At 38.2% G+C, this 576,716-nt stretch overlaps 5 protein-coding genes and 2 pseudogenes across 21 annotated transcripts; 5 read left to right on the forward strand and 2 right to left on the reverse strand.

The window, feature by feature from the left end:
- Nucleotides 1–12,527: 12,527 nt before the first annotated feature.
- Nucleotides 12,528–31,233, forward strand: STEAP4 (STEAP4 metalloreductase). Of its 2 annotated transcripts, none has more exons than XM_065883974.1 (5): nucleotides 12,528–12,555; nucleotides 26,029–26,483; nucleotides 27,135–27,662; nucleotides 28,906–29,070; nucleotides 30,818–31,233. In XM_065883974.1, exons 2-5 carry the CDS (start codon nucleotides 26,031–26,033, stop codon nucleotides 31,079–31,081), a joined length of 1,410 nt encoding a protein of 469 aa, XP_065740046.1. In that variant the 5' UTR covers nucleotides 12,528–12,555; nucleotides 26,029–26,030; the 3' UTR covers nucleotides 31,082–31,233. The 2 variants fall into 2 exon arrangements, with proteins under 2 accessions (XP_065740046.1, XP_065740047.1); XM_065883975.1 differs by having other exon boundaries at nucleotides 27,486–27,662.
- A 41,126-nt stretch (nucleotides 31,234–72,359) lies between these two features.
- SRI (sorcin) lies at nucleotides 72,360–86,957 on the forward strand. Its single transcript, XM_065883401.1, has 8 exons — nucleotides 72,360–72,465; nucleotides 73,349–73,432; nucleotides 75,504–75,573; nucleotides 82,934–82,977; nucleotides 83,764–83,911; nucleotides 84,150–84,263; nucleotides 85,307–85,365; nucleotides 86,578–86,957. The coding sequence occupies exons 1-8, from the start codon at nucleotides 72,415–72,417 to the stop codon at nucleotides 86,602–86,604; spliced, it is 597 nt and encodes a 198-aa protein (XP_065739473.1). The 5' UTR covers nucleotides 72,360–72,414; the 3' UTR covers nucleotides 86,605–86,957.
- Nucleotides 86,958–97,277: 10,320 nt separating this feature from the next.
- On the reverse strand, nucleotides 97,278–334,112 carry ADAM22 (ADAM metallopeptidase domain 22). 15 transcript variants are annotated; one of them, XM_065883896.1, is made up of 33 exons: nucleotides 333,868–333,952; nucleotides 333,253–333,410; nucleotides 310,287–310,332; nucleotides 295,662–295,743; nucleotides 203,078–203,144; nucleotides 176,147–176,229; nucleotides 171,776–171,839; nucleotides 169,661–169,730; nucleotides 165,318–165,388; nucleotides 161,907–161,981; nucleotides 159,896–159,967; nucleotides 158,890–159,056; nucleotides 157,351–157,435; nucleotides 156,243–156,333; nucleotides 154,689–154,740; nucleotides 148,817–148,916; nucleotides 146,711–146,782; nucleotides 146,398–146,490; nucleotides 142,528–142,608; nucleotides 139,496–139,546; nucleotides 139,208–139,271; nucleotides 137,498–137,603; nucleotides 135,099–135,218; nucleotides 131,195–131,363; nucleotides 128,097–128,211; nucleotides 125,614–125,704; nucleotides 122,066–122,083; nucleotides 112,897–112,997; nucleotides 112,485–112,551; nucleotides 110,147–110,257; nucleotides 107,841–107,927; nucleotides 102,060–102,183; nucleotides 97,278–97,298 (listed from the first exon to the last, which is right to left on the reverse strand). In XM_065883896.1, the coding sequence occupies exons 1-33, from the start codon at nucleotides 333,950–333,952 to the stop codon at nucleotides 97,278–97,280; spliced, it is 2,859 nt and encodes a 952-aa protein (XP_065739968.1). The 15 variants fall into 15 exon arrangements, with proteins under 15 accessions (XP_065739968.1, XP_065739967.1, XP_065739969.1 ...); XM_065883895.1 differs by lacking the exons at nucleotides 110,147–110,257; nucleotides 310,287–310,332 and adding an exon at nucleotides 115,317–115,511 and having other exon boundaries at nucleotides 295,662–295,738; nucleotides 333,253–333,407; nucleotides 333,868–334,112; XM_065883897.1 differs by lacking the exons at nucleotides 107,841–107,927; nucleotides 310,287–310,332 and adding an exon at nucleotides 115,404–115,511 and having other exon boundaries at nucleotides 295,662–295,738.
- Nucleotides 334,113–351,590: 17,478 nt separating this feature from the next.
- On the forward strand, nucleotides 351,591–383,935 carry FAM221A (family with sequence similarity 221 member A). Its single transcript, XM_065883557.1, has 7 exons — nucleotides 351,591–351,726; nucleotides 354,572–354,745; nucleotides 357,807–357,997; nucleotides 360,044–360,250; nucleotides 364,697–364,804; nucleotides 368,250–368,332; nucleotides 383,876–383,935. Exons 1-7 carry the CDS (start codon nucleotides 351,662–351,664, stop codon nucleotides 383,933–383,935), a joined length of 888 nt encoding a protein of 295 aa, XP_065739629.1. The 5' UTR covers nucleotides 351,591–351,661.
- Nucleotides 383,936–385,759: 1,824 nt separating this feature from the next.
- STK31 (serine/threonine kinase 31) lies at nucleotides 385,760–469,003 on the forward strand. Of its 2 annotated transcripts, XM_065883947.1 has the most exons (23): nucleotides 385,760–385,787; nucleotides 385,876–385,928; nucleotides 391,678–391,776; nucleotides 395,218–395,292; nucleotides 396,761–396,919; nucleotides 401,473–401,831; nucleotides 402,807–402,981; nucleotides 408,826–408,941; nucleotides 410,307–410,466; nucleotides 413,363–413,485; nucleotides 420,143–420,322; nucleotides 421,954–422,070; nucleotides 423,062–423,181; nucleotides 424,713–424,844; nucleotides 426,072–426,173; nucleotides 427,519–427,599; nucleotides 429,744–429,869; nucleotides 430,489–430,614; nucleotides 432,138–432,224; nucleotides 432,974–433,123; nucleotides 436,266–436,388; nucleotides 451,804–451,872; nucleotides 468,842–469,003. In XM_065883947.1, the coding sequence occupies exons 1-23, from the start codon at nucleotides 385,760–385,762 to the stop codon at nucleotides 469,001–469,003; spliced, it is 2,922 nt and encodes a 973-aa protein (XP_065740019.1). The 2 variants fall into 2 exon arrangements, with proteins under 2 accessions (XP_065740019.1, XP_065740020.1); XM_065883948.1 differs by lacking the exon at nucleotides 451,804–451,872.
- A 308-nt stretch (nucleotides 469,004–469,311) lies between these two features.
- On the forward strand, nucleotides 469,312–475,125 carry LOC136127911 (tubulin alpha chain-like 3; annotated as a pseudogene).
- An 84,085-nt stretch (nucleotides 475,126–559,210) lies between these two features.
- LOC136127912 (cAMP-regulated phosphoprotein 19 pseudogene) lies at nucleotides 559,211–559,593 on the reverse strand (annotated as a pseudogene).
- Between the last annotated feature and the right edge of the window lie 17,123 nt (nucleotides 559,594–576,716).

The following is a 576,716-nucleotide window of genomic DNA, read 5'->3' on the forward strand; positions in this document are numbered from 1 at the left end:
TAAATAGACATTCCTCCAAAGAAGACATACAGATGGCCAAGAGGCACATGAAAAGCTGCTCAACATCACTAATTATTAGAGAAATGCAAATCAGAACTACAATGAGGTATCACCTCACACCAGTTAGAATGGGCATCATCAGAAAATCTACAAACAACAAATGCTGGAGAGGCTGTGGAGAAAAGGGAACCCTCTTGCACTGCTGGTGGGAATGTAAATTGATACAGCCACTATGGAGGTTCCTTAAAAAACTAAAAATAGAATTACCATATGACCCAGCAATCCCACTACTGGGCATATACCCTGAGAAAACCGTAATTCAAAAAGACACATGCACCCCAGTGTTCACTGCAGCACTATTTACAACAGCCAGCTCATGGAAGCAACCTAAATGCCCATCGACAGACGAATGGATAAAGAAGATGTGGTACATATATACAATGGAATATTACTCAGCCATAGAAAGGAATGAAATTGGGTTATTTGTAGAGACGTGGATGGATCTAGAGACTGTCATACAGAGTGAAGTAAGTCAGAAAGAGAAAAACAAATATCGTATATTAACGTATGTATGTGGAACCTAGAAAAATGGTACAGATGAACCGGTTTGCAGGGCAGAAGTTGAGACAAAGATGTAGAGAACAAACGTATGGACGCCAAGCGGGGAAAGCAGCAGTGGGGTGGGGATGGTGGTGTGATGAATTGGGTGATTGGGATTGACATGTATACACTGATGTGTATAAAATTGATGACTAATAAGGACCTGCTGTATAAAAAAGTAAATTAAATTAAAAAACAAAAATAGTACAAATACAATTGGTGTTCACCAACTGTGATTATTAACTAAATTAAGTTTTTAAATCCTACGACTACTAAGACTTCACTGAGTGATCAGAGAGGCCAGACATAGAACTGTGAAGGCTACCAGCATGCATGGGAAAGATTAAACTACATACATGGATGTGGAGAATCTCTGATACACTCTGAGAAGCAAGGTCCAAGAAATCCACTTTACCACTAACCTGGCTCCCAGAAGGGCCCTGAAGAAGTATCCTGAAAATCCGTAATGTGCAAATGACAGTCATAAGTATCTAAGATCACGTTGCTAAAGTACCTTTCTCTCTGCAATATTTAGATTAAAATTCTACCAGAAGAAAGACTTAATTCACCGAAATTCTAAGTTAGGCATTGTTCATTAAAATATTAATAAAAATATCACTGGAATTTTCTAATAAGAGCATATGTAAAACACACATGAAAAACTTAAAAAGCAAAACCACAGAAGTACAGCTTTTTTTTTGTTTAGTTGGTAGGTTGATTGTTGCTAGTATTGGGTTGCCTTTACTGTAAAGGTTGGGAGAAACAGCTCCTAACCCAGGTACTAGAGCCAAAGTGGGCATTTGATGATATATGAGACAGAAAAGAACCCTAAGGGAAGCAATAATCAGTAATAGGCAGGGATCTTCATGGCATTACCCAATCCTGAGTTTATTATTTGCCCACCTAAAACCAAGTGTATTAGTTTCCTAGAGCTGCCAGAACAAATTACCACAAAACTGGGGGCTTAAAACAACAGAAATGTATTCCTTCACACTTCCAGAGGCCAGAAGAAGAAAATCAAGGTGTTGGCAGGGTTCGCTCCCTCTGGAGGCTCTGAGGGAGAATCTGTTCCGTGTCCCTCTCACGTTCTGTGGCTGCCAGCAACCTTTGGCCTTCCTTGGCTTGGGACCGCATAACTACTATCTACTTCTGTCTTCACCTGCCTTTCTCCTCTCTGTGTCTTTGTGTCTCTAATCTCTCCTTTCTCCTATAAGGACACCAGTTATTAGATTTAGAGCCCACCCTAAATCCAGATTGATCTCCTCTCAAGATCCTTAACTAACTACATCCACAAAGACCCTATTTCCAAATAAGGTCACATTCACAGATACTGGGTGTGAGGACTGGGATATATCTCTTGGGGTGGGGGGAACAATTCAATCTACTACACTGAAGCAGTCTAAAATTCCACACATTCTAGGTACAGAGGCTTTTTTAAAAAATAAATTTATTTATTTTGGCTGTGTTGGGTCTTCGTTTCTGTGTGAGGGCTTTCTCTAGTTGCGGCGAGCGGGGGCCACTCTTCATCGCGGTGTGCGGGCCTCTCACTGTTGCGGCCTCTCTTGCTGCGGAGCACAGGCTCCAGACGCGCAGGCTCAGTAGCTGTGACTCACGGGCCCAGCCGCTCGGCGGCATGTGGGATCTTCCCAGACCAGGGCTCGAACCCGTGTCCCCTGCATTGGCAGGCAGATTCTCAACCACTGCGCCACCAGGGAAGCCTGATACGGAGGCTTTTGATAAAAGATGATCAGAGGCAATACAAAACATAAAGCATTTCTTTCCTTACAGCAAGTATTAGTGGATACTTCTGTATTTTTTTTAAAAACTGTACATCATAAATTCCTAGGATTGCAGATGTCTGCAGTGAACACAGGGAGGATATGGGTCTACAGAACTGAAATACAGTTAGTGCACACTGGGTAGTTTAGACAGAACGTTAAGATATTTCAGGGACTTAACTTTGAGAAATTATAGACACAAACCAGGAACTCCCGGCAATCATCTCTGAAACGAGCTGTACCCAGGCTGGCCCTGGAGGGTGTGGGCCAGTGTAGGATATAAAAACAGGATGAAGAGACATGGCCCCTGAGTCACTGTTGCCTAAGGATATTCTCAGTTCTTCAGTGAAATAGGCTATCACCCAACCCAAGCAGGAGCTATGACTGGATTGTTTAAGATATGCTGTCTATGTTGGTCCTTAAATTACCTCTTTGTGAGTTTTGTTTTTAAAAAGTTCATAGTTCATCTAGTGGTACGTAGCCAACTTTACTCACCTACAGTTTTATGTTTACACAAAGTCTGAAATTAGTGGGAAAAAAGACTCAATGTAGTACAAAGAAAAGTAGTATCTGAACTAGGTAAACCAACTAATACTGGCAGTCATAGTTTTCAAAGAGCGGAGACTGTCTGATGTGAAATATGAAAGTTCTTTTAGCTCCAACACTCTTTATATATCCTAAGATTTGGGAAGTTGGTGCCAAGGTATGGTGATGTGGCCTTTATCCACATATCTAACTTAATAAATATCTTCCATGTCTTCAAAATAGAAAGCATGTTATCATCTAAAAATTAGAAGTATGCATGCAAAGGTGTATTTTATCAATTTGTTCATTTTGTTTAATGATATTATACAGTTCTTTGTAGATGTACAGTCCTTAGACTTACTAAATAGATTACCCCAGTCTTTGTAGAAAGGACCTTGTTTTATTCTTCTTTGGTATCTCCCATAATACATAGTCTGTTCCTAGTGTATAATCAGTGATCAGTGGTAGCTACAAGATTTCCTAATACTTTATACTAAATGGCAGTTCCTTCTTATGGAAATGACCACCTACAGAGGTGATTATCTGAAGGGATTCATATTAAACACTGCTGAATATTTTTCCCACTGAAGCGACAATAAAACCTGAGTTTGGACAGCCCTTAATTGTGCTGGTGCTCTCGGTACCTCAGTTTCCCCATTTGTAAAATGGGGGTAATAGTTGCACATGTTTCAGAGGGGTGTTGTGAGATTTAAATAAGTTAATATTTGGAAAGCATCCAGAAGAGTATCTGGCACGTAGAGAGTGCTAGATAAGCATTTTTACTAGTAGTGGTGTTTATATTCTTATTGTTATTCACTAGCCTTCCAGAAATAGGTTTGTTGGAAGGAATAAATACAGTAATACGTCTTTTAGTGAGCGTTGCCGGGGAACAATGTCTTGTTTGTCAGTCAATCCATCGGTCGGTATTTATCTCGCATCTATGCTGTGCCAGGCACTGTTCTCCAGTAACACAGTAAGACGGTAATGAAGAAGAGGCAGTCCCTGCCCTCCATAAGCTTACACCCCAGTGGGAAAAGAAATACATAAACACAGTGATTAAAAAATGAAATAATATGTACCATGAAGAAAATACAATTGTGTAATGTGACATACTCTGCCCGCCTGAAAGGTGGTGGATGGGAGAGCTACTTTGAGCTAAGAACATCCTCAAAGGTTAAGAAGCCGAGCTGAGACCAGAATAATGAGGCCGTCGTTTGTAGATCTGAGAAAAGACCTTTCCAAGCAGAAGTGATAGAAACTACAACAAGCAAACATCCTGAGAAAAGAACAAATGCTCAAGGTTGGTGTATTAAGTCATTACCTGAATGGTGTCAGATATGAGCCAGTGGAGAGAGATAAACTGATGACTAGGAGAAAGAAGAGGATAGTTAGAGGAGTGAAGTCTTCATCAAGGTAGCACGAAGTGGGATCCAGAGTATATCTGGAGGGAATGACCTTAGAGAGGGGCAAAGAGATGTGGCAGAGTCAAGTATGAATATGATGGACTCTTAGAATTAGAGTGAGATCATAACATGTGAGTGGCAGGGGCAGGAAGGGACATAGAGGTTTAAGGTGTCATTTCAGAGAGTTAGAAATTGAATATGTTTGGCAGGTATAGTAGGATGGCACTTAAGTTAGTGTGCCCTTGCCACGTATGGTCATGGTTTTGAAATGACTCTAGCCGGCAGAAACTGCTGGATTTTCTCCAGCAACGTTTAGCTGCTTGGAGGTGCATAGTGGGCAGTTAGTTGGGTGAAACCAGGGCTGATGTTTGCCAGGCAAGGAAAGTGGACAAAGAGATGGCCAAGGGAATCAGGACGCTTTTGCAAGAAAATGATCACAGTAGTACATGAAATCTCAGCTGGGTAAGAAGGTTAAGTGAAAAGATAGGGGAAGCAACAACAACTGATGAATATAAAAAAATTAATGATGAGGGCAGAGGACTGGAGGTACTGATGAAGCTAGAAACTTGCAAGAGTGGGATAAACAGGGTAAGTGAACTGGATGGACAAGAGGTAATGATCAGAAAATGAGATGTCTGAAGTGAAAGTGTGGCAGTTGTTAGTAATGAAAAGGTGGAAGTGGTGACTACATAAGTGGTATCTAAGGTAGGAGGGCGGATCAATATCAAAAACTAACCTTAAATTTTTTATTACAAACATTTTGGATAGAAATGCCATTAAGATGGTTTTTATGCAATTCCTTGTATTATTGGAGTAGGCCAAACATATTTTTTCTGGTCATAATAGGTTATCAACATAAGATTAATTATGACATATATTATAATTCCCTCAGTATTTCCCAATTATTTTGCCCCTGCAATAAATTATTCCTGACACTTGTATTTGGAGTCCTTGAGTCTGCTTTTTAGAGGTTTTTTTTTTTTAAGTTTTCCTGTCTCTTCCTTTGTTCCTTTCAGGCATAGCAGCCTGAAAACTGGACTTCTCAGAATTAACTAAAACATCCTTGAGTGAGGGTCTTAAAAGCACGCCTACAATTGAAGTCCATGAACTTGACTGAATTAGTTTGGTTTTCTCAGGTGTCCTTTACTTGGTTTCCGTCCCTCTGGTCAAATGATGCTTTATTCTTTAAAGAGGAAGAGTGGATCAACGGATGATACTAACAATAGTAATAATAATAATAAATAATAAGCTTTTATTTCTAGCAAGTGGATTTTGATGAGATTTTACAAACTTCTCTATTTAAATTTCTAGTGTTCAACTAAAATACTTCTCTTGCTTATAAATGATCTTCTTGGGGGATAGCTATCAAGTTATGAATGGCACTGGGTTTAAAGTTCAATGTTAAAATAGTTCTGATCTAGGGTTTTATATAATTCACATTTGAATGATGTAAAAAATTATAACCTACCTCCCCACTGCCTCTAAAGATTCTTTCTCTTGTGGCATTTTTCATGTACAATATCTATCACTGCTTTATAAAATGCAAGAAAACACAAATTAAGAATATTCCCAAATGGCCACTAGTGCAACCAAATTAGATATCTAAAGGGGACTAGGAGAGTAAGTCATTTACTTTGTTTTTCTCCACTTCCTTTTTTCAATGATAAAAATATTTTTTACTTAGGCCAACTGAAAGCAAATGTCCACATCTCTTTTTCCTCAATTATTACATAAAAACACAGATGACATTTCTGAGAAATCAAAACTCTTTCAGTGGCTGCTGTGCATTTCCAAAATGTGAAGAGGTGTGTGGTCTCCATTCCTTGTCATATAATGAATCCTGGACATCATTCCACAGCCTATTGACAACTGTAACTCCCGGGACTTAGCAAGCAATATCTCACTACAGAGACACTTACCAAAAAAAGGTCCAAGAACTCTATTATATTTTCATAAAATGCTATTGCAGACATAGGAGATATGGAGTTGGGAAAGAAGTAATTAAATGAAAAGATTACAGATGAAAAAAGGTCTGAAAAAAAGCAGAACCCTGGGAATAGCAAGAGATAAACCAGTCGGAGGCATCTGGCCTTTTCTGAACAACTTTAGCACAAAAATGTTTGGCAATCAGCAGAGGCAGTTACTTGAGTATCTCACCTTAGCTGCTGAAGCACAGGTTTAATCTCACCAATGCTTTTGACATGAATGAGTTCAAAGATCTTAAATTTCTCCATCCCTCTTTTACAGGTTTCTATCAGTCCATCATTTTCCCTTTAAACTATTCACTCATCCATTCATCAATATTTGTTGAAATAGTTCAAACAATATTTGAAAAAACAGGGCTTCCCTGGTGGTGCAGTGGTTGAGAGTCCGCCTGCCGATGCAGGGGACACGGGTTCATGCCCCGGTCCGGGAAGATCCCACATGCAGCGGAGCAGCTAGGCCCGTGAGCCATGGCCGCTGAGCCTGCGCGTCCGGAGCCTGTGCTCCGCAACGGGAGAGGCCACAACAGCGAGAGGCCCGCATACCGCAAAAAGAAAAAAAAACAAAAAAAATCTAGACCAGTCCATTATGCCTTTATTGAGACCCTATTATGCACTAGTCACCTTCTAGGTATTACATATACAGCAAAGCACAAATTACACAAGAATTCTTTGTGCTCACTGCACTTGCATTCCAGGGGAAAGGCAAACAATAAGCATAATAAGTAATTCAAGTACAGTGTGTTACAAAGTAATGAGTGCTATAGAAATAACACAAAGAAAGGAGCAGCAAGGGAAGGGAGCTGGGCCTGTATGTGTGTAATTTCAAGTAGAACTGCCTTGACTGCTCTTTTCTGAATGATCTCTGAGTTACAGTAAGTGAAAAAAGCAGGATGTAGAAGAATGTGACTAGTAGGCTGCACTTGTCTTTTTTAAGAATAAGTATGTGTGCTTTTATATGCACAGTCTGTCTGTGAAAGGAGCCCATAAATCATCAACATGGTTGCCTCCAGGCAGGAAAACTCATTGTCTGGGGAAAGATGCTTTTTCAAGTACACCTTTCACATCTTGAATTTTGCACCTGTGCATCATTTTGTCAAATATTTTAACTAATTCTTTAAAATGAAGTTGTTTTATATAACCCAAAATAATCTATAGTAGTTAAATCAATGGTTTAGCAAATAATCTGTGAATATAAAATAAATCACCTAGATTTGGTATTGCCCTACCAGCATGATAAAGTTTTAGTTATCCCAAGAAAAATAACTCTTAGAAGCAATTAACCTTTACAGTCAAAATTATGCAGAAATAAACATATGCCTAATATTTTCATTCTTCTTGCCCTTTTCTTTTCCTCCTATGATCTGCTCATTGCTAATTCTGTTTGAAGGTGAACAGGACAGTGCGTGAAGCTACACGCACTCTAATTTTTTTCTCCTCTTTAGCAATTGAAAATCCAACTAACCTTCCTTTACTGGCACCAAGCGTAGATTGGCTGGGCTGGAATTGCCTTTACCAATAACACCTGAAGTACTAACAGTAACCCACTGTTGAATCGTAGCTCTTTCAGCAGCCTGATAAGTCAGCGTGTCTACCAGGAGGCTGGGGTGAAGCTGAGATGGCTTATCTTCACTTTCAGGATTACCAATAGAGTATCTCTGTTAATAACAGTGGCGTTTATCAAAACATTAACTCAACTTAAACGTTTCTCCATCTCTTCAAGCTATTTTGAACATCTTGTTCTTTGATAACATCATAGCTAAGTGACCTCCTCTGGGGTCAGCAGGTGAGGCTTGGGTCACATCCAGATTTCGAATGGGGATGATCAGTTCATAGCCCTGCCAGTGGCCTGGGAATCTCCAACATTAGCACAGACTTTGTGACCTGGAGAATCAGAGAACTAGATAAAGAGGACGGGGACTTCTTGCCCATTTCCAATTCCCAGAAGTAGCTCCCCTCACCTGTAGTCAGGGATTTTTAAAAATATAACTATTTACTTATCTCACACACTCAACTCTTCCACTTTTACCTTCTCTTGAATTTCTAGTGAGAGTTTCTTTAGGGCATGTTTTATTTTTAAATTCTTTATTGTCATTCCTGACATCATCTCCTAGCCTAGTCTCCACTATTGTCAGTGTCTGGCATATTTTCCCATCAGGACTTTTTTTGGGTACAGTTGGGTGGCAAAATGTTGTTTGGTTTTGCTTCCTGCTGTGTGTTGGCAGGAATCCTAAAAATAGGTTAAAGCCAGGTCCATGGCCTGTGTTTCTTTACTGTACCCCTTACAGTTTTACAGTTCAGGGGCATATGAGGTGAGTGGCTCAATTAGCCCACCTCCAGGCAAAGCAGGAAAGAAGTAGAAAAAGAAGTTTGCTGGGAAAAGAAATTAAATTTCAAGTCTACCAGGAAGTAGCTGAGAAGCTTCAGCCGCAGAGATTGATTATTTACCTACGTCCCAGATACGCTACAAGAAAACTCAGGGATTTTTTGTTTCTTGTGTTCTTTTTCCGAACAACAAATGTCATCCCTTTGTGTGATGAAGGTACCTTAAGCAGGCAGTATGACTGGAGAACCAAGACTGATCAGGTGCCCTTCTCATCCTACCCAATCCCATTTTATCAGGCAGGACTATACAAAAAACAGACCATACAAATATGGACTCTCATAACTTAAAAGCCCGGGGTATAGAGTTCTCTTCAGGTATGGAGTTCCAACAGTTTCAGAAATCTGTCTCTTCCCATCTCTTTGCTCTCCTTTCCCATGAAGTGGCTTCTTTCTCAGGTTCACTTTCTCCTCACAGCCACATTCCAGCAGCTCAACAACCCTCTGGAAAGAGTATGCGTTGTTCCTGGAAAGATTGCTATTGGCCCAGCTCAGGCCACATGTCATCACTGAGCCAATCACTGTGGACAAAGTTGTGTGCTTTGATTGGCCAGGCCTAAGTCATGGGTCTACTCCTGAAACCCCAGCAGTGCTGCCACTTCCACCTGAACCACAAGGATTGTGCAAGGGTGTTTCTCAAAGAAAAATAGGGCTATGATTAGCAGAAAGGAAATGGATCCTGCAAGGCTAGGACAAGAGGAGGTCAGTGAAGCACCAACAGGGCAAAATTTAAAGAGGCACGCATTTTCTGATTCATGAAAGTTTGGTTTTGACAGTGAGCTTCTCCTCAAACTGTGTGCCCCTCACTCACCTCACCCTCCTCCTGGCCCTGGATGCTGGGCAAACAAAAAAACCAAAAACATTCATATATGCATGTTCAAAACTATGGCTCAGAGTACCTGAAATCCACACCTTTAGAGACTCATTTCTCTGAGTAGGCAGAGACATCTCTAGGGGTTCCCCAATTTCTTTCCCCCAAAAAATAGCTGCAGGGTAAATCTTTAGTCAGTGAAAGTTTCCCCAATACATGCTAGTTATAGGCTATCAAGTCAGTAACCTCCAGAGCCAGCACGTGTTAAAAGCCCCACCCCATAAAAATATGTGGTGCACTGTGAGGGCCAAGGGGGCAAGACCTGGGACTGTACAGAAAAGGTTCCCTGGAGAGGAGGAAAATGACAGAAAAAAAGGAGATACAAGATGTTAAAGGCACACTTTTATCCAATCACTTAACACTTAATGAACCCTGGCTCTAGGTCGATTTTCCTAAGTTCTACCATATGGAGAAATGAAGGTAGCAGGCTGGCAAGAGAGGATGTAGCTGGAAAGACTCAGGGCACAGTCCATGTGGAAATCCTCTGAACACGACCTCTTTGATGGTGTGCAACATCTGGGAAGGCTTATCTGGAGTTCCAATGATAAGGCTTCAGGAAGGAGAGTGAATCCTGCCAAGGGAAAATCCTTGCTTATTCTGGAGGCTGGTGTCTTTGAAAGCTTAATTTTCCCCTACAGTAAAGGTTTAAGGAAAGACTGGGAAAGTTATGAATTGTGTGTCCCTCCTCGGACCAAGGGAAAAATCAATTCTTAAACCACAAGATAAATAAGTCAATTACCTCTTAAGTTTGGTACTAATAAAGACAATTTTTTTTCTATCTTTCATATTCCATTAATTTTAATCTTCCCTTTTTGGGACTCTAGTTGCCTTTGGCAAAGAAAAGAGCTTACATAACTGAAATATATCTGCCTCTAATAAAAATCAGGTTTAAAAATTTTTGTCTATCTTAAAAGTTCATAAAGAAATGATTCTGTTATTAGTCGGAGGCTGCATTTGGGAATATGATTTTCCATTTTGTCAACTCATAACGGATCCAAACACTACCCAGAAACCAGGGTAACCTGGTCCACAGACATCAGCTGTCTGCTTCTGGTGACAAATATGTCACCATGGTGTGAACGGTGGACGGCTAGATGCCAGCAACCTTACAACCTTATAACTCACTCCCCTGTTTATGGAGCAGCCTTCTACGTAAAATGGCTTCCACAGGATGTGCCTACTGGGAAAGCATGTGGTGGCCAGAATGCCTGGTGCCCTCAGCAACCATAGTTCACAGTAACTATGCTTTTTACTCCATTGATAACTAACAAATCAGCATTCTAGTTGTAAGTACCAGGTTCAGTGTGCTAAGCATCAAGTTTCTGTGCCCACAAGCCCTGCAGATGCTGGACCAGGGGCAAGTCACAGGAACTGTGTTGATCAACCGTGAGGCCTCTTAGAGACACAGCAGGAAGCCTTCTTTCCTAGTTACACCCCTTCTCGCACCCTGTGAGTCTTCAAACTGGAAAAATTAGATGCTATAAAAGCAATGAATACCTTTTTAAGTTCTTCCTTGCCCAAAGAATACTACCAGATGAACTTTTTGCAAAATATAACAATTGGCAGTAGATTTATTAATGAGTGCAAGAAATATTGAGTACCTTATTATATGCCAACTACTGTGCTAGGTGTGGTGGAGAATTCCAGGCTGAAAAGGATAGGGTATCAGTCCTCGAAGCTTGCAGACCAGGAGAGGAGATACACAATAACTTTCTTAAGAGACAAATTATTCTAACTTCTGTAGTAGAAGAATGAACTACACTGTATGGATAAAGAAAAGATTAATTGTAACAAGTGGCTCAGAGAAGACCTCTTGGAAGACATGGGATCTGAGCTGACTCCATGAGATGCTCTGGGGAGAGTTGCAATCCAGGCAAAAGGGGGTTTGGCTCAAACGTGCAGGGAACAGGACCCCCACATGGCTGAACATCTGGGCCTTGGCAAGCATGCCATTAAGACCAGGTGACTGGGTGAGAGACAGACTGGGAAAACTCTGGGCTCTAGACCACAGAGCATGGGAGTCCAGGAGTGCTCTGTCCCACAGATTATCATGGTTAGTTAAATCTTAAACCACCATGGCTGTGTTTTTTTTTTTTTTTTTTATGCGTTACGCGGGCCTCTCACTGCCGCGGCCTCTCCCGTCGCGGAGGACAGGCTCCGGACGCGCAGGCTCAGCGGCCATGGCCCACGGGCCCAGCCGCTCCGCGGCATGCGGGATCCTCCCAGCCCGGGGCACGAACCCGCGTCCCCCGCATCGGCAGGCGGACTCCCAACCACTGCGCCACCAGGGAAGCCCTGGCTGTGTTTTTTGAGCTCTTCCTAAGTAGAAAAACTATCAGTCCAATATATATTATTGTGTATTAAGGTATCATCATCCCTCTCTTTCACTTGGTTTGTTTCTTTTGAGCCATTTAATCTACCTAAATTAGGACCTCCAAATTCAAGATCATCCAGGCTATGAACCCCTCCCTGGAAAAAAAAAAAAAAAAAAGAGGGTTTCCAGGCACAGGGGAAAGATGTCACCTCTGAATTGACACTATGGCACAGGGGGAAATGCCTAGGTGCCTAAATCAGGTGGTGTTTTCTCAGCTCTTCAGAGCGGCCCTTCTGGCTCCTTGGGAAAGGGGTCCTCCTCAGCCTCTTCAAGCCTCAATCTTCCTGGGATGCACATATCCCAAGGGGTTTGGGGAAAACGCTTTAAAAACCCCGCCGGCCAGAGATCAGCAGCAACATCTGAAGCAACAGCGGCAGTGACAGCACCGGAATTTCTGGTCTTTCCAGCTGCCCAGGATTCCCAGCTTGAACTCTTCCTGGAAACGCTTGCTTTCTTCACCGCTTCTCTTGCGCAATCTAGTGGGCCCCTCCCTCCGCTCTCCGGCTTCTTATACCGACGAGAGCGGCGAACCGCAGCCCCGACCTGAACGCCACACAGCGTCCCCTCTCGGCCCGGCACTCAGCGCGCCCCGCAGCAGCCACGCTGGACCACAGCTGCCTGGGAAACACCTCTCCCGCAGGTGGGTCACATTGCTGCTGGCCTTCGCCTGGTACCTTTCGCCACAGGGCTCCCCTCCCTTATTAGCTTCCGCCCACCTCGAACCCCTGCTTCCAGGACCCCACTCCGCAAACCTGCTCACCCTGGGAAGAAGGTGCGAGGCCACCGAAGGGTGTGGCCGGATGAGTTAAGCAATTCAACAAGTGGCTTGCTTCCTAGCCTTTCATCCCCCGGGTGCAGACGAGACCGAAGGAGAAGACTGGGAGGTTTGGATTCCTCTCTGTATCTTACTTCTGGATAAAGGCAATCTAGATCTGAGTCCGCTCCTTGACCAAGAGCTGAAAATGTGTCCTGAGATCTGCAACCGCTTCCATCCTTGATCCTGATTCCAATGTCCTTGTGCCGTTTACTGACGGCTTTTCCAGAGAAATATTTTTTGGAATGTAATTGTTTAGAGTAAACAAAGCCTTTGGTTCCCTGTTTGTCCAGAGGCAGCTGGAAGGTCGTTTTTCCCTCTGGATAGTAATTTAGAAACTTTCTTTAAAAGATGACTGGTGTAAGGGAAAGTGAATTGGATGGAGACTAGGGCAGGGGTGGATTGGGGAATTCTATTCCTAGTTCTAATGAGAAGTTCAGTACCTCAGCCTCAGTTTCCACACATGTAAAATAAAAGGCTCTTGGACCAGAGCGGCCACAAAATCCAACTCTAACAAGGTGAAAACACATGACTAAAGATGTTTGCAGGTTTGAAATACACTGAAAATTTCATCAATGCTCTAAGTGTAACCAAGTAATTACTTTCTTCATAATAATGCAGGTTTCACTTTTATAGGGAAACTACCCAGCTGTGGAGAGAGAGTCTTTCCCCACGGAGTATCTAGACTTGCACCACATTTATCATTCAGAGAATACGCTCAGCTTTCCAAACCAATTCTTCAGCCTTGCCGTATGAGAATGTCCTATTCCCTATAAATGGCAGTCATATAAATGTCACTCATATGAAAGAACATTTTTTTCTGATACAGTAGGTGTAATTTTATAAAATGGCACATTTATTTGAAGCAGTAACTTTTTTGCAAGGCCCTGAGTTTTTCAGAATGCTTTGATTTAGCACAGTATGAAATTCTACCTGCCTGTATTCTACCTGCATGGCAAACACTGCCAACCCCAAAAGCAGGATGAAGCACTCCCTATTTATCAGGCTTCAAGGTTGTAAAGGAAATGGAACATGTCTATGGAGAAACTGGGTCATAGCACTCTGTCCATTTGGCAACATTTATGGTGCTGCTGAAGTTCACACGGCAACTGAAGGTTCAGAAACCAGCATGTTCGAGGCCTGACCCCTAACTTGAGAATGATTTTCGGATCCCTGCCTTGCTTAAGCTTGCTAACTGTTGTTCGAAGTAACCAAATACGTTTTTATAAGCCTGTTCATACATTGATGACCTTCAGCCTTGAGCCTTATTCTGAACAGTTTTAAGGAAAATAGATTCATTTCTCATAGAATTCCAAAATGGAAGAAATCCTGCACAGTCACTCTACATTTCCTTATCTCCTGAAGGAGATGATGATCCTTATGATCCTCACCATCCAGTTATCTTTATACGTCATTTGCATCTTTTGTCAACTGCTATTTAAAAATTATTTCCTTTTAAAATCTTCACAAAGTTAATCTGCTAGCAAAAAAAAAGATATAATCACCTTTCAAACTTGAAGACTTGCCAGGGCAACTTGTAGGTTTCTTGTTAAGTGTCTGCAACTACATCTACCTATAATTCCTACTCTAAGAATCTCGGACAGGCTGTGGATAGTGAAGTTTTCTGTGTGGGATTTTTTTTTGAAGTTGTAGTTAGGCCAGAAGTAATAGAAATAAAGTTTACAAGGCCTCTGAAGCCACCTGTTTGACTCTGTGCTTTGTACGTCCTTCTGTGCTCTGCACATCCAAAGAGAATGGGTCACTAGTTAACTATGAAGACAGTTAACTATGAACAGTTCCACATGGTGTATTCAACCTACCATGAATTTTGAATGACTTTTAGGTCATTTCCAAAATGATCTGAATTAACACTTGTTCTTTTGTTGAGAAGAAATCAGACCTGGAAGGAATAAAGCTAAGTAAATAACTAAAGGATAATTAATGCTGAAAACAATGTATGGTAAGAAAACATACTTGGCCAACATACGTAAGCAATTTGTTCTTCAAAATCATTACGGAAAAAGAAACAAAGAATGCTTGCACTGTATGAAGATCATCTTTCAGAAATACGTCACTGCAAAAAATATGCAGTGTTCTACTCAAAGAAGCATTTCCACCCTAATTACCTAGGCAGGACATGACATCCTAATCTGAATGCTTCTCCACATTGTTCTAGAAGAGTGTAGTCTGCCACGTGTAAAAAAGCCTTATCACACTGAACTTTGATGGTTGCATCCTTCTGAAAAGTTATTTTGAGTAAAGTATGTTTCTTTGAAATGTAGGTTACATGATCAGTCTTCATGTCAGGATGAAGTTAAGATCGCTTTTCATCTTATAAGGAAGGTAAATGTGTGCAAAGGATAATTTTGAAAAGTCAGGAACTACAATTCTGAAAAAAGAGAAAGCTGAGAGGTAACTTAATATAACTGTATAGCACTCCTCTTAGAGAGGGGTTATTAGAACACATCTCTTTTACCTTAGCTCCCAATATTGAAGGAAAAAAAATGGCATCAAGCACAGGGCCAAGTGTTCCAACCAGGGTTTCACTGGTGATGGCACAAGCGCTGAGAAGCATGGGAATAGGAGGGCGTGGCTAATGGTCCACACTGATTATACATCTTCATCTATACTTTTCATTTTACAGGGTGTTGAAACAGTTTTGAGCCCAAATTAAGCAGTGTCTGAAGCAATTATGCACAGACTTTGGGAAACTTTCTTGTCCTACTTCCCAGGTAGAATAGCTCCCCTCCTCTGTATATGCAACATCTTCACACGTTGTATTGCAGCAGTTTGATTACATGTCTACATCTTCCCCAACTTGGGAGCCCCTGGAGGACCAGGTCAGTCTAAAGTTTATCGCTTTATCCCTCTTGTATAGCACAGTGCCTGGCTCAGAGAGGCTGTTCAATAAATCTGTCAAAAACACGCAATCCTACCAAGACATTGTTGATAACACTAATTTTTATTTTTGAAAGATGCTTATCATTATGGGCATAGGGGGTTATAAGCATGGATGCCCCCTGAGCTGTACTAGTTAATAGGGTCAAAGTGTCCTGCCCTTTGGGAAGAAGCATGAGATTGCTGTATGCTGTACAGTACATAGAAAGTAAGTAGTGGAAATTATTATAACTATTTTTAAAAGGATAAAGAAATTGCAGCAACCTTGGTATTTCTTCTCATTTTAGTAACCCCATTATGTTGCTATCCTGGGTAAGGTTCATAATAAATTTGTAACTATAATACTTTGGAGTTTAATTCATTTTAAAGAGTGACGTAATGAGATTAAGGCATTTAACTGAGGTCATGAAAGTTGGAATATTGAATTTTTAAAGGTTTTAATTAGTTTAACTTAAGTAAAACACTTGAGCCCTTCTTTAATACCTGAAGGCATGGCACAAGAAATGAAGCCTATTGAACAGTTCAAAAGAACTAAGTTACAGCAAATCATTCTTATTATAGAAATGATCATGCTTCTAGTTGTTTCTTCTCCAGTACCCAAGTACTAAAATGATTTCTTCATCCTATTCAATTTCCCTGACTTGGGTGGTATGAGATACGGGAGGGGGCTGAGGAGAAAGCAATTAGCAAGTTGGTAAATGGTTCATTGCAGTTAATAATGGTTATCTTCAACTGAGATCCTAAACTGTGCTTTTTTTTTTTTTTAATGCATGTCTGGAAAATTAGAAGATATGTGTTGAGGGATGATGGTACACAAAGAGGTCCCTGTATCTATCTCCCTGAGGGAACCAAGAGTCTAGCGGTGTCAGACTTACAGCCAAAATCGTGTTAACTCCATGTGTGCAGTGGAGAGGGTCTGGAACATTTGTTGAGGGAGGGAAGCCACAAGGATTCTGTTATCATTAAGAACCTAGGAGCCTTCCTAGAAGGAAGGCCTCTAAGGAAAGAGATTTTAAGGCTTAAAGTACAAAGTCAGGAGTGGGAAAGTATATCATCCTGTCAGTCCAGTTATTTCTCCATTTCCATGGTCACAGGCAGAGTCTTGGGGAGAAGGGGATGAGAGAAAGAGTCAGTGGTATGCTGGTAAATGGCTCTCTAAGGCAAAAAAAAAAATGTCCTGAATTACAGCATTTGCTGATTTCCATGGTGTGAAAACTCCCACCACGGCTGATTTCAAACTTTCAGCTGGCAAGCCAGCTCTGGTCATACCACACAACTAAAAAGAGCTGAAATTAAATAACTAGGACTTAAAAAGAAGGAGCTGCTTTCACTAAAATATATTGATCAACCAGCACTGCCCTCAGGCTTGTATATCAGAGTATAATACGGGAAGCGGAAAGGTGTTTCAAGGGCCCTTTCCCTCCTGGGGTAAGAAATGAAGCAGCCGAAAGGCAAGATCATGGTCGCAGCTCCAGCTCATGGGGTCTTGGCGAACATTAGACATACTCTGGCCATTGGGAGTCCTTGCCTCCAGAGCCAAATTAGAAATAGAAGAAAACGGTGCCCAAAAGAAGATAAAGGAGACTATATACAAGACATGTAAACCACCCCTAGGAGATTTCTAAAAATGCTGAGGAGATGCTTTGAAGCAGATTGGAGTTACCCCATCAGCAGGGTTGGGGGCCAGGGAATGGGATCAGATCCATAGCAAAGCTGCTCTATCTCCAAACTGAGTTGGCAGTTATCAATAGTGAGATAATTCCCAGTGGCCTCAAGGTGAGGATAAATAACTATTCACAGGAAATTTATTTAAACAAAGTTAATTCTGAAATGATCAAATCACTTCTTAAATATCTCTGACTACAGCAGTCCAAGAAAAGCAAAACCCACTAATGGATACTAAATATTAAGTGGGTTTTTGTGATCACCAAATTACCCAATAAGCAAATGCTCAGGACCTCCCTGGTGGCACAGTGGTTAAGAAACCGCCTGCCAATGCAGGGGACATGGGTTCGAGCCCTGGTCCGGGAAGATCCCACATGCCGCGGAGCAGCTAAGCCTGTGTGCCACAACTACTGAGCCTGCACTCTAGAGCCCGTGAGCCACGACTACTGAGCCTGCGCTCTAGAGCCTGCTAGCCACAGCTACTGAGTCCGCACACCTAGAGCCCGTGCTCCGCAACAAAGCGAAGCCACCCTAATGAGAAGCCCGCGCACCGCAAGGAAGAGTAGCCTCCACTCACTGCAGCTAGAGAAAGCCTGTGGGCAGCAACAAAGACTGAACACGGCCAAAAATAAATAAATAAATAAATAAAATTTTTTTAAAATTAAAAAAATAAAAAACTACTTAAAAAAAAAAAAAAGCAAATGCTCAGGTATTGTGTACGAGTCAAATGCCACCCAGTCAGTGAGACAGAGTTGTTTTTCTGATGGTGGCAATCCAGGTCCTGATTCTCGTGCTGAATCTTTGGTGAACGACAGATTTATAAGCTGTTCAGGATTTAGAATGCAAACAGAGGTCAAGGTAAATTAACTCAGCCATGACTGAATCCCTGACCTTGCTGTCATGATCCCCAGCTTTAATCAAATGAACTAACTAGCCTAGACAGGGGATAATAAACCTACATGATAAAATTCTTAGCCAGGGAATCATAAAACAATCTTCATTTATCTTGACAGATGCAACTGAGATGTAAATGTGAAAACACGTATTAAAAAGATTTTTAGTTGGACCAGAATTTCACCAAAGAACCAATATTTAAAATAAATAAATTTTCTCCTAAAGTACAATTAAAATAGATAATATAGCTCTGCATTACCTTGCTCTCCTTGTATTCATTGGGTGGCAGTGAAATGTTACTGACAGAATCATTTTAGCTGCAGCATGTCATGGCTAGTTTTACTTATTAGCAATTCATGTGGATATATATCCCCATAGAATATTAATGTAAAGGTTATATTTAGTTATGCTCTTGTGATTTAATCAGACTGGACAAGTTAAGATTAGTTTCCTTTTGGGTCATTCTATTGGCTAGCATAAAAACTAAACATCAGTAAATTAGAGTGCTATGAGATACATAACATTTTCTCCCAAAACAATTGAAATCATTAATCAATTTTTCAGCAACCAACCTGCAGTGGTTTCTTTATTTAGATTAAGAGCTTTAAATGATAGATTTATGTCAGTCTATAGCTATTACTGACAGAGCTACTTCTAACTACAAGGCTAAAATAAGAAAAGTACTATTATATTTTCAAATAGCATATATAGGCTGAAGATGGAACTGTCAAAAAAATTAGAAAACTCCATTAATTATGGGCACATTACATTTTTTGTAAACTACAATCAGTGGTCTTTTTAAACCAAGAGCTTCTGATTTTGCTACAGTAATATATACCTGTTAGTAAAAGAATATGTGCTTAAATGTGAGCATGCTTGCTTTCCCTAAAGAGCCTTGATCTCCCTAAATATAGAAATAGCTCAGTGAATAAACTGGATGGGTTCATGTATTATTGTAAGGTCTTAAAATATATATATATATTTTTTTTTACTATTTTTTGCTTTCCAATTGTCCCTGGGATATATTAAAACAAATGCTCTGAATCAGAGGAAGGCTGGCCTAGTTGCAGAACTCCGTCCTGCCCCTATGCCTGGTAATTAAAAGAAACATTTGATTGATGGGCTTCAGCTCACTACAGATGTGTTGTCAAGTCATCTAGGGCTTTCAGGTTGAAATTCAGAAGGGATAATAAAACAGAAGGAAGGAATTTTAAAAATCCCTGTTTACAGGCATCAAATTAAAATGAAAAATCCTGTCACGTTGTACAGAGTTTAAAAGTGTCATTTGTATTCTGACTCCCTGGAGGTGCCAGGCCAGATCACTGGACTTGTGTGCTACAACCCCGACGGAGGGCATGGGGGTGTCCGGAGAGGGTACTGTAGGAGGAGTTCAAAACCTTGTGTGAACAATCGCTTCAGAATTCAAAGCTGAATTCTCAAAGGGAGAAAGGGGCACAATGTCTTTAATACTGGTTTCATCCGAATGTAAACGGGATGTTGTCTGGCACCGTATGAGAGATGCTATGAAGGAGTGACTGTAGCAGATTCATGGCTGGATTTGATCAAACCATAACTTGTGGCTCATGGAAGACAACTCATCAAAGTTTCCTTAAGGGAATTGTAGAGCAAAGCCTACCAAGTCTTGTGTCTGGCATCCCTTGACCCTCTCCCATAGGGGGCCTACACACTCTTTTTTTTGCCTCCAGTTTTCATAAAAGTAGGAATTCTAGGCTATCAGACCCAGCCAATGGTTATTTAGAGGAAGAAGTTGTAAAGCAGGTGAAATGTTTCTGCATCCCCCTACAAGCTCATCCACAGCCTGTTCTCCCTCTGCCTTTTCCCTCCTCACCGTCTCTTTCCAAAAAAGATACCCTTATCTTTTCCCATTTCCAGTGGTTCTCAGCTCTGGACGCTCTTTAGAACTGATCTGTTTGGTCTGGTTTTTTAAAAATACAGATGTCTGGGCCCTACCTCAGGACAATTGATTCAGAATCTCAGGAGGTGGTGCCTGAGCATTCGATAGCATTGACTTGCTAAGTATAAACACTTAAAACATGCAGATTTTGTAACGCTGTTGCAACATTTCCAAACAGGACATTCAGGTAGCAAACTAGCAAATGAAGAAGTCCATACCATGGACTCAACACTAAAAAGGAACGAACTATTTACATGAGCTATTTACATATGCGCCAACTTGGATGGATCTCAAGGGCATTATGCTAAGTGAAAAAAAGCCAATATGAAAAGGTTGCATTTTGTGTGATTTCATTATATAACGTTCTCAAAATGATAAAATTACAGAGCAGAGAACAGATTAATGACTTCCAGGGGTTGGGGCTGGAGTCAGAGAGGGGGATAAGTATGACTATAAAGGGGTAGTGACGGAATAGTTCTGCATCCTGATTGCAGTAGTGGGTACCTGAACCCACACAAGGGATAAAATGACAGAGAATTATACACACCCAATGTCCTGATATCAGTTTCCCAGTTTTGATATTGTACTCTAGCTATATAAAATGTAAACGCTGGAGGAAATGATAAAGGATGCACAAGGACCTCTTGTACTAGCTTTAAACTTACTGTGAATCTGTAATTATTTTAAATAAAAAGGTTTCTTTGCTTGTTAAATACAAGCATTTAAAATGTGAAATGTTTGTATTCCATTAGGACATTTCCATGTTTTTCATATTCTAGAATCCTCTAAAGCTAGAACTGGGCCTCTCTGCCCTCTGACCTCTGGGAGATGAGAGAAGTAAAAGCACAAACCAGACTGGCCCTAACATCCTCAAGGGATACCTAGCTGGGAACATCCAGCGGAATGCTGCCTTAGGTTCCCAGAACCCGGGGTGGGATCTGCAGACAGAGGGACCTGATGGGCAAGACTCTACATGACCCACACCAGTACCACTTCATCACATAGGCACACGCGCGCGCACACACTCACTCACGCTTACGCTTCTTGGTGGCTGCTACCATGGCCCTCACAGTTGTCTCTGTCACCTTTCCATCTGCATCATTGGTTGCCAATCTCTGATCTATATAAACACTCTTGCGGGGTCGCTTTGCCTGTCTTGGCCTCCCTCTCTGGAAGATGCTTCCACAGGAGGCAAAACCTGCAGATTTTCCAAACCAGGGGGTAGTCTTGTTTTGATTTCTGTTACATAACTGAGGTTTGGAAAGCGCTGAAGGAAGGAGAGGAGACCACTATGCCATAACCATCTTACCCCAACTTTCCCTTAATAACTCCGCTTCCTGTTTACCACCTTTCTTATTTTCTTTATTCCTTCCATCCTACATCTATGAATAAAAGAGGACTAGGAAAGTTTTTTTACAAGTCTTTGAACAAGAAACCTTACTACCTCCATAAATCCACGTTTATACATGGGAGTTATTTTGAGTTACAAATAGTCTGAAATGATTGTAACTTCCTTCTTTACCTGGTACTTACTGTAAAATACACCCTCAATGAGATCTCCCTTGTGGTTTAGAGTGTGCATACATCTCATTTTCATGAACATCTGTTTTTAGGATATTTTTTCCAAGAGTGCTGAATCAAATTCTTCCAAAGAATTAGCTAACTTTAAAATTTTTTACATGTTATTTCATCATCCCAGTTGTAACCTGAGGTCTGATCATTTTTCTTCTACCATAAAAAGATAATAATAATCAAAATAGTGTATTATCCTGGGTTGATTTGCAAGCAGAGCCTGTAACAAAGGCTTGTGTGCAGATAGTTTATTACGGAAGTGATTCCAGGGAACAGGAGTGAGGGGCAAGGGGCTTAAACCAGGGAACATGGGAAAGACAGAAGCCCATTAAATCGGCCACTGTTACAGATGAGTGGTACTCTATTCCTCTAGGACTTTCATAGGAGCCTTATGAAATGTGTCAGAACTGTGTTCCAGAAGATGAAAGGGGAAGCACTTATCCATGGAGTCCTGTACTCCGTTGTCTATGATGGGGCAATGGGCTGTACATGTCTGAGTGCCAAACAGGCACAGGTATCAGAGAAGCCCAGGACAAGGATCGAGAGCTAAAAGATCTAGAGCCCCAAAGTGAGCCTCTGTTAGGCAGTGGAAACAGAGCAGAGCCCAGTTATTGCCCAAGGACTGGAAATAGAACCAGGAGGATTTGAAGGGGAACCCAAGATGTGTGTGACACAGTTATCAACCCCATAACTTCTATAACTTGATACAGAGTAACTAACTGCCCAGTGGAATAACTGTATTTCTTTCTATTGACTCCACCAGTGATATTTTAATATCTCCTTACTGTTTTTGTATCTTCAGTTTGTCTCTGAAGATTTAAGAGGGAAAATAAATTTTAATGCTTGGGATAACAGCCCAAGTGTGTTATATTGGATTGCCAAGCTGCATTTTAAGGGAGAAATATTAAAGTAAAATGTGAAAGAATTACAAATGAGAGAAATTCACACTTGAGCTGTTTTTACATCTGTGTTTTGATAAATTCATATGCTCTGAAGCCATTTTATATAAGGTTTTATTTATGAGAAAGAAGTGGGGAAAGCAGAAGCTTCTCAAGAATTATTGAATACTATTTCAGGTAAATTTTATATATTCCAATAATCAGTTATAGAAGCATAATTAACCCTTAGTTTATAGAATTTATATAAAGACTACATTAATCAGATCATTAATAGACTGATTAATTATAGCATATTAAATACTCTCCTAATAATAGACAGCTTATTGAGTACTTAGTCTCAGGAATTGTTCTAAGATACATTAATTCATCTGATCCTCACAATGCCTCTAGAGTAGGTACTACAGATCTCTCATTTTAAAGTTGATGAAACTGAAACACAAATAGTTTAACTTACCCAAGGTCATGTGGCCAGTAAGTGGAGCAAAAAATACTAGTGTAGTGTAGTTAATATCTTCATTTTTAAAAAAAAATTTTATGACAGGTTAGAATAGATGAAAGTAGGGGCCACGTGGTCAAAATGAAGTCTGGACTCTCTCGCTGCAATGATTAAGGTAATCCAAATGATAATATGATAATATGTCAGGGGAGGGGATAGCGGGGGGGCGGGGAGACAAATTAGGAGTTTGGAATTAACATATACACACCACTGGGCTTCCCTGGTGGCACAGTGGTGGAGAATCCGCCTGCCAGTGCAGGGGACATGGGGTCGAGCCCTGGTCTAGGAAGATCCCACATGCCGCGGAGCAACTAAGCCCGTGAGCCACAACTACTGAGCCTGCGCTCTAGAGTCTGTGAGCCACACCTACTGAGCTCACACGCCTAGAGCCCGTGCTCTGCAACAGGAGAAGCCACCACAATGAGAAGCCCACGCACCGCAACAGAGTAGCCCCCGCTCACCGCAACTAGAGAAAGCCCGCGCACAGCAATGAAGACCCAACACAGCCAAAAATAAATAGATAAAATAAATTTATAAAAAAAACCATATACACACCACTATATATAACAAAGGTAAACAATAAGGACCAACTGTATAGCACAGGGAACCATATTCAGTATCTTGTAATAACCTATAATGGAAAAGAATCTGAAAAAGAATATATATATACATATATATATATGTATAACTGAATCACTTTGCTTACCCCCAAACTAACACAACATTGGAAATTAACTATACTTCAAGAAAATCAAACAAAAAACAGGTGTTTTCCATGGGCTAAAATGGAAAGGGCAAATTTCTGAAATCCTATTGAAAAGGTGCAATCTTCATATGCTCTACAATCTGCATGAAATTCACCATGCTGGAATGGAAGAGTGATTAGGACTGGTTTAAAACTCCACATCAAATTCACGAAGTTTTACTTTAAACCCATTTGGGTGGAAGAAGCAATGTCCTTACAACACCTTCCCCCACTTCTCTGCTTCACCTTACTCCTCCCTAACTCCCAGTGCTCAGTCTGTACTCACTCAGCTTCCTCCTCATCATGCACCTCATGCTGTGCCTGGCACACAGAGGAAACCGCTGCTTCCAGCTCCGACATTCCACCCTTCTAATATGATCCCACAAATATTTACCAAGAAGTGCCTGGTCCATCACAGGCAGTGCTCTTTTTTAGCACTGAGGATGCATCACTGAACACAAGAGACTACACACACACACACACACACACACACACACACCAAAAAAAAGATTAACTAAAAGTTTAAACTAAATGCTAAATATTGGGAAGAGAAAATTTTTTGAGAAAAATCCAGTACCGAAGGAAGAAATAATATTCTTTGAAAGTGGAGAGAGTATCCTAGATTATTTTATTAGATCATGAAAACTTCAAGATCTTTAAATTTCAAAACCTTAAAAAGCAACACAATCACATGGTTTATAACAGTATCTCAGTTTAGTTTTATCCTGCATTTCTTTTACTTTGGGTAAGATTAAGAAATCTTTTACTATATTGAAAAGTCATATGTCCCTAGGATGAACTAGCAGCTCATATTCTTTTGCCCTATTGTCTAGTGGGCAAATTTTTTATTGGTTTGTATGAGTTTAAAATAGTTTTCCAGGGCTTCCCTGGTGTCGCAGTGGTTGAGAGTCCGCCTGCCGATGCAGGGGACGCGGGTTCATTCCCCGGTCCGGGAAGATCCCACATGCCGCAGAGCGGCTAAGCCCGTGAGCCATGGCCGCTGAGCCTGTGCATCCGGGGCCTGTGCTCCGCAACGGGAGAGGCCACAACAGTGAGAGGCCCGCGTACCGCAAAAAATAAAAAAAATATATATATATATTTCCAGTTTGATTATCTTGTGACTTCACTTATCATGATTTTTTGCTTTGCAGGTATTATTTATTTTTATGTAATCACATTTGTCCCTTTATTCTTTAACGATTTCAAGGATTTGTGATATAGGAAAAGGGCCTTTCCCGTCTAAGGTTATAAAATAATTCTCCATGGCCTCTTCTAGTTCTATTATAGTTCCATTTAAAAAAAAATATTTAAATCTTTAATATATTTTAAATTTACCTTGGGGGGGAGTGTGAGGTATAGATTAAACTTTTTCTTCCAACTGGCTATTTAGATAGATACTTTGGCTATTTAAATAGATACTTTGTATGTTAAGGAAATATCTATTTGTTCCTTTTTAAATATGAATCAAGAATAAATATCATTTTTTTAGTTTTTTTATTGAAGTATAGTTAATTTACAATGTTGTATAAATTTCTGAAGACATATAGGTTCTTGATCTTTTAGCATACATAAACATGGTCACCTTTTTCTCCTTAATCTTCTAATATGGTGAGTTCTATTAAGATTTTCTAATATTGAATTTACAGAACTAATCTTTACATTCCTAGAATAATCCCATGTGATCAATGTGCACTGTCTCTTAACAGGCTACCAGATTCTGTTGGTTAATCTGGGATTTTTGTATCACTAAACATAAATGAATTGGCCTGTAATTTCCTTATTACTGCATTGTCAGATTTTGCTCTTGAGAACTTTAGGAACTGTTAAGTGTTCAATAAATGCAGTATCATTGTGATACATGTCCATAGTTTAAGACAGCAACCAGTAAGCGTCTTGGGTTTTTACCGCATTTCTTTATCCAATAGAAGATTTTGTTAATAAGCCATATGAGACATATATACACTAATTTGTATAAAATAGATAACTAATAAGAGCCCGCTATATAAAAAAAATTAAAATAAAATTCAAAAAAAATAAAGACATAGAATATATGAGACAGTTTTTACTCCTTCCAAATTTTGTAGGGAATATGCTTGAGATAACTCAGTAAAAGATTCAAACAACATCAGTCAATCACTGTTTCCTGGATATAATTCTCATTAATTTTTCCCAGAACATTCATATTTTGTTGGGTGTTTGCATTATTATCTTTCAGTTATGGAGAAAACTACAGATGTACTTCTTCTCACTATGAATTCTTCAGAGAAGCAAGAGACTGTATGTATTTTTGGAACTGGAGATTTTGGACAATCACTGGGACTTGAAATGCTCCAATGTGGTTATTCTATTGTTTTTGGAAGTCGAAACCCCCAGATGTCCAGTCTGCTGCCCAACGGTGCAGAGGTCCTGAGCTACTCAGAAGCGGCCCAGAAATCTGACATTATAATCGTAGCAATCCACAGGGAACATTACAATTTTCTCACAGAATTAACTGAGGTTCTCAATGGGAAAATACTGGTCGACGTCAGCAACAACCTGAAAATCAAGCAGTATCCGCAATCGAATGCAGAGTACCTTGCTCAGTTGGTGCCGGGAGCCCACGTGGTAAAAGCATTTAACACCATCTCAGCCTGGGCTCTCCAGTCAAGGGCACTGGATGCAAGTCGGCAGGTAAGATTAAATGATAAATTTACACTCCATCTTTAAAAAGTGAATGTTTTAATATGTGCTTATGTCAAAGATTCCAAAACATAATTCCAAAAGAAAACACTTCATTCTGCTAATATGTGCCATGAGTAACTTTCTTGGGCTTGGCCAAGTAGGGTAACCAATTGTAGTGATTTATTTAGCACCGTCTGTACCCTCAGCTTTTAGCTTGATGGAACCCAATGGTGTCAGTCTCTGGAGCCCTCTTGTCAGTACTAGAAAATAACACTGCTAAATTGTTGGTGGGTATCCCTTCTATTCCCATTACCTTGTATGAAATGGGTTCCATTTATTCACCGAGATTAAAAGCAATCCATAAGTGATACGGCACCCAAGAATACGGAAGAGAGATCAAACTGTTTGCATTGTGGAGAACCAAGTCTTATCATATCAGTGTGATATGCTTACAGCCACTCTCAACTTAAAACCCTGGTACTTAACTATCCAACACACATGTGCAAGTCTAAACCATCATCTTGTTAAATATGTCCTTTCTACAGCCTTGTTTGAAAAGCAGTTAACTACCATACGGCATTGTCTTGCACAATGCTTATACAGACTTTCAAAATAATTACTAAAGAAAGAATAAATACAAAATGAATTATTTTAACCCAGGTGTTTGTCTGCGGAAATGACAGCAAAGCCAAGCAAAGAGTAATGGATATTGTTCGTAGTCTTGGACTTACTCCATTGGATAAAGGATCTCTCATGGCAGCCAATGAAATTGAAAACTACCCACTGCAACTATTTCCAATGTGGAAGTTTCCCTTCTATTTGTCTGCTGTTCTGTGTGTATTCTTCTTTTTCTACTGTGTAATAAGAGAAGTAATCTACCCTTATGTTTATGAAAAAAAAGATAGGACATTCTACCTGGCTATTTCTATTCCAAATCGTGTCTTTCCAGTAGCAGCACTTACACTGCTGGCCTTGGTTTACCTCCCTGGCATTATTGCGGCCATCCTGCAGCTGTACCGAGGTACAAAATACCGCCGATTCCCAGACTGGCTTGACCACTGGATGCTGTGCAGAAAGCAGCTTGGCTTGATAGCACTGGGATTTGCCTTCCTTCATGTCCTCTACACACTTGTGATCCCTATTCGTTATTATGTACGATGGACATGGACCAACAGAACCATTGCCCAGGTAAATCTCTACTCATTTGTATTCTCCTATTCTTTAAATCAAAGAGCAATCCTGCTACACCATATTCCACTTCACAGTGGATAGAAAATCACTCTTCTAAGCATCTTTATTTTTTAAAGTAGCTATAACTGGACACCTCATGTTTGTTTTCAGGAGTTTGTTGTTTTGTTTTGTTTTGTTTTTTACTGAATCTGGTTGAAATCTCATATACCTATTGAGAATGAAAGGTAGATTCCCAGGTCCACTTGGGTCCATATCTGTATTCCCAGGACTCACTGAGATACTGACAAACTAACAGATTTTGAGGCTCAGGAAAACTTAATGAAACTACTTGAGTTACTTCAATAAATGGAAGCCAAGGTGTTTTCAAGTTTCTATCTTTATGCATGCTACTTCCTTTGGGAAGTCAAAACCAACCATCTTATACGTGAGGGGGCTGTCCAAACGTGTCATAGGAATGTAAACAAATTCACAAAAGGATGCTTATAACTCCATTAATGTTTGACTTGTGGGATGCTGTCCTGAATAACTAGAAAACTAAACAATTCTGAGCAAATGTCAAATACTATATTCTGTACAGTCAAAATATTCAGAGAGAAGCAGCTCAGGGAGTCTTAAAGCAGTCCCAGAGGAAGTTCTATACATCAGTTCTCCTTTGGAAATAATTGATTCTGATCAATCTTACCGCAGTCTCAAAGTGCTGGGTCTGTGGATTTCTCTACATTATTTCCCTAACAAATACATGGGATGTCCTTGGGTAAGAGTCATGTTACAGGGGCCAGATTTCTCTCAAGATGTGATGCAACAGACTTGATGCTATATTACAACATAAAAAAACGTGAAAGGACTCAAACTTCATGTGTGTGAATAATCAGCATATAAAGCAGGAAAACAGAATCCTGATGTAATCATTTGAGAACATCGATTTTTGCTTGGGGAACAAGAAGCCATATGGTAAAGAAGGTTTAAGTAAATGTTTATTTTGTTTTAGGATTTATAGGGTCAATTAAAACTCTCTATACAACTCCTGGAGTCAACTATCATAATAAAGTCCCAATAGAACCAATTACTTTTTCTATCAAAAAATATAATATCTAAGTGTATTTTTCTAAGTGTAATTATTTTCAGTGATTGTTAAGAAATGTTATACAATTTTCTTTGAGAAAAGAAACCATGCAGAGGTATTTTTCATCCCTTAAAAGTTTGGGCAGTTTGTAAAAAAATTGCTTATAACTTTTCTTAGGCAATAGCCAAGAAAGAAAGTCCATTTAGTACCTCTACTGCCTGGCTCAGCGATTCATATATCGCTATGGGAATGCTTGGATTTTTCCTGTTTGTACTCCTGGGAATCACTTCCTTGCCATCAGTTAGCAACACGGTCAACTGGAGAGAGTTCCGATTTGTCCAGGTAAAAGACTTCACGATTTAATCTACTTTACAGTGCAAAATGATTCTGGCTTTACAAATATTCTCATTTTTCTCTCATACCCTGCATAAATTTTCATTTAACTCCATCACTTCCCTAGCAATCTCATAAAAATAGCAACTGAAACAAGTTCAAATTAGAAAATGCTAAACTCTGGTACCAAAAGGCAGATTCCATAATGGTTGAATTTCCTCGCAGGGCATCCCTTGCCAAGATTCCTGACCACTCGCAGAGCCACAGCTAAGAGTATAGAGTGAAAAGCACCAACTACTATTAAATTCTGTGTGTGGAGATGTACTAGGTGCAAGGTAGAGAGAAACCCAAACACAAAATTTCTACTTCTGAAAACCAACTTTAGAATATGGACTTATTGATATGAAAAGGCATATAATGAAATAATCTTTAAAACCTTCAAAGCAAGATACGCTAGACTGTCATCATACCAGATTCAACGCTGGTCTGTAAGAGGGAAAACCGGTTTTTCCACACATCAACCACCAGATACCTCATTAAAAGCAGCTGGTAACTAATCTTATAGACCAGGTCTTCAAAGTGTGGTACCTGGACCAGCAGCGGCAGCATCACAAGCATCACCTGGGATCATGTTAGATGCAAATCCCCGGGCCCCACCCAGACCTAAATGAATCAGAAACTCTGGAGGTATGGCCCAGCAGTTTGTTTTCACAAGCCCTCTGGGTAATTCTGATGCATGCTCCTTGTGAACCAGCATAACAGAACAGACTATTAGTAACTGAAATCAGCTTTGAACTTTATAGAGCAATTTGAATTTCAGAAGTCTTGTAGTTTCTCCCAGGGACCAAATGCAGTCAACATTTTCTCATGTTTACACCTTTATTCAAGACATTAAGACAGAAATAAACATTGAGCTTTGTATTTAGGCCAAAACAAACAACCAACCAAAGTAAAGTTTGCTAATTGCTCTTTATTGCGACAGAATGTAGCTAGCATCTGCTCTTAGTCAGCAACATATACTAATGTGGTGCTTCTTGAGGACGTACTGTATCTTACTCATCTCTGGCCTCCAGAAAAGGTGATTCAGAAAAGAGTTTTACCATTGAAGAAGAAGGTACATTATTTATTCTAATGCAAAAGAATTTACTCCTGGGAATCTTTCCTAACCTAATCTTTACCAGTTAGGTTAAGATGAAACCACCATGTCATTTGCAAGCACAGTCTTTTTATTTATTTATTTGGCTGCGTTTTTTTCTTCTTTCTTTTTGGTCTTCATTGCTGCGTGCGGGCTTTCTCTAGTTGCGGCGAGCGGGGGCTACTCTTCGTTGTGGTGCGCGGGCTTCTCATTGCGGTGGCTTCTCTTGTTGGGGAGCACGGGCTCTAGGAGCGTGGGCTTCAGTAGCTGTGGCACATGGCCTCAGTAGTTGTGGCTCACAGGCTCTAGAGTGCAGGCTCAGTAGTTGTGGCACTTGGGCTTAGTTGCTCCACGGCATGCGGGATCTTCCCAGACCAGGGCTAGAACCCGTGTCCCCTGCATTGGCAGGCAGATTCTTAACTACTGTGCCACCAGGGAAGCCCAGCACAGTCTTTTTTTAAATGATATACTGATCATCCTGAAGGAGAGTTAATGCTTTTTCAGGACTTAGCAGTGTTCTAAATATTACAGGTTTCAAAAGCTTGTGGCTTTGACAAATACCCTTCATTGGCTTACAGTGTAAACAGTGTTAATGTATATGTTTTTGTTTCTTGCTTATAGTCCAAACTGGGTTATTTGACCCTGATCTTGTGCACAGCCCACACCTTGGTATACGGCGGAAAGAGATTCCTCAGTCCTTCAAGCCTTGTCTGGTATCTTCCTTCAGCCTACGTGATAGCACTGATCATCCCTTGCACGGTGCTGGTGATCAAGTTCATCCTCATCCTGCCATGTATAGACAAGACCCTTACACGGATCCGTGAGGGCTGGGAAAGGAACCCGAAATTCTCAGAATCAGCATTGAATGGAAAAACAGATATTTAAAGCAAAGTTCAATTCACCTGGACTTTTTAACTATGGTGTTGTATGTTTAGAGAATAATAATGGGTGCAGTGAAGAAAGCGTTTTTCTCCCACCACGGGCTGAAGCTTGTGAACAGAGAAAGAAATCATGCCTGACTTTGAGAAATGGACACCGTTTGATCTCAGGCTGGTGTTGAATCGGTGTTGGCCCCTGCCTCTCCTTTTGCTGGAGTTGGGGGTGCTGAGGTCACGATTCGCTTTGTGGTTTCACACTAGTAAGCTTCTTTGTTGTGGGCAGCATGCATGACCTAACGTCTTGAAAAATCTAGGGGAAGTCCATGCACTTTCCTTCTCTGGTTCAAGGGCAGAGAGGAGTGAAAGAGAAAACAGTAAGATCGTGGCCACTGATAAAGGCTTTATTGGATATGTCTGAAGAAGAGGGCCGAGGAAGTAAAAGGAATGAGATTTTTAGTTTGGTTTTTGGCAGTGCAGGTTATCATAAATATTGCCATGGTGAATTCTGTAGTTGCGTGTGCTCTTTGATTTTGTTACCAATATGGATGTGTAGTGTGGGGAATTATTTTATAAAACAATAAAAATATCACAATTGATTGTAAGTAATCATGGGTTGGATATATAAAAATCTATATCATAAGATATAGAGCCTTCCTCTACAAAGGAATAGGTATAGGAAAGATTGAGTTAAAAATGAGGGATACCCACTTGGATTTTCTCAATGTACAGTAAGCAAAGAAGAGCTGATAAAAGCCCTTGTGCAAAAAGTTCAAATAAACCAAAATTTAAATAAATTTTGTAAAGTTGCACTATATCAGGTTTGGTATTGTTTAGGTTTTGTGGTACGCTTTGTAAATAATATATTCCAAATCTTGTTCAACATTAATCATCTATGAAATGCATTTCTAGTATAAAAAAGTAGCTTCTGTAGCTTGTCATAGTTTGTTGTCAATTTAAGCAGTGAAATTAAATGAATAATGAATGTGTAAGTTGGACCAATACACAGATGAGAGAGAATTATGGTGTCTTGGGGGAGAGAGGTGTGAGCAGTAGTTGTAATAGGAGACGTGGTTGTTTCTCAGATCCTTGCTGTAAGGCAGGATGGTTCTCTCTGCTTTTGTGTGCTGATGAGGTCATTTCCAAGACGACCTTCAGCAGGATTAGCCTTTCTGGCTCACACATGGAGCTGAGAGGAACCTTAAGTGTGACCTTCCCACACGCTGAAATAACCAAAAGGCTTCAGGTTTGACATTTTTCTGCCTGCTCCACAAAGGCCATTTCTTTTACTTTTTACTTTTATTATCATATATTCTATATGACCTTATACAAAATGATTAAAATATATTAAAACATCACCCACAATCCAGGATATTTTTCTATAAAACATTTTGAAAATCGTTCTACCTATACTGTATATTCAATTTTGTACCCTTCCTTTTTCTCTTAATATATCATGACTTTGTCTGCTTACTTACGTGGTATATGTATTGAATCAATGGCTGCATAATATTACATCAAATACGCATTTATTTAACCACTGCCCTAATTCAACATTTAGGTTATATCCATTTTTTACTAAAACATTTCATAGGGTATCTTGGCATGTACAATTTTTCCATATTTTAAATTACTTCCTCAGAATACTTGCAAAGAACTGGGATTAAAAAGTAAAGAACTTTTAATAGCATTGGATACATATTGCCAAATTATTTCTAAAGTCAATACCATTGGCACTGAAAGAGGGTGTTGGTTTCATTATACCCTACCAGATTTTGTTTTTTATTTCAATTTGTGTTAATGAGAAGATACACAGAATATATACTCCATTACGTTATTCTTGATCCACCCAAGCAAGGATACAAAAAAGCTTGCGACTTTGAGCAGAGCTGTGGTGTGTGGTGCTGACCCAAGAGCATCAGTGAGAAAGACAGGGAAATTGTCACTACTCATCCCGCTATTTTATGCAAAACTGCCAAGTATTCTAGGGTTGGCAGCTGCTTTTTGGCTACAGAATTGGTTGATTACAGGTTTAGTACTATCCAGGCTGATCTAAAAAAAGCCTTTGGGATTAACCATGCTCCTTTTTGGGTAAGAGAGTAAAGTTTTTACTGGCTACATGGTTCATTACTAAAAACAGAAAATGCCATTCTTAGGTTAAAAAAAAAAAAAAGCTTACCTAGAGTAAAAAGGATTCTACTTTTATAACCTAGTAAAAATGCTCTACCTGGGTACTTCACAAAAGGCATCCAGGAAGCCAGACGTTACAGAGCGCCCCTGGTGTTTTGGCGTCACAGTGCATTGCTGGGCATGACCCTCAGCCTCATCCACAAGGGCTCCAAGCCCCACCAGCTGACCAGAGAAGCCAATTCCCTCCTTTCGCCCCTCCCAATATCCCTCCCTTCCCAAACCATCAAACCAATGTGCCCATCCTAACACAGCTGACTCCCCCAGTTTACTTAAGGTGGAAAGAATGAGTTTGAAACAGATAGAAATAGGTGTGTTGGGTGAACTATATTCCTTTTAACTGTTCCAAACTATTCTACATTAAAAAGTGAGACTAAACTTCCTTACTGCTGGTATGTTTCCTGTATTCTAGAAAAATTTTCATGATATCATATACTTTTTATTTTTGTATGTTTTCCCCATATTCAGGGATGACTGCTTCTGTAAAATCTTTCTAGTTTTGTAATCATTCTGGTTTTGACTCATCAGCATTCCAAAGAAAGTGACTGAAAGGTTTTGAATCACAGTAGCTCCAGCATATGGAACTAAAAATAGTTCCTTTCAGAGGTAAGGAAAAGGAGAGGCAGTACAGGGGTTGAAAAGCACATTAATGGATTTGCAGCTTCATGTGACACAAGCTTGCACCCAGCAGGGTGATGCATTTCAACATCCTGCGTGTTTCAGTTTTACCCTCAGAGAAGGGAAAGCATCAGCTGGCCAAACAGGGGTAGGGGTAGACTATCCCACACTGGACTTTTGTGGAAGAAAAACAAGGCTTTCCTTCCTCCCTCCACATGGATGCCACCCGGACAGGGCAAATGCCTTAATGGGTAGACTGATTTCAAGTTGGATTTCAACCTGTGGGACCTGACATGAAATGCCCTGGACAACTGAACAGCTGCAGCCCTGATGGGTGTTATCATTCTTTTGAAAACAAAATAAAAACAGATAAATAAAGAGAGGGCCGGCAACCTGCAGTAAGCTAGAAGCAGAGAGAACAAAGTCCCTATTCGAAAGCTACTTCAGTTAGGAATTGCGTTCCAGAGCTCTTCGTGCATTTATTGTTCAGGGATCACAGAAGAGCCGTGATAACGATGAATGTAAATATAATGAATTTGACCACTAGGAGCTCACAAGGTTCTGGACCTCCTCCCCAGATCAAGGTGGAAGGGCAGTCAAGGTGCACACAGCTCTCAATGTCCATTCTCCATCAACACCACCATCACCCACACCACCACCCGTTTGATACACACATACCAAAACTCTCCTTATATGATCCTCCTTCACTTTTCTACAGTAAGTTAAGATTATGATGTAGAAAATCCCTCTACTCTTCCAAAGACTCGTTCAGTAGGATTCAGGAGGAGAGAATAAGTCACTCTTCTCTTCATTACCTTTCTGAAGCTGAAGGCGAAGCCCTGACCTCTCAGATAAAAGGAAGCAAGAGGATCCCGCTGAGGGAGGAGGGGGATCAAGGGTGCAGGGAAAGCAAGGGCTGGGGAAAGGGGGGCGTGGACGAGTAGGACCGTGCACCCATGCCCTGGCCCAGCCGATCTCCTCCTTTCATCCCTCCCAGTATCTCTCCCTCCCCAAGCCATCAAACCAATTTGACCATCCAAACACAGCTGACCCCTTCCGCGTACATAAGGTTCTATCTCTTTCCTGCTAGGAGGGAATCTTGGAAGGCTTTTAATGACGTTGGTTGTATGATACTATGAGCAAACAATAAACACGTGACATGCATTATCTTATTTACTCCTCATAACAATTCTCTAAAATACTCTAATTATCCCCACTTTTCAGAAGAAACTGAGCCTTAAAAACATTGAGAGGCAGACATGGGATTTGAACTAAGCCCATCTGAGTAAGAGGCCTAGTAAGAGGCAGACGTGGGATTTGAATCGAGGCCATCTGAGTCCAGGGCCATTGCCTTTCGACACCACAACACAATGGAGGACCCTCACGCTGTCCTCCAAAACGTCCCTTTGGATCCATATATTAGGCTGAGTGGACTGAACCACTGGCAACGTTTTTTTGAAACTTTTTAAAGGAAGCTTTAAATATTCCTGATTGCCCCATCTTCGGCACTCCACATTTGCCTACTGTTTATTTTAGGATGCCCTTTAAGGTTGCAGGGACATGTGATCCCTTGGTTTCAGCATTGAGCTCAGCTCTAAGTGCCACTTTAGCCTTCCTATTCCAATCCGGCCACAAGCTTTCCTAACCAGCAGAGAGACCTCTGTTCAGGTAGAAGTAGGCAAAAACCCCTGACCTGAGGGTTCAGAGGAGTAGCCAAGGAGAGTACAGCTCTTCAGAAGCTGCAAGGCAAATTTTCTTTCTGTTTTCACCTTAGTGCATTGTGCACTGAGAGGACTTATTTGTTCTTGAGATCCAGTGACGCACCAGGAAATCTCATAACACTTTTCACTTAGTATTTTAACACTAGGTGAGAAATCTTAGTGTTAAAAAAAAAAAATTCAGTCCCGCTACCTAAAGTTGCCAGTTTTTCAGTTTTGTAAATATGAAGGGCTGTTGGAATGGAACTCACAATGTATCAAAAACGATCAGAACAGGATCAACTAAAATTAAACCCTTATGATTTTTAGAGAGTCAGCATGTACTAAGGAATACAAACCATGTATTGGTTTCATTTTAACCAATCTTTTCTTTCATAGAAAGAGGTGAACTACTGTTCAAGTTTCATAAAGACAGAGCAGTAAAATCTGTTAAAACGAAAGATCTGCCCTCAAACTCAAGGATTCTTTACAGTCTCACCAGCCCAGCCAACCAAGTGGGCTTAACTTTTCCCAAGTGTTGACTGCCACCAACAGGAAATCTCTCCATTTTTAGGTACTGTGGGCAATTAGAAAATTCTCTCATATCTAACCAAAATTGTCCTAATTGTTCTTCCATCCACTGGTCTTAGTGCCATCATTTAAAGTTGTGCCTTCTCCAACTGTGGAGTGTTTTTGTTTTTTCCAATTCATCATAGACATGTGTGTGTGTGTGTGTGTGTGTGTGTGTGTGTGTGTGTGTAAAACATAAAATCACCACACTTAAATATCATAGCAACATCAAATTGCTGTAGAAGTTTGTAAACTTTTAAGCTCAATTTTTGAATTTATCAGACAGGTGACAAACAGGTCACAAACCATCTGCAGCCCACATTTTGAGTCGCACTCAAAGATGGGCCTCACAACCTGGCTTGACTTGGGTTCCACCAGAAGCCAACTCTGAGGCAAGGATCCTAAAGCAAATGTGTAGTTTATTCTGGAAATGAAAGCATTAAGTACTGGGAATGGAGTAGAGAAGTAGACAGAGCGAGGGAGGAATAAAGTGTGGGTTTTCAAGCCAGTTACCATTGTGGGAGCCACTCCACTGGGAAACTCTGGGAAACAGCGTCATATATACCTTTTATCCCCATCAAGGGGAAAGGAAGATGCGGGTTTTATATACCAAATTCCCGTTTGTTACTGGATGAGAGAAGCTGCTAGGGCCCTAACTTTCTGGTTCTTTTTAGTTTTCCCATATGCTCACTGTACATGCCACCATGGCCGGGGAAAAATCCTGCAGGCAAAGTGTCACAGGTGTTCACAGAAGCAGCTTTCAGCTCGTAGGGGTGAATGCCAAGAGGATGAGCGTTCAGTACTAACAACAGCTACACAATCCAACAGAAAATTGTGCAGCCAGTCTGAACAGTTCACAGCGGGGGGTGGGGGGGAAGGCTCGTCAACATATGAAAAGGCACTCTGCTTCATTCATAAAGAAATGCATGAAGACTCAGCCTGCATTTAAATACCATTTCTCACTTCACAGATGGGCAAGAATCCAAGAGTTTGAGCACATGTTCTGTGGGTGAGGCTGTGGAAACACGCATTCTCATGTGTGCAACTGGGACTTGGGTGTGCAAACTGGGACTACCCCAAGGAGAGCAGTTAGGCATTATCTTTCAAAATTAAAAATGCAGAGTTAATTCTTACCCAGGGGCCCCACTCCTGAGCATTATAGATACGCCTGCAAGCCTCTGAGATGACAAATAGACATCGGTATTCATTTTTCTTGTTTTTCAAGAACAACATTGTAAAAACAAAATATAGGCAAGAACTCAAGCATTCATCTTCAGGATGGATTAAGTAAACTATGATGATTTCACAGAAAGGAATTCTATGTAGCTGTTTAAAACAAACGAGTCACCTTCTTTCTACATATAAAGAAAGAGCTCCAAAATATATTATTAAGCAAAAAAAAAAAAAAAAAAAAAATCAAGGTGCAAAATAACATGTAAAGTTTGATTCCTTTTGTATATGTACATTTGCTGGTATTGCCTAAAGAAACAATGAAAGGATTTGAAAGAAACTAATAAAAAAAAACCATACCTAAACAGGATGGGGGAACAGAGGAGTAGAAATAAGAGCAGAAGCACTATATATGTTTTATATCATTTTGATTTTTTAATTATATGAATAATTTACCCAATTTTAAAAATAAATTTAATTTAAAAAGTAATTGGTTGTGGGTCCCTGCTAAGTCTTCGTTCACACTAAACCTCTTCAGCTCCTTCAGTCTCTTCTCTTACATAATTTCCGTATCTTTCATCACCCTGCTCCCTCTTCTTTAGATCTCCTACAAACATTTCAATGTTCCTTTTAAAACCAGAACCAGAACTCCAGATAGGGTGTAGCCAAGTTAGAGTACAATATGACTGTTGTTTCCCTTATTCTGGATCATGAGTCTCTATTAATGTAGTTAAGCATTTATTAGGTTTTTTTTTTGAAAGTCACATGATATCAGGATCACATCACATAATATGCCTAAATTCTTTTCACATAAAATGTTAAGTCCAGTCTCTCCACCATCTGCCCCACTAGCCCCATCCCTGCCCCCTTTCAGCACTAATACCACCCACTCAACACTGATTGCCACCAATATTTTTAAACTTATGTAAAGCAAAAATAAATAAGCACCCTGTACTATCTTCACAACAATTATGTAAATCTAAAACTTGTCTTAAAATAAAAGGTTTATTTTTTAAAAACAAACAACCCACTCTATCCTTATTAAAGTTTATCTTATGGAAAGTAACCTAGCATTTCAGCCTGGAAGATTTTTTTAATATTAATTGCATTTTCCAATATATGTGCTGTCCACACATTTCCTAAATATAGCTTCCATATCTTTATTTTAGTTTTTGATAACAAATATAGAGACATTTTAACCATAACCTCCAACTTCACCTACAAGATTTCATAGATTTGGAAACTGAAGCCCAAGGGGGTAAAGTAATTTCCGCAAGGTCACACAGCTACATGGTGACAAAGCACAATTAGACCACAGATGACCTTATTCCCAGGCTAGGAGTTTTTCCAGTCCTTTTGGAAGCAAGTGATTCATTTGAAAATGGTTGTAGATCAAAATCAAAAGGGTCAAAAGGACAGACTGATCAGAAACAGGTAGATCTAGTTAGCAATTCTGTACTTTTCAGTAAGTGCTAAAGTGGTAAACTACTTTACCTTTAAAAAATGATAGGACTTGGGCTTCCCTGGTGGCGCAGTGGTTGAGAGTCCGCCTGCCGATGCAGGGGACACGGGTTCGTGCCCCGGTCCGGGAGGATCCCACATGCCACGAAGCGGCTGGGCCCGTGAGCCATGGCCACTGAGACTACACATCCGGAGGCTGTGCTCCGCAATGGGAGAGGCCACAACAGTGAGAGGCCCGCGTAGCACAAAAAAAAAAAAAAAAAAAAAAAAAAAATGATAGGACTTTAGAATAGTATTATCTAATGGTATATTTAGATGGCCTATGATTTTTAGAATGCTAAATAATTTTTAAAAATGTTATTTTACCTCCTTTCACATTCTCTAAAGTGGGATAATATTAAAATTCTTAGTAGACATTTTAGGAATATCCAACAACAAAAAGTTATCCATGATTTAATCCCTGTTAGGACTTTTCCCCTGCCCCATACGAAGGAGACTCTGTCAACCGGCTTTAGTATATTGTAAAAGAAATTCACAGTAGAAATATCTCTTTGAAACTGGCTAAATACATCAAGTAGACATCAGTGGCAGCCATGGAGATAGTCACATGTCACTTCAAGAGAATCTACTGCAAGGGAACATAGCTGATTGACAGCCTCCAGCTGCCACTCCTTGGAATGCACCACCTCACTCCCTGGATTCATGATTCATGTTGCCCTTGGACCACTCCCAGCCGATGACTGTGCATGTCAGAGATACCGGAACCATTACTTCCTCACGCAAGGTTCCTCTAATGAGCAACATTTGCTTGGGCATTTCCCATCAGGCCAGCCAAGTGTGTTTCACAACTGCACTGCAATTGGAATCTCTTCCTACCCAATCGTCCCCTTAAAATTTTTGTCTTTCACAGGTGTAAGACTTGTGCGGTGTGAAAGCTATATGAAAGCTCCCTCCTCCTTTATCCCGCAAGGCATTTCCTCCAATATATCTCTAATCCTATCTTGATGTCCGTTGCTTGGAGGACCTGATAAGCATCATTGGCTGAAAAGTTGCAAAATAGATTATTTTATGATAATATGTCTTGATAATCATACCATTTATTGTGTCTTTCACCCAAATATACCCTTTAACAATTAGTTTCATTGACTATTGTGTATTAAGATAAAGTAGGCATAAATGAGAGAAAACGCTCATCACAGAGTGTGTTAGTAAAGTGCTAAATAGAGCTGGCATCTACTTTCCCAACCTCTAATCCCTTACTCATAACAGAGAAGATAATATGTTTCTAAAGGCCTGAAGATGTAAAATACCCTTAAAAACAAATATACAAAAGAAAAAAATGTGTTTCTAATTTCACTGAAAGTTGTGAAGCTGATGGTCTCTGAGATGGGCTATGTGTTCAGAAGGTAAGAGGCTTGGGCAATAAAACTTGAAAGTGGCCAAGTCTCAGAGAAAGGTATGGATTTAACCCCTCCTCTGTCCTGAGACTGAGGCAGACAGAGGGATGAGGGCTGTGGAATGAAGCATCACAAATGCTGAGACGTCTTGCTGAGTTTGGGTATGACACAAAGGTTTTAATAAGAATCTTTAGCCATTGGAATGAAATGCTCTAAGAAACATCTCTAAGGCCACCCAAAGCAAAGTGCCTAAATTGAGCTAATTCTTAACAGCAGTATCCTGTACCCAGAGGAGCCAAAATGATGTCAACCACCGAGGGCACAGGGCCAGACTCCTCACCATCTTCAATCACCAAACAGTCCCTGGATTCTGCCTTGATAAAAGAGTGAAGGAGAATAAGTCACTCTATTAATCTGCTATTAGCTAGGTAAGGGGTAACTCCATAAAGAGTTTACTGATTTAGAGAATTAAAGAATTGTAACATTCCTTATTCCCAGGAGTTGTGTAGGAAAAATTATGGAAGGATAGAAAAATGAGAATTGACAAATGTCAAGAATGAACTGGGGAAAAAACAGCAAGAATTAGAAATAAGGACTGTCTCAAATTACTGAGGAAAAAGGTTATTATAATTATTAGGACAACTAGACACAAATTTGGGAAAAAAATAAAATCAGGTCAGTACTTCATACCAGAATAAATTCCAAATAAATCAAAATTTAAATGTACAATCTAAAAACACACTAAAAGAAAATACGGGAAAATTGCCTTATAAACTGATCTGAAGATAACCTTACTAATTCAAAAACTAGAGGCTACGAGATAAAATATTGATCAATCTAATCATGTTAATTTTCCTTAAAATATTGGCATGACACAAAAACAACACAAGCAAAGTTAAAAGACAAGTGATAAACTGAGAAAATATATTTGTATTTAAAAGGTTAATAATCTTAAAATATTAAGTGCTCCTACATATTGAGAAGAAATAAAATAACAACCTGATAGGAAAGTGGCAAAATATATGAGCAGACATTCACAAAAGAAATGAAAATGGCACCTAAATGTACACAAAGATGCTCAAACTTGCTCTTACTCAGGGAAATGCAAATGAATACTGCTACGAGCTACAAGTTTTCATATATCTGATTGTCAAACATCCAAAGTCTGACAACATATTCCATTGGCAAGGTTATAGGAAACAGCTGATGAGAATATAAAATGTACAACTCCTCGGCAAAGGAATTTGATAATATCTTTAAAAAAAATTACTAGCAATCTATCTAGCAATTTCAGTTCTAGGAATTTACCTCCAAAATATTCTGATAAAAATACAAAATGACTTGTATGCAAAATGTATTTTTCCAATGGCTAGATACAGAACAGTATATGTACTATTCTAACATTTAGATAAGAAAAGAGATCATTAATATGTACACAAATGTATTATATTTGCAAAAAAAAACTAATAAAAATGGTTATCACTAGATCAGTGCTTCTTAAACTTTAGTGTACATAAAAATCACCTTCAGAGCCTGACTCCCAAAGTTTCCGATTTTAAAATTCTGAAATGGGGCCCAAGAATTCGCATTTCTAACAAGTCCACAAGTGATGCTGAAGCAGCTGTTCTGAAGACCACGCTTTGCCCTCAAACTTAAAACAAATGGAAATAATTGGACCTATCAATATCAAATTCATGACATTATAATACAGGGAATAGATTTATTTATTTATATTTATAGATATAGTGACTTTTGAGTATTTGAGAGTATATCTTAAGTGGAATGAATTCTAATTCCAAACAGCTTCAAATAAATCTTAAACTTAATTCAGTATTTATTAGTAATATTAGTATTATTAATTTGAAACTAGTTTATACACATGCAAATACACACAAACATTTATGCATGAAGTCAAATAATAGTGTCAATGTTGCTAAGAACTAAAATTATTGGTGTAAGAGAAAAGAGTTTAAAGTTAAAGTTAAAATTCAATGATGTTAAATTTGAATTGAATATTGCTATTGAACATCAGTATTATTGTATGGTTTTGTTTTTTCTGTTCAAAATATATATTCCTTAGCTCAGTGACCACCCAAAAACAAGAGTGCCCCTAGTGCCCACATTTTGGTCTCTAAGTAGTGTTTCCCACTAAAAGGAACCAAAGCTCTATGGTAGAATTCTGATTCAAGATTTGGAGAATAAAATGCATTAAATGGGTTTGTGACAAGTTATGCCAGAAAGCAAGGAGGAAGTCAAAGACTGATGGGACATGTCAGAAGCAAATATAAACAAAGAGGAGCACATATAAGGGAAGAATCCCACTGGCAAAATACAAGGACAAATTAAAAATAGGGACTGCAATTAATTAATCAGAATTCATGAATTCATTCTATCACTAAAAACACTAACAAAAATGAAAATTAAAAAACAAAACACACACAAGCAAAAATCTACTTGGTCACCATTGTATTTAGAACATTTCCTTATTTTGAAAACTGACAGTAGAAAGAATTAAGCATTTTTCCTTCCTTCTCTGTACTACAGAGTAACTAAAGAGCCCTAGTTGATGAGAGAAAGTTCTTCTCCACAGAAAACACGCAGTTAACAAAAGTTACAAGAAAGAGAAAATTAGAAAACTGCAACTTTGCCTAATGAAAATGCTTTCACCAGCAGATGAAATGGCTAGATGAAAAGTTGCTGGGTAATTGTACCATGTCAGCATCACAAAAGTGTGATAACTAGACACTAACACCACATGCTGTCTATGAAGCACCCAAGACCACAAATGTTTGCTAATAGATGTGAACCTGAATCACTTCAAGCCCTGACTCCTCACTTCAGTTACAAGGAAATACAGAGGATAGGGTAACAAGTCAAAAGTCACCAACAAGAAGCAGACAGACAAATCCAGAATATGAAAAATTCTACAGGTTAAGTAACCCAATTTTTTTCAATAAATTAATGGCAAGGAGGGTATGGAACTACTCTAGATTAAGAGATTTAACCAAATGCAGAATGTGAACCTTGTGAGTTACTTAACTGAATAAAGCAAATATAAAAAGATATTTTTGAAACAGTTGGAGAATTATAAGTATTGAATGTATTAGACTGCACCAAGGAATTGTTAATTCTGTTAGAGGTGATAATGGTTTCATGATTTTTTAAGACCATTTTTTAACAGAGCATAGTAATATATGTCAAGGTAAAATAACACAACATTGGGACTTGTCTCAAAATATTTCAGTGAAAAAGAAAAACAGAATGGATGAAACAGGTGAAGTAAAATGATGATGATTACTGAACCTGGCATGTGAGCATTCATTATACTATCCTTTCTATTTTTATGTATTTAAATTTTCAAAATATATTTTTAAAAGTAGAATTGGCCCAAAGACCTCTGCCAACTTTTTAAAGTATTTCATGTCACTTTTTCAGAAGTACAATGGAAGATTCTAGATTACTGGTAATTACTGCGTTCTAATCGCCTAAGAATTTAATCTAAGCCCCACTTATAGAAAGCGCCCTAGAATACAAGTCCAGAAGGAAACCTGGGGCCAGGCCCTCACATTAATCTTCTGAATCTGGACAAGTCATTTAATCTTTTCAGAGCTCATGATCTGTAAAGACTGGAAACTAGACCACTTTATGTCTCATCTTTACCTCCAATCACTAGAAAGTAATATGACTGTACATTTTCAGGTGAGCAGAGGGCACAGAACTGGGTAACAAAAAAAGCATGAAAGTGTAGCTTAACCAGAATAACTTCCTCGAATCCCCATCTGGGAAATAAGTGAGTAAGATTACACTGTCTCTAAGATGTCTCTTAGTTCTAAAATTCTATGAAATGTAAAAACTGTAGCCATAGTCCAGACAAATAATTGAGTGTTTTATATCAAATTCTAGTGGCTGATGTTGGTGCTCAGTTTCAGTAAAGCAGTTTTTTCCTTACTCTGGGTAGACAGTATACTTACTAATCAATAGGATAGAAAAACATAGACCAGTTATTTTCCAACTTTCTTATCCCTGGTTCATAATCCATGGCCCATATTAAAGAAAGAGCCTATTAATGATGAAGAGGAAGTAAGTTAACTTTTTTTAGTGTTGTACTACAGTACCTCAAGAGACACCCAGTGCTGTAACCCCAGACAAATATCCAGGCTCTCGGGGGAAAAAAAGTCATGATTAAGACAACAACTGATACTGAGCTGGAGAGTGTAGTGTCAGCACTCTAAAGGGAAGATCAAAATTTAAACCTTGGCAAATGATAGATGTCCTTCAGTGTTACATTTGATGAGTTTTCATGGTAGGTGGAAGGGGTGAGGAGAAGCTGTTGGCCATTACTAGGACCAATAAGTGAGAGTCATCAGGAGATACTTTTCACAGAACCTGGAGGATGAGATTGTTCTTCATAAGGGTTACTGCTGCCTGAAGACAGAATGGATCATCTCAGGGGAGGTTAAACTCAAAGTCACTGGATGTTGTTTCACCAGAGGTTAGTGTGTATTTTATAAAGGGATTCCAAGCATCAGAAACAGCATAATTTATAAAATTTTAAAATTATAAATAGTGGAGGTGGGGCTCAAAAAAGCTATTCCATCATTTGTTTAAAGTATTTTTAAGCAGCAGAAATACAGTGAAGGGATCTACATCACTGTAACTACTGTTCTTTATTCATTCGAGAAAATTCCAACTCCCAATTAATGAAATTTATAGTTGGAAATTCCTATTTGTCTATTCCATATATGAAATAAAGAAGATGGTTGCAGGGCTTCCCTGGTGGTGCAGTGGTTAAGAATCCACCTGCCAATGCAGGGGACACAGGTTCAAGCCCTGGTCCGGGAAGATCCCACATGCCCTGGAACCGCTAAGCCCACGAGCCACCACTACTGAGCCTGTGTGCCACAAATACTGAAGCCCACGCGCCTAGAGCCCGTGCTCTGCAACAAGAGAAACCACCACAATGAGAAGTCCGCGCACTGCAACAAAGAGTAGCCCCCGCTCACCCCAACAAGAGAAAGCCCACGTGCAGCAATGAAGACCCAACACAACCAAAAAAAGATAATAAATTTTTTAAAAAAGAGAATGGTTGCAAATATTTTGTTAAATGAGTGAATACTTATGAACTCAAAACATGAAATTTCAGAAGGAAAATATGATTCATTCAACAAATTAGTTTTTGAAAGTCAACTATGTGCCAGAAAATGGTAAATTCCCTGTCTTCATGGAGTTTTCATTCTAGCAGGAGGAGACAGTTGATAAACAATTTTTTAAAATGTCAGATGATCATTATGTTGTACACCTGAAACTAATGTTATGTTATTAAACCTCAATTAAAACATATGTCGGGTGGTTAAATTCTATTAAAGAAAAGTAAACCAGATTAAGTGAACAGGATGGGGAGGCTGCTATTTTAGATAGGGCTTCCAGGAAAGCATGTGTCATAAGGTAACCCTGGAGCAGGGGCCTGAAAAGAACTGAGGGGAAAGCCCAGAGAGATGGACGAGCAGGTACACAAGACCCCAAGGCAGGAGGGTGTTTGGCACTCATGGAAGAACATGGAGGTAAGCGTGATGGGAGCAGGATGAACCACCAGGGGAACAGATGGAGTCAGGTCACAGGCGCCAGGGCCATTCCGTGAGCAGTCTCTCTGCGAGGGACGTTACTGCAGGGTCTTAAAGGGAGGAGTGACTTGTTTCAAAAGGATCACTCCCTTTGCCGGGTGTAGACTGTGATGGGGCAAGGGAAGAAAGAAGACGATAATCCAGGAATGCAATAGCGGTGGTTTGGACTGGAGTGGTCGTAGTGAATATGGTGAGGCATGGTCAGGTTTGGGAGGAGCTGGCTTGAAGGGAGGAAACTTCATTTTGGACATGTCAAATGTGAAATGCCCATTAGACATCCAGGTAAAAGAATCAGATATGCAGGTAGGTGTACATGTCTGAGAGCTGAACTGGAGACGTAAACTTAGGAGCCCTGGGCGTACAGATCTGGAATTGAATGAATCACCTGTGACACGAGTGTATATGGAGAAGAAATCTGGTGTAAAACTGAGACGTGGTGCATCCTAACCCTGGAGGGTGGGAAGATGAGGGAAGGAACCTCCAGTAAAGGAGACGGAGGTAGGACCAGAGGCCACATGAAGAAAGAGTGTCAAGCAGGAAGAAGTGATCACTAGGAGAAGAGCGTCCCTTAAGCTCAATTGATAAAGGCTCAAAACTGACCACTGGATTTGGCAACATGGAAATCACTGGTAACCCTCATAACCCTAATCACTGTACCTCTGAGAATAAACATGGCGTGTGCTTAATAAATATTTATTGAATAAACGTAGATATATACTGCAATTCTGAAGTGTTTTTGATTTCAGTAGTTGAGCCTCTTAAAAATACAGAATAAAAGAAGTTATTATATTTCTCTCTGATTAAGCAAGACAAAGGCACAAAGGAAAAAAAAATCTATACAAGTTGCCTAAATGCTAGAGATACTCAAGATTTTTCGTACATGATTGAAAACAATCTTTTAATGCTGAATGTTATGTTTATTTAAGTAATTTTTTTGTTAAAAATAAATAAAAGCAAAACTCACTTGAGAGCCTGCAGGAGATAGTAATGTATAGGACTAACATAAAAACATTAGCTTCTAAAAGAGCTACAGAAGGAAGCACCCTGCCTCCAGGATGTCTAAGTAACCAGAGGTCACAGGGTAGACTTTCCAGATACCTGCTTAGAAATTGGCTTATTTTGCAGATCTGTTCCTGTGGTTTTAATTAAGCTAAAGATCATATCAGAGTTTATGCTTGATAAAAGTTATCACATTTTCAACAGCTCTCTAGATTTCTGAATAACATGTAGAAGACATTAAAATGTTACGGTTTACTTTATGTCATTTCATTCAGTGAAGAAGTTTAACACCAATAATAGGAGATGATGGGGAAATGGGAGAAGTGGAGAATGAGTACAAAATACTAGATCTGAAAACCCATGATGATTTTTCTAAAATATCTTCACACTTGTCTAAATATATTAAGTAATCTGAAAATAGAAATTGATATTTATGCAGTGTCTATCCAGTTTTTAAATTTTTAAAAAATTTTAAATTAATTTTTACTGGAGTATAGTTGATTCACAATGTTGTGTTAATTTCTGCCATAGAGCAAAGTGAATCAGTTATACATATACATATATTCACTCCTTTTTACATTCTATTCCCATATAGGTCATTACAGAGTATTGAGTAGGGTTCCCTGTGCTATACAGTAGGTTCTTTTTAGTTATCTATTTTATATATAGTAGTGTGTATATGGTCAATTCCAATCTGCCAATTTATCCCTCCCCACTCCTCTCCCCCTTGGTAACCATGACTTTGTTTTCTACATCTGTGGGTAGTATCTATCCACTTACAAGCATTTGAAAACATACTCTACAGGGAACATAAAAAAATACAAGAAATTATCAACTTATAGCCACCTGATTTGCAAATAATAATAAATTGTACAGCTCACATTTGTATAAATCGTTTGATTTTAACTAACATTTTCTGAGCATCTTATATGGGACAGAAATAAAAACAGGGATGCATATAACACCTTCCTTCTTTATGAATTTTTAAACCTAGAGATTGTTTTCTCCCTTACTCCAAGGTAAGAACAGGTTGGTTGAAATTGTTGATCAAAGTGAAGGAAAGTTAAGCAAGTCAACTTTGGGGGTCAGAAAGCCCTTTCATGATTTCCCTGCAGACAGGACAAGAACAGCATAACATTTTGTGATCTAAAGAGTTAAGAAAATGAAAAAGAAACACAATGCATAAGGGGTAACTGGGTTAATTGGAATATGGACTGGGTATTAGAATTATTCAGAAATCAATGTTAATTTTGTTACATATGACAATGGTATCGTGGTTATTTTAGAAAATGTTCTTATTGTGTACAGATGGGTAATAACATATTAAGGGGCAAAATGCCATGATATTATTTATTTACACCACTTCAGAAAAATAAAAAAAGAGAGAAAATTGAATTGAAAGGGTATCAGCCACTTCTGCCTAATTCAAATGTTTGTCTGCTGTGGAACTTTGATCTATAAAATTAAAGGAATCTTTATCTCTGCCTCCCCAGGCAATGTGACCCAACTTCTGAGACCCAAAAGGGCAGATTGGAATTATAGTTCAGCTAGGAATTAGATGTTTTTAAGTTCCTATCCATACTGAACAGAACCCAATATATAACCTGTCATATAACCCGATTTTTCTCCCATTTGCATTGGCCTTCTTTTTGTTTTGCCTTTTACTCCCTCCCCTACCTCTTTTTTAAAAATTTCTAATTTTTCTGGATCTCTATTTTTGAGGACTATATACTATAAGAGCATAACACAGATATTTTTAAAATTTAATCTATTTTATTTGGAGAATTTAATCCATTTAAACTGATTGAGATTGTGATTAATGATATATTTGGATTTATTTCAAATAGCTTATTTTGTTCTTTTTGTTTATGTTACTTTGTAATACTCCTTTTTCCCCTTTCTTGCCCTCTGCTGGATTGATGGACTATTTCCTCTCATTCCAGTTTTTCCTTCTCCTACTTTGAAAATTATAGTCTATTGGTGTCCTTATTATAGTCAGTACCCTAGAGATTGCAACATGTGTATTTAACTTCCAAAAAGTTTAAAGATAATCAACGTCTTTACTCTCCTTCTAAATAACACAAAGACCAATAATGTTTTTATGCCAGCCGCCACCCCCTTCTCCTTATAAGGTCTTGTTGCTTGATTTATTCATGCTGCTTAGTTATGTACTGTCTCTCACCTCCATGCCCACTCTGCTCTGTGCTGAGACTACAAACTGTATTTCCCAGACCTTCTTGCCCACTGACTTCCTATAGTGTTATTAGTAGGGACACAAAAGGGAGGTGAAAGATAAGAGGAGAGGAGAAAAGCATCCCTTCCAATTTTCCAGCTCTAGTCAGCATTGCCCATCAATAACTTTGTTGGTTCAGCTCTCAGCCTTTTTCAGAACTCCCAATATCAGCCTAGGCAGTCTCCCTCAGAGCAGCTAGCAGCCTCCAGGGGCATCCCTCTGAGAAGCCCAAACTGCAGCTGACTATTAAGAGTGGAAATGCTACGCGGATTCTAAAATAAATATAATGTTACAGTGACACCTCGTGGATACTGGCAGGAGGACACTGACCTAAGTAAGCATCACTGAAATGTAATATGAGATATACTGTACAAACACCAAAGATATTAGGTATATGGGAACTTAAAAAAAAAAAAAAGGTGTCTTAGTTAAGCTAGAAAAAATGAATAACAAACAAACATAAGGCAATAGAGAATATAAATCGGTGAAATCACTTTTATATTCCTTGTGCTAGAGCATTAGATCATTCCTTTTTTTTAAATTCAATTTAACTGCTCTATTCCATAATATGAATGTACTGCGACTTCTTTATCCATTCTCTTGCTATTTAATTTGTTTTCAGCTAGTATTTTTCTGTTACAAAAAAGATTTTGTTAAACATCATTGTTTGTCTCCTTGTGTACATGTGGGAGAGTTTCTTCAAACTATGTACCTATAAGATGAATTTCTGGAACTTAGAATTCTGCAATTTCTAGTAAAGTTGAAAATGTGAATATTCTAAGTTCTAGATCATTCCTTAAGACTAGCTTTCTCCAGTTCACTTTACTGTCATTTTAAATTTCCCAAGTTTAAAGACCACATTTTTTTTTCAAATAACATTGATCCTCACCTTTTCTCAGAATTAAAGTGTTTTTCCTATTCATGATCTATGTTTTCTAGTTATACTCTATGGATTTATACAATTTTTATTAAAATCTTCAACTTGTCAATCAGAAAAACTGAACTTCTGTAAACTAACTGTTTTTGTGTGAGATGATGAAATTAGCACTGATATAATCACAGTACATCCATAAATTTTTCTAAATTTTCCCTTTTTAAAATAAAATTCTGGCTCACCAGAGCAACAGTCAGCTCTACCCACCACCAGTCCCTCCCATCAGGAAACTTGCACAAGCCTCTTAGACAGCCTCATCCACCAGAGGGCAGACAGTAGAAGCAGGAAGAACTACAATTCTGCAGCCTGTGGAACAAAAACCACATTCACAGAAAGACAGACAAGATGAAAAGGCAGAGGGCTATGTACCAGATGAAGGAACAAGAAAAAAAACCCAGAAAAACAACTAAACGAAGTGGAGATAGGCAACCTTCCAGTAAAAGAATTCAGAATAATGATAGTGAAGATGATCCAGGACCTCGGATAAAGAATGGAGGCAAAGATCAAGAAGATGCAAGAAATGTTTAACAAAGACCTAGAAGAATTAAAGAACAAACAAACAGAGATGAACAATACAATAACTGAGATGAAAACTACACTACAAGGAATCAATAGCAGAATAACTGAGGCAGAAGAACAGATAAGTGACCTGGAAGACAGAACGGTGGAAATCACTGCTGTGGTACAGAATAAGGAAAAAGAATGAAAAGAAATGAAGACAGCCTAAGACACCTCTGGGACAACATTAAATGCAACAACATTCACATTATAGGGGTCCCAGAAGGAGAAGAGAGAGAGAAAGGACCAGAGAAAATATTTGAAGAGATTACTTCCCTAAGTCAAAAACTTCCCTAACATGGGAAAGTATGTTTATTCATGCTGCTTAGTTATGTACTGTCTCTCACCTCCAAGCCCAATCTGCTCTGTGCTGAGACTACACAGTGTATTTCCCAGACCTTCTTGCCCACTGACTTCCTATAGTCTTATTAGTAGGGACACAAAAGGGAGGTGAAAGATAAGAGGAGAGGAGAAAAGCATTCCTTCCAATTTTCCAGCTCTAATCAGCATTGCTTATCAATAACTTTGTTGGTTCAGCTCTCAGCCTTTTTCAGAACTCCACCCAAGTCCAGCAAGTGCAGCAAGTCCCATACAGCATAAATCCAAGGAGAAACATGCCAAGACACATAGTAATCAAATGGGCAAAAATTAAACACAAAGAAAAATTATTGAAAGCAGCACGGGAAAAACGACAAATAAAATACAAGGGAACTCCCATAAGGTTAACAGCTGATTTCTCAGCAGAAACTCTACAAACCAGAAGGGAGTGGCATGATATACTGAAAGTGATGAAAGGGAAGAACCTACAACCAAGATTACTCTAGCTGGCAAGGATCTCATTCACATTCAATGGAGATATCAAAAGCTTTACAGACAAGCAAAAGCTAAGAGAATTCAGCACCACCAAACCAGCTCTACAAAACATGCTAAAGGAACTTCTCTAAGTGGGAAACACAAGAGAAGCAAAGGACCTACAAAAACAAACCCAAAACAATTCAGAAAATGGTCATAGGAACATACTTATCAATAATTACCTTAAACATGAATGGATTAAATGCTCAAACCAAAAGACACAGGCTTGCTGAATGGATACAAAAACAAGACCCATATATATGCTGTCTACGAGAGACCCACTTCAGACCTAGGGACACATACAGACTGAAAGTGAGGGGATGGAAAAAGATATTCCATGCAAATGGAAATCAAAAGAAAGCTGCAGTAGCAATACTCGTATCAGATAAAATAGATTTTAAAATAAAGAATGTTACGAGAGACAAGGAAGGACACTACATAATGATCAAGGGATCAATCCAAGAAGAAGATATAACAATTATAAATATATATGCACCCTGGGGCTTCCCTGGTGGTGCAGTGGTTGAGAGTCTGCCTGCCTGTGCAGGAGACGTGGGTTTGTGCCCTGGTCTGGGAAGATCCCACATGCCGCGGAGCAGCTAGGCCCATGAGCCATGGCTGCTGAGCCTGCGCGTCCAGAGCTTGTGCTCCACAATGGAAGAGGCCACAACAGTGAGAGGCCCACGTACCGCAAAAAAAAAAAAAAAAAAAATATATATATATATATGCACCCAACATAGGAGAACCTCAATACATAAGGCAACTAATAACAGCTATAAAAGAAGAAATAGACAGTAACACAATAATAGTGGGGGACTTTAACACCTCACTTACACCAAGGGACATATCATCCAAAATGAAAATAAATAACGAAACAGAAGCTTTAAATGACACAATAGACCAGATAGAATTAATTGATATTTACAGGACATTCCATCAAAAAACAGCAGATTACACTTTCTTCTCAAGTGCTCATGGGACATTGTAGTGGAATAACCGAGGACATGGAAAGGAGATGTGACCCATGAGCCCCCCCTTGGCAAACCGGGGGCTGGTGAATAAGCCAGGACTGCAGGCAGTCCTGGATACTTTGGGCACTGATCCATGAAATGACCTCAGTATAATCAGAACACAAGGAAACGTCCTTGTGCTACCTTAGTATAATCAGAATGATGGGAACACAGGGAGATGTCCTTGTGCTGCTTGTGAGCTTAAGGATGAAGCACGGCATGTCTTCAAGAAAGCCCATTGTTGCTTGTCTAATCAATAAAAGCATATGTTGCTGCTTTGGCATTTCTGAAATGTTAAAATTTTAAGTCTTAAGATGTAAACATAGATAATGCTTAAATAAAAGCTACCACAGCAGGACAGACGGCACTGTTCTGCCTGAGCAAGCAGCAGCCCTCTACTGCTGTGTTTCTGCACAGTTCATCTCATGTGATGAGCTTACTTTCGGCCCTGTCATAAGAAAACTACAACATTGATAAATCACAACGTGGGTCACAAATCAAGCCTCAGTAAATGTAAGAAAATTGAAATCATATCAAGCATCTTTTCTGACCACAATGCTATGAGATTAGAAATCAATTACAGGGAAAAAAACATAAAAAACACAAACACATGGAGGCTAAACAATACATTATTAATTAACCAAGAGATCACTGAAGAAATCAAGGAGGAAATCAGAAAATACCTAGAGACAAATGACAATGAAAACACGATGATCCAAAACCTATGGGATGCAGCAAAAGCAGTTCTAAGAGGGAAGTTTATAGCTATACAAGCCTACCTCAAGAAACAAGAAAAATCTCAAATAAACAATCTAACCTTACATCTAAAGGAACTAGAGAAAGAAGAACAAACAAAACCCAAAGTTAGCAGAAGGAAAGAAATCATAAAGATCAGAGCAGAAATAAATGAAATAGAAACAAAGAAAACAATAGCAAAGATCAATAAAACTAAAAGCTGGTTCTTTGAGAAGATAAATAAAATTGATAAACCATAAGCCAGACTCATCAAGAAAAAGAGGGAGAGGACTCAAATCAATAAAATTAGAAATGAAAAAGAAGTAACAACATACACTGCAGAAATACAAAGCTTCTTAAGAGACTACTACAAGCAACTCTTTGCCAATAAAATGGAAAACCTGGAAGAAATGGACAAATTCTTAGAAAGGTATAACCTTCCAAGACTGAACCAGGAAGAAAGAGAAAATATGAAAAGACCAATCACAAGTAATGACATTGAAACTGTGATTAAAAATCTTCCAACAAACAAAAGTCCAGGACCAGATGGCTTCACAGGTGAATTCTATCAAACAGTTAGAGAAGAGCTAACACTCATCCTTCTCAAACTATTCCAAAAAATTGCAGAGGAAGGAACACTCCCAAATTCATTCTATGAGGCCAACATCACCCTGATACCAAAAGCAGACAAAGATACTACAAAGAAAGAAAATTACAGACCAATATCAATGATGAATATAGATGCAAAAGTCCTCAACAAAATACTAGCAAACAGAATCCAACAACACATTAAAAGGATCATACACCACGATCAAGTGGGATTTATCCCAGGGATACAAGGATTCTTCAATATACACAAATCAGTCAATGTGATACACCATATTAACAAATTGAAGAAGAAAAACCATATGATCATCTCAATAGATGCAGAAAAAGCTTTTGAAAACATTCAACACCCATTTTTCTCCAGAAAGTATGCATTGAGGGAACCTACCTCAACATCTAAAGGCCATATACGACAAACCCACAGGAAACATCATTCTCAATGGTGAAAAACTGAAAGCATTTCCTCTAAGATAAGGAACAAGACAAGGACGTTCCCTCTCACCACAATTATTCACCATAGTTTTGGAAGTCCTAGCCATGGCAATCAGAGAACAAAAAGAAATAAAAGGAATAAAATTGGAAAAGAAGAAGTGAAACTGTCACTGTTTGCAGATGACATGACACTATACATACAGAATCCTAAAGATGCCACCAGAAAGCCACTAGAGCTTATCAATGAATTTGGTAAAGTTGCAGGATACAAAATTAATGCACAGAAATCTCTGGCATTCCTATACACTAATGATGAAAAATCTGAAAGAGAAATTAAGGAAACACTCCCATTTAACATTGCAACAAAAGGAAGAAAATACCTAGGAATAAAACTACCTAGGGAGACAAAAGACCTGTATGCAGAAAACTATAAGACACTGATGAAAGAAATTAAAGATGATACAACCAGATGGAGGGATATACCATGTTCTTGGAATGGAAGAATCAATATTGTGAAAATGACTATAGAACCCACAGCAATCTACAGATTCAATGAAATCCCTATGAAATTACCAATGGCATTTTTTACAGAACTAGAACAAAAAAATCTTAAAATTTGTATGGAGATACAAAAGACCCCGAATAGCCAAAGCAGTCTTGAGGGAAAAAAACGGAGCTGGAGGAATCAAACTCCCAGACTTCAGACTATACTACAAAGCTACAGTAATCAAGACAATATGGTACTGGCACAAAAACAGAAACATAGATCAATGGAACAAGATAGAAAGCCCAGAGATAAACCCATGCACCTATGGTGAACTAATCTATGACAAAGGAGGCAGGGATATACAATGGAGAAGACAGTCTCTTCAGTACGTGGTGCTGGGAAAACTGGACAGCTACATGTAAAAGAATGAATTAGAACACTCCCTAACACCATACACAAAAATAAACTCAAAATGGATTAGAGACCTAAATGTAAGACCGGACACTATAAAACTCTTAGAGGAAAACATAGGATGAACACTCTTTGACATAAATCACAGCAAGATCTTTTTTGATCCACCTCCTAGAGTAATGGAAATAAAAACAAAAATAAACAAATGGGACCTAATGAAACTTAAAAGTTTTTGCACAGCAAAGGAAACCATAAAAAAGACGAAAAGACAACCCTCAGAATGGGAGAAAATATTTTCAAATGAATCATCAGACAAAGGATTAATCTCTAAAATATATAAACAGCTCATGCAGCTCAATATTAAAAAAACAAACAACCCAATCCAAAAATGGGCAGACCTAAATAGACATTTCTCCAAAGAAGACATACAGATGGCCAAGAAGCACATGAAAAGCTGCTCAGCATCACTAATTATTAGAGAAATGCAAATCAAAACTACAATGAGGTATCACCTCACACAAGTTAGAATGGGCATCATCAGAAAATCTACAAACAACAAATGCTGGAGAGGGTGTGGCGAAAAGGGAACCCTCTTGCACTGCTGGTGGGAATGTAAATTGATACAGCCACTATGGAGAACAGTATGGAGGTTCCTTAAAAAACTAAAAATAGAATTACCATATGATCCAACAATCCCACTACTGGGCATATACCCAGAGAAAACCATAATTCAAAAAGACACATTTACCCCAGTGTTCATTGCAGCACTATTTCCAAGAGCCAGGTCATGGAAGCAATCTAAATGCCCATCGACAGACGAATGGATAAAGAAGATGTGGTACATATATACAATGGAATATTACTCAGCCATAAAAAGTAACGAAATTGGGTCATTTGTTGAGACGTGGATGGTGCTATAGCTGTCATACAGAGTGAAGTAAGTCAGAAAGAGAAAAACAAATATCGTATATTAACGCGTATATGTGGAACCTAGAAAAATGGTACAGATGAATCGGTTTGCAGGGCAGAAATTGAGACACAGATGTAGAGAACAAACGCATGGACACCAAGCGGGGAAAGCCGTAGGGGGGTGGGGGTGGTGGTGTGATGAATTGGGCGATTGGGATTGACATGTATACGCTGATGTGTATAAAATTGATGACTAATAACCTGCTGTATAAAAAAATTTTTAATTAAATAAATAAATAAAATTCTGGTTTTTAATAACCTACTATTACTATTTGTGATGTGTGTGCCAACTATCATTTTAACAGAATTAAATCACTTTTTAAAAATTTTATTTATTTTTTTATACAGCAGGCTCTTATTAGTCATCCATTTTATACACATCAGTGTATACACGTCAATCCCAATCTACCAGTTCATCACACCACAACCCCCACCTGTCGCTGCTTTCCCTCCTTGGTGTCCATATGTTTGTTCTCTACATCTGTGTCTCAATTCATGTTTTAAAATTAAATTAATATGGAAAGAAATTTAGTAGACTAACATATTAGAAAACAAGAGACTTAGTTTGCAGCCCTAAATTCAACTGTAGCCTTCCTATTTATTAGAGACCAGGGGGAAATTACTTCAGTTTAATTAGCCTCAATATTATCATCTGTAAGATGGGGATTAAAAACATGACTCACAAATCTTAAAATATTGACTAGGAAAATGAACAGAAAATATGTATTATAAAGTATTATACAGATACAAGGAGTTGAAAAACATGTATGCATTATGTTTAGTATCTTTACTCATGAGTCTACTTATTTTTGAATTTTGTCTGAAAGAAATTTAAAGTAGCCCATTGCATGCATCTGGCAAACAATGATTACTGAGGGTCTATTTTTTGCAAGATACTTTGAGAAGATGAATAATTCCCAGTGATCGCCTTTGAAGTTTTATAATTTTTTTGAGGATTCACATACACTTAATAAGCTAAATTACAAAAAAAGAGGTTTAACTAATCCTTAGGTGTCATCAAGGAAGAAGAGTTCAGCTGAGTTTGGGGTAGAACATAGACGAGGAGGGACATTTATTGATGAAAAAATGGTGTGAACAAAGAAATACTTTGATTTTCCCTCAGTATTTACTGTTAATAAACATTATTATTAACTTTTGGCTCCTAACTATATGATCCTTTAACATACTGTTTTTGTTCCTAACTATAACTTTTGGCTCCTATTTAATTGAGGATGCATGTTCAATTAGACTTGGTCAATGATTTTTTCTTCTAGTCTTGCATTGTTTTTATCATATTGCCTTTCTTTAAAAATGAACTGCATAGCATCTCATTTTTTTCCATGTTTTGCAATAGTTTGTATAAAGTGTGAATAATCTGTTATTTGAAGATTTAGTGAAACATGTCATTTGAGGATGGCAGAATTTTGCAATATCATTAATTTTTCTTTTGTGATAATTCCTCTATTCAAATTTTCTACCTCTTCTTCAGTCTATTTTGCCCAAATGTATTTCTTAAAAATTATCTGGATTTCTAGTTTTTCAAATTTATTGTTAGCATAGCTGCAATAATGCTGTACAATAAACCACTCCAAACTTAGTGATATAGGCAACATTTAATCCAGCTCACACACCTGTAAGACAGTTGGACACTGGCTGATCTCTGGGCTCGGCTGGGCTTGGCTCCATATCTGAGGGTATGTCTCATAACCTTCTTGGACCAACTGGCTACCCAAGATGTTGTTCCCATGGTGATGGCAAAAGTACAAGTTGGATAAGTGAAAATAGGTGATGCCTCTTAAGGCCCTGATTCAGAACTGGAACACTGTCAGTTCTTGCTCATCAACCTAAGTAAGTCACGTGGTCCAGCCCTGTATCAAGAATGGAGGTGGATATACTCTACTTTACCAGGGGGAACTGCAAATTTACGTGACAAAGCTTACTGGTTTAAGAAGGGGTAAAGAATTAAGAACAATTATACAATCCACCATAAGTTGTGTTAAAATGTATACTCCTCTTTTTTCGGGGGGGGCTCCCATTGCTCTCTCCTCTTTGGTAAATCACACCCAAGAGTTTTCTACATTATTACATTCCTTAAATAACTGACTTTTGATTTTATTAATGAATTCAAATTAATTTTTTAGTTTGTTTTATCTTTGTGGTCTATTGCATGGTCAATTTTCAAAGATATTCTATGTTGAAAAGAATGTGCATTCCTGTTTGCTGAGTGCGCAGTAGTCTGTGTATTAGATTCTGCTTGTTGATGACGTCAGTCTAGCCTTCTCTATCCTTATTGTCTGCCTAATTGATCTTTTACTGTCTGTGAGAGATGTGTAAAAACTGCCAGCAGGCTGTACTAGTCCATTCCTCCTTGTAGCTCTATCTGTTTTGTTTCATGAAATCTGAGACTGTACTGTTCCTGCATAAAAGTTAATGACTACTAGGCATTCTTCGTAATCTGGGGTGTTTTTTTCCAATGTGAAATAGCATTCTTTAGACCTTTTATCTTGGGAGGTAAGTGAGAACATAAGCTGGTTTTTACTCAGAGGCACTAACTAGTGCTCTTGGGTATCCGTACTGAAAGCTGTGCAGGGTATGGAGGCCTAAGAGATGCCAAACAATGGCCTAGAGAATCAAGTGGAAGAAACCTTTCAAACCACATAGAAAAAAAAAAAAAGAAAAAAAAAAAGGAGAGGGACACACAAATTCATGAAGGAAAATATTAGAGAATTAGAGCATAAATCTAAGGGATGTAATATGCAAACAAACATTCCAGAAACAAAAGAAGGAACAGGTTATAATTAAAGAAATAATAGAAGAATTTTTCCCAGGGCTGAAGGAAGACCTCGACAAGATCCAGGAAGGACTGATTTAACACATATATACACTATGTAGAACAGTATGGAGGTTCCTTAAAAAACTAAAAATAGAGCTACCATATGATCCAGCAATCACACTCCTGGGCATATATAAGGAAAAGACAAAAAACTCTAATTCTAAAAGATACATGCACCCCAATGTTCATAGCAGCACTATTTAAAATAGCCCAGACATGGAAGCAACCTAAATGTCCATTGACAGATAAATGGATAAAGAAGATGTGATATATACATATAGATATATATATAGATATAAAATGGAATATTACTGTTATAAAAAAGAATGAAAAATAATGCCATTTGCAGCAACATGGATGGACCTAGAGATTATCATACTAAATGAAGTAAGCCAGACAAAGAAAGACAAATAGCATATGATATCACTTATATGTGGAATGTAAAAAAATGATACAAATGAACTTATTTACAAAACAGAAAGAGACTCATAGACATAGAAAACAAATTAATAGTTACCAAAGGGTAAGGGTGGGGTAGGGATAAATTAGGAATTTGGGATTAACAGTTACACACTACTATATATAAAATAGATAAACAACAAGGACCTACTGTAGAGCACAGGAAATTATATTCAATATCTTTTAATAACCTATAACAAAAGAATTTGAAAAAGAATATATAAATATCAATACCTATATATGTGTGTATATATATATAGCTGAATCACTTTGCTGTACACCTGAAACATTGTAAATCAACTACACTTCAATAAAAAATTAATAAAAATAAAGTATATACACACACACACATATATGTATGTATATACACACTTCATGGTACATTCTACAAATTCCTAAACTCCAAGGAAAAAGGGAAAACCTTATAAGCATTCAGAAAGGAGAAACGAGTTGCCTATTGATAAGATTGGCAATGAACATCTCATCTGCAATGTTAGAAGACAGATCGGCAACCAAAGACCGGTAAGAGAAAAGTCCTGGAGCCCAACTATCCCATGTCAAACATATCAATAGATTTGTGGCCACGCAAGGATTCAGAAAATATATCTGATTTAAGGAAAGACTCAAGGAAAGATTCCCAACAATAAATGAATGTGAATAGAATAGTTAAAATACGAGCCTATGAAGAAGAGAGGAAGAGAGTAGTAAGCAATGTACTTTGCAATGTAACTGAACTTAAATTTAAATGACTAATGATAAACTGGGGATACAAAAAAATAAGTAAAAATAGGGAGCATTGAAATAGAAGAGATGTAATACCAGATATATTCTAATAATAGTCATGAACTAAAAGCAGTAAAGATGATCAGCAATTCCTAGGAGCAGGTGGTCAGGATAGGAAAGAAGTAAAAACATTTCAATGGGGATCAGAGGAGGCTAGTTGAAGAGCAGGGATGACAAATTATTCTAAAGATCTTGTCTTCTTGGGGAGGGGTAGTGAGGAAATTGAGCATTCTAGTGGGAGAAACATTGGGTATCATATAATAAACAGGTTTTCAAATAAGAGAAGTAGATGTCTAATTGTAAGTGATGAAACTTGAAAAGTATGGTGGAACTTACAAATTAATAAGGGGAAAATACAGTAAACAACCAAATAAAAAACAAATAATAAAGTGGAAGGAATATCATGAATATTGGTTAGGAAACAATACTCCCTCATGAAAAGATATAGATTCACTTGAAACAAAACCCAGCTACAGGTTGTTAAAAAAAAAAAAAAGGAAAAAGTATAAAGAAAGGCTGACAATGAAAGGAGGGGCAAAAAGATACCAGGAAAACATAAATATAAGCAAAACCATGCTGGAAGAAAAGATTAACTTAAAGTTAAAAGTGACATAGTAGTCGGTCATACGTATGGCTGGAGATGGAGATGCAGATGGAGCTAGAGAAGCTCTTACAATTTGTAAGAACAAAATTTCCAGTAGAAAAAATGTCAAAGGATATAAGTAGAAATTTCCCAAAAAAAGAAGGCAAATGTAAATAGCCTAATATAATACAAACAGTACATTACAACTCTTTAATACAAACATTAAACAATGTTCAAATTCTACTAGTCAGGGAAACACAAATTAAACTATCAATGAGACATGAATTTATTCCCATCAGATTGGCAAAAATTAGACAGAACAATAATGCTTATTTCTATCAGGGATATATGGAAAGAAGTATTTTTTTTTTAACAATGTGAGTAGAAATGTGAACCACTGCAGATTTTCTAGAAAGCTGTCTGGCAAGTGCATTAACATCTGGAGTATCTTCTGATCTGGGAATGTCTCCCATAGTAAGAAGAGCACTAGAAGGTAAGGATACACGTACACAGGTGTTTATTGCAGCACCACATGTTAAGAAAGTTAACAGAGGAATGGTGTATAAAATACTGTATATCCACACCATGGAATATTATACAGTTATTTTAAAGTACTAATTAGAGCTGTACTCATTTTCCTAGAGATTTTTCCAGATAGTACTGTTAACTGAAAAAGGCAAAAGACAGAAAAGTAGATTAAATGCCTCCCATTAAAACACACGCACATTCAATCTTATAACTATGTGCAAAAAATACAATTGTGTGATATGATTATACGAACATGGAATCATTAGAAATAACAAAGAAGCAAACAAAAAAGAACTCCAGAGAGTTAGATGAACACAGCCCACAGTGGCAGCTTCCTGGAACCTACAGGAGAGAAGCACCCAGAATCATCACTCAGGTCATTTGCAATGTTAAAAAAATGCGTGCAGGGTGGTGGGGCAGGGTAACAGGCAGCAGGGATGGGGGGGATGGAGGAGATTCCCAAAAAAGGGGAGAGTGGAGGAGCAATTCCTCAGTCTCAAGTTCTGTGTAGAAATAGCAGAATCGACTTGTTTTTGCTTTACAACAGCAACAAAGAATAAGATTATGGGTCTCAAATTTGTGAGCTGTAAGGGTACTTACATCTAGGGCAGTGGTTCTTACCCTGGGTGATTCTGCCCCCTAGATACATTTGGAGACATTTTCTATTGCGACCACTGAGGGTGGGAAGTGTTGCTAGCATCGGGTGGGTACAGGCCACGGATGCTGTAAACACCCTACAACGCACATGGCGGTCCCCCACCACAAAGAATTATCTAGCCTAAAATGTCAATAGTTCTGAGGCTGAGAAACCTTGTTAGGGTAAACAACCATCCTGGTTTGCCCAAGTCTGAGGAGTTTCTCGGAACTGAGGACTTTCAGCCCAAAAGCCAGTGAAGTCCTGAGTTATTGTGAATAAAAATGATTGGCAAAAAAAATGTGACTGTGTACAGATCACTTCTAGGCGCTCAAGATACTGATCTAAATTGGACTCCTATCTCTATCTCTACAGATGGTTTCACAGCTCCTTTAAAGTTACTTTGGAGCTGCAAATATAAAAAAATAGAGTTTACACCACGAAGAGAAATTTTCTTCTCAGATAAAAGCTGAAATTAGGACAATGCCTCCTAATTTTTTTTTAACTTAGTAAATGGGCATAAAGACTAACCTATAAAGAAGTATGTGTTTGTCAAAATCAAAATTGTATATTTAAAAACTGGGGTTTTACTGTATGTAAATAAACCTCAATAAACCTGACTTTAGAAAAAGAAAGTCTTCTCTATATTTTTTAAATAAGTAATCCTAACGTATAGATTAGTTCCTAGGTCTATTTTTTTAATAGATACATAGTTTAGATAACTTAAATAATAAAATCATGCTTAAGAAATAGTCTCTTTTTTTCATGGAAGATGTTTCTGTGCTGCAAGTAACATGAAACACCGACTCAGCTACATTAAGTAATAAGGAAATCTCTTGATCAGAAGTCTGGCAACTTTAGGTGCAGTAAGTCAGTGGTCTGGCTCTGTGCCCTGAGAGTCTGTTGGTGCATGTATGTCAGACTAGTAGTGAAACACATGTAACAATTCCAGACAACCATTGCTTCTTCAATCACTTTTCTTAAGAACAAGCAAACATGTCCTAGACGCCCCCCACATGACTTCCCTTCCAGTCTTACTGGCCAGAATTAGATCATATGCTCATTCTTTTTTCTTATTGTGGTTAAAAAAATAAACACATAAATTTACCATCTAAACAATCTTTAAGTGTACAGTACAATACTGGTAACCATGTGCACAGCGTTGTACTAGAACTTTTCCTCTCACACGACTGAAACTCTGTACCAGTGAACAACTCCTCATCTCCCCTCCCCCACTCCTGGCAACCACCATGCCACTTTCTGTTTCAATGAGTTTGATTACTTATTTCACATAAGTGGAATCACACAGTATTTGTCTTTTTGTGACTGATTTAATTCACTTAGTACAATGTCCTCAAGGTTCATCCCTATTGCAGTATATGACAGGTTTTCCTTCTTTTTTAAGGCTAGATAATATATTTCATTGTATGTATATGTTACATTTTTAAAAATCGGTTCATCTGTAGGTGGACATTTGGGTTGCTTCTATATCTTGGCTATTGTGAATAATACTGTATGAAGATGGGTATGCAAATATCTCTTGGAGATTCTGTTTTCAATTTTTTTGGATATATACCCAGAAATGAGATGGCTGAATAATATGGTAATTTTATTTTTAATTTTTTTTGAGGTATCTCCACACTCTTTTCCATAGTGGTTGCACCATTTTACAATCCTGTCAACAGTACACAAGGGTTCTAATTTCTCCACATCATGGCTAACACTTGTTATGTTCTGTGGTTTTTTGGATAATGGTCATCTTAATGGGTGTGAGGTGGTATCTCACTGCGGGTTTGATTTTCATTTCCCTGATGATTAATGGTGTAGAGCATCTTTTCACGTATCTGTTGGTCATTTGTATATCTTTTTTGGAGAAATATCTGGTCAAGTCCTCAGCCCAAGTTTTAATTGTGTCATTTGTTTTTTTGTTATTGAGCTGTAAGAGTTCTTTATATATCCTGGATCTTAAACCAACCATCACCAGGGTGTAATGGTTGTTGGGAAATCTATCACACAGGACCCATCTGCCTAACTTTTGTATTACATCTCAATGACAGGAGAGTTTATTAAAGACATTATGGAAGATTTTATTTAAATAGATGCATGTAGACAGCCAAGGTATAAGTGAGAGGAAACTGGATAGAGCCTCAGGTGACCTGGGTTCTTTTTAGGACTCAGAAACTGCTAACAGTGTGACCTTGTTAAATCACTTTACTTTTTAAAACTATATGTAAACCAAAGGGTGGTTTCATAATTCCAAATTGTGACATCAAATTGCTGGATAGGTAGGCATGGGCAGGTAAGGATATGTGTACATTTAGGTTTGTAACTGAGAGTAATATGTATGGGCAAGGGTGTGTGTGTGTAGATGTAGGACTATAGGTAAGAGTGGGTATGGGTTGGTAAGGTAAGGGTGTGTGTGTGTGTGTGTGTGTGTGTGTGTGTGTGTGTAGGATTATAAGTGAGAGAGTGGTAGATCAAAGTGCAGAGTAGGCAAAGGACAGGATGAATCCCAATCAAACATGTCTCCATTTTACTGATTTATATTTAAATGTGTAGGATATAAACATTACTAAAGATGTTGCAAATATTTTTTCTAGTTTGTATGTGCCTTTTATTTTGTTCATGGTAGGGTTTTGTTAATGTTACAAAGTTTGTTTTCTATTTTTTTAATTAATAGGACACTTCTTTCCTTTTAGTGTTCACTAAAAAATACAATTTACATATAAGGAAAATTAAAGAAAAAATGCCCATAAACTCAGCACCTAAGGATAACCACCTTAACAACTCAGTCTACAATCCAGTACTACAGAGGGAGAGATATGCAATGACATCATTGTACATCACCGCACACCTCTGTATAACAGACCTAAATGTTTCCATATCCTATTGATGATAGTATAAATTGGCTATAAACTTCCTGTGAGGCAATTTGTAATAACTGTCAATAATTTCAAAAACCTACCACAAAGTACCTGAAAAGATTCAACATCACTAATTATTAGAGAAATGCAAATCAAAACCACAATGAGTTATCACCTCACACCAGTCACAATGGCCACTATCAAAAAGTCTACAAACAATAAATGCTGGAGAGGGTGTGGAGAAAAGGGAACCCTCCTACACTGTTGGTGGGAATGTAAACTGGTACAAGTCACTATGGAGAACAGTAAGGAGGTTCCTTAAAAAACTAAAAATAGAGTTACCATATGATCCAACAATCCCACTCCTGTGCATATATCCAGAGAAAACTATAATTTGAAAAAATACATGCACCCCAATGTTCACTGCAGCACTATTTACAGTAGCCAAGATATGGAAGCAACCTAAATGTCCATCGACAGATGAATGGATAAAGAAGATGTAGTACGTACATACAATGGAATATTAGTCATAAAAAAGAATGAAATAATGCCATTTGCAGCAACATGGATGGACCTAGACATTATCATATTAAGTGAAGTAAGTCAGAAATAGAAAGACAAATATCATATGATATCACTTATATGTGGAATCTAAAAAAATGATACTAATGAACTTGTTTGCAAAACAGAAATAGACTCACAGATTTAGAAAAACTTATGGTTACCAAAGGGGAAAGGTGGGGGAGAGGGATAAATTAGGAGGTTGGGATTCACATATACACACTACTATATATAAACTAGATGATCAACAAGGACCTACTGTATAGCATAGGGAACTCCACTCAATATTCTGTAATAACCTATACGGGAAAAGGATCTGAAAAAGATTCAGATATATGTATATGTATAACTGAATCACTTTGCTGTACACCTGAAACTAACACAACATAGTAAATCAGCTATACTCCAATATAAAATTAAAATTATAATAAGTTTATTAAATAAATACAGTTCAATAAAATCAAAATTTTAGTCTCTCATTTCACATGCTCAATAGCCACACGCGATTATTGAGTATGGTATTGTATGACACAGATACAGAATATTTCCAGCATGGCAAAAAGTTCTATTGAACAGCTGTGGTTCCAATTCATTATTACCCACAATGTGCCAGGAACTGGTTAAATACTTTACACGCGAGCACTAAAACATCAGCGACATAAGCTTCACTATTCCTTTAAAATACTATAGTTACACGATTAAGAGGGCTTTTACTCTGGGCAGTTAGAGAAAAGGGGTGTCTTTTACTCCCAAGTGAAGATTCTAGTCTTCAAATTCTTTCCCATCCATTTTAAGAAAATAGAAATAATACTTCTTAGTTATATATGTTGTTATAAACAATCATTTCCACATACTTGGAGATCTGAGTTCTCTCTAAGGCAGAAATTTTTAAATCATGAAGTGACACACTCAGAGTTAAAAGAAAGCTGAGACCTTAATCTGGCAGAGGTTACTGCTCATTTCTTCCTGATATGTTAGACCTGTCAGCAATTCAACTGCAGGAAATGGTGAAAGAGTGGCAGTTACTTATCTAGACTATTTCTTTCACCACTTCTCTGAGTGAGAATGTTCTGGATGCCACACGCAGTACCTTATGTTAACTTCTCTCCAGGGGCAGAGAGTGTCCACGTTGTCTTTTGTCTTCAAAGTATGAACACAGATGGATAGGGGAAGGTACACCACCAAAAATCAAGACCCTCTCTGAGAGGTATATTCAGATAATGCCACAACTTTCATTGGAAGAGTCAAATATTTACATCAGGCTAGGCCAGCCCTTCAATGGCTTGAGCCATGTACCTTCTCCCAGGCTTGGTTTCTTCATCTGTAAAACAACATGGTTGGGAAGTTGATCACAAAGGCTTCTGTGATTCCAATGACTTTCCAAAATGACTATGATCCATAGCCTATCTAGAAACCTCCTATAATCAGCCATCAAAAAGAATGAAATAATGCCACTGGCAACAATGTGGATGAACCTAGAGATTATCATACTCAGTGAAGTCAGTCAGACAGAGAAGGACAAATGTCGTATGATATCACTTATATGTGGAATCTAAAATATGATACAAATGAACTTATTTACAAAACAGAAACAGACACACAGACATAGAAAACAAACTTACGTTACCAAAGGGGAAAGGGGGGGATATATTAGGAGTATGGGATTAGCAGATACAAAGTACTATATGTGAAATAGATAAACAACAAGGTCCTACTGTATAGCACAGGGAACTATATTCAATATCTTGTAATAAACCATAATGGAAAAGAATATATATAACTGAATCACTTTGCTGTACACTGGAAGCTAACACCACATTGTAAATCAACTGTACTTCAATTCAAAAAATAATAAATAAATATAAACCTCCCATAGCTCTCTCCCTGACCCACGCTGCTGCCAGGACCCTCAATCATTGTGGTACAGCTGCATAACTCTCACAGTCTTTTGCTAGGACTTAGTAAATTGTTAGGACAAATAACACAGTGTTCCAGCTCCCCAGACTGTCCATACCAGTTAGGAATCCCTCTTCTAACTATATAGTTCAGGTGCTCTGTTGCTGAGTTTCTTTAAATGACGTGAGGATTTTAGTGTCCATATCTAGGATTCTGTGATTTGAAGGCATAGGAATAAGATAAGAACGAGTTCATATTTCACTGGGGTTTTTATTTGGTTCAAAATTAAAACAGACACAAAGATTGGAGTCTCTCGCTCTGAACTATTTCTCTGATGATTTGTGTTCTTGCCCAAGGCTGATTCTTATAAACTTTGGAGGGTTTTTCTACCCCTAAGATTCTTCTCTGGCAGCCCCCTTCTGCCCAAATTCCTCAGGAAGCGGCACAATGATGCGGAAAATGTAAGCTTCGTTTAGCATCTTTGTAGTTTGTTTACATTTTAAACACCCATGCTTTAGAGTTGGATAAACCAGTTGGGCTCAAGACCTGGTCTGTAACCTTGGGGAAGTTACCTATACCTCAATTTCCTCATCTATAAAATGTGGATAATTGCATCTCTTTTCCAAGGTGATGTTCTTGAAGTGCAACCATAGGGAAGTACCTAGGCCAACACTTGGCACAAACCAAGAACTTAGTAAAGCTGCTCTTTTCTCTCACTCTCCACTTTCACCCCTTCTATGGGAATGAATATCAAAACCATAAAAGTAAATTGTCTGTATTCACCTCTATTCTTGTAGAGTTCTTATTGAATCTTTATTTTTTCCTGATTTTTTTTTTTTTAGGCTTGGCAATACTCAGCCATAAAGAAAGAATCCATGTTACATGAATAACATTTAAAAGCTAGCTTTGCATCTAGCTTTGTCATGGTGCACGCCCCTGGCTGCCACTACAAAGGGCAAGACTGAGACCAATGAGTCAGAGTTTCAGAGTTTTCCTTTTGACCATCTTACTGGAAGCCACTCTATACATAGGATCCTACCCCAGGGAGGTCAGCATTTCTCAGGGTAACTCAGCCACCAGTACCTATAAGCTTTATCTTGAAATCAATAATCATTTGCTAACATGCTATTCTCCCAGAGTCATAAACCAGAATCCTGGAGGGGTTTGCAACAGTGTTTGCGGTTTGCAACAATGGCTGGCAAACTACTACACAAGGGACAAATCTGGCCCACTTCCTGCTTTTATACACCTGGGACCTAAATGATACATACTTTTTTTAATAATCAAAAAAATAAAATAAAGAGTAATATTTCATGACATATGAAAATTATATGAAATGCAAATTCTGGTGTCCATAAATAAAGTTGTACTGGAACAAAGCCACAGCCATTCATTTGTGTATTGTCTATGGATGCTTGCATGGTACAGGGGCAGAACTGAGTAGTTGCTACAGAGACTGTACGTCCCACAAAACCTAATTTATTTACCATCTGGCCCTTTACAAAGTTTGCTGCCCCCTGATACGGGGCACAGACTCCAGGAGCCAGACAGCCCGGTAGCATAATTCAGCTCTGGGCAAGTTCTCTCACCTCCTCTGTACCCTCAACTGGATATAGAGGATGATAACAGCATCCATCTCATGGGGTTTTATGAGGATTCAGCAAATATATAAAGCACTTAGAAGAGGGTCTGGCACATATTAAGTACTATATATGTGTCTGTTACTATTAGTTGCCACAATTTTTTTCATGGACTAAAGCAGCAGCAGCTTACCAATTTGTTAGCAATAATTGTGAGAATTTCATTTGTAGCACTCCGTTAAATTCAATTCTTTAGCAGCGGGGCAGTAGGAAGGTGTTAAAGACAACTGAAATGACAATGAACATAGATGTTTTTCCACAAAACTAATTCTGCATTCTTACAAATATTTTTTTGTTTTGTTTTGTTTTGCGGTACGCGGGCCTCTCACTGTTGTGGCGTCTCCCTTTGCGGAGCACAGGCTCCGGACGCGCAGGCTCAGCAGCCATGGCTCATGGGCCCAGCCGCTCTGCGGCATGTGGGATCCTCCCGGACCGGGGCACGAACCCGTGTGCCCTGCATCGGCAGGCAGACTCTCAACCACTGCGCCACCAGGGAAGCCCCAAATATTTTTTATGCTATATACTTCTTTCAAACTTGAGTCTTGAAGGAACTTACACTCAACTTTGAATTCAGCCCTCACCTCTATTCCTTATAGTTGGAAAACACAGACTTCAAAACCGAGGCTAAGGAACAGAATAGAGAGCCCAGAAATAAATCCATGCATATACAGTCAACTGATCTTGGACAAGAATGCCAAAATTACACAATAGAGAAAGGATGGCCTCTTCAACAAATGGTGCTGGGAAAACTGGATATCCACATGCAAACGAACGAAATTGGACCCCTATCTTACACCATACACAAAAATCAACTCAAAGTGGATTAAAGACTTAAATGTAAGACCTAAAACTTCTAGAAGAAAACTTAGGGGGAAAGCTTTGTCACATTGGTCCTGGCAATGATTTCATGGCTATGACACCAAAAGCACGAACAACAAAAACAAAATAAATAAGTAGGACTACATCAGACTAAAAAGCTTCTGCACAGCAAAAGAAACAACAGAATGAAAAGGCAACCCATAGAATGGCAGAAAATATTTGCAAACCGTATATCTGACAAGGAGTTAGTCTCTAAAATACATAAGGAACTCCCGCAACTCAATGGTAAAAAAACAAAACAAAACTAATAACCCAATTTAAAAATGCGCTAAAAACTTAAATAGACATTTTTACAAAAGAGACATACAAATGAACAGCAGGTATATGGAAAAATGTTCAATGTCACTAATTATCAGGGAAATGCAAATCAAAACCACAATGAGATATCACCTCATACCTGTCAGGATGTCTATTATCAAAACAAAAACAATAGACAATAAGCGTTGGCAAGTATTTGGAGAAACTGGAACTCCTGCACATTATTGGTGGGAGTTAGAAATGGTGAGGCTGCTATGAAAACAGTATGGAAGTTCCTCAGAAAATGAAAACTACCATATGATCTAGCAACCCCACTTCTGGGTATATATTCAAAATAATTAAAAACAGGATTTCAAAGAGATTTTACACCCATGTTCACTGCAACATTATTCACAGTAACCAAGATGTGACAGCAACACAAATGTCCATCTATGCAAGAATGGATTTTTAAAAATGTAGTATGTACGTACAATACATTGTTATCCAGCCTTAAAAAAGAAGGAAATCCTATAATATTTTACATGATTGAACTTCAAGGACAGTATGCTAAGTGAAACAAGTCAATCACAAGAAGACAAATATTGCATGATTCTACTTATATGAGGCATCTAAAGTAGTCAAACTCATAGAAACAAAGTAGAATCGTGGTTGCCAGGGGCTGAGAGGAGGAAATGGGGAGTTGTTCACTGGTATAGATTTTTAGTCATGTGAGAGGAAATGTTCTGGAGATCTTCTGTACAACACTGTATGCTTTTAACAATAGTGCATGGTACACTTAAAAATTCGTTAGGCTGGTAGATCTCATGTTGTGCTCTTACCACAATAAAAAATAGTAGGGAGAAAAAACCCCAAAACTCTACATAGGCCAAAGGACTCATATGTCTAATCTACGTTGATGATGGCTGTGGTATTTGAAAACAGTAATCAACTTCCTGAATCAAACACAAAGCAAGTAATACATAGTTTACTTGATATAGGACAACAGGGAGGGCTTCCCTGGTGGCGCAGTGGTTGGGCGTCCGCCTGCCGATGCAGGGGACACGGGTTCGTGCCCCGGTCTGGGAAAATCCCACATGCCGCGGAGCGGCTGGGCCCGTGAACCATGGCCGCTGGGCCTGCGCGTCCAGAGCCTGTGCTCCGCAACGGAAGAGGCCACGACAGTGGGGGGTCCGCGTACGGCAAAAAAAAAAAAAAAAAAAAAGACAACAGGGACTATTAGAATTTTCTCACAATTCAGGACTTTGGCTTTTAGCATTTGGGTATTCAGAAAGAGAACTTGAGAGGGAAGTTTATACATAAGAGTAAAACAATGACCCTAGTGAGAACACAGACCAGGAACTCAGTACGGAGGAACTCGGTCCACCACGGTGAACAAGCACAGCACCTCGCACAGCAGGTGCTCCAATATTTGTTAAATGTTCATGACTCATTCAATTTTTCTGTGCAACCTCCATAGCAAATACTGCGAATCTTGCTCGTTATTGCATTTCTTAAAACGTTAAAATTCAGAAAAACATTCTGCGTGACTGAAATTACATGAAACAAAACCAAACAAAAATCTCACATCTGAATTGCTTCAAACTGTTTAGGTGAAAAAGAAAACTGTGTGAAGTAAAGAAAACCGTTTCCTGAATCAACTGAGTGAAGTTCCAAGTTCCAGCTCTCTCACCCTCCTGAATATTTACCAGCACACTCTCAGCTTGCGCTAAACTTTTGCATAAAAAGCAGCTGAGTAATTTTGGAGAATGGGATTGTTTTGCCTAAATCATCCAGATAATTCAAACAACTCAATTTCTAATAACAATCTGGGCGAGGCTGCTATGCCCAGTAAATGCTCTCTATACTCCCCAGGCCACAGCCTAGTCACACCCAGCTTAGCCAGGAGATGACAGTATCCCCTAGAAAGGAAACACGCCCTTATTGTTCAGTGATAAGTGCCACCGCCAGCCAACGCTCCCCCGCCCTCTGTTCCTCGAGTTTATTCCAGTTTCCCGAGGGCGCTTTCAAATTTTGATTTTTCAACAACGACGTCTCCTTTCCCCGAAAGCATCTAAGAGCTGCCCTAAAGCCTTCAGCCCCTTGCCCCAATACCGCACTCTGCTTAGAGCCCGTAGGCCTGTCCAGTAAAGTTATTTAAAATAAAAAGCGTAACAGAAGATGTCCAAGCAGGAAGAGAAAAAGAATACCCCGGGAACTGGGTTAGTGTCGGAACGTGCCATTCGTTTCAAAGGGAGGAGAGTCCCAGGTGCGAACTGTATCGCGGGTCTGAAGTCACTTACCGGACCTCCGATTCGTCAGGGCCTGAGTACATAAAACACCAAAGACCGGTCGGAGCGCAGGAAGGGGCGAGGGGCCGGAAGTGGAGCCTAGCAGGGCCGGCGGGCCTGAAGCGCGTCCCCCCCGTGGGCTCCGGTGGTGCGGCCCGGGGCGGCCGCGGCGGGGAGGCGGGAGGCGCAGGGCTGAGGCACAGAGGGCAGCATGGCGTACCCCGGGCACCCTGGCGCCGGCGGCGGCTACTACGCAGGCGGGGTGAGTGCTGCCCTCCCGGGCTCGCGGCCGGGGTGCGACCCCTGGACGCCGGGGGCGCCGAGAGGCCACACGTGGCGACTCCGCCGGGGCGGCTCCCGGGCGCCCCCGCCCTGCCAGCCGCCTCTCCCCAGGCCCCTGCCGACCGGCCTCTGTCTCCAGCGCCCTTTTTCCCTCTGTCCCTTCTCCTCTCGGCTGGCTGCGCGGGGCCGGGGCGCGGGTAGTTTTGACCCAAGAAGCCCACCCTGTGACTCCCGGATCCGCGGCGTGAAATCGTGCACATGGGGTGTTGCCTTCCTCTCCGCCTTCCCTGAGAGCAACAGCCATTTTAATCTAGAATGGTCCTGCGGTTTACTTCTCCCTCTCTGAAAGAAAGTGGGAAAAACAGGAAAGTCAGGGAAAGTCCGTTAGAGTCAAAGACCTCCGGGAGGAAGGCCGCCTCGCCCTGCGTCAGGGATGCGCGTCGCGTCGTCGTGGGAACTGTTTCCAAAAGAGAAAGTTCCCTCGCCTTGACACACCTCACCCCTCCCGAGGCTACACCTGTTTCAAAACGCTTTAAAAATACCGTAAACGCTAGAAAAATGTAAGTTGCACGTCCAGGTTGCGTTTATCTCAGTAGCCTGCGGGTTAATGGGGGTTTAGTAAAGTTGCTTCACTCACACTGATGTCACTGTCAAGACTACTCATTTTGATGTTAGCTGCCGGATTTTAAATAATAACGGGGTGAGAATGGGAGAAAGGGGAGGAGTGATTGCAGGTAGAGGGTTCCGGGTGGCAAACGACTGACAGCGAAGGCCTGGCAATTGCCTGGCTTTGCATGAGGCACTCAGTGGTGAAAGAATAAAACTTGGTCAGCGGAATGATGCATTTGTTTCCTGTTTTACAGTATGGAGGGGCTCCCGGAGGGCCTGCGTTTCCCGGACAAACTCAGGATCCGCTGTATGGTTACTTTGCTGCTGTAGCTGGACAGGTTAGCTTTTCCCTTTAACATTAAAGGACTGTCAGATTCTACATTTGTATTAACCTTTGTTAGAGTGGCACAGAAAAACAGCTTTTCCTCTGGAAAAGAATTCCTTTGCTTCCGCACAAGGAAAAAAAAAAGAGAAGTTCATAGGCAGTTACTTATTTTTGAATATTCAGAACAAATTAGGACAAAGGGTTACTCGTGTTTATGTTACTTTCAGAACTAAACTTGTGATTGAATTAGGGTCAGATTCAACAGAACAGGCTAGTATAAATGTACTTTGAAGATATGTAAGGTAGAAAGATGTCTTTAGAACTGAATTGTCAGGGTCCATAGTGGTTTCCAGAGAAGAAATACCAGATCTGCTGAACGTTAAACCCTTCTTTGTACAATTAAAAGCATGTGGTACTAGTAATTCTGTAGCCAGATTCTAGGGGACACTTTCTTTGGGTAGAGTTTGATTGTTAATCAGTTACCCCCTTAGGAAATAGGTATGTATGGTAAAAACCCACCAGCTTCAAAATAAGAAAGGTACTGTATTATTCTTACTATCTGGAAGTTCGTCTTCTGAACAGTTTAGTTCCTCTTTGATGCAGAGGCTGTTACCAGGTCACATCTTTCATGTCCTTATCAGGTGTTGTGGTCTGTTGACCCAGAGAGAGAATTAAGGTCAGCACCCCAAGACCATTCACTTCTTTACATTCTAAGTCATAGGACAGGCGGTAGTGCATCTTGAGGGAGGCCCCTTCCCCAGCTCCCAGGTCAGTGAGTGTATATGGTAAATATACTGTTGGTATAACCCAAACATGTCCAGAGGGGGTGTCTGTGCTTATGAATTCAACTTAGCTTTGTTTTGATCAAAAGCTAGAAATAACACGATCTTAATGTGAAAATGCCTTAGACTATTATGGAATTACAACCACCTTTCAGAATAGCACTCTAAGAAATACCATTTGAGAAACACTGGAAAATTGAGTCTAAAACTGAAAGAGCTGCCCCTTAAGTATCTGCTTCATCTGTTAGTGATCAGTATCTTTGAAACCACAAGACATGGCAAAGCTCAAGACTCCTTATTCTTAGATTGCCTGTGCCTGCAGCCATGTAAGTGACCCCCCCTGCTTAGCTTTCAGCAGCCCTGGCCTGCAGCAGCATGCCCATCGTTTTTCACATTATTGATCATGCCCCTCATCTAGAACATATAATAGTCATGGACTTGAGGATTGAGGTATTTTATTTTAAAATCCCTATAAATAACATGTATCTAGTTGTGACCTAGGTCAGCCAGTGAATAAGCACAGGGAACCTGTCTCCCAGGTATAATCGAGATCCAAAAAAAAAAACAGTTCATCGCATGATAAGCAAAGGTGATCACAGAGGACGCTTTCTGTGGGAACCAGACTTTTCATTTACTGATGTCATCTGTGTACCCTGCTCTCCACACACCCTGACCAAAAAAAAAAGCTAGAAAGAGTAATAAGACTTTTAATCAACTACATAAATAATTTTATTTTAAAATGCTTGCTTTGGCAGATTCCTAGCTCAGACTGAGAGTAGTTCAAGACAGAAACTAGTTTTATTCATGTCTCAGTGGAAGAAACTGAATTCACCTCACTGTTTTATTAAAAGAGGAATCTTATACTTGAGAACATTTATGCCAAGTCCAATTCGGGAATTTAGTACTACCAATACCTTTTCATCATTTCCTCTAAAGTATAGGTGTAAGCAGCTTTCAGACTTGGTTAATTCTTGTGTAATGATTATTTAAAATAAAGCCTGAAATTGAATGCCTACTTTACCTAGGTATTAAGAAATGTATTTTTTGTTTATGGCCCTAATTATACATTTGTGGAAGAGGCCCTAACAATTTGTCTTTCTTTCTGTAATTAAATTGTTATGGGAAGTAGAGTGAGGAAAAAGAATGCCTACTTTTAGCAGGCATCCCTTTAAAAAAAGTCTCATGCATGATAATATTCATTTTCTTTACCATTATTGCTACACTGAATACTGAATGTAAACAAAGAACTAGAAAGTACAAATCACGATTGTGATTCCTTTTCCTATTTTTTTTTTTTTAAAGGATGGACAAATAGATGCTGATGAATTGCAGAGATGCCTGACACAGTCGGGCATTGCTGGAGGATACAAACGTAAGTTAGGAGCCCCAAAGTGTCTCTAGAAATACTCTTGTATTTCATATTTCAGATGTTACTTGTGATTATTATAGCCTTCAAGGAATCTGAGCTTTTCTGATCCAGCAAAGTTAAGAATTTCAAAAGCTGAATTCGGTTGGTTCTTTTGTATTTTAAAATGTTAATTTGAAAACAGTTCTTACTGAATCATTCTACGCTACCCACCGATTTAGTGGGTTTCTTGGATTTGGGTTCCATGTATCTGGAACCACTCAAACCAATGACAGTCTATATGGCCTCCTCAGAAAATGAGGTAAGGTGCTGAAATGAAATCCACCAGGTCAGGTGTTGTTAATGATAGGAGCTAACATTCACTGCTGACTGTTTGCCAAGAGCTTATTCTGTCTCTGAGCCTGGTGGCACTTAGGGCTTTGAGTGGCCTGTCCTGCATGCCTAGTTCTGAGTAGTTGGTCCTACCCTCCCTTTTCCCCGGTGCCTGGTCTCCAACCCCTAGTCCTCAGGGAGCCAGTTCTGCACTCCTGGTCTCAACTCCTGGCAGCATGAACGCTCACCTTGACATCCCCCAGGTCTTTCCTCTTTCTACATCAGGCTAAGTAAGACGTGCCCTTCCTAATTTCTAAACTCTTTACAGTAATCCTCCTTCCTGCCACCCCCAAGTTCCTCACAGACTGCCCCTGTACTTACACCTGCTTCCTGCCTTTTGACTCTGCATGAGCTGCAGAGAGGGAACTCCTGCCAAGATGCTGCATCCCACACATGCCACATGCTTCTCTTCAAATCATGTCTTGACCATGATAGAGAATAGTGTCTTGGCTAATGTACATGACCTACCAACTTCTTTGCCAGTTGTTAATTGAGACAGAACATCAGATCGAAGCCTCAACTTCCCAGTAAGCTGTGAATTAAAACACTCAAACTAGGGAATTCCCTGGCTGTCCAGTGGTTAGGACTCGGTGCTTTCACTGCGTTGGCCCCGGGTTTGATCCCTGTTTGGGAACTAAGATCCCTTAAGAAAAAAAAAAAAACAACACTCAAACTAGAATTCACAATTGAGGACCCGTAGTGGCCATTTTTGACTGTTTGATATGGCACAGTTACTAGGTGGCTCTCTTTTTAAACTACTTGCATATCCATTTTTATCATCCTTTGTTTTATGACTTCAGTATCCAATTAACATTTCCTAGTTGTGGGAATTAATACAAAAGAGGAACCTTCTGCAATTCTGTCATCTACCCTGGTCCTAAACAAAAGAAGCCCTTTTCTAGATTAGGGAATTTTTTTTTTTTTAACTATTGTAGGCAATACATTTAAATCATTAGTTGTTAACCTCCAGCAATTGGAGCTGGTGAACAAAGAAGGTCTAATAGCAGGGTTTACAGAAGTGAGCCATGTCACAACATAGACTATTATCTACGCCCTTTCAGTAGAAGAGGTGTGGCCGGTTTTCAAATCGAACAAAGTGGGCCGTATATCCTTGGAGAGCAGTCCTTTTAAAAGTTTCATTTGAGAAAGCTGCATTTACTAAAGATCTTAGATCACTGAGTTATAGAAAAGACATATCCTGAATCATCTGGATCATGTGATTGAATGAATTTGCTTGCTGTCATCGGGTTATGGAGGCTGTAATGAACCACAAAACCATCTTGGTTGTGAGATGTCAGAGTGAGTGTTGTAATGCAGAAGTTATACAGCCATTGGTCTTTTCAACCCAGCTTCCAAGCCAGAAAGTGCGGACAGGTGCTAGGGGTGGCAGGGGGGATAGAGAAACCTATGGCACCTTCTTAACCAGTTTAAGAGGGAGCAGTCGTGCCTAGAGGTGGCGCTGATGAGGGAAGTGGCTCTTTTTTCCTCGAGTGTAGTAGTTGTTCCTCTGTGGTAAGGTTGAGAGAAACAACTGCAGGTGGGATTTTCCTGCTAGGTCTGTTACGTTGTGGATTTCCACTAGAAGAAAAGTTGTTTGAGGTATTTTAGCAGAATGAACAGGAGAAAGGAGATAGAGAGTCAAGATAAAATTATAACAAAGATTCTTTTGAAATTATTTAAAATAGGATTAGCATTAGTAAAAGCTCTTTCTGGGGGAAAAAAAATACTATTAAAATTGAACAAGAGTTCTGCTCACCCAAACTTACTAGATGTCAGTGTTCTAACTCATTGGAACTGCCCAGAATGGTGACTTTTCTGTTTTGTTCACTGCCTACCTCATTCCCTCCCTTCTCAGTCCTCTCACAAAAGAGGACCAGATTTCTGTTCTCCCTGGCAAAGAGCTCTAACCTTTTACTCTCCTCCTCTAAAAATCCTGAGTAGCTCCATGGTGCCCATATAAAACAAAAGCTAGACAGCCTCCCAGGAATTCAGTCTCCTCAGTGATGCAGCCTCATCTAACGGTAATTTCTCCCACTTCCTTTGCCTGTCCGGACTTCACTGCTTCTCTCTTTGCTTATGCAGGTCCCTAGCTCTACATGGTTGTCACCAAATGTCCCAAATCTTTTCTGTTGTTCAAAATTTGGCTTAAATGCTGCTTCTTCTACGAAGTCTTTCTTACCAAGAAGGAGCCTCTCCTCAACATCTGGTAGTTTTTGGTGCCTCCATTATGGCTTACCATCCTCTACCTTGTGCACATGACTTATCTTTAACTTTAGACTGTCAGCTGGGCCAGGTTCTAGTGTCACGTTTGTATCTCCAATGTCCCTGGTACCCTGAGCCCTGCACATAATGAATATTTAATAGGCATTTGATGAATTAATGAGTATAGAATACTTCCTAAAATGGAAAAATCATATACCCATATTTGCATTTTGACTTAAGAAAGATTGATATTTACCTAAGGGATTATACATTACTTTTAAGTATCAGTGAAAATCAGAAGAGTCCATTTAAAAACCATATCCTCCTTAGGCTCTTTGAGAGGGGTATACAGCTTCCTACATAGGGATGAGAATTCAGTCTCACATGTTCATTCATTTGGCCAACCAACACATTTCTAATGGACACCTACCACGTGGTAGGTGCTGGGGTCTGCAAGCGCCAACAGTGCCTGGGGAACACGGTGAAAAGCACTGGGGTAGGTAAAGGGTTTACCTTTTACTGTAAGCTGTGGGGTCACATCAGAGGGGCCAGTAACCCAGACAGAGATCCGGAAAGTTTTCCTTGCAGAATCAGTACCTCAACTGAGGAGAAATGAAAGTTGAGCAGAAATGATGCAGACCAAGAAGTGAGTGAGGTAGGGAAGCTGTGTTCTGGGCAGATAGAACAGTGTGTACCCAGAGATGAGAGGGAGGATGGTTCAATCAAGGAACTGAGAGAAATTGACCAGAGGTAGCTTATGGGGTTGAATGAACAGTAGGAAAGGAGCTAAACTGAGAAAATATGTGTATGACCTTATATGCCAATTAAGGTGTTTGGACTTTATCCTGAGGGCAGTGGAACACCTCCACTAGGTCTTAAGTAGAAGAGCACCTATTTCCCTGGCTGTACGACCAAACTGGGGAGTATGGGTATGGGGAACGTGGAGAGTCAGGGATACCAGTTAGGTGGCCCTTGGAGTCAAACAGATGAGAGAAGTGCTGACTACACTGGGGATAGGACAGTGGAACTGGAGTTGGATGGATCCTAAGGCTGTTCGGAAGGTGATCAAATGTCAAGGGAGAGGGAATTGTGGACTTTCCCAGGTTTCTGGCTCAGGGGGCTGAGTGGGTCATGGTGTCATTCATAGACGTGGGAGACAGGGAGTGGCTGCTTCCTGGCCGCCAAAAGCCTCGCTTTACATCCAAACACAGTTGGCCTGTCCTGTGGCATCAGGTCCTCTGGAGTGGTAGTCCTTACACTGCAGCAGCTGCAGTATCACCTGCAAGGTTTGCTAAAACCAGATCACCGGGCCCTGCTCTAGCATTTCTCATTAGGATCTGGGGTGAGACCTGAGAATTTGCATCTCTAAACAGGTTTCCGGGCCTGCTGGTCCAGGTTGAACCAGCTGCTTTAATGTGAATATATATCCCCTGGGGATCTTGTTAAAAGCGCAGATTCTGATTTTGTTGGTTTATGTTAAGGGCTGAGATGCTGCAGTTTTAAAAGCTCCCAGGTGAGGAAGAACAAAGAGTTAATTACAAGGGAACACCCATAAGGCTATCTGCTGATTTCTCTACAGAAGCTTTGCAGGCTGGAAGGGAGTGGCATGATATATTCAAAGTCTTGAAAGGGAAAAACCTGCAAACTAGGATACTCTACCCAGCAAGACTATTTAGAGTATGAGAGAGAAAGGATTTCTCAGACAGACAAAAACAAAAACTATTGCTGAATACAGCAATACAAAACATATCCTGAAAGATATATTGAAAGGTCTTCTCTAAATAGAAAAGAAGCAAGAATCTATAGGAAAGAGAAAAGCACAATTGGAAAGTAAATCATTTAAATAAGCCAGTATCCAGATTAAAAAAAAAAATCCAAAAAATATTTTTTAAAGCGATGATAACTACAAAGAACAGCAAAAGGATAAACATGAAGATGTAAAAGAGGACATCAAAATCATAAAATGTGGGGGAGGACAGTAAGAAAATGTGTTCTTTTTTTTTTCAGAATGTATTTGAGCCTATATGACTATCAGTCTAAAGAAACTAGATATAGTAGTGGGTTAACATAACTTGAAAAACAGGGTAACCACAAATCAGAAACATACAGTAGATTCACAAAAACCAAAAAGAACTGAACACAAGCGTAATACAAAAGAAAACCATCTGTTACAAGGCCTGCACTTGCCCAGTTTTAAGACCAAAGAAAGAGCCCAGAGTCAGCAACAGAGACATCAGTGGTTTAATGGATGGGGGAGCTTATACATCTGAAGCAAGGTCCTGGAGCAACACCCCACCGTGTACAGCAGAAGGTGGGCAGGACATGGCAGCAGGCTTCACTCCAGAGGGGAAGGGGAGACTGCCAGTTATAAGGCGGGGTTGGGCTTCCCTGGTGGCGCAGTGGTTGGGAGTCCACCTGCTGATGCAGGGGACATGGGTTCGAGCCCCGGTCCGGGAGGATCCCGCATGCCGCGGAGCGGCTGGGCCCGTGAGCCGTGGCCGCTGAGCCTGCGCGTCCGGAGCCTGCGCTCCGCAACGGGAGAGGCCACAACAGTGAGAGGCCCGCGTACCGCAAAAAAAAAAAAAAAAAAAAAAAATAAGGCGGGGTTACCTCAGGTGGGCTCATTCGTTACCAGGGAAGCCAGCAGAGGGGCACTCACTGCCCCTTTGATAAGAACTGTCACCAGCTGGGGCCCATGGCAAGTACGTAGGAAGGTCAGTCCTGTGCGTAGGGTATAGGTGACACACGCCCTGGTCGGGCAGAGGATGTACAGAGAGCAAGAGAAGAGCCATCTTGAGTGGCCTGACCATACACCATCAAACCACAAAAAGAAAAACGAAAAGAAAAAAGAACAAAAGCTCCCAGGTGATATTAATAACAGCTAGTCCAGGAATCACACTTGGAGTAGAAGAGTGGCCTCAATCTTGACTACTCACTAGAATCATCTGAGAAGCTTTTAAAAAAGAAAAAAATAAAACTAATGCCTGAGTCCCATAGTCAGATTCTGATTTAATTGTTCTGTGGTGGTGGTGAATATACTTAACAAAAGTTTTTGAGAGTACATCTTAAAACTTCTCACCACACACACAAAAGGTAGCTATGTGAGGTGATGGATGTGTTAATTAACCTTATTATGGTAATCATTTTGCAGTATATACATATAGAAAATCATTACAATGTACACCTTAAACTTACACAATGTTATATGTCAATAATATCTCCATAAAGCTGAAAAAAATAATAATATTTGTTCTGTGGTGCAGCCCAGGTGTCAGGATCTTTTAAAGCCTCTGGGTGATTCTGATAAGCACCCAGGTTTGAGAACCTCTGGTCTCCACGAGAGAGACTTCATACCTCCACACAACTTAAAAATCAGAGTGAAGGACCAACCAACTCTTTCTCAAAAGTGTAGCCTCCTCTCACCTCAGCGAACTGTCTCTGTGGATCAGGTGGAGGTTGAAGGACCAAAATAGAAACAGTCCCCAACCTTTTATTTCAGGGTTCCAGGATATGCCAAACAGAGGAATCTATTAAAAGTAGAAAACCTATAGTTTGTAATGTTTGGAGACATTACAGTAATAAGAGTTAGCTTAGTTGTTTTAAATTCACTTTTGTTAGAGAGAAAAATGAAGCTAGTAACAGCTGTAAAAAATGTTAATTCTGTGTGCATCTTAACAAACTTGTCAAATTTATGCTAGCTTTGCCCACGTGACCATTGTCACTTCTTTCTAGTTTTACCGCTTCTTTGTACCTCAGAACACTTCTTCAAAGTCATTGGTAAGGTGCAAGGAATTCTTTATTTTTAATTTGTTAATGCTTAGAGTACCAGTAGGCCATTAACCAATAAGTGTATTCTAGTTTGGTTGTCTAAGTGAGGTATGGAAATGCCCTCAGAACGTCCTTGAACTGTAAGTAAACTAAAAAGGTTTCTGAACAGTGGCCATCACTAAGTGGGTCATCAGGTCCTAGTCCAGAATGCTCTTGTTTAACACACAATTCTAGCAAGCGTATTTATCTTATTGTCAATGAAAAGAGGCCATAGGCTGGTTGGGGTAGGAGGTGACCATTCAGTGTCTGACATTAAAGGGAAAAGAAAGAAAAACAAATGATCAGACTCAGAACTGGCAAAACCAGCTAGAGTCAACTGTGAGTAGGAACAAAGCAAACTAACCCTCCCATTCACCGTGGTGGATAATAATACACTGTGGTTCATTATGGTGAATTGAACTCACTATATTACAGTTTCAAAGGCAAGAAAGAATATGATACTTTTTAAAAACTATGTTATAGAAAAGTTTAAGCTTATCCAAAAATAGAGTTAATTATACAGTGAACTCCTGTATACCCATCACTCAGCTTCAACAGTTATCAATGTGTTGCCATTCTTGTTTTATCTATAATCCTGCCCATGTTCTTTTAAAGCAAATTCCAGATCTCTTAATATTTATTCCACCTACAGATAACTTCAGTGTATACTTTTCTTAAAGATAAGGACACTTTTTCCCCCCAATTTCAAAACCATAAATCACACCTAAAAATATTAACAGTACGATGCAAAACTTTTAAAAAAGATTTCTATTAAAGTTGTTAAAATCAAATTTGGGTTCTGGAAGGAATCCTATCTAGCTGGAAAAAAAAAAATCTACTTCAAAGTTCCATGAATTTAGTTCCATGTAGATTGAGCAGCATATAAAAATAAAAGTGTATAAATAATCACATTCCTAATTAATTTGAATGTAATGTGAATTTTTGAAATTGTATTAATGTGTATGTACTTTTCTTGATTTAACAGCTTTTAACCTGGAGACTTGCCGGCTTATGGTTTCAATGCTGGATGTATCCTTTACCTTGATTGTGGGCTAGAGTATTTTTTCTGGATAAAAAAAAAAATCCTTCCTGAAGGAATTCATCTAAGGATTAATACCCGGTAAACACAGAGTGACAAATGACCACAAAAAAGTTTTCCGAAATCATTAGCTTTCAAGATGGTATTTGGCGTGAAAAAGGAAGGAAGTGTAGTAAGTAGACCATTCGTTATTTAAGAATTTGAGGAAGCATCAAAGACAAACGTATAGAAACCGAAGCAGTCAGGGAAGCTTTTTCACCGTGACATCGATTGCCCTGCATGATTCAAACCCGGCCTTCAAGCAATGGCATTTTTCACATCACAGTTCTTAAACTAGTTTAGCCAGTGCTGATGGTATGGTTCTTTCATCCCACATCATTTTCCAAAAGTAAAAACAGTGGGTCTGGGAGGGCTTACCAAGGGAGTGTTAGGGCTAAAGAGGACCCGGGACAGAAGGACAAGCAGCATAGCCTGGGCCACCCAGAAAGTGCAGCCCAGTTTGGTTGTTACAGGTGGCCCACAAAGGCCTCCTTATTTCCTTGTAATCACATCGTATCAATTATCTTTTTTCCCCAGGGGAAATAGGCACTCAGCGCTTTTTTTCCAGAGGCCTTTTTCTTATCATTAGTCTCTTGTCCTATCATGTCCAAAAGAATGTATAACATTTTTAACCTTTTCAGCAGAAAGAATATTAAATTCCCTTATCCTTGATCTTTGATTTAATCATTACAAAATGTTGCAAAATAAAGTTGCGCTAATCCTTGATTACAGTTCAGAGAGATATGTCAGGCACAATGGGTTTCAGCGAGTTTAAAGAACTCTGGGCTGTACTAAACGGCTGGAGACAACACTTTATCAGTTTTGACAGCGACAGGAGTGGAACAGTGGATCCCCAGGAATTGCAGAAGGCCCTGACAACAATGGGTGGGTATGACTGACTCCACCTCTCTGTTCATTGGTAGAAGTAATTTTTTTTTTAATTTCTAAAACTAAGTGCTACATGAAGGTGGTTTCTGTTTGTAGAAGTAGTGCATATTCATAATTTCAATGAGCCCTCTCAGTCCTAAAAATTTGGGGGGGCTTGATTATTTTTAACGGTCTTTTTGTAATCCTTGATTTTTATTTTATTTTTTTTTTGCTGGCTGATTTTTCTTCCTTTCAGGATTTAGGTTGAGTCCCCAGGCTGTGAATTCAATTGCAAAACGATATAGCACCAATGGAAAGATCACCTTCGATGATTACATCGCCTGCTGCGTCAAGCTGCGAGCTCTAACAGGTGTGTCCTTTGAGATCACTGTTAAGCATGTCTGGCAGGATAACTCTTTTCTCAGAAATTTTTTTCACATTACTAAGTAATCTGCCGTTAAAATAATCCTAACTAAATTCCCTGGTGGTCCAGTGGTGAGGACTCCATGCTCTCACTGCTGAGGGCCCAGGTTCGATCCTTGGTCGGGGAACTAAGATCCCCCAAGCCAACAGCGTGGCCAAAAAAAATCCTAACTAAACTTTACTAAAATGTTTCAAAACATAACAAGCTAACTGATAACGTTTTTGATCAGAGTATCAGCAATATTCTGTGATTTCTCCCCAGAATGTGAAATACTTGAAAAAAGTGAAATTACCCATTGGTAGCTCTTTCCTGTTTCCTCCTGTTGGAAAGATTTAAAATGGTGGTCTCTCTCAGATGTCCTTCTTAAATGTAGCTGTATCAATAATCTCTACTTTTCTCTCCCCTCTATTCTTTTACTTTCTTTTGTTTTTGTTTTTTTCTGGTTTCGTTCCTCTCTTTAGCTTTTTACCCTTTTTAATATCTGGTTTTATGATTTTTTTGCATCCTGACACAAATTTGAGGGTGGATTTTCTTACTAAAGTAAATCCTTTTCATTTAATAGGACAGAGCTCAAATGGGTGGAATATCTGATCACAGCTGTTTGTCATATTAAGGACTCCATCCCTCTATTTCCTAATTAAGCAATATCTGTTATTAAGAAGTCGGAAATTCTGTGCTTCCATCACAATTAAGGAATGGTCTCAGAAGTCAGTGCAGCTTTTACTGACTTTCGGATGAGGTGTCTTCTTCCAGCTCTATGTTGAGAAAGACAGTTGGCCAACTTCTGCATGTTGTGTTACTTGGTTGCATATTAAATCTATTCATATTGGTACAGTTGGTTTCTTTGCTTTGGTCTTTTGTTTATGCTGGCTGGTTGTACAATTGAAATGTTACTGCATTTTGAACCCAGTGCCAACATAATTAACTATTATAATTTCAGATAATTGAGGCTTAAAAAAACTCATAAATTTTACTGTGGTGTTTTACAGACAGCTTTCGAAGACGGGATACTGCTCAGCAAGGTGTTGTGAATTTCCCGTATGATGATGTAAGTCTCAGTAAATTTGGAACTGACAAAATACAAAAATGCACATATTTTCGGTTTAGCAGTTGCTGCAGTTATGAGTACACTTTAAAAAGGCTTGTGTGTAAACATGTTTATTTCTTATGCTTCAAGGTGTGTTCTCTTCAGTGTGCATTAACTTCTCAGGTGACAGTCCCGCTCAGTTTCCAAGGACGGAGAGGTGGCCTGTAGAGCAGAAAGTGCATAGGCTTTGGCCTCAGAAGGGCTACTTAAGGAATATCTGAACGTCCTGACCCAAGTTCCATTTTCCCTGAAAGAGGGGTAATCAGCCCGGCCTTGCAGGAATGCTGCAGGAATGCTGCAGGAATTAGCAGTGCCTGGGGCCTCAGTGGTGTTGGAAGAATGCGAAAGAAAACTGAGAGCAAAGGCAGAGTCTACTGCTGTGTGTTTGGTGGTGAAGCAAACATTTCACAGCAAACACTGATGCTTCTACACTGAGGTTTCTGATTTGCAAGGGAAGGGTCAGATATTCTGTTTCTGGGCATCCATATACTGGCACACTAGAATTTATTTTAATAAAGCAGATTTTAAGGGAATAAACCTTTTTAAAGTCAGTCTGGTAGAACAGTGGGGTAAAACTGCAGTTCTGAAGTTCCCCATGGGATAGAATGGTATAAACTGTACTGTTACTTGTATTTGTAAGTAGGTGCCTTTGATCATGACCACGTCTAGAGTAAGATATTATTTGGAATTTAAATAATTCTTTGTGCATTGGCGTAAGATGAGCTTCTTGTAAGAAGCTTTGATGTGAGAAACCCATTGGGTTTTATATTAGATTGCTTCCTTCAAAAAATGAACCTTCGGGCTTCCCTGGTGGCGCAGTGGTTGAGAGTCTGCCTGCCAATGCAGGGGACGCGGGTTCGTGCCCCGGTCCGGGAGGATCCCACATGCCGCAGAGCGGCTGCGCCCCTGAGCCATGGCTGCTGGGCCTGCGTGTCCGGAGCCTGTGCTCCGCAACGGGAGGGGCCACGGCAGTGAGAGGCCCGCGTACCACAAAAAAACAAAACAAACAAACAAAAATGAACCTTTCCACTCATCATTTACTCCTATTTTGAAAAGGATTTTTTTAAATCCACAATTCAAATGAGAATACCAAAAGGTAAGCTGCCTAAAAATAAGCTAGGGTATATTCTGTGTTCTGAGGTCTGCAGTGTAACGCTGACTTTTCTCTTTCAGTTCATTCAGTGTGTCATGAGTGTTTAAGTCAGGAGGAAGACCTATGAAGATAATCCACATTCATTCCAGCTGGAGTTCTCCTTTGCTCTTTGCCTTCAGTAATTGTGTGCAAACTTACACAGCCACTTTTCCTTAACAGCTGTTGTAAAGGTTTATTACTTTATGTACAACTCAAGTTTTTAGTTTTGATAATATATTCTTTGGAATGTTATTAATATCAGATCCGGTCAGTTAAACACCATTTAGAACTTCCTTGAGCCATTGTTAATCATGCCTTATTTTCTTGCTAAGCCTCTTTTATGTAAATTTAAGTGTGCAAATTGTTTAAGGCACATTATGTATTTTTCATTGTAAGCTACTAAAACCTTTTCATCAGACTACAGCTGTTGTCGTCCCTCTTTTAGAAGGGCTTTTCCGTGGTATTGAAAGCTTTATGTGTGGAGTATTCTCGTCATGTAAATGGTTTAGACCCACTTGGATGCAAAAAAAAACCACCACCAAAAAACAAACCTGGTAATATATGTCAGGAATCTCCTGAGTGGAAATTTAACACAGCTTAAAGGCTTACAGATATTTTGATGGCTGTATAAATGGAAACTGGTTGAATAATTTGAGTGGCAAATACTGCCTGTCATCAAGTTCCTTCTTGTCATCATCCATGTAGACCTTTGCTAACTATACTTAAAAATCTTGAACATTATGAGCTTAACTATGTAAAAAAGAAAATTGATAGGAAAAGACTAAAGGAATGTATGAAAATATTAACTGTGGTTATTTTTGGCTAATGGGATTCTAGGTGACTAATTCCCTTTATGCATTTCAGTATTTTCCAGGTTTTCTATAATGTGTGTGCTTTCTTTTTAAAATCAGAAGATGCTAATTTTTAAACGGTGATACATCCATTTTGATAATGCCATGTGTTCACACTTACATTAAAAAATATACACAGTACATAGAGAATGGACTTGAGGACATCGGGAGGGGGAAGTGTAAGCTGGGACGAAGTGAGAGAGTGGCATGGACATATATACACTACCAAACGTAAACTAGATAGCTAGTGGGAAGCAGCCGCATAGCACAGGGAGCTCGGTGCTTTGTGACCACCTAGAGGGGTGGGGTGGGGGGGTGGGGTAGGGAGGGTGGGAGGGAGACACAAGAGGGAGGAGATATGGGGATATATGTATATGTATAGCTGATTCACTTTGTTATACAGCAGAAACTAACACACCATTGTAAAGCAATTATACTCCAATAAAGATGTTAAAAATACATATATACACAGTAAAAGGACTGGAAAGAGTATATAAAAATGTTGATGTGGCTTCCAGTGGAAGTCAGAATTATGAGCTCATTTTCCCCCTTCCCGCCACTCTTCCAAATATTCTCTGACAAGCAAGTATTACATTTATAATGGAAGACATTTTTTGTTTTAATTTTTAAACCATGTACTAGTAAGGTCTGGATTCTAATGCTGGCTGTGCCTCTTACTAAATACGTGGTTTGATCATTTTAGATAAACTCAGAGCCTCAATTTCCCCATCTTGGAAAGGAGGTAATATATGCCTCCTGGGGTAGCCTGAATATGAAAAAGTGCTGGCATGATAAGCACCAGTAATGTTTCTGTTTCTTAAATTTAAAGCTGGCCTGGTTTGCTCTTTTTAGCAAAAGAGCTTAACAGACAAAACAATGAAATTAGTCTCCCTGCCAGCAAAATATCTCTTACTTTAGGGCACAATGTGAGAGTAACCGTTCAGATGATCAGTTAGTTGTCAACGAAAAAAATAAAACATTTTCTAAGCATCTTTAGCCTCATTCCACTAACTTTTTTCAAATATTGCGTGCACGCTCTCTCTCCCCCCATATGTATATATATATATATGTATATATATGTATATACCCACACACAGAGATATATACATTTAACAAACATTTATTAAACCCTAACTTATGTATTTCTGTCACGTAGTCACACTCAGCCTACATCTCAGAATGTGAGTCAACCTGCTTTCTATTAATTTCATGGTGAGCCTAGGTTTCATTCCAGATATATCGTCTGTGAGGTCACAAAGCCTGGCTTGAGCCTGAGCTGTACAGAAGAGAACTAATGGGGGCTCAGAGGACCGGGAGGCAAGGAACTCACCTTAAGAGTCCCAGCACCTAGAGGCTTCAAATTCATCAGGCTCCTCTGAGGAAATTGTAGTTTAAGGAAATGATCGTTTCCTGGGTGACCAAGGTGGTAAGGAAGAAGGCCCTTGCTGACCAAAGGTTATGCACCATTCTTGCACCATCTGACTGCTTTGGTAGGTCCCAAGGTGTGTTGCATCAGTCATGGTTCTGAATTTGCTTTTGAGTAAGTGCTTAAGTGTTACAAAACTGTGTCTCTGGAAATAATTCAGCTTTAATTATTGATATCCTTATCTCCTCCACTTCTACTTTCACTGTTTCTTTCTGAAAGCGTACAGCCTGGTCTTCAGTATGTCCTGCAGTTAGAAAGTTTCCTTCCCCTTGACAAATGTGACGTATCCATCCTCTTTCTTTAACACAGCCAAAATCCTCGTTACAAGTGAATCTCGTGTTGCCTTATTTCTGTTTTATGGTGGGTTCTGTTTTACTCATTATATACATCCAGTGCAGCCTCACCGCCTTCTTCAAAACTGTTCTTTGGTCTACTTTTCTTAGAGCATGTAGTTGGAGCATAATAAAGCTGTGAGCTCAAACTTGAATACTTCAGTCATTTGGAGAATTAAGTTTCTCAAATCACCCCAACTCAAGATTTAATTTAATTTTGGGGATGAGTGCTTTATCATGGTGTGTCAAGAGATTTGTGATGATAAAGTACTTACAGCCCTTTCTGAGCACTTCCATAGGAATGTAGCCGCAAGAGGCCTGTGCTTCCCCGGGGACAGTTGGCATAGATTTGCCCCACAGCAGTCATATTAATCAGAGCTCTCACTCCTATTGAGCCAAAAAGTCTAGACTCCACTTCTGCGTGATGTACCAGGCGGTACCGTCAGCCCACGAAATGGCATGTGAGCGAGAACTTCTGCTATCTCTGATCTAGACTTTGCTTTTGCTTCGCTGAGTGTGTTACTGTTTCAGTGTTTATCTTAGTGGATTATTATATGCCTAAAATACTAGAAATTGAAGAAATGGAGCTATATGTAATCACCATTTTTTTAATCTCATAATAAAGGTACAAACCCTTAGTCAACGACTTCTGTTTTTCTCACATTAAAACAGTACTTTACTTATAACTGCTTTTTTCCTCAGCAGACTAGGAGCTGAAGGCAAGGAAATTCCAAGTGCCAGGGTAAAGACTGGTAGATGAAAGGGCTGCTGAGGAGGTGATGAAAAGGCCGGGTGGAAAAATTCTTTAGGCAGTGAATTCATGGACCCAAACTGAGCCCATCCAAGGCGCAATGCTTTACAGTCTGACACAAGTGAACTCATTAAATAAGCACCACTGCCTGGGCTCTAGGACAGACTATAGTAAATTGATCCTTATTAGGGTGAGGGAGAAAGTGTTCATGAAATAAGGCAGGTGGATAGAGAAGACTCCATATGTCACCCAGCTGGGGCAACTGTCCAACAAAGTAAACATTCAGGCTTCACTAAAGATCATGGTATTTCTCCCCATGCCGATGGTCCATTCTAGAACCGCGTGGAACAGAAAAGAAAAGAACCCCCGGCAGCATGCCCACAGAGCTTCTGAGAGAGGAGGAGTGACTGGGAGAAAAGCAGGATTAAAGCGAGTCATGCATCAAAATAACATAAATCTTTTATTGAAAGTCACTTTATTGATGTTACAGTGAGAGTAACATAGAAAAGCGTGGTACCTTATTAGCTTCAGAAGTGAATACTAATAAAATTGTGCCAGAAATCTGAACCTTAAGTTACAGTGACCTTTAAAAACAGCAAGATTTTGTTTACCTACATATAACAACTTTATAACTTGAACAGCCATGAAACAAATTGCACTTGATCTGGAAAGCAGTCGCCATATATTTCAGTTGCTGTTTGCCAAAACCCAGTAATAATGTTTAAAGTAGCTTAAGAACCCGAAGTGCAGAGTAGCCGAGAGAATATAATGTTAAAATGAAGCCAAACTATATACACCTGATTACCTGGTTACCAAAAGTGAAACGGTGCCGCCATTAACACTTCCCCACGCAGTGTCTTCCACTAGCTGTAGATGGGACATCACCCCTTGAAGATGATAGATGTGGAAAACACCAGTGCACACCTACGCTGGCTAACATGAACTGCTATGTTTAGGTAAAAATGCTCCGTTTTTAAAAGAAGTCTTTTTGTGATGCTACATTGGAGAGGCAAGCCTCTTCCAGGAAGTTAAAAAAGGAGCACGTGCTTATTATTCTGAATAAACCTTTGCTAAGCATCTCTGAAGTTAGTGTAAAAAAAAAAAAGTTTTCCATACAAAACAAAGATGTTGGGTCATTTTTACCCATTAAAAAGACTGGCTGTAGAATCACAGTTTGATTTTGTACTGGATTAGAAAAGTGGGGATTCTCATCAGGCAGTGATACACATGTATAATTTAGCAAGAACTCTTGTATTATTACTGAATAAATGTATTGATTCCTATCAGCACTTTCTGTATTGTGTTATCTAGTGTAACTTAGCACCACTGTGTTTAAAGATTTGGGGGCTCTTTGCATTTTTTAAGAGCTTGACCATCAAAACACAAATCCACATCTGAAACTTCATAAAACGAGAGACTAAGCCCTAAAGTAAACGTATCATAGTATAGTACAGTATTGTATGCATATGTATTTTTTAACGAGAGGAAAATGCGCGTTTCTTCAAAAACTCATAACTCTTCAAAAACAGTATTGATGAATTTTTAAGCATATTATCTCAACATTGCTAGACTCATTGTATGCCTTTTTGTAAAAAACGAAAAACAGAAAAGAAAAAAAAAAACACTTTTTCCCTGGTTTTGATTTCAAGAACACCTAAAAGCATGAAATGATGATGTCCTTAAGCCAAACCTCTGTCAGCCTTGAAGCACCTCCAGGTACGATACAGGTTCTATGAACGATGCAACAGGGACAGCCACACCAGACAATGAGGCTTTACAACAGCCAACAGTCAGTAAAACTGCAAAGCACACAGGTCTGCCCTAGGCACGCAGCACTTCTCCCTATCATACCACCAGTGGCCGACCTGTGCTCTTCCACTGGCTTGGCTTCTGAGCTCTCCCTGCGCCTCTCCATTCTGCTCCTATCCAGGGCTAAATGCCCCATGACCTCCCAAGCCTTGCTGTTTCTTATCTCCCCTCCAGCCTGAAACACACCCTGACAACCAACCTCTCAGTGACTTCCCAAGTTGCATAATCCATGCCCAGATGCCGATGGAAGGCTAAAAGTGCCTCTCTCCCCTAATTCCACGCCCCAATGGTTCCCCGAGTGCCAATTCAGGCGAATAAGTGACTTACCTCCATGGCAGTGAAAGTTCCTAGTCAGGAGAAAAGGTCTGACAGCTACTGAAGAGAGAGCGACTTTGGAAGTAGGAAGGGTCTGGAAGCATCTCTCAAACCCACAGTGAGAATGCTTACTGTTTGTCAGGCTCTGGATATAAATGACAAAAACACTAGGCAGGTTTTTGTTGTTTCCGAATGTTTTGTTTTTCTACCTACAAACTGAACCATAAGATGCCCCATTTGGGGGGACTCTGACAAAGAAGAAGTACTCCTGATTTCTAAGATCCGGCTCCATCTTTGTTTGCTCTGCATCTGCAGGTGGGGTGGAAAATTCCTCTTGGAATTAAAAGCACCTGCCCACAGAGCAGATGCTAGGAGCATGCCCCGAAGGTTCCCAGCAGGTGTGGCTGCGCGGACCCCCACGCCCAGACCCCAGCACACACCCAGAGCCAGATAGGCTGCTCCCTCTCAGCTGATTTTCACAAGAGCAGGCTGGGCTCCTCAGGGTCTAATAAACAGGGGACGCTGTTTAGGAAAGTTCTTAGCTCTCCCAGGCTGGAGGAAAGTTGCTGCCTCCGAAATCAGAAGTCTTAGCCCTTCAGAAAATATCTCAGAGGAGAAAAATTCAAAGTTTGAGCCTCCAATTAAGCCCTATGTTTGCTTCGTATATATTTTAAGCTAATAGAATGAGAAATTCATCTTGACTCAATTTAAGAAAAGAAGTATTTGAGTGTCAGTTTTAGAGGAAACATAGACAGGATAGAAAAAAATAATTAGAAGCATGAAAAAGTAGACATTATGCTACAAATGGGAGTCAGAACGTTTCATGTAAAATTCATGTCTACTTACCAACTGGTACGATTGTACTTAAAATATGCTGCCCAGGGACTTCCCTGGCGGTCCAGTGATTAAGACGCTGCGCTTCCACTGCAGGGGGAACAGGTTTGATCTCTCGTGGGGGAATTTAAGATCCCACATGCGGCTTGGCCAAAAAAAAAAAAAAAAAATGCTGCCCATAGGGGGCGTCCTGGTAGCAGGGGGCGGTGTTCTATCAGGCTGCGGAGGCAGCAGGCCTGCTTCCCTTTCCTTCCCTCACTGCCTTTATTCAGCTCCCCTTCCCATACACTCGGCAAGCTACTCGGTAAGTTCCAGTATATTCCCTTTTTAAGTAGAATAAAGTAAAATAAAATAGTCTTCTCTTTACGTAAGGATTTATTATCATGTCGAATAACACAAGGAAATATTTAAAGCACTAAATATATATGTTAAAATAGAACTACATGACAGCGGGAAATGAAGAATGGATGAGATTAATAAATGAACAATTTTGAAACACTGAAAGTGAACAGAAATACCATATTTCCTCTAGCCCATAGGTAACTATAAAAATTAAAGAAAACCTAAGAAGGTAAAAGGTAAAGCAGACACAAAAAGATCTGAGACAATAGAGGGGATTAAATTATGCAAATCTGCAAGGGGATCAACAGAAAAAATAGAGAAATGTTAAGACTGTTTGGGAATTCAAACATAAATAGTCCTTCTGTGGAAGTGCACAGAATACCTGATTTTATCTTTTCAGCAACTTCTTTTAGAAACCCTATCAATCTTATGTTCAGAAATCTATGCTGGATTGACTTTACGCAGTAACACAATTTTAAAAGCCATTTTAAAAGCAAGGCGGGTGGAGGTGGGCAGGGGAGTGAAACTGTAGTATCATTTAATAAAGCACCTATATATCAACCTGGAAAATAGCTTTGGCATTTACTTTATTAGTCAACATTTTATTTTAAGGAAAAGCACTGGGAATCTTTAAAAAAATACAGCAACCACAAATTGAAAGGCCTCCTGATGCTGCACTGTTTGAGGAGTTTATTCCTTTCCACCGATTGCATGTGGCCTGGGGGCCACTTTCTAGCTGGGAGACCCCAGAGGAGGGGGCCACTTCCTGTCTAAAGAATGAGGGGCTGGACACAGAAACCAGTTAATCTGACCAGTCAGCTCCTTTATAGCTCCATGTTTCCCACACCTCCTTTGTTGACACTCTTAGGGGAGAGATATGTGTTGCTTTAAATCAGGGTTTACTATACTATAACAAATATGGATAAATGGAACATCTCAGGCTGCAGAGTTGTCAATCTGAAGTCTAACCTACGCACAAAACTTCAGAAAGAGAGAAAAAAGGCATACAATGGAACACAAAGGCCAAAAAGCTGCTCTTCTCTGCTTAGTATAACAGTCCTATAGTTGACTGGGGGCTATAAATATTAGTTTCATGATACAAACTGCTATGTGGCCTCTAAGTTGCTCTCCAAAATAGATACTCAAAAAAAATTAATAATAATAATAATGCTGTGCTTGCGTTTAGTGCCATGGGTCCATTCTCCCTGCTTCAGTGGATGAAAAGTCATAGATATTTAGATTTAATACATCTAGAACACCAACCATGAGTTCACATATAGGTACTTCTCACAACTAGCCACTGAAATTATAAACTTGTCAAAGAATGCGGCAAATGGCTGTAAGAATGTTTACACATTCCTAGATAGAGTAGATATCTAGAATAGAACATCAAAGGTACTATAAAATCATAGTCTCTTGGGGCTTCCCTGGTGGCGCAGTGTTTGAGAGTCCGCCTGCCGATGCAGAGGACACGGGTTCGTGCCCCGGACCGGGAAGATCCCACATGCCGCGGAGCGGCTGGGCCCATGAGCCATGGCCACTGAGCCTGCGCATCCGGAGCCTGAGCTCCGCAACGGGAGAGGCCACAAATCATAGTCTCTCTGCAAATAAAACACTTTTCATTCAGTTCTATGTGAAGTTTATTACCGAGGAGGATGACTATAAACTGTATACCTCTAGAGCAACCATGTCTCCCAAAAGGCACAAATAATGATTTTTCACTTGAAATAATAATCTTCATGTAAAAATAATTCAGAAGGTAAGCAAAGACAGAAGGGTGAAGGGATCCATTGACTACATAGCTAATCATTTGTGGATTCTTTCAAATGAGGGATGTGTAACCATTAACTAGGAAGCATATTTACATAAGGTATCTTACATTCAAATCTATAACTCTTTTATAGTCAAAATAAACCTTCTAACATTAGCCTTTTATACACTCAATATCAGAAAACATTCAGTGCACATTAAAGTGATCTTGGTCAAAAGCCACTTTATTTGCTACATCTTTAAATCTGTCTGCCTTCCTGTCCTTGGCTTGGGCTACATGGCAACATCACCCAACTTGAGACTGATGGATCATTTTATCATAGTCTCGACAATCACATCCCTTCCTGTCATGAAAACTGCTGTTTATACTTTATCATTTTGGATAATTAAACTGCTTTTCAAATGTTTTCAAAGACTTTCAGAAGAGAGGTCCGTTACGGAAGACATAGACACATAGAGGAGAAAACACTGCCTTCTAACGGGCCCTTTAGTTTGGGCCTCCAAGATGATTATACACGGAGATGAAATGGGTTTTGTTCTCGGACACTACTGGCAGAGATCAAATTTAGAGGATATTTCTGAAATCTTGTCTGCAGATTCCATTCCTCTCAAGAAGAAGGAGAGAAAATTAGAAAATTCAGAAGTACTCTTTACATCAAAGCATCTGATTGATCCCATTAATTTCTGAGCTCACTTAGGGTCGCCTCCCAAGAGAAGTTTTCTTTAAGAATGGCAGAGCTACATGATGACAGCTATCGAACTTTGGTTTTAAAGAAGGGGATTTAACATAGATTTCTCACTTTTCTATGGATTAAAAACGTAGAGAGTTCAGAACATCAGATTCTACCCCTTGCCGGCTGTTTGGATAACTTCACAGTTGCTGCACCCTTGGAGTTTTAGGTTTCTTTGAACCCTCTGCGACCTGTTGAGGCTTCCCAGCCCAGCTGGTAGAACCTTCCATATCTTACTTACAAATCAGTGCAGAATGACCTGCTGGGACTCACATCCCACTGATGATAAATACCCTCAATAAACAGTGTGAAAGTTGTTTTCATTAAAACACGTCATTCATGTCACAGATAAGGGTGGCTAAAAAGCTTTGTTAAAGAACAAAAGTTTAGGCCACAAAGGGTTAGAGTATTGGCAAGTTGGAAGCTACCAATGCATCAGCAGCTGTGGCCTCCTGTGTCTTTGGTGCATTTGTTTAACTCAGCAGGACACACTGCTGTGGGACTCACAGGCCCCCCCAGGTGAGACTAGCAGATGTGCTCTGGCACCGAAAAAGGATAGCCACTGAGGCAGGCGCTATAGCCCCCAGAAGGAAGATGGACAGGCTGGAGGATTCCCAGGGAGCGGCCAGCTGCTAGCAGAGCGCCTTGAGGCAGTAAGCAAGCTGTGGAGGCCCTAAGTTCTGTCGGACATTTTGTTCTCTTGTTCAATTAATTACTCAATAAAACTGCCTCTAGACTGTGCACACTTTAAAGGGATAGCACATGGTTTGGACAAATACCAATTATGGGGAGACACACATACAGCCTTGACCACTATATTTACAACATCATCCGGTCATAATCTTTAAAGACCATTTGATGGATGATGACGTGATTGTGACTGATTGTTTTTAGGCATCTGGCAAAATACACTTGTGTGTTAACAGCTGCTTTTTTTAAATTTTAAAAATGTTTACATATGTACAATTGTCCTTGTATGCTGATATAAATATGAAAAGTAAAAAAAAAAGAAAAAAAAGGAAAAATACATGTTTACAGTTAGCATATGGGATATTGGCCTCTCAAGCTTTAAAGTCCTGCAGAAGAAATCCTATATGCCTTAGCCCAGCATGCTAGTTTCTATTATGGGATGTTGTTTCCTTAAATGTGGAAAACAATAAACAGAAGCCTCATGCACATAGCATTACTGTCTACAATGAGGATGTGCTTCAGAATGTCAAGTTCTGAATCCATTATTGTCCCTTAGGAAACTTGCTACATTTGGGTCATGTGAGTTAATTTCAGTGATATTTCTACATATATCTGTCATGCGGATTATCCATTAACATACCAGTACCTTAGTTGTTCCATGTTATAGTGTAACATTTCAGTAGTTCTTTTCATGGTTCAATTAAATCTGAAGCCAATGACAAAAAGAAAATGGTATCCAGATGTGAGTCTCGGCTTCCTCTCCTCTGTGGCATTCAGAGATGTTTTCGAGTTGTTTGAAGAGCAGATAGATTTGCAGTGATTCAGTGAGGCTGAGTTTCTATAAAAGTTGAAGTAAACAGTTTCGATGTATCACATGTAAACAGCTGATCTTAAATGGATGTCTCCCATAGCTGCACAACAGAGAAAAGCAAAATTTCACACTGCGAAAGCAGGAAACAGACATATTCTGAGCTACAAAGATGAAAAAGATTCAGTAATTTCATCTATACTTATGTGATTGTGGATGCGAAGTCTCATAATGGATAAAATAAACACTCTAATTTTTAGTTCTCTTTTTCCTCTAAACCTGAGTCTCAACGTTTTTAACAACGGCCACCTTTCAATACACAAAATCCTCACATCCTCATTTAATATTGGGCTGGCCAAAAAGTTCCTTCGGTTTTAAAGTAAAAATAAAAGACACGTTTTTCATTTTCACCAAAAACTTTATTGAACAACATATTCACCCTTTTGTTCCACTACCTTCTGCCATTTTTCAGGCAACTTCATAATTCCATCTTCCCAAAACTTTTTATCTTTTTGAGCAAAGAACTGTTCCAGGTGCCTTTTACAGTCTTCCAGGGAACTGAATTTTTTTACATTAAGAGAATTTTGTCAAGACCGAAATAAATGGAAATCCGAAGGTGCAATGTCTGGTGAATACAGCAGATGAATCAGAACTCCCCAGCCAAGCTGTAACAGTTTTCGCCTGGTCATCAAAGAAGCATGCGGTCTTGCGTTATCCTGATGGAAGATTATGCGTTTTCTGTTGAATAATTCCGGATGCTTTTTGTTGAGTGCTGCTTTCAGTTGGTTTAACTGTATGCAGTACTTGTGGGAATTAATCATTTAGTTTTTCTGGAAGGAGCTCATAATAGAGGACTCCCTTCCAATCCCACCGTATATGCAACATCACATTTCTTTGGATGAAGACCTGCCTTTGGTGTGGTTGGTGGTGGTTCATTTTGCTTGCCCCACACTTTCTTCCGTTCCACGTTATTGTACAGTATACACTTTTCATCGCCTGTCACAATTTGTTTTAAAAAGGGAACATTTTCATTACGTTTCAGTAGAGAATTGCATGTGGAAATATGGTCAAGAAGGGTTTTTTTTTGCTTATGGGGAACCCAAACGTCAAAGCGATTCAAATAACCAAGCTGGTGCAAATGATTTTCAATGCTTGATTTGGATATTTTGAGTATGCTGGCTATCTCCCACGTGGTATAACGTTGATCGTTCTCAATTAATATCTCGATTTGATCGCTATCAACTTCGACTGGTCTGCCCGACTGTGGAGCATCATCCAGTGAGAAATCTCCAGCACAAAACTTCACAAACCACTTTTGACACGTTCGATCAGTCACAGCACCTTCTCCATACACTGCACAAATCTTTTTTTTGCTTTTCAGTTGCATTTTTACCTTTCTTGAAATAATAAAGCATAATATGCTGAAATGTTGCTTTTCTCTTCCATCTTAAAAATTAAAATGGCTACACAAAAATTCACCAATTTTGATAAGTTTTTTTTTTAATGCACGCTGACATGACAGCTGTCACAATGCAATCCAACAAAATTGTTTCGAGTCCAGTTAAAGACAACTAAGTGCTACTAGAGCCATCTTACGGAAAAAACCAAACGAACTTTTTGGCCCACCCAATACTACTTGAAATTTTGAATAAATTAAATATTGTGTCTCAAATGAAATAACTTAAAATATTATTTTTTTAAAACTACACATACCCTTATTTTCCCCAGGATTCTGATACAGCCATCTAGAACAGTAGTTCTCAACCCAGCTGTATATTTCAATGATCTGGGGATGTTTTAAAAATCCCACTGCCTAGACAGCACACCAGACCAACTAAATCAAAATCTCTCTGGGTGGGACTCAGGCATCAGTATATTTTAAAAGTCCTTCAGACAATTCAGTACAGTCAATGCTGAGAACTACTGACCTTAGGAAAGTGTGAGTCCATTAATACCACCACCGCCCAATTAAAAATCATTGCTCTGGGCCTGTGGTCAGGCTATACACTCTCCAAATCCATCACTATCTGCTAAACAATTGTCCTCTCTCAGGAGTGGACATATCAGAGTAGAAAGATGTATCCAGGGCAGGATGTCAATTTCGTAATTCCCTCACCTCTTCCCTCTCCTGGCCTCTGCCACCATTTCTTTTTACCAGCCCCATTGATATCTAATTTCTAAAATATTCAGTAATTGCCTTAATGGACTGAATACAAGTTTGGCATGATCAAATATAAGTGCAATTCAGTTCACCAGAGAAGGAAGGCCAATTAAAATAAAAGTAAAAAGATCAAGCTGATAAAATACGTTTCCAGGCAATACGATGTGGGTATAATTATTATGAACATGAACAAAGAAAGACTAAGATTAGTGTAACACAGGTTGCATCCAATTTCCAACCAAATCCCATTTTTACTGGAAATCTGGGGCCAGTCATAGTATGATACCCAATGAGTTTCTGAGGAAAAAAAAAGGAGGAATAGCTAAGTGACTAAGTGGATGTTTCTCTACAGATTCTCTTAATATGTTCTCTTGACTCTTCATGGAAATATTCTGTTACCTACTTTAGGTCCGCTTTATATGTCCTTTTCATTAAAAAAAGACACCAGATCTCTCAACTGTGAGGATCTTTGTGTGTGGATGACACCTGTTGGTGGAGACAAGTGAAAATGAGTGGTTAAGCAGGAGGTGTGCAGGGCGTCTGAGGGAAAGAAGATCTGGATTGACGCTCAGATGATGATACAGAGTAGTTAAGAGTCCAGACTTCACCTTCAGTGAGCCCAGTTTCTTCACAAATGGTTACGAAGATTAAATAATAAATGACAGCTCGCAGAAAGAAGAGAGGAACAAAGAAATGACACTGGGAAAACCTGAAGGTGACGATTATCCCAGTGACGAAAAAGGAACCAAGAATTGCCAAGCCATCGCTTTTAAGAATAGGCATGACCTTGGCCGTGTCTGGATAGCTGTAACAGAAGGCTTGCTGATAGAAAGATCTGCTCGTTAGATTGTCCACAGCCCACAAAGACAGCCCAGAGACAGGGGCTGCCTATTCTATGGGATTCTGCTACTTGCTCATGGGAACCAAGAACCAAGCAGACCTTTCACACAACTGTCCCCAAGGCTACAGTCTTCACAGCTGCCCCAGTCAGCCTAGAGAAAAGGTCAAGGGCCAGCCATTTCTTCTGGAGGATGTCATTTTCATGGGCTCTCATGTGGGAACATCTCCAAAAACCTGCACCCTGGCATAACAACAGTTAAAAGAATGTCCCCAGTTAGATAGAACAAAACAGCAATGTAGACAATTTATCAGGGAGAAAATGTGAGGTGTTCTACTTCAGCAATTCCCTGGGGAGGGAAGGAATGACATCAGCCTAAAGTTTTATTACCACATACTTATATCACAAACAAGTGGATGTCTACTCACAAGTCTTTTTTTTTTTAAGGCCAAAAGCTGAGTGCTGGGAATCTGAGTTATCGTCTTCCTTTCCATCTTTTACCATTGCCCATATTAATATATGAAGGTAATTTTTTGTATGGTTAATAAAATACCACCGATTGTTTTTAAAGTCTTTTCGATTATAGTGATCTAACCAGCACATGTTTTCTTACTGACTCTGAATTGATCAAGTTAAAAATTGAATGATCCATGTTTACCTTGGACCCCATAATGTAAGTTCATGGTCTAAGAGGCTCTGAAATATCTTTCAAAACCAAAAAGCCTAGGAACCAAGGACTCACTAGCAGATAAATCTGTCCAGGCTTTTAAAGCTTTATTTTTTTGCAACATTGTTTCTGAGAAGATCAAAATTATAGTGTAACTGACCACAACAGAGCCTGGACACCAATAAAGGTAATATTCTTTAGTTATATCTTTCACGTAAGTTTCTGAGGGTTGGTCTGCCTCTCTAAACTCGACTGTATCTCAAATTTCACATAATGGATGTGTTCTGGGAATGATGTGAGACTAAATAAAATCATAATTTAAATGTAAAGGAGGACTTAGTATTTACATGAAACTTCTGATGAATCAGTTTTATAAAAATAGTAAATTCCAAATATGTTTTTAATGTTTTTTTTAAATAAAAGGTTGCTAAATTTCACCATACCCTTGGCCATACTCTTTTTTTGTTTTGTTTTTTTGTGGGTTTTTTTTGCGGTAGGCGGGCCTCTCACTGATGTGGCCTCTCCCGTTGCGGAGCACAGGCTCCGGACACGCAGGCCCAGCGGCCATGGCTAACGGGCCTATCCGGACTGGGGCACGAACCCGCATCCCCTGAATCGGCAGGCGTACTCTCAACCACTGCGCCACCAGGGAAGCCCCCGCCATACTCTTAATATTACAGATTTTCAAGGTTCCTTTCCTTGTACAGTTATCCAAATTCCACCCCCATCCCCAAGACACTGATCTGACTTTCTGTCATGGGTTCCTATTTTTTAAATCCTACTGGGTCTTATTAGCCAACAAAAGGCCTGAGTTAGCAAACTGGGCATGGAAATGAGGCTGGTTTACTTAATCTCTGGCATTTCAAGGTATATGTAAAAACTGATAAAGCAAAATACACTCTCTGTTTTGTCTCTTCCAGGTTGTAATATATTAGCTGCAATGAATAAAAGATGTAAATATATAGCAGTGAATAGTTAATATAAGCCAAATATCTCTAGAATTCATCAATAATTAAACAAATTTGCCAATACAAATCTGGGCCCAAAAAGCCCCAAGAATCTACTATTTTCCAAACTCAATTCTTCTCATGTTCTTATGAACAAAAAAAGGAAAAATGGCTCTCTCTTTTAAAACATCAACTCACAGATAAACAATCATGACTGAGGATGTTAGCATATGGAAGAAGTTCCCACATACCCTGGCACTTTGTCGGTTCACTTTCTTCTCCTCATCGGGAAGGGGAGGCATTGGATAAGGGTATTTTCTGCTGGAGGCAATAGACCCAGTTGACGAAGAAGGAGACTTGGCAGGAGATAAAGTCCTGAGACGTTGAGAACACATGAAATACATATTATGTGATTGCCTAATATCTTTTCAAATATCTGAAAAATGGGTTCAGAAAGAACCCTCTGATTTCTACTTTCATAGGCCACTACTGCAAAGGTTTAACTACTGGGACATACTCTGTCATTCACAACACTAGAATGCTAGAATTTTATCTTCCTAACTTCAAAACTGCAATGGATTGTTTAAATATTAGTACACAGAATACTTTTCAGCTAGAAAGCCACTAATGAGGTTTTTTATAGAATAGATTTTTAAAAAGCTAAAATGAAAAAGGGATCAAAAAATACTCTAAGAGCTCATAGTGGTAAATTAAGTGTACGATATATTAATAGTCTACCTTATTTTTATCACTTAATGTAAAAAATGTTTTTAGTCCAGTAATTCCAATTATAGTTTTAAGATCTGAAAGTACAACTGATACATTTATTAGTTACTAAGTCACACACCAATTTACACAAAACTCATGCATTCAGAGGCCAGTGTGTTAGTTGTGAAAGAACAAAGGCAAATACGAGGGTTTTAATAACACATTAGTAAACATGCAAGCGGTAAGGAGTGCAGAGTTCCAGCCAAACAAAGAATCTGATGAGAACATACAAAAATGGTCTGATTAGTCCCTACAATCATCATTTCTGTATAGGGGAGGATTCTAAGCCATAGACATAGACCTTGGTAACTCATGTAGGGTATACCTGTCATGTCAATAAGGTGGCAACACTTTAATGACTGGAATTTTACTAAAACTAAAACCAAACACAACAACAAAAACTCTTCCTATTTGGATAACATGTGTTCTCATCATGGAGACAGATACTCCATATGAAAGATCTGCATAAGCTCTCGGTGCATTGTGCTGTTCTTGTTTGATTCTGCATGCACAGTGGTAATATTTGTGACTAAGAGCGCACTGGAAGAGACCGTACCTGCTATTTTGTCTTTAAAGTGAAAAAAAAACAGCTGAGAGTGAAGAGCCTCGATCTACACTGTGTCAATGAAAAATAAACATGATAATTCGGCAGTAGCTACCCATTCACAAATGTCACCACTGCACATCCATGACTCCTCGATTCCTGGTGCGAGGCGGTAATGACCACATCACTGAACTGGTGGCACCGCCATGCTGAAGCACAGGGACCTATTTCAGTGGGGTGCATTGCATCTGCTGTAAGCGACACTCAGCCTGCGAGTGCTTGTGGTGTGGTAACCTTCTGTAGGGGGCAGATCTAGTTACCGTACTGCCTGCACCAAATGAAGATGTCCTTTTCTCCCTGATTTTAAATTTCCATTCCTATCCATATATCATTCTTTGCTCTGGTTCTGCTGTAGTTTTCAAATCAGTTTCTCTTTTATGGACACTAAATTCAAGCTAAGATTTGAAAATAATTTTTCCTACAAACCCTGAGATTTGGCTCAATTTTAAGACTCAAGAGTGATTCAGTTTACTTTAAATCTGTAATTCCTAACGTTTCCTCTGTGCAGAAATGTTCACTCCTTAATGTGAACTGTCACAATATTGCAGCTGTTTGACCTCTGCTGTATTAATGCTATCCATCGTGGAGCAGGTGGGTGGAACTTAGAATGTAAGTACTTCAAATCCTCTAAAGTACTATTTTTTTTTTTAAGTACTATTAAAGCAATGTACTACCACATCTTTTTCTAATTCAGAAATTCATGATTATTTTCAATTTTAGGAAGACATTTCAAATAGGACGATGATCTTTAGGAAACAAATTCAGTATGTGTAGAATGAGCACATACTTTTGTATGTAAAGATTTAAATATATCTTTCTAAAACTAGGGATATTAACCTGGGTTTGGATTTTAGCCTAATCACTACTGATAAGATATCCATGTTCAGAAAAACGAGTCAGGTATGCAAACAGCTAAATCTTGTTTACTTTAGGGGATCGTACAAACTGAGTCCTCTTTTTCATTCTCTGCAGTGTGTGTGGGTGTCCATAGGATGAGGTATTATTGGCTTATAGCTTCAAAGTCATGCCAGCCATTCACTCGGCCATGGGTCCAAGTGACCAGCTTTGTATACATACAGGGCCATTCCAGTGAGGGTGCTGGAAGTCCAGTCTTCCCCTCAAATAGCTTTCCCTGGCCAAAGCCAATGAGTTTTTTAAAAAAAAATACATAGTGGCGTCCTCCAGAACCCCACAGAAACTGCACATTTACTACTTCTCACACTAACACACTAGTTTAACTGACACTTTGGACCCTAATGGGAAAAGAAACCAAGCAGCACAGTTTAGTAGGAGCAAGGGGCATCAGGTGTGAGGTTGGGTAGTGTGTGACAGCAACAAGGGAATTATCTTGGGGGGATGGGCAGCACCAGAGCAGGCGTCAAAATAAGAGTAGAGAACAAGGCAGGGTAAATCAGTTTAGGGAAAACAAACTTCATATTTCACAAATGTCTACGAAAGACATTTCTTCAAAACCACCTCCAGGTTCTTTTCTGACCTTGGCTACTTGGTTGGTGGTTCCAATCTGGCTTCCACTGAAAACCAGGCACCAGCCCAGCTCATTCACTTACAAAGTAAATTTTGGACAAATGCTAACCGTTATCATTACTGCGTTTTTAAAAACCGTTAATAACCATAGTGGGTGCCACTTAGAATTACACAGTGAAGGTACGTCCCTGTGCCAATGGATTGTGGTGTGTCTTGGGGCTACATCAGACCTCCTGGGTTTGCCTTCTGTAGATAGGCAAGGCCAATCTCACTTCTGCCCCCCAGAACAGGCAAAAACCAGGCCAGTCACACACGTGGGACACACGCCTACCACCTATTCACTCGGCTGTGCTCATGTGCAAATTTTATAGTAGTCTGATGGAAAAAGAAGAGATTTTGGAGTCAGAGCCAGGCTTGTAATTCGGGTTCTGACACTTACTGGCTATGCTATCTCGAGTTACTCTTTTGCTTCATAGAAAGGGAATAAGAATGCCTACATCTCATGATGTTGTGAGAAATAAAGGAACAATGCAGGCACTCAGACAGGTATTATCATTAGTTTCTTTCCAGAGTTACTGCATTTCCACAAGATCATGGAAGAGAACTCACAAACCGCTGATGAAGTGAGTAATCCAGTGGACAATACCCAATAGTAAAGAAACCTTCTAAGAGCTTGTAAAGCACTGTCACCAACAGAACTGCCCCCAGGATCTAGGTATGAGAAGATAATGGTCTCACTCTGACCTCACCTGCTCCTTTGTGATGATCTGAATATATATTGACAACAATTTGAGCAAATGCTGTCCTATGAGAACTGGGTAAGGGAGCCCAAGTGAGGCACTCTGATCGCTCAAAATCTTTTGGCATTTGCTTTGCTCTTCATAGTGATATGGATACAATTTTTTTTTTTTTAATGCTGGGCAGTATTTCGGACCAGTTTTCTGCAAAGTCCCCACATTGCATTTTGATAAGGATGCCACAAACCCCACACCCCGTGGGTGATTAATAAAGTGACCTTTGCCCTCATTGGTGGTTTTGGCAGGAGAGGTAGCCCTGAATGACCTGGCGGCAGATGAAGCAGACCTGAGCTTAACCATAGGGCTGGCAGAGCATAAGCCAAGGTGTGGATGCTCTGTGCTTCCTACATGAGGCTTGGTGTGGACAGACAGTGGATGAAATTCACTCTGTTGCGTTAGAATCATTGCGTTGCAAGCCCTGGGATACCTCAATTATTCACCACTTCCACAAAAATTCTATGTTGATTTCCAAGTCTTTCAGGCATAACCCTTATTAACCCCAAAATGACAGTTAACTTGTAACCCTCCTCTGAATTATATCTAGCCTTTAAACATAAATATGGATTTTTAATAAGGAATTCTTCCTATGACTGTCCACTGTAGGACCAACATCTCATATTACAAGAGGAGATAAAGGAACCCTCTACAATTGCCCTTGCAGCTTTGCACGTGCACCTGGGGGAGCTGAAGCATTTCCCCATCCAAATTACATTTAGTCATGCAGCTTCTGGGCAGACCTGGGGGCTGGTTTTAAGAAATGTGAACTCTTCTCTGGGAGCCACATAAACTACTCAGCTTACCCAGGGAGGTGAATCAACTCTTCCGGAGTACCATTTCACAAATTACTGCTGCAAAATGCTAAGTCCATTTAGGTATATAAGCCCTACCCCATAAGGGACCAAAGTCATTGTGTTTTGGTTCCACGGCTAATACAAATTATAATCTGCCCACAAGCCTGAGGAAAAGAGAAAAGAGAAATAGGACTGCAGGTGAGCCAAGATTCCAAATAACATTCAAAATCATCTTACCTGTCTTCCTGACGCTGGCCATCTTGGGAGCTACAGGTGAGGGTGGGATGTTTGAATGTGAGTGTATGTATATGAGGTTCAGTGCGAAAGTGGTATTAGCAGAGGGGCAGGGCAGGAGGGAAAGATGGGGTATAAAAGCAGGAGGTATTTTTGTGAGCAGGCAGGGGTTATGCTTCCCTTGGGTTATATGCAAATGTATGGATCAAATTAAAACGCAGGTAGGTCTAATCATTTTCTCAAACTATACATGTCTAAACTAAATGGTACACTGGAAGAGAAAGTCCACCTTGTATGGGTGCTGAGAGTTAAAAACACATACATATTCTGATATCTGATAAAGGCTGACCCAAGTCATGGTAATAAGTAATCTGAAAGCTTATTGTTGAAGTTATGTTCAGAAGAGGTAGTAATTGAGTCTATATGGCTTCTTTACATTAGTTGTCCACAAAGTAGTCAGATATAAAGTCGATGTTTACATCTAGGAAGTCAGTTTGATATTATAAAGAGTGAAAAAAATGCCATTAAGAGCCGTGGAAATTCTCTCTGACCTCTAATGTTACACGAGCTGCAGTGAACTGAGTAAATTTGCTAGTTTCTAAAATGTAGGAGTATTCTGTCTGCTCTTTTGTGAATCAAGATCGTGTTTCTGAGCTGTTTCCTGTTCTATCTGAAGGGTAAGACAACGACATTCTTACTGGAATAAAAAATTCCTTGAGATGCTTTTTTGAGAATCTGTAAAACCCTTTTCCAGCACAGCCTTCTCTGATAGCAAATGGTTGTACTGAACAAATAAAGCCTAAATCATTCCACACACTCTCGTGTGGTCAATATTATCTCAATAATTTTCAAGTTCCATCAAATCAGTGTTTTTACTCAGAGTAAAATTCCACCACATTTCATATGGTTTTCTTTTCACGTTTTTCCTTGAGTTTTTGTATGCACTATGCACTCTTCAGGCAGTAATAGGAAAAATGCATTATGAAACCGCTAGATTCTAGAAATTAAATTGTTCAGGTTAATAGTGCTTCTTTATTAGTGGAAAGTATGTTTCATGCCCATAGAACACTACATAGCATAGCATGAAGAGAAAGCTACTAAAAAGCTCAAGATGGGGATAGGGACATGCACTAAATGGCAACCCTTTCAAATGGCTTCATTTGAAACGTTCAGAAAAGAACTAGACTTGCTCACGAAGCCAAAAACAGAGATCAAAAGGCAGCAAATAAACAAGGACCCTTTCCACCTATGGGAACTTGTATTGGGAGATACAAGATAGAGAGCCAGTCACACTACAGTATTTGAATGTGCTGGGAGAGTTTGAAAAGGATATAAAATTAATTTATAAAATACCTAAAGTATGGTCCTTCAGTGTTTTTATTCACATCTTCTACCCACTTAGCTACATTATAGTCTCTTTTGAACCATGGGTTTAAATACCTGCAGAAAGCAATGGAAGGAACAAAGAAAGCAGAACAAGATAGAAAATCTGAAAATACACAGCACAAGCTTAGCAAGGATGTTCTTCACCCTCCAAACACTAATGACTATGGCAAATAAACCAGGATGGATGCTGGGTGATTATGAGGCAGTCTGTACAATGACATGGCAATAAACTCAGCTACAACAAGGCTCAAGGCATTCTAGAATGCATTCAACCTTTCAGGGAAAGCCTTTCCAGTGGTTTCCCAAAGTGGATCAGAAGCTCTCTCTCAGAGATCTGTCAGCAGTCCCATTCACCCACCTCCAAAGTGGCTTTTTCCAGGCCACCACTCATTTGGCTTCTTGGTTTTCAAATGATAATGGGCCTTTTTGAGAATATTCAGATGGCTGCAATTCCAACCTGGTGTTTGGGAATATAACACCCCAAGAACAATTAAAAGGGGCCACGTTCTCTTTCCAATATGAAAGGAAAGATTTTACACGGCCTCTGTCTCACTCCTGAGAGCAGATCCCAAGCTGGAGTCAACGAGAAAGGTGACCCAGCTGGCTCTATAAGGAGCAGAAAGGGACCCACTCTTCTGATCCTGGAGCCCCAGCGCACGGTAAGTGTGGTCCCAAGAGGCCTCCATGTTCTTGAAGGTGGGTTTAGTAACTTAGGTGCAGCTGCGATGTCCCTTCCTCCCCTTTGTGCACTCCACACTCATGTTTCCAGTAGGAAATGGCTCTCACAGGTTGCCTTCCAAGTGTCTGATCACTAAGGAGTGACTGCCAGAGGATAACAACAACCTTAGTTAACATTTCCCTGATGGATCTGGCCAAAGTCTCCATCAGAATTACTGCATAAAGAAAAATGTTAAAGGCAGTAAAATTATGAGTGCAAGGGTTTTTGGGTTTTTTTTTGGTTTTTTTCAGTTTCTTTTGATTTTTACCCTGGGAGCCAAGCAAAATCACATTCTCTTAGAATATGTCCCTGTCAAATAAATACAGTTTCAACAAATTCACTCATGGAAGAATTTGGAGGTTTTACTGAGTTTTCTCATTTAAAAGGTAACTTCTAGAGATGCTATAGACAATAAAGATTCAAGCTCCATAAAACTTTTAAAGTTATTTGGAAACAAACCAGGGAAAGTGATAAAAAAACACTGCTTTTTTTTGTGGTTAAAGTCTGCTTCTTTCCTCCATATTTAGTTTTAGTTAGTAGATACATTTAAATCAAGATACATTTCCACAGTTAAACAAACAAAATTAGATTATTTTCCATAGTGATTTTCCTCAACTTGTTAGCTATAACCAATGTACACCACAAAATAACATCACGAGTTCCCTCCTGAGAGAAGGGCTTGATTGGTTTTCATGCTTACACGACCATTTTTGCTAAGACAGTGTCCCCTGACTTGAGAACAACTCGCACTTCTTTTTGCCTTTAGCCACAATCATTGCCAACTTGTGCTTTTGACAGAGATAGCCAATTAAAACTTGCATAAAGATTTCCACTGAGACTCTGAACAAAAAGAAAAAAGTCAAAAAGCAAGTGCAGCCACACATAAAGGCTAGTGAATGCTCTGGCCTGGGGAAAACCATAGAAAAAGCCCATGCAGCTGTTACCGGGTGAAACACAGCCGCACAGCAAACTGAGTCACCCACAGGCAGTCGGCCACTTCCAGGAGGAGACATGTGTTCCTTTCACTGTCAATCTCAGAAGCTCTAAGGGACAGCCATGGATGTTCCAGGAAACCTACAGCTACATGGCCTGACTTGCACATGGTGGACCTTTCTCTCTGTGTCTGGGAACATCTCAGAAAGCTGTGATCACTTCACTAGAGGTCACTGAAGAGAGCTCTCCACTGTAGTTCCCTCTGGGGATGTGCCCATGAAAGTGTCTTCACAGTGGGCCTCCTAACATCTCTAGGTAGTGCTGACTGGAGTGATGGGATTTCATCAAACTGTGATACATCTGCCTACGTGGCTTGACTTGGCTTGTAGCGCAACATGCAAAAAAAAAAAAAAAATATGCGTTCGACAGGAGAGGAGAGCTCTCTGTGTTCTCCAGGATGGAAAGGCAGAGGAAAATTAGCTGATGCTGGCTGGACCAGGACCACCTCCGAGCAGACGCTGGGGGGTCAGTCACAGATCAAATGACCCTGTTCTCAGCCAAGGAAGGGACTTGGAGGCAGATTAAGTGGCAGCCCAAAATGAAGGGGCAGGTGGAGACTGACCTGTGATCCAGACTCCCTGTCTGGGGGCTGTCAGAGCCCCCTGGGTTTATGCCTTGGGATGGGACTGTCTGGGCGAGGGAGTGCCCAGGCTCAGGTGCTTGGGGCTCCCTCCTGTAAAAACACAATATATAATACAAAGTCTAAGCCAAAAACTTTCTTTACATCATGTACAACAGTGAGGAAGATGCAAAACTTTGAGTGGAAAAACAGTACAATAAACAAGGACATTTTATAGCAGAGTATGCATTTGTGGGGCATGGTTTCATTCATGTCCTGATGTTTCATCATCCTTTGGGATGATGAGATACTAAAGGGAATGTTGAAATAATGGACCCGATAATACCTCATTATCTAAAAAAAATTTTAAAAGAGATGTTTGTCCATGGTCATTCTGCTCCTCTTATAATTACACAAGTGATACTGCTATATCAGAAGCAAATGGGATTATTTAACAAATACGGAAAGTATTTTAAAAACCTGTCGACATAATTCTTGATATGCTGTGTATTAGGATTTCTTTTAAGAAAAACAAAATAAAACATAGTGTCCGACCAATAAGGTATGTGAGAATGTGAGAACAGTGATCAGCTTCACGGACTTGGCTCCATTTAGGTTACATGAGTCATGTAACCAAATGTGAAAGTCTGAAAAATCTGAGAGTCCTGAACACTTCTTCATAAAGATGACTTCATTATAATGTCTTATTAAATGTCATAATTATCTCACAGGCAAGATTTCTCAAGGGGCATCTATAGATCATAATATTTGTTACATGATACGTAATTTTTTTTTAAAAAAAATAAGTGATTATGCTAGAAAATGTTGCTAAACACCAAGTGTTCCTTGGGTCCTAAACTCATAGCTTTAATACAATATTGGATATTTGGTTGTTGTTCACTTAAGAGTTTTCAAAGCCTTGTTATAGGAAATACTGTTAGAACACTAAACAGTACACAAAGGAAGTTCTGAAGGACATTCTGCAGTTTTACCTGTACTCTTGTGAGCAACTGAGATAAGCTAAGAAGCTCTTACCAGGTGACCTCATGCAAAACAAATCAAACAACATTCCAAGAAGAGTTTATCCACAATGAGCCCTAAAGCATTCAAGCGCTTTGGGGATGTATAAGATAAACTCTAACGGATTAGTTATTTGTGATGGAGTTCTATGATGCCAGTCTGGACCATGCAGTGGTATCACTGGAACCTATCTATTGTTCCTAAGGTAAAGTATCCTCTAGTAAACTTTGACAAGCCACTTACAAGACAATACCATCAGCAGGAAGCTCCAAATTTCAGGGCAATGTTATTGTCCTGGACTGAAAAAGGCAGGGTATATGATGGAAAAGCTAATGTGAGTTTCTGACAAGCGGTTAACAAATATCTGCTATTCAGATTTTTTTAAGTATTAAGGCACGAAGAAGCAATAGAGATGCAGGGAATCATCACTAGCACTGCAGTGAGAAATAAGTAAAAAAAAAAAATTTTTTTTTTAGGTGGGTGCAAAGAGTACAGTTAATTAAAACCAGGTGGCAAGGTCCACAAGGAAACTAAGGATGTGTTTTATTCCATGATGGGAGATAAAGGTTTCAGGAAGCTTGGTTTTGCTTGAACTTTCTTAAGTGGAGAAACAAACAAAAAAAGTGTATGGTGTTTACTTCATTATAAATGACTTTAAATGTAACTGCTGACCCTATCTCCACTATAAAAAAAAAAAAAAAGTGTGGCTATCATTTAAAATGGATAGTGTTGCATTTAGTGACAATGATTCCGTTAAAGAGCAAGTTTAGGTAAATGCCCTTTTAAATGTCCTCAGAAGGAAAATTTAAAAGGGAACCATATTCCAGTAGTCTGAGAGAATGCTTAGATGGCAGCCATGAAGCCCTTGGAGCGGTGGTTTCACACTGTGAGCAGTTCTCATGCTCTAGTACAGTGGGAATCTTCCCCTGATGCTTCTAGGTTGTGTGAATACTGGGAAGAGGAAGGGTGACCCCTCTAAATGGCTGGACCCCCGGGTGATGAGAAGAAAGGAATGTTATCAAAATTCCCTTCAAACGGAACTGAAACACCACAATGGCAGGTTACTGGAGGACAAAGCCTGCAGCGAGGGTGAGACCCCCACTATCAAGGAGTATTGGTTTGGGCACAGTTGCGGAGATGCCTATGTAAAAGAGAAAAGCCATGGTTAATTTTAAAACGGCAAAAAAAAAAAAGAATTAAAAAGACAAAACCAAGACCAAGAGGCATGGTTTACAGTTCTTTGATGATCTGGTTAATTAACTTTTCACACTAATTGCACAGGACCTTGGAGTGTCTTTTTCCATTAGAGGTTCAGACTTACTCAGTTGAATTAGACCGAGGTCTAAATCTTTTGCCTCTGATTTTCTTTCTGTTGCTTCCCAGGTTACCTGAAAAAGATGGTTTATGGCTAGATTTGAATATAAATAAAACAATCACTGTGTGTTTAATTACGGTATTTCAAGTGGGTGCAATTCACAACCAGCACCAGCCCAGAACAGAGGGCGTTAGAGCATTGGGCAGCCTTCTCAATGTGTCCAGTGAGCTGGTGCTACCAAATCCCATCATTCCCCATCCAAGAAAAAAGAACTGGATTCTCTCATGATAAATGCCCTCCTCTCTGTTGGGAGAAGAGCTTAAGACCTAACAAAAAAGAACAAGTCTTTACAACCAGGAACCACAAAATATGGACTTTAGGTTATGTGGACAGATGGGTTCAGAATGCTGCCCTATACCTTGCCAAGAGTTACTGCGAGGTCGCCCATTTTCACAGATGTCCGAAATATGTTTTGTGTCTGGAATCCTTTCACTCCAAGAATGAGAGAGTCCATTTGACCTGAAATGGAAAATATATATATATTGTTCAAAAATATAATCAAATGAATGTTTTAAAATCAGTAAGCAACATTTCTAAGCATTACTGTGCATTAAAATAAATCAAGAAAGAAAAAATCTGAAATGAAAGAATGAAGAGAACATGAAAGTCTTCATGAAGAAGGCAGAATTACACAACATTCAATTTAAGAAAAGTCAAATACAATGGAACCCCATTACAAGAGTTTGTAATTGAAAAGTATCAGGATGCAAGGCAAGCCAATTCCATTCCCAAGAACCATACATAGCAAATTCACTACATATTTCGGTTACATAACCCACGCAACAGAGTTATAATGGGGTCCCACCATAGATGTTTCTTAATTGTAAAGCAATGGCTTCCATTCAGATATTATGAGAACATGGACTTCCAAGAGATTTCATTAAGATTTGCTCAATTGAACCTGCCTTTATCAAAGTAATATTTAGGTTTTCTTAAACAACAAAATTATTTTCTGAGAATTGGCATTTTTCTCCACAAATATGTTCCCCCAAACATGACACTGTTGGTTAACTGTCCAATAACTGAAATGAGTCAGATGTTTATCATGGAGGTGTCTCTCACAAAGTCCATGTACCGTTAAGACCTTCTGCTCTTTGTGTCCTGCCATCTTTAAATGAATTGTCTACAAGAAGCAAAATTTACATACCCACCTTGTACCACATAAGAAAAGCATTTTGACAAACTACATATACTTAGGAGGAGTCACATAATTTGGTACAATACTTAACTGTTTAAAAGTCAAAACCCATTGAGACTTTGCTAAAATCTGGTAATGATTCAAATTGATATTTTAAGCTCTTCTTGAAGTACTTTAGAAAATAGCACTGGACTTTAAATCTTTTCCACGTATCAAACCAGTTAATTGCTAACAATGTCTATTTTAAAAGGAACTTTCTACTGACGAATGAAAATAAATGGAACTTAGCACAATTATTACATAATTCCCTAGATTTTTCAACACCATTTGCTAAGTATAGAATGACTCCTATTTTGTACAAAAGAACAACAGAAATTCTGCTGGAATTCATTGATTTCTACACTTCTTTACCATATTATTTAACTTAAAATTAAATACTTGACCAAGAAAATAATTATATAGTGAGAGAATTTAAGTAAATCTTATTATCTTAGCCAAAAACTCCCCAATAAATTAAAAGAATAAAATTTTTGAACATCCTACTATAGAACTGTACTCCTTATGCAGAAACTAATCATTTTACTTTTGCTTTAGGCTATGTTATTTGAGGAAAAACATCCTTCATGCTGAGGACAGTTCCACAGAGAGTTCCCAGATCTCACTAATTCCTTCTATTCTTTTTCCTGATGTTTATAAAGAGTGAGATCCACTGCAGAATTTTTACAGAGTATTTACTCTATTTAGAACTCCAGAAGAGATCATGTTTCTTCTCAATAAACTAGCAATTTCCCTTTCAGTCTACAAAGTAACTACTGTGTCCAAAGTTATGCAGGGGGCTATCAAATCTTTTTTTCTATATATTACACCCCTACCAATAAGTTTAAAGAAACTCTTCCACAGGAATATTTTAGCTTTTTTCAATGTAAATGTAGGTCTCATTTCCTAGAACATTCCAACTATTTATTTCTTCTGTCAGCTTATTTTATTAAGCAGTTATAAAGCATGCAGAATTTTAAATGGTCTTATACACCTTAAGATCCTAGAGCAAGAATACAGCATCCAAGTTTAAGACATATAAATAATATATTAACCCCATTTGGACTGTTATAAAACTCAGGCAAACATTAAATATGCTTAAATTAATTTGGCAACCAAGCTCTAAGTTATAAAGTCTAGAATTAGTCATTCCAGGAATGAAAGGCAAAACCGTAATATTCAAATATATGATTCACAGAGAAGCAATCTTTTTTTTTCACACCAAGCTTAGCTTGATAAATTTAAAATTAAAAAAATATTCAATGCAGCATTATATTACCAATTTATTTTAACAACTGCTTTTATTGAAGCGTGACAGTAACCTTTTTCTTTGACTACCAAGCATGACATAAAGCTCACCATTTAAAATACGATAAAATACTATGTGTTGTTTCTTAGGCAGTATAAGAGCAAGATTGAAAAACCCTGGGGTTTCTATATAGATTTAGGGTTGTTATTTGCTTAGTTTTGTTTTGTTTGGATTTCTGGCCTGATTTGTTAAACCAGTGGTTCTGAGCATATGGCATTTTGAAGTAGAGTAATCAAAGAACAAAGGATACTATTTTTTTTTTAACATTCAAGAAAGAAGGAAGAAGTAATCAAACCTGCTGCAAAATAATGAAATGTTCTGACTAATGGAATAATGTGTGATGGAACAGGTAGAAATCTGAAAATGCGACAGAAAAGCAGACCTCTTCTTAGAACTAGATGCTGAGTTTGTGCTCACTCCAGGAGGAATGTCGCTATAAAAAGAGTCGCCATCTCCAGGCTCTTTTACATAATCTCCCTGGGGTAACTGTCTAAGGCATAATAAACATTTCAGAGTCAGAAAACAAGACACACACATGAGCACAGACATATACAAATAGTATTTTAGGAAAAAAGAGGTAGGGATAATGAGCTCCATGAATCAAGTCTATAACAACATGTAAGATTATTAATAAATGTGACAAGTTAAAGTCATTCTAACTGTAGAGGTCAGAAATGCAATCACTGAAGTCTTTACAGTCTGGATGAACAAATCCTTGCTTCAGGGGAAATACAGGAAAAGATGAGGTTTTTCACTGTAACTTCATTACACTTAGAGATGTGAACTGCTGTTTTGTCTTAAAAAAAAAAAAAAAAAGACACACAAAAAAACCTGGTGCTGAAGGAGACATGTTGAGACAGACAGTCCTTGCCCAGATAAGGCATCGTTTTTCTCACTGTGGTGAGTAAACTATTCATAATTTCTAAATATTATATAATGTAACCTTGATTTGGTCTTAAAAGAACTGATTGATTTCTAAACTATGTTCTATAATTTAATCCAAATAAATTCTTATTCGAGTTTTCTGTTCAATCTGGAGCCTCACTGTTCATTTAACAGAAATATAATTGAAAGAGATTCAAAGGGCAATCAAAAACGTAATTCTATAACTGCACACTAGAATGTGTAAAGGAAGGTAATTTAGCAAAAGGAAGAAAGGGTTGAAAAAATAACAGAATTCTTGTTGAGACTAGAGGAAGATACTTATAGGTGGCTCGTGGGTGATCTCCATTCTTCATCTCCAACAAGGGAAAATCTACATAGTCTGCACTATTACTGACCCCACTCACTCTGAGTTTGAATTAACTAAGATTGGAACAGATTTTTATTACTTCTCCTAAGGGAACAGGGTAGAAAACTTTAGATAGGACCGCCTGGTCAACCCTCCTACCTTGGTAGCTAATCTGATCCTTTGCCAGTGCATGGCCCCCAGACAAACAACTGCACCTCAAACTTGATTTGGTTCCATTCAGCACTAAAGTTGGAGGTGGTACAAACTAGTGTTGGACTGAGAATTTTAAACAGAGCTGTACTAAACTAGGTCTTCAACAAAGGCCTACATTTGCTAACGCCTCTTCCTATTTATTTTTCCCTTAGTTACTACACTAGTCATAGTTACTTGCTGATGCTAAATTCAATCCCTAAAATGTTTCGGCTGTTTCCTTGCTTATGCCAACTACCACATTGTTTTAAATGTTTAAAATGCTTGGTCATTCATTCTTTCGAATGACTGAATATGCTCTCTTATACTCTTTCAATGCTATATATTCACACATCTCTACAAATAAAATTGTTCAACTGATACAAAGCACCTATATTAATTTGTGTGATTAAATCTACTCCTCCCCTTTAAAGAAATCAAATTTCTCATTAGACTTGTATGTAAGATTGATTTTACCTATAATTCTTTGATACATATTCCTTCAAAATATTTTTAACCCTTTAAGTGACTTCAGCTCATAATTGTAATCTTTCTTTTTCCCAGTGTATTATGAAACATTCATTTTATAGGAAAAGCAATGCAATGTAATCTTTCTTTTTCCCAGTGTATTATGAAACATTAATTTTATAGGAAAAACAACGCAATTTCCCCATATTTATAGTGTTAATAACACAGGACAAATGATATATCTGCTTATGCAAGAGCTCTTTAAATCTCTGGAATCATATTTTCTGTCTTGCCTCTGATTATCAGTAAAATACTCTATCAATTCTTTGAAAAATGCTCTCAATAAAATCAAAATTCTGTAAGTTGCCTCAGGTAGGAAAATTCCCTTTTGTATCATATTAATATTTATACAAGAATGCCAAAGAACATCCTATCAACATTACATTTCCAATAATAATCCTTATGGCTAACAAGTCATTTCTGTCACTATTACCTTTAATGATAATCTTTATAAACTGATGAGATGTGCCTCACTAAATTCAAATTAAATAAAGATAAGTTCTGACTACACTTGATCTTGCCCACTAATCTATCCCCCAAACTACTCTCTCTTTACATGGTTCTGACATTCGGGCACTTACCGAGGGCTCACCTAGCTAAGACTGCAGGATTAAACGAACTGCCTCTCGCAATGGATGGTGTTTTTTTTAAATTTTTTGTTCATTTGTTTGTTTGTCTGTTTTACCTAAGCACATTTTACCAGTCCTTCAATGTAATTTCTCTGCAGTCCATTGTCATCTTTTACACTGTGCACAAACATCCTAAATGCTAAACATATCATAAACTATGGACTTCAGTCAAAGGGTTGAAAGGAAAGTTTAAGTTCAATGAACTCTGGGGGTATAGCCTTGCTTTTATCATCCCAGGCAGATTAGATTCCTATCTATCTCTACTGTGAAGTCTCCAAAATAAAGAAACTACTCTGCATTCTCCTTAAAATTCCACAAGGAATGCATGTAACTTTCTTCACACAATAAATGCATTAAAATGTTAATAATAGATGAGGAACTTCGTTAAAGATCTTTTAAGAATAATACTTAACATCCTTCACTGTCCAGAAATTTATTCTTTTTTCAATATCCAATTACATATTATTACAAACCTATTTCTTCTTGATTAACCTTTAGTGAAGATAGAGAGTATCAGGTCCTCGCGATCAATAAAATACCATTTCATCATTTATTATAAAAGATCATAAATGACCAACTAAGTAATAGCTTTAAATTTGTTAAAATTGAATTTATTTTTCTAGTCTTTATAGTCTTCTTCCTAAATTTTGCTAGTTTCAATAGAATTTTGGAATTAGGTGGCCTGACCAATGCTAAGTTTTATAATGGAAAAATTACCTCATATTTCCAATATCACATGCAAATATTTTAGACATATATATGAATTTCTTTTATAAATAATGACCAAAAGAAAATAAAAGCTTATTTAACTAAATTCTTTTTCCTCAGAAAGGATTCCTGTTATGAGGGAAGTCTAATGTTTCCTTAAAGAGTCCACTGAACCATGATATTTAACTTAATAATCCTTACACATACTCAAAATGAGATTACAATGAAAAAAATTAAGTCTTAACCTTAATGCTGAAGGAGCCATTTCTCCAAAGTTTTGTAGGTGCCTGGGCTGTCTGCTATTGGAATTGTTACTTTTCTGTTTGAAGAAATATTGTGTAATGTGTACTAAGTCACACTGACGGATGCATGAGTATCACTGAAATAATAATAGTATTTAAAAAAAACTAAGAAAGGCTTGAAAAAATAAGGAGGGAGGCTCACAAGCAGAAAGTAAAGTGGCTAAAACAGGTGAGAGAGAGAAAAGAAATGGGAAAGGGGGTTTCTGCTTAAGATATGGATCAGGAAGACATGATCTAATTATTTATTCTAATTCACATTATGTATGTTCAGTGATGTATGTTCATTTCAGACAAAGGAAGAGAACATTGAGGAATGTGGATGCTTTATAAATCCAAGTTTAATGAATGTTTTCTTATCCTATTGCTATTTGCAAACCTGCCTGAAAACCAAAATTCAAATTTCTAATTCTTGTTACAAAGTACACAGCTGCTAAGTCCTAAAGCAATTATGGTAAAATAGAAACAATAGCATCAACTGAAAAAAAATTATGGAGGTCTTCGTTCCTGGAGATTTTAAAGTAAATAATCAATAGCCGTCCTTCCAACTATATGACATCTAAGAATTCTCCATGGCTCCACAGTCCCATGGTCCTACCCTTCACAAGACGACACTGGCAAATTTAAAGTGATACCGTTCATGTATGGCATTCTGTCTCCCAGAATCGGACTTCTATTTTTTATTAGGCAGTTGGTAAACAAACAAACAAAAAAATGGGTTTCCTTCTCATCTTTTTGCCAGACATGAAATTAAACCTATCACACATTCCTTCAATATAAAGAAAACCTTGAGGATACATTCTCTGGTGGGAAAATTTACCAGGTTATCAGGTTTCTTCACAGAATTACTTGCCTGACGTTTCCAGTAATTTGAAAGTTATGTTCAGTTTGGCATTTCTGAGCCACTGTATCATCAATAAGAATCTGAGAAGTGGCTACATACTTAATATGCATTCAATGTCAAAGCAAACCCGTATGTTCACCAATGCTTTCACACCAGCAAGTACAGGCCTTACTCATGTCAGGAATGCTGCTTTCCTCTTTGAGGACAGCCATACCTACCTACCTCTTTCATTTGAAGATTAGAGAAATGCAAAGTCTTCAGAGACCACACATTAATAACTTTCCTTACTAGAATGCTTCACAGATTACAAAGAACTTTTGTCTTTAGAGTTGAGGAAAGTGTAAATGGCTTCCCAAGACCACATACTAGCAAGTGGATTTCTGATTCTTTTTCAATTGGTCCTCCCACCATGGAACCTCAGAGGAAAACTTAATTTAACTCAAAACTCAAAATTCTTATTTCTACTCCCTAGCACCCTTTGGAATTGAGCACATCTTTATTGGAATATCTTCAGATATTTTCACAAGATTGTAAATTTCCTAATGCATGCTTTGGTCCATTGGCCTTACCACATTCTCTATAACCACTAACATATATTCTAAAAAAGGACAACCCTTCAGAAGATATTTATACACTCACAACTTCCTGATCTAAAGTCCCTTCCTTGCTGTTTCTCCATTTTAAGAATTATTATACAACCCTGAGATTCATTAGCTATGGACAAGGGCAAAAATAAACAAATAAAGGTTGTGCTGAAACATAGCAAAATATAAAAAATTATATCGGCTGAAATGTGACAACTCTCAAAATATGCACTAGACTCCAACAGAGTGGCCAGACTGATGAAATGGTGACTCAGTAACACCAGGAGGCATGAAATTACATCAGGCACAAAAAAGAGATTTCTAGCATAAAATTTTTCTTAACTGTACCTATGCATATATTTAGTTAGATATAGGAAATTGGTGCACAGGTTTACATATTTATCATTTTTTGTAGTGTGGGCACTTACTTTATTCTGGAGAATATCCCTGGTGAGAACACATCTTAGAGCACCATAACAGCTTTGCTTACGTTACTTATTTGGGACACTGTGCTTTCCTTTTTATATAGTCAGCAATATTAAATTACATGATAGCCTTAATTCCTATGGAAATGGAGCTAAATCATCAGTTTTTGATCTTGGTATTCTGATTTTATTTTTCACTGAAGAAAGCCACCAAACTTACACTTCTGATATGGCTGATCAACTTCTACCCAACAGAAAGCATAAATAGCTCCAGCTCTTCTCCAGTCTTTTTGGACACAAGAGTTTAAAACGGGTCACAAAGAAGTCTAGTGTTTTGTGGTTTTTTTAAATTTCATTAATTTTCTTTCAATTTTACTTTCTCCACTAATGGTAGAAGTCAGTTACTCCAGGGCAAGGTCAATATTTTCTAATATCTATGGCTAACTGATCAGGATCTCAATGGGTACCCTGTAGGTACCTCTTACGGATAAAACCTTACAGGGATTTTAAATTACAACATAGAAAGAAATAGAACAAGTTTAAAGTTCTAGTTTCTGAAAAATAATTAAAGCCGTGGCTGGGTCCTGAAAAAGCGTCACCACATTTATTATGTCTTATTCCTAATATGCCTCAGGCATTTAATGGAACAGTTAGAAAAGGTAAGTAAGTTAGGAACCTGCATAGGTATCCTGAGTACAAAACTAGTACCATATGATATGGTCTAGATTATCAATTTCCAGGATATTTTAATTTTTTATATCAATAGCTAATAGTATTCATAATTTTTTAAATGTAAAAAGTGAAGGATGTACCCCAATATGGGATAATTTAGATTTAGAAAAAACAGGCAAGTCTTACAGGACTACATGAATGCTTTGTATCTCTTTTTACACTGCTGGTTAAACATAGATTTTAAGGTTATGATGAGTGGAGTGCCTGACTTTAGGGGCTTTTTTATTTAAAAAAAAAAAGTGCACTGGGCAATCAGAGATTCTAACTATGCAAATTATTTCTTTCACTACCTGTGCAATTACCTAATCCATACAAAAAAATATTTTCTTATGCAGCGATAAAACAGACTCTTCAAATGCCAAGCCGTTCTCCTGACCACAGCACTGTGCCCGTATAAATTTTATCATTTATGAATGAAAGTTACTAATATAACAACAGTAACAAAAAATAAGTTCCCTCAGAAAGTGTTAGGTAATAAGGGTGTTATAAACATGAACAAAAGCCAATCAACCAATGTAAACAAAGGTGACACCTTAACATAAAGGAATTTTGTTTTAGGTAGGAAAAAAAAATCAACTCCAAATATATATTACTATAAAAGTAACACAAATAAGAACTATTAATTATAGTATTGTTGGATGACAGAACCATTAAAACTAAATAATGACAGATCTATTTTAAATTAATACATTCCACAGCAACATTACTAAAATTATCATTTCAAGGTCATGAAAAATCAAGATTAGTTTATGACCATTACAGCATAAAAACAAAGTGAACTTGATTTACAACTGTATGTACGAATTCCAAAGATGCTAACAGGATTTAAACCTTTCAGTTTTCAGTTCTATGTTCAGATTATTCTCATCACATACCTCTGTTCTCGATAGTTTCTTTTTATGGACAAGAAGAGAGAGAGAGAGAGAGAGAGAATTAGTTACCTACAAAAGTACATTAAGAGAGACCAGTAAACATAAGAGCTCTAGCATTCGTTGAAAGGTCTTCACTAGAATTTCTAATTGCAGAATTAAAATGGGGAATAAAAACACAGTCTCCCTCTCTCTCTCACACACACACACACACACACACACACACACACAAATTTCACTTCATCTTTCAAGGAAGTGACACCAAAGGGTTAGTGACAATATCTTCAAGTAACCATTGTTTAAAAGCATAAAGCTTCAGTTATTAAAAAGTAATTGTTTCCTCAATGTCAATTGTATATTAAACATTTAGTAATGCCCTAAAGTCAACCCTATTTCAAATAGAGGTTTTCAGACATGTACATTGATTTAAATCAGGAAATTAGTCAAGTTACTTATATATATTAACTATGTTTTCATACAAATAAAAATTACAATCATTCTTTTTGGAATACATACCCCAAACTAAGCTCTTCCTAAGAATTTCAAATAGGAAAACATAACTGAACACAAGAACATTTTGTGTATGATAAATTAGTTATCATAACAGCTAAACAGGTAATTAATTTATCGTACACAAGAATAATAATAGAATTTACAGCTGTTATGGACCTCCCAAGTCATCACTACTTATTCACTGAAGCTTCACTGAAAGCTACATTGGAAACACTTTGTTCAAAGTCTCTGTTTTTTATTTGGCCATCTCCTAAAATAAAATTGCATTAGTTTCAGAATAAACCATTCCGAAACAAAAATGTGTTCTAGAGAGTGTGGTAGTGAGGTGCCAATGATTTTTAACTTTTAAATCAAAAAAGTCCATTTAAAACTTTCTATCATGACCTAATTAGGTGTTAATATTTTGAAGACGTGTTGGAAGGTCAAGCAACTGAGCAGTAGGCTCCTTCCTCCAAGATCAAGGCTAATGTTTCCATATGGATTTCGTTTGTAGCACTTTCACCTGCCAATCTATTCCATGCACTGTCTATCTCATTTAATAATGAGTTCATGAGAGTAAAAGTGCCAATTTGATACTTAATATTTTTCATTCCTGAAACCATAAGATAGAAGAGAAAAATAAGCCAAAATCTTTCTATTCAACATGTTTTACTTTTTATTGTCTCAATCTGATTACCTGAGTGGTCCACCAGTTCCAAATTGAGTTTTCCTCATTTCCTATTCCTGCCATTCCCCCAAGGCTTGGAGAAGGGGTAGAAAGTTTAATTGGAAGGATTAATGAAAAAATGAGTTCTCAGGTCCTAAATTCATTTTGGAATTTGAAATAGAATATGTGAAACAGCATATTCATGAATTTAATTCGTGTATTAAAATTTCTACATCCTTATTCTATTTTTACACATATTTGAATAAATTTAGTAACACTAAAACTTTCATCAGTCAGGTTCAAATTATTTATGAAGAGAATACTGTGGTATGAACAAGATTTGTCTTTTTCCTTAATAATCTGCAAAGTACATACATTCAGAAATGAAAAAAGTGAAACCACTTAAATATCATAAAACTAAGAAATGATATACAGAAAGAAGTACTTTTCATTCTAATCATTAAAACAAACAGACACAGGTAATTTCATTAGCAGTAGGAGTAGATGTTTAGGTTTCATATTTCTGAAAGGGTAATTTTTTCCAAAATTGTAACCATGAAATATCAATTTGCATCAGTAGGTGACAGAAAATCACAGAACTAACAATTTTGCTTTCCCTCTCACATGACCAAATAAAACCACTGAACTACTTCAAAACAGCAAGGTTGTGACGGCAATTACTACATAAGTCTTGTATCAGGGAAGTCAAGGAAATAGTGTGACTCCAAGATGGGGCTAATTCACCTGAGGTGTGAGAAGAGCTCAAACAATATATATACAGAAAAGCCTTCCTTTCAGACATGTAATTTTATACTCCAAGTGCTATGCTGAAATCAGCCTGTGCAAATATAAGTATGCAATGTGCCTAACGCACTGCACATTAAAAAGGCATATAGGTACTGAGTATCTATGAGCTGGTACAGAGCTAGGTACCCATTTAATTAGGGCAAAGCATTACCACTATGCTGTACCCTCCTTCGCTGTGCTATGCCACGTTAACTACATTACGCTAAACTTGACCCTGCTGTCTGTGCTATTCGTTAATACAACCTTGCACAAATGTCTTTCTGCATTTTAATACTTACAACATACAAAGTTTATCCTGGCAGTCAACTAACTGCCCTCTCCTTTCAGCCAAAGAAACTTTCTGGGTTTTGTTCTCACAACAAGCAAGAGCCACAAACACTTTTAAGGAAGTTTCTGTTAATTCAGTTGGCTGAAAACCATGTCGGGCAATAATAATAATAACAACAACAGCAACCAATGATTATATAATGCCTAGTTTATTGAAAGGTTTGGGGTAATTTTAAAGTCTAAAAAAGTCTAATTCCCAAGTCTTTTAGTAAGCCAAATTTGATCTATGAATTAAAAAAAAAAAACTATAAAATGGGCTAATACGCAGAAAGTCTAACAAAATTTGCAGGACTTCTTTCCAAATGGAGAAACACCCCAAGCCTGGGGACCTGATACAACATTTCAGAGATCAGTGGGACTATGATTTTAACTTGAAATATTTTAAAAACTTAAGGTTCGTCACATTTAAGTTTTACTTTATTCAACATAAATAAGCTATTTGAATACTAACGAAATTTTTCACATCATAAGATTGAAGTACTTAAAAAGGGAAATGAACATATTAAGTATACAAATAAGTTTGGAATGTGTGAAGTCATTTACTTAGCTAAATGCCTAGCTAAGGGGATCTAATATTCAAAAGTTATAAAATGTGTAACTTTTTCAAGTTTATCAATAGAACCAAAAAATTGTAAGTTGAACTTTGAAGCTTAAGAATTAGGTTTCTAAAAGTTGTAACTTATAGTTGAATTTCAATTTTAACAAATTACATCTCTGAGGAGTTTTTTCTTCACACAAAAACACCCACATATGTAACAAATAACAATGCCTCCTTCATACGGGCTGTGGAGAGGTTTTGCTCTTTGCAGGATGCATGGCCACAGTGAAAGCACTCAGGAGCAGATCCTGCTGTTGTTCTTGTTGATATGACCTTTGTTATTAAAGCGCTATGCTCTCTAATTCACTATCTTGCCTAGATTTGGGGGAACGGGTTTAAGTCAAGAGAACCTGCATCACTAAAGAGCAAACCAACACGGCCTTTGTATAAGACATGATTTAGATTGATTTTACTTCATGCAATGGTTTTAAGAAATACTCAGTATTTTTAGAATAGAAGGGAGTTATCTCAAAATCTAAAAAATGATAAATTATTATTACCTCTAATCATGCCAAGAATAATCATTGATTGAATATTGAGCCAGACTTATTTTCACTGCAGGTATATTTATCCAATGATACAAAACTTTCTAGATGTTTAATTCGTTTAGATAAATATTTTAAAGTATAGTTTGACAGTAACATACTGAGCCATTTCACTTACTTATAGCCCCATGCAGTTATTCCTAATATGAGGGCCAGCACTAAAATGGTGCCAGCAATTATGCCTATTATAATATTGGTACCAGCAACACCTGGGGGGAAAAAAGAAACAATGAAGATCAGTGTATATAATTGAAATTTTGATATAAAATTCTTTCAGGAACTTTATTCTCCAGATCTGTAATCATCACACTAATAACATTATTTGTTTTAAAAAGTGGGTATTTTTTTCTTTATACAGTTTTAATTTTAGAGAACTTTTTTTTTCAAATTTTATTTATTTATTCAGATATAACTGACACATAACATTATATTACTTTCAGGTGTATGACAATGATCTGATATTCGTATATACCTTGAAATTAAAAGTAGGTATTTTTCAAGGGAAGAAAAATCGACCATAACTTAGCAATCCATATCAATTGTTTTTTTAAAATAAATAGTTATTTCTGTATGTTCCCTGTTAATTCTTGTCCAAGTGCATTTTGCACAGTTTTATTTTCCATGTATTTTTCTGGAAAATATAATAAGGTCATTGAACTAAAAGAAAGAAGAGTAAAGTTAAGGGGAAGAAAGGAGGGGTGATACTACTGTATCACCATATAGCATAGCATCCTCTGGGGAGGAATATTTAGAAATCCATGTTCTTTTTGACCCTGACCTCTTTCTCAGAAATTCTAGAAATGCTGTTGTTCCTATCACTCCATTTTGACAACCAGTGTAAGGTCCTTATTTTGTCTACGTAAATATAAGCTTCTAAAGGGGGAAAACATGCCTACAGATGAACAGAATCAGGGCTCAGGTGGTGTAGATGATAGAAGACTGTAGTTCCCAGTCTTGACAGTAATGGCTGTGGCATCCTAGAGGAGGAAAAACCAAAGGTAAGATAGAGTCTGGTGAGCTGGAGGTTGGTGCTGGTGAGGTGTGAGAGCGAGGCTACACCAGACTAACAGGAGGCCAGGGCAGGGCTGGAGCTCAGGACTGGGCAATGGCACTGTTGTGTCTGGCAGCATCCACTGTCAGGCAGGCTGCGCTGCAATCCTTAAGGGATCACAGCAGTGAGAGCGGCCCAGTGAGTCAAAGGCCTGGACAACAAGTGCAAGTGAGAGCCCAAGAGCAGAAAAGGCCTGGCTCTGATACCAGGAGACCGGTTTTGCTGATAATGACTTACACGCCATGTTAAATTTCAGGGCTCTCACCCAGAGCAGCTCATACATCTCATTGTCTGCTGCACTCCTGAGGAGTCCTTCTGGACATCAAAGGTCAGTAATCATGGGTGACTGGAGCAGATTCCAATTCCCCATGACAGAAATGGCAGCCTCCCTATCTGGGAGCCCTCGGTAGTCACGGGGGATAGCATGGCTCGGGCATCTAGGAGACTGGCCAACTCCACTCTGCCCAGGTCTTCTGTGGGATGGGTGGGTACAGATGCACCCCGGGACATTGAGATTTTCCTACTCTAAGACCTAGCCTATCTGTCTACCCTTCCTTTGCTTCCAGAGATTTAACAGGGATCAATAAACCTGAATGCTATTCCTGATTACTTCTAAGCAATGGTATGACTTTTGACGAGTTACTTAAATCCACGGACGTGAATAGCTTCATCTCTGTATTAACTGCCGGAACCACACTACTATTGCTAAGACTGAGGATGCCAAAACCCTAATCATTCTGTGAGTTTCATTATTAAAGTCACATTGGCTAAGATGTTTAACCTGTATGGATGATTAGAATGAAAATAATCATTTTCTCATTCTTTGGAGGTGAATGGACGTCAGGATTTCAGCATTATTTTATGCAGAAGAATACTCAATAACGAAATGATAAAAATAGTTTAAAAGGGGACATTCATCTCCAAGGTATCTATCTGCATTTAATTTCTACTTCTCCATTTGGGCCACTCTAGCTTTTAGAACTGCACCCACTGTTTGTTACACATGTCGAACCCCTTCCAGGCACCTTGGCCAAGGTTACTACTTCTAGAATTACCTACAGTTCAGGCTACAGAACTGGAGTTGAATATAGATGAGGTTCTTTAAGAAAGAATATTAAAGTCAACAAAATATTTTAAAATCAATTCCAATTTTTCCTCATTTATTCAGTCCCAATATATAAACATATAAAATATATAAAATATAAAATCAGACACTTAAGAATTTTGACTACTTTCTTCATTGAAAAGAAATGGTAGGGTCTGTTGTCAGCACCAAATGAGTACAATACTTGGAAAATCTCCGTCTGATATAGGACAAAATCCAGCTAAATCAGGTGACTAAGTTATATTCAATATTTCATATCATTACAAGTTAATGGAAACAATCAGTTTCATAATATGGGCCCCAAGTGTATACTGTAATTCATTATTATGTGGATTTAACTTATATTTGAGTTATATAAGAGTAATCGAAATGAAACTTTCAGAAGGGCAGTTTTCTCCTTCCTTGTGCATAACGACAACATAATGGGACCAAATTAAGTACCTACCATTGCCAGACAGAGTAATGCCAGCCTTTGCATCATCATTGTAAGGGAAGTAAGTGCTGCAGTCCTCACCTACCCAGTGTCTGTTACACACACACTTCAGCTCATTACTGCAAACCTGAAATCCAAAATCAATCTAGAGTCAATGCCAAGTCTCTGGTGCAGAGGCATGAAAAATAAACATTAATTTCTAATTATTATATGCCTAGAATTTGATGGGCCTCAAAATTTATTGGTACTTTCTTCCTACTACTACTTTATATCTTACTCAAGTACTTAAAAAAATATTTTCTAGAGATCAACAGTTGACCCAGAGGGAACAGTGAATTTTAACAGAGGAATGAATTTACACGTCTAAAACAAAAATCAATGAAATGATTGGTTTGAATTTCATTAACTCAAATTTTATGAGGGAGATTTAAAAAACTAAGCAGAATTATAATCATTTGCCAATTATCCAATACAAAGGTTTCTTTCTTCTTCTTCTTCTTCTTTTAAAATAAATTTATTTATTTTTGGCTGCGTTGGGTCTTTCTTTGTTGCTGCGCGCGGGCCTCTCTCTAGTTGCGGCGAGCGGGGGCTGCTCCTTGTTGCAGTGTGCAGGCGTCTCACTGAGGTGGCTTCTCTTGTTGCGGAGCACAGGCTCTAGGAGCATGGGCTTCAGTAGTTGCGGCGTGTGGGCTCAGCAGTTGTGGTGCATGGGCCTAGTTGCTCCACGGCATGTGGGATTTTCCCAGACCAGGGTTTGAACCTGTGTCCCCTGCACCAGCAGGCGTATTCTTAACCACTGCGCCACCAGGGAAGTCCCTAAAGTTTTCTTTCTTCTAAAGAAAGGATCTTTATACCAAAATTTTATTCATCTTTTAGGAAGCAGATGAGATAAAGAGAAATCTGACAAAGAGGAGGGGAGGCCTGAGGCTTTGCAGTGGTCTGAGAAGAAAGCTTCACAAAACCGTAACCTGGGCACCTCAGCCCAAGCTCTAGAGATTAGCTACCTCAGGGTCATGGAAACTGAGAATTCCCTCAAACAGAACCTAGGAAAAAAATTCACATAAAATGGCACCAAATTTTAAAAAATTATCAGACAATAATGTCTTCATTTATACATCCAGGAAACAGAATCTATACCTAAGGTCCTATGATTCAAAGCAACTTTGAAAGGAGTGAGAAGTAGGAGAGAATTCAGTTAGGGTTAAGATCAGAGAAGCGCTTCAGGAGACAGATTTTGACTGGATAGGTTTGTCTTTTGTCTGCTTGAATTTGCCAGAAGACAACATACATGCAGATCTAAATGTAACTATAAAATATGATTAACAAAGTGCAGATTTCAAATTAATTCAGATTAGCAAATTTCTGCAGATTAACAAACATGCAGGAAGAAAAAAAAAGGCTTGGGTTTGAGACCCCACTTCACCACTATCTTTTCAACAGACCATAACGAGGCCAACTGGTTTCTCCAAGTATGTTTCCATATCATACAACAGCACCAGTGACATAGTGACAAGAACAGTGACACCCATGTACGATGATCATAATAAAACCAGTCATAGCTAATGTTATTGGACACTCACTATGTCACAAGGATCGTTTTAAGTATTACATATAAGTTACAGGTGTTAATTCATTGATTCTTCACAACAATCCTGTAAACTAGGCAATATTATTATTCCCATTTTACAGAGGAAGAAAGTGAGTCACAGAGAGGCTAAGTAGTTTGCCCAATCTCACCCAGTTAGTAAGGAGTAGAGCTGGGATTTAAACTCAGACTGATTCCAAGCCCATACTCTTAACCTACATGATGTATACTATATAGAGAATATCTACTGTATTTCTCATTTTAATTTCTGTCACATATACAGTTATATTAAAAATACACAGACTATAACCTTTATAATAATTATGCATAATTATTAAAAATTATTGGATGCTATTTGCCACCTGATTTACTTGTGTCTATCACTCATTTACTCATTCCTTAAACAAATAGTTAATTGACACAACTGTGCTTCACACTCAGGACTTCTAGATGAATAAGATACAGTTATTCATTAGCATAATGATCAAGAGAGAATTCCATTATTCTTTCCTCCCATCCCCCCAAAAAGCATCTCTCCCTAGCATCCTCTTCATTATTAAGGAAAGAAGACTTAGCAGATCTCTTTATAGGAGCAGAACAACTTACTATATGTCTTCTCTATTCTCCTGTGCCATCAGAATCCCTATCCTCTGGCAAAAAGTAACAATTACTAATACCTCCCTAAGGAAATTCTTGGCATATCCCTTAGGGATATACATGGAATGACCAGGATTGAAGGCTTACAATTCCAGGACAGGGGTCCTTTACCTCAACTGGATAGTATAACCAGTTTAAGCAAAGAATCCAGAAGGAGAATAAAAAGAAAATCATAGCACATGCCAAAAGAAAAAGAACAGGAAGTTTTCGTTAGTGTACGAATTCCTAACTGAAAATGTCAAAACTGGAATCACTAATAGAGCATGTTTATTTAACCTATAAACTTACTTTATATAGGACCTACATTATCAGATATATGACTTAACGTATAGAATTTGGTCTTTTAAATACCACCATTCTTTCCATTTATTTCTGAGAAACATTTCCTTAATTATTCTGCTTCTATTTCTAGAAGTTATTCTCAGCTGGTACCTACTGTTGTGGCCAAGGTGGTTACTTATGGTCTGTTCTAACCAGTCAGTGCCTGGATCATACCAGTTGTTAAATATTGTGGCCATTGCCCCTGCTTTGCACTCCCTTTTTTATCCCATTATAGTTTGTTAAAATTTGTCTCCTAAGTCACTTGTAGAAAACTAGCATTATATTAAAGATCAATTTAACCTAATAGGAGAGGAAGATGAAAGAATTTGGTTAGGAACATTAAGGTTTTTCTTATTCCCAGGCTTTCACAGATTACACGGCAGACATATTCAAAGGACTATGACCACATGACGGTTCACATACCAGCTAGAGAAACATGGACAAGCATGTTTTAGATTATTACAGAAATAAGCAGTTTAGGGTCTTGTCTGTTTCTGTGATATAAAAGGACTGAATAGTTCCCCATGGTGAGGTACTGAATACTTACTCCATTTCCTGAACAAACAGTGCCTTCTTTAGTGCTTAAACAAGTACTAAAGTTGAAGGAAGCCACAGGAAGACACCTGTGTTCTAAGCACATCATTTGGGGACCACAAGGTGTCCCATCTTCCACATAGCCAAGGTCTACATCTTCGTCAAGCTTAACATGCCCACCACTAAAAGTAAATGGAGAGCAAAAAGAAAATGGGATTCCGTAAATTCACATTCATCTTGAGAACATGCTTAAAAACTTAAAAGTAGGCAATATCACTTTCTCTACTTTCTCTTTATTATCTAACAAAAAACAGTAGCATAAACATTTTCAACCTTTAAATGGAGACAGCCATTGAACCTTTTGATCTAATTCCTTTCAGAGATATTGATATATCTTAAGATTTAAACATAATTATTATAACAAGGGCCTGAATTGAAATGGCTTTATCATTTTGCCTTGGCTACCACGTACAAGTCAAGTAAGCCATTATTACTAGCATTTGACTTGATAAATAAGTAGGTTTCAAGATGTCAAATATATTTCAAACAAGGATGAGAATTTTTGGTTTGGGTTTACATTTCCCAAAAAAGATTGTTCTATTAACAAATTACAGCTGACCTTTGAACGATGTGGGGTTTCGGAGTGCCACCCCTCCCCGCAGTCGGAAATCCAAGTTCCACGTCCACAGATTCAACCAATGGGGAGTTGTGTAGTGCTGTAGCACATATTTGTTGAAAAAAATCCACGTAAAAGTGGACCCTCATAGTTCAAACCAGTGTTGTTCAAGGATCAACTGTATATTTGAGAAGACTATACTACTGCAACAGCTACTTAAAATAGCAAGCCCACATATTATGCAGGAATAAAAAATAAACAGGATAAAAACAAATAAATTAAATAAGCAGGATGGGAACTGAAAATGTATATTCATAATCAATTTATGCATATGGTACCATGTCAGTGCTACTATAAAAATCTCCATTCTTTTATTTTTAGGAAAATTACGCATGCACATAGAGACAAACTGGTTTTTAAAATGCAATAAAGCGATCCACTGCCCCCTACTGCTCCGTATATCCCTCCCTGAAGGAAACCAGTTTCTACTCTTAATTGACTCATTTGTTTTTTATGTACATATCTTTAAATAATGAGTTTGTATCACTATTTTTAATTTTTCCATTTTAAGTATTATCAGTTGACTTCCCTCTATGGAATTTGAGAATTCATCTCTCCCCTACCTTCCATCACATATTTTGTTGATCGATAGTTAAATCAATAACAAATTGTGCATTATTATGATTATGTAAATGTTATTTAGTTGAGTGATACAGTACGCCATAATTAAACCCCTTTCTTTTCCTTGTACACCTTTTTGTTTTCCCTCAGATTAGCAAGTCTCTTATTTGTTTGTTGAAGTATCACTACCTCAAAATTAGTCCAATTCTGCTGCCAAAATCTCCACTTAAGATGTGTCTGAACATCAGTTCACCTTCCTGAAATAATCTCTCCTGGAGTTTCCACCTGAAGTTTCCTCTGCTCCTATCTGATTTGGTTGGCTCCGCTCCTGTAAATGGTTCAGAGCTGGACATCTTGGATTTCCCCTCACGATTCATTGGAGGATTGCCATATCTCTTTCCATGGTGAGTATCTTGTTTCCTAAATTCCCTGTTTCTTTCTTAGTTTACTTCTTCATTTTGATGCAGCACAATTTCTAATAGCTTCCTGAGAAAGGACATAGGGGAGTAAACTCGGGGGAAACTTGCGTATTTAAATGTGACTTTATTTTCTATCCTCACACTTGATTCATATTTTGCCTGGGTACAGAATTCTAGTTTGGAAATCATTTTCTCCATTGTCTTCTGGATCCCAGGGCTCTTGTTGATAGACCCTAAACCATTCTAATGCCTGATCCTTTCTTTCTTTCCTCTCTGGAAACAGTTGGGATCTTTTTCTTTGTCCTAAGGTTCTGAAATTTCCTAACGATAAGTTTTGATGTGTCTCTAATTTCGCTCATTGCACCTTGCGCTTGGTGAGCCTGGCAATATGGAAATTCAAGTCCAGCAGTTCTAGATAATTCTCTTGGAGGTACTCATTGCTAATTTCCTCCCTGATGTTTTCTCTTTTCTTTATTATTTCCATTCCAAAATGGGGAGCTTTGCTCTATGTTCCCCTTCTTTCCCTCTTTGCCCTATTTTCTGGGAGATAATTTCAACTATTGAGTTTAATTTCTGCCATCGTGTTTTTAATTTCCAACAGCCTTTCTTTTCTTTTCTTAATGTTCCTCATTTTAAAAAATAGCACTCTATTCTTGTTTCATGATAGAAATGTCTTATCTCTGATAAATGTTGATAGCTGGTTGCTGTATTTTCTGTTGTTGGTTTCTCTCCCTCTCTCTCTCTCTTTTCATGTTAAGAGTCTTTCTTCACAAATCTGATAATCTGTTCATATTTGAGTTGGGGAACCAGACAGATGATGAGAAATTCTAGGACTTTCTGACTGAATACCAATGAGGCTGGAGCACTTCTATACAGATCTGATATTGATATTTCCTGCTGTCCTTCAGTTTGGAAACCTTCTGTTTTATTTTTTGCAGACTGTAACGCTCAAATCTTTTATGGGAGGGTGAGCAATCCCCAGTTTAGCTGAGTCAGGGAAGCAATCTGTGGATCTAGCAGCTTCTCTAACAGACTTCACCTATCTTCTTTATTTTAGATCCTTTCCCAATCTCCAACTCATTTACTCCCTCTTCCAGAAGTAGATGACACTGCCCATTTTTGAGCTTTTCGGGACTGTCAGTATGTACTGGGTTATTTCTTGGTTTTCCCCATTACTGACTTAGGACTTCAACTTTCTTAGTTTTTGTTTGTTGTTTATCTATTTTATTTTTAATTTTTATTGGTGTACAGTTGATTTACAATGTTGTGTTAGTGTACAGCAAAGTGAATCAGTTATACATATGTCCACTCTTTTTTAGATTCTTTTCCCATATGGGCCATTACAGAATATTGAGTTCTCTGTGCTATATAGTAGGTTCTTATTAGTTTTCTTTTTTTTTGGCAGTACGCGGGCCTCTCACTGTTGGGGCCTCTCCCATTGTGGAGCACAGGCTCCGGACGCACAGGCTCAGTGGCCATGGCTCACGGGTCCAGCTGCTCTGCGGCATGTGGGATCCTCCCGGACCGGGGCACGAACCCGTGTCCCCTGCATCGGCAGGCGGACTCCCAACCACTATGCCACCAGGGAAGCCCTCTATTTTTTATATATAGTAGCATGTATATGTCAACCCCAGTCTCCCAATTTAGCCCTCCTCTCCCTCTTACCACCTGGTAACCATAAGTTTGTTTTCTACATCTGTGACTCTACTTCTGTTTTGCAAATAAGTTCATTTGTACCCTTTTTTTAGATTCCACATATAAGCGATATCGTATATTTGTCTTTCTTAGTTTTGATAATCATCTACCACACATCTATTTGCTCTCCACGTTCCAAAATTTTGTTGCTGTTGTTTCCCCTCCCTTTCTCTGCTTCCCTGTGGATAAATGAATTCTAAAAAAGATCCATTTGGTGTCATTTTAGTGGGATTTCAGAAGGGAGCAAAAGAAGATGCATATATTTAATCTACTGATTTTACCCAGAAATCCTCTCTCATTTCCCTTAGTAAGAATGAAATGCAAACTAAACCCTGAAAGATTTTACTGACCAATTAAACATAACTCTAGCCACCATATAACATTCCGCAGTCAACTAATTCTCTTCTTTTCATATCTTTTCTGTCAGGATTTCCCTCATCACCTCTATGGACTAGAGTCCATTTCATCTTACTAACATACACATGGACTGAAAACAGAAGTGATCCTAAGCTACATTCCTGGGAAGTAAGATGACTAATGTTCTCATAGAATGGTTAGACCATTACCTGCAGTTTAATGTTCTTGCCTGCTGTACAACTAAAGTAGATGTGATTTCACCATCCAGTTCTCCAAGCCTCGGGATATTACCAATGTTCGTACACAAAAGGTAACCACAAAGCACATCCCTGTGTCAAAAAAGTATGAAGTATTTACTTTACTTCTTTCTCCAAAGACATAACAAATCCTGTAAAGTTAGAACAATCACCTCATCTAATTTTAGCATTTGTTTTTTATCAACTATACTATTTCCTCCAATTATAAGCAAAATAAAATGAGCTCAAATTAGTTTACCCCTGCTTTAAAAAGTGTCTTCTCTGAAACTCTTGTTGATGCACCAAAATCCCAACTGTGTTCTAGCCTTTCCTTTACTGTCCATTTAGTATTTATCTAAAGGAAATTACCCATGAAATAGACTTTTTTTATATCCGAATCTCTTTCCCCATAACACATCACTGGATATACTAAAACATTTATAAAAATATTTGATGAGTGAATGAATGATCTTTGGATGAGTATTCTTTTAGAATACAGCACTTTCTTCAACCTGTGGCACCAGAATTAAAGAAGAGATTACACATTTCATATACTTTGTAGATTCTCAACAACATAGGCTCATGATCCCTTTTTCAATGTATGTCACCACTCCCCCAGCTATCACATACAATTCTAGTTTAACTTGTAAAATATTTTCACTTGTGCTAAATACTATCTTACTTATTCTCTATATTTAACACATTTTAATTGTTAATAGAATAATGATAAACACATGTTCTAATAAATATCTTACAAAGACTGATTAGCAGGCCAGCAAGACTATATATGGAAATATTAGGCTTTATCAGATAGAAAAAGAGAAAAATTAAGACTTGTATCTATCACCAACACAGAAAAATATGTAGTATTTCATTCCTGAAAAATATTTTTTTCAAGTTATATCATCATTTTATTATATCTATCGTAAATGAAAATGCTTTCTTAACATAGAAGAGATATGCACTGAACATTTTTTTGTTGGAGTTTACTAAATACTTTAGGATATATAAAAAATTTAGACATGATTTTTATCCCCAAGGAAATTATACTCTGGATGAGAAGAGAATCATATACATTAAACAATTATAAAACATAGAGCTGGCAAAAAGGGCCATAAAAATAGTACAAAGGGCTGTGGGAGTTCAGTGGAGAATAGGGAGAGGATTTATTTCCAGAGTAAATCCAGAAATAATTTACAGAGAGAGCATTGTCCAAGCGGGGCTTTGAGGATGGCTAAATTTTTGGCTGGTAAAGGAGTGAGTATAGAGGGTGCTTCCTAAGGAATGAATAGCACACGCACAGGCGCGGAGGTAGGACAATAAAATGTATTAGAAATAGCCAGGTTTGCTAGACTTTGGAAGAGCAGAAAAAACAAAATATGTAGGTTGGGGCCAAACTGAGGAAGAGGTACAGAGCCAAGCTAAGGTTCGATTTTGTTTGTTAAGCAAGACAGTACGACATTCAGCAAAGTGGTTAAGAGGGAGCTCTAAAATCAGACTGCTGGAATTCTAATTCTGCTTCTGTTGTATCCTAGTTACATGACCTTGGTCAAATTAATTAACTGTGTCTCAGTTTTCTCCTCCATAAAACAGGGCAAACTGCCATAAAGATTAGATGATATAACTTATGTAAAGTGTGATACAGCGCTTAACGCATAGTGCGCATTCAATAGATGTTGGGCATTATTCTTACTATTAATTAGGTATGTGGAACCAGTGAAATTTGAACAAAGAATTTTTGACATGGTCAAAAAGATTCAGGAAAAGATTATTCTGATGGGAGCATGCTAGAGACTGCTGGCATTGAAAACTAGTAACAGGCTTTTGTAATAGTTGTAGAGTTGATATAGGTCTCGGTTGGGGTAATACAATAGAAGTAGAAATGAAGAGATGAATTAAAGACAAAGGGTAGAGGAGTAAAAGAGAATAATGAACATGATTTGGCATTTGGACAAGGAGCCAGAGGGCAGGTGGCATCAGGGATCACCCTGAGGCTTCTAAACAGAAGGACAGTGAGATATTAAGACCTTTGGCAAAAACAGGCCTTTAGAAAAGTCAGAGCCAGTTAATTCAATCTACCAGCACTGAGGACATATTCTGTTGGCTTTAATTCTTGTTGCCTTTGAGATGCTGACAGGTGTCTTCTAGGTGAGAAAGTCCTGAGGCAGCTATAGGCATGGCCTGAGCCTTAGGGGAGAGGTCAGAATGCGTGTTAAGATTTGGGAGCTTTCTGCAATGGCGATGCTGGAACTGTGGGAAGAGATGAGGTGAAAAGAATGCTTTACAGGATGCAGAAAACAGGAAAGTCCTGGTCGTGCAAAAAGTAGTGCCTGCAACTGAGGTATAAACTCTAGCTAATTTCTCCATCTCACCGTTTGTTGCATTGTATCCATGTGTCTTTGTCTTTCCCACAGTTACCCTTCTCGGTGCCTTCAATATTCAGTTTCTCATAGCAGTATTTGTCTGATGCCGTCACCTCTGAAGCAGAATAGAGTTTTCTATCAGTGAGAGATACACCACATGAGTTGTTCAGCATGTCTGCAGTAAGGGGAAAACACGCACGAAGGACTCTCCTTCACTACAATGTTATCAATTCCAAAAATTGTAGCTATGGTTCACAAGAGTGCCCTATATCACAAGCATCCATCACTCAGGCACATTTTTCACAACTGCTCCTTTGAAACTTGGAAAACAAATCTATTTAGATCTTTGACAGGACTCAGGCTATAGGTTCTAAGAACAACACTCCTCAGAATTTGGCCAGTCATTAGGGGAAGATGCTACCAAATATTTCATTGAATAAATACTCAATGCTTTTAATCTCAGTGCCAAATATAAAGCACGAATTTCTCACTCAGCAACTTTTATGAATCATAAAGACAATTTTATTAAACGAGTGATGTACTATAATTAAAGATTCAAGAAACAGCAGTATTTCCACCTTGTTTATTAATTCTTAATAGCTATCGAAAAACGTTACTCTACTTTTAAACAAACTTGAATTCCGGTTAAATCTCTGAAAGTCAAATAACATTTTTTAGTCATGTCAGCATCTTTGTCAGGATTATTTTTGCTAAAGCCAAGGTTGATACATGGAGCCATCCACGAGTTAGATCAAAACGACTTTTGCAAACTAATCAAAGATGATTGTCGGTATGTATATATAGATATATTTTAAACTTACTATATTGGTAGTTTCTTTTCCTACTTCTTGCTGTCAGCCGCTAATTTTTCTTAAGGGGAAGAAGCACAAACCATATTTCTTTGTCCAGAGCATAAACCTACATAACTAAATTTTTCTCCCATCCCCATGTTTCTCTAGTTGTTCCAAAGAGAGCATACACTTCCCCTCCCAAAAGGATTATAGCCACTGTTTGTGACAATTAAGGATTATCATTATATTTATAGCTGGCTTTCTAATACAAATCATCTCTTGGAAGAGTTTAAAACAAAAACTGCTTTCAAAAGGGCCAGTAATACTTCTGGAAAATATATCACATTTAAATATACATTCAAGTTAAATATGTTTTAGATATAAATGTTATATGTTTCCCTCTGAAAATCTGATGAATTTTGAAAGAAATAACATTAAAATATCTTTATGATATGGCAGAAATACCTCAGCAGAAGTTCACCTATAACTAGGAAAACCAGCTGGAGATTAAGAAAGAGAGTTAAGGAAGAAAAAGCAATTCTAGCTAAAATGCTACAGTTCTTATCCAAGGGTCCATGTCCATTCCATGTGGTTGATGGGTTTTGCCTAAGGATACTAAAGGCAGCATAAGAGGAGCTAAAACCCAGGTTTGCTCTATTCTCCAAGCTGCATGCACTAGAGTGGACTTTACCTGCCTGGAAGCAAAGACACTTTCTGTCCAAAGACACTGCCAGCTAGCCAAGAGGTATGGAGCTGTATCTTCTCAAAGAAGGTGCTTTTCTCTAATTTCCACAAAAGTGCCCCTGCTAAGACCTGCAGTGGCTTTGAAAATCCCCTAGTCATAAAGTAGTTGAAAAATTATTTCCAGCTCACATCTTTGGGCCAGATACCATACTTTGAAAAGGATCAAGCCATACTATTTACTCACTTTGCCCCCAGATGTATTTGCATTGTCTATCCCTGGTTTTACACCTTCCTCCAAAGCAAATTCCCTAAAATGGAAAAGCATACCCATTAGCGACACGACATCCCCTTCTGTCAGATAACTGAAAATGTAAATATGACTAGGAAAACTAGTAGATGAGTATTATAAAGGCCTTTTATCTTCAGAGTTGATTACAAAACATTTAATATGATCTTCCTACTTTGATAAGACTTCAGTATTTCTTTCATGCTGGTACACATGAAACATTTAGGTAAAGATGAAGTAACTTACCTGGACACCATCACACGAATAACCATCCATCTTATGAATATTGGGGGCACACTAGGAATAGAAAACAGAAGTATGAACCAAATGCACAGCAAAATGTCAAGATGAGCTAATCCCTTTATAAATATTTTCATTTTAAAAATAAAGTCTGATAATATAGGATAGTCTCCCAAACCATCTGAAAATAAAAACAAACAAGATCAAGAGAAATCAAAAGGAAATGTAACAATTGATGCACTTTCCCCTAAAAATATGGATCTACCAGAGGCAAAAGTAGTTGATTTGTAAATCCTTATTTACAAATAAAAAGAACTGACAGCAATGACTCAGCTAACTTACACAGACACACTATTCCCCAGAGCAAGAAAAACAAGAGCACAAGACAAAAGCAAGGAAGATGACAACAGATGGAGCCATAGGTATGGTTTCCTCTTTTTCACCATGAGAAGTAACATCGCCCTTACACTTAAAATGACTCTCAAGCAAAGGTCTACCCTGGACATGTTAGAAAAAGACATGCTTTAGAGCCCACCCACCCCCTTTTCTTTCCTTGTAGCAATTGCAGAAAAGACTGCAAAGCATTCTTATGTGGATAGAAACAGAGTGTAATTTTTAAATTTATTATACCTCTTTTCTACATTATAGTAATTACATACTCATTTGAGAAAAGTTAGAAAATGTGAAAAAGTAGGAAAAATTAAAGTCTCTCATTTTCCTACCACCCAAAGACAACTATTTTTTATATTTTGGAACATTTTTTTCCTCTATCATTTTCTACAAAATGCGATTTTTTTTTTTTTTTTTTTTTTTGCGGTATGCGGGCCTCTCACTGCTGTGGCCTCTCCCGTTGCGGAGCACAGGCTCTGGAAGCGCAGGCTCAGCGGCCATGGCTCACGGGCCCAGCCGCTCCGCAGCATGTGGGATCTTCCCGGACCAGGGCATAAACCCGTGTCCCCTAGCATCGGCAGGCGGACTCTCAACCACTGCGCCACCAGGGAAGCCCAAAATATGATATTTTTAAACATAAGTGTAATCAAGTTATAGATAATGTTTTATATTCTGTTTCAGCCCTTTACTTTCATCATACAAGTTTCCTCACGTCATAATAAACTTTTTTGAAGGTATCATCTTGATAGCTGTAACACATTGCCCTGAGCTAACAAACCATATAATCAATGTACTAAAATATTTAGTTATAACTATCTCCAATTTATGCTGTTACAACCAATGGAACAGGAGCATCTTTGTACGTACATCATTTTCGGATTTAGAATTCTTTTAAAATCCCTGCTTATCATATAATCACGTTTCAAAGAAGTTGCTCTAATATACTTTCACTCCCAGAGCCCATTCACTGTATCTCCATCATCACTAGGTGTTAGGTTAGAAGCATAATGCTAATTAGATAGTAGGAAAGGAAAGTACTTTTACACAAAAGATCTTTAATCTCTTAGGATGACTACCTTTAAAATAAAGCATTTTTAATGGTTAAAGTAGATACACCACTACTGAATCCCTCTTCTCTAGAGAAAAAAAGATGCGGGCAGTCTTCATTTTGCATGAATTTCACTCACACTAGAGCACGAATTTCACTCACCGTGGTTTTGTTAAACAACACCAGTACCCCAAGGACACAGTTCCAATTTCAGTTACCACAATAGATTAACTGTGAGTAATTGCATGAAGTACAAACTTTGCTACTAGCTCTTCAGTCCACTGATCACTAGGTAAACAAGAGATGCCCATCACAGTCAATGACCCATCTAGTCACTTCTTTCAAAGTCTGTTGGTGATTGCTCGCTGAGCATCTGTTCATTCAGTTCATGCATGGACAACAGAGAATGTAGATTGTTACCTCTCTCCCTCTGGGTGATACCATGTGACATCTTACAAAATCGAATAATTGAAAGAGGAAACTGGCCAACAAAGATGAAAGTGCACCAAAGAAATGAAAAGTGATGACATTGGAAGAGAAATTCAAGTCAAATGTAAATGGTGTGATAGAAAAAAATCACTATGGGAATGGAATGTTGATACCGCTGTTCAGCAAAAACTTCCCATTCACAACTTCACATCTCTTGGAGATATTTCAGGACATTGAAAGCACAAAGGATAAAATGTCAAAAGCTGATACAAACTTAGAAAGGAGTGTGGCAATTCAACAAGGCATAGAAAAGATGCTCACCAAGTGTCATAAGGTTTATGACCAGGAGAAGGTAAGCACAGCTCAAACTACTCTTGGTAAGTTTTTTAACAAAGAAATAAAATACTATAATTTTCAGTGTTTCTGTTTTAATTTAATATGCTAAATAAATGTTAGTTTTTTTTTTGTTTCCCTATTCATTTAAGACCAACAGTAAGAGAGTTTTTAATCATCTGACATTTTTTAAAGATCGCAGAACAACTGTAACTTTTTCCATTGAGTACTAGAATAACTTTACGTGGTTTCAGCTTGCATGGTCATTTGTGTTCCTGCACTAATATGCAAAGTAAGGACTGCCTACATACATGTACACTGAAATCTGTGAACCCCTGACCAAGTTTATCAACTTCCCTATCTTCCCTACTGACAACTAAATGATATTAAATTCAAGAGCAGCTATTAGTGGCAAGCTGTGTCAGATAAACAAGAGTCAAGACAGGTCCCTTTTCAGAACCCAATACCCCGTGGGCCTCTCTGCCTTGGCTGACTCCTGTTTCAACCAGCTGAAGAGAGTCTCTTTGATTCCTCCTTCACTAGCTAGACAAAAAGCAAATGCCTTTTACCCTCTACTTTAAACAAAAACAAAATAGTTAAGGCACGTATGTATACAGTCTTAAATTAGTTCAACATTAAGACAAAATCACGCCGAACCTCTGCTCGAGCTTTGATTACTGAAACTTCAATTCTCAAAAAATTAATAAAAGGAGGGTGAGAGTTGACATGAAAGAGAAACATGAGTATCTTGTCCGTTTCCATTTCACCTGGGGGTCAGCACACTAAACATACTCCTACTTTTCCCCCATTGGGTTTAGAGAAATTATTCATAAATTACCTGGCTTGAATTTCCTGAGCATGTTTCACGAATATCACAATCATTTACTGCTTCACGGCACACAGTTCCCATAGGCTGAAACTAAAATGAACAGAAATCAATGTGCAAAGCTGTCAAAGGAAAAAACCTCTCACAGTATCATCTTTAAAAAAAGAGAAATGAATCTTTTTTTTGGATAGGAATAGCTTAAACTAGTTTAAGATGGAAATCTGTGAAAACCACAGTTACTGCATGAAATGTCAACTTAATTGTTCTCAGAGTTTCTCACATATAAAGTAATTTGCATAGCCATCACACATAAGCCTTACAAGATCTTGTTAAAATAGGATGTGCTTGATGGTACATCTGTACCAGAAGGACAGTCAGTCCAAGTTCTAGTAATTCTTCCTTCCAAATAGCTTTTGGATTTACACTTTACCCTTCATTCTTACTGGCACCTTTATCATATTTTTCTTTTTTACCTCATCAGCCAAGAATTTGGAAGTTACATTTTGGACTGAATTGTAAAAGTTAGATTTTCTGGCAAAGCTGTTTCCTCCCATGCTTTCCTTTACCATCTTCTCTCATGCCTAATTTTTATACAGATCTATAGCTTGGTCTTTTATTCCTTTTTTAATGTTTCTATTATTTGTATTTGTGTATGAGAGTTTTTTTGTCTGTTTTCAACTCAAATATTTTTTGTAAGTGTGGGAGTTGTACAACTAAATGTTATGCTTGTTGGATTCATAAATTGCAAGAGTATTCATTATAACAAAACAAAGAGATCTATAAAATTATCATCCTTCTCCTTCTCTCTTTAATCCCACTCTCTTTCCTGCTCCAAAACGTTACTATTTGGGGAGGGATCCTTCCATGCTTTTATCTCTGCTCACACAAACATACACAGTATTCGGGACCCCTCCCCACCCATCCATACACACACACACATACAACTTTCATCTTCTCTCCCTTGTTCACGACCCTCCAGGCATTTCAGTTTCCTGCTGTCCATAGAACATGAGCAGCACACTGTCAACTGCAATCAGGAGTTCAACAGATATTTTTCGGAAGATCAGAACAAAACTTGTGTTCATTCATTTATTCACCAAGTGTTTGCTAGGCACTTAAAATGTGCTAGGGACTCTCTAGCCACTGGAGACTCAGTGGAGAAGAAAACACAAGAATCCTGCTGGCAAGGAACTTACATTTCAGTGGGAGTACATAAGCCATAAAAATAAGGAAATAAGCAAGATAAGTTAATTTCATATACTCTGGTTCTCTTCCTCCTTGGGATTGGTGCAAGCTACAATTCTAGAACTTCTGAGGTAGAAGTACGAGCAGATTTAAGGTAGAGTTTATGTGGGAGTGTAAATGTTCAAGAACTGTCAGGAAACTTCTGAAAGAAAGCATAGTAAAGGAGAACTTGTTCTAAGTGCTGGGATAAAGCAGTAAATAAATCAACCCAAATCCCTGCCCTCTTGGAATTTACATACAAATAAAAGGAGAAAAAGAGTAAAGAAGTAAATAACCAATGAGTCCCCAAATCATGGCTTGAGGGCAAACTTTGGTTGGCTACCTGTTTTTTTTGTTTGTTTGTTTGTTTTTTGCGGTATGCAGGCCTCTCACTGTTGTGGCCTCTCCCATTGCGGAGCACAGGCTCCGGACTTGCAGGCTCAGCAGCCATGGCTCACGGGCCCAGCTGCTCCACGGCATGTGGGATCTTCCCGGACCGGGGCACGAACCCGTGTCCCCTAGCATCGGCAGGCGGACTCTCAACCACTGCGCCACCAGGGAAGCCTGGCTACCTGTTTTTATACATAAAGTTTTATTGGAACACTGCCACACCCATTTACTTCTGTATTTTCGATGGCTGCTTTCAAAGAAAGAGTTGAGTAAGTGAAACAGAGACCTTATAACCCACAAAGCATAAACTATTTGCTATCTGGCCCTTTACAGAAAGTGTTTGCCAACTCTGACTTACAGATACATTATTATAAATACATACAGGAGAAAACAGAGATACATATGATTTCTCATCTTGTTCTTCCATTCCCTCCTTTCCATTCACTCTTCTGCCTGACTCCTTTAGGGATGAGAGTCGGGGTGTGGGGTAGAGAAAGTGGCAGAAGAGATCTTACTTGACTGGTAAAGTTGTAACTTATATTCTGGGATAGTTAACCCTGCCATTTTATTGTATATTTTAATTTTATTATTTTGTACTTGTTCCTGTCAATGATTATATCACAAAGAGTCTAACTGTAGAAATCCAAGAAAAAATGGCATAATTAAATGCATTTTATGGATGGGCAGACTTAAAACACTGAGAATTAAAATAAATGATTGGGGATCCCTGGAAAGCAGCGGGAGGAACTGAGAGAATAAACAGTTGAGGTAGCCAACATGAAAGAATGTCTGTTTAACATTTGGTTTAATCTTCCGTTTTTAGAGAGTGCTTTCAGAGATCTCTGCCTGCGCTTTGCTTCTCTTAAAACGCTGCCAGAGACACAGTGGTAACGTGGAAACAACAGAAATTCCTGCCAGCAAATGTGGGATGTAACTGCACGTTTATCCCTTACTAGCTGAGTGAGCCTATGCAGGCTATTTCACTTCCTGGAGACTGGCACTGCTCATTGGAAACATCTGGATAACAATGCCCATCCCAAAAGTGTAGCCATGAGCATTATCTAAGACAGCAGTCTCAACAACAGGACATTTGGCAATGTCTGAAGACACTGTGGTGTCATGACTTGGAAGGATGCTGCTGGCAACTAGTAGGTAGAAGTCAGGGATGTTGCTAAATATCCTACAAGACGTAAGACACACCCTCACAATGAAGAATTATCTGGCCAAAAATGTCAACAGTGCCAGGGTTATGAAACCTGGATATAGGATGACATAATTTGAAAGTGCTTAGTACAGTTTCTGGCACACAATAGGGTATTTAATATGATAGGTTCATATTTCACCCTCTCTTAACTCATTAAAGTTAGTCAATCAGCAAATAATCAGTAAGAGAGTGCTGTGCATAATTATTCATTCATTCAACAATTATTTACTGAAGACCTGTACCAATTACAGTGTAAGTGCCTGGCTCTGCCTCCATAAAATGTACAGACCTGAGGGAGAGGAAGATATTGAACCTCAGAAATAATGTAGAATATTGTACCAGATTTTATATGAGAAGAGAAAAAAGATAGATTTCTTTGAGCAAGGTAAGCCCCAGGTAACTGTAGTCTTGATGTAGAGGCTTAAATATTTGGGGGCAGGTACAGGATACTGTTGGGAGGATGAAAACAGACAAGGTGTATAAGGATGCATTAAACTCTCATGCACAACACATGAAAGGTGTTTTAATGTCTAAAGGGATTTCTTTTGTTCCCTCAACAGCTAATGCAAGAGATATACCAAGCTGAGCACCAAGAAGGGAAGGATCTATTGAATATCCACTTGGCTTTACAATGAAGGAAACACATCATTCAAAAAATAGTTTCATTTAAATTATATTACATTTTATTTTTATTATTGTTATTACATATATATGATAGCACATTAAATGGTTTCATTTAACGTGCATGCTCCTCAGAGAGGCAGTAGAGAGAGGACAAACTCTGGGGATTACAAACATTCAGGCCCTAGCTCCTGACTTGGTATAAGACCCAGGGAAAACTACTTAATCACTACAAGCCTCTGTGTTCTCATCTGTTAGATGGGAATAAAAAGAGTAACTACTCCTGACAAAGTTTGTGAGGCTCCTGTAAAGCACCTGGCACTTAATCACTCAACAAATGTTAGGTCTTACTATTGTTATTTGGTTATATTTACCTAGCCTTAACAATTTAATCACATATGTCCTCTTTTCTTTCAGCTGGTTATTAATCAACATTTATTTACCTTGCACTTTTTACAACAAAGACCATCACTGCACTGGGAGTCTTGAGTCAAGGTGCATTTCTTACAACACTCTGCTCCTTCAAGGACACATTCCTAAGGAATATAAACATTTGCAAAACGTCAGAGAATGGTGTCATTTTCCTGAAAGTACCAGGATATTTTCTAAAACCAATGTACAGCCTCAAAGTAAGCATCTTTCTTCCACAAATCTTATGAATTTCTAGGCATAATACTTGCTCTTCATGTTTCAGTGTGTGAACCTGGAATAACCCCGAACAACCTAAAGAAATCATCCCAACACCCAGAGACTTACTGCCGGGGTCCCACAGTCACACTCCTCTCCAGTTTCAATGAAGCCATTGCCACACTCAGGAGGATCAAGAAGCTGTGGAATGAAAACCAAAAAGGGCACTAAAATGCAGAAAAATCAACATCAAAGACCTTACGAGAGACCACAAGTGCCACACCTACACTTCTGGCATATCTGTCAGTCATTCCAAAATATATTTTTATTTTCCTAAACTGCAAAGTATGACTTCAGAATTTTAGAACTGGAAACTTTAGAACATAGTGTCTAATATTGTTTCCATTTCATATTTAATCATATTTTCATATATAACATACCTATCAAGCAGGGTCTGATAAGTGTCATCAAAATAAAAGATGATCTTGGCATTGACTAAAACCAAGCCAGATGGACTCCTGAAATTTCATTTCAAACAGGACGCAAGGGATTTGGAGTCAGACATCTGGATTCAAATTGTGGCTCAGCTACTTATCTTGCGCAAATGGCTTGCCATCTCAGAGCCCAAGTGTTTTCGTATTTAAGACAGGAATAATAATAATATTAGCTTCCCATCTACTTAATGAATTGTTATGAGGATCAAGTTCAATTACATGCGAAAAGCCCTTTATTAACTGTTATTTCCTTGTGAAACAGAAAGTTTTTTCATGGACAATAAGGAAAACATCACAAAAATTAATAAATCCACTGATTTATTTAATATAAAATACAACTCTTCCTATTAAGATAGCTCTGCAGAGAACAGCAATATTAATTTGCCCCAGAGATGGAAGCAGTTTTTGGCCTGTACAAGAGTATATTTTGAGACTTCTATATTTTTTAACTTTCTGCTGATTTTATTATCTTTTGAGTATAATTTATCTTATGGTGATAGGTAAAACTAGTAAATAGCTGCTATGTTCCAGATATATAATATTCATTCAAAAGTTAATACAAGTTTACATATTATAGAATGGAAGTGAGTACACACCCACATGCATGCATGCACACACACACACTTTCTTAACCAACTAGAAGGAAAAAACAAGCAAACAAACAAACAAAAAATCAAGAAAGCAACAACAAAAGTCCCCACCTAATTTCAAATACTCTCTCCTCTCCTACAAAAGAATCAACTCATCTCTAGATTTCATTTTTAGTTGAAAGGGTCATAATGAATGTGGCAGCTTTGAAAGCCAAAACTAAAATTCTCCAGATGAAAAAACACAGTTATTCTCTTACTCTGGGCTCAGAGTAATCAATTAGTTTGGTTAAAAGACTTGAATTGTTTTTCATTTATAGAAGCAGGAATTTAGTTCCAATATCCCTTCTGAAGCTTTTGGAAAGAGTCTTAAAATTGTCAATTTGATTTTCAGTGCAGTATGAAATTTCCTAAATTTCACTGGAGTGAACAGAGAATGAAACCAGGTAAATGATTACAAAGGCAATGCCACATATCACTGTGATATAGGGAAGCACTTCATAGTTCACATAATTACCGAGGACAAAACACTCTTCTTTAACATGGAAAGTCTTCCAAATGTATGATGAAGACCTGTTTTCTAGTCAGTAACCAGAGGATGCTCTGCAAGCTATGAAAGCCTCTGACAGTCTCAGTCCAGACCTTCTCCTTTTTAGCAGACTTAGCTTCTATACTGAGAAGTATTGTAATTTTGATAGTTTTTATAATGAGAAGTATTGTAATTTTGATCGTACTGCTCATTCTGAAAGGCAGTGGTGGGGAGTAAAGAGGGGAAACAGGCCTCCTTTTCTACCAGTATGAATTGTGATTCGGTATCCAAAGGCAGGGGAGGGGAATGTATCAAGAACATGAAAAAGAAAGGCAAAGTGAAACCATTTTTGTAAGCTAACCCTGAATCCTCATTTGGCCATATAAAAAGAAAATGGACATTTTTCAGAAAGCAAAACTAATTTCTACCTGCTTTTTATTCCCATCAGAGTAACCCCAAATGCCCAAGATTAATTCAACTTAGAAATGTAGATATTTAGTGTATCTAGAATGTGTATATATAAGCTAGTTGAAAAGCTTTCTTTTATAAGACACAATGAATGAAAATCTGTGTTTACAATACTTTAGAAAGATTAATAACTAATAACTCTGATCACACTTATTACCTTAGAAGGTTTGTTGAAAAGGCAGGCACCACCTCCACTATTCAGGAAGTCATGATACTCTTCAATATTACACTGGGTGAACTTTTTAGGAAGATAATAGCTATAAAAGAGAAGAAAAGCAATAGCTGGGTACAATTTTAGTCTCCCTTGTTTGTAGAATAGTCTTAAAACTGAACACTGTTAACGTACATTATTCCTAAAAAAAAAAAAGAATAAATAAAAAATTCCACTTATGTATAACATTTGCATTCAATCCATAAGAGTTTATTCAATAAGCAGTTTTCTAAATTCTTCATTAGGTGGCTAATAGTAACTACGGTTTGCTCATTATCTGCATATCCATTCAAAGGAAACACACCTATAGTACCTGTAATTTCCATCAAAGAGAGTTAGAAATAGTTTATTTCACAATGAGTCTTTCCTAAATATTAAACCTGGGCTGGAACCCAAACTGCAGGGCATTCTGCAAAATAACTGACCTATAATCTCCGAACGTGTCAAAGCCATGACAGTCAAAGAAAGACTGAGGAATTGTTCCAGATTGAAGAGAACAAAAACTGACTGTGATGCCTGATTCTGAAGCGTTTGCTAAAATGACATGGGAGAAACACAGGGCTGATCTTGAATGAGGGATAAGAATTAGATGATTTTCTTGGTGGTATTGTGGTCCTATAGGAAGATGCCTTTGTTTGCAGAAAGGCACATAAAGTTAGGTATTTGGAGGTGATAGGCACCATGTAAAAACTTGCAATTCAGAGACAAAAAGGTTCTTTGTAACTATTCTTCTAACTCTTCAAGTTTCAGACTGCTTCAAAATACAAAAAAAAAAAAAAAAAAAAATTATACCCCCCCAAAATAATCAAGGGTCAATAGAAAAAAGAAACCTCACAATAGAGCAATTTGGAACTATGCATTAAGAATCTTCAGAATGTGAAATATCCTTAAATCTAGTAATTTTACTCTCAGAAATTTTTCTTGAGGAGTTGATTTGCTATGTGTGCAGAGATGTCTGAATAAAGATATTTATGGTGGCACAATTTATAGTAGCAAATAACATGAAAATAATCTAAATGTTCAACAGTAGAAAACTGTTAACTAAACTGTGATATATTAATAAAATAGAATACCATGTACTTATTAATATTCATGGTAGTGTTAAAGAATGAAGGCTCAGAAAAATGCTGACTATATATAATGTTAAATAAAAAATGAATAAACTGTTATATCCAACATAGTCCAAATTTTATAAAATAGTAAACATGTAAAGAGAAAAAACTACTGGATTTATTTTATTTTATTTTTTAGCCACGCCACGCGGCATGCAGGATCTTAGTTCCTGACCAGGGATCGAACCCATGCCCTGTATAGTGGAAGCACAGAGTCCTAACCACTGGACCGCTAGCAAAGTCCCAAAACTGCTAGATTTAAGCAGCAGTATTTTAACATTAACCACAGTTGTCACCCAATGGTGAGAAAAGAGGTGATACAAATTTTATTTTCTGTATTTTTCAAAAATTATTTTACATTGAGCTTTGTATAAAAGTGAAAACACAATTAAGATAAGAATGGAAAGTCTCTCCCACTAGCCTGTCCGTTTATATGCCTACTTCTTCCTAGCATAACGATTAATGCTTAAGTGAACTGACTAATGGAATTTACGATTATTTACCCTAAACTCATTTACCAGGTATTTCATGCCAAGCTCTCCAAATAAAGTTGTCTTGGGTTTAAACTGTCTGAACTACTTTACTTCCTTTGCTTCATTTTCCTAATAAGTCATAAACTTTATTATTTTAAAATTTTCTTACATATATTACTTCCTTTTTGCTTTTCAGTGCCTACACTTCAGCCAATGTTTTTATCGCCTTATCTATAATCCATCGTATATATCCCTGTCAGGATTATGGAATTTAAACAGGAATTTCTTCAAGTTCCCTCTTTATTCTACTGGTCAAAATCGGAGGTGGTTCTCTACTGCTATAGAAGAAAGTCACTGATTTACAGTGTTGGACCCTTAGAAGTCAAAGCCTAGTTCAGCCCCTGCCCTGCAAAGGCAGCATCAGGGGGTTCAGGTTAGCCCAACCTCCTGCCCACTACACAGCTGGGAGCTCAGTCTGCTCTCCAGTAGTGACAAGAAACTCTTCCCAGATAGGGAAGCTCTTTTTACACATGAAGAGTTGAAATCTGTACATTGCACTTACCTTCCCTATGCCACATCTGACTTCCTATAACTGCCGCACACAGTCCTGTATTGTTAACTATATCAATGAGACTAATTCTTTACCATACCATGGCCCTTCCAATACCTGAAAGCAGATACCATTTCTCTCCCTAAGCTTGGCCCCAAAGTTTCTTTTTTGCAGGGTAACAAATCTATTCAATGCATTCTTACATTTTTAATTCTTATACCTTTAAATAGGACCGACAGTCTTCATTTCAACAATGCTTTCCAACATTTAACAATACAGAGGAACTTCAGAAAGTAGAAATGGGAGGGAATGTACCCATGGGAAATATATGTCCATAATTAGTGCTGATAGGTGATGTTTGGCACAGATCAAATGATATCTGGCATCATACCAGACAATGTTTTATGTAAAGAGCTTTTCTCTTGTATGCAACTATTTGATGTAAGGAGTTCCAATGCAAAGAGCTACGCATATTCGAGTGTAGCCACTGATTTTGCTGCATATTATGCTTAGTGCTAAGCAGGTTGTCTGTATAATTCTTTTATTTAATCAGAATAATCAGACAAGATTAAAAAACAAGAACCTCTAGCATGGAATTTAGTAATTGTTAGAAAATTACAACTACAAAGACTTTTATCATTTCTTCTTAATACTAAGCAAAAAGTCCAAAGATTTTTTTTTTTTTTTTTTTGCGTTACACGGGCCTCTCACTGCTGTGGCCTCTCCCCTTGCGGAGCACAGGCTCCGAACGCGCAGGCTCAGCGGCCATGGGTCACGGGCCCAGCCGCTCTGCGGCATGTGGGATCTTCCCGGACTGGGGCACGAACCCGTGTCCCCTGCATCTGCAGGTGGACTCTCAACCACTGCGCCACCAGAGAAGCCCAGTCCAAAGATATTTTGAAAAATATTTTAAACACAAAAAGTCCAAAGATATTTTGAAAAATATTTGCATGTATATTCCCTCCATCATCTATTCTTCTTGTCATGCATATGCTGGGAGTTCACATTTCAAATACAATCAATACATATTTATTGAAAAACAAGTCTGTATAAGAGAGTATGGTGTGAGGTCTGACAAAAATAAAAATTAGTGCAATATATAATCCTCAAAAATTTACAAATTTTAATTGGTGAGAGGAAACAAAGACATACAAAATCAAATTATAATGCAGGAGTTAAAAATTATAATAAATCTCAAGTGGTTAAAAATGTGGTTAGATAGAAAAAAACCTGAGAATTCCAGATGAAGAGAATATATTAAAGAAATCAAAAGAAGCTGGAAATTCATGTACAATTATGATGAGCATATTTTTCAGAGGCTGAACATCCATGTAGAATTACGGTTAACAAATCAGAAAAGGTGGAAACCCATATACAATTACGGTAAACAAACTGCATAAATAGTAGTAGAAAATGAGATTGCAAATGAGTATGAAGAAAGATTTTGGACCTCTAAATACTGAAGGAAGGAATGTGAACCTTATTCTTTACACAATGGAGACACAAAAGTTCTGAGCAGGAAAATGACACGATTCGTCTGTTTGACATAAAAATTCATGTGCATTAAAAGAAGAATGGAGAAATTGTGCTGTACACATTCAATGAACTAGAGCTGTATATATATATATATATATATATATATATATATATGTACATCAGCATGGATGAACCCCACAAACATAAAGCTGATCAAGAAAGTAAGTCACAGAAAAATAAATATAGTATGACGCCTTTCATATAAACTGAAAACATGCAAAGCCATGCTATGTATTACTCCAACACACACACACATATACAGTAAAAGTACAAAAAAGGACCTGTGAATGATATAGACCAAATTTGACCTGTGAATGATGTAAACCAAATTTGACCTGTGAATGATATAAACCAAATTCAAGGTGGTGGTTACCTTAGCCGGGGTTGGGAACCGATAAGACAGAACACAGGGGGATTTAACTGTGCAGACAGTGTCTTGTTTTGTTTTTATCTAGGTGATCGTATACAAGTGTATACTCTTTTATTCTTTATACCTTTCAATTATGATGGAAGTGGAGTTCAGGAGGGGAGAGAGGGAGCCTGAAAGCTGTGTGAGTAGCTGGAATGTTATCAAAATAATAACAGCACAAGATAATAAAAGTTTAAAGTAAGGTGGTAATGATAAGCTTGGCATGAAAGGGATGGCTGTAAAATTTATTTAGAAAGAATAAAAGATTGATGCCTGATAGTGTGTCAAGGGTATGACAGTATAAAAATGAAAACTTTTCTTAGGAAATGGACTGAGCACACCACTTCCCACTCTTAATTCACAGAGGTAGCTTGAAATCAGCCACTGTGGGAGCATTTACACCATAGGCTTTTACATAAGGTAGAAGGCTGCTGGAAATCTGAGAAAACTACTCATCAGGGCTCTCTTCTTGTTTTTGCTTTTGAGACACACTTCTGTTTATAACTCATTTAATTAGAATAGAAGAAGATAAAAGGAAAGGGGAAAAAAAATGTAAAAAAAAAAAAAAGGAAAGGGAATTAGAAAGTAAGACTTCAAGAACAAAGTTGTTGCTCATTTCTTACATTTCCAGACTAAATTCAAGGCTAAAAAGTCTTTGATCAAACTATGACAAGGTACCACCTCACACTGGTCAAAATGGCCATCTTTAAAAAATTAACGAATAACAAATGCTGGAGAGGGTGTGGAGAAAAGGGAACCCTCCTACACTGTTGATGGGTGCAGCCACTCTGGAAAACATTATGGAGGTTCCTCAATAAACTAAAAATAGAATTACCGTATGATCCAGCAATTCCACTCCTAGGCGTATATCCAGACAAAACTATAATTCAAAAAGATACATGCACCCCAATGTTCACAGCAGCACTATTTACAATAGCCAAGACATGGAAACAACCTAAACGTCCATCAACAGATGAATGGATAAAGAAGATGTGGTAATATATACAATGGAATACTACTCAGCCATTAAAAAGAATGAAATAATGCCATTTGCCGCAACATGGATGCAACTAGAGATTATCATTCTGAGTGAAGTAAGTCAGAAAGATACAGACAAATACCATATAATACCACTTATATGTGGAATCTAAAATATGACACAAATGAACTTATCTACAAAACAGAAACAGACTCACAGACATAGAGAACAGACTTGGGGTTGCCGGGGGGAGGGATGGATTGGGAGTTTGGGATTAGCAGATGCAAACTATTATATATAGAATGGATAAAGAACAAGGTCCTACTGTATAGCAAAGAGAACTATATTCAATATCCTGTAATAAACCACAATGGAAAAAATATGAAAAAGAATGTATATATGTATGTATACCTGAATCACTTTGTTGTACAGTAGAACTTAATGCAACACTGTAAATCAACTATACTTCAATAAATTTTTTAAAAAAGAAAGAAATGCTTCAAAACAATTATTATATTTACCTGAAGTTGGTGGAATCATATATCCTGCATGCCCCTGACTCACCACATTTCAAATTCCCCCAGCCAAAAAAAAAACTTTGACCTACTAGCTTAAAGAACAGCAATTGTTTTCATAAATACAATTTTAAATGCCTGTGGTAAGGTTCCAGGCACTAAGTTATTGAGTGTCATCCTCCTAAGAAGACAAAGCACAGCAGAGAAAGGAACAGTGAGTTATTTTTAAATAGAAGTGGCTCACCCAGTGTCTCCCATTATGCATCCAGACCACGTGTCCTCACATTTACACTCACCTAAGAGAAAATGAATACACATGCCTTGTTACAAAGTGAAAACAGATGCATCAAAGTAGTTACTATTTTAAAAAGTATATGTTCTGTTTTATGTAAAGCATAGCAACAAAAATCTATTGTACTTTGACCCTATCGAGCTTATATAATTTTTACTAAAATAAAATCTTTTCATATTTTAACAAGTGGCCATATTTGTAAAGCACTCACTTAAAATGGCTTAACAATCAAATACCAATGAAATAGTGATGTACCACTACAGGATTCTGGTTTCATAAGCCTTTATTGGAATTCTAACAATTTCTCATCCATTTTTAAAACCTCTGCACCCAAGGCTTCTGGTAGAAGGCAGTATAGTATATTGGTTAAGCAAAAGGTCCTCAGAATCAGAAATACCTAGGTTCAAAATCTGGGTATGCCACTTAATATATGTGTAATCTTGGAGACATTACACTTTTAAGATCTAGTCACTTTATCTGTAAAATGGGAGCTGATAATGAATATCTTGCAGGATTATCTTGAGGATTAAATGAGCATCTAGATGTATATAATTCTGGCATTCAATTATCTGTTACATAATGGGTACTTCATAAAAGGTAATAGTTGTAGTTAATATAAACGATCATATTTATTACTAAAATAATACAATAAATATGATTATAATCAACTTACTCCAAATATATAGTGTTTATCCATTCCTGGTAAAGTAACTTTACCTACTTGGGAAAATATATTCATCATAGATGCTAAACCTAGCATATTTTACTAGGCCCATATTGTATTAAGCCCTTTATCAGGTCTGATCCTGGCAGGCAAATTCTACGTCTGTGGCAATACTAAAAGATGTTTTAAATAAACTGTAATAAAGTAGTATGCCTTATGAATAACTTATATTAGCATAGGCTTAGTGGAAATGCTTGGGTTTTGGAGTCACACAGACCCACCTCTATAACCCACCTTGTGAACTTAATGCAATTTACTTCTAAGTTTATTCATTCAACGACACTGGTTTGAACACCTCCTATGTGCCAGGCTCTGTTCTTAGCACTGGGATACATAACTAATCAAAATAAAGGGCCCTTTCTTCAGGAAGCTCACATTCTAGCACAGGAGATAGTCAATAAATAATAAACCTGAAAAGCAAATGACTTATATGGTACAAAGATACAGAAAAAAAAAACAACAACAGTATGCCTTAAACCTTTATGCCCAGACCATTTAAAATTACCGAACTGAATTTATGTCCTTTTTTAGATTAAATTCAACTGTGAATTTAACATCACCTGGCTTTAAATGTTTATTATACATGGAGGAAATTCATCTGTAATGTAAATATTAACATCTGTATTACTTTTGGAAAAAAAAATTTTTGTGTCCTGGATATCTTTATATTATCACTTAAACTCTTTTGATCTATCAACTGAATTAAAGAATTTCATTCTCTAAAATATTTTTCAGATAGTCTACTTTAAATACAACTAAACCACACATGTACTTAAACTTACCACTTGCTAACTTTCTTTTGTCTGAGATAATACCAATATTATGGGCTAATGACTGGGCAAGTGTAACTGCCATTAAATCCGTTTTCCCAAACTGAAAGACAAAAATAAAATACTTGTAAATGCAAATTATTTTTTATTTAAGATGGGCCAGAGAAAATGTCACAATATAATTGAAAATAAGCAATTTCTGAGCATTTTATTTAGCAGAGGTTAAACACATAATAGCTAGTGCTGAACTACTAAGCATTTGGGAAGAAGTAGTAAGAAATAAATCCATGTTTGACTAAGTCTTACAGAGAAGACTAGAAGCCAGGGAATCATCGACTTTCAGATTTGGAAACTTACATCTAATTTTGAGCCCAAATTTCACCGGTGACATTCCTGAAAAACTGAATACTTGTACCACAGTTAAGCCAGTCTTTCAGATAAGAGAAAATAAAATAAATGTATAATTTATTTGGAACTTGTTCATCCTTGTGTGTCCACAAGCACTCCTAAAATCCCCAAACTGAATAGAACTTGGCTTCAGAAAACCAATGGTATGAGTCATAGGAAATGGTGACGATCTTTGGCCACAAGAAACTTGAAAAGACCTAGGGATATTTTTTTCGATATGCAGCCTCCCAAAGATTCAGGTATTTTTCTTTTAGATCACTTCCATCAGGTTTAGTGCCCTAGGGGTAGAAGTTAACCCTTTGGAAAACCTAGTCTATTTTTTCCTCCAAAACTTTGCCAAATATTGAGGAAGACAATTTTCAATTGAGTTCTTAAGTAGTAACCCAGTGCTTCAGGGAATTACTCAATTCTCTGGAAAAACAGTCAACGTGATAAATAGGGCCTTATTTTCAATAAAGGTAAAGGTAGAGATTTTCTCTATCTAATCTGTATATAGCTAAACCTGGAAATTATTCTAAGTAGAACATGAACAGAATTATCCAATATTACCTTTCCTTATTTCCCTATTCTGGCCTCTGGCACTAACCATGTTGGTTGTTAATAAAATAACAATATCTGGAGTATGTGGAATACTGAGAAACTGTCCCTTAAATATTAGGAAAACATCATCAGCCATCATATCACTTAATATCTTACAGATGTTCACACCTACTTCATTCACGCCTCCTCCTTTCAGCAACGAGCAAATCCCACCAATATAAGCTGCCCCGCTCCGGCTACTCTCAAATTGACTTCCCCTTTCAGAAAAGGAAATGAAAAAGGCTTACTGCTGACAGTCCACATATCATAGCACCTCTCATTATTAAGTTACCACACTTATTTTCTCAATGCACATACATTTCTCTACTATATACTCCTGAGGTAAGGGAGGAATATGAAAATTGTTGGCACGCATAACCAAAGGAAAAGGTTTCTGAGGAATGTTTCCCCAACATGATCAATAAATATCTTAAATAGAACTATACCTATGAAAAAAGGATCTCTAACATGAGGTACACTTCGTGGTATTTCCATCAAAAATACATATAACTTGAATCTCATAGTGAGAAAACATCAGACATTCTCACAATGAGGAACATGCTATAAAATAACTGGCCTATACTCTTCAAAAATGTTAACCTCAAAAGAGACAAAGAAAGGCTGAGGAAATATTTCAGATTAAAGCAAAGTAAAGAGACGTGACGATTAAATGTAATGTGTGATCCTGGATTGGATCCTGGATTTGGGCAAGGGTTGGGGGGTAGCTATAAAACATTATTGAAACAATTGGTGAAATCTGAATATAGACAGTGGGTTAGATAAAAACATTGTACCAATTTAAAATTTTCTGGTTTTGACAGTTTACTGTGGTTATATAAGAGAATGTCTTTATTCTTAGGGAATATATATGTAAGTATTTAGTAGTAAAGGCCCAGTAAGTAAATGTCTCCAACTTACTCTCAAATAGTTCAGGAAAAAAAACAAAAAAAGACACTGATAGATAGATAGATGCAAGGAAGGAAGAAGGATAGAAAGAAGAAAATCATAAAACAAATGGGATAAAATGTTAACAATTGATGAATCCGGGTAAAGGGCATATGGTGTTTCCTTGTATTATTCTTGCAACTTTTCTGTAAATTTGGAATTGTGTAAAATAAAAAGTTACCTCAAAAATACTCTTTTACTTCCATTTGTAACTTTCTTCAACAGCTCTGGCTTTAGATGGTAGGTTTTTAAATTGCTGCAATTTATGATTTGCTCTTACATCAAATATGCAGGTTACCCCCCAGAAAAACCATAGAGTAAGAAAAAATAAAATGTACCCTAGGTATACTAAGCTCTCCCCTTATACCAAAAACAAAGATAACATTAACATTTAAAAGACAGCAACTTTAAAGAATATATAATAATCTGCTGTTAAGAATACTCTTTATGAGAATTAATAGTACTTTCATTCAGTAAATGCTCTGATTAAATCTCTTGAAAAAAATTATATGAAATGTACATGCAATAATAAAATAACTCAAAATTAAATCTATTGAATATTCATGACAGTTTCAAACAATCTGTACTCTAAAACTTCTTTCAAATATATCTGCCACATCAAATCCTAATTGCATTATGCAGTAGAAAGAATACATCTCATCCACAAGTAATACAATATTCAACATGGAATAAAAAAAAGTAATAAATCATTACAAAAGTTACGTACGAAAAAAGGTGAACTGCATCACTTTTCTCTTTGATAAAATCCCTCCTGTATTTCATAAATTCACGTAGGGTGATCAATGGATTTTCAGATATGGCAAACTTGTTGTCAGCCGCCCAGGTTTCCATGGCAACCAATACTATCCTTGTCTTAAGTTGGTCTTTATATATCTAGTATATTAACAAAATGAACACACAGCTATACATGTGGTAAAAATCAACTGATTTATGAACAGGACTACAAAGCTCCTTTTATGGAAACTCCTCGAGTTTTAGCTAAATGTGAGAAATTCCACTGTTTTTAGGGGAGATAATTGTTTTTCTAACTTACATGCATTTCCCTTGAGTAATAGAGAATCCAATTGTTTACCAAGTCATAACCAAAGAATAGAGTACTAGTAGAAACAAAATATTGCTTTTTGACAAATCTTTGCACCCTTACTCAAGGTTCCCCCAAAGTCCATTTTCTGGCACCCTATAAGATTCACACTAGCAAAAAGTGGAACACTCATGAAGGAGATAATTTCTGTACACCCTAACTGGCCCTAATTAAACTCATGGGGAAGGTACTGGCATTGCCTTGTCGGGAAGATTTGGAAAGTAGTTTCAGTAGAATTATTTAGTTGCAACTTTCCCACGGCACCAGGCACTCTTTTGAAAAGGCACAACTGTTTCTCCATTGCTAGAACTACACTGTGAATATCTTTGTTAGGGGCTACGACTCAACCTTTTCTTTTCCAGTGTGAAAAATACAGGCATAAATACAGGCATAAAAATACAGGCATAAAAAACTTCAGGCATAAAGCTGTAACTCTGACCACTTCTTTTTATCATTTTCCCAGCCAGAGATCAAAGTCAATAAAGTTCATGGCAAAGTTACCAGGGACTTAACAGGACACCTTGGCTAAAGTGCAATTTAGGGCAGGGAAAGTATAAGAACATTATCCGATTTATTAGCAATCAGGAGATAAACTTCCTCTGTGGCAATACTGAATCGGGTTCATACTTACTAAATCCGCCAGGTTCACCACAGATTTCGCATAGGTATTGGTAAGTACCACTGAAAGCCGATGTTTTTTAAACTGAAAGCAAAAGAAAACAAGTGAAGGGCTTCAAGATCATCAGCAAATACTCATCTCAGCAGAGGAAATACGGTGTAATTGAAAGGCCTCTAAAGCTTTCTGTAAAAACTGCAAGTTGACACCTAGTTCTTTAGATGCTGCATAGCCTGGGGCAACGCTCCTAAAAGTTTGAGGCCTCCTAAAAGTTTGAGGCCTTACCTCACTTTGAGGTAAAGTAGAAAACATCCATTCCATCCATTTCAAAAGTTTATTTTTTATCACAAGATTGTTAATTCAAAATGATAAAACATATGAAAGTTGTTGATAAATTGCAAGACATACAAATAAAGGTAGGGTGAAAGCCAGAAAAACTGAATGAATAATGCTGAAAGTATAAAAAGTTCCACAAGACTTACTCAGTAAAGAGAAGAAAGCCCTAATGGTCACGAGGAGGTGGCTTATAGGCTTGATGTGAATGACATATATCTTTGGTTTGGCCTCAGTGCTGTTTTAAAAATCAGGAAATATCATGATTTCTGGCTTCACTCAAAATTAGTATTCCCCACATGGTAATAACTGGCAAGGACTGAGAAGCAGACTCTCCCGTTGGGCAGACCATGTGACTACTCTTTTGCCACAGGCCTCACCCCTCCCTATTGTTTTATACCTGGCTCACTTTATTCGAATTATGTGCTACAGATGCTTACAGACATCTGAATTTATGATATCCTAAAATGTCTAAAATATGTGTTCTTCCAACTTATTTTTATTCTGTAAAAATCTCAGGAAAAAGTAACATTCACGAAATCACATCGGTAGGAAGATAGAACTTAGTCCTACCCTGTACAAGGAAGAAGCACTCAATAATAATTATCATTATTAATTAATAATCAATGTTATTAGTTTAATCATATTTAAATAAATGACACATTTTCCCCCAAATAAATAATTCAAAGTAAATTAAAATGTATGTGTACCTGAAATTAAGTAAAATTCAGCAACGTGCATCACTGAATATTTTTAGTTTAAAATTCTGCCCATGAATTGAGTATACAACATGCTCATGAACTGAATATACAACATGCCCATGAATTGAGTATTAAAAAAAACCTGACTCAACAAAAAAGGAAGTTTGGCTAGGTTTTTAGCCTAAAAATCTTCACTGCTTGGCTATATAAGGTATTTTTTTCTAAGTGTTATTCTATATTACAGCATATATTGATTAACAATGTTGTGTTAGTTTTGGGTGTACAGTAAAGTGATTCAGTTATACTATACATGTATCTACTCTTTTTTAAATTCTTTTCCCATTTTGGTTATTACAGAATATTGAGCAGAGTTCTCTGTGCTATACAGTAGATACTTGTTGGTTATCTATTTGAAATACAGTAGTGTGTACATGTCAATCCCAAACTCCCCATCTATCCCTCCCCTCCACCCTTTTCCCCTGGTAACCATAAGTTCATTCTCTAAGTCTGTGAGTCTGTTTCTGTTTTGTAAATAAGTTTATAAGCCTTTCCAAATGGTTTACTACATAGCAAGACAGAAACAGAAAAATTGCTTTCCATTTATTAGGATAAAGCTGTACATTGCAAACTAAAGAATCACATTATTGCTGCTTCACTTTTTCAATATAAAACGGAAGTTTCCCTTTTTTTTTTAACCTTGCGATTTTTGTAAGAGAAGATATTAGCCCCTACATTAACTAAGTGAATCCAAAGAGTTAACATTATGAGTCACAGAAATATTTTTGGAACCTCACAAAATACTGTTAATTGCTTTACCTAAGAGTGTTTCCTACTTACAGGTTGTTGCTGGGTAACAGACATGTTTCTTTATACATATACCTTCTCCAACTTACAACTTTACGGACTTCTTTCTTCTAAACATATTCCTGCACCCACTAGTTTTACCCTAGGCACAGACAAGTTCAAACAACACAAAATTCAGCAACTCCTACCATGAGATGATCATTCACAATCATCAGTTCAATATATTTGGTTTCCTCCTCTATGTTACGAGGATATCGACGAAGCTGCAATATGATAAAGGAAATAGCTCGTAAATAAGCCTCCGATCTTGGCTATGGGAAACTTATGTTACATATTAGATTCTCAGATATTATCCCTCTTTTAGCTGAAAGTTTGTACTCTTTTACCAACCTCTCCCTACCTAGTTTCCCCCACTACCTAGCCCCTGGCAACCGCTTTTTCACTCTGTCTCTATGAGGTTTTTTTTTTTTTAGATTCCACATGTAGGTGATACGATGCCATATTTGTCTTTCTCTGTTTGGCTTATTTCACTTAGCATAATGCCCTCCAGGTTCATCCATGTTGTCGCAAATGACAGTGTTTCCTTCTTTATTAAGGCTGAGTAACATTCCATTGTGTGTGTGTGTGAGTGTATCTGTGTGTGTGTGTGTGTGTGTGTGTGTATATATATATATATATATATATATACATTTTCTTTGTCCATTCATCCACTGATGGACACTTACATTGATAACACTATATTGTATAATTGAAATTTGCTAATAGAGTAGAATTTCAATGCTCTCACCAAAAAAAAAAACAAAAAGGAAATACATAAGGTGATGGATATGTTAATTAAATCCATGAGGGGAATCCTTTCACAAATATAATGTATATCAAATCATCCAACTGTATACTTTAAATATCTTACATTTGTCAATTATACTTCAATAAGCTGAAACAATTTTTTTAATTAAAAAATTTTAAATATGGGAGAAATAAACAAAACAAAACTTCCCCTTTTATTTATTTAGTATTTTTTTCATTTTCATCAATTTACTTAGTTTTTGAGTGAGTAATAAATTTGCATGGTTCAAAAATTAAAGAATTATGAAAAGGTATAGGATGAAAGTTCTCCTCTCACCTCTGTCCCCCATCTACCAATTGTTACTCCTTCCCCCACAATGGGTACAGCACAGTTACTGGTTTCTTCCAGAAATATTTATGCATATAAAATCAAATATGAGATATATTTTATTTTGTACTTCCATTTATCTCCTTCTCTCTTGCATCAGTCTATTTTCATTTAACAGTATATCTTGGAGATTATAACACATGGTTTAAGCTCCTGAGAATCTCTGAGAGTTCTACATAGGGAGTGAAATGATTGACACTTTTACTATATAATCTCCAAATCAGGCTCTGAGACATGCCCCTTCTGCTGATAGGGTTCAGAGGATGCCCCAAGTGATATACAGGAGCTCTGTTAGGATAGTTTGGAGAGCTCTCAGGCAATCTTTGGTTACCCAGTGCAGCTGTATCTGTCTGTTCAACCACAAATTTTCTCCACCTTCAAAATCATGACCAATGAATGGTACTGTCAAGAGTCAACGAAGGCAGCCACATCCTTTGGTTCTCTGAAATTAGTCTATAGCACAATCTTTAACAAGATCTGCAAAATTAACTTTTTCCTTTGTGCCATACTTTGACACACATTTAGTTTTTCAATAAACCTTTTTGTTCACTTGCCCGAGGGCCATTTTTGTGATAAGGGTATACAATCAAACCTAAAAAAATACATGAATGTTTGAGTATTGCATTTAAACTAAAATATTTCTGCCACATGGATTTTGTTTCATTGCTAATGCATTCCCAAATTCTAAAAAACTTTACTTTTCAAAATCCCTTAAAACATCGAGTTAATAGGAAATAATAGACTATAATTCTGGTTTTGGAAACCAAAAAATAACATAAACTGCATCCACTGACAAGAGTTTTCTTAATGGATTTTTTACAGATGTAATACTAAAATAAAATTTATATCAATTATTAGAAATCAAATTCACAAATGTATAAACAATAAAACATTTCTAGAAAAAAAAAAAGGATGTTGTTAGGATGATACTATTTGCTTTGTTAATTGTGGTAGAGACCTGAGCCTTTCTAACAAGTAGACTTATAACAAGTCCCAGTATTTTCTTAGTGTCAGAGAGTTGCCATATTGGCCACACGGTTTTATAACACCTCGCCTCCAGGGTCCACAGCTTTCTCATAAAGAAAAATCAAGGGTCTGTCTGCTTAGCAAATGACTGGATGTTGCAGATGTTTATGAAGAACTTCAAGGATCATGTCAAAAGAAAACTATCCCATTCTCTTGGTTCTTAAGTCATGAAAGTAAATACTGATTCAAATTAAATCCTGACGGCAATTACTTTTATCTATTTAACGGGGCTTCAGTATATGTGTATATTCACAAAACACATAGAGCTCATAGTAGTAATTCACGGGACACAACAGCTTCTGAGAGGCAGTATGTAATGCATACATGGTTATAAGCACTGCTCTGAGACCAGACTTCTAGGTCAGAATCCCAGCTCCACCACTGGGTAATCCAATGTAACCCTGGGCAAGCTTCTTAAGCCTCTTATGCTTCAATGTCTTTATCAGTAAATTAGTGATAATATTAATAATAATTCCCTCTTCAAAAGATTGTTATGAGGATTAAGCATGTTAATACAATTGTACACGGTGAGTACTCAATAACATTTAGGAATTATCATTCATATTAGAAATCTGTATGTAAACACATTTTATTTCATACTTACTAAACACATATTAAAAAGAAGATACTTCATTCCTTCAACGGCTTTATCTTATTAGAGATCTATTTCTCTCATCCTATTTTTATGCCATACACACACATTCATACCAACCACCACCACAACTGTCATAATATCTTAATTCTGATGACCAGAGTTCTTATTTTGTCTAAACTATTTACCAGCTCTACGATTCTGGGCAAGTCATTTGCACATTTCAGAGACATCATTTTTTTTTGCTGTGAAAGGGAAATAATAGCACCTACTTCATGTGGTTAAAAGCACTGTATGAACTGTTGTTATTATTAAGTTCAATACCCTTTGAACATTCCTAAAGCAGACATTCGGGTTTTATATCCTAGACTCCACAAAGTGTTGATAGCTCAAGTGTGAAAATACCATTTTGTGGCTTCAAAACCTGATGGAGTCACTCTTAAGGGGGTATCTTTAAGGGGATAAATACAAGGACGTGTACCACCCAAGTAGACTCCATGTTGTGGTGTACACCCAGGCAAGGAAAGAGGCCTATGGTAGAAAGAACCTGAGATGCCACAGCAGGGGCCTCATAATCCGTCTGTATGATGAATGACTATATTATCACCACTATGAGTGCTTTTGAGTCTATGAAATAATATGGCCCCAACTCCACTGCTCCTACGAATGTGTCAACCCTTCTTGTTTACCACACTATAGCAAATGCCTGAACTAATTCTTATCCCTCACAGACTTCATGTAGATTAAATTGATTGGCAGTTGCCAAATGTTTTTAAAACATCACGACATATACCTGTGAATACATACCTGTCGTTTACTCCGTTTTGGTCTTGGCTTCAAAATAAATTTTGGTGGAGTGATGTTTACTTGTTGGAATTCTAAAAGGAAATAAAAATAAATTAAATTTAACTTAGTGCATTTGCCAGGTTTTTTTCACGAAGGGTAATCAAAGTTTTACTAGCCCTTCTTAGTATAAATTATAACTGTACTTTAATCATCAATGAGTATTATAATTATAATTTATAAATTACAGAATTATAACTAATTATGAATTTTATAATATATAATATTGTGCTTAAGGAAAATACAAAACATTGATCTAAGTAACTGCATTCATATGAATACTAAATAAACATACCACGAAGGAATACAATTCAAAAAAAATCTCAAACATTATTCCTGTTCTAATTTACCTCAAAATTTTTCTCAAAATTCTCCTACAAATACCATCACATTTTTATGGGGAATTGTCTGAATAGCCACTCGACCTTCACTTCCACCACTGACCTTCACTAAAGAATGACACACCAAATGCTGGTGAAGATGTGGAGCAGTTAGAACTCTCATATAATGCTGATGAGAGTATAAAATGGTATAACCACTTTGGGAAAAGGTTCTGCAATTTCTCTTCCAACAGTAGTTCTTAAATTGTGATCCTTGGACTGGTGGCATCAGCATTACCTGGGAACTTGGAAATGCAATTTCTCATAACCCACCCAAGGTATACTTAACCAAAAGCTGTAGAAGCTAGTGCAGCCACTATGGAAAACATTATGAAGGTTCATGAAAGAATTTAAAAGAGAAATACCATATGATCCAGCAATCCCACTTCTGGGTATATAGCCAAAGGAATTTAAATCAGGATCTCAAAGAAATATCTGTACTCCCACGTTCACTGCAGCATTATTAACAACAGTCAAGATACAGAAGCAACCTAAATGTCCATCAGTGGATGAGTGGATAAAGAAACTAAGATATATACATACAACGGAATATTATTCAGCCTTAAAAAAGGAAATCCTGCCATTTGCGACAACACAGATGAACCTAGAGGACATTCTGTTAAGTGAAATAAGCTAGACACAGAAGGACAAATACTATATGATACCACTTATATGAGGGATCTAAAATAGTCAAACTCAGAGAAACAGAGATTAGAATGGTAGTTGCCAGGGGCTGCGGGGAGGGGATATAAGGAGTTATTAGTCAAAGTGCACAAAGTTTCAGTTATACAAGATGAGTAAGTCCTAGAGATCTACTGTACAGCTTAGTGCATATAGTTAAGGATACTGTATTGTATTAGATTTTATGTTAAGTGTTTTTATCATCATCATAAATAAAGAGGGCTGGAGGAAACTTTTGGAATGGATGGATATGTTTACGGCAGAGATTGTGATGATGATTTCACGGGTGTATATTTATCTCCAAACTCATCAAGTTGTATACAGTAAACATATAAAGCTTTTTGTATGTCAATTATACCATAATAAAGCAGCTGAAAAAAAAGAAAACAAAAAACCTAAAGACAAGGCCAGCAACCTGTGTTTACCAAGCCCTCCAGGTGATTCTGATGCATGCTGAAGTTTCAGAACAATGTTATACAGTTAAACATATACCTACCTTATGACCCAGTGATTTCACTCCCAGGTATTTGATAGAGAAATGTAAACGTGTGTCCACAAAAAAGATTTTTGACCAGAATTTTCATAGCTGTTATAGTCATAATAGCCCAAAACTGGAAACAATCCAAATGTCCATCGACGGAAGAGATAAAAAATTGTGGTATATTCATACAATAAGAACATACTCAATAATATAAAAGAAAGAACAATTGCTACCCTCAACAACATAGATCTCAGGCATGTGCTAAGCAAAAGAAACTGAACATGATGCATAATTCCATCTGTATGAAGAGCTACAACAGGAGAAACTAATCTATGGTGAAAAAGTCAGAAAAGGAACTGCAGAAGTGGTGGCACTGACAGGGAACAGACACAAAGGAAGTTACTGGCGTAATAGAAATGCTCTATATCTCACCAGGGGAGAATATGGGTGTCAAAACTCAGCAAACAGTACACTAGTTTTGTGTATTTCATCATAGTAATTTTCTACTGCAGTACAATTGACATACAATATCATATTAATTTCAGGTGTACATCACAGTGATTTGATATTTATTGAATGTATATAGTTTGAAATGGTTAGGTAAGTCTAGTTACCATCTGTCTCCATACAAAGTTATTACAATATTATTGACTACATTCCCTATACTTTATATTACATCCCCATGACGTATTTATTTTATAACTGGAAGTTTGTACCTCATCACCTTCTTCACCTATTTCACCTGGCCCCCATTCCCATCTGCTCTGGCAATCACCCAACTGTTCTCTGTATCTATGAGTCTATTTCTGTTCCGTTTGCTTGTTTTGTTTTTTATTGTAGTAATTTTTAAAACACTGAGGGCTCAGTGGTCAGTGTTTAAATAAATAAGCTTTTCTCAAAATGTGTTCTTAGGAATACTAGTCCTGAGAGATGTGTCAAATGAAACAAAACGTTCCACAGTCAAACACGTTTGAGGAGCACCTGATCATATTTCTATCTCTGGCAAATACATAATGCATAGCAAAAAAAAAAAAGACATAATATAATCCATAACTCAGTGACACTATTAAATCTAAAATAAAAAAGCTTCCTTTTGAGCTTATATCACAAAAATTGCAGTTTTAACATTTGTCTGCTTTTTGTTTCCTTCTAATTTGTCATAGCAAATCTAAAAATGTTGAGAGACAAATGACACTCAAAATCAACACTGAAACTTCTGATAAGAAAAGAAAACCATAACAAACTGAGACAGACTTGACTTTTCAAAGAATATGTTCAAAACTCATTTTTAATAACAGCAAAACTGCTGAGTCACTTCCAAAGTTTCTATTGTAAAGAAACCCTGAACAAAGTTTTAAAAAAATTATAAGATTGTATCAAAGCAAGCCTACAATAAAGTCCTTAGGGGGGACTCTTTATTTATTACTTTAAATATTAATTATTGTTTCCAGTAATGTCTATAACATTGTAACTTTGTTCTCAGGCAGCTAACCATGATTTATTTTCTTCCCATAATAGGGATTATAAAAAGTTTCGTAAGATAACGAAGGAACAGTCTAAAGTGTCCATGTAAAGTAAAATCAGCTAGCTATATGCTCATTTGCAGATTTTTCCAAATAGTGAATTCTATAAAATAGGATCTTCTATTTCTTTGGCAGCAGGAGAAAAGGGGTGAGTTCTGTTTCTCTTCGGGATAACCGCAGAAGGTCAAGGAGTTACAAGTTTGTTTCAGAGAGGAAGGAACATTAGAAAACACTTACTTCATTTTCCAATGAGAAGACAATGCAGCCTTTAAGTCATTTTCCTAAGTAGTAGTTTAGGGTTTGCTTTAGTCTAGTAATTTTTCCATTTGCCCTTGTGCCTCTCTCCCAGGGTACATTCTCGTAGTGCCATAATCCAAACCCCCACTCAGCCCCTTACTAGCTGTGGGACCTTAGAAAAAACAAACTAGCTGAGCTTCTGTTTCTTCATCTATAAAATGGGAATGATAATATTGACCTCACAGAGCTGTTGCAAAGATTAAAAAGAGTTTAAAAATTAGAATGTACTATGGCCATAGTCAGGGCTCACTAAATAGGGGAGGAAGCATCTCCACGTCAGATATTCAAAGTGTGCCCTATCTTTAGAAGGAGAACATGAATGAGTCTAGCATAGCCAAAGATAAATGCACTCTGCATAATCATTGCTCCACTAATGAGGCCAAAGCCTGAGTACTCTGCCTTTCTTGCCAAGACAAGACATGGATGCAACTCTCGAATCAAATCTATAAATAGATGGACCCATAAACACACATGGGAAGGAAGACCAATTTCACAAATAGCACATCATCATAATAAATGTTAATCTACAATATTCTTTCTTAAAATGCTGGGGCAAAACGAGATGAGGAAACAACAAACGGGAAAATAATTAAGGGTTCATCTCTATGTTTACAAACTCAGTATGTCACCAAGAATGAATTTTATATATTCTATGTATGCAGACCGATTTTTGCTTTAACATTATTTCTCCTGGAATACCTTACTTTGAGTCTTATAATTTTAAAAAGTTTTCCTTCATCATGTTCAAGCTATATCTTTCCAAACTCATCCACTATAAACATGAGGTAGGTTTGCATTTTATTCTCTCTCTTGATGTTACTTGACTTTCTAAAACTGTTATGAGCAGTCACAGGCTGATGATATTCCACATATAATTAGCTCTAAAGCATTAAAATGAATTACTAAAGTCTTTTTTTTTTTTAAATCACTATAAGAAGATCATACCAGATGGAAGATCATCCAAGGGAAATTCAAACAGTCTGGATTTGTAAACCGAATGAAAACGGAAATCCTCCTGAAACAACACAAACAAGAGAGATGAGGCAGGGACAACCAGATATCTCCAGGCTCAGGCAATCATAGCTGGAGGAGCTTAGACCTTAAAAGAACCGTCGCTTGACTACGCATTCTCTTGGGTTTGGAAAGGCGAAGAGCCATTGCACAACCCCTCCAGCTCACTCCTGTATTCTCCCAGCATCAGAGTGACAGCCCATTAAAAGCAAAACACCTTCACAGACAGAGAAGCCAAAGCCTGCAGTAATCAAAAAGAAATGAATGGACCTATTCCCCCAAGGAGAAGCAAGACGCCTGGGGAAATGGGTTAATGTTTTTTACAACTGGTTCCTTCCCACGGAGCCCTGCCCCCTTTTAGAGCCTGATAGCTTTGTTAGGCACACTGCAGAGCTCACAGTCTCCCTGTACTGGGGAGCCGGATGACTGGAACAAGCAGAACGCCCAAAGCAGACCCTGCCTCAACATTCAAGTGTCACATAAACTTCTGCGAAAAACCAACAGATAAAAAGCCATGTTTCATCTAAGAAAACTTAATGAACATTCAAATAACTTCATCTGGCTTCCTTCAATTACCAAAAAAAGAATGTCATAAAGAGTCAAGTTTCATGATATTACTTTTTTAAAAAGTCACGCTGTTGGGCTTCCCTGGTGGCGCAGTGGTTAGGAATTCGCCTGCCAATGCAGGGGACGCGGGTTCGAGCCCTGGTCCGGGAAGATCCCACATGCCGCAGAGCAACTAAGCCCGTGCGCCACAACTCTTGAGCCTGCACTCTAGAGCCCGCAAGCCACAACTACTGAGCCCGTGCGCCTAGAACCCGTGCTCTGCAACAAGAGAAGCCACCACAATGAGAAACCCGCGCACCACAATGAAGAGTAGCCCCTGCTCACTGCAACTAGAGAAAGCCCCCACACAGCAACGAAGACCCAACACAGCCAAAAATAAATAACTAAATGTATTTAAAAAAAAATCACACTGTCAAGCAAAGTGACAGGACAACTCTCAGTGGGTACCCAGAAAATAACACACAAAACAGATAGTTTCCCACACAAGACTGTTTATGAGTGGCAAAACAATGTGTGTTTCTTGAAATTATTTGCCTCTCTAAGTGTTTGATCAGTGTTCCATGATACATGGAAGAATATCTGTGTGTACAGAGCTAGGATGGAAGTGCATTATGTTTCTCTATAGTCAATAATAGTAACCCTTTTCTAATTTGTGAAAAAGAATGTTTCAACTAAAGTGAGAGAGAGAATTGAGAAAACCCAGATTTCTCTAAACTTCATCACCACGGGGCCTTAAAGAAAATGGGCAATAGAGAAAAATCTGGAATCTAGAAAAGAAAAAGGTTGGAAAATCACATTATCTATGGATTCGATCTGTTATGAACTGACTATGTGTCTCCCAAAATTCATGTTTAAGCCCTAAACTCCTAATGTGATTATATTGGGAGACAGGGCCTGTTGAGGATGCGACAAAGGTTAACAGAGGTCACAAGAGTGAGATCCTTATCTGATAAGGTTTGTGCCCTTATGAGAAGAGGAAAAGACACCAGACCTCACACTCTCTCTCTGTCATGTGAGGACACAGTCAGAAGGTGGCTGTCTGCACCCCAGGGAGAGCCCTCAATGAACACTGACCCTGCTGGCACCTTGATCTTGGACTTCCAGTCCCCAGAACTGTGCGAAAATAAATTTCTCTTGTTTAAGCCACCCAGTATTTTATAATGATAGCCTGAGCAGACTAAGACAGACCACAGCACATTATGGTGGAGATAGAAATGAAGGCTTCAGGACACCTCAGAAGGAAAGTATTTCCTACTGAATGGAAGAGTAACAGGCAGATTTTTTTTAAAAAAATCACTGTGATTTTGCCTTTTTCACGATTTAATTTAAATGTATATGTGTACATATTACACGTATATATGTATACATATATTCCTGACCCTAAAATATGAAAATAAAGCAAAATAGAGAGAAAAAAGAGGGGGAAAAAAGCTCCCAGCATCAACATTTACATTTGCCACAGCAAACAGAAGGAGCACTTACTTGGGAGGTATCATTTCCTTCCGGCTCGATGAGATAGGTGTGGTTCCCATCATAGAACATCCCACTGCCAAGGACAAGAAAATACTTAGGCCTGGCAATTGACTCTTGCCTCAAAACAAGATCATTTTAAAGTCAGCAGCAGCCGGAGGACCAGTTTACTTCTCAATGCCCACTTCCCAGTCCCACCCATCACACGGGGTGCACACCACATAGCACACCCCCCCACACACACATACCACCCACAGCACACATCATACACACTCACACACACCACACACACCACAGATCACACACACACTACCCATACCACACACACACACACACCACACACACCACACATCATACACACACACACACCACCCACATACCATACCACACACACACCATTATACCGTACATTACACCCCACAGCCCCACACATATACACACCACATACCACAGACACTCACACACACACCACACAAGACACACATCTCACTCCACGTATCTCACACACACACACATACATACACACACATCATATACATTTAATAAGATGACAAAAGCTGCAGGAAGAGCAGAATAGGGCGGGCACAAGGCAGCAGGATGCAGGGAACAGGGCGCAAATCTGAAGTTCAATTCTGGACCTCACTGGCTAGAGATGATTGTCAGCCAATTGGGAAATCCTCTGGAGGGCATCTTAAGCTACATATGGCCTCAGCTCCCACTCGGAGAGATCCGATAGCCGTCCCTTTTAGAGTAATGTGGTTCTTCTACTAAGATCAGGTCCCTTCGGATACTGAGGGAACTTGTGTTACCACTCAGGTGTCTGAGGGGGGTGAAGCTGTGATCTTCTGCAGTCACGTTTCAGCGTTAGGTGGAAATGACTGCATTATACCCAAGCTGCTAACCATAGAATAGTATGTGTCTTTCATTGATCGCTTAGCGAAATCGGCTGGTTTCCTGAGCTATAATTATAATGGCCTCCAGCTCCGTGTCTATCCAAATTCATTCACTCCTGCAGTAACATCTTCCACATGTCCTCTACTTTCATATACCATTAGAAATGCCCTTTTCACATCTGTAATGTTTTCAACCCAAAGTGCACTTTCTGAATTTGGATGACACTGCATTTGGAATTTAAAGATAAACAGATGCAGTTTGTAAGATATTACTGACAATATATGCCTAAGGAATCAGTGAGGGGAGCATTTTCAGAACAGTAGACACCAAATACGGCAGTGAACATTCTGCTGATAACAGGCCAGACCCAACCAGAAAGCTGTATGAAACCATCACCCTTTGCCAAAGTTCACATGGATACACTGATTAAGTAGCAAGCAGATTGTTTTGTTTAAATAGCATTGGGTACTATTTCCTCTTGAATTAGGTTAGTATCCAATGCAAAAATCAGTTATTTTTTTATTGGATTTAAACATCATGATACAAACATGATATAAACAAAGCAGATTCTGACACCATCCATGAAGATTCTGGTTCCCTAAATGAATTATTATTATTATTTTGGCCCCAGGGCATGTGGAACTTCCCAGACTAGGGATCGAACCCATGCCCCCTGCACTGGAAGTGTGGAGTCTTAACCACTGGACCACCAGGGAAGTCCTGGTTCCCTAAACGAAAATATGCCATTTTTGATTCTTTAACAATTAAAAAGCATGTGTGTTTCATTTACTTTGTTTGAGGACTGAAAGCTTTCTGTTACATTTATATAAATTCCAAATAGTATACTGAGTCCATCACAGAGTTTATAATTGATAAAATCCTATAGCTAGGACCAAGTCATTACCGGCCAATTGATTGAGCTAAAATTTTAAAAGGCTGTATCAAAGCAAGATTTTGAAAGGAAATATTCATACAAATTGCCACAAGAGGGCAATAAACTTACATTTGATTCCATTCTTTAATGTTCCCATAGTTACAGGATTTTGTCAAAACATCAGACATACCAGGACCAAAATATTGCCCATCAGTCCTTCGAATTTGAAAAAAAAATGTGCTCCTGCAGGTTCTTTATGGAAAAGATGTGAGTTTGATTATTTTACCCTTTATGTTCTTTAATGGAATTCAGTAAATCAAGAAAAACGGAAAATCTCAACATGTACTTGGTCATTTATAGAAGATGAGTCATGGATGAAATAATATATCTCATATCTAAATCACTGCAATTGAGACAACATAAATTATTTAATATTTAGAAATAGCTCCCCCAAATATTTCTGTCAGCAATGTTTGTTCAGAAAGTAAAATCAAGATGAAAAGTAATAATTAATAAATAACAAAAAGGAACAAGAGTGAACTTATTCAACATGCTCATAAAAGTCTAAGAACACCAAAATACACTTGTACACAGTCCTGACAGTGTCCCTACACATGGTGGGTTTTCTGTTTGTTTCTTCTTGTTTAGTCTTAAATGAAAAAGTTTCTAAAGGGAGAAATAAATTTTACTTAGTTAAAACAACAGAAGCAGGCTCTGAGTTCAACTCCTCAACTAGTCACTAAAACATCCTTAAAGTTCCCTTTCCATCCTTAGAACTGTGTAGGATTAGTAGCTCTTGGTCTGAGGGTCTCAGGTCTGTTAGGGTCTTTAGAAGGCAGTAATACCTTCTCTCTTATTTTCACAATATTGTGTCCATTTGGAAAACTGGAGGGTGGGGGAGGGGAGGGGCAGGGAGGAATTGGAACATGTACTGGGCAAGACACTTACACTGTGACTTTGGACTGAGATTTTAAGAGGAAGAGAGAGGAAGGAAAAAGCCTAGAACAGACATTTGTTGTCACAAAAGTCGGCAAGCCCAGTGTACTATTCCTGGCTGACAGCTGTGCTCATCTTGAGATCAGAGATGACAATTTTACTGCTGAAGGGGATATCGACGTTTCTTTTTCCAGATTAAGAATGCTGAGGCTCTCAGATATTAGGAACGGATTCCATGTTTGTAAAAATGTCTCCTTATTCAAAGAATTTATTTAAAATTAGTAAAATGGTCCTTTAGAAAAAACCAATAAGCAAATGGAGGTCTATCCTGCTCTCAGGCATGTGACCTCCTTTCTCTGGCCATTTATCTGATCCCTGTGCTCTCTCCTTCCTGCCTCTCACGTACCTACTGCCAGAACATGACCAGAGGCACCACTTAGGCAGACTGGCTAGATTTCCCAGCCTTTCTCATTAGGTCTCTTTCCTCACTTTCTTTGGACCTGTCAGTCGAACCCCTCCTCCTGGAAGATTCTATCAAAGCCTGTTCCGGGGCCCACTCCACCTTCTTCAGGTGACATCTCTCTGGAGCCCTCAGGGCTGACCTCATTCAGTGCCCACTCTCAGCTTGCGTTTTTCTCAGGTTTTTTCTCTCTCAAAGAAAACAAATATACCTACCACATTCCATAGCACGAAGCTGGGCTAGATTTAGCTTCCCCACTAGACTGGGAGCTCTTGCGGGCAGGGCTCACGTTCTAATCCCCTTAATATTCCAAGTGGCTGGCACACACCAGACGCTCAATAACTGTTTGTTAGATGGAAAATCCACGTCTCTAACTTGGTAACGGACAGGAAGTATTTTAAAGCTTCCAAACAAAACTTTCACAAAACTAAAGTGCTAGCTGGTTCTGGGCCCCAAAAAGTAACAAGGAGGTTGGATGATTTAGTCTAAGTAGAATGCTGAGGGCTGACACAGTATCTTTATAAGGGGTCACAAGACAAGTAAGAGACAGACAGCTACCTGGGTATCACCATCATAGACAGGATGGAGGAAGCTGATCTATTTCCACAGTAAACATCAGCAAACCTACTTTGATAGTGAAGGTTACATAAAAGGAAGCAAGGCCCTGAGGAAGGATGAACTTCCTTCCATAGAGATTTCTGAGAACAAATGAACCCTCCCACGAGTTTGCTGTGAGTTAGATGGGATTCTGGCTGAATAAAGGGCTAAAACACATGAGCTCTTGAGGTCACCTGCAGCCCTTGTCTTTGTGCAAGGAGTCAGGAGTTTCTACCTCCTGAAATCTCTATTATTCCATACAAATGTAAAAATGAACATCAAGGAGTATGAGGGGTAGAACGGGTACCAAGGGGCTAAACACCCACGGAAACAGAGAACAAAGTTACCCAAACCACTCCTGTCTCCATCTGGATGAAACTAGAAAAATGTTTCAAACATCACTAAGGATGCATATTACAATCATAGAGCCCCTGGTTTCTACATCTCTAATTTAACAATCTGCTTGGTTTATAAACCACAAAGGAGAAAAAGATTTGATCCACCACCGATTTAAAATTAGTTCTTGATATAAAATAGAGATTTTGACCACGGTGCATTAAAAATAAAGAAAATAAGTGATTGGGAAAAAAATGGATGATACAAAAAATTTGGGGACACTTACTGAAGTCCATGGCATGTTGACAATGCCACAAATGAGGCAGGGTTTCCTCGGATGTGGCCCTGGTAGTAACAGTGTTCTCCTCCCTGAAAGCAGAAATAGAGAACATAAGCCTTTGCCATCACAAAGAGAATCTGCCACAGCGTTTCACAGGTTTCTGCCCACACTGCACCTCCATGTGCAAAGCTCTGTACAATGTTTCACTATCCAGGCTAGTATTATCAAGCCATTTGTAACAGAATTATTCATAAACACTCCCAGCGAGCTGACTGCAAATCAAAAGACAGGGAAATAAAAGTTGACTTAGCTTTCCTTTTATGTAGGTGATGATAGACGGAACAAAGAAACAGACTCTGAAATACATATGTGGCCCCCAGCACCAGGAAAAGTTCAATCGGCGATTTCCCCAGTCCTGAGAAACTCAAACTTGAGTAGCAGCAAAATGGTGTGCTTTCCCATAAAGTGAAGTAAGATGAATATAAATCATCTGAGAGTCACTGAATTAAGTTGATGGAAAAAATGCCTATTTTCACAGTTATCAAAACTTGACAAATTTACACTAGTCTTTTCTCCAACCAGGAATGGCTTTACTGGTAAGCAGTCTAGGGTAGGGTTTGAAATTGAGAAGTTTCTTCTAGAAGTGAGCCACATTAATGAAATTCCACTAAGAGACTCATTTGTTTGGATTAAATGTTCCTGGAAAAGGTAACAGGGTAGAGCCTCTGGCATCTCAAGGTGGTACCCCAGTCTTTAGATGCTTGCTACTCAGACTGTGGTCTAGAAAACAGCAGCGCTGGCATCACCAGAAGCACGTCAGAAATGCAGAATCCCAGGGCCCACCCCCGACCTACTGGATCAGAATCAGCATTTTCACAAGGTACCTAGGTGATTCATAGCGCACATTTAAGTTTAAAAAGCACTAGTCTAAATGACCTTTCCCATTCCCCCACTAATCTCCCAATTCCTCAGAAGCTGAAAGCTTTTAATTCAACTGACTCACTGGTATGTGAAAGAGCAATGTAGGAAGGACTGAAGGAATGGGTGGTTTAAAGGGGCAAATGTTACCTACTTCACAGTCTGGCTTAAGGACTAACCCCACTTAAAATACTCAGTGCTTGACAAGGGCAGGGGAGAGAACAGGAAGACGTAATGATGGAACAAGGTTGAAGACATTTTCTTCACGGGGATTCCAAGGAAGGCAGCCTGGCCTGAGCCTGCTGCTCCTCATGAGAGAATCCCACAGGACAGGGTGAAGCTCAGCTTTGCTGAGGGAGCAGAGAGCAGGCAAAATGGCTCGTGGCACAAGCCCTGACGCTCTGACACCTCCAAATTCCCAAGGGAGTCACTGAGAATCATCAACTGAGGACTGGGGTTGGATCGGATGGAGGATAAAACAGGGAGGTACTTCACGTGTAATTCTGACAGGCAATGGAACCCAGAAGGCCATAGACTTAAGGGGAGAAACAAAGCCAGTTCCTGACTTCCGGGGTAGCGTTGGTTTGGATTTAACAGTGTGAGCTATTAGCTCTTTCACTTACTAGCCGTGTAATCTCAAGCAAATCACAGAGCCTCCCTGTGTAATAATCTCATAGGGTTGTTCAGAGCATTAAAGAGCTAACATGCATAAAGGGATTAGAATAATGCATGGCACTTGGTACACACTCAGTAAATGTTTGCTACCATTATGATTACTGTGTGTCTCTTATTGCCCTACTCAGTTTACACACACAATCTCCTTAAATCCTCACATCGCTTCTACAAAGAAATATTGTCATCTCTATTTCACATAGGAGGTCACAATCTCTGAGAGTCAAGGCTGTCCACCTGGGAAGTTGCCAAGTAGGGGTGCAGACTTTGTGTGAATGCAAGGCCTATGTCCTTCCCCCTACATTACTTATGAGTTGGACCTAGAACTTGAGAGTTATGCAATGCAAGCTTCCCCTAGGCTGTTTTTGTTTGTTTGTTTGTTTTTAATTTTTGGAGTAAAGCTGGGGGGTAAATTTAACAGGACTTAAAATTCCCTCTGTTGGGCTGTTGGACTGGTGAACTATCCAAAAGATTAGTGGAGGACAGGTTACTATGTTTCAAATGACCTTGATTTCCTGGACACATTTGATTGGACCAATCAAAACTCTAGCATTTGATGGGCCAGAAACAAAAAGCTAGCAGTCAATGGGGTGACCTGGAAAGAACAGAGCAGCATTTCTTTAAATTGGACACAGACTAATTGGACACAGACCCAATCAGATCTCTCTCAGAGGTCTAAAACTCACAGTGAAGAGTAGGTAGAAAGATAGTAGAAACAAAGAGAAGCAGAAACCAGGAAGATAATCACAAGAATTACGGTATCAGGTTAGGGAACAATGGAAGCTGACAAGTCATTGTATGTGGGGAAAATACATCAGAGGTAAAGGCATACAAGACATGTTTTATAAATTACTAAAGTTTTCTTTAAAATACCAACTTTGGGGGCTTCCCTGGTGGCGCAGTGGTTGAGAGTCCGCCTGTCGATGCAGGGGACGTGGGTTTGTGACCCGGTCCGGTAAGATCCCACATGCCGCGGAGCGGCTGGGCCCGTGAGCCATGGCCGCTGAGCCTGTGCGTCCAGAGCCTGTGCTCCGCAACAGGAGAGGCCACAACAGTGAGAGGCCCACGTACCGCAAAAAACAACAAAAACAAAAAAAAACAACTTTGGAAACATGTTATGTTAAATCATAAAAAAAGACAAAGAACTCATGTTTTGAAACAATCCATTATATAGGGGCTAAATAGATGATTAGATAAAAGAAAACAATCTTTCACTAATTTCTGATTCTGATAAATAGGAGTCAGTCCAAAAACAGCATGATCATGATCCATCTGCACAAAAGCCTAACACTGCAAATGAAGTGAAGAGCTCAATATGGTTGAATCATTATCAAATGTTTCCATGACACTTCAAGAGAAGCACAAACACCAGGGTGGGGGGTGGGGGTGGTGGTGGTACGTGGGGGGGGACATCTCCTCAATTTAGACTATTGTAATTCAAATCTTGAGGGTCTCAACTGGCATTATATGTAATTCTTCTAAATAATGGTGGAAATTAATTTTTGTGTTGTAACTTTTTTTTCAGGAATTATTTGCCATAAATCAACAATTATTTCAACTTAGAGCTAAAGTAGATTTTTTTTTCCTTTGACATGCCTGGAAATATTTCTTAGTCCAGAACAGAGGCCTTAATGTTAAAGGGCTTCTTTAATTTATATAAATCTATAGTTAAATTATTAAAATAAATAGACAAAATAAATTTAATAGATTTTTGCTTTTAAATAAGTATTTTCACACATTATTTTTAAAATAATAAATGCTTATGGCAAAAATCCTAAGAATTCAGGTGGTACATGGTAAAGAGTGAAAATATCCCCTTCCTACACATTGTCCAGGCTGCAGTCGCTTCCTAAAAGGTAAGCATTTTTGACAGATTTTGTGTACCACATCAGGAGTTGTCTATGCATATTTAAGGAAATGTGTATATACATAAATATACATACAACCTTTTCAGTGCATAAATGAGTTTACACTACACATACTGTTCTGCTACTTGAGTTTTTTCCTTAAGGTAACCTTAGCATCAACCTCATTGTTTCAATTGTGGCAGAATATTCTACCACAGGGGTGAACCACAATTCATTTAAACAATCCTGTACAAATGGACATTTAGGTTATTGCAACAAACATTCTTTCATATATTTCTGTGCACTTCTGTCAGTATATATGTAGGATAGATTACCAGATGTGTAGGTCAAAGAATATGTGCATTTAAAATTTTAGTGGATAGTTTAAAAGACAAATATAATTGCATTTCTTTACACATATCTGTTTTAAAAGATGCATGGCATTTTAAAATAATAAAATGCATTTTATTTTTATTGCAGTACACAGGCCTCTCACTGTTGTGGCTTCTCCCATTGCTTTTTTTTTGCGGTACGCGGGCCTCTCACTGTTGTGGCCTCTCCTGTTGCAGAGCACAGGCTCCGGACGCGCAGGCTCAGCGGCCATGGCTCACGGGCCCAGCTGCTCTGCGGCATGTGGGATCTTCCCGGACCGGGGCACGAACCTGCGTCCCCTGCATCAGCAGGCGGACTCTCAACCACTGCACCACCAGGGAAGCTCTAAAGTGCATTTTATTAAAAATTACATATTTTAATAAAGACTACCATTTAAACCAACTTTCTCAAATCTTATCAATAATAAAGATTCTCCATATCTTCACATGACTTTCTTAAGGAACGAGATGCTTTATGGAAGTAGGTATTATAAAAAATAACCTAAGACAGATGTTGTAGGAAAAGAAAAAAGCCAGCACATCCCAATAGAGTTTAGCTCTTTATCCAACTGCCAGTCTTGGCTTTATTCCTTACTGTCTCTTGTTCCAGAAATAAATCAATTGTCCTTAAAACTTTCTTCATACTCCTTGATTTAATAACACAGTCATAACAGTACAGATGTTTATTTTTAGCTAATTAGATAGTTGTAGCTAAAAAAACTACCCACCTCTATAAAAATGAACTATATGATAATTCACATGTCATATTGGTTTATCTTCCCTGTGGAAAAAAAGCTTACTGAAATTTAATTCTAGGGGAGTCGAAAGAATCATTTATTTGAAAATTTCAAACCCAAACCACATTTTTATTAAGCATTCAAAAGAAAAGCAGAATTTATTACAAATATGCTGAGATGATAATGCAAAGGAAGTTACACAGCCTGGGTTATAAAACTATGAAAACCCAATAAAAGAAACTAATTAGAGCACAGCTGCAAGGCCATGGTCATTTGCTCTCCATCCAGACCCTCAAAGGAAACTACAACTTTATCAGCTCCAAGATGGACCAGGGCCACCTCTTCCAAAAAGCCTTCTCAGATTCCCTCCTCCTCATAAAATTAACCTTGCTAACCATTCTTTCTCTGAATTTTCATATTTTATCTCCGTCTACCTGCATTCTTGTTTCTGTCCCATGCCCCCACTAAACTATGGTCTCCTTTCAGGGAAGCACAGGTGCCTGATTTACATCCCCAAGTGTGCTGTTAGGGGTAGAGCCTCCCAGAATCTCAGCTTCCTCATCAATCAAATGGGGAAAATAACAACCCACACTGCCTCACAAAAGGATGCAGTGGAATCCATGAGATACAAAGTCAAGTCCACTGTAAACTGCTATATAATTAGCTGCAGTCAGGCAATATTTACTCAGTGAGGGATTCTATATGTCCCTCTAGCTATGATTCTCATACTTTATTTGTTAAGACTAACAAATTGTTAAATTCAGGGCATTAGCTAATTAATAATGCAGATTACTGTGTCTCTCGCCCAGAGAGTCTGTTTAGGCAGCTCTGAGGTTAGACCCAAGAATCTGCATTTTAACAAATATCCCATGGTTTTCTTACTCTAAGAATACACTAGAACAGTGGTCCTCAACCTTGGCTGCATATCAGAAACACCTTGGGGAGCTTTCAAAATCCCAATGCTCAGGCTGTACTCCAACCCAATTAAATCATACTCTCTGGAGACGGGACGCAGGCCTCAGCATCTTTTTAAGTGCTCCAGATGATTCAATGAAGCTACAGTGTCTGAGAGTCCCTGCCCTAAAGAAATATTGCTCAACAGCAGGGGTTCTCAAAACTGACTATCAGAATCACCGTGACTCCCAGAATCATCCACTGGTTCCCAGGCATTCCCTCAGACCTACTGGATCCAAATCTCCAAGGAGAGAGGGCTCTAGGCTTTTTAGGGCTGCAGAAAGTTCCCCAGCTGATTTTGATGATCATATTTGGAATTATTAACCTAAAAATATGCAACCCAATACCAAACCATCCCCATGTAGAGGATCCCAGAAAGACTGAGATCTTTCAGAGAATGAAAGTGTATGCCATAACCTGGGCATTCTGCTTGGTGATGAATGTACTATTTCATGATGACTGATGAAGTGAATATTAATTTTTCCATTTCACAAGTGAGAAAATGTAGATTTAAAGTGAGCCTTCACACCCAGGTATGCCTGATGCAGAGTCAAGTCTCTTTACGTTGGTGGTTCTCAAAGAGTGGTGTCCAGCCCCAAAGCATCAGCTTATTAGAAATGTAAATTCGTAAGCCTCTCCCCAGACATACTCCCATCAGAGGCTCTGGAAGCTCTCCAGTGACTTCCAGGCACTCAAAATTTAAGAACAACTGCTTTTCGCTACATCTGCCTCTGCGTTTTAAAGCTCCTCATTTACTGAGCGCCCTGAAATCCTACACCAGTTCCTGAGCAAAGTCTAACTGAAGCATAAAAGATATAAACAGCCATAGCTCTTCTCCACTTCTCTTTTTCTCCCAAAGCCAGCTGGTTTTATCAGAAACAGAATTGAGGGCAAAAGGTGAAATAAGAATACGTGAGGGACTTTCCTGGTGGCGCAGTGGATAAGACTCTGCACTCCCAATGCAGGGGGCCCAGGTTCGATCCTTGGTCAGGGAACTAGATCTCATATGCATGCCACATCTAAGAAGCCCACCTGCTGCAACTAAGACCTGGTGTAACCAAATAAATAAATAAAAATATTAAAAAAAGATTATGTGAGAATTTTACCATGTACAGAGCCAGGAAGAGCAGAGCTATTCTTTGTAGGTGCTGGTAAGAGGGTACCATACAGGATGCTTTGCCAGGACTCAAGGGACTAGAGCAGTCAACATCCCATTAGCCTGGAACTAAGGGGTCTCCCAGGATGCAGGTCATTCAGTGCTCCATCCATGAAAGTCACAGGCAAATCAGCATGAGTTTGGTCATCCCAAAAGGGACAGGGTTACTGCAGACACTTCCAGACCCAAACACCAGCCTGTAACCCTTGTGTTCCTGCTCTGCTCCCTGAGTCATAGCTCTCTACCCCTCTGTGGGCACCAGTCCCAGGACTGGCTTCTGCCCTGCAGATTGGGGTTCATGCCAGTCATCCTCTTCCATAAGTGAGACCCTTGCTCACTCTAGAAGTTCGCCACCCTGGGTGCACATTAGTGTCATGTTACTGCCACGAGGGAAGTTTTTTTTTAAAAAGATCAAGGCTTTTTCCGTGCCATTTATATCAGGACCTCTAGGGATGGAAACTGAACATTATTTTAAACTGCCCAGATGATTCCAACATGCTGCCTTAGGTTGAGAAGCTATGCTCTAGGCAATTTCCCCTTTGCAGGAACTGAAAACCTGTCCCTGAACTCTTCTGCACCCAGGCACGTGCACCGGCCAGACTTCTGTTTGTGGCTGCATGGCTGGAATCTGTTCTGCCGGGCATTTGTCTACAATAGCCTCTTCCCCATTTCCTCCTGATTGGCATTGACATGACGTGCCTCTCCCTCCCAATAGTGAGAAATGACATTTTAAAGTCAAGAATATTCCGAGTCTCCCTAGGGTCATCTACATCAAGGAAATTCCTAGAAAAGCTAAATCTTATTTTGGAGAGGATCCAGCAACCTACCCTGATTAAAATGTATAACCTGGAATTATATAGAATCAGATGGGATTCATAAAAGGGGCATATTTTAAACATTTGTTCAGTTACAGAATGTAAGCTTATCTGATTCTACAGGCTCTCCAAGGAAAATAGACAGAAAAGCAATCTCATCTTATTTTACAGTAAATTAAATTAAATAAAGCTATCACATGGTCGATAATCCATGGATCTACACTATGCATGTCAAAATCTTTACCAGTTCATGCCAAAATAAGAAAAATAAGGGCAATTCAGTCAGTTTTTCATAAAGCTAAATGCATTTAATTTTCATATAACTCTCCTTTGTTTTGAGATTTATTCTTGCCTTCTTTTTATTAAAATTTTCCATCTTTAATTTTTAATAGGCTTTTTTATTTTGAAATAATTGTAGATTCACAGAAAAGTTGCAAAGATGGTACAGAGAGTTCTAGTATATCTATCACTCAGTTTCTCCCATTGTTAACATCTTACATCACCTGAGTACGTTTGTCAAAACTAAAAGACTGATATCAGAATGTTACCAATTACTAGGCTCTGAACATTTAGATTTCACTAGTGTTTCCATTAACTTCCTCTTTCTGTTCCAGGATCCAGTCCAGGTTACCATATTGCATTAGTTGTCACAGTCATTCTTTTTGCACTGGGAGCAATAGTAAATAGAATTTAGGAATTTTGAAGGGGCTGTTTCCATATACAGTAAAATAAAAAGACTGGCAACCCTATATTGATCTAAAATTTGTTTTGTTAGTATACTGGGCTATGAAATGCAAGTCCAGGATCAAGAGTATGAATGAGTATTTCCTAGACTCTAACTTAGCACTATAGGTTTCAAAATAAGTTTTTTTAAAAACTACCCTTATGTAAACAAGCTTAATTTAAATGACTTATTAAAATGTAATTTTTAATATAACCCATAGAGATAATTTCTAAAAGGTTACTCAATAACACTTTTCTATAACAATAATCTAGGACTCCTCACTGCCTGAAATTGTTCTGGACTGTCCTTTCAAGGATGTTTGCAGAGTGAAAAGCCTTTGAAGATAGAGCTATCTCCCTCTAGAGCAAAAGAAGCATGTTTACTTCCTATGATAAAAGATTCGAGTTTCTTAAATTCAGAATTTCTCTAGTAACACAACATGCTGTGTGTGCAGGTGTCACCTGGCCCCTTCCTCTGTCACCCTCCGGGGATCGAGGCTCACGATACAAGCATAAGAAAATGCAGATATTCTGGCTACTTTGACCCAGGATCTCCTGTCTTCCGCCAGCATAGATGAAACTGCAACAGGCTAACTTGTTAACTTGCAAGTAGGATAAAGTCTTAGACCCTCACAGTTGTTGAAACTTGGATTTCCATTTTCCCCCAAAGATTAGGAGATTTGTTAACAGTGAGCCTCCATTCCCACATTTGCATTTTGCTGTAGGATACAAATCAGCTGCTGATAAGAATAAGATACACATTGTCCATCTTACTACAGCTAGCCTGTCTCTCATTTATACCACTAGTTGACACCTTTGGACATTTGTGTTCGCCATCCCATTCCAGGATACAAGTGTTCAAGCAGTATCAAAATTATCACCTCATTTCAACATCGAAAGCTAAATGGTCCTTCAAAATCTCAGCACTAGGGTTTCCCTGGTGGCGCGGTGGTTGAGAGTCCGCCTGCCGATGCAGGGGACACGGGTTCGTGCCCCGGTCCGGGAGGATCCCACATGCCACGGAACGGCTAGGCCCATGAGCCATGGCCGCCGAGCCTGCGCGTCCGGAACCTGTGCTCCGCAACGGGAGAGGCCACGACAGTGAGAGGCCCGCGTACCGCCAAAAAAAAAAAAAAAAAAAAAAAAAATCTCTCCACTATTTTAATACTCATCGATAAGCACTAGGATCTTGCAACATAGTCATCAACCGAAAAACATTTTAAAAACTAAAAGAAGGGCTTCCCTGGTGGCGCAGTGGTTGAGAGTCTGCCTGCCGATGCAGGGGACACGGGTTCGTGCCCCGGTCCGGGAAGATCCCACATGCCGTGGAGTGGCTGGCCCCCTGAGCCATGGCCATTGAGCCTGCGCGTCCGGAGCCTGTGCTCCGCAACGGGAGAGGCCACGACAGTGAGAGGCCCGCGTACCGCAAAAAAAAAAAAAAAAAAAAAAAAACTAAAAGAAGACAAATCTAGCTGACAAAAAAGGAAATAATTTCATTTAAAAATATGCGTGGTTCCTGTTGAAGAGGAAAGATATATAAGAATATTATTGCAGCAAATATTCTTGAATATTATTGTAGCAAAAGTTTCTACAAGAAAGGAGAAAAGAGACAGAACTAGAAAGCCAGCCATTGGATATAAATAAAAGTGATAAGCAAAAGTTTCTTATTGGAAAATGGTGAACACCACAGAAAATAGGAACCATAAATGTCTTATGAACTCTCAAGTTTAAAAAAAAAAAAAGTCCACTAGAGACACAGTGAACTTAAAATCTATTTTTATTGTTGTGCAGGAATCTTTCCTTATACTGATTTCCCCTGGGTATTGTCAGCTGTGGAAAACAAAACATAAAAATGATGATAGGTTTCCAGGAGTTAAAGCTCACAAGTATCCTAACTGAACAATTGTTAAAGTCTTTTTGAGATGCAATCCATTTTTAAAAGTTAAAGACTTACTCCCTCTCCTCTTGTATGTAGGCTCAGGCACCTCCAGCACATGCTCTAATTGTTTTTACATCAGTTATAATAAAAATGCCTTCTGTATTCATTTCCTAGGACTATCATAACAGATTACCAAAACCTGGGAGGCTTAAAACAACAGAAATTTATTCTCTCACAGTACTGCAGATGAGAAGTCTGAAATCAAGGTGTTGGCAGAGCCATGCTCCCTCTAGACAAGAATCCTTCCTTGCTTCTTCCTAACTTCCAGTGGTTGCCAACAATTCTAAGTGTTCCTTGTCTTGGAGATGCAACCTCCAATCTCTGCCACCTTCTTCACATGGCATTCTTCCTCTGCGTCTGTCTCTGCATCTCTGTGTCTACACTTCCCTCTTATAAGGACACCAGTCATTGGATTAGGGCCCTCCTCTTAACATGATCACACCTGCAAAGGCCCTGTTTGCAAAAAAGGTCACATTCACAGGTACCAGGGGACATGACTTTTGAGGGGACACTATTCAACACAGTACAATTTCTCATCTCTTTCAATGTGACCAATTGAATTTTTATATTCCTAATCCAGAGATTTTGCTTCTAAGAAGCTTGGCTCAGTGAAATAAACTGCAGGTGTCTACTACAGCAGCCCTCATCTAAAAAGATTAACCCGTATCTTAATTACCTCTAGCCAGACATTCTAGTTTCCCATAGCTTAATTTAACAATACTCATCATTATTTTACACAAATAATACGGTAAACCTGATCTTCAGTTCTTTTATTAAGTCGAACAGAGCTTCCAAAATTGCTTATTTTTAACCAGAAAATAGGCAAGAAAAATTATTTTTCAGCTGTCAGGTAATCATTTACAGACCTATTAATATAACAATGTCTGATCAGACTACGAAAACGTTTTAGGTTCCCACAGAATGCTCCTCAGCAACCAATTACTGTAATGCAGAGAGGGTACTTAGCAGGTTCTCTATGTTGCAGTTCTAAATTGAGAGAATGGAAAGTCAATGAGGACCACATACAGTGACTGTATAATTATAAACTCATGAAATTATAACTCTTTCCAGGAAATTACTACATTACTGTATCTTTTTAACAAATAATAGACACTTGAATGTATTGCTCTATGTGAATGCTTTAGCATAAGACATGCGTATTACCTAAAACTTTCTTCTGTAGTTGGTGTTTGAATATCAATAGGAAAATATATAATTGTCTAGAAGACAGTTACAGAAAACGAAAACATATTTGGCATCCCTAAAATAAAGGAAGAAAAAGATTTCTGTTCCATCTGAAACGAAAAATACTTCTGTTGTTTTCTTCTCTTCCTTTTTTGTTTTAGAAGGTGTAACTATATGAGGGTTAGAGGTAAAGAAAAAAAGACATTTTTTCCCACTACCACCAAGAACTTATTCTCCTTTAATTTCACTTCCATTCTATCATCCTCCCATCCACTCTTTTTTTGAAAAAGGAAGGATAAACAGGGAAAACTTCTAGCTGCCAAAAGAAGGCTGCATTGCAGCATCTCTTTCTCCTGTTATACTTGATCCTTCAACACTGTGCTCAAGAACTCAACACTAGCATCCAGTGGTCATTCTTATTCCTCAGCGGATGATTCTGCATTAGCCCAGGATTAATTTAAAGGTACAAACAAAGGGTTGGCTTACTACGGACGAACTGCTCAAACGATTCCTTCAGGGAGGCAAAGTAGTATTTAAGGGTTGTATCTGACAAGAAGTGATGCTAAACCTGAAAAAATTAAGTGCTTTTCTTTCAGCAATGTTTCTATGAGCGCATGATCGTCATTTGCCATTTTGGGGGTATTTTCCTGTAAAATGAAGGAGGAGTTGAATTTTGTGGTCTCTAAAGTTCTTTCTGGTTCTATGATTTGCAATCTATTTTTAAAAATTCAAAGCTTACCAACTTTTTATTTCTTTTAAATAATCAGGCCAACTTTCAAGGAATTAATATCTTTTACACTGCATTTACCATTAAAAAAATTAAACCAACAACAAAAGATACTCATGTGTTTGGAAAAATTTTAAGTATTACATACAAAAATTTTAAACAGTTTAAAAATTATTTCTAAAATTTCAAATAATTGACGAGTCATATAAGAATCATAGTATAAATACAAAATATACATATTTATGAGCAGTGAAAAAATGTATGTATCAGAACTTTTAGGATGCTGCTAAAATGGTACTTAAGAATAAATTCTTCATCCCTAGATGCTGATAGAAAAGAAAGATTGATAATGAATAAGTTAAATTTTAACTCAGTGAGTTATGAAAAGAACAAAGGAGAATTTTTTTAAGTAAAAGAAAGTAGACATTAATAACAGAAGCAGAGCTAGTTCCTTGAACAAAATATATCTTAAAAAACTCAAACAAGATTAACCAAGTAAAAGTAAAGGCACAAATAAAGTATAATAGAAATGAAACAGGAGATACTCTGATACAGAATTATCAGACTTTAAAAACCAAAAATGACTTGAAGCAAATTTAATAAAATGCTAACATGTATCTACACATGTATCTTTTACAACATTTTATAGAATTTTTATTATGTTTGGAATATTTCAAAGTTACTGAAATTTTTATCATAGGTCAATTGCTGGTATTTCATGACCTGAAATTTAAAACTGATTTAGAAGTGGCTCTAATATACCTTCCAAAGACAGCACATGAATATGAGCCTCAGTACACAGGATGACCTTAGCATCAGGTAAGCAGATGGAACATTTTTATTTTTCCTGTTTATATTCACTGCATCTTTTCATAGCAGGGGGAATAATCTGCTCTCCCAGACCTGTCCAAACTGGACTTCTCCCCACATAGCATTGGGTGAACAGAAGAAACTACCCAATTTCCTGACACGTGGCTTAATTCACTCACTTAATTTTTCTGTTCAACAAAAAAAATTGTTGAATTATTGTTTTCAAGGTACATATATTATGCTAAGAGCTAGGAACTCAGTACAAGTTCCCCTGGGAGTCTACTCTTGGAGCAACTTCTCATAGAAGTTACTATACATAGTCTAGGGGCATAGAAGATTGTCTTCATATGAAGCAGAGCATGAAGAAGTGCTGTGGGTGATCCTGACGTGCTTCCTGTATCTCAAGCAGAATCAGAAACTACCAGTAAGAAGTACAGGCCACCAAAGACCTAGCCAGAAATTCTTTACAAATTTCCACTTTACCTCAATAATGATCTCAACACTAATATTTATGGAGCATTTCCCATACCCAAAGCTCTGAGCTACATGTCTGTCTTTCTCATTTAACAGATGAGAAAAATGAACCATGGAAGAAATAAGTAAATTGTCCAAGGCCACATGAAAATTGATTGGCATAGTCAGGATTTGAATTTAGGTCTATCTATCCCTAACAATACCCTTGGTCTCTAAGTTTACTGCCTCCAAACTACAGATTTATCCTGGACTTAGAAACAAAAGAAATGACTAGTTTCATTTATTAACACTAGTGGAAAAAAATTTTTTTTTAAATTTTTTTAAATCAGAAAGGTAGCAGTGACCTCAAGAAGACAGCACTTACTCTGTCCAAACATCACATTGCTGTGTGGGAGACCTGTTGACCCCACTCAGAATTACCCAAGAAACCACTCTGCCTTCTAAAGACAGTTAGAGGTACACTTTCAGATTTTTGAGAATATGGAGAGAAGAGAAAACAAAGGAAGAAAGTAATCAGTATGTGAAGTCCAAAGGCATACTTGGTCTTGTTTCCATTACGTCATACCTGATTTCTTTGGGTCGAGGCTCTGCTCAAATGCTATACTATGCTTTCTCTCCCTTTTTTTAAAAAATTCATTTTATTGAAGTATAGTTGACTTACAATGTTGTGTTAATTTCTGCTGTACAGCAAAGTGATTCAATTATATATATATAAAATTGAAGAATTAATAATTTCTCATATTCTTTTCCATTATGGTTTATTACAGAGTATTGAATATAGTTCCTGTGCGATACAGTATGACCTTGTTGTTTATCCATCCGATACATAAGAGTTTGCATCTGCTAATCCCAAACTCCCAACCCATCCCTCCCCCAACCCCCTCCCCCTTGGCAACCACAAGTCTGTTCTCTATGTCTGTGAGTCTGTTTCTGTTTCGATAAGTTCATTTGTGTTATATTTTAAATTCCACATATAAGTGATAATCATATAATATTTGTCTTTCTCTGTCTGGTTTACTTCACTTAGTATGATAATCTCTAGGCCCATCCATGTTGCTGAAAATGGCATTATTTCATTCTTTTTATGGCTGAAAAATATTTCATTTTGTGTGTGTGTGTGTGTGTGTGTGTGTGTGTGTATACACCTCATCTTCTTTATCCATTCATCTGCTGATGGACATTTAGATTGTTTCAATGTCTTGGCTATTGTGAATAGTGCTGCTATGAACGTAGGGGTGCATATATCTTTTCAAATTACAGTTTTGTCCAGATATATGCCCAGGAGTAGGATTGTTGGATCATATGGTAGCTCTATTTTTAATTTTTTGAGGAATCTCCATACTGTTTTCCATAGTAGCTGCACCAATTTACATTCCCAGCAACAGTGTAGCTTTTTTCCCTCTTGTACCACCGTCTCCATTAAGTGTCTAAGGTCACTTAATCTCCACATGCCTAAATTTTTATGAGTTCCTATGGGGATAATCAAGTGCACCTACACCTTCCTCCTTTTGTACTTCATAGATGCAATAAAAAGTTTACTATGATAAAACATCAACTGGAAATCTAATCAATTACTCCCAAACATGGCTGAAAACACCCAAACTACTCAATACCAAGGTACTAATTCTCTGATCCTTATTACCTGTTCTTATGTTTATAGTGGCCACTTATTCACCAGAAAATAAGAATTTTTTATAAATGAAAAAGAAAATAATACTAGTTTGGGACAACACCCAGGGAATAATTTGTGATTTTTTTTGGGGGGGGTGCTTCAAACCAGTTTCAAACTCATCAAAAACAACATTTCTGCAATTTCCTGCTCAATCATAGTTCACTCTAATTTCAAAAAATTTTCTGACAGTATATTTGTATAAGACATTATATAATACAAAGATTAGTTTTGTAATTAGAATTAAAATAGGAACAATATTCTATTATAAAATAGTTAATTGGCTCCATATATAGAAATGCTATTAGTGCTACTTCAAATGTTTTTAAATTTATGGCTGAACATGTCTTTTTAAGTTTATAGACAACATCTTGAATATTAACAGATGAAATAATTCTTTAGATATTTAACCGAAAAAAAAACTTACACTGGAAAGAAAATAAAGAGGACTTCCTACTGAAATAGGTTACAGAGCTTAGAAACAGAACTCATGCTGACACCAGCTGTCACATTCCATTTCTCCTTACCCCCAGCACTAAGATACCTGACCTGTATAAACTGGTAATGGGCCAATATATTTTCTTCAGGCTACAGAGTCAAGACTACTTGCAATCTTAACAATGCCATTAAGGCAGCTGATGCATTATTCATGGTGACGGACCCAGAGCAACCTTGCTTTGGTCCCAAGGGAAAGCAAAATTTACTTAATCCCCAAAGAATTTTTTCCAATAATATAAAGAAAACTAAATCATGAAACCTGAGACCTCCCTGAAACCACACTGATTACAAGATGGCAGAGGAACATATGTCTGCACAAGCCTGCCAGGGGGAAAATGCAGTGTCCAGCTCATCAAAAAGATGCTAAATAGATGATTGTCAGCAGATAAAAAGTAAAGTTAGGAGACATACCTGGAATAACTGTTGCATGTGAGGAAGAAACAAATATTTTATCAGTTTGTTTATGAGATTTATGCAGATCTTTTACTTTCTTCCCCGGGTGCGGGGGGGTGGGGTGGGGGGGTGGGGGAGGGGCGGGGAAGGAAAGGGGACAGGCATTTTGAAGCACCTTGGCAGGGATACAACCAAATATCTTCTAGTCTTTTTGCAGAATGATGACATGTTTCAGCTTCGCTACTCTTGTCCATAAAACTTCACATTTCCTCCACACACAGACAAATGTACACATAAGCGTACGATGGGCATTAGAATTGAGCCATGTGTTTGCCATGTGCAAAATGGCCACATATTTCACATGGCTACAGTTTAAAAGCCACAGCAATTCCCTCTACTGAACAATACTCAGTCTAACTTCTAAGGAGTACAGAGAAGAGCTAAAAATAAACTTCAAGAGAAAACAGTTGAAAAAACAGGGTTTCCTTACAAGGCATTTACTTTTCTTTAGGATAATGGAAATTTTATGTTTAGAATAAGAGACTCACCTGAACCAAACAGTTACATCTTCAATTCATGTCTTACTAAAACATCTACTAAGGAAGATATAATTGCAAATGGTAAAATGAAGTGCTGTAACGTAAATATTTGCGTTTCAATTCCTCTGCTACTATAATTATTGGTTTCCACAGAGAGGATAGACTATAGGGGATACTAGCATGAATTCCAGCACCAGGCTGCCTGGCTACAAATTCCTGGGCAAGTTAGTTAAACTTTATGTGCTCAGTTTCCTCATCTGCAAATTGAGGATACCAATGGTACTACTGAGGGATTAAATGACGTAAAATATGTAAAACACTTATTAGACTAGTGCCTGAAACATAGTAAGTACCATACAAATGTTTGCTATTTCTCCAACTGCTACTAGTAATTCTACTCTTATTACTCCTCAGTCCAGTTACAAGTGGTGATCCCATCAAAAATATGAACATTATTCAAAGAGGTAGAGATTGTACAAAATGGGAAATCCAGAATGGTAAAATGAACACTTATGGGTATAATAATTATTTATTTGAAAAAAATACAAAAATTTGAGAATGATATAAAGTCATTATAGCAAGTAATTATATTTAAAAATTCAGTTAAAGTGAGTGTTTCATTAGCTGGAGAGAACATGCCACCCATAGTCTTAAGGAAGTAAGATGAGTTTGGCTTTGTAAGAAGTGGTTAACTCTTCCAAGTGACTAGCATTAAACCACTGGCAGCTGTTATTTGCCTCTAAGATAAGATGCACCCTTGGAGTTAATAGATAGCAAATGAAAGCCTAGTCTTTCTACAGTACAGTAAGATAGTAACATATGGTAATTATCTATCAGTGAAAGCAGCTCACTAGGACTCCCATACATCAACCATCAAATATATGGTTTTCCCGCTATACTTTTTTTTTTTTTTTTTTTTGCGGTATGCGGGCCTCTCACTGTTGTGGCTTCTCCCGTCGCAGAGCACAGGCTCCGGACGCATAGGCCCAGCAGCCATGGCTCACAGGCCCAGGCGCTCCGCGGCACGTGGGATTCTCCCGGACCAGGGCACGAACCTGAGACCCCTGCATCGGCAGGCGGACTCTCAACCACTGCCCCACCAGGGAAGTCCTTCCACTATACTTTTGTTCAGCATTTAAAATACTTCATAATACTTTTGTGAGGATATCATGGCTCTTGCAATAGTAATAGAGAAAATTAATGAATCCTCCTTCTGATATAATTCACCACTTAAAAATGAAAGTATTTAAAAGTGGGCAGCAGCTCAAACCCAGAGAACCCAAAGGACAAGGTTTCCTGTGCTGGTCATCTCTAAATTAGAAGATCCTGGAATTGAATCCCACCATCCCTAAAATTCAATTCAATAATTTTTTATCAAATTACTAGAAGTTTAATCCTATTTGTATATTTATTTTTAGAAAGTCTAGATCTCATTCTTGTAGGATTCTTATAACCTGAGGTTTAAGAAAAATCATTTACGTCAGCAGTTAGGAGCTAATGAAGTCATTAAATATAATAAAATTTAAAACTAGTTTAGCTACAGCTAATAAGTAAATATTGTGTATAAGGAAAATACATTGATCAATATTTTTTAATCATTCTAATTTTATTACTAGTCATACTGATGTTAAGTCATGGCTAAACTGTTTCAGAGAATGGACTTCAGAAATTTCTCCAAGTCATCTAATTTTAAAATGTGTATATTTGTGGTTAATTTGATTTTTAGTAGTGTAAAAAGATATCATGTCCATAGCTATGACATCTGAAATTTTTGCTCTGGCAAAAGAACCTGTGTGAGGTACCTGCATGCCGATCCCAGAACCTGTGTCACCTGCATCTGAAGTTTTCCTTCATCCTGCACCAGAGGTTCTGCTCTCAGAGTTTAGGCTCAGTGCTCTGAGTCCTTAACCTAAATCTCCCAAAAAGTGCAGCAGAAGAACACAAATACAGATTCTAACATATGGGTAGTTGTATCTGTCAAACATTCCTATCATTGCAGCAGGAGCCCCTCAAAGAACCAACTAAAGATCGTTAATTGGGGCTTCCCTGGTGGCGCAGTGGTTAAGAATCCATCTGCCAATGCAGGGGACACGGGTTCCAGCCCTGGTTTGGGAAGATACCACATGCCGCGGAGCAACTAAGCCTGGGCGCTGCAACTACTGAGCCCACGTGCCACAACTACTGAAGCCTGTGTGCCTACAGCCCGTGCTCCGCAACAGAAGCCACCACAATGAGAAGCCTGCACACTGCAACAAAGAGTAACCCCCACTCTCCTCAATGAGAGAAAGCTGGCGCGTAGCAAGGAAGACCCAATGCAGCCAAAAATAAATAAATAAATTTTTTTAAACAGACACCTTAAGAAACATTATTCTTTTAACACGTTGTGCACATTTGAAGTATTCAAGTATTGAGAATTACGGTCCTCGTGGAGAAATCTAGAAAACAGTATGAGAAAGTGTGAATACAATTCAAGATCACAAGCAATTTTCTATGGATGCTTTTTAGGTTTACAGAAGCTAGAGAGTTAGCATGAGCCAGGAAGGTATCTGTTGTCCTGACAGTCAGCATACATAAATTTTTCTAAGTGATTTCTTATAGCTGTCCTCTACTAGTATTTTTTGCTTGTTATTGACAGATTCATTGTGGAAGACAAAAAAATTAAGGTGGGATTTAAAAAAAAACAAAGGTATATCTTTTTTTTAAGAAAATAGAATTGAAATGGAAATCTGACTTAGAAAAATGAATGCAAAAGGAATTTGTATCCCTAGAGAGTCTACTGGTAGCACAACCACCTGCTGGGAGATGATATGGTGCTGAGCTAAAAATCTTTCATGGACCTCCAACCTCAGGGAGGGGAGATGGATGTGATCACCAGGAGAAAAACTATCTTGTAAAATACACTCAGGCTTTCTACTTGCTTCTATATCAACATCCCTGATACTCTGTTTCCAGAAGTGACTGTGGCCATTTCAGTTTGCCTAAACAATATTTTTTAAGGAAAATTACACCACCATTCCATCAGAGTAAAAGGTTCTCTAGAGTCACAATAACCTCTCCCACCCATTAAGCAGACACTTTCTCCCCTGACACCTGCTCTCCAACACATAACACTCTCTCCAATTCCTTCACCCATTTCCAGACTTCAACCTTGACCCTTTCCTTTTGACTTCTTATCCATCTTCTTCCTGCCACTATGGACATAATTAAGACTTTGAGACAATGATCCTTGAGTGCACTCAATTCAATTAAGTGATGGGTAGTAACCAGTTAAGTGCCAGTCAAAAGTCAATACTGGAAAATGCGTGTCTCTACATATCCATCCTTAACGATTGGTATCCGGATTCAAGGACGAGTTGGGAGTGCTCACATACAGTTTAGAAATAATTTGAACTAATAAAAAAAAAGACACTCAGCAGCTATTACTTTTGATTATTATCATAACAGATCAAATAATTTAACCAAAAAAACACTATCAGAACTAATATATATATATATTTTTTTGCCATACGCGGGTCTCTCACTGTTGCGGTCTCTCCCGTTGTGGAGCACAGGCTCCGGACGCGCAGGCTCAGCGGCCATGGCTCACGGGCCCAGCTGCTCCGCGGCATGTGGGATCTTCCCAGACCGGGGCACGAACCCGTGTCCCCTGCATCGGCAGGCGGACTCTCAACCACTGCGCCACCAGGGAAGCCCAGAACTAATAATATTGATGACTGGTCATGATCTTTCATTGTTAATAATACAATTAATCATATCTCTACCAAGATGTCTATTTTTACTTTTTGACTCCAAGGAAATCCACTTCCTCCCTCATCCATACATATCTAGAGGATTTACCATTCCTCTCCTAGTATTCTAAAACTCCTACTATGGCTATTTCCTGAGATGTGAAAAGTAAAACAGACTTTGTACTAGAGTGTGTCTTTACCATTTTTGCCTAAGGCAACTGACGTTATCTAAAAGCTACCCAACTGTGGGCTTCCCTGGTGGCGCAGTAATTGGGAGTCCGCCTGCTGATGCAGGGAACACGGGTTCGTGCCCCGGTCCAGGAGGATCCCACATGCCGCGGAGCAGCTGGGCCCGTGAGCCATGGCCGCTGAGCCTGCACGTCCGGAGCCTGTGCTCCGCGACGGGGGATGCCACAGCACTGAGAGGCCCGCGTACCGCAAAAAAAAAAAAAAAAAAGCTACCCAACTGCATAACCAAATTTAAGAGGGATACCTAAAGGCTCTTCACTTAGACCACCATTTCAGTTTAAAGAGAAGACGATAAAGGAGTAATTGTTAGGGACCTCCAAAAATTGAGATATGTATATAATAAGTCTACATAAAATATCTATCAATTTGTATAGCTATCCTATTTTACATACTGTAGAATATATATAGATAATATGGTATAAGAGTCAGCTCTGGAGTTAGATAACCTAGATTCAAACTGCAGCTCTACCCCTCCTTACTGTGCTACTTTCAGCAAGTTATGTAACCTCTCTATACCTCAGTTTCCTGTCAAGTGGGATAATAGTTATATTTATAATCGGAGGTTGCTTTGAGGATTGAATATATGTAAATTCATACACCTGTGACATCATGAACAATAAATGTTAGTGATCACTATTATTAGGATTATAATACTGATTAACCAGAGCCTGCATAATGGGAGACTTAGACTGACCAGCATATTGGCAGTTGTCAGGTTCAAGATAAAAAAGTTAGCTAACAATAAAACAGCAAACTGGGGCTTCCCTGGTGGCGCAGTGGTTGAGGGTCTGCCTGCCGATGCAGGGGACACGGGTTCGTGCCCCGGTCCGGGAAAATCCCACATGCCGCAGAGCAGCTAGGCCCGTGAGCCATGGCCGCTGGGACTGCACGTCCGGAGCCTGTGCTCCGCAACGGGAGAGGCCATGACAGTGAGAGGCCTGCGTACCGCTAAAAAAAAAAAAAAAAAAAAAAACAGCAAACCGCATGGTTTAGACTCATTCGCTGCTACTCATCAATTTCAGTTTCCTTTGTCTTAAGAAGCCAGAACCATAGTTGGCCACAATCAAAATAAAAAGATTCTGTTCCCAGGGTATTCTGATTAATAGAGGTTTTATGTTTAAATTCTTTTTAAAGTTTATGTCAAACGCACAAAAGTTCTCCTTCAACTAAGGGGCAAATTTCAAATTTAATTTTTAAATGAGTTGGAAATAAATGAAGTGAAAGATGATATTAATATGTTTTATTAAAGGAACAAATAAAAAGTATCATGTTTTATTCCTGCTTAAAGCCTTTCTTTGTAAACTTTGGGTGAAAAAAAAGGTTTAGATAGAACTTCAAGATCAGGATTATGCACCTCTATGATCGGAATAAAACGACCTTCCATGAGACATAGGATGTCTTGCAGATAATACAAATCATTATCTTAAGGAAAGATCACTAAAATATATTTCCTTTTACTGTAAATATAAAATTTCAATCAAGAGCAAAACCCACACTGTGAGAGACTGTATAGGATAAACAACCTGATTCCTTCAACAAATATCAATAAATTGTAAGGAAGAATAAAACGAGAAAGATAAGCGGAAACCAATGGATTAAAGGAGACTTTTAAAAACTTAGTAAAAAAAAAAAAAACCTAAACACACAAAACTAAACTCTAGGACACACTTGGGTGATAAAACTATAAACAAAACTAAGGAAAAAATAACCACAAAAGTCAGGATAGTGTTTACATGTCTTACAAGAGGAGGAGGGAGGGACCTGGGCTTGGGAAGCAGCACATGGAAAAGTGGGCCAAGGTCTATTTCTTTTTTTTTTTTTTTTTTGCAGTACGTGGGCCTCCCACCGCTGTGGCCTCTCCCGTTGCGGAGCACAGGCTCAGGGGCCATGGCCCACGGGCCCAGCCACTCTGCGGCATGTGGGATCCTCCCGGACCGGGGCACGAACCCGTGTCCCCTGCATCAGCAGGCAGACTCCCAACCACTGCACCACCAGGGAAGACCTTCAAGGTCTATTTCTTAAACTGGATAGTGGTTATCAGGTGTTCACCCTTTAATCATTTTTGTGTCAGTATTATATTTTACAATTAAAAAGATTTTAAAAATAAAATTACAATCTAAAAGATTCACCAAAGTAGGTATTAAGTATTTTTTTTTTTCATGAAAATGTCTTCCTTTACCCACATACATACTCACAACCTTAAATCAAATGCACTGCACCTGAATTTTCACAAATAAAGGTTCCATGGCACCTGAGCAGAGTCATTTAACAGGCTGGTTTCTAGCCATTGTTTAAATCAGACTTGATAATTATTTTGATTTTAATTTTGCATCCTCAAGATCAATATGATTGGGCTTCCCTGGTGGTGCAGTGGTTGAGAATCCACCTGCCAATGCAGGGGACACGGGTTCGAGCCCTGGCCCGGGAAGATCCCACATGCCGCGGAGCAACTAAGCCCATGCACCACAACTACTGAGCCTGTGCTCTAGAACCCATGAGCCACAACTACTGAGCCCGTGTGCCACAACTACTGAAGCCCAAGCGTCTAGAGCCCATGCTCCGCAACAAGAGAAGCCACTACAGTGAGAAGCCCACGCACCACAAGGAAGAGTAGCCCCCCACTTGCCCCAACTAGAGAAAAGCCTGTGCACAGCAACAAAGATCCAACACAGCCAAAAATAAATAAATAAAATGAATAAATTTATATGAAAAAAAGATCAGTATGATTATGTTTGTGCCAACTGACAAAAACAAAAAGTTCTTACCTACAGTTTTGCTTTGATCCCATATACCCTTTCAAATACTTCAATGCCAGGAGGAAAGCCAATTTAGAAAAAAAATTCATAGCCCTCTTAGGGAAGGTGTTATGGGCTGAATTTTATATTGTATTCACCTAAAATTCGTGCATTGAAGTCCTAACTCCTAGTACCTCAGATTATAACTATATTTGGAGATAGAGTTTTTCAAGAGGTAATTAAGTTAAAATGAGGTCATTAGGGTGGGCCCTGATCCAGTATGACTGGACTGGTGTCCTTCTAAGAAGAAATTAGGATACTGATACACACAGAGAGAAGATCATGTGAAGACACAGAGAGAAGACAGCCATCTGTAAGCCAAAGAGAGAGGCTTAAAGAAACCAAGCCTGCTGATACCTTGATCTTGGACTTCTAGTCTCCAGAACTGTAAGAAAATAAAATAAATTTCTCTGTTCAAGCCACCCTGTCTATGGGACTTTGTTATGGCAGCCCTAGCAAACTAATGTAGAAGGTAAAGGAGGAATAAAATATTCTGTTTTTTTTTTTAAGTAGTAGAGGGAAGAAAAAGAAAAATATGAAATGTTATAATTTTAGTTTTACTCGACTCATAATGTATAGTAAATAGAGAAACTTAAGAAAGTTCTGAGTCATTAGTAAAGAATGGAGACCTAACAGACTCCATGTAAAAAGAAACACCCAAAGAGCTAAGCACAGAGGGCAAGACATGAGGAAACCAGCAGGAAAATAACTGGCTACTGACTTTGATTTGATGGGACAGGACTCAACGCTTTCAATATGGTTTCTGGAAAAAACCCAGAGGAGAGTTTTGAGTTTTAAATGGACTAAAAACAAATTGAGGTGATGGGTGAGATCAAAGTGGTTTTCTTTTTTCTTTTTTTTTTTTTTGCGGTACGTGGGCCTCTCACTGTTGTGGCCTCTCCCGTTGTGGAGCACAGGCTCCGGACGCGCAGGCTCAGCGGCCATGGCTCATGGGCCCAGCCGCTCTGCGGCATGTGGGATCTTCCCGGACCGGGGCACGAACCCGTGTCCCCTGCATCGGCAGGCAGACTCTCAACCACTGTGCCACCTGAGAAGCCGCAAAGTGGTTTTCTTAATGGGAGAAATTCCTCTGGTTCTAGGGTTTGGATGAAGTTTGGATTTACATTTCCCTGGTTGGATAGGCTTGGGAGTTAGGCAAACCATCAAGGAAGAAAATGCAATTCTCAGGCTGGAAAATCAGCAGTGGTTGTGTGGTGAAGTCCATGTTCTGCGTGTTATATATACCCATGGAGCCTAATGATCTGAGTGGACTATGCTTTGTTGATTAATATAAGTTTCCTGCAAAGGGATACTACTGTAGAGACAGCAGATAGCTATTGCTGGATACACCCTCCAAACCTCCATGCTTATATTTGCATTTCATCATTCCACTGACAGACGTAAATGGAAATAAATTGTGAACTGCCTGTTTCCTCTCTTCCCTAATTTAGCAAAGGAATAAGATACACTCTGCATTCTGAAAAGCATCATACAAAATAGAAAATGAAATCAAATAAACAGGGATGAGATTAAAAGGGGTCCAGAGATTCTAAATCTAGTTAAATATTTTTTCCAACTATAAGCAAAATGGCTCCATTTTCTTATGTCATACTAAGAAGAATCTTAATATGCTTTCTGATGTAACACAGTGATATAAATCAATCAAACATTCAATTAGTCAGTTTTCAAATAAGTTTAGAATAACTTTCTAGAGGGACTGGCATAATTATTATATCTAGATCACTTGTAAAAATTAACATTTTGCTTTAAGTGTTTATCATTTAGAGATGTATAGATGTGTAAAGATTTATTTCCTGGGAAAAATGTCCCAATGTCTGGAACTTGCTTTTGTAGAGGAACAAAATTTGCCATCCCAAAATGTCTCTTTGGCATATGGATTATTTGGAGCTGAAAATAACCAAGACCCCAAATGACTCAGGAAGAAACTTCGACCTTCCCTAAAACTACCCAAAGAGTGTTGTTAGAGGACCTGTTCCAGGAAGGGAGCCATCACCACAGATGACTACAGGATGAACTAGGTGTGTAGACAGGGAGGAACCTAGCAAAGTCTGTTCCTAAATCTCCTCTCTGTGTCCCATTGTCTCTATGTGACCCAGCAAACATCTGGTTACCAAACATTTGCTTTTCCATCTCCATGTGAATTGCCTTCCCCCTCTTTGAAGTCCCAAACCACTACCCTCAACATCTTTTGTCTTTAGCTGAAGATGGTATTTAAGGTGAGGATTTCATCCTTTTTGGCGAATTACTCAGTTCTTGGTCTCTCCCATGTATACATGTTATCAAACTTTTGCTTGATTTTTGTCCTGTTAATTTGTCTCATGTATATTTAATTCACACAGCAGCTAGAAGAACATAGAAGGGTAGAGAAAAATTTCTTCCTCCTGACAGTTTAAAATACTACACACACGTAGAGAGTGAAAAGATTATCAAAATGTTTATAACTGTTGATGCTGGATAATGGGTATGTAGGAGTTCATTGTAGTATTCTTTTTACCTCTGTATATGACTGAGACGTTCTGTAATAAAAAGTTTTCTTTTTTTAGTTAACATATAATTGCAAAATCCAATCCCCTTCACTTGTCACTGGACTAGGACAATGTAATTTATTTTGGTTATTGATAACAGAGTTTAATTTAAATAAAACGCTTTGTTACAGTAATACATTTAAATTGAAAAGCAGTAGACATAAGTTTAAAGGAAAGAAACTTTAGAAAATGTTTACAATATAATGTTTACTGTTAAAAAGCAAGATACAATATTGTAAATATATATGACACCAACTCTGTAAAATATGAAAGTATAAATATATGCACAGGACAAAAAAAATACTAGAAGGAAATACAACAAAATGAAAACAAAGTTTATCTGTCAGTGATGAGTTTATGGATGATTTTTCCTTTTTTGATACATTTTTCTCCACTAACAAGTTTTCTAAAATGAGTACAAATTAAATGAATAATCAGAAAAAGAAAGCAAATATACATATTTGCTTTCTTTATATATATATATATATATATATATATATGGCGTTATAATTCTGATAAGGCAGAATAGACAGTCTGAATGCTGTTCAGAAGAAAATAAACACTTAGCTAAAACTCTTTATACTAAACATTGGTTCTAAAGAAACTCTTGGGTGGGGTTTGATTTCATATGCCTCAGACAACATCATCACTGATATGAAAGACACATACATTCTTATGCCTATAACTGGAGAAATTTTTTTTTTTTTTTTGGTATGTAATCTTTTTCAGAACTTACCTGACAAGAACCAATACCTTGAGATTTGTCTCCAGGGATTTAAAACTCCCTGGGACATCCCTGTTGACATAATAGGTTCATAATTTTACCAGAGAAATCTTTCCCAAATGAATGCAAAGCCAGGCACCTACCCTGGACCCAAGATTTCACCTCTTGATTCTCAGCGCTAACCTTAAAAGCAAATTTCAGAAATTATTTTCTGTGACATAATCTAAAAGAGAACTACTTGCAGTAATATTAATCCCACAAAGCATAACTCCAACAATTCCGGTAGTACAGTAAGAATTCATTTTCTGGTAACTAATTATTTTTCCCTAAGTCAGTGACACCCTCTCTTGATAAATTCTGAAATATAAAAACCCCAAAACTACATTGGAAGTATCACTGAAGATTAAAATCATAATCAGTACTTAAAAGATTCTCAAAAGTTTCCCCCAAGAGAAAAATTTTACTTACTTTCACTTCCACAGTCTTCCCTCCATGTTCAATATGTCTCTCCACATATTCAGAGGACAGCAAATCACTGCAACAGAAAGAAATGATGATGAAAGAGGACCTTGAAAATCACCATTAAGTTTACAACATTCCAGCTTGAATGATTCTTTTTGTTTGTTTTGTTTTGTTTTTTTCTTTTATAAATTTATTTATTTATTTTTGGCTGCGTTGGGTCTTCATTGCTGGGCGCGGGCTTTCTCTAGTTGCGGCGAGTGGGGGCTACTCTGTTGCAGTGGGCGGGCTTCTCACTGCGGTGGCTTCTCTTGTTGTAGAGCACAGGCTCTAGACGCATGAGCTCAGAAGTTGTGGCTCGCGGGCTCTAGAATGCAGGCTCAGTAGCTGTGGCACATGGGCTTAGTTGCTTCACAGCATGTGGGATCGTCCCAGACCAGGGCTCGAACCCGTGTTCCCTGCATTGGCAGGCGGATTCTTAACCACTGCGCCACCAGGGAAGCCCAGCTTGAATGATTCTTTAATCCAGATTTTAAAACAAAAATAAAACTTTATAGGTCCCTCTCTCTCTCTCTCTCTCTCTCTCTCTCTCTCACACACACACACACAGCCTAGTACTTGTAAAAGGATATGAGGCTAAACTGACTAAATCACCTGTCACCCCGTTGCTTAGCAGAGCTAGTTCCACCAATCTAGTTCAGCAATTCTAGGAAACTACCATTATTTTTAAGACATCTTATTCTTCCCTTTTTTACTTTAGCTTTTTTGTGTGTGAAGATTTTTATTTAAGTTTTTATTATACCTTACATCCTTCTTTGCTGTTTCTCTCCCCTAACCTTTGAATAGTGGGGTACGCCTAGGAGGCTTAGTCTCCCTACATTCCTTGGTGCTCTTTTCCTATCTCATGTCTTTAAGTATTAAGATGTTGTCAATTTCTAAATATATATTTCTAATTCAGACCTTTTCTCAAACTGTAGATGTAACTGCCTACTGGACATCACTGCTTAAATATCTAACAGGCATCTCAAACTTAACATGCCAAGGCTGAATTCTCTGACCCTCACCCATTCCCCATCACCTGCTCAGCCCACAGCCTTCCACAACAGCTAACATCAACACCATCATTTCAACTGCTTTGCCCAAAACTGAAATTATTGACTCTTCTCACACCCCACATCCTTGCTTTAGCTTTTTATCAAACACTTTTGATTTACTACCATACTTTACCATTTCTCATATGTTACGTGTGATATTTTATCTAACAAAATATTAGTTTCCCCCACAAAAAAATTAAACAGAGGCAAAGAAAGTTAGAAGAAATGAAAAAGAATATACTTTCAGCATTTTAAAATAAGCTTTTTTGAAATCTCTCCTAAACAACCACCACCTTCTTGTATAATTTTTAAATGTTTACATCATCTTAAATATACTTCTCTTTAATTCTATATAAGAGGAAAAAATTTCCCCTTTAACAGAGGCACCTCAAGGCACAACTCCAATAAACAGTCTTAAAGTCTTTAAATTTTTAAAGCAGTAAAATGTAGATAAAATTTACATTAATAAATAAAAATATAAACTTCTAAATCTACCCCTCTATTAATAAACATTCACCCAACTAAAAAACTGTGTTTCACAGTGCTCTGAAGGTCACCATCCAAAATTGTCCCAATCATAAAAGAAGGTGAATTTCTAAGCACAAGAGCTACCATGATAAGCACTATGCCTACAGTTGCTTGGAATGTAAACAGAAAGATCAAACACGCATTACATTAATGCAGGCACGAGAGTCAGTTTCTTATAGTATCTGATGCTTACATTTCTATCTAGGTAACCTATAATTATAGTCTAAGTCCTTGTTTCATTTGTCTTTGGAATACATTTTCCTATTGACTCTACGGGGAAACAGCTAGAATACTCCAAGCTGCAAGTTGTAGAAAACACAACTAAAAGTGGCTTAAATAATCAGGACATTGATATCATTTCTTGTTAGAAATTCCAGGGCAGGTGTGATGTGAATTTGCTTCTGCAACTCTTCAATTCTGGTAGGTGAATACATTTAAAGTTTACAAAATATAGGCAAAACACTTTTTAAGATGTTTTAAATATAGATAAGTAGCTACTAAGCAAAATTTTGTTAGATGTGGGCAGAACGCATAAGATGTGTAAAGCATAAGTAAGAAGATCGTATGTGTACCTCACAGTGATAGAAAGGGATGGATGACCAAAAGATACGTAACATTTTTAAGGCGCCTGGGTAATAAGTGTTCATGATATAACAAATATATAAAAGACGCTATATATGCAAGATATGCTTATACATAAACAGTTAATATTTATGAGGTCTTATTTCAACCACCTATTGGTAACACCCAAGATTTCTCAACTTCCACAATACTGACATTTCAGGCCAGATAATTCTTGGTCTTGGGGAGTATCTCATGCATTGTCACATGATTAGCAATATGCATGACCTCCACCCACTAGATGCCACATCACACACACACACACACACACACACACACACACACACACCAGCCATGACAATCACAAACGTCTCCAGACATTGCCAAATGTACACTGGGGGGTAAAACTACCCTGGTTAAGAACTGCTACTGACACCCACTCCTGCCCCATGTTTTCTCCGAACCAACAGAATTCATGGCTGTTCATCAAGCTAATTGGCAGGCTGTAGCTCCTGACCAAGCATATCTGTCCCTGTGTCTCTCAGATACAGCACGTGGGTGTCATTAGCTCAGGCCACCTTGCATCTGTGGAGCTTGCCCAAACCGCATCTCTGGTCCTTGTAACTACATATCAGCAGCGAAGGCAGATGCAGCAGAGAGAGAAGCAGATCCTAAGAACACAATGTATCCCAGTACACATTAGCTAGAGTGGTCCTTCCACCCCACTTGCACCCTATCCTAAGCGTGCTAACCTACCCTTTTCTTTCCTCTTGCTTCTCACTGTGTGCTTTAATTTGATTCAGCAAATTATGTGATTTGAGGATTTTAATTTGGTCTGTGAGGGCTTGCTGTTTGTTCCCTTACTTCTGGGATAGCTTGCTAGCTAGTATACTTGTAGGCAACCATTGCAGCAGAGTAATTTTCCACTGGACATCACAGCAGTTCCAGGGCTGGTTCATGTGGTAGCTCAGCACCATTAATGAGACCAGGAGCATGTCCATCCTTCTGCTCTGCCATCAGAATGGTGGGTGACGTGTACTTGTAACTGGCTCCTCTCATGACCCTAACATGGCTGCTGCAGATCTAAGCATCTCATGCAGATAAAGATATCCCAAGGTAAAAAAGCCTCGTATTTCTTTACAAGTCAGCAAACTCTCCACGAAAAGCCTCTAGCATTCATCTTCTCAAGTATGTTTTGCCAGGATTACATTACTTGGCCCTGCCAAAGCCAGTCTTTTTGTTGTTGTTGTTGCGGCCTCTCCCGCTGCGGAGCACAGGCTCCGGACGCACAGGCTCAGCGGCCATGGCTCACGAGCCCAGCCGCTCCGCGGCATGTGGGATCTTCCCGGACCAGGGCACGAACCCGTGTCCCCTGCATCGGCAGGCGGACTCTCAACCACTGCGCCACCAGGGAAGCCCCCAAAGCCAGTCTTTTGACAAGGACATTTGTCTCTGAACAATCAAGATTCTCCTCCCCCTCTCTCTCTTCCTCCCATGAACATCATGGCTACTCAGAGAGAGGTGAACAACACTACAGGGTGGAGAGAATAGCTGTTGTATAGCCAACAGACAGCTGTCTTTTTTTTTTTTTTTTTCGGTACGCGGGCCTCTCACTGTTGTGGCCTCTCCCGTCGCGGAGCACAGGCTCCGGACGCGCAGGCTCAGCGGCCACGGCCCACGGACCCAGCCGCTCCGCGGCATGTGGGACCCTCCCAGAGCGGGGCATGAACCCGTGTCCCCTGCACCGGCAGGCGGACTCTCAACCACTGCGCCACCAGGGAAGCCCCTGTCTTTTTTTTTTTTTAATATAATTTTTATCATGAGTATGTTGGATACTTCACAAATTTCCCAAGGTTTCGAACAAAATAGTGAAGCTTCATGGTCAAGATCTGCTGAAGCAAAACCTGTCATTGCTCCACCATCCACATCCCACTCTTTATCCAAGACCATACCCTCAACAGGAGAGGTACCAGAAAGATGTCTGCAAAAAACTGCCCCCTAACCTTGCTATCAGTCTCCAACAACTTCTCCAGCAGTGAGAGCGAAAAATTACCCTACAGAGTTAGTGTTTATTAGCAGAGCCAGCCAGATTCCCTCTCTTGGGAATCTGAACTAGTAAATTCAGAAAAAAAGAATCATTCAGTGGATGAAGAAAAGAGAAACAGAAAGTCAAAAATAAGCAGTCACTTGAGAGAAACTGGGCTGTGCCAGTGGTGAATCCTGTTACCCAAAAAGTGGTTCCTCTCTTGGTGGATCTCAAGCCTAAGAGTGGGAGAAGGAAGAATTTATTACTTGCAGCAAGTAGGGAGGACACCAGGGATCTTTCCCAAAGCAGTGTCTCCCCCAAGAGCAAAACTGGGGAAGTTTTAAGCTAAGGTTACATGCATATTCATGAAAGGGCTTGAGGTGAAGAAAATTCAGCATAGAATTGGGGCAATGGTCAACAGAGTCCACACATTAGTCGATCGAAGTCATGAGGGTCAGAAAAGGTCAATATCATCATTCCTTAGGTTCCATTCCATAGGGTGGTTGAGTGCTCCAGGGGGATTTAAATTCTTCAAAACGGCTCAAGAAAGTGCTTGAGGCTAATCTTTACCACTGAAACAGAACTAGGAGTCTTTACAACTGATTTATTATCTTTGCTATTGTTACTTCTCTTGCCTGAAAACAGCTTACTCTTTGTTCCCTTAAGATCATTATTACTGAGATCTATTCAAGGGTAAGCACTGTGGCCAGGCTTAGATCATAAATGGCTTCTATGTCAAAAACCTGTATCTGGTCTTTTCCTCCAGCCCAGCCGTGATGTTGGATACCTTTCTCCTTCACTGCCCTGTGAGTAAACCCCCATTACTGGAGCCAGCAGGAGTGAGATCAAAAAGGAGGAGGGGGCTTCCCTGGTGGCGCAGTGGTTGAGAGCCCGCCTGCCGATACAGGGGACACGGGTTCGTGCCCCGGTCCGGGAAGATCCCACATGCCGTGGAGCGGCTGGGCCCGTGAGCCATGGCTGCTGAGCCTGCGCGTCCGGAGCCTGTGCTCTGCAACGGGAGACGCCGCAACAGTGAGAGACCCGCGTACCGCAAAAAAAAAAAAAAAAAAAAAAAAAAAAAGGGGGGTGGGTGGGGAAGAATCGTATACTAGTAGGAGTAATAATAATAATACTTTTTAAAAAAACAAACAGCTTTTGAGTCTTCCAGGTATTCAAATTTCAAGGGAATATTTTTCTTTGAATTATAAAATCTAGGAATTAAGAGAGTATGAGTCACCACATGAATTACAGCAAAGAAAAGCCTCTGCTCAGGAATTATGCAGCTATTTCAATCAAGCCTCTATACGTACAAGTATTGCTAGAAAGGGCTGTCTGTAATTTAAACCAAAATCAGCCCATGCAATTTTTGGTTTTGTTTGTTTTCGGTATTGTGGAAGTCTGCTAAGTATCGTTATTTTAATTATTGGGCTGAAAAACCTTCTATTTAAAATGTCATTGTTTGCCGTCGTAGAGAATGGACTTGAGGACACAGGGAGGGAGAAGGGTAAACTGGGACTAAGTGAGAGGGTGGCACTGACATATATATACACTACCAAATGTAAAATAGATAGCTAGTGGGAAGGAGCTGCATAGCACAGGGAGATCAGAGGGGTAGGATAGGGAGGGTGGAAGGGAGACGCAAGCGGGAGGGAATATGGGGATATATGTATATGTATAGATAATTCACTTTGTTATACAGCAGAAACTAACACAACATTGAAAAGCAATTATACTCCAATAAAGATGTGTAAAAAAAAAAAAGTAATTTTTTCTTCTACTGAAGCATAAAATCCTTACTACCACCAACTTAGAACCTCAGTAAAAATTTCTGAAGCCTCCTAAAGTAGAGGTAATCAAAATTACCCTAAGTTCTATTTTTTTTTTAAGATCATTGTTTATCATTAAGTAGGAATCTACTTAATTTTAAGTGTGGGAAAATGAAGGATCTTCTTAACACATGGGAAATTTTATCTGACCGGGTAGAATTTGCTTCCTGTTAACAGCTAACTCAAAACTAATGTGTGAATGCTTCTTTGTGAATTTTGAAAGATGGAAGTGAAAATCATTTTCAGTCAAATTCTAAACCCTCTCATTTTCTAAAGGAAAGAGATGTTTTAAAAATTAGAAATGTATTCTGAGGCCCCTTTTTAAAAATTTATTTGCATGCCATAATATGCCTGGAATAAGCAAAACAAATACAATGTAAACATTTTCAGTCATAATAATGATTATCCTTTGTCTATTGTGCTACTGAATCAGAGGCAGCTGGTATAGTACAAAGGTTTTGGAATTTAAAAACAAAAGAGCAAATATTCTGATTTCCTATCCAAACGCTGCCATTTACTAACTATGTGACCTTGGCCAAGTTATTTAATCTTTATGAACACAATTTGCCCATATCTAAAATGAAGATAATAAAAATTTCTTTATAAAGTTGGTACGGTATTAAATCAGAACATATGTGAAAGGCCTCCCAAATCCTGATTTCAATTATCCCACTCCTTATTCATCATCTCCTATCCATCTTTCTCTAGAACTCGCACTTTAACTGTTTGTGTTACGGAACCCAGCTTCAGCTGGAAAGCCAGTACTTGAGAGACGCGTGTTGGTAGGAAAGAAAAGGCTGCTTTAATCAGGAGGCCAGCAACCTGGGGAGAAGGCAGACTTGTGACCAAAAACCAACTCCGAAGATTCTGCTTGACCATGAAAGTTTTTAAAGAGAGAATCATTTGGGGAGGGGGTCAGAGTCTTCATTATCTTCCACTGTGTGCAAACTTTCTTCTGATTGGTTGGTAGTGAGGTAACAGGGCAGTGCTCCAGGAATCTTGTGCTCAGCCTGAAGTTACCATCCTCCACCTGCGTGGGACCTTAGTTCCTACAAAAGAACTCAAAGGTATTGGGTATTATATTCCTTGAGGAGGAACCAGAACCCTCCTGCATTGCTGCACTATTGTTTCTTGACTGCTTCTCCTTTGTTTCTTCATTCCCTCCGTTCATTCCCTGATAAGCAACTGTTTGCCATTTGGAACTTGAGGAAGGTCAAGGGGGCTGAATGAAACCCATCACCTACAAACAAGAAATGGGGAAACAGAAAGGATTTATACCTAGGAGGGCCCCACGGGGTCCAGCTCCATTTCATTTGGAGACTTAAACCATTGACCCTACCTACTACTTTTTCACTGTCCTTCACCTCCCTCTGACCCCCCCTAATCTAGCTTACAGTCCATGATTCATCATGAAAATCACTCCCTTCCTCCTCTCTCTCTCCACTATGCTCATTGGCCAAACCTCAACCATGGTAAAACTTAACTCTTCTACGAATCAAAGTCTGATCCCCTAGAAGCGGAACATCCTGAATGGTCGTACATTGAACCATGTAATTTATGACCACAATATCAAGTGGTTCCCCTTAACACAATACTGCCCATAAATCCACTAGTCCATTTTACTAGACAATTTACTCTGAGAAGACCCTTCCAAACTTTTCTCTCCTAAAATCTCCAAGGCATTTCTTGATCATCACTCCCTGCTGATGACCTCACTTCTGTATCCACTGAGAAAGTGGAAACAGAAAAGGGCTGCTTCATCTTTCCAATCCACCAACACCCCTGTTTTCTGAACCAGTCTCTGAAACAGACCAAGACACTATGGGGCCTTCCCAGGACAGAACTTCCTCCACGTCCACCGCCCACCTTTTGTCTGTAGAAAAACTTTAGCCAAATAATAAATTTAATGAGAGAAATGAGAAAATGCAGAAGCAAAGGAAAACAGTCAAATAATACCAAATAATAATAGTTTAGTCATTAAGAAAAGTCAAGGACCTTTAGTTCATCCTCAAGGGCTATAAATAATATTCTGAGCCACATCCTTGGAGCTGTTTTGTAGATACTGAAACCCCCACCAGGTGGAAGAAGTTAACTACAGGATGACCAGACTGTAGCCATGACATGAGCTGCCACAATTCTGAGCACTGGACTCAAGAAAACCAATGCTCCAACTGAAGATGAACTGTACCTAAAACAATCAAGATGATGCTGATCAGACCACCACATGGCTAATTTCAAGATGATAATCAGAGCTGACCGTGCTGTTCTGCATGTAGCCCTTTCCCTCTGCATATACACCCCCGAAACTCCCCTTTAAAAGCTCTTGCCCACTGATCAACAGTGGAGAGTTGGGTTTTGGAAATGATTCTGCCTTCTCCCCCAGCTGCCAGCCTCCGCAGTAAAACAAACTTTTCTTTCTAGCAACACTTGCCTCTCCAGTATTGGCTTTCGAGGTGCGAGCAGCCAGACATCTCAAACTCAACATGGCTAATGCATAACTCTCTCAGCCAAATCGCAATAGTCAATTCCCAACTCAAAATGTATCCTACTAGTAACTTCACAATGAAGAAAACTGGGGGACATCACCTTAACTGAGTTAACATTGCCAATAATGGAAGAAACCAAAATCATGGGCTCCCAAAGTGATGCACTGAGATGGATAAATCATTTACAGTATTCCCACTAAAAATGCATAAGAAAGAAAGAAACAAATGAATAGAGAAGCCTGAATCAGCAATAGCTTTTCAAAGAAATAGCCTCAGAGCAAAGATCTAATCCAAAGTGCTGCCATTCAAATGTGACCTCAAGGTCAAGATCAAATCAAGGGTATGGTTGTAAGACACTTTGATAAGACCTCAGAAGGACTTTTAATGCTGTTTTGCCTAGACTATATCATCTATATTTAAAAAGTTTCTGAGATTCTTAAGAGCCTGCCTATTATTGATAGAGCCTCAGCTACACCATAAAGTTTCTAAGAACCTTAAGGTATGACTCATAGATATTCTCACCTAAACAAAAGACTTCTCAGAATCTTAAGGGCATCTTAACTCACAGTCCAAAGTAGAGAAAGGCCTATCTCAAGACGATTTGTGGATGTGGTTTTGTCTGATGGGGTAAATCCCTCAGATACACATGAAACCCACCAATGGAAACACCACCAGCTTGGATTAAAATGGATAAGTCAATTCAAACCTTTTACAGTCAGGAAGCAGACCTAGAAATATACTTAGATTAAGGCCTGGGTGATTTCTCATGGAAAAGAAATGGTGACTCAAAGGGTGGAACCAAGAACCAAAGGCAACCACTATCAGGAAGTAGAACAGAGTTTTACTCAAGATACATTCCCTTTCCCAAAACGGGGCAATTGGTGACATACACCTGGCTGAATATCAGAATTTCAGAGGACCAATGATAGCTAGGTACCTCCTATTTCTCCCATTTTTAAATAGGAATATCTACTGCAATCATCCTGTCCTCATCTCCCCACTGTATACTGAGTGTATATGGAATAGATAACTTGTCATTTTAGTTCAAAGGTCTGTACCTGTGTTACTTCATCTAAAAGCCTTAATCAGATTGAGATGATAAGAATTTGAACCTTGAGTTTGAGCCTGATAGTATAATGGAATGAGATTTTTCAGGAAATCTTTGGAGGAATTAGTGCATTTTACATATATGGGAAACGTAAATAATTTGTGGTCAAAGGATAGACTGTGGTTGAACAAAAATGTCTAAAAATGCTTTGTGACTCCTCTCATGGTAAAGTGGAGACCATTTCTCCTTTCCTTGCATCTGAGCTGTTCCTATAACAAACACAATGAGACAGAAGTAATATTGCATAACATCTGAGATCTGCAACTTCCACTTCCATGCATATGGAACTCTCCATCTTTGAATATTTGAATCCATCCACCATGCTGTGAGGAAGTCTAAGCAACCACGTAACAAGGCCCTTGTAGAGGAGAACCAAAGTCCCTAGCTGATAGACCCAGCTGAATTTCCAGCCAGTGCTGGCACTAATGTCCAACCATGTGATTGAAGCCATTTTGGAACTTCCAGATGTAATAATGCCCCAGCTAACATCACATGAAGCAAAACTGCCCAGTCAACCCACAGAATTGTACAAAATAACACACTGTAAGGCAATAGGTTGATCATGCCTTCTTATTAGAACATTCAATGATTGTTTTACTGCACAACGTCATGTTTTCCTTAGAGCCGTCTACAGAGAATTCCCTGGCGGTCCAGTGGTTAGGACTTGGTGCTTTCACTGTCGGGGCCGAGGTTCGATCCCTGGTCGGGGAACTAAGATCCCACAAGCTGCATGGCAAGGCCATTAAAAAAAAAAAAAAAAAAAAAAAAAGAGCAGCCTCCAAATGAGTACAATATAATTTGTTTTGGATAATATTAACATACAGACAATTTAGGATTTTTCGACTTTATGATGGTACGAAAGCTATATGCATGCAGTAGAAACCATACTTCAAATTTTGAATTTCGATCATTTCCTGGCCTAGCAGTATGCTGTATGACACTCTCTCATGATGCAGTGAGCAGCAGCTCCCAGTCAGCCACGCAATCACGATGGTGACCAACCAATACACTTACAACTATTCCAAACCCATGCAACCTTTCTGTTTTTCACTTTCAATACAGTATTCAATAAATTACATGAGATGTTCAACACTTTATTATAAAACAGGTTTTGTGTTAGATGATTCTGCCCAACAGTAGACAAATGTAAGTGCTCTGAGCACATTTAAGGTAGGCTAGACTAAGCTATGATGTTCAGTAAGTTAGGTGTATTAAATGCATTTTAAACTTACAATATTTTCAATGTACAATGGGTTTATCGAGACATAACCCAATCATAAGTCGAGGAAGATCTGCAAAAGAATCATAAAAGCTTCAAATATGACTATAATCCACCCAGTGAAGTAGTAAAAATTCCCATAGGTCATGGGTCACAATGGAAAATTAAGAGATTTCATTAGGTATTTAAGTCATGAAAAGCTTTTCAGAAGAACAGAACTGGGAAAACGAAAAATGTAAGGACTCAAATTTCATTATTTTATTTTATTTAAGAGGAATAAAAAATTACAAGCTTAGAAAGTTTTTTAAAAGAAAACATTTTTCCCATTCTCTCCATTCTCTGCATTGTTCCCCCCATTTCATCTTCCCTCTCTTTATTTTCTTATTCTGTCTAGCCAAGCATTAACCTTCCAGATCCTTTTGGCAAACTAGTCTTTGCTGAGAATCCTCACTACAGAAAATGGATAAATGTCCTGAACTTTCATACCACTGAGAATTAATCATCCAGTTTTTAGCTTTGTTTTGTGCAAAAACTGTTATCTATATCCTCAGTATGTAATAACTAGTACTTAAAATTCCTATTTTGTTTGAACTAAATTAAAGGGAAACTACAAATGTGAATTAAAAGCTTTTCCAAATTTTGCCTTTTAGATGAAAGTTTCATTTTATTGTTTTCCAATTTATAAACATGAAAATTCCTTTCCTGTTTATACACACACAAGAGATTTTCTGTACACCCTTGTGGCTACAGGGGAAGCTACTTTAGCTATATTCTACTGAGGAAGTCATACTCTGATGAGAATTTTCAGGGAGCTTTCAGCGTGTATGCCAGGACTAGGGCACTTAAAGTAAATGTGGTTATGAAAGTTGAAATAGGCACTATCATTAACATTAGCTCTTATTTATAAAATCCTTATTCCTTATGCCTGGGCATCCCCACACCTACCAAATCAGAATCTCCTGAGTTTATTCTGATATATAAAAAATGTTACCAGGACATGAAAGTATAATCACATTAAGTCTACAAACATTCTAGTAAAATTCTATTAATATAATGGTGTGTTGACATATTCTGATCATTGTGACTCATTACCACACTGAAAGCCAAAGACATCAGGCAACACATTACAGCAAAGCAATTAAAAGAAGTCCCTGATAAATCTCATGGCACATAATCAACAGAGGGAGACATGTTCCTCTCCATTACAACCAAATCAAGAACTAATTTTTTAAGAAGACAATTGCCAGACTTACTTCAAAACTTACTTAAATTTTGTGTGAGTACCCTAGAAATGGGAGATTTTGGTATTTTTATAAAGTTGCAAATTTTAGGTGTGGTTCAAATAAATTATATTAATTAAAGATTAAATTTTTATAATATTAATTAGTTGAAAATCAGCAAGGCAGAGCTAGCCTCAAATTCTCTCTATTGCCATCTGACTGATAAACATCTTTACCTTCTTTATCTCCTTCCTCTCCACATCCACATTCTAGGAGTGAGACCGTATCCCATGGCCAGACTCCATCCTCAGAGATCAACAGCCCAGGGCTCAAAATAAGACTGCTCCCCAACCCCATCTTCATGACCTTATGAGTTGGAGTCAAGTGGGAGTCCCAAATTCTGTTAGTTCCTGGCAAGAGAACATCTATCTACCATCAACTCAGTCTCATCACGGCCATATGCTTTAAAATCATCAAGATTAACTTAATGAGGCCCTTTATCCTCATTCATGTCTGCCACCTCAAGAAGCTCAGGCTCCCAAATCGTCCTTCATCTCCAGCTCTCTAATCCACATAAGGTTCTGTCGCCCTTTCCAACCATCTCCAGATACCCTTTGATGATGTTTTCTGGAACTCACACATGCCATTAGCAAAATCCCCTATCTCCAGTCTCTTCCTTGAATATTTCCTTCACCATCTTACCCTGAGACCCAGCTCTCCAGTGGAGGAAATGCTTCTCCTGCAAACCCTGCACGTTTGGTGGGGGGAATGGGGATATCCTTCTTGCTTCTCATTGCCATGTCATGCCATTCTCCCTCATTCCACTAAAAACAACCCCACTTTATATCCTGTATCATCAGACTGTACCACCTATCATTGATTCCTGTAGTAATTTATTGCCTCCTGGTCACTTCCCCGCATTTCCCTGAAGATTTTAACTTCTAGTTTACAATCACACTCTCCAGCACTACCCCTGATACAATTACTGGTGATTTTTATATCTACTTAGGCGACTGTTCCAATTCTGGCTTCTCAGCTACTTGAACTCATCTCCTCCAATGATCTTCTCCATTCTACATCACCCACCCAACATATTCTCAAATTCAAGCATCTCACTCTCTGACCAACTCCATCCATCCTAGCTTTCTCTTTCAAAACTCCATTTCAGACCCCAATAAGACCCATAACCCACAAACTTACTACTATTTCACTTTCTTCACCTCCCTCATGTCTCACTCCCCTCCTTGCTCAGATTAAATTCAATCTTAATATTCAGTGCTTTGCAAATCTCCCTACCCATCTCCTAAAATCTGATTCTCCCTTCCCTAAACCAAGCCTAGTTGAAACAAACTCTTTACTGGCTTCATGCCCGCTCAGTGCAGCTGAAGGAAGCTGAAGAATAGCATATCATCAGGCTGACTGTGCTCACTTTACACGGAAAACCACTAACCTCAAGGGGTCCCTTAAAGCTGCCTGGCAATTATACTCCATTTTTCTAGGACATTTACTCCCCCAACTGTGTCTCAATACCATTTCACACCTTCTCCCTCTTTTCTCAAACCTCTAACATCTACCCCCCATCTGTTCTGAGTAGATGATTATGCTCCCTACATCACTGAGAAAAAAGCAATCAAAAGGTAAGTTCCATAGACTCCCATCACCACTTCTCTACACCAGCATCTGCACTCATATGCTCAGCCTTTCCTCCCATCCTAGGAATTAGCTGTCCATGTAATTATTCAAAGCCAATCCCCACACTGGTCACCACAATCCATCCCTTCTTGCCTATCCAAGAACATGGCACCAGATATCCCTCCCTCTCCTGCATCATCAAATTCTCCCATTCTACTAGCTCTTTCCTACTATTACTGAATAAACTCTGTTATTTCTCCCATTTCCAAAAACAAAACAATTATCAACACAATTTTCCTGTCCAACGACTGCTATATATCCTTCTGTCCATTAAGCAAAACCACTCAAGAGAATTACCCATAGTCATTATCTTTCCTTTTTCTCCTCCCTTATCTCTTGAACCCATCTAATCAGATTTTCATCACACTTCACCAAAACCACTCTTATCGAAGTCACTAATTACCTTTCCATGTTGTTATATCTAATGTCACTTCTCAATCTTCATATTACTTGACCTATAAGCAGCATTTGACTCAGCTGATCGCCCCCTTCTCTTGGAAATATTTCCTTAGACTTCCTACCAGGCACCACACTCTCCTGGTTTTTCTCCTACTTCTCCTGCTGCTGTTTTTCCATACCCTTTGCTAGTTTCTTCCCATTCCCCCAACCTCTAGACATTGTAGTGCCTGGAGGTTCAGTCTTTGATCCTGCTCTCACTCTTTTGGTGATTTCATCTAACGTCTCCCCTTGAATAACAGCTATATTCTGATGACCCTTAGATTTATGTCTCCAGTTTAGAATTCTCCTTTCAATTCCTGAATCATATGTCCAGCTCCATACTCAACATCTCCTCCCGTTTACCAAATAAGCATATCACACTTAATATGTCCAAACCTGAGCCCCTGATCTGGCTTGACAAACAGGATTTTCCTACAGTCTTCCCATCTTCAAAAATGGCTACTTTGTCTTTCCAGTCACCCTGGCCAAAAACCAAGGAGTGGTCACTGTCTCCTCAATTTCTCTTACAAAATATATCCAGAATATGACCACTTTCATTGCTACCACTCTGCTCTGAATCACCATAATATCTTGCCTGGATTATTACAATGCCTTTTTCTGTCAACCCGTCAATGTTTTATCTGTGCAAGGAATAGAACAGTCTCATCCTTAGTGAGAACACAGATTACTAGGCATTATTACCCACTGTTAATGATGGTCAATTACTGCCATCTTTTGAGAAAGCAATCTTTCAAAATTTAGTAAATGTCTTAAAATTCTGATATTCTTCGTACCCAGGAATCTAATGAAGGAAAACAACTACATAGAAGTTGTTTTATGCCATTTTATAAATAATTTTTATTAGAAAACCTAGTGTTGAAAGGCTACTAGGGAATCACTAGCGCAAACACTGTGAGCATAGTTTTGTAGACTTTTCATGGAGGACAGTCTGACACTACATATTAAATGTGTATCCTTTTTTTTAAAAACATATTTATTGGAGTATAATTGCTTTACAATGGTGTGTTAGTTTCTGCTTTATGATGTGTATCCTTTTTAACTGCAACTCTGTTTCTAAGAATGTAACCTACGAAAATAATTTTTAATGTGTACAGATGCTTAGTCATAAAGATTGTCAATACAACATTATCATGGAGAAACACTGGAAATAACAGAAAAGCAATTAAGTAAATAGGGTACAACAATTTAGAATTGAATATTCTGCTAACACTAACATGTCATTGAAGATATTAAAAGATTTTTCATAATGTCTACTTAATAAAAGTTCCAAATTTTGCAAAAAAAAGAAAAATATATATGTATGAAGGAAAAAGAGAATAAAGCATACATTAAGATGCTAGCAGGGTGGGAGGGAGGGAGATGCAAGAGGGAAGAGATATGGGAACATATGTATATGTATAACTGATTCACTTTGTTATAAAGCAGAAACTAACACACCATTGTAAAGCAATTACACCCCAATAAAGATGTTAAAAAAAAAAAAGATGCTAGCAGTGTTTATCTCCAGGTAATTAGTTAACTGCTACATTTATTTTACTTGTTTTACTTCTACATGTTATCTAAAACATCTACAATAAACATGTTTGACATTTAAGAAACTAAAGAAATGTTACATATTTAATTTCATGGAAATAAACAAAACTAAATTTGAAATGTATTTCACAAAGCCATCATCCCAAAGTTATTCACAAAACAACCTCAGTATACAAAAAGAGATGATTGGTTGAGCAAATTATTTTTCCATCCATTTAGTGGAAAATAATGAATTCAACAAAATGTTTTAATAAGAGTTTGTATTAACAGGGGAATGCTTCTTAAATTACAAAAGAAAAGCAGGGCTTCCCTGGTGGCCCAGTGGTTGAGAGTCCGCCTGCCGATGCAGGGGACATGGGTTCGTGCCCCGGTCCGGGAAGATTCCACATGCCGCGGAGCGGCTGGGCCCGTGAACCATGGCCACTGAGCCTGCACGTCCGGAGCCTGTGCTCCACAACGGGAGAGGCCACAACAGTGAGAAGCCTGCGTACCACACACACAAAAAAAAGCAGTACATGAAATTATACAGAAAGAATGGAACAATTATATAAATAAAACAATGCATAGAAAAAACAATTGGAAGGAAATGCAACCAAATGTTTAAAAAATTCACCTTTGAGTGATGGCCCTATAGGATATTAAAATTTTTTGTTTTGTTTTCAGTTTGTTAAGCAGTTTCTTCTGGGTATTTATCACCACATTTCTCAAAAAGAAGTATGCTTAAACTTATATGTCTGGATTTTTTTTAAATTTTAAAATTAATAGCAATAATAAAATAATGGTTATAATTTTGAGCCCTTACTACTACTATTACTACTAATACTACTACTACTGACCTAACAGCTTCACAGGCATTAACTCATTTAATCTTCACAACAATACTGTTAAGTAGGTATCATTAGTATTTCCATACAGATGAGGAAACGGAAGCACAGAGAGATAAGTAACTTACTGAAGGACACTCAAGTGTGATAAGTGGTAGAGACAGGATCCAAATTTAGATGGTCTGACTCCAGAGTTCATCCTCTTGCCCAATGAAACCCAACCCCAACACGTACTTTCCCTTCTCATTTATTTAATTTTCTACGTATGTTACTAAATCAGCCCAAACTTTCCCACAGAGCCGCAAAGCCTTCAATGTGCTCAAACACGTCAGGAACTACATCAATTTCATTTTTTTTCTTAGCTACATCCCGCCTGTGGTCCTCCATCCTCCTGCTCATATCTGGACTAATGGACTCTAAGCTTGTTGCACAGCTGTAATCCTGATTATCTCTCATTCACCATGATCCTTGGAATCCTCTTTGATTCTCTCATTGTAAACCTGTTTCCATATCTCACATCTTCATCTTTTTTGATCTTCTCCCTCTTATTTTGGTGGGACTCAGTCTCCAGTGCCTTCCAAATAAATAATGCATGATGTTCATTTATTTCAGACCTTGCATGTACATTTTTTGAGAACTCACCTTTGATTGCTGGTTTGGACTTGTAAGTACAGAGATCCCTCAGAATTGACACAGCATTGCTCCACTGTCTCCCAGCATCTAGTATTACTAATGAGAAATCGGGTGTTATTCTGATTCTGTTCCTTCCAATGTGACCTAGTTCTTGTTTAAAGAAGCTTTTTTGACCTTCTCTTTTATCTCCACTATCCTAAAACTTCAAAATTATATGACTTTATGTGGGTCTTCATTCATTCATTATTCTGGACACTTGAGACCTTTCAATCTGGAAATTCATGTCCTTCAGTTATGAAGAATAATCTTTGATAATTTCCTTTCTCTATTTTCTCTCTACTCTCTTTATGGGATTCTTACTAGTCAGATGTTTAATCTCCTGGATTAATCCTCTCACAATTTTTATCTTTTCTCTCCTATGTTCTATTTCTTCACCTTTAGTCCTGTTTTCTGAGAGACTTTTTTTCCCCTAACTTTATTATTCAACCCTTCTATTGATTTTTATTGTTTCTAATATTTTTTCTAATTGTTTTCTTTATATTTTTAAATAGCACTTTCTTGTTTCATAGATGCAGTACTTATACCTCTGAATATGTTATTATTGAGTTAGTTTTTAAAGATTTTCTTCTGTTCCCTTCATTTGCTTTGTTTCAACTGAATTCTTTTCATCTGTTTGTTTTGATCGCCTCCTTTTTTGTTAGATATTCTCCTTAATTATCTGGTAATCCATATTATAAGCTTCGTGCATTTCAAACCTGCTTTTTTCTAACTACTGGAATTCCAACACTCAGCTTTAACAAGATAGGCTCTTCCAACTATTGGTGAAAGAAAGTTTGTCAAGATGAAAAGAAAACATTCCTTCTTCTAGAGCAGTAGGAAAGCAAATACTAATCTAAGTCATAGAATAGTCTTAGAAAACATGATTTCCAACAATAGATTCTTATCCAGAATCCAGATGTGAAAAAGTGTTGCTATGTCTTATAAAAGTAAGTATAGCCTTTAAAAAGTCTGTAATTCGGGCTTCCCTGGTGGCACAGTGGTTGAGAGTCTGCCTGCCGATGCAGGGGACACGGGTTCGTGCCCCGGTCTGGGGAGATCTCACATGTCGCGGAGCAGCTAGGCCCGTGAGCCATGGCCACTGAGCCTGCGCATCCGGAGCCTGTTCTCTGCAACGGGAGAGGCTACAGCAGTGAGAGCCCCCAGTACCGCAAAAAAAAAAAGTCTGTAATTCTTTTTTTTTTTTGAACATGAGACAGACTTTTATTTTAGAATCCAGGCCAGGAGCCCTGCTTCTGAGGGAATAACATCAGGCAGGAATTCCTTACTAGCCACACAAACTTCTTGGGGCAGGAGAGAGTTGTATTTCTTGTAAGCAGTGGGAAAAGCACTGCCATCTCAACTCATGCTTGTGCTGTGAGTTCAGAATTTGCCAATATCCAATATCTAGAATATTCTGTGAGAAACAAAAAGTCAGTAATTCTATTTAGTTGCTTTACTTAATAATCTGTTATCCTATTAAAATATTTAACAGACATATCTGTTTTCTGTAAAGCACAAATAATTGTTAAGCCAAAAGAATATCTCTGGCACTTCCATCTTCTTCCATATGTTTATAGATGTAAAACAAAATAAAAGTATGACTGTTGGACTTGCCATTATAAAACAAAGTTGTAGAGTTAATATCTTTTTAAGCTGGTAAACCTACCTTCTTCAGCCCCACACCACACCCCAGTTTTCTGAGATATCTGGAGCCTCCATCTCCAGAGTCTTTCCCAGGTTCTGCTTCCCATTGCAATTAGGAGTCAGCTTTTTCCACTTGGTTAAGTCAGTTACCACTTGTCCATTTTTGTTACATCTTCCAAAATTTTATTGATGTCTCTTGTCTGCTTTCTTCTTGTAAGCTTATTACACCCTCACTGTCATTATAACGGAGGAAAGATATATGTAAGGGTTGAATCTGCCAGATATATATGCAGGGCATTTGAAATGTTTCTTTTTCTGTCATGCTCATATAATTTTTATGATGGAAAATTATTAGAGTAAACCTGAGCTAAGGAAATCTAGGCCATATGGGTATGAAATTGACACCAAAGATAGAAAATTATATCTCTCCATGTCTCAAAACTCTAGCAATAAGTCCTTAAAAGGTGCCCTTTCTGCTCTCACACATTTCATTCTATTCCATTAGCTGTCATTTCCTTACCTATCTTTCAATTCCAAGGGCCATTTCCATCTAATGTGCAAATGGTAATCACACCAAGTCAAACTACTTTATTTTGGTTCCACCAAAATGCCTTTTTTTCTTCACAATACCAGAATGCTACAATTAATAATGAGTGAGAGTGGTTTTTAAAAATTGTAGCAGAACTAAATAACCAGCTGAATGCTGTCACTTTCAAAACTGTCTTCTTGAGATCCTCTTCACTTATGCCAGTAATACTGCAATGGTTGAAAACTTTGTTAAACTTTCCCTTTTGGAATTGCCTTCAGAGATGATTTATGTGACACATGAGAAAACCAGTCTCATTATTTCCTAACCATATCTTCAAAATAATAAATAGGCCAATCACCCATCCTACTGAAGAGATGATTGTGAGTGGCTGTTGGCTACTTTGGAGATTCAAATTTTCCTGTACTTACTGATGTTATGTCACCACTAAAAAAGATTCCCAAAATGTGCTATAGACTTTTATAGCAATCCTCCTCAAAAGATCTAACATTGCTTTGAGCAATAGAGCTGTTATTGTAATAAGTGCAATGCCTTCCTGTGGTGACAACTTTGAATGGGACAACTCACCTGACTGCACAAGTTTTGAAAAGCTTATTTAAAAAGAGCTTCATCATCTCATAGTCACTCCTCAAACTGGCTTAAATGAGCAATAAATGGAAAGAAAACTAATCAGGATCTTGACACTATGACCTGACCCAGAGTTAGTGTCTATATTCTAAGAGCTAATAATCAAAACACAAAACTGCGAACATAAAAGTTAAGGATGGGGACTTCCCTGGTGGTGCAGTGGTTAAGAATATGCCTGCCAATGCAGGGGACACGGGTTCGAGCCCTGGTCCAGGAAGATCCCACATGCTGCAGAATAACTAAGCCCATGTGCCACAACTACTGAACCTGCACTCTAGAGCCCGCATGCCACAACTACGGAAGCCCACGCACCTGGAGACCACGCTTCGCAACAAGAGAAGCCATCACGATGAGAAGCCCACACTCCACAACAAAAAGTAGCCCCCGCTCACCGTAACTAGAAAAAGCCTGCGCGCAGCAATGAAGACCCAGCGCAGCCAAAAATTAATTAATTTTTAAAAAAAAAGTTAAGGATGCTCTGGTCTCCTATTCTCTTAGATTTTAGAAAATAACCTCTAGGGAAACCTTTTAGGAGTGCATTATCTTGTGGAAAATTACTGAACTTTTTGCATTTGAAAATATGCAAAAGGAGATAAGAAAGCCAAGGAGAAAGTGTCATATATATCAGCTGTGCATGTCTATACTCCAAACACAGAGGGATGGATTATCTAAGGCCTTTGTATGTGGCACCTCTTTTCACAATTATCTGATGAACCATTGTATTCCTCTCAGTCTAAATTCAGCCACCAACCCAGGAAAAGGAAAAATAGTGTTTTCAGTGCTGCTTTTCATTCATAAATTTCAAATTATGTTTTTATAAAAGAGAAATCAATGCATAATGGTAGGCTTCATGTTCAGTTACTGGGGAATAAGCAGAGATCCTGAAACAAAATAATCTCTATTAATACCCACATGCAAATGAAAAAGACCAAACATATATCCACAAGGCTGACATATCTCCCACATGGCACTGTCTTGTTTTTGCTCTAATTTTAGGTTTCAGTATCAAATGAATTAGGCATTTGGAGGGAATGTTTTAATAAAACTTAAGCATTTCTCTTGCTTATTAAATAAAGAAGGTGGAGAAGAAAGAATCTATGAATATTCTATTCAGATCTACTTAGAAGTATAAAACTGTAACAATTAGCAGGGACTCCATAAATATTAAAAAAATGCAATTAAATGAAATTGAAGTGGGAACTAGAGGTTGCACAGGACATTTCTCAAAATGCTTGAGAGTCATGTGGGGTTTTTCTTATACATAGGGGCCATGAGGAATGATATCAGGGTTTGAAAGCCTGAAAAGATGACTAGCAATTCAAACAGTAGGTAAAACATTTGTCATGGCGAGAGGCTGGAGACTAAGAAAACTGGGTTATTACAGTTCAAGCAGAGAAAACCCAAAACACATACAAAAGGTATGGGAAAAAAAAAAAAAGAGCCATAACTAAACATGGGAAGTGGTTAAGAAAGATGTTGGGAGCCTCACTTTCCCTCCCATATTCCTCACTTTCATGTGAGGGCTCAGCACTGGGTTCTTTCCTGGATTCCTACCCTTCTCCCTGTCTTGAAGGAATGAGTTGACCTGGTTAGGTATACACTGGTCCACATTTCTGACTTGGGTAATGTTAACCTTGTAAAAGATTGTAAACACTGAGGACCTCCTCTCTTTTCTTTTCCTCTCTGCTCCAACCAATGTGAACACGGAGATTCTGAGAAACTGTGTCCACTCCACAGACCAAAATCTGTCCTAAATACCAGAGTCTAGACGTTACTGGAGGACATGGAGACAGGAAGCATTAATAGGATCATCTGGCCTTCTCACTAATGCATGATGTTTTTATCAGAAAAAAAACAGTGATTCTTTGCTCTCCAGCTTCCTGTCTATCTCTCAGTACTTCCAAACTTGGGTAGGTCCTAGGAAACTTGTTCCAAAAAAGGTCTGGAGAACAAAGGATAATTGAGCAATAAAAAAAATAGAAAGAAGCAAAAAATAGGTCTTTAATATTAGCTGAGTTTGAAGAAACAACAGCATATTTCATTATAAAAAACCCTCCACATCAAGGGCTGTAGTACTGGGGTACTGATTTGAACCCAGAGAAAAAGAGTCAGAGGCAAGTAAAAACCAACTGGCTTTAGTTCTTCCCTTAAAGAAAAGTAAAGCAATGAATTGCTGCTTTTGAATTTAGAACATTAAGATGAAAAACTTTGTTTTTCACTTTATAAAGTGAATGTGTTGGATGGATTAAATCACCAAGGTCCCAACTACTCACCAACTCTAACCTTAGATTTCTCAATTTATGATCAATGTCATGATAGACAAATCCCATTCACCCCAAACTTTAGTTATCCAAATGGCACATGGAAGAGTATACATGGAAAAGTTCTGTTCCAGAATAGATGATATGTCAGACCCTGGACAAGTAATCTACCTTCCGTGAACTTCGATTTAAGATGGGAAATAACCTAACTCCCTAAATTAAAATAAGAAAACTGAGAGTCAGAGAGGTTAAGGGATTTCCCAGAACTCGTAACCTGTTAGTAGCCATTAAAATGTCAAGAAGAGGGGGTTCCCTGGTGGTGCAGTGGTTAAGAATCCTCCTGCCAATTCAGGGGACACAGGTTCGAGCCCTGGTCCGGGAAAATCCCACATGCCGCGGAGCAAATAAGCCCTGCACCTCAACTACTGAGCCTGAGCTCTAGAGCCCATAAGCCGCAACTACTGAAGCCGGCACGCCTAGAGCCTGAACTCCACAAGAGAAGCCACCGCAGTGAGAAGCCGTGCACCACAACCAAGAGTAGCCCTGGCTCGCCGCAGCTAGAGACAGCCCGCACGCAGCAATGAAGACCCAATGCAGCCTAAAGTTAATTAATTAATTAAAAAAAAAACTTCAAGAGGCCTCCAATGAGAACAATTGGCAGGCCTTTGCAAAAAGTAAAGCTGGAGACTTACTTCACACTAATACCTATATAAATTCTACATGGGTTAAACCGACAATTATTAAAAATAAAAACATAAAGTAGTAGGAGAAAACTTGAATGACTACTTTCCTCAATTTCCTCAATGAAGAGGACCTTTCTAAAACCAAAACTGAAAATACATCTAATAGATTTTGCTACATAAAAATTTAAGTAGTCCTTTTGACAAGCTACACCAAACTCAGTTAATGATAAATGACACACTGGTGGGTAAAGAGTGAAAGGTGAATTCTTTGTAGAAGATATAGGATGGCCACAACATATGGAAACAAAGATAATATTATTTGATCATGAATTATAATATAATACCTATACAAAATTCATCATATATTCTTCTGTGTTTCCAGACTTGGTGACAATCCTGTATATCAAACAAAGAGTTAATATTCTTAATGTGTAAGTCAGCAAGAAAAAGGTGAACATCCCAATAGAAAACAGGCAGATTACATGAAGAAGTGATTCATAAAATGCCTACAAATGGTCAATAAACATATCAAAAGATATGTTAAAACTTTTCCAGAATCAAAGAATAAAGAAAAGAATATTAAAAGAACAAAAAAAAGTAACCTATCATAGGCAAGGATTTTGAAAGATTAATGAAGTTATAGGAACACAGACTAATATTGAGAGAGTAAATTTTGTTTCTTTGGCTGTGCAGCATGGCATGTGGGATCCCAGTTCCCCAACCAGGGATCGAACCCACGCCCCCTGCATTGGAAGTGCAGAGTCTTAACCACTGGACCTTCAGGGAACATTTATAGATAGAAGTTTGACAATATGCATCATAAATAAAGGATGTATCTGAATAAAATAATTGGTCAAGAACACTAATATACATGAATAATGATATTCATATTATAATAGCAAAATATTAGAAACAATCAAAATATCCACTAATAGCTTAATTATTAAATAAATTATAGAACAATCATATATTGGCATACTATTTAACCACTAAAAATGATGAAATGAATCTACTTTTAATATGGAAATATTTATAAAATGAAGTTAGTAAAAAAAAAAGGCAACAGAACAGCACAAATACTGTCCTTTTTATGCATGTAACAAGGAACACCATTATTCTGTTTTAGCAGTTGGCAGCAGTCCAGAAAGAGGGCAGGCCATGAGGAGAAAACCAAGAAAACATAGCAGAAGAGGAATACCCGGAGGCAGAGATGTTCAAGGGACTTCCATTTTCACTTTTATTAAAATAAAATATCAAAAATAGAATATCAAAAATATATTCATGTTAACTGAAGCATTATTTTAAATTTCCAAGGCATGGAAACAACCTAGGTGTCCACTGACAGATGAATGGGTAAAGAAAATGTAAATGTATCCATGGAATATTATTGAGCCATAAAAAAGAAGGAAATCTTGCCATTTGCAACAACATGGATGGCCTTGAGGACATTACGCTAAGTGAAGTAAGTCAGATAGAGAAAGACAAATACTGCATGCTATCACTTTTATGTGGAATCTAAAATAAAACCCTAACCTTTCTTAGTCCCACTTTTATCTTTTACTTTTTAAAAAATGTATTTAGGGCTTCCCTGGTGGCGCAGTGGTTGAGAGTCCGCCTGCCGATGCAGGGGACGCGGGTTCGTGACCCGGTCCGGGAAGATCCCACATGCCACGGAGCAGCTAGGCCCGTGAGCCATGGCCGCTGAGCCTGCGCGTCCAGAGCCTGTGCTCCACAATGGGAGAGGCCACAACAGTGAGAGTCCCGCGTACCGCAAAAAAAAAAAAAAAAAAAAAATTATTAAATTTTTTTCTTATGTATTACACATAATTTTATTTAAATGTATACATTTGATGTATTTATTTCATCCATTGATTTATTTATAAATACACAGTGCCCTACATATGTGTAATCTAAAATTTTACTTTTTAAATAAATCTTTGTGAAAGACCCTGCCAAAATAAGTGACAAAGGAAATTTCTACATGAATGTATACCAAACTCACATATTTAATAAAATTGTTAACAATTAAACTATTTAGTAGAATATTCAGTTTTCATTTGCAAATATATACAATTAATGGTAAATAACACAAAACTATTTTTTTTTAAGACAAAACACAGTTCAGCAACATGACTACATGTTCAGTTCTAAGGAAGATGTGAGAATTTAAAGGGCACCTGAACCCATGAAACTTCAAGTCTTATTATGGAAGCAAGAAAATACAAAGAACAGATCTCAGCACTATGTATTGAGAGTCACAGTAAATGGAACTGATGGTAGGCACATGGAATCCACAAAAAGAAAAGATCTCGGTGAATTAGAACAATCATTTCAGGATTCACCAAGGGGATAAGAGTTCATTCTTAGAATATAGACAGCATGTTAGTAGGATGGAGAGAAGCAGAGAAAGACATTTCAAATGAGAGGAATAACAAAAGTGGAGTTGTGGGAAGGACAAGACTGCAAGTAACTCCAGAGGTAGTGAAAAGATAAGCCTGCCTAGACCTGAGGACTAGAGTTGAGGAAATAATACTAACAGCTGGTGTTTGTGGAGGGCTTACTGGGTGCCAGGTACTATGCTAGGTGCTTTACATTCATTAGTAGCTCACTGAAGTACATAATCCACCAATAAGGTAGGTATAAATATGATCCTTTTTGGTAGGTAAGAAGCAGAAGCCTAGAGAGGTCAAGTGGAAGCCCAAAGTTCCCCATTTGGTCAATGACAGCACCAGATTCATTTCCAGTAGGTCTTATTCCTGAGTCCACACTCTGAACAACCACATCCCTCTATTAATGGAAAAGGGTAAAAACAGGCTACTGGGGGTTTTATCCTCTAGCAACAAGATGGCCAATGAACATGAAAGGACTCTTCAAGATGAAAGTCCTATTAAAAATAACCTAACTGCAGTAGGTAGAGGGTTAGCAAAGGAGATTCATGATAAAAAAAAGTCTCTATTACATGCATTAGAATGAATTTCTCCAATTTAAGGTAGATTAGTGGAATTCCACATATTCATCTGTGTATTATCATTATGAGAACATCTAAAAGAGAAGATAACATGGTAGCTCATGAGCATTCTAAAAAATGCCATTATCATCATAGTCACAGATGATATGTGAATGCACTATCTATAATCTAAAAGGGAAGAATAACTTCTACATTAATTTTAAACCACTTTCTTTAAATAATGTAATTACCAATAGCTTAACTAAGAATGAAACTGCAGCTTAATATCTAAGAGTTATAAACAGCCATAATATGACTACAATTTTGACAAATATTTACTTTTTAATAGGTTGCATATTGTTTCACTTCCCTATTCCAATTTCAAAAAGAAGTACTTCTCTTTGGTTTTAATATAAGCCATATTGTAGCGATGAAAAGAATGGCATATTTGATTTATATAATGCACATACATAAAAACAGATGAAAAGAAGTATCTTTGATGCTAAGGATGAAATTATTTTCCCTGGGATCTCTTGTACTTTTAAATTGTACACATACTGATGAAAAATTTTCCACAGTGTCCACCCACGTGTCGATATGTGTAGACGAGCACGGATAGATCTGAAATAATATAAATGCTCTCCTTAGTAGGTTGCGTATATCTTTATTCAAATAGAAAAGGAATGTACATTTCTAAGTGTACATTTTTTATAATATGGAATACTACAACCTTACCATGAAGAATAGAACGTTCCTTATCCATATTTTCATATATCTGTGCTAATGTACACATTTAATAAAATAATGACTGAATTACTCATGACTTTCCCAACAGTTACTTCCCTAATACGCATGTTTCAGATAAGAAATGGCACTATTGTTTGAAACTGCAGATTTGAAAAATGCAACCAGCACCAAACATTTACAAAGAGAAAAAACAAGTAAGCTACTTGAAAAGTGACCACTGCACCAAGAAGTGTGTTTCATCCACCTTCTTGCTACCAGTAGCAACAAATTCTCCCTTCTACAGCTGTGGTATATTCCATTCCTTAGAAGGCTATTAATATCCTCAAAATTAGATCTGGTACAACACCCAGAAAATAGGAAGAAATACCGATGAATGAACAAGGTAACCAGGGCCTAAAACACATCAAACACCTTGAGATTGGGTTAGAAACACATTTTAGTGACACTCAAGAACAAGACATTATCTTAAAATCATCAAGACTTCCTTAATTGTGGCAAAATGTCAGCCTGACCTGAACAAGTTCAAGAAAGACTTGAATTTGAAGATGAATACAGTTACTGATGGAGCCATGAATCTTTCTTTTTTTTCTTCCCTAAGAGAGGGAAAATGCAAAACCAGTCAAGAGAAATGAGGACTGAATGTGTATGTGGGTAGAGATAAGCATATTAATTTCCAATTTCATTTTAAAAGCCTTCAGATCAAGTACAAAGTTAGAGGGACTACAGCAGAGTAATCTATGAATACATATGTAAAATAATGTTCCACATAATGGCCTTGATACCTATAGAAGCTCCAAATTAAACAAACAAAACAGGTCTTCAAGTATCAGTATTTAATTTCATTTCAGCAAAATACCTTATCAGCATAACCCACTGATTTGAAAATAAAACAAAGTTTACTTCTTCCTCTTTTTTCCTGCAAAATACTCTGGCTAATATGCCATATTTGTAAAAAATCATATAAATTTTTGAAGCCCAGCCTCTGTAAAACAGAAGTTTGAATATCTCCTTTTTCAGAGCCTATTGAATAAATAGCCAAAAATTGGCAATAGGCTCTGATTTATGCAAAATCAACAAAAAACAGTGGCTCCCCTAAAGAGGTACTTCTTCTTAGATTGGGGAAATGGTTTAGACCGCAGAGCAAAGGATACAAAATAGATATGACTCAAAGAAAGGCTCTACCACCAATTTCAGCAACACAAGCAAAAAACAAGTAACAACAAATTGCTATATTTATGTAGAAACAGATGTTATTTATAAATATATTTTGGGAAACCAGAGCAGAAACACTATTCTCTTTATTCAAATAAGAAATCTACATTTTTATTTCTTTTCTTAACAGATTTGTTGCTAAGAAAAAAACCATTTCAAATGTAGTTTGGCTCACACACATACATGCAAAACAACTGAAAATAAGAGGAATGTTTTTCCTCCAAAGGTCAGAGGGTGAAGTAGGATGAAAGCCACACTCTGCTTATTCACCAGAAGCAATTAGCCTTATCTGGAAGAATAGATGAAGACAGTCACCTCATACTTTACCCAGGTTAGCTAGGGAAAAAAACACGTATAATTTTCCAGAATTTTATAACAAAGAATAAGGGTGAAAAGTATTCACTTGTATCTCTCAATAAAAACATAATAATTCCAAAAGTAATCTTAAATTTCACATTCAAATACGGTTGAGTTGTGGGAAATGTGTACCAATAAGCATTAAAGACAGATTGAAGATAAAATTAGTACAGTATAATGTACGATGCATGAATATTAAAACATTTTCTAGGTATGTTTTTTAAAAATACATACCAATATGTATATATAAATAGTATAATTTTTCATAAACAGACACACACACACACAAATGAAATCTTAAACTGGTATTATATTGGCACCACCTATGTTAGTGTAACTACCTTAAGGTCATCATTTAAATAACTAATGATGGCAGTCATGACCATGCTTGCTTCCACCCATCCCGAGATAAGCAGAATTCTGTGTTGGCCCCCAGGATTCTTACCCCATGATGTGTGCACCCTGCATAATCCCTTCCCCCTGAGTATGGGTAGAAGTGCAAATAGGGTGGGCTATCACTCTCATGATTATGGTACGTTATATGGAAAAAGGGATTTTGCAGATGTAATTAAGGTTCTTTATCAGCTGACTCTGAGTTAATGAAAAGGGAGATAATATGCCTTGGGCCTGACTTAATCAGGTGAGCACCTAATCAGGTCGAGAAGCAGCAGCAGAAGGTCTCCTGCAGGCCAGGAAAGAACAACAGCCATGCTATGAACTGCCAATGAAACGGACTATGTAGCGAGCACCTGAGGGTGATGTCTAGGAGCTGAGAGAGGTCTCCAGACAACAGCTAGCAAGAAAACAGGGACCTTAGTCATATAATCTGAAGTTCATTCTGAATTCTGCCAATAACCTGAATGACCTCAGAAGAGAACCCTGAGCCTCAGATGCAATGACCTCCCCAGCCAGCACCTTTATTCCAACCTGAGCAGAAGACCCAGCTAATCTGAAAATGGTCTCCTGACCCACAGAAACGATGAGATAATAAACTGTGCTCTTTTAAGCCTCTACGTTTAATTTGTTACACAGCAATATAAAGCTAACCCTAATCAAAATTCAAATTTTCTCTTTACCAAATCATCTGCAACAGATATCTAATAAGCCTGGATGTCTGGGGAAGTAGTAGAACCACGTACAGATATATGAAGATATTGAAAAAGACGATTTCAGCAACAAACATGTTGATCCAGAAATGATTACAGAAAACCTGGTCCGTTGAGAGGTAGCAATAAGAACTGGAGGTGTGGGGAGAAAACTCATGAAAGAGGTCAGGTTCAGGAAATATCCTCAGAAACATAAGTGGGAGAATAAAAAGGACATTGACTCAGGCTTGGATATGCCCACAGTTAGAGAAAGAAGTGATATTAAAGAAGTAGGAGAGAAGGAAGGATGAATTAGTATTTTTTTTAATTAATTAATTTATTTTTGGCTGCACTGAGTCTTCATTGCTACGCATGGGCTTCCTCTAGTTGCAGTGAGCGGGGGCTACTCTTCATTGCGGTGCACGGGCTTCTCACTGTGGTGGTTTCTCTTGTTGCAGAGCATGGGCTCTAGACACATGTGTTTCAGTAGCTGTGGCACATGGGCTCAGTAGTTGTGGTTCATGGGCTCAGTAGTTGTGGCACACGGGGCTGTAGAGAACACAGGCTTCAGTAGTTGCAGCACGTGGGCTCAGCAGTGGTGACTTGCAGGTTCTAGAGCGCAGGCTCAGTAGTTGTGGCGCATGGGCTTACTTGCTCTGCGGCATGTGGCATCTTCGTGGACCAGGGATCGAACCCTTGTCCCCTGCATTGGCAGGTGGATTCTTAACCACTGCACCACTAGGGAAGTCCATGAATTAGTATTAAGAAGAGTTCTGAGGGTGAGAGAATCAACCTTTTCATGTACTTAGAGAGAAGCCAAGGACAAAAACGGGCATCAAATTAGAAGACGAGTATGTTACTGGTAATGTGGGAGAGAGCAGATTCAGTAGAATAATACTGGCAGAAACCAGACAGAAAACGAAAAAGTGGTTCATTATTTTTTCTTTTTTAGAGCGGTAATAAATACTGGATAATAATCACCACAACCATTCTATAAATGAATATACACATATGTATGAAGAATGAAAAACATTTCAAGTATAATCCTATTATCTGTTCCTGTTCTTGAATTCTTCAATATTTGGAAAGATGTGGGATTATAGCTACCCTATGGGAAACTATTTGTTTTCTAATTTAGAATTCCTTCTCATAAAGTTGATTATGCTACCATCCTCTGCAGATCTATAGTCTTGGGAAAAAATTTGGAAATGGCCAGTTGGATTAAGAAATGTATGCATGCAATTACTGGGTAGAATAACAAAGACGTATATTTCTGTTCATGTAAATTTTTGGACCTTGCTTATAAATGGAGACTCTAGCTTATGTTTTTATCCAGTGACTTTGTAGTTGACAAGGCAATGAATATGTCTGACAACCATAAGCTAACATGTTCTGGAATTTATACTGTATATTAAAAATGTTGAGAGAATGAATTAATTTTTTAATAATTTTTTACCCTAAGTCAAAATAAGCCAATTGTTCATGGGACTTGTCCCTTTATAGTCTATATTCTCGCTCACAGAATGAGATGGAATATACTTATCTTTCCAAGAGATGTGGAGAATGCTATAAGTCATACTTGCCAGGGACTGAGCTAAAATGAAATACAAGATGATATCTGATTTCCCAAGCCTCCAATCAGGTGGCTCACAACTCCTGAACATTTCCATGTCAGATGAAGTATGTCACAACATCCAATGTCCACAGGGTGAAAAAAACTGCTAATGAGGTATAGTGTTCAGAATTAATCCATTATCTTGGTTTTCCAAGTTGTCCAACAGGCACTGAAGACTTCTCAATACTGGCACAATGTTTCCCACTGAAAGCCTTAGAGAGATGGAATACATGATTATACCACACACAAAAAATTTAAAATACCTAGTTTCATAAAAAATCCCAGAAGAGTGTGTATATGTATGGTAAGGATGAGAGGTAGGGTAATCATCCAAAAGCTTCTTTTAAAGAGAAAGATGGTGGGGAAATATTAAATCATCATTCTTCACTGACCAATGACTGGGTTGAAAGGTTAACACATAGATACAGTCATGAAATAAGCTCTTATCAACGGGCAAAAAAAGGATAAGAAATCAGGGCAGACCTAATGGAAATTAGACAGCAGGGTGAAAAGAAAAATTAATACACGGCCCCTCACCTTTCTCTCTCTTTTCTTTCTTTCACATGTGAATCTATGCTTTCGGTTTTCATTGTTTCCCCACATAATTAACAGAGTTAAAACAGGTAATTTGGTAGAACGTGTGGGATGGAGTCAATGAATAATAAAAACTACACTCACATGAACCTCAATTTAAAACACTGTAATGGTAGCTACATATTTCTAATTTTTAAAATATCTCAAATTCACTGTAAAATTACATTATAAAAAGTGCTATACTCCTTGATCCAGTAACCCCATTACTTAGAATTTTTCTTGAAGAAAAAATCCTCCAAAAGGCTCTAATACACAAATATGTTCATAATAGCATCATTTATAAGTTCAAGTCCAGAAATAATATACATGTCCAATAAAATGTTAATTCCTTTGCAAATTATGGAACATCAGCAAATTAGATCATATGTAGCCAAACTGGATGTGCAACATATGGAAACATTTACAACAAATGTTAAAGGAAGTGGGCAGAATACAAATTCTAACTAAATATGATGACAATGACATAAAATACCTGTGTATATATGTATACATATATATATTTATGTGTGTGTCTCTATATGTGTGTGTACACACACACACACACACACATGCACACACACACACAAACCCTCGCTGGAAAAGGACAAGAAACAAAGAAAGAGGGAAAAGCCAGTTGTTTTCTTTGGATAGTAAGATTGTATAAGAGGTCTTTTTTTCTTTTTATTTCTGTTGTCATAAATTGTAGGCATCTTTTATAAAACAATCATTCAAAAAAGGGTGACTATTAAGGACACGGGGAGGTGGAAGGGTAAGCTGGGACAAAGTGAGAGCGTAGCATTGACATATACACTACCAAAGGTAAAATAGATAGCTAGTGGGAAGCAGCTGCATAGCGCAGGGAGTTCAGTTCGGTGCTTTGTGACCACCTAGAGGGGTGGGATAGGGAGGGTGGGAGGGAGAAGCCAAGAGGGAGAGGATATGGAGAGATATGTATACATATAGCTGATTCACTTTGTTATACAGCAGAAACTAACACAACATTCTAAAGCAATTATACTCCAATAAAGATGTTTTAAAAAAAAAAGGGTGACTAAATCAGAAGAATTTTTCATTTTATTGTAATTCACTTCTCATCATTCAGGTGGGAAGGAGGGATGACAAAGAACAATTATTAAAATCAGAAGAGACTAAGGATGGCCTCAGAGATTTTTACATCAAAGAAGAGGAAAAGATACAGTTTTGTTTGCTCCAATGAACTGTAAAATAGTGGCAAGAAAACTATCTCATAGCTTTAGTCCATGGTGGCTGTGTATATGGCTGGTTGTACTGTTAATGTATTGTTACTGTATCACAAGGATACTAAACTGTAATAAATATAATGAGGAAATGAATTAATATATTGAAACTGGGATTGTGAAACATATTTTGTACCTTTATTCCTTTTAGTGTCTGTGTCTAGCCCTAAGTAGAATGCTACACATAAGAAAGGTATTATTTTTTTCCATCAAAATACTTAAGGGAATGAAGACATTCACTCTAGAGGACTTCTGAACTTTGGGAGGGGCAATAAACCTTGCATCAATTATGACTCTTGATTCTTTTCATTCTTTAGTGAAGGTTTTTCTCAATTTTCAAAAATAAAAAAAGGAAGATTATACGGAAAAATGAGCAGTGAAGGCCTACTCTATTCAAAATACTCATGCAGGAATTATTTCCAAATGTGTTCAGAAACATAAGACATAATGTGCTCCTTATTTTTCATTTGCATTCATATTTGATTTTACCAGCTAGTCAGTAACTTAAAAGCCTTCTGTGACAATGAAGATTATGTGGTGATTATATTTAAGTATTATCTACTTAACATTCTTCTACAGTAAGATCAACAACATGTGGAGATGAAACAGATCCTTATTTTCCCAGACTTTGTGCTTTTATACTTAAAACAGAACAAGCAATTTAATTCTTAGCTCACAGAGCCCAGAGGATGGCATTCTAGTTACTAATTCAGCAGCAGGCTTTTCTGACACATGTATATATTAACTCACTGGACATATGCTGGTTAGCTCAGTCCAGCAACCTTATTCCCTTACTCTGCTAATAGTATTCCTCCCCTTCCTTTGGGAACTGGCTCCACCATTCAGTGAATGGGCTACTAATCATGGAATAAGCTGCTGGCACTATCACTTGATCCAACAATTGGACATGTGACACATGCTAGGCTGATAAAGTTCTGTCCCTTGGATTTTTATATACACTTAAGTGAGGAAAGAAAAGTTTTCTTTCTACAATGTAGGAAGTTTTCTTCCTACATTGTTTGCTGGTCCCTGGAATGCTACAAGTCTGGATCTTTCTATAACCATGTCTTTCTCAGCATGAAGAAGAACTGTATTAAAAGAGAATGAGGCTGGGACTTCCCTGATGGTGCAGTGGTTAAGAATCTGCCTGCAAATCAAACCTGCTCGAACACAGGTTCGAGCCCTGGTCCAGGAAGATCCACATGCCGCGGAGCAACTAAGCCTGTGCGCCACAACTGCTGAGGCTGTGCTCTAGAGCCCGTGAGCCACAACTACTGAGCCCACGTGCCACAACTACTGAAGCCCACGTGCCTAGAACCCATGCTCTGCAACAAGAGAAGCCCTCAATGAGAAGCCCACGCACCGCAACGAAGAGTAGCCCCCTCTTGCTGCAACTAGAGAAAGCCCACACGCAGCAACAGAGACCCAACACAACCAAAAATAAATAAATTTATTTAAAAAAAAAAAAAAAGAGAGAGAGTGAGAATGAGGCTGATACAGACAGAAGAAGAGCCAGGAAATAAAAAGGAAGAGACTTGATGAAACTGGGACTTTGGCTGTCGTGCCTGACTCCAGCTTGGCCTCCATTGCTCTGAATATAATTCCTGTAAATAAAGAGAAATTCCCTGTTTTGTTTAAGTTAGTAAGGTTTCAGACATCTGTAGTCTGAGTCCTAAGCAAATGAAAAGTGAAATAAGGAGAGGTAAAGGGTTGATACATCTAATCTAGTCTAATGATGTGCTACAGTGTAGTAGGAATTATATTGCTCCATTAATAGTTTCATCCCTTTAAATGCTGTTAGAAAATCATATCTTGAACTCACTCAGAGATTTTCAATATTAAATTAGAATTTTTCTTCTCAGAAAAATATTTGGCCAGAGGACAGAGTACATAAAGCAAGAATCCAAAATATGGCAAACCTTTGAAATCATTCAGAGAAAGCAACGATAATTTTATGATAAACATCTTAAATATGTTTAATTTATCAAGACTTTGTTGAATTTATCAAGTCTACATATGCATATGAAGAAAATGACAATTTTCACACAACAGAATATACTATAAAATTGCTAGACAATTTCATGTAGAAAAAAAATAGTATGTAACTTTTTCATTTATCTAAATCCTCTTTCCTATCACGTAAGCAAAACATTTTTCTCTGGGATAAATGCAAATGAAGTATTCTCACTGAACACAAATCATCTTGTAAACTGACCATAGTGGGATTTCTTGACCAAGATCACACTGTTTTATTTCAAGGACCATTCAGCACATAATTGATCACATTAGAGAATTTTACTTTGTAGGTTACTGAGAGCATTTGAATTTCCATGTCAAGAAACATCTAGGGAGGAGCTTCAAGATGGCAGAAGAGTAAGACGCGGAGATCACCTTCCTCCCCACAAATACTCAGAAATACATCTACATGTGGAACAACTCCTACAGAACACCTACCGAATGCTGGCCGAAGACCTCAGACCTCCCAAAAGGCAAAAAACTCCGCACGTACCTGGGCAGGGCAAAAGAAAAAAGAAAAAACAGAGACAAAAGAATAGGAACGGGACCTGCACCAGTGGGAGGGAGCTGTGAAGGAGGAAAGGTTTCCACACACTAGGAAGCCCCTTCGCGGGCGGAGGCTGCGGGTGGCGTAGGCGGGGAGCTTCGGACCCACGGAGGAGAGCGCAGCAACAGGGGTGCGGAGGGCAAAGCGGAAAGATTCTCGCACAGAGGATCGGGGCCGACCAGCACTCACCAGCCCAGGAGGCTTCTCTGCTCACCCGCTGGGGCGGGCGGGGGCTTGGAGCTGAAGCTCTGGCTTCGGAGGTCATATCCCAGGGAGAGGACTGGGGTTGGCTGTATGAACACTGCCTGAAGGGGGTTAGTGCGCCACAGCTAGCCAGGAGGGAGTCCGGGAAAAATTCTGGAGCTGCCGAAGAGGCAAGAGACTTTTTCTTCCCTCTTTGTTTCCTGGTGCGCGAGAAGAGGGGATTAACAGCGCCGCTTAAAGGAGCTCCAGAGACGTGCACGAGCCGCGGCTATCAGCATGGACACCAGAGACGGGCATGAGTCGCTAAGCCTTCTGCTGCCGCCACCAAGAAGCCTGTGTGCGAGCACAGGTCACTCTCCACACCTCCCTTCTGGGGAGCCTGTGCAGCCCGCCACTGCCAGGGTCCAGGGATCCAGGGACAACTTCCCCGGGAGAATGCACGGCGCGACTCAGGCTGGTGCAATGTCACGTCAGCCTCTGCCGCCGCAGGCTCACCCCACACTCTGTACCCCTCCCTCCCCCCCGGCCTGAGTGAGCTAGAGCCCCTGAAGCAGTTGCTCCTTTAACCCCGTCCTGTCTGAGCAAAGAACAGATGCCCTCAGGCGACCTACACGCAGAGGCGGGTCCAAATCCAAAGGTGAACCCTGGGAGCTGTGCGAACAAAGAAGAGAAAGGGAAATCTCTCCCAGCAGCCTCAGGAGCAGCAGATTAAATCTCCACAGTCACCTTGATGTACCCTGCAACTGTGGAATACCTGAATAGACAACTAATCATCCCACACTGGAGGAGGTAGACTTTAGGAGCAACGATATATATATATATTTCCCCTTTTTCTCCTTTTGTGAGTGTGTATGTGTATGCTTCTGTGTGTGATTTTGTCTGTATACCTTTGCTTTTACCATTTGTCCTAGGGCTCTGTCTGTCCGTTTTTATTTTTTTTAGTATAGTTTTTAGTGCTTCTTATCATTGGTGGATTTATTTTTTGGTTTGGTTGCTCTCTTCTTTCCTTTTTTTTTTGTTACTTAAAAATATTTAATAATTATTTTTTATTTTAATTATTTTATTTTATCTTCTTCTTTCTTTTTTCTTTCTTTTCTTTCTCCCTTTTATTCTGAGCCGTGTGGATGGCAGGCTCTTGGTGCTCCAGCCAGGAATCAGGGTTGTGCCTCTGAGGTGGTAGAGCCAAGTTCAGGACACTGATCCACAAGAGACCTCCCACCTCCACATAATATCAAACAGTGAAAATCTCCCAGAGATCTCCAGCTCAAGGCCAAGACCCAGCCCCACTCAATGACCATCAAGCTCCAGTGCTGGACACCCTATGCCAAACAATTAGGAAGACAGGAACACAACCCCACCCATTAGCAGAGAGGCTGCCTAAAATCATAATAAGGTCACAGACACCCCAAAACACACCACCAGACATGGACCTGCCCACCAGAAAGACAAGATCCAGCCTCATCCACCAGAACACAGGCACTAGTCCCCTCCACCAGGAAGCCTACACAACACACTGAACCAACCTTAGCCACTGGGGGCAGACACCAAAACCAACGGAAACTACAAACCTGCAGCCTCTGCAAAGGAAACCCCAAACACAGTAAGTTAAGCAAAATGAGAAGACAGAAAAACCCACAGCAGATGAAGGAGCAAGGTAAAAACCCAACAGACCTAACAAATGAAGAGGAAATAGGCAGTCTACCTGAAAAAGAATTCAGAATAATGATAGTAAAGGTGTTCCAAAATCTTGGAAATAGAATGGAGAAAATACAAGATAGGTTTAACAAGGACCTAGAAGAACCGAAGAGCAAACAAACATGATGAACAACACAATAAGTGAAATTAAAAATTCTCTAGAAGGGATCAATAACACAATAACTGAGGCAGAATAATGGACAAGTGACCTGGAAGATAAAATAGTGAAAATAACTACTGAAGAACAGAATAAAGAAAAAAAATGAAAAGATTTGAGGACAGTATCAGAGACCTCTGGGACAACATTAAATGCACCAACATTCGAATTATAGGGGTCCCAGAAGAAGAAGAGAAAAAGAAAGGGACTGAGAAAATATTTCAAGAGATTATAGTTGAAAACATCCGTAATACGGGAAAGGAAATAGTTAATCAAGACCAGGAAGCACGGAGAGTCCCATACACGATAAATCCAAGGAGAAACATGCCAAGACACATATTAATCAAACTATCAAAAATTAAATACAAAGAAAAAATATTAAAAGCAGCAAGGGAAAAACAACAAATAACACACAAGGGAATCCCCATAAGGTTAACAGCTGATCTTTCAGCAGAAACTCTGCAAGCCAGAAGGGAGTGGCAGGACATATTAAAATTGATGAAGGGGAAAAACCTACAACCAAGATTACTCTACCCGCAAGGATCTCATTCAGATTTGACTGAAATTTGACTGAATGAAAAAGGAGAAATTAAAACCTTTACAGACAAGCAAAACCTAAGAGAATCCAGCACCACCAAACCAGCTTTACAACAAATGCTAAAGGAACTTCTCTTGGCAGGAAACACAAGAGAAGGAGAAGACCTACAATAACAAACCCAAAACAATGAAGAAAATGGTAATAGTAACATACATATCGATAATTACCTTAAATGTAAATGGATTACATGTTCCAACCAAAAGACATAGACTGGCTGAATGGATCCAAAAACAAGACCTGTATATATGCTGTCTACAAGAGACCCACTTCAGACCTATGGACACAAATAGACTGAAAGTGAGGAGATGGAAAAACATATTCCATGCCAATGGAAATCAAAAGAAACCTGGAGTAGCAATTCTCACATCAGACAAAATAGACTTTAAAAGAAAGACTATTACAACAGACAAAGGACACTACATAATGATCAAGGGATTAATCCAAGAAGAAGATATAAAAATTGTAAATATTTATGCACCCAACATAGGAGCACCTCAATACATAAGGCAAATACTAACAGCCATAAAAGGGGAAATCAACAGTAACACAATCATAGTAGGGGACTTTTAACACCCCACTTTCATCAATGGACAGATCATCCAAAATGAAAATAAATAAGGAAACACAAGCTTTAAATGATACATTAAACAAGATGGACTTAACTGATATTTATAGGACATTCCATCCAAAAACAAAAGAATACACTTTCTTCTCAAGTGCTCATGGAACATTCTTCAGGATAGATCATATCTTGGGTCACAAATAAAGCCTTGGTAAATTTAAGAAAATTGAAATTGTATCAAGTATCTTTTCCAACCACAACCCTATGGGACTAGATATCAACTACAGGAAAAAATCTGTAAAAAATCCAAACACATGGAGGCTAAACAATACACTACTTAATAACCAAGAGATCACTAAAGAAATCAAAGAGGAAATCAAAAAATATCTAGAAACAAATGACAATGAAAACACAATGACACAAACCCTATGGGATGGAGCAAAAGCAGTTCTAAGAGGGAAGTTTATAGCAATACAATCCTACCTTAACAAACAAGAAACATATCAAATAAAATACCTAACCTTATACCTAAACCAATTAGAGAAAGAAGAACAAAAAAATCCCAAAGTTAGCAGAAGGAAAGAAATCATAAAGATCAGATCAGAAATAAAAGGGAAAAAAATGAAGGAAACTACAGCAAAGACCAATAAAACTAAAAGCTGGTTCATTGAGAAGATAAACATAATTGATAAACCATTAGCCAGACTCATCAAGAGAAAAAGAGAGAAGACTCAAATCAATAGAATTAGAAATGAAAAAGAAGTAACAACTGACACTGCAGAAATACAAATGATCATGAGAGATTACTACAAGCAACTCTATGCCAATAAAATGGACAACCTGGAGGAAACGGACAAATTCTTAGAAACGCACAATCTTCCGAGACTGAACCAGGAAGAAATAGAAAATATGAACAGACCAATCACAAGCATTGAAATTGAAACTGTGATTAAAAATCTTCCAACAGGGCCTTCCTTGGTGGCACAGTGGTTGAGAATCCTCCTGCTGATGCAGGGGTATACAGGTTCGTGCCCCAGCCCAGAAAGATCCCACATGCCGCGAAGCGGCTGGGCCCGTGAGCCATGGCCACTGAGCCTACGCGACCAGAGCCTGTGCTCCGCAACAGGAGAGGCCACAGCAGTGAGAGGCCCACATAACGCAAAAAAAAAAAAAAAAAAAAAATCTTCCAACAAACAAAAGCCCAGGATCAGATGGCTTCAAAGCCGAATTCTGTCAAACACTTAGAGAAGAGCTAACACCTATCTTTCCCAAACTCTTCCAAAATATAGCAGAGGGAGGAACACTCCCAAACTGATTCTACGAGGCCACCATCACCCTGATACCTAAACCAGATAAAGATGTCACAAAGAAAGAAAACTACAGGCCAGTATCACTGATGAACACTGATGCAAACATCCTCAAGAAAATACTAGCAAACAGAGTCCAACAGCACATTAAAAATATCATACACCATGATCAAGCGGGGTTTATCCCAGGAATGCAAGGATTCTTCAAAATATGCAAATCAACCAACGTAATACACCATATTAACAAACTGAAGGAGAAAACCCATATGATCATCTTAATAGATGCAGAGAACGCTTTCGACAAAATTCAACACCCATTTATGATAAAAACCCTCCAGGAAGTAGGCATAGAGGGAACTTTCCTCAACATAATAAAGGCCATATATGACAAACCCACAGCCAACATCATCCTCAATGTTGAAAAACTGAAACCATTTCCACTAAGATCAGGAACAAGACAAGGTTGCCCACTCTCACCACTATTACTCAACATAGTCTTGGAAGCTTTAGCCCCAGCAATCAGAGAAGAAAAAGAAATAAAAGGAATCCAAATCAGAAAAGAAGAAGTAAAGCTGTCACTGTTTGCAGATGACATGATACTATACATAGAGAAACCTAAAGGTGCTACAAGAAAACTACTAGAGCTAATCAATGAATTTGGTAAAGTAGCAGGATACAAAATTAATGCACAGAAATCTCTGGCATTCCTATACACTAATGATGAAAAATCTGAAAGTGAAATTAAGAAAACACTCCCATTTACCATTGCAACAAAAAGAATAGAATATCTAGGAATAAACCTACCTAAAGAGACAAAAGACCTGTATGCAGAAAATTATAAGACACTGATGAAAGAAATTAAAGATGATACAAATAGATGGAGAGATATACCATGTTCTTGGATTGGAAGAAGTAACATTGTGAAAATGACTCTACTACCCAAAGCAATCTACACATTCAATGCAATCCCTATCAAACTACCACGGGCATTTTTCACAGAACTAGAACAAAAAATTTCACAATTTGTATGGAAACACAAAAGACCCCGAATAGCCAAAGCAATCTTGAGAAAGAAAAACGGAGCTGGAGGAATCAGGCTCCCTGACTTCAGGCTATACTACAAAGCTACAGTAATCAAGATAGTATGGTACTGGCACAAAAACAGAAATATAGATCAATGGAACAGGATAGAAAGCCCAGAGATAAACTCACGTACATATGGTCACCGTATCTTTGATAAAGGAAGCAAGAATATACAGTGGAGAAAAGACAGCCTCTTCAATAAGTGGTGATGGGAAAACTGGACAGCTTCATGTAAAAGAATGAAAGAACACTCCCTAAGACCATACACAAAAATAAACTCAAAATGGATTAAAGACATAAATGTAAGGCCAGACACTATTAAACTCTTAGAAGAAAACATAGGCAGAACACTCCATGACGTAAATCACAGCGAGCTCCTTTTTGACCCACCTCCTAGAGAAATGGAAATAAAAACAAAAATAAATGGGACCTAATGAAAGTTAAAACAGCAAAGGAAACCATGAACAAGACAAAAAGACAACCCTCAGTATGGGAGAAAACATTTGCAAATGAAGCAACTGACAAAGGATTAATCTCCAAAATTTACAAGCAGCTCATGCAGCTCAATATCAAAAAAACAACCCAATCCAAAAATGGGCAGAAGATCTAAACAGACATTTCTCCAAAGAAGATATACAGATTGACAACAAACACATGAAAGTATGCTCAACATCACTAATCATTAGAGAAATGCAAATCAAAACTACAATGAGATATCATCTCACAGTATTCAGAATGGCCGTCATCAAAAAATCTATAAACAATAAATGCTGGAGAGGGTATGGAGAAAAGGGAACCCTCTTGCACTGCTGGTGGGAATGTAAATTGATACAGCCACTATGGAGGACAGTATGGAGGTTCCTTAAAAAACTAAAAATAGAACTACCATACAACCCAGCAATCCCACTGTTGGGCATATACCCTGAGAAAACCATAATTCAAAAAGAGTCATGTACCACAATATTCATTGCAGCTCTATTTACAATAGCCAGGACATGGAAGCAACCTAAGTGTCCACTGACAGATGAACAGATAAAGAAGATGTGGCACGTATATACAATGGAATATTACTCAGCCATAAAAAGAAACGAAATTGAGTTATTTTTAGTGAGGTGGATGGACCTAGAGTCTGTTATACAGAGTGAAGTAAGTCAGAAAGAGAAAAACAAGTACTGTATGCTAACACATATATATGAAATCTAAAAAAAAAAAAAATGGTTATGACGAACCTAGGGGCAAGAATGGAATAAAGATGCAGACCTACTAGAGAATGGACTTGAGGACATGGGGAGGGGGAAGGATAAGCTGGGACAAAGTGAGAGAGTGGCATGGACATATATACACTACCAAATGTAAAATAGATAGCTCGTGGGAAGCAGCTGCATAGCACAGGGAGATCAGCTCGGTGCTTTGGGACCACATAGAGGAGTGGGATAGGGAGCGTGGGAGGGAGGGAGATGCCCGAGGTAAGAGATATGGGGATATATGTATAACTGATTCACTTTGTTATAAAGCAGAAACTAACACACCATTGTAAAGCAATTATACTCCAATAAAGATGTTAAAAAATAAATTTTTTAAAAAAAAGAAAAAAAAAAAAAGAGAAACATCTGGTATCATTCACTTTGTCCAGGCTACTGAACCCCAAGAATGCAGAGGTCACATTAAAAATATGTAATAAGAGGAAGAAGAAATTCCAAATGAATCAAAACTTCCTTTAGATCAATGTTCTTAGTCTTTCATGACACAAAGTCCTCAGTGAGAATCTGATGAAAGCTGTGGCCCTGCTGTCCTGAATGTCACACGTTATATGTGATTTTAGGAGTTCCAGAAAGTCAGTGTCCACCTAAACAGCAGGTTATGAAACTGTGCTTTAGATCCATTAAAAAGTCTGTTTAAGAAAAAAATGCTATAACCACTTGTCTGAAAAGAGCCAATATATTTTTACATGTTTTATTTCTGAGCCAGATCACTAATAGGAAACATAAGGCAATAACACAAATCCTTAACCTATTTAGCATTTTTAAGGCCAAAATGGACCATTCAAAGCTCCCAGAACACAGGAACGGGATATGTGTCATATTGTCTTAAGTAACCCTCAGCAAACCTTTGGCACACATCAGGGGGATCATTCCCAGCAATAAGGTTTGCTTTAGGCAAATTTTCAAATCTGTAAAAAGAATCTCCACCCCTCAGTTTACTTACAAAATACCAAGATTTAAGATCTCTGGAAGGTTTGGGTAAATGGTTGCTTTTGCACTGAGGAACTGGGCACCAGGGCAGGAGAGAGACTTTCCCCATATAGCTTGTGTGCTAGGTATCTTCTAATTGCTCCTTGAGATCCCACTTGCCACCGTGCTTGTGCCCCAGGAGGCTGACCTGCAGGGGTAGTATCAAGGGTTTCCTGCCCTCTGGATTCGGCTGGGTTGGACAATGGAAAGCAGGACAGAAGGTCAGTGGGAGGGAGTAGAGTAGGGACAGAGTATTTTTTCTGGGCTCTCCCACTCAAGTTTCCCTGAAGTTGGCCATCTCTCCACAGAAGGTTACAGCTCCTCAAGGGCTGACCACTCTACCATAGCATAGGACTTGCCCCCTTGGTGGGCTCTCCAACTACCAATGGGAAAGAAATTGACAATGAGAATGACAAGCTTGTTAGTATCTTTTCTCCTGGGGCCTCATTCAGGCCAGACCCATAGTGCGCTTTAAACGGAAGTTGGGACTTGCTGGCGAAAGCCTCATAAGTCTTTAAATGCTCAGCCCATGGTGTGCAGAGCATGTGTAACACTCATCCCCAACTAACCAGGTACTAACCAGGTTACTGCCAGGTTACTGCATCATCCCTTGAAGTTCCCTTACCCCTCTGCTTTTTTTTTTTTTTTTTTTTTTTTTTTTTTTTTCGCGGTACGCGGGCCTCTCACTGTTGCGGAGCACAGGCTCCGGACGCGCAGGCTCAGCCGCTCCGCGGTATGTGGGATCTTCCCAGACCGGGGCACGAACCCGTGTCCCCAGCATCGGCAGGCAGACTCTCAACCACTGTGCCACCAGGGAAGCCCACCCCTCTGCTTTTGTAAAATTTTTCATCATAAGTTAACCCTCCCAGAATAACCTATTTTGAATGCCATCTGTTTCCTGCTGGGACCCTGACTGATTCACTCTTTTTCATATTTTGAATTACATACTATGTGAAGACAAAATAAATAAATTAAATTTTTTTTTAAAATATGCTATCTTGGAGTAAAAAATCTGCAGGACTTGGTGACTACCTGGGCCTATTGCACTGGGAGGCAGACGAAGGAGTTAAAGATTTAATGAGAACTCACCTGGTAAAATTTCAGCAGTACTGCCAAGGTAGTTTGGAATAGGGAAGGATGGAGTGAGGCCAAGGTCCATACAAATTGGAGGAAACAAACCAGACAAGAAGACAAGAGTGTTGCTTCTGCTCTCCCAGTGACAGCTGGGAAGTACAATCACAAATCCACCCACTTGGCACAGAAGAACCCTCCTTTCTGAGTGAAGATGCATTGTGAGGTATAGCGCCCCCTGAAGAGTGTTACACATGCTCTGCACACCATGGGCTGAGCATTTAAAGACTTATGAGGCTTTCGCCAGCAAGTCCCAACTTCCGTTTAAAGCGCACTATGGGTCTGGCCTGAATGAGGCCCCAGGAGAAAAGATACTAACAAGCTTGTCATTCTCATTGTCAATTTCTTTCCCATTGGTAGTTGGAGAGCCCACCAAGGGTAATACTTAATGCTTGCTCTTAATACCACACCAGCTGTCATGAGAATGCAGTCAAGTCACAGGTATCACAGCACAGCCTTTTCTGATTAATCATTAGTATTCCCCAGAAAAAACTTACTATCCACATCAGAGATGGCTTTCAAAATTCTTTGTCAACTTCAGGAACTTAACATTTATTCCACTGTCATCAGTATTATGGAAGATGACAACACTAGTTTTTCATGGTTTAAGGTTTCCTCTTTTTAAGAACAAAATACATTTATTTATTTAAAGGAAGGAAATTTTTTTTTTAATTTTTATTTATTTTATTTTTGGCTGCGTTGGGTTTTCCTTGCTGCGCACGGGCTTTTCTCTAGTTGCGGCGAGCGGGGGCTACTCCTCGTTGTGGTACGCGGGCTTCTCATTGCAGTGGCTTCTCTTGCTGCAGAGCACGGGCTCTAGGCATGCGGGCTTCAGTACTTGTGGCACGTGAGCTCAGTAGTTGTGGTTCGCAGGCTACAGAGTGCAGGCTCAGTAGTTGCGGTGCACAGGCTTAGTTGTTCCGTGGCATGTGGGATCTTCCCGGACCAAGGCTCCAACCCATGTCCCCTGCATTAGCAGGTGGATTCTTAACCACTGTGCCACCAGGGAAGCCCCAAGAACAAAATATAATTAAAAGTAAGTTTCCCCCATAAAAATTTTAAAATCAGCATGCTGAACTTTAAAAAGGGCTAATATATCTTGCCCTTAGCCCAATGCTAAATTGCCTGAGTTTTTTCCCACCATACAAAAATGGAATGCTAGTTAATGGAATAAAGTTAATGATTTTTTCTAGTTTAATTCTTTACACGTTTTTAATAGATTTCAGAAAAGGAAATCAATATGTATGATATATCATGGTATATAGTATACCTTGATATAAACCATGATATATATTGTGATATTATAAATAAACTCAATCTTTTTATATCAAAAAGTTTTAGAGCTCGTAAGCCATCTATCAAAGGGAATGTGCAATGATACCACCTTTGTCTAAAGCTTTATGCAAACATTATTATATATATCCAATCATTTGTTGCAAAGTAATTATGCAGTTTTCTTTCTAAGATTACTATGTAAGAATCAGAGCTATTTATTGCTAAGGAGCCATTATTCACTGCTAAGAAACCATTCAAATAACATTTGACCTCCAGGGGTTTTCATGTTCCAAGTTTGTGTGCCTGAAACAGGAAAACAGGAAGTGAACATACCATTGGGAGTCTCAGCTAGTTCAATTGGAAAATCTTTTTTTGGAAAGAGTGATTTCTTTCTTTACAATGTGCCTTATTGTCAATGCATGTTGCAAATAAGGAAAAAAGCAATACTTTGTATTTCTACCCAAATCCCAATCATATTGGTATTCTATTAGATTTGGCTTATTTATTTTTTCACGTTTTTCTGCTCTACTTAACGTGAATATGCAAATTTAGTAGAACAGTCTAGTGATGGGCAAAAAAAAAAAAAACAATCTATAGATTACCTAATATAATTTATTGACAAAATAAAAGGTCCCTTATAGAGGACTCAAATAATGGCACTGCTCTGTAATGGTTCTCAACAATGTTTTAAGGAAGAAAAGCCACACAATAGACTGTGGGATCTAGAAAAAACTGAAACAACAGGTAATACGGTGGTTTCTGGATGCTACATCTGGATCTTTTATTTTCAGAGGACAAAAGTAAGCAAAACCACTTCTTTCTTGGCCACCTGACAAAAATATTGTTTGGATAATCTACGTATGAGATAGCACACAAACAAGATACACTGTGCTATTTCTTAAGTCCTTTTCATTGGCATGGGTAGTAAATGCTGACCCTGGACAACAACTCTTTGTAAAGTAAAGGTCTAGTTTAGAGATCTGAAACAAGAGAAGATCTACGAACAAAATGAACCATTAACTTAATGAGACCATCTCAGAATCTTTAGGGAGTTGAGAGAAACTGGTAGTTCACAAGGATTCTCCTTGATCTCCAGGATATATATGGAGGGGAAAATGTGAGGAAAAAAGCGCAGAGCAATAATTTGTACTTTTTGTAAAAAGGTATGAGAAACAAGCTTTATGTAAACATTATTATATATCTAATCATTTGTTGCAAAGTAATTATACAATTTTCTTCTTTATATATATATATGCTTGCATTTTTAAAAAGAACTAATGAAAGGATAAGTGATAAATTAATAAAAAAATGGTAACCTATAAGAAGGGAAGAGGTGGAAACTGGATAGAAAAAACAGATGTAGATGAAACTGCTCTGAGTATACACTTTATATATTTTACCTAGTTTTTAACATGTATATGTCTTAGATATTTCAAAAACTAAATCAAAAGAGAAAATGTTGGCTGTATCCAAAAACAAACTGAAACAGATAACTTATGTATATGCCAAATTGGTAATATAACTAAACAGAGAAAATACGTATTTAAAGTATAGTACTTTGACTGTACTTCCTTACTGGGAAATCTAAAACCCAAAGAAGATACAAAGTAATCTTTAAACATAATTCAGCAGTTTATGATTAGCAAGAAGTAATTGGGTTACTTTTTTTTTAAGGAACTATGAATTTTAGTATATAAGAAAAAAGATGTACGATATAGAATTTAATACACTGTAAAGTACCTATTGATAATTCTAATTTTAAAATAACTCACAATTTTTAAATCTGTCCCATTAAAGAGCCTAGAAGTAATACCCCAATAACAATAAACACATACAGGATCCAGATTTCAGTCTCCAGAGCCATTTTCCATTGCTCTAGGAGGGGTGAACTTCCTATTCTGTCTTGTTTGTGTTAATATCATACATGAAAGCCATAATCTTTGTTAGGAAGGCCCCTACCCACATGACAACAGATAAGAAGACAGAAATAAAATCAGAAAACGTCACATCCCCTGGCAAAAATCAAGAAGCTTTAGGAAAGTGACTTTCAAACTTTAATTTGCATAAGGATCACTTTGAAGCTATTTAAAATACAGATGGCTGGGTCCCACAACCCAGCAAGTCTGACTTAGTAAGTCTGGAATGGGACTCCTCATTTTTAACAATCATCCCAGGTAATACTGATGACAGTGATCAGAGAACTGAGTTTGAAAAACACAGTTTTAGGGGAAAGCATAACAGACATTTTCTAGTTCTATCTTTCCTTCTATATTTATTATATATGAGGAAAAAGGAAGAATTGAAAGTGGTTGCCTCATGGGAAAGTGGACAACTATTAAATTCATTTTAAAGTGCATATATGTTGGGCAATTCCCTGGTGGTCCAGTGGTTAGGACTTGGGGTTTTTCACTTCAGAGGCCTAGGCTCGATCCCTGCTCGGGGAACTAAGATCATGCAAGCCATGTGGTGCCACGAAAAAATATGTGTGTGTGTGTGTGTGTGTGTGTGTGTGTGTGTGTACATAAACTTTATTAAAAATAAAAACTCCAAGGGAAAAAACAATAAATGCCTCTGCTCTACCCCACAAAGTGCAAAATGAATCATAGAGATTTTTAGATTAGTAATAAAAGAACAATACATGAGAATATTAAACCTCATCATTTGCCGGGACATGTGCTCAAGGAAAAATCCAAACCGCCTAGCTTCAGAAGTCAAGCTCTTAATATTTCCTGGTCTTTGCTTGGCTTTGGTAAGAAGATTTAATGCACTAAGATGAAATGTGATGGTTGGAGTTGTGGTTCCATTTCCTCCTTAAGTTGCATCATTGCAGCTTTTTTAATTTGATCCAACATATTCCTTTTACCATTTAGCTTCTCTGAACCTCTTTCCTGAAACCAAATGCTTGCAGCTATGCACGCCTGTGATGATTGATTCCAAATGTACAGAGAAGGGTGTCAGGGATGGCAGAGACAGCCGAGTTATATGGACAGAGCAAGAATCCACAGTTGCTTTACTTTGCTATGATATGGGGAAATTGTTTAGGTATTTTACTACTATCTTTCTAGCTCTTTAAAAGGAGATCAAGATGTTTCTACTTCATAGCTAATCACCATTTATTAAGGGCTTCCCAATGTCTTAGTCTGCCCAAACTGCTATAAAAAAAATACCAGAGCTTGAGTGGCTTAAACAATTTACTTCTCACAGTTTTGGAGGCTGGGAAGTCCAAGGTCAAGGTGCCCACAGATTCAGTGTCTGGTGAGCACAACTCTTCCTAGCTTGCAGATGGTGGCCTTCTTGATTATCCTCTCATAGCTGAGAGAGAGAAAGCTTTGGTCTCTTCCTCTTCTTATGAGGGCACTAATCCCATCCAGGGGCTCCATCCTCATGACCTCGTCTAAACCCAATTATCTCCCAAAGGCCCCACTTACTAATGCCATCACACTGGAAGATAAGCATTCAACAAATGAATTTTGGGAGGACACATTCAGTCCATAATACCAATCTGCAGATAACATTTATTAGGGTTCAAATCAGCTCAACCAACTTTAACCCCCTAACTCCTTCTGAATGGTTTTTAAAGTTCTTTTGCTCTCCAGAAGAATGGTATATTCAGTACCCACAATCGATTTCTTTTTCTTTTTAATTACATCCTTGGTACTTTATTTAGAATGAGAAGTCAAAAGTTTCACACTATATGTTGAACTATTAGATAATGTTTCTACCCCATACCAATGATCACTACATAGACCTGAGCATATATAGTCATGGCTCTATATGGGGATCACCTGGGGAGCCCTACAAGCCAGCAGATTCCCAGGTCCTCCCCAACAGTTCTACTGAATCAGAACCTCTGTGGGTGGAACATGGTTTGGGAATCATTTCTCCAAAAGTCCCCCAAGTGATTCTGCTGCAGTCAGTCTGAGAATCAGCATTTGGAGGTCATTGGAATATCACATTTCTCAATAGAATGATGACTTGGGAAATGCTGGCTGAGAAATTTCCAAAATTAACATGACAGACACCAAACCACAGCTCTAGGAAGTTCAGAGACTATAAAGCTGGATAAATACCAATATATCTATGCTTGGGCATTTCATATTCAAACTACAGCAAATCAAAGACAAAGAGAAAATCTTGAAAGAAGCTACAGGGGAAAAAATCCACCTTATCTATAGAGAAACAAGGATGATAATTACAGTAGAATTTTCTACAGAAACCATGCAAGCAAAAAGAGAGTGGAATGAAATATCTAAAGCTGAAAGAAAAAAAAAAACTAGCAAACTAGAATTCTATATCTAGCTAAATTATTCTTAAAAGTAGAGAAGAAATATAAAGACTTTCTCAGACAAATATTGAAGGAATTCCTCACCAGCACACCTGTCCTGCAAACAACGTTAAAAGAGATTTTTCAGAGAGAAGGAAAATGATATACACCAGAAACTCAGCTCTATGTAAAGATAGAGTGTCAGAGAAGGAATAAGTGAAGGTAAAATAAAATCTTCAATTTTTCTTATTTTTAATTTATCTAACAGTAATAATGATAAAAATATATACCATATGGATAGATGAAATGAATGACAGCAACATTATAAGGGACAGGAAGTAGGAATTAGAAATACTCTAAGATATCTGTACTACTGGAGAAGTGGTATAGTTTTAGTTGAAAGTGAACTTAGACTGGTTGTAAAGATATACTGTAAGCTCTAGAGAAATACCAAAAAAAATTTTTGAATAAGTATAACTGATATGCTAACAGAGGAGAGAAAATGGAATTATACAAAAAGTTCAATTAAAACCAGAGATGACAAAAAAGAGGAGAGGGGAAGGAGAAAAAGGAACAAAGAATAAGTACAACAAATAGAACATTCCAAACATGATAGATATCAATCCAATTATGTCAGTAATCACTTTTAATGTGAATGGTCTAAATATATTGATTAAAAGACAGAAATCATCTGAGCTAACAAAAAAAAGTTGTATACAAGAAACCCAATTTACATATAAAGACACAGATATTTATTTATTTATTTTTGGCTGTGTTGGGTCTTTGTTGCTGTGCACGGGCTTTCTCTAGTTGTGGCAAGCGGGGACTATTCTTCGTTGCAGTGCACGAACTTCTCATTGCGGTAGCTTCTCTTGCTGTGGAGCACGGGCTCTAGGCGCGTGGGCTTCAGGAGTTGTGGCAAACAGGCTTAGCAGCTCTGCGGCATGTGGGATCTTCACGGACCAGGGATCGAACTCATGTCCCCTCCATTGGCAGGCAGATTCTTAACCACTGAGCAACCAGGGAAGTCCCAAGACACAGATATTTTAAAAATAAAGGGAAAAAATTTAAAAATCCACCAATTTGTTTCGTTAATAGTCCTTTCCTGATGGCTGAAAAATAAATAAGAAGCAACTGTGCCTAAAAAACAGTGATTCTTACCCTCCAGAAATCCATTTTAAAATATAATCATTAATGGTGAATAAGAGAGAAATAAAAGCCTCAGTGCCTAGAAAAGCAAGGCATGTCAGGCTGGAATTAAGAAAAATTTAATCATCATCATTCTCCCACAAATCATACTTTGTGTCTAAAAGCAAGAACGAAAAAAAGGATTCTTCTGAACAAAAACAAATGTTTATAATCTTTTGAAATAAATTTTTAACATAAACTTAAAATTTTTCAACCAAATTTTCTCAATTTTATTTTCTTTTAGCTAAAGAACTATCATTTCGACTCTTCCTTAGGAGGGTTTTGTTTTGGTCTTTGTCTTTTAAATATTGGTGAAGAATCTAATTAATTTCTCTACTGTAAAAAGTATCTGTACAAAAAGGACACACATGGAATGTTCTCTCACCCTCCTTCCCCACATGTAAGTTGTGGTGGTGTTTTTCTCATTGTACTTTTCTGAAGAACATCGCAGCAACTGTCAAGAACTTTTTTTTTTTTTAAACATTTATTTCTTGCATTGCTCTATTTAACCAACCCTTAATATTGCCCTGAAAGCCAGCTATTCTGCAGCTTATTTACTCCTTACGCGGGCCTCTCACTGTTGTGGCCTCTCCCGTTGCGGAGCACAGGCTCCGGACGCGCAGGCTCAGAGGCCATGGCTCACGGGCCCAGCCGCTCCGCGGCATTTGGGATCCTCCAGGACCAGGGCACGAACCCGTGTCCCCTGCATCGGCAGGCAAACTCTCAACCAATGCGCCACCAAGGAAGCCCCGTCAAGAACTTTTAAAACATTCCTACTCTTTAACCAGCAAACCTACATTTAAGAATGCATCCTGAGGAAACTTTTAGGGATGGCACAAATATTTACGTAGAAAGATATTCATCAGAGTTGTTCTTAACAGTGAAAAAAAAAAAAAGAAAACTCAAATACTCAACAACAGAGAAGTAATTAACTATTTCAAAACAATATTTATTAATGATATTGTATAATAATTATATAATATATACCATATTATATATAGTAATGTTCATATTACAATAAGGCCAAAATTTAAATGTATTTTTTTAAATCTAGAAACAAGTATCTTTTTCATTCTAGATATTTCCAATGCATAGTTAAGAGCTCTGGAGCCAAGTTAATTGAGTTCAAAGACAGCTCCACCACTTACTAGTTGGGTGATGGGCAAATTTTTTAACCCCTCTGAGCCTCAATTTTTTCTTCTCCAAAATGGAGGTAATAATTGTACCTATTGCATTACATTGATTAACTAGGATATGTACATGTTAAACTATTAGAATAGGGCCTGACACATAGTAAAAGTTCAATAAATGCTGCCTATTATTAATTTTATTATGTCTTTCTAGTTAATAATACTCAACTTCTTTCATGACCCCTCCAAGGTCTATCCTGCTAAAACTGCTATTTCACAAACCCCTTTCTCTAAGTAAAATATAATAACTCAAAAACATGTTTTCCCCCATAAGAGCAGTTATATTTTTTAATGTTAAGTATACAAATTGTCTATACACAGTGTTAAATATGCTTTTTCAAGATCAAATTTTGAAATTTTATATTCTATGTTGACAATGCATAACACCCAGCAAAATCTAAATTATGTCACCTCATTGAAAGTTATGATACTGTTTCTCTTCTACTAGAATAAGACAATATCATTATAACATTCTACCACTGAGAATGTTTCTCACAAAGGTACTATCCAATGAATAATAGATTTCTTCCAGAACAAGAGTATGGATCCAATACATGAAGAATGAAGTTTAATTTATGTTATATTTTCATGAAGTTTATACATTGACCCTTGAACAATGGACGTTTGAATTCACTGGGTCCACTTATACAAGGATATTTTTCAATAGTAAATATTAGAGTACTACACCGTCTGCACTTGGTTGAATCCATGGGTATGGAGAAATTAAGGATACAGAAGGCTGACTATAAATTATACTCAGATTAACATCTGCATTGTTCAAACTCAACTGCACTTCTTTAAATGAATGTACGACCATGTTATTACTAAAGAATATCAAATAATTAAGAAATAATTATAAACTAATAATGTAAACAAATTATAATGCAGTCTAGCTTAAGTCATATTTGATATAGAAGGAAGGTTATTTTCAGGGATCACCTTCCATTCAAAGACAAATATTACCTAATAATGTTCCCTACCAGGTTGACTTAATAGAACAAAAATGCTGAGTCTATCATTTCAATATTCAATATCAGTTGTCTTATTTAATTAGTTTAAATCAATAATAATTTAATTTAAACACTCCATTTTTTAAATTTTTTAAAATTCTTTAATTTTATTTTTTTATACAGCACGTTCTTATTAGTTATCCATTTTATACACATTAATGTATATATGTCAATCCCAAACTCCCAATTCATCACACACCACCCCGGCCCCTGCTGCTTTCCCTCCTTGGTGACCATATGTTTGTTCTCTACATCTGTGTCTCAACTTCTGCCCTGCAAACCGGTTCATCTGTACCATTTTTCTAGGTTCCACATATATGCGTTAATATACGATATTTGTTCTTCACTTTCTGACTTACTTCATTGTGTATAACAGTCTCTAGATTCATCCACATCCATACAAATGACCCAATTTCGTTCTTTTTTATGGCTGAGTAATATTCCATTGGATATATGTACCACATCTTCTGTATCCATTCATCTCTTGATGGGCATTTAGGTTGCTTCCGTGACCTGGCTATTGTGAATAGTGCTGCAATGAATATTGGGGTGCATGTGCCTTTTTGAACTATGGTTTTCCTTGGGTATAGGCCCAGTACTGGGATTGCTGGATCACATGGTAATTCTATTTTTAGTTTTTTAAGGAACCTCCATACTGTTCTCCATAGTGGCTGTATCAATTTACATTCCCACCAACGGTGCAAGAGGGTTCCCTTTTCTCCACACCCTCTACAGCATTTGCTGTTTGTACATTTTTTGATGATGCCCATTCTAAATGGTGTGAGATGATACTTCACTATACTTTTGATTTGCATTTCTCTAATAATTAGTGATGTTGAACAGCGTTTCATGTGCTTCTTGGCCATCTATCTGGATGTCTTCTTTGGAGAAATGTCTATTTAGGTCTTCTGACCTTTTTTGGATTGGGTTGTTTGTTTTTTTAATATTGAGCTACATGAGCTGTTTATATATTTTGGAGATTAATCCTTTGTCCGTTGATTCGTTTGCAAATATTTTCTCCCATTCTGAGGGTTGTCTTTTTGTCTTGTTTGTAGTTTCCTTTGCTGTGCAAAAGCTTTTAATTTTCATTAGGTCAGATTTGTTTATTTTTCTTTTTATTTCCATTACTCTAGGAGGTGGGTTAAAAACATCTTGCTGTGATTTATGTCAAAGAGTGTTCTTCCTATGTTTTCCTCTAAGAGTTTTATAGTGTCTGGTCCTACATTTAGGTCTTTAATCCATTTGGAGTTTATTTTTGTGTATGGTGTTAGGGAGTGTTCTAATTTCATACTTTTATATGTAGCTGTCCAGATTTCCCAGCACCACTTATTGAAGAGATGTCTTTTCTCCATTGTATATCCTTGCCTCCTTTGTCATAGATTAGTTAGCTGCAGGTGCGTGGGTTTATCTCTGGGCTTCCTATCCTGTTGCATTCATCTACGTTTCTGTTTTTCTGCCAGTACTATATTGTCTTGTTTACTGTAGCTTTGTAGTATAGTCTGAAATCAAGGAGACTGATTCCTCCAGCTCCATTTTTTTCCCTCAAGACTGCTTTGGGTATTCAAGGTCTTTTGTGTCTCCATACAAATTTTAAGATTTTTTGTTCTGGTTCTGTAAAATATGCCATTGGTAATTTCATAGGGATTGTATTGAATCTGTAGATTGCTTTGGGTAGTACAGTCATTTTCACAATATTGATTCTTCAAATACAAGAACATGGTATATCTCTCCATCTGTTGGTGTCATCTTTAATTTCTTTCATCAGTGTCTTATAGTTTTCTGCCTACAGGTCTTTTGTCTCCCTAGGTAGGTTTATTCCTAGCTATTTTATTCCTTTTGTTGCAGTGGTAAATGGGAGTGTTTCCTTAATTTCTCTTTCAGATTTTTCATCATTGGTGTATAGGAATGTAAGAGATTTCTGTGCATTAATTTTGTATCCTGCAACTTTACCAGATTCATTGATTAGCTCTAGTAGTTTTCTGGTAGCATCTTTAGGATTCTATGTATACCATCATGTCATCTGCAAACAGCGATGGTTTTATTTCTTCTTTTCCAATTTGTATTCCTTTTATTTCTTTTTCTTCTCTGATTGCCATAGCTAGGACTCCCAAAACTATGTTGAATAATAGTGGTGAGCGTGGACATCCTTGTCTTCTTCCAGATCTTAGTTTTTCACCAATGACAAGGATGTTTGCTTTGGGTTTGTCATATATGGCCTTTATTATGTTGAGGTAGGTTCCCTCTACGCCCACTTTCTGGAGAGTTTTTATCACAAATGGATGTTGAATTTTGTCAAAAGCTTTTTCTGCATTTATTGAGATGACCATATCATTTTTATTCTTCAATTTGTTAATATGGTGTATCACATTGATTGATTTGCGTATATTGAAGAATCCTTGCATTCCTGGGATAAATCCCACTTGATCATGGTGTATGATCCTTTTAAAGTGTTGTTGGACTCTGTTTGCTAGTATTTTGTTGAGGATTTTTACATCTATATTCATCAGTAAAATTGGTCTGTAATTTTCTTTTTTTGTAGTATCTTTGTCTGGTTTTGGTATCAGGGTGATGGTGGCCTCAGAGAATAAGTGTAGGAGTATTCTTTCCTCTGCAATTTTTTGGAAGAGTATGAGAAGGATGGGTGTTAGCTCTTCTCTATATGTTTGATAGAATTCACCTGTGAAGCCAATTGGTCCTGGACTTCTGTTTGCTGAAGATTTTTAATTGTAGTTTCAATTTCATTACTTGTGATTGGTCTGTTCATATTTTCTATTTCTTCCTGGTTCAGTTTTGGAAGGTTATACCTTTCTAAGAATTTGTCCATTTCTTCCAGGTTGTCCATTTTATTGGCATAGAGTTGCTTGTAGTAGTTTCTTAGGATGCTTTGTATTTCTGCGGTGTCTCTTGTAACTTCTCCTTTTTCATTTCTAATTTTATTGATTTGAGTCCTCTCCCTCTGTTTCTTGATGAGTCTGGGTAATGGTTTATCAATTTTGTTTATCTTCTCAAAGAACCAGCTTTCAGTTTTATTGATCTTTGCTATTGTTTTCTTTGTTTCTATTTCATTTATTTCTGCCCCAATTTTTACAATTTCTTTCCTTCTGCTAACTTTAGGTTTTGTTTCTTCTTCTTTCTCTAGTTCCTTTAGGTGTAAGGTTAGATTGTTTATTTGAGATTTTTCTTGTTTCTTGAGGTAAGTTTGTACTGCTATAAACTGCCCTCTTAGAACTGCTTTTGCTGCATTCTATAGGTTTTGGATCCTCGTGTTTTCATTGTCATTTGTCTCTGGGTATTTTTTGATTTCCTCTTTGATTTCCTCAGTGATCTCTTGGTTATTAAGTAGTGTATTGTTTAGCCTCCATGTGTTTGTGTTTTTTACATTTTTTTCCCTGTAATTCATTTGTAAACTCATAGCGTTGTGGTCATAAAACATGCTTGATATGATTTCAATTATCTTAAATTTACTGAGGCTTGATTTGTGACCCAAGATGTGATCTATCCTGGAGAATGTTCCATGCGCACTTGAGAAGGAAGTGTAATCTGCTGTTTTTGGACGTAATGTCCTATAAATATCAATTAAATCTATCTGGTCTATTGTGTCATTTAAAGCTTGTGTTTCCTCATTAATTTTCTGTTTGCATGATCTGTCCATTGGCTTACATGCGGTGTTAAAGTCTCCCACTATTATTGTGTTACTGTCGATTTCTTCTTTTATAGCTGTTAGCAGTTGCCTTATGTATTGATGTGCTCCTATGTTGGGTGTGTATATATTTATAATTGCTATATCTTCTTCTTGGAATGACCCCTTGATCATTATGTAGTGTCCTTCCTTGTCTCTTGTAACATTCTTTATTTTAAAGTCTATTTTATCTGATATGAGTATTGCTACTCCAGCTTTCTTTTGATTTCCTTTGCATGGAATATCATTTTCCATCCCCTCACTTTCAGTCTGTATGTGTCTCTAGGTCTGAAGTGCGTCTCTTGTAGACAGCATATATATGGGTCCTGTTTTTGTATCCATTCAGCGAGCCTGTGTCTTTTGGTTGGAGCATTTAATCCATTCACGTTTAAGGTAATTATCTATATGTATGTTCCTATGACCATTTTCTTAATTGTTTTGGGTTTGTTTTTGTAGGTCCTTTTCTTCTCTTGTGTTTCCCACTTAGAGAAGTTACTTTAGCGTTTGTTGTAGAGCTGGTTTGGTGGTGCTGAATTCTCTTAGCTTTTGCTTGTCTTTAAAGCTTTTGATTTCTCCATCGTATCTGAATGATATCCTTTCTGGGTAGAGTAATCTTGGTTGTAGGTTCTTCTTAAGTATATCATGCCACTCCCTTCTGGCTTGTAGAGTTTCTGCTGAAAAATCAGCTGTTAACCTTATGGGAGTTCCCTTGTACATTATTTGTCGTTTTTCCCTTGCTGCTTTCAATAATTTTTCTTTGTCTTTCATTTTTGCCAATTTGATTACTATGTGTCTTGGCGTTTTCTCCTTGGGTTTGTCCTGTATGGGACTCTCTGCTTCCTGGACTTGGATGGCTAATCCTTTCCCATGTTAGGGAAGTTTTCGACTATAATCTCTTCGAATATTTTCTTGGGTCCTTTCTTTCTCTCTTCTCCTTCTGGGACCCCTATAATGCAAATGTTGTTGCATTTAATGTTGTCCCAGGGGTCTCTTAGGCTGTCTTCATTTCTTTTCATTCTTTTTTCTTTATTCTGTTCCATGGCAGTGACTTCCACCATTCTGTCTTCCAGGTCACTTATCGTTCTGCCTCAGTTATTCTGCTATTGATTCCTTCTAGTGTAGTTTTCATTTCCGTTATTGTATTGCTCATCTTTGTTTGTTTGTTCTTTAATTCTTCTAGGTCTTTTTTAATCATTTTTGCATCTTCTCGATCTTTGCTTCCATTCTTTTCCTGAGGTCCTGGATCATCTTTACTATAATTATTCTGAATTCTTTTTCTGGAAGGTTGCCTATCTCCACTTCATTTAGTTGTTTTTCAGGGGTTTTATCTTGTTCCTTCATCTGTTACATAGCCCTCTGCCTTTTCATCCTGTCTATGTTTCTGTAAACACTCCATTTTTAACCATTTTAGTATAAATATTAACAATGCTGCTTCTAAAAGTCCCTTGGCCCTCCAATCTCTTTGTTTCCCAACTGCCAACCAAGCTGCTATATTCCAAATTATATGAGTTTGAGCCTTGAATCATTTTTAGAACTAATTTCGTCCCATTTTACCCATACATCAAGGAAAGGTTATATGAATTAACTCTTAAAACACTATGACACGCTTTAAAAGGCACACACCTAACAAACACAGAGAAGTCACTTTCTGAGAATTAGTGAATTTTGTGCCTAAATTTATCTTCAAAGTGGGGATAAGTTACAGTTCTACATGAGGAATGGCATACTCCACGCAGTGGGCTTCATCAGTTGTATGATTTCCATGCCCACCCCCACACCAAGACTCAGCCTGAGCTACTGCAGTGACAATTATGGTTTTGTCTGACCAAAATGGTACCCTGCTTCTATAGGAGACCTGCTCCTCCCTCCCAACTATCACTTGTCAATCACAATGCCCCACCCCTTGCTGCCTGCAATCATTTTTTAGAAAAATATCATTTTCAGGAGTGAAGAATAAAACTAACATAGAGAAACAGATTGGAAAAGAAAAAAAAAGACAGAATGAATAGATGTGAAGCTATTCAAATCACTATATCCAGATGACCCTTAAGCTAGCTCCAACCTGTGTACCTTTCAGTGTTCTGTTATCTCGCACAGTAAGTTCTTTCCACCAAAGCCATGACTAGTTAAAATTGGGTGTCTGTCACATGCAAACAAAAGAGGCTTGAGCCAAATTCATAAACATACAATTCAGACAAGAGATCTCTGATCATTTCACATGAGATATATTTGAAAGTAGGTCAGTTTCTGGCACCCTCGAGCCAGAGTGTCCCACTGGCTGTCCTTTCATGGTTACCCTAAACGATTTGTTCAAAGTGAAGTACAGCCAGAGGCAGGTTTATCCTGAATCTAAGAACCCCTTCCAAGCACAGTTTTCTTCCAAGTCCTACAGAAGACCTTTGCAATATGTTCACATGGTCTTATGTTTTTTTTGTATTTGCAAAAGATATTTAACCACAATGGGCTGGAATAGCTGTGGGCATTTTTGGCATCCAGATAAAGGGAAAGTAGAATTGGGAAAACACTTATGTGGTTCCCATCACTTTCGTGTAGGGTTAAGTTATTGCTAATCTTAGTATAGGGACGGCATCCAGGTACACTCCCACAGCCTTATGCCGACTCAGTCATCAATATAACAAGAAGGTGCAGGGCCAAAGTCATATCACTGAAAGGATGTGCCCTGTGACAGCTGACACTGAAGGATACCAGTGGTGGAGATGGAAGGTTTGAAATAAAAGCTAATCTGTGGGAAATTTTTCCAGTCACTGAGGTCTAAAATTACAAGCAGAGGATTCCATTATCACCGATGCCTAGTCAAAATTCAAAGTGCTCTCCTGTCAGAAATATATTCAACACAAATGCACTATTCTTTTTTCTTTTTTAACGGGAAATGGTATATTTTATAAAGTTTGAATACATCATTTTAACTGCAATTTGAAAGATATTTCAATAAAACTAGAGAAAATTATGATGCTTGATTTGGGTATATATACAAAGGGTACCTTCTTTTGTCGTTTTTAAATTTATTAAACAACTAAAGGAAAATTTAGATTAAAAAAATTAATGGGGCTTTCCTGGTGGCGCAGTGGTTGAGAGTCCGCCTGCCGATGCAGGGGACACGGGTTTGTGCCCCGGTCCAGGAAGATCCCACATGCCGTGGAGCGGCTAGGCCCGTGAGCCATGGCCGCTGAGCCTGCGCGTCCGGAGCCTGTGCTCTGCAACAGGAGAGGCCACAACAGTGAGAGGCCCACGTACCGCAAAAAAAAAAATTAATGGAATCTGAAACAAAAGTGACCAAGAACAGCCATGTAACCAATTGAAATTATCTTGACACTGATAAGGAAATGTTATAAATTTTTCATATTGTAACAAAGGCAGCAATCCATCAAAAAGAAATAAAAATAATGAATAAGTTCTTGAGTTGTTTAAAAATTATAATTATGAAGAGGAGTTAATCATATGATCATACTAGAAAAAGATTTAAATACCTTACTAATTTGATACGAAATACTGACATGAGTGAAGATAATGCAAAACTCATAGTATGTCACTAAAAAAAGACACTGATGACAAACCATTTAATTAGGGTCATTAATTCAGAGTATTTAAGATAAGTCATGGTCGCCCCAGAACTTGAAATGCCATAAAATCTTGCTGCTTATTATGACAGAGGTTTTCCCAAATTTGGTCCAAAGTCCCCTAAATTTACAAGACATTATTAATGACAAGATGGAAAGCTGAAAGAAAATATTCTAAATTACCAATAATTGAAAGTCAATTTCAATCAACCTTGCTACTGGAAAGACTGAATTATCTCTAGATTCTCTCTATAGAAAATTATATTTCAAAATGATTATCATATGGAGAGAGATAATTAGAAAGTATGCAGCTACTGTACATAGAATTAAAATAAAGTAGTAAAGTGGTATGTCAGGCAATTAATTTTTTAATGTTATTTTTCCATATTTTGTGATGTTTCCTATATTTGTTGGCCTTTAAAAATATTAATTTCTTTTCTCATTCTATATAAATGTTCATATCCATACCTAACTTTGTATTTATCATTTTGTATCTTTTTTCTTTAAAAGATCATCAAAATTATGTAACTTTCAGGCCTTAGGAAACCTGGAGCCAACCATGGATCCAGACCTGTATCATATTAATAAAATTCCAAGTTAAGCCTACATGAGTCAAGGTTAATGTGGCAGATTTAACATCTCTCTCTGCCTGATCCCTTCACCCACCTAATCTGGCATCTGTGTTTAATTAGGAGCTCTCTGGCTCCTATGATCTCATATCCATCCAGTCCAAGAATCAAGATCTGAGCCTGTTAATATTCTGATACAAACCTCCAAAAGCAAGTTAGGTCTGGAAAGAGTACTTTTCTAGTGCCTTCAAAGTTAAATTGTTCAAAGGCAATAGATCCCATGGTGAGGGCAACAGCATTGGGCCCACAGGCTCCAAAATCTCCCTCCTCAGTAGGAAACTTCTGCCCATTTAGACACCTTCTACACCCCCTGCAATGCCCAGAAGCTTCCCTGCTTCCCCAGGCCCCAACATGCAGAAGGTGGCAGCTTTGTATTCCTATACATTAAGGAGCTGCGCCCTTCCTGTATCTCCTTCCTCCAAGCCCCATTTCCTTGTCGCACTGTCACCAATAACTTCCTCATTAACACCAAGTCATCAGTTTAATCTGAGCCTACCATTCACAATCCCCAAAGCCTTGAATTATACACTATTGGTTAATGACTTTCAATTGAAGATGGGAATGATCCACCCAAATGTAGACTTGGCCTTCCCTCCAGAGTGGCCTTCTCTTCTGCTCTGGCATTTCCCCAGAACACGCTGATTCTTTTTCCTTCATTCAGAACAAAATGCAACACCAACCGGACAACCAGGCAATCTCCTATCCTTATAATATACAAATGCATTGGGAAGCGAGTGGGTAATTATTGCTTTATAGTAATAGAGCATAAAATTCCCACATTCAGTACTAAATTAACCAAAAGTCAATCTATGCTGATGCTTACGTGGGCTCTAGAAAGCAAGACACCCCCCCGCCATAGAGAAAAAAAATTTTTTACTAAAAATTCAACTTATGTTTGCAAAAGCATTGAAACTGTTAATCTAAGAAGCAGAATATATATTGCTTAAGAGCATAAACTCTGGCACTAAATTGTCTTGTTTTGAATCTCAGCTCTACCACCAACTTCATGGGTGGCCTTATAAAATTTACTTAATCTCTCTGTGCCTCGGTTTATTATTGTAAATTTTGAACACATTTATATACATGAAATGCTTAGAACAGTGCCTGGCACACAGTAAGTGGTAAGTGCTTTCATCATTTAGAAAATTAGAACTTTGTGGGACCTCCTTATTTTACAGCTTAGTGTTCTTTTATTTTAAATGACATTTTACATGGTCACCATCCTCTCTTCAGTGCCTCCGGCCTCAAAATTCATAATTTGATCCTAGATATCTTGGGCCTTTATTTCCCTAACTGTGGTCCAGAATATGTTAATAGGTGTTTTCACCACCTCTGCCCGCCCCTCCCAAAGTAACACATGACCAAGAAAGTTTGAGAAATGCTAAATTAAGCAAGTTTCTTTACCTCAGGGCTTCTCCTGCCTCACCCAGCTCATTGACTTTATCTGTCCTAGGAAGAAAAATCAGCTTCCCAGGCCCTCAAATCTCCAAGAAAGCCCCAGCTGCTGCAGTGCTGCTTAAATGGTGTAAGATTCATTTAGGTTTTCAAGTCTTTCTTATATTTTCTTCCCAGACCCTCCTAACTGTTGTGTCTCAGGCCTTGTGTCTGCCTACCAGAGAGATGCAAGCAACCAAAAACAATCCTGTACATTGCTGAGTGCTCATTTGAGACTCCCAGGTAGATCAAGGTCATTCCCCAGGCACCACACGCTCATCTGTATACAAATCCAAGAGGCAGACACAGTGCAGAGCATTTCCCAAATTTCTCTGACCATTGAAACTTTTCTTTAGGAACACTGAAAATCATCTCCAGAAATACCAGTTGCCCTTAAACAGTGATAAGATTTTTTTTCCAAAGTTTCTGAAAATACTTGTCTTTTGACTCAGAGTCTCCTCTTCTTAAAGAACAAGATTTCCCTACTTTGAACAAGATTTCTCTACCCTGAACAAGATTCCTCTGCTTTTGGACACGATAATCTGTCTTCTATTTGTTTCCCAAATTTAAATTAGTCAAATATTTTACAATATCTTATTTAATTCTGGCCTACAACTCTGTCTTGGAAAAATTCAAAGAATGATTTTCAGGATACATGTAATTTGAAGGAAAATCCAAATGAATGAAGTTCATTGTAATCCTTTGGAAGCTGCATAGAATATTTGAGCTACAGTGGTAGCACCACAGATCCACTTGATTCCCAGGTAAAGCCACATGTCTAACCTTGAGCAGCTGTAAATGTAGTAATTCGTAGTTGTAATAACTGAGCAAGTTATTTAACTTCCCTAAGCTTGAGTTTCCCCATCTGTAAAAGAAAATGATCATGAGGTTTAAATGAGATGGTGTATATACATAAGTTTCTGGAACAAAGAAGGCCACTTTATTTATTTTTTAAATATTTGTTTGTTTGTTTGTTTGTTTGGCTGCAACAGGTCTTAGTTGCTGCATGCGGGATCTTTTAGTTGTGGCATGTGAACTCTTTAGTTGCGGCATGTGGGATCTAGTTACCTGACCAGGGATCAAACCCCGGCCCCCCGCATTGGGAACGTGGAGCCTTAGCCGCTGACCACCAGGGAAATCCACAAAGAAGACCACTTTAAATGGTCAGTTTCTTTCTTGAGTTATAGTTGTTTAATTTTCTGCCTCCCTACTGCTCCTTTAAATTTGTTTCTTCCAGATCTCCTAAGACTCCTTGTTCTCCACAGGGACAGCAACAGCATGCCTCCTGCAGCTGTTTGCCTTTCCCAAAGAAAATCTTATTCGTTTTCATAATTTCCTGCTACAACTCTTTTTCATTCTGACCCCACTTAGTCACAAAATCAGAATCAATTTTGCAATCCGCGTAGCTACTTTGCTGGCAATAACGTGTGCTTTTCTCACAAAGAATTACTAGTTCTAACTAAAGCTTCCAACACTTCACAAATTACATCCTCCTCTTATTTCAGCCAAGGGTGAAGTTTTCCTAATCCTACTCCTTTGGACTGAGCTCAACCTCCCTAAAAATGAATTGTTTCTTGGGTTAGGATCAAGAAGGAAGTGAAAACAGTCTCAAAAAATGGTCATCTACCAGGGTGGAGGTCAGTTTCTCTAGGTATGATGATTCACTTCTTCCAAGCTGCCTAAAGGAGAGGGTCCTGCCTCACCCAGCTCACTGACTTTATCTGTCCTCAATCATGTCTGGTCTTTATCCTCTCTGGTTTATCAAATAAAATTTCCCTTCGAAATTGTGTCCTTTCTTGGCTTTCATAAATGCACATGAACTATTTAGCTTTTCTTTTAAGCCATTAAATATTCTCTTCACAGAGACGAAAACAACAGTATCTTGTTCAGCCGAAAGTTGCTCTTGTGACAGAATTCCCTGACATTGGTAAAGTCCTTTGGGGAATCACACCTACCCCCACATTCAGTTCCTGTGGTTTGGGAAGGATCCCCAGCTCCAGGGGTAGGTCCAGACTAACCTCAGGCAATGGCTACATCCTATTTCCTGGTTTTGGTACCTGGTTCAGGGATGGGCATGTGAGTCAATCAAAGCCGTTGGCAGACAATGAGACTCACTGGGACAGAGGCAGGCAGTCCTCCCTACTGGACTAAACTTGAGGCACATCAGGGCTTGTGGCCAGAGGTATACATTGAGTTGGAAACTGAAGATGGAGAGGAGCAGAGCTCCTCTGTGGAGAGTGGAGAGTGACAGGGTCCCAAGACTTGAAAACCAGGCCTGCCCCTGGATTCAGTTGCATAAGCCAATAAATCTCATTTTCATTTACAGATTTGAGTTAAAGTTTTGTCACTTGCAAATGAAAGGTTCCCAACTGATACACATCATATTTGACTACACAGCAAAGTTTACAAACATTTGCCTTTCACAACAACTATGCCAGGTCAAGTACAGTAAGAACATTTACCATTTTAAAGCCAAGGAACCTGATCTCCAGAGAGATTATACAGCATGGCCAAGGTTGCATCACTAGTAAGTTACAGATCTACAACTCAAACCTGGGTCTTCTGAGTCCCTGCTCTGTCATAATTTTTCTTATAGAAACTTCCGGTGTGCTTGTTCTCACCTGTCTCACCCTGCTTGCTCTCTCTCCAAGTGCTAGATCCTGTAATAATACTAACATGTTGGTAATTAAGAGAATCACAGACATTGTTAGGCACCATGGGAAACAAAGGGGAAATGATCACTGTTTTCTATACTATAAGCTGGACCTTGAAAATACAAAGTTATTAAGTGAAAGTACATGGTGTGCCACACATCAATTCCAGCGTTAAAGCTCAAAATGATATCTCCTCAGGCTTTGGAGTGAGCAGCAGACTCCCCAGGTATAAACACAAGACTATAAAACCAGGAAAACAGAGAGCCTCGGTCCTCTCTCTAAAGAGACAATGATATAATAGATCTCTAAAGAAGACGGAATTATTTATTCCTAAATATCTTAATCTTTGAGTTTCCGCTGTCTGTCATGCCATCTTGGCCCAAAGCTTATATATTATTTTTCTGCATATGTTTCTATACCTTGTCACTGAAAGATAAGCAGGTACCAGAGTAAAAATTGCCTTCCTTGGATGATATCGCATAAAATATAACCAATCTCAATTTGTCTGAGCCCAAAAAAGATAGAAGCAATTCCAAAATAATATAATCTTATTGCTTGACCTGCATTTTGTCTATAAAGCAAAAGCAAATTATAAACAACAAACAAAAGAAATGGAGAGCAACCTTCCTTAAGACCAGGATAAAAACAAAACCTAGTTGTCTCTTGTCAACTATTCCATTTCTTACCTTCCCAACATATCACAGTTAATTAAAATTGTATTTATTTTTACTGAAAGAAATACAAATTTTCCTAACCTTTAGTCTAAATGGACAAATATTCAAATAATCATATTCAGTATAGGCACCTATCACAAAGCTTCATTTGTAAAGTTATTTTTGTTAAGGAATCCATGTTATGTAAAATGAAATTTATTTTTTGAATCATAAAGTTGTTCCCTAACAGCCAAGATTTAAAATATTTTATCATAATAAATCATGCTAAGTTAGAATATTTTCTTTGTGGATATGAAAACAAAATAACAGGAACAGAATGAAGACACCAGAAAAATCTTTAGTCTTCATTTCACATTTATTTTTCAAAACAGTGCACAATCCTGAATATGCATGCCTATTCCAGCTTTTTTAATCCTGTGACAATTATAAAATGAAAAACAATAAGATTATTTTAGTAACAATTCGGAAGAAATTCCTATTCAGATACTTATTACAGCTGTGTTTCTCGAATCGTAGCTAAAATACTTCTCTTGAAAACTACACTGTGATTTGCTGTTCTAACTGATGCATATTTTTATCTCTGTACAGTTGCTTTCCGTCAACACTTTACTACACAGAGAAAACAGAGACCAAAACAGCAAGGAGGAAATGAAACAGAAATCAGCAGGGGAGCTGTTTACTTTTCAGAAGAGAATACTTTACGTCAAAGGAATAACAAACTGGATATCCAAGGAACAATAAGGGATTACTTAACAACAATGAATGTACAGAAATGTTCCAGTATTGGAACATTTAATAATGCTTCCAGCGTTTAATAATGGCTGCTAAATTGGTAAACTGTCTCATTTTAAGAGATGGCAATTTACAGCAAATCATTTTTAATAGAGAATTCATCCAGGAACAAAATATTCAATTGCAACTCTAATTTTAAGGTTTAACTGATAAAAAAAAATCCTTAAAAAAAGGAAATTTGTAATCCCACATAACTGATAATCCTAAATACAAATTAATTCTGGTAACAAACCAAGCATCATTAAATTGCCCCTGTAAGAAGTTTTAAAACGTTTTAAATATTTCAAAAAGCACTTGTAAATCAATAGTTATATATTAAAAACAACTACCTTAACAGGGTGAAGAAGGAGGCTAGAGTTTAAATCCCAGATCAGCTTCCAAATAGGAGCTTCTTTGACGAATGCAGGCTTTGAAGTCAGAACTAAGTTCAAATTCCAGTTCCACACCTACCAGCCATGTGACCCTGAGCAAGTTACTCACTTTCCCTGATTCTTAACTCCAGCACGTGTAAAATGAAAAACTAACAACACATACAGGTAGTAAACATTAAATCTCACACACACACACACACACACACACACACACACACACACACACACATTGTGTGAATGTACATAAAACCAATAGCATAGTGTTTATTAAATGTTATTTTCTTCCAACCTTTCCCTTCTTATCTACAATACTGATGTCCCCTTCTGAATCTTCAAAATAATGAGTCTGTCTTGAAAGTCCCTTCTAGTTCTCTAAGTATGAATCTGGAGAACACATTAATATCTGTTTTCTCAAGAAGTTAGTGTTACACAGGTACCATTTCACAGTAGTTTAAAATATAAATATAAATGCTTTAAAAAATATCTTTTACCTGTAACTTTTTACAACACATCCACAATCCCTTCAACAACCCTTGAGGCCAGATGTGTTTTGGAGTTTAGAAATGTTTTAATTTTAGAAAGGTAACAATGTGCATATACCCTATATTACATAATGCTCCCAGCAAGATGAAAGGATCAAAGACAACACCCTTTATCTAACATATTGATACAGGCATACCTCATTTTATTGTGCTTCCCAGATACTGTATTTTACAAATTGAATGCTTGTGGCAACCCTGTGTCAAGCAAGTCTATTGGTGCCATTTTTCCAACAGCATTATTTTAAAATTAAGATATATACATTGTTTTTTATACATAACGCTATTGCACACTTAACAGACTACAGTATAGTGTAAATATAACTTTTACAGGCACTGGGAAACCAAACAATTTGTATGACTTGCTTTATTTTGATATTCGCTCTACTGCAGTGGTCCAGAGCAAAACCCACAATATCTCTGAAGTATGCTTGTGATTCCTGTACCAAATGAGAGTCACACAAAGTGGGCTAAAGACTATTAAATAGCTTTCTGCATTGAGATAGGCACAGTTTTCAAGACATCCCCCCAGGATTCCCATTCTCTGATTAGTCTGTCGAATACAGTCATCCCTTGGTATCTACGGGGGATTTGGTTTCAGAAGCCCCCATGAGTACTAAGATCTACAGATGCTCAGGTCCCTTACATAAAAGTCATAGTACAATGAATACAGCTGGCCGTCCATATTCACAGGTTTCACATCCTCAGGTTCGACCAACTGTGGATGGAAATTTCAATTCGTGGTGGTTGGTTCCGCAGACGGGAAACCATAAATATAAAGGGCAGACTGCATATTTATTGGAAAAGAATCCGCCTTAAGTGGACCCGCCCAGTTCAATCCCTTGTTGTTCAAGGGTCAATGCTACTAATCTAGGTACTACACGAAGAGACTTTGCAGATGGAATTAAAGTTACTAATCAGCTGACTTTAAAATACGGAGATACCCTAGATTGTCCTAGATTATCCGGGTCGCTCAGTGTAATCACAAGAGTCCTTAAAAGAAGAAGAGGAAGGCTGAGAAGTCAGTCGAAGGGGGATGGTGGAAGAGAATGGCAAAGCAAGGCTGAAGCAGAAGGGGAGGACAGAGAGAGAGACTGGACCGGCCATTGTTGCTTTGGAAGGTGGAGGAAGGGGGGCACTGCCCAAGGAATGTGGACAGCCCTAGAAGAACAGTCCATGGCCAAAAGCCAGCAAGGAAGTGGGGACCTCAATCCTATAATCTCAAGGAACTGAATTTTGCCAACAATCTAAAAATGCCTGAAGTAGATTCTTCCCCAAAGCCTCCAGGAAGGAGCAGAGCCTGGATGACACCTTGACAGAGGCCTGTGAGACTCTAAGCAGGGGATCCAGCTGAGCCGGACTTCTGACTTTTGGAAACTGTGAGATAATCAATTTTGTTGGTTTTTTTTTTTTTTTTTTTTTTTTTCCGTATGTGGGCCTCTCACTGTTGTGGCCTCTCCCGTTGTGGAGCACAGGCTCCGGACGCGCAGGCTCAGTGGCCATGGCTCACGGGACCAGCCGATCCACGGCATGTGGGATCTTCCCGGACCGGGGCACGAACCCGTGTCCCCTGCATCGGCAGGCGGACTCTCAACCACTGCGCCACCAGGGAAGCCCAATTTTGTTGTTTTAAGCTGCTAAATGTAGGGTAATTTGTCATGGCAGCAATACAAAACTAATATGTGTGTGTTCGAGTGAGATTTTTAAGTCCAAATGAGTTGCTGGAAATGTGCAAAACCTTTCCGTTTTCAGAGCTTCTGGGGTTTCAGAATTGCACAGAAGGGATTCAGAACTATTGACTTCTGTGATTTAAATATGTTCAGTGAGCTTACCAAGTTAATAAATACTAACTAGGCTTTGAAACTTTCAATAAAACCTTGTTCTATATGCATTAAAAAAAGAAAAACACTCCAATAATAATCTCAATACCTAAGTCCCTTTTAGTTGTAAAGCTTTCAATGTTAGCCAGTTCCTTCAAGACAGCTGGCCTCAGAGTAGCTCTTTAAAGGACAGTGCCTCTGTTAGCTAATAATAGCCAATACTTACTGAACACCTCCACAGCCAGGCACTGTTCTGGATTCTTCATATACATTCACCCACTGAACCTGTCGAGTACCCCATGAGAAAAGTACTGCTACCTTTCCTATGTTACAGGTGGAGAAGTCCAGGTACCGAGCAGCTGACTTGCCCGAGGTCACACAGCTAGGAAGCGGAACAGTTTCTAGACCCAGGCAGTCCAGCTGCAAAGGCTTTGCTGCTAACCACCTGGCTACATTGCCTCTCTGTTGGCACAGGCACCATTTAATCACACACCTACAGCTGGCACAGTAAGTACAAAGTACCTGCTGCCCTGGCATCTACAGGCTAAATCTTTCTCTACACAAACTTTCGCACTGACCCCTCAAGTCCTAATAATATTTCCTCTCGGAACCGCAGTACACTAACCAACCAACCAGCATAATCTGCTGCCTTTCCTCCTATCATAGTGTGAAAGTCTGCAAAGCCACGCCTACAACTGGATCGAAAATCCCAGATTCCCTTGTGTCACGGCTGTGTCCTTATTAATAATAGGGACGTGCAAAATAAACTCATGGTGCCTGGCTGAGTTCACCACGGGAATCAATTCACAATCTTCCAGCTCAAGGATACAACACCTCAGGTCAAAGCAAGCAATACAAGGCCCAGCAGGAAGTCTTCTTCCACCTAATTTGGAATAACCAAGCATATTTTTTTTAAAAAATCAATCAACACGGGCTTCCCTGGTGGCACAGTGGTTGAGAGTCCGCCTGCCGATGCAGGGGACACGGGTTCGTGCCCCGGTCCGGGAAGATCCCACATGGCGTGGAGTGGCTGGGCCCGTGAGCCATGGTCACTGAGCCTGCGCGTCCGGAGCCTGTGCCCCGCAACAGGAGAGGCCACAACAGTGAGAGGCCCGCGTACCGCAAAAAAAAATTTTTAAAAATCAATCAACAGCAACAGCAAAAAATCTTCATAGGTTTCAACAGGATTTACCCACAAGACACTATGTTTATTATAATATGAGTGAGAACAGTTAAATTATTGAACCTTGAACAATAACAACGGAAAGTTCCTATTGAAATATACATAAGGAGATGGGTGGCACACAGATACAGGGTTGGGGTCTGGACTATATCAAGATCATGAGAAATAAAACTGATAGCTGGAGGTGAGTGTCAGAGGGAAAATGGACTAGATCAGTGGTTCTCAAATCTGAACACACATCAAAATCACTCAGAGGGCTTTTGTTAAAACACTGTTTCCTGAGTCCTACTCCACCAGAAGTTCTGATTCAGTAAGTCTGTGTAAGGATCTTGAATGTTCATCTCTAACAAGTTCCCAGATGATGTGGATGCTGCTATGCTGTTCGTCCAGGGACGAAACTGGGAAACCATCAGCTGGTCTAGAATAGGACCCAGGCATTGGTAGTTTTTACAATTCCCCAAGTAATTGTAATATGAAGCCAGAGTTGAGATCACTGGGCTAGGAAAACTGTTAATGAGGAAGACATTAATGTAGAAATTTTGCATGAATTTGCATGACTGGGAAAGATGAAAAAGCTAAGATGTCCCTCAGGGTGGGCTTGCAGGCTAGTTCATGGCCTGTGAGAAGAGTCCTTTTGGAATCAAAAGGAGAGCCCTTCTGGACATTGCCCAGTAGCAATCAGCAGTGTACTTCAGGGAAAACCCTAAGCCTCTCCATCCAGGCACTGGAATTTCCAAGATCAATTTTGCAGAGGGAGGAGTAAATTCACATCTGCTATTTCTCTAAAATCCTCTGGTATTCATATCCATGGCCATGTGTTACTAGTTAAATAAAAGACCTTTAAAAAACCACTACCAGAGGGCTGTTTCAAAGCCATTTCACCACTTTGAAGAATATTTATTCGCATGATAAATTTTAATTAGGAAGTTTATGTGATTATGCACTTTAAATGCAAGGTACATAGCAAAGTGAGAAATGGGATTTTCTGTGACCTCTATTAAGCTTTGTTGTCTGTTACAATCTGAGCCACAAGCTTTAGAAGAGGAATTGGGGTGGGACCAGAGTGAGAAAAAAATATTTTTAAAAAAGAGATATGGATTACATCCACATCAAAATTAGATCCAGAGAGGCAGAAAGTACTGGGGGAAAGAATTACTCAAGCGACAGCAGGGTACCTGATCTCTGCAATGAAGTTTGGCTGAAGAATGACAATCAATCATTTTCATTGTGGAATTGACTTGAATTAATACAAAACTACTCAATATATATATATATTTTTTGTGGTATGTGGGCCTCTCACTGTTGTGGCCTCTCCCGTTGCAGAGCACAGGCTCTGGACGCGCAGGCTCAGCGGCCATGGCTCACGGGCCTAGCCGCTCCGCGGCATGTGGGATCTTCCCGGACCGGGGCACAAACCCGTGTCCCCTGCATCGGCAGACGGACTCTCAACCACTGCATGACCAGGGAAGCCCTCAAAATAATTTTTGTAAAAAGAGGAGAGGGGTTGTTTTTAGTATGTTATTTATATCAGAAAACTTAGAAGCTTTCATTATTAAGATGGTTTGATTTTGTTTTTTCTCTAAATGATTATTGCTTAAGTGTTCAGAATCTCTCAGTGAAGTCTAGTGTAAATCTGGGTTCATGGGCTCACATCATCCTTTGAATAGGGCAACTTCTATGCATACCATGCTTTTTGTGCAGTGAAAATTATGAGACATCACAGTGCTTAAGATCCTTCTGTGTAGTCCTAGGTGGCCTGAAATACCACATTTTAGAGTCAATCCTTGGAGTCATTCCAAGAGGCTGAAAAGTCACATACATGGGCTAAGAAGGGGACTCGAACCAGGCAACACATCATCATGGAATAATTTATCAGAGAACAGGTTCTTAACAGGACCACGGTAACTGGGTGATACCCAGCAGGGGACAAGACAGAGTGTACTTGATGGGTGAGGTAATGGAAAGGGTAAAGCAAGGGATGGAAAGGGTAAAGCAAGGGTTGGAAAGGCCTAAGGCATACTGACTTTCCTACAGAGGGAAGTGATGGGCTCTGGTGGGGTTCAGAGTCAGGCAGCCGCAAGGCTGAATTTCACAGCATTCGTACAGCTTTCCTGAGGAAACCTGACATTTGATACATCTAATCTGATCACTCACCTACTTACAGCAGAAGTTACTAAAATGAAAAAAGTTAAAGCAATTTATTACAGGGTTTCAGTGGATATGAATAAGAAGATGTACATGGGATTACAAAAGCCAATGAATAAAATTCAGTAAGAATTCCCAGGTTTTATTGTCACATGACTCGTTATTTTTGGTTAAGGCAGTCCCTCTCGGATCAAGGATAAAGGGATGTGCATTTGGCAGATCAGAGGGTTCTCATGTCAGCAAGTCTGTGGAATGAACTCAGCCTCAGTATTGCAATAGCGCTCCAATCTATTCTTTGAAGGTCACCTTTACCCAATGTTCTCTTTGGCAGACTCTGTTGGCTACCTCTCAATATCCACTCCATATGCCACTAGCTAAGAGAAGAACCCTGAATGGGTCAGAGATCCTCCCTTCTCCCATATGACAGGAGAAAGATGAACTCACCCATCTCCAGGGTAACCCTGATTATTATCAACTCATCACAGAGACAACTTTCCTTTTGCCAAGGAGTGGTTTAACAGCGGTTTGACTCAATTCTGGCCAACAAGACTTTGGAAGTTTCAGTAAAAAGGCTTTTCCTGGATCCCCAGAGTGAGACAGAGGGGGAGGAGGTCTTTTTGTCTCCTCTGGACACGAGAGTGGCAAAGCAGCAGAGCTGGAGCCACGCCTGGGGCTGCCCAACCTCTGGACTAACAGTTGTGTGAGATTAGAATCTCCTATTATGTAAGATTCTTTGAGTCAGACTTTTCCATCATTTTTAACCCAAAAAATCCCAACTAATTCATTATCAAAATGTGCTATAGGTAAACCATTTCATAATATGAATAAGTAAAATCACCGCCTACAGTAAACCTGAAAAGTTATACTACCTATGGGATTCAGGAATTATTTTTGAGAATCAAAGCCACTAATAAAAGAAGCTTCTTAATATGTAGCTCAAAACACACCAGGTTTTTGTTTTCACGATTAATCAGATTTCCATACTACTATCAAAGTTATCTTTCTGAATTTACAACTTAATCGCTTAAAAACTTTGACAGTCCTCCATTGCCAACCAGATAAAGTCCAGATAGTATGGCAATCAAGAACTCACTTAGACATACCTGTCAGGCCCCCAACCTAATATAATAGCTTAATCTCCTAGTTCCCCAGCTGCCTGAACTTTATACAACTCTGCCCCAAGGCACCTTCATATGACCGCATCATTGTTCTCTTTTCTCTGCTTTAGATAAACCCTGTCCTAGTAAAGTCTTACACCGCTTAATACTCAGAATAAAATATCAATTTTTCTGTGAAGTTTTATCAAAAGCCCTTTAATGGGCAAGATCGTTCATTCCCTCGCTGGATTGATACCACTAGAATCAGCTTTGATCATCTTGCACTATAGATCACTGGATAGGTATTCGTTTCCTCCACACAGTCAAGAGTAACCTGAACACCAAGATCATTTCTCTGATCTGAGTTGAATCTGATTAGGGTTTACAGATTTCTAATCAAATCTCGTTTGGTTAGAAGAGAAAAAGACATGAAGAATTTCACTGGTGGGTAGGGAAACAAATGTAGCTCTTTTTTAATTGATTGTTTCAACCTTAAGGATATTAAGAACTTATTCCCTTAGAATTCTGATGTTGTTTTAAAATCCTGATTATCACCTCAAATCCTACTTATGGCTAACTATTATAATATTGTTAAAGCAGATATATCTGAGATCCTGTATTTCACCTAATTTAATTATTATGTGTAAGGCAATCCTCCCAAAAGACAAGTAACTGGAATGCTTTTGTTACTGATTCATGTGTTGGTTCAATATTTGATTAAAAATAAGAATAAGTGACAGCTGTCAGTCCTTGGCTTTTTTATGTAATAAGGTGATGATGATATACAATTGAATTAGCAAAATGAAGATAAGGATCAGTCTATTAACAAATAGAAATCAGTTCTAAAGTAAAAAGTGAACCCGGTTGTCCCAGAAGGCAAGAAGTCTTTCTTTTTTTTTTTTTTGCGGTACGCGGGCCCCTCACTGCTGTGGCCTCTCCCGTTGCGGAGCACAGGCTCCAGACGCGCAGGCTCAGTGGCCATGGCTTACGGGCCCAGCCGCTCCGTGGCATGTGGGATCCTCCTGGACCGGGACACGAACCCGTGTCCCCTGCATCGGCAGGCGGACCCTCAACCACTGCGCCACTAGGGAAGCCCCAAGAAGTCTTTCTTGTTGGCCCAGAAGGCAAAGAAGCACTTAAACATTAATGGGTTCATGTCAAAAGGACACAGGAACCAAAATGAAAGGGTTCCCACTAGCCAACTTTGGGATAATTTGAGCATCACAAAGACTAATGACTGTGATCGAATGTAAACATTTCACAAATAAAAATGCACAAGTCTACCCTATGTTCAAATTTTTTAAAAGAGATAGAGATGTACCTTTGTGTTTAGGGATCCATATATAAGGGGTAAAACTATATAATGGTATAAATATGGACTTTATAAAAGGTTGTACCCAGTCTGTACTGGCCCTCTGGATACACAATAGATATTACCCTCTGCCTGAGAATAGTTAAGGTTAACACTCACGGGACAAGAGTATACAGCACAACCTGCCACATCAGATCTCACTGGCTGAGAACATATGCCAACAGGTATTTTCACAGGGTGTGATAACAGATTCTTACATGTCTTTTGTATGTGTGAGAAAATATTTCAGAGACAAAGAGCAACAAGCAGGCTCTATGCAGATGGTGTCACCTGGGTAAGCATGTACCTTACACCTCACTCTACATACTCTTTACTATAAAACAAATATCGCTATTACAGAACAGGTGTCCCGTTACTCAAACTGCAAAGATTTTGTTCACTCAGTATTTTAACAATCGTATCATAAACTTAAATTATATTAAATAAATCTGGGGAATCCAATTTGCTGTACCTGCTGTCACAGTTCCCTGTGGTTGGGCTATACCACTATCACTGCTAGATAATTTAACAGAGTTCAGTAATTTGGCACCTGGGAGAAAAACAGCAGTGAGCTGATAATTTAATCTTCAACATGTCTCCTAATCACTATAAAAGCACAAAAGAGTTTCTATGCAATTATGCAAAAACATTACACGTTTCATTGTTGTACATTAAGACTATTTACTATATCTAGCAAATTACATTTTCAGCTCATCTAATAAATCTGTAACACAAAAATATACATTAATCATTTTAACTATAAAAATAGTATTTATATGGTATTTTCCTTGAAGAATTAACACCATAAATAGTCTTGGTTATATTGAATAATTCTGTAATTATTTTATTTACAATTTAAATAATATGCTTACAAGTATGCTGAAATCTCCAGATTCCCCTATTAAAAGAGCAGATAATGCTAAAAACATCTCAAGGTCATATTTTAAAGACAATGTGTTTGCACTAAGGCTGTACTTTAAAAAGCCAGCCAGAAAGCAGAAAGCTTAAATAGACCAGTTTAATAAGAAGATGCACAGGGAGCTGACTCCACTACTCAGCTCCGATCTCTCCTTATAAAAGGGCTGACCTGAGCCTTGCAGTAGCTTCCTCCTCACCCATGAGCTTGGCCTTATAAACCCTATAAAAGGCTCCAGCCCCTAGGGTCCTATTGCCTCTAGGATTCCTTCCAGATGCCCCTTCCGAAACAACTTCCAGGTCTTAGCTTTAGGATTGGCTCTCTGCCTTGGGTCACTTTCTGGCTCTTTGTCAGACATACCCAATGGCCCTTCCAGTAACTTCCAACCCAGTTTCCCTTTACTCTGGGCTTCACAGCTGTCCCACTAACAACCGAGGCTACCCTGGGCTAAGCCCAGGAGACTTTCTGCCTGTGAGAGGAAGTTGTAAAGTCTAGTTTTAGGATTCCTAGATTAAAACTACCACTTTTCAATTCAGAATAAACAAGAAGAAATGAAATATGCTTTAGCTAAGGCCTAAGAGTTGTGAGGTCTGCTTAAAGTTCCTTATTCTACCAATAGTGGAATCTACCAATAGTGGAATCCTACCCTTCAAAAAGTGTCAAAAGTTCAAGATATATTTCAAAGGTAGAGCTTTATTATGAACCAAAGAGCTTAAGATCATAATCACGAGAAGTATGAAACTCTTTCCAGATTTACCATGGACATGGAATGGAAAACCTGAAAGCTTAGCAACTGTTTATACTTGACACCACCCGCCTGTGAAATAGAGCTTACAGAAAAACAGCTGTTACTGCACTATTAAAAACTCAAAAGTCCACTCTGGAAACCAGTTTAGCATTTCTCAAAACAATTAAACATAAGCCTACCACAGGACTCAAAAATTCCACTTCTAGGTATCTACCTAAGAGAAATGAAAACTTACATCCACACAGAGACTTACATGTGAATTTCACAGCAGCATTATTCATAATAGCCCCAAACTAGAAACAACAATGGAGAGATATAATGTGGTATATCTATACAATGAAGTAACACTCAACAATAAAAAGGATGAAGTACTGACACATGTACATCAGAGATGAACTTCAAAAACATGCCAAATAAAAGAAAAAAGACACAATGTACAGAAAAGGCAAATTTATAAAGATAAAAAGTAAATTAGTGATTGCCTGGGGCTAGAGATAGGAATGGGGATTAAGTTTAAATGGAAATGAGATGAAAATTGTTTTGGAGAGATGAAAAGTGGTTTTTTTGTTTTGTTTTGTTTTTTTGCGGTACTCGGGCCTCTCACCGCTGTGGCCTCTCCCGCCGCCGAGCACAGGCTCCGGACGCGTAGGCTCGGCGGCCATGGCTCACGGGCCCAGCCGCCCCGCAGCATGTGGGATCCTCCCCGACCGCGGCACGAACCCGTGTCCCCCGCATCAGCAGGTGGACTCTCAACCACCATGCCACCAGGGAAGCCCGAAGAGTGTTTTAAAACTGGTATTATGGTAGGGCTTCCCTGGTGGCACAGTGGTTAAGAATCCACCTGCCAATGCAGGGGACACAGGTTAGAGCCGTGGTCTGGGAAGATCCCACATGCCATGTAGCAACTAAGCCCATGCACCACAACTACTGAACCTGCTTGCTAGAGCCCTCAAGCCACAACTACTGAAGCCTGCGCACCTAGAGCCGGTGCTCCACGACAAGAGAAGCCACCTCAATGAGAAGCCCGCGCACCACAATGAAGAGTAGCTCGCGCTCGCCGCAACTAGAGAAAGCCCGCGCGCAGCAACGAAGACCCAGTGCAGCCATAAATAAATTAATTAAATTTAAATTAAAATAAACAGATAAATAAATAAAACTGATGTTACGGTAATGGTAATGGTTGCACCACTCAGTAAAGTTACTTTTAATGTGAAATGGATGAATTTTATGACAAGTAAAAATACCTCAATAAAAAAATTTTTAAGCTATTTTTTAAAAATAAATTTATTTATTTTTGGCTGTGTTGGGTCTTCGTTGCTGTGCGCGGGCTTTCTCTAGTTGCAGCGAGCGCAAGCTACTCTTCATTGTGGTGCGCAGGCTTCTCATTGCGGTGGCTTCTCTTGCGGAGCACGGGCTCTAGGCGTGTGGGCTTCAGTAGCTGTGGCATGAGGGCTTCAGTAGTTGTGGCTCATGGGCTCTAGAGTGCAGCCTCAGTAGTTGTGGCGCACGGGCTTAGCTGTTCCGCAGCATGTGGGATCTTCCTGGACCAGGGCTCGAACCCGTGTCCCCTACATTGGCAGGCAGATTCTTAACCACTGAGCCACCAGCAAAGTCCCTCAATAAAAAATTTTAATGAAAAGTCTTTAATTTTATGCAATAAATGTTTCTAAAAGTTTGTGCATATCAGGTTATATTTGATAAGATAAGCACAAATAAAAGTAGCATTGGGAAAGAAGATATAATAATAGATACAGAAGAAATTTTAGAAATTATTTTCTAGAAAGCATGTGTGTGGAATTCCCTGGCTTCCCAGTGGCTACTCCACACTTCCACTGCCAGGGGCCCAGGTTCAATCCCTGGTTGGGGAACTTAGATCCCACAAGCCGTGCTCAATGATGTGGACAATTCTTTGGGAAAATGCAATTTCCCAAAGTTGGCTTAACAAGAAGTAGATGAATACATCAATACCCATCAAAAAATAGCTTATCAATGTCTTATCTATTAAAAGTGTTACAGCACCAGTCAGGATAAAGATAAGGACTTTTAAACATTAAAATATATATGTATGAGTCCTATACACACAAGATAATGTTTCAGGGAATTTTTTGTAAGTGAAAAATACCATTTTTTACAGCTTTTTAACTCTGATACCAAAAAAATAAAAAAGACTAATGCCAATCTCATTTATGATTGTGGATGCAAAAATTCTAAATAATGTAACGGCAAAATTATTTTAGTAGTTAGTAATGTGGTACCTAAAGAGACTGGATCTTATAATTTTAAGCTATAAAACTCCTTAAAAATCAGTTGCAGCATTCTAAAATGAAAACTAGAATTTGTGATTGGGCAACCTTCCCTTTTTGGAAGGGCAGGTCCCCCTAGAAAACCCTCAGAGTTGTCTGAACTGTGGGGAAAGCTTGAACCAGCAGAGAAAAGCAATTACACTCACCTCAAGGTGTTAATTGCAGAGTTAAGCCACTACACGTCTGTTGCTTGTCAGACTGCTCCACTCCCAAAAACTGTCTGTCCTTGTCTAAGCACTGGATCAGAGGAAATTAGGAGCCCGAGTTAAAGTAGGAAGGCTGTGCAATCCTGATCTTTTCTTCACTTCATGCAGGAGGAACAACTGTGACAAGGAAATGTATTCGATGCTCTGAGCTATAGGCACCCCACATGGGATGTTGTTTAAAGTTAAATAAGCCATCCTTTGGGAAAGGTATTGTCAAGCCATGGGAGTCAAGTCAGATCATAACTCTGAAAGCAGGGGTTCAGTTTCACCTTCTGAGAGTGGATGTCCCCATTGCTTTTCACCTTGAAAGAAAATGTAAGGTGCCTTGGACCGGGAAAAGTAAGGACTTTCCCTTTTCTCTGCCTGGCTCTGAGCAGAGGATATGTCTGTGTGCTCCCAGTGGTATCAATGACCTCTACAAGAAGGCCTGTGGATGGGTTTGGACTTGTGGGTTCTTAGCGGGACCGCTCCTGGCAGATATAAGCAGTCATCACTGGTGGAGGACAGCTGTGCCCAGCAGCGCAGCTGTCATGAGGGTCAATGCCGGGGATCTAATGGAGGCAAGAATAGAGTGGCAAGGTAAAAGACTAGAGAACAAATCTCACAAACAGTTGAGGGAAAAAAACACTTGGAGATGGAGGTAATTTACAGAAGGAAGGCCAGCTGGGACTTGTGCCATAGTAATTTAGATAAAAACAGGAGGTGTGATTCCATTTTATAGTCACAAGGAGAGAGGCCAGGAACAACGAGTTATCCAACATAACAATGTAGAGTTTATCCTCTACAGTCAAGAATAATTTCTAATAACAGGAAACATTACTGTACTAAATCACAATAAGTCAAATAAGAAATTCCGTATGTTCACCTGCATTGATTAAAAAGGCATTCAATAAAATCTAATACCCATTCCTTTAAAAAAAAGAGAAAATTTAAACAAGATATAGGATGCTGGTTTAACTAGCTAAAGACTAGTTAAACTAGATAAACTAGATAAAGACTAGCTCTCAAAAATCAAGAATCGACATCCTACTTAACAACAAATTCTAGAGATTTTCCTATTACCAAAAGAACCAAGACAAAAATGCTATTATCATCAAATAATAGAGTTCAGGAACTTCTAGAAAAAGCACTAAGGTGCACAATAGTAATAAGAAGTATCATCTTGAAAAGAAAAATAAAGCTCTCATGATTTTCCAGTCATGTTATTGTCAAACTAGAAAACCCAAAAGAAACAATGAAAAATCATTAGCAATATTAAGAATGACACCAATAATTAATTATAAAATATGATGGAAAAAATATCCACAGTAGCAACAAAAAAAATACAATTCCCATGAATATGTTCTACATAAAATGTGCAGGACCTACAAAAACCAAAGTACTAAATTTTATCGATAGACAGAAAAATGTTGCTTAAATTAAAAAAACCCAACAACAACCACAATGATACTGATGGAAGGACTTAGTACCATAAAAGGTGTACTTTTCTCAAATTAAATTATAGGTTTAGTGACAGTCCAATTAAAATTCCAAAAAGAAAGTGACAAAATTACCCTAAATTTCCACCTAAGAAAAGGCAAAAATACCTAAGAAATTTTGCAAAATGAAACTAAAATAACAAGAGAGTTTTCCATGCTAGATACTGAAACACTTATATAGCTACAATAAATAGTATGGTGGTACTAGGCCCAATAACTAATGAATAGACCTTTACAAGAGATTGCTTTGAGAAGACATTAAAATACACAATAAGTAAATACAATGAATAAAGGATCATAAGTCAGTGCAGAAAAGAATGAATGATGCAACTTACGGTATAGAAAATACCAGTTACCTCTGCTTAGACTGTTATCCAAAGTCTTTCCTGTGGCCTAAGAGGATCCTTCTAACTTTCTACATGATTTGGGCCCTTCTACCTTTCCAACCTCATTTAATAACCTCTTGGCTTCAGTTCCAACCTCCTAAGCCATCTTCCTGTGTCTCAAATGTACTGTTTGTTCCTGCCTCAGGGCCTTGACACCTGCTGTTCTCTCTGCCCCTTCAGTCAAAAGTCATCTCCTCAGAGATGGCCTGTCCCTGACAACCACTGCTCAAATAGCACCCTCACCTCCATATCAGGCACTTGCTATTAATGGCACTATCACTCTGAAATTATTTGTTTACATGTTCATTGTTTTTCTGACTAGAATGCAAACTCCCTAAGAATAGGGTACTTATTTCCTTGTTTGTCCTGAGACCTCAGGGTGTAGAAGAACTCTTAGAAATTACTAGAGGCTTAAGAAATGAATATATATGTATACATATGTATGTATGTATGTACACGTGTGTCTGCATTCATATGCATTATGTACATATATGTGTGTGTTGTGTATAAACATATGTGCACACGTTTATATACACATGTGTGTGCATAAAATGAAGATAAGGATGATTATTGATAATAACTATTTAACACAGATTTGTGCTCTACACAAAAATTTTGTATTAAACGTACGTATAAACAAATACCATAATGAATTTAAACAGCAAGATAGATTCATTAATAACAGTGAAAGATCATGACATGCTTTTCATATCATCACATAACATCATCATTTTTAATTATAATCTTATCCTCATCACTTATTTTTATCTACACTGTAAGCATTCTATTTACCACATTGAAAATAGGGCATGGTTAAGTAAATGAGACTCTTCCAAACTTAACCTTCGATTCCAACTGAATTCATTCCCTGCCTTTTACCTATTGCGATTCCTACTTTCCTTGCAAATTCAAGAGTCTCAGTGGAAAGCAAGCGAAAGATGACTAATTGGCAGATGATTCCCTCATTTGAATAGATTTTGGGTGTTCCTTGTCTGACCTGGCTCCTGCTTCTCCTCCCATCCATCCTCATCTCCCACCCCTGGCTCTACATCACCTCCCATCTGCACGGGCAACCCATCTCCCAACAGCTGTCACGTTTGAGTCCCTGGATGCCCTCCCTACACCCCTGTGCCCCCGTGAAGTAGGAAAAAAAAAGAGACTGATATAAGAATCACAGAGTGAGAGGAACTATTTTTGTTGTTATTGAAATAAGATAAAAGTGAAAAAACCTATTTTTTAAAAAGCCAAAATTTAAGCATTGGATCATCTCAAGATCTGATAGCTGGACAGCAGAATCCCTTCCACATACACACAACTATATTTAAAATAGATAATCAACACTGTTAATCAACCATACTTCAATATAAAATAAATATTTTTATAAATTATTGACAAAAAAAGATGGGTTCTCTCTTTATCGTTATGTGTTTCACGTTCTAAAACAACCAACTACAGTCCACGTGGAGTATTTGCTTCTTTGCATGGTGTGTTGTGTGGGGTGTGTGTATGTGTATATGTGGTTTATTTCTGTCAGGTCACCAGTTGTAAAAAAATCAAGGAGTTCTGAAAAGAAATTTTTTCAATATTCTTGCATTACTTTGGGCAGTTTAATTATCCACTTCGTGAAGAAGACAGGAGAGAGTTACAGGAACAGACCTGGCCTGAATTACTTCAATAATAGAGTTAAATATCTTTATTGACCCTTATCTTTTGTTTTCTTTTCTTTTTTTTTATAGAGCAGGTTCTTATTAGTTATCTATTTTATACATATTAGTGTATATATGTAAATCCCAACCTCCCAATTCTTCCCACCACCACAACCCCCAACTTTCCCCCCTTGGTGTCCATACATTTGATCTCTACATCTGTGTCTCTATTTCTGCCTTGCAAAGTGGCTCATCTGTCCCATTTTTCTAGATTCCACATATAGGCATTAATATATTTGTTTTTCTCTTTCTTACTTCACTCTGTATGACAGTCTCTAGGTCCATCCACATCTCTACAAATGACCCAATTTCATTCCTTCTTATGGCTGAGTAATATTCCATTGTATATATGTACCCCATCGTCTTTATGCATTTGTCTGTTGATGGGCATTTAGATTGCTTCCATGACTGGCTATTGTAAATAGTGCTGCAATGAACATTAGGGTGCATGCATCTTTTGGAATTATGGTTTTCTCTGAGTATATGCCCAGCAGTGGGATTGCTGGATCGTATGGTAATTCTATTTTTAGTTTTTTAAGGAACCTCCATACTGTTCTCCATAGTGGCTGTATCAATTTACATTCCCACCAACAATCCACACCCTCTTCAGCATTTGTTGTTTATAGATTTTCTGATGCCCATTCTAACCAGTGTGAGGTGATACCTCACTGTAGTTTTGATTTGCATTTCTCTAACAATTAGTGATGCTGAGCAGCTTTTCATGTGCCTCTTGGCCATCTGTATGTCTTCTTTTTTTTTTTTTTTTTTTAAAGAAGATGTTGGGGGTAGGAGTTTTAAGTAATTTATTTATTTTGGGCTGTGTTGGGTCTTCGTTTCTGTGTGAGGGCTTTCTCTAGTTGTGGCAAGCAGGGGCCACTCTTCATCGCGGTGCGCGGGCCTCTCACTATGGCGGCCTCTCTTGTTGCGGAGCACAGGCTCCAGACGCGCAGGCTCAGTAGTTGTGGCTCACGGAGCTAGTTGCTCCGCGGCATGTGGGATCCTCCCAGACCAGGGCTCGAACCCGTGTCCCCTGCATTAGCAGGCAGATTCTCAACCACTGTGCCACCAGGGAAGCCCTGTTGGAAGATTTTTAATCACAGTTTCACTTTCATTACTTGTGATCAGTCTGTTCATATTTTCTACTTCTTCCTGGTTCAGTCTTGGAAGGTTATACTTTTCTAAGAATTTGCCATTTCTTCCAGGTTGTCTATTTTATTGGCATAGAGTTGCTTGTAGTAATCTCTTAGGATGCTTTGTACTTCTGCGGTGTCTGTTGTAACTTCTTTTTCATTTCTAATTTTATTGATTTAAGTCCTCTCCCTCTTTTTCTTGATGAGTCTGGCTAATGGTTTATCAATTTTGTTTATCATCTCAAAGAACCAGCTTTTAGTTTTATTGATCTTTGCTATTGTTTTCTTGGTTTCTATTTCATTTATTTCTGCTCTGATCTTTATGATTTCTTTCCTTCTACTAACTTTGGGTTTTGTTTGTTCTTGTTTCTCTATTTCCTTTAGGTGTAAGGTTAGATCGTTTTTTGAGATTTTTCTTGTTTCTTCAGGTAGGCTTGTATTGCTATAAACTTCCCTCTTAGAACTGCTTTTGCTGCATCCCATAGGTCTTGGATCATCATATCTTTGTTGTCATTTGTCTCTAGGTGTTTTTTGACTTCCTCTTTGATTTCTTCAGTGATCTCTTGGTTATTTAGTAACGTATTAATTAGACTCCATGTGTTTGTGGTTTTTCACGGTTTTTTCCCTGTAATTGATTCCTAATCTCATAGCGTTGTGGTCGGAAAATATGCTTGATATGATTTCAGTTTTCTTAAATTTACCAAGGCTTGATTTGTGACCCAAGATGTAATCTATTCCAGAGAATGTTCCATGTGCACTTGAGAAGAAAGTGTAATCTGCTGTCTTCGGATGGAATGTCCTATAAATATCAATTAAATCTACCTGGTCCACTGTGTCACTTAAAGCTTGTGTTTACTTATTAATTTTCTGTTTGGATGATCTGTCCATTGGTGTAAGTGAGGTGTTAAAGTCCCCCACTATTATTGTGTTAGTGTTGATTTCCTCTATTATGGCTCTTAGCATTTGTCTTATGTGTTGAGGTGCTCCTATGTTGGGTGCATATATATTTATAATTGTTATACCTTCTACTTGGATTGATCCCTTGATCATTATGTAGTGTCCTTCCTTGTCTCTTGTAACATTCTTTATTTTAAAGTCTATTTTACCTGATACGAGTATGGCTACTCCAGCTTTCTTTTGATTTCCTTTGCATGGAATATCTTTTTCCATCCCCTCACTTTCAGTCTGTATGTGTCCCTAGGTCTGAAGTGGGTCTTTTGTAGACAGCATATATATGGGTCTTGTTTTTGTATCCATTCAGAGAGCCCGTGTCTTTTTGTTGGAGCATTTAATCCATTCATGTTTAAGGTAATTATCTATATGTATGTTCCTATGACCATTTTCTTAATTGTTTTGGGTTTGTTTTTGTAGATCCTTTTCTTCTCTGTGTTTCCCACTTAGAGTAGTTCCCTTAGCATTTGTTGTAGAGCTAGTTTGGTGGTGCTGAATGCTTTTGCTTGTCTGTAAAGCTTTTGATTTCTCCAACGAATCTGAACGAGACCCTTGCTGGGTAGAGTAATCTTGGCTGTAGGTTCTTCCCTTTCATCACCTTAAATACATCGTGCCACTATCTCTGGCTTGTAGAATTTCTGCTGTTAACCTTATGGGAGTTCCCTTGTATGTTATTTGTCGTTTTTCCCTTGTTGTTTTTAATAATTTTTCTTAGTTTTTATTTTTTGTCAATTTGATTACTATGTGTCTCGGCGTGTTTCTCCTTGGGTTTTTCCTGCCTGGGATTCTCTGCACTTCCTGGACTTGGATGGATATTTCCTTTCCCATTTTAGGGAAGTTTTCAACTATAATCTCTTCAAAGATTTTCTCTGGTCCTTTCTCTCTCTATTCTCCTCTGGGACCCCTATAATGCAAATGTTGTTTTGTTTAATGTTGTCCGAGAGGTCTCTTAAGACTGTCTTCATTTCCTTTTTTTTTTTTATTCTCTTCCATGGCAGTGAATTCCACCATTCTGTCTTCCAGGTCACTTATCCATTCTTCTGCCTCAGTTATTCTGCTATTGATTCCTTCTAGTGTATTTTTCATTTCACTTATTGTATTGTTCATCTCTGTTTGTTTGTTCTTTAATTCTTCTTGGTGTTTGTTCTTTAATTCTTCTAGGTCTTTGTTAAACATTTCTTGCATCTTCTCGATCTTTGCCTCCATTCTTTTTCCAAGGTCCTTGATTATCTTCACTATCATTATTCTGAATTCTTTTTCTGGAAGATTGCCTATCTCCACTTCATTTAGTTGTTTTTCTGGGGTTTTATCTTGTTCCTTCATCTGGTCCACAGTCTGTTGTCTTTTCGTTTTGTCTATCTTTCTGTGAATGTGGTTTTCGTTCCACAGGCTGCAGGATTGTAGTTCTTCTCGCTCCTGCTGTCTGCCCTCTTGAGCCTTTTCCTTCTGAGGAATCTTTCACAATAAAGTATAACACCAGTTCTTGACCTCTAGAAAGATCCAATGTGGCCGCAGGACTAGTTTGACCAGGCCAGGCCATATGATTGGTTTTATTAACATATCTGTCCCAAAGAGTGAAATTTCACACCTGTGTGACCGCTTTAAGGAGTTGAGAACTGCTTCCCACCCTTCATAGTCTTAATAACACAGGAACTGGCTGTGCTTTTCATTTTTAATCATCCCATAGTCTTTATCTGCCTCCTGCACAAGTTACAACCTAAAGGTTGAATTACTACATAATTTCGTTACAGATAACCTTGTTTACTGAACATTCAGAAGGAATATTATATAATGATACTTTTCCTTCCTTCCAATCTAAAAATATGTATTATTGGATCCATCCTGCAACTGGAATCCAGCTACACAAGGACTTACTTAATTTGTCTCCAGTTTCAAACAAGACAAAAAACTGTACCTGTTCCATAGCCCTATAAATTACTTCATAAGGAAAAAAGCTTAGGTTAAAGAGTTCCCGAGATGGTGGAGTAGGAAGACCCCACGCTCACCTTCTCTCAGGGTCTCTCACACCAAAATGACAACTGTTTACAAGAAACTGGGCTTCCCTGGTGGTGCAGTGTTTAAGAATCCACCTGCCAATGCAGGGGACGTGTTCGTGCCCTCATCCGGGAAGATCCCACAAGCCGTGGAGCAACTAAGCCCATGTGCCACAACTACTGAGCCTGTGTTCTAGAGCCCACAAGCCACAACTACTGAGCCTGTATGCCACAACTACTGAAGCGTGCACGCCTAGAGCCCATGCTCCACAACAAAGAGAAACCACTGCAATGAGAAGCCTGCGCACTGCAATGAAGAGTAGCTCCCACTTGCCGCAACTAGAGAAAGCCCGCACCTAGCAACAAAGACCCAATGCAGCCAAAAAATGAAAATAAATTTATATACAAGAAACTACCAATGTGAAATACCAGAGCCTATCAGAAAAGACCTTCTATGGCTGAAGATAGAAAGAAGGAACCACAGCGAGACAGGAGGGGCAAAATTGTGAAAGAGTCCAGACCCATACCAATGGGTGGGCGAGCCACAAACGGGAGAATAGCTATAACTGCAGGGATTCTTCCCAAGGGGTGGGGGGTTGGAGCCCTACATTGTACTCCCCAGCCCAAGGGTCCAGTGCCAGGAAAATGAGCCTCCAGAATGTTTGGCTTTAAAGGCCAGCAGGGATTACTTTTGGGGGAGCCAGAGGGCTGTGGGAAATAGAGACTCCACTCTTAAAGGGTACATACAAAATCTCACATACTCTAGGACTCAGGGCAAAAGTAGTCATTTGAAAGGAAGCTGTGGCAGACCCACCTGCTGATACTGGAAAGTGTTCCAGAGAGGCAGGAGGAAACTGGAGACCGAGACATCGGCAGCAGCCATTTTGGGGAGCTTGTTCTACCATGGAGACACTGGTGCTGGCGGGCACCATTCTGGAACCCTCCCTCTAGCTTATTAGCTCCAAGAACCAGCCCCGTCCCCACTCACCAGCCTGCAGACACCAGTACTGAGACATCTCAAGCCAAGCGACTAGCTGGGAGGGGACACAGACCCACCACCAGCAGGCCAGCTGCCTGAACACCTGCTGAGCCCATAGCCAATCCTGGATACAGCCCTATCCATCAGAGATTCCAGGACATGGCCCCACACACCAGGGTGCAAACACTAGATCTGGGACCCCCCAGGGTCCTTCAGCTAGAGACATGGGGAGCCTGCTCCACCTGCAGTGCACAGGCACCAATCCCAGAACCCCCTGGGCTATAGCCCTGCCCATCAGCCAGCCAGTTCTAGCCTTGGTACCAGCCTCACCCACCAGCAGGTGGACATCTGTCCCCAAACAACTGTAGCCCTGCAGCCTGCCATGGCAGGGCCCAGTCCTCTCACCAGCAGGCCAGCCCCAACCCTGAGACACCTCGGGGCCCTCAGCCAGTTGCCCCAGGATCTGACCCCATTCTTCAGCAGGGAGACACAACTTCGGGATACCCTGGACCCTGCAGCCAGCTGTGTCAGGAACTGGCCCCACCCAACAGTGATCCAACACCAGCTCTGGGAGCCCTGGACCCTGCAGCCAGAGACCCCAGGACTAGACCCTGCCCAGCAACAGGTCAACTCCAGATTTGGGACACCTTGGGCACCTAAGCCAGTGGCCCTGGGATCTAGCCCCACCCACTAGCTTTGGGACCCCTAGGGCCCTTCAGTCAGAGTCCCCAGGATCCAGCTCCACCCACCAGTGAGCCAGCACTAGCCCTGGGACTCGCTGGGGCTCCACAGCCAGCCTTGTCGTTATGCAGCCCTACCAACCAGTGGCCAGCAGCCTCCACACAAGGCAGGGCCTGACAACCAGCTGAACAGGGGGCCAGCCATGCCGACCAGCATGTCCACAGTAGTCCACCCACCACAACAGAAGGACCCACACAGCCCACATAGGGGGAACCCCTAGAGTACATAGCTCTGGTGAGCAGACCTGCTGGAACGTATAAGATATCTCCTACAAAAGGCCACTTCTCTAACACTGGGAAACATAACCAACCTACCAGATACAAAGGATGAAATTTTGCATTTTCCACAACATGGATGGACCTAGAGGGTATTATGCTTAGTGAAATAAGTCAGACAAAGACAAATGCTTTATGTTGTCATTTATATGTGGAACCAGAAAATAAAATAAATGAATCAATATGTCAAAACAGAAACAGACTCACAGATATACAGAACAGACTAGTGCTTTCCAGTGGGGCTAGGGAAGAAGCGGGGAGGGGCAACACAGGGGTAGAGGATTAAGAGGTAAAGATGACTATGTATAAAATTAATAATCTACAAGGATATACTGTACAGCACAAGGAGTGTAGTCATTATTTTATAATAACATTAAATGGAGTATAGTTTTGAATCACTATGTTGTACACCTGAAACGACTATAATATTGTAAATCAGCTATACCTCAATAAAAAAATCGTTTTAAGAAGAAAAAGTAAAAAAAAAACAATCAACAAACTACATTAAATAAATGTTAGTAAGCATATGAGTGAGGAAAAAAAAGAAAGGAAGGAAGGAACAGAGGGAGGGAGGGAAGGAGCGAGGGAGGGAGGGAGGAAAGAAGGAAGGAAAACTTAAAGAGCATCATCGATTTTTCATCTTTCTGCTCCTTAACCAATATAACCACTAGACAATATATAAAGTGAAACCATGAAATAAAAACATTCTCCATAAAAATAAGAAAAAAAACCTTTGTATCAAATCATCCTAGACCATAAAGCATAAAGAAAATAGATACCTGACATCTATGTTTAATATAGATCCCAGGCCAAAAAACTTTGCATATTTCTCAGCCCAGGAAATCTCTATTTATGCTATTATTTTATCCTTTGTACTGCAATAAGAAGAAGGGAGGTTCTTGCCAGTATCTAGAAAGAAATTTTGCTTCACCCTTAGTATTCTAAGCTTCATGCTCTGATAAGTATGGCCATATGTGTCTCCCCTTCAGGAACAGAAAACTATAGTGCTTGGATTCCTCCAGAGGAAGTGACATGGCTTGGGCAGAATGAATAAATATCCTTTCTTCTTTGGGGTACTGAAAGTCAAGGCATTACAAATGTCAGAAACCAGAAAACAAGGCAGCGGGTATCTAGCAGAACCATGATTTGAAGGAATGGAAAGGAGTCATTGAAATAGAGACCTAGGAACCTGACTTTCCAAATCATACCTAGATGTGTACGCTCAGCTTTTTTAGAAGCCAGCCCCAAACATTTGCCCTCTTTCTTTTTTGCTGCTTCACTCTTCCCCAGTTGACAGCCTCCACCTTCATCCATCATCTCCTCTGTCTCCTGGCCTATTCCAGCCTTTAGTTTCTAAGTCAATATGACTTCCCAACCTAGAATTTAGTGCCTATTCTGGGCTAAGGATACAACAATAAATGAAAAAACATCTCAGCCCTCAATGAGCTTAAATTCTAGATGGAGGAAAAAGATAAAAAAATAATAAATTAAAAAAAATTTTTAATAAATTAAAAATTAAAATACAGAGAATTAGTTGACCATATGACAATGATGGTCAACAAATTTTTGACCTGCAAAAATGGCAATTTCATGAGTCAACCTTTATATTAAATTGTGATAATATTTTAAAAATTAAGCAAGGGAGAATAGGTAGTAGGGTGTATGGGAAAGTGAGCACAGAGAGGGTTACAACTTAAAACAGGGCAATCAGTGTCTAAGTGGTAGAATTATATGAGATTGTTTTTCTACTCTTTCATTATTTTTCAAAGGAGCATGCATTCCTTCATAATGAGTTTTTTAAAACTTTATGACATTAAAATTGCTGAAAAACTGAAATGAGTCATACAAACATATAAATTTTAGGGTATTTACATCAAGCAGGAATATAAAATACAGATCATATTAACACAATCTTATTCACGCCCTATGAAATTAGGGTAAAATACAGTGTGGTATAAAACATCTAATATTTATGTTCTAAGCCATAAATTTTAAAAGTAAGAAACTATTTTAATGAGTATTGTAGAAATACAACTTATGTTACATTTTTTAAATGTGCATGATCAAAGAACAAAACACTCCCATTGTTAGATCACCCAAATAACAGACTGCCATCTAACACATGCTTTTCAGTATTTAAATTGTTTGTGAAACAAAAATGTGGGGAGAGGGAAGCACTACTTACAAAATGTACCTACCTACAAGGCAGCTTAATTAAAAAATAAACTAATATATAACTTAAACACTAAAACAATTAACTATGGTATGATGACAACTTTGTAAATAAATTCCAGAAAAATTAGGATACTAGTAAAATTAATTATTAAATTAATCTATTAAACATAGACTAAAATCTAAAAGGAAGAAGTGAATTCTCCTGAATACTGATTGACCTCGCTCAATAATCTCAATAGTGCACATGTGCCCTTTCCTCAAAGGAAATCTCTAAACCAGCACTGTGCAACAGGACTTTCTGCAATGTTGGAAATGTTCTGCCTTGTCCTATAAGGTAACCACTACCTACACATGGCTACTGAGCATTTGAAATGCGGTTCATGCAACTAAGAAACAGAATTTTTTATTTTATTTTAATTATTTAATTTTAATTTAAACAGCCGCAAGAGGCTAGTGGCTACCTACCCAGATAGTACAGCTCTAAGAACTGCCTCTTGCATCCTTTTTTTTATTAACTCAGAGTCTTCCACCTGGCTGATTCCCCACTGTAGACAAACTAGCCTCTAGTTCTCACTCTCGGTCTACCATACTGTCCTCCTGGCCTCAAACTTTCTTCCAAAGTTGTTGCATAGCTGATTTCAGCAAAGCTGTGGTCCAGTACTGCTCAGCTCAGAAACACTGGCTGACAGAGCCCTGGTCTCTTCCTGCTTGCCCAGGATAAGAAGTGGGATACTAATGCTTTTTTTAAAAAGTAATAGACAACTAAATGTCCTGTAAGACTTCTTAGATACTAACCCAGAGGGAAGAGATTAAATCCAGTGATTTATCAAAAGCCACTCCCAAACTTAAAACTCTACTATCCCAAACCTAAAATTCTAGGTAATGACAATTTCCAAAATTATATAGTATTTACAGAATAATTCCAGTACCTTAAACCTTACAAAACTCAACTCCCAAATCAAAGCATCTAATGGCATCATTTGGAATCACACTATCATGCAACCAGTCCCCCGACTCACTGAGCAAAAAGGGTAACTTACCTTTTCTGCTGTTCTTAAGAAAGATGTTTTAATACTCAAAGTATTATTTTCATAATTTATTGTCATTCATAGGAACTTAGGTCATCTATATCTTTATGCAAAATATTGGAGTAAATCTTTCCCTCAATTTTACATTCTTAAAGCTGTTACAGTTGTTCAAGTTCAAGCGGATACCCATTTTCTGTTATTTACCAGACTTTATAACTTACAGTCAATAGATACAATAGTTTTAAATATAGTATTTAACTGATATTAGAAAACAAAGTAAAATATACTAAGAAAAAAATTTTCACAGCAGGATAAGAAACTGGATTCAATGTGTATCTGAAAACAGTGAATGCAGCTCAAGAAAAACTTACTGATTTAGCAGGACATCAAGAATAAACGATGTTCCAAAGGCACCCAGCAGGAAGCTTGCCTGGTCAACGTGAGTCAACTGCAATATCAGAAAGATAAAAGGTATTTATTATTCAGCCATAGAGATCAAATGATAAGCACTTCTCATGATCATTTGAAAGTTTTATAATAAATTAGAAAAACAGTTCAACATAGAAATTAAATAAAAACAGAGTAAAATTTGCACCTTCTTAGAAGCTATTCACTAATCTAAAGTAAAGTACCACTTAATCAAGAAGGGCAAGTACCCTCCCTTTCTGCTTTATCTCAAGTGGTTAAACATTTCATTTCCAAGAAGACTGAACTACATTTCATTCTGTTTTAGATGACTGACTCCTTTAAAATTAAGCTTTGTAGATTAAAAAAGAAATAGGGAAAATATGTTCAATACAAGAGTAAATTAAGATGATGAATGTGATCTATTTACAAGGAGGACATCTAAACTTCTAAAAAACCCTTTTCATCCTATCTCAAATACATACTTTCGAAGTAATAGTTCAGTTCTAATTTACCAAATGTAATTTCATAGAGGTTTCCACAATTTCCTAAGAGAAAAACTGAGCCTCTGCCCATCTACTGCAAACATCACCCATCTAAAGTTTATTGGGAAAAAAATCACTGTTTCCTATGCCAATCTAGGGACTCCCAGAGAAAATCACAAGGGACTCTAAAAAACATACAGTGTTACCAATAACATTAATATTAGCGTATTGAATAACCACATGTAATAACTGAAAAGAAAGGAGGAAGGAAGCAGAACTATTTATTTTGACTTCCCATATTAACAGTAGCTATACCTGAGCAGTAGAACTATAAATTTTTTGGTTCATATTTGTCTATAGTATCCAAAATTTCTACAATAAACATGTATAATTTCTGCAGTGAGAAAAGCAAACATACACTATTTTAGAGATATAAACCATCTGAGCAACTGTATTTATGTAGCAAGTGAGGCAGATGGTCGTGCTGCTCCCGGAGAACCAACGCATCTTAGGAAGGGACATTCTAGGATTCTGTGGGGCACAAAGGGCACCTCAATCATACCTAGGATTTTCACACTCATTAACCTATGGTATCAGGAGAAAGGAGAGTGCTTAATAATCATAAAGTTTTCTGGAAACAAAGGATAACCTTTCCATTTAAAAATCTTTGAAATAAGTGGGAGTGGGAGAATGCCACACCTCAGTTGCTAACACATTCCAATCCTCGTGAAACCGCAAGAATGAAGAACTATCTGGATACTTCTTAGCCTCATTAAACATCCAACCCTAACTCTTCACTCTTCCCAATTAACACCCAGGTTATCACCAGATTCTGGCTTCTTTTTTCTTTTTATGATGGTTCTTGGATCCACACTTTACTCTTTATTTCATATCTGCCACAGTTCATATCCTCCCTGATTTTCCTAAAACTGACTCCTTACCAAAACCCCAAATGTAAGTCCTATATTTTCTACTACATCAAATACAAACTTTCTCTCTCTGCATATCAAGATCCTCCACAATCACCTCCCCCCACCCCAGACATAACAGCACACAAGTTCCCAAGGACCCACCCATATCCCATTCACACTCAGTTCTCTCTTCTACTCTTTAATTCCACAAACTATGTGCATTCCAACTCTTTCTATAGCTTTCATTCATCACTTGTGCTTTTCCAAACCAGACCCTGGGGTAGTGATCTTCACCATGGCCATTTCCCAGAAATGGCCCTATTCATCCTTCAAGACTTAGATCAAGTTCCTTTTTGTATTAGTCTACCCGGGCTACCATAAGAAAGTACCACAGACCGGATGACGTAAACAACAGAAATTTGCTTTCTCACAGTTCGGTAGGCTGGAAGTCCAAGCTCAAGGTGTTGGCAGATTTGGTTTCTCCTGAGGCCTCTCTCCTTGGCTTGCAGATGGCCACATGGTTTCCTCTCTATGCATGTGTACCCCAGGTCTCTCTCTCTCTCTCTTTCTCTCTCTCTCTCTCTCTCTCTCTCTCTCCCCTAAGGATATCAGTCATATTGGATTAGCATCCACCCTTACAACTTCATTTAATCTAATTACCTCTTTAAAGACCCTGTCACCAAATACAGTCCCATTAGCATTAGGGCTTCAATATATAAATTCTGGAGGGGACACAATTCAATCCAAACTTTCCTCTCCCAGGAAGTCTTCCCAAACCCTTTTAGCTTCCTTCTCTCCTCTTCCTCAATACGGTTCATTTTGATATGAGGGCCTCAGTACTGACCAGCATCAGGTATTCAATAAGTATTTCCTGACTGACTGACTCATTTGAGGGTTTGTTTGATCAATCACCTGGATGCACACATGAACAACAATTACACAGCTATAAATTACCTGCTTACAGAAATGCCATCCTTCCATCAAGTTGTTCTTAATGCCACCTCAATGGATAATTTCTTTTCTCTAAAAGCTCTTTGAGTTTCCTGAAGTGCTAACAACCATGTTTGGGAACAGCCTGAGGAAAGCTCTGTCTCAATTAAAAAGAACCTCTCTCTCCTCCATTCTTTCTCAGCATTTATTGTGAACATGCCAGAGGACACATGTTATTCATCACGGCATCATGATTACAGCCTAGATCAAAAAACATTACTATTCTTTTTTAGCAAGATATTTACTGTTTGCATTAATTCTGTCTAATTCTTATATTTTCTTTTTCCTGCAGCTTCAGTTTACATCTGGTATTTTACTTTATTGATCTCATCCATTTCCCAAGGAGAAACCCATTATGTAAATTCAACAGAAAATCTATTGACAGCATGTTTAACTGCCGTTAGTGAAAAATGTTTGCATTATTGATAGTAATAGGAACGGGATTATATTAATATTGTTTTAATGTAAGGAAGGCTTCCTTAGACTGTATACAGATTGACTCATTCAACAAACATCTTCTGAGAGTCTACCAAGTGCTGGGAACTCTTCTGATCTGGGGGGCAAGATGAAGAAGACTGATCATGTTTCCGCTCTAGTGGGGCTTATCTTCTAGGGGAAGGAGATAGAAAGTGACAAATAAAATGACAGAAAATGAACAATTAGATAAAAAATAAACTTAGAATATAAATACATTGTTCTCAGATTTAATAAAACAGGGTAAACAGGTAACCAGGGTAGACAGGGTTCTAGGTGGTATGGAGGCCTCTCTGAGGAGATGACATCTGGATGATTAGAAGGGATCTATGGCAGACAGACTGACGGCCCCAAAGATGACCACACTCTAATCTCTGGAACTTGTGAACATGTTACCTCACACAGCAAAAGGGACTTTGCAGATGTGATAAAGTTAGGGACCCTGAGATGGGGAGAGTATACTGGATTATCCAGGTGGACCCAATGTAGTCACCAGAGTCTTATAAGGATCAGAGTCACAAAAGGAGATGTGATAATGGAAGTAGAGATTAAAATGAGGTTAGGAAAAGGCCACATGCCAAGGAATGTTGGCAGCCCCCAGAAACTGGAAGAAACAAGGAACAATTTTCCCCTAAAGCCCCCAAAAGGAGCACAGCCCTGAGAACACCTTCATTTTAGCCTTTTAAGACCTAATTCAGGCTTCTGATCTCTAGAACTGTAAGAAAATTCATTTTAGTTGTTTTATGACATTAAGTTTGTGGTATAACGTGTTACAGCAGCAATGGGAAACTAATACAGCATCACTGGCAATGTCCCTGAACATTTAGAAAAGCAACTCCAATAACGAGTTGATTGCATCAGTGTTCAATGTCATTTTCCTCCGTGGCTGGGTTAAAACCAAGGCACCTGCACCAGTAGAACTGACACTCATGAAGGCAAAAGGATCAACTCCAAACATAGGACTTCCCAGCCAAAACAAATTTGCAGTAGTAATCACGAAAATACATGTTAGCTTGGTTTCCTTGCATTCTGGATGGTCATCTACCAATCAGGCACCTGCCATCCCCAAATGTCTGACTTAACAAGTCGGCTGAAGAGAAGAAACATATTTACTTCTTTAGGTTATCTTGGAGAAATTATAAATTAAGTAGAATTACACTGAAATCATGCAATTAACAATCCAGCTTATTATTCAACACCTTAATCTTAGACCTTCTTAGCTTCTTAGCTCAAAAGAAAAGAAAATGTTTAAGAGAGAACTAGTCTAATCAGGATTTTCCTCTTTATTTTGGTGGGGGAGTGCCTAACATATATTGACCCCCCAAATTCTAATATCTATTAACTAATATTAGTTATTATTTATTAGATATCTAATATTTATTAAGAAGATTATTTTTATTAAGAAGATTATTAAGAAGATTAAAAGGTAGTAATGGCTCTTAGAGACACTTGAAAATTATTATTATTTTGCACAAATGCATTTTTTCAAATTACTATATAAGAATGACTTGTGATTTTAAAATCTATTAACCAAATGCTTTATTACCCTAGAATAACCTAGAGGTCATATAATACACATCCTTATTTTACAAATAAGGAAACTGAGGCATGTGGGTAAATGTCATTTCCAAATCACCCTGTTTGGTAGTAGGGCAGCATTTCACCTCCTGGCAGGCCTCTTCCATACTGCTTCATCTTTGCTATCATTCTGCAGTTTGGAGGTGCTTGCAGGTTTTACTGGGTTCTAAAGAGCACTTCTAGAGCAGTTAGAAGAAAATCAAACCATGAAAAACAACCTTTGGAACTCTGACTTCATCAGAAAAGTCAATAACATTATCACACCTGACACAAAGCACAACCTTAGAAATTAAGCATTATACTTTACAATACACATGGAAATCCATTTTTTAAGGAAAAAAATTAAACAGGTATGGTAAAGTGTGTGTGTTTTAAGCAGTGAGGCTGATTTTGATCATAGCTGTGAAAAAAGATTGAGGGAGAAAAAGGCAAAAATATAAAATAACTATCGAGATGGCAAGAAAACTTAATAAATCAATATAATTACATAAGGATAATTTAAATTTCAAAAATGAATCATAGAATTTTAGGACCAGAAGAACCTGATACAATCCCCAGATTGAGGCCTCTTTATTATCCATGGGCAATAGTTGAAATTTAAATGTGAAGTTAATATAACCCTCAAGCTCCTTATGCATTTTGCTTCTTGACAACCTGTCTTTTTCTCCTCACATCTCCTAGAGCCATGAACTAGAGCAACCCTACATATTACAAAGAGCAGATATAAATGAATTTTTCAAGCTTGTCTTACTTACAACCTTTTTTTTTTTAAAAGATTTTGTTGTTGTTGATGTGGACCATTTTTAAAGTCTTCATTGAATTTGTTACAATGTTGCTTCTGTTTTACGTTTTTGGCTTTTTTTTTTGGCTGCCAGGCATGTGGGATCTTAGCTCCCCGACCAGGTATCGAACCCGCACCCTGCATTGGAAGGCGAAGTCTAAACCACTGGACGGCCAGGGAAGTCCTTACAACCTTTTTTTAAAGCAAAGATGACACTAAAACTGTCATGGTAGAATCAGAACTTTGACACAAGGAGAAAGACAGGTAGTTTGGGTTTTTAATTAAGCCCAACCTGAATAATGAATCAATGAATATCAGTGGCGTGGGAGTATTACTAAACAGTATTATACAACAGGATAATTCTGAAAATAATTTACATAATTAAAACGAAGTCTTCAATGTATGTAACAGAATATTTAGCTATTCTGCATCCTAAATTCTTCTTTGCCATTTGATTGCTTCTATTTAGTTTTTTAAAAACTACAAGTGTAATTCCTGGTATCAAATACTTTGAGGTCAGTAAAAAACAAAATACCAATAATTACTTTTAACTATTTTGCCTGGTCTTCTACATCAGACAAGGCAACTGAAGAATCACCATAACCTGACTGTAATTACTCCATTGCCTTATGTGGACTTCTGACAAAACAGTTCAAACAGACTGATACTACAACCTATTAAGATTCCTCATTCTAGAATTTCCTGTAGCCACATCAACAATATTGTTTTCCCCTGTCTGTTACTTACGATATGGAACTTACTGAAGCAGAATTGTATAACAATGGCCTTTTTTAACAGAGGATTCTACCAAATAGATCTACCTAATACATAAATTAGCACAATACATATGTAAGAGCATTAGTGTTTTCTATTCATAATTGTATATCTATGACTCTATGTTAAATGTCTCCCTCTTTTCATGTGGTCAACTCAATCATGTCCATAGTTGTCATAATCTGTAGCATATATTGAACTTAATTTACATATTAGCTTTAACAAAAAGGCTCTTAGAATCCAACCTTCTATATTTAGTATTGCAAGAACCAAACAGTGTCCAGCAACAGGACATTTTTAAACAAAATGAAAGAAAACAAAAAAGCATAGCCTTTAAAGCCAGGCAGAACTGGGTTTGAATTCTGGGTCTTCCATTTATTAATGGAACAAACTAAGGCAAATTGTTTAATGTCTCTGAACTGAAAGTCCTTGTCTCTAAAAGACCAAAAATAATAATACACACTCTGTAGCTTTATTGTGAAAACTAAAGGATAAGTTACAATCCATTCAACCTTTATGGAGCACTGACCATACCTCAGGAAATACACCAGGCTCTGGGGATACCCAGAACAGTCAGACATGGCCCCTACACCCAGGAAACTCACAGTCAAAAAGGGGAGCTGCTACACAAATTATTACAAAATATTTGAAAGTCCAATAATAGATATATGTACAAGGTATAACAGCAGCCGTCTGACTACAGGATTACAGAGAGTTGGGGAGGTACTCCTCAGACCAAGAATGCAGGGGAAAGCACTCCTGGTAAAAGACCCTACAAAGGCACAAAAATGAGAAACTCAACACACTCAGGGATTGTAGGAAATGCTATATTCCTGAGACAGAAGATGTGAGGCATCTATTGTGGGAGAACAGGCTGGAACCCCAAATGCCATAGAACTTCCAAACCAGTGGTTCTCAATCCTGATTGCATATTAGCCTTGCTCAGGAAGCTTTTTTAAAAATACCACTGACTGGGCCCCAAACTCAGAGATTCTAATTCTTTTAGTCTGGGATGGATCCTGGGCATCAATATTTTTTAAAGAGCTACGCGTGATTCTGAGGGGTGGCCAAGGGTTCAGAACCACTAGTATTAAACCATGAAAGAAATGTACTCTTTAACCTGGAAACAATAAGAAATGGATGTAAAAAGCTTTGAGATGATAGATGTTCAATAAACAATAGCTCCTTTCCCTTATCTTCACAATTTATGACAAAATATGTTTAGTTTTGAAACTGATGATCTACTTATTGAATCCCCCTATATTTCTTGCAAGTAAAATATGTTCTTTTGACAATTTACTGCCTGAATTTTGTTGTTGAGTTCAACCAAAATAATAAAAGTCTTAAAAGTTAAAAAAAACAGCACCACCAAACCAGCTTTACAACAAATGCTAAAGGATCTTCTCTAGGCAAGAAACGCAAGAGAAGGAAAAGACCTATAATAACAAACACAAAACAATTAAGAAAATGGGAATAGGAACATACATATCAATAATTACCTTAAATGTAAATGGATTAAATGCTCCCACCAAAACACACAGATTGGCTGAATGGATACAAAAACAAGACCCATATATATGCTGTCTACAAGAGACCCAGGTCAGACCTAGAGAAACATACAGACTGAAAGTGAGGGGATGGAAAAAGATATTCCACGCAAATGGAAACCAAAAGAAAGTTGGAGTAGCAATTCTCATATCAGACAAAATAGACTTCAAAATAAAGACTATTAGAAGAGACAAAGAAGGACACTACATAATGATCAAGGGATCGATCCAAGAGGAAAATAAAACAATTGTAAATATTTATGCACCTAACATAGGAGCATCTCAATACATGAGGCAAATACTAACAGCCATAAAAGGGAAAATCTACAGTAACACATTCATAGTAGGGGACTTTAACACCCCACTTTCACCAATGGACAGATCATCCAAAATGAAAATAAATAAGGAAACACAAGCTTTGAATGATACATTAAACAAGATGGACTTAATTGATATTAATAGGATATTCCATCCATAAACAACAGAATACACATTTTTCTCAAGTGCTCATGGAACATTCTCCAGGACAGATCATATCTTGGGTCACAAATAAAGCCTTGGTAAATTTAAGAAAATTGAAATTGTATCAAGTATCTTTCCCGACCACAACACTATGAGACTAGATATCAATTACAGGAAAAGATCTGTAAAAAACTCAAACACATGGAGGCTAAACAATACACTACTTAATAACGAAGTGATCACTGAAGAAATCAAAGAGGAAATCAAAATATACCTAGAAACAAATGACAATGGAGACACGACGGCCCAAAACCTATCGGATGAAGCAAAAGCAGTTCTAAGAGGGAAGTTTATAGCAATACAATCCTACCTTAAGAAACAGGAAACATCTCAAATAAACAACCTAATCTTGCACCTAAAGCAATTAGAGAAAGAAGAACAAAAAAACCCCGAAGTTAGCAGAAGGAAAGAAATCATAAAGATCAGATCAGAAATAAATGAAAAAGAAATGAAGGAAACGATAGCAAAGATCAATAAAACTAAAAGCTGGTTCTTTGAGAAGGTAAACAAAATTGATAAACCATTAGGCAGACTCATCAAGAAAAAAAGGGAGAAGACTCAAATCAATAGAATTAGAAATGAAAAAGGAGAAGTAACAACTGACACTGCAGAAATACAAGAGATCATGAGAGATTACTACAAGCAGCTCTATGCCAATAAAATGGAAAACCTGGAAGAAATGGACAAATTCTTAGAAATGCACAAGCTGCCAAGACTGAATCAGGAACAAATAGAAAATATGGACAGACCAATCACAAGCACTGAAATTGAAACTGTGATTAAAAATCTTCCAACAAACAAAAGCCCAGGACCAGATGGCTTCACAGGCGAATTCTATCAAACATTTAGAGAAGAGCTAACACCTATCCTTCTCAAACTCCTCCAAAATATAGCAGACGGAGGAACACTCCCAAACTCATTCTACGAGGTCACCATCACCCTGATACCAAAACCAGACAAGAATGTCACAAAGAAAGAAAACTACAGGCCAATATCACTGATGAACATAGATGCAAAAAACCTCAACAAAATACTAGCAAACAGAATCCAACAGCACATTAAAAGGATCATACACCATGAACAAGTGGGGTTTATTCCAGGAATGCAAGGATTCTTCAATATATGCAAATCAATCAATGTGATACACCATATTAACAAATTGAAGGAGAAAAACCATATGGTCATCTCAATAGATGCAGAGTAAGCTTTCGACAAAATTCAACACCCATTTATGATAAAAACCCTGCAGAAAGTAGGCATAGAGGGAACTTTCCTCAACATAATAAAGGCCATATATGACAAACCCACAGCCAACATCATCCTCAATGGTGAAAAACTGAAAGCATTTCCACTAAGATCAGGAACAAGACAAGGTTGCCCACTGTCACCACTCTTATTCAACATAGTTTTGGAAGTTTTAGCCACAGCAATCAGAGAAGAAAAGGAAATAAAAGGAATCCAAATCGGAAAAGAAGAAGTAAAGCTGTCACTGTTTACAGATGACATGATACTGTGCATAGAGAATCCTAAAGATGCTACCAGAAAACTACTAGAGCTAATCAATGAATTTGGTAAAGTAGCAGGATACAAAATTGTTGCACAGAAATCTCTGGCATTCCTATACACTAATGATGAAAAATCTGAAAGTGAAATCAAGGAAACACACTCATTTACCATTGCAACAAAAAGAATAAAATATCTAGGAATAAACCTACCTAAGGAGACAAAAGACCTGTATGCAGAAAATTATAAGACACTGATGAAAGAAATTAAAGATGATACAAATAGATGGAGAGATATACCATGTTCTTGGATTGGAAGAATCAACATTGTGAAAATGACTGTACTACCCAAAGCAATCTACACATTCAATGCAATCCCTATCAAACTACCAATGGCATTTTTCACAGAACTAGAACAAAAAATTTCACAATTTGTATGGAAACACAAAAGACCCCGAATAGCCAAAGCAATCTTGAGAACGAAAAACAGAGCTGGAGGAATCAGGCTCCCTGACTTCAGACTATACTACAAAGCTACAGTAATCAAGACAGTATGGTACTGGCACAAAAACAGAAAGATAGATCAATGGAACAGGATAGAAAGCCCAGAGGTAAACCCACGCACATATGGTCACCTTATCTTTGATAAAGGAGGCAGGAATGTACAGTGGAGAAAGGACAGCCTCTTCAATAAGTGGTGCTGGGAAAACTGGACAGGTACATGCAAAAGTATGAGATTAGATCACTCCCTAACACCATACACAAAAATACGCTCAAAATGGGTTAAAGACCTAAATGTAAGGCCAGAAACTATCAAACTCTTAGAGGAAAACATAGGCAGAACACTCTATGACATAAATCACAGCAAGATCCTTTTTGACCCACCTCCTAGAGAAATGGAAATAAAAACAAAAATAAACAAATGGGACCTAATGAAACTGCAAAGCTTTTGCACAGCAAAGGAAACCATAAACAAGACCAAAAGACAACCCTCAGAATGGGAGAAAATATTTGCAAATGAAGCAACTGACAAAGGATTAGTCTCCAAAATTTACAAGCAGCTCATGCAGCTCAATATCCAAAAGACAAACAAGCCAATCCAAAAATGGGCAGAAGCCCTAAATAGACATTTCTCCAAAGAAGATATACAAACTGCCAACAAACACATGAAAGAATGCTCAACATCATTAATCATAAGAGAAATGCAAATCAAAACTACAATGAGTTATCTTCTCACACCAGTCAGAATGGCCATCATCAAAAAATCTAGAAACAATAAATGCTGGAGAGGGTGTGGAGAAAAGGGAACCCTCTTGCACTGCTGGTGGGAATGTGAATTGGTACAACCACTATGGAGAACAGTATGGAGGTTCCTTAAAAAACTAAAAATAGAACTACCATATGACCCAGCAATCCCACTACTGGGCATATACCCTGAGAAAACCATAATTCAAAAAGACTCATGTACCAAAATGTTCATTGCAGCTCTATTTACAATAGCCTGGAGATGGAAACAACCTAAGTGTCCATCATCGGATGAATGGATAAAGAAGATGTGGCACATATATACAATGGAATATAACTCAGCCATAAAAAGAAACGAAATTGAGCTATTTGTAATGAGGTGGACGGACCTAGAGTCTGTCATACAGAGTGAAGTAAGTCAGAAAGAGAAAGATAAATACCGTATGCTAACACATATATATGGAATTTAAGAAAAAAAAATGTCATGAAGAACCTAGGAGTAAGACAGGAATAAAGATGCAGACCTACTAGAGCATGGACTTGAGGATATGGGGAGGGGGCAGGGTAAGCTGGAAGAAAGTGAGAGAGTGGCATGGACATATATACACTACCAAACGTAAAACAGAAAGCTAGTGGGAAACATCCGCATAGCACAGGGAGATCAGCTCGGTCCTTTGTGACCACCTAGAGGGGTGGGATAGGGAGGGTGGGAGGGAGGGAGACGCAAGAGGGAAGAGATATGGGAACATATGTATATGTATAACTGATTCACTTTGTTATAAAGCAGAAACTAATACACCATTGTAAAGCAATTAATACCCCAATAAAGATGTAAAAAAAGAAAAAAAAGGTTTAAAAAAAATAGAGAGGGAGAGTAAGAGAAGGCCAAAAAAGGAGGTAAAAGGGATTCCATCTGGTGGCCTCCCTAGATAAATTAAGTGAGGGCCAAGAAACATCTCTACAAGCACCTTAGCACACTATTTTGCGCACAGCAGACTCTCAACACACTATTAGAAAAAAAAAGGAAGGACAAGGAGCAATAGATTGTAACTCCCACGGGAATTTTTAAAGAGCTAACCATGTCGGTCTAATGAGTAACCAATTCCCATGGAATTCCTCTCTAGTCACACTTGCTCTATAATTCAAATGCCGGTTCTTGCTATTATTTGAAGTAAAAATTTTTACAATTGATGTAAACGTGTTCCACTGTTGTGGACATGCGCCTGTTTGGGGATGTATTACCCAAGGACAGAGATTATGTCATATAGATCTCAGCAGCCAGGAGCCCTAGGTGAAGCCACATACACTGCCAAAAAAAAAAAAGGCTTTTCTTAGGTGAGAGGCATTCTGTGAATTTGCCTTGCTGAGTTTCCAGTTCTGACGTCACTGAAAGCCCTCGACTCTGTGATTCCTAGCGGCAGAGGACCCCTCTCTCCAGTGGCCCCTGCTCCAACAAAATGGAGGTGGAGGGGCTGGGCCAACACTGGCTTCAGCTCTGATTTCCTCCTCTCCATTCAGGAAGTCAGGCAGCCTCATTACCTATTTATGCTCTGCTATCTTCTGATACATCAGTCTCTCCATCATCCTGGCTATTAACCGCCCATTACTAGGCCTTCATTTTGGGCCTGAACAAGAAAACACTTTCTCTCAGAAGCCTGAAAGTCGGAGCAGACCTTTACGATCTTTAGCATCCTGAGAATAATACCATATGTAGTCATATTGAGCTGTAATTTAATCTGAGTGCAAGGAACTCCAACGTTTGGATGCAACAAAATCAGCAGACAAAATCCCTCAGATGAACCAGTCCTGGGAAACAGATACTCTACCTTAACGCAAGAAAGGCTTGGGAGAAAAATTACAGGTCTTCCTGGCCTCACTGCTGACTAGACATTTGATTTTTGGAGTTACTAAAACTTTCTATGCTTCATCCTGTTTTTCCCCAAAGGTGATCTGAAAATAGTATGAATTATAGAATGCTGTGAGAAAAACACCTTATATTTTTGTTTATGGTGAAAGAGTATATAAAATCTTGTTGCAAAGAATAATGTAACTACTGAGAGTTAAATAAAACACAGGTAAAAAGAACAGAGGAGGGGCTTCCCTGGTGGCGCAGTGGTTGAGAGTCCGCCTGCCAATGCAGGGGACACGGGTTCGTGCTCCGGTCCGGGAGGATCCCACATGCCGCAGAGCGGCTGGGCACGTGAGCCATGGCCGCTGAGCCTGCGTGTCTGGAGCCTGTGCTCCACGACGGGAGAGGCCACAACAGTGAGAGGCCCGCGTACCAAAAAAAAAAAAAAAAAAAAAAAAAAAAAAAAGTACATTAAAAAAGAACAGAGGAGGGGAAAAGCAGTTAAGCTATTATATTATCAAATGAATAACTAGTCAGTTCAGCTCTAAATCGGATGATTTTAAAAGCAGGTCTGGAACTTCCCTGGTGGTGCAGTCGTTAAGACTCTGCGCTTCCAGTGCAGGGGGCGTGGGTTCGATCCCTTGTCAGGGAATAAGATCCCACATGCTGCACGGCGCAGCCAAAAGATATAAAATGAATAAATAAAATTTGTTTAAAAAAATAAAAAGAAAAGCAGGCCTGGAAATAAGTGTCATCTCTGCCAGCTGGGTCACAGTCTTTCCTGGAGGCAACATCAGAAATAGGCCAAGTCTAAAGAAGAAAATTAAGAATGGTGAGTTCTTCACATCAACATTCACTTCACCCAGTTGTTAAGGCAATGGGTTTTTGTCTGCTTGCTTGCTTAATTTCACCTTCCTTATATAGATATTAGAGGCATCTGAGAGTTAAGGCTCACTTCCGTGAAAGGGCCAGCTCCCAGTGTTTGAAGAAAGAAAAATCATGGCTATCACTGACCAAAATGCCATGATAAATAGCTGACATGTAAGAATTCCACAGTCTTTTCTTTAAGAAACAAATTTACATAGGGTAAGAAAGTTTTTTCTCTCCTAGAACTAAAGACTAAAACTACATAATTATAGAAGACTTTCTGCTCACACATATACATATATACACATGCATACTAAACCTTAGAAGGAGCAGATTCTTTCTTTAGTATCTCAACTGTTCAAGAGTTTTCCAAGAACACAGTCGAGAAATAGTAAAATACTGCAAGAGCAAAGCTCCTGCTTAAAAGAAAAAGAAGAAAAAGGCAATGTCTCTAATATCAAGAATCTTCAAAAGATATATTTTTATCTGTAACTTGACAGTCACCCACCAAAGGCTTTCTTTACTGGGACACAAAATGAGACACAAACCTTGCAAAAATATCTATTTATTTTTGGGGATTTCCCAAGTAACTAGAATGAAGATTGGTTGGAAGAACACACCAGTTATCTCAATTACCACAATTATGAAATGAAGGAAGGAATGGATATGTGTGTGTGTGTGTGTGTGTGTGTGTGTGTGTGTGAGAGAGAGAGAGAGAGAGAGAGAGAGAGAGAGAGAGAACTTGACCAATTAAGAGCAAGCATGCAGATTACCAGCCATCCCTAAGGAAACCATGTCTCAGAAATATGGAATCTTTCAATGCGTGCATAGATTAGAACATAGCAAGAATCTGCTACAGAGATTTAGTATGACATGAATCTGCCCCCAAATTCTTAAATTGATGGGCTTCCGCATACTACCAGCTGGTGTCTCCAAGCTGCTTTTAAGGGTAACTCCTTGCCCTTTAATTATAGGGAAATTGAAAGAATCCATTCATGATGCATGTTTATTAGAAAACGAATACCCAATGAGAAAATTTTTGTTAAATGTGCTGCATTACATGTATCAGATCTATAGTTTTTCTGGGATATGGACTTCAAAAGCATCTGAATCTAAAGAAATTAAAGAGTAAAAAATTTCAAACACGCTACTAGGAAATATCTAAGGGGTAGCAAAATAATGAAATTACTCTGTTGGACAAGAGTAATGAAAAAACTCTAGACATTACTTTTCCTTGCACTTCCATTATTTATTGGCACTAGTGACTACTGCCCCTTGCAATAAGTAGATCAATCGTGTTACTTAATCCTTAGCACTAAACACTTTCCCTAGAAAAGTGAAATGCCTTTTAAAAATACATTGACTGTAAATAATCTCTTAAAGCAGGAATTCTAAGAGATACTGCTATTGAGAGAGATAGAAAACCTCACCAAACCAAGTCACATTATCCATTGTACATCCAATAATGCTCGCACGTGCATGTGTGTGCATACCTGTGTATACATCATGGCAGGAATAGCTTGTAGTCAGCTGTAACCTAGAAAATAATTACTACTTAAAACAAGTAAACTCTGTAGTGCTGGTGAGTTCAACTCTAAAAAGATCTAATAGAAGGAATAACTGCTGCTCTAAAATGGAGACAGGATATAAATCCTCACTGGAGGGTCTCTAGACCTAGGACAAGGTAACAGTGTCTAGTGATGTAAAGTCAGAATCAAATGTAGACTATCCCTTAGGCCTGAAATATGTCTTCATTACAAGAAAAAACCAAGACAAAACTTCGGAGATTTCTAACTATTGTTATGACTTTGTGTCTGAATAAAAAGAAAGAAAATCCAGGTCTGACCACTCTTTTTTTCACTGGCATGAACTCGGCTCTTGATAGGAACAGTATCATGTCAAAGGTTGATGGAACTTGACCTCCTCTGTGTTAGAAACAAAGGGCAGGGAATTCCCTGGTGTCCAGTGGTTAGGACTTGGTGCTTTCACTGCTGAGGGCCTGGGTGCAATCCCTGGTCGGGGAACTAAGATCTCACAACCCGTGTGGTGTGACCAAAACAACAACACCAAAAACAAAAGATCCAAAAAACAAAAAAGATTCACAGATAGGATCACAGGGAGCCACGACCTTGTGAAGGCGCGTCAGTGGAGCTTGGGAGCCAATAGCTTGATTAGAGCCATTCATACTTCCCTCTGTTTAAACTCTCTGCCTTAACAAAAGAGTAAGCATGCAGGCGCACTGAACTGTTTTCAATGTTCCATACATGACACAGGCTTCTATGCTGTTGATGTGTTTTGACATAAAGCTGAATAAACCAAACTCTATAGTTGCCTCTATCGGGGGCAAATTACGGCAGTTTAACGAGGCCTCTGTGCCTCTGACACACTGGGTTAAAGAAAGGATCCCTACAAGATATCCTGATTCTCTTTTATAAAGGAAAAATTCTGGGCACAGCCTTTCTTTCTGTTCGTTTTATAACAGCTTTTGTTTGTTTGTTTCTTTTTACTTCTTGTTGCTCTGAAGCAAATGAATACTTTGAAGTAACACAGAAGTCACTTTTCAATTCATTTATTAATTGAAATGTCTTTTTGGGAGAAAATGGGAGAATGTCTTTACTTCTAAGAAGTGTGTACGTCGTCACTCTGAACTACCCCACTGAGCTTCTGGGAAGCTGCCTCCTGGCAAAGCCTCCTGACCAAAATGTTCCCTAGATCAGCAAACTGCCGCCAAGCCATCCTTTCTGTCCTTCTCTGGCTTCCCCTGCAGGTCCCATCCCCTCCCTCACCACCATCACGTCCTGAACCCTACCTGTGCTCAGGACTCCATGAGGACCATAGCGGATGTTATGAAAGATACAACCCCTGCCCACAGATCTGTATGGTCTGGTAAAACATGTTACTCTTGTACAAGGCAGTGACATAATCCAGTAGTACTAAACTCTTTTGTCCTGAAGAGTATCCCCTCTCTTTTAGAACCGTGAGCAGTTACTTATGAAAAGCGGCAGAGGGTAAGTGGCTAAGACTCCAGATTCCACAGCCAAATTTCCTGTTTCAAATTCCACCCCTTCCCAAACTGAACAATCTTGGGCAAGTCATTTAAGCTCCCTGTGCCTCCGTTTCTCCATTTAGTAAATGGGAACAACAGTATCAACTTCTGAGGATTGCTGAGAAGACTGAATACCTATAAAGTATATAGAACAGTCTAGTTCCCTCAATGTTATTTATTATTACACCACATGAGCGGCCGAAGTCTGAGGGTGCGTGACGAGAATTCTGTGTTACGTCCTGAAGTCAGAATTATTCTTGCTTCCCCCTTGTCACTTCCAGATGACAGTTCCTCTATTCCTCTCTCCTGGAGGTCCACGCCTCACCAGCTATACCACCCTCCATTCTCAACTCTGGACCAAGTGCCTCTGTATTCCCAGCATTCAGTACCTCGTGTGACACAAAGCCCATGCTCACTTACAAATTTAAAACAAATCTGACGACTCTTATCTGACAATAAGATGGAGTTGCAAACTGTAAATTAGCCCAAAATGGGAAGTATTGCTAGTTCTCAGGAATATAACCCTAACAAAGGTTGCTTTCATACCGTCAGTTAAACCCATTATTTTATTGGGTTCTTTGTTAGTTCTCCAGTAGTTTATAGGCACTATCACTGTTACAGAGGGTAAAACCTTTACCAGCATATGCACTCTATTCCTTAAAAAGTTCTTACCTGTGTCCCTGTGCTCATTTTATTCAATCAACATTTGTTGGTGAGTTTGTAGCCACTTGGCTACATGACTTGAAATGTGTATTATCTATAGTTCAGAGGGAGAAGGATGGAACTTTGAGCTTTAGGGAACCTCAGTGAGTTATGTGATTCAGTTCCCACCTATGAGAAAACATCTACTCAAAACCATCTTGAAAAAATGATTGCTGAGCCTATTTTGCATGTTTTTGAGACATTTCCTCAACCTCTAACTGTAGTTTGTCCCAATGCTGAATCATCTTCTTTCCCCTCTTCAATAGCTAACAGAACTCTCTTAGTGCAATTTAGACCTATTTCCTCCATTTGTGAAATAGGATACGTTCAAAGATGACTTGAAAGTATGCCTCTCATCTGTTAGGCACAGCAGAAACTATGTGTTACTTTGTAAGCTTTATGGCAGGCTAGCACTAAAAATATCTACCAACTACACAGGATAAAACATCCTGCAGAAAGAGTGATCCATAGCCATGCATGTATAAACATAAAAGAGAAGTACATTTAAGTGCACCAAAGTAATACCCTCTTGCAAAGAAGAATCCAAGTGCAATACATTGGGGGAAATGTACATTGGGGGTGGTAGATGAATTACATTCAGCCACTCAAGTGAAAATTTGTGTGGTCTTCTTTGGTGAGATAATACAATCCTTTGAGAACATATAATGAAACTGAAAATACTGCCAGAGATATGGATACTTTCAAATAACTTCACTGGGAAAGCCCCCAATCCAGTTTTCATTGAGATCCTCCATCACCCACCTTCTTTGGAGTAGTAGTCTTGTTACTCAAACTTGACAGTCATGCTCTAGCCTTGGAGTCATTGTATCAACTGTTCTCTCCTCCAGAAAGGCTCTTCCACAGAAGAGCCTGGCTCACGTCCCACTCCCTTCAAGCTTTTCCCAATGTCACCTTCTCTGTGAGGCCTATTGGATCACCCTATTAAAAATTACAACCTATGTCCCCTACAACCCCGGCACTCCCAATGTCCATTACCATGCTATAATTTTTTCTTTTCTTTTCCATAGTACTTACCACCTTCTAATATACTAAATAATTTATCCTTTATTATGTTTTTGTCTATCTACTAGAACATAAGTCCCATGAAGAAACAAATTTGTTTTTTTTTTTAATTCATTGATGTATCATAAGAAGTCAGATAGTGCCTGCCTGTAGTAGATCCTCAATAAATATTTGGGGAGTAAATTTTTTAAACGTCAGTTCAAAAACCAAATCACAGGAATTAATTCCATCTCTCTCTCTCTCTTTCTCTCTCTCTCTCTCTCTCTCACACACACACACACACACACACACACACACAATGTTAAAATTGCCCAAAACAGTTATTGAGCCTTAATCTGAAAAATAAAAGAACCAATGGAAAAATTTTAATTGCAAATCTGGCAAGTTTAAACTTTATCATAAAAGGAACAGGAATCTAAGTCTATTAAATATTTTCAGTCTTCTCAGTTCCCTCATTATTCAAAGATAGAACAAGGAAAAGAGAAATCAAGAATCTCTAGTTCTAGTGAAAACACGCTGCAGAGAACAGGAGCTATAAAAAGGCATGATTAATAGCTCAAACATAACTAAAATACCCAACTGCACAAGGGCCAGAAGGTGCAGAGACAAGTGTAGCTTTTTCTCTCATTGAGCGAAATGTGAGAACTAAAACAGACTCAATGGCCCTATGGAGATGGGCTATTCCACGAAGACTCTCCAGACAGACAGACAGACACACACACACACACACACACACACACCACTACCACCACCAGCAACAATAATATCTGCACTTGGAGCTGCTCTTGCTGAACACTTTCTGCAGTGAGCATATGATGCTAAAAGAAAAGCATATGGGCTTCTTCTAACCCAATTATTTCTTGAGAAAGAAATAACACAAACAATTAACTTTGGAATAACAGATTTTGGAAAGACTGTTGAAAACTGTTGGAAATTCAGGAACACATGGTTGATTGATTAAGTGTTAAAATATTTATTAAATATGGGAATCCACTACAAGAAAATGGAAGTTCTTCCATGGAGCTGAAGGCCACATCTAATGCTGGGCTGCGTCGGCTTAGCAAGAAGCTGAGCAAAGGAACTGATTATCATGACTGGTTTACAACGGGACCAAAAACAATAGAATGACAAAAGTAGAGAGCCAAAAGAGAAAGGGAAAACTGAGAACTGAGGATGACTAAAAGTTTCTTTAAAAGCTATATTAAAAACCACTGATCGTATGCTTTAAAAGGATGAATTTTATGGTACGTGAATTATATTTCAATAAAGCTGTTATTAAAAAACTATATTAAAAATTAAAGATTGTGGTCATAAATATAATTCAAATGCAGAAGAGGAATGGTCTTTGTTATAATAACTGCTACCTTTTATAAAATTCTGGGAGCCCTTCTTCCTCAACTGTCTGTTCCCTTAGATTTTTGTCTTTTGAAGTTCTTAGATTTTTGTCTTTTTTTTTTGGTGGTACGCGGGCCTATCACTGTTGTGGCCTCTCCCATTGCGGAGCACAGGCTCCGGATGCACAGGCCCAGCGGCCATGGCTCATGGGCCCAGCTGCTCCGCGACATGTGGGATCTTCCCGGACCGAGGCACGAACCCGTGTCCCCTACGTCAGCAGGCAGACTCTCAACCACTGCGTCACCAGGGAAGCCCGATTTTTGTCTTTTGAACATGTTTTTAAAACATGTTTTTTTTAAAATAAAATAAAACAAGCTATTAAATGGAGCATCCTATCCTCTACTAAAATTAAAAATATAGCTTCCAACACTCAGCCTAGTTTGGGAACTATGAGTCCAACCTTTATCTCACTGCCCGTTAATCTCTTCATGTTGTGCCCTCCCTTCCTTTCCTCACTTCCCAGCTGGGAGCAGCCCTATGAGGATACAGACTATTGAGGGCTCAACTAAGGCAGAGATGCTTCCCATCCCAAAGTAATGGAGCTGCATTGTTACTCATTTAATTAAAAAAAAAAAATCCCACCTGATGTTTGAACAAATATTATATTGGGGGTTAACAAACCAAGATTAACTTGGTTTGTTAAATTCCTAGAAAAAATGCAGTGAGACCAAAGCTGGCACCCAGAATTAGAACGAGGGTCCAAATTGTTCTACCCTCCTGAAACATTTGATGCAAATCACAGCTCTTGTGAAAACAATCGAAGAAATCTAGTGATCTGTGTACACAAGAAACTGGGCAAACAGTTTTATACCAAGATATAATCATTATGGGAGCTAAAAAAACGACAACAAAAAAAAGAGCTAACATGTACGGAGCCCTTACCATAGACCAAATGCTCAGCTACAAACTTTATGCATTTTAGCTCCTTAATCCTCACAACATATAAGCTGGGCGCTATTCTTATTCCTATTTTATTGGTGTAAAAACTCAGGATTAGAGAAATTAAGTGCAGTTAGTGGCAAAGGTGGGCTTTGAATCCATGCACTCTAATTCCAGGTTCTTAAACTCTTAATCACCATCCTACAATACTTTCTTAGAAGAAAACTATATATCAGGGAGTTGTTTTACTAAAAATGAAGACTTATTCTAAAACTATAGTAGATTCGGCAGTAGTATAGTAATACAGAAACACAATCATGTAGAAAAGAATCGATATGGATAAGAAAATTTTTTTTAATCTGTTACAACAAAAGATACCATGAGAATGAATAGATAAGCCACAATTTTTAAAGTATTTGCAACAGAGATAAACAATAGGAGAGAATCCATAACATACTTAAAATGCCTGTAAATCAATAAGAAAAAGACACTTGAGAAATGGGGAAAGTATATAACTAGGCCATTCAAAGGAAGAAATACAGATTACCAAAGGTGTTCTACCTCATTAGTCATCAGGGAAATGGAAAGCAAAGTAATCAGACACTATTTCACAGCCATAATATTGTTAGAAATTTTAAAGTCTTATGATTCCAGATGATGATAAAGATGGGGATACACAGAAATTCTCATGCACCATGGGTGGAGTATAAATTGGTATATCGTTGTGTGATTTGTCAATATGTGGAGAAGTTGAGAAGGGACAAACCCTAAGAATCAACAATTTCACTTCTAAATATATGCCCCACAGAAACACACGCACATGTACGCATTAATGGCGTACACTGCTTATAACATCAAAAAATCAGGGTCGGGCTTCCCTGGTGGTACAGTGGTTGAGAGTCCGCCTGCCGATGCAGGGGACACGGGTTCGTGCCCCGGTCTGGGAAGATCCCACATGCCGGGGAGCGGCTAGGCCCGTGAGCCATGGCCACTGAGCCTGCGCGTCCGGAGCCTGTGCTCCGCAACGGGAGAGGCCACAACAGTGAGAGGCCCACGTACCGCAAAAAAAAAAAAAAAAAAAACAGGGTCAATCTATAAATGCCATTGATAGGAAAATAAATACATAGATGAGGGTAGGTTTATAAAATGGTAAGCCAGACAGCAATAAAAAGGAATGAATTCAATTACTTTACCTGTATCAAGATAAGAGACTGAAAATCAAAGTCTGTCACATTATTCTATCTACTTTTTGGTATATTTAAACTATTTCAAAACATAAGCTTTTTAAAATTAAAAAAGTAACAAAAGTTGTCTTTAAGAAATTTTCATATGCACCTTCACGTGCTTGATTTCACTGATGCCACACATAACAGCTCAGGGGTGAGTAACACAGCCACAGAGATGTCTTTAATACTGTTGCCAAGAAAACTATAAGAAACAAAAATTAACAGCTGGAAGCTGCCAGGAGGCACATGACTCAATCTTTAAAACCTTAGCCAGAGCTGCCTCACAGGTACTGCTAGGCTCCCCTGTAAGGAATCCTGTAGGACAGTTTTTTAAACTGTGGATCAGATCATGACCCATTAGAAGGCTCTGAGATCACTTTAATGAACCATGCCAGGATTTTTTAGAAAATGTCAAAGAACAGAGTAGAATGAAAAGTATACACTGCATGCTTCAAGGATAAGTATTGTTTCACAACACACTTGTTTTGATCTTTGGTGTATGTGTGTGTTTTCACTTGTTCATACGAAAACTTTAACACAAACATTCATAGCAGTATTATGCGTGATTCCCCCAAAGTGGAAACAACCCAAATCTCCATCAAAGTGAATGGATAAATAACGGATGTTATTCATCAATAAAAAGGAATGAGGGGACTTCCGTGGTGGTACAGTGGTTAAGAATCTGCCTGCCAACGCAGGGGACACAGGTTCGAGCCCTGGTCCAGGAAGATTCCCACATGCCGCGGAGCAACTGAGCCCCTGCGCCTCAACTACTGAGCCGGCATTCTAGAGCCTGCGAGCCACAACTACTGAGACCGCATGCCACAACTACTGAAGCCCACACGCCTAGAGCCTGCGCTCCACAACAAAGAGAAGCCACTACAATGAGAAGCCCACACACCACAACAAAGAGTAGCCCCCACTCGCCACAACTAGAGAAAGCCTGGGCGCAGCAACGAAGACCCAACGCAGACAAAAATAAATAAATAAAATAACTTTTTTAAAAAAAGGAATGAGGTAAAAACGCATGCTACAACATGGATAAACCTTGAAATCATTATGCTAAGTAACAAAAGCTAGTCACAAAAGACCAGATAGTCTATGATTCCATTTTATGAAATGTCTAGAATAGGCAAAGCTATAAAGACAGAAAGCAGATTAGTGGTTGCCCAGGGCTGGGGGTGCAGCTAGGCAGGGCGGGAGAGAGTCTGGGGAATGTGTATGGGATTTCTTTTTAAGGTGAGGAAAATGTTTAAAACTGACTATGGTGATGCTTGCACAATTGCTTGAATATACTAATAAACTTTGAATTATACACTAATGTTAAATGGGTGAATTCTATGGTATGCAAATTATACTTCAATAGTGGCCTTATAACTATATATAATGAAAATATGAATTATTTTGTTCCTGAGATTATACTAAATCAGCTGAAGTCATGTTAAAGAGTTCATTTTTGTGGGCCAGTTACTTAATCTTAACATTTTGACATGGGACCCCCTTCCTGACACAAGCCCTTACTTTCTTTTCTCATCATAAACCTACTTTCAGATCAATCCTTCATTCACACTAAGATATTAATGCTTGAAAACAGCTCAGAGGGCCATCCCTCTCTAGGGTCTCTGCTTATACCAAAGTGGCTATTCTCAAGTAGTGTGTTTTCTGATTTAAATCAAATGTGCATATCTTTTAGAGCATGGAGGTTTCATAGAGTAATAGTTCTATAAGAGTAGTATCTACCACCTAAGAAATAAAGGAAGCAAATATTTTTTACTCAGCATAATTCCCTGGAGTTTTGTTTGTTTGTTTTTTGCCACTTGGCATGTGGGATCTTGGTTCCCCAACCTGGGATTGAACCCGTGCCCCCTGCAGTGGAAGTGCGGAGTCTTAACCACTGGATGGCCGGGGAAGTTCCAGAAAGTAAATATTTTATATTAACTTGTTAGTCCACAATAGGGAGGTAAAGATTGAGAAAAAAATAAAAATAAAACAAAATATTAGACAAGAAAGTATTGGAGGCTTAGTTACAGGGAAAAAAAGAGGATGCTGTCCCTGGTTCAAAAAAAAAATCAAAACTCCACGGACAAATATCAGAAAAACTCCTTAGCTAAATATGTCATACGAGTTCAGAACTATCAGAAATACTATATGTCACTTTCCCAGAAGACAGACATCATTGTCTTAAAGAAAATGCAGCTCCAGGCAGCAAATGGCAAAGTCTGATGAATAAAGTCACACACAAAGGTTAAATAGCTTGGATTTATTTGTGTTGGGAGAGACAGGGCTAGAAACTGACATGAATGATTTTGTCACAGTGATTAAAGCAGCCGGGAGATAGCAAGGTGGCTTTAGATGGTAGAATATCAGTCTGCCAATCATCGTCCAAGTTCCCACTGCTTTCTCCAGTCTTCTCTCTCCTATCCTCATGGCCCTGCCTCACACGTGAAGCAAGGGGGACAGCTACTGCAGTTCAGGTGCTCACTGTGATGGGATCCTCACAGAACCTGGGCGTTCTATATAGACAGGGTGGCTCTGTCAGGCCGGCAAGAATGTACGCGGAGGGAAAAAAAAATTTTTTTTAATAATAATAAAAAAAGAATGTACGCCGAGGGAAGGGGAAGAAAGAGGTCAGGGATAAGGTATAAATGTGGAAGGAGGCCCGTGCTCCTCTCGAACCCATCCCAACAAAAGATTTTAACAATCCGGAGGAAAGAAATACTGTGATGGTTGGAAATACATCAGAAGAACATAAATGGTCACAGAACACTTTTTCTGCATCTCTGAGATTGAAAATTGAAACAAAGGCGGACCATAAATATTGGCTGAGTACCACCTATCCCTCAGGCAGAGTGTTATGCAGTGAACAAATAATGGTGAAAACGAATGACAAAGCTCCAGCCCAACATTAGGGTCCATCTCATGGGGGCACCTTCTATTAACCCACCCAAACGATCAGTGCACCAATACCCCTGCACCAACACACACACACGAGCAGGAATAATTTTATGCCAAGCCTGTGAGGCAAGTTGAACTATTAGTATACCTGTAAAAGTGCCTCGTCATTGCTCAATGCCGAGTCTGAATCCTGCAGCAATGGAGCAATGGACCCCTCTGGAAGACTCTGAGAAGTGACACGCTCAGAAATTGTGCAGGATGGACCAGACACAGAACTCAGAGTTTAAGTCCAGGGGATTATGAGCAGAGAGAACAAGGAGAATGATTTTCGGAAGGCAACTATTCCAACAGCAAAGAGCAGAAGTGAAACTCACTGCAATCCACAGCCAAAGAAGGGAATGAATGAGGGACAATTTAAGGGGAATAAAAGAAACAACAAATGAAAAAGAAAAACCACATTAAAAACAGGTTTAAAGGTAAGTAGTAGAGTGGGAAGCTTGTTGAACTATAACACATTTTGCAAATCCCAAAATAAGTCAGTCTAGCAACAGGCAACAGGGATGGTTCCCAACACTGAATATAAATAACCTTTCAGAGACTTGTCTTTACTTTAGTTGCTAAGAGAAAAAGAGGCATTTGACAGAAAGAGAGTAGGGGAAAAAATACAAAATAAACCAAGGGTCATAGGGAAAGTGAACAGAGCAAGGCTATGTTCACAGGAAAACGATAAATGGAAAGAGGCAACAGGAACGTGACAGAGCCTGAACTGAGAAATGAGAAAAGAAAGAGATGAGAGAAAAGAAAAACATAATCGACCAGGGAAAACCTGATATAACAACAGGGGTCTAGAGGCATAAGAACGGAACAGGGCTCTCTAAGTCATGGCATCAATGATGTCATCCAGTTCTCATTTGCTTTTTGAGCACTTGCTATGTACAAGGCTCTGAGCTCAACGCTGGGAAGAAATAAAAATGTGTATTTTTTTATTTATGCCCTCACACCATGTTTTTCCCTAAATTAAAATGAAATAATTCTTACCCCGTCACCCTGGGACAACTGCAAACTTCAGGATTTCATAATCAGAACATTTAAAAAAAGTCCTAAAAAACTCATTAGTCAATGACCTCAAGTAGATTTCATATTAAATTGGTTAAGTTATGAATGAATAGTACCTTCCCTTCATTAATTATGAGAGAACATTGTCCATGCAAGATCATTAAGAACTATAAGGACATCATGCTAAACTTACCTCAGAAATTAAATTAAATGAAAAATTCATAGTATCTCAGCACCTCTTTTTACCCTGGAGGATGCTGAGGACCAACAAAAGTTGCTACACACCATGGTGAAATAGCCTCGTCTCTAGTCACTCATCCAGTCAGAAATGGCTTCACCTTTGGTGATAGCAATGAACACAACTTGAATTTTGCCCACCTTCTTATCAATCAATCTGTCCAAGCTTTCAGGTACTTTTATGAGGAAATCAGTTTGAAAAAAAGCAATGTGCTATTTATAGCTAAACAAGCTGTATACTTTTGTAACACATAAGAACGATTTTCCTGTCCTGCATCAAAACTTCCATTACCTTCAAAGGTGTTTAAGTTTCTATCATAGTCAATAAAACTCTTTCTAAGAAATGGTGGCTTGATTACTTAACACAATGGTAAATTTGTTAATGTATCTGTAAAAAAAAATTTCCCATTCTTCTTCTTAAACACTTCCCTAAAGTTTTCTTGAAAAGCACATCAAAGTACTCCTAACTATTGCTAAACTGCAGGTGATACCAAACTAATCTTGAAAATAACCCACTATTTATAACAAATGGACACTGACACCAAAATTATCCATCTCAATAAGAACAAATTTTCCAAACTCCCACTTACAAACACTCTTCCATTATTAACATACATTTTTTTTTAAACACGTACCACATGCCATGTAAAATGAGCTTGTTGCCCATTTTGCACAAGCTAAGTGTGATTTTTCAGAGCATCAGCTGTCACATGAGTTAGGAAATCAATCTTTATGTAAGTGTCATCTCCTGATCCAGGGCAGGCACAGTCTGCAATCTGAACTACGTTAGTGGGGAAAACAGCGGGCCCCTGAAAGCCCCCTCCCACTAGCCTGCAGAGCCTTAGACAAGACCAGTGAAGAAAGAATATGATCTTGGGGGAGGAAGGAAAGAGGGAAAATAAGGAATAAAGAAGAAGAATAGGAAGGAGGAGAAGAAGAGGAGGAAGAGGAGGCAGAGAAGAGAATGAAGTGGAGGAAGAGGGAGTGGGACAGGAGTAGGGGGGCAGAAGGAGGAGAAAGTGGTCCCTCCCTCTGAACCAAACACTTAAAGCTCCTGAGGGCGTGGAAACAATCCCAAGGGCCATTAGAGCGAGTCTGGCTAAAACACACAGGGTTCTCTTTAAAAACACGAGACCTGAGTCAAGAGTGGAGCCAATCCCTGAAACCTCAATGGGCTGAGATCAAAAACTCAGAAAGTTTCTCAGAATTTTTCAGGTTACTCTCTCTAGTTGAGCCAGGAGGATACTGGACTGAGCTGGCACAGTGGACCCAGTGGACCCTCTCCAGACCTGATTTTTTTTTTTTTTTACTTCCCTGACCCTCGCCTTCCACTACCCTTTTACCCATAGCCTGCTCCTGCCCCATGGCCTGATGACCCAAGATTACTCTTCTGCAAACTGCTACGACTCCAGCCTACCCTAGGTTAATACTACCCTGCATAACCTTGACTGCTATGGATCCACAGCTAGGTTCCAGGCCAGACTCCTGACAGGATAGTCCAAAGGCATTAAAAATCCACCAGGGAATTCATGGACACCAGGTCTATGAAGTGGCAGCTCTCTGTGCAGCATCTTGCTATCTAATCCAAAAAAAGAGAAACCACTGAGAGCAAAGCTTGAGCTCTGACCAGGAGTAGCAACTGGTGTGTACCAGCCTGACCCCAAAATCCTCACCTCACTAGAGGAGGAAATGAAGGCAATTTCTCCCAAAGAGCCTTGCTTAAAAGGCAAATTAAAAAAAAAATACATAAGAATAGAAATTGACCAGCTAGAGGCATGATTCAGTGCCAAACAGAATAAGAGGTCGAAGAAAACTGTCAACTGGTTCTACTGCCTTGGGTAGAAAATTTTAAAACGACTTGCAAAATGTGAGCTCTTGAGGTCTAGCTTCAGGGAAGTATCATCGATTTCCCATCTTCAAAGAGTCATCTAATGTTCCTTACTTGGGACAAAAAAAAAAAAAAAAAAAATGCAGCAAAAGGGCAACTACTGCTAAGTGCTAAAATCCCCTCATACAAAATTGATTTTTAAAAAGGAGAATAAAAATGTTGATTTATCCTTACAGATGAATATGATTCTGAAACATCGTTTCAATACAAACAACAAATAGATTGTGAGACAGGATGGGGCAGGGGGAGGGAAGGATTAAAGCTCCTTACTCTTTCTCTGTCTAGCTTTAGAACTGCTGATATTTCTGAATCGTGGTACAACATTTAAAATTTTATCTTCAAACTCAAGTTACATATAATACTCTGCTCTAGGGAAAACAGATTTCTGTCTTAAAAGCAACTCAGAAGGTAAAATCAAAAAGTAAAGGACACTGGGCTTCCCTGGTGGTGCAGTGGCTGAGAGTCCGCCTGTCGCTGCAGGGGACACAGGTTCATGCCCCGGTCCGGGAAGATCCCACATGCCTCAGAGCGGCTAGGCCCGTGAGCCCTGGCCGCTGAGCCTGCACGTCCAGAGCCTGTGCTCCGCAAAGGGAGAGGCCACAACAGTGAGAAGCCCACGTACCGCAAAAAAAAAAGTAAAGGACACCTAGAAGTTTAAAATCAGTTTTTCTATATGATGTTTTCACATTTTTTAAAATACAGCATATTGAACTCCATTTCTGTGTCAAATAATTGTAATTATCAAAGGGGTTGTAAATTCAATATTTGAAAAGACTAAAATTATTCATGCATTTATTCATATGGAGCCCAACCTTATTCCAAAAAAGATTTCAGCTTGTTTTATGTGGACAATTACAAGATAAAATAAAATTTTTAAGTAGATGAGGAACCCAGGGGAGACGGAAAACTCTTTAATTCAATAAATATTTATTAAGCACCAACTCTGTGCAGTGGAGATGTGTGGTGACGGAACAGACACGATCACTATTCTCATGTAGTTTACCGTCCAGTGATGGCATACTGAAAGAAGGACAATAAACAAGTCAATCGTTAAAAAGAATGTCAGGGGCTTCCCTGGTGGCGCAGTGGTTGAGAGTCCGCCTGCCGATGCAGGTGACACGGGTTCGTGCCCCATCCGGGAGGATCCCACATGCCGCGGAGCGGCTAGGCCGGTGAGCCATGGCTGCTGAGCCTGCGCGTCCGGAGCCTGTGCTCCGCAACGGGAGAGGCCACAACAGTGAGAGGCCCGAGTACCGCAAAAAAAAAAAAAAAAAAAAAAAAGAATGTCAAGTGCTAGGAAGAAAAAAGACTAATGGTGACAAGGAGGGGAGTGGAACGGGAATACTTTAGAAAAGTGGACAGAGAAAACCTGTTGAGATCACTTTTTTTTAAGCCTAATATTAATTTAGTCTAACGTGCGCTTGAAAACGTGCACAGTTATGACTTCCCAGATTGATAAATTATCACTAGTTGAGAGAGATTTCAGATGACTTTTGCATTGAAATAGGGATGATGAGAAGGAACAGGACAATGAGCTAGTAATGAAGCTGCTATGAAAACTTATGCTGGGACTTCCGCTTTGGAGGAGGACACAATTCGCCTTGAAACTTTTGGCATCCAAGTCAAGGAAGGAAACACAGTTACAAGATAGATCTCTCCTCTTGGTCATGCTGAGACACCATGTGTAATGTTCTCCAAGACTTCAATGAATAATGTAACTGGTTTCTCAGGAATATTTCTTACAATGTCCTTCAAAATATCCTTTAGAAAAGCCTGGAAGGTGATTGAAGAGGTCAGGGAAGTGACTGAGAAAACTGATACCAATTCAGATACCAAACTCCCTTGTGACTAACTGAAATCCAAGGAGATTTAAGAAAAAATATCTTAAACCTTGAGAATACAAAGAGTTCCTAGACCCTGGGTACAAACTGGAATCCCCTGGAGAGACTTTTTAAAATACTCCCACCCCAGAATGCACTATGGAGGAATAGATGATAATTCTCCATAAATAGTTTCTGTTAAGTGAATTTCTGGCAGATTAAACTCCAACAAGTATTCAGAGTGCAGATGTTCTCTGCTGCCATTTAGAAGATTCAGATATTTCCATGTGGTTAAAAGAATATCTGAGGTAGAGGTAGAAATTATACCCATTTCTAGAAATGAAGACATATAACAAGTGTGAAACAGGACATCAATTCACCCCTGAATGAAGCTAGTGAGGGAGGAGACCAGGGCAGGGCCAAGAGTTTCAGAGAAATGTTAGGTCTGTTCCAATACATAGATGACACAGTAACCACATGTTAAATAAGAAAGATTACAAGAGGCTTATTTTATGTGGATCTCTAACATTTTCTTTGAGAACTCTTAACCCAATTCTACTACTTGTCAGTTGTATGACCTTAGGCTGGTTAATTAGCTTCCTTAAGCCTCAGTTTCCTCATCTATAAAATGGGTATAATAATATCTACCCCATAATGCGAGATAACACATGTAAATCGCTCAGCACAGTGTCTAACACATGGTAAATATTCAGTAAGTATTCATTCTTATTTTCAACTCTTTCCCTCAATATTTGCTTTCTAATGCTTTTATTACCAAAGTAAACACATCCAGCTAGATGTTCACAGAAGCTATCATTTTGGTTATTATTATTACATATGTCTTTGACCTGAATGCTTTGACATCTGGGACTCTAGAGCTACTTGTTCTATGAAGACACAAAAGATATTTTGTATCTTTTCATTTGGAGAAGGATACGCAAACATGGATTCCTTTTTAACATTTCATGTTTCTGCTTTATGAAACTTAAAGCAGAAGAAGAGCATGTATAATTTTGGTACTGACAACTGGATCCTGAAATCTTTGATTTACGAAGAAAGATTATAACAATCAATGTTCACATGCAGTTCCAAAACAAAACACACATCCTTTGAGAGGTGTTTCTAACCTTTTAAATGTTAAATATCTTTATATATTCCATTCTCATTCTCAAGGTAGTAGAAATGAAGCATTCCTACTGTGTTCCGCAAGCTTCTTCACTACTATACAACTTTTAAAAACATTTTCAAGTGCTGCAAGAAATATATAGTTCCAATGGGACAGATGTAAGACATCTTTTACCCCCAGTGCCATTGAAAGATATCTAAGGAAATGTTGGTGACCTCCTGTGCTAAGGCTAGGTTAGCCTAGTGCTTCAGCACATAGGCAGTGCAGTGGAGCTGAAGTGTCTGGGTTCAAATACCCTCTCTGCTACCTACCAGCTTTGTGATTTTGCAGCTAAATATTACCTGTCACGTGATTCTTGTGAGGATGTAATGAGACTGTACAGATCAAAAGTACTCAGAAAACTGTTCAGCACATAAAAAGTAACCACATGAGTTACCGTTTATTAAATATTATTAAATATTTTAGTGTATACTATAACATGATAACACTATTATAAGTATTTCTCTTTTCCTGGTTTTCTCTTTCCTTCCTTCTTCTTGCCATTCTCCTCAAGGTCTCTTCCTCTTCTTCTGCCCTCCCCCACTCTTTTTAATAACATCCTTTTTCCCTTTGGGGCTTATGCATAATCCTCAATGACAAATGTGGCAATATCTGGGCCCCACTGGAGTTATAGAGTACTACTAACCCTATATGACAAGAAAGCAGACCTCCCTCCATGTACTTTTAGAAGGGGCTTTAATCATTAAAAATGATAGAACACTTGGCATTCTTTGAAATAAGAGGAAAGAAATAAAACTTAAGGACAATTTGTATCATCCCATAAGCTTTTAGAGTCATTCATAGTTTTCCATGTGTAGCTGTAAAGAAGCAATGAAAGACAAGATTCTTCTGTGCACGGAATGCATGGTAAAACCACTGGGCAGAATTTCAAAGATGCCCAAAAGAAATATATACAAATTGGGATCTCATAGACTAAAAGCAAGATGTAAGGAAAACTACAATTCTAAATTTTATTTTCCTTTAACTATTTAACTGTAAGAGAAGGTTGACAGGAGAATAAAAATGTGCTGGGAAATGTCTCCTTCCTATTTATGTCAGTGGAACAAAGTTTTGATTGGTGGCAAACTTTATCAATATTGAGCTACTTAGGTTTAACAAATGCACATTAAGGAAAAAAGAAGATGTTTGTGCTATCCTTGCAAAATACTTCTAAAGCTGTAATTCCTAGGAGTCCTTTTCCGCCAGGGAAGCAGTACTGCAGACAACTTATGGTTAAGCTGACTCAGTGCTCCCAAGTGAAACAACCCAATTTTAAGTACAGCTCATCCATGCTTAGGCATATGGATAATTATATTCATAAGAACAGAGCACAGGCACTTCCCTGGTGGCACAGTGGTTAAGAATCTGCCTGCTGAAGCAGGGGACATGGGTTCAAGCCCTGGTCCAGGAAGATCCTACATGCTGCAGAGCAACTAAGCCCATGCACAACAACTACTGAGCCTGCGCTCTAGAGCCCGTGAACCACAACTACTGAGCCTGTGTGCCACAACTACTGAAGCCCCCCGCCTAGAGCCCGTGCTCTGCAACAAAAGCCACCACGATGAGAAGCCCACGCACTGCAACAAAGAGCAGCCCCCGCTCGCCGCAACTAGAGAAAAGCCTGCGCACAGCAACGAAGACCCAACGCAGCCAAAAATTAATTAATTAATTATTTTAAAAACGAATGGAGCACAGCTACTGCTTGCCATCCTGCGACCATCTTGCATTTCCCCATTCACTACTGATTATCAAAACTATAATAAATGGTAGATCTATGTTCTTGGCACTTGACTACTTGAGAAGCTTACAACACTTTCCAGGGAATGAGATAGAAAAATAAGTACCCCCTCTATTCACCGGCAATAAAGACTTCTGACAAAAAGAAATTCTGCTACTTGTGGAGAAAAGCAATTACTGGCTGCAAAACAAATTATTGAAAATGTATGGGGTGACCACACAGCAAAGTAAACCACCAAATAACCTCTGATGCTACAGTAAAACTATCATGCCTGGCTAGCAAAGAAGGAGTAACCATTAAGGTGCTCACCCTTAGAAACAGAAATTATGTGATCATCAGTATCAAACCAACAGTAGGACTCAGTAGGTGATATCTTGCCCACACGGGTGTCCAATTAAAAATATATTTTATCCTATTATCGGCAACATACAATTTTTTCAGCACAAAACATTTCAAGCCAGAGGAAAGGAAGACTGAAATACTTTGAATAGTCTAGTTCTGAGTGCTATTTTACAGGGCTGAAATTACTTCAGACTAGGCAGACGATCTTTAGGACAACAAGGTTACCCACAATCAAATATAATTTCTTTGACTACCATTTCTAGACCTTCATGGCACAATAAGCTTTCAGTATGGGCTGATCATCTGATTCAGGATAAAAATAAAGTATGCGTTCAAGTAACTGGCCAGATAGTACAGAAATCTTTTACAATATGGACTCATACAAACAGAATGATTATTTCACACCAATCAAACTGCCAGTATTTCCACAGAAAATATTAAAATTTTTTCCAAAAATATAACTGTGCAGTTCCATTTAGTGATGAAAACTGAAGTAAGGACACATTAAAAGTAAAATTAAGGTGTCTTATACCATCACAGTTCTTGTGAGCTTTCTGAAACATTAAGTAAAACATTGCTGGTTTCCTTACTCTAGGTTAATGGCTCTATCTTACCTGGTGAGAAGTGATTCTTGAATGAGATTAGATGACTTATAACATTTCTTCCATCTCTACAACTGTTAAGATGCCACTTACGTAAATTCGAGTAATTTGTAACTTCTGGGAATGTGTTAAATTCAGGTAATTAGGGCACCATATTGCATTAAGGCAATGTCATAAAATTTCTAAACAGTACTCAAGCAGCCTGGGGGAGTTAATGTTATTTAACAAAAACTCATATAGTGCTTACAGAATATGCAGCACTGTTCTAAGTGCTTTATAAATATTAACTCATTTATACTAAGCAGCTCGGTATACTTAGTAACTAAGTTCTTACAAGCTTAATGAGTATGTGAATTGGCATTTAACAATGAATTAACGTGAACAACCACTTTCACTCAGCCTTTGAAATTAAGATAATTCATTTCTAGGACTTCCCTGGTGGCACAGTGGTTAAGAATCTGCCTGCCAATTCAGGGGACATGGGTTCGATCCCTGGTCTGGGAAGATCCCACATGCCGTGGAGCAACTAAGCACCCGCGCCACAACTACTAAGCCTGTGCTCTAGAGCCCGCAAGCCACAACTACTGAGCCCGCGTGCCACAACTACTGAAGCCCACACGCCTATAGCCTGTGCTCTGCAATGAGAAGCCACCACAATGAGAAGCCCATGCACCGCAATGAAGAGTAGCCCCCGCTTGCCGCAACTAGAGAAAGCACACGCACAACAACGAAGACCCAATGCAGCAAAACAAAAAGATTATTCATTTCTAACAATTAGGGTTATTCCACGACAACATGAATCTGGTCAGTAACTCTCCTTACTGAAATCCTTGAATCGCTTTCAGGACAAGTCCCAATTCCTCAGCAAGTCATGAAGGTGCTGCAGCATCTATTTTCTGGTTTCCCGTTTTGTTTCATCTGTCCTTTAAATCCTAACTATTTGCAGTTTAAAATGTGTCTTGATGTCACATGCCCATGTACCTCCTGCCCCTTCTGTTTGATATGCCCACCCCTTCCCTTTAATTTGGCCACTTCCTACTCACCCTCAAAACACAGCTCAGGTAACACCTCTCTCTGAGAGCCCTGACTGCTCATGTGGGTTAAGTACTGTCTTCTCTCTTCCACAGCTCCCTGTGATCACCTCCAGAAAATCACACACAAGTACAGAGTGTAATTGCCTATCCACTCATCCATCTTCCTACCTGTCTGTAAATTCCTTAAAGGCTAGAACTGGGTCTTTTATCTCTTAATCCCCAGGGTCTTGCAAAAAATTGGTACACAGTATGAGCTCAAGTATATAAATGTCTTTTTAATAAACAAATAAACAAATCAATATATACCTTTGTGAGCTGATAGAAAAACATCCTAATTTTTTTTCTGAAGTAGAAAGGAAGTTGCTAAACATATTTATGAGTATAAATTATGTCTATTTTAATCATCAAAGAAATAACAAGGTCCATACAGAATTAACTTATGTTTTGGGGTTCAATGACAGCTCTCAACGAAACAAGAAATGACAAATTGCAGGACCACTCCTTAGTTTCCTAACTGTAGGAAGTGTTGGCTTATGACAACTAAGTCTTTACAACTCTAACTGCCAGATTCAGTCCTACTAGTCAGTAATCACTAACTGTAGTTGAGGAGCATGGTAAACTGCTACAGCTCCCAGGTGATCCAGGCATCCAACCAGATGCACTATGTATACCTCACCATGTGAGATAATTGCTTGTCATAATTACTTTGATGATAAGACAGGATCTTCACTGTCATTTCTGACTTGAATGAATAATCTACTCACACTGTTTAACCTAAATCCTACCGATTCATTCACACCTCACCAAAAGCCAGAGTCATTCTTCTCAATAGTGAGGTTTATTCTTATAGGAAGTAGAAGAAGCTGCACAGGCCCCAAGTATCTTCTGCCCCAAGTAGAGAGGCCTAGGAACCAAAAAATCTACAGAAGTGGTATTTCAGAAATGGGGAGAAAAAGGAGGACTGACCAGTGCCTGTTGTCCAAGAGTGGTGGTCTTTACCAACACAGAGAAGGGCAGAGGGTACCTAAAGACATCACCAGCATGAGACAGAGACTCCAGAGTTTAGAGGTGCAATCCTGCAGCATTTTCTGCATCTCTACTTTCTTCCTCTCTGAGAAACTCCTTCTGACTTGTTTTAAAGCACTGTCTATATCAGTAAAAATTCAGATTGTGAAAGAGTCTACTGGATAAAAGACCCCACATCTTCAATGAATAAATTGCATGGAAAAAAGCAAGGAAATGGAGGGGGAAACCATGCATTAAAGAGACTTTAAAAACAAAAAAAAACCTAATTGCAGTTTATAGACATTATCTGGGTCCCGGATCAAACAAACTTAAATATATATATAATATTTATATATCTATTTTATATATTTACATATATTTAACACATTTATATATTTAATACATATTAGCTATGATAATATCATGGTTACATTTTCTAAAAAATCTTCATCTTTTAGAGGTGCATAGTGAAATTTATAACTGAAATGATATGATTTGCTTCAAAATAATACAGAAAGGGAGAAAAAATAGGTAGGATGTAGATAAAACGAGATTGGCTATGAGATGCTAATGGTTGAAGCTGGGAGTCCATTATAATAGTCTGTCTACTTTTGTGTGTGTGTTTGAAATTTTTTATAATCAAAAGTTGTAACTGAGCCTGAGAATATTCCTCTACAGAAATAATTCTAATGTATTGAAAAATAAGACAGTGTCCTATGCTTTTTCAGTCTTACTATGGAAAAAAGTCAAAATGGAAAAGGTTAATTCAAACATTAATTCAAATAAGTAAATAAAATTCAAATAAAAAATAAATAAAATAGGTATTTACCAAACAATTCAAATGATGGGATTCTTCATTAATGCTTGGCATATTAGATTTTCTACTATATTAATGTAACTAATGGATATTACTATAGCCCTTTAAATTAATTTCTATCCCGTTAAAATGTTAACAGTACTAAGTACTTGGCTACAAATACAGATTTAAGTAGTATTTTTCTATTTTTACTTATTTTACACTTACAGATAAATTACTGAGTATCACAACATCAAGATACATCTTAAAGTATTAAGAATATATTTATACACGTGAAAATGTTCAGCCTGCCTTTGCTTCAGTGAAGTGTGCAAAATTTTCAACTACATGAACAAGTTCTACCTTAATATGTACTTACAGGTGGGTGAACTGGTTGCCAGGTTGATACATGTAAATACAAAAAATGCTTACATAGCCCCCAAATATTTCCTTAAATTAACCAGTAAATTCAAAATAATTTTCAAGTATATCTGTGGATGTGTGATATTGACCTAAATATGGGTAAACGGCAGTTAGATTTTTATTTAAAAACATACTTTATAAATGCCCAATAAGCAACAGGGCCCTAATTACACCCAGAGGACTGTTACCAATGAAGAAAGGGGGGAGCCGGACACCTTTTCTGGAAGGTGGAGGTGAATGGGTACATCTCTGATGTCCACAAATTGAGTGAGCTGAGAACGTTGCAGTTCAGCTTAATTTTAAGGTTTGAGTTTAGTTAGGGATGTCTAGGCTTGTTTTTCCAATTTTCCTACAGTACCAATCTTGGCTTAAATCACATAAAGTCTTCTCTTTGAAAATTAAAACAACCACAACAACAATAATGATGATGCAAATCCTGCTCAAATATTATATCCCTTCTTGCCTATGCATGGCTTTTGCCTGGCAGAGGTGAGAGGGTCTCTGCCCTTTCGCTCAGGTTGCCACACAACTGGAGGCAACCCGCACAGTCTCCTCTCCAGCAAAGCCCCCGGCCTGTGGCTCTTTTGGGGTTTGTTGCCCCTTTCTCTTCTTTTTTGCACAGGGAGCGCCACGCATGACTCGCATTAGAATTGCACTGGTTTCACCCAAGACATTGCATCTCCAGGGCAACGGAGAGCAAACGCGGGGTCGGGGTGGGCCGGGCCGCGCGGAGGACCACCCCCAGCACCACGCCTCTCACCTGCCCGCCGCCGGGGTCGCCCCGCACCCGCGTATCGAGCGCGTCGTGCCCAGTTTCGTCTTCGCCCGAGCTGTAGATGAGCCGGAGTGGCACGATGCTCTGGCGCTCCAAGAAGCGGTTTTCTTCCCTCCTCTCCAGCTCCGTCAACGAGGCGTCTCCTCCAGGCAGGAAAGGGGGAAGGAGGAATTGGGGAGAAAAGGCGAAAATAATGACCCTGACCCACAATCGTCCATCCTGCGGTCCAACGTCTCCCTTATGAAGATCCCACCTCCCCCTCCCTCCCGGACCCCATCTGGTAAGGATGCAGAGACACAAGACGCAGAGCCTTGGACCAGCTAATCTGAGAGCATCCAGGATCGGGGCCCAGAAGCAGAGCACCCCTCTCCCATCCTCCGCATTCCTCTTTTACTTCAGAAGAAAAACAGGCATTTGACCTAAAGCTTCTAATGCATCCACACCGTATTTTTGCTTCACTTCTCTCCACCCTTCTAAAAAAACAAAAAAATCTCCCTGCGCACTCGGGAAATGGAGATGCCTCTTTACAAATGCGCTTGAGGGCTGCAAAGATGCCCGGAAAATGGTACGTCCTGGAGCCACAGAGGGCGGCGAACTTACCTGCCCGGCCGCAGCCCGCCGGGGGACAGGTCCCCAGGGCGCAGAGCAGCAAGAAGGGCACGGATACAGCCGCCGCCGCCTGCATGGTGCAGCCGTCAGCCCTCCTCGCCCGAGACGCTCAGCTCCTCATGCCCGGGCAGCCGCGTCCGGGTCCCGCGCCCCGCAGCCCCGGCTCGCCTGGGCCGCCCCCTCCCAGCCCCTGCCGGTGTTGCGGCGACCGCGGCGCTGCAGCCTCCACCGCGGCGCTGCCTCAGTGCTGCATTGTGCTCCGCGGGCGCTTCCGCTGGCGGGGGGAGCGAGCGAGTGCTGCATTGGGCGGTTGGCTGTAGCTAAGTGGTTTCTAGCGCCACCCACCTCATCCCCTGGCAGAGGTTCCGGAGGGCGACGAGAGCTCGGCGGGGAGCGAGCGCCGGGTGCACTTTCCTCCGTGCGCGGGCAGGGGCGCGCGCACGAGAGTCAGCTGGGAAATGTAGTTCTCTCTCCACTTCCCGCTCATCTCCAAGACGGCGCGGACTGTCGCGACCTCGTGAGCACAGGGTCATTTACAAACTGGACACGGGAGGGCGGAAAAGGTCGAAAGAAAGAAAGGTCATCCATGGCAAGGCCTCCGGGCCCCAAGCATGCACGAATGCGCCGACGCGGGAGCCGGGATTCAGGCACTGCGTCGCCAAAGAACTGTAATAATGTTTCCTGCAGATTTAGTAGTTAATTTAAATTATTACCAGGCAATCATGCCCTCAAGAGTACATGGTAAGTTAATCATTCAACAAACATTGTTTGAGCACCTACTATGTGCATGGCAGTTGACAAGAGCAAGGGACACAACAGTGAAGGACACGGGTATGAGGCAACTGCTGTCAGATATATTGAGTGAATACCGTTTTGTACAGTACAGAGATGTTTTCCTCCTTCCCTGGAAGAATTTTTTTTTTAGTCTCTGCCTCTATTGACATGGTTTCAAGTCCATGCACCATCATGGTGATTTGAAAATACTCTCCGGTGTGTCAGTGTCCCAGCCCAATTGTGTTATCCAGAATTAAATACAACTTAGACATGGTTTCCCAAGCAAACAGTAGAGAAGGACTCTTTTTTCTGTTATCCTAAATTCTTGCCTAAGAGAAAAATCTATCATATTTCAGTAACCACATCCCACTAAGCTTATTGTCACTTCAAAAAATTTCCCCCAAATCTTCAACTAATGAGACCCGTAGGAATTCTATATATGACATGCAACTGAAGCCTGAATAAGGACTACGAAATTTCAATAGTGCACTTTAGACCTTGATGCAGAAGTTTCCGTAATAGTTACAGTAAAATAAAACTAGAACCCAAGGGCCTGGAAAAGCCCTTTACCTTCATTCCCTGCATTATGGACCCAAATCCTTACCCCAGTTCTCTCAGTTGGGAAAATTAATTTTACAGGTTTTGTAACTGTTCTGCTTCTCTAAGTATACCCCACAATTTTTAAATTTAAATATATTGCTGTTATGAACAATGCCTCCCTGCGCATGTGTTGTGAGCATTTCTCTAAGGCAGATACCAAGACAAGAAATTGCTTGGTTCACAGGGTTTGCGCGTTTTTTAAATGTAATAAATACATGCCTTTAAACCATTCCATCTCCCTGGGACAGAATGGACCTCCTAAGAGGCAAGGTAAGTGAGAAGATTCCTCTGGCACTAAGCTACAGTTTCCCAAGCAATGTGTTATGGGGGCAGAGGAGTGGGAATAAGCTTGTCTCAGTAGCACTTCAAAACACAGCATCCCATCCTATAGGGACACAATCTCCTTTGAATCTCTTGGAAGGTAGTGCATTTCGGGCAACATCTTTCCTATTTCATATATATATCTACATATTTGTGGGAATTTTGCTGTTTTTCTTCTTTCATTTGATTCCCACTAGCTAGTTCATTAACACATTTCTCACCTCGCATATTTCTCTTTTTTTTGATGAGAACATTTAAGTTCTATGCTTAGCAAATCTCTATTTAATACCGTTTTTATCAACTGTAGTCACCATTTTTTACATTAGATCTCAGATATTATTCGTCTTATAGCTGAAAGTTGGCATGCTTTTACCAACCTCTGTTTCCCCCATTCCCAGCCTCTGGTACCCATGTTTCTACTCTCTATTTCTATAAGTTTTACTTTTTTTTTATTCCACATATAAGTGATATGCAGTATGTCTTTCTCTGACTTATTTTACTTATAATGTCTTCAGGTCCATCCATGTTGCCACAAGTAGCAGGATTTCCTTCTTTCTTATGGCTGAATAATATTCCAGTGTGTGTGTGTGTGTAGATATACACACACACACACACACACACATATATATATATATATATATATATATATATATATATATATGGGCTTGGCCAAAAAGTTCGTTCAGTTTTAAGTAAAAATAAGACACATTTTTCATTTTCATGAAGAACTTTATTGAACAACGTATTCCCTAACTGAACGAACTTTTTGGCCAACCCAATATATATACACACACCACTATTCCTTTATCCATTCATTTGTTGATGGACATTTCAGTTGTTTCCACATCTTGGATAGTGTGAATATGCTGCAATGAACATGGGGCTGCAGCAGTTTGGGGGGAAGCTTCCACTCCAGCCCCGCCACACCAAGAGTTAGGAGTTACAGGTTTGGAGAGAAACTAAAGCCATAGTTTTTGACCCCCTGAGGCTAACCCTGATTCATAAGGCTACCTGCACCTCTGGATTTTGGATTCACAAATCAAGTCCAAGCCCATTCTTATGTCACCATCAAGGCCCCCAAAAGACATTCTCACTACTTCTGTTTGTTTTTGTACATTTTATTAGAAAGAACTATAAAATAGCCATTTAGACACTTTACCTCTTCAGTATGCAAATATAAATAAGATGTAATATAGGAAACCTTTGTTTTCATATAAGAATACGTCTGTCCAGTTTCTGCTATACATTATTAAGGTTTCATTCACAGAGCCAAAAAAAGTATGTCTTCTTTGCAAAAATGTCTGTTTAGTTCCTCTGCCCATTTTTAATTGGATTATTTGTGGAGTTTTATTTTTGTTTGTTTTGTGGAGTTTTTTGTTATTTTTTGTGTTTTGTTTTATTTTGGTTTTTTGCTATTGCATTGTATGAGTTCTTCATATATTTTGGATATTAATCCCTTATCAGATACATGATTTGCAAATATTTTCTCCCATTCAGAAGGCTGACTTTTCGTTTTGTTGATGGGTTCCTTTTCTGTACAGAAGCTTTTTAGTTTAATGTGTCCCACTTATTTATTTTTGCTTTTGTTGCCTATGCTTTTGGTGTCAATTCCAAAAAGTCATCACCAAGACCAATATTAAGGAGCTTATCCCATATGTTTCCTAGTTTCAGGTCTTAGGCTTAAGTGTTATGAGTTTCCAGTCTTACATTTAAGTCTTTAAGCCATTTTAAATTGATTTTTGTGTATGGTATAGAATAGGGGTCTAGTATCATTCTTTTGCATGTGGCTGTCCAGTTTTCCCAACACCATTTACTGAAGAGACTGTCCTTTCTCTATTGTATATTTTTGGCTCCTTTGTTATAAATTAATTGACCATATATGCATGGGTTTATTTCTGGGCTCTCTATTCTGTTCCTTTGATAGATGTGTCTGTTTTTATGCCAATACTCTACTGTTTTGATTACTATTGCTTTGTAATATTGTTTAAAATCAGGAAGTATGATGCCTCCAGCCTTGTTTTTCTTTCTCCATGTTGCTTTGGCTATTTGGGCTTTTTGTGGTCCAATACAAGTTTTAGGATTTTTTTGTTTATTTCTGTGAAAAATGTCTTTGGAATTTTGATACAGATTGCATTGAATCTGTAGTATGGACATTTTAACAATATTAATTCTTCCAATCCATGAACGAAGGATACCTTTCCATTTACTCGTGTCTTCTTTGATTTCTTCCATCAATGTTTTATAGTTTTCAGTGTACCCATTTTTTACCTCCTTGGTTAAACTTATTCCTAGTTATTTTATTCTTTTTAATGCAATAGTAAGTGGGATTGTTTTCTCCATTTCTCTTTCTGAGAGTTAATTATTAATGTAAAGAAATGAAATTGATTTTTGTATTTGATTTTGTATCAGGTTTGGCTTGCAGGTGATGCTGCCATAAGCCATCAGAAACCCATAAGATGTCAGATTGAAAAGAGTGCAGTGTTAGGAACCCAACAATCTTGTCAGTATGAAGTCCTCCAAGATGCAGGCCATAAAACACTTAAAGAAGTAAAGGTATTTTACAACCCAAACAACATTGCAATATGTTGATACTGATTGAGACTTGTCTGGAAGGCTGCTTTCCACTTGCCTCCTTGTTATAAGAGGTTATAAGCACCCTGCTCCAGGGAGCTGGTTCAGAAGATCAGAGGTCAGTGGGATCCAATAACTCATGGGTAGACCAGTCTGTGACTCTACTGTGGCCACAGATACAAATCAAAGAGGAAATCTAAAAATGCCTAAAGACAATGAAAATGAAAACACAATGATCCAAAATCTGTGGGTGCACCAAAAGCAGTTCTAAGAGGGAAGATTATAGCAATACAAGACTATCTCAGGAAACAAGAAAAATCTCAGGTAAATAACCTAACCTTATGCCTAAGACAACTAGAGAAAAAGGACAAACAAAACCCAAAGTTACTAAAAAGAAAGAAATCATAAAGATCAGAGCAGAATTAAATGAAATAGAGACTAAAAAAAAAAGAAAGTAAAGAAAAGATCAATGAAACTAAAAGCTGGTTCTTTGAAAAGGTAAACAAAATTGATAAACCCTTAGCCAGACTTATCAAGAAAAAGAGGGAGAGGGCCCAAATCAATAAAATCTGAAATGAAAAAGGAGAAGTTACAACCGACACCACAGAAATACAAATGATCATAAGAGACTACTGCCAGCAACTATATGCCAATAAAATGGGCAACCTAGAAGAAATGGACAAATTCTTAGAAAGGTACCAATCTCCCAACACTGAACCAGGAAGAAATAGAAAATATGAATAAACCAATTACCAGTACTGAAATTGAATCAGTAATTTAAAAACTCCCAATAAACAAAAGTCCAGGACCAAATGGCTTCTCAGGTGAATTCTACCAAACACTTAGAAAAGAGTTAACACCTATTCTTCTAAAACTGTTCCCAAAAAAATTGCAGAGGAAGGAACACTTCCAAACTCACTCTGTGTGACCACCATCATGCTGATACCAAAACCAGACAAAGATACCACAAAAAAACGAAAGTTACAGGCCAATATCACTGATGAACATAGATGCAAAACTCCTGAACAAAATACTAGCAAACAGAATCCAACAACACATTAAAAGGGTCATACATCATGATCAAGTGGGATTTAACCCAGGGATGCAAGGATTTTTCAATATCTGCAAATCAGTCAATGTGATACACCACATTAACAAATTGAAGAATAAAAACCATATGATCATCTCAATAGATTCAGAAAAAGCTTTTGACAAAATTCAACACCCATTTATGATAAAAACTCTTCAGAAAGTAGGCATAGAAGGAATCTACCTCAACATAATAAAGGCCATATATGACAAACCCACAGCTAACACCATACTCAAAGGTGAAAAGCTGAAAACATTTCCTCTAAGATCAGGAATAGGACAAGTATACTGACTCTCACCACTTTTATTCAACATAGTTTTAGAAGTCCTAGCCACAGCAATCAGAGAAGAAAAAGAAATAAAAGGAATCCAAATTGTAAAAGAAGTAAAACTGTCACTGTTTGCAGATGACATGATGCTTCATAGAAAATCCTAAAGATGCTATCAGAAAACTGCCAGAGCACATAGGTAAAGTTGCTGATTACAAAATTAATATACCAAAATCTGTTGCATTTCTATATGCCAACAATGAAATATCAGAAAGAGAAGTTAAGGAAACAATCCCATTTACCATCGCATCACAAAGAATAAAATACCTAGGAATAAACCTACCTAAGGTGACAAAAGACCTGTACTCCAAAAACTATAAGACTCTGATGAAAGAAATTGAAGATGACACTAACAAGTGTAAAGACATACCTTGTTCTTGGATTGGAAGAATCAATATCATTAAAATGACTATACTACCCAAGGCAATCTACAGATTCAATGCAACCCCTATCAAATTGCCAGTGGCATTTTCCACATAACTAGAATGAGTAACTTAAAATTTTTTATGGAAACACAAAAAGCCCCAAATAGCCAAAACCATCTGGAGAAAGAAGAATGAAGCTAGAGGAATCATGCTTTCTGACTTCAGACTATACTACAAATTACAGTAATCAAAATGGTATGGGGCTTCCCTGGTGGCGCAGTGGTTGACAGTCTGCCTGCCGATGCAGGGGACGTGGGTTCGTGCCCTGGTCTGGGAAGGTCCCATGTGCCACGGAGCGGCTGGGCCCATGAGCCATGGCCACTGAGCCTGCGCGTCCAGAGCCTGTGCTCTGCAACGGGAGAGGCCACAACAGTGAGAGGCCTGCGTACCGCAAAAAACAAACAAACAAACAAAAAACAACAAAATGGTATGGTACTGGCACAGAAACAGACATATAGATCAATTGAACAGGATACAAAGCCCAGAAATAAACCCACATACCTATGATCAATAACTCTATGAGAAAGGAAGTAAGAATATACAATGGAGAAAAGACAGTCTCTTTAATAAGTGGTTCTGGGAAAACTGTACAGCTACATGTAAAAGAATAAAATTAGAATATTCTCTAACACCGTATACAAAAATGAACTCAAAATGGATTAAAGACCTAAATGTAATACTCAATACTCTAAAACTCCTAAGGAAAACATAGGGAGAACAACACTCTTTGACATAAATCGCAGCAATATCTTTTTGGATCCACCTCCTAGAGTAATGAAAATAAAAACAAACAAACGAAAAACAAATGGGACCTAATTAAACTCAAAAGCTTTTGCACAGCAAAGGAAACCATAAACAAAATAAAAAGACAACCTACAGAATGGGAGAAAATATTTGCACATGATGCAACCAACAAGGGATTAATGTCCAAAATATACAAACAGCTCATACGACTCAAAGCAAAAAAACAAATAATGCAATCAAAAAATGGGCAGAAGATCTAAGTAGACACTTCTCCAAAGAAGACATACAGATGGCAAATAGGCACATGAAGAAATGCTCACCATCACTAATTATTAGAGAAATGCAAATCAAAACTACAATAAGGTATCACCTCACTCCAGTGAGAATGGCCATCATCAAGAAGTCTACAAAGAATAACGCTGGAGAGGGTGTGAAGAAAAGGGAACTCTCCTACACTGTCAGTGGGAATGTAAATTGGTATAGCCACTATGAAAAACAGTACGGAGATTCCATAGAAAACTGAAAATAGAACTACCATACGATCCAGCAATCCCATTCCTGTGTGTATGTCGGAAGAAAACTCTAATCTGAAAAGATACATGCACCCCAACGTTCATAGCAGCACTATTTACAATAGCCAAGACATGGAAGCAACCTAAATGTCCATCAACAGATGAACGGATAAAGAAGATGTGGTACATATATACAATGGAATATTACTCAGCCATAAAAATAGAATGAAATAATGCCATTTGCAGCAACATGGATGTACCTAGAGACTATTATAATAAGTGAAGTCAGACAAAGACAAATATTATATGGTATCGCTTGTATGTTGAAAAATTATACAAATGAACTTATTTACAAAACAGAAACAGAGTCACAGATGTAGGAAACAAACTTATGGTTACCATGGGGGAAGGGGAGGAGGGATAAATGGGGAGACTGAGATTGACATATACACACTACTATATATAAAATAGGTAACTAATACGGACCTACTGTATGGCACAGGGAACTCTACTCAATACTCTGTAATGACCTATATGGGAAAAGAATCTAAGGAGTGTATATTATATGTATAACTGATGCACTGTGCTGTACAGCAGCAACTAACACAACATTTTAAGTCAACTATACTCCAATAAAAATTTTAAAAAAAGAAAAGAAGATATGGTGTATGTATACACACACACACACACACACACACACGCACGCACACACACACTGGAATATTACTGAGCTGTAAAAAAGAATGAAATAATGCCATTTGCAGCAACATGGATGGATCTAGAGATTATCATACTAAGTGAAGTAAGCCAGGCAGAGAAAGAGAAATATCATATGATATCACTTTTATGTGGAAGCTAAAGAAAAATGATATAAATGAACTTATTTACAAAACAGAAATAGACTCACAGGCATAGGAAACAAACTTATGGTTACCAAAGGGGATGGAGGGTTGGGAGGGAATAAATTAGGAGTTTGTGATTAACATATACACACTACTTGGTATAAAATAGTTAAACAACATGAACCTACTCTATAACACAGAGAACTGTATTTAATATCTTGCAATAACCTACAATGGAAAAGTTATATATATATAACCATCACTTTGCTATACACCTGAAACTAATAAAAAATTGTAAATAATACTTCAATTTTGAAATGGTTTTTAAAAATCATGGAAGACATCATAGAAGACTGAATGTTCATCCTGAATTTTAGAGGTGAGGAGGAGTTTGTATGATGGACAAGGGAAGTAAAAGGTGGGTGTTCCAGAAATATTGCCAGCACAAGCAGTAGGACCTAGAAATTTGAAAATTCTAAACATTAGTGAAAACTTTTCATATGCTTAGCTATCTCTATGTTTTTAAAGGTCCTAATACTGCAGGGTGGGGAAATAGAGTTACCTCCTTTCCAGAGGAGGGGAAATTTGAGCTGAGTCCTGAGGATGGGAGTTGGATAAGTAGAGATGTCAGGAAGGAGGGCTGATGCTGCATTAGCCATCGTGTGATGGTGAAGGAAAGGCCAGACACTGCACAGATGTCAGCAATGACATCAGTTAGCTGCTGAACCAGCTGAATTTGTTTCAGGTACTTCAGTTGAGTTTTCTATTATTTTTAATAAAATGCATTCCTAACTCTAGAGAATCCAATACCACAACGGAGTACTAAAAGCAAGAGGCTTTAAAATACGGAACTGGTTGGGTAGAGGGGTTAGGATAGTGGGCAGTGAGGACCTACAACTTTCCTAGGCTGCTGATAATAGTGGAAAAATTGGTCAAATTATCATCTGCTGTGTTTGGGGACTAAGAAAATGTAACAGGAACAAGGCTATAGTTTTAGGAGAAATGTTTGGAAAATCTCAGGTTTTTCATGTGTGTTGAGTACTTCTTGTTGTTGAAAATAAAAGGATGGAAAAAAATATACAATCAAAATAAAGTTGGTGTAGCTTTATTAATGTCAAGTAAAATAGACTTTGAACCCAAAAAAAAAAACTCACTAGAAATGGATTTACTTCATATGGATATATAGCTTAATGCACCAATTGTAACAATTCTAAACTCGTATTGCCTAATACTTGCCTAAAACAAGTTTAGTATTCAAAATGTATAAAGCAGAAAGTGAAGGAAATGATTAGGTGAAAAGTGGAAGGGGAATATTATGGGTCAGGCTGGCAAGAACTGAACTCAGTGATCAATGTTAACATTACAGAGACAACCAAACCGCATCTGTACATTGCACATGGAAGTGTACACCACCACTTATGAGGTATTCTTGCTAAAAATTTGAACCTCAATCTGATCAAGGCTCTAGATCATGGGAAATGCAGAGTACAGAGGAACAGATAAAGCCTAACCACAGGAAGGTAATCAGTGAAATGTGGAAATGTGGAAAAACACAGGACAAATGGGCCCAGTGTCTTCAATAAATACATTTAAAGGGGAGAAAAGGATAAATGTATACATTAAAATAGATTTAGGACACTGTCTTAGCCTGGGTCCTCCTGAAAGTGAATATTTTACGTGGGAGTGTGAACCCAGAGATTAAGGAAGTAAAACAGAGAAAGAAAAAGAGTAAAGACAGGTTACTGATCAGGAAATCTTTCAATCCCATGGGATCTTCTGAGGCCCCATATGAAACACATTTCTGAAACATCGTAGGGGAGAAAGAGGGAAAAATTTATCGGCTCACATTCCCCACTGGTCAAAGTTTGCTCCCAGGGCATTAACTTGCCCTTCTGGGTTTTGCCCGTACATGAAGAACAAGCAGTTTCCTATGCTAGTAAAAGAGTCCTGAGAACATTAGCCGTTCCAGGCAAACTTGCACTTTGTTTTTTGGTTTTTTTAAAGATTTTTTTAAATAGTTAATTTATTTTCCCTACAGTTCAATTCTTTTATTATTATTTTATTTATTTTTGGCTGCATTGGGTCTTCATTGCTGTGCACAGGCTTACTCTAGTTGTGGCGAGCAGGGGCTACTCTTTGTTGTGGTGCACAGGCTTCTCATTGCGGTGGCTTCTCTTGTTGCAGAGCATGTGCTCTAGGCGTGCAGGCTTCATTAGTTGTGGCACGCATGCTCAGTAGTTGTGGCTCACGGGCTCTAGAGCATAGGCTCGCTCAGTAGTTGTGGCACACGGGCTTAGTTGCTCTGCGGCATGTGGGATCTTCCCGGACCAGGGCTCGAACCCATGTCCCCTGCATTGGCAGGCGGATTCTTAACCACTGCACCACCAGAGAAGTCACTTTCTTTCTTCCTTTCTTTTTTTTTTTTGATGCTGACCATCTCTAAAGTCTTTATTGAATTTGCCACAATACTGCCTCTGCTTCATGCCTTGGCTTTTTGGCTGCAAGGCATGTGGGATCCCAGCTCCCCAACCAGGGCTCGAACCCTCACCCCCACATTGGAAGGCGAAGTCCCAAACATTGGACCACCAGAGAAGTCCCGGAACTTTGGATTTGATGGCTTAGCTCAGTGAGGGGGACTGAGGTCAAAGCCCAAGAGGAGAAGTCTAATAGGAGACCCTCTCCACATTAACCTGGGACACCAAAGGGCCCAGAGTAAGGGTGAATGACGTATATCCAAAATCTCCCCCTCATCCACAGAGGACTACAGAGAAAATGGCCTTGGCACTGAGCTGGGTTGAGGGATGGGGAAAGGAGGGAAACTGGTTCCTAAGTATACAGCACCATCTTATGTGGGCCTTATGGGAATTTGCAGGCAAGCCTGTCCCCAAAAGTCATGAATTCAGGACACAGCATCATCAGTGAAGTACTCCTTTGAAAAGAACTTCTGAATTTAATACCCAGTGAAGTCTTCAGATTTACGTATGAATTTATAGGAGATAAGGGCTAGAAGAATATATTAAATGACACTTTTTGGTAAACAATCCAATCCAGAAAGATATTCTACAAGAAAAATGACCCAGTTTTTTTCAACAAATAGATGGTACAAAAAGTCAGAGTGGGAAACAGGGAACTGTTTAAGATAACAAAAGACTTGTTATATATTAAGCACATATAAACCAAATGCAAAGTGTAGACCTTACTTGGATTCTAATAAGAAAAAAATCAGGGAAATTTGAATAAGGACTGGCTGTTAGGTGATATCAAGGAATTATTGCTTAATTTATTAGGTATCATAATTGTAAGGAACTGCACCAAGAAACGGAGGAGAGCTTAAACAAGCTTTATTTGGGAACGCCCCTGGGCGAGGTTCACGGGTCCGAGAGAAAGGGGCCAGAGAAGTCGCGCCCGGGCGAGGGTTTGGGCAGAATTTATAGGGGGAGAAGGGAAAGGGGTGTGGTGAATCCAGGCGGGCGCAGGGTATTCCTTATTTGGTGGTCTTTTCGGGTATCGTGGCAATATCTGGTGCCGGTCGCATCAGTCTTGGGACCGTTAGTCCCGCCCCTCGAAAGGCGGGAAGGCTGGGCCAGGTCAGTTCCTGGAACTGGGTGGTCCGGAAAGTCTCCAGGTCAGTTTCAACCTGTGAGTCTGATTGCGTTCTCCTGCCTCGGGCCAGTTGGCCTTACAATAATGATATTGTGGATTTTTTAAAAAGTCATTTGTTAAAGATACATGCCGACGTATAATATTTATGAGTAAAAATGTATGACATCTGGCATTTTGCTCTAAAACACTTAAAAATATATTAGGAGGAGCATAGGTAAATTGTTTACTCACAAACTGGCCCCCATACACAGAGGGCAAGGAGAGACTAAAGAAAGAGGCAGACCACTCCAGATTGCAGGTGGCAGGTTTAATAAGCAAGGGAACTTCCTTACAAGGCTTGTCTTGAGTGGCCACAAGACAGGTAGATCTCCGCACCAGCCTTATAGAATCTTAACGTTTACATAGAGGCCTTAAGTAGGTTCAGTCACATATACTATCCAGAAGGTCTCAACAACTCTCTCAAGGCTGCAGCCCTGAAACAGCTCCCACTGCAGGAACGGAGGGTAGAACTGTACATTCCAAGAACAGGGTGTAACTGAGCAGGAACCTACGGGGCTTCCCAGGATGGGCCCTTCCCTCATATCCTCCGCTTTATCTCCTCTCTGAAGTACCTAGATAACAGTATCTAATGCACATTCCTGAGTTGTTTTTACAAATGTGGAAACCCCCCACCAGGTGGAAGATGTTAACTACTTGATGATCATATGAGCATGTAGCCCCCAGACCTACTGACACCTAAAGATTGATAATGTTAACCCCTGTGACACTGCCCTGTTACCTCACCATCAGCCAATCAGAGAATTGTGCACAAGCTGATCACATACTCTGCAGACTGCCCTCCACCACCACCTGGCCTTTTTAAATGCTTTGCTGAAACCCTTCAGGGAGTTCAGGTTTTGGAGGGGCATGAGCCACCTGTCTCCTTGCATGGCCCTGCAGCAAACCTTTCTCTGCTCCAAACTCTGACATTTCCGTTTGTTTGGCCTCACTGTGTGTCAGGTGCACAAACTTGTACTAACAAGGGGAGGGGGCAAGGGGCCCCCAATTGCCTGCATCCAGCTCCAGGGTCAACTGGTGGTTATCTCTTTTCAATTACCTCTCTGACAATAAGAATGGCAAAATGTTGATAATTTTTGGAGCTCGGTGACAAGTCCACTTTACTATTTTCTCTACTTTTGCAGGTTTTAAAATTTCTATTATAATTTTTTTCTTTTTTTTTTTTTTTTTCGGTACGCGGGCCTCTCACTGCTGTGGCCTCTCCCGTTGTGGAGCACAGGCTCTGGACGCACAGGCTCAGCGGCCATGGCTCACGGGCCCAGCCGCTCCGCGGCATGTGGGATCCTCCCAGACTAGGGCACAAACTCGTGTCCCCTGCATCAGCAGGCGGACTCTCAACCACTGCGCCACTAGGGAAGCTCTCTATTATAAAATTTTGTAAGAAACAAAATGGTTCCAGACTGGTAGTTCCTTTGAGCACCTGGCAGAAGCAAATGCAAAACATCTCTGGAAGAAAGCAACTTCAAACTAGGCCTTTAAGAATCCTCAAAAATTGTTTTTAAGGAGCAATGGTACATGAATGAGAATCAGCAGAAATTATTTAGCAGAAACATACCTGCTAGGTCCTTAACTTTACACCATACACGAAAGTCAATTCTAGGTGGATTAACACTCTAAATGTCAACCTTTTAGAAAACAGTGTAGAAGGCTATATTTAAGACCTTTGGTTAGAGAATGATTTTTGAAAGAGGACACAAACCATAAACAAAAAGGTGGATAAATTTGACAACATTAAATAATTTTTGTTCATTTATGCTAGAACCTGGAGAAGATATTTATAGCATGTACAACCAACAAAAGATTATTATACAGAATGTGTAAAGAACTCCTATAAATCAATGGAAGAAACAATCAAAATGGGAGAAATTGGTGAATAGGCATTTCACAGAAGAGAAAATAGAAATACTTAATAAAGATGAAGAAGTGCTCAATGTCATTAATTATTGGGGAGATACAAATTAATACAATGATGTTGGTATGCATGAATAAAAGGTCTGACAATTTCAAATGCTGGAGAGGATACAGAGCAATCTGAATGTTTTTATACTGCTGCTTGGAGCACAATCACTTTGGAAAACAATTTGACATTATCTAGAAAGGAGTGCACTCACATACCATATGACTAAGCAATTCCACACCTCTATAGATACCGTAGAGGAGTCTCCAGACCAGCAGAACAAGCATTAGAAATAAAAATTCTCAGTCCTACCCCAGACTTTCTAAATCAGAAGCTCTGAGGATGGGGCCAATAATCTAGTTTAACAAGTCCTCCAGGTGATTTTAATGTACACTAAAATTCAAAAACGATTGTCCTAGAGATACTTTTTAAGACAATATATATGTATATATATACATATATATCTATATTTATATTTGCAAATTTATTGAGGTATAATTTACATATCATAAAATTGTTTTAAGCGCCCCCTAGAGAAACACTTGCACCAGGAGAGGTGTACTTTGGACATTCATAATAGCAATGTTTATAAAAAGTGGAAAGGGCCCAAATGTACATTACAGTAGAATGGATGAGTAAATTTTATATAATTGCTTAATTACTATTCATAAATGAAGGACAATCTAATACAGACATCAATGTTTATGAATCTCAAAAACATAAAGATGATTTCAACAACGATTTTCAGAAGAACAAATCCTATGAAATTCAAAAACGTGCAAAATTAAACATATGACTTAGTGATAAATTTTCTGTAAAAAAGAAAGGAAACATTAGTAAAAAAAAGACTGGTATTGGTCTATTTCTTAAGCTTGTTGATGACTACTTGGGTGTTATTATTGAAAAACTAAACTGTGCATATATGTTTATATGTGCTTTTGTATGAATAATATAGTTAAATAAAAAGAAGAAACATTGATTTTGTCTAAACAGGTGTTTGGTTGTGGACACTCATACAAAAAAGTTGATCAAAAGAAAGAAAAACACTTGAAAGCTACTAAATTTGGGGGGAAAATTGTCTCAAAAATCTTAAGCTTGCCTGGAAAACTTGAGATTCTTCAACACTTACTGTCCCCTGGATTCTGTATTTGCACCAACCGGGAGTGGCTTGTGAAAGTTGTGCCTATCCCCCAAAAAAGACATTTTCCCCAAAGCCCACAAGAGATGCTGCCATACGTGGCTTTGGAATAAGAACTTCTTCAAAAGAGGTACACCAAGAGCTGGGAGGGGATAGGTAAGGGAGATCCTTCCAGATAACAGAATCAGAGGCTGCCTAATCTCGCTGGCCCTGCAAGGAACTTTCTCCACTGTTGGAAGTGGGAGTCATTACCACCTGCCCAGCAGTATTTGGTATGTGCCATGGACTCTTGTCTTCTATGTATTTCCCATTCTTTCCTTTTCGGAGACCTTTGTATTGTAATTATCCTATTCTACCCTCGTTACTATAATATTAGGTATTTTGTGATGGGGGAGAAGCGACTTTCTTGTCCTTTAGCTCTCAACTGCCAAACCGTTAAGAGTGAATGATAGTGGGACTTCCCTGGTGGTCCAGTGGTTAGGACTCCGCACTTCCACTGCAGGGGGCACTGGTTCAATCCCTGGTCGGGGAACTAAATTCCCGCATGCTGCGTGGAGTGGCCAAAAAGAAAAAAAAAAAAATTGAATGACAGAGAAGACTTCAAACCAGTTTCAGTAGCTGGCTGAGACTTTGGGGTTGCCTTCCTTAGGGGTCTGACGACTACATTTAATGTAAAATGCCTACATTGGGGAGAAGGGTGTGCATGGGTATTAACAGTTCAAGGGGTGAGCTGGGCAGACTAACGAAACACACATTTCTAACTCTCTTCTTGACCACCTCCATCATAGAACCTGGGAAACGTTAGTCCTGTATTTGCTTTCCCAGTCTCCTTTGTACAACCAGGGATGGCCATGTGACATAGTTCTGGTCAATGATACATAAGTGAAAAATTTTTAGAGGGGCTTCTAGGAAAACTCTTTCGTACTTGATAAAAGGAATAGCTGATATTGGTTGCCCCATTTCTTTCTTCTTTGAATTTGGATATAATTTCAGGGGTTCTTGAAACTATGGGGAAAATGCCATGAACCAACTCCAGCAACCACCTACCCCAACACTTCTTTAGAGTAACAACAACAAAAACCCAGTGTTTAATTAAGCCACTGTTAGATTATTCTGTCATTTGCAGAAGAAAGCATTCCTAACCTATACATCACTGCAAAATGCTGATATTTCCAATCTCATTTTATGAGGACTTACTATGTAAAATGTCTAATACTTGCCAAGGCAAGTGTCCCTCTTTCATGTCCCTCTGTCCGTCATATATCCTAGAGCAATTTAGATACCTCTGGGAATAAATTACAGTTCAATTATACTTAAAAATAATTAAAGCAGAGGTCAAAAACATATACAATATTCTAATTAGCAAAGTTGTCAGTTTTCTCCAAGGTTAGGATAACATTTTCTATTTTGTTCTGAACTCTTATTTGTCATTCCTAATATTTTTCTTGACTCTTTTGGTCAGAAGAGTTTTCTACTCTAGAATCTTCGTGGAAGAGTCCACAACTGCACTAAGCCTATTTTAATTATTTCTCTCTAGATTCATTAACTTGTACTTACCTGCATAGCCATTCCCCTGCCACCTTTCTATAAGCTCACATAGCCTGGCACTTTATGCTATTTAATCTTTGTTAGTTTAGCTGCTGCCTAAAAGCAGGGCTAGGTGTTCATAAAGAGATAAAAGCTGGCGGCAGCAGCCCATAGGTGTGATTGGAGAGAGTACTGAGCAGGGCTCCTTCCCCTAAAATAACCCTAATTTCAGGATCACTCCTTGACCCAACTGTTGAAAGCCTTTTAACCTTAAAATGTCTCTATAAAAATGCAAATGTGGCTGGGAGGCTTCAAAGTTTATTGGCTAAGGTTGAGTTAGGAGGTAACGCTTTGGGTAGAGAGTAATTAACAAAAAGTAGTAAGGGTGTCAAAGGTGGGAACGAGACCTGCCTGGCTGCCTATGGAGGAGGACCGACTCTAGAACGGAAGAAAGGGCAGTGAAAAGGAAGGGGGGCACTTAAGCAATCTGTCTATATCATATTTTGCCTTTGGGACCTGAACTATCCCGGGAAGTATTTTTGAAATAAAGTATTGGAGCTCAACGAATTATTTGTCTTATTGTTTGTGGATTCTCCCTCCCAGATAATTTATAGAGGGCGCTTAAGCGGACCCCTAGGGAGCCTCAGAGTTTGACTCAATAATGATGGATTCCCTACCTCTTTTCCTGGTTACTAAACCAGATTCTGTGCAAATTACCAATCGCATTGTAATTCAACCTTGAAAAGAATTTTGTGGAGAATATTTCCAAAGGTTTAAAAAAATCTTAACTGAATTGTTTCTCTTTGTTTCCGCTTAAACCGCTACTCAATTTCTTTGAAGAACATGTTGCTTTAGCGACAACCAAACTGGACGCAGACACTCAGGACTACTGATTTTACATCACAGTTTTTTAAACGCCAAATTTGAAAACACGGCTGGACATTATGGAGAGGTGGGCCTCACACGTTCCAGAACCTTCTCACAACCAGAGAAAAACGCTGCACAAAGAAATAACCCATGTTCTGTGCATCCATTACATGCAAGGCGTTGCACTCCCTCGTCCCTCGTTATTTTACAAGGACACCTGCCAGACCAGGGAAAACGAGAGGGACAAGGTTTGCGGAGGCCGGTAAACAGCATCCCCAGCGCGGAGGGGTTGAGCGTGGAGGCCAAGTTTCTCGTGGGCAGCCAGGTGGAAGCGCGCGCCCTGCGGTTTTCCTGCGGGCCAATCGGGAGGCGGGTGGGAGGGGGCGCGGCCGGCCGGGGCAGGACCGGTTTTGGCTCCTCAGGGTTCTGCTCACGTGCGCGGGGCGGGCTGGGGCCCCAGAGCCGGCGCCTCCCGGTTCCCCGACCGCCATGGAGCGGCTGACGTTGCCCGCCGGCAGCGCGGCGGCCGTGGACGAGTACCTGGAGTACCGGAGGTGAGGCGGTGGCTCCGCGGGGCCAGGAGGCCCCGGTCAGGCCCGGTCCCTCTCGCTGGAGGAGCTCTGGAGGCGCGGGCGGGCCCGGCCCCCGTCGCGGGAGGAGCGCTGGAGGCGCAGGCAGGGGCCCAGCGCTGGCTCGCGGGGGCTCCCGGAATCCCTCACTGGGCTGGTGGGGGAAGCTTACATTGACTGCAGGTTTTCTCTTTCTGTAATTAAATATTGTACTGACACGCAGTTCTATTCTAATAAGTTTCTTCCGAGGCAATTTAAAAGGCCTCCCGCTCTGACCTCTTTGAGGAAGGATTATTAACTAGATTTATGCAAAATCCTTTTTTTGGTGTGTTCTTCTAAACTGCCAGTGTAGATTACACATTGAGTACTCGGGGCCTGTAAAAGCAGACATCAAGTTTGCATGTTAACTTAGTAATAGGGTAAGTTGTGAACTTCTAAACGTGCTCCTAACCCTGAGGGGCAGGTTTTAAGAGAAAGACACTGGTGTAGTGTTGGTGGTTCTGGAGAAACTCTTCTCTGGAAACTGGAAGTGCAGCCGCTCCTAGGGATTTAGGGAGTGATTCACTGTCTGGGGCCCTGACAAAGACCGATGCACCTGTAGCGATGTGTTTTTCCGGTCTACCAAGAAAGTTTTTTTTTTTTTTTTAATGTCTTTATTGGAGTATAATTGCTTTACAATGGTGTGTTAGTTTCTGCTTTATGACAAAGTGAATCAGTTATACATATACATATGTTCCCATATCTCTTCCATCTTGCATCTCCCTCCCTCCCACTCTTCTAGGTGGTCACAAACCACCTAGCTGATCTCCCTGTGCTATGCCACTGCTTCCCACTAGCTATCTATTTTACGTTTGGTAGTGTATATATGTCCATGCCACTCTCTCACTTTGTCCTAGCTTACCCTTCCCCCTCCCCATATCCTCAAGTCCATGCTCTAGTAGGTCTGCATCTTTATTCCTGTCTTATCCCTAGGTTCTTCATGACCTTTTTATTTTTTCTTCTTAGATTCCATATATATGTGTTAGCATACGGTATTTGTTTTTGACAGTTGGGAAACTGGGTGAGTGGGAATTACTGGAGAGGGACAGGCAGGAGGAAGGGGAGTTGAGGCGTGTGTGTGTGTGTGTGTGTGTGTGTGTGTGTGTGTGTGTATAAGGGGGAAGTGAGACGATCGTATCCTCACCTGGGAAGCTTGAGCGGCCTGAAACCCAAGCCAGAGGAGTTGCTCTGCTTAAAGGTGGTCGCCCCACATTACTTGGGCAAATGAGTTCCTATCTGACTGCACTTCCCTCTGGCTGTCTAGGTGACATACTTTTGGGTAATGCCTAGAAATGCCTTGGTAATTCTGAGCCAGAAAAAGTGAGGGTGAGAAGCTTGATGGGTCAGGCCTCATTCCTGGTTTGGGTAACGCAAGGAGACTTGTGCCCAGAACAGCTTCCACCCAGCCCTCATGTAGGGCAGAGCGGGCTCTTTGAGGCTCCAAGTCTTACATTTCCTTGGGAGCAAGTTGCTGGGTCCTGATGTTGACTGATAACTTAGATATTTAGATATTCAGGTATGTGGAATGTGGGCTTTCAGTTGTAGTCTCTTGCCTGGCCCAGAAAATGTTAGGGCCTGGGAGGAAATTATTTTTCAAACATAAACTGCCTGGAATAATTCTCTAAAAGTTAGGGGCTTGCTGCTCAAAGTGTAGCAGTCAAGGCATCACCAGGGAGCATCACCAGGCCCTCTTCAGGCATTTTAATCTTAATCTGCATTTGAACTAGATTTCTTCGGGATTCTGTAAATAAAGTTTGAGCTACACTGGTTTAGAACTTAAAATCAAATGATCTCTTTCTTTAAAGATCTGCATTGATCTTAAGGTCTTTTTAGTACCTGTTGGTATACTTCTTGGTAGCTATAATAAAGTAAAGTGGCCCAAAACTTATCTCAGAATAAAATGCCCTTTGTTTTTATTTTTTTTACTATTGTGTATCTAAATTATTTAAGTAAGTAAGAAGCTTGTAATGGTTTCATAGCCTCTGAGTTGGTTTTATTTATCTACCTCAGGTAAAGGCTTGAAAGTATGGAAAAGAGTATGGATTGCACCAAAAATTATGTAGCATTCTGCAAACAACATTTTTCATGACTTTTAAAGGAGGTATTTTCAAGGATATATTTCTTCAATTTTAATTGTGCTTCCTTTTCCTCCAGGGAGTCCAATTCTTAATTTCCTAAGAAATTAAGAAATAGTGTTGGCTTAATTTTTCCCATAAAATTTTGAGGTCGGTCTTCTGGAATTAAACAATGTTGCACCTGATTACTCAATGCATATGTTGGGTTTGAGCTGGTGCAGATCCAAGGGTGTTTGTGGGTCCCATCTTAGTTTAAACTCCTGGCCAGGGTTTGGAGTCAGGTGTGGGCATTAGTTATGTTGTCTTCAGCGTCGATGTTTTTTGTACCATTTGTTTTTTGGGGGGGGGCTATTTTTTAAGGAGGAAAATATTAGAATTTTTTAGCAGTTTGGGCTCCGGCTTTTAATGGGAAAAATGAGCATGTTTGCTTCAGAATCAAAGGAGAAACTGAGATGAATATGTGGTAATTCTCTAGTGGTAAACCTGGATCATTGAAGTCAGATGTTATGAATTCATTGACTTCCTTATTCATAATTCTCTTTTATATGGGAAGCAAAAGCTTTATTACTATTGTGTATAATTTTGCTATTAACATGAGCCTAAGTAAAAAAGCCGAAGCAGCGTTTCCTTTGACTATACAAGTATAGCTTAATTTTAGTATTTTTAACCTGGAAAATAAATCCACAAGGCTTAAGAGAAGTATTTTTTTGTTGTAGAATTGTTGGTGAGGATGATGGAGGGAAACTTTTTACTCCTGAAGAATATGAAGAATACAAAAGAAAAGTCTTACCTATGCGTTTACAGAACAGATTATTCGTGAGCTGGCGATCACCAACTGGAATGGATTGTAAACTTGTGGGTCCAGAGACACTGTGTTTTTGTACCCATAGGTAAGATATTTTATTGCTAAGGTTTCTGGTGATTAGGAAGTATAAAACTGTAGCAGAGCATATCTTCCTTCTATAAATACCATTATTGGTGATCATTGGAAAACATTTGAAAACAGGCTTTTATATACCAATAATATGCCAGAAATTATTTAAGGTTTTGGGGGGCTATATTTTAAAAATTTCTGTTGTATCAGATTAGAACTCATTATGGAGTTTATCACCTTAAGCATCTTTTGTCTTACCATTGGTTAGAAAGATATTGGTGCCCCTGTGGCTTTGCCAGGGATCTTTCAGTTAGGCTGGGGAACAGAGTCTGCCTCTCCCACCACTGGACAAGGTAGTAGAGGATGGGTCATCAGACTGCAGAGCTGATTTTATTTTTTTCTCTGCAGAAAGAGTTTATTTTATTTATTCATTTTCACCTTTCATTATGAACATTTTCAGACACACTCAATATTGGAGAGTATGGTGTAATCGACCCCCACATAGCCATTCTTCAGCTTACATAAGTTATGCAGAACTGATTTTAGAGTTGCTTGAGTTGAGCTACACTGAACAGGTTACCAATCTACAAATAGAAGCATTTCTCCTCACATTTACTAATCTCCCTTTACACTTTAAGAAGTGTGTTGTATGACTACCTTTCTCTTTTATTTACACACACACACACACACACACTCACGCCTGTGAAGGATTGGTTCCAGAACCCACTGCGGACACCAAAATCTGGGGATGCTCGAGTCCCATAGCTGGGCCCTCCTGTCTGCAGATGTGGATTCAGCCACCCTCAGATCATAAACATAGTAGGAACACAATACGTGGCTGGTTTAATGCCCAGATGAGGAAGCCATGGATACTGAGGGCCTACTGCATATTTACTGAAAAAAAAAATCCGCAGTTTAAACCTGTATTGTTCAGGGGTCAACTGTGTGTGTGTGTGTGTGTGTGTGTGTGTGTGTGTATATCTTTCTTTAAACAAAAATACAAGCACACAGCTTTTTATTATAAGTGGTCCTCTTCTGAGAAAAGCGCATGGAGGAAAGGAAATACATGAGGCTCCAACCATTGATGTATGTTACCTATACCTGAGGTTTGCATTTTGCTGTGTTTATCCTGTTCTACTTTAAATTTTGTGACTGTCACAGGTCTTAGTTGTAAAGCTCAAAAGGACAAAGCTGCTTCAAGGAAAAATCACAGAAACTATTACGTGGTTTTAGGTAACGACTTCAACTTTCTGTTCCAAAGGAACCATGGGAGAGCCACCCTGTTCTGATAGTTTCTGGGGCTCTTTCCTGAGGTACTCTGTGTAGTTGCTGTTTACAGACTTGCAGTTTGCTGGAGGTTGTTAGGCAGTTGCTAGGATAAGTAATGTTGTGTATAGATTGACTTGAAATTTATTTAGCAACCCCAAATAAAAACACTGTGGAGGAATGGAGGATGAGGGTTATGTTGATATCTTTCAGAAATGAAGAGGACTTTGGTAAATTTATGTTAGTTTTATCATTTATCCTTGTAAAAATTTAGTGCCAGTCTCATATCTATGTATAATTGTACAGCATGGAATTAACCTTCAAAAGTGACCCAACCCCACTTGGATGGAAAAGTTCTTTAGTACCAGTCACTCAGTGAGATCTCTGTCTGAATTAATATTTCCCTAATATGGATGTGAAACATTGGTTATTTAAGGAAAATGAGGGATATATAGAAACATAGGAAGAAGACTCACCACCTAAAGCCAGCTGCTGTTAATATGTTTTACTATGTTCATGTACTTTTTTCTTTACATAGTTCATTTAGTTGTTAATTATATGTATGTATAAATGTTGAACCAGTTTTTCATTACAGAATCATGGAAATGTTTCCACATGGTTCGTAGTAATTGCAAATAAGATTTTTAATACCTGCTTGATATTCCAGCTAGTCCAGTGGTGTTCACTGTGTTTTCCCCAGAGCTATGACGGAGTCTCAGGGGCGTACCAGGTGGAAGGGCAAGTTAGGGGGAGGACAGACTCCAATTATGGCTCTTCGCCTTGCTTTAACCAATTCTGCTTCAATCTATTTTGTATAGTATTATGGTTCTGTAAAAGATTTTATTTAAAGAAAAGTTTTCACTGGTAAAAGAGTTTGAAAACTGTCTTCTAGTAATATACTTATCCATTCCCTTATTATGAGTATGCTTTATATATATTGCTATTGTAAGTACTGTTGCTAATGCTATCCTTATGCACAAAGCTCTTTATATACATGGAATAATTTTCTTAGGGTATATTCTTCAAAAATGAACCATCTAGGTTAAAGGATGCATCTTTTTATGTTTCTTGAAACCCTATTAAATGGGATTGGTTCTTTTGTAACACTCTTGACAGCACTGTGAAATATGTACAGTTAAGAAAACTTTGGCTCTCTTTGCTAAGTGAAAAATAGTATCTCGTTATTTTAACTTCTGTTACCTAGGATAATATTGAGAATAATAAATTTAATATTATTTTACTGAGTATCACTTAATGAGAAGGAAGCCAGTGGCCTGAGAAAATTAGGTACAGCATTTTAACAAAGAGCTTTGGCTTTGAAAGGTGTTGATAATTTATTTTGAAGTTTAAAGTTAAAAATTAAATTATATTAAAATAAATAGCATTATTATACGTTTATTGAACTTATTTCAATTTTAAGTAGCAAACCTGTGAAAATAAATGTAAATAATGCACTTTGATAAAAAGAATTTTCATGAAGAAGTTTTTTCATGCTCTTGGGTTGTGCTTCTTTATTAAAGAATCTGTAGTGGTATTTTAAGATAATTATTTGCTATTTCTTTGTATATTGTTGTGAAAATTCTTCTTAAATAATTAAAAATAAAAATCTAGATGGGTGAAGATTTTTCTGACCAAAGCAACATAGCTGACAAATACTGCATGCAGGGGAGTGTATTTTCAACCTTACTGATAAGAACAATGAAAGAAAAATAAAAATGAAAAAGAATCATTTTGCATTTAACAGAACAGCAGTTGTCATTTCTGGCAGTACCTGCATTGTGCTTTTATTTCTTCTCTTTTATTTTTTTTAGGTATAAGCAACATAAAACTGACTTTGAAACGATTCCTCAGCAGCGCCCCATCAGTCTGCCTTGTCAAGTGACGGGCTGCCCATGCAGGGCTTACCTCTACGTGCCTCTGAATGGCATGCAGCCCATTCGCTGCAGGTGCAAGCACTTTGCTGATCAGCATAGTGCTGGGCCTGGCTTTATGTGCAATGCCTGTGAGTTACATTATAATAAACACACAAACAGAATGCTTTTATCTCCTTATTGAATGTTTAATGTGTCTCTGTGCCAGTTTCATTCAGCTACAGCGACATTAAACAACTAGGATGATGGATATCTACTCTAAAATTTTATTTTTGTGGAAAATCTCAGTTATTTATATGCTTTGCAGTCATCAACCTTAATCTCTAATCTCAACCTTAATCTCATGTAATTCAAATAAGTAATAATAATAGATTTTAAAGAATCACTAGATGTGATCTGATTCAAATTTTTGAATTGTGGACGTTTTACCAACTGAATTCTATTTACAGAATAATAATCCTTAAAAAGGATTTTATAAGTCTAAAAAATTTGTATAATTTGCTGGCAGATTATTATGTTATTGCCTAAGACATAGATTGATGGGAAAAGCAAAATGTAACATGATGCTTTTAACACTTTGTAGGCAATAGCACCCTTATCTCGATACCTATACCCAAATCCCAGCCACCATCCCATATACCCTTCCTCTTCATCATCCTTTTAAAAACCCTTTGAAATAGATAGGATATATTTTAAAAATTCTTTTAAAATTTTTATTTTATTTTTACTTATTTATTTTTGGCTGCATTGGGTCTTCATTGCTGCGCACTGGCTTTCTCTAGTTTTGGCTAGCCGGGGCTATTCTTTGTTGCGGTGTGCTGGCTTCTCATTGTGGTGGCTTCTCTTGTTTCAGAGCATGGGCTCTAGGCACGCGGGCTTCAGTAGTTGTGGCACACGGGCTCAGTAGTTGTGGTTCACGGGCTCTAGAGTGCAGGCTCAGTAGTTGTGGCGCATGGGCTTAGTTGCTCTGCGGCATGTGGGATCTTCCCAGACCAAGTCTCGAACCCGTGTCCCCTGCATTGGCAGGCGGATTCTTAACCACTGTGCAACCAAGGAAGCCCTAGATAGGATTTTTTAAAAAATGGGTAAAATATTTTTCTTCAGGAGATAGTTTTTCCAGTTCTTTTTGTAGTATCTTGAATTGAAATCTTATGATGAAATATGTTATAAAACATTTTTAATGACAGTGGCAGAAATAAATATGTTTCACTGATGAAGTATGGAAGTATTTGAATAAAACTTATTTATTATGTGCCTTGGTTCCCGTACACATTTGTCAGAAGTGTGAGTGTGTAAAGATTTTGTTAATGGTGTATTCTGGACTTTTCATTTCAATGTGGCTTGTTATTTTTTTTTTTTTACAAACAGTAATTTTATTGATATGATTCACATACTATATAATTCATCCATTTTGAGGGTACAACCTAATGGGTTTTAATATATTCACAGAGTTGTGCAGTCATCACCACAATAAGTTTTAGAATATTTTCATCACTCCAAAAAGAAATTCCATATCAATTAGCAGTCATTCCTATTTCTTCCTCCCCTCAGCTCTAGATGACCAATAATCTACTTTCTGTCTCTGTGGATTTGCCTGTTCTAGACATTTCATATAAGTGGAATCATGGAGTATGTGGTCTTTTCTGATTAGCATCTTTCACTTAGTGTAATGTTTTTATGATTCGTCCATGCTGTAACATGCGTCAGTACTTCTTTCCTTTTTGTTGTTAAACAGTATTCTGTTGCATCTTTCTATGTCTTTGGGTTGGCCTTCCAATATGGCTTTTATGGGGAATTGACCCACAGAGACGTTTCCACATTATTTCTTCACCACTGTGTTGTCCCCCCCCATACCTGCTTTTAACTCAGTATTTGAGGAGAGGGCCTGTATTTCCTGGCTCTCCAATGTTTAGCTCAGTTTCCTTTAGTCCTGATTGGTTTTTCCAATTTTTTCTTTTTTGCTATGGACTCTCTTACCATTTTAGCATCTTTTAAAAGTAAGAGCAGTGGCTGGGAGGGAGTGAGTTCAGGGGCTAGGGGTAAGAGGTACAGGGGCCAGAGCACAGTGTATGAGGGATCCAGATTCAGGTGATTTTGGCCAAGCTAAGTGGTTTACAGGGCATACAGCTCATTACCTATATTTTAAAATGTTTAACTTGGTTTACATCTTGATTCAGGTTCTCAGTGTTCAGGATTCCATAGCTGCTTCACTTGTGCTTGTGGTCAGCCTGCATATGCCCATTACACAGTAGTGGAAACTAAGGAAGAAAGACTGGCTCAGAGAAAACCGGTGGGACGGGACGTTCCTTATGCAGCAATGGGAGGATTAACTGGCTTTAGCTCGCTGGCAGAAGACTACATGCGATTAGATGACAGTGGAATTGGTAAGTGACGATATATGAACTGTGAGCTTGTCATATTGTGCTAACACAATATGTGTTATGTGTGCTAACAATAATGAAGCCTTGTATTTGTTTTGCACTTTAAGTTCTTCATGTTATTTTCAAAAAATATTCTCTCATTTGATTTTTATTTTTTTAAAAAGATTTTATTGTCACTATCCGATGTATGATTATTACAGAAAAATTAGAAAACATAAAAGATCACTCCTACCCCAATACTCATACCGAAATCCCAACTCACAACCCCATTGTTTGTAATAGCGGAATAATAATTTGTTTTATTTGATATGATACAGTTTACCTGTTATCCTATTGTATGTAATTTTTGCCATTATAACCATCTCATTTTGGAAACATAGGCTTTTGTCCATGTGTGTATGTACATACATGTGTGTACATGTTATCACATCTGTAGTAATATATGATCATATGCATGTATGTCTACATGTATGCACACAAATATATCCACTTGCATATATAAAAACTTAAAGTAATATACAGAGAAGTTTAATTGGATATATCTCAAACTATTGAAGGTAGCTGGATCCTTCTGGGAAAAAGAACTATGGTTCCTATCTACTTTAAATACTTCTATGTGTGTGGATTTTTTTTTTTCATAAAAAGCATGTATTACTTTTATTTTTTTCATTACAAAGATTACAAAAACATAAATCAATATTTTCTTGTTAAAACAGATTCCAACAAGTCCCCCTTGAACACTTTTCTTAACCCCAGATGCTTTCCTAGAGGGTAATTTGCTGTCATCAATTGATTTGTATTTCTCTTTTTAACGTACATTTTTATAATGTAAACGTACATTTACTTTTTTTAAACTTAGAATAATTTTTGAAGGCCTATTATATCAGGATATACAAATCTACTTATATTTTAACTGCTTCGTAGTATTCCACACTATAGATATATATCAGTTTTCTGAACCATTTCCTTGTTCATGGCATTTAGATTGTTTCCATTTTATTTTTTTGCCTTTACAAACATCGTGCCCGCCAAATCCTTGAACTTGCTTCCTTGTGTACTATGTGAATTTGACTCTAAGGCAGATGGAGAGAAGTAGAATTGTTGGGTTGAAGAGTATGCATGTGTGAAACTGTAATACGTTCTGTCGAATTGCCCTCCAAAAATGCTGTACTTGTTTATACTTCCTTTAGTGATGTTTTAGCTTACCTATTTCCAAACATTTATGCTGATCATTGATGTCATTAAACTTAGTTTTTTTGCCAGTCTAATGTGTGAAAATGTTATCATTGTTTCAGTTCAGTTGATTTCCCTCATTATTAGTGAGATGAGAGTATTCTTATATTTAGTGTCCATTTTACTGTCTGTGAATTGTCTGTCCATATACTTTGCTTATTTTTATGTTTTTCTATTTTCTCATTGGTTTATAAGAAGTCTTCTTATATATTCTGTATACTAACCCTTTGTATTTATTTTGCAGATATTTTCTTCCAATATGTCATTTGTCTTTTGGGTTTTTTACTTCTTATTGTTGTTGTTTTACAGTTTTTAAATGTAGGAAACAGGCCTTCCCTACTCTAATTTTATAAATATGTTCTCCTTCATTTTACTTTAATGCTTAATTTTTTTGCTTTTATGTTTAGCTTTCTTATGTATCTGGAATTTACTTTTTGTGAAAGTATGAGGTGTATATAACTTTGGTTTTTGTCCAAATCAATGGCAAGTTATACAAACACCATTTTTCCCAAATAATTTGAAACTTTACCTTTACCATATTCTATTGTACTTTCTATTTTGTGCCATTGGCCTTAATTGCATATTTTGTGCCAATATTTCGTATTTTTAATTATTGTTCTTCATAGTGTGCTTTGATAATTGATATGGTAAATTCTTCCTGTTTGTGTTCATTTTTCAGGATTGCCTTGATATATTTGTGCATTTTCTCTTCTAGGTTATTTTATAACTAGCTTGTTAAATTCCATAAATAAATCCTTTTTCAATTTTTATGGATACATGATTGTATTAGGCTCATGCAGCAGTTACAGAAAACCCAGTTATCAGTGGCAAACAAAAAATGATGGTAATGATGTTGTTGATGATAATTACGACTTTGTACTGCGAGGCTTGTTCCAGCCTCTTTGTATCTATTACCTCATTTAATCCTCACAACAGCTCTGAGTTAGGTGCTATTATTAATCCTTTTTGCAGACGAGGAAACTCAGCACAGAGTAGTAAAACATCTTGTTCTGTGTTATTCAGCTAGTAAGTGGTAGGACTGGGTTCAACCCCAAAATTGTTCTGGGCTCATTAGTCAGACTCATTATTGTCTATTTCTGTGCGACTACCTTATTGTTTTCATTACTACAGCTTTATAATAAATTAATATGTATGACTTCATTTTTTTACTTTAGAATTTTCCTGACCTATTCTTCCCTTTTAATTCTTTCAGACCTTTGGCATTGTTTTTTAAAAACATTCTATTATTACAAAACTTTCTATTATTTTAGTTGAATATGTAGATTAATATAGGAAGATTTGCTGTTTTAAAATATTGAGTCTCTTCATTTCTTTGTCTTCCTCTGTGTAGCTTAGTGGAATTCTGAAGTTACCTTCATGGAAGTCCTGCACAATTCTTAATTTTATTTCTAGATATTTCATCGTTTTTATAGCTATCATATATGGATTTTTCCCTTCCTTTATATTTTCTAGCTGATTATTGTTTGCTTATGGAAAAGGAAATGTTGTATGCTGCTTTTGTTACCAGTCATTATTACTTAATCTTAAGATTTTAAATGTATATCTTTAGTTGATTTTGCATATACAGTTGACCCTTGAGCAACAGGGCTTTGAACTGCAAGGGTCCATTTATACATGGATTTTTTTTCAGTAGCAAACACTATGATACTATACAATCTGTAGTTGGTTGAATCTGCAGATATGGAACCGTGGATAACGGAAGGCTGACGGTAAAGTTATATGTGGATTTTGACTGCGTGAAGGGTCGGCACCCTTAACCCCTGCACAGTTCAAAGGTCAACTGTAATGATAGTTTTGCTTCTTCCTTTCCAATGTTTATGACTCTTCTTACTCTTTGACCAATCAGAATGACTGGTACTTTCAGAACAATGCTAAGTAATAGTGTTAGTAGCCGGCATCTTTGCCTTTTTGTGACTTCTGGTATTTTATCACTTAAGTATCTTTATCATAGAAAGAAAAAAAAACTTTTCCTTCTGGCCTCTGCTGGAAGGTGGGGTGAGGAAAGATGAGAACGAGGAGAGGAAACATAAGATGTTTTTGTCTTGATTTTAGATGTAGGGGAGCCCGGAGCAGAGGGACGTCTGCTCCATTAGCCATGTAGAGTCCTGGACAGAGATGATCTTTTGCTGGAATTTGTTCCTTTGTGATACTGAAGGAGCCTGTAGTAATTCCCAGCTCCTGTGGGGTGCTTGGAAGGCAGGTGAGCTGTGAGGCAGTGGGCCTGCCATAGCATCTGTCATAGCAAGGGGCCAAAGGTGACTGCAGAGCAGAGCTAGATGTGGTTCCCCTGAGCTCTGGGGGATTCGGTAGAAAAAGTGGCAGGCAGCTGAGAGGTCTGTACTTCTAGTGAGAGCGTGTGAGGCTACCAGGCCCTACCAAGCTGAGAGACTAAATTGCAACTTTTCCCAGCCTTTAGCGTTTGAGATCAGTAGCACACACGGCCACCAGAGAACACACAAGGACCTGGCTGGACCTGAGCCCCTTTCTCTGATCTTCCCACAGGTCACAAGAGGGAGGAGCTGGGGAAGGAGGGGTGCAGGAATCTGAAAGGCTGAGCAATTGTCCCACACTATTCACTTTATAGGAAACGACTAAGAGTTTATTTCCTTCTCTCTACCCGTGGATGGGGATAGGCATGTGGGGGAGGGGTGGTTTGTGAAGAAGTAGAGGACTTATTAATTTTTTCTGCAGCTTCCTTCCTTTCGGTCCAAAAGTGAATGTAGCAGTTGGTCTTTGTAGTTTGTGGTTTAGGATTATGATTGTTTCCCCATTTCATTGAAGGAGTTTTCTTTATTTTTTCATATTTTGTTTTTAGATGGTTTCCCAGTAAGGAATAGAGGAAAAATACACTTATTCTATCCTCTTTAACTAGAGGTTTTTAAATTCTGAATGTCTTGCTTTTGATAATGTTTTGTGATTATGTTAAGGTCTTATACTTCTTTGCTGACATACAATTACATTCGTGCATTTTTTTTTTTTCTGTGAGAAAGTTCTCTGAGAAATGCAGAAGTACTTTTATCCATTTGCCTTTACCTTATATGGCAAAAATTTATATAAACAAAAATTTTCATTGTACAGAAAGGATTTTTATAATGATTCTGCTTGGGGCTCTAATTTATTTCACATTTGAAATAACTTCTTTGTATCCTAACAAATAAAGGTTTAATTTTCATTCTTCACATATTTTATTCTCAGGTGCACCTTCAGGTGAATTTTTAGACTCTCCAGTTACAGCCATGGACCACCCATTTCTAAAAGCATTTCAAGCATCGTCTAGCTCTTCTCCAGAAACACTAACAGATGGTAATGAAATTAAATCGAGAAATATTTTTGGATATAGTAAAGAATATAGATTGATACATTTTCCAGATTACTTTTTTTCCAGTATTACCACAATTTGATTACCATTTCACTTTTATATTATCCAGACACTGAGAAAAAGCAATAATCTTCATTTTAATTGGGAAAAAATTGTTAAATCTTGGAATTATGAGGATTCTGATAATACAAAAATTTGGAGTTTTAAAACCTTATTCTGGGACATGTTATTGCTTTGATCTGAATAAGAGAGCCCTCTAGTGGACTAATTGCCTTGATCCTTTAGGCTCTCCCAAACAAGGTGTAACCCTTGATAATTATAGATTAGCAAGGTTTTACCATTTATAAATTGCACATAAAAATGAATAAAGTTCATTTTTATACATTTTTAAGTATTCTATTTCCTTTATTGAAAACAAGAATAAAAACGAAGAAGGAATTTGTATGATTTATGAGGTATTTAATATTTTAAAATATTCTGAAATGAGAATTTTCTTTGATTTATTTGTGTTTTCATACAACCTTTTCATGTACACTGACTTTTTGCACAAGGGATTTGCACAATGAAGTAATTATAAGATGTAGATAGAAGTAAGAAATCAAAACAAAAGAAAAGGACACAATTGTGTCACTTTTTTTTAGTGAGGTATAGTCGATTTACAGTATTATATTCCTTTCAGGTATACAACATAGTGATTCAGAATTTGTATAGATTATACTCTATTTAAAGTTGTTATAAAATATTGGCTATATTTCCTATGCTGTACAATATATCCTTGTAGCTTATTTATATGTAGTAGTTTCTGTCTCTTAATCCCCTTCCCCTATCTTGCCCCTCCCCAATTTCCCTCTTCCCACTGCTGACCACTAGTTCATTCTTGATATCTGTGAGTTGTGTCAACTTTCAAAGTTGATGTAACTATTACATTAAGCTGCAGTTTTGACTGAGTTGTAGTGGTAGCCAAGGTACAAAAAGGAAGGTGAGATCAGTTAAATACTTTTCCTTATTAGAAAGGAGGAGCCATGAATTCCTCGGTGCACAAGAAAGTTGTACCAGTGCTGGATTTTTTTTAAAATAAATTTATTTATTTGTTTTTATTTTTGGCTGCGTTGGGTCTTCGTTGCTGCGCGCGGGCTTTCTCTAGTTGTGGAGAGTGGGGGCTACTCTTCGTTGTGGTGTGAGGGCTTCTCATTGCAGTGGCTTCTCTTGTTAGGAGCACGAGCTCTAGGCACATGGGCTTCAGTAGCTGTGGTACGTGGGCTCAGTAGTTGTGGCTCATTGGCTCTAGAGCGCAGGCTCAGTAGTTGTGGCACATGGGGTTTCTGGATTTTTTTTTTTTTTTTTTTTTTTTTTGTGGTACGTGGGCCTTCCACTGTTGTGGCCTCTCCCGTTGCGGAGCACAGGCTCCGGACGCGCAGGCTCAGCGGCCATGGCTCACGGGCCCAGCCGCTCCGCGGCATGTGGGATCTTCCCGTACCGAGGCACGAACCCACGTCCCCTGCATTGGTAGGCGGATTCCCAACCACTGCGCCACCAGGGAAGCCCTGGATTTGATTTTTTTTTTTTTTTTTTTTTTTTTTTTTGCGTTATGCGGGCCTCTCACTGTTGTGGCCTCTCCCATTGCGGAGCACAGGCTCCAGACGCGCAGGCTCAGCGGCCCAGCTGCTCCACATGTGGGATCCTCCCGGACCGGGGCACGAACCCACGTCCCCTGCATCGGCAGGCAGACTCCCAACCACCGCGCCACCAGGGAAGCCCCCAATGCTGGATTTTAAAGAAATTTATGTAGTGACCCTCAATGATGCAGTAGCCCAAGGTTTTCAAAAACTTTTTTTCAGCAAATGCAGCCTCTGGTTGGTTAATTCTGATACTTACCTTTGATAAAGTGGTAATATCCCATTTTACCAGATAAATGGTAACATACCATTTATTAAAATGTAACTCAGTGAAGGTAATTCTGCAAGAAGCTTAGGTCAGATGGTCCAGTGTGATCCAGGGAAATACCCAGGGTTTACAGACAAATGGATAGAGAGCATATATTCTAAGCAATTTTTCTTGTTTTTCTCAACAAGGTTTGTATTAGGTAGTTGTTGGCAGTGTGGTTATACTCTGTGGTGATCATCTGGAGTCATATGATTTTTGTGTTGCTGGTTGAGGGTGAATTCATATGCTTTAAAAAGAAGAACAGGTGTTCAGGTTAATATTCTATTTTGGATGTGAAGGGACCCAACCAAGACATTCACCTGAAATGAAGGTGAACTTTTCCATGGAATTAGGTGCTTGGCTTACCTACAAGGAAAACCAGATTTTCCTTCCTGAAGCGATTTTAAGTTCCTTTCAGCACATAAACTAGTTCTTGACAAGGTATAAAAAAAGTAAATACCATGGAAATGGTTAAAATTATTTTAGTTTTGAAAAATTTCAAAGCAGGAAGTAGCATCACTTTTGGTTGCCTACACAAACTCTCTTAGTCTGTTCAGGTGGCTGTAACAAAATACCATAGACTGGGTTGCTTATAAACAGCAGAAACTTATTTCTCACAGTTCTGGAGGTGGGGAAGTCCCAGATAAAGTTGCCAGCATGGTTGTGTTCTGGTGACAGTGCTCTTCCTGATTCATAGCCAGTGCCTTCTCCTTGTGTCCTCACATGGTAGAAGGGTCTCTTTTATAAGAACACTAATCCCATTCATGAGCGCTCCACCCTCATGATCTAAGTACCTCCCAAAGGCCCCACCTCCTAGGACCATCACATTGAGCATTAGGATTTCAACATATGAATTTTGGGTGGTGGGGGGAGGGGGCAGGAACACAAACATTCAGACCTTAGTGCAAACCTTCAATAGTTACTTCTGCGCATTATCTGTTACAGTGTTACATGAATTTCTAGCTATAAAATTTAAAAAGTAGTTGAACAAAGCTAAATGAGCTCTGATGTGAAATAGCTATATGGTGTAATTTAATATGAACCACTGGAATATTTGGAGAATGTTTACCAATGAACATTACTTTTGTCTTATGATGCCCTGCTTTCTGAAAAAGAGGGAGTAGGATCAATGATTCATTTAGATCATTTCTGGTTTGAAAAACACAAAATAATCACTCAGAAGGAGGAAAGTTTTTTTTCTGTTTTTTATTTCAGAAGAATTTATAATTATATGAGTACAGTTGACTCTTGAACAACACAGCTGGGTTAGGGACCCCCCACCCCTGTGCAGTTGAAAAATCCTCGTATAAGTTTACAGCTGGGCCTCTGTATCCACAGTTCCTCTGTATCCACGGTTCCTCCACATCTGCAGATTCAACCAACCCAGGAGCATGCAGTAGTGTAGTAGGTATTTTTTGAAAAAAATCTGAGTATAAATGGATACACAGTGCAAACCCATGTTGTTCAAGGGTCAACTGTACTTAGATTTTTCTTTTTCCTTACTAGTAGGTACAAGCAGTCAAGTTTCTTCCTTAAGGAAACCTGAAGAGGACGATATGGCTTTCTTTGAAAGACGATACCAGGAAAGGGTAAGTCTGTAGGAAAACCTGCTTACATTAAGCATTTACTTATAACAGAGGTACTGTAGAACAACTATATATTGATTGTGGATCATCATTAAAAATAATTTATAACGTCTGCTTATAGCTAGTGTTAGGCCTTGAGGCTTATTTAGAACAATTCAGAGAGAAACAGGACTAATGAATATGATAATTTATGGAGGTCATAAAGATTGACTAAATATACACATAAAACTGTCAATAAAAAAAAAAAAAAACTGTCAATAATAAAGATCAACCTGAGCAGATTTGTAAATTATATATATGTTGAATTCTTTTTTTAAAATTAAGTAATTTATTTATCTTTGGCTACGTTGGGTCTTCATTGCTCTGCGCAGGTTTTCTGTGGTTGTAGTGAGTGGGGCCTACTCTGTTGTGGTGTGCGAGCTTCTCATTGCAGTGGCTTCTCTTGTTGCAGAGCACAGGCTCTAGGCACGCGGGCTTCAGTATTTATGGCACGTGGGCTTACTAGTTGTGGCTTGTGGGCTCTAGAGCGCAGGCTCAGTAGTTGTGGTGCATGGGCTTAGTTGTTCCATGACATGTGGGATCTTCCTGGACCAGGGATCGAACCCATGTCCCCTGCATTGGCAGGCGGATTCCTAACCACTGGGCCACCAGGGAAGTCCTTGTATATTGAATTCTTAATGTATAGTATTTCTTCTCCTTAGTGGCTTCTAGGTATAGGCAGACTCAAGTTAGAATTACCCAATAGCCTTTAAGAAGCAGAACACTAAACATAAACATATTTTAACAATTTTCAGGGCCCAACAACTAGTGTTGATGTGTTCCCTGCTTTCAGTAATGATAATTTTTATCAGTTCACCACCACACCATAAACTCCTTGGGGATAAGTATAGTATTTTTTATTATTTGTATTTTCCCCAGAACTAAGTACAGTGCCTTGTACATAACATGTTTTCAATAAATATTTATGGAAAATTGAAAAGATAAATACAGGTGTAATTGATATTTGCTTTCACACGTCATTTACTTACACATGTGATGTGTTTCATGTCAGTGTTCATATTTGAAAGTTTTGTTTTGTTCTTGTTTATTGCCAGGTGAGGGGATGCTGGCTTGATGAGGCATGGGGGATTGTATCTAGCCATATGGTACATTCCCCAAAGTGCTTTCCTTAGGATTATTTCATAGTTGCTTTGTGGGCATTCATTGTCTCTCTGACTAGGTAGTAAGTGCCATGAAAGTAAAGACACTCATCACTTTTTGTTGTATTCTCTACAACTCTTAAACAAGAGCTTGTTGAGTAACTAAAGGTGTGGAAAAAGGAGACCATTAAATAAATACACCATCCAAGGGCAGAGGAAGTGAGTAGGGGACAGAGAGATTAGCATATCTTTCCTAATGAAGAACTTTAAAGTAAAGGGGGACAGTCCTTGGTATGACTTAAGGCAGTGATAAATATTGTCTGTACTATAGCCATTCATCATATGTGGCTATATATGTCTAAATTTAAATAAATTAAAAATTATTTCCTCAGTCACACTAGCCACGTTTCAGGGGCTCAGTAGCCACATGTGGCTAGTGGCTACCTTGTTGGGCAGTGCAGAAAGTTCTTATGGAAAGCTCTGATCTAAGAGAAAGAGGTGGTGGTAGAATTTCAGGGGGGAGGATGAAATAGAGTGAGGAAAGAAGAGGCTATGTTTGCAGCATCATCAAGGATAGACTTTTTTTGTGTGTGTGTGTGGTACGCGGGCCTCTCACTGTTGTGGCCTCTCCCGTTGCGGAGCACAGGCTCCGGACATGCAGGCTCAGCAGCCATGGCTCACGGACCCAACTGCTCCGCAGCATATGGGATCATCCCAGACCAGGGCACGAACCCGTGTCCGCTGCATCGGCAGGTGGACTCTCAACCACTGCGCCACCAGGGAAGTCCAAGGATAGACGTTTAATCAGATCAATCTGTGTTCTTAGAACACACACATTAACAGCTGAACTTTAGTTTTTCCTCATAGGCTTATGAGGGACAGGGTTCTAGAACTCCTTCCTTCCCTCCTCCAGGAGCTTGGGTAGTGTTGACTGCCTTGAAAAACATGCTGATGGTATTTGCTTGTGGCAAAGTAAAGGGGGTAGTTCTTATCTGTGAATGTTTTAGGGGATATACCTGGCCCATCCAGACTGCTTATTATAAATAGACCTACAATTTATGGATTTATGGGATGTGGTTTATAACTCTTCAGCCTGTGTGATTTATGGATTTATGAGATACAGCTTATAACCTCTCCAGCCTTTGTTATGGAGTATAAAAACTAAGAAACTCAAACCTAAACAACTTCCTCTGAGCTGACATGTATCATACACATTGTTAGTACTCATCTTTTACTCCAAAAAACTATGACAAGCACCACTGAGGGAAAAAGGATGATTAGGAAACTAAATCTGATGGGTTCAGGGCCGCATTAGAAAGCAGTGCTACATCTGAATCTGGTTTTGCTTGTATCCTTTGCTACTCATTGGTATCATTGGGTGTGGGGAAGAATCTATGATTAGTGTGAATTGGTTTTGATAATTGAAGCCTTTGTGGTAACATAGTTTACTTTTACATATTATTAAAGAGTTGCTTCTTAGCTTCTGTAATATATCGGGTCAAATTATTTTCTTCCATTGTGGATGGCCTTTGGTCTCTTTTCCTCAATAAAGGAGAATTTTATTAAGGAAACAATTATTAAAGGTCAGCTAGGTGCAAGACGCTATGTTAATGCCAGGAAATTTAAAACAATATTTAAGGAGAGGGCAGACAGCAGAAGCAAGAAGAACTACACTCCTGCAGCCTGTGGAACAAAAACCACATTCACGGAAAGACAGACAAGATGAAAAGGCAGAGGGCTATGTACCAGATGAAGGAACAAAATAAAACTCCAGAAAATCAGCTAAATGAAGCAGACACAGGCAAACTTCCAGAAAAAGAATTCAGAATAATGATAGTGAAGATGATCCAGGACCTCGGAAAAAGAATGGAGGCAAAGATCGAGAAGATGCAAGAGATGTTTAACAAAGACCTAGAAGAATTAAAGAACAAACAAACAGAAATGAACAATACAATAACTGAAATGAAAACTACACTAGAAGGAATCAATAGCAGAATAATGGAGGCAGAAGAACAGATAAGTGACCTGGAAGACAGAATGGTGGAACTCGCTGCTGCGGAACAGAATAAAGAAAAAAGAATGAAAAGGAATGAAGACAGCCCAAGAGACCTCTGAGACAACATTAAATGCAACAACAGTTGCATTATAGGGGTCCCAGAAGGAGAAGAGAGAGAGAAAGGACCAGAGAAAATATTTGAAGAGATTATAGTCAAAAACTTCCCTAACATGGGAAAGGAAATAGCCACCCAAGTCCAGGAAGCACAGAGAGTCCCATACAGGATAAACCCAAGGAGAAACACGCCGAGACACATAGTAATCAAATTGGCAAAAATTAAAGACGCAGAAAAATTATTGAAAGCAACAGGGAAAAACAACAAATAACATACAAGGGAACTCCCATAAGGTTAACAGCTGATTTCTCAGCAGAAATTCTACAAGCCAGAAGGGAGTGGCATGATATACTGAAAGTGATGAAAGGGAAGAACCTACAACCAAGATTACTCTACCCCACAAGGATATCATTCAGATTTGATGGAGAAAACAAAAGCTTTACAGACAAGCAAAAGCTAAGAGAATTCAGCACCACCAAACCAGCTCTACAACAAACACTAAAGGAACTTCTCTAAGTGGGAAACACAAGAGAAGAAAAGGACCTACAAAAACAAACCCAAAACAATTAAGAAAATGGTCATAGGAACATACATATAGATAATTACCTTAAACATGAATGGATTAAGTGCTCCAACCAAAAGACACAGGCTTGCTGAATGGATACAAAACCAAGACCCATATATATGCTGTCTACAAGAGACCCACTTCAGACCTAGGGACACATTCAGACTGAAAGTGAGGGGATGGAAAAAGATATTCCATGCAAATGGAAATCAAAGAAAGCTGGAATAGCAATACTCATATCAGACAAAATAGACTTTAAAATAAAGAATGTTACAAGAGACAAGGAAGGACACTACATAATGATCTAGGGGTCAATCCAAGAAGAAGATATAACAATTATAAATATATATGCACCCAACATAGGAGCACCTCAATACATAGGCAACTGCTAACAGCTATAAAAAAGGAAATTGGGGCTTCCCTGGTGGCGCAGTGGTTGAGAGTCCGCCTGCCGATGCAGGGGACATGGGTTCGTGCCCCGGTCGGGGAAGATCCCACATGCTGTAGAACGGCTGCGCCCGTGAACCATGGCCGCTGAGCCTGCGCGTCCGGAGCCTGTGCTCTGCAACTGGCGAGGCCACAACAATGAGAGGCCCATGTACTGCAAAAACAAAAACAACAAAAAAGAGGAAATCGACAGTAACACGATAATAGTGGGGGACTTTTAACACCTCACTTACACCAATGGACAGATCATCCAAAATGAAAATAAATAAGGAAACAGAAGCTTTAAATGACACAACAGACCAGATAGATTTATTTGATATTTATAGGACATTCCATCCAAAACAGTAGATTACACTTTCTTCTCAAGTGTGCATGGAACAGTCTCCAGGATAGATCACATCTTGGGTCACAAATCAAGCCTCAGTAAATTTAAGAAAATTGAAATCATATCAAGCATCTTTTCTGACCACAACGCTATGAGATTAGAAATGAATTAAGGGAAATAAACGTAAAAAACAAAAACACATGGAGGCTAAACAATGCACTACTAAATAACCAAGAGATCACTGAAGAAATCAAAGAGGAAATCAAAAAATACCTAGAGACAAATGACAATGAAAACATGATGATCCAAAACCTATGGGATGCAGCAAAAGCACTTCTAAGAGGGAAGTTTGTAGCTATACAAGCCTACCTCAAGAAACAAGAAAAATCTCAAATAAACAATCTAACTTTACACCTAAAGGAACTAGAGAAAGAAGAACAAACAAAACCCAAAGTTAGCAGAAGGAAACAAATCATAAACATCAGAGCATAAATAAATTAAATAGAAACAAAGAAAACAATAGCAAAAAAAAAAAAACAAACAATAGCAAAGATCAACAAAACTAAAAGCTGGTTCTTTGAGAAGATAAACAAAATTGATGAACCATTACCCAGATTCATCAAGAAAAAGAGGGAGAGGACTCAAATCAATAAAATTAGAAATGAAAAAGGAGACATTACAACAGACACTGCAGAAATACAAAGCATCCTAAGGGACTACCACAAGCAACTCTATGCCAATAAAGTGGACAACCTGGAAGAATTGGACAAATTCTTACGAAGGTTTAACCTTCCAAGACTGAGCCAGGAAGAAATAGAAAATATGAACAGACCAATCACAAGTAATGAAATTGAAACTATGATTAAAAATTTTCCAAGAAACAAAAGTCCAGGACTAGATGGCTTCACAGGTGAATTCTATCAAACATTTAGAGAAGAGCTAACACCCATCCTTCTCAAACTCTTCCAAAAAATTTCAGAGGAAGGAACACTCCCAAACTCGTTCTATGAGGCACCATCACCCTGATACCAAAACCAGGCAAAGATACTACAAAAAAAGAAAATTACAGACCAATCTCACTGATGAATATAGATGCAAAAATCCTCAACAAAGTAGTAGCAAACAGAGTCCAACAACACATTAAAAGGATCGTACACCATAATTAAGTGGGATTTATCCCAGGGATGCAAGGATTCTTCAATATACGCAAATCAATCAATGTGATACACCATACTAACAAAGAATAAAAACCATATGATCATCTCAATAGATGCAGAAAAAGCTTTTGACAAAATTCAACACCCATTGATGATAAAAACTCTCCAGAAAGTGGGCATAGGGGGAACCTGCCTCAACATAATAAAGGCCATATATGACAAACCCAGAGCAAACATCATTCTCAACGGTGAAAAACTGAAAGCATTTCCTCTAAGATCTGGAACAAGACAAGGATGTCCACTCTCGCCACTATTATTCAACATAGTTTTGGAAGTCCTAGCCACAGCAATCAGAGAAGAAAAAGAAATAAAAGAAATACAAATTGGAAAAGAAGAAGTAAAACTGTCACTGTTTGCAGACGACGTGATACTATACATAGAGAATCCTAAAGATGCCACCAGAAAACTTCTAGAGCTAATCAATGAATTTGGTAAAGTTGCAGGATACAAAATTAATGCACAGAAATCTCTTGCATTCCAATACACTAATGATGAAAAATCTGAAAGAGAAATTAAGGAAACATTCCCACTTACCATTGCAACAAAAGGAATAAAATACCTAGGAATAAACCTACCTAAGGAGACAAAAGACCTGTATGCAGAAAGCTATAAGACACTGATGAAAGAAATTAAAGATGATACAAACAGATGGAGAGCTATACCATGTTCTTGGATTGGAAGAATCAATATTGTGAAAATTACTATACTACCCAAAGCAATCTACAGATTCAATGCAATCCCTATCAAATTACCCATGGCATTTTTTACGGAACTAGAACAAGAAATCTTAAAATTTGTATGGAGACACAGCCAAAGCAGTCTTGAGGGAAAAAAATGGAGCTGGAGGAATCAGACTCCCTGACTTCAAACTATACTATACAGCTACAGTAATCAAAACAATATGGTACTGGCACAAAAACAGAAACATAGATCAATGGAACATGATTGAAAGCCCAGAGGTATACCCACACACCTATGGTCAACTAATCTATGACAAAGGAGGCAAGGATATACAATGGACAAAAGACAGTCTCTTCAATAAGTGGTGCTGGGAAAACGGGACAGCTACATGTAAAAGAATGAAATTAGAACACTCCCTAATACCATATACAAAAATAAACTCAAAATGGATTACAGACACGATAAAACTCTTAGAGGAAAACATAGGAAGAACACTTTTTGACATAAATCACAGCAAGATCTTTTTTGATCCACCTCCTAGAGTAATGGAAATAAAAACAAAAACAAATGGGACCTAATGAAACTTCAAAGTTTTTGCACAGCAAAGGAAACCATAAAAAAGACGAAAAGACAACCCTCAGAGTGGGAGAAAATATTTGCAAATGAATCAATGGACAAAGGATTAATCTCCAAAATATATAAACAGCTCATGCAGCTCAATATTAAAAAAAGAAACAACCCAATCCAAAAATGGTCAAAAGACCTAAATAGACATTTCTCCAGAGAAGACATACAGATGGCCCAGAAGCACATAAAAAGCTGCTCAGCATCGCTGATTATTAGAGAAATGCAAATCAAAAGTACAATGAGGTATCACCTCACACCACTTAGAATGAGCATCATCAGAAAATCTACAAATAAATGGTGGAGAGGGTGTGGAGAAAAGGGAACCGTCTTGCACTGTTGGTGGGAATGTAAATTGATACAGCCACTATGGAGAACAGTATGGAGGTTCCTTAAAAAACTAAAAATAGAATTACCATATGATCCAGCAATCCCACTACTGGTCATATACCCAGAGAAAACCATAATTCAAAAAGACACGTGCACCCCAGTGTTCATTGCAGCACTATTTACAGTAGCCAGGTCCTGGAAGCAACCTAAATGCCCATGGACAGATGAATGGATACAGAAGATGTGGTACATATATACAATGGAATATTACTCAGCCATAAAAAGGCACGAAATTGGGTCATTTGTTGAGAGGTGGATGGGTCTAGAGACTGTCATACACAGTGAAGTAAGTCAGAAAGAGAAAAACAAATATCGTATATTAACGCGTATATGTGGAACCTAGAAAAATGGTACAGATGAAGCAGTTTGCAGGGCAGAAATTGAGACACGGATGTAGAGAACAAATGTATGGCCACCAAGCGGGGAAAGCTACGGGGGTGTGGGGGTGGTGGTGTGATGAATTGGGCAATTGGAATTGACATGTATACACTGATGTATATAAAATTGATGACTAATAAGGACCTGCTGTATAAAAGAATTAAAAAAATTAGGGAGGAGAAAGAGGAGGTGTTTTTGCTCTTTGGATAATGTATTAGGTGGATGTATTTGCTAAGTACTATTTAAAATGAGTAAATGCTGCTTTGGCTTTTGTTGTTTGTTTAGCACATTTGATCTTTTTTGATGTTATTGCAAATGTAACACTTGGCCCTAAATGAGAGGGGTAAGGGGATTAGCATTTGAGTGCTTATTAGGTACCTAGATTTTTATATATATATATATATATATATATATATATATATATATATACACACACATACATATATACATATATATGTATGTGTGTGTATATATATATATATGTATATATATATAAAATCTTATTTAAACCTTTAGAACAACCCTATTACATAGTGCCTATTACTATGACCTTTTTTACAAAGAACAAAACTGTTGGTTAGTAGTTTGCCTCAGATGGTTAATCAACAGTAGAGGTAGGATTCAGGTATTCTTCTGACTCCGAGGCCCATAATCTTTGCCTCAGAACGGAGTGTTCTTTGGGGGTCCTTCAGATGGCCTGTTGACCTTTACAGTGTACAAGAGTGATATGAGTGAACGATTTTTATTTATTTAGTTTTTTGGCTGTGCTGCGCAGCATGGAGTATCTTAGTTCCCTGACCAGGGATCGAACTCGTGCACCCTGCAGGTAAGTGTGGAATCTTAACCACTGGACCGCAAGGGAAATCCCGAGTGTATGATTTTTGAATGAGGTTCCCAGCCAACTCAAAGAGGAGAGAGAGAGGGAGAAAATGGGGAAGAGACAGAGGTGAGATTCATTCACTTTTATTTTTAGGAGGTTACTTGCAGTTTGGTGAGATTGGGTAGACTGGTTTTGCCAGGCCTCTTCTGGTTTCCTTGTATTATTCCCATCATATTAGGAAGTAAGAGGCCTTGCTTCCACCCACCATGCCCCATATTTTCTCTCTCCTTCTTTTGCAGGGGTAAGGCAGTGGTGCTGCCTTGGAATTGGTGTGTGTGAGTGTGAGTGGCAGTAAAAGGAACGTGGGTTTTTTGTTCTATGGAGTCTTTTTTTTTTTTTCCCAAGGAAAGGATTTATATGTTTCTAAAAGATCAGAAGGCTGCTGCTTAGGGTATGCAAGCTTCTTCTTTGTTTCAGTTACAGTGGAGAAAGACAACCTTCAGGAAGGTAACTGTTGAAATGTAGAAATCAGAATTAAAGGTAACTGTCCTTTAAGCAGTATGTGTTCCAGAGATAATCCAACTGGATTAGGTGTATCCTGTAACGCTGTAGGGAATGCGCATAGGCTGGATGTAAGGTTAGGCATTTAAGCTTTTCTTTTTTTTAACTTTAGTGGCAATTAAAATTAATTTAATCATTTCTCCAAAGCAATATTCATTATATGTTATTTTTGTTAAAATGCTTTTGTAAAGTTGAAATCAAACAGTACTAGATGACTTTTTAAAAAAAATTTATTATTTTTGGCTGCGTTGGGTCTTCGTTGCTGTGTGCAGGCTTTCTCTAGTTGTGGCGGCTCTTCTTGTTGCGGAGCACGGGCTCTAGGCACGTGGGCTTCAGTAATTGCAGTACTTGGGCTCAGTAGTTGTGGCTCGTGGGCTCTAGAGCGCAGACTCAGTAGTTGTGGCACACAGGCTTAGTTGTTTCACAGCATGTGGGATCTTCCTGGAGCAGGGCTCGAACCTGTGTCCCTGCATTGGCAGGTGGATTCTTAACCACTGCGCCACCAGGGAAGTCCCTGATTACGTTTTTAATTAAAAAATTTTGTCATTCTTTGACTGTGTTTGAGATACACACACACACACACACACACATATACACACACACATACTCACACACTGCGATAGAGACAGAGCCTTTGACAAGACCCCTCTCTGCAGGGTTCTCGCTTTTGTGCTCATTCTCTGAGTCCTCTGTTCAGTCAGCACTCCTCAAATCTCTCCCGTGTGCTGGGCTGTGTGTGTGAAGGGGTGTGTGTGTGTGTAAGTGAGACTCTCTATCTCTTCCCCCTCCTTCTGACCCATTCTCTCTCTGTCTCTAGGGTGTTAATGAAGTCTGCCCTGTCTCTGAGAGAGAAGAAGAGAGGAAACACAGGAGGGAGAGGAGTTGAGAGCTTGCATACCCCAACAAACCATATTTTAAAAATGCAGTTAGGTCCCTTCAACAATCAGATTGTGGCTTTAGTATTTAGCAGCTTAATAACCGCTAGGTGTGTAAAATGGCTGTGATAAATAAGACATGAACCCAAATGAGGTATGTGCAACTTTTTTTTTCTTTAGGATGTTTTACAAATTATTATATCAACAAATATTTTAAATTTTCAGATAAAAATGGAAAAGGCTGCTAAGCAGAAAGGAAAAGCACCATTGCCATCAACTACAAAATCTTCATGAAGACTACTGGGGAAATTAAAACCAGCATCCAAATATGTCTTTTGTGTGTTAATTATTTAAGTATAATAATACAATTTATTTTTCCTCAAATAATTTACTTCTTTTTCTGTGTAAAAATATCTTTTTGAATGTTTCCTTAATTTATTTAAGTGAAAATACCTTATACTACTTTTGTCAAAATTCATGATTTATTACTTTATATAAACTTTTTATCTCTCCTAACAAATGAGGTTATTTTTATATTAGCCAAAAGCTTAAAGTACGGTAAATATTTTTAGTTTATAATAGTTTAACTTTTTCAGGCTATTTTAAAAATTAAAGATATTATTGAGCGTTTTGAACAAATATATTTCATTCAAAATAGTTACATGAATATCCTTAATTTTTATTTTTCAAACTTCATAATGTTGATTTGTTTTAAAATAAAAAAGTGTATTTTAAAATTATATAATCATTTTCTAGTGGTATCTAATGATTTTTAAGTTGTTTTGTTAACTATGCATTGTTTATAACTGTATTGATGCCTCCCGTGTGCCACTTCAAATTCTCTTGGTGCACCTCTAACTCCAGTACTGCTGTGAGACACTTCCAAGCAGGCTTCTGACAGCTTCACGTGGAAGCCATTTGATGGCACTTTGTCTTGCTGTCTTCTCTAAAGATCCTCTGACACTGTGGCTTGGGATGCCCACTGGAACCCTTCTGCATCATACATGTATGAAATACACGGGTGGGTTAATGACCTTGGGACCAAACTTGACTAATGGGAGGTGGAAGCCAATAGATAGATAAATAGATCCCCTTCCTTCTGCTGGGAAGACAGTTCTGAGATGCCTTTCATAATCTTTCTCAGAAAATAGGATTGAGCACTAGTCACCCATAGCAATGGTCAACCCCACATCCTTATGTTAGCTTTCTCTTTTCCCCTTTTCCACTCCCTGACTCCTTCCTCTGGTTCCCTCAGATAACTTCCCAAATATACTTACCTGTATTTGAACATTTGTCTTAGGCTTTGCTTTTTTGTGAGGGGTAAACCCAGCCTATGACAGGTATCAGGAATGGCCTTAAAAAGCAAACCCTCAGGATGGGATTCTGTGACTGCAATATTCATTGAATAGATGACAATAAAGACCCATAGCTGGTGATAAGTGGGGTAGTGATAACTCCTGGCATGTAGATGCATCACAGTTACTGTAGTGGATTTGCGTGAATAGCAGGTGGAAGGTGAAGTGTTAGGTTATACCGTAGCAGTGACATTACTGTGGAATGGGACTAACGGAAATTATAAAGATGGAGCTGTACTTTAGCCATTGTTAACTGCTTTGGAAACCTTGAAAAAAGAAAATGGCATCGGTTCATGTTAGCTACTTAAGGCATGCTGTGGAAACCAGAGTGCCTCAATAGCACCTTTCAAGAAAAATCTCATCTCATGCGGATGTAGGCCATCTGTGCTGACATTCCAGCCCAAATTTAATAGTAGAGGTGGCAAGGCTGCAAAGGAAACTGAATGCACAGGCTTGATCATTTCCTCCACCAAAGTTAGCATGCCTACAGGAAAAGGAACCCTGAAACATGCAATGGGGACATGTGTGTTGGTGAGCCTGAGAAATATTGAACCCTCAGGTTTTCCTGAACCTTTGAGCTGGCCGAAGCAGTCTCCTCCACGTTGCTAGAGAGCAGTCTGCCCTTGCCTGGAGATCCTGCAAAGACTATTTGAGGCACTTGCATTGCAAGATAATACTTGTTCTCCTTAAGACCCATCCCTGCTATGCCTCATTGACTCTGAACTGGTAACTAGGATCAGATCTCAGCATACCCTTAGAGCAGATATACAGTCCTTCCTATAGGAGGATAGGTTACAATTTGCATGAACTGCAGGTTCTGGTCTAGATGTACTGGAAGAAACCTAGGAAACATGTTTGGGAATAGATCTTGAGGGTGTTGGATCAGGGAGTGGAATATAAGGCTTGACAGGAAAGAGTGACATAGTAGCACTTACTCATGACTCAGGCTTTAATGTCCTGGCAAGGGTATCTGGAGTTGGTCCTAACACATTGCTAGGATAGCATATGGAAGATATGGTAGAAATGCCAGAAGTTATTTGGCATAGTATTGAGGAGGGGGTCAGAAAGTTCAAGAAAACAGCAATGTTAGAATGGATTTGTTGTTTAAAACTGGAGAAGCTACCACTTGACTGTTTTCTTTGGGAAGGCTCAGATGATGCTTGTAACTAAGGCAATAAGAAATGTAATGGTGAAGAATATACTGGCAACACAGAAGTTCGGCAGTGGCTAACCTCTGCAGGGTAGAGTTGATGGTAGAAGATGCTGCCATGATACTGGGCTCCTTTATATAAGTGTAATGATGGGATGCAGAAATGTCAAAGGCCAGGTTGTGGAACTTAACTGTCAGAGGCCCAATGGACATAATTAATAGGTACAAAGGCATGGATTGGCGAAGAAGGTTAAGATCATGATGTTCCAAGGGGAAAGATAGAAGCACGGCTGATTAGGATGTTATTTGACTTGTATAACCATGGTTCCTCACTCAATTTCTGAATCTAAGGCAGTTCAGATCTAGAGCCCATTGATGGAAGGGAAAGCCCAGATCCCTTTGAGGAAGGATTCTCAAGTATATATGATTAACATCGCCTTGATGCTTCCCCAAAGGGTCAGTCATTTAACACCATTTACCAGGGTGACTATGCAGTAGAGAAAGAGGAATATTAAGATTTTAAACCAAGGACTATTGGACAGGATCTGAGCTGATATGGATCCCAAAGGACCCAAAACACCATTATGGTCCTCTGGTTTTATGGAAGCCCAATGATAAATGAAGTCCTGGCCGAAGTCCATCTCAGTGGGTACAGTGGGTCTGGCCACACTCTTTGTTTATTTCTACAGTCCTTAAATATATATAATTGGGATAGAAGCTGATAATTCTTGCTTTTTGCCCTAGATGCTTCTCAGGTGCTGCAGGCTTGAGTCAGAGTTAATGACCTAAGGGCCTCCCTCACCAATGGGTTATGTATATATAAAGTCAGTAGGGATATAGAAGACCTGAACAACTATTAACCAACTTGATTTAAGTGACATTTATAGAACACTCAGCCTAATGACAGCAGAATACAGTAGTCCCCCCTTACCCCTGGTCAATATGTTCCAAGACTCCTAGTGGATTCTTGAAACCGTAGATGGTACCAAACCCTATAAATATTACATTTTTTCTATACATACATACTTATGATAAAGTTTAATGTATAAATTCGGCACAGTAAGAGATTAACAATAACTAACAAAATAGAACAATTACAACAATATACTGTAAAAAATTATGTGATAAAAATTTTCTCTCACAATCTGTTGTACTGTAGCCACATTTCTTCTTGTGATGATGTGAGATGATACAGTGGCTACATGATTAGATGAAGTGAAGTGAATGGCATAGGCATTGTGATGTAGCATTGGGCTATTACTGACTTCCTGAAGATATGTCAGAAGGAAGGTCATCTACTTTGCTGTGTATCAGAACCAAAGACATTACAAGAAAAGAAAATTTCGGACCAATATCCCTCTTGAACATAGATGCAAAAATTCTTAACATTTTAGCAAATCTAATACAAGAATATATAAAAAGGATAATACATCATGACCAAGTGGGTTTTATCCAAGGGATGCAAGGTTGGTTTAACATTTGAAAATTAGCCAGTGTAATTCATCGTATTAACTAATTAAATTAAATTAATTAACTAATCAATTAACTAATTAAAAAAGAACCACATGATCATCACAATAGATGGAATATTCGACAAAATTGAACATACATTCATGATAAAAGCTCTCAGCAAACTAAGAATAGAAGGTAATTTCTTCAATCTGATAAAGGGTATCTACTAAAACCCCACAGCTGGTATCAGTGGAATAGTACTTAGCAATAAGGAGCAACGAACTATTGATACATGTGAAAAAATGGATGAATCTCAAAATAATTATGCTGAATGAAAGAGAACAGAGAAAATGGACATACTGTATGATTTCATTAACATCCAATTCTAGAAAATGCAAACTTACATATGGTGACAGAAAGCAGAATCTGTTCTTTGGGGTAGACATGGGGAGCCAAGTACTATAAAGAGGCATGAGGAAACTTTTGGGAGGGGGTAAAGGAAATGACTGTTATCTTTGTTAACAGTGAGGATGACTGCAACAGTATATAATATGTTCAGCCATCTAAATATGTACTTTTAATACCTGCAGCTTATTGTATATTAATTATACTTCAATCAAGCAGTTAAAAATTAATGGAGGGGGGCTTCCCTGGTGGTGCAGTGGTTGAGAGTCCACCTGCCGATGCAGGGGACGCGGGTTCGTGCCCCGGTCCAGGAGGATCCCACATGCAGCGGAGAGGCTGGGCCCGTGAGCCGTGGCCGCTGGGCCTGCGCGTCCGGAGCCTGTGCTTCGCAACGGGAGAGGCCGCGGCAGTGAGAGGCCCGCGTACTGCCAAAAAAAAAAAAAATTAATGGAGATCTTCCCTGGTGATTAAGAGTCCGCCTGCCGATGCAGGGGACATGTGTTCGTGCCCCGGTCCGGGAAGATCTCACATGCCACGGAGCGGCTGGGCCCGTTGAGCCACGGCCGCTGAGCCTGCGCGTCCGGAGCCTGTGCTCCGCAACGGGAGGGGCCACAACAGTGAGAGGCCCGCGTACCAGAAAAAAAAAAAAAAAAAGAATGCAGATAATTTTCTACTGTTATGAAAGGTTTGCCACAAAAGGTAATATCTGCTTATAACCGGATAGATAAGCTATATTAGTTTTCCCCCCTTAATGTGAAAAACGCTGCAATACAAGAGAGGGATCTGACGCTAGGCTGGACCGAGAAATGCTTGCAAAGCTACCAATCTGAAAACCACATTTTCATTAACTAAAGTCATTTTCTCCTTTCCACCTGTAAAAAAGAATGCCGGGATTCTTCTAACTTGGCTGCTTTAAAATTTTAATCACCGCGTACAAATTAGGAAAGGCCACAAAATCCAAACCACCACCTTATATCATTATTTGAAGGCTTGTTAAAGAAGCAGCCATTAGCCCGCAGGTGCTGGGAATACCCGCCCATAAATCTTGCAGGCGCAGTCTCTGCGCCCTGCCCGCCGGGTGCCTGGCCTCAGCCAGCGCGCCCCGCCCTAGGCCCCCAGGCCTTGGTGGTCACGTGAGCGAGGCACCGGCTCGCGCTGAGCCAGTATGAAGGCGCAGCAAAGATCGCGCAAGCGCAGTGTGGGGCCAGAGGGGCAGGGGCACGCGAGGTAAGCCTCTGCACTTGCGTCACGTCCGGCTGACGGCGGGCTGACGGCGAGCTGACGGCGAGCTGACTGCGAGCCACGGCCTAGGGACGGGAGGCTGAGGGCCCAGCGTGTGGGGCCGGGGCACTTTTCTAGAACTTCTCTGGCGAAAAGTGCGAGGTCAGTAGGAGTCTTTTTGGTAGGTTCGATGGTGGCTGCTTCAGGGACCGTATTTTCACCTCTGGTGGTCTTTAGGGCTGAGCAGTATGGGCACGGCCCGTTTCCTGGCCTTCTTGGTCTCCGAGCCGCCGGCGCACTTCTGAGCGTGACAGGCACTCCAGTTGCTGAGTGTGGTGCCGGGAGGCGAAGCCGGCCTGCAAATAACAGGCCTGCGTATTCTGGGTGAAGACAGGGACCTGCAGGCCTGTTGTCGGGTGGAATTTTCTCTTCCCGCAAACTACGTGCCGTATAAGCTTCGAAATCCCTCCTGAAATAGGTGTTAAGGGGCGACCTGGACTTAACTTATTCGAAACTCTCGATGTGAATTGGAAGTGCCGTTTGGTAATCCAGGTTTGCAGAAAGTGGGTGCAGCATCACTTCCTTCATAACCATGTGGAAAAGTCTTTTTTGACCCCTTTAAAAGTAACATTTAAACATTATTCTAGCAGTGGCTTTTTAGATCGTGTGGTGCGAGTCCCAAAGTAAACATTTCATTTTTACTAAGTTTAAGCCAGTGTCTTCCAGTGAAATATAGTTTCCCTGAACAGATTCCAACTTGGTTTTACAAGTTTTTGCTCAATTAAAAAATTACTTTTGGCCAGTATTTGAGGAAGAATCCTTCTTTTAAAGATGTGTTAGTGTATGCGAAAAATTTTTTTTAAAGTTGTAACGAAAATAAGAAGTTTAAAAAATTTTTACGACCTTCCCCCCTGCCCCCCCGCATAGGGTTAACTTTTACCCCATAGTTGGGAGAGTATTTGGAGCTTTGGTGTAGTGATGTTTAGTTAACTCTTCAATTTCTTTAAAAAAATTTATTGTTTTCCATTTCCTTCAAAAAACCAACATTTATGCATGTAAAGTGCAATCTTCTGGTGTTTTAAGGATAAAATTATAAACTAGTAGACATTTATCTTGAAATATTTTGCAGTTGGGAAAGCAAATTATTTAATGAAAATTATTTTTGAAGGTATGTGTAAAGTTTGATTCATTTTGCAGTTTTTAAATGCAGGGTATCTTCAAAAGCAGAAACAACTATGCCTTTTAAATAAAATGGATATGTTTATTTAAAAATTAAATACCAGTCGGAAGCATTTGTTTTACATATGTTTGTAGTGTTTCTTTTTGTTTAAATTATGGAAGTCCTATTCATGTTTGGGGAGGGCATCAATTATTTTAGAAGAGTATGCACATTGTTCTGAAGTATTTATTTAACTGATCAAAGTGTGCATGAATTATACACTTCAAGGTAAATTTGTAAAGGTTTGGCTAAAGAGATAATTTCAAAGATAGAAATTGCGTATGATGAAATTGCAAAATACAATATACTGAAAACAATTATTGAAGAAACTATCTTTGGGGTTGTTTTTAATATAGAGTTTAAATTTTGATAACTTAGGACAAAACGTATTTGGAGGAATTCGGACATTATATGGTTTAGTCTTTATTCAGTGTTAATGGACAGATTAATGGAACCTAATTCAAAGTATTGAATTGTTTTTCAGGAATTGTCCAAATGGATGAAGAAGTACATTACAGTAAAGGTACTGACACTAAAAATTATTTTTGGTTGTAAGAGCTAGATGATCTTGATTAATTTCTAATTTTCTTTGCATTGTGATTTGGTTTTAGTTGAAGATGTGATTGGAAGTCATGTAGAAGATGCAGTAACGTTTTGGGCCCAGGTAAATAGTAGCCTGGTTGATTTCCTCTCCCACCCTTTCCTCCACTAATCCAGGTCCTCCCCAACAAAAACAAAAATAAAAACCCTGTAATGTATATATATATCATTGTTATTCTCAATGCTTAATTTTTATTGAACATTATTTAACACAGGGCATTATTAGAAGACAAATGGTTACAGCTGGAACTTAATACCAGAATTATGAGTAGTATGCTCATAATACACTGAGTTAAAAAAGAAAACAGCAAAATTGTAGTTGTGGTTTTAGAAGTACATTCAATTTAACACATCTAGGCTGCATAAATTACTGAAGATGCTGAAAAACTGTTGTATTTCTGAAGTTACAGCCCCATCTAGAGGTCTCTGATAAGATTGTTTCTTAAGTGATACTAAGTTTTAAAATTTCAGTCATTTTTTTCTATTGGCTTAATTTTGAATTTGAGGTACAATGTTTTTCTCATCATATAACTGGAAGTACTAATGGAACATTTATAATTTTACATTGGCATGCTTCAGGACAGATAAGTTTACTCAGTTTTAAATACAAAGCAAGGCACCAAAGTGCTTATGTTCCAGAATTTAAAAGGTGAATCCCTCAGAGGTACACAATTACTCACTAATTTTTAATTTTGTGAACTACATGATATAGGAGGGAAGGGAATAACATTTCTCTGTACTTCTACAGCCTGAGAACTCCTTTTTGTACAGGTAGAGTGAATTGGCAATGTGGGAAATAGGATTTATGAGAAGAAAGGTTATAGAAGACATATGATTAACTCAGTGTTCCTAAATCTATATAGAAAACATTATAGAAGGGTGATAGTCATAGAAAAATTTTGGCAAATTTGTATCTCTGCTTATGAACGTATTTTCTAAAGGTTCCCCACAATGTTCTGGTTCAATGCCCATTGTCTCCGCATTAATAGCACCTGTGACCCTCTCAACAGTGTTCCAGGTTGGATGATAAATGGTATTTTTAAGCTCATTATATAGGAAAAACATTTATTATCTTAAATAAGATTTTCAGACCAGCACTGTCTGGTAGAAATACAATGTCAGCCATATAAGTAATTTAAAATTTAGTAGACACATAAAAAAGTAAAAAGAAATGGGCAAAATTGATTTTAATAAATATATTTTATGTAACTCAGCATATCCAAAATATCATTTCAAAATATAATAAATACAAATGTTACCAAGATAGTTTATTTTCCTTTTTTTCCTATCCAGTGTATATTTTAGATTTCCAGCACAACTTAAATCAGACAAGCCATATTTCAAGTAAGAATTGGCTATTGTATTGGTCATTGCACCTCTAGACTTTGATTTTTATTAACTTTTATGTGAAGCTGTTGCTTGAATTTGGAACTATCATTTAAACCAGAAGTCAGCAAACTTTTTCTGTGAAATATTAGATAGTAAATATTTTAAGGTTTGTGGGTCTCTTTTGCAACTGTTCAGCAATACAAAAGCTGCCATTGTAGTGCAAAGGCAGCCATAGACAATACATAAATATGTATAGCTGTGATCTATTAAAGTTTTATTTACCAAAAGAGGTAGGAGAGCCCGTAATTTGCCAACCTTGATTTCAACCATGAAGTTGAGGCCCCTGTAGAAATTTAAACATATTTCAAAAAGTGAGGAAAAATATCTTAATTGGATGAAAAGATTAAGTGAAAACTGATAAGGCGTCCATATGAATCGAATGATTTTTTTCGAGAAATAAATTGTTTGTGCACACATGTGCGAATCCATACCGGAGACACGCCCTGTATCTGCCCCTTCGACGGTTGTAATAAGAAGTTTGCTCAGTCGACTAACCTGAAATCTCACATCTTAACACATGCTAAGGCCAAAAACAACCAGTGAGAAAAAGAGAGAAGACCCTTCTCAACCTTGAGAAGCATCTTTCAGGAGTGTGATTGGGAGTAAATATGCTTCTCCTTTGTATATTGTTTCTAAGCAAGAATTTAAAAAATGAATCCTATATATCTAAGGAACATTTTTTGATGTTTGATAAAGTTTCGATATATTTTGATAAAGTAGGAAAAATCAAAGAAAAAAACTTTAGTAAGGTGACATTGCTAAGATGCTCTATCTTGCTCTGTAATCTCATTTCAAAAACATGGTATTTTTGTAAAGTGTGGTCCCAACAGGAGGACAATTCATGAATTTCACATCAAAAGACAGTTCCAGTTCTTTATACAACAGCGCTAAAAATGGGAGGACTTCTTTTCACATTCTTATAAATATGCAGCTCACCTGTTGCTTACAGTTGTTTTAATTTTGTATTTTTTAAGTGTGCATTTTGTACACTTTGTGGGGATAGGCTTACTGTGTGTGCTTTTTCTGGAGGTTGATAATTTTGCTTTAAGTAGGTCTTCTTTAAAAGGATGGGCAGTTACATGCAGGTTTCAAGAGTATTTTCTGTTAAAAAAAGTTATATAGGCTTTGTTTGCTATCTTAATTTTGGTTGTATTCTTTGATGTTAACACATTTTATGTAATTGTATGGCTGTATTGAATCATATAATATGAAATATTAGAAGTGATTTAATAGTGTTAATCAATTTAAACCCACTTTAGACACTTTTTTTTTCTGAAAAATACTGCCAGATGCTGATGTTCAGTATAATTTCTTTGCCTGTTCAGTTACAGAAAGTGGTGCTCAGCTGTAGAATGTATTGTACTTTTTCACACCAGTTGTGTACATCCTGTGTAACAGGAAGGGCGAGAATAAAATAGTAATCCTACAGAAAGAATATGGCAGGAGAAAAAAGGTGCAAATTTTAACATTTAATTAGGTTGGGATAGGGTGTGGATGAAGAGTAAATAGAGATTTAGAAACATGTGGAGGCAGGTCAAGTTGAAGGTTTGCTCACACATAGTCTCTGTTTTTCTACCACTATGGATTTCTGCCATTTAAGCCATTTACATGAAAACACTTCAGAAATTTTGGTAGGCCTAGTTTGATGAGTGGCAGTTGAAGGAATCTTAAGTGTTTGACCTTTGAAAAAAAAGGGCTTCCATTTATGCTAGTCCATATACCTACAAAATCTAATTATGTGAAATACTTTGGTGTATTTTGAACTTTGAGAGCTCATTCCAGGAGTTTATTTACAAAGGCTGCTTCAAGTGTGTCTTGGGGTCAGTTTAAATTCACTTCCCATTTTTACTGTTTATCAGTACTTATATTCATCATGATGTCATTTGAACTGCTCTTTCAGAGTTTATTTTGTTACAGAGATAATCATGTTCTTTCTAGCCTTATTGAATATGTTATTGATATATATATTTTTTATTTTGTTTTTTGAATTTTATTTAATTTACTTTTTTTGTACAGTAGGTTCTTATTATCTATTTTACATATTAGTGTATACACGTCAATCCCAATCTACCAGTTCATTCCACCACCCCCCGCCCCCCCTGCCCCCGCTTTCCCCCCTTGGTGTCCATACGTTCTCTACATCTGTGTCTCTATTTCTTGCCTTGCAAACTGGTTCATCTGTACCATTTTTCTAGATTCCACATATATGCGTTAATATACAATATTTTTCTCTTTCTGACCTCACGTTATTGATATATTTTTAAAGAACATATATATATATTTAACAGTTTACTTTGAAATAACTTTAGACTTACAGGAAAGTTGTAAAATTAATTTCTTTATACCCTTCACCTAGCTTTCCTTGTTGCTAACATTTTACATAACCGAAGTACAAGGGTCAAAGTCAGGAAATTAACATTGGTACAATGCTGTTAAATCTTAACTACAGCCCTTATTCAAATTCCACCAGTTCCCCACTCCCGCCTCGCCTTTTTTTTTGTTTCTATTCCAGGATCTAATTCAGGATCCCACATTATATTTAGTTGTCATGTATCCTTAGTCTTGTCCAACCTTTGATAGTTCCTTTATTTATACTTATTTTTCATGATTTTGACATTCTTAATGAATTCTGGTCAGTTTTTATTTGTTTATGATTTCTCATAAATAGATTGGCAGTAATACTACAGAAGTGATGTGTACTGAAAGTACGTCATATTGGGGATTTATGATGTTGTTATATTTCACTATTGATGATGTTAACCTTGATCCATTTGGTTAAGGTGGTAACTGCTGGGTTTCTTAATTGTAAAGTTACTGTGTTTCCTTTTGTAAGTAATAAGTGTTTTAGAGGGAGATGCATTGAGACTATCTAATCTTGTTTCTCTTAAACTTTTTTTTTTTTTTTTTTTTTGCGGTACGCGGGCCTCTCACTGTTGTGGCCTCTCCCGTTGTGGAGCACGGGCTCCGGACGCGCAAGCTCAGCGGCCATAGCTCACGGGCCCAGCCGCTCCGCGGCATGTGGGATCTTCCCGGACCGGGGCACGAACCCGTATCCCCTGCATCGGCAGGCGGACTCTTAACCACTGTACCACCAGGGAAGCCCTCTCTTAAACTTTTTAAGTTTAAGAGAATTTTTTATTTATTGCTATGGCCTTTGCCTAATGATGGTTTTCTATTTTCCTCATTCCTTCTACATTTATTAATTGGAATTCCTCTTTAAGGAAGAGGTATTTCCTCTCCAGCATTTAATGTATTTATTTATTCAATTACTTACATTAATATAAATCCATGGATTTAATATATTTCTATTTAATATATTTCTATTTAATATAATCCATGGATTATAATCCCATACTATCATCATTTATTTTGTTGTTTAAATTGTTCCAGCTTTGGCCAATAGGAGATTGTTTACATTAGCTACTGTATCCTTTAAAATGCACCCATTCTTTTTTTGAATATTACTTTACTTTCTGGCATCACCAGATGTTCCAGGATCATCTTTTATTTCCCTGTCCTAGCCCTGGATTCAACCACTCTCCAAAGAACTCTTGTTCCTTTTATTGGAGAATGGTGTTTAAAAATCAAGATCTGGGCACTAGGTGTGCTTATTGCTACTTGAGTGTCATTGCTTCTAGGCTCTCTCAGTGGACAGAGATAGGAACTATATATATATTTATAAATATACTATATAAATACAAATATATATATAACTAACACATATACACATCTGTATCTCTGTGTGTCTCTTTCATATATGCATATATTCACACACAAACATGGATACACATGCACACACACGAGTTCATACTGATACTTTCCAATTGTAATCTAACACAGCAGGTTCATTCTAGCCTTCTTATTTGTAATTTCTCTCTCCCGGCTTTCATTATCTAGAACATATTTACTTACTTGTTCAGTCCTAGTATACACCTAAAGTAGTTTCAAAATTGTTAACCCATGCCCCTGTGAGAAATAAATTTACTAACTAGATTACAGTATTTATATAGAGAACCTGTACATTTTGAAATTGTTTTTACATCTGTTTCCTTTACACAACAACAAATATGTGAGAAGATCCATGTCATTTGACCAAAATATGGTATCTATTTTGAGCAATTAGAGCTAAAGTAAAACCCAGAGACAATTGTTTAAAGTTACCTCTTAATATGATATTAATAATATTTGGTATCTTAGTTTGAATTCCAAGTAATTTGAACTCATTGAGAAATAAAAATTTTCTATAGCCTAGTTCCATTTCTTACAAAGAACTTTTCTGAATTATGATAAAATGACATGAGAATTGATTTAATTTCTAATGCTCCAAAACCTTTTAAGTATTATGCATAGTAGAACCCTCATTTGCATAACACTGTCAAATAATATTTTACTGAATCTTATACTATATCTGTTCTTCCTTCTAGAGTATTAGTAGAAATAAGGATATTATGAAGATTGGTTGTTCACTGTCTGAAGTCTGTCCCCATGCCAGTTCAGTTTTTGGGAAACTTGATCCAAAGAAGGTGAGCCATATTCTTGGGTATAATTATTCTATCTTTCTTATTAGCTTTCCTGTGTCTCAGATTTTATAGTTTTTGGAATTTTTAATATATTTGAAAGGAAGAGGCAAGTTTTTAGAATTTGTATAAACTACAGTCATAATAAGTTTACTTTTTCAAAAATACTTATGAACTATCTGCTAGGTACTGGGCACTGTGTTAGGCATTAAGTATACAGTGGTGAACAAAATAGAATCCTTGCCCTTGACACTGATTCATAAAAATTTGTAAGAGACATACTTATGGAGAACAGTTGGACAATATATATATGTACATATATTTTTTAATTGACATATAACTTACAGTGAAGAGTGTATCTCTTAATCTCATGATGAATTTTTCATATCTATGCATCTGTGTGATCACCACCCAGATCAAGATACAATTTTATCACCCTAGAAAATTCCCTTAGGCCCCTTCTCAGTCAATTCTTGGTCAGTAGTCCCCTAACAAAGGTAATCATTATTCTGACTTCTATCACCATAGGTTCATTTGCCTGTTCTTAAATTATACAATATGTACTCTTTTGTATATGTCTGCCTTGTTCAACATAATTTCTGAGATTTATCCATATTATTGTGTGCATCTATGTTATTGTGTGTTTGTTCTTTTTCAAGCTATGCAGTATTTCACTGTATAAATATACCAAAATTTATCTGTTCTCCTTTGATGGGCGTTTGGAGTGTTTGTAGTTTTTGGCTACTGTGAATGAAACTGCTGTGAAATCCTTATACAAACTTTCTAATGGATATTTTAACTTATTTCTTTTTTGTATATACCTAGGAGTAAAATTGCCAAGTCATAGGGTAGGCATGTTTCACTATAGTAGGTACTGGCCAATCAGTTTGGAAAAGTATTGAACCAGTTTGCATCCTTACCAGCAAAGTACGAGAGTTCAGTTCCTCAGTGTCCTCACCAACCCTTCTCATTGTCAGTGTTTCTAATTTTGGCCATTTTGGTGGGTGTGTATTGTTATTTTGTGATTTTAATTTCATTTTCCTGATGAGTACTAAGCTTAAGCATGCTTTTCAGGTTTTATTACCCATTTGGATATCCTGTTTTGTGAAGTACCTATTTAGATCTTTTCCCAGTTTTCAAGGTTGTTTGTCTAGATTGATTTGTAGGAAGTTCTGTACAGTTGGCCCTCCATATCCATGGGTTCCACATCCATGGATTCATCCAATTGTGGATCAAAAACATTCCAAAAAATTTTTAGGAAGTGGAAGAGTATTGGGAAGGAAGTCTTACTCTTTACCTCTTTGGGTATACTTTGATTTTCTTTTAATAATGTGCCTTTATTTAGTTTTATTTAAAAATAATTTAAAACCCCAATGACATATATAAAAAGGTATAAAAAGAAATTTAGAAGGAAGAAATGATTGTAGCTTGGAGCTGAGCATCAGAATGGATAAGATAATGCAATTTGTAAAGATTTTATGGTTTTTTTTAAACATCCTTGTAGTCTGTGACTGTGTTTAATAGTATTATGAGTAAAGACATATCCGTTTTTCCTCTGTTGAATGCAAAATAAATTACTTACTTTACAAAAAATTCAACCTATTGTCAGTAATAGACTTCTCATTATAAATGATTACTTAGCCACCTCTGATTATCTGTGAATGGATTATACTGTGTAAATTTTCTTTAGTGATTGAGTAGTTCTCTTCCTCTTACCATGTAGTCAGGACATGGGGTGTGAATTGTGGAGTCATGAGAGAAGATTGGGACTAGGCACAGTGGGAATGACTATATAGTTGTGACTGTGCTCTCAAGACAAACCTGTTTGGGATAGATTTGTATTTATGATGGTGATTGTGATTATTCACACTAACAGAGACAAGGACCTTAGATTGCTCAGTTTGGTTGGGTTCGAGCTCTATTTCTAGAGGTATCCCCACCCCTACCTAGACTGGGTTACAATGCTACACCATTTCTGTCACTTGCCTTGTATTGAATTGTTAATTTTATTGGTATATATTACAAAATCGTAACTAACGGTAATGTGATCTTTTGCAAGGTTTGAAATTGGATAGGACGGTTGATGATCAGGTATTTCTGCTACTAAACCTGTTTGCTTGCTGAAAAATGAAGTAAGATGGCTAGGAGAGGGTACCATGCCACTTGTGCTCTCTCTTGCCCTTCAGTTGTTGAGTGTTAGCTGAGTTGATTTGTACTTTGTTGCTTTGAGGAGTTGAGGATTTTTACATTTCACCCTCTGTATTCCTTTTGCTTTAAAATCTGTGAATTTGTCCTAGTTCAGAGTGATAAATTAATTTTATACTCCATTACTTAAAGCCATGCTCCTCAACCTTTTTTTCATTATGCCCTTCTAAGGCATTTTTTTCCCTAATGGGTCTCCTCTCTGCAAGACATTTTAACACCACAGATACACTGGATATCTGTTTATGTTGTCAGATAGGGTTGAACTTTGGAGGACTACAAACCACTGTAATATCTAAGATTCTCCTCCATGCTCCAAGAACCAGTTTTTACTCCCATGGGGATATTTCTCCCATTGAGAATGTATGATTTAAAGTGGTTATCAACCTGGGGTTACTTTGTATCTTCCACTCCCACCCCCGGGAGACATTTGGCAATGCGTGGAGACATTTTTGGTTGTTGCAACTGGAGGGAGTGTTATTGGCATCTTGTACATAGAGGCCAGGGGGTGAAGCTGCTAAACATCCTACAACGCATATGACAGAAGACAGCCTCCGTCCCCCCACCAAGGAATTATCCTGTCTCTAATGTCAGTAGTGCTGAGGTTGAGACACTGACTTAAAGTATGTAAATTTTTCTCTTTGTTCTCTATTAAACTTAATTAAATTAAAATATAAATTTAAAATATATGAAGGTTCAGTATTAAGGATATTATCTAATGTAATTTATTTACTTATATTTACAATAACACTGAAGTCTTTCTGTATAAAGTAAAAAGTGTAAGAATCTTTCTTGTCTGGTTGGACATAGGGATCCTACCATGGTTGAGAATTAGACTTAAGTGGCATGTACTTGGCATGTTTGTGTTTTAAGAACAATTAATTGTACCAATTATGTCTTCAGACATCAAAACAGCATGACTTTAAGTCTTTGATGCTTGGGCCTTTTTTTGAGTTTTCTCTTTTTATGTCTTTCGTCTTCTCTCTCCTGTTTTTTGGAGAGGCAGAAAAACATAATGAACTCTGAAGTCAGTTGCCTGAATTTGAATCCTGGTTCTGCTGCTTACTAGTTTATGACTTTGGGCATATAATGGTGAAAACAAAGTACCTGCCTCATAGGGTTGTTATCTATACATGCTTACTTATGTATAGTAAGTCCTTAATAAATGCTAATTATTATTCTGATCTACTTAGCATTAAATTCATTAAAATGCCAAATAATTTTACTTTCTTTTTCTCTTTGTAGATTTATGGAGGATTATTTTCTGAAGATAAATGTTGGTACAGATGCAAAGTACTGAAAATAATCAGTGATGAAAAGGCAGGAACAAGTGTTCAATTTTTTTGCTCTGAGGAATATTTATTTTGGTTCCAAAATTTGATGCTTATTTAGTCCTTCATTGCTTATTCACAGTAGTAATAAAATATGGTTGAATGAACTTATAAACTGATTAAAACATAAATTTTTCCCCGTAGAGAACACAAAAGAAATGAATTGCTTAAAAAAATACAAGTCAGATTCAGGAATATTCTTCTGATTTTAAGTTGTTGTATAGCCACCCCAGATTATCCAAGTATAGATTACATAATTTGTGATTATTTTTGGTGACCAATTGGTTCTTTGTACCTCAGTTCTTAATAATTATGTTTGATTCTTGCTGAGTAACTTAAAAGTTCATTCTATTAAGATTGAGTAGGAAGAGAATATTTGATTGATCCTGAAGTTATGGTTATCTTTTACTTAGTTGATGTGCATATTGTTAATAATGAAGATTGGCTTGCCACTTTCTCACACCTTGGTTAAATGTGATGAATTTTCTTTGCATTTAGCTATTTTGTTTTTTACGTTGTGAAATTGTGGGAGATTTTTAAGGGAATTTGTGGAGATAGGATTCTGAATAGCTGTTTGGTGGCAATTGCACATTGCAGGCTATGTAAAAGCATCTCTGTAGGGTTTCTTTTACTGTTTTTTTCTGTGTCTACTTTCCTGGACTTAAAATATTTTATAATATATATGTTTTGTAAATATTGTTCTTGGTGTAATAAGAAGGTAAGGTGAAACACCTTGAGTAATGTTCCAAATATCTTTAAAAAATCTCGTGATTTTTTACTGTCATGGGTAGTGGTTTATCTTAGTGAAATAGACCTTTTCTCCACAGTTTGACAGCTGGAGATGATATTTTGTGTTTGCTTTTGGTTTGGCTTTAACTTTAAATTAAAGGATGAGATGGCTTTTGACCTTGTAATAAACTATTTTTCTTTTTTACCTTTTATACAGATATAGAACTGGAGGTAAGGGTGAATTTGATTCATTTCCAAGATCTAACAGTTGGAGTAGGCTTAAGTTTATCAAAGAAAGTTTCATAACTTTGCCTTTATTTTCAGATTTTATTGTTTCCAACTTGAATTTAAGAAGGTTGATTGATTTTGAAGGTTGATTGATTTTAACATTTGAGATAGGAGAGAGTCATAAGTTTCATAGATTTATGTTTTATTTAAATACTATTGTTTAAAAAAAATCAAAATGAGAAATGGTACTGTTGGAAATAGTAGTTTGGTACTGGTTGAACTAGTAGTACCAAATATAGAAATCCTCGGGATCTCATGGACTATGGATTTTCTATATTTTGAGGATATTGCTGGAGCTTTCATTTCTGAATGCATTTTGTCAGTTTCAGGTAAAATGCTATCATGATTTACAGGTAGTTAACAGAAAGCAGCAAATGGGTAGTTTCTTTGGAGATATTTAATCTAAGTTCTGTATTAGCATTTCTCTCATTTTTTTCCAGTGTCTGGTGAGATATATTGACTATGGAAATAGTGAAATTCTAAGTCGATCTGATATAGCTGAGATTCCTTTGGATCTGCAGTTTTCTAGTGTTGCCAAAAAGTATAGACTTTGGGGACTACAGATTCCTTCTGGCCAAGAAGTTACCCAGTTTGATCAGGCAAGTCAAAGATTGTAAATATTTTTGCTAATGGAAGTAAAACTATGTGCTGGAAACGCAGTATAAGCGTGCTAAAAATCCATTAATTTTCTTTGATGTAAAAGCTTGTATAAATTAATGAAAAATATCAAATTATAGAATAATTCACAGCCATTTATTTGTGCTCATCTTTGCTAGGTAAACATTCTTGATCAGATAAGACTGATATATGTGTGTGTGTGTGTGTGTGTGTGTGTGTGTGTATGTAGGTATATGTGCACACATATAATAAATGTAAGTAGTTTCTTCTGATGTGAAAGCTTCAAAGGATAGTCTCTTTTATGATGGAGAGAATGATGAATCTAATTATTTTGTTTTTTGCTTTTGCGAAAGTATTTATTAAAAGTGCTATTTAATCTAGCTCTGGCGTTAAATATCATAAATTTGAAATTAGTGGAGTTGTAAATTAATTAGATTGTATCTTTTTGGCAGAGGCTCATACTGTTCGATATAGTAATTGGCAGTGATGTTCTGCTAATCTAGACTACTGTTTGTATTCGTTTCCATTACATTTTGGGTTAGCGACCTAATTCTGGAAGACCTCTAATAATTTCAGCGGTAGTCTTAACAAGAATCCTACCTCCTTTTAAATCTGTACAACAGTGATGTTCTTTTGGTAGCTGATACTGCCATTGAGGGAATATCACTTTGCAAAGTAATCAGATTTGTATTGTATATTTAGCAGCTCAAATGACTTATTTGGAAATAATTTAATCAGTACTAGAAGGAACAGTAAAATTTTTTTTTTTTTTTTTTGTGGTACGCGGGCCTATCACTGTTGTGGCCTCTCCCGTTGCGGAGCACAGGCTCCGGACGCGCAGGCTCAGCGGCCATGGCTCACGGGCCCAGCCGCTCCGTGGCATGTGGGATCTTCCTGGACTGGGGCACAAACCCGTGTTCCCTGCATCGGCAGGTGGACTCTCAACCACTGCACCACCAGGGAAGCCCAGGAACAGTAAAATTTGAAAACCTTCTCTTTTTGTTGTTTTTAGAATCTTTTAGGCCGTTAGGTGTAGTTTTGTCTGCACTATAGTTACTTATAAGAAATGTTTCTGTACTTTAGACTCTCATAAATAGAGTAAAGCATAGATATTATTGTAAAATTACACCCTAAATTTTTGGTTTAAAATCTAAAATTTATTACTTTTTTTAAAATATAAATGTTTGACCAAGGTAGAGGCTTGTTTTGAATTTCTTGCTTGCCTAGAACCTTGGAATCTTAAATTTACAGACCTTAGAATTCATCTGCTCTCATCTTATTGTTTTGCAAATAAAGAAATTGGGTCTACAACAATTAAATAAGTTATTTAAAGTCATAAAGCTAATTAGGGCTGAGCTAGGGCTAGAACTCAAGTCCATTGCTCTTCTCGTAGTAAGATGATATAAAATTTATGTAGATTGAAACAAACATGAATCAAAGAAAATGTCATTTTCAAAATTTATTTTTGGAACTGAAGAAATAAACTTCAGTATTGAGAATGTTTTATATGCTTCATAGATTCTTAATAGATGGTATTATTTGTATTTGCATGCTTACATTCAATAAAAAGACTGTTCATTGGAGTTGAACTAATTAGTAAACTGAATGTTTTCTGGAAAGAAATGGTTATTCTTGAGTGCCTCTGCTTAGAAAGTCCATGTTTAGCCATTAATTCTCAGCTGAAGGTTCAAGTGTAATTTCTTATAAGAAGTCTTTGCTGATACCCACCATTCATTCTCCTGCAGCTGTTTTAGTTCAATGTATGGGCATGTAGAGGTGTAATTTTTTTCCTCCCCCCACAAGATGGTGAGCTTGGTAGAGACAAGACTGTCTTGGTAGAGACAAGTATTTTATTCATTTTTTATGCCTAATCTCCCTGCTTCTGCCTGTTAGGTGTTAGATGAGCATCCAGTTTATCTAGCATTTGAATGGATGAATGGATAAGTAGGGATTCAGTTAAAATAAAAAAAAATTTTTAAAAAGATACTTCCAGAGGGTGTCCTGGGCACTGAAATACTTTCAACACATTTTAAACCAACACTTTCACACCTATGCTGAAGCACAGTTGAAACTGTAACTCAAAATGGTGCTAAAAATTGCTGAAGATCAAAGAAGATTAAATTATGTCCTAAATGCCTTTCTTACTTTGAAAATTTTTATGTAGAATCATGCAATGAGAGGTAGAGATTGGAATATGGGTTTAACAGTTTAAAGGTCTTTTAACCTGTTTTCTAATATATCCAGACAAGGTTGGGTAGACTAAGAAAGCAAGTGATGCTTTCCTATTTCTGAATAAAGCTTTTTGTTAGAATTTAGGAGAACTCAGATTTTATTCCAAATTCAGGGTTCTACCTGTAATTATATATGATTCAGGGAGAATCTGGTTGAACAGTTTTGTACTAATTGTGATTAATGACCATAACTAAAAAGAATTTGACTTCAGAGAAAAGTCTGAAAATCAGGTTTATGTGTAAAAATTTCTAAATAAACAGTATACCTTTAGAACATTCAGCTTTAGGTAATTGGAACTTTTGTAAAAAGTAGATTTATTTCCACTTAAATTCATATGTTGCCCGAGGACAGAGTTTCTTGAAGTGTTAAGTATTAAGAATTTCACATATTGCAGAAATAATTTTCAGACACTGTCACTTCCATTAAGATTGGTTAGGGGTGGAAGTTATACTTGAATTTTAGATAGACTTTCAACATTGAGGGTTGAAATTAAGGTTTTTTTATGAAAGAGGTTAACTAAAAACTATATTCTGATTGATCAAAATCTTAGATATATTTCAGTGAATTATATTTTGAGTTTGTTAGCTTTGCCTGCTTGATCTCATTTTTTGGTGATACATTCTGGACCGTCTTTGCTTTCTGTATTGGTATTCTTGGTGAATTCAAGTATCTCAATATGTGTGTATTTAAAATTTTTATGATTTGAAAAATTTATTAAACCTGTGTTTTTGGTAACTTAGAATACTTTGTCATTTTGGTTTGCGGATTAAAAAAATTCTTTTTTCTTTTTGGTAGTGATGGTTGGTGATCCTTGAGCCTATGTAGTTTGAATCTCCTGTACCCTTTCAGATGCATCCTTTTAGGCTCAGGAGTTCTTAACCTGCGCTTAAAATATATCATGGTAAAATAATTTTCTTTGTAGTTCTCCTTATGTTTATGTTATACATTTAAAAACATTTTTCCAAGAAGGATTCCAAAGGGTTCACCAGATCAATAAAGGAGCCCATGGCATGGAAAAAGTTAAGAACTCCTACATAGATCTCCCTTCTACCTGCTATACTACCATATAGTTAAAAAGGAAATAGTTACTCCCTATCAATATTATTTAGTTTCTTGTACCTTGAAAATTTTTTTCTTTTTTTTTTTTTTTAAATGTGACTAGCTTATATTTTCTGGTTTTTAATTTGTTCTTATGCTCGTGTTGCCTGGATTATTATTGGTATGATTACCTATTCGGTTTTATTTGCATAAGCTTTATTGTTTGTCATATTTACCTAGTGAGAATATAGCTAAAAATAAAGCTTCTCCCTAAGAGAGTTATGGCCCATAAGATTAATTACATCAGGGATTCCAAGGAAGATATGAAACAAGATATTTTTGTCTCAAATTTATACTTTATATATTCTGAGAAATGATTCATCTCCTCTATAGGATGAAAGTTAGGTAAGGAATTTAGAGAAATTTGGGAAGAGAGGAATAATTATCAAATTGGATCATATCAAAGTAATTTTAGGAGTTCAGATTTCTGGAGATGTAAGCAAGTTCTTATTAAAATTAAATCTCAATATATCTTCAATTCTAAATATGTTTTAGGTATGTCTTTGCTCAGTGCTGTGGATCAATAATCTATAACTAAATGTTATCAAGTACCTAATTACTCACATGTCTTCTCATATGCCAGTTATACAGGTATTGCTCCCTCAGACAAAATTCTATTTAAGAGAGTTTTAATTTAGGAATTTCTAACATCTCATATTCCATAATTGCAGTTTGTTGATTTTTTAAAAAAATTGTTGATGTTTTATGCCTTGAGTTTCTGTTTTCTGCTTCTGCTCTTGTCTTACTTTGAAATGAGAGTACCTGATTAGGCCTTTAAAATGATTTTTAAAGTTTTGTTGAATTTGAGCATTTTTTCTAGATACCAAAATTCATTTTTATGTGGTGTAGCTCCTCAGGGCACCATTATATGTAGTTAGGGCCAAAATGTCAACAGAATCTGCTTGGTTTAAAAAAATTATTCTGGGGTATTTAATTGGTACACATTTAACAATGTATAAATATGGCTGCCTATACTGATCTCAGCTCTACTTCTGGAAAGGATTTTAGCAAGTGTGTAATTGGAATATAGTCATACACATGCAGAAGTATATTTGCATTTAGCCAACAACAAGGTAAGACCACTTTTACAGAGATTTCAGAATGAGGAAATACGATCTTTGGAAAAACTAGGTAGAAACAAAATAAGTGGAGAAAAACATGTTGGTGTAGCTGGTTTATGTCTTCTTTTTTTTATCTTTCTTAGGGCAGAATCTTTTTGGGGAGCTTGATTTTTGAAAAGCAAATAAAAATGAGAATTAAAGCAACCTATCAAGATGGAACAGTTATTGCTCAGGCTGAGTATGGCAGTGTGGATATAGGGGAAGAGGTGGCTAAGAAAGGATTTGCAGAAAAATGCAAACTTACTTCCAGCACTAACATCTGTGAGGAAAAAAAATCGGATCCTGGTCATCTTGTCCTCAGGAACCTCAAAAGCCCCATTCCTTTCTGGGAGCATAGCTCAAACCAGTCACTTTTCATCAGGCCAAAGGACCACTTAAGTGGGAGGCTGTCTCTTGACTTGAAGAGTGAAAATGATGCAGGAAATCATGTGACATATCCAAAGTAAGACTACGTTGGGATTTTTAGTCTTAACTAATTTCTGATGTATGGTGTAAGCCCTTGTCGTAGTAGAAGTCAAGGCTTACGTTTTTGGAGTCCTCAACTATGTCAGTGATTCTGAGGGATGATACTGATTATTTCTGTTTTTCTCAAGCAGGTATTCCTCTCCTCTTTAGCAGGAATATTTTAATTAAAAGCCATTTTGAAAGAAAAATCATTCCTGAATTGTTTGAAGTTCACATACCAACTCTTCATTCCAACTCTTTCGAATACATTTATTAAAAATAAAAATCTACCCCTAAATCTAAACGATTCAGCCAAGAGCCAGAATTTCAGATAAACTTGAAGTTTTTCCTTTGGCTTTAAGAATATTTTAATGAGTTTTAGGGAATTGCCTTTCCTTTTTAACAAAAGAGAGGCTCTTTGTTCTTCCTGTGAAAATGTACTGTGATAGAATTTGATTATTACCAAAGGTGTTCACTTTTTAGATAATTTTGAAATATAAACTTGAAGCAAAAAGCCAGGTTTGATGTTTACCAAACCATTCTTATACTTCTGTATCATGATCTAGGCCATGATGCCATGTCTTGGGTAATATAGCTGTTTTTTGGGACCTTATCAGTGCTCTAGGGACTAAAGTGTCAGATGGAGTGGAGGTGATGGGGAGGAGGGATTGGAAGAAACTGATACAGAAATGCTTTTTACTGTATTTCCTGGAGTTGATATTGCTATGAAGAAGTTGGAATATGTATTCTTTGAGATTTGGAGGCATTGTTTTTGAAGTGTTTCTTCAGTTATAAAATCTAGTTTGCATTAAAAATATTTTTTAATGTTGAATTAGGTAAAGGTTTTAGATTAGTTTCCAAAATTAACTTTAAGGTATATCATGCTAAAAAAAACGCAAGAGAATTTTAGGGTTTGATCCCTGTAACACTTACACAGTTTGTTTTTTACAATGAGTGAATTTGTTTTTAATAGGGAAAATTTGGCTGTTGGTGGCTTTAATTTTGGGTTGAATGTCAGCCTGGCAAAAATTAAGCAGGACCAGAAACTGATTGAAGAAAATGAAAGGCTTAAAACAGAGAAGGAGGTTCTTCTTGAAAGGTATAAGGCATTAGAATTGAAAGTAGAACAGACTGTCCAGGAGCTGCAGGTATGGTATGTTCAATGGCGTAAGGTAAAGAATGATGAACTGGGAAATCCTTATATTCATTTGCTCTTATTTTTTGTTTAATTTTCTGTCTCCTTTCCTTTCCTTCCCTTCATCTCCCCACTCTATTCTCTCCTTTTTTTTATATTTGTTTATAGATATTTTTCTTATGCTACAAGCTAATCATCTTTGGATTTCATTGGATGTTTGAGAGATTAATAATTTCTCAGTTACATTTCCTCTTATGTTCTTTAAAATTTTTAACTATGGAAATTTTCAAACATTTTATTTATTTAATCTATTATTTATTTTTGGCTGCGTTGGGTCTTTGTTGCTGTGTGCGGGCTTTCCCTAGTTGCGACGAGTGGGGGCTACTCTTCGTTGTGGTGCGAGGCTTCTCATTGCGGTGGCTTCTTTTGTTGAGGAGCATGGGCTCTAGGCACGTGGGCTTCAGTAGTTGTGGCTCGCGGGCTCTAGAGCGCAGGCTCAGTAGTTGTGGTGCACCGGCATAGTTGCTCTGTGGCATGTGGGATCTTCCTGGACCAGGGATCGAACCTGTGTCCCCTGCATTGGCAGGCAGATTCTTAACCACTGAGCCACCAGGGAAGTCCCTCAAACATTTTAAAAAGAGAGAATTGAATAATTAATTCTTATGTATCCATCACCCAGTTTTTACAATTATTAAATACACAGCAGTTTTTTTTTAAATCTACTAATTTTAAAACAAATCCCGTTCATAATATTTTAATGTATGTGCTTTTGTATGTATCTCTAATAGAAAAGAACTTCAAAAAAGACATAACCAGGGCTTCCCTGGTGGCGCAGTGGTTGAGAGTCTGCCTGCCGATGCAGGGGACACGGGTTCGTGCCCCGGTCCGGGAAGATCCCACATGCTGTGGAGCGGCTGGGCCCGTGAGCCATGGCCACTGAGCCTGCACGTCCGGAGCCTGTGCTCCGCAACGGGAGAGGCCACAACAGTGAGAGGCCTGCATACCGCAAAAAAAAAAAAAAAAAAAAAAAAGACATAACCATAATACTATTAGACTTAAAAATTAACAATAATTCCTTAATATCATTTAATATCCAGTCAGTGTTCAGGTTTCCCATATTTGCTCCATGAATGTCCTTTTACGGTTGGTTTCTTCTAATCAGAATTCCTATTAGGCCCATACATTGAATTTTGGTTGATAGATCTCTTAAATTGCTTAATCTGCATCCTTGTGTTGCTTAACAGGCTCCTGTATCTCCATGTGTTTCCTTTTATGGTAGTTAGGTCTCGAGGTTTGCTCAGATTCGGGGCAGTTTCTCCCCCCCACCCCAAGAATACTGTGGTTTTCAAATGTGTAGCTTTTTCTGATTCTAAATATGTTATCCCAACACTATTTTCCAATTCTCTAACACCAACTGGATGTCCATCAATTCATTTTTGACACTAAATACCAGGAGTTATCTCAGACTCCACAAGGTAAGGACTCAGTCCCTCAAGATTTAGCCCAGTTCAGGTACCAGCCACAAATCACGTCCCAGGCTACCCACACTTCTGTCTGGCTGAGTATAAATTTGAGGGTTCCTATGACCCCACCCCCACCCCCTGCCCTCAATTCAGTAATTCTCTAAAACAACTCATAGGACTCAGGGAAGTGCTATGCTTATGCTTACAGTTTTATTATAAAGGATAAAAGTCAGGAACAGCCAAGTAGAAGGAAGAGATGCATAGGGGAAGTTATGAAGGGGGTTGGGGGGGGTCTCTGGGCCTGCCACTCTCCCAGCACATGGATTTGTTCACCAGTCTGGAAGCTCCCCCAAAGCTCATCATTCTGAACTTTTAAATTTTTTTCTGAGTTTTTTTTAAATCAAGGTTTTATTACATAGGCCTGGTTAAGTCATTGACCATTGGTGATTGAACTCAATCTCCAGCCCCTAGATTCATATGTGGCATTCTTCAGGGAACTCTGACTCATAAATCCATAAATTGTGGGTTTTATCCTTTATAACTAATCCTATAGCCAGGAACATCTTGCTAAGTGCATTTCAGAGATAAGTTCTCTTCCTCTTAGAAAACAGTCTGTTTTCTTTTTAAAGGTTTAGTTGACAAGGAGATTAGACTAGTCACCTGCCTTTTATTTTCTCTATGGGTGTCCTGGTCCCCTTCCATGAAGAGAGTAAATGGATTATAAGCCAATGGCGTTGCCTGTTGGAGATATAAAGCTTTTCTTTCAACCCTGGAAAGTTCCTTGGTATCTCTTTCTGGCCTATCCTCTCTTCCTCCCACTCAGGGCAACCATTCTTCTGATTTATATATAACCACAGTTTCGTTTTCCTGGTCCTATACTTCATATAAATGGAATAATCCTCTGATACGTATTCTATTATGTTTGGCTTCATTCGCTTAAAGAATAATGTCTGTGAGATTTATTGAGGTTGTGTTTATCAGTAGTTTGTTCATTTTTATTGCAAAGTAGTGTTCCATTCTATGAATATACTGCAGTTTATTTACTCATTTTCTTATTCATGGGCATTTAGGTTGTTTTCAGTTTGGGGCCATTATAAATAAAGCCACTGTGAATATTCTTCTACAGGTCTTTTTGTGGATATATGGATTTACGTATTTTGGATTATATTCTTTCCTCAGCCATATCTACTCTACTGATAAGCCCATCAAAAGCATTTTTCATTTCTGTCTACAGTGTTTTTGATTTCTGGCATATTCTGTTTGTTTGTTTCTTAGAATTTCCATCTCTCTGCTTACATTGCCTGTATGTTCTTGCATACTGTCTACTTTATCTGTTAGAGCCCTTAGCATATTTATCCTACCATGTTTGAAGTTCCTGTCTGATAATCCCAATATTCCTGCCGGATCTGAATTTGATGCTGATGTTTGCTTTGTCTCTTCCAACTGTGTTTTTGTCTTTTAACATGTCTTACAAGCTTTTTTTTTTGATAGCCAGGCATGATGTATTTGGTGAAAGGAACTTCTATAAATAGGAATTTAGTAAATGTGATGATTAGGTGTGGGGGAAGGAGAAGCGTTTTATAGTCTGAAAAGACTAAGAAGGTCTTTTAGTGAGCCTGTGCCTCTGGACTGTGAATTTCGCACTTGCAACTAGTTTTCTCCCCCACTCCCTTTAGAAAGGAGGATGGCTAGAGTGGGCTGGATTTGGGTATTTCCCTTCCCCCAGGTTAATTAGGCTTGGATAAAATCCTAGCAGGTAGGCTCTGTTTAAATGGTTTCCACTGAGGGCAGATCTTGTTAAGTACAGAATATTCTAACATATTTCAAAATGGTTCCTTTTCCCCTCCTCCTGCTGGAAGCTTGAGGGGATTTACTGTGAGAACCTGCTGGAGATCGAGGAGGTAAAACTCAAAAAAATGTGGGGGCATCCTGATGATGGGGTCCCCCTGGTGTTTTTAACTTTCAGTTGTTCATACTGAGCGTTTAGCAATATGTCAGTTACAGTTGCAGCTTCCCTACTCCAGACTTCTTCCCTGGGCGGTGGGGATTGCTGCTCCAGAAAGTTTTGAGTTTCCTTTATTAGCCTGTCTTGTCTTTCCAGTTGTGCCTTGTGACCTTACCTCTGTGACAAATCTAAGAAAAATTGTTGATTTTTCAGTTGCTCAACTTTTTACTTGTTAGGATGGACTGGTGACTTTTCTTCTTACATGCTGGACTGGAAACTGGAAGTCCTTAACATTTTTCAAGAACTAATTTTTGCTTCTGTTGATTTTTTTTTCTTTATTGTTTGTCTCTATTCTACTTTATTGATTTCTTTACTTATTGTTATTATTTCCTTCCTTCAGTTTGTTCTTCTAGCTTCTTTAGATGGAAATTTGTATCATTGTTTTATTTTTTATTCATATAATTGTTTTTAATCTTTTGTTCTTTTATAATGTTTAAAGATTTCCCTTTAAGCATCACTTTACTTGTAGTCCACAAATTTTGATATGTTTTTTTATTATTTAATCAAACATTTTAAAACTTCCCATTATTTATTTTTTTTTTAATCATGAGCTATTTAGAAGTGTGTTGCCTAATTTCCACAGATTTGGAGATTTCCCTCCAGTATATTTTTGTTACTGATATTTTATTTTCTTAGCATCAGAGAGCATACTCAGTATGGTTTCAGTCCTTTCACATTTATTGATATTTGTTTTATTATCCAGCATATTGTTTGTTCTTGGAAATGTTCCATATGCTTTTAAAAATTATGTGTATTCTACAGTTGTGTGGTGGAGTGTTTTATAAATGTTAGTTAGGTCGAATTGGTTGATAGTATTGTTTAAGATTTTTGTATCATGACTGATTTTCTGTTTACTTGTTCCTTCAGTTACAGAGAGAGGAGTGTTAAAATATCCAGATATTATTGTGGTTTTGTGTATTTCTTCCTTTTGTTCCGTCAGGTTTTACTTTGTGGTTTTGAAGCTTTGTTATTAGGTGCATTCACAGTTAGAATTGTTGTGTCTTCTTGATGAATTAATTCATTTGTCTTTATGAAATATCCCAGTTTATTGCTGGGAGTGCTCCCGGTACTGAAGTCCACATTGCCTGATATTAATATAGCAATGTTTGCCTTGTATATAGTTTCCATCCTTTAATTTTTATCTGTCTCTTTATATCTAATAAGTGTTTTAATAAGCAGCTTATATGGTCGAGTCTGAGCTGTTTTTGTCCAGATTGATAATCTCACATCTTTTAATTGGAGTGTTTAGCTAATTTTCATTTAATGTAATTATTAATGTGGTTGGGTTTAAGTTTGGCATCTTTTCTATTTGTTTTATTTGTTGTTTGTCTTAAAAACCATACTAATTATTTGTCATCTGAGCTCTGGTTCTTTTTTTTTTTACAGGTGGATTAACAGTAAGTTTAAGACAGTTGAGAAGTAAACTGAGTTGACATTTCTTTTAGATTTAAATGATTCTTCAGAATTTTATAGTTCTCATCCACATGTATTTCATTAGCAATTTGTACTAAAAATTTGCTTTTATCGAGTCTTTGTAAAGCATTAAACACATTTTCAAAGATTCAACAACTTTTTATTTTCCCACTTCTGTTTCTTAGATTTATGTGATTTTTGGAGTAATTATCATAGCAATTACAGTGGATATAAACAGATTTAAGAACAAACATAACTGCTTCTTCATGGTCATCCTCCTCAGCAAATGGGAGCAGATGGGCATGAGCATTCCCAAATGTTAACTTACTATTAATCAGCATTCAGTATTGGCTCTCTTTTTATTTAACTGAAGCATTGGAGAGAATGTGAACACCAGAGAGCATGGTGTTTAAAGATTGAGTAAAAGTTCTGTGTTTAACTGTGTAATACCTGGTTTGTAGTATAATTGGAATAAAATTGCAGGTCTTTATCCATATTACTGCTCTACACATTATTTTGAATAATTATATTAAACATATTGTTAAGGTACCACTCAGAATCAAGGAGTTTAATGTAGCTTGGGTCAAGGAAATGATGTTTTTGATTCTTTTAAAATGCAGAATGATATCAGACTTCATCAGAAAACAAATTGTCATTGATTATCATTTGGTTTTTAAGGGTATCTTTTATTTTTCTTTTTAAAATCTAAGTATTAAGACATATAATATGTGAAATTTTGTTTTTATTTGGTTTCTTATTAGGATGCAATATAAGAGTGTCTCTGTGTGAAGGCAGAAGACTGGAATAGTTTATCTTTTTCAGATCCTAGCTAGTAGGGAAATCAGTGTTTGTTATCCTGTCGCCTAGTATTTTTTAGCCTTTAAAATTTTAATTACGCCTAAAAATCATTTAAATAACAGTAGAAATACAGTTTCCTATTTGGGTCTAACCAGGATGTATTTGTTCTTTGCTTCAGCAAGAGAAAGCAACTACCATGGATTTGACTAAACATTTAGAAAGTACTCTTAAGACTTGTGTAGGTACCAGAATGAAAAATCTAGCAGCTAAGGTTGAAATATTGAAAGAAATTAGGTAGGTAAAAGCATATTTTTAAGAAGGATAGTTTAAAACAAATGCTAATTAATTGGTGCTTTGTTTTGTATGCCTGCCATTTTTGCTTTGTAACTTAATCTTTGTATTTTTATTACTTTAAAGAAGGAAACCAAAAATAGTTACTCCTGAGACAAATTTTATATTGTTTTTGTTAGTGTTCTGTTGACACCGTGTGGCATGATAGTGTCCTAAAAGTCATCTATGAGAATGAAATTAAAAAGTCAACACAACTTCTAAGGGTAGTTTGATGAGAAACCACTATGTCCTCTTGTTTTGCTTGGGGTTATTTTCAGTCCTATACTGAAACTAGATTTTAGTAATCTAACTTAATAATACTCTGTCTAAAGAAAGAAGAAAGTAGTGTTCATGGAGTTAGAAGAAATTGGTTAGCAAGTTTTGTGCAGAGTTTATTCAGCATATCTCAGACTCTATATATGAATTGCATAGGTATTTTACTTTATAGAGGATTGCTTTATTATTGGTTAGGGATAATTTTTTACCCTTTTCTGCACTGTGGAAAAAATAGTTCTCAAAACAACCTAGTTCTCTTTTTGTGCTATACATACAACTTAAATCAGTAATTCATTTTCTCATGTACTTTGAAACACTAAGAAGATGTTGCCCTGAATTAATCCTGCACATTCGTCTTATGTCCAGTGGGAATTTATATTCTCCAGTATAAATCCATCAATCGGTATCTGGTTTATAAGTTTCTAAATAGTTTGAGTAAGTCTCTCTAGAGCTTAATCAACTTTTAATGCACAACCAAAAATTCAGGTGACTACACTTGCAAAGCTGTGAGATAGACTTTGGACCAAAACAGTTTAAAATATTTTAACCCATATTTGAGGAAATAATGTGCTGTTAGAATGGTGGCAGTCTAACTGGAAGCTAGAAAAAAGAAAATGATGGGCCTTGTTGGTTTTGCTATTTGGTCTTTCTCATTGCTTTTTCTTTTTGGATATTTTAAAAAACTCTGCAAATGCTAGTCTGCTTATTAAGGTCAAAGGACTATGTGCCTGTCATCTTGGTAAGCAAGATTGGCTTAAGTATAAAATTTTACAGAATTATTTATAAATCTAATTTAATATCATTTAAAATCTGCAGACTTTTGAAGTTGTCTTTTTATATAAAGCTTTTTGAAAAAGATATTTAAATTTTTTCTCAATCAATTATGTTTTTAATTGTATCAAAGTTATTTATGATTTTATATGATTTTAAAAAGTACCTCTTCATAGCCAGTGTTGTAAATGGTAACTTTAGACCGTTAGTATTTAAGTGTAATTTTTTTTCTCACAGCACCTTAAAAATTTCTTGATCTTTTCCTTTTTGCTGTTCTAATAGATGTGTCAATATCAATGCTCATTTTGGAAATGACCTGTCAGATGCTATACAAGTGTTGGATGAAGGCTGCTTTACTCTCCCAGCTTCTCTGAATGAATTAGAGATAATTTGGGCAGAATACTGTCTGGCTCAGGAGAAGATTCAAACTTGTCAGAATATGGTGGGTTAAGAATTTTTCTCTATGATGATTTTTATCTGTTGAACATAAGATAATGTCTTTCAAGAAAGCAGAAGGACTGCAGATATTGGAATGATACTTTATGTGAAATCTTTAACTTTTACATATCTTCATATTAATAATTTGATTTCTTTTCTTTTAGGATAGATAAGTAGTGATTGTGGAAAAAGGGTTAGTTAACCCTTTTGCAGTCCCTTTTGCATGAGAATTTACCTCTCTCTGTTCCCTTGGTAATTTGATGAAATGGTATTTCAGTCATGTTACTGGCAACATTGTTTAGGTAAAAATAAAACCCCTGATTGGTAAATTGTATCTGGACTGGGAGGAACTGTAAACTACAAATACTTGCAACTGGGCATACCCCTTGAGGGACCCTGGCAGCTATACCTATAAGAGATGGTGGCTTTTGAGGGGCATGAGGCTTGTAAGCCAGAGTGGCTCCCACAACTGCTAATGTAGATCTTGTCTTCTGGTCTGAGTGGCGTGTTTTATGCTGCATTATAGGACTCTGCTTTACTGTTAAATGCTATCTAAGCCATCCATGTGTGGGTAGGGGAGGGATATGAAGAATGGAATATTTCATGTGACTCCTTCATTAGTGTAGGTAAAAATATATTTATTTCCTCTTGGAATTTTCTTTAGTTTATTATATTGAGCTGAATGGAACTCCTTCTTTTTCATATAAAGATATTTGGTACAACAAGCATAGTTTTCCATAGTACCTATGAGCCCTAAACTTGTGTTTGGAGTTGTCCTATCTTAAGTATTGGTGGTTTCTGCCTCTGGGGATTGTACCCTGAAAGTCTTATTTCCTATTCATTCTGTGTTGGCCAGTTGGCAGCGTAACTGGCTCTGAATGAGAAAAGTAAACAGAATAACTAGGCCTTTGAAAATGCCAGGAATGTTTAATTTGGATAAAGGATTCGATTTGGGTTATTTTACATATTAGACCTGGTTACTGGTTACTTCTGATTATGGAAGAAAAAAAGTGACAGAAGTAATAATTTTTGAATCTCTATGAAACACAGGCAGTGTTATAGATACTTTATAAACTTTTCGTACACTAACTTTTAAAAATGGGCACTTTTTGGGCTTCCCTGGTGGCGCAGTGGTTCGCCTGTCAATGCAGGGGATGCTGGTTCGTGCCCCGGTCCGGGAAGATCCCACATGCCATGGAGCACGTCTGGAGCCTGTGCTCCACAATGGGAGAGGCCACAACAGTGAGAGGCCCGCGTACTGAGGAAAAAAAAAAAAAAAAAAAGGGCACTTGGCACTTTTGCTCCTCAGGAAACTGAGGCCCACAGGGTTTAACGAAATTGCTCAAGATTACGTAGTTCTAAATGTTAATATGGAATTTGAACCCAGGTATGTCTGATTACAAAGTGTATTCTAGTTCCATTTAAACCATATTGCCAGTATTAAAATACTTCATCATGTATTTTCATGTAGTAAGATGAAAAGATGAAAAAGGACTGCTTTTTAATTTTTGTTTTGTTTTGTTTTTGTCATTTGAGCATAGGAAAGTGATTTATCACAGGGAGGGAGAGGGCTTAGTATATACCTAGGACTTGGTATTCTAGTAGAACAAATGTGATTTTTTTTTTTGAAGCAATTTATTTCCACTACTGCTGATGCTTCAGGACTTACTTTTAGGCTTTATTACCCTAAAGTTCATTTGACTGACTGAAGAGTAGATTATTGGATAAATAGAGAGTCATAATTGTTCCTCAGATAAAGTTGTCATTTTATTTCCCTACTTGTACTTAATTTGGGTCAGTATTGTTATTTTCATTTATATATTTCGCACAGTTCCTTAACTTGATTGCCATGTGTACTTTTTTTTTAAAAATAAATTTACTTATTTATTTATTTTTGGCTGTGTTGGGTCTTCATTGCTGCTAGTGGGCTTTCTCTAATTGCGGTGAGCAGGGGCTACTCTTCGTTGCTGTGTGCGGGCTTCTCATTATGGTGGTTTCTCTTGTTGCGGAGCACGGGCTCTAGGCACGTAGGCTTCAGTAGTTGTGGCTCGTGGGCTTGGTAGTTGTGGCGCACGGGCTTAGTTGCTCCGTGGCATGTGGGACCTTCCTAGACCAGGGATGGAACCTGTGTCCCCTGCATTGGCAGGCGGATTCTTAACCACTGTGCCACCAGGGAAGCCCACCAAGTGTATTTTTGATGAAAGAGATTCTTTTCTTTTGTCTTTATAATTAGTTATATAATGGTCTGGTTGAGCTTACACAAAAAAGAGTATTCTAACATTCAGGCTTTTAAGTGTATGTGCCAGACACTGTTACAGGTAGTAGACACATGCATTTGTTTAAGACGTGGTCCTATCCCTCTATCTACCTTGGGTATTGGCCGGATATATAAATAGATAGTTTTAATATAGTTTGGTAAGTACTATAACAGAGGTAATTCACAGCATTCTTGGATATCTCTCATATCTATTTGCAAACATAGCCTTTTGGGTGAATTGGAGGTTTTATCATGGTGGAGATTAACTGAATCTTGAAAGATAAGTAGATGAAGGAATTGAGTGTGGGCTGAGAGTAGGAAGGAGACAGTGTGTAATTAGCCATAGATACTTGTATAATTTTCTTAAGAAAAGCAAAAATTTTATTGTTGCAGAAATGATAGGAAAAGATGAAGATGAACAGAGCAGAATTGTTGAACGTAAATCTTATTTCTAATTAAGGGAGAGAAAACTGTCATTTTGGTTATCTAAGGAGACAGGTGTTTGTCGGAAGTGTTACTATGTTTGGAGAATGTAATGTTAAATTTTACTAACTTTAAGAGATCAGTTTTTTTCATAGAGGTCAGTGTGTAAAAAAAACACCTGATATATTAATGATGGTTATTCTTTTTTTCCTTCCTCCAGAATGAAGGGAATATTTTGATAGCCGAAAGAAATGAAGTACAACAGAAGCTGCATATGGCAGTAGAAGTTTTTATTCTGGAAGTTGATGAGTTACCTCTTAATAAACGCTTGAAAACATTACAGGTTGGAATTTTAAAAGATACTAAAAATACATTAAATATACATTAAAATATGTTTATCGTTTGAGAGGTGAAATTAGCATTTACCTTTAGACTTAAGATACTACTGATGGCTGCAAAAGTTTTTCTTTGATAAATCCTAGTTTCTTTTTAATGGTGTTAAAATTTTATATTGATATATTTAACGTGTTTATGTATGTATATGTATTTATCCTGCAAATAAGGTAAAATGATCAGGCATGTCAGGCTTGCTAGAGCAGCATTCTTTGGTAAAACTCACAGAGACAGGAGCAGTAGCAGGCAGGTGAGTCCCTGTTACCCACTGAATTCTAGCAGAAAATCTAGTAAAGCCATATGTTAGAGTTAGGGAGAGGGATCCTGATCCTTGAGTTATAGGGCTTTTAAGATCTGTGATAGGGGATGGAGTACAGTAGCTGTATGATGTTGTGGAACCTTGTCTTTAGTCCTATCCTTTCAGCTCAGAAATGACTAATTTGGAGTGAAGGAGTGTGACAGTGTTGTCATTCCGCCTGTTAACATAGTCTTTCTACTTATTCACATCTTTTATTATGTTTTTTAATGATGTTTAAAAGTTTTCTCCATAGCGCCTCATGCATTTTCTTCATTTAACTCCAAGACATTTATACTTTTGATTGCTTTTGTGAATGTTATCTTATTTTCCATTTCCTAGTTATTTTTGATGGTGTAGAGGGATACTATTGATTTTTATATATTGTCTCTCTGGCAACTCTGCTGAACTCTCCTTTAGTTTTTGTCAGTTGATGCTCTGAGCTTTCTGTGTGGTCATATCATTTGAACACAATAACCCTCTTCTACTCCTTCTACCTTTTATGTATCTTAGAATTTTTACTGTATGTCAGTATCTTTAATACCAAGTTGAATAATAGCTGTCTTGTTTTATACTGTAGGGAATAAGCTTGCTGGAGAATTGGAAAAAAGGATATTCAGGGACATCTGGGCACTGTCTCTTTTTTTTTTTAAACATCTTTATTGGAGTATAATTGCTTTACAATGGTGTGTTAGTTTCTGCTTTATAACAAAGTGAATCAGTTATACATATACATATGTTCCCATATCTCTTCCCTCTTGCATCTCCTTCCCTCCCACCCTCCCTATCCCACCGCTGTAGGTGGTCACAAACGATTGAGCTGATCTCCCTGTGCTATGCGGCTGCTTCCCACTAGCTATCTATTTTACGTTTGGTAGTGTATATATGTCCATGCAACTCTCTCACTTTGTCACAGCTTACCCTTCCCCCTCCTTGTATCCTCAAGTCCATTCTCTAGTAGGTCTGTGTCTTTTTTTCCGTCTTACCCCTAGGTTCTTCATGACCTTTTTTTTTTTTCCCTTAGATTCCATATATATGTGTTAGCATACGGTATTTGTTTTTCTCTTTCTGACTTACTTCACTCTGTATGACAGACTGGAATAACCTATACTATTTATGCAATTCCATTTAAGAAAACGGAATTTTCTTAGGTCCATCCACCTCACTACAAATATCTCAATTTCGTTTCTTTTTATGGCTGAGTAATATTCCATTGTATATATGTGCCACATCTTCTTTATCCATTCATCCGATGATGGACACATAGTCATTTCTCCAAAGAAGATATACAGATTGCCAACAAACACATGAAAGAAAGCTCAACATCATATTAGAGAAATGCAAATCAAAACTACAATGAGATATCATCTCATACTGGTCAGAATGGCCATCATCAAAAAATCTAGAAACAATAAATGCTGGAGAGGATGTGGAGAAAAGGGAACCCTCTTGCACTGTTGGTGGGAATGTAAATTGATACAGCCACTATGGAGAACAGTATGGAGGTTCCTTAAAAAACTAAAAATAGAACTACCATATGACCCAGCAATCCCACTATTGGGCATATACCCTGAGAAAACCATAATTCAAAATGAGTCATGTACCAAAGTGTTCACTGCAGCTCTTTTTACAATAGCCAGGACAAGGGCATGGTCTCTTTTTGTCCACGTAGATGAAGGTGTAGTTTTCGTATTACTGTGTATGGTTCAGGAGCCATTGGAGCCCTGGTTTGAAACATTTTCTTAAATGGAATTGCATAAATAGTACAGGTTATTCCAGAATGGTGAAGTGAGCTTTTCATATAAAAGGATAGTGTTGAAAGAATTCACCTCTCTGCATTGCAGCTTCTACTTTACCCTGTAAAGGTTTATTTCTTCTCATTAACTGTTAGAAAACAGAGGTGAAGGATCGGCAAACAAGGTCATTTTTAAAGCTCTTTTCTTTTTAAAGTTTAATCTTAAAAGAAGTTTTGCCAAATCTGGTTTGTCTCTCTTTCTACTATTCCCCTCGGTGACCAGTTTATTCTTTTTTTAAAATTTTTACTGGAGTATAGTTGATTTACAATGTTGTGTTAGTTTCAGGTGTACAGCAAAGTGAATAAGTTACATATATACACTCTCTTTTAGATTCTTTTCCTATGTAGGCCATTGCAGAGTATTGAGTAGAGTTACCTGTGCTATACAGTAGGTTCTTATGAGTTATCTATCTTATATATAGTAGTGTGTATATTTCCCCCCACCCGGAATCATATTTTTCTACATCTGTAACTCTGTTTCCGTTTTGTAGATATGTTCATTTGTACCCTTTTTTTAGATTCCACATATAAGCAATATCATATGATATTTGTCTTTCTCTGACTTCACTCAGTATGACAATCTCTGGGTCCATCCATGTTGCTGCAGATGGCATTATTTCATTCTTTTTTTATGGCTGAGTAATATTCCACTGTATATATGTACCACATCTTCTTTATCCATTCCTCTGTTGATGGACGTTTAGGTTGCTTCCATGTCCTGGCTATTGTAAACAGTGCTACAGTGAACATTAGGGTGCGTGTATCTTTTTGAATTATGGTTTTCTCCAGAGCTACATGTAAATGAATGAAATTAGAACACTCCCTAACACCATACACAAAAATAAACTCAAAATGGATTGAAGACCTAAATGTAAGGCTGGATACTATAAACCTCTTAGAGGAAAACATAGGCAGAACACTTCTTGACATAAATCACAGCAAGATCTTTTTCAATCCACCTCCTAGAGTAATGAAAATAAAAGCAAAAATAAACAAATGGGACCTGATTAAATTTAAAAGCTTTTGCACAGCAAAGGAAACCATAAACAAAATGAAAAGACAACTTACAGAATGGTAGAAAATATTTGCAAATAAAGCAGCTGACAAGGGATTAATCTCCAAAATATACAAATGGCTCATGCCGCTCAATATCAATAAAACAAACAACCCAGTCAGAAAACAGGTGGAAGATCTAAATAGACATTTCTCCAGAGAAGACATACAGATGGCTAAAAAGCACATGAAAAGATGCTCAACATCACTAATTATTAGAGAAATGCAAATCAAAACTACAATGAGATATCACCTCACACTGGTCAGAATGGCCGTCATCAAAAAGTCTACAAATAATACATGCTGGAGAGGGTGTGGAGAAAAGGGAACCCGCTTGCTCTGTTGGTGGGAATGTAAATTGGTATAGCCACTATGGAGAACAGTATGGAGGTTCCTTATAAAACTAAAAATAGATTTACCATGTGATCCAGGAATCCCACTCCTGGGCACCAGATTATTCTTTAAGCTTCTGTTTAGTTTGCTGAAAAATAGTTAGATTTTTATTTATATTCTTCAAGTAAATACTTAAGAAATATAACTTATACTTTGATAATGAGGGTCAAAGAAGTGAAATGTCATGATTTTGATTTCCTCAGCATTTATTGAGATTTTTTTTGTGGCCTACAATACACGGTTAATTTTTCATGACCGTTCCTTTTAAGTTCAAAAAGAAAGTATATTCTAGGTTTTCTTTGTGTGCAGTTTCTGACCTATAGCTATTATTTTAAGCTTTAATCTTCTGTATCTTTGCTTAGTTTTTTATCTGATCAGTTTGGGGATATTTTTGTTATATATTCTAGTTAATATATTGTTATATATTCTGCTTCTTTAAATTGTTCAAAATATTTCATTGCTGTATGGTTGAGTGTTAATGAATTTGTGATTGTTATGTATTTTTAGCTGTTATGTAACATTATTTTTCCCTTATGATGTTTTGGGATAAAATTTTATTTTTGTTTTCTTTTAAAATTCTTATCCCACCTGTCTTTCTGGTTAATATTTGCTTTATATATATTTTCTTTTTTTCTCCCTTTATTTTAAATGTCTCTCTTAGACAACACACTAACAGATCATTTTTAAAAAGAATCCAATGTGTAAATCTGCCTTTTGATGAGTAGCAATTACTGTTTTATTAGAACTTATTTCTGTGATTATTTTTGTGTTTCTGTTTATCATGGTTTCTTTTTTTTCCTCCCTTTTTTTTCACCTTCTACCCCTGATATCTTAGAACATTTTCACTTGCCTCTGGTGTGTCTTTTTGTCTGTCTGTATCTCCTTCCCATGAATCTAACAACCACAATTGTTGTCTAGGATTTTACTCAGAGATTGTTACAGATACTGTATATGATATCTCAAGTAACAGACTTTAGAGTTATTTTCTCACTCTTATTTATTTTGTAAATTATTGGATATCTTTTGGTTTACTCTGTATTGGAATACTTTCTTTGAGAGTACTTTCAAGGAGGGCTTTGAGTGGTTGATTTTGTGATGTATTGAATGTCTCAGGATATTGTATTTAAACAATTTAAATATTTAAACAATTGCTTACATTTAAGTTCTTTAAATAATTGTTTAGTGAGCTACAAAATATTAGGTCCATTTTCTCTTCAGACCTTTGACAATAATAATCCATTGTTTTCTTATTTCAGTAGTTGATATGAGTCTGATTTTTGTTCTTCTGTTACCTTTTTTCCTCCTGGAGCTTGATCATTTTCTCTTGACTTATTTCCTAAATTGCACTGAAACATATATAAGTTTAGATTTAACCTAGGGCAATTCAGTTTGAGGCTTTTCTTTAACTCTAGGAAATATTTGATAATTATTTCTTAAAATACTGTCCCCCCCCCCGCTCCCTCCCACCTCATTTATATTTTCTTTCATTCTGAGACTTCTGTTAGATGGATGTTTAAACTTCTGTTCTTTACATATTTTAATTGTTCATTCATTTTTTTCTATCTTTTTATCCCTTTCTGTGTCTTTTTGGAAGGATCCTTGACTTAACAACCTAGTCACTAATTGGTTCTTTTGCTGCATTTCTTCTGCCACTTAACCAATCCCTTGTGTTCTTTATTTCAAAGATTATTTCTTTCATACTTTATAATTTCAGTTGTTATTCATAGCTACTTGGTTTTGCTTTATGTTTCCAATTTTCTTTCTTTGAGAATATTTGTTATGTTTATTTTGAGTACTATTATCTGGGCTACTGATTTTGCTTCCTTTTTATAAGGTGGCTTAGTTTATTATATTTCTTTCAGAATGCTTGTATTATTCACACATTTCATCCTCCCCTGTACTTCCCCTCAGGACCTCATATTCTCTTGAAGAATTATTAACTGCCTTAGTGTGCTGTTGTATACATATGTGATAGTGTGGTAATGGGACCTAGGGAGGGGTGAAAGCTTGGACCGTAACTTCAGATGGGTTTAGGGAATAGGATGGGGTTGTTACACAGAACTTCTAGGGTTGCAGTCTGGGCTCAACTACTTCTTATTGGCTTTTCTTCTAGATGATCTTACTCTTCAGAGGACCTCCCAGTCCTGGGAGGAAAAGAGCCACTGCTCTTTTCCAGGGGCTGCTACCCATGGGTGTAAATGCTACCAGGTATTCAGGGCAAAAGGGAAGAAAAGAGAGTGCTTGGCCAATCCTTTTTTATTGGTTATCAGTTTCTGCCTCATCTAGGTTCCTATACTGTACTTGTATAAATCCTTGCCTCTTGCCTGTGCTGCTGGTTTCCTGCCCAGTGTGAGGGAGAAAGAAGGGGGTATGAAGACAGTTCTTGTCCCACAGGATATTCTCTGCTGTGGTACAGGCCTTCTCCCACTTGGTATGACCGTATTCATTCAATGCCAAGCACCAGCCATCCTCTCTCTTTCCAAGGGTTTCTCAGAGTTTTGTGATAAAAATTTCTGGGGTCTATTAAGTTTTCCTCTTGTCTCTGTGACATTTCTAGAGTCTGATTCCTAGAGAGAGCCATCAAGCTCTTTTGTCTCTTCTAAGCCTTTCTAAAAATGCTTTTAAGTGCATACACACACACACACACACACACACACACACACACACACACACACACATGCTTAATGTCTTTCCTTAATTGGAATTATTTGAATATTTTGATGTGTTTATTTTTACTTAGCAGTAGCTCTTAGAAACTTCCATATCAGGACAAAATAGTAGTGATTCTTATGTAAAGTCAGAGAAAAAAGGATAATTTCTACTTGATTAAAAACCTAAGAATATGAAACTTTCTATTTATAACCTTAATTCACTTAACGTTTACTCTTACAGTCCAAATAAATCACCTTATAGGTAGTTTTATGCTTTTATGTCTAATTATTCTAAGTTTTATTTATAAAATGCTCAAAGATAGGGATTCAACATACTACTTTTCTCTCAGATTCTAATATGGTGCTTGAATCCTAATATAAAATTAATAAACTTTAAAAAACAGAAGTATCTCTCTGCAGGATTTGTCAGCCTCTTTAGAAGCAGTATATGGACAGGCCAAAGAAGGGACAAACTCTGAAGAAATACTGAAGAAATTTTATGACTGGAAGTGTAATAAAAGAGAGAAGTTCACCAGCGTTAGAAGTGAAACAGAGGTTTCTCTACAACATCTTGTAACATGGTTTCAGAGTACCTTAAAGGTAACAATAGCTGTTGCCGAGTGGTGTCATAGCATAAACCAGGGAATGTTTTATTTTTAAATTGTCCACATGTAATTTACTTCTTTCTGGGAGAGAGAGTGAGGGAGGGAGGGAGAGAGAGATAAAAAAGAGAAAAAATATTAATGAGAATATGAATGAGAATGCTGGGATAGAAGAGTGAGGGATTTACACATTTACATTCTCTGTTTAGGACATATATGAAAACATCTTCAGTCAAGTTACAGGTGTAAGATAATATCAGTGGAGTTTATTACAAGTGTAGTGTATATTTTACAGCTACGGTGTAGAGATAAGGGTGTGTGCTTTGAGGGTAGTAGAGCTTTCCTCTTTTTGGTTTCTTTTTTTAGCAGGACATATGTGTTTTAACATTAGTTGGCTAACTAGCCATGATTACAATGTTGTTTAGCAGTGTAAATCTTTTAAGTTTTAGTTATCTTAAATATCCTAAAGATATCTAAAATAAATGGGGAATATTAGTCTCTTTTGATGTTAGATATTAGAAAAGGTATCTTGCATATCTTTTTGTTTTTTTAGTTCTTAATTATTATTGTGAAAACACCATGTAATTTTCTAAAAGGCTTGGAGGCATATGGCTTTGTGTAGTGTACTCAGAATCCTAATTAAATTTTGGCCTAATTTTGTTATTGATTCTTGTTCTTCCGTGTGCTTTACATCCTCCTGAGCAAAGGGAAAGACACCTATAGTGTCATTTATCTCTCTGTGTGAATGATTTCCAAATATGCAGTTCTAGCTTTGTCTGGGGAAAAAAAAATCTTTAATCTCCTGCTACTTCTAGAACTCTTCATTTTTGGTACTTTCTTATGGATACATTAATGTAACTAAGTTATTTCTTTGTCTTCTTTTGTTATTGATCATAATTGTCTTTCCATTTAGGTTAATTATCTGTTATCCTTTTCTTTCATTTCCATATCTGTTTCCCAAATCTAGACCTCCATAAACACAAATCTGAACCTCTGAAAGCCGAGTGACTGCTTATGACATTTATGTTCTATATTATAGTTTGGGCCCCTGATGTCTATTCTATTTAACACCTTATTATAAAGTCTGTTTCCTGATAGAAAGCACCTTAGTTTTCCTAATGAGATGGAAACTATCAGGGTTTAATTTTTAACTTTGAATCTTCATATTCCTTAATGCTAGTGGGTCCTCATTAAGTACCAGGTATAATCATACCCCTTCTTTGTATAAACGCTGATATTGTCTGCCCACTACCTGTCAGATTTAAACTTGCTACCTGAGCAGTCAAGGTTCTTTACCAGTATTTAGTCAGACTGCCTCTTTTACTGTTCCCCCAAAACATCTTGGTCTTGTCCCTGTTTTTTTTCATAATTTTCCTCTGTATTGTCCTCTCATCTCTCTTAATCACTAATTACCTAAACAAAAATCTGTGTTTTCTTTAGGCATGTGAGGTATATATACCTTTTCTTTCTGGTGCATAAGTTTTGTGAGGGTAGTACTTTATGTTTCTTGTGTTTATTTCCCCCTCCTTGCCCAGTACATAGGTTAATGTTCTGCTCCAGGTATAGGGACACAATACTAATTGAAATAATTAAATGAGATACTTCATGTTTTTTATTTTTGCACACGAGGCCTTTGATCTATCTGTGGAAGAATCACTGACTTCTGAAGACACAATTGGTAATATTGATGAAATCCTAGAGAAGGCAGGGTCAAGTGTCTGCAAAGAGTTGGAGATATCTCTGATTGTGAGTATTGATAATCTTTATTACTGCTTCCTTTGAAGCAAAGTGGTTTCCTTACTAGGTAGAGTGTTAAGACTAGTCTTAGCTTTCCTCGTAAAGGCCTATTTGAGATAGTAACACCGTCAAGTTCTAATCCAAATACAGTGTGAAGTCTTATTCTTCCACAGGGTGGTTGGTATTTTGATTTTAGTAGGATATTTCACATGAAAAAAAATCTAATGTTTAATTCCAGGAAAACAACTCTTAATCTGAGTGTGTCAGCTTTCGTTAGCACTTGATTTTTGAGTCCGTCATACCCAGTGACTGTAAGTGTAAGATAAGACTCTTTAGAGTTTGTGAAAACTTGAAATAAAATCTGAAACAGCTCTTGGAAGTGGATACACAAGTTTGATTAATAGCTCCCTTTCCCTACTGTGTATACTCTCTTTTGCTGTGTAAAGTTAAAAATTAGTGTATTTTGTAATGTTAATATTGATCACTGGAACTCTTAACCAGTTTCTCAGGCTGCTTACCAAAGTCTCATTGGTTATGTTCTTTATTTTGCTTGTTTCTCTTTACCTTTTGTGATTTTATAAAGATTGGCATTAAAAAATACGCATTACTATATTTCCCTATTGTCAAATTGTCCTTATTTAGATGGTTTTGTCAGGCTTGATTTTAGAAGTGGTTGTTAACAGATAACTAAAAATAAAGTGTTGAAGTTCTATATATTGTTTAGTTCTTACATTTAGCATAACAGTATCCCTGATTTCCTTTAACACTCTACTTCAGACAGCTTTAAGTATAATAGCGTTATGGGAATAAAATTTCCTATATGAACATCTTTGATATCAATCTCTCTTCTCCCTAGAAAAATATCTATGTTTAAGAAATATTTTGAAATAGATATAGAAATTCGTTAAGGATATCATTTTAAAGTGTATCCATTGTTATCGAAGGTTTTAACTATTTTGTATTCCTTTGTATATAAATCTGTGTGTATGATTTCATTTAGGAGCAAGGTGATGCAGACAAGGAGATCACTTTAAATGCATATAGTCAAATAGTACAAAAGATCCGTTCAGAGGAAAGGCTTATTGCCACAGTACAATCCAAGTACAAGGACAGTGTTGAGGTTGGATTATGCTTTATATTATTGGTCTTATATACTGATGCTTTGAAATTTTTAATACTTAAACTTTTCTCAAGTAGTTTAATACCCAGTGTGTAGATAAATTATTTACTATTGCTAGAAAAACACTATAGCCATTGTTAGCTGGTATATAATTAAATTCATCCTGTAGTGGAAATGGCATTTCACTGATATAAATATATTGAGATTTTTTTATTGTCTTAAATCTTTGATTTTCTTATGTCCTTTAAAACATAACTTTTATCATTTTCTTTTTTTTCTTTTTTTTTTTTTTTTCGGTACACGGGCCTCTCACTGCTGTGGCCTCTCCCGTTGCGGAGCACAGGCTCCGGACGCGCAGGCTCAGCGGCCATGGCTCACGGGCCCAGCCGCTCCGCGGCATGCGGGATCTTCCCGGACCAGGGCACAAACCCGTGTCCCCTGCATCGGCAGGCGGACTGTCAACCACTGCGCCACCAGGGAAGCCCTCATTTTCTTTTTGCCTATACAAGTTTACAGTAGAAAACTTGCTATATACAGAAAGATAAGAAATAAAAACTGATTATAGTCCCCTTTGCTTAAGAGGTACTTATTGCTAGTTTCAGAGTATTTCCTTTGTGAATGGTGACATATATATGTATGAATATTATATACACTGCATCATTTTGTAAACTGTTTTGAAAATGTTTTCTTCATTTAATTGTGTATTATAAACTTTGCCCATATGATTAATAATTCTTGTATACTGTCATTTTGAGTGATTAAAACATCATCTCTTGCATAGATGTACAGTGTTATTTAACCTTTCATCTATCAGATGTTAAGGTTACTTCCTTTTTTTTTTTTACCATAAATAACACTGTACATAATCTTTTTATTTTTATTTTTCGGTACGCGGGCCTCTCACTGTTGTGGCCTCTCCCGTTGCGGAGCACAGGCTCTGGACGCGCAGGCTCAGCGGCCATGGCTCACGGGCCCAGCCGCTCCACAGCATGTGGGATCTTCCTGGACCGGGGCACGAACCCATGTCCCCTGGATCAGCAGGCGGACTCTCAACCACTGCGCCACCAGGGAAGCCCTATACATAATCTCTGTACATAATTTTGTGTGTATTTCCTCAAATAGATTCCTAAAAATTGTTAATTACTAAGTCAAAAGGAATGAACATTCTTAAAACTTGATACATATTGTCAAGCTCCTTTTGGGAGGGTAATTTCAGTTTACATCCTCACTAGAAATTCAATTTGCATTTTCTGTAGCAAAGTGTGTCTCACTGTGTATCTCAGCTTGAAATATTTTTTCCCTTTGTTTCTTTGATTGCTAGAATGATACTGTTCTAAATAGATATGTGGATAATTAAGAAATCAGTGGGTAGAATTGTCTTGTTGAAAATTGAAGAATTTCTTATTTCAATCTGAACTCAGTAAATACTAGTTGAATCTTAATAGAGAATTAATGAGTGGTCAGGAAGCGACTGTTCGATTAATATTGTTGTCTGTGTGTTGAAAATATAACAACTCTTTCTCTCACTTAGTTTAAGGAACAGATTATTGAATGTTTAAATAAGAGCCCCAATGTGGATCACTTGCTGTCCATTAAAAAGACACTGAAAAGCTTAAAGGCTCGACTGAGATGGAAATTGGTTGAAAAGAATAATTTGGAAGAAGTAAGGAAACAGTTGGTTCATACTGAACTCTGTGTGTACCTCATTTTATTTATGCTAAGAGTAATGCATAAATACACTCTTTAAAATTATTCACATTTTGTTTTATTTTTCCCTTCTGTGTTTGTGTTTAAATAAAATTACTACATTAATAGTGTAAACATTTTCCCATGTCATGAAGTGCTTTAAAAAAACATTTTACATGGTTGCCTTGGTTGTTAGTAAGATAAGCATTTTCGAATAATTTAAAAAACTGTTGATAATGGACTGTTATAATATCTATTAAAAACCAGCCTACTACATGCTGCAAGGCAATGGGGTACTCCCCCAAAGGCAGAATTTTGTCGTAAAGATCAGGATGTCTTTTGTTAGCTCTCTTTTTAATGGCTGGACATACTATTTCTTGCAAACAGTTTAAGTTGTTTTCATATTATAATAGAACTGGAAGAATTAGGACACTTTAAACTGGACTAAACCTCCTTCTTTAGGCTTGAAACTGTGAAAAAACTGGCATTCTTTGTTTCCTTGAACAAAGAATTTACTTGTCAAAGGGATTTACATTATATCTTAATCCAACTTGAGTTAGCTTTCTTCCTCATTGGAGCATTTAAGCATTGAGTAGAGCTAATTTAATAGTTTAAAATTTTTCTAGTTTTATCCTATTTTGGGCTGTGGGGAATGGGGTCTTCTTTAGTTTAATTTTTTAACTTTTATAGAAACATCTAACTTTGGAAACATGTACCTTTTAAAGAGGCTTGTTAATTATCTTAGAGTTTTGTGGAGTCTTTGTGAGTCCTACATTGTCTTTCCTGTAGTAGACATGCCACATGTTTACTAATTTTTTAAAAATCAAATCTTACATAGAAAAAGGTTCCAGGGAGTTTAATTGTATTCTGGTTCCTATTCTTGACATTTACTTATGGTGGCAGTTGGTCATCTTAGAGAAAATGTACAGCAAATTAAGAGATAAGAAAAATCTATGTAATTAATTTTATGACTTTATTTTTGTAATTCCTTTTTGTAGGTTTTGGAAAAGTCAGGATTAGAATAAACTAATAAATATTAATTCGACAAGTGTTATGAGAGATTGTTATGTGCTAGGTATAGAAGGATACATAGAAATCAGACAGAGTGATTTGTTGTAGAAGTTGCATTAATTCTTACTAGGAAGACTTGTTTTGAGTCTACTTTCATAAGTCTATAAGGTCACTTTTTTCTTTCTGATTAAAGTCCGATGACCATGATGGATCTGAGATTGAGGAAATAAAACAAGAAATAACTCAGTTGCAGAATAGTGTCTTTCAGGAAATTTATCATGAGCGGGAAGAATATGTAAGTATTTGATGCTTTGAAATTTTGAATTAGTTTTTACTGTAAAAATTGAATTCAAATATCCATTTTTATGAAGTGTACTATAATCAAAAGATCAGAGATTATATTGGCATAGTTAAGTTGGTATAGTAATGTTTGTGAATTTAGAAATTAATTTCTGATGACAAAATAATTCATAACCATTGTGCCAAATGTGAAAATTACAGAAAAATATAAGGAAGAAGAAACATCATCTGTAATGTTCTCACTCAGTGGTAACAGTAGTATAATCACATTTAACTTTTGAGTTTACTTCCTTTTATTTGCTTTCTGCTTGTTTTTATAAGAATCGAGATCGTAACAGACACTTTTGCATATTGCTTGTTTTCTGTTGAAGATAAAGCCTAAAGACTTTTTCCTTTATTAAAATCTGTATGAACATCATTTTAGCTTAAAACTGCAATGAAAACACTAATAGGGCATCATAATTTAGTTGAAGAATATAGCAAAATAAAACTACTGGGTTGGGGGAAAGTTCTACCATGAATTTTTGTGACTTTGGAAGAGTTAGTCAGCATATTTTGTCTTTAAAATGGAGAGAATATTGTATTTTATGTTTCAGGGATGTTATGGGAAAGAAGATAAGAAACAGTGGCCTCTGAAAAATAAAAATACTATGAAAATAATAGGCATTTTAAGTGTTATGCATTATTTAGCAAACTTATCTGACAGTGTGTGCTTCATTGTTCACCTTATGAACCTTGGATAAAATAGCTATCTCCCAGGAACTTGATAAGTATCTAGAAGTTTTACTGAATAAACATGTGATGTGACTTTTCTAAGGATTCTCAATTTACACGTTTGCTTCAAAGTAGCTTTTGTAGAGCTACATGTTAATTTTTTCTTTCAAGGCTTTTATGATTTTTTTCTTCCTAACATGAAATAGCCATTATTTTAAAATGTTACTGTGTTGTTTTGTTCTGTGTTTGTACTGTGTTCTACTATTTTGAGAAATAGTGACAATTTTATGACTCAAATTGGTTTTTCATGACACTTTTTCATTTTAGCTTGTGAATGAGTATGGACTTTTGACCTTAGGCAAGGTTTTGTGCCTGTATATGTATATTAAGCTTAAAATTGGTAATTAAGTTTTTCTTCTGTTAGTAAGATGGTAATTTAGAACCAAATGACTCTTGGTTTTCATTTACTATTTCTTGTAGTAGAAGGCAAAATCAGTGATTATATATTTTATGAGGTTATATATATTATTAGATTATATATCTTGTTAGATATATAATAAGGGAGATACCAACATGTCACAATTAAATATATGTTGATCTATAATAAAAATATTTTTTAAATTTAGGAGAAGCTGAATAGCTTGGTACAGAAATGGTTCCCTGAGCTTCCTCTACTTTATCCTGAAATAGGATTACTTAAGTACATGGTAAGCTTTGTTTCTCCTGAGAATTACTATTCTGCAGAGAGTGTTGAAAAGTGATGACGTTAAAATTATGTGTTAGTGTTAAATTTATAATATCCTTACTTTATGAAAATGTTCCTGAGGAGTGGTTTTTAGGTATTATTAGATCTTTTCTCAAGACTGTCTTTAATACTTGCATACTATATTTATATCAATTTGCATGTTTTTTATGTCAATTTTTATATCAATTTGCATGTTTTTATTTGTTTTCTCTTTTACTCATACCCACTCAATACATTGCATGGCACTTATTTGAATTACAGGTGTTTATTTTTTGAAATGATGAAGCAGTTTAGCTTCTGTTCCAGGTTAGAATAAAAGCAGGACACTGGGCTTCCCTGGTGGCGCAGTGGTTGAGAGTCCACCTGCCAATGCAGGGGACGCGGGTTCGTGCCCTGGTCCGGGAAGATCTCATGTGCCACGGAGCAGCTGGGCCTGTGAGCCATGGCCTCTGGGCCTGCGTGTCCGGAGCCTATGCTCCACGGCGGGAGAGGCCACAGCAGTGAGAGGCACGCGTACCACCAAAAAAAAAAAAAAAAAAAAAAAAAAAAGCAGGACACTGATAGTCATGGGGAATTTAAACAGAATTTATCTTTTAAGTTAAAGCAGGCAGGATTCAAAGTCTGGGAGATCAGTGTATTAGAAGGACTCTGTGGAGCAGGATTGGTAAACTTCGGCTCTCAGAGCAGAATCTGTTAGCTCTGTGTTTTATGTTGTCTGCTAGGGATGAGGGACTAGATGAGATGTTTATTCTTTTTTTTTTTAATTTTATTTATTTATTTTTGGCTGCATTGGGTGTTCATTGCTACGCATGGGACTTTGTCTAGTTGCAGCGAGTGGGGGCTACTCTTTGTTGCAGTGTGCAGGCTTCTCATTGTGGTGGCTTCTCTTGTTGCGGAGCACAGGCTCTAGGCACACAGGCTTCAGTAGTTGTGGCTCGCAGGCTCTAGAGCACAGTCTCAGTAGTTGTGGCTCACGGGCTGAGTGCTCCGCGGCATGTGGGATCTTCCCGGACCAGGGCTCGAACCCGTGTCCCCTGCATTGGCAGGTGGATTCTTAACCACTGCGCCACCAGGGAAGCCCAAGATGTGTATTCTTTAAGATTGTCATTAAGTCCATGATAATAGCTTAAATACAGTACATGAAGGGATGTTCACATAGACTTATGACCTCATAAATATGTAAGATTAATAAGTCCCATAAATTGTTAAAGCAATTACTGTATAATCTTTTCAGACTAAACTTTAAAATAATGTAGTGTTTTCCTTGCAATTATTTAACTCTTGCTTAGAGACTCTCTCTTATAGGCTGGGTGAGTGAATATGTGGTGCTATATAGGACTTGAAAATTAATTTTAAAAATATGCTAATCTGTTTCATTGTGGAAGATTATAAAAGGTTCGAATTGTGGCTTATGGATGCCTTTAATTATTTTAAGATGTTTTCCTGTGATGTATCCTTAGGAAACCCCTGTAGATTATGTATTGTGACTTACTTAAATATGCTGACAACACTTAAAAAAAAAACAGAAAATAATTTCACAACCCCTCTTACTAAAACTCTACCATAGTAAAACTCAGCTTGATTTAAAATGTTGATAGTCATGTTTTAGTGCAAAAAAAGTATTCCTTTTAAAAAGTAGCAGAAATACCTAGTAGAGTTAAATTATTTAAAAGCCATTTTCACTTTTGAGGATTCCACTTCAGAGGCAGGGGTGTTAGAGTTCACAGTAGTCAAAATTTTTAGACATCTCATTCCCATTGTACAGTCTCCTTTTTATTTGTCATCATTTTAATATTTTTTAGGAAACACATGAAGTTTTCCAAGTAAACATCAGGGTCCCTTGGAAGCACGTCTGGTTCATCCCAGTCATCTTCAGAATCTGTTAGAGAGCTGTTGCAATGATTAAATGTATGGTCATTACATTTTGGGTGGGAGTTCAAGAGCCAGGAAATAGAAAAAATATGAAACTTTAAATATTTTTATTTATTGGTGTCTCCAGTAGGGTTCATGTCCAGTCCATCTAATAGTATGTAACTAATTTTGTTGATTATTTAAAAGTGCTGGGATTATTTGGATTCTTCAACTGTAACAAAAACTTGTGCCTAGAACTCTGGTGGTCTTCTTACAATGAGCTTGGAAAGGGACCTTCTTGATGCTGAGCCCATGAAGGAACTTAGCGGGAAGCGTCCTTTGGTATGTTCTGAGGTTAACGGGCAGATAATTCTTTTAAAGGTAAGTTCTTTGGACTTGTGGGAGATTCCGAAGTACAAAGGGGGAGTGGTGGTGGTACTTTTCAGGAAAGTAAAGACCCACTGTTTATTTTCTAAACTATGTGAATTGACTGGTATGATGATTATGCTTCCAGTGTGGTTGCCGGAACTAATTTTGAATTTAAAGTTTCTCTCATTTCCCTAAATAATGTATGTCTTTAATAGAATGTACTTACATTCCTTTTCTCGGGTGAACTTATTACATTCTAGCCAAGAGCCTTTTAAAATTCTTGTTTTTCTTACATTTCTCTTTGAAATCTCAACTATTTTGCCAACACAGTCTTCTGTTCTTTGATTTCTTCTCTTCATTGACCTGGAAAACTGTTAATCATGATAGTAGGATAATTACTTTGGCTTTAGTGAGTGCATATTGTAGAGTGTATATTAAGCTACTGGTAGAAATGTTCTTTTTTTTCTATATCATATCATTTAAAGCAGATAGAAAAAGTATTAAAAAAATAAATTTAGTTATATTTTAACTTATATAAAAATCTAATTTAAGCTGGAATGATATATAATTAGAGTGAGATTTTTAATCTTGGAATTGCCAATCCCTCTTTTTTTTTTTTTTTTGGTACAAGGGCTATTCTGTGGATGTCGACACAGAAGCCAGGGTAATTCAGAGAGCAGCCGCGTATCACAGAGCTTGGAGAGAAGCTAAAGAAGAGTCTGGGTTGCTACCATTGATATTCCTATTTTTGTGTAAGGTAAAGTTTTTATGCTAATCTCTTGCAGAAAACATTTTATTTAAAGTGCGTTTTAGCTCCAAGCTTTAGAGAAGTAATTAATTCCTTTTAACTTTTTAAAAATTGAAGTATATAGTTGATTTACAATATTGTGTTAGTTTCAAGTGTACAGCATAGTGATTCAGTATATTTGCAGATTATATTCCATTACATGATAATGGGTATAATTCCCTGTGCTAAACAGTAAATCCTTGTTGCTTATCTATTTTATATATAATAGTTTGTATTTGTTAATCCCATACCCCTAATTTGTCCCTCCCACTTTCCCTCTCCCCTTTGGTAACCACAAGTTTGTTTTCTATGTCTGTGAGTTTGTTTCTGTTTTGTATATACATTCATTTGTATTATTTTTTAGATTCTACATATGTGATATCATATAGTATTTGTCTTTCTCTGACTTATTTCACTAAGCATGATATTCTCTATCCACGTTATTGCAAATGGCAGTATTTCATTCTTTTAAATGGCTAATATCACATTGTATATCTATCACATCTTCTTAATCCAGTCATCTGTTGATGGGCATTTGGGTTGCTTCCATGTCGTGGCTATTGTAAATAGTGCTGTTATGAACATTGCAGTGCATGTATCTTTTAGAATAAGTTTGTTTTGATTTTTCCGGATATATACCCAGGAGTGGAACTGCTGGATCATATGGTAGTTCTATTTTTAGTTTTTTGAGGAACCTCCATACTGTTTTCCATAGTGGCAACACCAATTTACATTCCTACTGACAATGTATGAGGGCTCCCTTTTCTCCACATCTTCTCCACAATTTGTTATTTGTAGATTTTTTGATGATAGCCATTATGACAGGTGTGAGGTGATACCTCATTGTGGTTTTGATTTGCATTTCTCTAATAACTAGTGATATTGAGCATCTTTTCATGTACCTGTTAGCCATCTGTATGCCTTCTTTGGAAAAATGTCTATTCAAATCTTCTGCCCATCTTTTGATTGTTTGGTGTTTTTTGATATTGAGTTGTATGAGCTCTTTGTATATTCTGGATATTAACCCCTTGTTAGTCGCATCATTTGTGAATATTTTCTCTCATTTCGTAGGTTGTCTTCATTTTGTTGATAGTTTCCTTTGCTGTGCAAAAGCTTTTAAGTTTAATTAGACAGTCTTTTCAAAAGGTGTTGCTGGGCATGTAAAACAATGAAATTAGAGCATTCCCTTACATCATATATAAAAATAAACTCAAAATAGTTTGAAGACCTAAATGTAAGACACGAGACCATAGAACTCCTGGAAGAGAACGTAGAAGAAACAGTCTGACATAAATTGTAGCAATATTTTCTCCTATCAGTCTCCCAAGGCAAAAGAAATAAAAGCAAAACTAAACAAACGGGGCCTAATTAAAAGCTTTTGCACAGCACAGAAGTAATTCTTTCCAGAAAAGTTATTTTGTACAGTCATTGTATACTAAAAATATATTGAAGAATTTTTCACTTAGATTCTCATTCTCTGTTTTGCTTCTCAGTCTGATCCTATGGCTTATCTGATGGTCCCATACTATCCTAGGGCAAACCTGAGTGCTGTTCAATCCAGCATGCCTTTAACTTTAGAAGTAAGTAAAAAACCTTATTTCCATGGATGTATTAAGTGAGAAAAATAACATCTAAAGTTTATTGAGGATATACTACATGCTTTATACAGTGTACAGTTTTGACTCATTCTGTTTAATTGTCATATCAGCCCTGTGATATGAGTTATCCTATTATATACAGATTAGAAAAATGAGGCTCACAGAGATTAATGTGACTTGCACAGGGTCCCTTATCCAGTGGCTGAGTTGGGACTTGGAATTGGGTCTTTTTGGCACCAAAGCCTATCCTTATAACTATTAAGTTGTACTGTATGTAAATTGTGTAGTATAGCACTTGGTATTTTAAGTTTTAAGCAATAGCTTTAATTTCTATCGTAAATTTGAATTAGTAATAATAAAGAATGCCTAGATTCTTGCTACCCAGTAACACTTTTTCAGTCTCTTTTTCTTTTTTAGATGCCTTCTGCTCATTATTTGTAATCCAAGTCTTCTTAGAGACTGTAGTCTCTAAGTCACACACACACACACACACATACACACACACACACACACACACACACACACACACACAGAGAGACACCACATGGTATTACCAGTTATGTAATCAGGACTTCTGTCCTTTAATTCTTTCTCTATTGCTGTATTCTTTTTAAAGGTTCATTTGGAGGAAGCTTAGTCACTTCTGGAAAAGTCTTTTAATTAGAGAAAATGTTCAGCTATTAAAATGATTTGTCTACTTCCTGACTTCTTTTGTATGTACTTGTCTGTAGGAAGCTCTAAAGGTCATGAAAGGTGTTGCCCAGGGCCTGCATACATTGCACAAGGCTGACATAATTCATGGATCACTTCATCAGAACAATGTATTTGCTTTAAACCGTCAACAGGGAATTGTTGGAGATTTTGACTTCACCAAATCTGTGGTAAAATATAGTGGTTTTGTAAATAAGTTCTAGACTTCATTTAGTATTATTTAGTATTATTAGGCAGTAGTTCAGCACTTTATATCATATGGTAATTTATTATAAGACCTTTGCCTTCAGTTAAGGTGTGTCATATAATGCAAGCAATTATGTGTTATCAGGTGGGTGCTGGAACAAGAGTTTCTAAAGTTGTGCATTATATTTTTTAGCCGTAAGTCTTAGGAGCAACCTGAAATTACAGTCAGTGGCATTGACAACATTAGCATTAATCAGTTAATTCATCAAGAAACATTTAGTTGCTGGAAGTACACAAGGAAAACTAGGTGGCCATCTCCTGTCTCCCAGTCTACTGGTGCCCTCCCCCTCGATAGATTAAATTTAGATATACATACTTTGCTATTTTTTGATTAATGGGCATTTTTAGAAACTTGGGAACCTTGGACTTTTCCACTTAATTCAAGTTCGAGTTTGATGACATTGCCTGTGAATTTTGGTGTCATGTTACCTCAGAAGAGGCAGTTTGTGGGATAACAAAATCAGACAATTAAAGAGCATATTGTGATCTTTTTTTTTTTCTTTTTGGTAGAATGGGCAATTTTAAAATACAATCACGAGGGGCTTCCCTGGTGGCGCAGTGGTTGAGAGTCCGCCTGCCGATGCAGGGGACACGGGTTCGTGCCCCGGTCCGGGAAGATCCCACATGCCGCGGAGTGGCTAGGTCCATGAGCCTGCACATCTGGAGCCTGTGCTCCGCAACGGGAGAGGCCACAACAGTGAGAGGCCCATGTACCACACACACACACAAAAGAAATACAATCACGAGGGAGCAGTTCTCTTTGTTAAAATAACAGCTTTATTGAGATATAATTCACATACCATAGTATGTGATATAATTCACATATACATAGTAGTGTATAATTCACTACTAATCTTAATATGGTCAAAAAGTTCTGCATCAATCACCACTGTCTAATTCCAGAACATTTTTTATCACCCTCAAAAAGAAACCCCATACCGGTTTGCAGTTACTCCCTCTTTCTTTCTCTACTCAGCCTCTTGGAAACCGCTAATCCATTTTCTGTCCCTATGGATTTGCCTATTCTGGACATTTCCTATAAATGGAATCATGTGTGGCCTTTTGTGATTGACTTATTTCACTCTGCGTAATGTTTTAAAAGTTCATCCATGTTGTAGCATGTGTCTAAACTTCATTCCCTTTTAAAAATGCCCAAATAATATTTTGTTGTATGCATATGCCATATTTTGTTTTTACCTTCGTCAGTTTGTGGGCATTTGGGTTTCCACTTTTTGATTATTATGAATAATGCTGCTATGAAAATCAGTATACAAGTTTTTGTGTGGAGATATGTTTTCTTGGGAGTGGAATTGTTGGGTTATATGGTAACTCTTCTGTGTTTCACCGTTTAATGAACAAAACTGTTTTCCAAAGTGGCTGCACTGTTTTTCATTCTCATCAGCGATGTATGAGGATTCCAGTTTTTCAACATCCTTGCCAATATTTTATTGTCTGAGGAGTTCCCTTTTGACTAGTAAAAGTCATAATGCTTTTTAATTTTTTTTAAAGAGTTTTTTTGATGTGGACCATGTTTTTAAAGTCTTGATTGAATTTGTTACAGTTATTGCTTCTGTTTTATGTTTTGGTTTTTTTGGCCGCGAGGCCTGTGGGATCTTAGCTCCCTGACCAGGGATCGAACCTGCACCCCCTGCATTGGAAGGCAAAGTCTTAACCACTGGACTGCCAGGGAAGTCCCCATAATGCTTTATTTGTTGGTCGTCTGCAAGTTATAGGATAATGCCACCTGTCTGTATACAGTTTCAATGGTGTTCATGTGGTACCTCAAAAAGAAGAGAAAATAAAAATGTAAAACTATAATGAAATGCTGGATTATAGAGGATTTATACATAGTAGATTTGCTGAAATGTTTATTTTATGTTTATTTATATGAAAATTAGGATAACATCTTAAGAAAAATAACTGTGAGTTTTAAAAAGTTCTCAATTCATAGGGATCCTGTTTAGTTTACTTTTTGAACATGCCATTTGCACAACTGTAGATATGACTCCAAAGAATTCTTCCTGTTTTATACTGATTTGTCAGCTGTTATTATCCAACAAAACATTGTTTTTAATCTGTATTTAAAATTATTTACTTTGAAATATTGATTAAACTCACCTTTTGCTGCATTTTTCACCCTACTCTCAGATTGAAGTACTAATCAGGAAAGGTAATTTGAAAAGCAGACTGTAGTAAAGAACATTGCTTTTCATACATCATACTGCATGTGAATCTCCTGGGGATCTTGTTAAAATGCAATTTTTAGAAATTGAGGTAAAACTAGTATATGATACTATATGTTTCAGGTGTACATAAAATGCAGATTTTTATTCAGCATTTCTGGGATGGAGATTTTGTATTTCTAACAAGCTCCCGGGTGATACTCTAGCTGCTGGTCTTTGGACCACACTCTGAGAAGCAAGGATAATGATGGTAGTGACATGTGCTAGGTAATTATTGTGCTGATTACCTTTACCTTTACAATAACTCTGTAAAGTAGTTACAAATTAATTAATTTCCTTTTTACAAATTAATTAATTTAGGCTCAAAGTGGTTAAAGCCCAAGGTCACATAGCAAATAAATGGCAGAGTGGGAATTGGAGTCAAGGTTTGTCTGAATCCAGGGTTCATGTTCTTGTCATTCATCATCCTTTGACACATTGGAAATGGTGTACTTAGAAAATGGTCAGTAAGGAAGTACTTTGTAGACTTGTGGTTTTTAAAAGTTATTTAGAATTTTCAGAATTAGAAAATAGCACTGCCTCTAGCCCTTATGAAGTGTGTTTTTTTACAAAAGAGTACCAAATTCTTAAAGAATCACTAGTTCTTAGTTTTTAATCTGCTGGAGTCTACAATGTGAAATGTAACCATAGTCTCACTGTTAATTTCATGAGACTGATTTTAAGAGCAATTTATAATGGTGGAAATTAGGTAAAAATATTTGAAAGCAAGAGAGAATAAAATATTTCAAATGAATATTTTTTGTGTTGATTAAATGCAGATTACTTCACAGAACGCTGCCTCAACTGTGTTGCCTTTAAAATATTTAACCTACTGTTTTTGTAGAGTCAGCGAGCCTCAGTGAACATGATGATTGGTGACTTGAGTTTGCTATCACCTGAATTGAAAATGGGAAAACCTGCTTCTCCAAGTTCTGACTTATATGCTTATGGCTGCCTTTTATTGTGGGTATGTTATTTTTTTATTGAAACAGATAAGTCATTTATTTATATATATATTTCAGTATAGAAAGTGATGGTTTGAAGTGGCTTTCCTCAGTATATTACTCTGAATAAAAAATAGTGGTAGATTTTTAGTAGAAAAAATTTCTTCCCACTTGTTTTTAAAAGGTTGTCATAAACTGTTGCTCTGCAGTTGATATTTGAACAACATGGGTTTGAACTCCCTGGGTCCACTTAAGCGCAGTTTCATTTTCAGTAGTATATACTATAGTACCACTCCATCCATGGTTGTGCGCATACAGAGGAACCAGGGATATGGAGGGCCAACCATAAATTCTATGCGGGTTTTCAACTGTGTCAAGCTTCGGCACCTCTAACCTCCATGTTGTTCAAGAGTCAGCTGTACTTCTTATCATCTGTTGTGTACTTTCTAAAAATTGGCTTGATAATATGTTTTACATAGCATGCTACTGTCTTAGTTTTATTGAAGTCAAGATTAACAGTGAGGATGTTTTTGTCCTATATTAATCTGGAAGTAATTTATGCATATATGGAAAATAAATATTAAATGATATTAAATGAGCCTTGAGTAAAAGTTCCTGCTTTGAGTGTAAACCAAATAGCTATTTCTAATCCATGGTTTAAACCCATTCTTCCTGTGAAATATGAGGGATTAAGTGTTAACAGGGAAGGATGTCTGTTCTCACTTCTTCTGTTTAACATTGTACTGGAGGTTCTAGCCCAGGGGTCAGCAAAATTTTCCATAAGCGGCCAGATGGTAAATAGTTCAGGCTTTGTGGGACATATGGTTTCTGCTGCTTTAGCCTGAAAGCAGCTATAGGCAGTACATAAATGAGTGAGGGCCTCTGTTCCAATAAAACTTTATTTATGGATATTGAAATTTGAATTTCATATAATTTTCATATGTCATGAAATAGTATTCTTTGATTTTCTTTTAAACATTTTAAAATGTAAAAACCATTCTTGGCTTGCACGCTGCATGAAAACAAGCAGTGGGATGGATTTGGCATACAGGCTGTAGTTTGCTAATCCTGGTTCTAGTCAGTCAAATAAGGCAACAAAACAAAATAAAAAGCATACAGTTTGAAAATGAAGAAGTAAAGCCATCTTTATTTGCAGGTGACATGATTAATTATGTAGAAAATCTTTATGAATGTTACATACATTAATGCTACTAAAACCAACAAATTTAGCAAGGTTGCAGGATACAAAGTCAGTATAATAATTAATTGGGTTTCTTTATACTAGGAAATTGAGATTAAACAGTCATTTACAGAAGTATAAAAAATATGGAACTTTTAGAGCTAAATTGACAAAAGATTTGCAAGATCTATATACTGAAAACTACAAAAGTATTGTTGACAGGAACTAAAGAAGGTGTAAATAAATGGAGAGATGCGCCATGTTCATGGACTGGAAGAATCAGTGTTGTATGGATGTGAGTTCTTCTCAAATTGGTCATAGTTTTGATACAATTTCAACAAAACTCCTTCTAGGCTTACTTTTTTTTTTTTTGACAGTAATTGACAATCAGATTCTGTAGTTTATATGAAAATACATGGGATCTGGGATAGCTAAAACAATTTTGAAAAAGAATACAAGTGGAGGATTTTAACTGATTTTAAGACTTAATAAAATTACAGTAAATCAAGGCAGTGTGATATTGATGTAAAGTTAGACATAGATCAATGGAACAGAATAGAGACAGTAGAAATAACACCCACTAAAATATGGTCAGTTGATTTTTGACCAAGGTGCCAGGACAGTTCTATGAGGGAAGAGATAGTCTTCAACAAATGGTATTGTAACAATTGGATATCGGTACATAAAAAATAAACTTTGACTTATTCATTGCACAATGTATAAAAATTAACTCTAAATGTATATTAGACCAAAATGTAAAACCTAAGTCTCTAAAACTCAAGAATAAAATACAGGAGAAAATCTTACTGAGTTTGGCAAAGATTTTTTTGTAATAGGACACAAAAAACATCAAGTATAAAAGAAAATAATTTGGATTTCATCAAAATTTAAAATTGTGCTCTTCACAAGACACTGTTACAAAAATGAAAGGCAAGTCATACACAAACTTGGAGGAAATATTTGCAAAACATATATCTGACAGAAGACTTCTATACAGCTTACAGTGAACTCTTACAACTGAATAATAAGAAGACAACTCAAAAATGGGCAAAATATTTAAATAGGCACTTACCAAATAAAATGTCCAGATGGTAAATAAGCATGTGAAAACACGCTCTCAATATCATTATTCATTGGGGATATACAAATTAAAACCAAAATGAAATACTACCACACGCCCACTATAATGTCTAAAATTAAAAATACTAACCACATCAAGTGTTGGCTAAGATGTATAGCAACTAGAACTCTGATATACTGCTGAGGGGAATGTAAATGTAACAACCACTTTGGAAAACAACTTGGCAGTTGTTAAAAGGTTAAACATATACCTATTATATGACCCAGCTGTTTTACTCCTAGGTATTTAGCCAAGAGAAATAAAAGCATATGTCCACACAAAGACTTGTACAAAAATATTCAAAGACATTTTATTTGTAAGAGCCAAAAAATGGGAACAACCCGAATGTCTATAAACAGATGAATGGAGAAACAGTCTGCTATATATTCATTGGAATACTACTCAGCAATAAAAAGGAATGCACTATTAATACAGGCATGCCTTGTTTTATTGTGCTTCACTTTATTGCACTTCGCATATATTGTGTTTTTTTATATATTGAAGATTTGTGGCAACCCTGCATGTCAGATGATGGTTAACATTTTTTAGCAATAAAATATATTCTTAAATTAAGGGATGTACATTGTTTTTTATTCTTTTATTTTTTAACAGCTTTATTGGAGTATTAATTGCTTTACAGTGTTGTAAAGTTTCTGCTGTATAACACAGTGAATCAGCTATATGTATACATATATCCCGATATACCCTGCCTGTTGGGTCTCCCTCCCCCCGCAATCCCACCCTTCTAGGTGGTCACAAAGCACCAAGCTGATCTCCCTGTGCTATGCAGCTGCTTCCCACTAGCTATCTGTTTTACATTTGGTAGTGTATATGTCAATGCTACTCTCTCACTTCGTCCCAGCTTACCCTTCCCCCTCCCTGTGTCCTCAAGGCCATTCTCTGTGTCTGTGTCTTTATTCCTGTCCTGCCCCTAGGTTTTTCAGAACCATTTTTTTTTTATTCCATATATATATGTGTTAGCATATGGTATTTGTTTTTCTCTTTCTGACTTCACTCTGTATGACAGACTCTGGGTCCATCAACCTCACTACAAATAACTCAATTTCGTTTCTTTTTATGGCTGAGTAATATTCCATTGTATATATGTGTCCCATCTTCTTTATCTATTCATCTGTTGATGGATACTTAGGTTGCTTCCATGTCCTGGCTATTGTAAATAGTGCTGCAGTGAACATTGTGGGACATGACTCTTTGAATTACAGTTTTCTCAGGGTATGTGCCCAGTAGTGGGATTGCTGGGTCATATGGTAGTTCTATTTTTACTTTTTTAAGGAACCTCCATACTGTTCTCCATAGTGGCTGTACCAATTTACATTCCCACCAACAGTGCAAGACGGTTACCTTTTCTCCACACCTTCTCCAGCATTTATTGTTTATAGATTTTTAGATGATGGCCATTCTGACCGGTGTGAGATGATATCTCATTGTAGTTTTGATTTGCATTTCTCTAATGATTAGTGATGTTGAGCATCCATTCATGTGTTTATTGGCAGTCTGTATATCTTCTTAGGAGAAATGTCTGTTTAGGTCTTCTGCCCATTTTTGGATTGGGTTGTTTGTTTTTTTGATATTGAGCTGCATGAGCTACTTGTATATTTGTGGAGATTAATCCTTTGTCAGTTGCTTCATTTGCAAATATTTTCTCCCATTCTGAGGGTTGTCTTTTTGTCTTGTTTATGGTTTCCTTTGCTGTTCAAAAGCTTTTAAGTTTCATTAGGCCCCATTTGTTTATTTTTGTTTTTATTTCCATTTCTCTTGGTGGTGGGTCAAAAAGGATCTTGCTGTGATTTATGTCATAGAGTGTTCTGCCTATGTTTTCCTCTAAGAGTTTGATGGTGTCTGGCCTTACATTCAAGTCTTTAATCCATTTTGAGTTTATTTTTGTGTATGGTGTTAGGAAGTGTTGTAATTTCATTCTTTTACATGTAGCTGTCCAGTTTTCCCAGCACCACTTACTGAAGAGGCTGTCTTTCCTCCATTGTATATTCTTGCCTCTTTTATCAAAGATAAGGTGACCATGTGTGCATGGGTTTATCTCTGGGCTTTCTATCCTGTTCCGTTGATCTACATTTCTATTTTTGTGCCAGTACCATACTGTCTTGATTACTGTAGCTTTGTAGTATAGTGTGAGGTCAGGGAGCCTGATTCCTCCAGCTCCATTTTTCTTTCTCATGATTGCTTTAGCTATTTGGGGTCTTTTGTGTTTCCATACAAATTGTGAAATTTTTTGTTCTAATCTGTGAAAAATGCCATTGGTAGTTTGATAGGGATTGCATTGAATCTGTAGATTGCTTTGGGTAGTAGAGTCATTTTCACAATGTTGATTCTTCCAATCCAAGAACATGGCATATCTCTCCATCTGTTGGTATCATCTTTAATTTCTTTCATCACTGTCTTACAGTTTTCTGCATACAGGTCTTTGTCTCCTTACGTAGGTTTATTCCTACATATTTTATTCTTTTGGTTGTGGTGGTAAATGGGAGTGTTTCCTTAATTTCTCTTTAAGATTTTTCATTGTTAGTGTATAGGAGTGCAAGAGATTTCTGTGCATTAATTTCGTATCCTGCTACTTTACCAAATTCATTGATTAGCTCTAGCTGTTTTCTGGTAGCATCTTTAGGGTTCTCTATGTATAGTATTGTGTCATCTGCAGACAGTGACAGTTTTACTTTTAGATTTGGATTCCTTTTATTTCTTTTTTGTCGCTGAGTGCTGTGGCTAAAGCTTCCAAAACTATGTTGAATAATAGTGGTGAGAGCGGGCAACCTTGTCTTTCTCCTGATCTTAGAGGAAATGGTTTCAGTTTTTCACCATTGAGAACGATGTTGGCTGTGGGTTTGTCTTATATGGTCTCTATTATATTGATGTAAGTTCCCTCTATGCCTACTTTCTGGAGAGTTTTGATCATAAATGGGTGTTGAATTTTGTCGAAAGTTTTTTCTGCATCTGTTGAGATTATCATATGGTTTTTATCCTTCAGTTTTTTAATACGGTGTATCACATTGATTGATTTCTGTATATTGAAGAATCCTTGCATTCCTGGCATAAAACTCACTTGATCATGGTGTATGATCCTTTTAATGTGCTGTTGGATTCTGTTTGCTAGTATTTTGTTGAGGATTTTTGCATCTGTGTTCATCAGTGATATTGGCCTGCGGTTTTCCTTTTTTGTGACATCTTTGTCTGGTTTTGGTATCAGGGTGTTGGTGACCTCGTAGAATGAGTTTGGGAGTGTTCCTCCCTCTGCTATATTTTGGAAGAGTTTGAGAAGGATAGGTGTTAGCTCTTCTCTAAATGTTTGATAGAATTCGCCTGTGAAGCCATGTGGTCCTGAGCTTTTGTTTTTTGGAAGGATTTTAATCACAGTCTCAATTTCAGTGCTTGGGATTTGTCTGTTTATGTTTTCTATTTCTTCCTGGTTCAGTCTCAGAAGGTTGTGTTTTTGTAAGGATTTGTCCATTTCTTTCAGGTTGTCTGTTTTACTGGCATATATAGTTGCTTGTAGTAATCTCTCCTGATCCTTTGTATTTCTGCAGTGTCCCTTTGTATTTCTGCCTTTTTCATTTCTAATTCTGTCGATTTGAGTCTTCTCCCTTTTTGTCTTGATGAGTCTGCCTAATGGTTTATCAATTTTGTTTATCCTCTGAAAGAACCAGCTTTTAGTTCTATTGATCTTTGCTATTGTTTCCTTCATTTCTTTTTCATTTATTTCTTATCTGCACTTTATGATTTCTTTCCTTCTGCTAACTTTGTTTTTTTTTATTTTTTCTCTAATTGCTTTAGGTGTGGTGAGGTTGTTTGAGATGTTTCTTGTTTCTTGAGGTAGGATTGTATTGCTATAAACTTTCCTCTTAGAACTGTTGCTGCATCTCATAGGTTTTGGGTTGTCGTGTTTTCATTGTCATTTGTTTCTAGGTATTTTTTTGATTTCCTCTGACTTCTTCGGTGGTCTCTTAGTTATTTAGTAGCATATTTAGCCTCTATGCGTTGGTATTTTTTACAGTTTTTTCCTGTAATTGATATCTGGTCTCATAGCGTTGTGGTCAGAAAAGATAGTTGATACGATTTCAGTTTTCTTAAATTTACCAAGGCTTGATTTGTGATCCAAGGTGTGATCTATCCTGGAGAATGTTCCATGAGCACTCGAGAAGAAAGTGTATTCTGTTGTTTTTGGATGGATTGTCCTATAAATATCAATTAAGTCCATCTTGTTTAATGTGTCATTTAAAGCTTGTGTTTTCTTATTTATTTTGTTTTTGGATGATCTGTCCATTGGTGAAAGTGTGGTGTTAAAGCCCCGTACTATGATTGTCTTGCTGTTGATTTCCCCTTTTATGACTGTTAGCATTTGCCTTATGTATTGAGGTGCTCCTATTTTGGGTGCATACATATTTACGATTGTTATATCTTCTTCTTGGATTGAGTCCTCGATCATTGTGTAGTGTCCTTTGTCTCTTGTAATAGTCTTTGTTTTAAAGTCTATTTTATCTGACATGAGAATTGCTACTCCAGCTTTCTTTTGATACCCATTTGCATGGAATAATCTTTTTCCATCCCCTCACTTTCAGTCTGTGGGTCCCTAGGTCTGAAGTGGGTCTCTTGTTGACAGTATATATACGGGTGCTGTTTCTGTGTCCATTCATCCAGTCTGTGTCTTTTGCTTGGAGCATTTAATCCATTTACATATAAGGTAATTATCGATATGTATGTTCCTATTACCATTTTCTTAATTATTCGGGGTTTGTTTTTGTAGGTCTTTTCCTCCTCTTGTGTTTCCTGCCTAGAGACGTTCCTTTAGCATTTGTTGTAAAGCTGGTTAGGTGGTGCTGAATTCTCTTAACTTTTGCTGCCTGTAAAGGTTTTAATTTCTCTGTCAAATGTGAATGAAATCCATGCTGGGTAGAGTAATCTTGGTTGTAGGTTTGTCCCTTCTATCACTTTAAATATGTCCTGCCACTCCCTTCTGGCTTGCAGAGTTTCTGCTGAAAGATCAGCTGTTAACCTTATGGGGCATTCTGTTGTATGTTATTTGTTTCTTTTCCCTCGCTGCTTTTAATATTTTCTCTTTGTAATTTTTGATAGTTTGATTACTATGTGTGTTGGCATGTTAGTCCTTGAATTTATCCTGTATGGGACTCTCTGCACTTCCTGGACTTGATTATTTCCTTTCCCATGTTAGGGAAGTTTTCAAGTATCATCTCTTCAAATATTTTCTCAGACCCTTTCTTTTTCTCCTCTTCTTTTGGGACCCCTATAATTCGAATGTTTGTGCGTTTAATGTTGTCCCAGCGGTCTCTGAGACTGTCCTCAATTCTTTTCATTCTTTTTTCTTTATACTGCTGTGTGGTAGTTATTTCCACTATTTTATCTTCCAGGTCACTTATCTGTTCTTCTGCCTCAGTTATTCTGCTATTGATTCCTTCTAGAGAATTTTTAATTTCATTTCTTGTGTTGTTCATCATTGTTTTGTTGATCTTTTGTTCTTTTAGTTCTTTGTTAAATGTTTCTTGCATTTTCTCCATTCCGTTTCCAAGATTTTGGATCATCTTTACTATCATTACTCTGAATTCTTTTTCAGGTAGATTGCCTATTTCCTCTTCATTTGTTTGGTCTGCTAGGTTTTTACCTTGTTCCTTCCATCTGCTGCATATTTCTCTGTCTTCTCATTTTGTTGAACTTACTGTGTTTGGGGTCTCCTGCAGGCTGCAGGTTCATTGTTCCCGTTGTTTTTGGTGTCTGCCTCCAGTGGGTAGGGTTGGTTCAGTGGATTGTGTAGACTTCCTGGTGGAGGGGACTGGTGCCTGTGTTTTGGTGGGTGGGGATGGATCTTGTCTTTCTGGTGGGCAGAACCTCGTGCGGTGGTGTGCTTTGTAGTGTCTGTGAACTTAGTATGATTTTAGGTAGCCTGTCTGCTAATGGGTGCAGTTATGTTCCTGTCTTGATAGTTTTTTGGCATGGGGTGTCCAGCACTGGAGTTTGCTGGCTGTTGGGTGGAGCTGGGTCTTAGCGATGAGGCACAGATCTCTGGGAGAGCTCTAGCCAATTGATATTATGTGGGGCTGGGAGGTCTGTGGTGGTCCAGTGTCCTGAGCTCGGCTTTCCCACCTCAGAGGCTCAGGCCTGACACCAGGCCGGAGCACCAAGACCCTCTCATCCACACAGCTCAGAAGAAAAGGGAGAAAAAAAGAAAGAAAAAACCCCAGTAAATAATGAAAATTAAAAAAATTATGAAAATAAAAAAATTTAAAAACAACTATTAATAATAAAAAAAAGAAAGAGAGCAATCAAATCAATAAATCCACCAATGATAACAAGCACTAGAAACTATACTAAGATAAACATAAAAGTCAGAAAGAAGTCAGTTGCAGAGAGCAAACCCCAAGTCTACAGGTGATCCCAATGTCCACAACCTCTTTTTGTGATGAGTCGTTTTCTATTCAGGTATTCCACAGATTCAGGGTACTTCAAGTTGATTTTGGGGATTTAATCTGCTGCTCCTGAGGCTGCACGGAGAAATTTCCCTTTCTCTTCTTGTTTGCACAGCTCTTGGGATTCAGCTTTGGTTTTGACCCCGCCTCTGTATGTAGGTTGTCTTCAGGCCTCTGTTCCCACCCAGACAGGACAGGGTTAAAACAGCGGCTGATTAGGGCAGTCTGACTCACTCAGGTCGGGAAGAGGGAGGGGTACAGTAGTTGTAATTGGAATGCAGGGCGAGCCCACAGTGGCAGAGGCTGGCGTGACGTTGCAACAGCCTGAGGCGTGCCGTATGTTCTCCTGGGGAAGTTGTCCCTGCATCGCGGGAGCCTGGTAGTGGCGGGCTGCACAGGCTCCTGGGATGGGGATGTGGTTAGTGACCTGTGCTTGCACACAGGCTTCTTGGTGGCTGCAGCAGCAGTTAGCGTTTCATGCCCGTCTCTGATGTCCGAGGTGATACCCGCGGCTCGCATCCATCTCTGGAGCTCGTTTAGGTTTTGCTCTGCTTTCTGTGGACAGACAGGGAAAGAATCCCCTCTCCTCACACACCCCGAAATAATAGTCTCTTGCCTCTTAGGAAGGTCCAGACTTTTTCCCGGACTCCCTCCCCACTAGCTGTGGTGCAGTTGTCCCCTTCAAGATGTCTTCACGCAGCCAACCCTAGTCCTCTCCTTGGGATCTGACCTCCAAAGCCTGAGCCTCAACTCCCAGCCCCCACTTGCCCCAGCGGGTGAGCAGACAAGCCTCTCAGGCTGGTGAGTGCAGGTCAGCACCGATCCTCTGTGTGGGAATCTCTCCAATTTGCCCTCTGTACCCCTGTTGCTGCGCTCTCCTCCGTGGCTCTGAAGCTTCCCCCTTGCCCACCTCCCGTCTCTGCCAGTGAAGGGGCTTCCTAGTATGTGGAAACTTTTCCTCTTTCACAGCTCCATCCCAGAAGTGCAGATCCCGTCCCTATTCTTTTGTCTCTGTTTTTTCTTCTGCCCTCTCCGGGTACATGAGGATTTTCTTGCCTATTGGGAAGACGGAGGTCTTCTGCCAGCATTCAGTAGTTTTTCTGTAGGAATTGTTCCACATGTAGATGTATTTTTGATGTATTTGTGGGGAGGAAGGTGATCTCCATGTCTTATTCCTCTGCCATCTTGAAGGTCCCACCCCTTACGTTGTTTTTTAGACATAATGCTATTGCATACTTAATAGGTTACAGTATAGTGTAAACATAACTGTTATGTTACGGGAAACCAAAAAAAATTGCATGACTCACTTTATTTCGGTATTCACTTTATTGCAGTGGTCTGGAACTGAATCCTCAGTATCTCTCAGGTTATGCCTCTACACCCAGTAATATGGAGGAATCTCAAAATAATTCTGCCAAGCTAAAAAAAGCCAAAGGAAAGAAAGTACATATTTTATGTTTCTATTTATATAGAATTCTAAAAAATGCAAACTTATCTATGGTGATAGAAAGGAGTGCTCTGGAGTTTGAGGGCAGAGAGGAAGGGAGCGATAGATTACAGAGGGGCATGAGGAAATTTTTTTGGCATGATCACCATGTTCACCAGATTGATTGTGGTGATGAATTTGTAGCAGGATACATATATCAAAATATTGATAATTATATACTTTAAATACATGTAGTTTATTGTACATCAACTATACCTCAATAAAACTGTTATAAAAAGAGTATTTATACCTACCCAAGTGGTAATCAGTGGGAATCCCATTCAACAATTAATTATTCACAAGTTTTAGCCTTATGCTGGCATATGTATTTAAATTTGTGTGGTTTCATAGAACCATCATAGCCATAGAAATGATTGTACTGGCATCATTTTTGTCATTGCTTTAGTAATCTCTTTATTCTTTACGTCAGGACGAAAGTGAATGTCTTAAATGTTCTTATGTTCCTGAGAGCTATCATAAAATATCACTTAAGTATGGTAATAGCAGTCTTTATTCCACCAATTTCCTTTCTGCATTAACTCTTTATGAGTAAAGTCACTATTGTGCTGAATTCCTGCTCTTCTTTAATGTTGACTGAGTTCTTTTAAAAATTTTATTTTTAAATTACCATGTAGTACAGTTGATTGGTTTTTGGTGTTCAGTCCTATGAATTTTAACATATGTATAGATTAGTATACCCATCACCACAGCTGGGATACAGAGCAGTTCTCTAACTCTAAAAAAAAAAAATCCTATGTGCTGTCCCTTTGTAGTCATACCCTCTCCCTAACCCTTAACCCTTGGCAACTGCTGATCTTTTCTATACCACTACAGCTTTGTCTTTTTAAGAATGTCATATAAATGTTATCTTACAGTATGTAACCTTTTGAGACTAGCTTCTTCACTCAGCATAATGCCTTTGAAATTCATCCAAGTTGTTTAGTATATCAATAGTTCATTCCATTTTTGTGGCTGAGTAGTACTCTATTATATGGATGTACCAACTTTGTTTATCTGTTGAAGGACATTTGGGTTTCCAGTTTTTGGCTATTACAAATAAAGATGCTAGGAACATTTGTGTATACGTTTTTGTGTGAACATAGTTTTACTTCTCTAGAATAAATAGGAGGACGATTATTGAGTAGACTGTAATTGTATATATAACTTTATAAGGGGGTGCCAAAGTTTTCCAGAGTGGCTGTACCATTTTGCATTCTCAGAACCAGCACTGTATGAGAGTTTCAGACTCTCACGATTGTTAATACCTCCTATTGCCATTGTTTTCTGTTTTAGCCATTCTCTCAGGTCTGCGTTTTTTGGACCTCCTTAACAATTTGAGACCCATACCTTCATGCAGTTTCAGTTACCTTCCGAAACCAGGATTTTGTGATTCCCTATAGTTTTTCTTTTACAAAAGTAAAGGATCCAATCCAGTATATTTTTATCTGGACAGGACTTCCTATCCTCTCATTTTACTGTAACTGCTCTTAAATTTCCAATATGTTTTGTCCACTGTCTTCCATTTCTCCGTAGTCTATCAGCAACTCCTAGCTTCTCTCCCTTTCTTCTTCAGCGTTGGACCCCATCATATAACATCTAGGCTACCCTGTATCCCCTTTGACTCCTATTCATCTCTTTAGCCTGTTTAGACAAACCTCGTTTCTAGATATGTTTTGTGGTCTGCTATATATGATTTTAAAAATATTCTATTTTTTTAAGGTTTTATTTGTTTGTGAGACTAATTTTTATAAAAGAGACATATATTTGATTTTTCTCCAGAGTATGACCAAACATTATATTTATTAATTTAAGGACATTATTATGTGTATTTATAACATGGTGATAACATCCTCCCTTGCTGGGAACACATAGTGCATGTTTGGAACTTAGTTAATAAGTGCTTTATGAACTTAATCTCATTGCATCCTCCTAAACAACCATGTGAGGGAGCACATCATCATCCTAAGTGTAGACGTGAGGCATGTGAAAGTCAGAGAAGGACATCACTTCTTAAGTAACGTCCCATCTCAGAATTTCAGTGTCTTGAGGCTGTGTTCAAGACCACCTTCTGCATTCACATCACATATTAAGCCTTGAAGGTGCAGTCTTCACTGAAGCCAATGATGAACAATTGCTGTAGGGGCCCAGGCTTTGGAAATAGGTTACTAATGTGTCATTGCACTGATTACAATGAAGTCCCTTATATTTTACAATGCCCTATTAAGGCATCTCTAACCTTGTCTTCTGTGAGCTCTTTGGTGAGAAGTCCTCCTTTTAGAAAGCCTTGCATGGATGTGAGTAACACTTCTGTTTAGAGGTCAGGTGTACTTTTTATACATTATGCTTCGTTTTGATGTTTAATCCCCAACTAAGAGACAAGGGGAAAAGTAATATTCTATATCTGTCATTCCTTTAGATACAGCTAATGTGACCTATGATGAGTGCCTTTCACAAATATTCCAATTAAGAGAAATCTCAACAGAAGGAAAATGGGTGGCAGCCCCCTAAAATCTGGAAGTGATGCTAATATCATAATTAAGCAGATTGAGTGGAATGGATCTCATTATTATAGAATTGTATGTAGGAGGATTAAGGCTTCCAGGCTGGATGGAGCCACTAACATCTCCTTTAAAATCCTTGTCAGATAATCCTTTAAAATCCTTGTCAGATAATCCTTGCATCTGTGTCCTCTTGATGTCTTCTGTTGATTGTCTTTTTGTCATTTAAGATTTTGTTGGTTTTAAACTTGACATGTGATTTTTGATTGTAGCCTGAACATTTGGGGTATTATGTTCTGAGACTCTGCATCCTATTTAATCTTCCTTTTTTGCAGACAGTTACCTTGTTTAGGTGTAGTGTACAGTTTCAGATGACTTTAGATCTTCAGCTCCCCATTGAGCTCTGCTGACACCACCTCAGCAAAAGTGGAATGCTGATTTGTACTACTTTGCCTCTTCTTGTTCCTGATGGTTGGGAGTGGAAATTCATCTCTCTGTTAACAGAGTGCAGGGAGCAGGAGGAGCAGAGTGTTAAACTGTTACTGCTTCACCACTGCCTTATTCCACCTCCGTGTACCTGTTGCTGCCTGGTGAGGGTATAAGTTTCCTTTCCCACGGGGTCCTCCTGTCACTTGGGGAGTGGAGAGGGAAAAATAGAGTGCTGGCTAACACTGCCTCACACTGCTTTTTCCACTTTGTTGCTGTTGAGTGGTAGTAGAAGATAGCTCTCCACTGGGTCCCACTGACAGTACCCCTTGGAGTAGATTGCCAACTAGTGCCATCACATACAACCTTGTTCTGCCTTTTTGCTGATGAGTACGGGTGGGAGTTCAGCTCCCCACTCAGCCCCGCTGACAGTTTTTCCTTTGGTGTTTGGCTGGAGTAGAGGCTGTTACCAAAAAGGTTTTCTCTTCTGCTGGACTACCCTATTCACAGTCCTTTAGCTAGATGGAGCAGGCTTTTCTTGGGGCTCTTTTGGTCTGTGGTTCTTGCCATTTCTGGGTTGCAAGCTTCTCTAGCATCCATTGTGGGATATAGGAGAGTCAGAAATAAAACCCAGGGAATTCACCATTGTGTCATTTCTTAAAATCCCAAGGTTCCTAGCCACTTCACTTTCTTCTTTCCTTTTTAGCTTCTTATTTCCACTTTCCAGAGTCTTCTTAGGTTTGTTGGTTATGTTTCATTCAGATTTTATTTTAAGAGGGAAGACTAGTATGGAATGGGACCCCTTGAACACCTTGGGAACTGAATACTTTTGCAGAATGTCAGCACCATATCAGTCTTACTTCTGTTAGGTCCTCAGTGCTTTCTTTTAGTCCTTTCACCTGCCCACAGTCAGTTCATTCTCATATTTCCCTCAACGATTACTTTAAACCTTTTACTGCTTTCCTCAAGCCCCTACCTAAATCTTATACCCGTTCTTCTCAGTAGACCTTGCCTCTTAATTTTATTTTTTTAAACTGAGATCATGATATGTGCTTTCCATAAAATTTCAGTGCTTCTGTCTACAAACTGGTCACCTCTTTACCTGGTCTTCTGTCTTCTACTCCTATCTCAGAGAATTAAAGTGCTCCTTCTCCAGTGTAAGCCATCTGCATGTGACCTTGACCCCATTCTCTCTCCTGTTCTAATACCTCACTTTTACCATTCTTCTGTCTTCACTGTATCTTTAGTCTATTTCTTTTCTTTTTTTTTTTTTTCTTTTTTATTTTTTGCGGTACGAGGGCCTTGCACTGTTGTGGCCTCTCCCGTTGCGGAGCACAGGCTCCGGACGTGCAGGCTCAGCGGCCATGGCTCACGGGCCCAGCCGCTCCGCGGCATGTGGGATCTTCCCAGACCGGTGCACGAACCCGTGTCCCCTGCATCGGCAGGCGGACTCTCAACCACTGCGCCACCAGGGAAGCCCTATTTCTTTTCTTTTTATTCTTCACCTTTCCTTTAGCCTAAAAATATAGTTAAGTCTGATCTATCAGGAAAAAAATATCCACAGTAATTACTTTACCCATTGTTTTCTGTGACACAGTACCTTCTAAGTTCTTTTGCCTCTGTGACTGGGCATTTCTTTTACTCCTCTTTACTGCCTATCTGTTAAATGTTAGTGTTCCGAAGGATTTAGCCCACATCCTACTAAAGTTTTCACTGTACAGCCCTTCCTTGGGTGTTGTTGTTTACTCTCATAGCTTCTGGTACCACCTATTTGTTGCAGTTCTTACACTTATGAGAGTAATCTAGTCCTCTTGCTAGAGTTTCAGCCTTGTGTATATATGCCTTCCTTTTGGCTGACTTTACCTTAATTTTACCTTTACCTTATCTTGTTCCAGAAAGGATATAAGGCAGTTCGCAGGGGTACTTGAAAACAGAGCAAGATATTATAAATTGAAGATGAGAAGAAAGAAGAAAATGGTTGTGGACATAAAGTAGAACCATGAATGGGAGTGCTACAAAATTTTAATATATTTGTTTATAAAGTGAGGAAGTATTAAAAGTGCTTATAGTGTGTACATCAACTCTGCTTGATATGTTGGGAGCCCCAGGGACTGTTTAGTAGTTGTCATTATGAAAGTTTTTTTATCCTGCAAGAACTAATGTGCTTTCTTTGAGCTCTGCTCTTCTCTCTAGAACCTAAAAAGTTCCAGATTTGCCTCTGCTATAGGATCAGTATTTTGGTACATTGGGAACTTATTCATTCTCATTCTCTTTAACAGCTCTCTGTTCAAAATCAGAAATTTGAGACAAATGAGGATGGAATCCCAAAGGTGGATCAGTTTCATTTGGTATGTTACCTTTTTGTCATTTACTGGTTGGAAACCTGTGATATAGGTGTGTAACGGTAATATAAGCTTAAATATTTGACTGAAGATGTCCTCTTATTTTTGTAAGAATACAAAATAGCATTCACAGTAAAGAAGTATTGAAAAAATTTAAGTGCAGTACTTACACTATTGCCAGAAAACTACTGCTAGAGAGTACTACTGGATTGTATGTTTGTCACACAAATTGTATATGTAATCTGTGTAATAAGGAAAAACAGTCTTTGCTATATCTTCAAAGATCACATTATATTAAAATTAGTGTTTTACTACTTTTTGTAAGTACCTGGTTGTATCTTTTCTTGGTCGTACATCTGTGTCATTCATACTGCTTTGATATATATATAGATATAGATATAGATAGATAGATAGATATAGATATACAGACAACCTATTTTGAGTATCTTCTGTATCAGGAATTGAACTAGGTGCTGCTTTATAGGATTACAGCATTGAAGGAGTTAATAATTTAGAAATGTGAACAAGTAAACAACCAATATTTATATATAGAATATTAAGAAAGTACTCTGGAGGGAGCTGATCTTTAATTTGGCAGAAAAAAGGGGAGGGAAGAGGCTGTTCAAAAATGCCACCAAATAGTTATTTGAGGTGAATCTTCAACGTTGATCTTTTGAAATGGAATAGTCCCCAGTGTGACTAGATATTAAGGAGTTAAATATGGCAGCAACATGTCTATAAAAGTATAATGATACTGAGCTGCATGAGCTGCTTGTATATTTTGGAGATTAACCCTTAGTCAGTTGCTTCATTTGCAGATATTTTCTCCCATTCTGAGGATTATCTTTTCGTCTTGTTTATGGTTTCCTTTGCTGTGCAAAAGCTTTTAAGTTTCATTAGGTCCCATTTGTTTATTTTTGTTTTTATTTCCATTTCTCTAGGAGGTGGGTCAAAAAAGATCTTGCTATGATTTATGTCATAGAGTGTTCTTCCTGTGTTTTCCTCTAAGAGTTTTATAGTGTCCGGTCTTACATTTAGGTCTTTAATCCATTTTCAGTTTATTTTTTGTGTATGGTGTTAGGGAGTGTTCTAATTTCATCCTTTTACATGTAGCTATCCGGTTTTCCCAGCACCACTTACTGAAGAGTCTGTCTTTTCTCCATTGTATACCCTTGCCTCCTTTATCAAAGATAAGGTGACCATATGTGCACGGGTTTATCTCTGGGCTTTCTATCCTGTTCCATTGATCTATATTTTCTGTTTTTGTGCCATATTGTCTTGATTACTATAGCTTTGTAGTGTAGTCTGAAGTAAGGGAGCCTGATTCTTCCAGCTCCGTTTTTCTTTCTCAAGATTGCTTTGGCTATTCAGGGTCTTTTGTGTTTCCAAAGGATTAATCTTCAAAATATACATGCAGCTCAATATCAATAAAACAAACAACCCAATCCAAAAATGGGCAGAAGACTTAAATAGACGTTTCTCCAAAGAAGATATGCAGATTGCCAACAAACACATGAAAGGATGCTCAACTTTACTAATCATTAGAGAAATGCAAATCAAAACTACAGTGAGGTATCACCTCACACCGGTCAGAATGGCCATCATCAAAAAAATCTACAAACAATAAATGCTGGAGAGGGTGTGGAGAAAAGGGAACCCTCTTGCATTGTTGGTGGGAATATAAATTGATATAGCCACTTTGGAGAATAGTATGGAGGTTCCTTATAAAACTAAAAATAGAACTACCATATGACCCAGCAATCTCACTATTGGACATATACCCTGAGAAAACCATAATTCAAAAGGAGTCATGTCCCACAATGTTCATTGCAGCACTATTTACAATAGCCAGGACATGGAAACAACCTAAGTGTCCATCGACAGATGAATAGATAAAGAAGATGTGGCACATATATATACAATGGAATATTACTCAACCATAAAAAGAAATGAAATTGAGTTATTTGTACTGAGGTGGATGGACCTAGAGTCTGTTATACAGAGTGAAGTAAGTCAGAAAGAGAAAAACAAATACCATATGCTAACACATATATATGGAATCTAAAAAAATAAAATGGTTCTGATGAACCTAGGGGAAGGGCAGGAATAAACACGGACGTAGAGAATGGACTTGAGGACTGGGGGAGCGGGAAGGGCAAGCTGGGACAAAGTGAGAGAGTAGCATTGACATATATACACTACCAAATGTAAAATAGATAGCTAGTGGGAAGCACCTGCATAGCCCAGGGAGATCAGCTCCGTGCTTTGTGACCACCTAGAGGGGTGGGTTAGGGAGGTCGAGAGGGAGACGCAAGAGGAAAGGGATATGGGGACATATGTATATGTATAGCTGATTCACTTTGTTATACAGCAGAAACTAACACAATATTGTAAAGCAATTATACTCCAATAAAGATGTTAAAAAAATCATAATGATCAGGCTGTAAAAGTTCTCTTGCCATTTTTTTTTAAAAGAGCCTATTTTATGTTCTACAACTGCTTTTATGGCTTTATTTTCTTAAGAGCAGTTTTAGATTCACAGCAAAAAGGAGAAGGTAGAGATTTCCCATAGGTTTCCTTCCTCCACATATGCACTATATCCATTATCAACATCCCCTACCAGAGTTATACATTTGTTGCAACTGATACCTACATTGATACATCATTATTTCCTAAAGTCCATAGCTTAAATTAGGGTTCACTCTTGGTGTTGTACATTACAGGTTTGAACACATGTATGATGCCATGTATCTACCATTATAATACCATGCAGAGTATTTTCATTGCCCTAAAAATCCTCTGTGCTCTATCTTTTCATCTCTACTTTCTCCAAATACCTGGAGACTGATCTTTTTCCTGGCTTCATAATTTTGCCTTTTCCAGAATGTCATATAGTTGGAATCATACAGTATGTAGCCTCTTCATATTGGCTTTTTCCACTTAATCATATGCACGTAAGTTTCCTCTATGTCTTTTCGTGGCTTGATAGCTCATTTCTTTTTAGCCTTGATCCATTGTCTGAATGTTCCACTATTTATCTCTTCACCTACTGAAGGACAACTTGGTTGTTTCCAGGTTTTGACAATTATGAATAAAGCTTCAATAAACATCCATGTGCAGGTTTTTGTGTGGACATAAGTTTTTTATTTCCTTGGGTGAGTACCAAGGAGTGCAGTTGCTGGATTGTATGGTAATAATATATTTAAATAGTTTAGTTTTTAAAGAAATTGCCAAACTGTCTTCTAAGCTGTACTAGTTTTGATTGCCGCTAGCAATGAGTAAGTGCTCCTGTTGCTCCACAGCCTTACTAGCATTTGGTCAGTGTTTTGAATTGTGGCCATTCTTATAGATGTGTACTAGTATCTCATTGTTTGAATTTACTTTTCCCTGGTGCCATGTGATGTGGAGCATCTTTTCATATGCTTATTTGCCACCTGTATATCTTCTTAGGTGAAGTATTTGGCAAGGTCTTTGGCACATTTTTTAATCATGTTTTCTTGTTGAATTTTAAGAGTTCTCTGTATATTTTGAATAACAGTATTTTATCAGATACGTCTTTTGCAGATATTTTCTCACAATCTTTGGTTGTCTTCTAATTTTCTTGAATGTGTCTTTTGCAGAACAAATTTTTAATTTTAATGCAGTCCAGTTTATTCTTTCCTTTCATGGATTGTGCTTTTGGTGTTGTATTTTGAAAATCGTTGCCAAACCCAGCTTCATCTATATTTTCTCCTATGTTTTCTAGGAGTTTTATAGTTTTGCATTTGACATTTAGGTCTGTGATCCTTTTTGAGTTAATTATTGTGACAGGTATAAGATCTGTGTCGATTCATTTTTTTGCATGTGGATGTCCAGTTGTTCCAGTACCATTTGTTGAAAAGACTATCTTCTTCGTTGTATTGCCTTTTCTCCTTTGTCAAAGATCAAAGATCAGTCTATATTTATGTGGGTCTGTTTTGTTCCACTGATCTATTTGCTTATTCTTTTACTAATACCACATAGTCTTGACTGCTCTACCTTTACAGTGAGTTTTGAAGTTGGATAGTAACAGTCCTTTAACTTTATTCTTTTCCTTTAATTTTGTATTGGCTATTATGGGGCTTTTGCCTCTCAGTGTAAACATTAGAATCATTTTGTTGATATCCACAAAATGACTTGCTGGGATTTTGATTGAGATTGCATTGAATCTATAGATGAAGTTGGGAAGAATTGATATCTTGACAACGTTGTGTTTTTTTCCATGAGCATGGAATATCCATTTATTTAGTTCTTTAATGTCTTTCATTGGAGTTTTATAATTTTTTTCTCAAATAGATCCTGTACATATTTTGTTAGATTTCTACTCAAGTATTTAATATTGGAGGGTATAAATATAAATGGTATTGTGTTTTTAAATTCAAATTCTCCTTGTTCATTGCTGGTATATAGGAAGATGATTGAATTTTGTATATTAACCTTATGCCTACAAATTTTCTATAGTCACTCAACTAGTTCTAGGAGTTTTTTATTGGATGCTTTCATATTTTCTACATAGACAGTCATGTCATCTATGAACGAAGACAGTTTTATTTCTTCCTTCCAGCTGACATGACCTCATATTCTTTTGGTAGTTTGAACTGCAATGAAGGAACACACATAGTTTTGTTTAACTCTGTATGGTCCCTTATTTGACCAAAAAGTTTTTGTTTTGTAGTACCTACTATTATCCCATGAAATTAATTTTTTAAATAAATTTATCTATTTATTTTTTTTACTTTATTTTTGGCTGCATTGGGTCTTCATTGCTGCACGCGGGCTTTCTCTAGTTGCGGTGAGCAGGGGCTACTCTTCATTGTGGTGCACAGGCTCTAGGCGCGCCGACTTCAGTAATTGTGGCTCACAGACTCTAGAATGCAAGCTCAGTAGTTGTGGCACACGGGCTTAGTTGCTCTGTGGCATGGGGGATCTTTCTGGATCAGGGCTCGAATCCGTGACCCTTGCCCTGGCAGGAGGATTCTTAACCACTGCGCCACCAGGGAAGCCCATGAAATTAATTTTTAAGCACACATTAGGAATAATTATTAAGGAGTTTTGCCCCACTTCTTGGGCAGTAGTAAAAAACATTGGAGACAACTTTTGGGAGATTATGAAACTATTCATTACACCTACTGGCCATCTCTATAGAATGGGATAACGAAGAAGGTTGATAATGTTTTACATTTTTGAAAAGCGTTATGATACAGAGTTTTTGCCATTAAAAAACTAGCAGTTACAGGTTACAGCTTCACCCAAAGCGAACACTTGAAACTCACGTTCTTTCAGGTTTGATAGAAAAATTACCGTGTAACAAATTATCCAGAAACGTAGTGATTTAACACACATTTATTGTCTTAAAAGTTTGTGAGCCAGGAGTGCAGCTTATTTGGATCCTCTACTTCATGTCCTTTCACAGGCTGCAGTCAAGTTGTTGGGTGGGCTATAGTCATCTTAAAGGTCGACTGAGGAAGGATCTGTTTCCAGGCTCACATAGTTGTTGGCAGAATTAGTTTCTCTCTAGTTGTTGACCAGAGCTTGCTGTATTTCCATCATGGCAACTTTTCTCATCAAAATGCATAAGCAGAGAAAGCAGTAGAAAAGAGTCTGTTAGTTAGACATGAGTGACAGTTTTTCATAACCAGCTCATGGATGTGATATCCATCACTTTTCCTCTTTGTTAGAGGCATTTCACTAGGTCAAGCCTATACTCAAAGGGATGGGATAATGTAACAAAATGAATACTGGGAAGTAGGGCTGACTGGAGGACATCTTAGAGGTCTGCCTACAACAGGTTGTAATCTGTCAGCCATGTGCCAGACACTCTGCTAGGTGTATGTGTAAGGAAGATGAATAAACACAAGAAGTCTCTCTTTAATGTGGGTAGCTATGTGTGGACATTAAATTAGAAGAATACTTGGCATGTGCAGTATTTGCTTCTATCTGAGGCAGCCGTTAGTGCTGGGAATGGTGTTGTCTTTACCCACATTTGTGATCCCGCATAGTTATCAAACAAATGAGGGAGCTCTTGTCTGGACATTGCAGGGCCCATGTCACAAATGGAGAGAAATCATGGAATTATGCAATGAAAGAGGTATGAGAGGATAATTAATTCACTTGTCCCCAGCCTCCTGGGAGAACTTCTTCAATAATATCCCTAACAGATGGCCTTCATTCTCTGCTTAAATACCTTTAAGTTTGGAGCAACCCATTTCACTATTGTACAACTCTTATATTTATTATAAGGTTAGTTCCTTCAAATAGTTTTTCCTTCACATAACGTGTATGATGCAAAATTCAAGAGTTACAAGAGGAAGCACATGCTGTTAGAAATCTCTCTGTTTGTATTCCGTCAACTATCCAAGTCCCTTCCCTAGAAACACTTGTTATTGCTAGTTTCTTGTGAATCTTTCTATAAAAGTCTGTGTATGTATCCTTTTAAAAATAGATAATTGTTTCATTAAGTTTTTAAAAAATTTATATTTGGTCTGTAAGCTCAATAAAGCAGGGACTTTGTGTTATGCATCATTGTATCCCCAGTGTCTGTAGCACTGCTTTACACATAGTAGGACCTTAATAAATATTTTTGAATGAATGAATCTTGCTTTATTATATTTTTTCTGGTTAAATGATCTTCATCTGTTATTTCTTGGACCTGCCTTTTCCCTCCATTTCCCGTTTATATTTTTAATCCTTCTCAAATCAATTTTTGTGTATGATATGAAGTTAAGGATCTAATTTTATCTTATTATATGTGGACAAATAGTTGACCCAGCACCATTTATTCAATAATCAGTCATTTCCCACTGATTAATAATGCCAGTCTATGCTGTATCAAATTTCCATGTATTCATGAATCTATTTTGGGCCTATTCTGTTCTTTGACTATTGATCCCTGTGCTGGCACTACACTATTTTAAATGTTGTATCTTTGTAGAGGGCTTTGGCTTTCCTTCCTCACATTTTTCTTTAACATTGCCTTGGCTATTCTTGTCACTTTATTTTTCCATATGAATTTTGGCACCAGCTTGTTAATAAGTCTTCTGAAAAACACTGTTGAGACTTTGAAAGTATATTGAATTTATAGGTTAATTTGAAGGAGAATTGCTATCTTAATGATACACTATTTTTGTGATTGGGAAAATAATAGCTCTCCATTTGTTTAGGACATTATTATTTTACTTTTATTGTATTGATTGTAAGATAGGTTTTATTATTACTAATATTTTTTCTAAATAATTTCATAAGTAGTTTTAATTATATTCAAAGGTACATATATCATGTAGCAAAAATTGATTCTTTTTTTCATTTTTTAAAATTGGCGTATAATTAACATATAACATTATATTAGCTTTAAGCATTCAACATAATGGTTCAATATTTATATACATTGTGAAAATGCTCACCACGGTAAGTCTAGTTAACATCTATGACCATAACAGTTACAAAATTTTTTGTGTGTGTGTGATGAGAACTTTTAAGATCTACTCTTCTAGGAACTTTCAAATATAAATACAATATTATTATTATTAAAGAAACGTTTATTTATTTATTTATTTTGGCTGCATTGGGTCTTTGTTGCTGTGCTTTGGCTTTCTTTAGTTGCAACGAGCAGGGGCTACTCTTCATTGTGGTGCGTGCGTTTCTCATTGCAGTGGCTTCTCCTGTTGCGGAGCGTGGGCTCTAGGCTGTGGGCTTCAGTAGTTGTGGCTTGCGGGCTCTAGGAGCACAGGCTCAGTAGTTGTGGCACATGGGCTTAGTTGCTTCGCAGCATATGGGATCTTCCTGGACCAGGTCTCGAACCCGTGTCCCCTGCAATGGCAGATGGATTCTTAACCACAGCGCCACCAGGGAAGTCCCAGTATTACTATTTTTTAAAACAATTTATTATCTTTGAAGTTAGGCTATTTCTCATAATCGAAGTCTTTTTATCATGGTTCATAGTTTTATTGGGAATATTTTAATTCCTTAGTGTTTTAATGTCCCTTATGTTAAATGAAATATGGCATGTCTTTCAGTGAAGTTTTATAATCATTTTTAAATAGCTTTATTGAGAAATAACTTAAACACCTTACAGTTCACCCATTTAAAGTTTACAACTCAGTGATTTTTAGTATATTCAAAGATGCATACAAACTATCACCACAGTCCGTTTTAGAACATTTCATTACCTCAAAAAGAAATTCCATATTCCTTAGTTATGGACACTCTGTGTCACTATCCAGCCACACAAGTCCTAAATGACCGCTAATGTACTATTTGTCTCTCTAGATTTTTTCTATTCTGGACATACATATGAATGGAATCATATGATATGTAAACTTTTATGATTGGCTTCGTTAATTTAGCATAATGTTTTCAAGGTTTATCCAAGTTTTAATGTGTATCGGTACTTACTCCTTTTAATGGCTGAATAATATTCCATTGTGTGGATTTACCACATTTTATTTATCCTTTTGTCTGTTAATAGACATTTGGGTTGTTTCTACCTTTTGGCTATTACGAATAATGCTGCTTTAAACATTGGTATACAGGTTTCTCTGCGGACATATGTTTTCATTTCTCTTGGGTATGTACCTCAGAGTGGAATTTCTGGGTCAAGCTGTAACTCTGTGTTTAGTTGTTTGAGGAACTGCCAGACTGTTTCCCAAAGTGGCTGCAACCATTTTAAATTTCCATCAGCAATGTATCAGGCAAGGTTCCAAGTTTTCATCCTCCCCAACACTTGTTTTTTACCTGACTTTTTGCTTCTAGCCATCTTCGTAGGTGTGAAGTAGCATCTCGTTGTAGTTTCAATTTGCATTTCCCTGACGATTAACGATGTTGAGCATCTTTTCATTTCCTTATTGGCCGTTTGTATATATATATTTATTGGTGAAATGTCTATCAGAACCTTTGATCATTTTTAAATTGGGTTATCTTTATATTACTGAGTTGTAAGAGTTCCTTATATTGTAGATACAAGTCGTTTATTAGATATATGATTTGCAAATATTTTCTCCCATTCTGTGGGTTGCATTTTCACTTTATTTTTTTATTGAGGTATATTTGATGTACAGTATTATGAGTTTTCAGGTGTACAACATAGTGATTCACAATTTTAAAGGTTATGTTCCATGTATAGCTATTATAAAATATTGGCCATATTTCCTGTGTTGTACAATATACCTTGTAGTTTATGTATTTTATACATAGTAGTTTGTAACTCTGAGTTCCCTGCCAATATCTTGCCTCTCCTCCCTCCCCTCTCCAATAAACTGGTAACTACTAGTTTATTCTCTATATGTGTGATGCTGTTTCTTTTTTCTTATATTCACTAATTTGTTTTATTTTTTTAGATTCCACAAATAAGTGATATCATACAGTATTTGTCTTTCTCTGTCTGACTTGTTACACTTAGCATAATACCCTCCAAATCCATCCATGTTATTGCAAATGGCAAAATTTCATTATTTTTTATGGCTGAGTAATATTCCATTGAATATATATACCACATCTTCTTTATCCATTCATATGTTAGTGGGCACTTATGTTGCTTCCATATATTGGCAATTGTAAATAATGCTGCTACGAACATTGGGGTGCATGTATCTTTTTGAATTGTTTTCATTTTTTTTGTATATATACACAGGAATGGAATTACTAGATCATATGGTAGTTCTGTTTTTAGTTTTCCGAGGAACCTCCATACTGTTTTGCACAGTGGCTGTGCCAATTTACACTCCCACCAACAGTGTAGGAGGGTTCCCTTTTCTCTACACCCTCTCCAGCATTTGTTATTTGTGCTCTTTTTGATGATGGCCATTCTGATGGGTGTGAGGTGATGTCTCATTTTCATTTGCATTACTCTGATGATTAGTGATGTTGAGCAGCTTTTCATGGGCCTCTTGGCCATCTGTATGTCTTCTCTGGAAAAATGTCTTTTCAGGTCTTCTGCCCATTTTTAAAATGGGTTTGTTTTTTTGATGTTGAGATGTATGAGCTGTTTATTTATTTTGGATGTTAACTCCTTATCTGTCATATCATTTGTAAATATTTTCTCTCATTAAGTAGGTTGTCTTTTTATTTTGTCAATGATTTCCTCTGCTGTGCAAAAGCTTTTAAGTTTAATTAGGTCCTGTTTGCTTATTTTTGCTTTTATCTCCTTTGCTTTAGGAGATAGACCCAAAAAATATATTGCTGGGGTTTATGTCACAGAATGTTCTGCCTATGTTTTCCCCTAGGAGTTTAATGATTTCAGGTCTTACATTTAGGTCTTTAATCTATTTTGAATTTATTTTTGTATATGGTGTTAGAGAATGTTCTAATTTCATTCTTTTACATGTAACTGACCAGTTTTCCAGCACCACTTATTGAAGAGACTGTCTTTTCTCCATTGTATTTTTTTTTTTTTGCCTCCTTTGTAGATTAATTGATCATAGGTGCATAGGTTTATTTCTGGGCTCTCTATTCTGTTCCATTGACCTATGTCTTTGTTTTATGTGCCATTACCATGCTGTTTTGATTACTGTGGCTTTGTAGTATAGTCTGAAGTCAGGGAGTGTGATACCTCCAGCTTTGTTCTTTTTTCACAAGATTGCTTTGGCAATTTGGGTTATTCTCTGGTTCCACATAAATTTTAGGATTATTTGTTATATTTCTGTGAAATACATCATAGGTGTTTTGATAGGGATTACATTTAATCTCTAGATTGCTTTAGGTAGTATGGTCATTTTAACAATATTAATTCTTAACAGTCCAAAAACATAGTATATCTTTCCACTTCTTTGTATTATTTTCAGATTCCTTTATCAGAGTTTTATAGTTTTCAGAGTATAGGTCTTTCACCTCCTTGGTTAAGGTTATTTCAAGGTATTTCATTCTTTTTGATGTAGTTTTATTTATTTATTTTTAAAAGATTTATTATTTTATTATTTTTGGCTGCATCAGGTCTTAGTTGCAGCACGTGGGATCTTTGTTGAGGCATGCGAGATCTTTTGTTGTGACGTGCTGCCTTCTCTCTTGTTGTGGTGTGCGGGTTCCAGAGTGCATGGGCTCTGTAGTTTGCGTCATGCAGGCTCTCTAGTTGAGGTGCACAAGCTCAGTAGTTGTGGCGCGTGGGCTTAGTTGCCCCGTGGCATGTGGGATCCTAGTTCCCTGACCCTCATCCCCTGCTTTGTAAGGCGATTCTTTACTACTGGACCACCAGGGAAGTCCCTGATGTGATTTTAAATGGGATTGTTCTCTTGCTTTATCTTTCTGATACTTCGTTACTAGTGTGTAGAAAATAAACAGATTTCTATATATTAATCCTGCATTTTTCAACTTTAATGAATTCCTTTATTAGTTCTAATAGTTTCTTGGTGGAGACTTTAGGGTTTTGTATATATAGTATTATGTCATTTGCAAATAGTGACAGTTTTATTTCTTCCCTTCCAATTTATGTCTTTTATTTCTTTTTCTTGTCTGATTACTATGGATAGGATTCCCAATACTATTGTAAATAGAAGTGGTGAGAGTGGTCATCCTTGTCTTGTTCCTGATTTTAGAAGAAAGGCTTTCAGCTTTTCACTATTGAGTATGATGTTAGCTGTGGATTTGTCATAAATGGCATTTATTACATTGAGATATGCTCCCTCTGTACAAACTCTGATGAGAGTTTATATCCTGAATGGATGTTGAATTTTTGTCAGATGCTTTATCTGTGTCTGAGACGATCATGTGATTTTTATCCTTCCTTTTGTTAATCTGGTGTATCATAATGATTGATTTGTAAATATTGAACCACCCTTCCATACCTGGAATAAATCCATCTTGATTACAGTATATGATCCTTTTTATATATTGTTGGATTTGGTTTGCTAGTATTTTATTGAGGATATTTGCATCTCTATTCATCAGAAATATTGGCCTGTAATTTTCTTTTTTCATAGAGTGTTTGTCTGGTTTTGGTATCAAGGCAGTGGTGGCCTTGTAGAATGAATTTGGAAGTGTTCCATCGTCTTCAAGTTTTTGGAATAGTTTGAGAAGGACAGGTATTACCTCTTCTTTGTATGTTTGGTGGAATTCACCTGTGAAGCTGTCTGCTCCTGGATTTTTGTATATGGGGAGTTTTTTAAATTACAGTTTCACTCCTGGTGATTAGTCTGTTTGGATTATCTATTTCTTCCCAACTCAGTCTTCCTAGGTTTTATGTTTCTAGATATTTGTCCATTCTTCTAGTTGTCCAATTTACTGACATAAAACTGTTTGTAGTATTCTGTTGTTTTTGTGTCTCTATGGTATTGGTTGTTATTTCTCCTCTTTCACTTCTCATTTTGTTTATTTGGGGCCTCTCTCTTTTCTTCTTCATGTACCTGGCTTAAGGTTTGTCAGTTTTGTTTATCTTTTCAAAAAACCATCTCTTGGTTTCATTAATTATTTTTAAATTTTATTCATTTCCTCTCCGATATTTATTATTTCCTTCCTCTACTGACTTTGAGCTTCATTTGTTCTTTTTCTAATTCCTTTAGATTGTAGGTTAGGTTGTTTGAGATTTTTCTTGTTACTTGAGATAGGTCTTCATTGCCATAAGTGTCACTCTTAGAACTGCTTTTGTTACATCCCATAGATTTTGGAAAGTTTTGTTTCCATTTTCATTTCTCGAGTTATTCTTTGATTTCCTCTTTTATTCCTTGGTTTTTTAGTAGCATGTTGTTTAGTCTGCATATATTTGTACTTTTCCCATTTTTTTTTTCTGTAATTTTTTTCTAGTTTCTTTTGTGATTGGAAGGAATGCTAGATATAATTTCTGTCCTCTTAAATTTGTTGAGACTTGTTTTGTGGCCTAGCATGTGATCTGTCCTGGAGAATGTTCCATGTGCATTTGAAAAGCATGTATTTTGGTGATTTTGGATGGAATGTTCTGGAGATATTTTGTAAGTCTAGCTGATATATTGTATCATGTAAGACCACTGTGGCCTTCTTGGTTTTCTGTTTGGATGATCTGTCTGTCCATTGATGTAAGTGGGGTGTTAAAGTACCCTACTGTATTGTTGTCAGTTTCTCCCGCCTTATATATTTAGGTGCTCCTGTGTGAAGTGCAAATATGTTAATGAGTGTAATATCCTCTTTTTGTATTTATCCCTTTATCATTATATAATGCCTTTGTCTTTTGTTACAGAGTTTGTTTTAAAGTCTATTTTGTCTGATATGAGAGTTACTACCACCAGTTTTTTGTTGTTTCCATTTGCACGAAATACCATTTTTCCATCCACTTACTTTCAGTCTGTGTGCTTCTTTAGCTCTGAAGTGAGTTCTGTGTAAGCAGTATACAGATGGGCCTTAATTTTTATCCAATCAGCTACTCTGTGTCTTTTGATTGGAGCATTTAGTCCATTGACACTTCAAGTAATTATTGATAGGTATGTACTTATTGCCATTTTGTTACTTTTTTTTCTGGTTACTTTTGAAGTTCTTTTCTGTTTATTTCTTCTCTTTTTGTTTCTTCCCTTATGGTTTGATGATTTTCTTTAGTAGTTTGCTTGTGTTTCTTTCTTTCTAGTTTTTGTGTATCTGTTGAAGGTTTCTGATTTGTGGTTACCATGGCGTACATATATGCTGACCTGTAACTATATCTACTTGTTTTAAACTGGTGGTTATTTAAGTTCAAACAGGTTCTAAAAGATCTATATTTTTACTTCCCTCCCCCACATTTTGTATGTTTTACGTCATATTTTACATCTTTGTGTTTATCCCTTAACTCTTTGTAGTCACAGTTGCTTTTATAATTTTTTGTCTTTTAATCTTTTTACTAGCTTAAGTGGTTTATCCCCAGCCTTTACTATATATTTGCCTTTACTAATGGGATTTTTCCTTTCCTGTAGATTCTTTCTTCTTGTTACAGCCTTTTCTTTTCCATTTAGAGAAAACTCTTTAAGCTATGAGCTGTTAGCTTTTCTTATCTGAGAAGTTCCTTATCTCTCCCTCAATTCTAAATGATAATCTTGCTGGGTAGAGTATCCTAGGTTCAAGGTTTTCCCCTTTCATTACTCTGAATATGCTATTGCACTCCCTCCTGGCCTGAAAAATTTCTGCAGAAAAATAAGCTGATAGTCTTATGTGGGTTCCCTCATATGTGATGCTTTGTTTTTCTCTTGTTGCCTTTATAATTCTTTCTCTTTCTCTTTTGACATTTTAATTATGATACCTCTTGGTATGAGTCTGTTTGGGTTCATTTTGTTTAGGACCCTCTGTGTTTCCTGTACCTGTATATCTGTTTCCTTCTTTAGGTTTGAGAAGTGTTCAGCGATAATTTCATCAAATACATTTTCAACTCAACTCATTTCACTTTCTCTTTTTTTTCTGAGACTCCTATAATGCAAATGTTGGTATGCTTCATAGTATCTCAAAGATCTCTTAAACTGTTCCATTCATTATTTCTTAAACTGTTCCATTCATTATTTAATTTTTCCATTCACTGCCTAGTGATTTTAGCATCATTTAGTGATGGTCCTCTAGATACTTCGTTTTGTTGAATACTGGTGATTTTCCAGTTCTGTTATTGCATCTGTGTTTATTAATTGAAATGTTTGGATAAACTTTGTCTCAACAATTATTGGGTTACCCTACATTTTAGTTCGTTCGGGGAAAGAAATTTTAAGAAAAATTAGTTGGTGTCTTGGCAACCTCTAAAAGGTATCAATCAAATTTTAAAATTTTGTTTTAATGGTATGATTATAGTCTTATGGATTTAAACATATTTTAATGTGTCTCAATTTGTTGAAGTCATTTAAAAAAGTATTTTGCTCAAATTCTAATTTGTTGAGAACCCTATTCAAGATGGATCCTGTGACCTTTGTCACAAATTGAATTGTCTTTTATAACTTGCTTTTTGCATAAGATGTCCCTTATTATCTTGTACATTCTTTGCCCAATGACTGGAATTAGCCATTTTCCCAAGGAAGCTGGTATCCTTTTAGCAGGAAATTTAGAGACAAAAATATGGGTTGCAAAGGTTGTTCATTGTTATTGGAAGTTCATTTTTGTTTTAGAACATATTTTGTATAGGTATTTCCAAATAAAATTCAAGATTATAGGCTTTTTACTTAATTTTAATTACAAATTCCCTCTTTCCTTTTATACTAATATTCATTTTTATGATATTAACAATTACATAATTGCTTCATCTTGAAATAAATTTGATAGTTTGAAAATAGCAGTGATATTATTAGAAACAGTAAGGTTATTGAGTACACTTTAATATTTCTTTGAAGGTCTTTCTTTAGGATGTATCTCACTAGATCCTTATCCCACTACGATTGTATAGCCAAAATACTTGTTTTAAAGTCAGTTAAAATAATTTTCTGTGTGATTATGTTACCTGATACATAGTTCATTTGTTTAATTTTGGTTTTGACATTTAGAGATTGCTTTTGTTTTTGTTCTTTAGCTGTGTTTTATAATTTTACAATATTTTATAACTTGCGAGAGGGATAACCTTAAGGTAGAAATTTTTTGTCTATAGTTACTTTTGGGAATTCAGAAAACTTTTCCTAGTAATCAGATAATTTTATTTTATACATTTAGATTTTTGATACATTTGTAATTATCCTGGTGTTTGGTGTGAGGAATAGATCTGATTTTATTTTTTTCCATTGGGTCCATTTGTCCCAGTACCTTTTATTAAAAAGTTAACCCCTTCTTCCATTAGAAATGTCATATTTCTTATAATAAAATTTTATTTGTACAAGAGTGTATTTTTAGTTTTTCTGTTTTGTTCCATTGGTGTGTTTATTCGTATTCTTTTGCCATATTCCTTTAATTTACAGACTGTATGATATCTTTTAATACTTGGAAAGGCTAGTTTCTTCCTTATTGATACTTTTTATCAGAACTTTCATGTCTCTTCTCACTTACCATTCTTACAAAAGATCTATACAGTTAACTAATCTAGTTCTAAGGGGGAGAAACTGATTGTATGTTATTGGAATCAGGTAACGCTTATAAATTAACTTAAAAATTGGCTCATTACTGATGAGATCCTTTTTGTCCAAGAACATGATATGATTTTCTACTTGTTCTAAATCTATTTTTGTGGCTTTCAAGAGTGTGTGCTAGTTTTTTTCATTTAGATTTTGTAATTTTTAGTCAAGTTTATACTTACTAAAGGTATTATCTTTAAATATGTTTAAAAACATATTCTGTAGAATTCAGTATGGGCATTGGCATTCATTCAGTTAGCAAATGTATACTGAATACCTGCTATATCCCTGACACTGTGCTTGTTGTTGGGGATGAGGTGAGAAACTAAGGTTTCTGGTCTTATGCATCTTAGAGTCTAATGAGGACACTACCAATAAATAGGTGACTTTTATTCAGTGTGAAATGTGCTCTGATTGGATTCATCATAGGGAGCAAGAAAAAAAGCATACCTTGGGAGGTGAAACTAGTGGGAGAGGAACATTATAATGTTATTTACAAGTGATAACACGAATAACATTCTTCGAAGTTGTGGTACCTAATAAAATCTGGCCTCTGTAATAATGATGATAATGTGTTAGGGGTGGTAGAAATGTTTCAAGAGGAGATCATTTCACAAATGAAACCAGAAGCAGTTGACAAAGTAGAGAGGAGCTTCAGTGTAAAATTTTCATAGTGTCAAATTCTGAATAGTGCCCTAAAAAAGAAGGGAAATATACAGTTTTTTAAAAAAAATTTCACTTGTTTTTGATCAATTTCAGTTGTGATTCTTTTCTTTTTCCTTTTATATTATTTCCCTGTAATTTGATTCCATTGTTTTAATACTGGATTAATCCCTTTCCAATAAAAGCTAGTTGAGTTTGGTAAAAATTTTTTAAAAACCTAAACAGGAAAAATTGATTTTAGCTCTGTATCATTGATTAAAAGTATTTTTGAATTGGATAATCCTTACTTATTACAAGTTTGTCCTTTCATTCATTTGGTTTGATTTTATTTTTGTTTCGTAACATCTTTTTTCTTACAGGATGATAATGTCAAATCCCTCCTCTGTAGCTTGATCTATTGTAGAAGTTCAGTGACTGCTGAGCAAGTTTTCAATGCTGAATGTTTCTTGCTACCAAAGGGGAAATCAACTCCAAACTCAGAAAAAGATACTGAATACACCCCCAAAAAAGAGGAAGAATAATTAAAGATGGAGAACTTGGATAAAGATAAGGAAAAGACAAGATATGGTGAAGCCAGCTTTGATTGATTAATATTCTTTTGTTGTTGCAGATGTTCCTTTTTAAAAGTTTGTTTAGTTTGGTTAAATAAACAGAAAAAAATCTGGGAGTGTTCTGGGGCTAGTTGGGTGTGTCTTTGGTATTCCAGTTGTGAAAATAAAAGATGTTTGGTTATGCAAAAAAATTGTATACTTTGAAATTTCATTTAACTAGAGTTGTTAAGGAAGGATTTTCTGTCTGTAGTTACTTTTTGAAATTGTATAGTACGACTATGTTACTTGTAATAGAAAAGGTTATTAGATTGTTGGACAGCTCCTACACAGATTTTCAGTATGTAGGCCAGCTCATTATGAAGGGTAATACTTTTGTTTAACAGATGATAGTTGGCATATGCTTTGTACCCAGTTTTGGGAATATAAAGATAAGTTAAATGTGGTCCTTACACTTAAAAAGCACATAAATCTATTGAGAAAGTTAGAGATCTAAACAGATCTTCATAATACAGTATAGAATATCTAATGATAGTTCTGGACAGAGCTTTTATGTGATTACACAGGAGGGATACTCATTTTATGGAAGAGGGGTGTCATGGAAAGCTTTCTGGAGGAGATACTACCTTAGTTAAATCATAAAGGATGAGTAGTGAAGGTGAAGGACGATCAAGAGTATCTTACTAGCAGAGAAAGCATGATGAAAGCACTGAAGGGAGAAACAGTTTGTGTGTTTAATAGGGAATAGTCATATAGGTAGATGAGGGCGTTATATGAAGTAATAAAATGCTCATACCTTATAATTTTATAGGAAATGTGGAGCCATTGAAGAATTTTAAACAGCTTTAGCTCCCTCAAAATCTGTCTTATACCTACTACCAGGTTAAAAGGTAGAGAGACTGATCAGAAGGATATTATGATAAAGTAGGTGAGCAGCGATGAAAATAAGATCTACAGAGGAGAAAGAAACAGTGATGAAACATACAGATCCAATTTATGAAATAGTTAGGCAGTTCTGTCAGACTTGGTGATTGAAGCGTATGTAGACTAAAGTAATATGTTAGAGTCTCTAGATGCCTATTCAAAATCTAGTCTTTCTTTCTTCCTTAGTAGTAGATAGCAGTTTTATTCGGGGTGGCAGTGTACTTGGTTAAAAGACTACATTTAGCATCTTCTCTATTAGTTGAAGCTTTTTGACTAAATTTTTGCAAATAAGACTCCTTAAAAGGAGTTGACTTAGCTTGGAGATGTGCCCTTTCACCCTTACCCCTTTCCTATTGCCTAGAAGTTAACGTGGTGGTTAGAATTTGAGCAGTCTTCTTGGATCATGAGGTGACTTTGAGGAAACTCATGAAACTAGGATGATGGAGCAGCAAGTTAGAAGGAGCTGATGTTCCTAATAATTCTGGAGCCTTTGTACTAGTTTCAAGATTTCATGTTATTTGAGAGAATAAACCCTTACATCAGAGTGTGGTCCCTATATCAGCAGCCTCAGTATCACCTGGAGGCTTATTTGAAATGCAGATTCTCAGCTCCACTCCAGATTTTTTAAATGAGAATCTCTGGGGTTGGGTGGAGCCTGGCAATCTGTGTTTTAACAAGCACTGTTAAGTCATTGTAATACATACTAAAGTAACTGTTGCCACACATTCAAGCTATTGTTCCATTTTGGGTTTCTTGTTTTATAGCAGAACTCAATTCTACCTGATTAAGTAATAAAGACACAGCAGTTAGGTTTAAAACAAACTTGGATAATTTAAAAGGGCAAAGAATAGATCACTTTACTTATACTCACTATTTTAAATAAAGAATTAGATTATCATTTTCCAAATGTGTTCTGCTGAATGAACACTAGTCCCTTGGGATGTTCATTACAAAAAGAATTCTGTGATTAGTTGTTTGGAAAATAATGAATGCTAAATTGGAGATTGATCATGCATATTAGAGGGTAAAGGTTCTAAAATGTTTTCCAGAAAGGAAACCTGTTTAGTTTTATTTAGCCAGCATATACCAAAATTGACAATGAGACCTCCGTTTTTTCACATAATACCTAGCAACTTCTCTCTTGTGAAACTAGAGTTTCAGATTTTGTGGCATACCAAGTTAGATAGTACTTATTTTTATTTCTTGTTTTAAAATGGCAAGTATTAATGTGTGGCGGAAAGACAAATTCATGTGTCTCTTCAATGCCACAGATGTTTCTTGAGATTTGTGTATATATGTGTAAGGGCAATACAGAGGCAAAAAAATGTGTTCACGGCCCTGTGCACAGTCTGAGAATAATGCAGTATGTAATAAGCTACAAGAATGAAATGTATGTCTTCACAAAGAAGAGGAAGGGAAGAGTGGAATATGAGGTTGGGGGATAGCTGTTTGACTCATTTTAGAGGTGCAGTAGTATTCTGCTTACTTAGAACTGGAAAAAGGTATTCCATACAAAGGAAATTAAGAAAGCTCAAAGGGTAGATTTGGGAAAGGGCAAGAATTTGGCTGGAGTATAGGATATTCATGGGGTAGCTGAGAAAAAAAGCTTAAGAAGGTATTTTGGGGGCAGATCATAGAGGGTCATGAGTTGCTTATAAGAGATGGGACTCTATTATAAATTTATGAGCAGCTGAATCACACAGTCATGTTTATTTTAGAATAAAATAGCTAACTAGAGAGAATGATTTGGGAAATAATGGAAATAAAGAAAAGTCAAGGATGGCATATTTCATTAAAGTAATTGAGGCAAAGAAAACATCTTGTTTTAGATCAAAGTATTGAAAAGGAGAGAATTAAGAGTATAAACTGTTCCTCAAAAGAAATTTATGGGGAACCTCTGGTCCATTTCATAGATTTCATAGTATCAGTGCTAAGTCATTTCAGTGTATATTTAAATGTCAGTATTTGTTAAGTTTCCTTTTAGCATCTCTCTTTTAACTCAACAAATGACTTGCTTTATCATTTCTTAGTTGTTAGTATAACCATATCTTCTGCCATCAAAACTACATGTGGAAGCAGTTCTGGAATGTAAGGACCTCTGAAGATCTACTCCTCCATAAAAGCAACAAGAACACTGGCAAAAATTGTCAAATGAAGCTAAGTTGCACATGAAAAGAATACAGACTTCACAGAATTAGTCCAGGAAAGTCACTAAGCAAACATCGTCATCGTCATCAATAACAACTAGCAATAACAATCTCTGTGTTGGTGTGTGGGGGGGAATATGATTTTCAAAGTTGGAGATTGCTATGTTTAAAATGTCCAGTTTTGTGCAAAAAAAAAAAGGTGAGGCATGAAACAGGAAAGTATGGTCTGTATGCAAGGAAAAAAAGCAACCAATAAAAACTGTCCTAGAGGAAGTTAGATGTCAGACTTTACGTTCATAAAGACTTTATATCAACTATTAAAATATGTTCAAAGAACTAAAGGAAATCATTTCTAAGAATTAAAGGAAAGTGTGAGAATAATGTTTAACCAAATAGAGAATGCCAATAGAGAGAAATTATAAGAAAGAACCAAATATAAATTAGGGAGCTGAAAAGTACAAAAACCAGAATAAAAAAATCATGAAAGGGGCTCAACAGAAGATTTGAGTTAACAAAAGAAAAGATCTGTGAACTTAAAGGTAGGTCAATTTAAGTCATCTGGACTGAGGAACAGAAAGAAAAAAGAATGAAGAAAAATGAAGAGACTAAGAGGCCTATGAGACACCATCAAACATACCAACAGCATAATGTGAGTCTTAGAAGGAGAGAAGAAAAAGGGACAGAAAGAATATTGAAGAAATAATGGCTGAAAAATTTCCAAATTTGACAAAAAACATAAATCTACATAATCAAGAAGCTCATCAAATTCCAAGTAGGATAAACTCAAAGAGACTCACAACTAGACACATCATAATCAAACTACTGAAAGCTAAAACCAAGGACAGAATCTTGGAAGTAGCAAGAGAGAAATGATTTACTGACTACAAGGCATCCTCAATAAGAGCAACATCTGATTTTTCATCAGAAATAAATGGAGGCTAGAATTCAGTTGGATGATGTATTCAAAGCATTAAAAGAAAGAAAGCCTTGTCAAACAAGAATTGTATATCCAGCAAAAATGAAGGAGTTATTAAGATTTAGATTTATGATGTTAAGCCATTCCTAGATAAACAGAATTTGTTACTAGAATATCTGCCCTACAAAAACAAAAAAGGGGTCTTTCAGGCTGAAATGAAAGCACACTAGATGGTAACTTCAGTTCACACACAAAAACAGAGCACTGGTTAAGGAAAATGCATGGGTAAATATAAAACACAGTATTAATGTATTTTTGTTTGTAACTCTTTTCTTCTATCTGATTTAAAAGAAAACTGCATAAAGCATTAATTATAAGACTGTGTTAATGACCTTATAATGTGGAAAGATGTAATTTTTCTGACAAAGGAGAGGGGAGAAAATGGAGGATATTGGAGCAAAGTTTTTGTTTGCTATTGAAATTAAGTTGGTATTAATCCAAACTAGATTGATTTAAGTTAAGATCTTAATTGTAATAACTGGTGCAACCATTAAGAAAATCAGAAGTATGGTTCATTAAGAAAATCAGAAGTATGGTAGAGGAAACAACAAAGGAATGGTACACTAGAAATACCTAACAATAAAGAAGACAGTGGTGGAGATACAGAGAAAGAAGATACAAGACATACAGAAAACAAACAGCAAAATGAAAGCTGTAAATCTGCTATAGTAATTACATTAAGTACAAGTGTATAACATTTTCCAGTCAAAAGATAGAAACTGGAAAAATATATTTAAAAATATCAAATTATGTGCTGTCTATAAGAGATGCAGTTTTAATGTCATAACCACAGAGTGGTGTTGACACCTTCAGATCAGCATGAGGGAGTGAGTGCCTTTGCATTCATATTGGCCAAGCTGACATCTAGACTGAGGGCACGTGCTGGAAACTGTTGCCTAGAGTATGGAATTCAGCCAGATGGCGTCATTCTTGGCAGTAAAAAGGATCAGTAGGAAAATGCTAAAATAGAACATATGAATGCATCTTTTGTGAGACAAAAGCTGGGAATCATGTGCCCAGAGCACTCTTCCCAACCTAGAACCAACTGTTAGAGATGGGATTCATACAGGGAAGTACCAGTCACTCTTTTACCCAGAGCAGCATGTTAGCAGAAAGGAGGGTAGTGGGAACAACTATGTCTGAGGTCACTATGGGGTCAGAGATTGTCTGCCTTTGACTAGAGAGCGTCAGAAAGCTGGCAGAACAGTTTCTGACTTTCTGAAGCGTTGGAGGAAGCATTGAATCAGGATTTACATCTCTCTTAATAGAGTGGCTCATGATAGAATGTAGCAGGAAGACTAAATTGAGTTATCTGTATATTCAGCCTTCAGTATCTTCACTGCTGTAGAGTCTTACAGCTCTAAGAGCACACAGACTGTAGCTGCATGGTGGACAATGAAGCCATCTGTGACATATGCCATCATATGCTTGGTGTATAATGCTACCTCTTCTGTTAGCGTTAATAAGCTGACGGGTCTTCTGTTACTGCTTGCTTCTGGTTTGAAGGGCCTTTGAATGGGTACCTAATTGAATTCCAGAACAAATTAGTGCCTTATCTGAGAATATATTTCCCCATGACAACCCTTTCCCCCATCATGTCTGCTGACAGAACCTACCAGGAGCAGCTCTTCATTTCAGACGTCACTACTGCTTGCTTTGAGTTCTCCAACCAGCTGGTTAAGTGTGATCCTCAACTTGGGAAGTACATGGCCTGCTACCTGCTATACAAAGGGGATGTTGTTCCCAAAGGTGTGAATGCAACAGCTGCAGCCATAAAGTCAAGGAGCTCTGTTCAGTTTATAGATTGGCTTCCAAATGGTTTCAAGGTGGCCATCAACAATCAGCCATCCGTGGTGATGCCAGGAGTTAACCTGGCTGAAGTCCAGAAGGCTATCTGCATGCTGAGCAACAGCACAGCAGTTGTGAAGGCCTTAACCCTACTAGACCACAGGTTTGACTGCATGTATGCCAAGAGGGCGTTTCTACATCGGTATATCAGAAGAGGTGTGGGAGTTCTCAGACACCAGGGGAAGATTTGGCAGCCTTAGAGAAGGATTGTAAGCAAGTGGGGTAAAGTTTCTGATGCAAATATGATTGGTTAAAAAAATGAATAAGCTGAAGTGTTATGCTTTCTTTTTAAGACATCATACAGTTAGTAGGTAGAGCTTCCTTGATTAGAAGAAAAAATAAATTAGGCAAGACTCTAAATTTCACACTATATCAGATGGCTCAATATTAACAATGAGCACATATTTCCTTGTCTATCAGTGATATTCAGCACTACTACCTGTGACCCTTCTAAGGTTTGGAGTCCTTTGAACTACTGGATCACTTTGTGTGTGTGTGAGAAGGAGAGAGAGAGAATGGAAACCTGGCTTTATCCTTTGCTTTTTAAACAGACTATGAAATCCTGTGCAACGTTTATACGTTTCCTTTCCTGTACATGAGGTAGAAAACTGCACATATAGTTTATTAATGTCATTTCCATATATATATAAAATATATACAGTATATATTACATTGATTAAAGAATTAGAATTTTTTAAAAAGACCCAATTTAGTTTCAAAGATACAAATAGATTAATAAGAGTAGAGAGATGGAAAAGATATACCATGCAAACAGTACCCAAAAGAACTGTAGTGCCTACACTAATATCAGACAAAATAATCTTTGGCAAAAATTATTACTAAAGATAAAAAATATTTTGTAATGGAAAAAAGTCAATACATCACAAAGATGTGTGCATATATACATCTAACAACAGAGTCCTAAATATATAAAGCAAAACTTGACAGAATTGAAGAGAGAAATAGACAATTCAACAATAACAATTGGAGATTTTGTTACCTCCGGTTTAATAGTGGATTGAATAACTAGGCAGAAGATAAACAAATGGAAGAAATGAACAGCACTGTAAATTAAAGGCCAACTTTAAAACACTGTACCCCAAAAGAGCAGAATGCATGTTCTTCTCAGGTCTACATGGAACATTCTACAGGATGGACTATATATGAAATCATAAAACAAGTCTCAAAACAGTTTAAAAGGATTTAAACCATAAGTTTGTTTTCTAATCACAGTGGAAATCAGAAATCAATAACAAGGAAATTTAGAAAATTCACAACTATATGGAAATGAAAAAGAAAAACCACTTCTAAATAACCAATGGATCAAAGAAAGAAATAGCATAAATTAGAAAATACTTTGAGGTGAAGGAAAATGAAAACACAACATACCAAATCTTACAGGATGTAGCTAAAGCAGAGCTTAGAAATGTATAGCTGTAAATGCTTATATTAATAAAGGAATAAGATGTCAATCACTAATCTAACAGCCTTAGTTTCTCTCTAGTTAAGAAATGATAAAATGGTGAGCAAACTAAACCAAAAGCAAGCAGAAGAAAGGAAATAATGAAGATTAAAACAAATAAATGAAATAAAGAACAGAAAAACAATAGAGAAAATTGAGACCAAAAGTCAGTTCTCTGAAAACATCAACAAAATTGAGAAAAACTTCAGCTAGATGGACCAAGAAAAAAAAAAAAGACTCCAGTTATGAAAATCAGTAATTAAAGAAGGGACTTCACTATAGACCTTAGAGAAGTAAAAGAGATTGTAAGGAAGCACTTATACCAACAAATAGATAACCCTGAAAAACTGGCACAAGAAGAAGAAAATCTGAATAGACCTATAAGGAGAAAGAATTAGTAAATCAGAAAATTCTTACCAAGGAAAGCCCAAGCTAAGTGACTGAATGGTGAATTCTACCAGACAAAGATCTCACACACACACAAAAACTATAGATCAATATCTTATGAATATCGATGCAAAATTTCTCAATAAAATACTAGCAAACTAAATCTAGCAACATACACACAATGAACAACAGGGATTTATCTCAAGAATGCAAGGCCAGTTTAATATTTGAAAATCAATGTAATATATTAATAGAATAAAGACAAAAAGCTTATCTTAATAGATGCAGAAAAAGCATTTGACAATATCCAATACCCCTTTTATGATAAAAACAAACTAATAATGAACAGTTTACTCAACCTGATAAATAGTATCATTAATAACTCATAGCTAGGGCTTCCCTGGTGGTGCAGTGGTTAAGAATCCACCTGCCAATGCAGAGGACATAGGTTGGAGCCTTGGGTTGGGAAGATCATACGTGCTGCGGAACAACTAAGCCCCTACGCCACAACTACTGAGCCTGTCCTCTAGAGCCCGTGAGCCACGACTACTGAAGCTGGCGTGCTTAGAGCCTGTGCGCCGCAACAAGAGAAGCCACCGCAATGAAAAGCCTGCACACTGCAACAAAGAGTAGTCCCCACTCACCACAACTAGAGAAAGCCTGCCTGCAGTGACAAAGATGCAGTGCAGCCAAAACAAAAAACAAAAAAACCGCTCATAGCTAACATCATACTTAATGGTAAAAGACTGGATGATTTCTCCTAAGATAAGGAACAAGTCAAGGCCTCCACTCCTGCCACTTCTCTTCGACATTGTACTATTGGTTTTAGCTAGGACAATTAGACAAGAAAAAGAAATAAAAGGCATCCAGATGGAAAGAAAGGTGTAATACTATTTCTGTTCTCAGATGACTTGATCTTGTCCACAGAGAATCTTAAGAAATCTATTTTAAAACTTTTAGAAGTAATCAGTTCATCATGGTTGCAGACACAAGGTCATTACATAAAAATAAGTTACATTTCTATAGCCTATAAACTTTTATAACAATTTCATATACAATATCATAAAAAATAATTAGGAGTAAATTTAACAAAAGAAGTATAAAACTTGTATACTAAAACTACAAAACATTGGTGAAAGAAAGTAAAGAAAACCTAAATAAATTCCAAGATATATTAATGCATCAGAAGACAATATTGTTAAGTTGGTAATACTTAATTATCTAGAGATTCAACATAGCCTCTATCAAAATCTTTACTTCTGTTTTTACAGAAATTAACAAGCTGATCCTAAAATTCATGTGGAAATGGAATGGACCCAGAATAGCCAAAACAATACTGAAAGAGGAGAACAAATAGGAGGAATCACACTCCTAATTTCCAACTTACTATAAAGCAGTGATAATCAAGACAGTGGGTGCTGGCGTAAGGGTAGATATGTAGATCCATGGAATAGAGTTGAGAGTTTCTATTTATTATTTTATTTATTTATTTATTTATTTATTTATTTATGGCTGCATTGGGTCTTCATTGCTGCGCAAGGCCTTTCCCTAGTTGCAGTGAGTGGGGGCCACTCCTCGTTGCGGTACGTGGGCTTCTCACTGCGTTGGCCTCCCCCGCTGTGGAGCACAGGCTCTAGGCACGCGGGCTTCCTCAGTTGTGGCATGTGGGCTCAGCAGTTGTAGCCTGCGGGCTCTAGAGTGCAGGCTCAGCAACTGTGGCACATGGGCTTAGCTGCTCTGCAGCATGTGGGATCCTCCCGGACCAGGGGTTGAACCCATGTCCCCTGCACTGGCAGACGTATTCTCAACCACTGTGCCACCAGGGAAGCCCAGGAGAGTTTCCATTAAATTACAATATTTTGTGCTTCAAAAGACACTATCAAGAAAGTGAAACGACAACCCACAAAATGGGGGAAATATTTTCAAATCATGTATCTGCTAGAGCACTTGTAGTTAGTGTGAGAACTCCTACAACTGAATAATAAGACAAACCAATTAAAAATGGGCAAAGGCTCTGAACGGATATTTCTCCTAAGAAGATATACAAATGGCCAATAAGCACATGAGAAAATGTTCAACATCATTAGTCATTAAGGAAATGCAAATCAAACTATGAGATACAACTTCATACCCACTAGGATGGCTACGATTAAAAAGTCAGATAATGACAAATGTTGGGGAGGATGAGGAGAAAGTGGAACTGCTGGTAGAAGTGTATAGAGGTACAGCTGCTTTGGAAAACAGTTCGGCAGTTCCTCAAAATGTTAAACATGGAATTGCCATACAACCTGGGAATTTAACGCCTAGCTAATTGCTCATTAGTCATGAAAACCTGTGTTTACACAGAAACCTTGTTCTTGAGCAATTATTGCAGCATATTCATGGTAGCCAAAAAGTGGAAATAATCCAAATATCCATCTGTTGATGAATGGATAAACATAATGTGGTATATTCATACAATGGAATGTTATTCAACAATAAAAAGGAATAAAGTATTAATACATGCTACAACATGGACAAACCTTGAAAACATAAGTGAAAAACAGTCATAGAAGACTGCATACATTCATCTGAACATTTCATATCTGGGCATTATGGAATGTTCCAAATAGGTAAATCTATAAAGACAGAAATTAGATTAGTAATTGACTGGGAATGGAGGTAGAGGGTAGAGGGTATGACTGCTAATGGGTGTATGACCTTCTTTGGTGTGATAGAAATAATCTCTAATTAGATAGTGACGATGGTTTCACAACTCTGAATATACTAAAACCACCGAATTGTTTACTTTTTTTAAAGGGTAAATTTTATGGTACATGAATTATACCTCAAAAAGCTATTATATAAGAAAAAATACACATATATGTTCATTCAATAAATATTTGGGGGATTCCTGAATGTCAGTCATCTTATGTTGCTTTGTTATCTTCTACTAATCCAACTGTGTGTGAGTCACCTACTTTTTCTCCTGGTTTGTGACTTTCAAGCCTAAATCTGCATAAGAATCATCTGATAATCTTTTTTAAAAATTCAAGTTTCCCAATGTCCGTACCCAGAGATTCTGCCTCAGTATATCAGAGATGGGACTTTGGAATCTATATTTATAACAAGTACCCATAATTATGTCTGATGTAGCTACTCTGGGAGGACCACATTTAGAAAAAGTGCTCTAGGAGAATTTTACCAGCCACATTTTATTCATTTATTTTCCTAGTCCCTTCTTAAAGGGACCTTTACTCTCTGCATTGAATGTGTATAGATTAAAACAAAAAAATTAGAATATTTGTGGAGAAATAATGTATCTCCTAGTTCTAAATTGATTGAAGAAATCATGAAGGTTGAGACTGACGGATGAGAATATATAAAAATCAACATAGTAAAAATACAGGATGAGAGCTGTCCAGAAAAATCTGCATGAGTTTAGAAGACAGTGGGTTAATAGTTATAATGCATAAAGTGATTATTCAAATTTATAAGAAAATTAAGATTCCAGTAGATAAATGCAGAAATAAATATGTAAATTTTTTTTCAAAAATCAAAGAAGTGTACATTGACCTCCGAATAAAAGCAAATTTCATGCTTAGTAAAGCAGCAAAATATTAAAATGGCAAGGTCCTATGATATTAGCTAAATTGGTGCTGGTTTTCATTTACGAAAGCAGTGTGAAGTTGGTAGATGGTAGTTTGATCCTATGTCTCATGAGCCATGAAAATGATTCTCTCCTTTGATCCTAATGATACTAGTCTTAAAATTTTGTCTTAGGAACATGATTTAACAGAAATAAAGTTGCACATAAATAAATGGTCAATTGGAAATTGAATAAATATTCAACAAGTGAATTGTTTCATAATTCATTGTACATCAGTATAATAGACTGCTACACAAGCATAAATTATGAAGGCACACACATAATGCTCATACATATGGGAAACAATACCTAAAAATGTGCTTGTGAGAAATATAAGGGTAATGAAACATTTTTAAAAATTCTTCATTTTTTCAACATTTTATTATGAACATTTCCCAACATACTGCAAAGTTAAAAGAATTTTACAGTGACTATTCATATATCATCATTTAAGGTATATCATTAACATGTAGTTATACTTTACCGTATAATTTTTCTTTACCTACCTTAATATTTTTATATTTGTTTCTTATTGAGTTTAAAATTTCCCCCAGTATATTGAGCAGAGTTCTGTGTGCTATACAGTAGGTCCTTATTCGTTATCTATCTCAATATTCTATAACAACCTAAACGGGAAAAGAATTTGAAAAAGAACAGAAAAGAGTAAATAAATAAAAATTTAAAAAATTCCCCTCAATTTTCAAGTAATAATATGACATTTCCTGAGAAACGCTTATTTTTGATTAACAGAGGAGTAACTTAAATTTCACTGAAAGGCTTAGAACTCTTGTAAGTATGTATATGGCCACAAGGTGTAGCTCTGGACCTATCACATCCTGGGATACGCATCTGTAAGGAAGGTTGTAGTAAAGGTAACTTCTGAATGCAATCAGACTTGTTTTTTTGAGTGAGGGTACAGTAAATTTCTCCTCCATTAAGATGTAAAGTAATTTAGGTTATATATTTATTTCATTGTTCAAAATGTCTTTGCCACAATTTCTCTTACCTGGAACTTGACTTTCTTACTCCACAGCCTCTGAGTCAGAAGTTTTGGGTTATGCAGCAAATATGTTTGTTACTAGCTGTTTGAAATGATAATTTTAAGAAGATTTAAATTAGTCATGGAAATAGAAATTCTCAGACTTTTTTGTACAGTGAAAACTCATCAAAGCTATAATTTTTCTTTAGTGTGATTATTTGATTAATGTATGTATTTCTTTAAACTCTATAAGGTTTGGGACTGTACCTAGCACAATGACAGACATTCAAAAAATATCAGTTGAATGATAAATTTAAAGAGTGATTTGAAACTTTTACTGAAGGTTATTTTGTAGGAATTGGTAAATCTCTTTAAGAAGTATGCTTATTCATTTTAATTTTAACGATAAAATGATTACCTTTAGATGTACTTCATAGTTTAAAAATAGCTCCCAGATGAAAATATTTTTGTTTTTAGTTGCAAAACAGAATATAGTCATTTTAAAAAGAAAGTAGAGCCTAATTTGTTGAAGTCCATTTTAACCAAAATTGCTTTCTCTTCTTCCCCTTCAAGGAATCCTCAGTTTCTCTCTACATTAGATGTCATCAAATGTCAATTTGTTTCTTCATACCAGAGAATAAAATCATGGAGGCAAGAATCCAATTGTATGATCAAGTAAATCAAACTGTCTACTGGAATAACCAGGGGAAGGGTTTTCCAATTTAAAGTCTTTTTTTTTTTTAAAGGAGAGAATATTTGACAAGGAGTCTATGAGACATAGTAGTCTTTTCCATAAAATAAAGCTATTCAGAGTTAAAGGTCTTGGGGAAATTTTAGTTTGAGTAGAGATGTTCTCAAAGAATTTAATGTCATTCTTTTGAATTTCAGCTAAGATGGTAAAAAAAATTCATCAAGGGAGAAGATAAGAACAAACATTTAGAAGGACTCTTATTTTACAGAAAGAAGAGAAATACCAGAGAAACAAGACCACAAAATTACTTAGCTCAAGAATTGAACTATTGACAAACTTTTTGTATTATCCTTGTATACTGCTTTTACATGTGTTCTTTCAACTGTACTTGACAAGGGAGAAGAGTCATTATATACATATAGCCTGAGGGGCTTGGACTTTGAAGGTCTTTACTATTCTTCATTTCCTTAAAAGGTAAGTAATGTTTATATTGCATACCTGTCTTGTATACCCTCTCCCTCCTCCTTTCTCTCCTATCTCCTCTTTCCCCTTTTTTCTTCTCCCTGCACCTTTTTTTTAAAACATTACTGGTTCATTTAGAGGAAGATTAATAGCTGCTGAAAGAATTAAATTGGAAACATAAAATATTTCTTGAACAACTTCTACTAAGGTACAGACTTGTTATTACCGTCGTGTTTCTGTAACTGCCCCAAAATATTATGCATATCAATATTTTAACACTTACTTGCTTTTCCTTGAATATCATGATTTATTTTTATCTGATATCAGCTCCATTTATGGCAACTAACTGGTAACTGCAAATTACAGTTGCTGTGACAAACTGTATATGAATAATGCAAGCATAATTTTGGTCATGATTATTGTACTTGCCTGAGTCATGGCTTGCATCATCTCCTGCAATTCTATTTATGATTCACAAAATTTTATTTCCATATATCCTTTTCAAGTTCGCATAAGCCATAGCATATAAATTTGTGATAGCAATTTGCTTTAGTAGGAAAGCCCAGATAATTTCTTTTGGCTTCTGTAAGAATTTTCAGCCTTTTCTTTAAAGCAAATAATAAACTTTATGCCCCATTAAATGACCTTTGTTCCTGTATGGTAGTGTTTAAAGTCATGCTTAGAGGTTATTTTAAATTTGATTCTTTACTAGTTAATGTGCTTGACAAAATTATGTCATTGTATTTTTGCAGGTTGAGAAGGGATGTGGTTTGTTCTAACACGATGATAGCATATTCAGAGTAAAAATCTGAGGCAGGGTAGTCATAGATGACTTTAATGAAATTAACTCCATTAGACCCTGATATAACAGTTGATTTTAAAACATATTTTTTTTTTTTTAATTTTTATTTTATTTATTTATTTATGGCTGTGTTGGGTCTTCGTTTCTGTGCGAGGGCTTCCTCTGGTTGCAGTGAGCGGGGGCCACTCTTCATTGCAGTGCGCGGGTCTCTCACTGTCACAGCCTCTCTTGTTGCGGAGCGCAAGCTCGAGACGCGCAGGCTCAGTAGTTGTGGCTCACGGGCCTAGTTGCTCCGCGGCATGTGGGATCTTCCCAGACCAGGGCTCGAACCCGTGTCCCCTGCATTGGCAGGCAGATTCTCAACCACTGTGCCACCAGGGAAGACCCTTAAAACATATTTTGGTTGTTAGTTTAATCTACTGCTTTGTATTCTCCCCTCCTTTTGTGTTAAAAATTTCTGAAGTCTGGAAATGTTTCATTTGTTTCCTATTTTGTTTCATAATTAAAAGCTATGGAGCTCCCCTATGTTCATAGCAACACTATTCACAATAGCCAAGACATGGAAACAACCTAAATGTCCATCGACAGATGAATGGGTAAAGAAGATGTGGTACATACATGCAATGGAATACTACTCAGCCATTAAAAAGAATGAAACAATACCATTTGCAGTGACGTGGATGGAATTAGAGATTATCATACTAAGTGAAGTAAGTCAGAAAGAGAAATACCATATGATATCACTTATATGTGGAATTTAAAATATGACACAAATGAACCTATCTATGAAACAGAAACAGACTCACACATAGAGAACAGACTTGTGGTTGCCAAGGAAAAGGAAAAGGAGTGGGGGAGGGATGGACTGGGAGTTTCTTCTTACATTAAGAAATGTAAGGTATTAAGTTATACTTTATGTTATTTTATTGCTTCTTAAAAGTTATATTTTTTCAGATGCAAACTATTACACATAGAACAGATAAACAGCAAGGTCCTACTATATAGTATGGGGAACTATACTCAATATCCTGAGATAAACCATAATGGAAAAGAATATAAAAAAGAATGTATGTGTATGTATATATATATATATATATATGTATATATATATATGTATATATATATATATATATATAAGCTGCATCACTTTGCTATACAGCAGAAATTGACATTATAAATCAACTACTTAAAAAAAAAAAACCCATCTTTATAAAAAGAGATATTATGCTTATAGTCAATTAGAATCTGTGTACATTCATATTTTTATGGAAAAAGATGTATAGATGCATAAAAGCAGGTTTGGAACACTACACACTGAAATGCAAACAGTGAAAAAGAATAATTCCAAAGAAAATATGACAGTTATATAGAATATACATACATAAAAGTAAAAGTAACAGAAAAAATAAAATGCTATGTAGCATCAATTACCTCAGTGCAGAAGTTAGGGTGGATGGATGCTAGGTATTTTGTCTACATTGTCTCGTTTAATCTTCACAACAACCCCAGAAAGTGCAAATATTATTCCTCTTTTACAGAAAAAGAAGGAAAATGAGGCATGAGTGACTAGGTTTTGGCAAGGATCACATTTATCATCACTGAAATTATATGTGGGACACCAGGATTGATGCTGAAAACACTAAGAGGTATGAGTCTGTTTTAGAAAGCCTTCAGTATGCTTGAGACAAGGCATATCTGTGAAGAAAATGAGAGGAGAATCTCTTGCTAAATGCTGTTAATCCTAAAGTGGTGTCTCCCACAAAAGTGAATCAATCTTGGGGTCAGTGAATCTACCTAAAACTCTGTCTTAGCAGAGGAGTCCAAAATGAAGTGGAACTCTACAATTTTTGCATATCTGTTTATTGCCATTACATTTATTAATTTATTTAATTTTTGGCTGTGTTGGGTCTTTGTTGCTGTGCGCAGGCTTTCTCTAGTTGTGGTGAGCGGGGTCTACTCTTCATTGCGGTGCGCGGGCTTCTCATTGCGGTGGCTTCTCTTGTTGCAGAGCACGGGCTCTAGGCACACGGGCTTCAGTAGTTGTGGTGTGCGGGCTCAGTAGTTGTGGCTCATTGGCTATAGAGTGCAGGCTGAGTAGTTGTGGTGCACGGGCTTAGGTGCTCCACGGCATGTGGGATCTTTCCGGACCAGGGATTGAACCCATGTCCCCTGCACTGGCAGGTGGATTCTTAACCACTGTGCCACCAAGGAAGTCTGCCATTACATTCTTGAGAGAGTTAAAATGTTTTTCTCCTGATTGTTTTCTTGAAGTGACACTTGGAAGGATAGCTTCTGTACAGGAAATAAAATGCTCTTACTTTAGGTATCAAGTCGTCCATTATTTGACCACTTTGGTAAATCAGAAGTTTGTTATTTTCAAGTGTAAAGATAATTTTCTTGAATGGCTGGCAGAAAGATTCACTATACATGTAAAGAAATAAATATTAATTTCTGTGTATGTTTAATTTTTTATCAAAATGTACTATTGTAGGAGATATCCCTTTAACAGAAAGAGTTTGTAATTGAAGCTCATTTTCCATGCGAAAGTCATTGCCAGGGACCATTTATGTAGAACAAATAATTAACTGTAATATGGAATTCGAAATTACCAGTTCTGGTTTGAGTAAGAGATTAAAGTGAGTTTGTTAACTCTCACACCCATTTGAGGGAAATATCTCTCAATTTGAGGGCAAACAAAACACAGTAGGTATGCTGTATAGTCTTTGCTTTCCTTCATTATTATCAGAGTTTGAGAGAAAGGGAAAAGAGGCATTACATGCAGAGAGATTAGAAGGAAGTGTTACCCACCTCAGTGTTCCAAAACATTTTGTTTGTTATGAACTTTTGAAGAGTAGAAATTTTGGCATTTTATTTAAGGAATTTAGAAGATGGATTTTTTTTTTCTTAAAAAAGTTTTGGGAAATAGAAAATGCATTTCACGGTTATTGTATTCTTTGCTGTTACTGTTTGACAGTATTGATTTTTTGTCTACATTCTCCTTCATACTCAGAGGCTTTCAGTTCTTACATGTTCTAGCAAATCATGAATTTTATTTTTGGAACTGACCAGATGCTCCATCACATCTCTTATTACTAATTTACAGCAAGTTGTATCTTCTCTGTGCTAATCTCTCACATAAAGTGTAAGTCTAATACAAATTATTGTAACAGTATGTATCCTTATATTTTTACTTGTAGCAAAAGTAAATTTTATATGTATAGTAGTTTACCTGTGAAGGGTTTGTGGTACACGAATGAGCTGTGGCCTATATTACCATAAGCCTACACAGCAAAGGGTGAAGAGACCAACCAGTGCTGAGACAGAAAGCAACTGACCTTTAGGAATTAAGAAACTTGAGACCGTTGAAGACCATGGCAGCCTGGAAGTTGAAAATCAAATTCTGGGTAGAACTTTTGACAATGTTAGGATTCTGACTGAATTGACAAAGGAAATTTTGATTATTTATATATTGCTTTTTAAAAATTAAGAAATGTAAGGTATTAAGTTATACTTTATGTTATTTTATTGCTTCTTAAAAGTTATGTTTTTTCATATTGTTTACTTTTTACTACCACATGTGTACACACATTGGAGAACCTAGAAAAGTTGAAATAAAATAACAAATTTCAATCACTTAAAAAGTAATTATTCACATTTTAGTGTTTTCTGTGCAGTTTTTCTCCATGCACAGCCTTTTAAAATAATCTGTTATTATATATATATCTTAGCTCTGCTGGCTGCCTTGCTTTCTGCTGACAAGTTGATACCTTGTTACTGCTCTCATCAGTGGCATTTCTGACGCTATTTTTCTTAAGTGGTATGTTGAAACAGAAACATGGTGTCAACGTTCCCTGGTGTAATGCCTTTGGGCAAAGATTTGGTCAGATTTTTGTTCTGGGCTCTCTACTCAGGAATGTAGGCAAGATCCCTTACAGCAACAAATCAGCAATTCCATTATCTGAGTTGGTTAAATAATGTTTTTGGAAATATTCTGAACCCATCAGATTCCTGGAAGAAATAAAATACTATATTTGAAAAAAATCTGTTATTATAATACTGTATATATAATTATCTTTTTCTGGTTAAAATTATACCATAACTACTTTTTCAGTATTATAAAGTCTTCACAAACTAATTTTTAAAAATGGTTTTAAAGTATTCTTTTAAGTGAGTGTATCTTAGGTCATGAAAATATTGTTTGTTTAGTTCACTCTGGAAGGGAGGAGGAGATAACAGGGTTAAGTTAGGTGGACTGGACTTAGAAGCTGGAACAGAAGTCTGGATTCTGAACTGTTAAGTTAATGATTAGACTTACCCAAATTAGAAGCAACTTAAAGATCAAGGTCCAGGACAATTTCAACCATTTGAAATTAAGTTGTATGTATTTTAGTCCTTTTATCCCTGAAAGCTTTGTTGTGTGTTTCTCTTACAGTACAAAATTTGTCCTCTCTCACAAAGCAGTCTGAACAATAGTTTGGAGCTGGCATGGCAGTTCAGTGGTGTCTCAAACTCCTCTCTTGCTGCTCAGCCATTTCTAGATTAAGCATGTTCTTATACACATTCAAAGATGGCTCACTACCCCTATGTCCACATCTGAGCAAGAAGGAAAAAAGAAAAGGGAAGCATGTATCCTTTCCTTTTTAGAGGATGTTTTAGAAGCTGTACACATAACCTCTAGATACATGGCCATACCAGCTGCAAAGGAGACTGAAATTGTGTTCTTTACCTGGTAGTGATGATGTGTCCAGTTGAAACAGAGTATTATGTTAATGAGAAAAGTAGGAAGGAAGGAATATAGGAGGAAAACAGTATTTCCCACATGGTGGTAAACAGTAGCAGCAGTGATTTTTTTTTTTTTAAACATCTTTATTGGGGTATAATTGCTTTACAATGGTGTGTTAGTTTCTGCTTTATAACAAAGTGAATCAGCTATACATATACATATGTTCCCATATGTCTTCCCTCTTGCGTCTCCCTCCCTCCCACTCTCCCCATCCCACCCCTCCAGGCTGTCACAAAGCACCGAGCTAATATCCCTGTGCCTTGTGGCTGCTTCCCCCCAGCTATCTACCTTACTACGTGCAGCAGAGATTTGATGAGGATGATATATAAGAATGACTTCTATGCAAAGAGATCAGATATATGTCATAATTACATGGTGCCAAAATGGTGTTAAGACTGAGCATGAGACCAACTCTCTTCTTCTCACCCTCTTACATTGTTAGATAACTTGGGGCCTCCATATATAATGGTAATGGAGAATGATAATATCTTTGTGGATAGCCAGGAAGGGAGTAAGAAGGCAGTATTCATGAGCAGTCATGAACGAGTACTATAGGACTTCCATTCCACTCTCCCCCCAAAAAAAACTTTCCAGAAGGGACTTAAAAATTATGATCATAATTAAACTAATGGCCAAAGAAAATGAAATTAGTTATACAAATTGTAAAATGTAAATCATGGCACACCTACCAGAATGGTTACAATAAAAAAGACAGATGATAACAAGTGTTGACAGAGATGTGAAGAAATGGGAACCCTCATACATTGCTGGGAGGAATGTCAAATGATGTGGCCACCTTGGAGAACAGTTTCTAAAAAGTTTCAGTATAGAGTTACCATATGACCCAGTCTGGGTCACTCAAGAGAAATAAAAATGCACATCTACACAAAAAGTTGTACAGAATGTTCATATCAACATTTTTCATGCTAGCTTAAGAGTAGAACAACACAAATTTTCATCAACTAAATGAATAGATAAATAAAATGTAGTATTTCCATCATATAATGGAATATAATTTTTTAATCAAAATAAACAAAGTACTGATACATGCTACAATATGACTAACCTTGAAAACATCATGCTAAGTGAAAGAAGCCAGTTACAAAAGACCACATACTGTATGATTCCATTTACGTGAAATACCTGGAATAGACAAATTCCTGGAGACAGAAAGTATATTAGTGTTTGCTACAGACTTGGGGAGTTGCTGGTAAATGGCAAGTGATGGATAATCCATGTGGAGTTTCTTTTTGGAGTGATGAGAATGTTCCCAAGTTTGTTGTGGTGATGATTGCACAGCTCTGTGAATATGCTAAACACCATTGAATTATGTACTTTGTATGCGTGCAGCAACGAAGACCCAACACAGGCAAAAATTAATTAATTAATTAAAAAAAAATAAGTAAAGTCAAAGAAGACACCATGAGCACTAGCAGTAATTGGCAAAAGTTACCAGTGAGCCAAGGTACTCTGGCTCATAATGGCTATGCAAGACCATAGACAGCAGCACACAGGTTTTACCCTCTACTCCCATTTCTGTGATGACACTCTTAAAAAAATTGTGCAAATGCAAGTAAGCTAGAGGAAAACAGAATGTGTTAAAAGATAATTTTCAAAAAGAGGTAAAATCATGGTTCTCATACAGATACAAAAATGAACGTATGTTAAAGATATTATTTAATTCGTTCAATATGGGAACTAGGCAGATGTTATAACCGGTTCAAAAGGCAATTCAAAGAACAGATGTATTTATAGAATTGTAAAATAAAGACAATGAAATGGCTAAAATCAGATAACCTGTCAGAGTGTGCTGTATGTAGACAGTGCTCAACAATGAAAGCCAGAAGCACATCCTCTAGACAAAGCATAGTTTTCTACTGAAACACATTTTCTCCCCCTCGCCACATGTGTGCCTCAAATAGACCACAATGTGGATGGAGGGTTAGGATAGAACTAGGATGAGGAGTGAGAGCAGAAAGGACAAAAACATTCAACAGTTTGTGCCCAGAGCTGTAGACCTGGCAGGAATGATGGAGGCATATACCAGACATAAGAGAAAGGGAAATTTATTGTGACAGAAGGCAGTAGCTTGAGGAGTAAAAGGACACAGAAAAAAGGAAGGGAAGGGTCACCTAGGTAAGGGAGAGGAGAACTTATATAGATGAACTTTGACATATACTTGATCAGATGGACATAACCACAGAGACAGTCTAAGCAGGCTAGATCTTTGCTTTTAAAATGCAAGGCCCAGTTGTTGAGAGGTGCTTTAAAAATAATGACTGCTTTTTCAAGTGACCAATTTACCTATTAACTAGCTTGCCAGCATAAATTTGCCAAATGATTAATTCAGCAGATAATAAATTCACCAATTTGGTTCAGTTTTGCTGTAACATTGGCGAATTGCTCTGTCAATGAATTGATTTTCAATGAATCGGTTTTCTTCCAGATTCTGATTCCCCAGGCAAACCAGTTTCCCAAAGTTGAGTTGCCTTTTATAAGCCACACTCTTCATTCACTAATTTATGCATTCATTCACTGGCAATTTTTAAAACACCTACGTATGTCTGGTACTATTTTAGGAGAGAACTTCCTGCCAATAGATCTGAGGAAGTAAATGGTTTCAACCACTGTATAGGGTACATAATCGACACAGATGTCTTATTTCTATAAAAAAGTACATTTCCCCAAATATTAGTAAATTATAAAGATTTACCTAAAATAGGATTCTAAATAGACAATATTAAGACATGAGAAACTATCTAAAAATCCAACAAATATTTATGAAGTCATTTCTGTTTCCTGTGTTGTGCTAGGTAGTAAGTATTTTAAGGGGTAACAAGTATACTACAGAAAAAACCCAAGGAATGAATAAGTTGAGTTTTAAAAATTCATGTGTAGGCTACTTGATATAGGTCATTCGTTCTTTCCACAGAAATGATGATATGAACGGGTATTAGCTTCCTGGGTTGGCTCACAGCACTTTATCCTCAATGTAGCAATGAGCACAGCAAGAGAGACAGTGTGCGATGTAGTGTAAAAACAAGGACTCTGGAATCAGACCTGAATTTGAGTAGTTGGGTAACCCTGGGCAAATTATTTATGCTCTCTGAATCTCATCTGTAATATGAGAATGATAATGGCTACCCCAAAGCAATTGGTGGGCAAATGAGATAATATGAAAATCCTTCTCAAGGTATTCCCTATCTTTTAATAGGTAGATAAACCACACATGTCCCCTCCCCTTTTTTCTGCTTTCTTAAAAAGAACAGATTAGCCATAATTTAGTATTTTGTGACTCTGGTTCATCAGCTAATTGTGTTGTAATATGAGTTGTGCCCTCAGGAGCAGTTTGCTTATATAGGGCTATTTCTTCTACATTAAATTATCTTTGAGTGTTATTTTATGTTTTTTATAGCTTTTGATGCCTCACCTTCACTGTAAAGCATCACTTCCAGCTGTTATTAGTGTCTAGTTCTAGCTTTATTATGTGCTACTCTTAATCTTCTGGGGAGAGAACCCAGAGGACTTTATTCATTAGAATTGCCTGTAAACCAAACAGAGGCACGCTCTGAGGATTTAGAGGCTCTATCATGAAGAAAACATGGTCTTTGTTATTTTTGTAGAAACTCCTTTACCCCCAGTTTTACCTGAAGTCACAGATCAGAAACAAAGCTATACTCCAGAGTCAAACATTACCAGAGAGCCCTCTTTCAACAGAAAGATGATGGAAGCAGTGGTTATGTGTACTCACTACATTGCTTATCAGCCTTCCACATGTTTGCCCTGTTTGCATCTAGCTTTGAGGTTATACATGAACATTATTAACCTCATCATATTTCTTCAGTGTTAAACAGAAAGAATATTGACAGTAGTAGTTGAAAGAGGCATGTGATTAGGATGGAGATGAAAGCAAAGAAGAAAAATAATGGAATGGCAAGAAAACGGGCACATCAGAGAATTGTTTAACAGTAGGCTAATTCTAAAGGCCTAAGAGCAAATTCTGGAACATTTGCCTGTGCAATAGGCAAAAATGGGTAAGTATTGCATGTATGAAATGATTCATGCACAAAGCTATCCACTGCAGCTTTGTTGTAATAGAAAAATCCTACAAACAACATAATTGTGCAACAGAAGGAGACTGGGTAAATAATTATGATATATTCATGCAATGGAAAACTATGAATATCTGAAAAAATGAGGATGCTGTTTATATATTGATATTGAATGGCCTTCAATTTTATTTGTTAGGTTAAACAAAATCAAGATACAGAAGAGCATTTATTGTATATTCTTATTTCAATAAGGAAAGAATGAAAAGTATATACATACATATACTCTTTTAGAAGTATAGAATATCTCTAAGACTATCTCTATGACATTACAGTTGATACCACAGAAATAAAAAGGATCATAAAAGGCTACTATGAACAACTATGTGCCAACAAAGTGAACAACCTAGAAGAAATGGAAAAATCCTTAGAAATATACAACCTACCAAGACTAAATCAGGAAGTAATAGAAAATATGAACAGACCAGTTACTAGTAAGGAAATTGAATCAGTAACCAAAAATCCCCCAATAAAGAAAAGCCTAGGACCAGGTGACTTCACTGGTGAATTTTACTAATCATTTCAAGAAGAATCAATTCCAATTCTTCCCAAACACTTTCAAAAAGTCAAAGAGGGAGGAACACTCCCAAACACTCATTTTATGAGGCCAGTATTACTCTGTTATCAAAGCCAGATAAGGACACTACAGAAAAGAAAACTACAGGCCAATATCCCTAATGAATATAGATGCAAAAATTCTTAAAAAAATAGCAAACTCAAATCACCAGCACATTAAAAGGGGATCATTTATCATGATCAAGTGTGATTTATCCCTGGGATGCAAGGATTGTTCAACATTCACAAATCAATAAATATGATACATCATATTAATAGAATGAAAGGAAAAATCTTATGATCATCTCAGTAGACACAGAAAAAGCATTTGACAAAATTCAACATTTGTTCATGATACAAACTCTTAACAACTTATGTTTAGAAGGAATGTATATCTCAACATAATAAACGCTGTATATGACAAACCCTCAGCTAACAACATACTCAATGGTAAAATGTTGAAAACTTTTCCTCTAAGATCAGAACAAAGACAAGGGTGCCCACTCTCACCACTCCAATTCAACATAATACTGGAACTCCTAGCCAGAGCAATCAGGCAAGAAAAAGAAATAAAAGACATCAGAATTGTAAAGGAAGAAGTACGTTGTCTCTATTTGTAGAGGACATGATTTTATATATAGAAAATCCTAAAGACTCCATCAAAATCTGTTAGATCTAATCAACAAATTCAGTATAGTTGCAGGACACAAAATTGACATACAGAAGTAAGTTGCATTTCTATACACTAACAATGAACTGTCTGAAAAAGAGGTAAATTATCCCATTTAAAATAGCATTAAAGACAATAAAATACTTAGGAATAAATTTATTCAGTGATGAAATATCTCTACAGTGAAAACTATAGAATATTGATGGAAGAAGTCAAAGAAGACACAAATAGATGGAAAGGTATCCTGTGTTCATGGATTGGAAGAATTAATATTGTTAAAATGTCCATGTTACCCAAAGCAATCTATGTATGAATGCAGTCCCTCTCAAAATTCCACTGGCATTTTCTACAGAAGAGGAAAAGCAATCCTAAAATTTATATGGAACCACAAAAGACCTCTAATAGCTAGAGCAATCCTGAGAAAGAAAAATGAAGTAGGAGGCATTATACTTCCTGATTTAAAACTATATTATAAAGCTATAGTAATCAAAACAGTATGGTGCTGGCATAAAACAGACACATAGACCAATGGAACAAAACTCAGAGCCCAGAAATAAACCCATGGTCAGTTAATATTTGACAAGGGAGCCAAGAATATTCAATGGAGAAAAGAGAATCTCTTTAATAAATGGTGCTGAGAAAACTGGATATTCACATGTAAAAGAATGAAATTAGACCTCTTAAACCATTCACAAAAATTAACTTGAAATGGATTACAGGCTTAAATGCAAGACCTGAAACCATAAAACTTTTGGAAGAAAACATGGGAAAAAGCTCTTTGACATGGGTCTTGGCAGTAATTTTTTTGGATATGACAGCTAAAGCTCAAGCAACAAAAGCAAAAATAAATGAGTGGAACTACATCAAACTAAAAATTTTCTGCACAGCAAGAGAAACAGTCAATAACATGGCAGCCTGTGGAATGGGAGAAAATATTTGCAAATCAGATTATCTGATAGGCTGTTAATATACAAAATATATAAAGAACTCATACAACGCAATAGCAAAAAATCAAAAAACAACAACAAAAAAACCCCTACAAATAATCCAATTAAAAAGTGGGCAAAGGACTAGAATAGACATTGTTCCAAAGCAGATAATTGTGTGATTGTGATTTGTTGGGTTGGCCAAAAGCTTTGTTTGGTTTTTTTCCAGAAGATGGCTCTAGTAGCACTTAGTTGTCTTTAACTTAATTCAAAACAATTTTGTTAGATGGTATGTGACAGCTGTCATATCAGTGTGAATTTAAAAAGGACCTATCAAAATTGGTGATAGCCATTTTAATATTGAAGATGGAAGAAAAAGAGCAACATTTTTGGCATATTATGCTTTATTATTTCAAGAAAGGTAAAAACGCAACCAAAATGCAAAAAAAAAAAAAAAGATTTGTGCAGTGTATGGAGAAGGTGCTGTGACTGATCAAATGTGTCAAAAGTGGTTTGCAAAGTATCATGCTGGAGATTTCTCGCTGGACAGTGCTCCACAGTTGGGTAGACCAGTTGCAGTTGATAGCGATCAAATCGAGACATTAATTGAGAACAATCAATGTTATACCACGCAGGAGGTAGCTGACATACTCAAAATATCCAAATCAAGCACTGAAAATCATTTGTACCAGCCCGGTTTTGTGAATCGCTTTGATATTTGGGTTCCACATAAGATAAGCGTAAAAAAACCTTCTTGACTGTATTTCTGCATGCGATGCTCTACTTAAACATAACAAAAATGTTTTGTTTTTAAAACAAATTGTGATGGGTGATGAAAAGTGGGTACTGTACAATAATGTGGAATGGAAGAGAGAGTGGGGCAAATGAAATGAAGGCCAGTCTTCATCCAAAGAAGGTGATGTTGTGTATATGGTGGGATTGGAAGGGAGTCCTCTATTATGAGCTCCTTCCAGAAAACCAAACAATTAATTCCAACAAGTACTGCTCCCAATTAGACCAACTGAAAGCATCACTCGACGAAAAGCATCCAGAATTAGTCATCAGAAAACACATAATCTTCCATCAGAATACCACAAGACTGCATGTTTCTTTGATGACCAGGCAAAAACTGTTACAACTTCAGATCGCCTGGGAAGTTCTGATTCATCTGCTGTATTCACTAGACATTGCACCTTAAGATTTCCATTTATTTCAGTCTTTATAAAATACTCTTAATGGAAAAAAATTCCATTTCCTGGAAGACTGTAAAAGGCACCTGGAACAGTTCTTTGCTCAAAAAGATAAGTTTGGGGAAGACGGAATTATGAAGTTGCCTGAAAAATGGCAGAAGGTAGTGGAACAAAAGGGTAAATACATTGTTCAATAAAGTTCTTGGTGAAAATGAAAAATGTGTCTTTTACTTAAAAATCAAAGGCACCTTTTGGCCATCCCAATATAATAAGAAACAAATATTTGGTCTTCATCCACTTCTGGCACAGAGCTCCTAAAACCTTTGGAATTTCCCAAAGATGAGAGTGACAAAGATATATTTTGATATGTTAATAAGGTGACTTCTGGACTACACCTAAGGATGAGAACTGGTTACCAGTGGACCCAACCATGTGATTAGAGAGTTGGTACTTTCAGTCCCATCTCTTGACCTCCGGAGAGGCGGGAGAGGGTGGAGATTGAATTTTATCATCAGTGGCCAATGATCTAACCAATAATGCCTATTTAATGAAGTCTCCATGAAAAGTCCAAAGGATGGGGGTTTGGAGAGCTTCTGGATTGGTGAACACATGCTTTTAGGGAGAGTTATGTGCTTCAAGAAGGTTTGGAAATCACTGCACTAATATGCAGCAATGTTTGGAAACCACTGATATAGTCCTTTTAATCCTCTTAGAAAACATATTTTCATTCATACCACAGACATCTATTAGGACTCTCTGTGTGTCAAGCACAGGGCTAAATGCCAGGGCCTACTAGGGAACCAGACATTATAATTACTTATCATCTGGCAAGTATCATACATTATGAAATCCCAGAAGGAGGGAAGGTTCTGCCAGAGAAGGTTTCCAGGAAGAAGTGGGTCTTGAGGAGAGCATAGGAATTGTCCAGATGGATGGGGAGAACATGAAGTGAGGAGAAATTACATTTCTTGGGGAAGAGAATATGGTATAAACACATATTCAGGATATATTTGGTTAGGGAATGTGTTGGAGTGTGGTAAGAATGATCAGAGATAAAAATAGAAAAACAGACTGGGGCTTTGTGAGGAGCCACATTAGCTCAGGAGTTTGGAGTTTATGCTCCAGTTTTATGTCTGTTTTGATTTCTCCCAATGACATTGAAAACTCTATATGAGAGTGGATTTCTTATTAACAGTTCAGAAGCCAACGGAAATGTTTCATGGAGAGTGAGGATCAGTTTTACATTTTGGAAAGATCACTTTGGTGGTAGGATAGAGGGTGGACCAAGGACAACACAACAGATGAGAGACGAAATGTTAGGAGGATTAGAGAAGGGGGAGTAGGTTCACAGGATATGTAGGTGTCTTAATCTGCTCAGAGTGCCATAACAAGATACCAGAGACTGGGTGGCTTAAATAGAAATTTATTTTCTCATAATTCTAGAGGCTAGCAGTCCATGATGAAGGTTCTGGCCAACAGAGTTTCTGGTTAAAGTCCACTTCCTGGTTTGTAGATGGCTGCCTTCTTGATGTGTGCTCACATGACTTCTTTTTTGTGTACCCTTGGAGAGGGCAGCGGGAACTCTTTGGTGTCTCTTCTTATAAGGACACTAATCCTATTGAATCAGGGCCCCACCCTTAAGACCTCATTTATCCGTAATTACCTCTGTAAAGACCCTATCTGCAAATACAGTTACACTGGGATTGGGAGGTCAACATATGAATTTTGGGGGGAAACATTTTAGTCCATAGCATAAGGTGTCTTTTTATCCCTCAATGACTATGATGGTACTTGTTCTCTGGTATTCTCTGTTCACAGTGTAGAGAAACAAACAGGAGTTTAGGAATCTACCAGAACTGGGTGTTTATCACCTACCAATTGAGTGACCTTGGAGAAGTCACTTAAAATCTCTTAGTTTTAAACGTAAAATAGATAGCTAGTGGGAAGCAGCCGCATAGCACAGGGAGATCGGCTCGGTGCTTTGTGACCACCTAGAGGGGTGGGATAGGGAGGGTGGGAGGGAGGGAGATGCAAGAGGGAAGAGATGTGGGGACATATGTATATGTATAACTGATGCACTTTTTTATAAAGCAGAAACTAACACACCATTGTAAAGCAATTATACTCCAATAAAGATGTTTAAAAAATCTTAGTTTTCTTACCTGTAAAATGGAGATAATATTATTTTGAGAATTGCATGAGACAGTGGAGGCTTCTGGCCTTGGGTCTGCCAGGTGATGGGTGATCAAAAGTGGGTAGTTTTGCATATTGTTATGTACTTTGCCTGCTGACTTCCTGGTTTCCAGTTACAACTTCAGAATCACCATCTACTAGCAAAAAGGGAGTAACTGTAGGATTCAGTGCAAAAGCAAATAAATCTGCTTCTTTCCCATGTGATTTCACACAGTGTACTGCATTGAAGGGGGGCCTGGATTGCCTTTATGCACCTGAGTATGGTTTGTATGAACTTTTTCTGTTCAAATGTCTAATGTTCAACTGTTCGTTATTTTGTGGTCACCATTCTTGCTAGCCTAGTTCTCTAATATTTATGAGATGTTTTAAGTAAATATTGGAAAATAATACCATGCAAAGCGCTGCTAATAGAAAACAGCAGGGGGGAGGAGAGAAGTCCTTTTGATTTTTATTACCAACCTAACTCTATTAGAATTCCCCATTGAGATTAAGGTTATCTGGGAAAAGCACAGAGAGGAAACCTGAACTAGCAACATGAACATTCTAAATAGTAGGTTTTCAACTGGTCTTTCTGTTCTTTGACGGTTCTGTGGGTACATCGTTTTTGACTGCAATTACACATTAGCAGAATTCAAAATAAAAAATACAGTGTATGTCAATAGTGGCACCATATCAGCTTCAGTCTTTTAAAAAATTTAGAAGTTATGTGATTTTGGTGTTGAGGTGTTTCTTTCTTTCTTTCTTTTTAAAAATATACTAGACTTCTTGAATATAAGCATTTACAAACTCCCAAGGAGCACCTCTGATGTAAGTGGAATTAGATATTTTTTTAAGTTCAAGGACCCTCTGAAAGAGTTTCAGTGTGGTTTCTGTTTCTGTCTTTTCACCAAAAAAGATGAGTACAGATTGCTTCCAGTAGGAATCTGAGTGCTTTAATTAGAGACCTGGCAACATATGTAGGGGAGGGTAAACAGAGGGCAATTGCTTCCCTGAAGTAATTTTTAAAAAATTATTTCATTGAAATATAGGTGATTTACAATGTTGTGTTAGTTTATGGTATACAGCAAAGTGATTCAGTTATATATATATAAATTACATATATAAAAGAATATATATAATAAATATTCTTCTTCATATTTTTTTCCATTATGGTTTATCACAGGATATTGAGTATACTTCCCTGTGCTATACAGTAGGACCTTGCTGTTTATCCATTCTTTATATAGTACTTTGCATCTGCTAATCCCAAACTCCCAATCCATTCCTTTCCCACCCCCTTCCCCCTTGACAACCACAAGTCTATTTTCTGTGTCTGTGAGTCTGTTTCTGTTTTGTGGATAAGTTCATTTATGCCATACTTCAGATTCCACATGTAAGTGATATCATATATTTGTCATTCTCTTTCTGACTTAGTTAACTTAGTATGATAATCTCTAGGTCTATCCATGTTGCTGCAAATGGCATTAGTTTATTCTTTTGTATGGCTGAGTAGTATTCCATTGTATATATATGCCACATCTTCTTTATCAATTCATCTGTTGGTGGACTTTTTTCTTAATTTTAATTAATTAATTTTTTGGCTGCGTTGGGTCTTCATTGCTGCACGTGGGCTTTCTCTAGTTGTGGCAAGCGGGGGCTACTCTTCGTAGCAGTGCGTGGGCTTCTCATTGTGGTGGCTTCTCTTGTGGGGTACGGGCTGTAGGCGCACAGGCTTCAGTAGCTGTGGCATGTGGGCTCAGTAGTTGTGGCTCGCGGGCTTCAGAGTGCAGCCTCAGCAGTTGCGGCGCACGGGCCCAGTTGCCCCAAGGCATGTGGGATCCTCCCAGTCCAGTGCTCGAACCCATGTCCCCTGCACTGGCAGGTGGATTCTCAACCACTGCACCACCAGGGAAGTCCCAAATCTAGTTGTTTTTGACTTCCAAGTCCAGCAGCCTCCAAAGTTCATGCTTTTTCTACTATATCTCCTTACCAGCAGGGTTAGATGCAATACTTAAACATTCAGTAAATTCCTATAGTCTTACTATCTGCCGTGTCTCCAAATTGTTAAAATCTGGGCTTTAATCAGCTCAATGGAAACACAAATGTGAACTCCAAGTTTCATTTAACTCACTGGAAATCCATTTGGGATGAAGCTTCATGTGGTATGTTTGATAATGTAACTCATCCCCCTTCTGTCAAATATAGGAGAGGAAGCTTGGGGGATGGGTGTAGAAGGAAGGAGGGGCACAGGGTGGGAGAAAAGAGGGGAAGAGAGAAAGAGAAAATATACTCATTAAGTAGCACAGGGTATTATACCCATTATCTTGTAATAACCTATAATGGAGTAAAATCTGCAAAAATACTAAATCACTTTGAAACTAACACAATATTATAAATGAACTATATTTCAATTTAAAAAGATAAAGAAAAAAAAATTGTTAGGGAGTGGCTGGAAGGAGAATGGAGTTTTCCAGGAAGGTCACTGGTTGTTTTCTATAGGAAATAGCTTAGAGCTAAAGGCCAATAATGAACAAAAATGAGCGTGCAAAGCTGAAGAGAGTTTAGTATTGTATTTTTTTATATTAATTAATTGATTTTTGGCTGTGTTGGGTCTTCGTTGCTGTGTGCTGTCTTTCTCCAGTTGCAGCGAGCGGGGGCTACTCTTCATTGCAGTGTGTGGGCTCCTCATTGCGGTGGCTTCTCTTGTTGCAGAGCATGGGCTCTAGGCGCTCAGTAGTTGTGGCACGTGGGCTCAGCAGTTGTGGCTTGCAGACTCTAGAGCGCAGGCTCAGTAGCTGCGGCACACGGGCTTAGTTGCTCTGCGGCATGTGGGATCTTCCTAGACCAGGGCTTGAACCCGTGTCCCCTGCATTGGCAGGTAGATTCTTAACCACTGTGGCACCAGGGAAGTCCTAGTATTGTATTTAAAGATAATTTTTTTAAAAGTTTGTTTTGCATATGGAGATACTTTCAGCTTTATCTCACAGACCTCTGAATACCAGGGCAGAGCAGTTGGTAGGGGCTGGGCTGGATCTGGTATTTACTGGGTTGCAGTAAAAGTTCTAAGAGTTTCCTTGTTCTTCTCTCTGCCAGATCCCCATGTAGTCATACAACATAGCTAAGTAAATCAATTGCTGCCCACTAATGATGCTTGAGGTATTCTCTGTTTGTTGAATTTTATAAGGGTACATTTGAGTATGTGGTATTCTAGAAATTAATCATTCAGAGCAGAATTTTAGACTTCATGGTAGGCCAGTTTGAATTAACACAGCTGTATACATTGGCAACACCCACTATGTTGTGAGCAAAGATGGCCCTACCTGTGTTCTAAGATAACTGCTTCTTAGGGGAAATGCTGGATTACAGAGAGGTTTTCTTATACTATCTCCTTCTTGCAGTGCATCCTCTATGAGAGGTGAGAAAGTGAGCTAGATAGAAGTATATAGAAAGAGAGGAGAAAATACAACTGACTGTTTCCTGAGAAGCACTCATTAGTACAGGGAGAGTCACAGTAAGTGTCAGGAGAGAGATGTAGGCCATACGTGGGACCCTTGGGCAGAATGGCAGCACATGCTGGTCCCTATTAGCTCTAGTTCATGGGCGGTCTGATATCACAGGCTCATTTTCCCAGGGCCATGACTGTTGAGAAGAATGTAGTTCATCTTCTGTTACTAGAAACATGCAAACATTTCTCTGTAGCTGCCACCAGAGGGGAGATCAGAAGCTGCAACCCGCAGAGGACCTCCTTTCCTCCTTTCAGTGTCAGAAGAACTCTGCCTCTGTGGCATGTCTGTCTTCTCCATCCACATCAGAACACCTGACCAGGAGGACTGGATCTTGTTTTTTTTTTTTTTTTTCCTGACTCATTTTGACAGGCTCTTCAGGGTTTGGATGGATAACAGTCTTGGTTTTGCTGAGGTTACAGGAGCAGGGATTAATTATACCTCAGAGCTTTGCATCTGTTTTTACCAGCAGGACTACCCCCTAATACTGTATATGTGTGTGTGTGTGTATATCTTTTTCTCTCAACTTGCTTCTGGAATGTTGCTGATACCACTCATCTGAGTTTTTCAGTCTGATTACTGACTCTTCCTTTTCACAAATACAAGGTTGAGGTTCTCTTTAATTGGCAGTTCTTTATCAGTAGATAGAATATGAGAAATGGACCGGGCGACAGGCTATCCCTGCTACACTCTTAGTTCAGATAATCTTATCTGCATCTAGTCCCTGGCATTTGCTGCTTCCAAGAAACAAATTGGTCAATTTTCTGGCTTTTATTTTTTTCACCTTAAATAAAATCCTTTCCCTTTGTGATAACTAGCTCCTGGCAAATGGCAACTATGACTGAATCCACCAGTCCTTTGATGTGGCAGCTACAAAACAAAGGAACGGGGTTACTGATTTTTCCTCTTCTAATAGGTCTAAGCAAGCCTTAATGAACCCACATGGATTTTGAAAAGGACCTCACGGAAGTAGAGGGGAAATCAAAGTGGAGTTGAAAATGTCAAATTTAGCTTTCTTGTTGATGAGTCTTTATCTTGAGCTGCCTTCTTGCAGCCACCTGGGTCAGGATGAGGCGGGCTCTGGCAGAAAGCGCTGCCTCAGCCTCTCAACAAGCCCACCCTTAGAAATGTCCCTTGACAAAGTGGCCGTGGACGTGCTGCCCCTCATGACTCTCAGGGCACCAGACAGAAGTCAGGAATTAGACAAGGGGGGGGGCGTTTTTATGTTTCTCCCCCTCGCTCGTGGACTCCTGGCATCCCACATTAGCCTAGGCCCAGATACTAGCTCCACAGGCAGTTCTCTTTTCCCCCTGGGCCTAGCGTGGGGTGGGACGGGACATCACGTTGCCAGCTTCAGCTTTGCATCCAAGCTCAGAGGAGCTGACAGTGCTGACACGAGTGAAAGCTCTTTCTCCACATCTGATTATGGAGCAGCAAGCCCATGCTGGCCTCCCTCTTGAGCACCGCTGGGCATAGTGGACACCAGGGGTTCACCAGGGGTTGCTTGTTCGAGCCGTTGCACATCAGGTTCAAGAGCCTTGCTTCCCTGACATTTCTCAGGCTCACTTTGCAGTCTGAAGCCTCCTGGTTTTAGATCAGTGTTTTATGAACACTGTTTCTGGGCTTTTAAAATTTCAAAGGACATTGAGATTGGGCTCTGTGACCTTTTCCTCTAAAGCTGCCTCATGTCAGGTCTCTGGCTGCTTGTTTCTTTCTCTTTTTCTGTGTCCCCTCCCCCCACATCTTCTAATTTGGGTTTCTCTATTATCTTCCTAAGCATGACACTGCTTCTTCCAGTAGAAATAAATAAATAAATAATGCATAATCTCCATTTTATAAATAATATATACTCAGGCTAAGGCAAAATAAATTTGTTAAAATTTTTATTGAAATATAGTTATTTACAATGTTGTGTTAGTTACAGGTGTACACAAAGTGACATATATATATATATATATAGCTATATATATATAAAACTATATGTAGTTTTATCTATATAGATGAAACTATATATATAACTAAATATAGTTTTATGTATATAGATGAAACTAATATATAACTACATATATGTATAATTATATATATTCTTTTTTAGATTCTTTTCCATTATAGGTTATTACACCATGTTGAGTATTGTTTCCTGTGCTATAAAGTAGGCTCTTGTTGGTTATCTATTTTATATACAGTAGTGTGTATATTTTAAACCCAGACTCCTAATTTATCTCCCTCCTTTCCCCTTTGGAAACCATAAGTTTGTTTTCTATGTCTGTGAGTCTGTTTCTGTTTTGTAACTAAGTTCATTTTTATCATATTTTTAGGTTTCACGTATAAGCAATATCATATGATATTTGTCTTTGACTTACTTCACTTAGTGTGATAATCTCTAGATCCATATAAAAACAGAAAGAATTTTTTAAAAATCCATAATTTCATCATCAAAAATGACCCTCTCCTTTCTGAATCTTTTTTACTAAACAGGCTAGATATTGGTATTTCATTCATAAACATAGACTTGTCAAATACCTGCAGGCAAAGGCAGCTTTATAACCAAGAGGCATCGTGTGTACAGTGGAGAGTGTAGACTGATCTGGGTTTGAAACTCATTGAGGCTCAGTCTCCTCAGGAGTCAAGTAGGAATAATAAAATACGTTGTGGGGAATATTAAGTGTTGGAGTAAAAGCTGTGCAAGGGTAGCCTTTCATAGAACAGATGTTCAACAAATGGTGCAACGATAACATAATTTTAAAAGTAGTGTACTGTCCTTGGGCTGTTGAGTGAAGTGTAGGCAATGGAGGCACTTAGGCCGGGGGCAAGGGAGAAGTGTAAGGAAGAAGCCAGCTGGGCAGAGTTTTCAGAGCACGTCTGGGTTCCACCCAGCTGGAGGCTCACTTTGCTGCTGCAGAGACACTAAGTGTGGAGCCCTGAATGCTGCTTTATTTGACAAGTCTTTCTTGACAATTCTTCCCATGAGGATCAGGGAATCCCTTCACCCTCTCTATTTCTGCATCACTTTGTAGCTTCGTTAATGGATCTATCACATTATAAAGTCATTTAAAAATTGATATCTGGATCCCTCACCTACCTGTGAATTTCTCCAGGGTAGGGATAACATCACACTCATTTTGGATCCTCAGAGGTGTCCAGCCCAGTGATTGTTAGATGTGGGGATAGATGGATATGTCCATGTGTAATGCACATTATCATCAGTGCATCAAAGCTTTGCTGACTGAGAATGCTTGGGGGCAACAGAAATATGTACGTGGGTTTCTTTTTTGCAGGGGTTGGGGCAGGTACAATGGTACAACAGAAAAAAAGGAGAACAGACTCTAGAATGAGAGATCTATATCCCATTTAGATGAATTTTCCACATGTACACACAAACATTCCTTTTGGTTGAGGCCCTCGTTCAATATTTCTGAAAATCTATAGGGATTCAGTGCTTCTTAAACTTTTCCAAGGTAAAATACCCCAAGGCAAAAGGGAGTGCTTACTGGCCTGGATGGGGTTGGGGAAAATGGGGGCTGGAGTCAGAACTAAACTTGCCTGCAGCAAGCTGACACTTTTTTTTTTCATTTAATCTTTATAATTCATGGACACTCTGCATTAGACATTATAATATATATAAATTGTTTTTATACCAAATTATGTTTTAAGTTACTTTCCATTTTTTTCACATCATTTCCCCCATTCAAATCTCTCAGTAAAATTGACCTTTAGGAAGATGTGCTCTATTTATGCCTTGACTTGGTGCTCCCCATGGCCTCTCCATGTCCCATGACCACATAGCTTTGGGGGAGAGGGATGCCCAGTACATAGTGTACTTTCCTGCCATAGTAAATGCAAATATTTTATTATTTGAGAAGTGAGGATATTATGCCCCCAGGTGACCAGTTCTCCCTCCTGAAGACTTTTGACATATGAGGCACAACTACAGAAATGAAACTAATAGGCTTGTATGAATCTTGGGAAATCTGTCTCCTTGCTTTTTATTCTACTGTATGGCTATGTGTTGCATCAGTACTGATTCCATCTTTGAACTATGTTGTTTGTTATGGGACCATCAACCTGTTGACCTGTAATTTTTTATAATTTTCTTTTTTCTCTTAGGACATCAAGAAAAAAACGTGCTAACTGTAAGTTTTAAGGGTTCAAGTACAGGGAACTTGTGTCATAGAAGCAGAGCTTGACATTGACATACACTTAAGTATGATGTTAGCTATAGATACCGTTTATCAGGTTAAGTTCCTTACTATTAGTTTGTTAAGTGTTTTTATCATAAAAGCGATATTGGATATTGTCAAGTGCTTTTTCTGCATCTATTAAGAAGATATAAGAGTTTGGTTTTATTCTATTAATATGGTATATTACATTGACTCTCAAGCTTTCATAGCCATATGATACTTGCCCCCATTGCAGGGTGCATGCTCTCCTTCTCCTTGCCTGAGCCTAGAGATTGAGCCTCTGAGAAAAGTTCTTGACATTGCTCCAAAGAGGCCCTCCTATTGGATCCAATCCCCAGTAGCAGGTGAGTGATGGAGCACATTCTTACCTACAGGGTGATAGTGCACTATCACAGATCCCACCTAAAGGTTGCTGCTGTGCCCTTTTATTCCTGTCCCAGAGAAGTGTGGTATGTGTATTAATAGGAAGGCTTAGTTTAGATAAGCTAGGTAATTGCATATTGGATTATCTTTTGTTGTGTTCAATAATTCTATAATATGCATAATATGAAAAGGCTACAATTGGTAGGTAGGTTTCTACATCATTGTGTCAAAACCAGAGGAGTGGATGAGGGAGGGTCAGCACAGGTCTTACCCCTTGGTGTTGGTATAATGTTTCTCAGGTCTCATTCAGAATTTTCTTCTGAATCTTAAAGATTTAAATGCAGTCTATCCTTTTGCATTTAAATGAATTCCCTCTTTCTTTCTTTATTCCTATTGTTCTTCTTTCCTTCCTTTCAGAATCTTCATTTATTCAGCAGTCATTTATTGAGTACCCACCTGTGAGTGGGCTACAGATGTATAGAAACTACCATGACCTCAGTTCACTACCTCAGCATCCAAGGGAGTAAATGGAGGTAAAAAGACACATAACCAGAACAGCAAGATAAATATTTTGACAGTTTCAAGCACAGAATTCCCAGCACAGAGGAGGAACTTGTGGCCTGGCTGAGGGTGGGAGGACGTAGGTGAGGATTCTTTGTGAAGGAGGTGATGCTTGACCCAACAGTTGAAGGTCAGGGAGGATTCATCTATGTGAAGAAGGGAGGACTTGGGCAAGGACTGCAGGGGAGGGAACATTATGTGGAAAGGAGTGGGAGTTGAAACAGCATGCGTGACTGAAATGGAGTAGATGAATCTGAGGAAGGAGGAGAGGGTGATGAGACTAATATGCATGCAATGAGGAGAGAACCAAGAGATCTAAGTGAGGAGACTGGCAGGCAGCAGGCTGCTGTGGTCAGTGGGGAAGGAGAGATGTGCTGGCCAAGGACACCAAGCTGGGCCAGAGGAGACGGGGTACCTGACAAAGCCACCAGCTGCTGTTTTCAGTTGTGGCTCAGTACTTTACATTTTGAGAACTTGAGTATTTATTCAGAATTCTGTCACGTATGGAATGGTTTAGAATTTTGGTGAATTTGAGAAAGAATAAATATGCTGCTGAACTTTAAGGAGAACTAAATAAAGAACAAAGCAGCAGGAAGTGCTGTGTGCAGAATAAGGATGGGTTTTTTTTTTTTTTTCTCAAGGGTGCTGGGCATGAAAGTTCCAAATGGCAATTTATTTTCTTTATATACAATTTCCTCCGAAATATTTGTCTATCAGGCTGTCAGAAGTGAACACAGTTGCAAAATGAGAGACTAACTTAATTTGAAGTCTTAAAGAGTTTTTCTTATCTTCCTGCCTCTGACTCAACATAGCTGTTTTCTCTGGGAGTGAGTGAATTTTAGGGCAGAGCCTTTTGGCACCTGAGATACCTAACTGCTAACTCACCTATTCAGACACTTTGAAGCATTTATTATGAAAACTGACATTTCAGCTCAGTCTTTTCTGATGTGATGTGAAAACCTGAGGTTTTCTTGCAGCAAGTACCCAAAATAGCAGCTAGCAATGATATGTTTGTGCAGTTATTCATATTCTGTATCTTTGGGGATATACATAACTATAGTGAATAAACATAAAGCATGTACGGAGATGAGTTGGTGAATTTTTGAGGAAGAACTTTTTTTATGAGTGTAGGTATACCTAACTTTACATTATAAGGTTATTCCCCCCATGTGTGAGTAAATCAAAATTTCAAATAAATTGAGTCATTTTCAAACTTGCTAGTAAAGAAACTTTATGGGTAAATGACTTTACAAAGTGAATATGCATTTATTTTTCTTTTATGTCATATAATTTCCATATATTGGTCTTGCTTAAAGAAGGAATAGTCCTGAAACAACTGAAAACCAAGGGTGAAAAACCACAGAAAGGCTTTAAGCTTATAGGGCAGCACTCTTCTAGACTCTTAACAAATGCACACTATTTTTTAGGACACCCATAAGGCTAAAGAGAATTTGGAAGGAATCAGGTCATTGTGTTTTGAGGCAGTGTTTCTCCTCTTTACAGATGTAAACTTTGATTCTAATGAGGTGAGCTTTAGGCTTCTCTATAGGGCTCCTGCTGAACCTTGAGATATTAACAGCAGAGAATAAGGAAAAATGAAAGCAGTCATTAATGTGACCCAAGGACTAGGGCTTTTGAGGGAGTGGTGAGGTTTGTAATAAGCACATCCAACTGAATTATATAATAGCTGTGGTGAAAGAAAGTAGGCAAGTTAGAGCCTCCAAAGAATTTATTCTTGTTTTCAGGGTATATGGGGATTGAGAGTGGAGAGGTATTATAATCACCTTCCAAACTGCAAAATTTCTTCTCCTCAAATATTCTGCTATGTCTCTGTAAGGTCTGTGTACTCCACACCCCAAAAAAGAATCCTTGCTGGAGTCTGTTACCGACAGAGTTTATTATCTCCCTTGGGTGTATTGGGGCAGAAAAAGATGTTGAAAGACAGAGCTCTGAAAATATGAAGATTCTATTAAGGTCAGAAGGACAATGTTTATCTCAGTCTGTATTCTACTTTGAGACAGGACTAGAACTTTTGTAATAGGACTAGATGGAATCCCCAATATTTTTGAAATCTTGAGGGCTAGAAGCAGTGTCTGGGATGAAGTAATAGCTACTTAAAAATTGTCAGCATTTTCTCTGTTTTCCTAGAGATGCAAGTCTGACGACGTTTTTTAAAAAATAAATTTATTTATTTTATTTATTTATTTCTGGCTGTGTTGGGTCTTTGTTGCTGCACGTGGGCTTTCTCTGGTTGTGGTGAGTGCAGGCTCCTCTTCGTTGCAGTGCACGGGCTTCTCATTGCGGTGGCTCCTCTGGTTGCAGAGCATGGGCTCTAGGCGTGTGGGCTTCAGTAGTTGTGGCTCGCGGGCTCTAGATCACAGGCTCAGTAGCTGTGGTGCATGGGCTTAGTTGCTCCGCTGCATGTGGAGCATCTTCCTGGACCAGGGCTCGGACTGTGTTCGCTGCATTGGCAGGCAGACTCTTAACCATTGCACCACCAGGTAAGTCCCTGACTTGACTTTTGAAGGTAGATTTCTCCTTTAGTGACAAAAGCAACACTTGAATAGGCCTTCTGGTTATGTAAAGATAAAGGCAAGAGCCTATTCTGGAGTGGAAAGGTTTAATGCAGCCAGAAGCTAAACTGCTTCTGTTTGAAGTAAATGTCTAAAGTAAACTGTGAAAATGAATGTCATCTTCAGTTGGGTGGAATAGCAGAATATTTTGATTGGGAGCATAACATGGTTTTTCCTTTGAAAGGACCCTGAAGAAGGAGATTTGGGATGTGAGTTATTGGTAGAAGACTTGGCAACAGGCTGCAGATTAGAGACTAAGGAAAGAGGGTGATGCCCAGAGCTAGTGAGGCTTGGCCTGTGGACCTGGGGCATCCGAATGTGATGTTCAGGCTGATGGAATCCGCTCAGTGCTGTAACGGCCTTTAGTGCTGCCCAGCCCTCAGTGAGATTTTTGTTTACTCTTCCTGCCTGGGTGCTGAGGTGGGCCTATGCCTGTGTGGGGTCAGGCAGCATCGACAAAGAGTGGCCTGGAAACAAGTCCGAGGAGTGAGCCAAGGTGGCAGCATGGACACTTTCTTTTGTGTCTTCCCTGGAGACAGGACCTTTTGCTCCAATACCACGTCCAGCCCTGGAAAGGAGGGATTTTTGTCCTCATCTCAACGTAGGGCTTGTCTCTGTGAATCCTAATTTCCTGTCCTAATCAACCTCTTCCCAGGATGATTAATAACAATAACATCTATTTCGTTAAAGGGAAGCCTCTCTCCCACTTAGAACAATATGGTTGGACCTTAAGACCCAGACGACAAAAATCAGAGGGGAGACTGACTCCCCAGGTGGATGAAGTGAGTTACCTGGTGGGCTGTTCGGTCCCTGTTTTTTTTTTTTGGTTTTTTTTTTTTTTTTGCAGTACGCAGGCCCCTCACTGTTGTGGCCTCTCCCGTTGCAGAGCACAGGCTCCAGACGCACAGGCTCAGCGGCCATGGCTCACAGGCCCAGTTGCTCTGCAGCACGTGGGATCCTCGCGGACCGGGGCACGAACCCACGTCCCCTGCATCGGCAGGCAGACTCCCAACCGCTGCGCCACCAGGGAAGCCTGGTCCCAGTTTTTAATCTATCTTACCAAGGTCTTGAGAGCAGGGGATTTCTCCTTCCTCCTCTGTCCAAGCCAGTGAGTGGGGGACAGTGACTTGACCAGCTTTACCTTCACCTCAGGTTGTCTATACTTGAGTTGATTGTGAGGAAGTTAGCCATTTGTCTTCCAACCTAGCTTTATTTGTAATAAAGGTAGTATTTTGTGCTCCATCTCTGCCTCTGCCATTTTATTTGTTTTATTTCTTAATTGGTTCAAGATCCAGACAGGAAAAGGGAATCTATTAGGCTCTCTCAAAGCCCCAAAAGTTCTGCCAGTGACTTGCTCTGTAAATTGGGGCAAACTACTTGTACCTCCATTTCTCCATCTGCAAACTGGAGGCATAACAATGACAGCTGGATAAGGGTAAAAGAAAGTGCCATAAATTACTCGCCGAAAGATGTAACTGCTGGCCTCACCCCAGTGGTAGTATCATAATCATTGTTTGGCAACGTTTCTAACTCTTATTCAGAAATTTTGCTGCTATGACACATTGATTCATTTTGGCTGGCACCATAGGCTCCCATCTGCTCTGAGTGGTATAATTGTTCTCAGTCATCAACATTAAGCACCCAAAGCTAATTCATGGGGAAAGGTTCCAGCACCATGGACCCAAATTCAACTTGTCTGTCAATTTGCTCCTGTGGAAAGGGGTCCAGGTGCTCAGCATGTCTCTCCCTCTCATCTTGGGAATTGATCACAGTCTGATCAGGTATTCAACTGTAGCTTTTCATGGCTACCAGGAGGGACAACCCTTCTACTTCTGCAAAGAGAACTTTGCCTTGAGTCTCAGAATGAAGTCACTTGTTGGATCTCTGTTGCATACACATTGGATGTGCTGTTTTTGTTACTGGTTGGTCTGGGTTCAAATCCTACTTCTACTCCTCATTAGCTACGTGACCTTGGGCCAATGACTTAACCTCTCTGAGATGACATTTTTTCATCTGTAATATGGGACTAATACCTACCTTGCAGGGTATTGTGAAGATTTAACTTAATTAGCTACGTGAAGCACTTAGCACAGTTATATGACTGATCATAAATGCTCAGTAAATGGTAGTGATTATTTTCCCTGGAATGCCTGTTCTTTGTTAACAGGGCAATTATGAAGACTAATGATTTCTTCTAACTTCCTTCATATGCATTTCTAGTTCTTTGGAAGCTTGCTCCTCAAATTATGGTCCTTGGAACAACCAGTTTTTATGAACTGCAGAGAAAATACATGTTGCTAATAAAGCATCCTGAATGCTAAAGCATTCTGGTGTGTGATATTCAGGTTAATTTTTGCCAGTGCCAGGTTAGGTGTTGATGCAGCCAATGCAAACAGTATCCTTGCTGAAGGAATTTCATGAAAGCCAGGCTTGATGGAAATTGCATGTTAAAAGTGAATTCCCAAGAGCAAACACTTTTTTTTTTTTTTAACATCTTTATTAGAGTATGATTGCTTTACAATGGTGTGTTAGTTTCTGCTTTATAACAAAGTGAATCAGTTATACATATACATATATCCCCATATCTCCTCCATCTTGCATCTCCCTCCCACCATCCCTATCCTACCCCTCTAGGTGGTCAAAAAGCACCGAGCTGATCTCCCTGTGTTATGCGGCTGCTTCCCACTAGCTATCGGTTTTACATTTGGTAGTGTATATATGTTCATGCCACTCTCTCACTTTGTCCCAGTTTACCCTTCCCCCTCCCCATGTCCTCAAGTCCATTCTCTAGTAGGTCTGCGTCTTTATTCCCATCCTGCCCCTAGATTCTACATGACCTTTTTAAAAAAAAAACTTTTTTAGATTCCAAATATATGTATTAGCATACTGTATTTGTTTTTCTCTTTCTGACTTACTTCACTCTGTATGACAGTCTCTAGGTCCATCCACCTCACTACAAACAACTCAGTTTCGTTTCTTTTTATGGCTGAGTAATATTCCATTGTATATATGTGCCACATCTTCTTTATCCATTCATCTGTCGATGGACACTTAGGTTGCTTCCATGTCCAGGTTATTGTAAATAGAGCTGCAATGAACACTGTGGTACATGACTCTTTTTGAATTATGGTTTTCTCAGGGTATATGCCCAGTAGTGGGATTGCTGGGTCATATGGTAGTTCTATTTTTAGTTTTTTAAGGAACCTCCATACTGTTCTCCATAGTGGCTGTATCAATTTACATTCCCACCAACAGTGCAAGAGGGTTCCCTTTTCTCCACACCCTCTCCAGCATTTATTGTTTGTAAATTTTCTGATGATGGCCATTCTGACTGGTGTGAAGTGATATCTCATTGTAGTTTTGATTTGCATTTCTCTAACGATTAGTGATGTTGAGCATTCTTTCATGTGTTTGCTGTCAATCTGTATATCTTCTTTGGAGAAATGTCTATTTAGGTCTTCTGCCCATTTTTGGATTGGGTTGTTTGTTGTTTTGATATTGAGCTGCATGAGCTGCTTGTAAATTTTGGAGATTAATCCTTTGTCAGTTGCTTCATTTGCAAATACTTTTTCCCATTCTGAGGGTTGTTTTTTCGTCTTGTTTATGGTTTCCTTTGCTGTGCAAAAGCTGTGAAGTTTCATTAGGTCCTATTTGTTCATTTTTGGTTTTATTTCCATTTCTCTAGGAGGTGGATCAAAAAGGATCTTGCTGTGATTTATGTCATAGAGTATTCTGCCTATGTTTTCCTCTAAGAGTTTTATAGTGTATGGCCTTACATTTAGTTCTTTAATCCATTTTGAGTTTATTTTTGTGTATGGTGTTAGGGAATGTTCTAATTTCATTCGTTTTTAAAAAAATTATTTTATTTATATTTTACACAGCAGGTTCTTATTAGTCATCAATTCTATACACATCAGTGTATACACGTCAATCCCAATCACCCAATTCATCACACCACCACCCCCAACCCCTGTGGCTTTCCCCCCGTGGTGTCCATATGTTTGTTCTCTACATCTGTGTCTCAACTTCTGCCCTGCAAACCAGTTCATCTGTACCATTTTTCTAGGTTCCACATCCATGCATTAATATATGATATTTATTTTTCTCTTTCTGACTTATTTCACTGTGTATAACAGTCTCTAGATCCATCCACGTCTCAACAAATGACCCAATTTCGTTCCTTTTTATGGCTGAGTAATATTCCATTGTATATATGTGCCACATCTTCTTTATCCATTCGTCTGTCGATGGGCATTTAGGTTGCTTCCATGACCTGGCTATTGTAAATAGTGCTGCAATGAACATTGGGGCGCATGTGTCTTTTTGAATTATGGTTTTCTCTGGGTATATGCCCAGAAGTGGGATTCCTGGATCGTATGGTAATTCTATTTTTGTTTTTTTAAGGAACCTCCATACTGTTCTCCATAGTGGCTGTATCAGTTTACATTCCCACCAACAGTGCAAGAGGGTTCCCTTTTCTCCACACCCACTCAAGCATTTGTTGTTTGTAGATTTTCTGATGATGCCCATTCTAACTGGTGTGAGGTGATACCTCATTGTAGTTTTGATTTCATTTCTCTAATAATTAGTGATGTTGAGCAGCTTTTCATGGGCTTATTGGCCATCTGTATGTCTTCTTGGAGAAATGTCTAGTTAGGTCTTCTGCCCATTTTTGGATTGGGTTGTTTGTTTTTTTTAAATATTGAGCTGCATGAGCTGTTTATATATTTTGGAGATTAATCCTTTGTCCATTGATTCATTTGCAAATATTTCCTTCCCTTCGAAGGGTTGTCTTTTTGTCTTGTTTATGGTTTCCTTTGCTGTGCAAAAGCTTTGAAGTTTCATTAGGTCCCATTTGTTTATTTTTGTTTTTATTTCCATTACTCTAGGAGGTGGATCAAAAAAGATCTTGCTGTGATTTATGTCAAAGAGTGTTCTTCCTATGTTTTCTTCTAAGAGTTTTATAGTGTCCGCTCTTACATTTACATCTGTAATACATTTTGAGTTTATTCTTGTGTATGCTGTTAGAGAGTGTTCTAATTTTATTCTTGTAGCTGTCCAATTTTTCCAGCACCACTTATTGAAGAGACTGTCTTTTCTCCAATATATATCCTTTCCTCCTTTGTCATAGAATAGTTGACCATAGGTGCATGGGTTTATCTCTGGGCTTTCTATCTTGTTCCAGTGATCTATGTTTCTGTTTTTGTGCCAGTACTGTATTGTCTTGATTACTGTAGCTTTGTAGTATAGTCTGAAGTCAGGGAGTCTGATTCCTCCAGCTCTGTTTTATTCCCTCAAGACTGCTTTGGCTATTCGGGATCTTTTGTGTCTCCATACAAATTTTAAGATTTTTTGTTCTAGTTCTGTAAAAAATGCCGTTGCTAATTTGATAGGGATTGCACTGAATCTGTAGATTGCTTTGGGTAGTATAGTCATTTTCACAATATTGATTCTTCCAATCTAAGAACATGGTATAGCTCTCCATCTGTTGGTATCATCTTTAATTTCTTTCATCAGTGTCTTATAGCTTTCTGCATACAGGTCTTTTGTCTCCTTAGGTAGGTTTATTCCTAGTTATTTTATTCCTTTTGTTGCAATGGTAAATGGGAATGTTTCCTTAATTTCTCTTTCAGATTTTTCATCATTAGTGTATTGGAATGCAAGAGATTTCTGTGCATTAATTTTGTATGCTGCAACTTTACCAAATTCATTGATTAGCTCTAGAAGTTTTCTGGTGGCATCTTTAGGATTCTCTATGTATAGTGTCATGTCATCAGCAAACAGTGACAGTTTTACTTCTTCTTTTCCAATTTGTATTCCTTTTATTTCTTTTCCTTCTCTGATTGCCGTGGCTAGGACTTCCAAAACTATGTTGAATAATAGTGGTGAGAGTGGACATCTTTGTCTTGTTCCTGATCTTAGAGGAAATGCTTTCAGTTTTTCACCATTGAGAATGATGTTTGCTGTGGGTTTGTCATATATGGCCTTTATTATGTTGAGGAAATTTCCCTCTGTGCCCACTTTCTGGAGAGTTTTTATCATAAATGGGTGTTGAATTTTGTCAAAAGCTTTTTCTGCATCTATTGAGATGATCATATGGTTTTAATTCTTCAATTTGTTAATATGGTGCATCACATTGATTGATTTGCATATATTGAAGAATCCTTGCATTCCTGGAATAAACCCCACTTGATCATAGTGTATGATCCTTCTAATGTGCTGTTGGATTCTCTTTGCTAATATTTTGTTGAGGATTTTTGCATCTGTGTTCATCAGTGATACTGGCCTGTAGTTTTCTTTCTTTGTGACCTCTTTGTCTGGTTTTGGTATCAGGGTGATGGTGGCCTCATAAAATGAGTTTGGGAGTGTTCCTCCCTCTGCTATATTTTGGAAGAGTTTGAGAAGGATAGGTGCTAGCTCTTCTAAATGTTTGACAGAATTCACCTGTGAAGCCATCTGGTCCTGGACTTTTGTATGTTGGAAGAGTTTTAATCACAGTTTCAATTTCAGTGCTTGTGATTGGTCTATTCATATTTACTATTTCTTCCTGGTTCAGTCTCAGAAGGTTGTGCTTTTCTAAGAATTTGTCCATTTCTTCCAGGTTGTCCATTTTATTGGCATATAATTGCTTATAGTAATCTCTCCTGATCGTTTGTATTTCTGCAGTGTCAGTTGTTACTTTTCATTTCTAATTCTATTGATTTGAGTCTTCTCCCTTTTTTTCTTGATGAGTCTGGTTAATGGCTTATCATTTTGTTTATCTTCTCAAAGAACCAGCTTTTAGTATTTTTGATGTTTGCTATTGTTTCCTTCATTTCTTATTCATTTATTTCTGATCTGATCTTTATGATTTCTTTCCTTCTGCTAACTTTGGGGTTCTTTTGTTCTTCTTTCTCTAATTGCTTTAGGTGTAAGGTTAGGTTGTTTATTTGAGATGTTTCTTGTTTCTTAAGGTAGGATTGTAGTGCTTTAAACTTCCCTCTTAGAAGTGCTTTTGCTGCATCCCATAGGTTTTAGGTCATTGTGTTTTCGTTGTTATTTGTTGCTAGGTATTTTTTGGTTTCCTCTTTGATTTCTTCAGTGATCTCTTGGTTATTTAGTAGTGTATTGTTTAGCCTCCATGTGTTTGTATTTTTTACAGATTTTTTCCTGTAGTTGATATCTAGTCTCGTAGCGTTGTGTTCGGAAAAGATACTCGATACGATTTCAATTTTCATAAATTTACCAAGGCTTGATTTGTGACTCAAGATATGATCTATCCTGGAGAATGTTCCATGAGCACTTTAGAATAAAGTGTATTCTGTTGTTTTTGGATGGAATGTCCTATAAATATCAGTTAAGTCCATCTTGTTTAATGTATCATTTAAAGCTTGTGTTTCCTTATTTATTTTGATTTTGGATGATCTGTCCATTGGTGAAAGTGAGGTGTTAAAGTCTCCTACTATGATTGTGTTACTGTCGATTTCCCCTTTTATGGCTGTTAGTATTTGCCTTATGTATTGAGGTGGTCCTATTTTGGGTGCATAGATATTTATAATTGTTATATCTTCTTCCTGGTTTGATCCCTTGATCATTATGTAATGTCCTTCTTTGTCTCTTGTAATAGTCTTTATTTTAATGTCTATTTTGTCTGATATGATAATTGCTACTCCAGCTTTCTTTTGATTTCCATTTGCATGGAATATCTTTTTCCATCTCCTCACTTTCAGTCTGTATGTGTCCCTATGTCTGAAGTTGGTCTCTTGTAGACAGCCTATATACGGGTCTTGTTTTTGGATCCATTCAGCCAGTCTGTGTCTTTTGTTTGGAGCATTTAATCCATGTACATTTAAGGTAGTTATCGATATGTATGTTCTTATTACTATTTTCTTAATTGTTTTGGGTTTGTTTTGTAAGTCTTTTCCTTCTCTTGTGTTTCCTGCCTAGAGAAGTTCCTTTAGCATTTTTTGTTAAACTAGTTTAGTGCTTCTGAATTCTCTTAACTTTTGCTTATCTGTAAAGGTTTTAACTTCTCTGTTGAGTCTGTTTGATATCATCGCTGGGTAGAGTAATCTTGGTTGTAGGCTTTTCTTCTTCATCACTTTAAATATGTCCTCCCCCTCCCTTCTGGTTTGCAGACTTAATGCTGAGAGATCAGCTCTTCACCTTATGGGGATTCCCTTGTATGTTATTTGTTGTTTTTCCCTTGTTGCTTTTAATATTTTTTCTTTGTATTTAATTTTTGATAGTTTGATATGTGTCTTTACGTGTTTCTCCTTGGATTTATCCTGTATAGGACTCTCTGTGCTTCCTGGACTTGATTGACTATTTCCTTTCCCATATTAGGGAAGTTTTCAACTGTAATCTCTTCAAGTATTTTCTCAGTCCCTTTCTTTTTCTCTTCTTCTGAGACCCCTATAATTCGAATGTTGGTGCATTTAATGTTGTCCCAGAGGTCTCTGAGACTGTCCTCAATTCTTTTCATTCTGTTTTCTTTATTCTGCTCTGCAGTAGTTATTTCCACTATTTTATCCTCCAGGTCACTTATCCATTCTTCTGCCTCAGTTATTCTGCTATTGATTCTTTCTAGAGAATTTTTAATTTCATTTATTGGGTTGTTCATCATTGTTTGTTTGCTCTTTAGTTCTTCTACATCCTTGTTAAACGTTCCTTGTATTTTCTCCATTCTATTTCCAAGATTTTGGATCATCATTACTATCATTCTGAATTCTTTTTCAGGTAGACTGCCTATTTCCTGTTCATTTGTTTAGTCTGGTTGGTTTTTACCTTGCTCCTTCATCTGCTGTGTGTTTCTGTGTCTTCTCATTTTGCTTAGCTTATTCTGTTTGTGGTCTCCTTTTCGCAGGCTGCAGGTTTGTAGTTTCTGTTGTTTTTGGTGTCTGTCCCCAGTTGCTAAGTTTGGTTCAGTGGGTTGTGTAGACTTCCTGGTGGAGGGGACTAGTGCCCGTGTTCTGGTGGATGAGGCTGGATCTTGTCTTTCTGGTGGGGAGGTCTGCGTCTCGTAGTGTGTTTTGGGGTGTCTGTGACCATATGATTTTAGGCAGCCTCTCTGCTAATGGGTTGTGTTGTGTTCCTGTCTTACTAGTTGTTTGGCATAGGGTGTGCAGCACTGTAGCTTATTGGTTGTTGAGTGGAGCTGGGTCTTGGTGTTGAGATGGAGATCTCTGGGAGAGCTTTCGCCGTTTGATATTATGTTGAGCTGTGAGGTCTCTGGTGGACCAATATCCTGAACTCGGCTCTCCCACCACAGAGGCACAGGCGTGACTCCTGGCCAGAGCACCAAGACCCTGTCATCCACATGGCTCAGAATAAAAGGGAGAAAGAAAGAAGGAAGGATGGAAGGAAAGAAAGAAAGAAAGAAAGGAAGGAAGGAAGAAGGGAGGGAGGGAGGGAGGAAGGAAGGAAGGAAGAAAGGAAGAAAAAAGAAAGAGAGAGAGAGAGAGGGACGGAGGGAGGAAGGGAGGGAGAGAGGGAGGAAGGAAGAAAAAGGAAATACAATAAAATAAAATAGTTATTAAAATAAAAGATAGTAAATAATTATTAAAAACAAAAAAATAATTTTAAGTAATAAAAAAAGAAAGAAGAGAGCAATCCAATCAAAAAACAAATCCACCAATGATAAGTGCTAAAAACTATACTGAAAAAAAAACAAAAAACGGAGAGACAGAACCATAGGACAAATGGTAAAAGCAAAGCTATACAGAGAAAATCACACACAGAATACACATACACACTCACAAAAAAGAGAAAAAGAAAAAAAAAAAAATATATCGTTGCTCCCAAAGTACAGTGCCTCAATTTGGGGTGATTCGTTGTCTATTCAGGTATTCCACAGATGCAGGGTACATCAAGTTGATTGTGGAGCTTTAATCCGCTACTCCTGAGGCTGCTGGAAGAGATTTCCCTTTCTCTTTGTTCGCACAGCTCCCGGGGTTCATCTTTGGATTTGGCCCCGCCTCTCCGTGTAGGTCGCCTGAGGGCGTCTGTTCTTTGCCCAGACAGGAAGGGGTTAAAGGAGCAGCTGCTTCGGGGACTCTGGCTCACTCAGGCCGGGGGGAGGGAGTAGCACGGATGCAAGGCGAGCCTGCGGCGGCAGAGGCCGGCATGACATTGCACCAGCCTGAGGCGCGCCGTGCGTTCTTCCGGGAAGTTGTCCCTGGGTCACGGGACCCTGACTGTGGCACGCTGCACAGGCTTCTGGGAGGGGAGGTGTGGAGAGTGACCTGTGCTCGCACACAGGCTTCTTGGTGGCGGCAGCGGCAGCCTTAGCGTTTCATGCCCGTCTCTGGTGTCCATGCTTATAGCCGCGGCTGGCGCCCGTCTCTGGAGCTCCTTTAAGCGGAGCTCTTAAATCCCCTCTCCTCGCGCACCAGGAAACAAAGAGGCAAGAAAAAGTCTCTTGCCTCTTCGGCAGCTCCAGACTTTTCCCCGGACTCCCTCCCGGCCAGCCGTGGTGCACTAGCCCCTTCAGGCTGTGTTCACGCTGCCAACCCCAGTCCTCTCCCGGCGCTCCGACCGAAGCCCGAGCCTCAACTCCCAGCCCCGCCCTTCCCGGCGGGTGAGCAGACAAGCTTCTCGGGCTGGTGAGTGCTGGTCGGCCCTGACCCTCTGTGCGGGAATCTCTCTGCTTTGCCCTCTGCACCCCTGTTGCTGTGCTCTCCTCTGTGGCTCCGAAGCTTTCCCCTTCCGCCACCCGCCGTCTCCGCCCGCGAAGGGGCTTCTAGTGTGTGGACACCTTTCCTCTTTCACAGCTCCCTCCCACAGGTGCAGGTCCCGTCCCTATTCTTTTGTCTCTGTGTTTTCTTTTTTCTTTTGCCCTACCCAGGTACGTGGGGAGTTTCTTGCCTTTTGAGAGGTCTGAGGTCTTCTGCCAGCGTTCAGTAGGTGTTCTGTAGGAGTTGTTCCACATGTAGTTGTATTTCTGATGTATTTGTGGGGAGGAAGGTGATCTCCGCGTCTAACTCTTCCGCCATCTTGAAGCTCCTCCCGCAAACACTTCTTAATACAAATACTTTTAAAATAATTTAGTCATATTGTGGAAATAAGGAATCTTGGGCAAAGAGACTAAAATTTCAGGAAGTAGAATGAGTTGGCAATTTGTGCGTGTGTGTGTGTGTGTGTGTGTGTGTGTGTATGTGTGTTTGGTCAGTTGATCTTTCCTGTCTGAGGTATTTGGTTAGGATAGGAATAGCAGTACGAATGTATTCTGGGCTCTGCTCTCAATGAGTTAATCAGCAGATAAATAATTAGAGTGCGGTTGGAGAGTGAAAACAATATATATCTGGAAAGTTGTAGCTTAAGATGCAGGCCAAATGGGCCATCCTGATGATGAACATTGTTGGAATTCTGCACAGGGGCTATCACTTCTCAGTGGGTCACCTCTGATTACACCAGCCTCCTTGCTGGGCTTGGCACACGTGCCAGGCAAGCTTCCACCTCAGGGCTCTTCGCACTTGCTTTTCTCAATGCCTGTAATACTTCTCCCAGATGTCTGCCTGACTTTCTCCCTTACCTCTGCAGGTCTCTGCTTATAGCACCGTTCTCAATGAGGCCTTTTCTGACTCTTCTATTTAAGATGACACCATTGCCCACCCTCCACTCCCTATTCTTCTTTCCTACTGACTTTTTTTTCTGTAGTACTTATTACCATCAAGTGCATGGTATGTGTTCTCTCATTCATTTGTTTATTTTCTGTCTTTCCCATTGGAATGTAGATTCCTGAGGGCTGGATTTTTGTTTGTTTTGTCCCATGTTCTACCTCTAGCCCTTAGGATAATTCCTGGCACACAGTAGAGGCTCAATACATATATGTTGAATGAATGGTTACTTTACATGTTCTCTCTCTCTCTTATTTTAATAGAACCCAGCTGGAGATGGAGAAGCTAAGGCATGGAGAGGCCAAGTACCTGTCCACAGTCACAGAAGCTAATAAATGGTAGAGAGGGGATTTGAATCTGGCCTCTGATTTCTCCCTGAGCCCCAGGTTTGTATATGACTGCCTGCCTGGTGAAATGGTAGTGATACCATATGAAACTTACGTGCTTGTGGTATCAGAAAGATCTTTGCTCCTGAAACCTTTGAAATTTCCTGATAATAGGGGTAATAGGAGGGTCTTTTGTTGTAATGAGGCAACTCTACCCCAATCTCCGGCGAGGGAAGAGGGGCTAGAGATTGAGTTGATGATCATCAATGGTCAGTGATTTAATCAGTCGTGCCTACATAATCAAACCTGCACAAAAACTCCTCAGTGGAGTTCACAGAGCTGCTGAGTTGGTAAACACATGCATGTGCTGGGAGAGTGGTGTATCCCAACTCCATGAGGACATAAGCTCCTGGGACCCTTCTGAGCCTCGCCCTGGGTGCCTCCTCGTCTGGCTGCTTATTTGTACCCTTTGTAGTAAGTTGTAAATGTAAGTAAAGTGGCTTCCTGAGTTCTGTGAGATGTTCTAGCAAATTATGGAACCTGAGGAGGGGGTTGTGGGAACCCTGATTTATAGCTGGTTGGTCAGAAGTATAGGTGACTTGATACTTGTAATTGGCCTCTGAAGTGAAGGCAGTCTTGTAAGACTGAGTCCTTAAACCCGTGGAGTCTGATGCTAACTCCAGGTAATTTGTGTCAGAATTAAATTGAATTGTGGGACATCTAGTTGGTATGGGGCAATTGAGAGTAGTGTTGTAAAAGAAACCACATAGTTGGTGTCAGAAATAAAAAAAAACACTCAGTACCCAAGACAGAACTGTGGATTCTCAGTCATACCCCCTTGATTCTTCCCTGTTTCAGAAAATGCCACTTCCACCCACCCAGTTGCTCAAGCCAAAAACATTGGAGCCATTCACAAGTTCTTCCTTTCATGCATTCCCTCCATTTGATCCACCAACACGTTTGGCCAATTATACTTCCAAAATAATCCCCAATCCAGACACCTCTTCCCAGCACTGCCCCTGGTACAAACTGCCATCATCTGGCATCTGGATTATTCCAGTAGTCTCCTAAATTGGTCTCTCTGCCTCCTCAATTGCCCTTGTAATTCATTCTCTACATCACAGAATGAAAATGGCAAGACGCTGTGCATTACGCATGCTGGCAAGATGAACAGGACTCCTACTTTCATGGTGCAGTTCCTTGGATGCTCTTAACACATCCTTCATGGTGTTGCTTTCTCTGCAAGGACATCATTATTCCAACTTCTAACTTTTGATGGTATCTAACTCTAGGCTGCTTGCTTAGTAAATTTTCAGGACTTCTAGCCAAATTGTCCTTTTTAGATGAGCCCTGTGCCTTGTTAACTTTGGAGGGTCTTATCGCATTTCTGTTACAAACCCGTAAGGGCTGACTGGCTAACCCTTGTGTGGGCAGGGCCAGTGCCTTTAGTGGAGTAGGGAATATTTTGATTAGTAATTAAACATTTCAGGTTTTTTCTTTAACTTTATTACTTCTGTATTATGGGGCTAGAAGTAAGTGTGTGTGGCATGATAGAGATTGGGGAAGGATGTGGAGAAGAAAATAAATTTTTCTCCATGAAGAAGGATGGGATTTGGGGTAAGAGGCTGGCTTGGGCATGGCTTTATTCTTTGATGCAGAGCGCTCATGAGTGGCTGGTGAATGTCATTTGTGCATGGGCTCTCACGGCTGGGGTGGGAACTCCTGTGGGGCAGATCTTCCAAAGCACTTTCATAATTGCCTAGTTCTTCACAGGCCTGGCCCATCATGTGAAGAGGGACTCTTTAGTACATCTCCTGAAAAGGGCAGCAGCCCAGATAGGCTTTCGTTTATTGGGTGGCTTAGCTGGGTCTTGTAAATCACCTCTAACTCACTTAGCCTGGAGAGGTAAAATCAGTGGTTCTCAAGCCTGGATGCACATTAGAATCATTTAGGGAGCTTTGGAAAATATCCATCTCAAGAGAATCAGATTGAATTGGTCTGGGTAGACCTGGGACTCAGTACTTTTAAAAATTTCCCCAGATGATTGTGATATGCAGTGAGGGGTGAGGACTGCTGGTCTAAGCAGTGTTTCTCAAATGTGTCTGATGGTTAGAATTACCAGTAGAATTACCAGAGAATGCCTGTTAAAAATCCAAATTCCCAGACCCTTCTTTGGTGACTCAGATCCTGCATGTGGAGCATAGGAATCCGAATGTTTGATAGGAGCCCCAGGTGGGTAAGTGCTACATTTGTGAGTTCCTAATAGGAGGAAGCTTCAGAGTCCTTGGGCTTGGCTCACAGAGCAGTTTTGAAATTTCAGTGCTTCTTTGCTGAAAATAGGTTTTGAAGGATGACCCTTTCTTAAATTTATTAAATTTATGTTTGGAGATGGTATATGTACAGATCACTTATGTGGTCTAGTTGTATCCTTGTTAGCATGTGGAAGTAAATACTTCTAGATGCAGGGCTGTGATAGGTGTGAAAATGGCTCCCTAAAAGCTATCCACATCCTAATCCCTGGAACCTGAAGTGTTTACTTTATTGGGAAAAAGGGTCCTTGCAGATGTGATTTAAATTAAGGGTCTTGAGACAAAGAGATTATTTTGAATTATGCCATCACAGATGTCCTTACAAGAGACAGAGCAGAGTGAGATCTGACATACACATTGAAGGGAAAGCAATGTGAAGACGGAGGAAGAGATTGGACACAGCCAAGGAAGCCAGCAGCCACCAGAAGATAGAAGAAGCAAGGAACAGATTCTTCCAACAAGTATCTGGAGGGAGTGTGGTCCTGCCAACACCTTGATTTCAGCCCAGTGATACAGGGACATCTGGCCTCCAGAACTGTGAGAAATTAAATTTCTGTTGTTTCCAGCAACCAAATTTGTGATAATCTGTTATAACAGCCAAAGGAAACTAACACAGTAGGGCTCCTTAAAATTTATGGTGCATGTGAAAACCCTGGGAAATGGAGTGTAACTGGAAATCTTATTCAGTGGGTCTAGGGTGCTGCCCTAGACGTGCCTGCATTTCTAAGAAGGCTCCCAGCTGATGCTGATGTTGCAGGTCTTTGGGTCACACTTTGAGGAGCAGGTTTAAGAGGGTAAATGTAGAAGAGAGATGGGCATGAACGTGTTTGCTGAAGAGAGAAATCAGGCAGTTTTATGAAGGTTTTCTAAGCCCATTCTTGTCATGTCTTACTTCTCCAATCTGTCATATTTTCACTGACAAAGGGAGGATCAGAATCAAGCACCTGCCTAGATAATTGAGATAAAAATTAATTAGACCATTGCCTTGTTTCCCACTCAGGCATAGAAGACCTGGCTAAAAATGGTGTGTGACCATTTTTTTTAAAAAAGATCTTTATTGGAGTATAATTGCTTTACAATGGTGTGTTAGTTTCTGCTTTATAACACAGTGAATCAGCCATACGTATATATATATCCCCCTACCTCCTCCATCTTCCATCTCCCTCCCGCCCTCCCTATCCCACTCTGCTAGGTGGTCACAAAGCACTGAGCTGATCTCCCTGTGCTATGTGGCTGCTTCCCATTAGCTATCTATTTTACATTTGGTAGTGTACATATGTCCATGACACTCTTTTACTTTATCCCAGCTTACCCTTCCCCCTGCCCATGTCCTCAAGTCCATTCTCTTCTTCTGCGTCTTTATTCCTGTCCTGCCTCTAGGTTCTTCAGAACTACTTTGTTTCTTTTTTTTTTTTAGATTCCATATATATGTGTTAGCATATGGTATTTGTTTTTCTCTTTCTGACTTACCTCACTCTGTATGACAAACTCTAGGTCCATCCACCTCGCTACAAAAGACTCAATTTCATTTCTTTTTATGTCTGAGTAATATTCCATTGTATATATGTGTACCATCTTCTTTATCCGTTCATCTGTCGATGGTCACTTAAGTTGCTTTCATGTCCTGGCTATTGTAAATAGAGCTGCAATGAACATTGGGGCGCATGTGTCTTTTTGAATTATGGTTTTCTCAGGGTATATGCCCAGTAGTGGGATTGCTGGGTCGTATGGTAGTTCCATTTTGAGTTTTTTGAAGAACCTTCATACTGTTCTCCATAGTGGCTGTATCAATTTACATTCCCACCAACAGTGCAAGACGGTTACCTTTTCTCCACACCCTCTCCAGCATTTATTGTTTGTAGATTTTTAGATGATGGCCATTCTGACCGGTGTGAGGTGATACCTCATTGTAGTTTTGATTTGCATTTCTCTAATGATTAGTGATGTTGAGCATCTTTCATGTGTTTATTGGCAATCTGTATAGCTTCTTTGGAGAAATGTCTATTTAGGTCTTCTGCCTACTTTTGGATTGGGTTGTTTGTTGTTTTGATATTGAGCTTCATGAGGTGCTTGTATATTTTGGAGATTAATCCTTTGTCAGTTGCTTCATTTGCAAATATTTTCTCCCATTCTGAGTGTTGTCCTTTCATCTTGTTTATGGTTTCCTTTCCTGTGCAAAAGCTTTTAAATTTCATTACGTCCCATTTGTTCATTTTTGCTTTTATTTCCATTTCTCTAGGAGGTGGGTCAAAAAGGATCTTGCTGTGATTTATGTCATAGAGTGTTTGCCTATGTTTCATCTAAGAGTTTTATAGTGCCTGGCCTCACATTTAGGTCTTTAATCAATTTTGAGTTTATTTTTGTGTATGGTGTTAGGAAGTGTTCTAATTTAATTCTTTTACATGTAGCTGTCCAGTTTTACCAACACAACTTATTGAAGAGGCTGTCTTTTCTCCATTTTATATTCTTGACTGCTTTATCAAAAATAAGGTGACCACGGGTGCGTGGGTTTAACTCTGAGCTCTCTATCCTGTTCCATTGATCTATATTTCTGTTTTTATGCCAGTACCATACTGTCTTGATTACTGTAGCTTTGTATTATAGTCAGAGGTCCAGGAGCCTGATTCCTCCAGCTCTGTTTTTCTTTCTCAAGATTTCTTTGGCTATTCGGGGTCTTTTTGTTTCCATACAAATTGTGAAATTTTTTGTTCTAGTTCTCTGAAAAATGCCAGTGGTAATTTGATAGGGATTGCATTGAATCTGTAGATTGCTTTGGGTAGTATAGTCATTTTCACAATGTTGATTCTTCCAATCCAAGAACATGGTATATCTCTCCATTGTTTGTATCATCTTTAATGTTTTTCTTCAGTGTCTTATAGCTTTTTGCATACAGGTTTTTTGTCTCCTTAGGCAGATTTATTCCTAGGTATTTTATTCTTTTTGTTACAATGGTAAATGAGAGCGTTTCCTTAATTTCTCTTTCAGATTTTTCATCATTAGTGTATAGGAATGCAAGAGATTTCTGTGCATTAATTTTGTATCCTGCTACTTTACCAAATGCATTGATTAGCTCTAGCAGTTTTCTGGTAGCATCTTTAGGATTCTCTATGTATAGTATCATGTCGTCTGCAAACAGTGACAGCTTTACTTCTTCTTTTCCGATTTGGATTCCTTTTATTTCTTTATCTTCTCTGATTGCTGTGGCTAAACCTTCCAAAGCTATGTTGAATAAGAGTGGTGAGAGTGGGCAACCTTGTCTTGTTCCTGATCCTAGTGGAAATGATTTCAGTTTTTGACCATTGAGAATGATGTTGGCAGTGGGTTTGTCATATGTGGCCTTTATTATGTTGAGGATAGTTCCCTCTATGCCTACTTCTAGGAGGGTTTTTATCATAAATGGGTGTTGAATTTTGTGAAAACCTTTTTCTACATCTATTAAGATGATCATATGGTTTTTCTCCTTTGATTTTTTAACACGATTTATCACATTAATAGTTTTGCATATATTGAATAATCCTTGCATTCCTGGGTTAAACCCCACTTGATCATGGCGTATGATCCTTTTAATGTGCTCTTGGATTCTGTTTGCTAGTATTTTGTTGAGGATTTTTGCATCTATGTTCATCAGTGATATTGACCTGTAGTTTTCTTTCTTTGTGACATCCTTTTCTGGTTTTGGTATCAAGGTGATGGTGGCCTCGTAGAATGAGTTTGGGAGTGTTCCTCCCTCTGCTATATTTTGGAAGAGTTTGAGGAGGATATGTGTTAGCTCTTCTCTAAATGTTTGATAGAATTCTGCTGTGAAGCCATCTGGTCCTGGGCTTTTGTTTGTTGGAAGATTTTTAATCACAGTTTCCACTTCAGTGCTTGTGATTGGTCTGTTTATATTTCCTATTTCTTCCTGGTTCAGTCTCAGAAGGTTGTGCTTTTCTAAGAATTTGTCCATTTCTTCCAGGTTGTCCATTTTATTGGCATATAGTTGCTTGTAGTAATCTCTCCTGATCGTTTGTATTTCTGCAGTGTCAGTTGTTACTTCTTTTTCATTTCTAATTCTATTGATTTGAGTCTTCTCCCTTATTTTCCTGATGAGTCTTGCTAATGGTTTATCAATTTTGTTTCTCTTGTCAAAGAACCAGCTTTTAGTTTTATTGATCTTTGCTATTATTTTCTTCTTCATTTATTTCTGATCTGATTTTTTTTCTTTTTTTTTTTTTGTGGTTCGCGGGCCTCTCGCTGTTGTGGCCTCACCCGTTGCGGAGCACAGGCTCCGGATGCGCAGGCTCAGTGGCCTTGGCTCACGGGCCCAGCCGCACCATGGCATGTAGGATCCTCCCGGACCGGGTCACGAACCCACGTCCCCTGCGTCGGCAGGCGGACTCTCAACCACTGCGCCACCAGGGAAGCCCTTCTGATCTGATCTTTATGATTTCTTTCCTTCTACTAACCTTGGGGGATTTTTGTTTTTCTTTCTCTAATTGTTTTTGGTGTAAGGTTAGGTTGTTTACTTGAAGTGTTTCTTGAGGTAGGATTGTATTGCTATAAAGTTCCCTCTTAGAACTGCTTTTGCTGCATCCCATAGGTTTTGGGTCATCGTGTTTTCATTGTCATTTGTGTCTAGGTATTTGTTGATTTCCTCAGTGATCTCTTGGTTATTTAGTATTGTAATGTTTAGCCTCCATGTGTTTGTTTTTTTTACATAGTTTTTCCTGTAGTTGATATCTAGTCTCATAGCGTTGTGTTCGGAAAAGATACTTGATACGATTTCAGTTTTCTTAAATTAACCAAGGCTTGATTAGTGACCCAAGATATCATCTATCCTGGAGAATGTTCCATGAGCACTTGAGAAGAAAGTGTATTCTGTTGTTTTTGGATGGAATATCCAATAAATATCCATTAAGTCCATCTTGTTTAATGTATCATTGGAAGCTTGTGTTTCCATATTTATTTTCATTTTGGATGATCTGTCCATTGATGAAAGTGGGGTGTTAAAGTCCCCTACTATGATTGTGTTACTGTCGATTTCCCCTTTTATGGCTGTTAGTATTTGCCTTATGTATTGAGGTGCTCCTATGTTGGGTGCATAGATATTTACAATTGTTATATCTTCTGCTTAGATCGATCCCTTGATCATTATGTAATGTGCTTTTTGTCTCTTGTAATAGTCTTTATTTTAAAGTCCATTTTATCTGTTAGGAGACTTGCTGCTCCAGTTTTCTTTTGATTTCCATTTTCATGGAATATCTTTTTCCATCCCCTCACTTTCAGTCTGTATGTGTCCCTAGGTCTGAAGTGGGTCTCTTGTAGACAGCATATGTACGGGTCTTGTTTTTGGATCCTTTCAGCCAGTCTGTGTCTTTTGGTTGGAGCATTTAATCCATTAACATTTAAGGTAGTTATCGATATGTATGTTCCTATTACCATTTTCTTAATTGTTTTGGGTTTGTTATTATAGGTCTTTTCCTTCTCTTGTGTTTCTTGCCTAGAGAAGCTCCTTTAGCGTGTGTTTTAAATAAAGATGGTTTGGTGATGCTGAATTCTCTTAGCTCTTGCTTGTCTGTAAAGGTTTTAATTTCTCTGTCAAATCTGAATGAGATCCTTGCTGGGTAGAGTAATGTTGATTGTAAATTTTTGCCTTTCATCACTTTAAATATGTCCTGCCAGTCCCTTCTGGCTTACAGACTTTCTGCTGAAAGATCAGCTGTTAACCTTATGGGGATTCCCTTGTACGTTATTTGTTGTTTTTCCCTTGCTGCTTTTAGTATTTTTTCTTTGTATTTAATTTTTGATAGTTTGACTAATATGTGTCTTTACGTGTTTCTCCTTGGATTTATCCTGTATAGGACTCTCTGTGCTTCCTGGACTTGATTGACTATTTCCTTTCCCATATTAGGGAAGTTTTCAACTGTAATCTCTTCAAGTATTTTCTCAGTCCCTTTCTTTTTCTCTTCTTCTGAGACCCCTATAATTCGAATGTTGGTGCATTTAATGTTGTCCCAGAGGTCTGAGACTGTCCTCAATTCTTTTAATTCTTTTTTCTTTATTCTGCTCTGTGGTTGTTATTTCCACTATTTTGTCTTCCAGGTCACTTATCTGTTCTTCTGCCTCAGTTATTCTGCTATTGATTCCTTCTAGAGAATTTTTAATTTCATTTATTGTGTTGTTCATCATTGTTTGTTTGCTCTTTAGTTTTTCTAGGTCCTTGTTAAACATTTCTTGTATTTTCTCCATTCTATTTCCAAGATTTTGGATCATCTTTACTATCATACTCTGAATTCTTTTTCTGGTAGACTGCCCATTTCCTGTTCATTTATTTGGTCTGGTGGGTTTTTACCTTGCTCCCTCATTTGCTATGTGTTTCTGTGTCTTCTCATTTTGCTTAACTTACTGTGTTTGGGGTCTCCTTTCTGCTGGCTGCAGGTTTGTAGTTCCCATCATTTTTGGTGTCTGCCCCCAGTGGCTTAGCTTGGTTTTGTGGGTTGTGTAGGCTTCTTGGTGGAAGGGACTGGTACCTGTGTTCTGGTAGATGGGGCTGGATGTTGTCTTTCTGGTGTGCAGTACCGCATCCGGTGGTGTGTTTTGGGCTGTCTGTGACCTTATTATGATTTTAGGCAGCCTCTCTACTAATGGGTGGGGTTGTGTTCCTGTCTTGCTAGTTGTTTGGCATCATAGGGTGTTCAGCACTGTAGCTTGCTGGTCATTGAGTGGAGCTGGGTCTTAGCATTGAGATGGAGATCTGGGAGAGCTTTCGCCATTTGATATTACGTGGAGCTGTGAGATCTCTGGTGGACCAATGTCCTGAACTTGGCTCTCCCACCTCAGAGGCACAGACCTGACACCTGGCCAGGGCATGAAGACCCTGTCAGTCACACGGCTCAGAAGAAAAGTGAGGAAAAAAGAAAGACAGAAAGAAAGAATAAAATAAAATAATTAAAATAAAAAAATAAAAAATACTATTAAAAATAAAAACATTGAAAAGTACTAAAGAAAAAAAGACAGAAAGAAAGAAGAGAGCAACCAAAGCAAAAAACAAATCCACCAATGGGTACCAGCACTAAAAACTATACTAAAAACAAATAAAAACAAACCAGACAGACAGAACCCTAGGACAAATGGTAAAAGCAAAGGTATACAGACACAATCACACAAAGAAGCATACATATACACACTCACAACAAGAGAAAAAGGAAAAAAATATATATATCTATATATATATATAAAAAGGAAGAGAGCAACCAAATTAGTAAACAAATCAATAAACAAGTTGTTCCACATGATAAGAAACTCTAAATACTAAACTAAGATAAACATAAAACCAAAACCAAATTAGATGCAGAAAACAAACCACAAGTCTACAGTTGCTCCCAAAGTCCACCGCCTCATTTTGGGATGATTCGTTGTCTATTCAGGTATTCCAGAGATGCAGGGTACATCAAGTTGATTGTGGAGATTTAAACCGCTACTCCTGAGGCTGCTGGAGAGATTTCCCTTTCTCTTCTTTGTTCTCACAGCTCCTCCGGTTCATCTTTGGATTTGGCCCTGCCTCTGCATGTAGGTCGCCTGAGGGCATCTGTTCCTGCCCAGACAGGTGGGGGTTAAAGGCACAGCTGATTAGGGGGCTCTGGCTCACTCAGGCCAGAGGGAGGGAGGGGTATGGAATGCGGGACAAGCCTTCGGTGGCAGAGGCTGGCGTGATGTTGCAACAGCCTGAAGTGCGCCATGTGTTCTCCTGGGGAAGTTGTCCCTGGATCACGGGACCCTGGCAGTGGCGGGCTGCACAGGCTCCCGGGAGAGGAGGTGTGGATAGTGACCTGTGCTTGCACAGAGGCTTCTTGGTGGCTGCAGCAGCAGCCTTAGCGTTTCATGCCCGTCTCTGGTGTCTCTGCTGGTAGCTGTGGTTCACGCCTATCTCTGGAGCTTGTTTAAGTGGTGCTCTGAATCCCGTCTCCTCGCGCACCCTGAAACAATGGTCTCTTGCCTCTTATGCTGTTCCATACTTTTTCCTGGACTTCCTCCTGGCTAGCTGTGGCACTAGCGCCCTTCAGGCTGTGTTCACGCAGCCAACCCCAGTCCTCTCCCTGGAATCTGACCTCAGAAGCCCATGCCTCAGCTCCCAGCTCCCGCCCCCGCCCCCACCCCTCGCAGGTGAGCAGACAAGCCTTTCGGGCTGGTGAGTGCTGGTCTGCCGCGATCCTCTGTGTGGGAATTTCTCCGTTTTGCTGTATGCACTCCTGTTGCTGCACTCTCTTCTGTGGCTCCGAAGCTCCCCACCTGCCCACCCGCCATCTCCACCAGTGAAGGGGCTTCCTCATGTGTAGAAACTTTTCCTCCTTCACAGCTCCCTCCCAGAGGTGCAGGTCCCATCCCTATTCTTTTGTGTTTGTTTTTTCTTTTCTCTTTTGCTCTACCCGGATACATGGGGAGTTTCTTTCCTTTTGGGAAATCTGAGGTCTTCTGCCAGCGTTCAGTAGTGTTCTGTAGGAGTTGTTCCACATGTAGATGTATTTCTGATGTATTTGTGGGGAGGAAGGTGATCTCCGCGTCTTATTCTCTGCCATCTTGAAGGTCTCTGTCCCTAGTGTTTTTGGCGGTGACACTGTTTTTGGAAGTCTGATTTTGTGCTCTCTCTTCTCTCTTCTTTATCACCCCCTCCAGAAAACCTTGAGAGTGCACAGTGGCATTTTATGTTTTAAAAAAATTGTGGCAAAATATACATAACATAATATTTATTTATTTGAAAACTTTTTAAAGTGCACAATTCATTAGCATTAAGCACATTCTCACTGTTAGGCAACCATCATCGTTATCCATTTCTAGAACTTTTTCATAATTCCGAGCAGAAACTTTCTGCCCATTGAACAATAACTTTCCATTCCCTCTCCTCCTAACCACTGGTAACCACTATTCTACTTCCACCTCTATGAATTTGCTTATTGTAGGTACCTAATATAAGTGGAATCATACAATATATGTCCTTTTGTGTCTGACTTTCTTCACTTAGCATAATGTCCTCAAGATTCATCCATGTTGTAGCAAGTATCAGAATTTCATTCTTTTTATAGTTAAATAATATTCCACTGTATTCATAAACCACATTTTATTTATCCATTCATGTGTTGGGAGCCATTTGGGTCATTTCCATCTTTTGGTGACTGTGAATAAGCATTCTGTCTTTTAAGTTAAGATTAATTTTAATTGTGGTAAAATGATTTTTGAGAATTCCTGCCTTTTCTTTCAAGATAATGAAAGAATTCTCATGAAAACAGGGCTGGGAATCATTAAAATAGGACATGTGCCTTCTTTATCTTTATCTGTATTAGGGTGAGGAAGTCTTGATGAGTAGGCTTTGCCAGCAAGGAACTGGGAGCAGATACTTGGAGGTGGAGAAGGACAAATAACCATGGGCAAAACTGCCCTTAGACCTGAGCTATTGGGCTGCTGCCCTGGGCCTATGCTTTAGAGGCCCCACTCTGGCTTTCTTGCAACTTTTCTCCCTGAACGTATAAATGGATGTGCCCACCTAGAGCGTGCCCCTTTTATAGACCTTGTTGTAGTATCTGAGACCCCAAATTCCCTGCCTGCCTCTAGAGGTACTGAGCTCACTTCCAGGGTTTCTTCTCTGTGTTTGACCCATGCTGCTGGTACCTGCAGTACTGGTCCTAGGGCTGAAGGTAGCCAAGGGGCACTTTGCCCTTTAGGGATGGCGGTGGGTGGTGGCTGCACGACAGAGCCCTGAATGAGGCTCACAAGGAAGATGGGCCTCACTGTGGGTTTGCGGCAGTGCTGCCTATTTTTGTGTGTGTGTGTGTGTGTGTGTGTGGTTTTTTTTTTTGTGGTACGCAGGCCTCTCACTGTTGTGGCCTCTCCTGTTGCGGAGCACAGGCTCCAGATGCGCAGGCTCAGCGGCCATGGTTCACGGGCCCAGCCGCTCCGTGGCATGTGGTATCTTCCCGGACCGGGGCATGAACCCGTGTACCCTGCATCGGCAGGCGGACTCTCAACCACTGCGCCGCCAGGGAGGCCCAGTGCTGCCTATGTTTAAGGTCATTTTAGGTCTTGCAGAGTCTCAGAACATTTGATAGGGTATTGAATATGATTGGCGAAGGAGATTGTGCAGGGGCACAATTGTGAAATAGATAAAAGTATTTAGCCTACGTATACTTTAGGGTCAGAAGATTGTCCACACCCACTTCATTTGACAGATGAGAAAATCAAGGACCACATAGGTGAAGGTCTTAAAATTCTTATGAATGGTCACTGACAGAGGCAGGGTTTGAAACTTGCAGCTTTTCCATCCTGTCTAGTCTCACACGGTGGAGACTTCCCCCTTCGGTTGCTGTGATAGTGATTTAAAGGCCTAGTGTAAAATTTGAGTCCTGACTCATTATCTTGGAATGTAGAGTCAAGAGATTTTGGTCTTAAAGTGGCCTGTTTCCTAACAAGAAGCTGGAATTTGAGAAAGGGCCAACAATTTTAGACCATGGTCTCCTCATTATTTTAAATGGGGATAGTCCTACCTGCTCTGCTTACAATCTGTTCACACATCTGTTATGAAAATCAAATGGTTTGAAAACATATGAAATGGCATATACATCCAAGATGTTAAGGAGAACGTGAGCAATAGTGGGGGATAAATTCTTGCAGTCCTTTGGTTTGGAAGTATTGTACGATGCAGGTCATCTTTCTCCATCCTTTCCCTCATTTCGCTTTCTATCCTTTCTTTGTCATCTCAGTAGGGAAGGGTTTTTTGTGGGAGCTACCTGTGCTGGACTGGAACGGACAGAGCCTCTACTAAGAAGTCTGGCTGAACTGGGGCAAGCTGACAAGGCAGCCTGACAAATGCATCTTGATGTCTCAATCCACTGACAGTATGCCAAAGGCAGCAGGCCGGGTGATTGTCACTGACATTCCAGCTGCCACCAGAGCCAAAGGCACAATGACAAAGTGGGACAAGTGTGTATGTAATGGCCTTCTGCTTGCCTTTCAGGATCCTTGTCCTACTCTCTTTTATGCTTCTGTTTTCCTTTCCACTATCCCAACCCTGACCTTCAGCCACCCAGTTGCTGTGTTCTGAATGTCCAAAGTTTTTTGCCATCTGCTTCCTTCCTAAAAAGGTTTTTTTTTTTTTTTTTTTTGCGGTACGCGGGCCTCTCACTGTTGTGGCCTCTCCCGTTGCGGAGCGCAGGCTCCGGATGCGCAGGCTCACGGGCCCAGCTGCTCCGCGGCATGTGGGATCCTCCCAGACCAGGGCACGAACCGGTGTCCCCTGCATCAGCAGGTGGACTCTCAACCACTGCGCCACCAGGGAAGCCCCTAAAAAGGTTTTTGAAATAACATTGCTCCTCCACATCGAAATCACAATACTGAAACCTCAAACTCTGGAAGGTAGTGGTCTGATTTAAATACTTTATATGAAGGTGAGAATTGATAAGCTTAATGCACACAGAGGTGACTTGCATTTATAATAATATTGTTGATACAACAGAATCTCTTATTGGTATATTAATATGGGAGAAAAAAGTTTTTTAACAGGGAGCTTCCTTCTTCCTCCCTTGTTTCTACCCACATCTAACCTAGTGGGGGAGAGATGGGCATCTAGTGGGAATTTTTTGTCATTCACACACCAGGCACTTGCCATGTGTCATCTCATTTAATCTTTGTATGATCCTATGAAAAAGGTATTATCATCTACATTTTACAAATAAGGAAACTGAGGTCCAGAGAAGTTAAGAAATTTGCCTAAGTCATATAGTTAAATGGTAGTGCTGGATTCAAATTCATCTTTGTCCCACATTTTCAGATGTATCACAGCTCCATGTAAAGCACCAGGACCTGGCGTTAGTTCTGGGTTCTAGGCTGCGTTGTGGTAGCAAAAGGGGTGAAAGATGGGGCTGGAAGTGAGGGTTGGGGGTGGAATTGTGAGGGCCTTGTGTTCTGTTAAGCAAGGACTTTGACTTAGTTGTGTAGAATAAGTAGATTGCAAGTGTCTGGTAGGCCATCAGTGTCTTTTTCCCCAGCATCTAGGATGATGCCCTGCACATGGTAAGAGCGGATGTCACTTCTCTATCTTCCTTTTTTTGTGTCTGTGAGTCCTAGGCCTAACTCTTTTTCACAGAATCCTGTTAGGTGACATAGCTGTCTTGGGAGGAGAGTAGGTAGTATGAGTGGGAGGAGGGAGAAGATGCAAAAAAAGAAGAAAGAAGAAATATTACTCATTGAGAACAGAGCTTCCTGGGACTCTGGTTGGAGTATGAAAGCAAAATCAAGCCTCTTCTTTACCATTCGTCTCTGGCCTTCCTGTTTATATCTCCCAGGGAAAAGAGAACTTGGAAATGGAGTTAAATATTGAACAATTAATGAATTTCATGTATGCTTAGTGCTTTAGACTGTCACTGCTTACAAGGATTCCAAAGTCAGGGAAGGGAAATTGGAAAGCTAAAAATAACCTGGTCACCAAAGAAATAGTGACAATCCAGTCACTTTTTTCTGCTATTTTAATTGTTGTCATCACTTTGTGAAACGGAGGGACTTACCCTTCCAAGCCTCTTGGTGAGCAAGGATGTGCACAGGGAGGGCTGGGACTGGCCCGTTGTGAGATGTGACTTGTGACAATAGACCTGTTAAGACACTGGGAATGAGATCTGTAATTGACCTCCTGTGCATGTCACTTCTCCTCTCTTGCTCTGTGCTATGCTCATGAATAAGTCATTTTTGTAGTACATAAAATTACCTTCTAATCATCCCTACATTATCATTTATTTCACAGCTACACTGAAAAAGCTGAATTTCCTTCAGCAATCAGGTCTCTCATTTTGATTTCCTGCTTCCCTTTCTTGTACCTTGATTTCCCTCACCTTCTCTATTTTTAGACACTGTACTCTTCTTTTCAACTTTTGTGGTTCATACTATATACTAATATTTGCTGTTTACCAAGTACCTACTGTATGCCAAGTGCTTTATCCACAGAATCTCTAGTCCCTGTAGTATCTCCACAACTGCAGTATTTTCTCTGTTTTATGGTTAAGGAAAATTGAGGCTTAGAAAAAAATTACTTTGTTGAAGTCTATCCAGGTGGTGAGTGACTGAGCTGGGACATAAATCCAGGCCTATCTGACTCCAAGCCCACCCTTGTCTGGAGAATACATTGTTTCTCCCAACACTTTGGGGTTAGGGGGAGGTGGGGAGGCAGTGGTTATAGTTGGGGAATGCTTACAGTACTGAGATTGGCCTCTGAAAACCAGCCTCTATTTATACTCTCCCATCTTCTACATGGACATCATTAAAAAAATCCCTGGGTTACAGGACAGCTCGGAGTGGGTCACATTCCTCGTGGGAGGCTCCTGGTCACACTTTAGCGCAATCTGAGCTCCCTCTTTCTCCCCTAAAGCAAAGTCACTGTTCCACTTGCCAGCTGCACAACCTGGCCCTCATGATGGGGGTCAATTATGATAGCTGGGGTAGGGATAGAGGGCTTCTTATTTTCTTGTTGGGGAATGTTATTTTTTCTAATGTAGGTGTTTAGCTGGATGCTTGTGGCTGGGAAACCTTAAAGTCCCGAAAAAAAAAAATAGAGTTGATGAACATGAAGTGAACTTTTTGTGGCAAAGCCTATTTTCTCATTCTACTTCCGTTTTTCAACAACTTTTGCTCTATCTGAATGCCCCTCATTGAATTAATTTCCCTTGAAAAACTGTCCAAGAAAAGGCAACTAACATTTATTAAATGAAACTGTGTGTTCACTTAATCCTCATTATGGCTCTGTGAGGGGCATCTATTACCTACCATGTTAATGTGAGGCCTTGAAGGATAACGTAACTTGACCAACATCACCTATCTATAGACCTCGAGGATGCCAGTTCAGACCTGGATAATTCCAATCCCTTTCCATCAGAGCACACAGCCTGACAGGAGCTAATGAAGGATCCTGACCTGAGTGCAGAGCAAAGATGGCCAGTGGTGCCTATTAGATAACTTCGGGAAACTGAGGGTGGAGGGCCTGCTGGGCACTGGAGGTCTTATTAGAGAAAGGGGGTAAGACAGACATGGGCCAATAGAAATAGCAACAACACTGCAGGAAATATTCACTGAGTGCACATGCGGTGCTTGGCTTTTAGTAAGTAAGTTCATTATCGTATTTCATCTTGCTGCCCATCCTGTGAGTAGAAAATCTTACCTCCTCTTACAGGTGAAGCCCTGAGGTTCAAAGAGCCTGATATTTGCCTTTGGTCACAAAGTTAGGCAGTGACAGAGCCAGGTTAGTGTGAGTCTAATGTTCATGCTTCTGACTAGTGTGTATGATGCTTGGACAGAATTTCTGTATCTATATATACATATAGATAGATACTTTTTAGCCGTACCACATGACATGCGGTAATTTTAGTTCCCCCACCAGGGATCGAACATGCACCTCCTGCAGTGGAAGTGCAGAGTCTTAACCGCTGGACTGCCAGGGAAGTCTCTTTTTTTTTTTTTCTCCAGAATATCTATATTTTAATGCATCAACCCCCGCCCCGCCCCTCATTCTCCACCCCTCTACCCCCAGACTGCAGTGGAAAAGGAGCACTGAAACATTTTGTAATTATCTTCTCAAATCCTTCACTCTAATGAAAAGAAGGACAAAGCTGAGGAGATGAATTCTCACACTAAAACAGAGGCTCTTGGGGTTCATAGATGCCAAGAAGTGAATAGAATTCAGGGTCTGTGAACTTGGATGGGAAGGAAAATTCATCTTTATTTCCCCCAACTTCTAATTGAAATGTAGCATTTCCTTCAATTAGGAGTAGAGTAATATTAGACATTGTTACCCTTAAGAATTATAAATATTTTCACATCACATTATAGTTTGACAGATCTCTCAACAGCATGTACGCTTAGGACTACTTCAGAATCAGGGAAATTATTAGACTTGCTGTTACATCTTGTTATTTAGTGCATTATTAAAAAGTGCTATATTACCATATACTATTTTCAGAAAAATTTGCCAACTGTAATTACATATAATTAGTTTTCTTTGTAATTCTGTGAATTTTACTTTATGCACTTGAAAACATTATTTTGAGAAAGTATCCAGGGGTGTCACAAAACACTTTGGGCCTACCAAAGGGTTCATGGCCCCCAAAATAATTAAGACCCTGCACAAAAGCGTGATTCACACTATGGGAGTGCTAGAGTAGGGTGGGTCTGTGTCCTCTAGCATAGCTTGGTGCAAAGGGGGGAAGGGATGGGATCTAATGGATTCATTGTTCATTCATTCATTCCTGCTTTCATTCATTCACAAATACTCATTGCAGGACTAAGATATGCAAGGCATTGTGCTAGGCTCTGGGGATATAATAAGATCCTTGCCTCACAGGGATCATGTTCTAATGGTGAGTGACAGCTATTAAACAACAGGTAAAAAATGATGCAGGTTGGTGATGTGAGCAATGAGAAAGTACCTACTGGGGAAGGAATGAAAGTTCCAGGAGGAGGGAACAGCAAATGCAGAGAGGGAGAGAGCTTTCCTGAGACAGTAGAGAGAGAGGGTCTCTTGAGAGTTTTAAGGTGCTAGAGTTGCACTGTCCAATATGGTGGCCACTGGTCACATGTCAGCACTTGAAATGTGGCTAGCCCAAGCTGAGATGTGCCATGAAGATAACATATACATTGGATTTTGAAGACTTAGTAACAACAACAACAAAACACTGTAGAAGATCTCATTAATAACTTATAAATATTTGTTATATGTTGGTAATATTTGGGGTATATTAGGTTGGTTAAATAAAATACATTATTAAACTTATTTTTGCTTGATTCCTTTTACTTTTTAACGTGTGGCTGCTAGAAAATTTTAAATTACATAGGTGGCTAGCAGTATATTTCTATTAGCACTGCTAGACTGTAGGAGAGGAAAGGGAATTTTTGTAGTGATTGCTGTTAATCATACATTTAGACACCCTTAAATGTTTTTCGGAGATGAGATGTGAATACAGACTGGAATTTCTATCTCTTTTGTCCAACAAATACTTATTGAACATCTAATAGGTGCTGAGAATATGTGTTTTTCTACAGAGATGTGTGTGATAAGAAACAAACAAGCTACATGAGATAATTAGGGATTGCTTTGAAAGATGGAGAAAAATAGGGTGAGTGGGGACACCTGCTTTAAATGGGATTGTTGACAGGGCTCCTGTGACATGGTGTCATTAGGTTTTGAGGAGGACCCACTGTGGGAAGAGCATCAGAGCCTCCACGCACAGCCTCACAGTCCTTCTTACTGCTTCTGATTGAGTTTAGCACTAAAAGCAGGCTTTTCATCACAATGTTAGGCTTTTCTAATTAGTTTTATTTTCTTCTTCTTCTTTCTAAAAAGGATGTGGCAATTTCTCAAGTTTGCCAGGTAGGGAGGCAGAGCTGGCAAGGATGAGTGCACTGACGACCCCCTGCTGACTATGTTCCAAATGGCTTTGGGAGCTTTTATGGGGGAATTCCCTCAGTGGTTGGTCTGCAGTGCTATTCAGCTCCCTTGGCATTTATCGAACTGCTTGCGTAAATGGGATGCTTAAAAAAGTGCCATCCCTCTCAGATGGGTTTTAAGATCCTGGCTTGCAAATAGTGTTTCTTTTTTATGAGACAATTCTAAAAAGGTTGGATGTCTGCTCTTTGGAGTTGTGCTGCTATGCCTGAGTTTTAAATGCTATCTTCTGCTTTAGTTTTTAAATGATGATGATGGCGATTATTACAATGAAAATAATGGCATAGAATTAACTAAGCACACCAGGTACTGTGCCAAAAATGCTGTTGTACGGTTTGGTAGTGAGACATTCTCCGATTGCTTGGGTTCAAGTCTTAGTTCTGTTGTTACTGGTTACGTGAACTTGGGCAAGTTACTCAACTCTCTGAGCCTCATTTACTCTTCCATAATATGGGGAGAATAACAGATCCTCCTCAGCCTCTCCCATGGGACTGTGGAAAGGATTAAATGAGTTAATACATGTAAGATGCTTAGAGCAGTGCCTGGTCTGTGTTAAGCCTTATGTAATAGTTAGCCATTATTGATATGAAGTAATACCACTATTAGCCCCATTGAGCACATGAGAAAAGTAGTTTAAATTAAGTCACTTGCCCAAGGTTACCTATCAAGGAAGTGACACTCTTTCCCACTGCTGCATCTGTCAGTTTACAGTGCCTCTAGGTGTGGGAGAGTCTGAAAAACAAGCGATAAAGACTGGTGTTGGGCCTTGGGCTCCATAGGACCATATGCTGTAGTGGGCTGGGGAACTGTGATTTTTGGCAATTCTGTCCTGTAACTGCAAAGTAGACCTTTTTCTGCTAATGGCATCTTTCCAGGCCCCATTTCTCAGTATGAAATGACAGTGTGGACAGGATAATCAGAGGCTTAACAAAGAGATTAGTTCTTTGGCCTTAGAAATTGTTTCCTAAGCCTCAGAGAAGGAAAAAGACCATCTGTTAAGTTTATCTTCAGGAAACTAGTTGCCTGAATTAGGATAAGGGCTTTGGGATCAGACAAGTCTGATTTTTCATCTTGGCATTTGCATTCCCTTGTTGAATGATCTTGGGTGAGTCCTTCACTCTTCTGAAACTTAGTTTCTTTGTGTGTAAAATAGGCACAACCATCATGACTATCTCATAGAGTAGCCTTGAGGATTGACTGAAGACATGTATAAGAACAAGATAGGTAACACCAAGTGAGGCCTGTATCAAATCTATTAACAATGATTATCTCCAGACTGCAAATGTGTAGGGCTTGTCACATAGTATTGGTTCAATAAACAGAAGCTGCTGTAATTCAATTCCACAATGACCTGTGGATCTTTGGTTTGATAATGCATTATCTCTACTGTTAGAGAGCCCACGATAGATCATTGCCTGGCTGTCATTAGGCACATGGGAAGGCCTGTTAAGGACCTTAAGCCTCTCTGCTTTTAGGATATCTTACGGCACTTCTTATCATGAGCTAGGTCATATTGCTGATTGTTGGATTAATACTGGCCCTTAGAATCTTCTAGAATCTATTAATCTTAGTATTGCCATTTAGGAGACAACAGAGCCCAGACTTTTATCTGAGCTCCAGCCCTGTTTATCCAACTACTTATTTGGCTTCTCTACTTGGATGCCTTACAAAGTTGGCCCAAATTGAGTTTACATATGTTTCCTCAAATATGATTTTTCTCCCATTATCTTGATCTTAGTAAATTACAACATCCACCATATTGACAAGGAAGAAATGTCAAGTCTTCTTTGCCCCTTTGTTCTATTTACCTTTTATCATCTGTCAGTCACCAAGTTCTGTTCACTCTTCTTCTGAAATATCTCTTGAATCTCTCCATTTCTCTCCATCCTACTGCTACGACCTTGGTCCAGGGTTGTCCTGTTCCTAGATCATTGCCTCAGCCTCCCAACTGGTCTGCTAACCTCAGTGTCACCCTCTTCCCATCCATTCTCAGTCTCTCTTACAGGTATATGATCTTTTAATGACATTCACCTATTTAAATACTTCCAGAGGTTTCCCATTGCACACAGGGAAACATCCCAAATCCTTGTCATAACTGACAAGGCCCTGCATGACCTGACTCTGTCTACATCTCCTGATGTACCTGCTGCCTTCTGAATCCAACATGGATGACTCTGTCCCATCAAAGGGCTGTGCATGCTGTCCCCCTGTGCTGGCAATGGTCTTTCCCCAATGTTCTTCCACGATCCCCCTCTACCAGACACTTAAAAGTCTCAGCACAAATATTTAAAATATCTCTTTCAAAGGGATGTCTTCCACAACCATACCTGCCTCCCAACCCAGTTGAACTCTATATGTTTATAAGCCCCATGCAAATATTGACCACACATGTGATTATTTATTTACTGTCCATCTTCTTTGCTAGAATATTAGATCTATGAGGGTTTTTAAAGTTTTGTTTAGGGCTTCCCTGGTGGCACAGTGGTTGAGAGTCCGCCTGCCGATGCAGGGAACACGGGTTCGTGCGCCGGTGCGGGAAGATACCGCATGCCGCAGAGTGGCTGGGCCCGTGAGCCATGGCCGCTGAGCCTGTGCGTCCGGAGCCTGTGCTCCTCAACGGGAGAGGCCACAGCAGTGAGAGGCCCGCGTACTGCAAAAAAAAAAAAAAAAGTTTTGTTTTTGTTTAGGCAGAAGGGCCTGTCATTCCATATCTAGTCCAATTGCTGAAATTTACTTTTTCACAGAATGCAGCCCCTGGAGGGGGAAGCTTCAGTTTCCTAATATGTAAATTCGCTATGAATATAACTGAAGTGTGACTGGGCAGTTCAGTTCCCCTAAAAATGTACTAGTTTATATCCCACAACTTCATTCAGAAGGTCAATCTGTTCTGCCACTCAGGTCTTTTCCCTGTGGCCATTCATTCATTCTTTTTTATTGAACATTCTAACATGCCCAGAATTATTCTGGGTGCCAAGGATATAGTTGTAAACAAGATAGGCAGGAACTCTATCCTCAGGAAGCTTCCATTCTAGGGTGGGATGCAGACGATAAATCTATAAGCAAACAAGATAATCCAGGTATTAAGTGCTAAAAATAATATAAAATTGTGTATTTGGGTATGTTGGGTGTGGTTGGCAAGACCTCTTAGAGGAAGTGACATTTGAATTAAGACCTGAATGATGAGGAGGCAGTCACATGAAGTCATTCATTCATTCAATAAATATTCATTAAGCACCTACCGTATGCTAGGTACTGAGGATACAATAGTAAACAAAATAGACAATAAAAAATATTAATAAGTAAAATATATAGTATGTCAGTCAGTGATGAATACCTTGCAGAAAAACAAAGGGTGGAAGGGGGTTAGGAAGTACATGGTGTGTGTGTGTGTGTGTGTGTGTGTGTGTGTTGGTTTGTTGATATTTTAAAAAGTGTGGTGAGGAAAGTCATCACTGAGAAGGTGACATTTGATTGAAGACCTAATTGAAGTAACGTAGAAACCACACAGATAGCTGGGGGAAGAACATTCTAAGCAAAGGGAACAGCAGGTCCAAAGGCCCTAAGGCAGCATATGCCTGGGTATTGTAGGAACAGCAAGGAGACTGGAGTGTCTGAACAAAGTGAATGGGGTTGGGGGAAAGAGAACAAAAGGAGATAAACTCAGCAAGTTAACAGAGACCCCCTCATGGAAAGGATTTTGGGTTTTATTTTAACCATTTGGAAGGCCATCGGCAGGTTTTAAGTAGGAGAATAACACAGTCTGATCTGTAGTAGCTTGGGGAAGATGGCTGGTGGGAAAGCAAGTCACGGAAACAGGAAGCCAGAACATAACTTAAATCCCTATTTTGGAACAACTTAATTATACTCTCTTGAACCTGGAGAAACATTATGAAGTTTACTGTCAGGAACTGGCCATTAGAGGATTTTTATTTGCCAAACTCCCTGAATAGACAAAATGTTATGTTACATTAACTGATAGAGATAATGTTAGCCTCAATAAAATGGTGGATCCCAAACATCTTACTGGACAAATACTGTGTGCTCTTTCAAATGCATACTATTACCTCTGACAACTAGCCCTCTTGTAGGTTGCTGAGGTATGACCAGAAGGCACCTCCTTCCCTCCTTTGGCTATCATGTCACCTTCATCTCACCTGAGCAGCCCAGCCCCTTCTCTCCCCACCACAAGGCAGTTCTTCAGCAGATATTACGTTGGTACCAGAATGGAAGAGAAAGTCTATAATTTTGCTCTGTTAAGGAGCTGGGTGTGGTGGTTGCCCAGCCTCTATTGTGTTGGCTTGTGATCTTCTTGCACAGCCACTTTTAGAAAAAGATAAAGTTTGTTTACAATACTGAGCCTGTGGTCTTATGTTCCAAAAAACCCAGCTCAAGAGCCTCCCTGAGTCTACACAGAAAAGAATCCAGCACAGAGCTGCAGGGTTAGGGCTTGACTGCAGCTTCAGGGAGCAGAAGCTGCGTTGGACTGAGGCTACAACCTTTGCTTTGGGTGCCATGCTAGCCAGAGTATCTTGTACACTCCCAGAGAGTGGAGTAAGGCATGGCTGTTAGAACCAAGACTGAATTCCTGCCAGCACCCAGGGGTGAGTGTTCAGAGCAGTTTATAGTTGATTTAGAGAGCTGTAGAAATGTGACATTTAGAAAATCTCAAGTGTTGCATGGAGTTACGTCCATGCCTACGACGGCAGCATGGCTCCTATGGCAAAACTGTGTGAGTTTTTATTTACAATCCACAAAGTTGAGCAGTCACCTCGGGGGTGTGACTGGACGGCTGTGCCTTGCCAGGTTCCTGGGGCTCAACACACATCATGGGGTTGAAATGCTGCCAAAGTCACTCCTTTGTTTTGACAGTGATGAGGGGAGTTGAAGGCTCTGGGCCTCTTTGCTTTCCTAAAAGTGCAAACAGCGCAGTCCTGTTCTTGGCTCCCATACAGTCATGGGGGGGTGAATGGAACAGATGTAACAGAATGAAATTAAAACTTTTGAAAAAATAATAAATTACATTTGCACAGTCCTTTAGGGTTATACGCTGTTTCAGTTGGTGCTCACACTGAGGTGAGAAGGGCAGGTTTGTTATTATCATCCCACTTTGACTGATGAGGAATGCAAAGCTCAGAGAGGCTGAGGTGTGTTCCAGGTCACACAGTTCTCAAGCGGAAGAATAGGGCTGAAACTCACTAAACTCAATGAAAATCATCTCTGTCCCCTGGGATAGCTTTTCTTCTCAACCCCACTTTATACTTTAGGAAAGTGAGGCAAAGAGATATAAATTTGCCCACAGCGCTTGGATTCCAACAAGACTCCTGACTCCAGAATCCATATGCTTAGTGAATGTTTGGGCTTCATAATGAAGCAATCCTACTGAAAAAGACATTTCAAATGTGCTTTTTAAAAGTTGTTTTTAATGTATATCTGTAGGCAGAGAAATAGAGAATCCTGTGCACCCAAATCTGTTTGTTTGAGACAATCCTGAAGTATTTGAGAAACAGATCCCAGGGCTCCGTGCTCAATTCTACAGAGATCCATTTGCAGTTATGTCTGGCGGCATATGTCATATGACCCCAAAGAAACAAAACTGGAGTTCTGGGGAAGAAGTGGTGGGAAATACCTGAGTATAAAAGTCATATCAAAGATGCACAACTTAATAAAACGTTATTTTTACCTTTCATATTTCTCCCCCAAATCTCATTATGCTCATTATGTAAAAGACAGAAAACATGTGAAAATGGAAGGAAATGTAATTCACCTGAAATCCTAAAACCCAGAGAAAACCACTGCTAATTTGGTGCATGTCCTTCCATACCTCTCTTTTATGCATGTATAAAGGCTACAGGCATTGTTAAAGCTCTTGACACATATTGGCAAGTCTCCTTCCATAAAGGCTGTAGAGTTTGACTTCAACCTGAAATAAATGAGAGGGGCCTCACCGCTGTTTTCTCACCAGTGCCAATGGGTAGTATCATACAACATTGTCAGCTTGATAGTCAAACAATATCTCTGCTTAATCAACATTTCTTGCCACACTTGTTAAGATTTTTGGAAGGAAGGAAAATAAGAGCTCTGGGCTATGAACCTTTTATTCTTGACCATATTGGCTCCCTGCCCCATCCCATTCTCTCCCCTTTCAGCTGCTGGAGTCCTATGACTGAGACATTCCCTCTCAGCTTCTGGAGGCCAGTCTTGTCCTTGACGAAAGAATCTGAAAGACTCCTTGTGTTTCTCACCCATGGCTTCACGTTAGAACCACTGGGGAGCTTTAAAACATCCCCCCTGCTCTGGCCATACCCTGGACCAATTAAATTAGAATCTCAGGGGGTGCTGGGAAGACCTCAGCCTTTTTAAAACTTCCCAAGTCATCTAAAGAAGGCTCTTGATCAGCTCAAGGGCTATGCCAGTAAGTTGGCCTTTCTGTTAAGTATCTTGTTTGTGGAACGTGAACTTCTCTGGCTTCTTCTGGAGATTAAGTCTCATGTTGATTCCCTGTGGAAGTGAGCCTAGAGTCCTGGGCTGTGTTTCTTGAATACTGCAGAATTCTCTCAAACAAACAGATATGGGCACACAGGATTCCCTATTTCTTTGCCTGTATACACACACACACACACACACACACACACACACCACAAAGCCAACCCAAAAAAGTCAGTACACTTACCTCAAGTTCAGTTAAAGCCATTTCCTTTCTATGTGAGCTTAGGTAAGTACACCCCAATTTGAGGATAACAATAGTTCGTAGGGTTGTTGAAATGATTAAATGAGAAAATACATGCCAAATGCTTTCCCCAGCACCTGGGTTACTCACCCAACTCCTGGCCGTGGTTTCCTGAGGAGGATTTCACTCCTCCAGGAGCAGCCCTGCCTGTCTCTGGGATGTTGCTGGGGTGATCGGGTCTGGTGTGAAGAGTGCCTAGGCCAGTCCGGAGGCATCCGCCTGCACCCACTTCCACTATGACATCTGCATTGCCTTACTGGTGTTCATAAACCTTCGTGGATCTAGGCCTGGGCAGTCTCTCCTCTGGATATCACTGGCTACATACTGATGATGTTTTATATTAGAATTCTTTCTACAGATAACAAGCAGATGTAACACCCCTCTTTTTGTTAGCATATTCTTTCTTCACAAAGCACAATGCAATTACTGAGTTTCAGTTTCTTTGTCCAGTTACCACCCTGTCACGTTTCCCTTGGGTCACCTTGATGGATGTTGTGTTGGGTGTTTGGACAGTCCCTAAGCTTATATCAATAGTTGGTTGATGTGATCACTTAAACATCCCGCCCTCCCCAGTCATAGTATTCAAACCAGAAGTAAAGAATGCTGGCAGGTACCACTGCCTGGGTTAGGATTATGGCTTCACTACCCTGGGAAAGTGAATTCCCTTTTCTGAGTCCTCAGTTACTTAATACAGAATGATCATAATAGTATTTCTCCTATTGGCTTTTTTGTAATGCTCAAGTGAGATAAATCTTACCATTTACCTCAGTTATCGTAATGAGGAAATGCTTAGGAAAAGCAGAGCAAAGATTTTGCGTATTTCAGATAGATAGAATAGTTGCTCCTACTAACATGATAAAGTCCAGGAAAAAAATTATAAATACATGTCTAGTTGCGCTGACAAGGTACGTATTGGATGATGCACCTTTGTCTGAGAAGAAAGATGGCGTACTGGGGAGAACAAGGGACAGAGATTCTTAGAAGCCAAGTGTCGACATATCTGCTAGGAAAAGCCATTCAACTTAGAGAAGGATTTGTCAGGATGCTTGGGAAATGAGATAAGAGTAAATCGAATCAAGCAGGTAATGAGATACATTAGTGTGATAGTTGGCAGAGATATTTCTTTCTTTGCTGCTGCCATACTCTATGACAGTAGTGATGGAACTGTAAAGCAGTGGAGAATCAGCAGGCAAAGGGAACTTGAATCAAAAAGAAATTATGAACCAGTAGAAAAGTGTTTCAAAGAATTTAGGTCTACCCAAGTTAAGTGTTTTGAGAATGGGCTTCCCTGGTGGCACAGTGGTTGAGAGTCCGCCTGCCGATGCAGGGGACACGGGTTCGTGCCCCTGGTCCAGGAAGATCCCACATGCCGCGGAGTGGCTGGGCCTGTGAGCCATGGCCGCTGAGCCTGCGCGTCTGGAGCCTGTGCTCTGCAACGGGAGAGGCCACAGCAGTGAGAGGCCTGCGTACCGCCAATAAATAAATAAATAAATAAATAAAAATAGAAGTGTAAAAAAAAAAAAGTGTTCTGAGAAGAACTGATTTCCAAGAAGGCTAAAGAAGAAAGCACTTTTCCACATGGAAAAATACTATAAGGGGGTTCCTTGTAGAACTCTAAGGAAACCTTGTATATGGAGAAGCCACTTTCAAAGTTGGCAAATGGAGCACATATACGTGTATGTGTGTGTGTGTGAATATGCATAGCACAAAATGACCTTTAAGATAATCTTCAAGGATCCTTCAAATAGGGCCTCCTCAGTATATTCAAAGGTTCATTTTCCTCTTGTCTAAGGAGGAAAATTTACTCTTATCTCATTTTGCCAATAATGTGGAATCCAGAAGCTGAAAAATAAAGTTTAGAAATGATGACAAATTGAAGATTTTATTAATTAAAAAAATTTTTTTAATTAAAAAAATTAATTTTATCAAAGTATAGTTGTAGAAAATTGAAGATTGATCAAAACTAAGAATAATACTATTTAATGCTGTAGTGGAAATCCAGGGAAAGTGAGGAGAGAAATTATAGAACAAAATGAGGCCAGCTTATGTTTTAATATAATTTAATGTAGAAAACTCTAAGCAGTGGAAATTCTTTAAAGAAGTCACTTGACAAGTGGACTAGGTGGCTCACATAAGAGATCCTGCAGGACTGTCAGGGGCAGGAAGTTGGCCCAGCTGTGAACCTGGTGAATTCTTGTGACTTGTAGCACCAAAGAAATTCATTCTGGGAAGTCAGGGAGCTTTTGTGCAAATTTGATGAAGCAATACTTTGGGATATTAAATATGATAATGACTCTGGTGAGCTGTGTGTGCCTCATTCAGGCTGGTATAGGACAAGCCCCCATCCCCACCCACCACTCACCCCCATCCCCACTCCAGCACTGGAGCAGAGGCCATGAGAACTTACATCTGCCTGGTGGATATTTTCTGGTTGATAAATAGAGACAAGTTTGAGTCACATGGCACCTCATCACTTGTGGCTTTGTCCTACAAGATAATAAAGTTTTGTAAGAAATGTGTAGTGTTTCAGAAGTGACTTTAGGGTCTGAAGTGAGGGACCCCTTCTGGAGGCAGGGTCTGGATGGACTTGTGTGCAACAGGTCTCCAAGAGATTCCTTCTTCAGGACCCCTGGTCATGTGTGTGCTGAGGGCCAGTCCTCACAGCACTGGGCTGCAGCCACCCACTCCCCCAGATGTTCTTGACTTCCAGGAATGTCAACAGACTCTTCCGAGGGCATTTCACCTTCAAGTTCTCAGAAACAATTAGCTATACATCACTTTTAACCGTTGATGAGAAGAGGGTTATGGGATACTTCCCCAGCCCCCCAGTAGCCCAAAAGAAGCATTTCCCTGGTCTGTGAAATAGCTGTCACTTTCATAATTGAATTTGAATCCTTCAAGGTCTAGCAGACACCCAGGAACACTTTCCAAGGCTGGTTGGGATTCCTTACTATATTTATGAGCAGGTGTGGCTCTAGAGGTCACTGTGGGAATATCAGCTCTCCTCACAGCTGATATTCAATACTCTTGAAGTTCCTCCTTGGTTTAGGTGCCAGAGCTCAATGCTGTCTGCATAGTACAGAGTGGCCAGATAGAGAGGACTCACTCACTCAGTCTTCCTTGACAACGAAAAAGACTATTCTCTTATTTGCATGTCAATACAAGGTTCCATTGCGTCAATTGAGGGCTACTGTATTAGTTTTCTAGGGCTGCCATAATAAAACACCACAAACTGGATGGATTAAACAGCAGAAATTAATTTTCTCACAGTTGTGGAGGCTGGAAGTCCAAGTTCAAGGTATTGACAAATGACAAGGTTTGGTTTCTCCTGATGCCTCTCTCCTTGGCTTCAGGTGGTGGTCTTCTCGTTGTGTCCTCAAATGGCTTTTCCTCTGTGTTCATGGATCCCTGGTGTCTTTTATGTGTCCAAATCTCCTTTTCTTATAAGAACACCAGTCATATAGGATTCGGGCCCACCCTAATGGCCTCACTTTATTGTAATCACTTCTTTAAAGGCCCTGCCTCTAAATACAGTCACATTCTGACATACTGGGGTTAGGGCTTCAACATATAAATTTGGGGGCAGCATAATTCAGCTCATCACAGCCACCTTGTCTTCTTTTACTCACAACGTGAGGAGTTAGGCTCATGCTTTGGAGCATAAACAGAACCAGGCCCATCCAAAGTCAGTCTGAGGAGGAAAGAGTTCCCAGATGAGGTTTGGGAGTTTGTTAGGACTGGAGGGGCAAGTGGCAAGAACCAGTTGAAATTGCTCAGTCTTGGGAATACCCTTTCATCTCCATCTTTTAGAGGAAAGACAGCAGTCTAAAGTCAAATGCCAGTTTTTATGTGTCTTACAACGGTTTAATACCTTGCTTTATAGTCTGCCTAGGTCCCAGGTATAGCTGCACTGCCTGGCATTGCCTGGGGCACCTTCTAACATTGAGCATCTGCCTTTGGCGATTTACACTTTGTTCGCAGCTGAGCTGTCTGTCAGCAACTCCCAAAGCCCAGAAAAGCACATATATCTTAATTACAGTGGAGAACACGTGGAGGGGCACATAGGCTGGGGCAGCAGATCCCAAAAGACATATATTTGGGGAAAATATCTGTGTAATCTATTTTGCTGACCTTGAATGCTTCGTCTTTGAAAAAGAAAACAGAATAATGGTACATTATTCACACCCACTGCCTCTCATAGTATTTTGTTTGACAACTAAAAGCCAGAGGGTTGCATTAAAGTTATTGCACTTTTTGTTTAATTGCTGGCTGGGGTGTGATTTCAATAAAAGGGGCATGGTGATTGTCCTGGATGCTCATGTGGTGGTGTTCACATTACTCCCAGGGTCTAAGTCTATCTAACAGCAGGGGAAAGTGATGCTTAATTGGATTTTTTGCATTCTTAGAGGCAACAACTGCTCCTTTCTTGAGAAGCTATATATTGAGTTCAGAGTTGAACCAGCTCAACTCCAGCATTGCATTTGCCTATTAACTTCACAGGCAGTTAAATAGAGGAATATAAAACCCTGTGACTAACTGTGCTCCTAGCAGCCGAAAAACAGATAAGGCAATCTCAGAATCCTTTATTTCAGCACATTGTGGATGCCAAATATGTTTTCAATAATAAATAATAATGCAGTATTTCCCTTTGTCCATAGCCTCTCACTGTGCCCTACTCCCTGTGTAAAAGCTTATATTTTTTAATGGGAAAGAATATTGAGAAGGCAATTTTGGGAGGCCTTTGTAGAAGGAATTGTCAGAGGGTACTTGAGAGGATAGGCCCCAGAAGAGGCAAAGAAGAGAGAGTAGGAGCATTCCTGACCTCAGCAATGGCAGCCGTGGGCCAAGAATGTCTGTAGGCTGGTGGTTCTCAGCCCTGACTGACCATGAGAATTACCTGAGGGGCTTTTGAATAACACTGATGTCAGGGCCCTACTCCAGACTGACGAAATCAGAATCTCTTGGGAACTGAACATTTGTATTTGTTTAAAGCTCCCCAGCTGGTCTTCATGTGCAGCCCAAGTTTGTGAGCTTTTGCTGTAGAGAGATAACGATGGCTAGTCGAGGGTTTGGGCATCTGCTAGGAGTCTAGGTCTTTGAAACCATGAATGTTGGGGTACTTGCCAAAGTGAGCACCTGGGAACCTTTGGAACCCAATTGTGTGGGTTCCCAGAGCATTATCGTCCGTTTGGAACTTCATGCACTGAAGTGCGGCTCATGCCTTACCTCCTAAATTCCTCAAGATGCACATGTCTTATTTTTTTTTAAACTGAATCAGTACTGACAAAAAAAAGAATTATAAATTTGATGTTCTGTGAGCATTTGTGTCATTTACAGAGTTGCATGAAGGTGGATACTTACCCCTGAACCCCAATTTTCTCATCTATAAAATGTAAATAATAATACATCTAAGTAAACTTCTTGAAGCAGGTTGTGACTGATGCCCCCTTCCCCACCCCCACCCCGCTGACATTTTCCTCACTGGGTTACTGTAGGTATCAACTGATACATGAACTACTGGTCATTTGGAGGCTTTTGTTTGGAGGTCATTTTTCTAGGCGGTTCTAGCTATAATCTTTACATTGAAGAGCCCATCTACCACTCTTGGAGATCCTGAGATCACGCTGGAATTGTCCAGGATGTGTAAACTAAAAATCTATTCCAGCCATCATAGGCCTGAGAAAGTCAGAGTTGAGAGGTGAATTGAATGATGATTTTGGAAATAGAATAATATGGTAATAGTAGAGGATTTATTAGGGTACTCTGTTAAGGACACCAATATATACTCCTTTGGAATAATACAGCTTGGAACTGGTGAATATAATTCACGCACTGGAGGTATGAGCAGCACAGTTATCTAAATATGGATTCAATTGTCTAGCAAGACTGAAAGAATGGGGCACAGAGGACCTGTTGGTTTTGGTAGAGAAACAGGGGTGAACAAAAGGATAATGAGGGAGTGCCTGGCATCTAGCCTTGCTTAAAAAATGATGTTGGATGATGAAGAACTATGTGTAGGTTCCCAAGTTATTCAGTTACTCTTTTTCATGAATTTGAGGTCAAATAAGAGCACTTAAAAGTACACAATAGGATGTCCACAGATAACCTGGAAACAAAATGTTTGCAGCGTATGTTACCTCATAGTTGTTGCTCATTAAATCACATTGATTGGGTGTGATCCAAGATAGGTATCTTCATACTATGTGGAGAGGTGGAGCCACTTAAAATGTTTTTATGGGTCTTCTTTTCTGCCTTTTGTGACCTCCCTACTCCCTCCCTTCTTCCTCTCCTGCCTCCTTTAGGTATTGTAGCTGCTAAATAAACCAGGAAACCAAAGCATCCCCCCCGCACCAAATTGGTATCTACAACTGTGTATTAAGGATCTTATTGCTGAGAGCTGAGCGAAGTCCCTCTCTCAGACAGTCTTCTGAGATGAACAGGACATGCAGGAAAGGTGCGGCCTCCAAGGGTCTTCCATTGACAACCAACTTCTTGTTTGTCATCCAGATTTCTTATTTTAAATGAATTAGGTGCTTGGAAATAGAGTCACAAGACTGGCCAATTTTCTCCTAGAAGAGTGGCAGCAAAGGAAAGCTGGAATGCATTAATCATAAATGAGTCAATTAATTACAGTTCTCTTTCCCCCGTGGGGTCAGTGCTGGCAACAGTAGGCCCCGAGTTATTGAGGGAATTAGACACCGAAGATGCCCTTTATAGAGCCAATTATGTGGAAATAAATTACTCTTTCAGATGACAATATGCTGTTCTCTCAGAACATGTAGGGAGGGGTGTCTTTTTGTCTCTGAACAGTCTGCATGTAGTTTTCATGATAATTAACGCCCTTAAACTATTTGTGGAAAAGCAAAGGTTTCTTCTGGCTCCAGTTCTTTGGCTATAAGGATACTTCAGGCTGAGAAAACATAGGGGTGGTTTTGCTGCGTGATGTGTTGACATTTGAGAGGTTTCAAGGAGGTGTGACAGAAACTCCCAGCAGCTCTTGGAGAGGCCTGAAAGGCAGGCAAGTGGTATAAATCACTCCCTGAGCTTTTACTCACCCCACGAGAATAGCAGGATAGAAAATCTAACAAACAGATTTCAGCATTCACACTGCTCTGCCATAAATGCTCCGGGCATGAAATGGCCACTGCTATGCAGGGAAATAAGCAGTTATGTGAGCTGGTGGCAACTAGTCCTTGAGGAGGGCCAAGGGAGGAAGCAGGGTTGGAGAGAGCATGACTCTCTGCCCTCCCTCACAGCCCAACCCCTTCCTCTCCGGTCCTCAGTGTCCCCCATCCTCAGCCCCACCTGCGATCTAATTAATGTGGGGAGAAGGGGCTGGGTCAGGATGCTCATTGCAGCATGGTTATAATAGTGAAGAACTGGAAATCTCCAACATCCCTCCGAAAGGTTTGGTTAAAGGACCACAAGGAGCCTCTCAGCAATGAATATCTACAGCAGCTAGAAAGGAATCGGATGCAGCTCTGGTTGCTGACTTGGAGAATCTTCTAGGCATGTTAAAGGAAAAAAGAAACTTGTAGAATGAGGTATATGGGCTAATGCATTTCTGTAAAATAGAACTATGTATTTCCATGTGTGTGTATATTATATGTCTATCTATCTATATATTATATATAGATATGGTTGTACCACACTAAATTGCCTTTTTGAAGGTCAAAATTGGTTGGACATTGGCAGTTTCACATAGTTTAACTTCAAGTTTCTCAATCATGACACTATTTGGGCCAGATAATTCTTTGTTATGGGGGCTGTCCTGAATATTGCTAGATGTTTATCAGCATCTACTCACCTTTACTCACTGGATGCTAGTATCAGTTCCCAATTATGACAGTCAAAAATGTCTCCAGATATTGTCAAATGTCCCCTGGGGGAAAAATCCTTTCCTTGCCTTGAGAACCACTTATTTAACTTAGTATATGTAAATGGAACAATATACAGCAAACTGATTTGTTATCAGTTACTTCTGGGGAGGGGACTGAAAATGGGCTGTTGCAGTTTTAGCTTATTAGTGTTGTTTTAAATTATTTTACAACAAGATTACATTCATGTATTACTTGTGTAATGAAAAAAAAATCAAACTGAGTATGTTTCAATTACTAAAGAGTGGTGGGAGGGACCCCTTGGGCCTCATAGGAAGAGGCAGGAGGGAGCAGGATATAGTTTTCTGTGCCCTGCTTGCTTCAGGCTAGCTTATAGTCCTGTGCTTTGCACTGGAGTGTTTTTTTTTTTTTTTTTTTTTTTTTTTTTGCGGTACGCAGGCCTCTCACTGCTGTGGCCTCTTCCGTTGTGGAGCACAGGCTCCGGACGTGCAGGCTCAGCGGCCATGGCTTACGGACCTAGCCGCTCCGTGGCATGTGGTATCTTCCTGGACCGGGGCACGAACCCGTGTCCCCTGCATCGGCAGGTGGACTCTCAACCACTGCGCCACCAGGGAAGCCCTCAACTCTGTTTTGTTTCAATTTAGAATGAAGGTGGCCAGAACATTCAGACAAAAACTGGGCTCCTTCTAAGTATTTTTTCAACTTTTATTATGAAGAATTTCAAACATAGAGAAATTTAAAGAATGGTATAGTGAACACGCAGAGACCTTGCATGCAGACTCTACAACTGCTAAGTAACATTTTGCCATATTTGTTTTATATATTTTTTGAGTGTACAATTTGAATGTAATTTTTAAACATTGTAATACTTCATCCCTAAATATTTTTTCATACTTCTCCTAAGAATAACGACTCTTTACAATGATCTTACCTTAGGAAGTTAACAATAATTTTATAATATCATTTAATCTATAGTTCATATTCAAATTTCTGCTGTTGTTCCAAATTTGCGACTATAAAAGAACCTATAGCTTTTTTTTGGAACCAGGTTCTGTGGCTAAATTCAAACATTGTGTTTGGTTGTTATGTCTTATTAATTTTTCTTTGAAGAGTTCAGCCTGATTGCCTTATAGATTCTTAATTTAACTGACTGTTTCCTCATGGAACATTTAACTTGTTATCTAGTCCTGGTTGTTTCCTGCAAGCTGGCAGTTAAGTTTAGAGGTTTAACTAATAGATTCAGATTAAAAACATTTGATTAGAATATTTAATACAGAGATGATGTATATATTTTTATTGTATAACATCAGTTCTTTTAAGTTTTTTTTTTTAAGTTTTGAGGAAAAATAGGAATATATATTCAGGGCCTGAAACTAAAGAGATATCTTGTGGTATTGGACTCATTTTAGTAGAGAAAATTACCAAATGGGAAGCCAGTGTCTATTGTTATACTCTCTCAAGTTTAGAAAGCAAGATGGTGGCTGATGGAATAACACTAGATGGATATTTCATTGTTTTGGTGTCTGTTTATCCTCAGACTAACTGCAGAAAATGTAGCTGGATTCGAACTGGGCCACAGAGGGATGGACAGATTTCAAAGTGGGATGGAAACCAACAAAAAATTAGAGTGAACAGGGAGGCCTCTCTTGAGCCCTCCAGTCAGAAAATAGGAAGGAAGGGCCAGAAAAAATTAGAAAAAATAAGTACCAAGAGCTATCATATAAGACTGATTCTGGGGATTCGATAATTAAAAAAAAAAATTCTTATTGGAATATAGTTGATTTACAATGTTGTGTTACTTTTTGCTGTACAGCAAAGTGAATCAGTTATACATATACATATATCTACTCTTTTTTAGATTCTTTTCCCATATAGGTCATTACAGAGTATTGAGTAGAGTTCCCTGTGCTATACAGAGGTCCTTACTAGTTATCTATTTTAAATATAGTAGTGTGTATATGTCAGTCCCAATCTCCCAATTTATTCCTCCCTTCCTTTTCCCCCGGTAACCATAAGATTGTTTTCTACATCTGTAACTCTATTTCCGTTTTTTGTAAATAAGTTCATTTGTACCATTTTTTTAGATTCCACATACAAGGGATATTGTATGATATTTGTCCTTCCCTGTCTGACTTACTTCACTCAGTATGACAATCTCTAGGTCCACGCGTGTTGCTGCAAATGGCATTATTTCGTTCTTTTTTATGGCTGAATAGTATTCCATAATATATATGTGCCACATCTTCTTTATCCATTCCTTTGTCCGTGGGCATTTAGGTTGCTTCCATGTCCTGGCTATTGTAAGCAGTCCTGCAATGAACACTGGGGTACATGTATCTTTTTGAATTATGGTTTTCTCTGGGTATACGCCCAGGAGTGGGATTGCTGTATCATATGGTAGTTCTATTTTTAGTTTTTTTTTTTTTTTTTTTGCGGTACACGGGCCTCTCACCGCTGCGGCCTCTCCCGCCGCAGAGCACAGGCTCTGGACGCACAGGCTCAGCGGCCACGGCCCACGAGCCCAGCCGCTCCGTGGCATGTGGGATCCTCCTGGACCGGGGCACGAACCCGTGTCCCCTGCGTCGGCAGGCGGACTCTCAACCACTGCGCCACCAGGGAAGCCCTATTTTTAGTTTTTTAAGGAACCTCCAGACTGTTCTCCATAGTGGCTGTGCCAATTTGCATTCCCACCAACAGTGTAGAAGATTTGATAATTAAGGAAACTTTCCTCTACTATGGTTTTTTTTTTTAATAAAAAAGACAATCAACAGTATTTTATTTGGGGCCCTTACTCAGTATTTACAGATCCTCAACTTTGAGGTAGGTAAATATTAGCATTGTGTTTTATAAACTAAAACTCAGGCAGAGATTACATCACTTGTTGCAAACCACAGCAGGAGTCCTACTATGGTCAAGAATAGCATGGTCTCTTTCAGATTAATCATCTCTGATGTGTGAATTTAATGGTGATAGCTTGCAAATATTCATAAAAAAGACTAGATACCACAGAAATTCTACTCTGGAATATTTGAAAATTCTTAAATTGATCCTATAATTATTATACATACCGTGGAATAACCTACCTGCTCCCATTATAAATCTATTTGTATATAACTGATCCTTATAATAACAAATTAGCACGTTACTGATTTTGTTGTTTTCTGCCTTTTGGGGTGGTTTAAGCAGGAAGACAACCAGCACGTTTTCCTCAGGGTGCTAGACAGCTTTAGGTGCAGATGCTATGCTCAAGGCACCATCTATGATGATTTGGCGTCATAGGAAAGCACATATACAAGTGAAGCCAAGATCCAGAAAAGATGCCTGGATCCAAAAGAGGGGAGGCCCTTTGCAAGTCAAAGATGAAGAAAAAAAATAAATACTGTCTTCTTAGGCTCTGCCGATCCTCATTGTCATGCTACAGCATCACAACAACATATGGGAAGAGCTCCTAAAAAAGAGCAGTAAGTTTGTCCCAGTGGTCTGTTAATTAAAGTTCTTGTTAACCAGATAAGCCACAAGAAAAATTAAATTTGTATTTTATTAAAGTGACATCGATAGAAGCAAAATATCTAAATATTTAATATGAATATGTTCCACCTATCATGTATATTACTCTAATTGTCAAAAGCCTAATTCACTTAGCTCAATATAATCACTTGAAATTCAGCACATCTTGATACAGGTTCCTGGGCCAGCCTTCTCAAGTATTTGTTTAATTATAAAGTTCCTTTTACTTAAAATTTGTCAAATATTAATAGTATATGATTGAGTGGTTAATTAACAACTGAGAAATTATAAGGAAAATATCATTAGTGTGTTATAAAATGCAGCATTCAGCAGCACAAATTTCAAGAGTAAGGATATAGACTCCTGTGCTTCTGAATAGACTGAACAACTTAGCCCAACATGGTTTGGGTCAAAGAATCAGGAAAAAAAGGAGGGAGAGGCCACAGGAGGCAAAGTAGTTTATTCTAGCATCCCTCAAGTTGACTGTGGAAGTAAAAAGTTTCTACATTTAAAAAGTTTATGTAAGTTACATGAATTGTAATTTTCATAAAAATCAAAATGAAATGTTCTGTGTAGGACAAAAGATATGCCTAAACAACATATCATATTTGTACAAGGTGACATGAATGTCATGGATATTAGTAATGAATGAAAAAGCTTAAGTCTATGGCAGACGGAGCAAAGATTTCAGTTTGGTATTCTATAACCACAAGACTGTAAACTACTCTTACTATACAAAAGCTCCAATGACACATAGAATTTTGTGTAGGAACTCTTGTGCTTCTTCTGCTTGGCACATCATCTACTCTTTAATATGTGAAATTAATACAGACATTTGTGAGAAGTTGTACAAGACTATCGTGTTTACAAAAATGGCACAAAAGTGAATTCAGCAGTTGATGCACACGCACACTTCAGTCACATCTTCAACGACAAAAGGTACTGAAACGCTGTAGAACTGAGTAAGAATGCTAGCTTCTAGGGCAGCTGTTAAGCACTAGAGTCACCGAAGTTACACCAGAATGGGCAAATATTGCCCAAGTAAAATTCTATTGTTAAAGCTGAAACAGATTTAAGGCCATTCAAGTTCAAGCACAGAGATACAAATCTTTTGGAGCCCCATCTATCTGTGTTTGAAATTTGTGACCTTTCTTCTGACTTGTGGTCTTAAAATTCTGTTTTACAAAATCTGAAAATACAGAAGAAATCAGTACTACAGAGGTTATATTAAATTAGAGTAAAATACAAAGCTATGATTAAGATGAATTAAAGAAAGCCAAAAAGTTAAAATTGTAAAACTTACTTGTTGGAACTTTCCTACACTAGAAGTTAGGTATTATATACAGTTATTTTCAAGTAGATTACTTTATGTTTCTCTATCATGTTCTTTTCATCAGTACACTGTTAAACTAATCCAAAACCGTACACATGTATACTACTTTACAATAGCAGCACACACTACTGCTACCTGCAAAGCTGTCACTCTCAAATGACTTAGTGAATGAAGGGAAATAAAAAGTGGAGAAGGAACGTATTAAGGAGAAATAATGGGAATTAGAAGATTCATGCAGTTCAGCTCTTTCAACCAGCCAGCCAGCTTGCTAGCAGCAAGAGATAGTTTCCGTTGAGGATGGACCTGTGGAGTGGGAATGTGGTCACAGTGACCTTTGTCTTATCTGGGGCTGCAGTAGGAAGTTGCTTGTTCTTCATCTTTGCTTTAGCCATGTTGTAATCCCCAGAATCAAAATACCTTTGCGCTTTCTGCAATCATTTCCTTAAGAAATCTGAACCTCCAGGCTTTTGTCCTAGAAGAAGATACCTTGCTTTTAATTTTGCTTCTTCAGCTTTCTCTGGACTAGTCACTTTATCTTCCATTTCCTTCTGTTCCTTTGTGGAGGCTGCCTCAGGGACTTCTGTGGATATACTGCTCTCTCTTACCTCACTTCTCCACTATGGGGTTTGATTAACTTTAGAGATAGAGTTCTCGCATGAAGATAAAAGTGGAGGATCAGCCATATTATTCTAGTTTAGGGTCGCAAGGAAAACTGGATTAGAGAAGGTGGTTTGTACTGGAGATGGAAATAAGACTCTCTACACAACACTCCCCCGGAACTGAACTGACTTAACCTCTGGGATGGTTAATTTCATGTGTCAACTTGACTGGACTATGGGGTGCCCAGATATGTGGTCAAACATTATTCTGGGTGTGTCAATGAGGGTATTTTTAAGAGATTAATATTTGAATCAGTAGACTGAGTAAAGCAGTCTCCCTCCCTAATGTTCTTGGCCCTCATCTAATCCACTGAAGGCCTAAGTAGAATAAAAGTCTGAGTAAGAAAGATTTCTTTCTTTTGGCTTTACTGTCTTTGAGCTAGGATATAGGTCTTTTCCTGCCTTTGAACTCAGACTCAGGCTGGAACTTACATTGTTGACTCTCCTGAGTCTCTGCTTGCTGACTACAGATCTTGGGACTTATCAGCCTCCATAACTGTGTAAGCCAATTCCTTATAATGAACCCCTCTCTATTATACATTATTATATGATACATGCTTTATATATCATGTAATAATATATATTATTATATATTTTATCAATCAATCTGTCTATTGGTTCTTTTTCTCTGGAGACCATGACTAATACAACCTCCCAACTGCAGGTGGGGCAGCTGAAGAGTTTTGCCTGGTCTGCTTCTGCATGGTAGGAAGGAAGTAGAACAAGAGCAGTGATAAGTCGTCCTCAGACTGTGGGGATCAGAGAGGGAGAAGCACCCCAGGAAAATGGTAAAAGTTCCCTCACGAACATCCTTCAAGAGGGTGGGAAAATTGGACATAGGAACCAACATGAGGGCTCAGAGGGAACCTGAGGAGAGGAATTCCATATACCAATTGGTGGTACTGAGGATTAGAAACCGCAAGTTGTGAGACCTTAAATATTGTCTCAAAACAGTAGCTGGCCTGAGCTAACTCTAATAAGAAAAGCTTCTTGGGGCTGGATTCAGCCAGTAAACCAAGAAAGATACCATTTTAAGATACATTAATAAACCCCAAAAGTATCCTCAGTTGTTTGCCCTGCACGGACAAATGAAGAGTATGTAAATATATCTTAAAAGCATAAATTCATAAGCTCTCAAAAGTTACAAAGAACATTAGGGACATACAAAATGGCTTTTGATTCAGATAAATTTGATTCCATTACACATAGTAAAAGCCCTGCCTCATTGTGGTAGATTGAGTCTGTATCAGGAAAGTTCAGATTATTGGTGATTTTGTGTAAGGGCAGCCTTGAATATGTCTGGCCTTTTCTCTGTTGGAAATAATTAGATAGCCAAGAATTACTGCCAAGGACATTTGGTTTATGGATGGGATATTTCTTAATGAAGGTGATAATGACAATAACAAGAGCATCCATATTTTTACTATCTTTTTTTTAAAATTAATTAATTTTTGGCTGCTCTGGGTCTTTGTTGCTGCATGCGGGCTTTCTTTTTTAGTTGCAGTGAGTGGGGCCTACTTTTTATTGTGGTGTGCAGGCTTCTCATTGCGGTGGCTTCTCTTGTTTCGGAGCCCAGGCTCGAAGCACACAGGCTTCAGTAGTTGTGGCACGCACGCTCAGTACTTGTGGCTCGTGGGCTCTAAAATGCAGGCTCAGTAGTTGTGGCGCACGGTCTTAGTTGCTCCACGGCATGTGGGATCTTCCTGGACCAGGGCTCGAACCTGTGTCCCTTGCATTGGCAGGCGGATTCTTAACCACTGTGCCACCAGGGAAGCCCAAAGCATCCATATTTTTGTTTCTGGTTCTGAGAATTTCATTAAGTAGTGCTAAAGATTTCAAATGGTCTTGTATTTCAAAGCACTCTCTCTGTGCCTCTTTGCCTTACCTTACACTAGCCCTTCTACCTGAATGTGGTTTTTTTTTTTTTTAATTTTTGCAGTTTTACTTATCATGACCTGACTTTCCCCAAATATCCATTAAACACCTATGAAAATATAATTAATGTAATTATTTAATTCAGGGAAATCTGTGCTCCTATCAAGTGCAAAGCCCTATGCCAGTTTTTAGAGATGCAGATGTTCTACATAGTCGAGCAATTCCTCAAATTGCTCCTAATCTAATCTGTAATTGCTCTTAAAATTAAGGATGAGCACTGGCCATATTCCATTATCCAGGAGGAATTTCTACTGCTTCTTTTGGTGATGGGACTGGATTAAGAAACTCAAGCCATACTGTTTCTGGCATGGCTACTCCTATATTAAAGCAACATTGCCACATCCTTAAGATGTAAAACTCCAGAGATACATGTTGAGAACTCTCAGGCAGTGTAATAAGGTATAACTGTTCATTTCATTACTTTTTCTCATTAATGAGAACTGGTCCACAGATGGCCTCAGTTTTCCTGGGAAGTGCATTTTCCCCCTCATGACTAGGGAAATGATGGGGACAGTCCCTATTCAGTTTGGTAAAGGATCCTGGTTGACTCATCTACCAGGAACTGGGCTCAGAGCTGTGCTCATCAGTTTGCTCTTGGCTTTATATTTGATGAATGATTCTTCTAGGTCCAGAGGAGATAGTAAGTACACTATGGAGAGAACAGTCTGTATAGTACCAAGGAAGAGATGCTTCCTGTGTTTTTAAAAACACAGAAGAAAAACATGAAAAATAAATTAGATTTACTATAAAAATCAGAAGAAAATTTTAGAAGGTAAAATTTGATGGGTTTTATTAATTTGCAAGAGGAAATCACCTCTATGAACAAGAAGAGTCTTTAGGAAGGGATTTATTGAAACAAAAGAATAGTCAAATTAAAATCCATATTGAAGGCAGAAAAGACCAAATTCACCAGTAGAGAAAATTGAATAAGTAATGAATATGGTGGTTTTAAATGCTTTAAAAAAGTTGTCGATCTCTTTGTTTAATGAAAGCATATAAAGGTTCTCCCCATGTAAAGGTTATGACTGAGTTTCTGGTTGAAGTGCAGATAGGGTCCCAGAGCTCCATCTACTACACTTTCATCCTTGACCCGAATAGTGGATCCTATAGGCGTTCTCTAGAACTTCCACTGAAGTTTTCTAGAGCGCTGAAAACTGCTGAGGTAGAACATAAAATTGAGAAGGCACTCTCAGAATACATGATAAAAAGTTGAAAATGATGAGAGAAGATAAAAGATATGGGAGAGTGACCACAAAATTCTAGCCCATGACTAATAGATACTGTTAGAGGAGAATGAATGATTAATTAAGATAGAATTAATTTGTAATGTAGTAGAAGAAAACTCCTTATTTAAACAAACAAAAAACCAGATCTGAATCTAAAGGTTGAGAAATTTCTTCCATTTCAGGTGGGATTAAGAGATTAAGAGATCCATGATTGGATATGAATTGAGAGATCCATTAATGGATATCCTGGTGAAACTTATGAATTTCACGGGTAAGCAAAAAAAATTATGCATCATTTACTATGTGCAAACTAAACCTTATCATTCTCTACAAGAGTGGTATAAGACATAAATATACCTTTATTCAGCAATGAGATGATGAGGTTGGGTCTCTGAGAATTTACATAACCTCATCCACATCATACAGCTGCAATACAGTAGAGTTTAGATTTAAACCTAGGCATGCAAGACAAGTTAAAACAAGTTACCTAAGAAGGAAACAATTTCAGGTTGTTCTCAGACTTTTTGGCTGTCCAGAACACAATAAAAATGCCTATGACAGTGCTTCTGAACACCATCTTCTCATTAACATCCCTTTGGAGCTTTATAAAAATCACAGATGAGTAATACTCATCCTAGACTGATCAAATCTGAAGCAGGATTACATAGCCAGTGTTGAGATCAGCTCTTCTACAGAATTTGTTAGGAAAAAGAAGATTGTGACACAAAAATTCTAAGCCCATCGAAATTTGTGTGTGAAAGCAATGCAATGACATTTACGTATCTTTAAGATTTTTAGAAAATTTACTATGTAGGTTTTCTTCCCGAAAATACATATTTGTATGCGTCTGTTAATTCAATGAGAGATGAATCCGTATTAAATTGTGAGGAGTGCTAACAGAAAAAAAGATGTATAGAGAGCACTGAAACATAAAATATGCAGAAATAGGTGTTATAACTGGTATAAATATGGTTGCAAGGTTGAATGTAATGATTTAAAAGATTCATAAAAGATTATGTTAAAAAGAACGATGATGGGGTTTAAAACCCCAGATTAATTAATGAAGACCTGGAAGTTGCAAAGGACACAGAGAAAGCAAAAGGACTCAATTTTTTGCCTTCTATAGTAGAAAACAGAAAGTTGTTTGATTCTTTATCTTTGATATCTAGATAAATACAGATTTAGGAATGTTTTTGAAAAATGTAAAAGAAATCACTAATTATGTATTATGTTAGTGCAGAAAACCAACATCAAAGTGGGTTGAGGAAAGAATGGGATGAGAAGAAATGAAGACAACAAGTACAGACAGCTTTTTCAAGGATTTTTACAATGAAAATTAGCAGAAAATCAGGGCAATAGCTGGAGGAGGATGTAGAGTCAAGGGAGGATTTTTCTTTTGTTGTTAAAATTGGGCACCAGGAGGCATGTTTGTACGTCAACAGGAAAGATGCAGTAGAGAAGAAGAAACAGATGATGTGAAAGGGAAAGAAGACAGTGGCTGGAGTGAAGTCCCTGGGGAGATGAGAAGTGATGGGATCCAGGATAGAGGTAGAGTGATTAACTTAGATGAGAGCGTAGGCAGTTTATCCATTGTTACAGGAGGAAAGTTAGAATATGTGACTGTAACAAGTATTTGCTTTATGTGCTTGGGCTATTACTCAACTTTTCTGTGCCTTAATTCTAGCTCTAAAATGGAGAAGGTGATACTTACCTCATGGGGTAGGGGTTGTGAGGATTAAGTGAGTTCATGTATATAAACTGTTAGGAGCAGTGCTTGGCAATAACAAGTAATCAATAAAAGTTAGCTATTATTATTTCCTTTTAAAAAATATATGCAGATGAAAAAGGTTCTGCAGATGGACAGTGGTGATGGTTGCACAACAATGTGAATGTACTTAATGCCACTGAACTTTACACTTAAAAATGGTAAAATTTGTGTTATGCACGTTTTACATAAAATGTGTATAATTTACAATAAAAATAAATGTAGGTGAGTTGATGAAATTTGGGGTGGCAAGATGAGGTAGATTTGGTCTAATCTGCTTTTCTATGAAATGATATCATAGATGAGATGGGGAAGGGGTTTGATGATCTGAGGAAGCAGAACAGATGTGAAATAATCCTGTCAGTGACTGAGAACATGAATTTACTAGGAAAGTATAGTGGGCTATCTGGGAGTATAGGGTGCCCATTTGAAATCGGTGGTTATTCCAAGTTCAGTCACCAGGTGCAACTTTGGCGCAGGGGTGAAGTAAGTGGGTTGTTGGGTTAACCCACCTAGAATCTACCCCAGGTGAGTTTAGTAAATGGAAGAAGGAGCTAAGATGTTAGCAAGGGAGTTGTTAGAGTGCTGAACCATGGAATTCAGCACTATGTAATAAAATAAAAAGGTCTCAGGCAAATATGATCAGAAAGAAACACAAATTAAGAAATGAAAAATAGTACAAAACAATACACACTGAGGACAATGTTACCATTGATCAAGATGAAATGGCTGTGGGACATTTAGATAATTGCTTAATTTCAGACTCTAATGTACTTTAGTGTTTAACTGGTTCAGAACCCTAGACTTACGGAAGAATTCTAAAAAGGGTTTTCTTTTGTATGTGACAAGAATCTATTGAACTATTTTCGCTTCCCCTTTGCTATCATTTCAAACTTTGAGACCAACTTAACACAAGGGCCTCATTAATCGTCATTCTTTCCTACAGAGGTGGGTGGCTTGTAATACAACCTCTAATTTGCAGAAAGGTAGATTCAGGGGTGACACCTTCTACTCATACTTTATCTCAAATGTCATTAGGACATCTATAATGAGGCGCTAGAATATGGTTGGAACAATCACTCTGGGAATGGGTCTTCTAGGTGCCTGCCAATCAGATGTTGGATGATTTGTTCTTGTTTCTTCCCAGAAATTGAAGTTAAGCTGAGTTTGCTAGCAATTTTCAGGGACATTACAACTCAACTGCCCTGACTTGGATGTACTTATAAGCAACTGAGTCCTTAAGTGTTCTGAAGGGAGGCAGCTGCTTGCAAAATGTACTGAAGAAATTTTACATCAGTAAGGACCTCACAGAGGACTGAAGAAGTAACTAGCATCAAGAAATCATCCAGTTAGCAGAAGTCATGCAGCTCGTTATCAGCAAATCTACCATGTATCATAGGAAGTAAGAAGGGCTACAAAAAGTTATACAGCCTATGGAATCTGACTCATAGATTATTGTTTTTCCAGCTTTATTGAGATATTATTAGCCTATAACATTGTGTAAGTTTAAGGCGTTCAACATAATGATTTGATATAGGTACATACTATGAAATGATTATCATAACAGGGTTACTTAACACATCTGTCACCTCATAATTTTTTTTTTTTTTTCTGTGGTACACGGGCCTCTCACTGTTGTGGCCTCTCCCGTTGCGGAGCACAGGCTCCGGACGCTTAGGCCCAGTGGCCATGGCTCATGGGCCTAGCCACTCCGCGGCATGTGGGATCCTCCTGGACTGGGGCACGAACCCATGTCCCCTGCATCGGCAGGTGGACTCGCAACCACTGCGCCACCAGGGAAGCCCCTCATAATTTTTTTATGTGAGAACTTTTAAGACCTACTCTCTTAGAAACTTTCAAATACATAAAACAGTATTGTTAACTATAGCCCCAAATGCTGTATATTACAGCCCCAAAACTTATTTATTTTATAACTGGAAGTTTGTACCCTTTGACCACTTTCACCCATTTCCCCTAATCACACCCCTCAAACTGCCCCCTGCCATTGACAACTACCAACCTGCTCTCTGTTTCAATGAGTTTGATATTTTTTAAGATTCTACATATAAGTGAAATCATACAGTACTTATCTTTCTCTGACTTATTTCACTTAGCATAATGCCTTCAAGTTTCATCTGTATTGTTGCAAATGGCAGGATTTTCTTCTTTTTTATGGCTGAGCAATATTCCATTGAGTGTGTGTTTGTGTGTGTGTGCATGCCACATTTTCTTTATCCATTCATCAAGACACCTAGGTTTTTTTCCATGTCTTGGCTATTGTAAAAAATGAACATGGGTATGCAGATATCCTCTCAAGATGGGGACTTCATATTCTCTGACTATATACCCAGATGTGGACCTGCTGGATTATATAGTAATTCCATTAAAAAATTTTTATGGTGGGGCTTCCCTGGTGGTGCAGTGGTTAAGAATCCACCTGCCAATGCAGGGGACATGGGTTCGATCCCTGGTCCAGGAAGATCCCACATGTCACGGAACAGCTAAGCCCATGCACGACAACTGCTGAGCCTGCACTGTAGAGCTCATGAACCACAACTACTGAAGCCCATGTTCCACAACTACTGAAGCCTGCATGCCTGTGCTCTGCAACAAGAGAAGCCACCATAATGAGAAGCCTGCACACCACAACGAAGAGTAGCCTCCGCTAGCCGCAACTAGAGAAAGCCCGCGTGCAGCAACAAAGACCCAAAGCAGGGCTTCCCTGGTGGCGCAGTGGTTGAGAGTCCGCCTGCCGATGCAGGGGACATGGGTTCGTGCCCCGGTACAGGAAGATCTCATATGCCACAGAGCAGCTAGGCCTGTGAGCCATGGCCGCTGAGCCTGTGCATCCGGAGCCTGTGCTCCGCAACGGGAGAGGCCACACCAGTGAGAGGCCCGCGTACCACACACACACACAAAAAGACCCAAAGCAGCCAATAAATAAACAAAATCTATAAAAAAAAATTTTTTTTATGGAACATCCATACTGTTTATCATAGTGGCCATACCAGTTTACATTCCCACCAACAGTGTACAAAGGTTCCCTTTTCTTCACAACCTTACCAGCTCTTGTTATCTTTTTTTTTTTTTGATGATAGTCATTCTAATGAGTGTGAAGTGATATCTCATTGTGGTTTTGGTGTACATTTCCTTGATGATTAGTGATGTAGTGATGTTGACAACCTTCTCGTGTACCTGTTGGCCATTTGAGTATCTTCTTTGGAAACATGTCTATTCAGATCTTTTGTCAATTTTTAGATAAGATTATTTTTTTATTTGATATTGATTTATATGAGTTCTTTATATATTTTGGGTGTTAAACCCTTATCAGATATGTGGTTTGCAAATATTTTCTCCCATTCTGTAGGTTGCCTTTTCGTTATGTTGATCATTACTTTTGCTGTGCAGAAGGTTTTTAGTTTGATGTAATTCCACTTGTTTATTTTTGCTTTTATTGCTTGTGCTTTTGGTGTCATGTCCAAAAATTCACTGCCAAAGGGCTTTTTTTCCTATGTTTTCTTCTGTAAGTTTTATGGTTTCAGGTCGTACATTTAAGTCTTTAATCTATTTCAAGTTAATTTTTTTGAGGGGTGTGATATAGGTGTCCAGTTTCATTATTTTGCATGTGAATAAATGCAAAATGTTTTCCCAGCAGCATTTATTAATGAGACTGTCTTTTCCCAGTTGTGTATTCTTGGCTCCCTTTTTGAGTATTAGTTGACTATATAAGCATAGGTTTATTTCTGGGCTCTTGATTTAGTTCCATTAGTCTATGTGTTTTTTTTGTTTTATTTTTTTTTGCGGTACATGGACCTCTCACTGTTGTGGCCTCTCCCATTGTGGAGCACAGGCTCCAGACGCGCAGGCTCAGTGGCCATGGCTCACGGGCCTAGCCACTCGCGGCATGTGGGATCTTCCCGGACCGTGGCACGAACCCGTGTCCCCTGCATCAGCAGGCGGAGTTTCAACCACTGCGCTGATTTTTTATGCCAGTACCATACTGTTTTGCTTACTATAGCTTTGTAATATAGTTTAAAACCAGGACACATCATGTCTCCAGCTTTTTTCTTCTTTCTCAGGATTGCTTTTGTTATTCAGGGTCTTCAGGTGGTTCCAAATAATTTTAAGATTGTTTTTTCTGCCTTTGTGAAAAATGCCATTTGAATCTTGATAGGGATTGCACTGAACTATAGATTGCTTTGGGTAGTATAGACATTTTAACAAAATTAATATTGTTAAATTTAATTGTCCAATGCATGAACACGGATATCTTCCCATTTATTTGTGTCTTCTTCAATTCTTTAGTCAATGTCTTATAGTTTTCAGTGTACAGATCTTTCACCACCTTGGTTAAATTTATTGCTAAGTATATTATTGTTTCTCATACTATTATAAATGGAATCATTTCTTTCTTTTCTTAGATGTTTTGTTGTATAGAAATGCAAATGGTTTCTGTATGTTGATTTTTTTACCCTGAAATTTTAATGAATTCATTGATTAGTTCTCATAGTTTTTCAGTGGAGTCTTTAGGATTTTCTATGTATAAGATCATGTCATCTGGAAACAGAGAAAGTTTACTTCTTCCTTTTCAATTTGGATACCTTTCATTTATTTAATTTTTCTTGCTTGATTTCTCTGGATGGTATTTATAGTACCATGTTGAATAGGAGTGGTGAGGTGGGCACACTTGTCTTGTTCCTGATCTTAGAGGAAAAGTTTTATACATCTACTGAGATGATCATATCCTTTATATTTTTCATTCTTTTAATGTGGTGTTTTATATATTGATTTGCCTATGTTGAACTACCCTTGCATCCCAGGGGTAAATTGATTATGGTTATGATCCTGTTAATGTTCTATTGAATTTGGTTTGCTAGTATTTTGTTGAGAATTTTTACATCTATTCATCAGGGATATTGGCCTGCAGTTTTCTTTTCTTGTATTGTCCTTATCTGGCTTTGATAGCAAGGTAATGCTGGTCTTGTAAAATGAGTTTGGAAGTATTCCCTCCTCTTCTGTTTTTTGGGAGAGTTTGAGAAGGATTAGCGTTAATTCTTTAAATGTTTGGTAGTGTTCACTAGTGGAACCGTCTGGTGCGGGCTTTTCTGTGTTGAGACATTTTTGATTACTGATTCAATTTCATTACTCATTATTTGTCTGTTTGGATTTTTTATTTCTTCATGAAACTCATCTTGGTAGGTTGTTGGTTTCTAGGGATTTATCCATTTCTTCTGGTTTGTCTGATTTGTTGGCATATAATTTCTCTCAGTAATCTTTTATGATTCTTTGTATTTCTGCAGTATTAGTTGTAATGTTTCCTCTTTCAATTACAATTTTATTTATTTGGGTCCTTTCTCTTTTTTTCTTGATTTTCTTGCTACTGGTTTGTCAATTTTATTTACCGTTTCAAAGAACCAGCTCTTAGTTTGTGCATCTTTTCTGTTTTTTTTTCCGATTCTCTATTTCATTTACTTCTGTTCTAATCTTTATTATTTCTTCCCTCCTGCTAACATTGGGCTTAGTTTGTTCTTCTTTTTCTAGTTTCCTGAAGTATAAGGTTAGGTTTTTTATTTGAGGCCTTTCTTTTTTCTTGATCTATGCATTTATAGCCATAACCTTGGCTGCATCCCACAAGTTTTAGTATATTGTGTTCCCATTTTCATTTGCCATAGATAGTTAAATTTTTCCTTTTGATTTCTTCTTTGCTCCATTGGTTGTTCAGAAATGTGTTGTTTAACTTCCATGTATTTGTGATTTTTACAGCTTTGTTCCTTATTGATTTCTAGTTTCATACCATTGTGGTCAGAAATGGTACTTTGATATAATTTCTGTCCTCTTAAATTTGTTGAGACTTTTTTTGTGGCCTAACCTATGACTTATCCTAGAAAATGTTCCATGGGCACTTAAGAATGTGTATTCTACTGCTGTTGGACGGAATATTCTGTATGTGTCTGTTAGGTCCATTTCATCTATAGTGTTGTTCACATCTACTGTTTCCTTGATGATTCTCTGTCTGAATGAGTTTTCCATTGTTTAGAATGGGGTATTACACTCCCCAACTATTACTCTGTTGCTGTTTATTTCTCCTTTTAGTTCTGTTAGTATTTGCTTTATATATTTATGTACTCTGATCTTGGGAGCATAAATATTTACAATTGTTATATGTTCTTGCTGGATTGACCCCTTTATCATTATATAATGACCTTCTTCATTTCCTTTGACCATTTTTAGCTTAAAGTCTGCTTTGTATGATATAAGTATTGCTACCACTGCTTTCTTTTCATTACCGTTTGCTTGACTATCTTTCTCCATCCCTTCACTCTTAGTCCATGTGTGTTCTTAAAGCTAACATGAGTCTCTTGTAGGAAGCATATTACTGGACTTTCTTTTTTTTTTATGCATTTAGCCGTTCTCTGTGTTTGGAATGGAGAATTTGATCCATTTACATAAAACATAATTATCTATAGATAAGGAATTACTATTGCCATTTTTTTGTTTTCTGTTTTGTAGATCCCTTTTTCCTTGCTTCCTCTCTTGCTGTCTTCCTTTTTGAGTTGATGACTTTTTGTGATGGTATTCTTTGACTCCTTTATCATAATCTTTTATGTATCTACTACAGGTTTTTCCTTTTTGATTACCATAAAAGTCTTATATTTATAACATCCTATTTTATGCTGAGAACAGCTTAACTTCAATAGCATGCAGAAGTTATCATTTTTTGTTATTGATGTTACAGTTTTCATATTTTTTATATTGTGTATCCAATAACAAATTATTGTAGCTATGGTAATTTTTTTAAATTTTATTTTATTTATTTTTTTGTGGTACGCGGGCCTCTCACTGTTGTGGCCTCTCCCATTGCGGAGCACAGGCTCCAGATGCGCAGGCTCAGTGGCCATGGCTCACGGGTCCAGCTGCTCCACAGCATGTGGGATCTTCCCAGACTGGGCACGAACCCATGTCCCCTGCATCGGCAGGTGGACTCTCAACCACTGCGTCACCAGGGAAGCCCACTATGGTTATTTTTAATACATTTGTTTTAACTTTTAAATAAGAGTTGTAAGTGAATTATGCACCAACATTACAATATTAGGGAGTCTGACTTTGACTATATATTTACCATTACCAGTGAGTTTTACACATTCGTATGTTTTTACAATGTTAATTAGCATCTTTTATTTCTGTTTGAAAAACATCTTTTAGCATTTCTTTTAAGACAAGTCTGGTGGTGATGAACTCCTTTGGCTTTTGTTTGTTTGGGACAATCTTTTTCTCTCCTTCATTTCTGAAAACTACTTGGCCAGATATAATGTTCTTGGTTGACCATTTTTTTCTATCAATATTTTGAATATATCATTCCACTTTCTTCTGGCCTGCAACGTTTCTGTTGAGAAATCTGTCCATAGTCTTATAGGGGTGGGGCATCCTGTCGAATGTGATGACTTGCCTTTTTCTTGTTGCTTTCAAAATTCTCTCTTTGTCTTTTGATAATTTAATTATAATGTGTCTTGGTGTAGCCCTTTTCAGGTTCAACCTATGGGCCTATGAATCTGGATGTCTCTTTCTCTTCCTATATTTGGCAAGTTATTGCCTTAAATACTTTCGGTCCCTTTCTCTTTCTCTTCTCCTGCTGGGATTCCTTTAAAGTATGTATTTTTTCTTTTGGTAGTGTCCCATAAGTCCCATAGGCTTTTTTTCACTCTTTTTTGTCCTTTTTTCTTTTTGATCCTCTGACTGGATAATTTCAAATGACCTATCTTCTAGCTCATTGATTCTTTCTTCCACTTGGTCAAGTCTGCTATTGAAACTCTCTGTTGAATGCTTCAGCTTAGTCACTGTATTCTTCAGCTCTAGGATTTCTGTTGTTGTTGTTGTTGTTTTTAATGGTTTCTATTTCTTTGTTGAACTCATTTTGTTCATTCCTTATTCTCCTAATTCCAGTTGTCTGTGTGTTCTTGTAGTTTCTTGAACTTCTTTAAGAGGATTATTTTGAATTCATTGTCAGATAGCTCATAGATCTCCATTTCTTTAGGGTCAATTATTAGAAATTTATTAGTTTCCTTTGGTGGTATAATGTTTAGCTAATTATTTATGATGGTTTATTCCTTGCACTGGTATCTTTGCACTTGAGTTAGCAGTCTCCTCTTCCAGACTTTGCAGGTTTGCTTCAGCAGAGAAAGACTTTCATCAGTCGGCTCAGCTTGGGTTATTGGATGGGTCAGCTACTATCAGGTTCTCTGGGCAAGACTACTGCCCATACTCTGATGACAGGGGTGGTGCTGCTTACTGAACTCTGTGGTTGGGTGGGCTTGCTCTCTGGGCTCCATGTGCAAGTGGGGCTGCTGGGTGGGCTCCCTGACTGGATGGGGCTGCTGGGTGTGCTCTGCAGTTAAGTGGGACCAATAGCCAGCCTTTGCAATCACCTCTGGTTGGGTGAGGTCATAGGCTGTGTTACCTGGTAGGATGGTGCCCCTGGTTGGAGCCTGTAATTGGACAGGGCTATGGGCTGCGCTCTGTAATCTCTCCTGGTAAGGTGGAGTTTCAGGCTGTGCTCCCTGACCAGATGGTGCCATTGGCTTGACCCATGTTCAGGTGAGGCTGAAAGCATGGCTTCCCAGTTGGAGAGACCCTCAGGCTATGATATGTGATCAGGCAGACCAAGCAGGGCTGCAGATTGTGCCCTGAAGTTGGTAGGGCTGCGGGCTGAGCTTTGCAATCAGTTAGGCTGCTCTCTGTTCCACTGTTGGGTAAGGTCACTGTCTGGGCTCTCTTGTTGGAAGGGCCTGCAGCTAGGAGGGCTGGAGACTATGTTCCATTGTTGTCTGGCATCACTATCTGGGTTCCTTGTTAGGTAAAGCTGCAGATTATGCTGTTATTGGGCAGATTGGACTCCCTGCCTGGTTGTGGTCACAGGCTATGCAGCAGTCAGGCAGGGCTATATGCTGGGTTCTGTGACTGGTTGGTACAATTGGTGGACTCCAAGTCTGCCGAAGATCACTGTGAAGGTTCCCTGATTTTGTGGTGCTAGAGGCTATACTTAAAAGTTAGGCAGGGCTTCTGGCTTAGCTCCCTGCCCAAGCAGGGCTGTAGTTCTCTGGAAAGGGTTCATAGCAGGACTGGAGGCTATACTCACAGTTGGGTGGGGCTGTAAGTTTGCTTCCCTGCCCAGGTGGGGCCAAAAAATGAGCTCTGTGGTTGGTACAACTTGTTGGCTGGGGGCCAAAATCAGGCAGAACTGCCAACTGAGTTCTCTCTTACCAGATGAGGTCACCAGCTCAGCTCTGTGGATGAGCAGAACTGTTGGCTGGGATCCCTGCTTGGGCACTGCTACAGGCAGGAATGTGGTCTGCCAAGATCTGAGTGTTGGTTGCTATAAGTCCCACTCATCTCCATTTTTATCTGATCCCCAGTGGTCAAGCTCACAGATTTCTCTAGATTTCTCTTTTCCCATGAGGCAAGACCCCAGTGGGTCTCCTGGGAAGCATCCCGCAGTACTGGGGGAGCTGGATGGTTTACCTTGGGATCTCTTTTCCCCACTGGAGAAACTGTAGGCCCCCTGGGATGGGACTCAGAGGAAAAGGGGAGATTACATGGGAGGAAATCCTTCCTGAGAAGTGAGTGGTTCTAGCCACATATTGGATGCCCTAGGCCTGGGATCTGACACAGGGAAGACGAGCCCTCTTGGCTGGTTGGAGAGTCTGTGGGAAGCCTGGACTCTGTTTGTAAGGGGCGCACAAGCTCCCTTGACTTGTTCCTGAGGCAGGGCAGAGAGGGCGGATTGAGGACTGCTCCATTCCCCAGTGCATGCCCCAGCCTGAGCCAAGCAAACACACCTGCCCTGCTTCCTTCACCTTGCAGCTCTTCACTGGAACAGGGCTGCCACGACTGGGGAGGTAGCTTGGCCATGGGACACAGAGGTGACTTGGACATGGGGTGGCATCTGAGCATGGCGGGGACAGCCATTTCTGACGCCTGTGTGGGCGGTGCTTCAGAGGCAGTCCTGATCTCTAATGGCAGCTGAACTGCCACAGCCTGTACCTCATATACATTGAGAGCCCATGTGAGCCCTCTTGCCCTGCAGAGTAGCTCCACAACAGGGCAGGGGCAGTGGAGGCTGGAGGGAGTGATCAGCTGTGAAGGACAAAGGAGACTCAGACACAGTGGGGCTGCCATTGCTGGCACTTGTATAGGTAGTGCACTGGAGGCAATCCCCCTGTCTATGGTCAGCACTCCCCCTGCCAGCCCTCACCCTATCATGGGCAAGAGCCCACATGGACCCCTCTTGCTCCAGCGCTGTTCCCCTCTGGGGCAAGTGTACCAGCACTGGGGAGGGGATAGCACACACTTAAAGATAGCTTCCCCTCTGCTCAGTGGTCTGTTGGGGGTGAGACTGGATCCCAGGTTGATGGGGCTGAAGCCCTGAGCATCAGGGGGACAGAGGAAGTTAAGTAAAATGAAAAGACAGAGGAACTGGCCTCAATTGAAAGAGCAAGAGAAAATCCTTGAAAAAATAATAAAACAGGAATAAATAGTTTACCAGATAAAGATTTCAAAGCATTAGTAGTAAGAAGGCTAATTGAATTAGGGAAAAGAATAGATGAACACAGCGAGAATTTTAACAAGGAGCTAGAAAATATAAAAAAGAGCCAGTCAGAACTGAAGAATACAATAAATGAAATGAAAAGCACACTACAAGGAATGAATAGCAGACTAAGTGATACAGAGGAATACTTAATATGATCTGGAAGATAGAATAATGGAAATCACCTAATCATAACAGCGAAAAGAAAAACAGATTAAAAATGAGAGCAATTTAAGAGATCTTTGGGATAACATGAAGTGTAACAACGCTTGCACTAGGTATCCCAGAAGGAGAGGAGAGAGAGAAGGTCAAGTATGTTTCTGATAAAAATATGGCTGAAGACTTCCCAACCCTGAAGAAGGGAACATACAACCAGGTACAGGAAGCATAGAGGGTCCCAAACAAGATGAATCCAAACAGGCCCACACTAAGACATATCACAATTAAAATGGCAAAAATTAAAGAGAAAGAGAGAATTCTAAAGGCACCAGGAGAAAAACAAAGTCACATACAGGGGAACTACAAGCCTATCATCTGATTTTTCTGCAGAAACTTTGCAGGCCAGAAGGGAGTGCCATGATATATTTAAAGTGCTGAATGGGAAAAACCTACAGCCTAAGAGACTCTACCCAGGAAGAATATCATTCAGAACTGAAGGAGAGAGAAAAAACTCAGACAAGCACAGACTAAAAGGGTTCATCAATACTAAACCAATTCCATCAGCTTTGCAGATGTAATTAAGGATTTCAAGGTAAAATCATCCTAGATTTAAGGTGGGCCCTAAATCCAATGACAGAGTATCTGTATAAGAGACAGAAAAGGAGAAGACACAGGGAACCAGAGGGGGGAAGGCCATGTGAAGACAGAGGCAGAGATTAAGAGGAATCAAAGAACATGAAAGATGGATTAATAGAAAAACTCTTTATGTTTCTCTTTGAAACATTTGTTTTTTAAAGGAACTCTTGTATTAGTTAACTAGAAAATAAAAACAGAAAGTAGAGATTTATTCCTTTTCAGTGTTTTCCCCACCACCATTCTCTAACTGATTACTCCTCCTTAGTGAGTCACAGCATCCACAAGCCACCATCCACAATTTACAATACTTTTTGTGCAGAGTGATTTCTGTCACATCAGTACAAATTCTTATACTCTTTAAGAGTTGCTTAGCCACAACAGCGATTGTGTCTTTGTTATTGTTATTGTTGTTTGTTTTTGGTGAGGCATTAAAAACTCAAGGAAAATCACCAAAAAAAAAAAAAAAATGCTATGGGAAAAAAGATGACAGTATGTGTAGTTTCCCTAAATGGGGGAGATTTCTAAAATAAACTACATTTTACCAATTATAACTCAATTAAACTACCAATATGCCCCTGAACGTAAAGAAACATGGAGGAAACATGTTTGCTACAAATCAGTTTCAAGGTAATATCGTTTTTAGATTTTCCCCCTTGAGAGAAGTTGGCAGCTGTTGGAGAGGGTGTGTCTGTGTGGGTTAGTGCCCTAATGAGCCTGTCAACCTACTAAGCAGACACAGATGATC

The sequence above is a fragment of the Phocoena phocoena genome, chromosome 9, assembly GCF_963924675.1.
Source record: "Phocoena phocoena chromosome 9, mPhoPho1.1, whole genome shotgun sequence".
Taxonomy (NCBI): Eukaryota; Metazoa; Chordata; class Mammalia; order Artiodactyla; family Phocoenidae; genus Phocoena; species Phocoena phocoena.

What these genes read in the sequence shown, in the direction of transcription:
- STEAP4 (XM_065883974.1), top strand. Translation starts at nt 26,031, where the DNA reads ATGGAGAAAACTACAGATGTACTTCTTCTCACTATGAATTCTTCAGAG. An exon ending in CCAACAGAACCATTGCCCAG is followed by an intron (nt 27,663 to 28,905) that starts GTAAATCTCTAC and finishes AACTTTTCTTAG; the next exon opens with GCAATAGCCAAGAAAGAAAG. An exon ending in GAGAGTTCCGATTTGTCCAG is followed by an intron (nt 29,071 to 30,817) that starts GTAAAAGACTTC and finishes TCTTGCTTATAG; the next exon opens with TCCAAACTGGGTTATTTGAC.
- SRI (XM_065883401.1), top strand. Translation starts at nt 72,415, where the DNA reads ATGGCGTACCCCGGGCACCCTGGCGCCGGCGGCGGCTACTACGCAGGC. An exon ending in TTATGGTTTCAATGCTGGAT is followed by an intron (nt 82,978 to 83,763) that starts GTATCCTTTACC and finishes ATTACAGTTCAG; the next exon opens with AGAGATATGTCAGGCACAAT. An exon ending in GAAGGCCCTGACAACAATGG is followed by an intron (nt 83,912 to 84,149) that starts GTGGGTATGACT and finishes TCTTCCTTTCAG; the next exon opens with GATTTAGGTTGAGTCCCCAG.
- ADAM22 (XM_065883894.1), bottom strand. Translation starts at nt 333,952, where the DNA reads ATGCAGGCGGCGGCGGCTGTATCCGTGCCCTTCTTGCTGCTCTGCGCC. An exon ending in CAAAACGGAGTAAACGACAG is followed by an intron (nt 161,982 to 165,317) that starts GTATGTATTCAC and finishes ATCATATTGCAG; the next exon opens with CTTCGTCGATATCCTCGTAA. An exon ending in ATTTCATTATTTTGCAGCAG is followed by an intron (nt 112,998 to 115,316) that starts GTTTGATTACTT and finishes TTTCCATTTCAG; the next exon opens with GTCAAATGGACTCTCTCATT.
- FAM221A (XM_065883557.1), top strand. Translation starts at nt 351,662, where the DNA reads ATGGAGCGGCTGACGTTGCCCGCCGGCAGCGCGGCGGCCGTGGACGAG. An exon ending in CTGTGTTTTTGTACCCATAG is followed by an intron (nt 354,746 to 357,806) that starts GTAAGATATTTT and finishes TATTTTTTTTAG; the next exon opens with GTATAAGCAACATAAAACTG. An exon ending in ATTAGATGACAGTGGAATTG is followed by an intron (nt 360,251 to 364,696) that starts GTAAGTGACGAT and finishes TTTTATTCTCAG; the next exon opens with GTGCACCTTCAGGTGAATTT.
- STK31 (XM_065883947.1), top strand. Translation starts at nt 385,760, where the DNA reads ATGGATGAAGAAGTACATTACAGTAAAG. An exon ending in TAGGATTACTTAAGTACATG is followed by an intron (nt 427,600 to 429,743) that starts GTAAGCTTTGTT and finishes ACTTGTGCCTAG; the next exon opens with AACTCTGGTGGTCTTCTTAC. An exon ending in TTGACTTCACCAAATCTGTG is followed by an intron (nt 433,124 to 436,265) that starts GTAAAATATAGT and finishes CTGTTTTTGTAG; the next exon opens with AGTCAGCGAGCCTCAGTGAA.